The sequence below is a fragment of the Rutidosis leptorrhynchoides genome, chromosome 2 (genome assembly GCF_046630445.1).
Source record: "Rutidosis leptorrhynchoides isolate AG116_Rl617_1_P2 chromosome 2, CSIRO_AGI_Rlap_v1, whole genome shotgun sequence".
NCBI classification, from domain to species: Eukaryota; Viridiplantae; Streptophyta; class Magnoliopsida; order Asterales; family Asteraceae; genus Rutidosis; species Rutidosis leptorrhynchoides.
In genome coordinates, this window is record NC_092334.1 from 256,043,382 (window position 1) to 256,620,097 (window position 576,716).

The following is a 576,716-nucleotide window of genomic DNA, read 5'->3' on the forward strand; positions in this document are numbered from 1 at the left end:
TGACCCGAACTTTTCTATGTTTATATATATTAATTGAGATTGATATTTACATGATTAAATGTTTCCAACATGTTAAGCAATCAAACTTGTTAAGACTTGATTAATTGAAATATGTTTCATATAGACAATTGACCACCCAAGTTGACCGGTGATTCACGAACGTTAAAACTTGTAAAAACTATATGATGACATATATATGGATATATATATAGTTAACATGATACTATGATAAGTAAACATATCATTAAGTATATTAACAATGAACTACATATGTAAAAACAAGACTACTAACTTAATGATTTTTAAACGAGACATATATGTAACGATTATCGTTGTAAAGACATTTAATGTATATATATATCATATTAAGAGATATTCATACATGATAATATCATGATAATATAATAATTTAAAATCTCATTTGATATTATAAACATTGGGTTAACAACATTTAACAAGATCGTTAACCTAAAGGTTTCAAAACAACACTTACATGTAACGACTAACGATGACTTAACGACTCAGTTAAAATGTATATACATGTAGTGTTTTAATATGTATTTATACACTTTTGAAAGACTTCAATACACTTATCAAAATACTTCTACTTAACAAAAATGCTTACAATTACATCCTCGTTCAGTTTCATCAACAATTCTACTCGTATGCACCCGTATTCGTACTCGTACAATACACAGCTTTTAGATGTATGTACTATTGGTATATACACTCCAATGATCAGCTCTTAGCAGCCCATGTGAGTCACCTAACACATGTGGGAACCATCATTTGGCAACTAGCATGAAATATCTCATAAAATTACAAAAATATGAGTAATCATTCATGACTTATTTACATGAAAACAAAATTACATATCCTTTATATCTAATCCATACACCAACGACCAAAAACACCTACAAACACTTTCATTCTTCAATTTTCTTCATCTAATTGATCTCTCTCAAGTTCTATCTTCAAGTTCTAAGTGTTCTTCATATATTCTACAAGTTCTAGTTACATAAAATCAAGAATACTTTCAAGTTTGCTAGCTCACTTCCAATCTTGTAAGGTTATCATCCAACCTCAAGAAATCTTTGTTTCTTACAGTAGGTTATCATTCTAATACAAGGTAATAATCATATTCAAACTTTGGTTCAATTTCTATAACTATAACAATCTTATTTCAAGTGATGATCTTACTTGAACTTGTTTTCGTGTCATGATTCTGCTTCAAGAACTTCGAGCCATCCAAGGATCCGTTGAAGCTAGATCCATTTTTCTATTTTCCAGTAGGTTTATCCAAGGGACTTAAGGTAGTAATGATGTTCATAACATCATTTGATTCATACATATAAAGCTATCTTATTCGAAGGTTTAAACTTGTAATCACTAGAACATAGTTTAGTTAATTCTAAACTTGTTCGCAAACAAAAGTTAATCCTTCTAACTTGACTTTTAAAATCAACTAAACACATGTTCTATATCTATATGATATGCTAACTTAATGATTTAAAACCTGGAGACACGAAAAACACCGTAAAACCGGATTTACGCCGTCGTAGTAACACTGCGGGCTGTTTTGGGTTAGTTAATTAAAAACTATGATAAACTTTGATTTAAAAGTTGTTATTCTGGGAAAATGATTTTTATTATGAACATGTAACTATATCCAAAAATTATGGTTAAACTCAAAGTGGAAGTATGTTTTCTAAAATGGTCATCTAGACGTCGTTCTTTCGACTGAAATGACTACCTTTACAAAAACGACTTGTAACATATTTTTCCGACTATAAACCTATACTTTTTATGTTTAGATTCATAAAATATAGTTCAATATGAAACCATAGCAATTTGATTCACTCAAAACGGATTTAAAATGAAGAAGTTATGGGTAAAACAAGATTGGATAATTTTTCTCATTTTAGCTACGTGAAAATTGGTAACAAATCTATTCCAACCATAACTTAATCAACTTGTATTGTATATTATGTAATCTTGAGATACCATAGACACGTATACAATGTTTCGACCTATCATGTCGACACATCTATATATATTTCGGAACAACCATAGACACTCTATATGTGAATGTTGGAGTTAGCTATACAGGGTTGAGGTTGATTCCAAAATATATATAGTTTGAGTTGTGATCAATACTGAGATACGTATACACTGGGTCGTGGATTGATTCAAGATAATATTTATCGATTTATTTCTGTACATCTAACTGTGGATAACTAGTTGTAGGTTACTAACAAGGACAGCTGACTTAATAAACTTAAAACATCAAAATATATTAAAAGTGTTGTAAATATATTTTGAACATATTTTGATATATATGTATATATTGTTATAGGTTCGTGAATCAACCAGTGGCCAAGTCTTACTTCCCGACGAAGTAAAAATCTGTGAATGTGAGTTATAGTCCCACTTTTAAAATCTAATATTTTTGGGATGAGAATACATGCAGGTTTTATAAATGATTTACAAAATAGACACAAGTACGTGAAACTACATTCTATGGTTGAATTATCGAAATCGAATATGCCCCTTTTTATTAAGTCTGGTAAACTAAGAATTAGGGAACAGAAACCCTAATTGATGCGAATCCTAAAGATAGATCTATTGGGCCTAACAAACCCCATCCAAAGTACCGGATGCTTTAGTACTTCGAAATTTATATCATATCCGAAGGGTGTCCCGGAATGATGGGGATATTCTTATATATGCATCTTGTTAATGTCGGTTACCAGGTGTTCACCATATGAATGATTTTTATCTCTATGTATGGGATGTGTATTGAAATATGAAATATTGTGGTCTATTGTTACGATTTGATATATATAGGTTAAACCTATAACTCACCAACATTTTTGTTGACGTTTAAAGTATGTTTATTCTCAGGTGAATACTAAGAGCTTCCGCTGTTGCATACTAAAATAAGGACAAGATTTGGAGTCCATGTTTGTATGATATTGTGTAAAAACTGCATTCAAGAAACTGATTTCGATGTAACATATTTGTATTGTAAACCATTATGTAATGGTCATGTGTAAACAGGATATTTTAGATTATCATTATTTGATAATCTACGTAAAGCTTTTTAAACCTTGATTTATGAAATAAAGGTTATGGTTTGTTTTAAAAATGAATGCAGTCTTTGAAAAACGTCTCATATAGAGGTCAAAACCTCGCAACGAAATCAATTAATATGGAACGTTTTTAATCAATAAGAACGGGACATTACATCGAGCATACAATACAACTAACTACTTACTAACAATAGTTCATGGCATTCAATGCATCAAATATTCATTTCAAGCTTATCAAACCCTAACCCGAATTCACCAAAATCACTAATGAAGTTTATGGAGTTTTCTCAAGCAACCTACACATCAAATTGAAGCTAGTGATACTAAGAACACATTTAATACATGCATTTATAACATTTAATAACATTCAAGCAACCAAATTACCAAATCAAACACACCAAAGTTCATATTCAAGCTAGCTACTTCAAATAACAAAATCGAGCATATAAATCATATAATCATGTTAGACTTGAGCCATAGACACTAATTAACAACTTTATAAGTTAAAAACATCAAGAACACAAAATCTAGTGATTTTAGAAAGTTACCCAAACTTGATGAAATCGGTATGGAATCGAAGAGGAAGATGAGAGGATTCCGAATATGCAATTTGTTTAGATGGATGCTTGCTCGATTTGATTTGGATGATGAATCCTTGAAGTGGTGTTTGAGAGATTTGGTGAATGTATTAGAGAAAAAGGAAAAAGAAAAAGGAAATAAATGAAAGGATGAGAGTGAAGGGTTGACTAGTTGACCTAGTCACCTCTTTGCTCTCTTGGCAACAATGGTCTCTCTAGTTTCATTCGGGTGCATGAATTACCTAAACGAGATATTTAAAAATGCGTATCAACGGGAGATGTTATAAACATATAACGGACTTTAAATAATTAAACGGAAAAGTAAACGGAAAAAGGCGGGTTGTTACATTACCTACTCCTTAAAAGAAATTTCGTCCCGAAATTTAAGTAGGTGTAGTAGTCGTTGTTTCTTCCTCGGAATCTTGCGTTTCCGGAACCGGGAATAAGTGAGGGTATTTCCTTTGCATTTGATCTTGCCTTTACCAAGTAAACTCGGGTCCTCTTTTGGCATTCCAACAAACCTTGACAATCGGAATTCGGCTTTGTTTCAAAGTCTTGACGGAGGTGTCCACGATCCCAACCGGTTCCTCCACAAAATGAAGTTTGTCATCACTAGTAAGTTCTTCGAGAGGAATGACGATATCGGGTTCGGCAAGGCACTTTTTCAAGTTAGATACATGGAAGGTAGGATGAACGGAGCTTAATTGAGGTAGAAGATCTAAACGATAAGCAACGGTTCCAATACGCTCCAAGATTTCGAAAGGACCAGTATACCTTGGATTTAGCTTCCCGCGTTTCCCAAAACGGATTACACCTTTTCAAGGCGCCCACTTTTAACATTACTCGGTCACCGACTTGAAATTCGAGGTCGTTGCATCGTTTGTCAGTATAGCTCTTTTGATGACTTCGGGCCGTCCTAAGCCTATCTCGAATTTGAACGATTTTCTCGGTGGTTTCGTGAATGAGTTCGGGTTCGGTGATTTGCGCATCGCCTACCTCGGCCCAACAAAGAGGTGAACAACATTTTTGGCCATATAGCGCTTCAAAAGGTGCGGCTTTAATACTCGCGTGATAACTATTGTTGTAAGAGAACTCGGTGAGAGGTAAGTGCTTGTCTCAAGCTTTTCCAAAATCAACCACGCAAGCTCGTAACATGTCCTCTAAGGTTTGAATTGTACATTCGCTTTGTCCATCGGTTTGAGGATGATATGCGGTGCTCATGTCTAATCGCGTTCCCAACGCTTCTTGTAAAGTACGCCAAAATCTAGAAATGAAACGGCCATCTCGGTCGGAGATAATCGATAAAGGTACACCGTGTCGGGCTACGATCTCCTTAATGTAAAGTTATACAAGTTTCTCCATTTTGTCTGTTTCTTTCATGGAAAGGAAGTGTGTGGATTTGGTGAGACGGTCAACAATAACCCAAATGGTATCATAACCCGTCGTTTTTGGTAGTTTAGTGATAAAATCCATCGTTATCCTTTCCCACTTCCATTGCGGGATCTCGGGTTGTTGAAGTAGTTCGGACGGTCTTTGGTGTTCGGCTTTGACTTTGGAACATGTCAAACACTTGGAAACATAAGTAGCTACGTCCCTATTGATGTTCGACCACCAATATTGTTCTTTAAGGTCGTGGTACATCTTATTGGCACCGGGATGAATCGAGTATCGTGATTTGTGGGCTTCATCCAAGATGAGGTTTCGTAAATCGCCATACTTAGGCACCCAAATTCTTCCGGCGTAATACCGAAGTCCAGTCTCCTTAACTTCGAATCGAGAGACGAGAATGTTTAAAAGTTCGAGTGCAAAGTTTTCTTCCTTAAGAGCCTCCTCTTGGGCTACACGAATTTGGCTATTTAGGTTAGTGTGGATGGTGATGTTTAAAGCTCAGACTCGAAGAGGCACCGCCCTTTCCTTTCGACTTAAGGCATCGGCCACTACATTTGCCTTTCCGGGGTGGTAATGAAGTTCGCAATCGTAATCGTTTAAGGTTTCAATCCACCTTCGTTGTCTCATGTTTAGTTGCCTTTGATCAAAGATGTGTTGGAGACTTTTGTGATCGGTAAAGATAGTACTCTTGGTTCCATAAAGATAGTGTCTCCACATTTTAAGTGCAAAGACAACGGCTCCGAGTTCGAGATCATGTGTTGTATAGTTTCGTTCATGAATTTTGAGTTGTCGAGAAGCATAAGAAATGACTTTCATTCGTTGCATCAATACACACCCAAAACCGTGTTTCGAGGCATCGCAATACACAACAAAATCATCGTTGCCTTCGGGAAGTGGTAATATAGGAGCGGTGGTTAGCTTCGTTTTCAAGATTTGAAATGCGGATTCCTGTTCGGTCGTCCAACTGAATTTCTTTCCCTTATGAGTTATCGCGGTTAGAGGACGAGCAACCAAAGAGAAATCCTTGATGAATCTACGGTAGTATCCGGCAAGACCCAAGAATTGACGAATGCGAGTAGGTGTAGTAGGAGTCTCCCATTTACTAATGGCTTCGATTTTCGATGGATCGACTTTAATACCTTGGTCACTTACAACATGACCAAGAAATTGAACTTCCTTCAACCAAAATTCACACTTGGAAAATTTGGCATAGAGTCGTTCTTGTCTTAAAAGTTCAAGCACAAGTCGGAGGTGTTCCTCATGTTCTTCTTCGCTTTTAGAATAAACCAAAATATCATCGATGAACACGATAACAAATTTGTCAAGATACGGTTTGCACACGCGGTTCATAAGATCCATGAACACCGCCGGTGCGTTAGTGAGACCAAATGGCATGACAAGGAATTCATAACTACCATAACGAGTTCGGAAAGCGGTTTTGGAGACATCTTCCCCCGTAACCCTTAATTGATGATAACCCGAGCGGAGATCGATTTTCGAATCTACACTAGACCCTTGTAGTTGATCAAAGAGGTCATCGATGCGAGGAAGAGGATATCGGTTCTTAACCGTCAATTTGTTTAGTTCACGATAATCAATGCACATTCGTAGGGATCTGTCTTTCTTTTTAACAAACAAAATCGGAGCGCCCCAAGGTGAATGGCTAGGTTGGATAAAACCACGATCAAGTAGTTCTTGGATTTGACTTTGCAATTCTTGCATTTCGGATGGAGCGAGTTGTGACGACCCGGAAATTTCCGACCAAATTAAAACTTAATCTTTATATGTTCCAACACAATAAGCAAAGCCTGTAATGTTGAGTCTCGAAATGTTTGAACTATTTATATAGATTCATTTAACATGTGACTATTTTCGACGATTCACGAACAATTGTGTGTAAATAAATATGTAAATATATATACATATATAAATATAAGAGTGCATATTAAGTTGTATTAATAAAATACAAAATAATTATTTGAATTGAAAATGTAAAATAATGTACAAGATAATTAAGATTAAAATTTATTTATGATTTAAATGAATTCTTATTTTTATTTATTATCATTTTTATGATATTATTTAGTTATTTTATTAGAATTATTATTAATATTATTAGGGTATTTACTATTAATATTTATTAAAAATAAAAATAGGGAATCCCATTCTGTTAGAAGTAACTATAAAGTTTTTTTCTTTTTCTTCACATGAAAATAATTTACGTACTTCATGTCTCCAGTTTGTTACAAGTCTACTTCACAAATCAATTGGAAATCAATTTAACTGTTAAATCATGTACCTAATCACTCTATATAAGTTACAAACTGCAATTTGAGTTGAAAACAAAGAAAACCCAGAAAATAAGCTCGACACTCTGTACATTCATCTTTTTCACCATATTTTGATTTAGAACAAATTTTCAAAATGTAATAATGCAGTCATGTTAGGAATCGTCTATCTAAACTATCTGTAAGTTTTCAATCCTCAATTCTTTCTATTAATTTCTAATTTGAGAGTCAAAGTTTTGGTTTTCAAAGTCAACTAAGTGTTCTTGAATCAAATTCGAGTTTGTTTTGATATCTCCAGTTAATTTGATGATCCATAAAGATTATAGGAATGATTTGCAACACAATTCATGTTGTAATCATAACCTATAACACTCTTAATCTAAAAATCAATTTTTGAGTTCTTGAATTCTTCACAGTGATATACACTAACGTGAATTCGAAACAAATTTCAAAAACTAAAAATATAGAGTTGTTAGGAATCATTTACTTAAACTTCCTGCAAAATCTCAAGTTCCAATTCTTGATAACGAATTCGAATTTGCGAGTCAAAGTTAAATTGTCAAAAGTCAACTGTTTTGTTCTTGGAGAAATTAGAGCTTGTTTTGATGTTTTAAGTTCAATTGGCGATTTCAATAGTTTTTAGGAATGATTTGAAACATGTTTCATGTTGTAAAGATTGTCCAAAATGAACTCAAAATTGAAAACAAAATTTTTTTTTTCTTGGCTACCAGCAAGCAGTAGGATTTTTTTGTTTTTTTTCTCATTTTTTTTATATCATGAACACATTTTTATTTTTTGTTTCATGTTTGTTTAGAAGTCCTAAAACGATTTTGATGATTGACTATTAAGAATGAAGTTGTTTGATTGTTTAGATTTTGGTGAAGAAGATGAAGTGGGTTGAAACATGTAATAGATAAGTATTTGGGTTTGTATTATAAATCATAAAAACTGAAATGGAAGAATGGTTAAGGGTGTTGATGAGTGAGCGAGAGGTCTCAGGTTCGAGCCCGGCTTGGTGCAATTTTTTTAAAACTGACTCCTAAGGTTCGTGAATCCAAGGCCAACCCTGCATTGTTCAATGTCGTCATATGTATTTTTACTACAAAATACAGTATTGTGAGTTTCATTTACCTTTTTACCCTTTATATTTTTGGGCTGAGAATACACGCGCAACTTTTATAACTGTTTTACGAAATAGACACAAGTAATTGAAATTACGTTCTATGGTTGAATGATCGAAACTGAATATGCCCCTTTTTATTAAGTCTGGTAATCTAAGAATTAGGGAACAGACACCCTAATTGACGCGAACTCTAAAGATAGATCTATCGGGCCCAACAAGCCCCATCCAAAGTACCGGATGCTTTAGTACTTCGAAATTTATATCATGTCCGAAGGAGGATCCCGGAATGATGGGGATATTCTTATATGCATATTGTGAATGTCGGTTACCAGGTGTTCAATCCATATGAATGATATTTTTGTCTCTATGCATGGGACGTATGATTATGAGAAATGGAAGTATGAAATCTTGTGGTCTATTAAAATTATGAAATGATTCTTTATGATAAACTAATGAACTCACCAACCTTTTGGTTGACACTTTAAAGCATGTTTATTCTCAGGTACGAAAGAAATCTTTCGCTGTGCATTTGCTCATATTAGAGATATTACTTGGAGTCATTCATGACATATTTCAAAAGATGTTGCATTCGAGTCATTGAGTTCATCAAGATTATTATTAAGTCAATTATATTTGGATATATTATGAAATGCTTTACATGCCTGTCAACTGTCGATGTAACGAAAGTTTGTCTTTTAAAAACGAATGCAATGTTTGTAAAATTTATCATATAGAGGTCAATTACCTCGCGATGTAATCAACTGTTGTGAATCGTTTGTAATCGATATGGACTTCGTCCGGATGGATTAGGACGGGTCTCTACAGTTGGTATCAGAGCGGTGGTCTTAGCGAACCAGGTCTTGCATTAGCGTGCCTAACTGATAGTCGTTAGGATGCATTAGTGAGTCTGGACTTCGACCGTGTCTGCATGTCAAAAGTTTTGCTTATCATTTTTATCGAAAAACATCTGCTTATCATCCTTAAGAAATTACCTACTCATTATTCTTAGTCTAGACACATTTTACTGCATTGACTGCATGAATAGTGTATAGACAAAATTCATATCTTAGCGTATCTGACAATTCATATCTTAGTGTATCTGTTACTGTAGACCTTGCCTGATATCTCGTAAATTTCTCCTTAATTTAAGGGATCCTGGTACTATATATATCTATGCAAATTATGCATTGAGAATACCATCTAACTATCAATTGATGCCACTAAACTCTTCATACCAAAAATCTTTCCTGAGATCGTTTAAGATGGCCTCTACGAATCGACCAAGTTCCTCTGACTCCGAAGACAGCGTGACAGGAGCACACCAACCAATCAACTACCGTGATTACTGGAGAAAATGGGGTTGGGTTCGCGGCATACTCACCCTATGGAGAAAGGAAGAAGGTACTCCATATCATGAATCAAATCTACCACCTAACCTTGGAGTACTTGACCCGCTCACCGGCGAACCCGTTCGCAATACCGTTTATACCCTATTTGCAAGAATTTTTCGTCTTGAAACTACCATTAATGGAACTAGAGAAGATATCCGACCTCTACCTCACATTGATAAACAACTCGGGTTAGTAGAAGAAGTTAGAGAACTCCGAGCTCGAGTATTAACTTTAGAGAGCACGGTATACAATTTGCAATCATCAACAGTATCACCAACACCAGTAACATCACCAGCCTTAGCACCAATGGCACCAGTACCACCAACAACCCAAGTTTCAACAATCCATGCCTCAACATCTCATTCTGTACCTCGAGTATAATTATCGTTCCACAAATCATTCTACATCATTTATATTCGTTCGACATGACGATTATGTAAACTCTAATGTTTTAGAGATTATGTATCATAGTTCTAATCATAAATCTGATGAGTTTAATATCACATTGACTCATTAAATCCATAATTACATCTGAAGAAAATATATATGTAAATATATTTTCATAAAGATTGTGATTAAAAATTCTTTCGTACAAACTGTTAATGGTAAAAATATTTTAACGGGTAGGTAATACCCGAGAAATATTTAAGATTTCACATTTATAAGTTACATTGTACAGTCTTCGAATCTGATTCAACGGTCGATTACCATCCTACCTACATCTATCGATATACGAATCCGTTCACCACAGAATAACCATTTTCATTCAAATTCAATTTCATATTTTTATTTTTACTTACCAGAATCCAACAAGTGGCATAATGAAGAAATAATGGACACAATAAAAATTGATTAGAAACAGACTAATTAACAATATGGAATTTTGTTAAGAAACCATGCTAACTGTTCCAGCTAACTGTTCCTAGCTAACTGATTACATTCTATATATCGCATTTTATTTATTGCAATTTAATTATCGCAATTTACATTCCCGCAATTTTATTTATTGTCATCTAATTTCTGTTTACTTTACGCACTTTATTTATCGTTATTTAATTCCTGTTATTTATTTTATGCACTTTAAATATCGGGACACGTATACAAGGTTTTGACATATCATATCGATGCATCTATATATATTATTTGGAATCACCATAGACACTCTATATGCAGTAATGATCGAGTTCTCTATACAGGGTTGAGGTTGATTCTATAATAATATATATATACTTTGAGTTGTGATCGAGTCTGAGACATGTACACGGGTCCCGATACGTATTAATTAATTCGGATATTATATATTAAGCTATATATGCATTATCGGACTGTTAATTGTGGACTATCAAATATGGACTGTCGACATTGGATAATTAAAATGAATTAAAATATTGATTATAACATATGAAACTAAACATATCTTCAAGTTTGCCACTTGATCTCATCTTAAACCTCATCTGTATCTTGACGATTACAATCTGCGTTCAAACCTTTCATGATTCTTGAAAACACCTCAATCGATAGGATGAATCAACCGCACTTCATCTACGGAAGGAAAGGTTTATGCATATAGTTATGCACCTGAGAAACTCTCGGCAACTGAGTAAAAGTTTAACACGTAGCCGCATCAGATCCTTTGGCATTTATTAGCAAAAATAACTTTGCGATCCCTTTTCAAAGTAGCCAATTTTGTCACAGCTCCAGCAAGTCAACTTCGACTTTTCATTCGAAGTAGCCTTACTATAATCCTGATATATACAATTACCCTTTTTATAACGGAGAATTCTTTTATATTCCACCATATTACCAGAAGACGTACCAGCAGCCTCGTTGTTTTTTTTGGCTTAAATCTCTCTGACAAATCATTATATTTATTCATTGAAACCCTATCATATACTCATCCGCATCTTGTAACGAGAACTGCCATACCAATTATCGGGAATCAGCAAATTTGTATTTTGAGTCTCGCAACGTTTCCACATCAACAGTTATATGTATCCATATAACATTTATCTCTTAGAACTATGATCTTCCATTCTGAAATTCAGAAAAGCACCCAGTCTGTGAATTAATGCTCTAAATTTTGAAAAGTTGAATGAAGCAACAAAAACTATGGATGATTTTAACAGTCAAAAGTTTGATAAAAAAAAAGATACGTTGAAAAAGCTCAAAAGGAAGTTTGGTACTGAAAAACGAATTGAGCAAACCATGAAGGAGACTCTGAGCAAATCACAAGGACTAAACTTGTACATAAAGAACCCTGATGATTCTGTTTCTGATGAAGTCTTTAGTGAATATCTTGCTCCTTATTTATTCTAAATCCTTGCAAAAGGATTTTCTTCATCAACATTCGATCTCAGAAATTCTGAAAATATCATCATAAATATCTTTGATATTTTCGAGAATATTTTCATAACAATTCTTATCTGAAATCATTAATCTCTTCGTGCTATCAGTGTTACATCATATAGAAACTGTTAGTTTCTATATTCTGTAAACTTTGGAGCTTGAAATATGAATGTTATTGAAGTAATGTTGGGAACTGATGCATGAGTTAGTATAATATAATGACACTTGATCAACGTGATTATATTACAGTAAGTCATGCTGAGTTTCTAATGGAACGTGATGATTCATAGATCATAACGTCATCATGTGCCATGTTACACGACTCTTACATTCTACCCAATCTCCAAGTATATCAAGAACATATATTCTTAATAGTTCTATCTTTTCAGATATTCTAGTAATTTGAAAAATCAAGATCGTGCCATTACGATTTCCTTCTAGAACATTAACTATGTTCATTTCAAAATCCATATCTACGAATTCCGGACCATTATTCGCTTGACTTGAAGTCGGGAAGAGGAGACGAAAGTATGGAACTCTTGAATATAAAGAAAATATAACGCTCGACAACAACACATAAATTACAAACCGTGCATATCAATACGTATTGCCACGTAAAGGCACGGGAAAATTAAAAACACTATAACCCCAAGATAATAGTAGAAGTAAATATAATCCTCCGATGGTAGATGAAAGAGAAGAATGACAGATATGAAAGTTAAGAGTATATCAAGGATCAGAACTGGATGGAGCATATTAATGAATGCTTTAAAAATATGAATCAGGGGAGAAAGAATGGAAGGTGTGAGCTGTGAAAATAAGGAAACGAAGGGAGTGGATTTATAGTAAAATATCCGACAGAGCAATCGAAACAGATTATTGCATTTAATCAAAGAAGATCTGATTTCCTATATCGCCGAAGAACCAAATCTTATTACGAAGATTTTCTTTAAATCCCATGAATTCCGGAAATCAATCATAACTACGTCATCAGTTCCCTCTCTTGCGATAGCTTCGATTATACTCTTCGCGTAATCAAATTTTTTTTTTACCTATATTACTCACTGATGATAAAACTCTAATTTCTAGCTCGGATACGTCATGAAAACATACTTATTGTCAGCCATGACCATTCCACTCAAATTTCGGGACGAAATTTCTTTAACGGGTAGGTACTGTGACGACCCGGAAATTTCCGACCAAATTAAAACTTAATCTTTATATGTTCCAACACAATAAGCAAAGCCTGTAATGTTGAGTCTCGAAATGTTTGAACTATTTATATAGATTCATTTAACCTGTGACTATATCCGACGATTCACGAACAATTGTGTGTAAATAAATATGTAAATATATATACATATATAAATATAAGAGTGCATATTAAGTTGTATTAATAAAATACAAAATAATCATTTGAATTGAAAATGTAAAATAATGTACAAGATAATTAAGATTAAAATTTATTTATGATTTAAATGAATTCTTATTTTTATTTATTATCATTTTTATGATATTATTTAGTTATTTTATTAGAATTATTATTAATATTATTAGGGTATTTACTATTAATATTTATTAAAAATAAAAATAGGGAATCCCATTCTGTTAGAAGTAACTATCAATTTTTTTTCTTTTTCTTCACATGAAAATAATTTATGTACTTCATGTCTCCAGTTTGTTACAAGTCTACTTCACAAATCAATTGGAAATTAATTTAACTGTTAAATCATGTACCTAATCACTCTATATAAGTTACAAACTGCAATTTGAGTTGAAAACAAAGAAAACCCAGAAAATAAGCTCGACACTCTGTACATTCATCTTTTTCACCATATTTTGATTTAGAACAAATTTTCAAAATGTAATAATGCAGTCATGTTAGGAATCGTCTATCTAAACTATCTGTAAGTTTTCAATCCTCAATTCTTTCTATTAATTTCTAATTTGAGAGTCAAAGTTTTGGTTTTCAAAGTCAACTAAGTGTTCTTGAATCAAATTCGAGTTTGTTTTGATATCTCCAGTTAATTTGATGATCCATAAAGATTATAGGAATGATTTGTAACACAATTCATGTTGTAATCATAACCTATAACACTCTTAATCTAAAAATCAATTTTTGAGTTCTTGAGTTCTTCACAGTGATATACACTAACGTGAATTCGAAACAAATTTCAAAAACTAAAAATATAGAGTTGTTAGGAATCATTTACTTAAACTTCCTGCAAAATCTCAAGTTCCAATTCTTGATAACGAATTCGAATTTGCGAGTCAAAGTTAAATTGTCAAAAGTCAACTGTTTTGTTCTTGGAGAAATTAGAGCTTGTTTTGATGTTTTAAGTTCAATTGACGATTTCAATAGTTTTTAGGAATGATTTGAAACATGTTTCATGTTGTAAAGATTGTCCAAAACGAACTCAAAATTGAAAACAAAATTTTTTTTTTCTTGGCTACCAGCAAGCAGTAGGATTTTTTTGTTTTTTTTTCTCATTTTTTTTATATCATGAACACATTTTTATTTTTTATTTCATGTTTGTTTAGAAGTCCTAAAACCATTTTGATGATTGACTATTAAGAATGAAGTTGTTTGATTGTTTAGATTTTGGTGAAGAAGATGAAGTGGGTTGAAACATGTAATAGATAAGTATTTGGGTTTGTATTATAAATCAGAAAAACTGAAATGGAGGAATGGTTAAGGGTGTTGATGAGTGAGCGAGAGGTCTCGGGTTCGAGCCCGGCTTGGTGCAATTTTTTTAAAACTGACTCCTAAGATTCGTGAATCCGAGGCCAACCCTGCATTGTTCAATGTCGTCATATGTATTTTTACTACAAAATATATTATTGTGAGTTTCATTTACCTTTTTACCCTTTATATTTTTGGGCTGAGAATACATGCGCAACTTTTATAACTGTTTTACGAAATAGACACAAGTAATTGAAATTACGTTCTATGGTTGAATGATCGAAACTGAATATGCCCCTTTTTATTAAGTCTGGTAATCTAAGAATTAGGGAACAGACACCCTAATTGACGCGAACTCTAAAGATAGATCTATCAGGCCCAACAAGCCCCATCCAAAGTACCGGATGCTTTAGTACTTCGAAATTTATATCATGTCCGAAGGAGGATCCCGGAATGATGGGGATATTCTTATATGCATATTGTGAATGTCGGTTACCAGGTGTTCAATCCATATGAATGATATTTTTGTCTCTATGCATGGGACGTATGATTATGAGAAATGGAAGTATGAAATCTTGTGGTCTATTAAAATTATGAAATGATTCTTTATGATAAACTAATGAACTCACCAACCTTTTGGTTGACACTTTAAAGCATGTTTATTCTCAGGTACGAAAGAAATCTTCCGCTGTGCATTTGCTCATATTAGAGATATTACTTGGAGTCATTCATGACATATTTCAAAAGATGTTGCATTCGAGTCATTGAGTTCATCAAGATTATTATTAAGTCAATTATATTTGGATATATTATGAAATGCTTTACATGCCTGTCAACTGTCGATGTAACGAAAGTTTGTCTTTTAAAAACGAATGCAATGTTTGTAAAATTTATCATATAGAGGTCAATTACATCGCGATGTAATCAACTGTTGTGAATCGTTTGTAATCGATATGGACTTCGTCCGGATAGATTAGGACGGGTCTCTACACGAGTCTATATGGTGCACGTGCTACGAGTGCGGCTCCCGGAATAAGATCGATTTAGAATTCAACCGGTCGATGAGGTGGAAGACCCGGCAATTCGTCGGGAAATACATCGGAATAGTCACTAACAATTGGCACATCATCGATGTGCTTCTCATCGGACTCGACTTTCTTAACGTGAGCAAGGATCGCAAAACAACCCTTACGGAGTAGTTTTCTAACTTTAATGCAAGAAATGAGGTTGAGTCCGGTGCAACTCTTATCGCCATAGACGATCAAAGGTTCACCATTCTCGATGGGAATTCGGATTGCGTTAAGATCACAAAGGATGTGAGATTTCGTTTTGGCTAGCCAATTCATACCGATTATTACATCGAAGCTTCCTAGTTCCATGGGTATCAAGTCAATTTCAAACTCATTACCCAAAATGTTTAACGTACACCCCCGGTAATATGTGTCGGCACTCAATAGTTTCCCGTTGTCCACTTCAATGGTATAAGTGGTATCTAGTGGAAGTGGTGGAGTGCTAAAAGAATGAGTCAAAGTCTTGGATACAAAACTCTTATCGGCACCCGAATCGAATAAACAAGTAACATAAGTGTTGTTGAGAAGAAACGTACCCGTGACTAATTCATTGTCATCTCGGGCTTTCTCGGTGTTGATGTTGAAAGCTCGGCCGCGCGTATTAGGGTTATATTTATTCTTCGGGCATGCGTTTCTATAATGGCACGTTTGGCCACATTCATAACAAGTGACCGTTTTTGGAGGATTGGGCCCCTTTCGAGCGACGGGGGTGGCGCTTGTGCAATTGTTGGCCTTGTGACCTACTCCTTGGCATCGGTGAAAAATTAGCTTACCACATTCACCCGAGTGATGCTTGTGACATTTGTTGCAAAAAGGTTGAGTTCCGGCATAACCCTTCTTGCCGTCGTTGGTGAAAGGCTTTTTGGTGAAGGTGTTGTTGTTGTAGTTGATGGAGTGGCTTCCCATTTCCTTTTGTTGCCACCCGACTTGTCCTCGGCCTTAGGAGCCGGCACTATGATTTCATCAACTGTTTCAATCAATTGGCGGGCCATGTTCAAAGCGGCTTGGTGATTAACGGGTTTGGATGACATCACTCCTTGTTTGATGCTTTTTGGAAGACCGTCCATATAGAGTTCAACCCTTTGAGATTCGGGGTTCACGAGATTAGGACACATCAAGGATAGTTCGGTGAAGCGTTGGTTGTAGGCCTTGAGATCGTTTCCGACCGCCTTCAAAGTTCTTAGCTCTTGTTCGAGCTTTCGGGTTTCTTCGCGAGGCAAATATTCTACAATCATCTTTTCCTTTAAATCGGCCCAAGAGAGGGCATGAGCTTCATCGGTACCCACCGATTGAACATAGGTGTTCCACCAAGTGAGGGCGACACCGGCGAAAGTGTGAGAGGAGTATTTGACCTTGTCTTGGTCCCGACAACCGCTTATGCTAAAGACGGCCTCCGTTTGTTCGAACCATCGAGTAAGAGTAACCGGTCCCCCGGTTCCATCATAAGTGTGAGGTTTGCAACCCATAAAAGCCTTGTAGGAGCACCCTTCACTAGAGTTACCGGCTCCTTGGTTGTTGTTGTGGTTGTGGTTATTGTTGTTGGTGGTGGTGGAGTGACCGGCCATGGCCGCCTCTACGGCGGTGGCCACCATGCGTTGTAGTGCTTGTTCGGGAGTTTCACGGCTTGGCACACGACGAGGAGGCATTGTTCCTTCAAAACAAAAGAATACCGTTGGTTAGTATTCTAAATAATACTAACCGTGATATGGAATAAAGATAGAGAGAAAATTATCCTTGACTCGCCTTAAGTTCTTTATGTTATAATGTCGGAATGTTCATATGAGTCACCGTAATATAATCCCAGAAATTATATTACCCTAATTCATATGTGCATTCGACATTACTTCATATAGTCAAGGTGGCGCGTCCATCAAATTAAACAACATGAGATTAAGATAGAAATAGAATAGATATGAGTAGGAGAGTTTGAGTATAAATGCACAAGTAATCAAGTAATTCCTACTTAAAGTCTATATGCCGGTTGTAGTCTAGACTCACCAATGTACCCTATGACTCGGGGTCGACACCAATGAACTCTAAATCCCTACAACCAATGCTCTGATACCATCTGTAGCGACCCGACCAAATCATGATTGACGGCGCCGTCTACGTAGGTCCCATACATGGTCATAAGTCTTTAAGACAAAGTTTGACCGAAAATATGTCGCATTCATTTCATAAGTGTGGATGTTTCAAAGTTTACAAAAGTAGTTTCCATAACTAGTACATAACGATGTTTAAAGTACAAATGAAACACGTGCGAAACAGTTTAAAGTAGTCAAAAGACGCTCCACCTATGCAAGTATACTCGACATCCAAAGAAAGTATCAAAAAGAATGTGCGGAAGCATGTATCACCTAATGTTTAAGGACCTGAGAAAAACATAGAAATCTGTCAACGAAAACGCTGGTGAAATCATAGGTTTAAGTAAGTAAGTGTGTAAAAGTAAGTCGAACCACAAGATTTGCATCATTGATAAATAGTAATACATTCTAAAAGTTAATATTCACGAGCACCCAATTATCAAGGCTTAACGTTTCCTTCCATAGTACCCCATCACAATAGTGTTAGAACATACACTGTTTCCCGAAAATATATTTCATCTGTGGACGGTAGCGAACCGTCCGAGATGAGGGTTTGTCAAACCCATATGGCCATACAACATAAGTTCACGCCTACACTTACACCCTGTAAGTATAACTAATGATAATCGAATTGAGGATTTCGTTCTAAACTCGTATGTAGAATGTTTGTTTTCATGTACTTGTGTTCACTTAGTTAAAAAGAAACGTTTATGTTTTCTCATCCCAAATAAAAGTTCAAAACGAGTAAAAGTGGGACTATGATCTCATCTTGAGCACAAGAGTAAATAAGTACTTCGACAAGTAACGTGTGCAAAGAACAATGCTAGTTTTGACCTAAACAAATAGGTTGTATCAATAACGATAGTCACGATTGGTCAATGATGTTCAATTAGTCCTATGGCTCGTTACGACTCGATTATATAGCTTGTGAAACACATTGTCAAGTTTCATGCAAGATACAAGTAAAGAATCATGTTAGAAAGATTGAATAGTGACCTGGTTAAGTTTGACAAAAAGTCAAACTTTGGTCGGGTCAAAGTCAACGAAAAAGTCAACATGTTCGGGTCGGGTCCCGAACTATTTTTCTGAGGTTTTTATTCATATATAAGCTTGTTAGAACAAGTTACATGCGAATCGGAGGTCCATAGGGTGCCAAACATTTTTCATAAAATTGACATGTTGATCAGAACATGAACACGGCTTATGTCGCGTCGCGACATAAGCTGGCCGCGCCGCGGCACATAACGTGTGCTGGTGCCTGGTTGGTTTCAATTGATCAAGTCTTTTTCCGAACTCCGATCAAACACAAATCACAACCCGCAACCATTTATGACACTCATTATATATCATTGGAAAGCTAATTTGACAAAGAACACAACTAAACCCATTTCACCAACCAAAAACATTATTTGCAATAACCGACATTTCAAATCATATGATCAATCAATGCACACATTTAATGCAAGTGCACATTTATGATTCGGGCATTTAATGCATACATACAACACGCCGTTTTGTAGATAATTGAGCATACAATACAACTAACTACTTACTAACAATAGTTCATGGCATTCAATGCATCAAATATTCATTTCAAGCTTATCAAACCCTAACCCGAATTCACCAAAATCACTAATGAAGTTTATGGAGTTTTCTCAAGCAACCTACACATAAAATTGAAGCTAGTGATACTAAGAACACATTTAATACATGCATTTATAACATTTAACAACATTCAAGCAACCAAATTACCAAATCAAACACACCAAAGTTCATATTCAAGCTAGTTACTTCAAATAACAAAATCGAGCATATAAATCATATAATCATGTTAGACTTGAGCCATAGACACTAATTAACAACTTTATAAGTTAAAACATCAAGAACACAAAATCTAGTGATTCTAGAAAGTTACCCAAACTTGATGAAATCGGTATGGAATCGAAGAGGAAGATGAGATGATTCCGAATATGCAATTTGTTTAGATGGATGCTTGCTCGATTTGATTTGGATGATGAATCCTTGAAGTGGAGTTTGAGAGATTTGGTGAAAGTATTAGAGAAAAAGAAAAAAGAAAAAGGAAATAAATGAAAGGATGAGAGTGAAGGGTTGACTAGTTGACCTAGTCACCTCTTTGCTCTCTTGGCAACAATGTTCCCTCTAGTTTCATTCGGGTGCATGAATTACCTAAACGAGATATTTAAAAACGCGTATCAATGGGAGATGTTATAAACATATAATAGACTTTAAATAATTAAACGAAAAAGTAAACGGAAAAAGGCGGGATGTTACAATGTTAAATTCCTTTGATTTGGGTTGAGTAACTTTGGGTTCGTTTGGTTTCGAGGATGTTTTTCTCGGAGTCACCATTGACTTTGGAGAACCTCGTTCTTTTGGTTTGGGGTTAGATAACCTTTTGGGTTGAGTATCCAGGTGAACTTTTGGTTTCATGAGGGTTTTCCTCGGTGTCTGCGTAGACTTAGGAGGACCGTTGTCTTTTGATTTTGGAGCCTCCAAGGTCTTTGGTGTTTTACGTACAGCAGTCTTTGAGTACATTGAGGATTGGTACACTATGGGTTTGGGATTGGTCTTGGCAAAAGTCACATGATTTTTCACAGCCTTGGAAGTAGACATTGAAGCATTGGACAACTCAGACTTTGTAACTAGGGAACCAACTGACACATTTGATTTTGGAGTGTCAGTGGAGGTCAGTATGGTCTCAATACCAGGACAGATCTTGTGAGAACCAGGTTTTGAATATATGGTCTTGGTCACGAAGTCCATACTTTCCAGTGAATCACATTGGTCATGCATGGTCTCATTCTCTTCCTTAAGTAGATTCACATGAGCTTTCAACTCCTGAATTTCTAAGACAAGTTCATCAATAGAAACTACAACAGAGTCTTTAAAATCATAAGTGGGTTCTACTTTGGGAACTACAGTCATCTTCTCAATTGTTGCTAGAGTTTTCTTGTCGGTCTCACATTTAACCTGAAGATCTATGTTTTCTCGTTCTAGCTTGTCAACAAATTGAGTAAGGTCAGTCTCAACATCCTGAGCTCCTAAAAAGATAGATTCTTTCTCGGGTTGTGGTTCTACCTTAACTTCTGGAATCTTGGGTTGAGATTCTAAGAAGTGATCTAGAGATTTGGACCTAGATGATTCTAACTTGCGTTCAACAATGTCAAATTTGGTCAAAAGAGAATCACTAAAGTCTTTGAGTTCTTGTGCTAGACCTTCACAATTGATGGAGTCATTCACGGATTTTGGGTTTGATTCCCGTGATTCAGTGTTCTTTGAAATCAATTCACAAAAATTAACAACTTGATTTGCAATTTGATTTTCAAGTTTATGAACATTGGAGACGAGTTTGTTGTTTTGGGATTCAATGACAAAGATTTGGTGTTGTAAAGCCTTAATGATCATTTGAAATTTGAGTTCGTTGTCAAAATATTTAATTTTATTTTGATCAAGTTCATCCTCCAGACTGATGATGTATCTTTCTAAAACCAAGGTTGGTAAATAGATTATACGCCTTTTAGGACTATTTTGAGCATTCAAACTTTCAAAATCATTGAATAAATCGAGAGGTGTGTTATAATATGAACCATCTTTTCTCATGTAATTTGCATTTATTTTGTCATAAAATAACGACACCTCACATTTCATTTTTGTTGATCGATTGGCTATTCTCTCCCCAATCTCACTTTCATTGGCAAAAGTGAGTCTCTCTGGCAAACCTATCTTAATGTATCTACCATCATATAAACAAGGTTCAGCTTTGGAGATCTTGAACTGTATTTGAGGATTTTCAAACCCTAACCCCTAGTGTTGTTGGTAGGAGTTTTTGGGTCGATTCAGGAACAGAGCTTGTTTAGAAATGTGGCCATCTAAGATTACTTTAGCTTGGTCAGTTCTATAAAGTTTTTCTTCAAGTAAACTTAGTTGGGTTTTCAAGTCTAAGTTTTCTGTAACTAACTTAGAGCATTCAGAAGTCTTCTCAGCCAGGTCACTCAAAGGCTTTCTAGTGTTCTGTTCTACAGTCTCTAGGAAAAGTTTCTTAGAATCATTAAGCTTCTTAAGTTCTTTTTCAGCATTGTTAACTTTTTCCGTGAGAAGTGCATTCCTCAGTTTAAAATCTGTCCTTTCTATCCGTAGTGCTTTCACGCTACTTTCTAGCTCTCTTAATTCAGTTACTTTGTCATCTAGTTCTTGTTTTATTTTCAAATAAGTATGATTTGACACTTTTGTTTCCAATTCTGATTTCAACCTAGAGTTATCATTTTTGAGTTCACTAATTTGACTAGCAAATGATCTAAGGTCTCTATTCATCTTGGCAAAGTTGTCTACATACATATCATGTAGTATAGGAAACACACATTCGTCATTAAAAGGCACAGATTCAGATTTGATGGGCAGTTTCATTTGGACATGTGGGAGTGGGGTATGACAAGCAGAGCTACATGCAATTGTATCATTTTGATCAAGAGGTGTTTCAGGACAAATTCGCAATACATCAGATATAAGCACAGAATTATTATTCATAAAATTGTAATATTCATGAGTAATATCAGTGTATAATTGTACCTCTTCCTCGACATTAGAGGACACGTGATCATCACGATTTTCCATGTTAACAGGACGGGTGTTCAACAAGGGGGTCAGGACAGATAAAGTTTACGAGCAAACCGCGAAACAACAAATAAACTTAAGAAATATCACTTTTCTCCCCCTCAAAATATGATTCACATGAATCAAATTTTGAAAATGAGGTTTCGTAGGTTTTCGTTAACTTTCCGTTAAATATCATGTTAAGTGCAGGTTTTGGTTTTCCCTCCAAAATTTTTCGACAAAAATTTATGTCGTAAAGTTTTGAGATATGAGCTAATATGTGACCGAGGGGTGGAGGAAAAATTTTGACTTTTCCTAAAAAAATTTGACAAATTTCGTTCAAAATCGTGCGTTTTTGGGTGATTTTTCGGGCCGAAAAATTTTCTTTCGTAAAAATTTAAATCTCGCGTAAAAATAATCTTTTAAATCCAAGAAAAAATTTAAATTTTACCCGAGTTTTCCCGCCTTTTTACTCTTTTTTTTTTTGGATTTCAGGAAGGGTTTTTGGTCCAAGTTTTCGAGCACTGTTCTGGGCCAAAGTTTTCGAGCAGTCTGGTTTTGGTAAGGTTTTCGAGCATGAAGGTTTTCGAGTACAAGATTTAGAGTAGATGTTTTCGAGCTAAGGATTTCGAGCAGATGATTTCGAACAAGTTTTCGAGCAGGGGATTTTCGAGCAGGGTTTTCGAGCAGGTGATTTTGTCCAGTTTTTCGAGCACCTTTTAACTAAGTTTTCGAGCAGAGTTTTTTGGTCCAGTTTTTCGAGCACTGTTCTGACAGTCTTTTGTCCTTTGTACCTTTTATGACACACAAGGTCAAAGATTCCTTTTCGGTGGGTAATATCTACAAAACAAAGGGATTTCGGTGGGTATTATCTAAAGGACAAAACTATGGAGCCAAAAATAAGTCAAACTTGGAGCCAAAATTTTGAGGTTTTCGGACACTAATGGAACATTCTCAAATTTTCGAGCAGCAATCTGGACAGGCGCCAAATTTTCGAGCACTTAATTTCGAAGAAAAACAAATTAAACTAAGTTCATACATGTTGTTTTAAGCACGTTTTTATGTTCAAAAGCCTTTAATCAGTGAGTTTAACTGGTTAATGGGTTGAACGAATCGGTTGAACGAATCGGTTGAACGAATCAGTGGGTTTTATGAAGTTAACTTCAAGATTCAAACATAGAGTTCAAGGACATATAAATACACACTAATTTTAACTTCAAACAGTGGGATATATGCATGTATATAGGTTCGATTTTAAGCACAAAATCAAGTAGTTTAAGTGGTTTATCAACAAGTATGTTATGAAACAAGTATTAAACCAACAAAAATAACAAGATGAGTTGAGTTATGTAGGTACCTAAACCGAAATCGAGCACAAACACTTTAAAAACGCGATGGAGACCTTCGAGCAACAGATCTTCTATGCAAAGAGCTTAGACCCGCTCTGATACCAATTGTTAGCCCCAATATGAAGATTACCAATCGCTTTTGTGAAGTATTAGTGGGTTTGGGTTGTTTAGATATGATAAGAACTAGAGAAAGTAATACATGAGAGAATAACTAGAACATTATCATTAACTCAACTAAAACCGCATGTCACATATAATAGACAATATTCATTGTCAACAATATATAATAAGGATAATGACATGGAACTGAGATTGTATCGATCTGTATTTGTATCTGTATATATATATATATATATATATATATATATATATATATATATATATATATATATATATATATATATATATATATATATATATATATATATATATATATATATATATATATATATATCTTTATATATATGTATTTATGTTTACGAATGAATATTAGTTATTTATATATCAAATTCTGTATCATTAATTAATAATATAAATCTATTATTAATTTTTAATAAGAATACTAGTAACAATACTAATAGGATTAATAATAATAATATTAATAATAACATTATCAAAATTATACTAATATTAATAAGAATAAAAGTAATTATAAAAATGATAATAATAATATTATTAATGATAACCATATTAAATTATATTATTTTTATTATCATAATGTTGATAACTATAATAATAATGATGATAATAATAATATTACTAATGATACGAATAATAATACTAATTACAATAATATTAGTAATAATAATTTATATTTATATCCATTTTCATAATAATATTAATAATACTGGTGTAGATGTTAATATTGAAAATAATAATATTATTACTATAACAATTATAGTTTAACTTATAATTAAATTTATTATATCAGATATTAACATTACATGCTATTAATTATATGATATATATATATATATATAATAATAATAAGAATAAGAATAATAATAATAATAATAATAATAATAATAATAATAATAATAATAATAATAATAATAATAATAATAATAATAATAATAATAGTTCCTAATGTTAATACTTAATAATAATAATTCTTAATTCAAATGATTAAATTTTATTATTTTTAATTATTATATTTATTTACATTTATATATGTATACACCTTTACATATTTATTTACAAATAGTTGTTTGTGAATCGTCAGGAACAGTCATAGGTTAACTGAGTCTATGTAAACAGTTCAAAATTTTTGAGATTTCAATATTACAGACTTTGCTTATCGTGTCGAAATTATATAAAGATTAAGTTTAAATTTGGTCAGAAATTTACGGGTCGTCACATTCTCAGCAGCTTCCAGTTCATCGAATGCCTTGTCATGTTCCTTAAAAATGACTTTGGCTAACTTGAGGGACTCAGCCTCTTGTTTTCTATCAGCAGCCAACTTAGCTTCTTCTTCCTGAAGCCTCAGCCTCTCAGCATATTCGGCATCAGCATCCTCCCTTCTTTGTTTTTCAAGTTGAACACTCAAAAGATAATCATTAGCAGTAATGTTGAGGGATTTTTCTGTAGCAATCAACCGTCTGCCTTCATCAGTAGTCATGGCATCACAGTATTGCTTTAGATCCATGTCTAGCTGTAGAGCCTCATAAAAGAGAGCTTTCTCTGCATCAGTATGTAGCCTTTCAACATTCTATAATAATATAAGTTCAACTCTCTAGAGACATAACTATAATTTTATGAAATAAAAATGTACATGAATCAAAAAATGGTGTGTAAGAATCATCTCCCTACCAAGAATCTATCAATCCCATTTCTTTATCATTTGGGATATGGTTTTGAGTTCTTAAAAATAAACAAAATAAAAGTCAAAATAATTTTCTAATGGCATCATCTAATCACCATTATCTAATCACCATTATGTAAGTTAACATAACACCATAATTTGATTTTATGAACAACTAGTCCGGACCGGCCCGCGCGATGCGGCGGGAACTTTCGGCCGGCGTATTCATATTTAACGACGCAGTTTTATTTACAGAAGAAAATAAAGGGTCATCTGTTATGAGTCGTTGTTGGTGTCGTCGTCTTTAGTGTTTTTTAAAATATGTCTGGTTCGAACGTAGTTAGTTTCGTTTTGTTGATAAAATTATTTCGAGCCTAATGGTGCTGGCGAACAAATTTAATTTGCGGCGAGCAGGAAGATACGAGTTGTCGTTGTGTTTAGCGTTTTTTTAAAAAGTGTCTGTTTCGAACGTAGTTAGTATCGTTTTGTTCATAAAATTATTTCGAGTCTGACTCTGCCCTCGAAAAAATTTAACACGTGCCGAACGGGAAGATACAGGTTGTCGTTGTGCTTAGCGTTTTTTTGAGAAGTGTCCATTTCGCGTGTAGTTAGTCCCGTTGGGTTCGTAAGTTTTTTCCGAGTTGAACGGTAGTCTCTGAAAAATTTAACTCGGACCCAGCGAGAAGATAGGGCCCGTTATAAATTCGGGTGGAATAAGTTTTTTATACTTTAATTAAATTATATATTTACAATTTTTACTCCTTAAAAAGTGTAAATTTGAGGGACCGTTGTGGAAATATAGGGAAAATTGAGTAACCGTTTATATTGTGAACGCAAACTTAAAACTACAATCAAATATAATTAAAACTACAACATTCTTCATCTCTTTTAGTATATAAAGGTTAAGTTAGTATATAAAGGTTGTTATAATTCAGTAGGCTTATAACTACCTTTAATGGTTATAAGAACAAAGAGAGAGAAAGAGAGAATAAGGAGAGAAGAAATATTGATATTGATATTTCAAGAGAAATGGTGCACCTTAAATGGTTACCATACATGTCTATTTATAGTATAAAATATTACTATGCAAGAAATATAATAATAATAAAATTAACATCCAATCTAGATATTTTATAACACTCCCCCTTGGATGACAATTTTATTAGAGAATAACTAGTACTGCCTCGTTAAAAACCTTGCTAAAGAAAACTCATTGGGATAAAACTTTAGCTAAGGGAAAAAGAGTGCAGCATAAAGTTGACTCCCCCTCAAGTAGGCAACGCCTGAGTTGTTACATCTTCTGAACATGCCTCATGCCAATATTATGAACGTGTGTTCTGAAAATAGCAGTTAGCAGTGCTTTGGTATAAAGATCAGCAGAGTTGTTGATTGAACGTATCTCATTTTAATCTGGTTGTCTTTTACGATATCTTGAGTATATGAGAAAAATCTGAGGTTTTCATCTGAAACTCTATCATCTAAATCTTTTATGTACAAGTTTGGCCCTCGTGATTTGTCTACAGTCTCCTTCATGGTTTGTTCAAACCGTTGTTTCAGTTCCTATTCCCTTTCAGTCTTTTTCTGAGCCTTACCAATATACCATTCTTTTCCATCAAACTTATGACCGTTAAGACCGTTTATAGCTTTAGCGCCTCGTCAGCATTTATGTTTTGTTCTGTCATTTTTGATACTCTTCTTTCATTTGTATTATGTAAGCTGTATTATCTTCATAGATAGTTGTTACGCTTTTATAGCGTTCTAGTCCACAAGAATCAATAATGATTTGTATCATTGATCTTAACTAAAATCATTCCCGAGTAGCTTCATGTAATGCAATCACTTCGGCATGATTTGATGATGTTGCAACAAGTGTTTGTTTTGAGAACGTCATGATATTGCGGTGCCTCCATTTAGGAATACATATCCAGTTTGAGATTTAGCTTTATGTAGATCGGATAAATAATCTGCATCTGTATAACCAAACAAATCTTGTTTCGAGTTGTTAGAATAAAATAATTATAAATCAGTAGTTCCCCGAAGGTATCAAACTATTTGTTTGATCCCATTCCAATGTCTTTTGGTAGGGGCTGAGCTGAACCTTGTCAACAAATTAACTGCAAAAGAAATGTCAGATCTTGTATAATCTATAAGATACATAAGAACCTCAATTGCACTAAAATATAGAACTTCCGATCTGTTAAAATTTTCATGATCTTCGCAGGGATGAAATAGATCAGTGTCAATATTGAGTGATCTAACAACAATGAGTTTGTCTTTAAAAAAAATGTTTTAAAATCTTTTCGGTATAAGTTGTTTGATGTACAAGTAAACCATTAGGCATATGCTCAATTTGCAATCCAAGGTAATACTTGGTTTTTTCAAGATCTTTCATTTCAAAATAATTCTTTAGAAGTTGAATGATTTCATAGATCTCTTTATTTGTTCATATGATGTTAAGAACATTGACATAAACAACTACGATCTCATATCCGAACATTGTTTTTATAAAACATACGTGCAAAATAAGTTTATATTTATACCCTTTTTTTTTATCAAGTAGTCATTTAATCGGTTATACCACATACGTCCCGTTTGTATAAACCCACTTAGAAATCTTTGTGATTTAATGGAATATATTCCCTTGGGTTTTACATTAGATGCTTATGATACCTTAACCCTTTAGGTATATTCATATATATCACTATTAAGTGATCCATACAGATAAGTAGTAACAACATTCATGAGATGCATTTAAATAACTACCAGGTTGATTAAGTATCTAATAAGTAATTGTATCCATTACAGGAGGATAATTTTTCCTCCTAATTCATTTCTGGTCTTTGTGAGAAATATTGAGTTACAAGTCTAGTTTTGCCTTGTAACTTCATTTGCACATTTCTTTTCGGATAAAAATTCATTTGTATCCCATACGTTTCACATCTTTAAAAGTGATAACGATTGATCCGAAAACTTTTCTTTTATCGAGCGATTCTAATTCAGCTCTTATTGCTCCTTTCCATTGAGCTCAATCATGTCCATTTTGTATATTCAATGACAGATTTTAGTTCCAGATCATCATCTTTATTCATGATGTCATTGTAACATTATATGAAAATATCTCATAGAGATTTTAGTTTCATTTCGGTTCCATAATATTGCATAATTTATCGCAATTTTAGTATTTACATTTATCAATATCCTCTGCAGAAGGAATATTGATTTGTGGTTCTTCTTGGACACTTTCTCTTACCTCATTATCAGCTGATTTTCTTTTTCGAGGATTTTTATCTTCGGAACCAATTGATCTTCCACGTTTGATGCGTGGCAAAGACTCAACAGTGACATTATTGCCAGCTTTTGGAATTTCAGTTCGAGCTGGAGCGTTTATCGCTGGTATATATGATTTAGTCACTTTTTTATATCTGTAAATGCATAAAGTAATTAATTTGCAAGTTCTTGCATATGCATTATTTTTGAACTTTCGTTTCACATTCTTTTGTGCGAGTTCAATATACCTTAATTGATGTTCACATCATGAAGCATCATTTTATTTTTTATTTTTATTTCTCCCCCTAATCTAGGGAACAATGTTTTATTAAAATGACAATCAGCAAAACGTGCTGTAAAAACATCACCCATCATGGGTTCAATATATCTTATGATTGAAGATGTTTTATATCCAAAATATATTATCATCTTTCTTTGAAGAACCATTTTATTGTGTTGTGGTGATACAATTGGAACATACACTGCACAACCAATGTTTTAAGGTAGAAAATATTTGGCTCTTGGCCAAAATCAAGTATTAAGTGAAAATATTTACGACTTCCACATGGTATAATGCGAATTAATGTCGCAGCATGTAAATTTACATGTCCACATATAAATATTGAGAGATTTGTACTCATTATCAATTGTCTAGTTATTAGCTGTAAGCGTTTATCTATTGATTCAGCTAAACCAATTTTGTGTATGCACATGAGCAACTGGATGTTCAACAACAATCCCTGTAGATATATAATGATCATTAAATGCTTGAGATGTTAACTCACCAGCATTATCAAGTCTCATCCTTTTAATGGTGTAATCAGAATAATGTGTTCTCAATTTAATAATTTGTGCAAGAAACTTTGCAAATGCCATATTACGGCTTGATAACATACAAATATGAGACCATCCGCTAGATGCGTCTATTAGAACCATGAAATATCAAAATGGTTCACATGATGGATGAATTGGTTCATATATCTTACCTTGAATTCTTTCAAGAAACATTTGTGATTCTTTTTCACAATATACTTTTCATTAATCACCATATGTGCTTTCCATTAATCACCATATGTGTTTTTTTTTTTTTTTTTTTTTTTTTTATAAATCACCATATGTGTTTTTTTTTTTTATCATATATCCTTTTCACCATATACGCTTTTAATCATATGCGCTGTGTTTTTCACCATATGCGCTTTTAATCATATGCGATTTTCATCATATGCGTTGTGCTTTTCATCATATTCGCTTTTTATCATATGCGATGCGCTTTTTATCATATGCGCTTTTTTATGTGAATAGTAAATTAATTAATTTCGTTTTACTATTCATATGAATTAATTTAGATTTACTATTTTGTTAATTGAGTAATATATATATACATCATATACTTGTGACTCCGAAGGCTCAAATGAATTTGACCATATAGTTATACGTTGTACCTTGCACATTAATTTTCAGTAGAAGCTTTAGATGCATATTATTTTCAGTAGAAGCTTTAGATGCACTTTTTTTTTAATCACCAAATACCACAAACACTTTGTTTGCGTTTGTTCATAGTCATCAATGAAAACCATTTTCTTTAATTTTATTTTATACAATAAAATTAACGCATCATTATTCTTTTCAAAAACAATAATCTATTGTTATTGTTCACTTGTGCCATGTTTAACAACAAAAGTCAACAACCTCTGTCTTGTTTGTTGTGGCAACCAAAAACAACCTTTGCTTTTGTTACCGAGAATCCAAGACCAAAAAAACAATTAATTTTTAATTAATCTTTTATCAAAACCATAAATGATTTTATTGATCTACGTTGATATGGCCATAAAGAATTGACGGCTGACCTACTTTTGTAAGTGTATTTCGGCTATCATCCCGAAAACGCACAACGACCTTTTTTTTTTTTTTTATGAACTATTTGTTTCATATCTAGCTTAGGCAATTATTGTGAACATTTGGTCCCTATAAGAGCATTTATTTTTTAGACTTTTAGTTGATTTGTACTTGTCACAATTAGGGATAGCACCCGCGGGTCGTGGATGCGGATCCATTGGATCCATCACCCGTACCCGCGGATTTTTTTTTAAGAGACATCCAATTGAACCCTTGTTCGTTGAAACAATTTGACTATATTTTTACTCCCCATTATTAAACGGGCCATTTTGATGCACACTCTTAAAAAAATAATTTGTTTTTTAAGTTTTATTATTCAACCTCCTTTTTTCAACGGTCACGTTTTTAACAAAACATTTGACAAGTTTGGAAAAAAGTTTTTTATTGATTATCATCAAAAGTTTTCTATTGTCACTCTACTGGATGGAATTATGGCATACAACCAAAATTGCAACCCAACACTACATAAGAACAAAAAGGTTGTTTTTAATTAACATATGTATATGTGTTAAACTCGGAATAATAATAACTTATTTTAGAAAATTAACATAAGACATGTTGAAACATTTTTGTCACATTTAGCTCATCAAGTCTAATACTTATCATTGATAGATTTTATCACGTCTAGGAGATGTTTACTTTTTTCTTGTATTAAGTCCTACTTTCATTTACCTTTGTTTGGAAAAAAGTTTTTTTTTTACTTTGCTTTCCCCCTTTCTGTAAAACTCATTTAAACACTTTCTTTGTTTTTTTTTTAAAAAAAAACTTCTTTTTTTTACGTTACCCGTAAATTATAAATATATAAAAAAAACTTTTTGTTTAAATTTTTTTTCTAGTTTTTAAAAGGCCACTTGACCAATTTTTTAATTCTTTCACAACACCTGATATCGTGATCGTGACCTTTCACCAAAGCAAGAGATATTCTTGATAAACTAAACACGGACTCGTGTTTGAAATTGTCGGCCACAAAAAAAAATTCATTTGATAAAAGTATATATATATATATATTTTTTTTAGTTATAGAAGGAGACCACTTCATTTTCAATACTTCATTTTTGACAAAAAACTATTCCATTTTACCATCCCTTTTTTTTTTCTTACTTTAACTTTTAAGATATACTTTTAATAAAAATACAAACTACTTTTTCTTATTTTAACTTTTAAGATTTACTTTTAATAAAAATACAAACTACTTTTTATATTTTAACTTTTAATAAAAGTACAAACTACTTTTTCTTATTTTAACTTTTAAGATTTACTTTTAATAAAAATACAAACTATTTTTTTATTTTAACTTTTAAAATTATAAATTTAAGAATAAACATTAGTATGCATGAAATAAATAATGATTAATTGCATAAGTAATCATAAATGTTAGATAACATATAAAGACCCCGTCGTATTCGTATTGATCGGAATTAATCTCGACCCATGGTACCGTGTTGTCAAATGACGTGTTGCGTACATAAAGTACCGTGTTGTCAAATGACGTGTTGCGTACAATCATGAGGCCTTATTAACATAAATATAAATGTTAGTGAAGTTAATAAGAGTTAGATTACAGAAAATATAATTCAGGTGGTATAACCGACCATATATAACTTAAATAACATAAATATAAATGTTAGTGAAGTTAGTAAAAGTTAGATTACAGAAATATAATTCAGGTGGTATAACCGACCATATATAACTTAAATAACATAAATATAAATGTTAGTGAAGTTAGTAAAAGTTAGATTACAGAAATATAATTCAGGTGGTATAACCGACCATATATAACTTAAATAACATAAATATAAATGTTAGTAGTCCAAAATTTGATATATTCGAGTCTGAAAATTATTAATAATTTCATACCTTGATTAGTGATTCGTGATCGTTTGAGATATCTTTTAATTACACTAAGCTTTTCGTGCTGATAACGTGTTATAATTCAGTAGGCTTATAACTACCTTTAATGGTTATAAGAACAAAGAGAGAAAAAGAGAGAATAAGGAGAGAAGAAATATTGATATTGATATTTCAAGAGAAATGGTGCACCTTAAATGGTTACCATACATGTCTATTTATAGTATAAAATATTACTATGCAAGAAATATAATAATAATAAAATTAACATCCAATCTAGATATTTTATAACACAATCTAGATATTTTATAATAAAGGTTAATTAATTAATTAATTACAAAAAGAAATCTATAAAATCATTTTTTTTTACAAAATAACGATAACTTTTATAAATACGAAAAACGTTTTCGAATAAAAAACGTCTCAACAATGTGTGTAAAATCAAATTAAAGAAAAGAAAACTGTAACATTTACTTCGTATACAATACAAGGAGAAGAAGATACATTCATTCATACACATATATACACGCACAAAACACAACTTTTTTTCCTCTCTCTCTAATTCTTTCTCTCGCCATTTTCACCTTCTTTTCCTAACCATTTACCAGATTCCTTCAAACAAAACTTTCTTTTTCTTCTTCAATTTGATTATTAGTATGAAGGTTCTTCATGTTGTTATGAAACAACAATAACCCATCTAATTTTCTTGTTAAAGTTTGTTATAAAGATTAATAGAATAGAATAGAATAGAATTTTCTTCTGGGGTTTATATTTTAGGGATTTATATAATTTTTTCCTTGAGAACTCTTGTACACCCAGTTGAATTTTCATTAATATTATTTCTGGGTTGTACTCTTTTGGTTATAAAAATGACTTTTCTTTATAGGGAATAGTTCATTTATTGTTTTTCATTTTGATATTTTATATTTTCATTTTGCATATTTTAAGAGAAAATAAAATAAACTTGTCCAAAGATGGGAAAGCAAGGACCTTGCTATCACTGTGGTGTTACAAGTGAGTTAACATTACGGATTTATTTTTTTCCTTGGGATTTGATTAAATAAAAAAAAAAATTGTTACAATTTTCTTCTGTCATATTTTGTTATGCTCAGAGTAGTTTTTTGAGATCATGTTTGACACTACCCATATGCTGGTTTGGTCCAAAGTGTATAAAATTTCCTGGAAACAATTATTTGACAAATTTCATGATAATTATGCTGATTATTGTCTGTTTCTGGGATATTATTTAATTATACGAGTACCATCCTGAAATGATATAGATATTTGTTTTCTTTTGGTAGCTTCAAATTGCCTTGTCAATGTAGAACACAAGAAATAGTTAATATTTGAGTTTGATTTTTTGGAATTGGATGTTTGACCAATAAAAACTTTATGAAATACAGAGCTGCCTCTTTTCAAATGCCTTGTGGTTTAATCAATGTTTTTTGTTGCTTGCTTTTATTCTTAAAATTCTCAAGTCAATGCTAATTGGATTGGGCTTAAAACACTCAACTTATTTGAAATTTTGACTCTGAATTCTGCTCATTACTGATGATATCAAACAATTATTCATATGTTCACATTGTGGAATTCTTGTAAACTTCAATGAACCGTCAAATAATTAAGTTTCATGTCCTCATTTGATACATCTCTTGATAAAAGTCCAACATTCTTACTGAACTTTCATAATTGTTTATTTGTTTGTTGTATGTGTCGAATTGGAAATGAGTTGTTGCATTTTGAATGTCTACCTCTATAGGAAGTATTTGGAAAAAAAAATTTATACGATTCATTGTTATTTCCTATTTTATGTTCTAATTTTGTTACGGAATTAAATGCATTATTATTATTATGGTTACTTACAGGCACTCCGTTATGGCGAAACGGGCCTCCTGAAAAGCCTGTATTGTGCAACGCGTGTGGGTCACGTTGGAGGACTAAAGGATCACTTGTAAACTACACTCCTCTTCATTCTAGAGCTGAACTCGATGATCTTGAAGATCGTCGAGGGAAGATCATATCCATCAAGAACAAAGAGTCAAAAGTAGTAAAACGAAAACACAAGTATGACAACGTAATGGGCGGCACTAATGGTATTATGCTTGTTGGCAATGGTGGTAATAATAATATGGTTGCATATGACCAGCATTTTCGCAAAGTGTTCGATGAAGATAATAGCAATAGATCAAGTTCTGGTTCAGCTATTTCTTACTCTGATGGCAGCTATTGTATGCAGCCTGGCAGTGTAGATGCTAGTGATTTGACAGGTTCGTTGCTACCAAAACTGTGTTTATAAAGTGATTATGAATTACATAATCGGATGATCACTTGATTATAGTGTTGTTTGTGATTGCTAATTCAAGCGCTTAAACGTTGATCTCATATGTTTACAGTAGATAAACGATTACTGTAATAACTCATGTAAAACTGATTATTATAATTATAATTAGTATTAGTACTGTAATAAATGTGTTTTCAAAGTTAGTAAATAATAAATGTGATGATAATAATTAGGTCCAGCGCAGTCATCAGTTGTGTGGGAAAGAATGGTACCTTCACGAAAACGGTCATGCGTTAAACGGCTAAAGCAATCTTCAGTTGAGAAGCTAACTAAGGATTTACATACAATCTTACATGAACAGCAGTCGTATTTCTCGGCATCATCAGAGGATGATTTGATATTCGAAAGTGAGACACCGATGGTTTCAGTTGAAATAGGACACGGGAGCGTACTAATGCGCCATCCGAACTCGACTACCACGCGAGAAGAGGAATCTGAAGCAAGTTCTGTTTCAGTTGATACGAAAAACGAGGCTTATTCACGTTTGACCACTGTATATAATGCTAATGATGGTGGAAACTTTTCGAGCCGACGGGTTGACACTTCTAAAAAGTCTTTTCATCAAGATTACGGTAACAGGTAAATACAGTTTTGAATATAGTTATTTATTTACATCTTCAATTCAGGAAAGTATTTGTATTAATAAACTTGGATACTTTTGTCGCTAATTACAGGGATAATGACGAAATGTTACAGATACTTGTAAACCATAATTCTCCGTTGTGCCACATTGATCTCAAAGTAAGTTTAATACGATGTATTGGTGTAATCAGAAACGAAATGCAAAAAGAAAAAAAGAAAAAAAAAAAAAAAAAAAATTGATATTCAAATTAGTTACATTGAAAGTGAAACTTGGTCAGACTCAGTCAAACTTGGTTAAAACTTGGTCAGACTCAGTCAAACTTGGTTAAATTGATATTCAATCAGTGTTGCAGTACTCGGAGTTACTCGGGGAATATTCTTTCAAACTTGGTCAGACTCGGTCAAACTTGGTTAAAACTCAGGGTTACTCGGAAAACTTGGCCAAAACTTGGGATTACTCGGAAAAGCAGTAAAAATTGGTCAAAACTTGTTCAAAATCGATCAAAGTCAAACTTGGTCAACATGAAGGAGTACTCCTCTAGTTGCCGAGTACTCCCTAAAAAGTCCAAACCCGAGTACTCTCGGGGTAGCGATTTTTGCAACCTTGCATACCATGTAATAAGAACAGCACTGCAGGTGTATCTAAAAGAACTTTAACTTCATATTTTGCAGGATGTTATCAACTTTGAAGAATTTGCAAGTCATTTGACCAACGAAGAACAACAACAACTGCATATATATTTAACTCATTTTGACACTGTTCAAGGCTCTGATAGGTTTGCATCTAATTTTGTAAAGCTCATTTTATTATAACTACTTAAGAGACACAACATTACATAAATTATTCATTTGTGTACAGCCTCAAAAGCATGTTTAATAGCCCTCAGTTTAAGGAGAACCTATCATCGTTCCAGAAACTTCTTGCTGAAGGGGTGTTTGATCTTTCGTCACCAGTAGTGAATATTGAAGACTGTAAAACGTTGAAGAAGCTTGCTGTTTGTAGTGCTACAAAATCGGATTGGGTGGAGAAATATAATCTGCTCCAGGTCAAGGTGTGAATATTTTGAACAAAAATGAAAATACCTGTTTTTTAAGAATGTGCACTAATTAAATGTTGGTTTTTCGGTTTAGGATAATAAATGTACATACGATAGTGTTGGAGGATCTATAGTTGATGGTTTACTCCATGCCGTGACACCTCGCCATTCAGTAAACGTAACAAGATCCCGAGATCCCAATTTTCAACCATATCCTGGTTAGCATTTTAGCACCTTTTTTTTTTTTTGTAGGAACGAAATATTAAAAGGCACGTGCTGTATGTTGTAGCTAAACTATAAATATTTGATTGCTTTTGTACTCGTTTTAGTTATGGGTCTCATTTTTAAGTACTTCCTCCGTCCCTACTTAATACTCGAAAAAAAAAAAACACAGTTTAAGAAAAGTCATTATCACAGCCCAAAAATGGAAGCCTGACTATTAAATTGGTACGGTGGGAGTATTATTGCATCAACCAACTGGGACCCATTATCACATATGAACAAGACCTACAAAGTGAAAATGCCGAATCTTTAATTTCGTATTTATACACTTTTTGCATTTAGTACTCCGTAATAGTTTATGTAACCATCGGATCTTTCAGGATCAAAGCCTGCAATGAAGGATCCCAAGAGAACATTGATGAAATCAAGCTATGAACAGAAGGAGCATATAGATAATGATGGCCCAGGATTCAGTCCAAGGAGCCTGTTTGCGTTACCACCCGATAATAGTTCCCTGATGCTCGATGATTCATTGAGATACACAGATCAAAACTGTGATCAAGATATGTTGTTAAACGTGCCTTTTAACACATCGTTCCCTCAGGCAGAAATACTCAGGCCAACTTCAAGTTTTGAAGCAGCAGCAGCTCATGCAAGTACTAGTAGTAGCTCGATATATCAGAACTAATACTCAAAACTTTAGGGTTATGTAGGTGACTATTCTACTGTGATAACGTATCCCAAACCATTGTAAACTTTGTAGCCTCTTTGTACGGAATGACTTGCTACTGTGGCTTTGTTGGTTGCATTTGCAGTGCATTTTGCATTACAAACATTTAGTCTGCAAACTAAGGGGTTTTTTTGGGTTCTTTTTTGTATATGCTGACATAAATAAATTATAGTATTATATAAAAGTTTAGAAATTCAAGAGGTGGTAATCCCTGGTCAGTTTTGTATACTTGAGAGTTTTGCAAACTAGAAGTGCAACAAAAGAATTGGATTCTAAGCTTAAAAGTTAATCCTAGTTGATTGGTAGTAAAAATGTATAACATATATATATATATATATATATATATATATATATATATATATATATATATATATATATATATATATATGATTCTAAAACCTAGAGTTTAGGCTGGTTAACTCACTCGGTGGCTTTGTTTTTACTCATAAGTTAAGTGATTAAAAGCTATAATGTCTTTTCGTTCTTTTGCTGCTTGTATTTTAGTCGTGTCTAGGCAATACTCAAGTATTGTGGAGTTGTTACGCTAAATTGTTTTCAGTGATTAGCATATCAACCTCATTTTTCAAACAAGTTTAGTATTTATTTTCAAGTCGATAATTATAAATCTTAGGCTTATATCATTTAAATTTCAAATCACATTTTGTTGTTGTAGTAAGAGGAAGTTTTTCAATTATCACGAAAGCTTATAAAACGCAAATAATTGATTATCAAAAAGTTTTTACCAAACACTATTAGTTGCGTTTTGAAAACGTTATAATCAAATAATCACCTTCAAAACGCAAATCCAAACACCCAAATACTCTCACGTACAGTTTCTTTTTTTTGGGGGAGCCCGACAGGGTCCCTCCACTGGCGCGGGCCTAAGTGAAAGTGAAGTGGTGGGCCTATCCATCCCAACTAGGGGTATGTTGGGATTCGCGAAGAGCGGCACCTTACGCGTGTAATTTTGATTAATTAATTGTAACAGTTTTTCAACTTTGGTTCTATTTCACTATATAAGTGAACAAATATCAAAAGCTCACTTGCATACAAAAACTTTATTCTAATCTTGTAATGGAAGTATAAGGGAGAAATATAATATTTATAGTCAGATTTATGAGTGTTCTTGTGGTAAGCATGTGGATTAGGTTTTAATGCTAGTGCTCCTTTGGTGATTGATAGTGATAAGTTCTTTACCTATAACCATACATGTGTAATGTGTATTTTCTATTTTATGCAAGCCAATCAATGGGCGCCTTTACTCAAGATATAGCTGCTTTTATAGGCACATACGAAACAATATAGCTAAACATAGCCATATATATTTGGCAAAATGTTATTCAAGAAATTGACAAAGTGTTCTCTTTAAAGAAATGTTCCACTATCATGATGTCAAATCATTGCATAGTGTTATGTAGTACTCCAGACCTCCAGTATTTAACTCTATCGTTTTGCATAAGATGCATATCTGATTTTGAGATAAGGGACCACATGAATGATTCGGGTTTACGACCTAATATTTTTTGTGCTGAAGGACTATCGATCCATTTTTAATTGCTAGCCCGAAGGCCCTATAAACCGAACATCATAGGTAACCTAAAGGGTTTGGAGGTGCACCAAAAAGGATTCCTCCAATACATAAATACACAAACCAAAAAGTAAATTACCACTTTTATGTTATAAGACCAAATTGTTTACCAGTTCATATTCTAATTATAAAGGGATAGTCCATTCTATCACCCAAATTGACTACAATATCAATAATAGACATTGCTTGAGCAAAGGATTGTATAATTCGCAAACGATTGTATAATTCATTATCGTATCAGATACATAAAATTGACAACCGATCAAAAGAATTTCTATTCCATAAGGAATTCACACATGGTAGGCAAGCTAAGTAAAATTGGACAACAAATATGTCCCTACAGTAACTACAAAGACTAATATCTCCTACATGGATAGCTTCAAATCGTTAAACCAAATGACCATGTATGTATTTAAGCCATACTAAACCCTCAAAATTGATGAAGTTGAAATAACTTGGGGTTTAATCACAGTAGATTAAAACGAACAACTGAATTCATGTCGCTTGATGTAAACAACTCTTACTACGTGTATACCAAATATATATATAATAACGGGCATGGATTTGGATATAATAATTAGTAAATTACAAGTAAGAAACCATCAAAGAATGATAAACTTCAAATTTCATGCTCACATATAGAACTCAATCCACTCATGTTCTATCAGTAGCAGTTAAACAATTTCTTTGTCATTAACGCACTAAAATCTACATCAAGACAATAACGTTTATACAGCCGTTATAAGCAAATCTAATTGAAAGTCAAATATAACACATTATTACCTGCAAGTTTTTGAAAATGATTACATCATAGCAAACACCATCACACCTCCTTTCACCAGTTTATGTGTGCGTTCAAACTTCAATCTTGAAAGTTTTCGGTTAACCTCTACAAACCATGAGATCAAACATCGATTATATCTTTTTCTTTTGCATAATCCCCCACCCTCTGGTACAAATGTAAAATAATCAAAAATGACGATTGATTTCTATTTTACGTATTCACATTCATGAAGTTATTTATACAACATATATGCTTTCAAGTTCTATTACTTCCAGAATTCATGCCACCATCCTCTTGTTTCTTAGTGACATTTTCACAAACACCTTATGTATATTCTGTATTCACATTCACGATAGGTTACACAATTTCCAATTTTAATCTCATTAATAACCCTAAATTACCACATCACCGCATGTATAATTAATCCCCAACACCACCCTGTAATTTTCCGACTAAAAGTATCCATCTTTGTTACTGTCACCAGAACCCAGCCACCGTGGGAATTTCAAAATTAAGAGGGTTGTTAATCGGAAATTTTGTAATCTGTACGGAAGAGATACAATAATGGTTCTGATTGGATATGATCGGCGAATTAAATCGTTAGTCGGCGTTCTCTTTTTCCAATTAACCGGTATTTGTTCTTTAGCAGGCTCTGTTTTTTCATAAAGCCAATTATCGCGCCAACTTTTGTTCCGTACTTTCCCGCCTTTATTAAGTCTTACAAACCAAATACTTTCAGTTAGCACCCTTGTACTTATGAAGTTGTTTGAAATTGCTCGCTGTAGAATAACAAGTTTTCTACTAATACAAAATAGCTAAAGTATGTAAATGATACCCCCTCTTCTCACCCCAAGTTTCTTCATTATCATTTTGAAATGTTTTATTTTAAATTGTCACTTTTTATTTCAACAAATTAAAAAAGATTATTTTGAATAGAGAAATTTTCTAATTGGTGAAAAATGAACTTTGTGATATTTTCTAAAACTGACGGATGTAATATTAATGAGCTATAACAAGTAATAATTGTTAATATAATAATTGATAAGATTTTAAAGTTAACTATCAACTAAAGAAAATTTATATCGCTCTTTTTGTAAAAGAAAAACTATTTAATAAATTATTTTAAAATAGTTAGTGGTTCAGGTCCTAATTTTCTTACAATAGTTATCAAGTTTAAATCTCACAAGCAAGTAGCACCAAATCTTGGAACGACAAAGAAAATAGTCAACAACAATCACGAGATAATCTAGTTAGATCATGTACATCGCATTAAAAAGTACTCTCCTTCCATCTGTATTAGGGGTGTTCATCGGTTCGGTTTTCGATTTGTTCGGTGTATTCGGTTCGGTGTATTCGGTTTTGAAATTTTTTTGGGCAAAACCGAAAACCGAACCAAAAACCGAATTCAAAGTTGAAACCGAACTGAACCGAAAACCGAATTCGAATTCGGATTCGGTTTGGTTTTCAGGTTAAAACCAAATATTATGAAAAATTTGAGAACGATGGTAGTTTAATTTTGGCATTACTAATGTCTTAGTTATTTACAACCTAAAACAATAACATACTATTAAATTATCAAGAATTCGACGATTTATTAATATTTACAGCTTAATTATGACGTTTACTGCTTCTATTATTAAGAAGAAGAACATAATAATTTGAGTAACATAATTATAATATGAGCTACAAAATCGTCATATTGGTGAGAAACTATTTTATTGATTGTATCCCAAATTATAATGACATTAAAACATAAATATACAAATTAAATATATAAAAATTTTGAATTCGGTTTTGAATTCGGTTTTCGGTTAAACCAAATTCAGAATTTTCAAAACCGAACACCGAACCGAAAACCGAATTCAAATTCGGTTTCGGTTTTGACTCGATCCGAAAACCGTTTTTCAAATTCGGTTTGGTTTTTTCCGGTTTGGTTTCGGTTTGGTGTTCGGGTTAAACGGTTTTAAACCAAATACTGACCACACATAATCTGTACTCTAAACGAAGAAAACTTACTCATTTTCTCAATTTGATTCTAATTTAATATTACTCCGTATTAAGGAAAATGTATATACTAATGTTTAATGAGGAATATTCATTTAAATTCATAAATTAAGTTGAGATCAAAGGAACCAATCAGAGTGCGACACGTAGCGCGATAATCACATGTGATTGAAAAAAAATTATTTTTTAAAAAAAAAAAATTTTATCTTTTTTTTTGAAAAAAAATTTTCGAAATTTTTTTTTTTAAATCACATGTGATTGGATTTGACATGTAATAAATCACATGTGATTCTGCATGCCAATCACATGTGATTGTAAAACCCAAACACATGCGATTCTGCATATCAAATTCAATCACATGTGATTGAAATTTTTATTTTTTTTAATAAAATGACGAATTTCAGTAAGTTTGTGCTAACACCTTTAAACACCAAGATTTTGATCAAAACTTGATCAAATCACTGAATTAAAGTCTGAAATTTTGAAGATATGATCACGAAACGCTAATAAACTTGATCAAATCATCGAATTAAAGTCTGTTTCTGGTTGAAATTTTTTTTTGAAAAAAACAACAAAATTTTTTTTTTTCAATCACATGTGATTGAATTTGACATGCAGAATCAAATGTGATTGTGGTTTACAATCACATGTGATTGGATTTGAAATGCTAATTTAAAAAAAAAAATGAAATGCTAAATTTAAAAAAAAATTAAAATTTTTTTAAAAAATAAAAAAAAATTTCAAAAAATTTTTTTAAAAAATAAAATATATTTTTCTTGAATTTTTTTTTTCCGATCACATGTGATTGTCGCGCCACATGTCGCGCTCTGATTGGTCCGTTGGATTTCAAGCAAATTATTAGATTCAAGGGCTTACAACTCAATGTTTAATATCCAATCGTGCAAGTTTGCCAATTATACATTACTCTATTCGTCCATAAAGTAAGTGTATTCTTTTGAATTTTTATTTAATAAACAATAAGTATAATAAATATCAATTTTGTCTATCTTTAATGTAACTTTGACTAAATATATGTAAGAAATAAATGATTACTTGTACAAAATTAGGGTAAACTAGTCTGGGTCCAGCCCGCGCGATGCGGCGGGGGCTTTCGGCATGTGTATTCATATTTAACGTGGCGTTGTGTATTTACAGAGGGGAAAATGGCTCATGTCTTAAGCACCGTTTTAGATGTCGTTGTCTTAAACGTTTTTTAAAAAGTGTCCGTTTCGAACGTAGTTAGTTTCGTTTTGTTCATAAATTTTTTTTGAGTGTAACGGTGTTGTCGGAAAAATTTAACTTGCGGCAAACAGAAAGATACGGGTTGTCGTTGTTTTAAGCGTTTTTTAAAAAGTGTCTGTTTCGCGTATAGTTAGTCCCGCTGGGTTCGTGAGACTTTTTCGAGTTGAACGGTGGTATCGAAAATTTTTAACTCGCACCGAGCGAAAAGATAGAGCCCGTTATAAATGCGGGGGGAAATAGTTTCTTTTATTTTAATAAAATTTTATGTTTACACTTTCTACCCCTGAAAAATTATAAACTTAAGGGGCTATTGGGTAAGTTGAGCCGAAATTGAGGAACCGATTGTAGTGTGAACGCAAACTCAAAAGTACAATCGGAATAAATTAAGACTACACATTTTGTCATGGGGTTTAGTATATAAGAATTAATAATTAATTAATTTTACAGTTTAATGATATTTAATAATTATATATTTTTAAGTAGACAATTAATTTAAAATATCTATAAAAATGGACATTTTTTGACAAAGAAATTAAAGTAACAAATTTGAAACATAAAAAGTTTTCTCTAATTCGTGTTGGAGTACTCTGATAGCGGTAATGGAACTACAATCAAAGTCGTATAAATGGATCTCTAATCGGCTCAAGAATCGGGAATTGGATTGGCTCACGTGGATATTGGACCCATGGTCTTGTCTTGTTTAATATCGAGTTCAGTAGGTCTGTTGCGCCCTCTGCAACTACCTGCTCCTTTTCGTGCTATTTTCGTATTTATGTCCTATTTAGCTTTTAATTATCGTGTACTTCTATTGTAATTCGATCTCGTGATTGGGTTGGGACCCCCCTTTTCGTGGCCCCTTTTCGTGTTAATGAATGCCAGCCTTTCGGGAAAAAAATTGTTTGCTTCATAATCTTTTCTTACTTAATAGTTCAAAAAACGAGTGAAACGTGTCCGCGCTTCGCTTTATTAGCCATTCAAATCTTCTCTATTTACATATTACTACTCCTTGAGAGCGGGAATTGGTTTCGATGTATACTTTTTCTGTAATTTATAATTGCAATACGTAAATGGACGATTGACACAAACCTTTTATTAAATTATTTAAAAAACTGTAACATTCAAAAAAGTTGAACTTATCTTAAGTCGATGATTGGTACATATAATAAAAATAATAGCAATAATAATAAGAATAAAATAATAATAATAATAATAATAATAATAATAATAATATATCGATTATTATTATTATTATATTATATAATAGAATCTTTTGACAAAGTTTACAAAGATAAAAAGTATGGCTTATATATCTACCGAAACTATATGTACTTTCTGAAATCATATAATATAAAATTTAAATTAAAATGTGAGATCCACACTATGTTTCTCACGTAATATCTACCTCGTTTTACTCGGTTTTCATGAACAATGTGCTCAAAAAGTTAAGATCTTATATTTAATCATGTTCTGAGTGCTATAGCAGTTCTAAGTGTGAATTTGGTCTAAAATTGACCAAAGTGTGCAAAATGTATCAAGAAAACTGCAAAGTGCTAGAACTGGCTCAAGAACGACGTTCCTGTAATCCAGAACGACGTTCCATCATGAAGAACGGTGTTCCAAAGTCAAGAACGACGTTCTACCTGGGAAAATACAAAGGAAATGGAAACAGAAAAAATGGGCATATAGAGAATGATTCAGGAACGACGTTTGTAACAAAGAAGAACGACGTTCCACATAACGGGCCCAGGAATTAAGCTCCCCCTGTGCCAGATAGTTAGGACCACAAATTAAGCTCGGCATTCCATTTGCACTTCAAGTCGCGACGCGCTCATATGGGTCGCAACGCCACCTTCAGCTGTGTCAGATTCTGCTGTTGCAACATGTTTTAACACATTTTTAATCTCAATCAATCCAAGTATTTTTACCACATTAGCCTGCTCAAAGTCGAATACAACCAAAATACAACAAGCGTTACAAGTTCACAACACCGGGTACTTAAGACCATTGTTTACCAAGTGTACATTTTGATCCAAACACATTATATGGCCCAAAATTAGAGCATGATCGTCCGGGCCAAATACCAAAAGCAATCTCATCCAAAACTACTCAGAGGCTTTACCCTTATCCTTCGCGTTACTTGAATTTATAAAAAGATAAACAATGAGGGAGTAAGAAACAATGCTTAGTGAGTGCAATACTTATATGCATACATACATAAATCACTTACTTGTACCACTTACACAAGTTAGCATCACAAAGCATACAACCACAATATAACTCATTACACTACAGCATACAAATATGGTTAACTATACACAGTAGTTTTAGTGACCCGAACTTTTCCATGTTTTTATATATTAAATGAAATTGTTATTTACATGATTAAGTGTTTCCAACATGCTAAGCAATCAAACTTGTTAAGACTTGATTAATTGAAATAGGTTTCATATAGACAATTGACCACCCAAGTTGACCGGTGATTTACAAATGTTAAAACTTGTAAAAACTATATGATGTCATATATATGGATATACATATAGTTAACATGATATTATGATAAGTAAACATATCATTAAGTGTATTAACAATGAACTACATATGCAAAAACAAGACTACTAACTTAATGATTTCGAAACGAGACATATATGTAACGATTATCGTTGTAACGACATTTAATGTATACATATCATATTAGGATATATTAATACATCATGATATCATGATAATGTAATAATTTAACATCTCATTTGATATAATAAACAATGGGTTAACAACATTTAACAAGATCGTTAATCTAAAGGTTTCAAAACAACACTTACATGTAACGACTAACGATGACTTAACGACTCAGTTAAAATGCATATACATGTAGTGTTTTAATATGTATTCATACACTTTTGAAAGACTTCAAGACACTTATCAAAGTACTTCTACTTTATAAAAATGCTTACAATTACATCCTCGTTCAGTTTCATCAACAATTCTACTCGTATGCACCCGTATTCGTACTCGTACAATACACAACTTTTAGATGTATGTACTATTGGTACATACACTCCAATGATCAGCTCTTAGCAGCTCATGTGAGTCACCTAACACATGCGGGAACCATCATTTGGCAACTAGCATGAAATATCTCATAAAATTACAAAAATATGAGTAATCATTCATTACTTATTTACATGAAAATAAAATTACACATCCTTTATATCTAATCCATATACCAACGACCAAAAATACCTAAAAACACTTTCATTCTTCAATTTTCTTCATCTAAGTGATCTCTCTCAAGTTCTATCTTCAATTTCTAAGTGTTCTTCATAAATTCTATAAGTTCTAGTTTCATAAAATCAAGAATACTTCCAAGTTTGCTAGCTTACTTCCAATCTTGTAAAGTGATCATCCAACCTCAAGAAATCTTTTTTATTTACAGTAAGATATCTCTCTAATACAAGGTAATACTCATATTCAAACTTTGATTCAATTTCTATAACTATAACAATCTTATTTCAAGTGATGATCTTACTTGAACTTGTTTTCGTGTCATGATTCTGCTTCAAGAACTTTCAAGCCATCCAAGGATCCTTTGAAGCTAGATCTATTTTTCTCATTTCCAGTAGGTTTATCCACAAAATATGAGGTAGTAATGATGTTCATAACATCATTTGATTCATATATATAAAACTACCTTATTCGAAGGTTTAAACTTATAATCACTAGAACATAGTTTAGTTAATTCTAAACTTGTTCGCAAATAAAAGATAATCCTTCTAACTTGACTTTTAAAATCAACTAAACACATGTTCTATATCTATATGATATGCTAACTTAATGATTTAAAACCTGGAAACACGAAAAACACCGTAAAACCGGATTTACGCCGTCGTAGTAACACCGCGGGCTGTTTTGGGTTAGTTAATTAAAAACTATGATAAACTTTGATTTAAAAGTTATTCTTTTGGGAAAATGATTTTTCTTATGAACATGAAATTATATCCAAAAATCATGGTTAAACTCAAAGTGGAAGTATGTTTTTCAAAATGGTCATCTAGACGTCGTTCTTTCGACTGAAATGACTACCTTTACAAAAACAACTTGTAATATGTATTTCCAACTATAAACTTATACTTTTTCTATTTAGATTCATAAAATTAAGTTCAATATGAAACCATAGCATCTTGATTCACTCAAAACGGAATTAAAACGAAGAAGTTATGGGTAAAACAAGATTGGATAATTTTTCTTGCTGTAGCTACGTGAAAATTGGTAACAAATCTATATTAATCATATCCTAGCTAACTTATATTGTATTATACATGTATTCTAATATATTATGTAATCTTGGGATACCATAGACACGTATGCAAATGTTTTGACATATCATATCGACCCATGTATATATATTATTTGGAACAACCATAGACACTCTATATGCAGTAATGTTGGAGTTAGCTATACAGGGTTGAGGTTGATTCTAAAAATATATATACTTTGAGTTGTGATCTAGCCTGAGACGTGTATACACTGGGTCGTGGATTGATTCAAGATAATATATATCAATTTATTTCTGTAAATCTAACTTTGGACAACTAGTTGTAGGTTACTAACGAGGACAGCTGACTTAATAAACTTAAAACATCAAAATGTATTAAAAGTGTTGTAAATATATTTTGAACATACTTTGATATATATGTACATATTTGTTATAGGTTCGTGAATCGACCAGTGGCCAAGTCTTACTTCCCGACGAAGTAAAAATCTGTGAAAGTGAGTTATAGTCCCACTTTTAAAATCTAATATTTTTGGGATGAGAATACATGCAGCTTTATAAATGTTTTACAAAATAGACACAAGTACATGAAACTACTTTCTATGGTTGAATGATCGAAGCCGAATATGCCCCCTTTTGCTTGGTAGCCTAAGAATTAGGGAACATCACTAATTTTGAGAATTAGTGCACGCCTAATTGATCTATTGGGCCTAACAAACCCCACCCAAAGTACCAGATGCTTTAGTACTTCGAGTTTTATATCATGTCCGATGGATGTCCCGGAATGATGGGGATATTCTTATATGCATCTTGTTAATGTCGGTTACCAGGTGTTCACCATATGAATGATTTTTTATCTCTATGTATGGGATGTGTATTGAAATATGAAATCTTGTGGTCTATTATTACGATTTGATAAATATATAGGTTAAACCTATAACTCACCAATATTTTTGTTGACGTTTTAAGCATGTTTATTCTCAGGTGATTATTAAGAGCTTCCGCTGTTGCATGCTAATATATGGACAAGATTTGGAGTCAGCATGCTTGTATTATATTGTTTAAAACTGCATTCGAAATTTACTTTGTTGTAACATATTAAAATTGTAAACCAATATGTATTGGTAGTGTGTAAGTGTGATATTTTTAGATTATCATTTCTGATAATCTAGGTGGTGTCCTTTTAACCTTGTCGATAAAAATAAAGGTTATGGTTTGTTTTAAAAACGAATGCAGTCTTTGAAAAATGTCTCATATAGAGGTCAAAACCTCGCAACGAAATCAATTAATATGGAACATTTATAATCAATATGAACGGGACGTTTCAGTTGGTATCCGAGCGTTGGTCTTAGAGAACCAGAAATTTGCATTAGTGTGTCTTATCGAGTTTGTTACGAAACATTAGTGAGTCTGGACTTCGACCGTGTTTTCTTTAAAAATGATTGCTTAACACTTTTGTTGGAAACTATATATTATTAACATGTAAATATTATGTGATATATATTAACCTCTTAATGTGTTTGATATTGTGTGATAGATGTCTACCACTAGTACAAATCCCATCGACTCACCTAATAATAATGAAGAGTCGAATATATTTTGGGAAGATTCATAAATTCTCGAAGAGGAATCGGAAGAAGAGGAACCGGAAGAAGAGAAACCAGAAGAAGAGGAATCAGAAGAGGAGGAACTGGAAGAAGAAGAGGTTCCAGAGGAAGAAATATTGATACATATAGTAAATCAATTAAATAAAAGAAAATCATCAACCAACGGACCAAAGTTAAAAATGGTCAATGGTGTGAAGACCCGTCCTAATCCATCCGGACGAAGTCCATATCGATTATAAACAATTCCTAACAGTTGATTTCATCGCGAGGTATTTGATCTCTATATGATACATTTATAAACATTGCATTCATTTTTAAAAGACAAACTTTCATTTACATCGACAGTTGACAGACATGCATACCATTTCATAATATATCAATATATAATTGACTTAATAATAATCTTGATGAACTCAACGACTCGAATGCAACGTCTTTTGAAATATGTCATGAATGACTCCAAGTAATATCTTTAAAATAAGTAATTGCACAGCGGAAGACTTCTTTCATACCTGAAAATAAACATGCTTTCAAGTGTCAACCAAAAGGTTGGTGAGTTCATTAGTTTAACATAAATAATCATTTCATAATTTTAATAGACCACAAGATTTCATATTTCCATTTCTCATAAACATACGTCCCATGCATAGAGACAAAAATATCATTCATATGGATTGAACACCTGGTAACCGACCTTAACAATATGCACATATAAGAATATCCCCATCATGCCGGGATCCTCCTTCGGACATGATATAAATTTTGAAGTACTAAAGCATCCGGTACTTTGGATGGGGCTTGTTGGGCCCAATAGATCTATCTTTAGGATTCACGTCAATTAGGGTGTCTGTTCCCTAATTCTTAGATTACCAGACTAAAAAGGGGCATATTCGGTTTAATAATTCAACCATAGAATGTAGTTTCACGTACTTGTGTCTATTTCGTCAAACATTTATAAAAGTTGCGCATGTATTCTCAACCCAAAAATATAAAGGGTAAAAAGGCAAATGAAACTCACATTACAATATTTTGTAGTAAAAATATTCATACGACGAAACTGAACAATGCAGGGTTGGCCTTGGATTCACGAACCTAAATCAGTTATTTATATCAAATAATATTAACACATATAATAATAGTAAACAAGTATATATATATATATATATATATATATATATATATATATATATATATATATATATATATATATATATATATATATATATATATATATATATATTAAAGGTAGTAGTTATATGATATTTATAAAATTTATACTAATTCCCAATTAAAATATATATACATTCCTTATATGTTATATGTATTTATTTTATAATTTAAATAAATAGAATTTGTACATATAGTTATATTAATATATATTCTATATAATTTAATTAGTACCATACTAAAATAATAGTTTGTTATATGAAAAAGTTTATATATAACGTTAATAGTACTTTATAATTATAAATATTATGTTATTATATAATAATATGTAATACTAACATTAATATAATCATAGTATAAGTATATTTTTATTTATAATCTTAACAAAGTTATTAAAAATCTAAATTTTTCATAGTATTAATAATAATAATAATAATAATAATAATAATAATAATAATAATAATAATAATAATAATAATAATAATAATAATAATAAAAATAATAATAATAATAAAAATAATAATAAAATAACAAAATTACTACCTCGCACGAATTTGGCTTCAAAATAAATAGAACACCATTGCCAAGACTTGAACCCTTAACCTCTCACTCACTAGCTAACACCTTTAACCATCCGAATCAGTTTGTCTTTCTATTGTAATTCTCATTTTTATTTCTATTTAAGCTATATCTTCTTCTGTCCTATTTCTTCCTCTTCTAAAAAAACAAATGCCACGGACCGGAATTGAACTTGAGACCTCTTGTTCCCCAACAACCCTCCTAAACCATTCGTCTAAATTTGTTTTCCTGAATTATATCACGCCTAGAATATATTTTACTTTCCTTTTGTGTTTCCCTTTTCTCCTTCAACTATATACATCGACCAGAGGCCCAAAACCATTAATACAAGTCCACACAAAAAAAAAAATTAATGACCCAATAGGAAAATAGAAGCCCACGTTTGCAACATAAATCTAAAGGCAGTTATATGTTTTGTGTTGAGGTCGTAAGTCAGAAACAGAGAGAGAAACAAATCGTAACCCTCGATCAGGAGTAGCTGTTCGTTCGTCATCAAAATTACCAGGATATCATCATCATCTCCATCATTTAATTGTTCATCATCTTCTCCGATTGTCATCACTGTGATCATAATTTCCTTCATCATTCACCATCATCATCACCTCATAAACATCTCATCGTCTTCATCATATTAGGGACTGACCGAAAAGAAAATAACAACTGCAACAGGAGGTATCGAACAGCTGTAGGAACAGAAGCAGAGATAATGAATGGCAGCACAAATTACGCGAATCATGTATGGGTTTACATGAATCGAGTAATTATGTTACAACATTACACGGATCGTGTATCTCTCACACAGTTCGGTGTAATCTTTTTCTTCTTTTCATCGTTGATGTTTCGTTTCAAGGGTGATGGGTGGCGAACAGATACATGTATGGCAGCCTCAAAAGTAGTCGTTCGATGGTGGTTGTGATTATGGATTGAAGTGGGTTCGATTTGTTGGAGAAGCAATGGTTTTTGCTTTGATAAAAAGGAAATAAAAAAAGGTCGAGCAGTAGTGGTTCTTCAACTGTTTAGTTGGGGTTTTTGGGTAGTTAGAGTAGCAAGAAGGTCGATGGTTGTGGCTGTAAAAACAGGTACAAAACAAGTGGATTTCGAGTGGTGGTTGATGTGGTGGTGTACATGATAGAAAAGAACCAAAATAAAAAGGGTGTTCGGTTTAGGTGGTGACGTGGGTGAAGATGATATTTGATGGTGGTGATTGTGTACGGTTGAAGATGATGGTGAGCCGGAGGTTGGAGTTTTGATGATCAACGAGCACTAGAAAGAAAATATATGTGTGCATGTCTATGTATCTATATGCTCAAATATATCTATAAGTTTGAGTAGAAAACAAGAATGGTACTAACATTCAGTGTATGTGATTATCTTGGTGATAGTTCATAAAAAAATGGTTGTTTTTAATTATTGTGTTGGTTGATCACAGAGGGTCGTTGGTGTTGCAAGGTAGAAGGTTTTATTCCATATTGTATCAATATGAATATATATATCTATATATGCAGTATGATACTCAACATAATTAATAATAATAATTTAATAACAATAATATCTTGCAAGTTGAAAGCAAAGGATAACAGAAAGATGTACAACAACAATCGATTGACACAAATCAACAACAGTGATTCAATCAAGCACATTGTTTCAGTTTATAATATAATTTAAAATATAAACGTGTTATATTGTTAGCCGTCATCTACTATTTCATTTACGAACTGAAATTCGTGCTCCGTTGATCAATCAATGGCGGATAAAATGTCCTCTGAAAAATTCCATATTTTTAAATTAAGTATCTTTATTTATTTAGGTCATTATGGTATAAAATTTTGTCATTAAAAATTGCATTAATTATTCACTCCCATCCCCTAAGTAAAATATAAAAAGTTTTAAAAATTGACAAACAACTTCTAAATATATTATTAATAAGCCTAAAATTTATAAAACTCATTTCCGGATCACCATTTATTTTAAAATAATATAAGTTTGAATTTAACTAGTTTGAATAACCATCGAATGATGAACGAGTGTTACCGCCGTTTACTAAATGAATTCGAAACCAAATATATATATTTAATATACTTTATATATAGATTTATAATAAAATTTATTTCTAATAATTAAGTTGTAAATTATTTCCAATAATATTTCAAATTATATTATATATACATATTTAAATATATATGTATCTATTTACAAATAGTTGTTCGTGAATCGTCGGGAATAGTCGAAGGTCAAATGTATACATGAACACAATTTAAAGTTTTTGATATTTCAATATTACAGACTTTGCTTATCGTGTCGGAATCATATAAAGCTTACAGTTTAAATTTGGTCGGAAATTTCCAGGTCACTACAGTACCTACCCGTTAAAGAAATTTCGTCCCGAAATTTGAGTGGGGTGGTCATGGCTAACAATAAAAATGTTTTCATGACAAATATGAGTTGATAAATAGAGTTTTATCATCATTAAGTAATATGGATAAAAATAATTTGATTATTCGAATAGTATGAATGAAGCTATTATCAAAGAGTGAAATAGGAAAGTAAAGATTCATCTTAACTTTTGACAGAGTCAAGATTGAATTCCGGAATTCAAGGGGTTTAAAGAAAATCTAGGAAATCTATAAGATTTGATTCTTCGGGATTTTTTTTTTTAAAATTAAGATCTCTTTAATTAAATGCAATCATCTGTCTCGATTGTTCTGTCGAATGTTTCCATTATAAATTAAGCTCTTCCGTTCCATTATTCTTACCATTCCTATGCTTTCTTTCTTAGTTCATACATCCAAAAGATTTGTGAGAATGCTTAATCCAGTTCTAATCCTTGTCCTCACCCTTACTGTCGTAACAATCATTCTCCTTTTCCAACTTCCACCAGAAGAATCTGCTTATTTCTACTTTTACCTTGGGGGAATACTATTCTTAATTCTACTGTGTCTTTATATTGCTATTCGTATTAACATCCACGGTTTGAAACCTCCGTGTTGTCATTGGGCTTTATATTTTCTCTTATATTTTGGAGTACTTGTTTCCGTCTTCTATAATCATTGTCATTCACAGTTAATGCTCTCTCTAATTTGCTGCGATTTATACCCCCTTTCTATTTCGGAGCTTCATGCTTTTGTTTTCTTTTTGAAAGTAACGGTCCAGAATTCATAGGTGTGGAGTTTCGAATGATCTTAATGTTCTAAACAAGAAAGAACGTAATAGCATGATTTAATTTGTCAAATTACCAGAATCACTGAGAATAGGACTATCAAGAATATATTTTCTTGATATGTTCAAAAGTTAATCAGAATAAAAGAGTTATGTAACATGACGCATGATGACGTTATAATCTGTGAATCATCATGTTCCATTTAGAAACTCAGCATGACTTATTGTAATATAATCACGTTGATCAAATGTCATTATATTATACTAACTCATGCATCAGTTCCCAACATTTCTTCAATAACATTCATAGTTTAGGCTCGAAAGTTTACAGCATATGGAAACTATTAGTTTCTATATGATGTAACACTGATAGCACTAAGAGATTAATGATTTCAGATAAGAATAGTTATGAAAATATATTCAGAAATATCGAGAATATTTATAATGAAAGATACGATACTATCTCGGAATATCTAAGATCAGAGGATGATAGAAACTATTGTCCGCAAGGGTTTAGAGTAAAGAGCAAGGTATTCGCTAAAGACTTTAGTAGGCATTGAATCATTTGGATTCTTTGAAGTCAAACTTATTCTTTGTGATTTGTCCACGGCTTCCTTCATAGTTTCGCATAATTTGCTCTTCGGTACTAAATTTTCTATTGAATGTTTCCAATATAATGTTACACAGGAAGCATGAAGAGGTATATAATTTCGGACGAGAATATTTATGAAAATATCCTCAGAAATATCGAAGATATTGATGATGATATTTTGGAATTTCTATGTTCGATGGTTGATGAGTAAGATTTTTTTTGCAAGATTTTAACATGAGTACAAAGCAAGATATTTGTTGAAGGTTTCATCGGATCCAGAATTACCTGGATTCTTTGAATATATGGTATGGTCCTTGTATTTGTCCTTGGTCTCCTTCGTGGTTAGCTCAATCCGTTTTTCATTTCCAACTTTTCTGAGCTTTTCCAACATACTATTCTTTATCATCAAACTTTCGATGATTATGGTCGTTTACGGTTGTCTATGGTTTCTGCTGCTTCATTCAGCTTTTTCAACATTCAGAGTATTGATTTGTGACTTAGTGCTTTTTAGAATTCCAGAAGGAGAGATCATAATTCTAAGAGATAAATGTCATACATATAACTGTTGATGTAGATATGCTGTGAGTTTTCAAAGTACTGATTGCTGATTCCTGGTAATTGTTATGGCAGTTCTCGTTACAAGATGCGGATGAGTACATGACGAGACTTCAATTGATAAATATAGTGATTTGTCAGAGGAATTTAAACTAAGGAGCAACAAGGTTGCTGGTACATTTGCTGGTAATGTGGTGGAATATAAAAGGTTTCCCGGTAACAATAAAAGAGTACACATATAAATCAAGGTTATAATAAGGTTGTTTCGAACGAAAAGTCAAAGTTAACTTGCTGGAGCCGTGACAAAATTTGCTAATTTGGAAAGGGATTGCAAAGTTATTTTGGGTAATAATAACACTAAGAAATTAGCATAGCTACGTTTTAAACGTTTACTCAGGTTTCGAGTGGTTGTAAGTGCATATCTATATGCATCAATCTTTTCTTATGTAGATGAAGTACGGTTGGTTCATCCTCTCGATTGAGGTGTTTTCAAGAATTATGAAAGGTTTGAACGCGAATTGTAATCGTCAAGATATAAATGAGGTTTAAGATGAAATCAAGTGGCAAACTTGAAGAATTGTTTAGCTTCATATATTATAATCAATATTTTAATTCATTTTAATTGTCCAAGGTTGGTAGTCATCAGTTGATAGTCCACAGTTGACAGTCCAATAATTCATATATAGTTTAATATATAATATTCGAATTAATTAATACGTGTCATGACCCGTATACGTCTCAGACTCGATCACAACTCAAACTATATATATTATTGTAGAATCAACCTCAACCCTGTATAGAGAACTCGATAATTACTGCATATAGAGTGTCTATGGTGATTCCAAATAATATATATAGATGCGTCGATATGATATGTCAAAACCTTGTATACGTGTCCCGATATTTAAAGTGCGTAAAATAAATAACAGAAATTAAATAACGATAAATAAAGTGCGTAAAGTAAATAACAGAATTTAAATGACAATAAATAAAATTGCGAGAATATAAATTGCGATAATTAAATTGCGATAAATAAAATATAATACGGAATTAACAGTTAGCTAGGAACAGTTAGCTAGGATTTTGTTAGCGTGGTTTCTTAATAAAATTTAATATTGTTAATTAGTCTGTTTCTAATCAATGTTTATTGTGTCCATTATTTCTTCATTATGCCACTTGTTGGATTCTGATAGGTCAAAATCCAAATATAAAATTGAATTTGAATGAAAATAGTTATTCTTTGGTGAACGGATACGTATCTCGGTGGTTGTAAATAGGATAGTGAATAACTGTTGAATCAGATTCGAAGAATATACAGTGTAACTTATTAATGTGAAATTTAAATATTCCTCTGGTATTACCTACCCGTTAAAATATTTTTACCATTAACAGTTTGTACAAAAGAATTTTTAATTACAATCTTTTTGAAAACATATATACATATATATTTTCTTCAGATGTAATCATGGATTTAATGAGTCAATATGATATTAAACTCATTTGATTTATCGTTAGAACAAGAATATATAATCTCTAGCATATTAGAGATTACATAATCACCATGTCGAGCGAAGATAAATGATGTAGAACGATGCGTAGAACAATAATTATATTCGAGGTACATAATGAGATGTCGAGGCATGGATTGTTGATGGTACCGGTGTTGTTATTGATGGTTCTGTTGATGCCAGTGATGTTTCTGAAGCTAGTAAGTTTTGCACCATGTTCTTCAAATTGATTACTCGAGCGCGAAGCTCGTTGACTTCTTCGATTACTCCGGGATGATTGTCGGTCGGAACTAGCAGATGAATAAGGTTTAGAATATGAGTTATGATATAGTCGTGGCGAGATATTTGAGAAATGAGGGTGAAATGGTGTTATGAACAGGTTCGCCGGTAAGTGCTTCAGGTTCTTCGCCAAAAGGTGAATTCGGTTAGTGGATGAGATCGCCTTCTGCGTGTCTCCATTGATTAAGTCGACTATGAATCCATCAAATGAATTGGGTATGGATGATTGGTTGATTCATTCTGGTGTTGTTGTTTCCGGAGCTTAAATGACTATCCATTCTAAATAACTGTCAGGATAACTATCGGAATAGCTGTCGGAATCCGAGGGACTCGAGCTAGTTGAGGGATTCATCTCGTACGATCAGATGGAGGATTTTCAATAAGAAATAGATTATAGGATGTAGATTAGTATCCTTCGATACATAATTTACATATACATATATAATACTAAAATCCCATAAGTTACGGAGGAATCTACGGAAGCTGTCAGGTAAAGATAACAATAACAGATACGCTAAGATATGAATTAGCAGATACGCTAAGATATGAATTTTTGTCTATACATTTTTCATGCAGTCAATGCAATAAGATGTGTCTAGACTAAGAATAATGAGCAGGTAATTTACTAAGGATGATAAACAAATGATTTTCGAATAGAAATGATAAGCAAAACTTATGACATGCAGACACGGTAGAAGTCCAGACTCACTAATGCCTTCTAACGACTTATCAATTAGACACACTAATGCAGACCTGGTTCGCTAAGACCTCTGCTCTGATACCAACTGTGAAGACCCGTCCTAATCCATTCGGACGAAGTCCATATCGATTATAAACAATTCCTAACAATTGATTTCATCGCGAGGTATTTGACCTCTATATGATACATTTTACAAACATTGCATTCGTTTTTAAAAGACAAACTTACATTTACATCGACAGTTGACAGACATGCATACCAATTCATAATATATCCCAATATAATTGACTTAATAATAATCTTGATGAACTCAACGACTCGAATGCAACGTCTTTTGAAATATGTCATGAATGACTCCAAGTAATATCTTTAAAATAAGTAATTGCACAGCGGAAGACTTCTTTCTTACCTGAGAATAAACATGCTTTCAAGTGTCAACTAAAAGGTTGGTGAGTTCATTAGTTTAACATAAATAATCATTTCATAATTTTAATAGACCACAAGATTTCATATTTCCATTTCTCATAAACATACGTCCCATGCATAGAGACAAAAATATCATTCATATGGATTGAACACCTGGTAACCGACCTTAACAATATGCACATATAAGAATATCCCTATCATGCCGGGATCCTCCTTCGGACATGATATAAATTTCGAAGTACTAAAGCATCCGGTACTTTGGATGGGGCTTGTTGGGCCCAATAGATCTATCTTTAGGATTCGCGTCAATTAGGGTGTCTGTTCCCTAATTCTTAGATTACCAGACTAAAAAGGGGCATATTCGGTTTAATAATTCAACCATAGAATGTAGTTTCACGTACTTATGTCTATTTCGTCAAACATTTATAAAAGTTGCGCATGTATTTTCAGCCCAAAAATATAAAGGGTAAAAAGGCAAATGAAACTCACATTACAATATTTTGTAGTAAAAATATTCATACGACGAAACTGAACAATGCAGGGTTGGCCTTGGATTCACGAACCTAAATTAGTTATTTACATCAAATAATATTAACACATATAATAAAAGTAAACAAGTATATATATATATATATATATATATATATATATATATATATATATATATATATATTAAAGGTAGTAGTTATATGATATTTATAAAATTTATACTAATTCCCAATTAAAATATATATACTTTCCTTATATGTTATTTGTATTTATTTTATAATTTAAATAAATAGAATTTGTACATATATTTATATTAATATATATTCTATATAATTTAATTAGTACCATACTAAAATAATAGTTTGTTATATGAAAAAGTTTATATATAACGTTAATAGTACTTTATAATTATAAATATTATGTTATTATATAATAATATGTAATACTAACATTAATATAATCATAGTATAAGTATATTTTTATTTATAATCTTAACAAAGTTATCAAAAATCTAAATTTTTCATAGTATTAAGAATAATAATAATAATAATAATAATAATAATAATAATAATAATAATAATAATAATAATAATAATAATAATAATAATAATAATAAAAATAATAATAATAATAAAAAAAATAATAAAATAACAAAATTACTACCTCGCACGAATTTGGCTTCAAAATAAATAGAACGCCATTGCCAAGACTTGAACCCTCAACCTCTCACTCACTAGCTAACACCTTTAACCATCCGACTCAGTTTGTCTTTCTGTTGTAATTCTCATTTTTATTTCTATTTAAGCTATATCTTCTTCTGTCCTATTTCTTCCTCTTCTAAAAAAAAATTCCACGGACCGGAATTGAACTTGAGAACTCTCGTTCCCCAACAACCCCCCTAAACCATTCGTCTAAATTTGTTTTCCTGAATTATATCACGCCTAGAATATATTTTACTTTCCTTTTGTGTTTCCCTTTTCTCCTTCAACTATATACATCGACCAGAGGCCCAAAACCATTAATACAAGTCCACACAAAAAAAAAAATTTAATGACCCAATAGGAAAATAGAAGCCCACGTTTGCAACATAAATCTAAAGGCAGTTATATGTTTTGTGTTGAGGTCGTAAGTCAGAAACAGAGAGAGAAACAAATCGTAACCCTCGATCAGGAGTAGCTGTTCGTTCGTCATCAAAATTACCAGGGTATCATCATCATCTCCATCATTTAATTGTTCATCATCTTCTCCGATTGTCATCACTGTGATCATAATTTCCTTCATCATTCACCATCATCATCACCTCATAAACATCTCATCGTCTTCATCATATTAGGGACTGACCGAAAAGAAAATAACAACTACAACAGGAGGTATCGAACAGCTGTAGGAACAGAAGTAGAGATAACGAATGGCAGCACAAATTACGCGAATCGTGTATGGGTTTACATGAATCGAGTAATTATGTTACAACATTACACGGATCGTGTATCTCTCACATGGTTCGTGTAATCTTTTTCTTCTTTTCATCGTTGATGTTTCGTTTCAAGGGTGATGGGTGGCGAACAGATACACGTATGGCAGCCTCAAAAGTAGTCGTTCGATGGTGGTTGTGATTATGGATTGAAGTGGGTTCGATTTGTTGGTGAAGCAATGGTTTTTGCTTTGACAAAAAGGAAATAAAAACAGGTTGAGCAGTAGTGGTTCTTCGACGGTTTAGTTGGGGTTTTTGGGTAGTTAGAGTAGCAAGAAGGTCGATGGTTGTGGCTGTAAAAACAGGTACAAAACAAGTGGATTTCGAGTGGTGGTTGATGTGGTGGTGTACATGATAGAAAAGAACCAAAATAAAAAGGGTGTTCGGTTTAGGTGGTGAGGTGGGTGAAGATGATTTTTGATGGTGGTGATTGTGTACGGTTGAAGATGATGGTGAGCCGGAGGTTGGAGTTTTGATGATCAACGAGCACTAGAAAGAAAATATATGTGAACATTTCTATGTATCTATATGCTCAAATATATCTATAAGTTTGAGTAGAAAACAAGAATGATACTAACATTCAGTGTATGTGATTATCTTGGTGATAGTTCATAAAAAAAATGGTTGTTTTTAATTATTGTGTTGGTTGATCACAGAGGGTCGTTGGTGTTGCAAGGTAGAAGGTTTTATTCCATATTGTATCAATATGAATATATATATCTATATATGCAGTATGATACTCAACATAATTAATAATAATAATTTAATAACAATAATATCTTGCAAGTTGAAAGCAAAGGATAACAGAAAGATGTACAACAACAATCGATTGACACAAATCAACAACAGCGATTCAATCAAGCACAGTGTTTCAATTTATAATATAATTTAAAATATAAACGTGTTATATTGTTAGCCATCATCTACTATTTCATTTACGGACTAAAATTCGTGCTCCGTTGATCAATCAATGGCGGATAAAATGTACTCTGAAAAATCCCATATTTTTAAATTAAGTATCTTTATTTATTTAGGTCATTATGGTATAAAATTTTATCATTAAAAATTGCATTAATTATTCACTCCCATCCCCTAAGTAAAATATAAAAAGTTTTAAAAATTGACAAACAACTTCTAAATATATTATTAATAAGCCTAAAATTTATAAAACTCATTTTCGGATCACCGTTTATTTTAAAATAATATAAGTTTGAATTTAACTAGTTTGAATAACCATCGAATGATGAACGAGTGTTACCGCCGTTTACTAAATGAATTCGAAACCAAATATATATATTTAATATACTTTATATATAGATTTATAATAAAATTTATTTCTAATAATTAAGTTGTAAATTATTTCCAATAATATTTCAAATTAAATTATATATACATATTTAAATATATATGTATCTATTTACAAATAGTTGTTCGTGAATCGTCAGGAATAGTCGAAGGTCAAATGTATACATGAACACAATTCAAAGTTTTTGATATTTCAATATTACAGACTTTGCTTATCATGTCGGAATCATATAAAGCTTACAGTTTAAATTTGGTCGGAAATTTCCGGGTCACTACAAATGGTGTTTCCGCCGAGGAAGCAAAATATTGGGAAGATTACTAATTTTCCGATGAATCGGATCCTGATGAGGATTCCGATGATGTTATAGAAATTACCTCGACCCAATTTAATATGGAAAAAATAATAATAAGGGAAAAGGTATAAAAATAGAGAAACCTGATTCCAACCCCGATGAACTTTATATGTATCGGCAACGTCCGTATTTCCTAAATTGTAACAATAACCCAGGAACCTCTAAACCACCAGGTTTTTCTAAACCATTGTGGAAAATGATGGCTCGTATTAGAAGAACATCATATATCCCTAGAAAATTAGGAAAACGAACCAAGTCCGAAGAAGAAGAAACCAGTGATTTAGATTAGAGGGTTGTAATCATGTTGTGTATTATATGTATTGTAGTGTGCTTGTACTTTTATGTTCTATGTAAAAATTGCTTGTATTGTTTGTTAATTATCTTTTACGAATCTAATCCTTGTCTATTTTACAGTATAAAAACACAAAATGGACGTTAAGGATAGACAACCAAAAATTTTAGAAGATCTACCAGGAGATATGATTGATTAAATCTTGTCTAGAGTCGGGCAGAATTCATCAGCACAATTAGTTACGGCAAAATTAGTTTGTCAAACGTTTGAAAGACATTCCAGACATGCCTTAGTGTATAAAAGGCTTTTCTTTAAAAGATGGGGTATATCACATTGGGGAGACTTTAAGTTACACCTTGTTTTCTTTAAGGCATTTAGTGCAGGAAACCCAGATGCAATTTTACGCTACGGGTTATGAACCTATTGAAAGGACCCGTTCTAATCCATCCGGACGAAGTCCACATCGATTATAAACAATTTATAACAGTTGATTACATCACGAGGTACTTGACCTCTATATGATACATTTTACAAACATTGCATTCGTTTTTAAAAGACAAACTTTCATTTCATCGTAAGTTGACAGGCATGCATACCATTTCATAATATATCTAAACTATAAATGACTTAGTAATAATCTTGATGAACTTCAATGACTCGAATGCAATGTCTTTTGAAATAAGTTATGAACGACTCCAAATAATATCCTTAAAATGAGCAAATGCACAGCGGAAGATTTCTTTCATACCTAAGAATAAACATGCTTTAAAGTGTCAACCAAAAGGTTGGTGAGTTCATTAGTTTAACATAAATAATCATTTCATAATTTTAATAGACCACAAGGTTTCATATTTCCATTTCTCGTAAAACATACGTCCCATACATAGAGACAAAATAATCATTCATATGGATTGAACACCTGGTAACCGACATTCACAATATGCATATAAGAATATCCCCATCATTCTGGGATCCTCCTTCGGACATGATATAAATTTCGAAGTACTAAAGCATCCGGTACTTTGGATGGGGCTCGTTGGGCCCGATAGATCTATCTTTAGAGTTCGCATCAATTAGGGTGTCTGTTCCCTAATTCTTAGATTACCAGACTATATAAAAAGGGGCATATTCGATTTCGATAATTCAACCATATAATGTAGTTTCGATTACTTGTGTCTATTTCGTAAAACATTTATAAAAATTGCGCATGTATTCTCAGCCCAAAAATATAAAGGGTAAAAAGGAAAATGAAACTCACCTAATGTATTTTGTAGTAAAAATACATATGACGTCATTGAACAAGTATAGGGTTGGCCTCGGATTCACGAACCTATATCATTTGTATATATATATATATATATATATATATATATATATATATATATATATATATATATATATATATATTAAAACATATACATGTAATTGAATAAATATATATATTTTATTATTAGTGATGTAATTTATATCATTAATAATGTATAAGCTTTATTATTTATTTATATATTTTTATTTTATATAAATATATTTGTTAATATAGTTAAGTTATGTATACTAAGTATATTTATCTACAAAATCTTTATTTTTACATTTATGACCTTAATATCGTCATTAGAACTTTTAGTTTAGTAGCCATAATTATATTAATAATAGTGATATAGATAATACTGATATTGATAATAATAATATTAGTAAAATAATAATAATTTTAATAAAAATGATATATTTAAAAAGTAACGATACTTTTAGTAATAATAATAATACTACTTATATTTATAACAATGATACTAATAATAATGTTTATGAAAAATAATAACATAATATAATGATAATAATATTAATAATCCTAATCATAATAATAATAACAATAATATTCACAGTCATAATAATACTTATAATAATAATAATAATAACTAGTAGTCTATAACTAATATTAATAATAACTATAATAATACTAATAATAATTATGATACTTATAATACTTGTAGTAACCTAACACTAAATAATAATAATAACAACATTAATAATAATAGTAATAATAATAATAATCACAATAATAATAATAAAAATGAAAGCTAAATGATTATACCCTTTGAAAGCTTCACTAAAAATATATGCCCTAAACAAGATTCGAACCCGCGGCCTCTCGTTAACCAGACACACCACTAAACCGTACAAGCCCAACTGCTTTTCTTGATTCTTAATTCACCCAAATTATATATATCCCGATTTCTTACTCGTTGCCCAACAACCAAATTAATACCCGGCCCAACTGAATTTAATGGCCTGCGACCCAATATATAAAGCCCAAACTATCAAAACAGTTTTCTTTTATTAAAAAAAATTCTTGTAGTCACCTGGTTTCGAACTCACGACCTATTGTTCCCTGACCACATCACCAAACCATTCTTCTGTCACCTGATTTCTGTTTTAACTCCTAACTAAAATTTTATGTAACCCGTTTTTATTTTCTTTTTATTCTTTCTTCTGCAAACCAAAACCCAGGACTATTCACCATTTATCAAGATCAATTCGTCCTCATCATTCATCTCGTTCTCATCATCATATTATACATATCGTAATTGCACTATTCATCTTCTTCCTCACTCATCATCTTTCATTCGTCAACAGTAGCATCACAGAAATACGCAGATGGTGGTTTACATGGGTTCAGAAAACAACATAGGGTATGCAGCATACTAGGGTGGTTATCGATGGTTGAAACAGAAAAGAAAAAGAAAAATAAAAAAATAAACCCCATTATCATCATCTTCATATTTCACCTTCGTTTTCGTTTCGTATCATCATCATAATCATTATCATAATTATCTCACGGCATCATCAATATCATTTTGCCATGATCATTGTTGCAGACCCATCATCATCGTTATCATTATAGAAATAGAAGGGATAAGCTGTGATTGTGGTTTAATGTGGTGACTTGCAGTGGTGTTGAGTGGTGATTTTAAACAGATAACAGGTGTGTAGCAACAGTAGAAAAGACAGGAAGCAGCAGCAAAATAATGGCAGTAACCGTGGTGATTGGTTTCGAATGCGGTGGGTGTTTCTGGTTCGTGACAACAGTAGGAAGAAGCATAGCAGTAGAAATGACACGACAGTACAGGAGCAGTGTCAAATAACGATTATTGCAGCTGCAAAAGGACTGCAGCAGCAGTTTATGGTGGTGGAGATGGTGATTTAAACGTGTGATGGTTTGATTAATTATCATGGTGACGGGTTTGATGGTAGCGGTTATGATGGTTCCATGGTGGTTTCGGATTTAAACAGGAATGAGAGAGAGTAAGTTAGAGAGAGAGGTGATGGATTTCCGGATAAGCAAGATAACACAATAATGGTGGATTTTATATCAAAGAAGGGTTGAAGATGCTTGTTTGGTGATAGTGGTGATAGGGGGCAGTAACCGGGGGTGATGTCGTGGTTGTTATGGCCGGTGGTGGTCCAATGGTGGTGGTCCGGCGAAGGTTAATATATTGGCCGGTTGTGACTGAAAGTGTGGTGAGGATGGGGATGAAAGGGTTGATGACTCTATCCCTAAATTGTAATGTACGTTGTATATATCTATATCTATAAATTATAATAATAATAATAATAATAATAATAATTTAACACAACTTTTAATCATGTGGTGGTGGAGGATGTAACTTTTAACACAGTAGGAGTTCTCGTGACCATCTCATTTGTATGTACTCTACCGACAAACAGGGTGTGCTATCGTGTCCTTTGCTAAACAGTTAAAATATAAAAGTGTTCCTAAAAATCCCAAATTTTTAGATTAAATATATCTAATTATTTCACTCATTAACTGTTTGAAACCTGATCAAAAAGGTTCAATAATTATTTATTTTCTGTTCCAATTAATATATACGGAGTACTAATATTTAAACTTAAAAAGGTAAAAATATTTTTATCAAACCTAAGATCTTCGTAATCAATTTACAGTTCCATTCTTATTTTCAATCTTCTTAAACACATATTAGAACTATATGAACACTGGCGAAATGCCAACCGAGTTTTACTGACGTTTACCATTTAAGCTCGAAATCATTCATTTTCAATATACACATTCTATATATATATTTATATATATATATATATATATATATATATATATATATATATATATATATATATATATATATATATCAAATCTTAATTAACAAGTTTAAGTAAAATAAATAATATATTGATTATATTCTTTTAAACAATTAAATATAATATTATATATTTACAAGTAATATTTATATATATATTATTATAATCTATAGTTTCCATTAATCGCATTTTATTTTATTTATTACAATATAAATCTTAATAATCATAATATTCTAAATTATATTTCAAATTATAAATACCTATACCTATTTAAATATATATGTTATCTATTTACAAATAGTTGTTCGTGAATCGTCGAGAATGGTCGAAAGTCAAACGAATATATGAAACAGTTCAAAATATTTGTGACTCAACATTACAGACTTTGCTCATCGTGTCGAAATCATATCAAGATTAAGTTTAAATTTGATCGGAAATTCCCGGGTCATCACACCTATTTTGACTCAACATATCCCAACATAGGACTCCGTTCTTTAGAAAGAGCTTCTAACATGCAACATAAAGAAGCATGTTATGCTTACGGGTTAATAATGTTCGCTTCTCATCAAATGGAGAAAAAGAACATTGGGTTGAAACTTTTAAATAAAACATTTTCACAAGTGACGAACTCAGTAGTTGGGGTAAGAAATAAGGTTTTTAGATTGCTACGAGGCTGTTGGGTATTACAAAACCCTCGTCCTTTTGACGACATAACAACATGCTGCCTAGCCAATGGTCATAACGGTTACTTTCCACAAGATCAAGGATGGGAAGTCGTCTTAGTAAAACCAGAGTGCATGACTTGTTTCTGGACTTATGAATTACGTGTCTTTATTTCTTTTGCTGAACAACTTGCGTATTAACTAGAATTGCCTTTATAGCTGCCAGGTAGCAAAGTTATTATGTGCTATATTTCATCCTATATGTATAATAGCGGTATTGTAAGTTGTAATATTTTGTATAAAGTTTGAACGCGAAATATTATTGTAATAAGTTTTTCATATAGAAGCGTAGTAGTTGAGTTGCATAGTAGCTAGTAAGTATGAACTTAGCGGGTAGGTACTATCTGAATTAAAACTATAAAATGCTAATATGAAGAAAAAGCTTTTATAAATAAGTTCATATAATGCTACGAAATACTATTGACTACTCTTAAACTCTATATGATTAACTCAATTCTTTTGGCTATTTTTGAAGAAAATGGCACCAGCGACTCGTCAGAATTTGAACATGAGCGAGGAAGACTTCCGTGTTTTTCTTGCAGCAAACATAGCCGCAGTACAGGCTGCGATGCAAAATAACAATAACTCTGGATCTAGCAGTGGAACTAATTCCACAAGAAATCGTGTAGGATGCTCCTACAGAGAATTCACTGCCTGCAAACCTTTGGAATTTGATGGAACTGAAGGACCAATTGGATTGAAACGGTGGACCGAGAAAGTCGAATCGGTGTTTGCCATAAGTAAGTGTACCAAAGAGGACAAAGTTAAGTACGCTACGCATACCTTCACAGGTACGGCGTTAACATGGTGGAATACCTATCTCGAGCAGGTAGGACAAGATGATGCTTACACACTACCATGGTCAGCATTCAAGCAATCGATGAACGAGCAGTATCGTCCCAGAAACGAGGTCAATAAGCTCAAGGTAGAGCTTAGAGGATTACGAACGCAAGGTTTCGATATCACCACGTACGAACAACAATTCACAGAATTGTGCCTATTGTGTCCCAGACGTTCGAAGACGAAGAAGAGAAGATAGACGCATTTGTAAAAGTGTTACCGGAAAGAATTCAAGAAGATGTGAGTTCACACGAGCCCGCCTCCATACAAAAGGCAAGTCGAATGGCTCACAAATTAGTGAACCAGATCGAAGGAAGGATTATGGAGTAGGTGACCGAAGAGGCTAACATGAAACAAGTTAAGAGAAAGTGGGAGGAAAACAGTGACAAGAATTACCAGTACAACAACAACAAAAATTACAACCACAATCACAACAACTATCCCAACAACCGCAACATAAATCGCAAAAACAACAATCGCAATCCCAACAACAACAACTACAACAAACGTCCCAACAACAATAACAACCGCAACAACAACAATAATCAGAAACAGCAATGCCAAAGGTGTGAAGAGAATCACCCGGGGTTCTGCACAACATTTTGCAACAGGTGTAAAAGAAATGGTCATAGCGCGACAAAGTGTGAGGTCTACAGACCAATGTATAACAGAACTAAAGGAACAAATAATGCCAGAACGAGTAATGTCGGAACAAGTAGTGTCAGAGCAAGTACTGCCAACTGATGTGTTCTAGAGGGTGTGTATGAAACGGCTATCAGTTTTATATTTATTTACTACAGGAAATCACCTAAATTAAACTAAAACATAAAAGGCAAGCATACCTATCGTGTAATAATATAACTAAGGTAAAGTCCGGGAGGTCGATCCGTGGACACTATTATTGGGTGTCTTACTAGGTCAAATTAGTTAATTAAGTAGTTAAACTAGATATAGTAATTATAGGTAACTTTGGGGGGATTTACCGTTTAATGACCGGTTTGTCGATTTTATATTTTAAGCGTACAGATAAATGACGATAATTAAAGTGCGTAAAATAAATAACAATATTAAAATGACAATAAATAAAATTGCGAGTAAATGAAAGTACGATGAGAAAAACAATAAAAGAATTATGCTTATTTAAACTTCCGTAATCATGATGTTTGACGTTTTGATTTTAATTTATTATGCTGGGTTAATTGTCCTTTGTCCTGGATTTATTTGATACCTATCTGGTTTTTGCCCATAATAGTTCATCGATCATAATTATAAAATGATCGTCAAATTAACCTTTTACCCGAAGTCAAATATTCCAACTAATTGGGGATTCGAACTGTAACAAGGTCTTAATACTTTGTTAATAATTACACCAGGTTATCGACTGTATGTAATCCAAGGTCTTAATACTTTGTTAACAATTACACCAATTACCCTTGTATGTAATCCACCCCTGTTTTAATTAGTCCATGATTATTAATTTACCCACTTGGCCAGAATGAATAATAAATTACCCAACCCAATTGATTAATTAAATGATTATAAAAGATGTCGTATAAACATCACTAAATAGGACATGCATAATCATTTAATAATTATTAGATTAACTAATTTGAAGATAGGTTCGACAGACTCCAAAGAGTTGTCATTCGATTAGACAATACCCCTCCATCTATTAATGGTCCATGGTCCAATGTCCACAAGTGTCAGTCTTTTGTCCATACCCTAATTATGGTACAAAATCCAATAACCCAATCTTTAATATTTAGTCCGACATCATGATTACTTCGGCTCAAATAAGCATAATAATAACTTAGTTACGAGACATTAATTTAAAAAGGAAGAACATAGCTTACAGTGGTGAATAATCGCGTAGCGTTACACAGACAGAGTTCCGACTTTAAAACCCGTAAAAAATTTCTTACAATAACTCAATTATTATTAAACTTAAATTTAAATTATAATTATAAATATATATAAATATATAAATTACATATATAGAGAAAGAAGATTGGAAAAAGGTGTGTCTTTCTTCATTCTCCGTAGTCTCGTTTTATAGGCAAATGTTGATTTGAAATTTTCACTTATGACCCCTTAACTATGCTCAATTAATAACTTTTTATTATTTATTATTATTCTTATTATGAATTATTTAAATATTATATTATATTCTTGTGCATAGTTGACTTGTACTTTTAGCTCCGTTGCGTCGAGCGTTGAAAGTTGGTTCATGTCTCGGTTCCGAATTTTTGAACGCCTTTTCGTATAATTTAATATCTTGTACTTTGCGTTTTGCGGCTTGTACGTTTGTAATTTTTAGATGTTTCTCATCAATATATTGAACCACTTGGATTGTACTTTGTACTTTTTAGCTTTTTGGTCATTTGCGTCTTCAAATCGTTGAATCTGCCTTTTGTCTTCACCTTTTATTATTTAAACGAATATCACTTGTAAATAGAACAATTGCAACTAAAATCTTGTCTTTCTTGAGGGATAATGCTATGAAATATGTGTTCGTTTTTAGCATTATCAATATTCCCACACTTGAGCGTTGCTTGTCTTCAAGCAATATAGTCTTGAAATAAAAACATACTTGAATCACTTCTTTATTCTTCACACTTTGTACATCAGTGATTTCAATACGGCGGTTATGAACAATGATAGTAACGATGTGGTTTACAGTCTCACATGACTAAAAAAATTTAGATCCGTTAGGAAATTGGATCTTTATGAAAACATTTGATCTTTTGAAAATTCAATCTAGTTTTTACCCTAGATAAGTTTTCCGGAATAACCCTTCACCGGTGTTGCAAAAAGTTTTTCTGGGTTGTGTGGGTTTTAGATTTGAAAATTTTAGCTCAAAACTTATGGTTTTGTGTCACCCACTTGCTAACCTTGTATTAGGAAAGCAACACGTCCAGTTTACTTGTTCCGTATATTACCTTTCAGTAAACTACCGTCCGGTTGTAAAGGAAAGCGATGAACAAGAAACTGTTAAGGCAATGTCTAATGACATACATTTATTCATGGTCTAAAACGTGTCGGATGCTATTACTATCCTTTGTAGGAGCAATGGTAAAGATCATCCTATAATTTTTCTGGTCTAGCACAAGTTCCTGTCTTCGACCATGCTATGCAACCACCGTTCTTACGGTTGACACCCGATTTGGTTCAGGTGACCTAATGAATTCTGATGAATTCTCAGGATTTTACGTTCAATGGTAATGAACGCATTGAAAATAGGTTTTCAGAAAACAAATCGGTTTGTAATTTGATCAAAATATTTTCTCGTTCAAGTTCGAGTTTAGATATCATCGAATTCCATGAGTTTGTAATTCTCAATCTTTAAAGTCAATCTCAAGGATTGAGTAATATCAGGCTTAAAAGCTGATTTTTAATCTTTAAGGAGATTATCCTTACTGGGGGTCTGATTCATTAGTCTTATCAAGCTAATTTGCACGGCGCCCTCCCCATTTTACGAGACAGATCCTCTCATGGTTAGGATAAGTCTGACCACATGGCGACCCTGTTTGATGCTGAGGTCCGTGGATTTCCTGCTGATTTTAGAGATGACTTTTCTAGATTTTTCGTCAACCTACAGCTGGTCTGGACGACAACTTCTTGACCTAAATCAAGAAGCGCGTGTCTTTTTCGGAAGACTTTACTTCCTTTTAATGATGGAATTGATTCATCGTGCAGATCCATCTTTCTTATAAATATATTACAGTAATTCGGGTAAAACTGATTAAATTAGTCCAAAACAAAAGTACCTGCAATAAGCTTGTACAGATATGTGATATATGTTTTAAAGAACTTGGTGAATTCTTATCACACTCAGCTTTTATTTATTTCTTTCTTTGCCTTTTTATTCTCCTCTATTCCATTTTAAATGAATTCAAGCGTTTTGGGTTGTTTCTTAATTTATGTCCTTTCCAAGGTAACAATAATCTCGGCATTAACACCTTCATAAATATGTATAAACATGATTTTGAATTCATTTTATTGAAAATTTTTCAAATTTTCACAAAATTTGGCAAATAAACTAAGCGTAAACCCGAAAAAATTTATAACCCTTCCCCACACTTGAGATCTTGCAATGCCCTCATTTGCAAGAAATCAGTAAAAATTTAAATTCATGAGGGTGATTAGTGTAGAAAAATGATTAAAATTACCGAGTTTGCAAACATATTGTTGTTATTTCACATTTGATATTTTGCGTCTTGTCGTCAAAATTAGTAGCTTTTGCTGAACTTAATGGCAGTCTTTGAAAGTGCGTTGTTTTACCCTGTTTTGTATATAAGATAAACTACAAACATATATACATATTTTTGAAGTTTGGTATATTACCCCACTTTCAAAAATTTATAAAATCTAATATTTTTTTGGCATACTTTAAATCAATAAAATTAAAAATAATGATAACAAAATTGGTCGTTCCGCCCTCGGGTAAAGCAATTTCGGTTCAATGACCTAGTGTTTAACTCACGACAAATTTTAGAAATCATTTTTTTTAAACTTAATTAAATAAAGTAAATTTTTGTTTTTAAAATCACACAAAACATAAATTTAAAAAGCATATTAATTTCATATAAAACCTACAAAACAAAAAAAAAATTCATAATGGGGGAAGAAAACTAGTTCTTTAGTGTCTGCTAGTGGAAAAGACCAATCGGATTCCATTCTCGGAACTACACGAGAACAGAACAACTAACTCTAGACAGCATTTTCTTTTTAGAACATTTTGAATCTCCTCACACTTAGGTAGCTGTGGTGTCAAAATTGTGATTAACTTCATCGTCAATTTTTCTTGGACCATAATCAACTTGCATATCTGTGACTTTTGCTTTAAGCCATTGGTCGGATTCTTGTGTAGTATCCACAAATTCAACTAATTTTGCCTTTTCTTTAGGCGATAGATTGGATACTAACCGGTTACATAACTTAAAGTTTCCCTTGGTTCTAGCATCGCGAATTCATTTAATAAGTTTCTTCATTGAACTATTAATAACGGGATCATTTAATTTCGTATCAACAACGGGGTTCTTTGTTATCAGGTCATCATTAGGTGTTACTTCATTTTCCCCACACTTAGGCGTTTTATTATTGTTGAGCACTACCATTGGAGTTGGTAAAACAACATGGTTCTTACCAATCATTTTTGCTGGTTCAATGGTTTTGGTTGGTGGAGATTTAGACTTTCGAATCATAAAGGTGATCGATTTCTCATCATTACTAAGTGTCATTCTACCCTTTCTTACATCGAATAATGCCCCGGTGGACGCTAAGAATGGTCGACGTAAAATTAGAGGAATGTTTGGGTCCTCTTCTATGTTAATGACAATGAATTCGACTAGAAAGGTTAAATTACCTACTTGAACGGGTAGGTTGTCAGCAATTCCAACTGGGTGCTTAATGGTTTGATCAAGGAGTCGAACACTCATATTCGTTGGACTTAACTCACATACTCCAAATCTCTTATATAATGAAAGAGGCATAACACTCACACTTGCACCTAAATCTGCTAGTGCATCATACATGACACAGTCACTTAGTAGACAAGGAACAATAAATTCACCCGGATCACCTACCCTAGGTGGAGGTTTTGGTGGAACTGTCTTCACCAGGTTTACTTCTACGGTTTTTGTTTCTTGCACTTTCTTATTCTTCTTCTTCTTCTTTTTTCCAAAGGTATCACAAACTTTATTACCTATCACTTGCTCATACTCAACTCCTTTTCTTGGAAACGGGATGGGTGTTTTGTATGGTGCCACCACTGGCTTTACATACTCGGGTGGTGGTGGTGTTGTAACTTCTTCATTGTTACTCACATCTAAAACTTTCCCATCTTGTGGTGTTGGTTTTTCAGAATTTGTTGATACCATGTTAACATTTTCATTCCGAGGATTTGCTTCATTATTACTCGGTAGCTTTCCTTGTTCCCTTTCACTCATCAATCTAACAAGAGTACCTACTTGATTTTCTATATTCAAAATGGAAGCTTGTTAAGTTCTAAATGACTGATCAAACGTCTCATTCGTTTGGGTTTGAGTTTCAATAAATTGTGTTTGAGATTCAACTAGCTTAAATACCACTTCTTCCAGATTTGACTTTTTCTCTTCGGTTTGTTGTGGTGGTTTATACAAGCCAGGTCTTTGTTGATTGAAAGTGTTGTTTTGAGTTGGTTGGTTATTCGGACCTTGTTGGTTGTATGAGTTATTATTGGGTCCATTTGGATTGTAAAGAATGTTTTGATTTCGATTAAAGTTTGGCCTTGGCGGTTGATAATTATTTTGATAATTATTTCCCTGCCTTTAGTTTATGTAGGAAACATTCTCTCGTTGTTCCATTGTTTGCTCAACTGATGTTAAAGCGAAGGGGTATAATATACTATTAATTTTTACAAGGAAATACTATTAAATACGATACAATTTTACACAAGATATTTATTTATTTACAGATGGGATATACCTAAACCTTGCTACAACACTATAGGCAGTGTACCTAATCGTAAAGTAGTATAGTTTTTAGTAAGTCCGGTTCGTTCCACAGGGAGATGGCTTATTTCACACTATATTTTAATTAACTATATTTGTACAAAATATATATAATTATATATAATAATATACAAAAGGGGGTTTACCGTTTAATGACCGATTTGTCGGTTTTATATTTTAAGTCACAATTAAAACCTAATGCAAAATATAAATGACGATAATTTAAGTGCGTAAAATAAATAACAATATAATAATTATGCTTATTTAAACTTCCGTAACCATGATGTTTGACATTTTGATTATTTATTACCCTGGGTTAATTGTCCTTTGTCCTGGATGTAATTGAAACCTATCTGGGTTTTGCCCATAATATTTCATCGGTCATAATTATAAAATGCTCGGCAAATTTAACCTTATACCCGAAGTCAAATATTCCAACTAATTGGGGATTCGAACTGTAACAAGGTCTTAATACTTTGTTTAATGAATACACCAGGTTATCGACTATGTGTAATCCAAGGTTTTAATACTTTGTTAACAATTACACCAATTACCCTTGAATGTAATCCACCCCTGTTTTAATGAGTCCATTAACTATTAATCCATCCCCGTGTCCGGTCAAATAAACAATAATTCGTACTTATAAATATCCCGCCCATCATGTCCGATTAAGCGTATGTGGTTATATATAGATACGTCAAATCATAACCTTTATATTAAATTAATGAGGTATCGTTAATTTAATATAAAGCCCATTATTAGCCCATAGTCTAATTTCCACAAGTGTCGTTCTTTTGTCCAAACCCCAATTATGGTACAAAGCCCAATAACCCCATCTTTAATATTTAGTCTAACATCACGATTACTTTGGCTTAAATAAGCATAATAATAACTTATTTACGAGACATTAATTTTAAAAAGTAAAACATAACTTACATTGAGTATTTATCGCGTAGTGTTACACGGACAGAATTTTGACTTCAAAACCCGTAAAATAACCTTTACATAACCCAAACTAATCTAATATAAAACTAAACTAATATTGATATATATATATATATATATATATATATATATATATATATATATATATATATATCTTACAGAGGGAGTAATATATTTATTATATATATTTCGGCCAGAATTCTGTGGCTTTTATAGACCTGACCAAACTTTTGGGGCCATGCGATCGCATGGCTCCCCTTTGTTATTTCCATGCGATCGCATGGCATAGAAATCCATCTCACATTGCCTTGGACACTAGCTTGTCGACATGATATATAAATGTATATAATATATATATATAATTTATATAATTATATATATATTATATTATATTCTTGTGCATAGTAGACTTGTAATTTTTGGTCCGTTGAGTCGGGCGTTGATAGTTGGCTCAGGTCCCGGTTCCGGATTTTCGAATGTCCTTGCGTATAATTTAATATCTTGTACTTTGCGTTTTGCGTCTTGTACTCTTGTAATTTTGAGACGTTTCTTATCAATAATTGGAACCACTTTGATTGTACTTTGTACTTTTGAGCTTTTTAGTCATTTGCGTCTTCAATTCGTCGAATCTGTCTTTTGTCTTCACCTTTTATTATTTAAACGAATATCACTTGTAAATAGAACAATTGCAACTAAAAACTTTACATATCGAAAGGATATTGATACTAAATATATGTTTATTTGGAGCACTATCAAATATCCCCACACTTGAACGTTGCTTGTCCTCAAGCAATACAGAATTTGAAATTAAATTACACGAATCACTTCTTTATTCTTCACACTTTATACATAAGTGATTTTGATACGGCGGTATAAACAATGGTAGTAACGATGTGGTTTACAGTCCCACATGACTATGAAAATTTAGATCCTTTAAGGAAATTGGATCATTATGAAAACATTTGATCTTTTTGAAAATTAAATCTAGATTTTACTCTAGATAAGTTTTCCGGAATAACCCTTCACCGGTGTTTGCAAAATATTTTTGTGGGTTTTGTGGGTTTCAGATTTTAAAATTTTAGCTTAAAACTTGCGGTTTTGTGTCACCCACTTTCTAACCTTGTATTAGGAAAGCACACGTCCAGTATACTTGCTCCGTATATTACCTTTCGGTAAACTACCGTCCGGTTGTAAAGGAAAGCGTTGAATAAGCAACTGTTAAGGCAATGTCCCCTGACATGCTTTTAATTATGGTCTATAACGTGTCGGATGTAATTACTATCCTTTGTAGGAGCAATAGTAAAGATCATCCTATAGTTTATCGGTCTGGCACAAGGTCCTGTCTTTGACCATGCTATGCAACCATCATTCTTACGGTTGACAACCGATTTGGTTCAGGTGACCTAATGAATTCCAGGCGAATTCCTAGGATTTTATGTTCAATGGTAATGAACGCATTAAAAATGGGTTTTCAGAAAACAAATCGGTTTGTAATTTTGATCAAAGTATTTTCTCGTTCAAGCTCGAGTTTAGATATCATTGAATTCCATGAGTTTGTAATTCTCAATCTTTAAAGTCAATCTCTAGGATTGAGTAATATCAGGCTTAAAAGCTGATTTTTGATCTTTAAGGAGATTATCCTTTCTGGGGGTCTGATTCATTAGTCTTATCAAGCTAATTTGCACGGCGCTCTCCCCATTTTACGAGACAGATCCTCTCATGGTTAGGATAAGTCTGACTACTTGGCGACCCTGTTTGATGATGAGGTCCGTGGATTTCCTGCTGATTTTAGAGATGACTTTTCTAGATTTTTCGTCAACCTACAGCTGGTCTGGATGACAACTTCTTGACCAAAATCAAGAAGCGCGTGTCTTTTTCAGAAGACTTTACTTCCTTTTAATGATGGAATTGATTCATCGTGTAGATCCATCTTTCTTATAAATATATTACAGTAATTCGGGTAAAACTGATTAAATTAGTCCAAAACAAAAGCACCTGCAATAACTTTACAGAAACATGTGATAGATAGTTTTTAATTTAATAACTTGGTACATTCTCCCCACACTTGGTTTTTTTTTTCATGCGTCTTTTTATATCTTAATAAATAAATTCAAGCGTTTTAGTTGTTTCTCAATTTATGTCCTTTCCGAGGTAACGATAATTTCGGTATTAACACCTAGTTTTCATCGTTCATAAATATGTATAAACATGATTTTGAATTCATTTAGTTGAAAATTTTTAAAATTTTCATAAAATTTAGAAAATAAATCAAGTATAAACCCGAGAGAATTTATAACCCTTCCCCACACTTGAGATCATGCAATGCCCTCATTAGCATGAAATCAGACTCTAATTATAAATTCATGAGGGTGATTAGTGTAGAAAGTGATTAAAAATACCCAGTTTGTAATTACAAAGCTCGTCGAATGATAGATGGCGCGTCTCATCGTTCATTCCTTCTTGTTTTATCACACATGTTTTTATTCAAAAACGGTTGCTTTTCTGAACTGTTTGCTAATATTTGAAAATGCGTCTTTTACCCTTACTCATCATGCATTTTTATTGACGAGTTATGCACTAACCCGAACCCCTAATTTAACGTTAAGTGGGGTTAGACTTCCCCATACTTAGCTGACGACATGTGAAGTCGGTAGAATAAGTTCCACGAATTAAAATAGTGAGCCAGTTATTTACATCTCGGGTGGTATAAAATATATCAATGGGTTTAAAGTTTAGACTCACCCGATCGTCACTACTTAATTCTTTTTTAAGTGTAGCTTTTAGTAAATGGATTTATCTCTTTTCTGGTTCTTGGTCAAATGGATCGATATACACCAACATACATATTATAGGGTGGACAATTCCTAACATTTCCTTCCTTTTATTCTCGAGATCAAAGTTTTCACCTTTATTACCCAATTGGGTGAAATCCGAGGTGTCATTATCTATTACAGCTCGTAGTTCATCTTCAGTAGATGACTCGTCTATTGAGAATATTGGGTTAGAAGGTTGTGGCTGGATTGAAGCAAATTCTTCTTCATTAACGGTCCTTATCGGTTCCTCCACTTTGGTCTCAGGGGTAAAATTTTCAACGTTATCGTTTTTCCAAGAGTACCAATTTGTCACCCTTAATTCTTCTTCATCCATTGATGGATCGATGATTTCGTCGGTAGAGGCTAATGTGTCGATATGTTGTGAAATTGGTAAGACTGAATAAAAAGTATCATCGGGATAGTAGGTGATTTCGGAGCTCTCGAATTCATCAAAATTCGATGATATGAGATTTTCTTGCACACGACTCCTCGGATCAACAGGTGTGTAATCTGATAGAGTTTCAGCTTGCCGATTTACAAACTCTCTCATTTGTTCATTTTGAGCATCAAGTTCTTCGATTTTGATTTTCATATAATCTAAAGAATTTTCAGGCACATAATTTTCCTCGTCTTCTGGTTGTTGAGTTTGGATATATTCTTGGGAATAATCCCAATTAGAATTGTATTCCTCATAATCATTCCATTCTGGTTCCATGGGTGCATAATTTTCCATAGGAACGTAATAATAACATTCCCATGTTGAGTGATAATCTCCACAGATTTCACAACCAGTTATTGTTTCGTCATTCGTGATCCAAGATTGACCGAACGAATTGTCATCAACACCCGTTTGAGAGTATTGATTAAATTGATTTCGGATGTCATAAAGAGTTTCCAAAATATTCTCGAGATTTTCCATAATGCGCTTATTACCAAATTTTAGCTACAATGTGGTGCATTTACTTAATTATCCTATTAGTTATAAAAATAAAAATTATATAAGTTATCAAATTAATAGACTTTTCTGCTTTTGCCCACGTTTCGAATAGCCAATAGATGCAGCAGGGAGCCAGAACCCTTTAAATCGGAAGCTCACAACTCAGTCACTAACAAATCCAACTATTACTACGAAGCAGAAAATTTATATGTCTATCAATTTAACCGCTTAAAATAATTTTTCGTTTGGAATTTTAAAGAAAATAAAAATCTATGTCCTAAAAACTAGCGTGTCGAGAAATAAGAAAGAAAAAGATTACGCGTCGAAAAAAGTCGAAAAATAAAAATAAGAAAGAAAAACGTCGAAACTTAAAAGTCTAAAAACTAAATCTAAAAAGTTGCGCCTAAAGGTCTAAAGGTAAACGCAATTTTATTCGGAAAACGGCAATTATTTATAAGGCACTAAAAAAATTAAAGTGAAAAAAGGCGTCGCAAATTTTTAAAGCGCCTAAATCTTAATTCTAAAGAAAAAGCACTTAAAGGATTTTACGGCAAAGCCTAAAAACTAAAAATATAAAATAACTACGACAAAACTAAATTTAAAACTATATAGCGAACGATAAATATTACGAAATAAACGATAAAAATACAAATTATAACTAAAATGATAAAAATACAAATTTTATAAAAATATTATTTTTATATTATTTATTATATAACCATATTAAACTATATAATTAATAATAATAATTAAAACTTAATATTACTAATTAAAACTAAAACTAAATAATAAATTAATTAAAACCCTAATTGATTTAAATAATAATAATTATATTTAAAACCTACTTGTAATTAATGCCCGAAATCAGGCCTGTCAGGTCACCCCATGCGACCGCATGGTTTTACAACACCCGGCTCATGCGATCGCATGGGCCTGGGTTCCAGGATTTTTTTTTTAATTTTATATTGTTTTTCTAAAAATTATATATAAAAATATTTACACAAATATATATATTAAAAATATAGCGTTTCGCCGAGTCCCCGGCAGCAGCGCCAAAAACTTGATGTTAAAGCGAAGGGGTATAAAATACTATTAATTTTTACAAGGAAATACTATTAAATACGATACAATTTTACACAAGATATTTATTTATTTACAGATGGGATATACCTAAACCTTGCTACAACACTATAGGCAGTGTACCTAATCGTAAAGTAGTATAGTTTTTAGTAAGTCCGGTTCGTTCCACAGGGAGATGGCTTATTTCACACTATATTTTAATTAACTATATTTGTACGAAATATATATAATTATATATAATAATATATAAAAGGGGGTTTACCGTTTAATGACCGGTTTGTCGGTTTTATATTTTAAGTCACAATTAAAACCTAATGCAAAATATAAATGACGATAATTTAAGTGCGTAAAATAAATAACAATATAATAATTATGCTTATTTAAACTTCCGTAACCATGATGTTTGAATTTTTGATTATTTATTACTCTGGGTTAATTGTCCTTTGTCCTGGATGTAATTGAAAGCTATATGGGTTTTGCCCATAATAGTTCATCGGTCATAATTATAAAATGCTCGGCAAATTTAACCTTATACCCGAAGTCAAATATTCTAACTAATTGGGGATTCGAACTGTAACAAGGTCTTAATACTTTGTTTAATGAATACACCAGGTTATCGACTGTGTGTAATCCAAGGTTTTAATACTTTGTTAACAATTACACCAATTACCCTTGAATGTAATCCACCCCTGTTTTAATGAGTCCATTAACTATTAATCCATCCCCGTGTCCGGTCAAATGAACAATAATTCGTACTTATAAATATCCCGCCCATCGTGTCCGATTAAGCGTATGTGGTTATATATAGATACGTCAAATCATAACCTTTATATTAAATTAACGAGGTATCGTTAATTTAATATAAAGCCCATTAATAGCCCATAGTCTAATTTCCACAAGTGTCGTTCTTTTGTCCAAACCCCAATTATGGTACAAAGCCCAATAACCCCATCTTTAATATTTAGTCTAACATCACGATTACTTTGGCTTAAATAAGCATAATAATAACTTAGTTACGAGACATTAATTTTAAAAAGGAAAACATAACTTACATTGAGTATTTATCGCGTAGTGTTACACGGACAGAATTTTGACTTCAAAACCCGTAAAATAACCTTTACATAACCCAAACTAATCTAATATAAAACTAAACTAATATACATATATATATATATATATATATATATATATATATATATATATATATATATATATATATATATATATATATATATATATATATATATATATATATATATATATATATATCTTACAGAGGGAGTAATATATTTATTATATATATATTTCGGCCAGAATTCTGTGGCTTTTATAGACCTGACCAAACTTTTGGGGCCATGCGATCGCATGGCTCCCCTTTGTTATTTCCATGCGATCGCATGGCATAGAAATCTAGCTCACATTGCCTTGGACACTAGCTTGTCGACATGATATATAAATATATATAATATATATATAATTTATATAATTATATATATATTATATTATATTCTTGTGCATAGTAGACTTGTAATTTTTGGTCCGTTGAGTCGGGCGTTGATAGTTGGCTCAGGTCCCGGTTCCGTATTTTCGAACGTCCTTGCGTATAATTTAATATCTTGTACTTTGCGTTTTGCGTCTTGTACTCTTGTAATTTTGAGACGTTTCTTATCAATAATTGGAACCACTTTGATTGTACTTTGTACTTTTGAGTTTTTTGGTCGTTTGCGTCTTCAATTCGTCGAATCTGTCTTTTGTCTTCACCTTTTATTATTTAAACGAATATCACTTGTAAATAGAACAATTGCAACTAAAAACTTTACATATCGGAAGGATATTGATACTAAATATATGTTTATTTGGAGCACTATCATCAACATTACAATCTTTCATTAAGTGTGGTCCACCGCATTGCTCACAACTGATTCGTATTGCGTGAATATCTTTAGTCATCTTTTCCATTCGTCTCTCGAAAGCATCTATTTTTGCGGAAACAGAATCAAAGTTATGGCTAGAATCGCCTCTAGCCGCTTTAGATGAATGAAAAATATCTTTTTCCTGATGCCACTCATGAGAGTGGGATGCTGTGTTATCAATGATCTTGTGAGCTTCGGTTGCGGTTTTCTTCATAATGGAACCACCAGCTGCTGTGTCGATTTCTTTTCGTGTGGCGATGTCGACGCCTTTATAGAAAATTTGCACTATTTGAAAAGTATCTAAACCGTGTTGAGGACATCCTCTCAACATCCTTCCGAATCTTTTCCATGCCTCATATAACGTTTCATTTGGCTTTTGCACGAACGTGGCAATTTCTCCTTGAAGTCTCACGGCTTTAGATGCCGGAAAGAATCTTTGAAGAAATTTCTCAACTAAAATATCCCATGAGTCAATCGTTCCTTCATGTAACGATTCTAACCAATCTTTGGCTTCTCCTTTTAAAGTCCATGGGAACAACATAAGATAAATAGTTTCATCGTCAACTTCTCGGATTTTAAATAGATTACAAATCCTATTAAAAGTTCGAAGATGTTCGTTTGGATCTTCTTTTGTTGTACCACCAAATTGGCACTGATTGGTGATCATGTGTAGGATTTGTCCTTTGATTTCAAAATCCGATGCTCTAACATCTGGCTGATTAATGGCGTGATCTTGGCCCGTGCGTGTGGCTATCATTCGGTCTTCCATACTTTGAGGTTCCGTTACTTTCATAATTGAATTTGTTGAATCCGAATCGCTAGAAGATTCTGATTTAACTATTTGTGGTTCAGGAGGAATGATTAGTGGTTCAGGATCTTGGAATTGTCCTTGAATATCCTCCGGATTCTCAGTTGTGAAGTAGGGTTCAAAAGAAGGATTATCTGAAATTTGAATTGGAGTACTTGTTCGACTAGATGATGATTCTAAAGAAAAATCAACGACAACAATATTGGCTAGATGCCTTGATCGAGTGAAATGTGGTGAACGTATGAAAGATGGTGAACGTTTTGCTCGGTGCATTCACTGAATATCCTATTAGTTATAAAAATAAAAATTATATAAGTTATCAAATTAATAGACTTTTCTGTTTTTGCGCACGTTTCGAATAGCCAATAGATGCAGCAGGGAGCCAGAACCCTTTAAATCGGAAGCTCACAACTCAGCCACTAACAAATCTAACTATTACTATGAACCAGAAAATTTGGATGTCTATCAATTTAATCGCTTAAAATAATTTTTCGTTTGAAATTTTAGAGAAGAAATAGAAAATTCTATGTCCTAAAAACTAGAGCGTAGAAATGAGAAAGAAAAAGAAGCGCGTCGAAAAACGTCGAAAAAATAATAAAAGGTCGAAAAATAATAATAAGAAAGTAGCGCGTCGAAACTTAAAAGGGATTCTAAACGAAAAACGGCAATTACTTAAAATGATACTAAAATTTTAACACGGCGTTGCAAAATTTTAAGTCACCTAAATATTAGTCTAAAGAAAAAGCACTTAAGGGATTTTACGGCAAAGCCTAAAAATCTAAAAGTATAAAAATAACTATGGCAAAACTAAACTTAATACTAAAAGTTGCGACTATAGCCTAAAAATCTAAAGATAATAAAACTTAAAATAAAAACATTTTTTTTAATTTTATAGACAAAATCTTAAAAATATTTTTTTAATTATTTTTTTTTTATTTTTTTATATATTTTTTTAACGATTTTAATATTTTTTTTAAGGATTATAAAATTTTTTTAATTTTTTTAATTTTTTTTTACGAAATTAATTTTTTTTTTATTTTTAAAAAAAAAAATTTTTTCTTTTTTTTCACGAAATTAATAATTTTTGTTTTATTATTTTTTTTTAAAAAACTTTTTTTAACTCATTTACTATTCATGAATAGTAAATGAAATGCAATTAATTAATTTACTATTCACATGAAAGCGACATGATAGAAATTATTAATTATAAGTTACATAATATACCCTGAAGTATTTAATAAATACGACTTTTTAAAACTTTACGATTCAAATTTGATTCAAAATTATTATTATATTATTATATTTTATTTCAATATTATTATATTATTATATTTATTAAATTATTATATTTAAATTAATATATCTTTAATCAATCAAAAACTAAAAAAAAAACTTAAATATCCCGTGAAGACACAAAAATTGTCCCCGGCAGCGGCGCCAAAAGCTTGATGTGTTCTAGAGGGTGTGTATGAAACGGCTATCAGTTTTATATTTATTTACTACAGGAAATCACCTAAATTAAACTAAAACACAAAAGGCAAGTATACCTATCGTGTAATAATATAGCTAAGGTAAAGTCCGGGAGGTCGATCCGTGGACACTATTATTGGGTGTCTTACTAGGTCAAATTAGTTAATTAAGTAGTTAAACTAGATATAGTAATTATAGGTAACTTTGGGGAGATTTACCGTTTAATGACCGGTTTGTCGATTTTATATTTTAAGCGTACAGATAAATGACGATAATTAAAGTGCGTAAAATAAATAACAATATTAAAATGACAATAAATAAAATTGCGAGTAAATGAAAGTACGATGAGAAAAACAATAAAAGAATTATGCTTATTTAAACTTCCGTAATCATGATGTTTGACGTTTTGATTTTAATTTATTATGCTGGGTTAATTGTCCTTTGTCCTGGATTTATTTGATACCTATCTGATTTTTGCCCATAATAGTTCATCGGTCATAATTATAAAATGTGTAGCGACCCGACCAAATCATGTTTGACGGCGCCGACTACTTAGGCGTGGTCATAAGTCTTTAACATGACGTTTGACCATAATATGCCGCATTCATTTCATAAGTAAAAGGATGTTTCAAGTTTACAAAAGTAGTTCAAAGACTAGTTACATTACAAAGTTTAACGTACGAATGAAACCTATGCGACACAATTTAAAAGTTGTCAAAAGACGCTCCAACTATTCATGTATACTCGACATCCAAGCAAGTATCAAAAAGAGTGCGGAAGCATGTATCAAGTAGCGTTCAAGGACCTGAGAAAACATATAGAAAACTGTCAGCGAAAACGTTGATAAAATCATAGGTGTTTTAGTAAACGTTGCATTTGAACCACAAGATTTAATATAATATGATTATCAAAATCATTTGCATTCCAAAGTTGTTATTTGTTTCGCGGGCACCCAATTATCAAACTTAACTGTTTTGCACCCTTTGCGTAGTGTTAGAACATGCACTAGACCCGAAAATATATTTCATCCGCTAACGGTAGCGAACCGTCCGAATGAGGCTCGTCAAGCCCATGTGATCACATAATATAAGTTCACGTTTACACCCTGCAAGTGTAACTAATGATAATTGAATTGAGGCTTTTTGTTCAAACCCGTACGTGGAATGTTCGTTTTCGTACGTGTGTTCAAAGTGTAAAAGTATGTAGTATAAAACCGTATATGTTTCTCATCCCATGATTTAAAAGTATAAAAGTTGTTGAAAGATGGGACTATGATCTCACCTTGAGTGCACGTATGAAAAGTACTTCACAAAGTAACGTGTGCAAAGGATAATGCTAGTCTTGACCTAAACAAATAGGTCGTATCAATAACGGTAAACACGATAGGTTAAAGATGTTCAATTAGTCCTATGGCTCGTTACGACTCGATTATGTAGCATGTGAATCAAATTGTCAAGTTTCATGCAAGATACAAGTATAGAAACAAATTAGAAAGATTGCATAATCATTTGGTTAAGTTTGACAAAAAGTCAAACTTTGGTTGGTCAAAGTCAACGAAAAAGTCAACACGTTCGGGTCGGGTCCCGAACTATTTTTCTGAGGTTTTTATTCATATATTAGCATGTTAGAACAAGTCTCATGTGAATCGGAGGTCCATAGCGTGCCAAACATTTTTCGTATCTTGACCAAGGAGGTCAGAACCTGGCCACGCCTTATGTCGCGCCGCGACATAGGCTGGCCGCGCCGCGGCATATAACGTGTGCTGGTGCCTGGTTAGTTTCAATTGTTCAAGTCTTTTTCCGAACTTTGATCAAACACAAATCACAAACCGTAAACACTTATGACACGCATTTTATATCGTTGGAAAGCTAATTTGACAAAAAACACAACTAAACACATTTCATCAACCAAAAACATCATTTACAATAACCGAATTTCCAACATTTAATGCTCAATTAATACTCAAGTTCATAAATGCACAAAATAGGATTCGGGAATTAAATGCATACATATGACACGTCGTTTCGTAGGTAACCAAGCATTCAATCTAACTAACCACTTACCAACCACAATTCATGGCATTCAATACATTAAATGTTCACATTCAATTCTATCAAACCCTAACCAACAACATCAAAATCACTAATCATGTTTATGAAGTTTTCTAAAACAACCTACACATCAAATTGAAGCTAGTGATGTTAGGAACACATTTAATACATGCATTTATAACATTTAACATCATCCACACAACCAAATCACCAAATCAAACACACCAAAGTTTATGTTCATGCTAGTTACTTCAAATAACAAAATCGAACATATAAATCATATATTCATGTTAGACTTGAGCCATAGACACTAATTAACAACTTTATAAGTTAAAAATATCAAGAACACAAAATCTAGTGATTTTAGAAAGTTACCCAAACTTGATGAAATCGGTATGGAATCGAAGAGGAAGTTGCAAGGATTCTAAATATGTAATTTGTTTTGCAAGATACCCGCTAGCTTGGATTTAGATGATGGTTCTTTGAAATGGATAATTGAAAGAAAATGGAGAAGTAGTGAAAGAAAAGGAAAATGAAAATGAAAAAGAAGGGAGGTGGGGTTGACTAGTCAAATGCTAGTCACCTCTTTGGCTCCTTGGCGAAACTAGTCCCTCGAGTTCGGTTGCAGGTGCGTGAATTACCTAAACGAGATATTTTTAAAACACGTATCAATGGGAGATGTTATAAACATATAACGGGATTTAAATAGTTAAACGGAAAAGTAAACAGAAAAAGGCGGGATGTTACATTACCTACTCCTTAAAAGGAATTTCGTCCCGAAATTTAAGTAGGCGTAGTAGTCGTTGTTTCTTCTTCGAAATTTTGCGTTTCCGGAATCGGGAATAAGTGAGGGTATTTCTTTTGCATTTGATCTTGCCTTTCCCAAGTAAACTCGGGTCCTCTTTTGGCATTTCAACGAACCTTAACAATCGGGATTCGGCTTTGTTTCAAAGTCTTGACAGAGGTGTCCACAATTTCAACCGGTTCCTCCACAAAATGAAGTTTGTCATCAATAGTAAGTTCCTCGAGAGGTATGACGATATCGGGCTCGGCAAGACACTTTTTCAAGTTAGATACATGGAAGGTAGGATGAACGGAGCTCAATTGGGGCGGAAGATCTAAACGATAAGCAACGGTTCCAATACGTTCCAAGATTTCGAAAGGACCAATATACCGCGGATTTAATTTCTCACGTTTTCCAAAACGAATGACACCTTTCCAAGGTGCGACTTTTAACATGACGCGGTCACCGACTTGAAATTCAAGGTCGTTGCGTCTTTTGTCGGTATAGCACTTTTGACGACTCCGGGCCGTCCGAAGCCTATCTCGGATTTGAACGATCTTCTCGGTGGTTTCGTGAATGAGTTCAGGTCCAGTGATTTGTACGTCGCCTACTTCGGCCCAACAAATATGGGAACGACATTTTCAGCCATATAACGCTTCGAATGGGGCAGCTTTTATACTCGCGTGATAACTATTGTTGTAGGAGAATTCGGCGAGAGGTAAGTGCTTGTCCCAAGTTTTTCCAAAATCAACAACACAAGCCCGTAACATGTCCTCTAGGGTTTGAATTGTGCGTTCGCTTTGCCCATCGGTTTGAGGATGATATGCGGTGCTCATGTCTAAACGCGTTCCCAATGCTTCTTGCAAGGTACGCCAAAATCTAGAAACAAAACGGCCATCTCGGTCGGAGATAATCGATAAGGTATACCGTGTTGGGCTATGATCTCCTTGATGTAAAGTTGTGCAAGTTTCTCCATTTTGTCGGTCTCCTTCATGGCGAGAAAGTGTGCTAATTTGGTGAGACGGTCAACAATAACCCAAATGGTATCATAACCACCTGTCGTTTTTGGTAGTTTGGTGATAAAATCCATCATTATCCTTTCCCACCTCTATTGCGGGATCTCAGGTTGTTGGAGTAGTCCGGACGGTCTTTGGTGTTCGGCTTTGACTTTGGAACATGTCAAACACTTGGAAACATAAGTAGCTACGTCCCTTTTGATGTTCGGCCACCAATATTGTTGTTTAAGGTCGTGGTACATCTTATTGGCACCGGGGTGAATCGAGTATCGTGACTTATGGGCTTCATCTAAAATAAGACTTTGTAGGTCCCCATAACTAGGCACCCAAATCCTTTCAGCGAAATATCTGAGTCCGGTTTCCTTAGTTTCGAATCGAGAGACGAGAATGTTCAAGAGCTCGTGTGAAACGTTTTCATCCTTGAGAGCTTCATATTGGGCTACCCGAATTTGGCTATTAAGTTTTGTGTGGATGGTGATGTTTAATGCTCGGAAACGAAGAGGCACCGCTCTTTCTTTTCGACTTAAGGCATCGGCTGCTACATTTGCCTTTCTGGGATCGTTTAAGGTTTCAATCCACCTTCGTTGTCTCATGTTTAGTTGCTTTTGATCGAAGATGTGTTGGAGACTTTTGTGATCGGTAAAGATAGTACTCTTGGTTCCATAAAGATAGTGTCTCCACATTTTAAGTGCAAAGACAACGGCTCCGAGTTCGAGATCATGTGTCGTGTAGTTTCGTTCATGAATTTTGAGTTGTCGAGAAGCATAAGAACTGACTTTCATTCGTTGCATCAACACACACCCAAAACCATATTTCGAGGCGTCGTAATACACAACAAAATCATCATTGCCTTCGGGAAGTGACAAGATAGGAGCGGTGGTTAGCTTCGTTTTCAAGATTTGAAATGTGGATTCTTGTTCGGTCGCCCAAACGAATTTCTTTCCCTTGTGAGTTAACGCGGTTAGAGGACGAGCAACCAAAGAGAAATCCTTGATGAATCTATGATAGTATCCGACGAGATCCAAGAATTGACGAATGTGAGTAGGAGTAGTAGGAGTCTCCCATTTACTAATGGCTTCGATTTTCGTTGGATCGACTTTAATACCTTGGTCACTTACAACATAACCAAGAAATTGAACTTCCTTTAACCAAAATTCATACTTGGAGAATTTGGCATAGAGTCGTTCTTGTCTTAAAAGTTCAAGCACAAGTCGGAGGTGTTCCTCGTGTTCTTCTTCGCTTTGAGAATAAACCAAAATATCATCGATGAACATGATAATGAATTTGTCAAGATACGATTTGCACACGCGGTTCATAAGATCCATGAACACCGCCGGTGCGTTAGTGAGACCAAATGGAATGACAAGGAATTCATAACTACCATAACGAGTTTGGAAAGCGGTTTTGGAGATATCTTCCCCTTTAACCCTTAGTTGATGATAACCCGAGCGGAGATCGATTTTCGAGTATACACAAGACCCTTGTAGTTGATCAAAGAGGTCATCGATGTGAGGAAGAGGATATCAGTTCTTAACCGTCAATTTGTTTAGTTCACGATAATCAATGCACATTCGTAGGGATCCGTCTTTCTTTTTAACAAACAAAATTGGAGCGCCCCAATGTGAATGGCTAGGTTGGATAAAACCACGATCAAGTAGTTCTTGGATTTGACTTTGCAATTCTTGCATTTCGGATGGAGCGAGTCTATATGGTGCACGTGCTATGGGTGCGGCTCCCGGAATAAGATCGATTTGGAATTCAACTGGTCGATGAGGTGGAAGACCCGGCAATTCGTCGGGAAATACATCGGAATAGTCACTAACAATTGGCACATCATCGATGTGCTTCTCATCGGGCTCGACTTTCTTAACGTGAGCAAGGATCGCAAAACAACCCTTACGGAGTAGTTTTCTAACTTTAATGCATGAAACGAGGTTGAGTCTGGTGCAACTCTTATCGCCATAGACGATCAAAGGTTCACCATTCTAGATAGGAATTTGGATTGCGTTAAGATCACAAAGGATGTGAGATTTCATTTTGGCTAGCCAATTCATACCGATTATTACATCGAAGCTTCCTAGTTCCATGGGTATCAAGTCAATTTCAAACTCATTACCCAAAATGTTTAACGTACACCCCCGGTAATATGTGTCGGCACTCAATAGTTTCCCGTTGGCCACTTCAATGGTATAAGTGGTATCTAGTGGAAGTGGTGGAGTGCTAAAAGAATGAGTCAAAGTCTTGGATACAAAACTCTTATCGGTACCCGAATCGAATAAACAAGTAACATAAGTGTTGTTGAGGAGAAACGTACCCATGACTAATTCATTGTCATCTCGGGCTTCTTCGGTATTGATGTTGAAAGCTCGTCCGCGTGTGTTGGTGTTGGCTTTCTTCTTCGGACATGCATTTCTAAAATGACCCATTTGGCCACATTCATAACAAGTACCGGTTTTGGTGCATTGGGCACCTTTTGAGCGACGGGGGCGGCACTTTTACAATAGTTGGCCACATGACCACCCCTTTGGCACCGGTGGCAAATTAGATTGCTACATTCACCATAGTGGTGTTTGTGGCATTTGTTGCAAAAGGGTTTATTTCCGCCATAACTTTTCTTGGCGTCAGAGGTGAAAGGCTTTTTGGTGAAGTTGTTGTTGTAGTTGTTGCTTGATTGGGGGCTTCACATTTTCTTTTGTTGCCGCCCGATTTATCCTCGGCCTTAGGTGCCGGAACTACGATTTCGTCAACGTTTCGATTAATTGGCGGGCCATGTTTAAGGCTTGTTGTAGGTTAGCGGGTTTGGATGACATCACTCCTTGTTTGATGCTCTTTGGAAGGCCATCCATGTCGAGTTCAACCCTTTGAGATTCGGGGTTCACGAGGTTGGGACACATCAAGGATAGCTCAGCAAATCATTGATTGTAGGACTTGAGATCGTTTCTGAACGCCTTTAAAGTTCTTAGCTCTTGCTCGAGCTTTCGGGTTTCTTCACGAGGGAAAAACTAGACGACCAACCTTTCTCTTAAATCGGCCCAAGAGAGGGCGTGAGCTTCATCGGTACCCACCGATTGTACATACGTGTTCCACCACGTGAGGGCGATACCGGCAAAGGCGTGGGTGGAATATATGACTTTATCTTGGTCCTGATAACCGCTTATGCTAAAAACGGCTTCCGTTTGTTCGAACCATCGAGTGAGTACAATCGGTCCCCCGGTCCATCAAAGGTGTGAGGTTTGCACCCCATGAAGGCTTTGTAGGAGCACCCTTTGCTTGAGTTACCGGCCCCTAGATTGTTGTTGTTGTTATTGTTATTGTTGTTGGTGGAGTGATCGGCTATGGCCACCTCTACGGCGGTGGCTACCATTCATTGTAGAGCTTGTTCGGGTGTTTCATGGCGTGGCACACGACGAGGAGGCATTGTTCCTTCAAAACACAAGAATACCGTTGATTAGTATTCTTAATAATACTAACCATGATATGGAATAAGGATAGAGAGTAATTTTCCTTGACTCGCCTTAAATTCTTTATGTCATAATGTCGGAATGTTCATATGAGTCACCGTAATATAATCCCGGAAATTATATTACCCTAATTCATATGTGCATTCGACACTAATTCATATAGTCAAGGTGGCGCGTCAACTAAATCAAGTCGTGAGATTAAGATTGAATAAGAATTAGATATGATAGACGAGTTTGAGTATAATGCACAAGTAGTCAAGTAATTCCTACTTCAAGTCTATATGCCGGTTGTAGTCTAGACTCACCAATGTACCCTATGACTCGGGGTCGACACCAATGAACTCTAAATCCCTACAACCAACGCTCTGATACCATCTGTAGTGACCCGACCAAATCATGTTTGACGGCGCCGACTACTTAGGTCCCGTTACATGGTCATAAGTCTTTAACATGACGTTTGACCAAAATATGCCGCATTCATTTCATAAGTAAAAGGATGTTTCAAGTTTACAAAAGTAGTTCAAAGACTAGTTACATTACAAAGTTTAACGTACGAATGAAACCTATGCGACACAATTTAAAAGTTGTCAAAAGACGCTCCAACTATGCATGTATACTCGACATCCAAGAAAGTATCAAAAAGAGTGCGGAAGCATGTATCAAGTAGCGTTCAAGGACCTGAGAAAACATATAGAAAACTGTCAATGAAAACGTTGGTGAAATCATAGGTGTTTTAGTAAACGTTGCATTTGAACCACAAGATTTAATATAATATGATTATCAAAATCATTTGCATTCCAAAGTTGTTATTTGTTTCGCGGGCACCCAATTATCAAACTTAACTGTTTTGCACCCTTTGCGTAGTGTTAGAACATACACTAGACCCGAAAATATATTTCATCCGCTAACAGTAGCGAACCGTCCGAATGAGGCTCGTCAAGCCCATGTGATCACATAATATAAGTTCACGTTTACACCCTGCAAGTGTAACTAATGATAATTGAATTGAGGCTTTTTGTTCAAACCCGTACGTAGAATGTTCGTTTTCGTACGTGTGTTCAAAGTGTAAAAGTATGTAGTATAAAACCGTATATGTTTCTCATCCCATGATTTAAAAGTATAAAAGTTGTTGAAAGATGGGACTATGATCTCACCTTGAGTGCACGTATGAAAAGTACTTCACAAAGTAACGTGTGAAAAGGATAATGCTAGTCTTGACCTAAACAAATAGGTCGTATCAATAACGGTAAACACGATAGGTCAAAGATGTTCAATTAGTCCTATGGCTCGTTACGACTCGATTATGTAGCATGTGAATCAAATTGTCAAGTTTCATGCAAGATACAAGTATAGAAACAAATTAGAAAGATTGCATCATCATTTGGTTAAGTTTGACAAAAAGTCAAACTTTGGTTGGTCAAAGTCAACGAAAAAGTCAACACGTTCGGGTCGGGTCCCGAACTATTTTTCTGATGTTTTTATTCATATATAAGCATGTTAGAACAAGTCTCATGTGAATCGGAGGTCCATAGCGTGCCAAACATTTTTCGTATCTTGACCAAGGAGGACAGAACCTGGCCACGCCTTATGTCGCGCCGCGACATAGGCTGGCCGCGCCGCGGCACATAACGTGTGCTGGTGCCTGGTTAGTTTCAATTGTTCAAGTCTTTTTCCGAACTTCGATCAAACACAAATCACAAACCGTAAACACTTATGACACGCATTTTATATCGTTGGAAAGCTAATTTGACAAAGAACACAACTAAACACATTTCATCAACCAAAAACATCATTTGCAATAACCGACTTTCCAACATTTAATGCTCAATTAATACTCAAGTTCGTAAATGCACAAAATAGGATTCGGGAATTAAATGCATACATATGACACGCCGTTTTGTAGGTAACCAAGCATTCAATCTAACTAACCACTTACCAACCACAATTCATGGCATTCAATACATTAAATGTTCACATTCAATTCTATCAAACCCTAACCAACAACATCAAAATCACTAATCATGTTTATGAAGTTTTCTAAAACAACCTACACATCAAATTGAAGCTAGTGATGTTAAGAACACATTTAATACATGCATTTATAACATTTAACATCATCCACACAACCAAGTCACCAAATCAAACACACCAAAGTTTATGTTCATGCTAGTTACTTCAAATAACAAAATTGAACATATAAATCATATATTCATGTTAGACTTGAGCCATAGACACTAATTAACAACTTTATAAGTTAAAAACATCAAGAACACAAAATCTAGTGATTTTAGAAAGGTACCCAAACTTGATGAAATCGGTATGGAATCGAAGAGGAAGTTGCAAGGATTCCAAATATGTAATTTGTTTTGCAAGATACCCGCTAGCTTGGATTTAGATGATGATTCTTTGAAATGGATAATTGAAAGAAAATAGAGAAGTAGTGAAAGAAAAGGAAAATGAAAATGAAAAAGAAGGGAGGTGGGGTTGACTAGTCAAATGCTAGTCACCTCTTTTGCTCCTTGGCGAAACTAGTCCCTCGAGTTTGGTTGCGGGTGCGTGAATTACCTAAACGAGATATTTTTAAAACGCGTATCAACGGGAGATGTTATAAACATATAACGAAATTTAAATAGTTAAACGGAAAAGTAAACGAAAAAAGGCGGGATGTTACAAAATGATCTACAAATTAACCTTTTACCCGAAGTCAAATATTCCAACAAATTGGGGATTCGAACTGTAACAAGGTCTTAATACTTTGTTAATAATTACACCAGGTTATCGACTGTGTGTAATCCAAGGTCTTAATACTTTGTTAACAATTACACCAATTACCCTTGTATGTAATCCACCCCTGTTTTAATTAGTCCATGATTATTAATTTACCCACTTGGCCAGAATGAATAATAAATTACCCAACCTAATTGATTAATTAAATGATTGTAAAAGTTGTCGTATAAACGTCACTAAATAGGACATGCATAATCATTTAATAATTATTAGATTAACTAATTTGAAGATAGGTTTGACCGACTCCAAAGAGTTGTCATTCGATTAGACAATACCCCCCCCCATCTATTAATGGTCCATGGTCCAATGTCCACAAGTGTCGGTCTTTTGTCCATACTCTAATTATGGTACAAAATCCAATAACCCAATCTTTAATATTTAGTCCAACATCATGATTACTTCGGCTCAAATAAGCATAATAATAACTTAGTTTCGAGACATTAATTTAAAAAGGAAGAACATAGCTTACAGTGGTGAATAATCGCGTAGCGTTACACGGACAGAGTTCCGACTTTAAAACCCGTAAAACATTTCTTACAATAACTCAATTATTATTAAACTTAAATTAAAATTATAATTATAAATATATATAAATATATAAATTACATATATAGAGAAAGAATATTGGAAAAAGGTGTGTCTTTCTTCATTCTCCGTAGTCTCATTTTATAGGCAAATGTTGATTTGAAATTTTCACTTATGACCCCTTAACTATGCTCAATTAACAACTTTTTATTATTTATTATTATTCTTATTATGAATTATTTATATATTATATTATATTCTTGTGCATAGTTGACTTGTACTTTCGGCTCCGTTGCGTCGAGCGTTGAAAGTTGGTTCATGTCTCGGTTCCGGATTTTCGAACGCCTTTTCGTATAATTTAATATCTTGTACTTTGCGTTTTGCGGCTTGTACGTTTGTAATTTTTAGACGTTTCTCATCAATATATTGAACCACTTGGATTGTACTTTGTACTTTTTAGCTTTTTGGTCGTTTGCGTCTTCAAATCGTCAAATCTTCCTTTTGTCTTCACCTTTTATTATTTAAACGAATATCACTTGTAAATAGAACAATTGCAACTAAAATCTTGTCTTTCTTGAGCGATAATGCTATGAAATATGTGTTCGTTTTTAGCATTATCACCAATGTAGTCTGTTATAAATGTGGAAAACCGGGCCACATTATTAAAAATTTCCCGAATCAGGAGAATACTAATGGGCAGGGCCGCAGAAGAGTTTTCAATATTAATACGGCAGAAGCGCAGGAAGACCCGGAGCTTGTTACGGGTACGTTTCTCATTGACAATAAATCTGCTTATGTTTTATTTGATTCGGGTGCGGATAGAAGCTATATGAGTAGAGATTTTGGTGCTAAACTAAGTTGCTCACCGACGCCCTTGGATAATAAATTTTTACTCGAATTAGCAAATGGTAAATTAATTACAGCAGATAATATACGTCGGAATCGAGAAATTAAACTGGTTAGCAAAACATTTAAGATTGACTTAATACCAGTAGAGTTAGGGAGTTTTGATGTGATAATTGGTATGGACCGGTTGAAAGAAGTGAAAGCAGAGATTGTTTGTTACAAAAATGCAATTCGCATTATACGAGAAAAAGAAAAACCCTTAATGGTGTACGGAGAAAAGAGCAACGCGAAGTTAAATCTTATTAGTAACCTGAATGCACAAAAACTAATAAGAAAAGGTTGCTATGCTGTGCTAGCACACGTCGAGAAAGTCAATTCCGAAGAAAAGAACATCAATGATGTTCCCGTTGCAAAAGAATTTCCCGATGTATTTCCGAAAGAATTACCGGGACTACCTCCACACCGATCCGTTGAATTTCAAATAGACCTTGTACCAGGAGCTGCACCAATAGCTCGTGCTCCATACAGACTCGCACCCAGTGAAATGAAAGAATTACAAATTCAATTACAGGAACTGTTAGAGCGTGGTTTCATTCGACCAAGTACATCACCATGGGGAGCTCCTGTTCTGTTTGTCAAGAAGAAAGATGGTACATTCAGGTTGTGTATCGACTACCGAGAGTTGAACAAACTTACGATCAAGAACCGTTACCCACTACCGAGAATCGACGACTTATTTGATCAACTACAAGGCTCGTCGGTTTATTCGAAGATTGATTTACGTTCTGGGTATCATCAAATGCGGGTGAAGGAGGATGATATTCCAAAGACTGCTTTTAGGACGCGTTACGGTCATTACGAGTTTATGGTTATGCCGTTTGGGTTGACTAACACACCAGCTGTGTTCATGGACCTCATGAACCGAGTGTGTGGACCATACCTTGACAAGTTTGTCATTGTTTTCATCGATGACATACTTATTTACTCAAAGAATGACCAAGATCATGAAGAACATTTGAGAAAAGTGCTAGAGTTGTTAAGAAAAGAAAAACTGTACGCTAAGTTTTCAAAGTGTGCATTTTGGTTGGAAGAAGTTCAATTCCTCGATCATATAGTGAACAAAGAAGGTATTCAAGTGGATCCGGAAAATATTGAAACCGTTAAAAAGTGGGAAACCTCGAAAACTCCGAAGCACATACGCCAATTTTTAGGGCTGGTGGGTTATTACAGGAGATTCATCCAAGATTTTTCCAAAATAGCAAAACCCTTGACTGCATTAACGCATAAAGGGAAGAAATTTGAATGGAAGGATGAAAAAGAGAAAGCATTTCAATTGTTGAAGAAAAAGTTAACTACGTCACCTATATTGTCATTACCTGAAGGGAATGATGATTTTGTGATATATTGTGATGCCTCAAAGCAAGGTCTCGGTTGTGTATTAATGCAACGAACGAAAGTAATTGCTTATGCGTCTAGACAATTGAAGATTCAAGAGTAGAATTATACGACGCATGATTTGGAATTAGGCGTGGTTGTTTTTGCATTAAATACTTGGAGGCACTACTTATATGGGGTCAAAAGTATTATATATACCGACCACAAAAGTCTTCAACACATATTTAATCAGAAACAACTGAACATGAGGCAGCGCAGATGGATTGAATTATTGAATGATTATGACTTTGAGATTCGTTATCACCCGGGGAAGGCAAATGTGGTAGCTGACGCCTTAAGCCGAAAGGACAGAAACCCATTCGAGTAAAAGCTATGAATATAATGATTCACACTAACCTTACTACTCAAATAAAAGAGGCGTAACAAGGAGTTTTAAAAGAGGGAAATTTAAAGGATGAAATATCCAAAGGATTAGAGAAGCATCTTAATATTCGGGAAGACGGAACCCGGTATAGGGCTGAAAGGATTTGGGTACCAAAATTTGGAGATATGAGAGAAATGGTACTTAGAGAAGCTCATAAAATCAGATACTCAATACATCCTGGAACGGAGAAGATGTACAAGGATCTCAAGAAACATTTTTGGTGGCCGGGTATGAAAGCCGATGTTGCTAAATACGTAGGAGAATGTTTGACGTGTTCTAAGGTCAAAGCTGAGCATCAGAAACCATCAGGTCTACTTCAACAACCCGAAATTCCAGAATGGAAATGGGAAAACATTACCATGGATTTCATCACTAAATTGCCAAGGACTGCAAGTGGTTTTGATACTATTTGGGTAATAATTGATCGTCTCACCAAATCAGCACACTTCCTGCAAATAAGAGAAGATGACAAGATGGAGAAGTTAGTGAAATGTCCCGTTCTTATTGATTAAAAACGTTCCATATTAATTGATTTCGTTGCGAGGTTTTGACCTCTATATGAGACGTTTTTCAAAGACTGCATTCATTTTAAAACAAACCATAACCTTTATTTCATCAATAAAGGTTTAAAAAGCTTTACGTAGATTATCAAATAATGATAATCTAAAATATCCTGTTTACACACGACCATTACATAATGGTTTACAATACAAATATGTTACAACAAAATAAGTTTCTTGAATGCAGTTTTTACACAATATCATACAAGCATGGACTCCAAATCTCGTCCTTATTTAAGTATGCGACAGCGGAAGCTCTTAATAATCACCTGAGAATAAACATGCTTAAAACGTCAACAAAAATGTTGGTGAGTTATAGGTTTAACCTATATATATCAAATCATAATAATAGACCACAAGATTTCATATTTCAATACACATCCCATACATAGAGATAAAAATCATTCATATGGTGAACACCTGGTAACCGACATTAACAAGATGCATATATAAGAATATCCCCATCATTCCGGGACACCCTTCGGATATGATATAAATTTCGAAGTACTAAAGCATCCGGTACTTTGGATGGGGTTTGTTAGGCCCAATAGATCTATCTTTAGGATTCGCGTCAATTAGGGTGTCTGTTCCCTAATTCTTAGATTACCAGACTTAATAAAAAGGGGCATATTCGATTTCGATAATTCAACCATAGAATGTAGTTTCACGTACTTGTGTCTATTTTGTAAATCATTTATAAAACCTGCATGTATTCTCATCCCAAAAATATTAGATTTTAAAAGTGGGACTATAACTCACTTTCACAGATTTTTACTTCGTCGGGAAGTAAGACTTGGCCACTGGTTGATTCACGAACCTATAACAATATATACATATATATCAAAGTATGTTCAAAATATATTTACAACACTTTTAATATATTTTGATGTTTTAAGTTTATTAAGCCAGCTGTCCTCGTTAGTAACCTACAACTAGTTGTCCACAGTTAGATGTACAGAAATAAATCGATAAATATTATCTTGAATCAATCCACGACCCAGTGTATACGTATCTCAGTATTGATCACAACTCAAACTATATATATTTTGGAATCAACCTCAACCCTGTATAGCTAACTCCAACATTCACATATAGAGTGTCTATGGTTGTTCCGAAATATATATAGATGCGTCGACATGATAGGTCGAAACATTGTATACGTGTCTATGGTATCTCAAGATTACATAATATACAATACAAGTTGATTAAGTTATGGTTGGAATAGATTTGTTACCAATTTTCACGTAGCTAAAATGAGAAAAATTATCCAATCTTGTTTTACCCATAACTTCTTCATTTTAAATCCGTTTTGAGTGAATCAAATTGCTATGGTTTCATATTGAACTCTATTTTATGAATCTAAACAGAAAAAGTATAGGTTTATAGTCGGAAAAATAAGTTACAAGTCATTTTTGTAAAGGTAGTCATTTCAGTCGAAAGAACGACGTCTAGATGACCATTTTAGAAAACATACTTCTACTTTGAGTTTAACCATAATTTTTGGATATAGTTTCATGTTCATAATAAAAATCATTTCCTCAGAATAACAACTTTTAAATCAAAGTTTATCATAGTTTTTAATTAACTAACCCAAAACAGCCCGCGGTGTTACTACGACGGCGTAAATCCGGTTTTACGGTGTTTTTCGTGTTTCCAGGTTTTAAATCATTAAGTTAGAATATCATATAGATATAGAACATGTGTTTAGTTGATTTTAAAAGTCAAGTTAGAAGGATTAACTTTTGTTTGCGAACAAGTTTAGAATTAACTAAACTATGTTCTAGTGATTACAAGTTTAAACCTTCGAATAAGATAGCTTTATATATATGAATCGAATGATGTTATTAACATCATTACTACCTTAAGTTCCTTGGATAAACCTACTGGAAAAGAGAAAAATGGATCTAGCTTCAACGGATCCTTGGATGGCTCGAAGTTCTTGAAGCAGAATCATGACACGAAAACAAGTTCAAGTAAGATCATCACTTGAAATAAGATTGTTATAGTTATAGAAATTGAACCAAAGTTTGAATATGATTATTACCTTGTATTAGAATGATAACCTACTGTAAGAAACAAAGATTTCTTGAGGTTGGATGATCACCTTACAAGATTGGAAGTGAGCTAGCAAACTTGAAAGTATTCTTGATTTTATGTAACTAGAACTTGTAGAATATATGAAGAACACTTAGAACTTGAAGACAGAACTTGAGAGAGATCAATTAGATGAAGAAAATTGAAGAATGAAAGTGTTTGTAGGTGTTTTTGGTCGTTGTTGTATGGATTAGATATAAAGGATATGTAATTTTGTTTTCATGTAAATAAGTCATGAATGATTACTCATATTTTTGTAATTTTATGAGATATTTCATGCTAGTTGCCAAATGATGGTTCCCACATGTGTTAGGTGACTCACATGGGCTACTAAGAGCTGATCATTGGAGTATATATACCAATAGTACATACATCTAAAAGCTGTGTATTGTACGAGTATGAATACGGGTGCATACGAGTAGAATTGTTGATGAAACTGAACGAGGATGTAATTGTAAGCATTTTTGTAAAGTAGAAGTATTTTGATAAGTGTATTGAAGTCTTTAAAAAGTGTATAAATACATATTAAAACACTACATGTATATACATTTTAACTGAGTCGTTAAGTCATCGTTAGTCGTTACATGTAAGTGTTGTTTTGAAACCTTTAGGTTAACGATCTTGTTAAATGTTGTTAACCCAATGTTTATAATATCAAATTAGATTTTAAATTATTATATTATCATGATATTATCATGTATGAATATCTCTTAATATGATATATATACATTAAATGTCTTTACAACGATAATCGTTACATATATGTCTCGTTTAAAAATCATTAAGTTAGTAGTCTTGTTTTTACATATGTAGTTCATTGTTAATATACTTAATGATATGTTTACTTATCATTGTATCATGTTAACTATATATATATATATATATATATATATATATATCCATATATATGTCATCATATAGTTTTTACAAGTTTTAACGTTCGTGAATCACCGGTCAACTTGGGTGGTCAATTGTCTATATGAAACATATTTCAATTAATCAAGTCTTAACAAGTTTGATTGCTTAACATGTTGGAAACAATTAATCATGTAAATATCAATCTCAATTAATATATATAAACATGGAAAAGTTCGGGTCACTACAGTACCTACCCGTTAAATAAATTTCGTCCCGAAATTTTAAGCTGTTGAAGGTGTTGACGAATCTTCTGGAAATAGATGCGGGTATTTCTTCTTCATCTGATCTTTACGCTCCCAGGTAAACTCGGGTCCTCTATGAGCATTCCATCGAACCTTAACAATTGGTATCTTGTTTTGCCTAAGTCTTTTAACCTCACGATCCATTATTTCGACGGGTTCTTCGATGAATTGAAGTTTTTCGTTGATTTGGATTTCATCTAATGGAATAGTGAGATCTTCTTTAGAAAAACATTTCTTCAAATTCGAGACGTGGAAAGTGTTATGTACAGCTGCGAGTTGTTGAGGTAACTCAAGTCGGTAAGCTACTGGTCCGACACGATCAATAATCTTGAATGGTCCAATATACCTTGGATTTAATTTCCCTCGTTTACCAAATCGAACAACGCCTTTCCAAGGTGCAACTTTAAGCATGACCATCTCTCCAATTTCAAATTCTATATCTTTTCTTTTAATGTCAGCGTAGCTCTTTTGTCGACTTTGGGCGGTTTTCAACCGTTATTGAATTTGGATGATCTTCTCGGTAGTTTCTTGTATAATCTCTGGACCCGTAATTTGTCTATCCCCCACTTCACTCCAACAAATCGAAGACCTGCACTTTCTACCATAAAGTGCTTCAAACGGCGCCATCTCAATGCTTGAATGGTAGCTGTTGTTGTAGGAAAATTCTGCTAACGGTAGATGTCGATCTCAACTGTTTCCGAAATCAATAACACATGCTCGTAGCATGTCTTCAAGCGTTTGTATCGTCCTTTCGCTCTGCCCATCAGTTTGTGGATGATAGGCAGTACTCATGTCTAGACGAGTTCCTAATGCTTGCTGTAATGTCTGCCAGAATCTTGAAATAAATCTGCCATCCCTATCAGAGATAATAGAGATTGGTATTCCATGTCTGGAGACGACTTCCTTCAAATACAGTCGTGCTAACTTCTCCATCTTGTCATCTTCTCTTATTGGCAGGAAGTGTGCTGATTTTGTGAGACGATCAACTATTACCCAAATAGTATCAAAACCACTTGCAGTCCTTGGCAATTTAGTGATGAAATCTATGGTAATGTTTTCCCATTTCCATTCTGGGATTTCGGGTTGTTGAAGTAGACCTGATGGTTTCTGATGCTCAGCTTTGACCTTAGAACACGTCAAACATTCTCCTACGTATTTATCAACATCGGCTTTCATACCCGGCCACCAAAAATGTTTCTTGAGATCCTTGTACATCTTCCCCGTTCCAGGATGTATTGAGTATCTGGTTTTATGAGCTTCTCTAAGTACCATTTCTCTCATATCTCCAAATTTTGGTACCCAAATCCTTTCAGCCCTATACCGGGTTCCGTCTTCCCGAATATTAAGATGCTTCTCCGATCCTTTGGGTATTTCATCCTTTAAATTTCTCTCTTTTAAAACTCCTTATTGCGCCTCCTTTATTTGAGTAGTAAGGTTATTATGAATCATTATATTCATAGATTTTACTCGAATGGGTTCTCTGTCCTTCCTGCTCAAGGCATCGGCTACCACATTTGCCTTCCCCGGGTGGTAACGAATCTCAAAGTCGTAATCATTCAATAATTCAATCCACCTACGCTGCCTCATATTCAGTTGTTTCTGATTAAATATGTGTTGAAGACTTTTGTGGTCGGTATATATAATACTTTTGACCCCATATAAGTAGTGCCTCCAAGTCTTTAATGCAAAAACAACCGCGCCTAATTCCAAATCATGTGTCGTATAATTTTGTTCGTGAATCTTCAATTGTCTAGACGCATAAGCAATCACCTTCATTCGTTGCATTAATACACAACCGAGACCTTGCTTTGATGCGTCACAATAAATCACAAAATCATTATTCCCTTCAGGCAATGACAATATAGGTGCCGTAGTTAGCTTTTTCTTCAATAACTGAAACGCTTTCTCTTGTTCATCATTCCATTCAAATTTCTTCCCTTTATGCGTTAATGCAGTCAAGGGTTTTGCTATTCTGGAAAAGTCTTGGATGAACCTTCTGTAGTAACCAGCTAGTCCTAAAAACTGGCGTATGTGTTTCGGAGTTTTCGGGGTTTCCCACTTTTCAACAGTTTCTATCTCTGCCGGATCCACCTTAATACCTTCTTTGTTCACTATGTGACCGAGGAATTGAACTTCTTCCAACCAAAATGCACACTTTGAAAAATTAGCGTACAATTCTTCCTTCCTCAATACTTCTAACACCTTTCTCAAATGTTCACCGTGTTCTTGGTCATTCTTTGAGTAAATAAGTATGTCATCAATGAAAACAATGACAAACTTGTCAAGGTATGGTCCACACACTTGGTTCATAAGGTCCATGAACACAGCTGGTGCATTAGTTAAACCAAACGGCATGACCATAAACTCGTAATGACCGTAACGTGTTCTGAAAGCAGTCTTTGGAATATCATTTTCTTTCACCCGCATTTGATGATACCCGGAACGTAAGTCAATCTTTGAATAAACAGACGAGCCTTGTAGTTGATCAAATAAGTCGTTGATTCTCGGTAGTGGGTAGCAGTTCTTGATGGTAAGTTTGTTCAACTCTCGGTAGTCGATACACAACCTGAATGTACCATCTTTCTTCTTGACAAACAAAACAGGAGCTCCCCACGGTGATGTGCTTGGTCGAATGAAACCACGCTCTAAAAGTTCTTGTAATTGGCTTTGTAGTTCTTTCATCTCGCTGGGTGCGAGTCTGTAAGGAGCACGAGCTATTGGTGCAGTTCCTGGTACAAGATCTATTTGAAATTCAACGGATCGATGTGGTGGTAATCCCGGTAATTCTTTCAGAAATACATCGGGAAATTCTTTTGCAATGGGAACATTATTGATGCTCTTTTCTTCAGTTTGTACTTTTTCGACGTGTGCTAGAACAGCATAGCAACCTTTTCTTATTAGTTTTTGTGCCTTCAAATTACTAATAAGATGTAGCTTCGTGTTGCCCTTTTCTCCGTACACCATTAAGGGTTTTCCTTTTTCTCGTATAATGCGAATTGCATTTTTGTAACAAACGATCTCTGCTTTCACTTCTTTCAACCAGTCCATACCGATTATCACATCAAAACTCCCTAACTCTACTGGTATCAAATCAATCTTAAATGTTTCGCTAACCAGTTTAATTTCTCGATTCCGACATATATTATCTGCTGAAATTAATTTACCATTTGCTAATTTGAGTAAAAATTTACTATCCAAAGGCGTCAATGGACAACTTAATTTAGCACAAAAATCTCTACTCATATAGCTTCTATCCGCACCTGAATCAAATAAAACGTAAGCAGATTTATTGTCAATAAGAAACGTACCCGTAACAAGCTCCGGGTCTTCCTGTGCCTCTGCCGCATTAATATTGAAAACTCTTCCGCGGCCTTGTCCATTCGTGTTCTCCTGGTTCGGGCAATTTCTAATAATGTGGCCCGGTTTTCCACATTTATAACAAACTACATTGGCATAACTTGCTCCGACACTACTTGCTCCGCTATTACTTGTTCCGACACCATTTGTTCCTTTCGTTCTATTAACCCCTGGTCCGTAGACCTCACACTTCGCCGCGCTATGACCATTTCTTTTACACTTATTGCAAAATTTGGTGCAGAACCCCGAGTGATACTTTTCACACCTTTGGCATAGCTGCTTCTGATTTTTGTTGTTGTTGCGGTTATTATTATTGTTGGGATGATTGTTGTAGTTGCTGTTGTTGTTGTTGTTGTTGTTGTTGTTGTTGTTGTTGGGCCGTTTGTTGTAGTTGCGAATGATGTTGCGATTGTTGGGATAATTGTTGCGATTATTGTTGTAATTGCTGTTGTTGTTGTATTGGTGATTCTTATCACCGGTTTCCTCCTACTTTCTTTTGACTTGCTTCACATTGGCCTCTTCAGCAGTCTGTTCTTTAATTCTTTCTTCAATCTGGTTCACTAGTTTGTGAGCCATTCTACATGCCTGTTGTATGGAGGCGGGCTCGTGTGAACTTATATCTTCTTGGACTCTTTCCGGTAATCCTTTCACAAACGCGTCGATCTTCTCTTCCTCATCTTCGAATGCTCCCGGACACAATAGGCACAATTCTGTGAATCGTCTTTCGTACGTGGTAATATCAAATCCTTGGGTTCGTAACCCTCTAAGTTCTGTCTTGAGCTTATTGACCTCGGTTCTGGGACGGTACTTCTCGTTCATCAAGTGCTTGAATGCTGACCACGGTAGTGCGTACGCATCGTCTTGTCCCACTTGCTCTAGATAGGTATTCCACCATGTTAACGCAGAACCTGTGAAGGTATGCGTAGCGTACTTCACTTTGTCCTCTTCAGTACACTTACTTATGGCAAACACCGATTCGACCTTCTCAGTCCACCGTTTCAATCCGATTGGTCCTTCGGTTCCATCAAATTCCAAAGGTTTGCAGGCAGTGAATTCTTTGTAGGTGCATCCTACACGATTTCCTGTACTGCTAGATCCAAGGTTATTGTTGGTATGTAGCGCAGCCTGTACTGCGGCTATGTTTGAAGCTAGAAAAGTACGGAATTCCTCTTCATTCATATTCACGGTGTGTCGAGTAATCGGTGCCATTTCCTTCAAAATAGTCAAATGGAACAAGTTAATCATACAGAATATTAAGAGTAGTTAATAGTATTTCGTAGCATAATATGAACTCATTTATAAAAGCTTTTTCTTCATATTAGCGTTTTATAAGTTTAAATTCGGGTAGTACCTACCCGTTAAGTTCATACTTAGTAGCTAATATACAATTCAACTACTACAATTCTATATGAAAAACTGATTATAATAATATTTCGCGTTCAAACTTTTATACAATATTTTACAAACTTACAATACCGCTTATTTTACATATAGCATGAAATATAGCACACAATAAATTTGATACAAGATGGTTGTGAAGATAATTCTAGCTAGTACACAAGTCGTTCAGCAAAGGCAATAAAGACACGTAATTCATACGTCCAGAAACAAGTCATGCATTCTGGTTTTACTAGGACTACTTCCCATCCTTGGTCTTGTGGAACATAACCGTTATGGCCGTTGATAAGACAGCGTGTTGTAACGTCGTCAAAGGGATGAGGGTTACGTAATGTCCAACAGTCCCGTAACAATCTAAAAACCTCATTTCTTACCCCAATTACCGAATCCGTCACTTGTGGGAACGTTTTTTTTAATAGTTGTAGCCCGATGTTCTTGTTCTCACTTTGGTGAGAAGCGAACATTACTAATCCGTAAGCATAACATGCTTCTTTATGTTGCATGTCAGCCACTTTTTCTAAATTACGAAGTCCAATATTCGGATATATTGTGTCAAAATAATTTCTTAACCCATTGCGTAAAATAGCATTTGGGTTCCCCGCAATATATGCGTCAAAGTAAACACATCGTAACTTATGGATTTCCCAATGTGATATCCCCCATCTTTTGAACGAAAGCCTTTTATAAACCAAGGCATTCTTGGAACGTTCTTCGAATGTCTTACAAACTGATCTCACCTTAAATAGTTGTGCTGAAGAATTCTGACCGACTCTAGACAAGATTTCATCAATCATGTCTCCGGGTAGGTCTCTTAAAATATTGGGTTGTCTATCCATTTTGTGTTTTTATACTGTAAAATAGACAAGAGTTAGATTCATAAAAAAAATACTTATTAATACAAGCAATTTTTACATATATCATAAAGCATAAGCACACTATATTACATATATTACACCACACGAATACAACTATCTTATTCCGACTCGCTTGTTTCTTCTTCTTCGGTTTTGGATTGTTTTGCCAACTTTCTAGGGATATATGATGTTCCCCTAATACGAGCCGTCGTTTTCCACATTGGTTTAGAAAAACCTGGTGGTTTAGAGGTTCCCGGGTCATTGTTACAACTTAAGGACTTCGGGGGTTGACGATACATATAAAGTTCATCGGGGTTGGAATTAGATTTTTCTATTTTTATGCCCTTTCCCTTATTATTTTCTTTTGCCTTTTTAAATTCAGTTGGGGTAATTTCTATAACATCAACAGAATTCTCGTGGGAATCCGATTCATCGGAGAATTGGTAATCCTCCCAATATTTTGCTTCCTTGGCGTAAACACCATTGACCATAATTAACCTTGGTCGGTTGGTTGAGGATTTTCTTTTACTTAACCGTTTTATTATTTCCCCCACTGGTTCTATTTCTTCATCCAGTTCCGATTCTTCTTCCGGTTCCAATTCTTCTTCCGGTTCCGACTCTTCTTCCGGTTCCTCTTCGGGAACTTGTGAATCAGTCCACGAATCATTCCAATTTACATTTGACTCTTCATTATTATTAGGTGAGTCAACGGGACTTGTTCTAGAGGTAGACATCTATCACATAATATCAAACGCGTTAAGAGATTAACATATCACATAATATTCACATGTTAAAAATATATAGTTTCCAACAAAATTTGTTAAGCAATCATTTTTCAAGTAAACACGGTCGAAGTCCAGACTCACTAATGCATCCTAACAACTTGATAAGACACACTAATGCAAAATTCTGGTTCTCTAAGACCAACGCTCGGATACCAACTGAAATGTCCCGTTCTTATTGATTAAAAACGTTCCATATTAATTGATTTCGTTGCGAGGTTTTGACCTCTATATGAGACGTTTTTCAAAGACTGCATTCATTTTAAAACAAACCATAACCTTTATTTCATCAATAAAGGTTTAAAAAGCTTTACGTAGATTATCAAATAATGATAATCTAAAATATCCTGTTTACACACGACCATTACATAATGGTTTACAATACAAATATGTTACAACAAATAAGTTTCTTGAATGCAGTTTTTACACAATATCATACAAGCATGGACTCCAAATCTCGTCCTTATTTAAGTATGCGATAGCGGAGGCTCTTAATAATCACCTGAGAATAAACATGCTTAAAACGTCAACAAAAATGTTGGTGAGTTATAGGTTTAACCTATATATATCAAATCATAATAATAGACCACAAGATTTCATATTTCAATACACATCCCATACATAGAGATAAAAATCATTCATATGGTGAACACCTGGTAACCGACATTAACAAGATGCATATATAAGAATATCCCCATAATTTCGGGACACCCTTCGGATATGATATAAATTTCGAAGTACTAAAGCATCCGGTACTTTGGATGGGGTTTGTTAGGCCCAATAGATCTATCTTTAGGATTCACGTCAATTAGGGTGTCTGTTCCCTAATTCTTAGATTACCAGACTTAATAAAAAGGGGCATATTCAATTTCGATAATTCAACCATAGAATGTAGTTTCACGTACTTGTGTCTATTTTGTAAATCATTTATAAAACCTGCATGTATTCTCATCCCAAAAATATTAGATTTTAAAAGTGGGACTATAACTCACTTTCACAGATTTTTACTTCGTCGGGAAGTAAGACTTGGCCACTGGTTGATTCACGAACCTATAACAATATATACATATATATCAAAGTATGTTCAAAATATATTTACAACACTTTTAATATATTTTGATGTTTTAAGTTTATTAAGTCAGCTGTCCTCGTTAGTAACCTACAACTAGTTGTCCACAGTTAGATGTACAGAAATAAATCGATAAATATTATCTTGAATCAATCCACGACCCAGTATATACGTATCTCAGTATTGATCACAACTCAAACTATATATATTTTGGAATCAACCTCAACCCTGTATAGCTAACTCCAACATTCACATATAGAGTGTCTATGGTTGTTCCGAAATATATATAGATGCGTCGACATGATAGGTCTAAACATTGTATACGTGTCTATGGTATCTCAAGATTACATAATATACAATACAAGTTGATTAAGTTATGGTTGGAATAGATTTGTTACCAATTTTCACGTAGCTAAAATGAGAAAAATTATCCAATCTTGTTTTACCCATAACTTCTTCATTTTAAATCCGTTTTGAGTGAATCAAATTGCTATGGTTTCATATTGAACTCTATTTTATGAATCTAAACAGAAAAAGTATAGGTTTATAGTCGGAAAAATAAGTTACAAGTCATTTTTGTAAAGGTAGTCATTTCAGTCGAAAGAACGACGTCTAGATGACCATTTTAGAAAACATACTTCCACTTTGAGTTTAACCATAATTTTTGGATATAGTTTCATGTTCATAATAAAAATCATTTTCTCAGAATAACAACTTTTAAATCAAAGTTTATCATAGTTTTTAATTAACTAACCCAAAACAGCCCGCGGTGTTACTACGACGGCGTAAATCCGGTTTTACGGTGTTTTTCGTGTTTCCAGGTTTTAAATCATTAAGTTAGCATATCATATAGATATAGAACACGTGTTTAGTTAATTTTAAAAGTCAAGTTAGAAGGATTAACTTTTGTTTGCGAACAAGTTTAGAATTAACTAAATTATGTTCTAGTGATTACAAGTTTAAACCTTCGAATAAGATAGCTTTATATATATGAATCGAATGATGTTATGAACAACATTACTACCTTAAGTTCCTTGGATAAACCTACTGGAAAAGAGAAAAATGGATCTAGCTTCAACGGATCCTTGGATGGCTCGAAGTTCTTGAAGCAGAATCATGACACGAAAACAAGTTCAAGTAAGATCATCACTTGAAATAAGATTGTTATAGTTATAGAAATTGAACCAAAGTTTGAATATGATTATTACCTTGTATTAGAATGATAACCTACTGTAAGAAACAAAGATTTCTTGAGGTTGGATGATCACCTTACAAGATTGGAAGTGAGCTAGCAAACTTGAAAGTATTCTTGATTTTATGTAACTAGAACTTGTAGAATATATGAAGAACACTTAGAACTTGAAGATAGAACTTGAGAGATATCAATTAGATGAAGAAAATTGAAGAATGAAAGTGTTTGTAGGTGTTTTTGGTCGTTGGTGTATGGATTAGATATAAAGGATATGTAATTTTGTTTTCATGTAAATAAGTCATGAATGATTACTCATATTTTTGTAATTTTATGAGATATTTCATGCTAGTTGCCAAATGATGGTTCCCACATGTGTTAGGTGACTCACATGGGCTGCTAAGAGCTGATCATTAGAGTGTATATACCAATAGTACATACATCTAAAAGCTGTGTATTGTACGAGTACGAATACGGGTGCATACGAGTAGAATTGTTGATGAAACTGAACGAGGATGTAATTGTAAGCATTTTTGTTAAGTAGAAGTATTTTGATAAGTGTATTGAAGTCTTTAAAAAGTGTATAAATATATATTAAAACACTACATGTATATACATTTTAACTGAGTCATTAAGTCATCGTTAGTCGTTACATGTAAGTGTTGTTTTGAAACCTTTAGGTTAACGATCTTGTTAAATGTTGTTAACCCAATGTTTATAATATAAAATGAGATTTTAAAATATTATATTATCATGATATTATCATGTATGAATATCTCTTAATATGATATATATACATTAAATGTCTTTACAACGATAATCGTTACATATATGTCTCGTTTAAAAATCATTAAGTTAGTAGTCTTGTTTTTACATATGTAGTTCATTGTTAATATACTTAATGATATGTTTACTTATCATAGTATCATGTTAACTATATATATATATCCATATATATGTCATCATATAGTTTTTACAAGTTTTAACGTTCGTGAATCACCGGTCAACTTGGGTGGTCAATTGTCTATATGAAACATATTTCAATTAATCAAGTCTTAACAAGTTTGATTGCTTAACATGTTGGAAACATTTAATCATGTAAATATCAATCTCAATTAATATATATAAACATGGAAAAGTTCGGGTCACTACAGTACCTACTCGTTAAATAAATTTCATCCCGAAATTTTAAGGTGTTGAAGGTGTTGACGAATCTTCTGGAAATAGATGCGGGTATTTCTTCTTCATCTGATCTTCACACTCCCAGGTGAACTCGGGTCCTCTACGAGTATTCCATCGAACCTTAACAATTGGTATCTTGTTTTGCTTAAGTCTTTTAACCTCACGATCCATTATTTCGACGGGTTCTTCGATGAATTGAAGTTTTTCGTTGATTTGGATTTCATCTAATGGAATAGTGAGATCTTCTTTAGCAAAACATTTCTTCAAATTCAAGACGTGGAAAGTGTTATGTACAGCCGCGAGTTGTTGAGGTAACTCAAGTCGATAAGCTACTGGTCCGACACGATCAATAATCTTGAATGGTCCAATATACCTTGGATTTAATTTCCCTCGTTTACCATATCGAACAACGCCTTTCCAAGGTGCAACTTTAAGCATGACCATCTCTCCAATTTCAAATTCTATATCTTTTCTTTTAATGTCAGCGTAGCTCTTTTGTCGACTTTGGGCGGTTTTCAACCGTTGTTGAATTTGGATGATCTTCTCAGTAGTTTCTTGTATAATCTCCGGACCCGTAATCTGTCTATCACCCACTTCACTCCAACAAATCAGAGACCTGCACTTTCTACCATAAAGTGCTTCAAACGGCGCCATCTCAATGCTTGAATGGTAGCTGTTGTTGTAGGAAAATTCTGCTAACGGTAGATGTCGATCCCAACTGTTTCCGAAATCAATAACACATGCTCGTAGTATGTCTTCAAGCGTTTGTATCGTCCTTTCGCTCTGCCCATCAGTTTGTGGATGATAGGCAGTACTCATGTCTAGACGAGTTCCTAATGCTTGCTGTAATGTCTGCCAGAATCTTGAAATAAATCTGCCATCCCTATCAGAGATAATAGAGATTGGTATTCCATGTCTGGAGACGACTTCCTTCAAATACAGTCGTGCTAACTTCTCCATCTTGTCATCTTCTCTTATTGGCAGGAAGTGTGCTGATTTGGTGAGACGATCAACTATTACCCAAATAGTATCAAAACCACTTGCAGTCCTTGGCAATTTAGTGATGAAATCCATGGTAATGTTTTCCCATTTCCATTCCGGGATTTCGGGTTGTTGAAGTAGACCTGATGGTTTCTGATGCTCAGCTTTGACCTTAGAACACGTCAAACATTCTCCTACGTATTTAGCAACATCGGCTTTCATACCCGGCCACTAAAAATATTTCTTGAGATCCTTGTACATCTTCCCCGTTCCAGGATGTATTGAGTATCTGGTTTTATGAGCTTCTCTAAGTACCATTTCTCTCATATCTCCAAATTTTGGTACCCAAATCCTTTCAGCCCTATACCGGGTTCCGTCTTCCCGAATATTAAGATTCTTCTCCGATCCTTTGGGTATTTCATCCTTTAAATTTCCCTCTTTTAAAACTCCTTGTTGCGCCTCCTTTATTTGAGTAGTAAGGTTATTATGAATCATTATATTCATAGATTTTACTTGAATGGGTTCTCTGTCCTTCCTGCTCAAGGCATCGGCTACCACATTTGCCTTCCCTGGGTGGTAACGAATCTCAAAGTCGTAATCATTCAATAATTCAATCCACCTACGCTGCCTCATATTCAGTTGTTTCTGATTAAATATGTGTTGAAGACTTTTGTGGTCGGTATATATAATACTTTTGACCCCATATAAGTAGTGCCTCCAAGTCTTTAATGCAAAAACAACTGCGCCTAATTCCAAATCATGCGTCGTATAATTTTGTTCGTGAATCTTCAATTGTCTAGACGCATAAGCAATCACCTTCGTTCGTTGCATTAATACACAACCGAGACCTTGCTTTGATGCGTCACAATAAATCACAAAATCATTATTCCCTTCAGGCAATGACAATATAGGTGCCGTAGTTAGCTTTTTCTTCAATAACTGAAATGCTTTCTGTTGTTCATCATTCCATTCAAATTTCTTCCCTTTATGCGTTAATGCAGTCAAGGGTTTTGCTATTCTGGAAAAGACTTGGATGAACCTTCTGTAGTAACCAGCTAGTCCTAAAAACTGGCGTATGTGTTTCGGAGTTTTCGGGGTTTCCCACTTTTTAACAGTTTCTATCTTTGCCGGATCCACCTTAATACCTTGTTTGTTCACTATGTGACCGAGGAATTGAACTTCTTCCAACCAAAATGCACACTTTGAAAACTTAGCGTACAATTCTTCCTTCCTCAATACTTCTAACACCTTTCTCAAATGTTCACCGTGTTCTTGGTCATTCTTTGAGTAATTAAGTATGTCATCAATGAAAACAATGATAAACTTGTCAAGGTATGGTCCACACACTTGGTTCATAAGGTCCATGAACACAGCTGGTGCATTAGTTAAACCAAACGGCATGACCATAAACTCGTAATGACCGTAACGCAATCTGAAAGCAGTCTTTGGAATATCATCTTCTTTCACCCGCATTTGATGATACCCGGAACGTAAGTCAATCTTTGAATAAACAGACGAGCCATGTAGTTGATCAAATAAGTCGTCGATTGTCGGTAGTGGGTAGCGGTTCTTGATGGTAAGTTTGTTCAACTCTCGGTAGTCGATACACAACCTGAATGTACCATCTTTCTTCTTGACAAACAAAACAGGAGCTCCCCACAGTGATGTGCTTGGTCGAATGAAACCACGCTCTAAAAGTTCTTGTAATTAGCTTTGCAGTTCTTTCATCTCGCTGGGTGCGAGTCTGTAAGGAGCACGAGCTAGTGGTGCAGCTCCTGGTACAAGATCTATTTGAAATTCAACGGATCGATGTGGGGGTAATCCCGTTAATTCTTTCGGAAATACATCGGGAAATTCTTTTGCAATGGGAACATCATTGATGCTCTTTTCTTCAGTTTGTACTTTCTTGACGTGTGCTAGAACAGCATAGCAACCTTTTCTTATTAGTTTTTGTGCCTTCAAATTACTAATAAGATGTAACTTCGTGTTGCCCTTTTCTCCGTACACCATTAAGGGTTTTCCTTTTTCTCGTATAATGCGAATTGCATTTTTGTAACAAACGATCTCTGCTTTCACTTCTTTCAACCAGTCCATACCGATTATCACATCAAAACTCCCTAACTCTACTGGTATCAAATCAATCTTAAATGTTTCGCTAACCAGTTTAATTTCTCGATTCCGACATATATTATCTGCTGAAATTAATTTACCATTTGCTAATTCGAGTAAAAATTTACTATCCAAAGGCGTCAATGGACAACTTAATTTAGCACAAAAATCTCTACTCATATAGCTTCTATCCGCACCCGAATCAAATAAAACGTAAGCAGATTTATTGTCAATAAGAAACGTACCCGTAACAAGCTTCGGGTCTTCCTGTGCCTCTGCCGCATTAATATTGAAAACTCTTTCGCGGCCTTGTCCATTCGTGTTCTCCTGGTTCGGGCAATTTCTAATAATGTGGCCCAGTTTTCCACATTTATAACAAATTACATTGGCATAACTTGCTCCGACACTACTTGCTCCGCCATTACTCGTTCCGACACCATTTTTTCCTTTCGTTCTATTAACCCCTGGTCCGTAGACCTCACACTTCGCCGCGCTATGACCATTTCTTTTACACTTGTTGCAAAATTTGGTGCAGAACCCCGAGTGATACTTTTAACACCTTTGGCATAGCTGCTTCTGATTGTTGTTGTTGTTGTTGCGGTTATTATTATTGTTGGGATGATTGTTGTAGTTGTTGTTGTTGTTGTTGTTGTTGTTGTTGTTGTTGTTGTTGTTGTTGTTGTTGTTGTTGTTGTTGTTGTTGTTGTTGTTGTTGTTGTTGTTGTTGTTGTTGTTGTTGTTGGGCCGTTTGTTGTAGTTGCGATTGCTGTTGCGATTGTTGGGATAATTGTTGTAATTGCTGTTGTTATTGTATTGGTGATTCTTATCACCGTTTTCCTCCCACTTTCTTTTGACTTGCTTCACATTGGCCTCTTCAGCCTTCTGTTCTTTAATTCTTTCTTCAATCTGGTTCACTAGTTTGTGAGCCATTCTACATGCCTGTTGTATGGAGGTAGGCTCGTGTGAACTTATATCTTCTTGGATTCTTTCTGGTAATCCTTTCACAAACGCGTCGATCTTCTCTTCCTCATCTTCGAATGTTCCCGGACACAATAGGCACAATTCTGTGAATCGTCTTTCGTACGTGGTAATATCAAATCCTTGGGTTCGTAACCCTCTAAGTTCTGTCTTGAGCTTATTGACCTCGGTTCTGGGACGGTACTTCTCGTTCATCAAGTGCTTGAATGCTGACCACGGTAGTGCGTACGCATCGTCTTGTCCCACTTGCTCTAGATAGGTATTCCACCATGTTAACGCAGAACCTGTGAAGGTATGCGTAGCGTACTTCACTTTGTCCTCTTCAGTACACTTACTTATGGCAAACACCGATTCGACCTTCTCGGTCCACCGTTTCAATCCGATCGGTCCTTCGGTTCCATCAAATTCCAAAGGTTTGCAGGCAGTGAATTCTTTGTAGGTGCATCCTACACAATTTCCTGTACTGCTAGATCCAAGGTTATTATTGGTATGTAGCGCAGCCTATACTGCAGCTATGTTTGAAGCTAGAAAAGTACGGAATTCCTCTTCATTCATATTCACGGTGTGTCGAGTAGTCGGTGCCATTTCCTTCAAAATAGTCAAATGGAACAAGTTAATCATACAGAATATTAAGAGTAGTTAATAGTATTTCGTAGCATAATATGAACTCATTTATAAAAGCTTTTTCTTCATATTAGCTTTTTATAAGTTTAAATTCGGGTAGTACCTACCCGTTAAGTTCATACTTAGTAGCTAATATACAATTTAACTACTACAATTCTATATGAAAAACTGATTATAATAATATTTCGCGTTCAAACTTTTACACAATATTTTACAAACTTACAATACCGCTTATTTTACATATAGCATGAAATATAGCACACAATAAATTTGATACAAGATGGTTGTGAAGATAATTCTAGCTAGTACACAAGTCGTTCAGCAAAGGCAATAAAGACACGTAATTCATATGTCCAGAAACAAGTCATGCATTCTGGTTTTACTAGGATTACTTCCCATCCTTGGTCTTGTGGAACATAACCGTTATGGCCGTTGATAAGACAGCGTGTTGTAACGTCGTCAAAGGGACGAGGGTTACGTAATGTCCAACAGTCCCGTAACAATCTAAAAACCTCATTTCTTACCCCAATTACCGACTCCATCACTTGTGGGAACGTTTTGTTTAATAGTTGTAGCCCGATGTTCTTTTTCTCACTTTGATGAGAAGCGAACATTACTAATCCGTAAGCATAACATGCTTCTTTATGTTGCATGTTAGCCGCTTTTTCTAAATCACGAAGTCCAATATTCGGATATATTGAGTCAAAATAATTTCTTAACCCATTGCGTAAAATAGCATTTGGGTTCCCCGCAATATATGCGTCAAAGTAAACACATCGTAACTTATGGATTTCCCAATGTGATATCCCCCATCTTTCGAACGAAAGCCTTTTATATTCCAAGGCATTCTTGGAACGTTCTTCGAATGTCTTACAAACTGATCTCGCCTTAAATAGTTGTGCCGAAGAATTCTGACCGACTCTAGACAAGATTTCATCAATCATGTCTCCGGGTAGGTCTCTTAAAATATTGGGTTGTCTATCCATTTTGTGTTTTTATACTGTAAAATAGACAAGAGTTAGATTCATAAAAAAAATACTTATTAATACAAGCAATTTTTACATATATCATAAAGCATAAGCACACTATATTACATATATTACACAACACGAATACAACTATCTTATTCCGACTCGCTTGTTTCTTCTTCTTCGGTTTTGGATCGTTTTGCCAAGTTTCTAGGGATATATGATGTTCCCCTAATACGAGCCGTCGTTTTCCACATTGGTTTAGAAAAACCTGGTGGTTTAGAGGTTCCCGGGTCATTGTTACAACTTAAGGACTTCGGGGGTTGACGATACATATAAAGTTCATCGGGGTTGGAATTAGATTTCTCTATTTTTATGCCCTTTCCCTTATTATTTTCTTTTTCTTTTTTAAATTCAGTTGGGGTAATTTCTATAACATCATCGGAATTCTCGTCGGAATCCGATTCATCGGAGAATTGGTAATCCTCCCAATATTTTGCTTCCTTGGCGGAAACACCATTGACCATAATTAACCTTGGTCGGTTGGTTGAGGATTTTCTTTTACTTAACCGTTTTATTATTTCCCCCACTGGTTCTATTTCTTCATCCGGTTCCGATTCTTCTTCCGGTTCCGATTCTTCTTCCGGTTCCGACTCTTCTTCCGGTTCCTCTTCGGGAACTTGTGAATCAGTCCACGAATCATTCCAATTTACATTTGACTCTTCATTATTATTAGGTGAGTCAACGGGACTTGTTCTAGAGGTAGACATCTATTACATAATATCAAACGCGTTAAGAGATTAATATATCACATAATATTCACATGTTAAAAATATATAGTTTCCAACAAAATTTGTTAAGCAATCATTTTTCAAGTAAACACGATCGAAGTCCAGACTCACTAATGCATCCTAACAACTCGATAAGACACACTAATGCAAAATTCTGGTTCTCTAAGACCAACGCTCGGATACCAACTGAAATGTCCCGTTCTTATTGATTAAAAACGTTCCATATTAATTGATTTCGTTGCGGGGTTTTGACCTCTATATGAGACATTTTTTAAAGACTGCATTCATTTTAAAACAAACCATAACCTTTATTTCATCAATAAAGGTTTAAAAAGCTTTACGTAGATTATCAAATAATGATAATCTAAAATATCCTGTTTACACACGACCATTACATAATGGTTTACAATACAAATATGTTACAACAAAATAAATTTCTTGAATGCAGTTTTTACACAATATCATACAAGCATGGACTCCAAATCTCGTCCTTATTTAAGTATGCGACAGCGGAAGCTCTTAATAATCACCTGAGAATAAACATGCTTAAAACGTCAACAAAAATGTTGGTGAGTTATAGGTTTAACCTATATATATCAAATCATAATAATAGACCACAAGATTTCATATTTCAATACACATCCCATACATAGAGATAAAAATCATACATATGGTAAACACCTGGTAACCGACATTAACAAGATGGATATATAAGAATATCCCCATCATTTCAGGACACCCTTCGAATATGATATAAATTTCGAAGTACTAAAGTATCCGGTACTTTGGATGGGGTTTGTTAGGCCCAATAGATCTATCTTTAGGATTCGCGTCAATTAGGGTGTCTGTTCCCTAATTCTTAGATTACCAGACTTAATAAAAAGGGGCATATTCGATTTCGATAATTCAACCATAGAATGTAGTTTCACGTACTTGTGTCTATTTTGTAAATCATTTATAAAACCTGCATGTATTCTCATCCCAAAAATATTAGATTTTAAAAGTGGGACTATAACTCACTTTCACAGATTTTTACTTCGTCGGGAAGTAAGACTTGGCCACTGGTTGATTCACGAACCTATAACAATATATACATATATATCAAAGTATGTTCAAAATATATTTACAACACTTTTAATATATTTTGATGTTTTAAGTTTATTAAGTCAGCTGTCCTCGTTAGTAACCTACAACTAGTTATCCACAGTTAGATGTACAGAAATAAATCGATAAATATTATCTTGAATCAATCCACGACCCAGTGTATACGTATCTCAGTATTGATCACAAATCAAACTATATATATATTTTGGAATCAACCTCAAACCTGTATAGCTAACTCCAACATTGTCTATGGTTGTTCCGAAATATATATAGATGCGTCGACATGATAGGTCGAAACATTATATACGTGTCTATGGTATCTCAAGATTACATAATATAAAATACAAGTTGATTAAGTTATGGTTGGAATAGATTTGTTACCAATTTTCACGTAGCTAAAATGAGAAAAATTATCCAATCTTGTTTTACCCATAACTTCTTCATTTTAAATCCGTTTTGAGTGAATCAAATTGCTATGGTTTCATATTGAATTCTATTTTATGAATCTAAACAGAAAAAGTATAGGTTTATAGTTGGAAAAATAAGTTACAAGTCATTTTTGTAAAGGTAGTCATTTCAGTCGAAAGAACGACGTCTAGATGACCATTTTAGAAAACATACTTCCACTTTGAGTTTAACCATAATTTTTGGATATAGTTTCATGTTCATAATAAAAATCATTTTCTCAGAATAACAACTTTTAAATCAAAGTTTATCATAGTTTTTAATTAACTAACCCAAAACAGCCCGCGGTGTTACTACGACGGCGTAAATCTGGTTTTACGGTGTTTTTCGTGTTTCCAGGTTTTAAATCATTAAGTTAGCATATCATATAGATATAGAACATGTGTTTAGTTGATTTTAAAAGTCAAGTTAGAAGGATTAACTTTTGTTTGCGAACAAGTTTAGAATTAACTAAACTATGTTCTAGTGATTACAAGTTTAAACCTTCGAATAAGATAGCTTTATATATATGAATCAAATGATGTTATGAACATCATTACTACCTTAAGTTCCTTGGATAAACCTACTCGAAAAGAGAAAAATGGATCTAGCTTCAACGGATCCTTGGATGGCTCGAAGTTCTTGAAGCAGAATCATGACACGAAAACAAGTTCAAGTAAGATCATCACTTGAAATAAGATTGTTATAGTTATAGAAATTGAACCAAAGTTTGAATATGATTATTACCTTGTATTAGAATGATAACCTACTGTAAGAAACAAAGATTTCTTGAGGTTGGATGATCACCTTACAAGATTGGAAGTGAGCTAGCAAACTTGAAAGTATTCTTGATTTTATGTAACTAGAACTTGTAGAATATATGAAGAACACTTAGAACTTGAAGATAGAACTTGAGAGAGATCAATTAGATGAATAAAATTGAAGAATGAAAGTATTTGTAGGTGTTTTTGGTCGTTGGTGTATGGATTAGATATAAAGGATATGTAATTTTGTTTTCATGTAAATAAGTCATGAATGATTACTCATATTTTTGTAATTTTATGAGATATTTCACGCTAGTTGCCAAATGATGGTTCCCACATGTGTTAGGTAACTCAAATGGGCTGCTAAGAGCTGATCATTGGAGTGTATATACCAATAGTACATGCATCTAAAAGCTATGTATTGTACGAGTACGAATACGGGTGCATACGAGTAGAATTGTTGATGAAACTGAACGAGGATGTAATTGTAAGCATTTTTGTTAAGTAGAAGTATTTTGATAAGTGTATTTAAGTCTTTCAAAAGTGTATAAATACATATTAAAACACTACATGTATATACATTTTAACTGAGTCGTTAAGTCATCGTTAGTCGTTACATGTAAGTGTTGTTTTGAAACCTTTAGGTTAATGATCTTGTTAAATGTTGTTAACCCAATGTTTATAATATCAAATGAGATTTTAAATTATTATATTATCATGATATTATCATGTATGAATATCTCTTAATATGATATATATACATTAAATGTCTTTACAACGATAATCGTTACATATATGTCTCGTTTAAAAATCATTAAGTTAGTAGTCTTGTTTTTACATATGTAGTTCATTGTTAATATACTTAATGATATGTTTACTTATCGTAGTATCATGTTAACTATATATATATATATATCCATATATATGTCATCATATAGTTTTTACAAGTTTTAACGTTCGTAAATCACCGGTCAACTTGGGTGGTCAATTGTCTATATGAAACATATTTCAATTAATCAAGTCTTAACAAGTTTGATTGCTTAACATGTTGAAAACATTTAATCATGTAAATATCAATCTCAATTAATATATATAAACATGGAAAAGTTCGGGTCACTACAGTTAGCACGACTGTATTTGAAGGAAGTCGTCTCCAGACATGGAATACCAATCTCTATTATCTCTGATAGGGATGGCAGATTTATTTCAAAATTCTGGCAGACATTACAGCAAGCATTAGGAACTCGTCTAGACATGAGTACTGCCCATCATCCACAAACTGATGGGCATAGCGAAAGGACGATACAAACGCTTGAAGACATGCTACGAGCATGTGTTATCTCGGAAACAGTTGGGATCGACATCTACCGTTAGCAGAATTTTCCTACAACAACAGCTACCATTCAAGCATTGAGATGGCGCCGTTTGAAGCACTTTATGGTAGAAAGTGCAGGTCTATGATTTGTTGGAGTGAAGTGGGGGATAGATAGATTACGGGTCCGGAGATAATACAAGAAACTACCGAGAAGATCATCCAAATTCAACAACGGTTGAAAACCGCCCAAAGTCGACATAAGAGCTATGCTGACATTAAAAGAAAAGATATAGAATTTGAAATTGGAGAGATGGTCATGCTTAAAGTTGCACCTTGGAAAGGCGTTGTTCGATTTGGTAAACGAGGGAAATTAAACCCAAGGTATATTGGGCCATTCAAGATTATTGATCGTGTCGGACCAGTAGCTTACCGACTTGAGTTACCTCAACAACTCGTGGTTGTACATAACAATTTCCACGTCTCGAATTTGAAGAAATGTTTTGCTAAAGAAGATCTCACTATTCCGCTAGACGAAATCCAAATCAATGAAAAACTTCAATTCATCGAAGAACCCGTCAAAATAATGGATCGTGAGGTTAAAAGACTTAAGCAAAACAAAATACCAATTGTTAAGGTTCGATGGAATGCCCGTAGAGGACCCGAGTTCACCTAGGAATGAGAAGATCAGATTAAAAAGAAATACCCGCACTTATTTTCAGAAGATACATCAACAACTCCAACTGTTTAAAATTTCGGGATGAAATTTATTTAACGGGTAGGTAATGTTGATGTTTCGCGAGGTGTATATAAAATAGCTTATATTTTACGCAGAAAATACTATTAAATACGATACAATTTTACACAAGATATTTATTTATTTTTAGAATGGATATACTTAAACCTTGCTACAACACTTATAGGCAGTGTACCTAATCGTACAGTAGTGTAGTTTTTAGTAAGTCCGGTTCGTTCCACAGGGAGATCTTTAAGCAAAGCTCAACGCTATATTAGTTTACTTTTATAAAAATACAAATATATATATATAGGTAATATTATTATTATAAAAGGGGGGTTTTTACCGTTTAATGACCGGTTTGTCGATTTTAAAACTTTTAGTCGCAGTTAAAACCTAATGTAAAATATAAAATAAATACAAGACTTTAAATTAAAGCGTAAAGTAAATAACGATAATGAAATTGCGAATAATAAAAATGCGATAAAATTAAATTGCGATAATTAAAAAGTACGATAATTAAAAGTGCGATAAAATAAAATAACAATAAATAAAAGTGCGATAATTAGAAGTGCAATTAAATATAAAATAAAGGAAATAAAATATGATATAAAAGAATTATGCTTATTTAAACTTCCGTAATCATGATGTTTGACGTGTTGATTTTAGTTTTATGCCCATGGGTTAATTGTCCTTTGTCCTGGATTATTCAATATGTCCGTCTGGTTTTTGTCCATAACAGTCCATCAGTCATAAATATAAATTGCAAGTGTCCTTGTCAAATTATTATTATACCCGAAGATAAATATTCCAACTAATTGGGGATTCGAATTGTAACAAGGTTTTAATACTTTGTTTAATGAATACACCAGGTTATCGACTGCGTGTAAACCAAGGTTTTACTACTTTGTTAACAATTACACCAATTACCCTTGAATGTAATTTCACCCCTGTTTTAATTATTCTAGTGGCTATTAATCCATTCCCGTGTCCGGTTAAATGAACGATTATTCGTACATATAAATACCCCGCCCATCGTGTCCGATCGAGTGTATATGGTAATTTATAGGGACGCCCAATTGTAAATCTTTATATTAACATTAACAAACTTTCATTTAGTTAAACAAATATAAAGCCCATTAATAGCCCATAGCCTAGTTTCCACAAGTGTCGTTCTTTTGTCCAAACCCCAATTATGGTACAAAGCCCAATTACCCAATTTTAGTAATTAGCCCAACATCATGATTACCTCGTTTTAAATAAGCATAATAATAACTTAGCTACGAGACATTAATGTAAAAAGGTTGAACATAACTTACAATGATTAAAAATAGCGTAGCGTTACACGGACAGAATTTCGACTTACACCCTTACAACATTCGCTAACATACCCTTATTATTAGAATTATAATTAAAATTAAAATATAAATTATAAATATAAATATATTACTTCGTATGAAGAGAAGAAAAAAAATGGATCTTTTTGATCAGAATTCGGGTTGATTTTATAGCCAGGAATGATTTTTGGGGCTCCGCGACTCGCGGCAAAAACCCCTTTAAACTCCGCGAGTCGCGGAGAGGTATTTTCAATTTACTCCCTTGGAGTTTCTGGCTGCCGACAGTTTTAAATATATATATATAATATATATATAATTAATATAATTAATTATATATTATATTATATTTATATATATAGTTAACTTGTAATTTTTAGTCCGTTGCGTCGAGCGTTAAGAGTTGACTCTAGTCCCGGTTCCGGATTTTCGAACGTCCTTGCGTACAATTTAATATCTTGTACTTTGCGTTTTGAATCTTGTACTCTTGTGATTTCGAGACGTTTCTTATCAATAATTGGAACCTTTTTGATTGTCTTTTGTTCTTTTGAGCTTTTTGGTCGTTTGCGTCTTCAAATCGTCGAATCTGTCTTTTGTCTTCACCTTTTATTATTTAAACGAATATCACTTGTAAATAGAACAATTGCAACTAAAAGCTTGTCTTTCTTGAGGAATAATGCTATGAAATATATGTTCGTTTTTAGCATTATCAAATATTCCCACACTTGAGCGTTGCTTGTCCTCAAGCAATATCGTCTTTGAAATACTAGAATCACTTCTTTATTCTTCACACTTTGTACATCAGTGATTTCTATACGGCGGTATAAACAATGGTAGTAACGATATGGTTTACAGTCCCACATGACTATAAAAATTTAGATCCATTAAGGAAATTGGATCTTTATGAAAACATTTGATCTTTTGAAAATTAAATCTAGTTTTTACCCTAGATAAGTTTTCCGGAATAACCCTTTACCGGTGTTTGCAAAATATTTTTGTGGGTTTGGTGGGTTTCAGATTTGAAAATTTTAGCTCAAAACTTGCGGTTTTGTGTCACCCACTTGCTAACCTTGTATTTGGAAAGCAACACGTCCAGTTTACTTGTTCCGTATATTACCTTTCGGCAAACTACCGTCCGGTTGTAAAGGAAAGCGTTGAACAAGCAACTGTTTAAGGCAATGTCCCGTGACATGCTTTTGATTATGGTCTATAACGTGTCGGACGCAATTACTATCCTTGGTAGTAGCAATAGTAAAGCTCACCCTTATAATTTGTCGGTTTGGCACAAAGTCCTGTCTTTGACCATGCTATGCAACCACCGTTCTTACGGTTGACACCCGATTTAGTTCAGGTGACCTAATGAATTCCAGGTGAATTCCTAGGATTTTACGTTCAATGGTAATGAACGCATTGAAAATAGGGTTTTCAGAAAACAAATCGGTTTATAATTTTGATCAAAATATTTTCTCGTTCAAGCTCGAGTTTAGATATCATTGAATTCCATGAGTTTGAATTCTCAATCTTTAAGGTCAATCTCTAGGATTGAGTAATATCAGTCTTAAAAGCTGATTTTTAATCTTTAAGGAGATTATCCTTTCTGGGGATCTGATTCATTAGTCTTATCCAGCTAATTTGCACGGTGCCTCCCCATTGTACGAGATAAATCCTTCTCATGGTTAGGATAAATCTGACCACTTGGCGACCCTGTTTAATGCTGAGGTCCGTGGATTTCTTGCTGATTTTAGTGATGACTTTTCTAGATTTTTCGTCAACCTACAGCTGGTCTGGACGACAACTTCATGACCTAAATCAAGAAGCGCGTGTCTTTTTCGGAAGACTTTACTTCCTTTTAATGATGGAATTGATTCATCGTGTAGATCCATCTCTTCTTTTCTTTCATCGGGTAAAACAGTTTAGTTTAGTTCAAAGCAAAAGTATTTTCAGTTATTTGTTACAAATATATGTGACATATGTTTAAGATAACTTGGTAAATTTTCCCACACTTGGCTTTTTATTTTTCTTTTTATCGTCCTCTATTCCATTTTAAATGAATTTTAACATTTTAGTTTGTTTCTCAATTTATGTCCTTTCCGAGGTAACAATAATTTCGGTGTTTGAAACCTAGTTTTATCGTTCATAAATATGTATAAACATGATTTTAATTCATTTAATTGAAAATTTTGAAAAATTTTACTAGAATTGGGTAGTCAGTATATAAGACTAGGGCTGTTCTTTTTTATCAGAGAGCACTAGATTCTAATACAACTACTGCTTTACTAGTATTTTTAATGGTAACCAAGTGTTTAATATAAAAATTTTTAAAATCCGAAAGAATTTAACCCCTTCCCACACTTAAGATCTTGCAATGCCCTCATTTGCAAGAAATCAGTAACAATTTAAATTATTGAGGGTGATTTGTGTGAAAATGATTAAATTTTTACCAAAGTTTCCAAATATATTGGCGTTTGTTTGCTGAATGATAAATGGTGCACGTCATTTGTTCATTCCGTCTTGTTGTTATTTCACATATATTTTGCATCATTGTCGTCAAAATTACTTGCTTTTGCTGAACTTAATGCCAGTCTTTGAAAATGCGTTGTTTTACCCTGTTGTGTACATAAGATAAACTGCAAACATATATACATATTTTTGAAGTTTGGTTTATTACCCCACATTCAAAAATTATTAAAATCTAAGAATAAAAGTTAGATAAATATAAAAATGATTACAATATTAACAAAAAAAATATTAAACATATCAATAATTACAAATTACAAAATAAAAATAAAAATAAGTAAACTAAGGATGATATTGGTACCAATAGGGGTTCCACGCATAACCATAAGTGCTATAGAATGCCTCGGCAGGGTCATACGTAGGATATGGTGGCTGCATCTCTATCGACCAAGGAGGGAAGACGGGTTTCGGTGTAGGAATATAGTTTCTACCTATGTGTTGGCAATGCGCTATGATCTGGTTCTGATGAACTTGCCAATCTTCAAATGCTCTCTGTCTAGCATTTTCGTATTCCTGAGAAGCTATAAACCTTTGCATTTCTTGCATCTGGTTCCCCCCTCCTACATTACCTTGTTCCTGGTTTCTCTCTACCTGTGGATGTCTACCATTGTATCGTACTGCGGCGTTATTTCGCCGCTTCAACACTTTCGCACCATGGTATACATTTAAACCTATAGTGTCGCGGGGTTCCGGCTCTTCTACTAATAATCCCCCCCGACTTATATCCACACCGAGATATTCACCAATCAAAGTAATAAAAATACCACCCCCTATTATGCTATGTGGACGCATCCCTCGAACCATAGCTGATAAATAATAACCCACACAATATGGTATACTTACAGCGCTGTGTGGGTCTCGAATACACATATGGTAAAACAAATCTTGTTCATTTACCTTTTCTTTGTTTTTACCCCTTTGTGTAATCGAATTAGCTAAAAACCTATGTATTACTCTTAATTCGGCTCTATCTATATCCAAATAAGAGTAGTTTCCTCCTTTGAAACGGTGGTGGCTTGTCATTTGACTCCACACACCGTGTGTATCAAAATTCTCATCTATTTTCCTACCGTTTAGTATCAATCCTCTACAATCGGCAGACGCTAATTCCTCAGGCGTATATATACGTAAAGCCTGAGCCATGTCCAGTAAAGACATGTGGCGCATCGAACCGCCTAACAAAAATCTAATAAAAGAACGATCGGTTAAACTAGCTACCCGATCATTCAACTCTATACTACATAACAACTCTTCACACCATACTTTATATACAGGTCTGCGTATGGTGAATAAACATATCCAGTCATTAAAAGAAGAATTACCATACCTCTGTACCAGTAATTCCCTAATTGGCCCGGCCAATTCTACAGCTTCCAAGGGTCCCCATTCTATGACCCTTGGTACCTCAACAACCTTAGAGTGAAGAGTATGCAAACCCCGTTGATATTTTGGATAATCTATCCAAAGTCTGTCAAATCGCAGGTTCGGGTGCAACTGTTCCAAGTGCATATCTGAAAAGGTCATGACTGGATGAGGTACATCCTGCTTGTAGTAGTTATCTACCTCCTGTTGTTCCAAGTTCTCAGCAGGAGCATGGCGGGCTTGGGATGAAGATTCACCCCTTTCAGTCTGCAAAACACATCAAACACAAATTTTGTGCATCCAAATATGCATTAGTGTCAGCAAAATCATCAATTAAAATAATTACAATGACATTATCAATTTATATCAAACTTAAGCTTATTTTCACATTTTTATCAAATCTACACTTTTTCAAATAAGCATATACGAAAATTTTCACCAAGTTCATAAGCATTCAACTCAAATAACATGTCAAAATAATCGTTACTAGCAAATAAACAAGTCTCAAATGGCATTATCTTTCAAAAATCAAGTTCATGAATTTTGGACTTGAAAAAGTCCACTTTAATTCTCAAAATCATGTTTAGGCTCAAAGTTTGGATCATTTAACTACCTAGACATGTTACACTACTCAATTTAGCAACAATTCATGAAAAAAATCGGCCATAACCTGTTTATATCAAAAAGCCCCAATTTTGCTCAAGAACACAAACCCTAGATTCTAAAGATTTTGAAGTTTTTGGCTTCAAATCATGTTAACAAGCATCAATCTAGGTTATACATGCATAATATACTAACAATTTAACACTAATTACACTAAAAATTAACAAAATTCAAATTATGAAAATATGCTCAAGAACACACTAAAATTCGGATTTAAAGGTGATTTGGGGTGTAATTGTACCTGTTTTCTTGAGTAGTTCCTAGATATCATCCTTCTCAACATGATTGTAGTGAAAAATTTGAAGATTAACGGTGAAAAATTGAGTTTTTGGGATGATTTTTGTGGGTTTTCTCGGGTTTTTTCGCAGCTATTTCGGGTGTTTATGTGTGTGTGTGAGTGATCAGTTCGAGCAGCTAGTTTTATTTTTTTTTCTGTAATTTGGTCCCTCCGCGAGTCGCGGAGGTTTTAACTTAAAACTCCGCGAGTCGCGGAGTTATTTTTTTTTTTTTTTTATAATCTTTAACTTATAAAACAATTAAGAAATTAATTTTAAAATTTTGTTTCCCTTGTTATTTAGGACGAGGTCGTTTCGGATCGATGTCCTAGTCCGTCCCTCGAGTAAAATTTTAAAATTTGTCTTTTTGTAGCGATTGTTTTAAAAGCTAAGATTTTTGGGTTTTTTTTTCAATGTTTTTGGCATACTTTAAATCAATAAGATTAAAAATAATGATAATAAAAGTTCTCGTCCCTCCCTCGGGTAAAGCAATTTTGGTTCAAAGACCTAGTCTTCAACTTACGACGAATTTTAAAATCATATTTTTAACTTAATGAGATAAAGTAAATTTTTGTTTTTAAATTCACACAACTTAAATATAAAATTCAAAATTAAAAATTAAAAATTCACACCAAACTTAAAATTTGAAATGCATAAAATTAAAATTAAAATTTCATATTTTAAAAATTCAAAATTCACACCAAACTTAATTTAAAAATTCATAAATTCATACCAAACTTAATTTAAAAATTCAAATATTATAAATTTACACCAAACTTATATTAATTTTTCAAATATTTACAATTTTAAAAATATTGTTTTTACAAAGTTTACAATATTAATTTAAGATTTAAATATTAAGATTAAAAAAAAACATGGTAAAAATAAAATTAAAAATCTTTTTGTCTTTTTATCCCACTTTAATCAATCAAATATTATCAAAAATATGCGCCCCTCTTTTCGGTAAAGTAATTTCGGTTCCAAGACCTAATTTAACTCATGACGAATTTTTGAAATATTTTGGGTTGATTGATTAAAGATATTTATACCTTAAGAATAAACGTTAAATTTCGCAGTGATGTAATAAATTTTTGAATGATATCAATAATTTCGGTCGCCAAACCTAATTTTATTTAATACCAATTTAATACTTTTTAGCGAACAAATTAGCGTTTATTATCAAAAGGTTAAAAATGAAAATAAAAATAAAAACTATACAGACATACCTGTGAAATAGATTTCTTAGTTATATGATCTATTATATTCATAAGATAGTCGGTTTAATTGGTCTTCCATGGCTGCATAGGCGTAACCTCGAGCATTCATTGTCTTTTCTTCTAAACATATGAACGGTCCGTCTCTGCATAAAGTAACAAATTCGGTATTTGAATAGGTTTGATTATTTGAACATTTACCTCCATGTGACCATTTTCCGCATTTGTGACATTTTTCTAGGTGTCGTGCTCTTCTTTTTGCTGCGGATTTTGATTTTCCTTTACCAAATTGTAACTTATTATCTTCGCATCTGGATCCTTTTCTAACTCCGTCCATTCTTTCTCTGATTACTGATACTAATTCACTCGGTAGTATGTCATTATTTCTTTTAGTGATCAAAGCGTGTAGCATTAGACCATGGTTTAGTTCACAGGCAGTCTTCATTACGTAAAAACCTAAAAAAAATAAAAATTCAGAATGGGGGGAGAAGACTAGTTCTTTAGGGTCTGCTAGGGAAAGACCATACGTGTTCCATTTTCGAGAACTACACGGAAACAGACAATCTAACTCTAACAGAAATATATATTATCCTTTAAAGACTTGATTCTCCCCACACTTAGTTAGCTGTGGTGTCGAAATTGTGATTAACTTCGTTGTCGACTTCCATCGGATCATGTATGTAATGTTTAACTCTGTGACCATTAACTTTAAATTCAATCCCATTTGAATTTATTAATTCTATCGTTCCGTATGGGAAAACTCTTTTGACTATGAATGGTCCAGACCATCTTGATTTTAATTTTCCAGGAAATAGCTTGAATCGTGAATTGAAAAGAAGAACTCTGTCTCCTTCTTTGAATTCTTTTGAACTTCTGATTCTTTTATCATGCCATTTCTTCGTTCTTTCTTTATAGATTAACGAATTTTCGTATGCTTCATGTCTTAATTCTTCTAATTCGTTTAGTTGACTTAATCGTAGACGTCCGGCTTCATGTAAATCAAGATTACATGTCTTCAAAGCCCAAAATGCTTTGTGTTCAATTTCTACTGGAAGATGACATGCTTTTCCATAAACAAGTCTAAAAGGTGTGGTTCCAATTGGAGTTTTGTAGGCTGTTCTAAAAGCCCAGAGTGCATCCTCCAATTTAATGGACCATTCCTTCGGATTTGATCCTACGGTTTTCTCTAGAATACGTTTTAAAGCTCGGTTTGTATTTTCAACTTGTCCACTTGTTTGTGGATGATATGCGGTGGAGATTTTATGAGTTACTCCATATCTTTTAAGAACTTTCTCAAGTTGATTATTACAGAAATGAGTACCCCGATCACTTATTAAAGCTTTCGGTGTTCCAAACCTTGCAAAAAGACGTTTTAAAAAGTTGACTACAACTCGTGCATCGTTAGTTGGGAGAGCTTGTGCTTCCGCCCATTTAGATACATAATCAATGGCTACGAGTATATATAGATTATTATGAGATTTTGGAAATGGACCCATAAAGTCAATACCCCAAATGTCAAATACTTCACATACTTGGATGACATTTTGTGGCATTTCATCATGTTGACTTATTTTTCCGGCCCTTTGACATGCATCACAGGATTTGCAAAGAAGGTGTGCGTCTTTGTAAATTGTAGGCCAATAGAATCCAGCTTCATAAACTTTTCTTGCTGTTAGTTGAGGCCCATAATGCCCTCCTGTTGGTCCTGTGTGACAATGGTTTAAAATTTTACTAGCTTCATCTCCAAATACACATCGGCGTATTATTCCATCGGGACAACTTTTAAACAGATGTGGATCTTCCCAGAAATAGTGTTTTATATCACTGAAGAATTTCTTTCGTCTTTGGTACGATAATCCTTTTTCAAGGAATCCACAAACTAAGTAGTTTGCATAGTCTGCAAACCATGGGATTTCTTTATAATCTATCTTCAATAGATATTCATCAGGAAAGTTGTCTTGTATGGCCGATTCATTCAAAACTTCTAATTCGGGATTTTCAAGACGAGAAAGATGATCAGCGGCGAGATTTTCTGCTCCTTTTTTATCTCGGATTTCAATATCAAACTCTTGTAAGAGTAAGATCCAACGGATTAATCTTGGTTTAGCATCTTGTTTTGAAAATAGGTATCTAAGAGCAGAATGGTCGGTATAGACCACCGTTTTTGCTAGAACGAGATATGATCGAAATTTGTCAAAAGCAAAGACAATAGCAAGGAGTTCTTTTTCAGTAGTTGTATAGTTCGTTTGTGCTCCTTGTAATGTCTTACTAGCATAATATATAGGTTGAAATCGTTTTTCAATCCTTTGTCCTAAAACGGCTCCCATTGCAAAATCACTTGCATCGCACATTAGTTCAAATGGTAGATTCCAATTTGGTGTTATCATGATCGGCGCATTAGTGAGTTTTTCTTTAAGATTATTAAAAGATTTGATACATTCATCTGAAAAGATGAATGGCGCATCCTTTTCTAGGAGTTTATTCATAGGAGTGGCAATTTTAGAAAAATCTTTTATGAAACGTCGGTAAAAACCGGCATGCCCTAGAAAACTCCTAACTCCTCTAACATTGGTGGGATGTGGAAGTTTAGCAATTACATCTACTTTAGCTCTATCCACTTCAATTCCTTCTTTTGAAATTTTATGTCCAAGAACGATGCCTTCTTTAACCATGAAATGGCATTTCTCCCAATTAAGTACTAGATTTGATTTTTCGCATCTAATTAGCATTCGTTCCAGATTAACTAGACATGATTTAAATGTATCACCGAAGACTGAAAAGTCATCCATGAATACTTCCATGCATTCTTCTATCATGTCGTGAAAAATCGCCATCATACACCTTTGAAAGGTTGCAGGGGCGTTACAAAGTCCAAATGGCATGCGTTTGTAAGCAAAAGTACCATAAGGGCACGTGAATGTGGTTTTCTCTTGATCTTCGGGTGCTATTGGAATTTGAAAATATCCGGAAAATCCATCTAGAAAACAATAGTAACTATTTCCGGCTAATCTTTCCAACATTTGATCTATGAAAGGTAAGGGAAAGTGATCTTTTCTGGTGGCGTCATTTAATTTTCTATAATCAATACATACACGCCATCCTGTTACAGTCCTAGTAGGAATAAGCTCATTTTTCTCATTTGTGATGACAGTCATGCCACCCTTCTTAGGCACGCATTGAACTGGGCTCACCCATGGACTATCAGAGATTGGATATATCAAACCTGCATCTAGCAGTTTAATAATTTCCTTTTTAACTACATCTTGCATATTAGGATTTAGTCTTCGTTGGCGTTGCACATACGTTTTATGACCTTCTTCCATAAGGATTTTATGTGTGCAATACGAAGGACTTATTCCTTTAATATCATGAATCTTCCATGCAATGGCTGGTTTATGAGCTTTCAACACAGAAATGAGTTGTGATTTCTCATTTTCAGTAAGAGAAGACGATATTATTACAGGTAATTCAGATTCACCATGTAAATAAGCGTATTCCAAATGGTTTGGAAGTGGCTTTAACTCTAATTTCGGAGGTTCTTCTATCGATGATTTATATCGATATCTGTCTTCTTCTTTTAGCATTTGAATTTCTTCTGTTGTTGGTTCATATCCATTAGCTATAAGTGTAGCTAACATTTCAGCTTCATCAATTGGTTCATTTCCTTCTCCTAAAGAACATTCTCCTGTTCCTTGTAATTCTGGAAATTCTTCTAATAATTCTGCATGTGCATCTATAGTTTGAATATAATAGCATGTATCATCTGCAGATTGTGGTTGTTGCATTGCTCTATCCACTGAAAAGGTAACACTCTCATCCTCTATACTTAGGGTCAGTTTCTTACCGAACACGTCTATCATTGCTTTAGCCGTGTTTAAGAATGGTCTTCCTAATATGAGAGGAACTTGAGAATCTTCTTCCATGTCCAAAACAACAAAATCTACTGGGAATACTAAAGTACCAACTTTAACTAGCATGTTCTCCATTATCCCTCTAGGATATTTTATTGATCTATCGGCTAGTTGTATGCTTATTCTTGTTGGTTTCAATTCTCCGAGGTCTAGTTTAGCGTATAGTGAATACGGCATTAGATTTATACTAGCACCTAAATCAGCCAATGCTTCTATTGAACTAAGACTACCCAGAAAACATGGAATTGTGAAACTTCCTGGATCAGATAGTTTTTCTGGTATCTTATTCAACAGCACTGCTGAACAATTAGCATTCATAGTAACAGCCGAGAGTTCTTCCATTTTCCTTCTATTCGTGATTAGATCTTTCAAGAATTTAGCATACCTTGGCATTCCTGAAATCACATCAATGAAAGGAAGATTTACATTTATTTGTTTAAACATATCCAAGAATTTGGATTGCTCGGCTTCAAGTTTTTCCTTCTTCATTTTACTCGGATAAGGAAGTGGTGGTTGGTATGGTTTAACATAAGGTTTATCCTTAACTGTGTTATCTTCATTAACCTTTTCAACTACCGGTTCTTTTTCCTTATCTTGATCGGGTTGTGGTTCTTGTGGAGTAGGAATAGTTTCATCAGAAGTTACAGGTATTTCAGGTGGTTTAAGTGTTGTACCACTTCTTGTGGTAATAGCTTTAGCTGTTTCATTCCGGGGGTTAGCATTTGTATCGCTTGGTAGACTTCCCGGTTTTCTTTCACCTATTAACCTTGCTAGGTTACTTACTTCTTGTTCTAGATTTTGAATAGAAGCTTGTTGATTTCTAAATGCTTGAGCATTTTGTTCATTGGTTTGTTTTTGAGATGTGAAAAACTGCGTTTGAGTTTCAACTAGCTTCGTCATCATATCTTCTAAATTCGGCTTTTTATCATCGGTTTGTTGTGGTGGTTTGTTTTGAAAATTTGGTCTTTGCTGATTGTAAGTATTATTGGATACTTGTTGATTGCTAGGACCTTGTTGGTTGTTGTATGGAATATTTCGGTTATAATTCTGGTTTTGATTGTAAATCGGTCTTGGCGGTTGATAATTATTCTGATAATTATTTCCAGGCCTTTGGTTTATGTATGAAATATTCTCTCTTTGTTCCATTGTTAATTCAATATTTAGACAATCTTTTGTCAAATGTGGTCCTCCACACTGCTCACAACTAATTCGTATAGCATGAATATCTTTAGTCATCTTTTCCATTCGTCTCTCGAAAGCATCTATCTTTGCGGAAATGGAATCTAAGTCATGGCTAGAATCGGCTCTAGCTGCTTTAGATGATCTAATGATATCTTTTTCTTGGTGCCACTCATGTGAGTGGGAAGCAGTGTTATCAATAATTTTGTAAGCATCAGTTTCGGTTTTCTTCATAATCGAACCACCAGCTGCTATATCTATGTCTTTTCTTGTAGTGATGTCGCATCCTTGGTAAAATATTTGTACTATTTGACAGGTGTCTAAACCATGTTGCGGACATCCTCTTAACAATTTTCCATATCTTGTCCACGCCTCATATAGAGTTTCATTTGGCTTCTGTGTGAACGTAACAATTTCTGCTTGAAGTCTTACGGCTTTAGATGCAGGAAAGAATTGTTTAAGAAATTTGTCAATTAAAACATCCCATGTATCGATCGCTCCTTCAGGTAACGATTCCAACCAATCTTTGGCTTCTCCCTTTAAAGTCCAGGGAAATAACATGAGATATATCTGTTCATCCTCCACTTCTCGTATTTTAAATAGTGTGCAGATCCTATTAAAGGTACGTAGATGTTCATTTGGATCTTCCTTCGGCGCACCACTAAATTGGCATTGATTAGTCACCATGTGTAGAATTTGTCCTTTGATTTCATAGTCTGGCGCATTAATGTCTGGATGAGTAATTGCGTGACCTTGGCCAGTGCGTTTAGCTCTCATTCGGTCTTCCATACTTAAAGGTTCCAGATTCTCCATAATTGAATTTGTTGAATCGGAATCACTAGATGATTCTGATTTAATAGTTCGTTCCTCAACAATCTCTGTTTGAATGATTGGTGGTTCCGGAGGAAAGTTTAATGGTTCAGGATCTATGAACCGTTCCTGAATATTTTCTGGATTCTCAATTGTGAGGTTTGTTTCAAAAAATGGATTATCGGAAATTTGAACTGAAGTACTTGGTCGACTGGATGACGATTCTAAAGAAAAATCAACGGCGGTTATATTTGTTAAACGATGTCTTGATCGAGTTACAGGTGGTGAACGTACAAAAGGTGATGAACGTCTTGCTCGATGCATTCACTGAATATCCTATTAGTTTTTAAAAGGAAAGAAAAATTATAATAAGTTATCCAATCAATAGACTTTTCTGATTTTGCCCACGTTTCGAATAGCCAAAAGATGCAGCAGAGGGGCAGGATTCGTTTGGTCTCAATATAATTGAGGACTGTTTGGCTCCAATAACCCGGTCCACGTACAAATCCAACTATTACTACGAACCAGAAAATTTTGATGTCTATCAATTTAACCACTTAAAATAAATTTTCGTAATTTTAAGAAATTTAGATAAGAAGTAGAATAAAATTCTAAGTCCTAAAACTAGAATGGCGAGAATTAAGAAAGACAAAGAGTTCGTCGCAAAAGGTCGAAAAAGAAAAAAAAAAAAATATATGGTTGAAAAATAAAAGGTGACGGAAAAATAAAAGAAACTTATAACAACTTAAAAATACCTAACTAATTTAACCTTATTACTACAACTAACTTAAAATTATAATCGCAAATTGATATTACTAATTGAAATGATAATTGATACATAGTAAAAGGTCTAAAAATATTAAAGCTTACAGGAAAAACTAAATCCCAAATGGAAATAACTTAAAAAGAAACTAAAACTTAAAAAGGCGTCGCAAAATTCTAAAGCACCTAATTCTTAGTCTAAAGAAAAAGCACTTAAGGAATTCTACGGCAAAGCCTAAAAATCTAGGAGTAAAAATAACTATAGCTAAAACTAAGTTTAAAATTAATTATGAGCTAAAAAAATACAAATATTACGCTACAACGATTAAAAAGGTACAAAATATAAAAATATACAAAAAGTTGTAAAAAGTACAATTTTTATAAAAATATTATTTTTATATTATTTATTTAATTAAAACTACTAATTTTACAATTTTAATAAAACTAATTAAACAAAATACATAAATATAAAGTAAAAAGTAAAAATAAAACTAAAATTAATAATAATAATAATAATAAAGTAATTAATAATAATAATAATAAATTAAAACCCGTGATTAGGGTTTTGTCCGTGTGTCAGAATACCTCCGCGAGTCGCGGCAAATAAAGAGTAAAACCCCGCGAGTCGCGGGGATTCAGAATTCAGTTGACAGATTGTACTTTTACGCGTTTTTTTCTTTATTTTTTTTTTTTTTATTTTGTTTTCTGTTTTTAATTTAAATAAACGATTTTTAATAAAATTTATATTTTTATAAATTAAAATAAAGATAAAGAAACTTATAAAACTTAAATATTTAACAAAATCCTAAAAATACTTATATTTTTGTTTTTCTTTTTATATTTTTGAATGATTAAAACGTAATTTTTACAAAAACGACTTTTAATAAAAGTAAATAAAAATCTTTTTTTTTTATATTAGCGTTGCGCTTCCGGCTTTTAAGATGTTCCCCGGCAGCGGCGCCAAAAATACTTGATGTTTCGCGAGGTGTATATAAAATAGCTTATATTTTACGCAGAAAATACTATTAAATACGATACAATTTTACACAAGATATTTATTTATTTTTAGAATGGATATACTTAAACCTTGCTACAACACTTATAGGCAGTGTACCTAATCGTACAGTAGTGTAGTTTTTAGTAAGTCCGGTTCGTTCCACAGGGAGATCTTTAAGCAAAGCTCAACGCTATATTAGTTTACTTTTATAAAAATACAAATATATATATATAGGTAATATTATTATTATAAAAGGGGGGTTTTTACCGTTTAATGACCGGTTTGTCGATTTTAAAACTTTTAGTCGCAGTTAAAACCTAATGTAAAATATAAAATAAATACAAGACTTTAAATTAAAGCGTAAAGTAAATAACGATAATGAAATTGCGAATAATAAAAATGCGATAAAATTAAATTGCGATAATTAAAAAGTACGATAATTAAAAGTGCGATAAAATAAAATAACAATAAATAAAAGTGCGATAATTAGAAGTGCAATTAAATATAAAATAAAGGAAATAAAATATGATATAAAAGAATTATGCTTATTTAAACTTCCGTAATCATGATGTTTGACGTGTTGATTTTAGTTTTATGCCCATGGGTTAATTGTCCTTTGTCCTGGATTATTCAATATGTCCGTCTGGTTTTTGTCCATAACAGTCCATCAGTCATAAATATAAATTGCAAGTGTCCTTGTCAAATTATTATTATACCCGAAGATAAATATTCCAACTAATTGGGGATTCGAATTGTAACAAGGTTTTAATACTTTGTTTAATGAATACACCAGGTTATCGACTGCGTGTAAACCAAGGTTTTACTACTTTGTTAACAATTACACCAATTACCCTTGAATGTAATTTCACCCCTGTTTTAATTATTCTAGTGGCTATTAATCCATTCCCGTGTCCGGTTAAATGAACGATTATTCGTACATATAAATACCCCGCCCATCGTGTCCGATCGAGTGTATATGGTAATTTATAGGGACGCCCAATTGTAAATCTTTATATTAACATTAACAAACTTTCATTTAGTTAAACAAATATAAAGCCCATTAATAGCCCATAGCCTAGTTTCCACAAGTGTCGTTCTTTTGTCCAAACCCCAATTATGGTACAAAGCCCAATTACCCAATTTTAGTAATTAGCCCAACATCATGATTACCTCGTTTTAAATAAGCATAATAATAACTTAGCTACGAGACATTAATGTAAAAAGGTTGAACATAACTTACAATGATTAAAAATAGCGTAGCGTTACACGGACAGAATTTCGACTTACACCCTTACAACATTCGCTAACATACCCTTATTATTAGAATTATAATTAAAATTAAAATATAAATTATAAATATAAATATATTACTTCGTATGAAGAGAAGAAAAAAAATGGATCTTTTTGATCAGAATTCGGGTTGATTTTATAGCCAGGAATGATTTTTGGGGCTCCGCGACTCGCGGCAAAAACCCCTTTAAACTCCGCGAGTCGCGGAGAGGTATTTTCAATTTACTCCCTTGGAGTTTCTGGCTGCCGACAGTTTTAAATATATATATATAATATATATATAATTAATATAATTAATTATATATTATATTATATTTATATATATAGTTAACTTGTAATTTTTAGTCCGTTGCGTCGAGCGTTAAGAGTTGACTCTAGTCCCGGTTCCGGATTTTCGAACGTCCTTGCGTACAATTTAATATCTTGTACTTTGCGTTTTGAATCTTGTACTCTTGTGATTTCGAGACGTTTCTTATCAATAATTGGAACCTTTTTGATTGTCTTTTGTTCTTTTGAGCTTTTTGGTCGTTTGCGTCTTCAAATCGTCGAATCTGTCTTTTGTCTTCACCTTTTATTATTTAAACGAATATCACTTGTAAATAGAACAATTGCAACTAAAAGCTTGTCTTTCTTGAGGAATAATGCTATGAAATATATGTTCGTTTTTAGCATTATCAAATGTAGTGACCCAAACTTTTCCATGTTTTTATATATTAAATCAAATTTTTATTTACATGTTTAAGTGTTTCCAACATGTTAAGCAATCAAACTTGTTAAGACTTGATTAATTGAAATAGGTTTCATATAGACAATTGACCACCCAAGTTGACCGGTGATTCACAAACGTTAAAACTTGTAAAAACTATATAATGTCATATATATGGATATACATATAGTTAACATGATATTATGATAAGTAAACATATCATTAAGTATATTAACAATGAACTACATATGCAAAAACAAGACTACTAACTTAATGATTTCGAAACGAGACATATATGTAACGATTATCGTTGTAACGACATTTAATGTATACATATCATATTAAGATATATTAATGCATCATGATATCATGATAATGTAATAATTTAACATCTCATTTGATATAATAAACAATGGGTTAACAACATTTAACAAGATCGTTAACCTAAAGGTTTCAAAACAACACTTACATGTAACGACTAACGATGACTTAACGACTCAGTTAAAATGCATATACATGTAGTATTTTAATATGTATTCATACACTTTTGAAAGACTTCAAGACACTTATCAAAGTACTTCTACTTAATAAAAATGCTTACAATTACATCCTCATTCAGTTTCATCAACAATTCTACTCGTATGCACCCGTATTAGTACTCGTACAATACACAGCTTTTAGATGTATGTACTATTGGTATATACACTCCAATGATTAGATCTTTGCAGACCATGTGAGTCACCTAACACATGTGGGAACCATCATTTGGAAACTAGCATGAAATATCTCATAAAATTACAAAAATATTAGTAATCATTCATTACTTATTTACATGTAAACAAAATTACACATCCTTTATATCTAATCCATATACCAACGACCAAAAACACCTACAAACACTTTCATTCTTCAATTTTCTTCATCTAATTGATCTCTCTCAAGTTATATCTTCAAGTTCTAAGTGTTCTTCATAAATTCTATAAGTTCTAGTTTGATAAAATAAAGAATACTTCCAAGTTTGCTAGCTTGCTTCCAATCTTATAAAGTGATCATCCAACTTCAAGAAATCTTTCTTATTTACAGTAAGATATCTTTCTAATATAAGGTAATACTCATATTCAAACTTTGATTCAATTTCTATAACTATAACAATCTTATTTCGAGTGGAAATCTTACTTGAACTTGTTTTCGTGTCATGATTCTGCTTCAAGAACTTTCAAGCCATCCAAGGATTCTTTGAAGCTAGATCTATTTTTCTCATTTCCAGTAGGTTTATCCATAAAACTTGAGGTAGTAATGATGTTCATAACATCATTTGATTCATATATATAAAACTACCTTATTCGAAGGTTTAAACTTGTAATCACCAGAACATAGTTTAGTTAATTCTAAACTTGTTCGCAAACAAAAGATAATCCTTCTAAATTGACTTTTAAAATCAACTAAACACATGTTCTATATCTATATGATATGCTAACTTAATGATTTAAAACCTGGAAACACGAAAAACACCGTAAAATCGGATTTAAACCGTCGTAGTAACACCGCGGGCTGTTTTGGGTTAGTTAATTAAAAACTATGATAAACTTTGATTTAAAAGTTGTTCTTCTGGGAAAATTATTTTTCTTATGAACATGAAACTATATCCAAAAATCATGGTTAAACTCAAAGTGGAAGTATGTTTTCCAAAATGGTCATATAGACGTCGTTCTTTCGACTGAAATGACTACCTTTACAAAAACAACTTTTAATCTGTATTTCCGACTATAAACTTATACTTTTTCTATTTATATTCATAAACTTAAGTTCAATATGAAACCATTGCAACTTGATTCACTCAAAAAGGATTTAAAACGAAGAAGTTATGGGTAACACAAGATTGGATAATTTTTCTTGCTGTAGCTACGTGAAAATTGGTAACAAATCTATATTAATCATATCCTAGCTAACTTATATTGTATTATACATGTATTATAATATATTATGTAATCTTGGGATACCATAGACACGTATACAAATGTTTTGACATATCATGTCGACCCATGTATATATATTATTTGGAACAACCATAGACACTCTATATGTAGTAATGTTGGAGTTAGCTATACAGGGTTGAGGTTGATTCCAAAAATATATATACTTTGAGTTGTGATCTAGCCTGAGACGTGTATACACTGGGTCGTGGATTGATTCAAGATAATATATATCAATTTATTTCTGTACATCTAACTTTGAACAACTAGTTGTAGGTTACTAACGAGGACAGATGACTTAATAAACTTAAAACATCAAAATGTATTAAAAGTGTTGTAAATATATTTTGAACATACTTTGATATATATGTACATATTTGTTATAGGTTCGTGAATCGACCAGTGGCCAAGTCTTACTTCCCGACGAAGTAAAAATCTGTGAAAGTGAGTTATAGTCCCACTTTTAAAATCTAATATTTTTGGGATGAGAATACATGCAGCTTTATAAATGTTTTACAAAATAGACACAAGTACATGAAACTACTTTCTATGGTTGAATGATCGAAGCCGAATATGCCCCTTTTTGCTTGGTAGCCTAAGAATTAGGGAACATCACTAATTTTGAGAATTAGTGCACGCCTAATTGACGCGAATCCTAAAGATAGATCTATTGGGCCTCACAAACCCCATCCAAAGTACCGGATGCTTTAGTACTTCGAGTTTTATATCATGTCCGATGGATGTTCCGGAATGATGGGGATATTCTTATATGCATCTTGTTAATGTCGGGGTATGCTCATGAGGTCAATCTAGTGTTTATCATCTTCGTTGCGTATACATACTTTCTTGCAATATTGAATCTCAATATTGATACGTGAGCACTCATATCTTATCTTTTATATATTAATAGTGTATCCCTGACTAGTGCTCGAGTATATATGTTTATACATGCTTGTATATGATATAGATAAGGTATATGATATGCATGTCGTTGGAAAGCTGACAAAAAATTAATAACTTTTCATTTAGAAAGCGTATGATTTCGATGAACGGATTAAAGGATATCGTCAATTAAATTATCTATAATTTTAAGTATTATTGTTAAAATGATTATTATTATCATTATCGTTATCGTTATCGTTATCGTTAAAGTTATCGTCGTTATTATCATTACCTAATAATCAATAATATTATTATTATTGTTATTATTATTATTATTATTATTATTATTATTATTATTATTATTATTATTATTATTATTATTATTATTATTATTATTATTATTACTATTATTATTATTATTAAAATAATTAATATTTTTATCAAAACTATCATTTTATTATTTTTATCGTCATTACTAATATTAAAAGTATCATTAAATATTAAAACCATCATTTTTATTAAAATTATCATTTTTAATAGAAATATCATTGTTATTATAAAATATCATTATTATAAAAATTTTAGTATTATTATTAAAAATTATCATTTTGAATAGGATTATTATTCTTATAAAAAATATTATTATTACTACAGTTAATATTAAAAAGGGTCGTTATTATTATAATTATCATGGTTGTTAGAAAATATCATTATGAATCTTAAAACTTATGTTTTCAATTAAATTATCATTTTTATTATTATTAGTATTATTAATAACAACAATATTATTAACATTGTGATTATCATTAACATGATTGTAATATTTTTATCATTATTAGTAATATTATTATTATGACATTGGTATTATTATAAAAGATTATTATTAATTATAAAAATTATTACTATCATTAGTAAATATAAATATTGTTATTATAATTAATATTATTATTATCACAAAATAATACAACTTTTACTCATGTAACATTCCGTTTTTCCCGTACGTATCGAAAGGTACTCACTTAATCATTTGTACGTTTATAACTCGTTAGCTCATGCACAAATGTATATATATATATATATATATATATATATATATATATATATATATATATATACAAATATGTATACTTGATAATGTGTGCATGTATAAGTTTAATCATGGGTTTGGTTAGCGTTAAGTCTGTAGCGACCCCGACAAATCGTCAAGTGACGGCGTCGGCTACGTGGGTCCCATTACCTGATTATAAGTCTTTAAGATAACGTTTGACCAAAATATGTCGCCTTCATTTCAAAATAAAGATTGTTTCAAAGTTTACAAGAATTGTTCAACCAAAAGTTAAGTTACAACGTTATAGATACGATTGAAATCTAGGCGACACGGTTTAAAGTAAAGTCAAAAGACGCTCCATGAAATGCATGTATACTCGACATCGGATGCAAGTATCAAATAGTAAGCGGAAGCATGTTTCACATATCGTGCAAGACCTGAGAAAAACATAGAAATCTGTCAACGAAAACGTTGGTGAAATCATAGGTTTAAGTAAGTAAGTACAAGTGAACCACAAGATTTGCATCAATGAAATAATAGTAATACATTCCAAAAGTTTGTTTCACGAGCACCCAATTATCAAAGCTTAACATTCCTTCCATTGTATACCCCATCACTTAGTGCTAGAACAAACACTGATTCTCGAAATTATATTTCATCCGTAGACGGTAGCGAACCGTCAAGGATGAGGGTTGTCAACCCATATGGCCATATAACATAAGTTCTCACTTACACCCGGCAAGTGTAATTAATGATAATCGAATTGAGGATTTTGTTCTAAACTCGTATGTAGAATGTTTGTTTTCCCGTTCTTGTGTTCACTTAGTTCAAAAGAATCGTTTATGTTTTCTCATCCCAATATAAGTTCAAAAAGAGTAAAAGTGGGACTATGATCTCACCTTGAGTGCACGAGTAGTAAAGTACTTCAACAAGTAAACGTGTGCAAAGAACAATGCTAGTCTTGACCTAAACAATAGGTTGTATCAATAACGGTAAACACGATAGGTCAAAGATGTTCAATTAGTCCTATGGCTCAATACGACTCGATTAATATAGCATGTGAAGCAAATTGTCAAGTTTCATGCAAGATACAAGTATAAAAGCATGTTAGGAAGATTGCATAATTAATTGGTTAAGTTTGACAAAAAGTCAAACTTTGGTCGGTCAAAGTCAACGAAAGTCAACACGTTCGGGTCGGGTTCCGAACTATTTTTCTGAGATTTTTATTCATATATAAGCATGTTAGAACAAGTCTCATGTGAATCGGAGGTCCGTAGTATGCCAAACATTTTTCGTATTTTGGACATGGAGGTCAGAACCTGACCCCCTTATATGTCGCGCCGCGACATGAAAGGGCCGCGCCGCGGCAAAGGCCGGGTGCTGGTGCATGGCCAGTCCCAAATGTTCAAGTCTCAATCCAAAACCTTTTTGTGCATAAAACACAAACCGCTAACACTTAGGACTCGCACCTTATATTGTTGGAAAGCTCTTTTGACGTAGAATGCAACTAAACACAATTCATCAATCAAAAAACCTCATTTGTAACAACCGAGTTTTCAAACCAAGTGATCATTCAATGCACACATTAATGCTTCAAACTCACCAATGCACATTTAATGATTTAGGCATTCAATGCATACATATGACATGCCATTTTGTAGGTAATTGAGCATACAATACAACTAACAACTTACTAACAACAAATCATGGCAATCAATGCATCAAATAATCATTTCAAGTTCATTAAACCCTAGCTCAATTCCACCAAAAATCACTAATCAAGTTTATGGAGTTTTCTCAAGCAACCTACACATCAATTTGAAGCTAGTGATACTAGGAACACAATTAAAACATGAACTTTTAACATCTAACAACATATGATCATCCAAAATTCAAGAACAACACACCAAAATTCAAGTTCATGCTAGTTACACTAAAACAACGAGATCGAGCATATAAATTACACACACAACATCACAATGAGCCATAGACACTAACTAACACCATTTCAAGTCAAAAACACGAATTTAGAGAAATCTAGAGTTTTAGAAATGTTACCCAAACGAGATGAAGTTGGTACCAAAATGAAGAGGATGAAGAGAGGATCACGAAAATGTAATTTGTTTTGAAGTTTGCTTCCAATCCCGAATCTAGATGATGATTTTATGAAGTTGGGGTTTGTGTGTGTGTTCTTGCTAGAGAGAAAGAGAGAGAGAGGGAGATGGTTGAATGGTGGTGATTGGGGTGGACTAGTTGACCTAGTCAACTAGTTTGCCCCGTGTCAATTTTAGTCCCTCGAGTTTAGAAGCGGGTGCGGGATTTAACCGATCGAATATTTTAAATTACACGAGAGTACGGGAGACGTTATCTTCCAACAACGAGAATATTTAAAATGTTACATAACAAAGGATACGAATCTAGATACGAAGGGTATTATTTAAAAAGAAAAAGACGGGCGTTAAAATAATTTAACAGAAAAATGCGGGATGTTACATTATCCACACCTCAAAAGAAATTTCGTCCCGAAATTTAGTTGGAAGTAGTAGTCGATATCTCTTACTCGAGACTTTACGTTGTCAATGCTATGAATAAGTGAAAGTACGTTCTTGAGGGTTCTCATGAATTTGGATAGTCAGGGTTTTACGTTGCATTAAGGTTCGGTTTTTACGATCCCCGGTTTCAACTGGTTTTCCTATGAAGAGAAGTTTGTCATCGATAGTTGATGTATCCAGCAGGATTGCACGTTCCTGTTCCGCAGGACACGTTTCTAAGTTTATTACACGAAATGTAGGGTAAACGGAAACTTAATTGAGTCGGAAGTTCTAAACGGTAGGGAGCGGTTCCAATACGCCCCAAGGTTTCAAAAGGGTTAACATGTCGCGGGTTTAACTTTCCCTGATTCCCGAAACGGATTACACCCTTCCAAGGTGCGGGTTCTCAATATTACGCGGTTACACACTGGGATTTGTGAGGTTCTCCTCTAAGTTTGGTATAACTCTTCTGGCGACAATGGGTTGTCTCGAGCCCTTCTCGGACTTGAACGATCTCAATTGTTGTTTCTTGATGGAGTTCAGATTTCGGTGGTTGATGCTTTGGTTAAATGAACAGGGGTATGACATTAGCGGTCATATAAGGTTTCGAAAAGTGCGCGTGAACACACGAGTGGTAACTACTGTTGTAAGAGTGATCTACTAAAGGTGACAATACGAGTTTGTGAGATGTCTTTCCAAGACGTAAATCGTTCGTTTACTCGGTTCGTCAGTTTGTGGGTGGTACGCGGTACTCATGTCTAAGCGGGTTCCCAAGGTTTCTTGTAAAACTAGAAGTGAAACGAGTATTTCGATACAGAATAATTGACAAAGATACACCGTGTTGGAATAGAATCTCTTAAGATACGTTTGAACAAGTTAGTTAGGGTTCGAAAAATGTTCGTTAGGACTATTCACCCTCGTGGCGAATACTTATGTAATATGAGGAGTTTCTCTATCCATGGAGAAATGTTACAAGGAGTTTCTTTAAACGGAAATGCGAACGGTAAAGATAGTAGTGAAATGAGGACTTAGAATAGGATGAGTTTACATCTCGAGGTTGCTATAACGTGCCTCTAGTTGTCAAAAGTTGAAGTCTGAAAGAGAAACGAGGTAGTACACGTAGTTGTATAGTTCGGGGTTGAATAATAGTTGACCGATTATCAGAAACACAAGGGCGTTAAGTCAAAGAAGAGTGAAGTATCGTTGGATTGTGTGTTATCTTAATTTCCAGTAATATCAGACGGTAACGGTGAAATAACAGAGGTATGTAGTGTGGTACGTGATGACAAGAATATTGATCGGATCCACAATTTAGTATTCGAATTCTTCGTGCAAAATAACGAATTTCCGTCCCGTTGATTTCGAGTCGAGGGAGTATGCCTTTCGGCGTCCAAGTAGAAATATTTCCATATTTGAGTCCCATCTGGTGTTGTACGAATTTAGCTAGAAATGTTGGTGTGAAGAATCACGCTCAAGGTTCGATCGCGGAGAGATTAAAGTCGTGTAATACGAGAAAAGTCAGAAATGAATCTTCGGTAACAACCGGTGAGATCTAAGATTTTTACGAATACAAGTCTGAGTTGGGAGAGTTTCCTGATTACATGTGGCTTGATTTCGAGATTGATTGTAATGCCTTGACCATTAACTTCATGGTCTAGAAAATTGGACTTCGTTCAACAGAAATTCTCACTCGGAGAATTTGGTATAAAGTTGCTCTTTTCTCAAAAGTTCGAGCGTAAGATGGTGATGTTGTTCGTTTTCCTTCTTTACTTAAATAAGTTAAGATGTCATCTATAAATACGATAACAGATTAGTCTATATGAATTTGCATACGCGGTTCAAGAGGTTTATGGATACGGGCGAGCCCTAAATAAATCAAGCGGTACTAAGAGAGATTTACAACTAACGTTGCGAGTTCGGAAAGTGGCTTAGGAGACATCGTCTCACTTAACCCCCAATTGATGATAACCGGAACGGAGGTCGATTTGGAACATACGGGATTCGTGCAAATAATCATGAGGTCATGGATGCGAGGGAGAGGGTATCGGTTTCCAACCGAAAATTACTCAGTTCACAATAATCTATACAAGATGATGGGTTTTTTTTTTTTTTTTTTTTTTATACGAATAGGTTCCGAGCTCCCTAGTTCTATATGTGTCAAGTCAAAAGTCTTAACGTATTTCCTCCAATAAAATTTATTGGCACACAATATTTTTCCGTCGGTCACTTAAATCGTCTAAGTAGTATCTGGGGGAAAGAGGTGGAATATAAAGAGCATGAGTCAAATCCTTGGTTATAAAACGTCTAGCGGTAATCGAATCGAACAAGTATGAAATATACGGTTTGTTGTGAAGAAACGTACCCGTTACTAGTCCATCGTCGTTCCGGGCATCCTTGGTGTCGATGTCGAAGGTTCAACGGCGTGCGTTGGGGTTGATTTTCTTATTTGGGCACACATTCCTAAAATGACCCAGTTGGCCACATTCGAAGCAAGCACCCGTTCTGTGTGCGTTGGGCATCTTTCGAGCGACGGGTCCTTGGCGCCGGTGGCGAAACCTGCCACATCCTTCAAAGTGATGCTTGTGGCATTCGTCACAAAAAGGCAGTTTTCCGGCATAGCCTTTCTTGTCGTTGGAGGTAAAAGGCTTCTTGGCGGGGTTGTTGTTATTGTTGTGGTTGCTTGATTGAGAGGCTTCCCATGTTCTTTTGTTGTTACTCGGGTGGTTCTCGACCATTGATGCCGGTGCTTCCATTTCATTCACCGTTTCTAAGGCTTGGCGGGCCATTGTTAAAGCCTCTTGTAGGTTAGTGGGTTGAGATGTCATTACCTTGTGTTGAATGCTCTTAGGGAGGCCATCCATGTAAAGTTCGACTCTTAGGGATTCGGGAGTCATGAGAATTGGACACATCGAGACTAGTTCGGTAAACCGTTGATTATAAGCCTCGAGGTCCTTTCCGGCCGTTTTTAAATTCCTTAGACCCTGTTCGAGCCTTCGAGTCTCGTCGCGCGGGAAGTATTCGGTGATCATTCTTTCTCTTAATTCGGTCCAAGAGAGTGTGTGGGCTTCATCGTTTCCCACTAATTGTACATACGTGTTCCACCATGAGAGAGCAATACCGGTGAAAGTGAGGGTGGAAAACTTGACCTTATCTTGGTCTCGACAACCGCTTGTGTTAAAAACGGTCTCCATTTGTTCAAACCATCGGGTGAGAGTAACCGGTCCCCCGGTTCCATCGAAAGTGGGAGGATTGTACTTCATGAAGTTCTTGTAGGAGCAACCTTCGATTGAATTACCGGCTCCATGATTGTTGTTGTTAGAAAAGTGATCGGCCACGGCCGTACCCACGGCGGTGGTTATCATTCGTTGAAGAGCTTGTTCTAGAGTTTCGAGAGGAGTATTGTGTTGACTTTGGTGAGCCATTGTTCCTTCATGAGACAAGAATATCGTTGGTTAGTATTTTCAACAATACTAACCGTGGCATGGAATAAGGATAGAGAGAAAATTTTCCTTGACTCGCCTTAAATTCTCTATGTCATAATGTCGGAACCTCCATGTGAATCACCGTAATATAATCCCGGAAATTATATTACCCTGATTCTCATGTGCATTTAACATTACTTCATAAAGTCAAGGTGGCGCACCAACAAAATTTATCAACGTAAGATCAAGATCGAATACGAGTTAGATATGATAGAAGAGTTCGAGTATAAATGCACAATTAGTCAAATAATTCCTACTTCAGTCTATATGCCGGTTGTAGTCTAGATTCACCTATGTACCCTATGACTCGGGGTGAACACAAATGAACTCTAAATCCCTACAACCAAGGCTCTGATACCACCTGTAGCGACCCCGACAAATCGTCAAGTGACGGCGTCGGCTACGTGGGTCCCATTACCTGATTATAAGTCTTTAAGATAACGTTTGACCAAAATATGTCGCCTTCATTTCAAAATAAAGATTGTTTCAAAGTTTACAAGAATTGTTCAACCAAAAGTTAAGTTACAACGTTATAGATACGATTGAAATCTAGGCGACACGGTTTAAAGTAAAGTCAAAAGACGCTCCATGAAATGCATGTATACTCGACATCGGATGCAAGTATCAAATAGTAAGCGGAAGCATGTTTCACATATCGTGCAAGACCTGAGAAAAACATAGAAATCTGTCAACGAAAACGTTGGTGAAATCATAGGTTTAAGTAAGTAAGTACAAGTGAACCACAAGATTTGCATCAATGAAATAATATTAATACATTCCAAAAGTTTGTTTCACGAGCACCCAATTATCAAAGCTTAACATTCCTTCCATTGTATACCCCATCACTTAGTGCTAGAACAAACACTGATTCTCGAAATTATATTTCATCCGTAGACGGTAGCGAACCGTCAAGGATGAGGGTTGTCAACCCATATGGCCATATAACATAAGTTCTCGCTTACACCCGGCAAGTGTAATTAATGATAATCGAATTGAGGATTTTGTTCTAAACTCGTATGTAGAATGTTTGTTTTCCCGTTCTTGTGTTCACTTAGTTCAAAAGAATCGTTTATGTTTTCTCATCCCAATATAAGTTCAAAAAGAGTAAAAGTGGGACTATGATCTCACCTTGAGTGCACGAGTAGTAAAGTACTTCAACAAGTAAACGTGTGCAAAGAACAATGCTAGTCTTGACCTAAACAATAGGTTGTATCAATAACGGTAAACACGATAGGTCAAAGATGTTCAATTAGTCCTATGGCTCAATACGACTCGATTAATATAGCATGTGAAGCAAATTGTCAAGTTTCATGCAAGATACAAGTATAAAAGCATGTTAGGAAGATTGCATAATTAATTGGTTAAGTTTGACAAAAAGTCAAACTTTGGTCGGTCAAAGTCAACGAAAGTCAACACGTTCGGGTCGGGTTCCGAACTATTTTTCTGAGATTTTTATTCATATATAAGCATGTTAGAACAAGTCTCATGTGAATCGGAGGTCCGTAGTATGCCAAACATTTTTCGTATTTTGGACATGGAGGTCAGAACCTGACCCCCTTATATGTCGCGCCGCGACATGAAAGGGCCGCGCCGCGGCAAAGGCCGGGTGCTGGTGCCTGGCCAGTCCCAAATGTTCAAGTCTCAATCCAAAACCTTTTTGTGCATAAAACACAAACCGCTAACACTTAGGACTCGCACCTTATATTGTTGGAAAGCTCTTTTGACGTAGAATGCAACTAAACACAATTCATCAATCAAAAAACCTCATTTGTAACAACCGAGTTTTCAAACCAAGTGATCATTCAATGCACACATTAATGCTTCAAACTCACCAATGCACATTTAATGATTTAGGCATTCAATGCATACATATGACATGCCATTTTGTAGGTAATTGAGCATACAATACAACTAACAACTTACTAACAACAAATCATGGCAATCAATGCATCAAATAATCATTTCAAGTTCATTAAACCCTAGCTCAATTCCACCAAAAATCACTAATCAAGTTTATGGAGTTTTCTTAAGCAACCTACACATCAATTTGAAGCTAGTGATACTAGGAACACAATTAAAACATGAACTTTTAACATCTAACAACATATGATCATCCAAAATTCAAGAACAACACACCAAAATTCAAGTTCATGCTAGTTACACTAAAACAACGAGATCGAGCATATAAATTACACACACAACATCACAATGAGCCATAGACACTAACTAACACCATTTCAAGTCAAAAACACGAATTTAGAGAAATCTAGAGTTTTAGAAATGTTACCCAAACGAGATGAAGTTGGTACCAAAATGAAGAGGATGAAGAGAGGATCACGAAAATGTAATTTGTTTTGAAGTTTGCTTCCAATCCCGAATCTAGATGATGATTTTATGAAGTTGGGGTTTGTGTGTGTGTTCTTGCTAGAGAGAAAGAGAGAGAGAGGGAGATGGTTGAATGGTGGTGATTGGGGTGGACTAGTTGACCTAGTCAACTAGTTTGCCCCGTGTCAATTTTAGTCCCTCGAGTTTAGAAGCGGGTGCGGGATTTAACCGATCGAATATTTTAAATTACACGAGAGTACGGGAGACGTTATCTTCCAACAACGAGAATATTTAAAATGTTACATAACAAAGGATACGAATCTAGATACGAAGGGTATTATTTAAAAAGAAAAAGACGGGCGTTAAAATAATTTAAATGAAAAATGCGGGATGTTACAAAGTCCTGTGAGACTATTGTTGAAGGCTAGGTGAATATAGGAAGCGGGTTTGGAATGTATAAATTAAATAAAATCAAAAATTGTTTAAATCGGTCGAGCTGTTCAGATACCGCCTTAGGCCGCGCCGCGACAATTGGGTTCGCGCCGCGGCATATAAAGCAATTCCAGATCAGAAGTCAAGTTAAAAGGGGTCGTTTTTCCTTCGTTAGGTCGCGCCGCGACCTATGGGCCGCGCCGCGGCACCTCTGCAGTTCTGACTCCGATTTTAGCTCAAATTAAATAAATTTAAGGGGCAAATTGGTAATTTAACATGTGGATCTGATGGGAGCATTAAACCTCCACCACTAGTTCATTTATTTCATTTCCTTTTCTATTTTCTTTCCAATTTCTCTCCCAAAACACAAAACCCACTTAGTTTAATCTTCAGATTTGGAGTTGGAGATTTGTGAATCAAACCTAGGAGCGAGATTTAAAGTTATTCTCCTTGTTACTAGCTACAAGAAGATAGTCTTGGTAAGTTCTAACTTTATGTTTTAAGTTTTAATTGGTTAATGACTAGGGTTTGGGTTACTAGAGATTTGTATGACCCATTTGAGGGTAAAATGGGTGAGTTTGGGTTATGTTGTTGTAAGGAAACCCTAATAGCCACTATTTAGGGTTTTGGCCTTGTGATTTGAGGTTGTAAGTGTCAATTGGTGTTGTTAGTCACTAATGCACTTTAAGAGTTATGAAAGAAGTGTAAATGGGTAAGTTTGACTTGATTGTGAGTCTAAGTAAAATAAAATGGGTCAAAATGTACTAGTTGACCTAATTAGATGAAATGGGTATGGATTACCCTAAGTTTTGTGTTAATTAAAGTTAATAGACTTTAATTCACTAGTCTTAGTGATTAAGGTCGAGTCTTGGCCATTTATGGGCGGTTGTGAGTAGTTGAGTCATTTAATACAAATTGGGTCATTAAATGCTCAAGTGGGAGTATTGTGGTTAATCCCACTAGTTGTGAAATTGAATGTGCACTTAATGATTTAGGTACATTGCGTTGAAGCTTGGAAGTGCTAAATCATCATCCTTGTGACAAGGTGAGTGGAATAATTATACGTTCATGTATATGGCGTGTTTATTTGTGAATGTTATGGTATGAACCATGTGCCGGTAGTGCCATAACATGTATGTGACGGATATAATATGTGAACCACGTGCTGGTAGCATCGAGTGTGAACCACGTGCCGGTAGCACTATAAAATGAGGCGTGAACCACGTGCCGGTAGCGTCAAAGTGTGAACCATGTGCCGATAGCACTATAAAAGAGTGAGACTCAAATGCGTATGGTGTGAACCACGTGCCGGTAGCACCATAGCGTTATCGTTAACCATATTGTGTTGTTATCGTTTTGCATTATATATATATATATATATATATATATATATATATATATATATATATATATATATATATATATATATATATATATATATATATATATATATATATATATATATGGTGTTGAGTATATGCTAATGAGATTTGGTGTCAATGTACGACTTGTTGGTATTTCGGGTATGAATGACTTGCTATGTGAGTTACATGTTCGTGCGAGGTATTTGGTATTTGTGATTGCAAATAGATGGGTTATATATATGTATGTATAACTATTGCATTCACTAAGCATTGCTTACCCTCTCGTTGTTTACCATTTTTATAGGTTCCGGCTTGGACAAGGGTAAGGGCATACGGTTGGATTAGTTGTCTCCCGTTTGTGTTGACAGGGGGTGCTTTTTGGATAGCTTTTGAAGTGGCCTAACGTTTTGGGTAGTTTAGCACCAAACCATGCTTGAATGTCGTTTGGATTATAAACTATCATTGTAGTAGGTCAAACTTGTAATAAACTTAATTACTGGCCTTTGTGCCTTTGGTAAACATTTAAACTGTTGTACGTTTAAATGGAACTGGTGGAATGGTTTACATATTTAATTGGCGGGTAAATGTGTATTGTATAAAAAAAAAAATTTATCGTATGGAATACGGGTTGGATTGTTTCAAGTGGTATCAGAGCATGGTCTAAGGGATTTAGGCGACTTGAGATAGGTGCCTAGACTTGGGCTTTATTGTGTGAGCGCTTTATGCGGGACTTGTAGGACTTTGGGTCTAATCGGGAATTGTTAGTGCTTTGGTTTATGTGAACTAACCTTGTGCTAATTGATTTGTGTTGTGTTTAGCAAGCATCGAGCAAGATGGACGTTGTACTAGCAAGTTAATGCGATGTGCTCGCGTAACAATGATTAGCTACCATTGTTACGGGTGCAAATCGTGTCAAACAAGTAATGTACGATGATTTTCGAGCGAGATGGAGTAGTGTGGTGTACATGTATATACTTACATGTTATGTCTTTTCATTCTTTGTTTAATCTTTTCTGTTTTATAGAATGAAGACGAGAAACGGACACAATAATGATAACGGTGGTACGAGTGAGGATGTTGAACTCACGGCCAAGGTTGAGGCCATCTTTAAAAAGTTAAAGAAGAATTTTCTTGACGATGTTCGAAAGGTCTTCCAAGAGTCGGTCGATCGACAAGTGACCGAAATGATCAACGATCGAATGAAAGCCGCAATAGAGGAGGCTTTAGAGGCTAGAAACATTTATCCTCGAGGCGAAGGGGGTGAAGGTAATGGTGGGGGTGGAAGGCGGGACTTCCACTACAAAAATTTCAAGGATACTCAACCTCCGATGTTTAATGGGGTGAGGGATCCATTGAAAAGCACTTGTGGATTTTTGATATCGAGGGAGCTTTCCGTACCGCGGAATGTCCTCCCGAGAAGAAGACGAGGTATGGGTCTAGCATGTTACGTGAAGAAGGCAAGTTGTGGTGGGACGATAAAATCAATTTGTATGGTGAAGAGCAATGTATGATCTTGACATGGGAGGAGTTTAAGAAGGAATTTTTTCAAGAATACCGAACTTCTTCCGACCTTGATAGAATCCGGGACGAGTTTCATCATTTGTAACAAGGTTTAATGGACTTGGTTACTCTCAAGTCTACCTTTTTGGCAAAGACTCGTTTTTGCCCGGAATATGTTGGTGACGATCACAAGCTAATGAAAGATTTCTACCATACCTTGAATGATGAGTTAAAGGGTAAGATTAGTCGGGGAATGTCTAAGACTTTTGAAGAGCTATTCGAGTTGGCTCGGGGTTTTGAACCGGAGGTTTCGAGGAAGAGTGATTTCACTTTTTCAAAGAGAAAGTTTGAAGGTTCGAGTCATTCGAACTTTTCAAATAAAAAGAACAAGAAAGGCTCCGAAAGCTTAAATAATGTGAAGAAGGGTGCTTCTGGGGGTTTCGGGCCCACGTGTTTTAATTTAAAACAAAGGGGACACATGGCCCGTGATTGTACCAATGGCCCGAACAAATTTACTTGCTATAATTGTGGTAAGGAAGGGCACAAGAAGCCGGAGTTTCCCGAGTTGAATAATGATCATGTAAAGAAATTGGAGAGAACGGCGGGCACGGCTAGGGGTCGCAACTATTTGATGACGAATGATGAAGCTAAGCAATCCAACGAAGTTGTCTCAGGTACTTTTATGGTTAACTCTAATCCAGCATGGATTTTATTTGATAGCGGTGCAAATTTGTCGTTTGTGTCTCCAAAATTTATGCCTAAACTTGATAGACCGTTAGCTAAGTTAAGTCGTCCGGTAGAAGTCGAAATAGCGGACTGCAAGACGGTGCTAGTGGTTGATGTGTGTGAAAATTGTGATGTTGTTTTCGGTACCGAAACCTTTAAAATTGATCTCATTCCAATGACCTTGGGCGATTTTGATATTGTCGTTGGTATGGATTGGCTCGATCGTTATAGAGGCGATATTGCATGTCATGATAAGTTTATTCATGTGAAGACCCCAAGTGGGGGAGAGTTGATTATTCATGGTGATAAGCGAAGGAGACCGGTGCCGATATGTACTTTTGCACGGGTACGTCGTCTCGTTGTTACCGGTGGCATGGCTTTCCTTGCTCATGTTGTTGATACTCGTAATGAGCCACCACCCATTCGTGAAATTCCGGTGGTTAGGGAATTCGAAGACGTTTTTCTGGACGAGTTACCGGGTGTTCCGGCGGAAAGACAAGTTGAATTTCGCATTGAGTTGGTTCCGGGAGCTACTCCCATTGCTAAAACTCCTTATCGTTTAGCACCAACAAAAATGCAAGAGTTGTTAAATCAAACCCAAGAGTTGCTTGAGAAGGGTTTTATTCGACCGAGTGCTTCGCCATGGGGCGCTCCGATTTTATTTGTGAAGAGAAGGATGGTAGCATGCGAATGTGCATCGATTACCGGGAGTTGAATAAGGTGACGATCAAGAATCGTTATCCATTGCCTCGGATTGATGATTTGTTTGACCAACTCCAAGGTGCGACGTATTTCTCTAAGATCGACCTACGGTCCGGCTATCACCAAATGCGGGTCCGTGAGGAAGATATTGAGAAAACGGCTTTTCTAACACGTTATGGGCATTTTGAGTTCGTAGTTATGCCTTTTGGTCTTACGAATGCACCGACGGCATTCATGGATCTTATGAACCGAGTGTGCCAACCTATATTGGACAAGTCGGTAATTGTGTTCATTGACGACATACATGTTTATTCAAAGAGTATGAACGAACATGAACGTCATTTGCGTGAAGTATTGAAGACGTTATGAAAGGAGAAGTTGTATGCTAAGTTCTCTAAATGTGAATTTTGGCTAAGGAAAGTTCAATTCCTTGGTCATATTGTGAACAAGGAGGGTATTCAAGTGGATCCGGGGAAAATAGAGACGGTGAAGAGTTTGAGACAACCGACTACGCCTACGGAAATCCGAAGTTTTCTCGGATTGGCCGGTTATTTTCGTCGATTTATCCAAGACTTTTCTAAAATCGCTTCTCCATTGACGAAGTTGACCAGGAAGAACGTGAGATTTATGTGGGAGAACGAGCAAAAAATTGCTTTTCAATTGTTAAAAGAGAAGTTGTGTCAAGCTCTGGTGTTAGTTTTGCCGGAAGGTGTGGAAGACATGACGGTTTATTGTGATGCTTCGCTAAATGGACTCGGGTGTGTTCTAATGCAAAGAGGTAAAGTCATCGCTTATGTCTCTCGACAATTAAAGGAACACGAGACGAGATATCTGACTCATGATCTTGAGTTGGCGGCGGTTGTGCATGCGTTGAAAATTTGGCTCCATTACTTGTACGGTGTCAAGTGTACGATTTATTCGGATCATAAGAGTTTGAAACACCTCTTTAATCAACGAGATTTAAATTATCGTCAACGTAGGTGGATGGATGTGGTGAAAGATTATGATTTTGAAATACTTTATCATCCGGGCAAGGCGAATGTGGTCGCGGATGCGTTAAGTCGAAAGAGTCATCACCCGGCGTTACGATTGGGATTGTTATGTATGATTATTACTAACGATTTTCTTGAAAAACTCGGCGTGATTCAAATAGAGGCTTACGTTCACAACAAGCATGCGGAGCGAATTGTGGGACAATCGGAGTTCATTACTATGGGCTCGCGTGGTTTGTTGTCTTTTCAAGGAAGAGTGTGGGTGCCTAAGATGGGTGATTACCGACAAGTGCTACTCGATGAAGCACATAAGTCAAAGTATTCCATTCATCCGGGCGCGACGAAAATGTATCTTGATTTAAGGAAAGATTATTGGTGGCCGGGCATGAAACGTGATGTTGTGAAGTATGTTGAGCAATGCGTCACGTGTTTGCAAGTTAAAGCCGAGCACCAAAAGCCGTATGGTAAGTTACAACCGTTAAAAATCCCGAAATGGAAATGGGAGCACATTACCATGGATTTCATCACAAAGTTACCTAAAACGGCGAGAACCCAATTTGATTCGATTTGGGTTATAGTAGATCGATTGACGAAAAGCGCTTTGTTTCTTCCCATTAAGGAAGCGATATCGTCGGAGACCTTGGCTAAGTTGTTTACCAAGGAAGTCATCTCTCGACACGGCGTTCCTATATCGATTGTTTCGGATCGAGATACTCGTTTTACATCTCGATTTTGGGAAAAGTTTCATGAGGATATGGGTACACAATTGAAATTGAGCACGGCGTATCATCCTCAAACGGACGGTCAAACCTAACGTACGAATCAAACTTTGGAAGATATGTTACGTGCGTGCATTATCGATTTTGGTGGTAGTTGGGACGAGCACTTACCTTTGGTCGAACCCCGATTTGTTGGGGTGAAGTGGGACAAAAGGAAATCGGGGGTACCGATTTGGTTTTAGAGACGAATAGCAAGATTGATGTGATTCGAGAGCATTTGAAAAAGGCTCAAGATAGGCAAAAGTCGTATGCCGACAAACGTAGGCGAACGATCAAATTTCAAGAAGGTGACATGGTGATGCTTAAGGTTTCGCCATGGAAAGGTATTATTCGATTCCGGAAATGACGAAAGTTAGCTCCTCGGTTTATTGGGCCGTTTAAGGTTTTAGCTCGTGTTGGTGAAGTCGCGTATCGTTTGGAATTAACTGAAGAGCTTGCGGGGATCCATAATACATTTCATGTTTCTCATCTCCGTAAGTGTCTTGCGGATGATTCATCTTGGGTGCCATTAGACGAGATTGAGCTAAATAATAAGTTAGAGTATATCGAGGAACCGATTGCCATACTCGATGAGAAGGTCAAAAGGTTGAGACATAAAGAGGTTAGGACTTTTAAAGTTCAATGGCATCGTAGTAAGGGTTCCGAGTTTACTTGGGAGCCCGAAGAGTTTGTATTGGTTTATCTTCCCTCTTGTCATGTGGCTTGGATCGCGAGGACGCGCTCCGATTCAAGTGGGGGAGAGTTGTAACATCCCGTTTTTCCCGTACGTATTGAAAGGTACTCACTTAATCATTTGTACGTTTATAACTCGTTAGCTCATGCACAAATGTATATATATATATATATATATATATATATATATATATATATATATATATATATATATATATATATATATATATATATACAAATATGTATACTTGATAATGTGTGCATGTATAAGTTTAATCATGGGTTTGGTTAGCGTTAAGTCCTGTGAGACTATTATTGAAGGCTAGGTGAATATAGGAAGCGGGTTTAGAATGTATAATTAAATAAAATCGAAAATTGTTTAAATCGATCGAGCTGTTCAGATACCGCCTTAGGCCGCACCGCGACAATTGGGTCCGCGCCGCGGCATATAAAGCAATTCCAGATTAGAAGTCAAGTTAAAAGGGGTCGTTTTTCCTTCGTTAGGTCGCGCCGCGACCTATGGGCCGCGCCGCGGCACCTCTGCAGTTCTGACTCCGATTTTAGCTCAAATTAAATAAATTTAAGGGGCAAATTAGTAATTTAACATGTAGATCTGATGGGAGCATTAAACCTCCACCACTAGTTCATTTATTTCATTTCCTTTTCTATTTTCTTTCCAATTTCTCTCCCAAAACACAAAACCCACTTAGTTTAATCTTGAGATTTGGAGTTGGAGATTTGTGAATCAAACCTAGGAGCGAGATTTAAAGTTGTTCTCCTTGTTACTAGCTACAAGAAGATAGTCTTGGTAAGTTCTAACTTTATGTTTTAAGTTTTAATTGGTTAATGACTAGGGTTTGGGTTACTAGAGATTTGTATGATCCATTTGAGGGTAAAATGGGTAAGTTTGGGTTATGTTGTTGTAAGGAAACCCTAATAGCCACTATTTAGGGTTTTGTCCTTGTGATTTGAGGTTGTAAGTGTCAATTGGTGTTGTTAGTCACTAATGCACTTTAAGAGTTATGAAAGAAGTGTAAATGGGTTAGTTTGACTTGATTGTGAGTCTAAGTAAAATAAAATGGGTCAAAATGTACTAGTTGACCTAATTAGATGAAATGGGTATGGATTACCCTAAGTTTTGTGTTAATTAAAGTTAATAGACTTTAATTCACTAGTCTTAGTGATTAAAGTCGAGTCTTGGCCATTTATGGGCGGTTGTGAGTAGTTGAGTCATTTAATGCAAATTGGGTCATTATATGCTCAAGTGGGAGTATTGTGGTTAATCCCACTAGTTGTGAAATTGAATGTGCACTTAATGATTTAGGTACATTGCATTGAAGCTTGGAAGTGCTAAATCATCATCCTTGTGACAAGGTAAGTGGAATAATTATACGTTCATGTATATGGCGTGTTTATTTGTAAATGTTATGGTATGAACCATGTGCCGGTAGTGCCATAACATGTATGTGACGGATATAGGATGTGAACCACGTGCCGGTAGCATCGAGTGTGAACCACGTGCCGGTAGCACTATAAAATGAGGCATGAACCACGTGCCGGTAGCATCAAAGTGTGAACCATGTGCCGGTAGCACTATAAAAGAGTGAGACTCAAATGCGTATGGTGTGAACCACGTGCCGGTAGCACCATAGCATTATGGTTAACCATATTGTGTTGTTATCGTTTAGCATTATATATATGTGTGTGTGTATATATATATATATATATATATATATATATATATATATGGTGTTGATTATATGCTAATGAGATTTGGTGTCAATGTACGACTTGTTGGTATTTCGGGTATGATTGACTTGCTATGTGAGTTACATGTTCCTGCGAGGTATTTGGTATTTGTGATTGCAAATAGATGGGTTATATATATGTATGTATAACTATTGCATTCACTAAGCATTGCTTACCCTCTCGTTGTTTACCATTTTATAGGTTCCGGCTTGGACAAGGGTAAGGGCATACGGTTGGATTAGTTGTCTCCCGTTTGTGTTGACAGGGAGTGCTTTTTGGATAGCTTTTGAAGTGGCCTAACGTTTTGGGTAGTTTAGCTCCAAACCATGCTCGAATGTCGTTTGGATTATAAACTATCATTGTAGTAGGTCAAACTTGTAATAAACTTAATTAATGGCCTTTGTGCCTTTGGTAAACATTTAAACTGTTGTACGTTTAAATGGAACTGGTGGAATGGTTTACATATTTAATTGGCGCGTAAATGTGTATTGTATAAAAAAAAAATTTATCGTATGGAATACGGGTTGGGTTGTTTCAACACATTATAATTATCAATATTATTTTACCAAATAATTATGTGATACAAAGATATTTTTTTACCACACGTAATATAATTACATTAATAATACCTACCACTATATTTTTATGATATTAAGTAAATGTTATTACTTGAGATATATAAAAGTATATTTTTATCATATATAAACTTTAATATAAATTTTTATTTATTAATAAATGGTGTGTATTATTTACTATAATAAAATCTCATAAATATATTTATATACATATAAACGACTATATTTAAGATATATAGTAAACATGTATAGTTTTTGAAAGTCATTTTGGGTCAAATTGACTTTTGTCAACTTTTGCATATCAGTCTCGAGCATTAGGATTGTGATACATTATGACTCGACCTTAAATTGTTAGACAGACATTGACCATTATTTATTTATATATATATATATATATATATATATATATATATATATATATATATATATATATATATATATATATATATATATATATATATATATATATATATATATATATATATATATATATATATATATATATATATATATATATATATATATATATAGGTTCGTGAATCCGAGGCCAACCCTGCACTTGTTCAGTGCCGTCATATGCATTATTGCTACGAAATACAGTATTGTGAGTTTCATTTGCTCCCTTTTTAAATGCTTTTGCAATATATATTTTTGGGACTGAGAATATATGCGTTGTTTTATAATGTTTGACGAAATAGACACAAGTACTTAAAATTACATTCTATGGCTGGATTATTAAACCGAATATGCCCCTTTTTAGTCTAGTAATCTAAGATTTAGGGAACAGATACCCTAATTGACGCGAATCCTAAAGATAGATCTATTGGGCTCAACAAGGCCCATCCAAAGTACCGGATGCTTTAGTGCTTCGAATTTATCATGTCCGAAGGGAGTCCTGGAATGATGGGGATATTCTATATGCATCTTGTTAAGGTCGATTACCAGGTGTTCACCATATGAATGATTTTTATCTCTATGCAGTGTGAAATGCCTGATATGAGATGATGTTTATGAGAAATGGAAATGAAAATCTTGTGGTCTATTAAAATAATGGAAATGATTGTTTATGATAAACTAATGAACTCACCAACCTTTTGGTTGACACTTGAAAGTATGTTTATTCTCAGGTATTAAAGAAATCTTCCTCTGTGCATTTGCTCATTTTAAAGATATTACTTGGAGTCATTCATGACATATTTCAAAAGATGTTGCATTCAAGTCATTGAGTTCAATAAATATTATTATTAAGTAAATGACAGATTAGGTCATTTACAGTTTAGATTTTATGAAATGGTATGCATGCCTGTCAGTTTTCAATGTAATGAAAGTTTATCTTTTAAAAACGAAAGCAATGTTTGTAAAACGTATCATATATAGGTCAAATACCTCGCAATGTAACCGTATGTTATTGTATTCGTCCTTATGAATTAGGACGGGTCATCTCAAAAGCAATTCACCAAACATCAAAATCTCAACACCAAGCTATAAACACTAATAGCTTGACCCAAAAGCATACAAGGGCAATTTCAACCCAAATTGTACCTTAACCTCCAACTTAGTCAAACAAGAGCTCAACACCCCAAATGTAGAAACCCGTCTTAATCCATCTGGACAAAGTCATCAACATTTGGTCCCATTGTGAGGTACTGTCCTAAATATGCCATGAACGACTCCGTGTAATATCTTTAAAATGAGCAAATGCACAGCGAAAGATTTCTTTCATACCTGAGAATAAACATGCTATAAAGTGTCAACCAAAAGGTTGGTGAGTTCATAGGTTTATCATAACAATCATTTCAATATTTTAATAGACCACAAGATTTCAGATATTTAATTATACACGTAACCCGAGTACAAAAATAATACGCGTAACCCGCGAATTAAAATCATTCATATGGTGAACACCTGGTAACCGACATTAACAAAACGCGTCTAGAATATCCGCATCATTCCGGGACTCTCATCGGACATGATAAAATCGAAGTACTAAAGCATCCGTAACTCGGATGGGGTTTGTTAGGCCCAATAGATCTATCTTTAGGATTCTCGTCAATTAGGGTTTTTGTTCCCTAATTCTTAGATTACCGACTAAAAAGGGTGATATTCGATTCGATAATCCAACCATAGAATGTAGTTTCGATTACTTGTGTATATTTCGTAAAACATTTATAAAAGCAGCGCATGTATTCTCAGTCCCAAAAATATATATTGCAACAGCATTTAAAAATGGAGCAAATGAAACTCATAATACTGTATTTTGTAGTAAAAATACATATGACGACATTGAACAAGTGTAGGGTTGGCCTTAGATTCACGAACCTATATCATTTGTATATATGTTAAAATATATACTCGTAATCGAATAAATCTATATATTATTATGAATGATGTATTTGTTATTTTTAATAATTTATAAGTTTCTTTATTTATTTATATATTTTCATTTTATATATATAAATATTAATATAGTTAAGTTTTGTAAATTAAATATATATTTTTAAAATCTTTATTTATATACTTATAATCTTAACAACGTTATTTAAACTTTTATTTTCATAATCAAAATTATTTTTATAATAATGATATAGATAATACTTGATAATAATAATGATAATAGTTTTTAATTATAAAGGCAATCTTGTTATATGTGAAATTTTCAATACAAATGTTAATCTTAATAATAATAATAATAATAATAATAATAATAATAATAATAATAATAATAATAATAATAATAATAATAATAATAATAATAATAATAATAATAATAATAATAATAATAATAATAATAATAATAACAACAATAACAATAATAATAGTAATAATAATAATTATAATATCTATAATAATAATACTTTTACTAATAATGATGTTGATAATGATATTACTAATAATAATAATACTTCTAATATTAATAATAGTAATAATATCTTATTTAGATCATGACTTAATTATAGTTTTACTCATTTTCATATTTGTATTCATAATTACTATATATATTTATATATATATATATATATATATATATATATATATATATATATATATATATATATATATATATATTATATATATTTATATATATATATATATAATCCTTACAATAATTTTTATCATACCACTAATAATAGTAATACGTAGTAATGATAATAACATAACTTATAATGATAATCATGATATTAATAATAATGAATAATATTTTAATAATAATAATAATAATATTAATAATAATAATAATAATAATACTAATAATAATAATAATAATAATAATAATAATAATAATAATAATAATAATAATAATAATAATAATAATAATAATAATAATAAAATAATAATAAAAATAATAATAATAATAGAAATAAATAAAAGTGTATACCCTTAAAAGCTTCTTTAAAAAGAAATGACCCTGACCGGGATCGAACCCGAGACCTCCCGCTCAACAACACCACACTCAAACCATCCGAACCCATCTGCTTTTCTATTTTATTTACGGACCCAAATGAACTTAACCTATTTTTTTTCTGTTTCCTTTTCTCTCTTCCTATTCTGATTGAAATTTAAAATCGACCAAGGTTCAATCCAAAGTATAACAATGAATTATCCATTATATTTTAAGAGTCAGAATCGTATCATGTTCAACTGTTATGAATATTTGATTAATAAGGAACAATTAACACAGAAACATAAACTGTAATTTTTTTAAAAAAAAGAAGAACAACAAAAATTGATCTTGAGATTTGATAGTTTTTAGACCACCATTCCTTCATGAAATATCTCCTAAATCAAAATCATAATAATCTAAAATTATTAATTGAATCAGAAATATTAATTAGAACTTCCAATTTCATGAAGAACAATTTGGTTGACCTTTTTCAATTAATATTTTGACTCTGAAATTAACAATCGATAGAATGAATTAAAGTTTGAAAATTTACAGAAAGTTTCACTATAAGATTTCTAATAACCCTACATTTTTTTTTTTTTTACATTGTTTCAAATTCAGGTCATTGTATAACATGGTCAAGAACACTATGAACTAATAATCGAATTTCCAATTTTAGATCGTTTTAGGTTAAACTTATAACATGAATTGTGTTTTAAACCCTTCCTAGAAACTTTAGGAATCATTAATTTAATCAGAAACATTAAAACAAATACGAATTTCTTGATTAACAAAATGTTTGACTTTTTGAATCTAAAGTTTGACTTCAAAATTCGAAATTTATAGAATGAATTGGAGATTGAAAACTTACAGTTAGTTTAGATGGACGATTTCTAACACAACTTCATTAATAGATTTTGAAGTTTTATTTGAGTTCAAGCTTTTGGTTCGAAGGTACCAGAACAGAGGAAAAGAAGAAAAAAAAATGTTGGAGTTCTATTTTTCTGTTAACTCTTTCAACTTGCAGTCTGGACTACATAATGAGCCATCAAATAATTGAGGTACAAACATGAATTGATTTCTTGAAGTCGACTGGTAACGATATTAGATAGGGAGTACAATAATTTTTCAATCAAACAATTAAATAGGAAAAAGTAATAGGAAGGACGATTAATTCATAACAGAATTTGTTTGTTTTTGCCAATTGAGATCGATTTAATTAATCTAGTCAACAAATTCTACAGTTTGGATAATGATTTACAACTGAATACATAATTATTTGTATTAAATTTTATACATAACAGTATTTATATATCTAAATACCTGTATATGTTTATATATATATATATATATATATAATCGTATTTTGTATATATATATATATATATATATATATATATATATATATATATATATATATATATAGATATGTATGTATGTATTTATCTAAACCTGTATGTATATATCTGTTTATATGTACGAAATTCGTAAATCTTGAATATTACAAGTATAAACATGTTAATATTTTTAATGATAATAATAACATTAATAATAATAATACATCTCAAATCTTATGTGTATATATATTTTATTTTAAAGGTAATAATATTACTAATACAAATATTAATATTAATATTAATATTAATATTAATAATAATAATGAAATTAAAGATAACAATATTAATATATCAATTATATTCAAACTTGTAACTTAATATAATATCATTTATGATTTATGTAATATTATGTTATGTGATGACTTTTACTGAATAATTAATATTTATATATTTTGGTTATATATATATATATATATATATATATATATATATATATATATATATATATATATATATATATATATATTTCTAATTTCCTATATAATTATATTAATACTATTAATATCAATAATACTATTAATAATATTATTAATAATAATGTTATTATTAAAGACTAATAATAATAATAATATGATAATGTTAATACTAATAATAATTTTAATAATTTCTAATTACTAGGAATGATAATAATTTAAATTAAAGTAATAATAATACTTTTATAATTTTACTAGTAACAAAAATAATAATAACAGTAATGTTAATATTAACATTTATCTTTAACCATAATAAAGGTAATAATAATAATAATAATAATAATAATAATAATAATATTAATAACTATATTTTAATTTGTAATTACTTTTATCATTTAATAATTGTATCATATTTACTTATTACATAATATATTGAATCTTTAATATATTTATTAATTATATATGTATATTATAATACTTATAGTATTACTTGTGTATAGAATTCATATATATATATATATATATATATATATATATATATATATATATATATATATATATATATATATATACACACACAAATGTTCGTGAATCGTCGGGAATAGTCAAATGTTAATTAAATATACGAAACAGTTCAAAGTTTTTGAGATTTCAACTTTACAGACTTTGCTTATCGTGTTGATTTCAATTAAGATTAAGTTTAAATTTGGTCGAAAATTTCCGGGTCGTCATATCAAACCACCAATGGCTAGTGATTTTAACCCAAACTCACCAAGATGCAACTTAAGGTCAAGTGGTTGAAGCATTCATGACCCGTTTTAACATAAGACCCATTTTGACCCAAACATAAGACCCATTTTGACCCAAATTAGGGTATACACCCAAAATCAAGTTACACTAACACCAAAATCACTAATTCACAAGTGTGCTAGTGATTCACAAACACATGCAAGACTTGAGCCTCACAATTTCATCATCCAAACCCTACCCTATCACATTAGGGTTCATACAACCAAACCCTAAATAAAATCCGAATTTACAACCCATTTCAAACTCAAACTCTAATTAAAATCCCAATTTACACAAATTAAATCGAGTTAGGATTTTACCTCAAGAGTGAAATGGAAGTAAGAAGCAACTACAACAAGGTTTGGTCTTAGCTTGAGCTTGGATGATCTTCTTCTTCACCAATTTCAAGCTTTCTCTCGCTACACTATACTTTCTCACACTAGGAGTGTTTTTCTTGAAGTGGAAAATGCCAAAGGGACTCCCAAAACTGATTCAAAAATAGCCTCATTTTGCCATGCAAAGTTGCACTTAAGCCCCTAAACTTATTTAATTTATTTACACAACAGTCCCTTGAAATCCTCCAGAAGTCGCGACGCGACCTGTGACTGGTGAGCAAGTCACCGGCTGTTACAAGTTTGTGTAGCATACAATATTTGACTCATAGTTAGTCCATTATGAACATATAAGTGTGGTTATACTTGTGTTTATTAGGTAGACACTTATATAACTGAAACTAGCATATCAAATTTATTTTATGTAATAAATCTTCATAATAGCAATATGTGAAAGTCCATATATACAAAACTTTAAAGTAAAAACAAATCAGTACATCAAACGTACACAATCAAATAACTGGAATAAACATTATAAAATCAATAGATGACTAGGGACTACAAATAAAGTTCATCAACACTTCCTTAGAGGGACTTAGTGTAAAGACCTGTCCTAATCCATAAGAACGAATACAATAACATATGAATACATTGCGAGGTATTTGACCTCTATATGATACATTTTACAAACATTGCATTCGTTTTAAAAGACAAACTTTCATTACATCGAAAGTTGACAGGCATGCATATCATCTCATAATATCCAACTAATCGGTCATTTACTTAATCATAATCTTTACTGAGCTCAACGACTTGAAAGCAACGTCTTTTGAAATATGTCATGAATGACTCCAAGTAATTGTAACGACCCAAACCAAAACACAAATGAACCTGCGGAAAATATCAAAAAAAAAAATTGTTTGATCAGCAAATGGCGCGGTGCGCCAGAAGGCCGCGCGGCGCGCCATTCTGGTATGTCTCAAAAGTCTTGAAATGCGAAAAAGATTGGCCACTTCCCGACATAATTAGACAAAACGCTTTTAACAACATATTCAAATATATAAAACTAACACATTCCATTAATAAAATGAGTTTTACGAAGTGGGGCCCACATCGGCCGTTTTACGAGTTTAATACAAAATATGAGTTTCGACCATCAAAAAGTTTAAGTACCAAACTACACTACGAGCATGGTGTTTGGGATTAAGCTACCCAAGTCTCGGTCAAACTCCAAAAGCTAAATATCCCAAAAGCGTTCTCTAACAACGATGGGATCTTCAATCCAAGATGATGCCCTTACCCTTGTCCACAACCGAACCTATAAAAAGGTAAACAACGAGAGGGTAAGCAAAGCTTAGTGAATGCAATAATTACACGTACATATATATAACTCATCTATTTTGCAATCACATTCACCAAATACCTCATACGAACTTGTAACTCAATTAGCATGTCATCGTACCCAAAACACTTAACAAGTAGGACATTAACACAAAACCGCATTAGCATATACTCAACACAATATATATATATATATATATATATATATATATATATATATATATATATATATATATATATATATATATATATATATATATATATATATATAAACAATATGCTAAATAAACGACAATCTCAATATGGTTAACCATAAAAGCTATGGTGCTACCGGCTCGTGGTTCACACCATACTCAATTGAGTCATACTCTTTTATAGTGCTACTGTAGTGACCCGAACTTTTCCATGTTTATTTATATTAAATGAAATTGATATTTACATGATTAAGTGTTTCCAACATGTTAAGCAATCAAACTTATTAAGACTTGATTAATTGAAATAGGTTTTATATGGACAATTGACCACCCAAGTTGACCGGTGATTCACGAACGTTAAAACTTGTAAAAACTATATGATGACATATATATGGATATATATATATATATATATATAGTTAACATGATATTGTGATAAGTATGTATCTCATTAGGTATTTTAACAATGAGTTATATACATAAAATTGAGTTTATTGAATTAAGAAACTCGAAACGATATATATAACGATTATCGTTATAACAACGTCTTACTAAATACATAAGAATCATATTAAGATATTGATACACTATGTTTAATCATGATAAATTATAAGTAAGCATATCATTATGCATATTAACAATGAACTACATATGTAAAAACAAGACTACTTACTTAAGGTTTTCGAAACGAGACATATATGTAACGATTATCGTTGTAACGACATTTAAATGTATATATATCATATTAAGATATAGTAATATATCATAATATCATGATAATATAATAATTTAACATCTCATTAGATATAATAAACATTGGGTTAACAACATTTAACAAGATCGTTAACTTAAAGGTTTCAAATCAACATTTACATGTAACGACTAACGATGACTTAACGACTCAGTTAAAATGTATATACATGTAGTGTTTTAATATGTATTCATACAATTTTTAAAGACTTCAAGACACTTATCAAAATACTTCTACTTAACAAAAATGCTTACAATTACATCCTCGTTCAGTTTCATCAATAATTCTACTCGTATGCACCCGTATTCGTACTCGTACAATACACAACTTTTAGATGTATGTACTATTGGTACATACACTCCAATGATCAGCTCTTAGCAGACCATGTGAGTCACCTAACATATGCGGGAACCATCATTTGGCAACTAGCATGAAATATCTCATAAAATTACAAAAATATGAGTAATCATTCATTACTTATTTACATGAAAACAAAATTACACATCCTTTATATCTAATCCATATACCAACGACCAAAAACACCTAAAAACACTTTCATTCTTCAATTTTCTTCATCTAAGTGATCTCTCTCAAGTTCTATCTTCAAGTTCTAAGTGTTCTTCATAAATTCTATAAGTTCTAGTTTCATAAAATCAAGAATACTTTCAAGTTTGCTAGCATACTTCCAATCTTGTAAAGTGATCATCCAACTTCAAGAAATCTTTCTTTTTTACAGTAAGATATCTTTCTAATACAAGGTAATAATCATATTCAAACTTTGATTCAATTTCTATAACTATAACAATCTTATTTCGAGTGGAAATCTTACTTGAACTTATTTTCGTGTCATGATTCTTCTTCAAGAACTTTCAAGCCATCAAAGGATCCTTTGAAGCTAGATCTATTTTTATCATTTCTAGTAGGTTTATCCACAAAGCTTGAGGTAGTAATGATGTTCATAACATCATTCGATTCATATATATAAAACTACCTTATTCGAAGGTTTAAACTTGAAATCACTAGAACATAGTTTAGTTAATTCTAAACTTGTTCGCAAACAAAAGTTAATCCTTCTAACTTGACTTTTAAAATCAACTAAACACATGTTCTATATCTATATGATATGCTAACTTAATGATTTAAAACCTGAAAACATGAAAAACACCGTCAAACCGGATATACGCCGTTGTAGTAACACTGCGGGCTGTTTTGGGTTAGTTAATTAAAAACTATGATAAAATTTAATTTAAAAGTTGTTCTTCTGGGAAAATGATTTTTCTTATGAACATGAAACTATATCCAAAAATCATGGTTAAACTCAAAGTGGAAGTATGTTTTCCAAAATGGTCATCTAGACGTCGTTCTTTCGACTGAAATGACTATTGATGTGAAGCGAGGTGTATATAAAATAGTTATTAATTTTAGCAGGAAACACTATTAAATACGATACAGTTTTACACAAGATATTTATTTATTTATAGAATGGATATACTTAAACCTTGCTACAACACTTATAGGCAGTGTACCTAATCGTACAGTAGTGTAGTTTTTAGTAAGTCCGGTTCGTTCCACAGGGAAATCTTTAAACAAAGCTCAACGCTATATTAGTTTACTTTTATAAAAATACAAACATATATATAAGTAATATTATTATTATAAAGGGGGGTTTTTACCGTTTAATGACCGGTTTGTCGATTTTAAGATTTTAGTCGCAGTTAAAACCTAATGTAAAATATAAAATAAATACAAGACTTAAATTAAAGCGTAAAGTAAATAACGATAATGAAATTGCGAATAATAAAAATGCGATAAAATAAAATTGCGATAATTAAAAAGTACGATAATTAAAAGTGCGATTAAATAACAATAAATAAAAGTGCGATAATTAGAAGTGCAATTAAATATAAAATAAAGGAAATTAAATATGAAATAAAAGAATTATGCTTATTTAAACTTCCATAATCATGATGTTTGACGTGTTGATTTTAGTTTTATGCCCATGGGTTAATTGTCCTTTGTCCTGGATTATTTAATATGTCCGTCTGGTTTTTGTCCATAACAGTCCATCAGTCATAAATATAAATTGCAAGTGTCCTCGTCAAATTATTATTATACCCGAAGTTAAATATTCCAACTAATTGGGGATTTGAATTGTAACAAGGTTTTAATACTTTGTTTAATGAATACACCAGGTTATCGACTGCGTGTAAACCAAGGTTTTACTACTTTGTTAACAATTACACCAATTACCCTTGAATGTAATTTCACCCCTGTTTTAATTATTCTAGTGGCTATTAATCCATTCCCGTGTCCGGTTAAATGAACGATTATTCGTACATATAAATACCCCGCCCATCGTGTCCGATCGAGTGTATATGGTAATTTATAGGGACGCCCAATTGTAATTCTTTATATTAACATTAACAAACTTTCATTTAGTTAAACAAATATAAAGCCCATTAATAGCCCATAGTCTAATTTCCACAAGTGTCGTTCTTTTGTCCAAACCCCAATTATGGTACAAAGCCCAATTACCCAATTTTAGTAATTAGCCCAACATCATGATTACTTCGTTTTAAATAAGCATAATAATAACTTAGCTACGAGACATTAATATAAAAAGGTTGAACATAACTTACAATGATTAAAAATAGCGTAGCGTTACACGGACAGAATTTCGACTTACACCCTTACAACATTCGCTAACATACCCTTATTATTAGGATTTAAAATTAAAATTAAAATTAAAATATAAATTATATATATATTACGTATATATTGAGAGAGAGATTGAGAAATAGAATATGAAATTTGATCAGAATTCGGTTTGCTTTATAGCCAGACTTGATTTTTGGGGCTCCGCGACTCGCGGCAAAATGCCCTTCAAACTCCGCGAGTCGCGGAGATAGAAATTACAGCTCAGTCCTTGGAGTTTTCTCTGCCGACGGTTTTTATTATATATATATAATATATATATAATTAATATAATTAATTATATATTATATTATATTTATATACATAGTTAACTTGTAATTTTTAGTCCGTTACGTCGAGCGTTAAGAGTTGACTCTGGTCCCGGTTCCGGATTTTCGAACGTCCTCGCGTACAATTTAATATCTTGTACTTTGCGTTTTGAATTTTGTACTCTTGTGATTTCGAGACGTTTCTTATCAATAATTGGAACCTCTTTGATTGTCTTTTGTTCTTTTGAGCTTTTTGGTCGTTTGCGTCTTCAAATCGTCGAATCTGTCTTTTGTCTTCACCTTTTATTATTTAAACGAATATCACTTGTAAATAGAACAATTGCAACTAAAAGCTTGTCTTTCTTGAGGAATAATGCTATGAAATATATGTTCGTTTTTAGCATTATCAAATATTCCCACACTTGAGCGTTGCTTGTCCTCAAGCAATATCGTCTTGAAATACTAGAATCACTTCTTTATTCTTCACACTTTGTACATCAGTGATTTCTATACGGCGGTATAAATAATGGTAGTAACTATATGGTTTACAGTCCCACATGACTATAAAAATTTAGATCCATTAAGAAAATTGGATCTTTATGAAAGCATTTGATCTTTTGAAAATTAAATCTAGTTTTTACCCTAGATAAGTTTTCCGGAATAACCCTTTACCGGTGTTTGCAAAATATTTTTGTGGGTTTGGTGGGTTTCAGATTTGAAAATTTTAGCTCAAAACTTGCGGTTTTGTGTCACCCACTTGCTAACCTTGTATTTGGAAAGCAACACGTCCAGTTTACTTGTTCCGTATATTACCTTTCGGCAAACTACCGTCCGGTTGTAAAGGAAAGCGTTGAACAAGCAACTGTTAAGGCAATGTCCCGTGACATGCTTTTGATTACGGTCTATAACGTGTCGGACGCAATTACTATCCTTGGTAGGAGCAATAGTAAAGCTCACCCTTATAATTTTTTCGGTCTGGCACAAGGTCATGTCTTTGACCACTATGCAACCACCGTTCTTACGGTTGACACCCGATTTAGTTCAGGTGACCTAATGAATTCCAGGTGAATTCCTAGGATTTTACGTTCAATGGTAATGAACGCATTGAAAAGAGGGTTTTCAGAAAACAAATCGGTTTGTAATTTTTTGATCAAAATATTTTCTCGTTTAAGCTCGAGTTTAGATATCATCAAATTCCATGAGTTTGAATTCTCAATCTTTAAGGTCAATCTCTAGGATTGAGTAATATCAGTCTTAAAAGCTGATTTTTAATCTTTAAGGAGATTATCCTTTTCTGGGGATCTGATTCATTAGTCTTATCAAGCTAATTTGCACGGTGCCTCCCCATTGTACGAGATAAATCCTTCTCATGGTTAGGATAAATCTGACCACTTGGCGACCCTGTTTAATGCTGAGGTCCGTGGATTTCCTGCTGATTTTAGTGATGACTTTTCTAGATTTTTCGTCAACCTACAGCTGGTCTGGACGACAACTTCATGACCTAAATCAAGAAGCGCGTGTCTTTTTCGGAAGACTTTACTTCCTTTTAATGATGGAATTGATTCATCGTGTAGATCCATCTCTTCTTTTCTTTCATTGGGTAAAACAGTTTAGTTTAGTCCAAAGCAAAAGTATTTTTAGTTATTTGTTACAAATATATGTGGCATATGTTTAAAATAACTTGGTAAATTTTCCCACACTTGGCTTTTTATTTTTCTTTTTATCGTCCTCTATTCCATTTTAAATGAATTTTAACATTTTAGTTTGTTTCTCAATTTATGTCCTTTCCGAGGTAACAATAATTTCGGTGTTAAAACCTAGTTTTATCGTTCATAAATATGTATAAACATGATTTGAATTCATTTAATTGAAAAATTTTACTAGAATTGGGTAGTCAGTATATAAGACTAGGGCTGTTCTTTTTTTATCAGAGAGCACTAGATTCTAATACAACTACTGCTTTACTAGTATTTTTAATGGTAACCAAGTGTATAAAGTAAAAATTTTTAAAATCCGAAAGAATTTAACCCCTTCCCACACTTAAGATCTTGCAATGCCCTCATTTGCAAGAAATCAGTAACAATTTAAATTATTGAGGGTGATTTGTGTGAAAATGATTAAATTTTTACCAAAGTTTCCAAATATATTGGCGTTTGTTTGCTGAATGATAAATGGTGCACATCATTTGTTCATTCCGTCTTGTTGTTATTTCACATATATTTTGCATCTTGTCGTCAAAATTAGTTGCTTTTGCTGAACTTAATGCCAGTCTTTGAAAATGCGTTGTTTTACCCTGTTGTGTACATAAGATAAACTGCAAACATATATACATATTTTTGAAGTTTGGTTTATTACCCCACATTCAAAAATTATTAAAATCTAAGAATAAAAGTTAGATAATTATAAAAATGATTACAATATTAACAAAAGTATTAAACATATCAATAATTACAAATTACAAAATAAAAAAAAAAATAAGTAAACTAAGGATGATATTGGTACCAATAGGGGTTCCACGCATAACCATAAGTGCTATAGAATGCTTCGGCAGGGTCATACGTAGGATATGGTGGCTGCATCTCTATCGACCAAGGAGGGAAGACGGGTTTCGGTGTAGGAATATAGTTTCTACCTATATGTTGGCAATGCGCTATGATCTGGTTCTGATGAACTTGCCAATCTTCAAATGCTCTCTGTCTAGCATTTTCGTATTCCTGAGAAGCTATAAACCTATGCATTTCTTGCATCTCATTCCCCCCTCCTACATTACCTTGTTCCTGGTTTCTCTCCACCTGTGGATGTCTACCATGGTATCGTACTGCGGCGTTATTTCGCCGCTTCAAAACTTTTGCACCATGGTATACATTTAAACCTATAGTGTCGCGGGGTTCCGGCTCTTCTAGTAATAATCCCCCCAGACTTATATCCACACCGAGATATTCACCAATCAAAGTAATAAAAATACCACCTCCTATTATGCTATGTGGACGCATCCCCCGAACCATAGCTGATAAATAATAACCCACACAATATGGTATACTTACAGCGCTGTGTGGGTCTCGAATACACATATGGTAAAACAAATCCTGTTCATTTACTTTTTCTTTGTTCTTACCCCTTTGTGTAATCGAATTAGCTAAAAACCTATGTATCACTTCTTAATTCGGCTCTATCTATATCCAAATAAGAGTAGTTTCCCCCTTTGAAACGGTGATGGCTTGTCATTTGACTCCACACACCGTGTGTATCAAAATTCTCATCTATCTTTCTACCGTTTAGTATCAATCCTCTACAATCGGCAGACGCTAATTCCTCAGGCGTATATATACGTAAAGCCTGAGCCATGTCCAGTAAAGACATGTGGCGCATCGAACCGCCTAACAAAAATCTAATAAAAGAACGATCGGTTAAACTAGCTACCCGATCATTCAACTCTATACTACATAACAACTCTTCACACCATACTTTATATACAGGTCTGCGTATGGTGAATAAACATATCCAGTCATTAAAAGAAGAATTACCATACCTCTGTACAAGTAATTCCCTAATTGGCCCGGCCAATTCTACAGCTTCCAAGGGTCCCCATTCTATGACCCTCGGTACCTCAACAACCTTGGAATGAAGAGTATGCAAACCCCGTTGATATTTTGGATAATCTATCCAAAGTCTGTCAAATCTCAGGTTCGGGTGCAACTCTTCCAAATGCATATCGGAAAAGGTCATGACTGGATGAGGTACATCCTGCTTGTAGTAATTATCTACCTCCTGTTGTTCCAAATTCTCAGCAGGAGCATGGCGGGCTTGGGATGAAGATTCACCCCTTTCATTCTGCAAAACACATCAAACACAAATTTTGTGCATCCAAATATGCATTAGTGTCAGCAAAATCATCAATCAAAATAATTACAATGACATTATCAATTTATATCAAACTTAAGCTCATTTTCACATTTTTATCAAATCTATGCTTTTTCAAATAAGCATATACGAAAATTTTCGCCAAGTTCATAAGCATTCAACTCAAATAACATGTCAAAATAATCATTACTAGCAAATAAACAAGTCTCAAATGGCATTATCCTTCAAAAATCAAGTTCATGAATTTTAGACTTGAAAAAGTCCACTTTAATTCTCAAAATCATGTTTAGGCTCAAAGTTTGGATTATTTAACTACCTAGACATGTCACACTACTCAATTTAGCAACAATTCATGACAAAAATCGGCCATAACCTGTTTATATCAAAAAGCCCCAAATTGCTCAAGAACACAAACCCTAGATTATTCAAAATTTGAAGTTTAAGGCTTCTAATCATGTTAAACAGCATCAATCTAGGTTATACAAGCATAATACATAAACAATTTAAGTCTAATTACACTAAAAAGCATCAAAATCAAATTGGGGAAAAATAGCTCAAGAACACCTAATTTCGAATTAATGGTGTTTAGGTGTAGAAATTTACCGTTTTTCTTGAGTAATTCTTAGATATCATCCTTCTCAACATGATTTTAGCAAAAAATTTGGTGATTAACGGTTAAAAATTGAGATTTTTGGGGGTGATTTTCGGTGGTTTTCGGGTGCAGTTTCGAGTGTTTATGCAGTGTGTTTGTGTGTGGGGGAATGAAACTGATCAGTTTTTGCGTTTTATTTTTTTTTCTGAGTTTTGGTCCCTCCGCGAGTCGCGGAGGTTTTGCACTGCAAACTCCACGAGTCGCGGAGTTTGGTATTTTTTTTTTTTTTTTTAATCTTTAACTTATAAATCAATTAAGTATTTAATTTTAAAATTTTGTTTCCCTTGATATTTAGGACGAGGTCGTTTCGGATCGATGTCCTAGTCCGTCCTTCGACAAAATTTTAAAATTTGTCTTTTTGTAGCGATTGTTTTAAAAGCTAAGATTTTTGGGTTTTTTTCAATGTTTTTGGCATACTTTAAATCAATAAGATTAAAAATAATGATAATAAAAGTTCTCGTCCCTCCCTCGGGTAAAGCAATTTCGGTTCAAAGACCTAGTCTTCAACTTACGACGAATTTTTAAAAATCATATTCTTAACTTAATGAGATAAAGTAAATTTTTGTTTTTAAATTCACACAACTTAAATATAAAATTCAAAATTAAAAATTAAAAATTAAAAATTCACACCAAACTTAAAATTTGAAATGCATAAAATTAAAATTTTATATTTTAAAAATTAAAAATTCACACCAAACTTAATTTAAAAATTCATAAATTCATACCAAACTTATATTAATTTTTCAAATATTTACAATTTTAAATATATTGTTTTTACAAAGTTTACAATATTAATTTAAGATTTAAATATTAATTTTAAAAACATGGTAAAAATAAAATTAAAAATCTTTTTGTCTTTTTATCCCACTTTAATTAATCAAATATTATCAAAAATATGCGCCCCTCTTTTCGGTAAAGTAATTTCGGTTCCAAGACCTAATTTAACTCATGACGAATTTTTGAAATATTTTGGGTTGATTGATTAAAGATATTTATACCTTAAGAATAAACGTTAAATTTCGCAGTGATGTAATAAATTTTTGAATGATATCAATAATTTCGGTCGCCAAACCTAATTTTATTTAATACCAATTTAATACTTTTTAGCGAACAAATTAGCGTTTATTATCAAAAGGTTAAAAAAAAATAAAAATAAAAATAAAAACTGTACAGACATACCTGTGAAATAGATTTCTTAGTTATATGATCTATTATATTCATAAGATAGTCGGTTTAATTGGTTTTCCATGGCTGCATAGGCGTAACCTCGAGCATTCATTGTCTTTTCTTCTAAACATATGAACGGTCCGTCTCTGCATAAATTAACAAATTCGGTATTTGAATAGGTTTGATTATTTGAACATTTACCTCCATGTGACCATTTTCCGCATTTGTGACATCTTTCTAGGTGTCGTGCTCTTCTTTTCGCTGCGGATTTTGATTTTCCTTTACCAAATTGTAACTTATTATCTTCGCATCTGGATCCTTTTCTAACTCCGTCCATTCTTTCTCTGATTACTGATACTAATTCACTCGGTAGTATGTCATTATTACGTTTAGTGATCAAAGCGTGTAGCATTAGACCATGGTTTAGTTCACAGGCAGTCTTCATTTCGTAAAAACCTAAAAAAAATAAAAATTCAGAATGGGGGGAGAAGACTAGTTCTTTAGGGTCTGCTAGGGAAAGACCATACGTGTTCCATTTTCGAGAACTACACGAAAACAGACAATCTAACTCTAACAGAAATACATATTATCCTTTAAAGACTTGATTCTCCCCACACTTAGTTAGCTGTGGTGTCGAAATTGTGATTAACTTCGTTGTCGACTTCCATCGGACCATGTATGTAATGTTTAACTCTGTGACCATTAACTTTAAATTCAATCCCATTTGAATTTATTAATTCTATCGTTCCGTATGGGAAAACTCTTTTGACTATGAATGGTCCAGACCATCTTGATTTCAATTTTCCAGGAAATAGCTTGAATCGTGAATTGAAAAGAAGAACTCTGTCTCCTTCTTTAAATTCTTTTGAACTTCTGATTCTTTTATCATGCCATTTCTTCGTTCTTTCTTTATAGATTAACGAATTTTCGTATGCTTCATGTCTTAATTCTTCTAATTCGTTTAGTTGACTTAATCGTAGACGTCCGGCTTCATGTAAATCAAGATTACATGTCTTCAAAGCCCAAAATGCTTTGTGTTCAATTTCTACTGGAAGATGACATGCTTTTCCATAAACAAGTCTAAAAGGTGTGGTTCCAATTGGAGTTTTGTAGGCTGTTCTAAAAGCCCAGAGTGCATCCTCCAATTTAATGGACCATTCCTTCGGATTTGATCCTACGGTTTTCTCTAGAATACGTTTTAAAGCTCGGTTTGTATTTTCAACTTGTCCACTTGTTTGTGGATGATATGCGGTGGAGATTTTATGAGTTACTCCATATCTTTTAAGAACTTTCTCAAGTTGATTATTACAGAAATGAGTACCCCGATCACTTATTAAAGCTTTCGGTGTTCCAAACCTTGCAAAAAGACGTTTTAAAAAGTTGACTACAACTCGTGCATCGTTAGTTGGGAGAGCTTGTGCTTCCGCCCATTTAGATACATAATCAATGGCTACGAGTATATATAGATTATTATGAGATTTTGGAAATGGACCCATAAAGTCAATACCCCAAATGTCAAATACTTCACATACTTGGATGACATTTTGTGGCATTTCATCACGTTGACTTATTTTTCCGGCTCTTTGACATGCATCACAGGATTTGCAAAGAAGGTGTGCGTCTTTGTAAATTGTTGGCCAATAGAATCCAGCTTCATAAACTTTTCTTGCTGTTAGTTGAGGCCCATAATGCCCTCCTGTTGGTCCTGTGTGACAATGGTTTAAAATTTTACTAGCTTCATCTCCAAATACACATCGGCGTATTATTCCATCGGGACAACTTTTAAACAGATGTGGATCTTCCCAGAAATAGTGTTTTATATCACTGAAGAATTTCTTTCGTCTTTGGTACGATAATCCTTTTTCAAGGAATCCACAAACTAAGTAGTTTGCATAGTCTGCAAACCATGGGATTTCTTTATAATCTATCTTCAATAGATATTCATCAGGAAAGTTGTCTTGTATGGCCGATTCATTCAGAACTTCTAATTCGGGATTTTCAAGACGAGAAAGATGATCAGCGGCGAGATTTTCTGCTCCTCTTTTATCTCGGATTTCAATATCAAACTCTTGTAAGAGTAAGATCCAACGGATTAATCTTAGTTTAGCATCTTGTTTTGAAAATAGGTATCTAAGAGCAGAATGGTCGGTATAGACCACCGTTTTTGCTAGAACGAGATATGATCGAAATTTGTCAAAAGCAAAGACAATAGCAAGGAGTTCTTTTTCAGTAGTTGTATAGTTCGTTTGTGCTCCTTGTAATGTCTTACTAGCATAATATATAGGTTGAAATCTTTTTTCAATCCTTTGTCCTAAAACGGCTCCCATTGCAAAATCACTTGCATCGCACATTAGTTCAAATGGTAGATTCCAATTTGGTGTTATCATGATCGGTGCATTAGTGAGTTTTTCTTTAAGAATATTAAAAGATTTGATACATTCATCTGAAAAGATAAATGGCGTATCCTTTTCTAGGAGTTTATTCATAGGAGTGGCAATTTTAGAAAAATCTTTTATAAAACGTCGGTAAAAACCGGCATGCCCTAGAAAACTCCTAACTCCTCTAACATTGGTGGGATGTGGAAGTTTAGCAATTACATCTACTTTAGCTCTATCCACTTCAATTCCTTCTTTTGAAATTTTATGTCCAAGAACGATGCCTTCTTTAACCATGAAATGGCATTTCTCCCAATTAAGTACTAGATTTGATTTTTCGCATCTAATTAGCATTCGTTCCAGATTAACTAGACATGATTTAAATGTATCACCGAATACTGAAAAGTCATCCATGAATACTTCCATGCATTCTTCTATTATGTCGTGAAAAATCGCCATCATACACCTTTGAAAGGTTGCAGGGGCGTTACAAAGTCCTGATGTCAAAGCAGAGGGGTATAAAATACTATTAAATTTTAGCAGAAAATACTATTAAATACGATACAATTTTACACAAGATATTTATTTATTTATAGAATGGATATACTTAAACCTTGCTACAACACTTATAGGCAGTGTACCTAATCGTACAGTAGTGTAGTTTTTAGTAAGTCCGGTTCGTTCCACAGGGAAATCTTTAAACAAAACTCAACGCTATATTAGTTTACTTTTATTAAAAATATAAATATATATATAAGTAATATTATTATTATAAAGAGGGGTTTTTACCGTTTAATGACCGGTTTGTCGATTTTAAAACTTTAGTCGCAGTTAAAACCTAATGTAAAATATAAAATAAATACAAGACTTTAAATTAAAGCGTAAAGTAAATAACGATAATGAAATTGCGAATAATAAAAATGCGATAAAATTAAATTACGATAATTAAAAAGTACGATAATTAAAAGTGCGATAAAATGAAATAACAATAAATAAAATGCGATAATTAGAAGTGCAATTAAATATAAAATAAAGGAAATAAAATATGAAATAAAAGAATTATGCTTATTTAAACTTCCGTAATCATGATGTTTGACGTGTTGGTTTTAGTTTTATGCCCATGGGTTAATTGTCCTTTGTCCTGGATTATTCAATATGTCCGTCTGGTTTTTGTCCATAACAGTCCATCAGTCATAAATATAAATTGCAAGTGTCCTTGTCAAATTATTATTATACCCGAAGATAAATATTCCAACTAATTGGGGATTCGAATTGTAACAAGGTTTTAATACTTTGTTTAATGAATACACCAGGTTATCGACTGCGTGTAAACCAAGGTTTTATTACTTTGTTAACAATTACACCAATTACCCTTGAATGTAATTTCACCCCTGTTTTGATTATTCTAGTGGCTATTAATCCATTCCCGTGTCCGGTTAAATGAACGATTATTCGTACATATAAATACCCCGCCCATCGTGTCCGATCGAGTGTATATGGTAATTTATAGGGACGCCCAATTGTAAATCTTTATATTAACATTAACAAACTTTCATTTAGTTAAACAAATATAAAGCCCATTAATAGCCCATAGCCTAGTTTCCACAAGTGTCGTTCTTTTATCCAAACCCCAATTATGGTACAAAGCCCAATTACCCAATTTTAGTAATTAGCCCAACATCACGATTACTTCGTTTTAAACAAGCATAATAATAACTTAGCTACGAGACATTAATATAAAAAGGTTGAACATAACTTACAATGATTAAAAATAGCGTAGCGTTACACGGACAGAATTTCGACTTACACCCTTACAACATTCGCTAACATACCCTTATTATTAGAATTATAATTAAAATTAAAATATAAATTATAAATATAAATATATATTACTCGTATATATTGAGAGAGAGATGAAAAATAATGTGTAAAATTCGATCAGAATTCGGTTGGCTTTATAGCCAGAAGTGATTTTTGGGGCTCCGCGACTCGCGGCAAAAAGCCCTTCAAACTCCGCGAGTCGCGGAGAGGTATTTTCATTTTACACCCTTGGAGTTTCTGGCTGCCGACGGTTTTAATAATATATATATAATATATATATAATTAATATAATTAATTATATATTATATTATATTTATATACATAGTTAACTTGTAATTTTTAGTCCGTTGCGTCGAGCGTTAAGAGTTGACTCTGGTCCCGGTTCCGGTTTTTCGAACGTCCTTGCGTACAATTTAATATCTTGTACTTTGCGTTTTGAATCTTGTACTCTTGTGATTTCGAGACGTTTCTTATCAATAATTGGAACCTTTTTGATTGTCTTTTGTTCTTTTGAGCTTTTTGGTCGTTTGCGTCTTCAAATCGTCGAATCTGTCTTTTGTCTTCACCTTTTATTATTTAAACGAATATCACTTGTAAATAGAACAATTGCAACTAAAAGCTTGTCTTTCTTGAGGAATAATGCTATGAAATATATGTTCGTTTTTAGCATTATCAAATATTCCCACACTTGAGCGTTGCTTGTCCTCAAGCAATATCGTCTTGAAATACTAGAATCACTTTTTTATTCTTCACACTTTGTACATCAGTGATTTCTATACGGCGGTATAAACAATGGTAGTAACGATATGGTTTACAGTCCCACATGACTATAAAAATTTAGATCCATTAAGGAAATTGGATCTTTATGAAAACATTTGATCTTTTGAAAATTAAATCTAGTTTTTACCCTAGATAAGTTTTCCGGAATAACCCTTTACCGGTGTTTGCAAAATATTTTTGTGGGTTTGGTGGGTTTCAGATTTGAAAATTTTAGCTCAAAACTTGCGGTTTTGTGTCACCCACTTGCTAACCTTGTATTTGGAAAGCAACACGTCCAGTTTACTTGTCCCGTATATTACCTTTCGGCAAACTACCGTCCGGTTTTAAAGGAAAGCGTTGAACAAGCAACTGTTAAGGCAATGTCCCGTGACATGCTTTTGATTATGGTCTATAACGTGTCGGACGCAATTACTATCCTTGGTAGGAGCAATAGTAAAGCTCACCCTTATAATTTGTCGGTCTGGCACAAAGTCCTGTCTTTGACCATGTTATGCAACCACCGTTCTTACGGTTGACACCCGATTTAGTTCAGGTGACCTCATGAATTCCAGGTGAATTCCTAGGATTTTACGTTCAATGGTAATGAACGCATTGAAAATAGGGTTTTCAGAAAACAAATCGGTTTATAATTTTGATCAAAATATTTTCTCGTTCAAGCTCGAGTTTAGATATCATCGAATTCCATGAGTTTGTAATTCTCAATCTTTAAGATCAATCTCAAGGATTGAGTAATATCAGGCTTAAAAGCTGATTTTTGATCTTTAAGGAGATTATCCTTTCTGGGGATCTGATTCATTAGTCTTATCCAGCTAATTTGCACGGTGCCTCCCCATTGTACGAGATAAATCCTTCTCATGGTTAGGATAAATCTGACCACTTGGCGACCCTGTTTAATGCTGAGGTCCGTGGATTTCCAGCTGATTTTAGTGATGACTTTTCTAGATTTTTCGTCAACCTACAGCTGGTCTGAACGACAACTTCATGACCTAAATCAAGAAGTGCGTGTCTTTTTCGGAAGACTTTACTTCCTTTTAATGATGGAATTGATTCATCGTGTAGATCCATCTCTTCTTTTCTTTCATTGGGTAAAACAGTTTAGTTCAAAGCAAAAGTATTTTCAGTTATTTGTTACAAATATATGTGACATATGTTTAAAATAACTTGGTAAATTTTCCCACACTTGGCTTTTTATTTTTCTTTTTATCGTCCTCTATTCCATTTTAAATGAATTTTAACATTTTAGTTTGTTTCTCAATTTATGTCCTTTCCGAGGTAACAATAATTTCGGTGTTAAAACCTAGTTTTATCGTTCATAAATATGTATAAACATGATTTTAATTCATTTAATTGAAAATTTTGAAAAATTTTACTAGAATTGGGTAGTCAGTATATAAGACTAGGGCTGTTCTTTATTATCAGAGAGCACTAGATTCTAATACAACTACTGCTTTACTAGTATTTTTAATGGTAACCAAGTGTTTAATATAAAAATTTTTAAAATCCGAAAGAATTTAACCCCTTCCCACACTTAAGATCTTGCAATGCCCTCATTTGCAAGAAATCAGTAACAATTTAAATTATTGAGGGTGATTTGTGTGAAAATGATTAAATTTTTACCAAAGTTTCCAAATATATTGGCGTTTGTTTGCTGAATGATAAATGGTGCACGTCATTTGTTCATTCCGTCTTGTTGTTATTTCACATATATTTTGCATCATTGTCGTCAAAATTACTTGCTTTTGCTGAACTTAATGCCAGTCTTTGAAAATGCGTTGTTTTACCCTGTTGTTTACATAAGATAAACTGCAAACATATATACATATTTTTGAAGTTTGGTATATTACCCCACATTCAAAAATTATTAAAATCTAAGAATAAAAGTTAGATAAATATAAAAATGATTACAATATTAACAAAAAATATTAAACATATCAATAATTACAAATTACAAAATAAAAATAAAAATAAGTAAACTAAGGATGATATTGGTACCAATAGGGGTTCCACGCATAACCATAAGTGCTATAGAATGCCTCGGCAGGGTCATACGTAGGATATGGTGGCTGCATCTCTATCGACCAAGGAGGGAAGACGGGTTTCGGTGTAGGAATATAGTTTCTACCTATGTGTTGGCAATGCGCTATGATCTGGTTCTGATGAACTTGCCAATCTTCAAATGCTCTCTGTCTAGCATTTTCGTATTCCTGAGAAGCTATAAACCTATGTATTTCTTGCCCCCCTCCTACATTACCTTGTTCCTGGTTTCTCTCTACCTGTGGATGTCTACCATTGTATCGTACTGCGGCGTTATTTCGCCGCTTCAACACTTTCGCACCATGGTATACATTTAAACCTATAGTGTCGCGGGGTTCCGGCTCTTCTACTAATAATCCCCCCCGACTTATATCCACACCGAGATATTCACCAATCAAAGTAATAAAAATACCACCTCCTATTATGCTATGTGGACGCATCCCTCGAACCATAGCTGATAAATAATAACCCACACAATATGGTATACTTACAGCGCTGTGTGGGTCTCGAATACACATATGGTAAAACAAATCTTGTTCATTTACCTTTTCTTTGTTTTTACCCCTTTGTGTAATCGAGTTAGCTAAAAACCTATGTATTACTCTTAATTCGGCTCTATCTATATCCAAATAAGAGTAGTTTCCCCCTTTAAAACGGTGATGGCTTGTCATTTGACTCCACACACCGTGTGTATCAAAATTCTCATCTATTTTCCTACCGTTTAGTATCAATCCTCTACAATCGGCAGACGCTAATTCCTCAGGCGTATATATACGTAAAGCCTGAGCCATGTCTAGTAAAGACATGTGGCGCATCGAACCGCCTAACAAAAATCTAATAAAAGAACGATCGGTTAAACTAGCTACCCGATCATTCAACTCTATACTACATAACAACTCTTCACACCATACTTTATATACAGGTCTGCGTATGGTGAATAAACATATCCAGTCATTAAAAGAAGAATTACCATACCTCTGTACCAGTAATTCTCTAATTGGCCCGGCCAATTCTACAGCTTCCAAGGGTCCCCATTCTATGACCCTCGGTACCTCAACAACCTTTGAGTGAAGAGTATGCAAACCCCGTTGATATTTTGGATAATCTATCCAAAGTCTGTCAAATCGCAAGTTCGGGTGCAACTGTTCCAAGTGCATATCTGAAAAGGTCATGACTGGATGAGGTACATCCTGCCTGTAGTAGTTATCTACCTCCTGTTGTTCCAAGTTCTCAGCAGGAGCATGGCGGGCTTGGGATGAAGATTCACCCCTTTCATTCTGCAAAACACATCAAACACAAATTTTGTGCATCCAAATATGCATTAGTGTCAGCAAAATCATCAATCAAAATAATTACAATGACATTATCAATTTACATCAAACTTAAGCTTATTTTCACATTTTTATCAAATCTACACTTTTTCAAATAAGCATATACGAAAATTTTCGCCAAGTTCATAAGCATTCAACTCAAATAACATGTCAAAATAATCATTACTAGTAAATAAACAAGTCTCAAATGGCATTATCTTTCAAAAATCAAGTTCATGAATTTTGGACTTGAAAAAGTCCACTTTAATTCTCAAAATCATGTTTAGGCTCAAAGTTTTGATCATTTAACTACCTAGACATGTTACACTACTCAATTTAGCAACAATTCATGACAAAAATCGGCCATAACCTGTTTATATCAAAAAGCCCCAAATTTGCTTCAAGAACACAAACCCTAGATTCTAAAGATTTTGAAGTTTTTGGCTTCAAATCATGTTAACAAGCATCAATCTAGGTTATACATGCATAATATACTAACAATTTAACACTAATTACACTAAAAATTAACAAAATTCAAATTATGAAAATATGCTCAAGAACACACTAAAATTCGGATTTAAAGGTGATTTGGGGTGTAATTGTACCTGTTTTCTTGAGTAGTTCCTAGATATCATCCTTCTTAACATGATTGTAGTGAAAAATTTGAAGATTAACGGTGAAAAATCGTGTTTTTGGGATGATTTTCGTGGGTTTTTCGGGGGTTTTTTCGAGCTGTATATTTCTGTGTTTTTGGTGGTGGGAGCAAACTGATCGAGCAGCTCCTTATATTTTTTTTCTGTAATTTTGTCCCTCCGCGAGTCGCGGAGGTTTTCACTGAAAACTCCGCGATTCGCGGAGTTATTTTTTTTTTTTTTTTTTTTTTTTTATATTAATCTTTAACTTATAAAACAATTAAGAAATTAATTTTAAAATTTTGTTTCCCTTGTTATTTAGGACGAGGTCGTTTCGGATCGATGTCCTAGTCCGTCCCTCGACAAAATTTTAAAATTTGTCTTTTTGTAGCGATTGTTTTAAAAGCTAAGATTTTTGGGTTTTTTAATGTTTTTGGCATACTTTAAATCAATAAGATTAAAAATAATGATAATAAAAGTTCTCGTCCCTCCCTCGGGTAAAGCAATTTCGGTTCAAAGACCTAGTCTTCAACTTACGACGAATTTTAAAAGTCATATTTTTAACTTAATGAGATAAAGTAAATTTTTGTTTTTAAATTCACACAACTTAAATATAAAATTCAAAATTAATATTAAAAATTCAAAATTCACACCAAACTTAAAATTTGAAATGCATAAAATTAAAATTTCATATTTTAAAAATTAAAAATTCACACCAAACTTAATTTAAAAATTCATAAATTCATACCAAACTTATATTAATTTTTCAAATATTTACAATTTTAAATATATTGTTTTTACAAAGTTTACAATATTAATTTAAGATTTAAATATTAATTTTAAAAATATGGTAAAAATAAAATTAAAAATCTTTTTGTCTTTTTATCCCACTTTAATCAATCAAATATTATCAAAAATATGCGCCCCTCTTTTCGGTAAAGTAATTTCGGTTCCAAGACCTAATTTAACTCATGACGAATTTTTGAAATATTTTGGGTTGATTGATTAAAGATATTTATACCTTAAGAATAAACGTTAAATTTCGCAGTGATGTAATAAATTTTTGAAGGATATCAATAATTTCGGTCGCCAAACCTAATTTTATTTAATACCAATTTAATACTTTTTAGCGAACAAATTAGCGTTTATTATCAAAAGGTTAAAAATAAAAATAAAAATAAAAACTGTACAGACATACCTTTGAAATAGATTTCTTAGTTATATGATCTATTATATTCATAAGATAGTCGGTTTAATTGGTTTTCCATGGCTGCATAGGCGTAACCTCGAGCATTCATTGTCTTTTCTTCTAAACATATGAACGGTCCGTCTCTGCATAAAGTAACAAATTCGGTATTTGAATAGGTTTGATTATTTGAACATTTACCTCCATGTGACCATTTTCCGCATTTGTGACATTTTTCTAGGTGTCGTGCTCTTCTTTTCGCTGCGGATTTTGATTTTCCTTTACCAAATTGTAACTTATTATCTTCGCATCTGGATCCTTTTCTAACTCCGTCCATTCTTTCTCTGATTACTGATACTATTTCACTCGGGAGTATGTCATTATTACGTTTAGTGATCAAAGCGTGTAGCATTAGACCATGGTTTAGTTCACAGGCAGTCTTCATTTCGTAAAAACCTAAAAAAAATAAAAATTCAGAATGGGGGGGAGAAGACTAGTTCTTTAGGGTCTGCTAGGGAAAGACCATACGTGTTCCATTTTCGAGAACTACACGAAAACAGACAATCTAACTCTAACAGAAATACATATTATCCTTTAAAGACTTGATTCTCCCCACACTTAGTTAGCTGTGGTGTCGAAATTGTGATTAACTTCGTTGTCGACTTCCATCGGACCATGTATGTAATGTTTAACTCTGTGACCATTAACTTTAAATTCAATCCCATTTGAATTTATCAATTCTATCGTTCCGTATGGGAAAACTCTTTTGACTATGAATGGTCCAGACCATCTTGATTTCAATTTTCCAGGAAATAGCTTGAATCGTGAATTGAAAAGAAGAACTCTGTCTCCTTCTTTAAATTCTTTTGAACTTCTGATTCTTTTATCATGCCATTTCTTTGTTCTTTCTTTATAGATTAACGAATTTTCGTATGCTTCATGTCTTAATTCTTCTAATTCGTTTAGTTGACTTAATCGTAGACGTCCGGCTTCATGTAAATCAAGATTACATGTCTTCAAAGCCCAAAATGCTTTGTGTTCAATTTCTACTGGAAGATGACATGCTTTTCCATACACAAGTCTAAAAGGTGTGGTTCCAATTGGAGTTTTGTAGGCTGTTCTAAAAGCCCAGAGTGCATCCTCCAATTTAATGGACCATTCCTTTGGATTTGATCCTACGGTTTTCTCTAGAATACGTTTTAAAGCTCGGTTTGTATTTTCAACTTGTCCACTTGTTTGTGGATGATATGCGGTGGAGATTTTATGAGTTACTCCATATCTTTTAAGAACTTTCTCAAGTTGATTATTACAGAAATGAGTACCCCGATCACTTATTAAAGCTTTCGGTGTTCCAAACCTTGCAAAAAGACGTTTCAAAAAGTTGACTACAACTCGTGCATCGTTAGTTGGGAGAGCTTGTGCTTCCGCCCATTTAGATACATAATCAATGGCTACGAGTATATACAGATTATTATGAGATTTTGGAAATGGACCCATAAAGTCAATACCCCAAATGTCAAATACTTCACATACTTGGATGACATTTTGTGGCATTTCATCACGTTGACTTATTCTTCCGGCCTTTTGACATGCATCACAGGATTTGCAAAGAAGGTGTGAGTCTTTGTAAATTGTAGGCCAATAGAATCCAGCTTCATAAACTTTTCTTGCTGTTAGTTGAGGCCCATAATGCCCTCCTGTTGGTCCTGTGTGACAATGGTTTAAAATTTTACTAGCTTCATCTCCAAATACACATCGGCGTATTATTCCATCGGGACAACTTTTAAACAGATGTGGATCTTCCCAGAAATAGTGTTTTATATCACTGAAGAATTTCTTTCGTCTTTGGTACGATAATCCTTTTTCAAGGAATCCACAAACTAAGTAGTTTGCATAGTCTGCAAACCATGGGATTTCTTTATAATCTATCTTCAATAGATATTCATCAGGAAAGTTGTCTTGTATGGCCGATTCATTCAGAACTTCTAATTCGGGATTTTCAAGACGAGAAAGATGATCAGCGGCGAGATTTTCTGCTCCTCTTTTATCTCGGATTTCAATATCAAACTCTTGTAAGAGTAAGATCCAACGGATTAATCTTGGTTTAGCATCTTGTTTTGAAAATAGGTATTTAAGAGCAGAATGGTCGGTATAGACCACCGTTTTTGCTAGAACGAGATATGATCGAAATTTGTCAAAAGCAAAGACAATAGCAAGGAGTTCTTTTTCAGTAGTTGTATAGTTCGTTTGTGCTCCTTGTAACGTCTTACTAGCATAATATATAGGTTGAAATCGTTTTTCAATCCTTTGTCCTAAAACGGCTCCCATTGCAAAATCACTTGCATCGCACATTAGTTCAAATGGTAGATTCCAATTTGGTGTTATCATGATCGGTGCATTAGTGAGTTTTTCTTTAAGAATATTAAAAGATTTGATACATTCATCTGAAAAGATGAATGGCGCATCCTTTTCTAGGAGTTTATTCATAGGAGTGGCAATTTTAGAAAAATCTTTTATAAAACGTCGGTAAAAACCGGCATGCCCTAGAAAACTCCTAACTCCTCTAACATTGGTGGGATGTGGAAGTTTAGCAATTACATCTACTTTAGCTCTATCCACTTCAATTCCTTCTTTTGAAATTTTATGTCCAAGAACGATGCCTTCTTTAACCATGAAATGGCATTTCTCCCAATTAAGTACTAGATTTGATTTTTCGCATCTAATTAGCATTCGTTCTAGATTAACTAGACATGATTTAAATGTATCACCGAAGACTGAAAAGTCATCCATGAATACTTCCATGCATTCTTCTATCATGTCGTGAAAAATCGCCATCATACACCTTTGAAAGGTTGCAGGGGCGTTACAAAGTCCAAATGGCATGCGTTTGTAAGCAAAAGTACCATAAGGGCACGTGAATGTGGTTTTCTCTTGATCTTCGGGTGCTATTGGAATTTGAAAATATCCGGAAAATCCATCTAGAAAACAATAGTAACTATTTCCGGCTAATCTTTCCAACATTTGATCTATGAAAGGTAAGGGAAAGTGATCTTTTCTGGTGGCGTCATTTAATTTTCTATAATCAATACATACACGCCATCCTGTTACAGTCCTAGTAGGAATAAGCTCATTTTTCTCATTTGTAATGACAGTCATGCCACCCTTCTTAGGCACGCATTGAACTGGGCTTACCCATGGACTATCAGAAATTGGATATATTAAACCTGCATCTAGCAGTTTAATAATCTCTTTCTTAACTACATCTTGCATATTAGGATTCAGTCTTCGTTGGCGTTGCACATACGTTTTATGACCTTCTTCCATAAGGATTTTATGTGTGCAATACGAAGGACTTATTCCTTTAATATCATGAATTTTCCATGCAATGGCTGGTTTATGAGCTTTCAACACAGAAATGAGCTGTGATTTCTCATTTTCAGTAAGAGAAGACGATATTATTACAGGTAATTCAGATTCACCATGTAAATAAGCGTATTCCAAATGGTTTGGAAGTGGCTTTAACTCTAATTTCGGAGGTTCTTCTATCGATGATTTATATCGATATCTGTCTTCTTCTTTTAGCATTTGTATTTCTTCTGTTGTTGGTTCATATCCATTAGCTATAAGTGTAGCTAACATTTCAGCTTCATCAATTGGTTCATTACCTTCTCCTAAAGAACATTCTCCTGTTCCTTGTAATTCTGGAAATTCTTTTAATAATTCTGCATGTGCATCTATAGTTTGAATATAATAACATGTATCATCTGCAGATTGTGGTTGTTGCATTGCTCTATCAACTGAAAAGGTAACACTCTCATCCTCTATACTTAGGGTCAGTTTCTTACCGAACACGTCTATCATTGCTTTAGCCGTGTTTAAGAATGGTCTTCCTAATATGAGAGGAACTTGAGAATCTTCTTCCATGTCTAAAACAACAAAATCTACTGGAAATACTAAAGTACCAACTTTAACTAGCATGTTCTCCATTATCCCTCTAGGATATTTTATTGATCTATCGGCTAGTTGTATGCTTATTCTGGTTGGTTTCAATTCTCCAAGGTCTAGTTTAGCGTATAGTGAATACGGCATTAGATTTATACTAGCACCTAAATCTGCCAATGCTTCTATTGAACTAAGACTACCCAGAAAACATGGAATTGTGAAACTTCCTGGATCAGATAGTTTTTCTGGTATCTTATTCAACAGCACTGCTGAACAATTAGCATTCATAGTAACAGCCGAGAGTTCTTCCATTTTCTTTCTATTCGTGATTAGATCTTTCAAGAATTTAGCATATCTTGGCATTCCTGAAATTACATCAATGAAAGGAAGATTTACATTTATCTGTTTAAACATATCCAAGAATTTGGATTGCTCGGCTTCAAGTTTTTCTTTCTTCATTTTACTCGGATAAGGAAGTGGTGGTTGATATGGTTTAACATAAGGTTTATCCTTAACTGTGTTATCTTCATTAACCTTTTCAACTACCGGTTCTTTTTCCTTATCTTGATCAGGTTGTGGTTCTTGTGGAGTAGGAATAGTTTCATCAGAAGTTACAGGTATTTCAGGTGTTTTAAGTGTTGTACCACTTCTTGTGGTAATAGCTTTAGCTGTTTCATTCCGGGGGTTAGCGTTTGTATCGCTAGGTAGACTTCCCGGTTTCCTTTCACCTATTAACCTTGCTAGGTTGCTCACTTCTTGTTCTAGATTTTGAATAGAAGCTTGTTGATTTCTAAATGCTTGAGCATTTTGTTCATTGGTTTGTTTTTGAGATGTGAAAAACTGCGTTTGAGTTTCAACTAGCTTCGTCATTATATCTTCTAAATTCGGCTTTTTATCATCGGTTTGTTGTGGTGGTTTGTTTTGAAAATTCGGTCTTTGCTGATTGTAAGTATTATTGGATACTTGTTGATTGCTAGGACCTTGTTGGTTGTTGTATGGAATATTTCGGTTATAATTCTGGTTTTGATTGTAAATCGGTCTTGGCGGTTGATAATTATTCTGATAATTATTTCCAGGCCTTTGGTTTATGTATGAAATATTCTCTCTTTGTTCCATTGTTAATTCAATACTGAGACAATCTTTTGTCAAATGTGGTCCTCCACACTGCTCACAACTAATTCGTATAGAGTGAATATCCTTAGTCATCTTTTCCATTCGTCTCTCGAAAGCATCTATCTTTGCGGAAATGGAATCTAAGTCATGGCTAGAATCGGCTCTAGCTGCTTTAGATGATCTAATGATATCTTTTTCTTGGTGCCACTCATGTGAGTGGGAAGCAGTATTATCAATAATTTTGTAAGCATCAGTTTCGGTTTTCTTCATAATAGAACCACCAGCTGCTATATCTATGTCTTTTCTTGTAGTGATGTCGCATCCTCGGTAGAATATTTGTACTATTTGACAGGTGTCTAAACCATGTTGCGGACATCCTCTTAACAACTTTCCATATCTTGTCCACGCCTCATATAGAGTTTCATTTGGCTTCTGTGTGAACGTAACAATTTCTGCTTGAAGTCTTACGGCTTTAGATGCAGGAAAAAATTGTTTAAGAAATTTATCAATTAAAACATCCCATGTATCGATCGCCCCTTCAGGTAACGATTCCAACCAATCTTTGGCTTCTCCCTTTAAAGTCCAGGGAAATAACATGAGATATATCTGTTCATCCTCCACTTCTCGGATTTTAAATAGTGTGCAGATCCTATTAAAGGTACGTAGATGTTCATTTGGATCTTCCTTCGGCGCACCACTAAATTGGCATTGATTAGTCACCATGTGTAAAATTTGTCCTTTGATTTCATAATCTGGCGCATTAATGTCTGGATGAGTAATTGCGTGACCTTGGCCAGTGCGTTTAGCTCTCATTCGGTCTTCCATACTTAAAGGTTCCAGATTCTCCATAATTGAATTTGTTGACTCGGTATCACTAGATGATTCTGATTTAATAGTTCGTTCCTCAACAATCTCTGTTTGAATGATTGGTGGTTCCGGAGGAAAGTTTAATGGTTCAGGATCTACGAACCGTTCCTGAATATTTTCTGGATTCTCAATTGTGAGGTTTGTTTCAAAAACTGGATTATCGGAAATTTGAACTGAAGTACTTGGTCGACTGGATGACGATTCTAAAGAAAAATCAACGGCGGTTATATTTGTTAAGCGATGTCTTGATCTAGTTACAGGTGGTGAACGTACAAAAGGTGGTGAACGTCTTGCTCGGTGCATTCACTGAATATCCTATTAGTTTTAAAAAGGAAAGAAAAATTATAATAAGTTATCCAATCAATAGACTTTTCTGATTTTGCCCACGTTTCGAATAGCCAAAAGATGCAGCAGAGGGGCAGGATTCGTTTGGTCTCAATATAATTGAGGACTGTTTGGCTCCAATAACCCGGTCCACGTACAAATCCAACTATTACTACGAACCAGAAAATTTTGATGTCTATCAATTTAACCACTTAAAATAAATTTTCGTAATTTTAAGAAATTTAGATAAGAAGTAGAATAAAATTCTAAGTCCTAAAACTAGAATGGCGAGAAATAAGAGAGAAAAAGATTGCGCGTCGAAAAATGTCGAAAAAGAAAAATGGTTGAAAAATAAAAGGTGACGGAAATAAAAGAAACTTATCAAAACTTAAAAATACTTAACTAATTTAACCTTATTACTACAACTAACTTAAAATTATAATCGCAAATTGAAATTACTAATTGAAATGATAATTGATACATAGTAAAAGGTCTCTAAAAATATTAAAGCTTACAGGAAAAACTAAATCCCAAATGGAAATAACTTAAAAAGAAACTAAAACTTAAAAAGGCGTCGCAAAATTCTAAAGCACCTAAATCTTAGTCTAAAGAAAAAGCACTTAAGGAATTCTACGGCAAAGCCTAAAAATCTAGGAGTAAAAATAACTATAGCAAAAACTAAGTTTAAAATTAAATATGAGCTAAAAATACAAAAGTTACGCTACAACGATTAAAAAGGTACAAAATATAAAAATATACAAAAAGTTGTAAAAAGTACAATTTTTATAAAAATATTATTTTTATATTATTTATTTAATTAAAACTACTAATTTTATAATTTTAATAAAACTAATTAAACAAAATACATAAATATAAAGTAAAAAGTAAAAATAAAACTAAAATTAATAATAATAATAATAATTAAGTAATTAATAATAATAATAATAAATTAAAACCCGTGATTAGGGTTTTGTCCGTGTGTCAGGAACCCTCCGCGAGTCGCGGAAAATAAAGAGTAAAACCCCGCAAGTCGCGGGGTTCAGGAATTCTGTTGACAGGTAGTACTTTTTACGCGTTTTTCTTTATATTTTTTTTTTTTTATTTATTTTTCTGTTTTCTGTTTTTAATTTAAATAAACGATTTTTAATAAAATTTATATTTTTATAAATTAAAATAAAGATAAAGAAACTTATAAAACTTAAATATTTAACAAAATCCTAAAAATACTTATATTTTTGTTTTTCTTTTTATATTTTTGAATGATTAAAACGTAATTTTTACAAAAACGACTTTTAATAAAAGTAACTAAAATTTGTTTTTTTTTTTTTTATATTAGCGTTGCGCTTCAGGTTTTTAAGATAGTCCCCGGCAGCGGCGCCAAAAATACTTGATGTCAAAGCAGAGGGGTATAAAATACTATTAAATTTTAGCAGAAAATACTATTAAATACGATACAATTTTACACAAGATATTTATTTATTTATAGAATGGATATACTTAAACCTTGCTACAACACTTATAGGCAGTGTACCTAATCGTACAGTAGTGTAGTTTTTAGTAAGTCCGGTTCGTTCCACAGGGAAATCTTTAAACAAAACTCAACGCTATATTAGTTTACTTTTATTAAAAATATAAATATATATATAAGTAATATTATTATTATAAAGAGGGGTTTTTACCGTTTAATGACCGGTTTGTCGATTTTAAAACTTTAGTCGCAGTTAAAACCTAATGTAAAATATAAAATAAATACAAGACTTTAAATTAAAGCGTAAAGTAAATAACGATAATGAAATTGCGAATAATAAAAATGCGATAAAATTAAATTACGATAATTAAAAAGTACGATAATTAAAAGTGCGATAAAATGAAATAACAATAAATAAAATGCGATAATTAGAAGTGCAATTAAATATAAAATAAAGGAAATAAAATATGAAATAAAAGAATTATGCTTATTTAAACTTCCGTAATCATGATGTTTGACGTGTTGGTTTTAGTTTTATGCCCATGGGTTAATTGTCCTTTGTCCTGGATTATTCAATATGTCCGTCTGGTTTTTGTCCATAACAGTCCATCAGTCATAAATATAAATTGCAAGTGTCCTTGTCAAATTATTATTATACCCGAAGATAAATATTCCAACTAATTGGGGATTCGAATTGTAACAAGGTTTTAATACTTTGTTTAATGAATACACCAGGTTATCGACTGCGTGTAAACCAAGGTTTTATTACTTTGTTAACAATTACACCAATTACCCTTGAATGTAATTTCACCCCTGTTTTGATTATTCTAGTGGCTATTAATCCATTCCCGTGTCCGGTTAAATGAACGATTATTCGTACATATAAATACCCCGCCCATCGTGTCCGATCGAGTGTATATGGTAATTTATAGGGACGCCCAATTGTAAATCTTTATATTAACATTAACAAACTTTCATTTAGTTAAACAAATATAAAGCCCATTAATAGCCCATAGCCTAGTTTCCACAAGTGTCGTTCTTTTATCCAAACCCCAATTATGGTACAAAGCCCAATTACCCAATTTTAGTAATTAGCCCAACATCACGATTACTTCGTTTTAAACAAGCATAATAATAACTTAGCTACGAGACATTAATATAAAAAGGTTGAACATAACTTACAATGATTAAAAATAGCGTAGCGTTACACGGACAGAATTTCGACTTACACCCTTACAACATTCGCTAACATACCCTTATTATTAGAATTATAATTAAAATTAAAATATAAATTATAAATATAAATATATATTACTCGTATATATTGAGAGAGAGATGAAAAATAATGTGTAAAATTCGATCAGAATTCGGTTGGCTTTATAGCCAGAAGTGATTTTTGGGGCTCCGCGACTCGCGGCAAAAAGCCCTTCAAACTCCGCGAGTCGCGGAGAGGTATTTTCATTTTACACCCTTGGAGTTTCTGGCTGCCGACGGTTTTAATAATATATATATAATATATATATAATTAATATAATTAATTATATATTATATTATATTTATATACATAGTTAACTTGTAATTTTTAGTCCGTTGCGTCGAGCGTTAAGAGTTGACTCTGGTCCCGGTTCCGGTTTTTCGAACGTCCTTGCGTACAATTTAATATCTTGTACTTTGCGTTTTGAATCTTGTACTCTTGTGATTTCGAGACGTTTCTTATCAATAATTGGAACCTTTTTGATTGTCTTTTGTTCTTTTGAGCTTTTTGGTCGTTTGCGTCTTCAAATCGTCGAATCTGTCTTTTGTCTTCACCTTTTATTATTTAAACGAATATCACTTGTAAATAGAACAATTGCAACTAAAAGCTTGTCTTTCTTGAGGAATAATGCTATGAAATATATGTTCGTTTTTAGCATTATCAAGTCCAAATGGCATGCGTTTGTAAGCAAAAGTACCATAAGGGCACGTGAATGTGGTTTTCTCTTGATCTTCGGGTGCTATTGGAATTTGAAAATATCCGGAAAATCCATCTAGAAAACAATAGTAACTATTTCCGGCTAATCTTTCCAACATTTGATCTATGAAAGGTAAGGGAAAGTGATCTTTTCTGGTGGCGTCATTTAATTTTCTATAATCAATACATACACGCCATCCTGTTACAGTCATAGTAGGAATAAGCTCATTTTTCTCATTTGTGATGACAGTCATGCCACCCTTCTTAGGCACGCATTGAACTGGGCTTACCCATGGACTATCAGAAATTGGATATATCAAACCTGCATCTAGCAGTTTAATAATCTCTTTCTTAACTACATCTTGCATATTAGGATTTAGTCTTCGTTGGCGTTGCACATACGTTTTATGACCTTCTTCCATAAGGATTTTATGTGTGCAATACGAAGGACTTATTCCTTTAATATCATGAATCTTCCATGCAATGGCTGGTTTATGAGCTTTCAACACAGAAATGAGTTGTGATTTCTCATTTTCAGTAAGAGAAGACGATATTATTACAGGTAATTCAGATTCACCATGTAAATAAGCGTATTCCAAATGGTTTGGAAGTGGCTTTAATTCTAATTTCGGAGGTTCTTCTATCGATGATTTATATCGATATCTGTCTTCTTCTTTTAGCATTTGAATTTCTTCTGTTGTTGGTTCATATCCATTAGCTATAAGTGTAGCTAACATTTCAGCTTCATCAATTGGTTCATTTCCTTCTCCTAAAGAACATTCTCCTGTTCCTTGTAATTCTGGAAATTCTTCTAATAATTCTGCATGTGCATCTATAGTTTGAATATAATAACATGTATCATCTGCAGATTGTGGTTGTTGCATTGCTCTATCAACTGAAAAGGTAACACTCTCATCCTCTATACTTAGGGTCAGTTTCTTACCGAACACGTCTATCATTGCTTTAGCCGTGTTTAAGAATGGTCTTCCTAATATGAGAGGAACTTGAGAATCTTCTTCCATGTCCAAAACAACAAAATCTACTGGAAATACTAAAGTACCAACTTTAACTAGCATGTTCTCCATTATCCCTCTAGGATATTTTATTGATCTATCGGCTAGTTGTATGCTTATTCTGGTTGGTTTCAATTCTCCAAGGTCTAGTTTAGCGTATAGTGAATACGGCATTAGATTTATACTAGCACCTAAATCTGCTAATGCTTCTATTGAACTAAGACTACCCAGAAAACATAGAATTGTGAAACTTCCTGGATCAGATAATTTTTCTGGTATCTTATTCAACAGCACTGCTGAACAATTAGCATTCATAGTAACAGCCGAGAGTTCTTCCATTTTCTTTCTATTTGAGATTAGATCTTTCAAGAATTTAGCATATCTTGGCATTCCTGAAATCACATCAATGAAAGGAAGATTTACATTTATCTGTTTAAACATATCCAAGAATTTGGATTGCTCGGCTTCAAGTTTTTCTTTCTTCATTTTACTCGGGTAAGGAAGTGGTGGTTGGTATGGTTTAACATAAGGTTTAGCCTTAACTGTGTTATCTTCATTAACCTTTTCAACTACCGGTTCTTTTTCCTTATCTTGATCAGGTTGTGGTTCTTGTGGAGTAGGAATAGTTTCATCAGAAGTTACAGGTATTTCAGGTGGTTTAAGTGTTGTACCACTTCTTGTGGTAATAGCTTTAACTGTTTCATTCCGGGGGTTAGCATTTGTATCACTAGGTAGACTTCCCGGTTTTCTTTCACCTATTAACCTTGCTAGGTTACTTACTTCTTGTTCCAGATTTTGAATAGAAGCTTGTTGATTTCTAAATGCTTGAGCATTTTGTTCATTGGTTTGTTTCTGAGATGTGAAAAACTGTGTTTGAGTTTCAACTAGCTTTGTCATCATATCTTCTAAATTCGGCTTTTTATCATCGGTTTGTTGTGGTGGTTTGTTTTGAAAATTCGGTCTTTGCTGATTGTAAGTATTATTGGATACTTGTTGATTGCTAGGACCTTGTTGGTTGTTGTATGGAATATTTCGATTATAATTCTGGTTTTGATTGTAAATCGGTCTTGGCGGTTGATAATTATTCTGATAATTATTTCCAGGCCTTTGGTTTATGTATGAAATATTCTCTCTTTGTTCCATTGTTAATTCAATACTGAGACAATCTTTTGTCAAATGTGGTCCTCCACACTGCTCACAACTAATTCGTATTGAGTGAATATCTTTAGTCATCTTTTCCATTCGTCTCTCGAAAGCATCTATCTTTGCGGAAATGGAATCTAAGTCATGGCTAGAATCGGCTCTAGCTGCTTTAGATGATCTAATGATGTCTTTTTCTTGGTGCCACTCATGTGAGTGGGAAGCAGTGTTATCAATAATTTTGTAAGCATCAGTTTCGGTTTTCTTCATAATAGAACCACCAGCTGCTATATCTATGTCTTTTCTTGTAGTGATGTCGCATCCTCGGTAGAATATTTGTACTATTTGACAGGTGTCTAAACCATGTTGCGGAAATCCTCTTAATAACTTTCCATATCTTGTACACGCCTCATATAGAGTTTCATTTGGCTTTTGTGTGAACGTAACAATTTCTGCTTGAAGTCTTACGGCTTTAGATGCAGGAAAAAATTGTTTAAGAAATTTGTCAATTAAAACGTCCCATGTATCGATCGCCCCTTCAGGTAACGATTCCAACCAATCTTTGGCTTCTCCCTTTAAAGTCCAGGGAAATAACATGAGATATATCTGTTCATCCTCCACTTCTCGGATTTTAAATAGTGTGCAGATCCTATTAAAGGTACGTAGATGTTCATTTGGATCTTCCTTCGGCGCACCACTAAATTGGCATTGATTAGTCACCATGTGTAAAATTTGTCCTTTGATTTCATAATCTGGCGCATTAATGTCTGGATGAGTAATTGCGTGACCTTGGCCAGTGCGTTTAGCTCTCATTCGGTCTTCCATACTTAAAGGTTCCAGATTCTCCATAATTGAATTTGTTGAATCGGTATCACTAGATGGTTCTGATTTAATAGTTCGTTCCTCAACAATCTCTGTTTGAATGATTGGTGGTTCCGGAGGAAAGTTTAATGGTTCAGGATCTATGAACCGTTCCTGAATATTCTCTGGATTCTCAATTGTGAGGTCGGGTTTAAAAAATGGATTATCGGTAATTTGAACTGAAGTACTTGGTCGACTGGATGACGATTCTAAAGAAAAATCAACGGCGGTTATATTTGTTAAACGATGTCTTGATCGAGTTACAGGTGGTGAACGTACAAAAGGTGATGAACGTCTTGCTCGGTGCATTCACTGAATATCCTATTAGTTTTTAAAAGGAAAGAAAAATTATAATAAGTTATCCAATCAATAGACTTTCCTGATTTTGCCCACGTTTCGAATAGCCAAAAGATGCAGCAGAGGGGCAGGATTCGTTTGGTCTCAATATAATTGAGGACTGTTTGGCTTCAATAACCCGGTCCACGTACAAATCCAACTATTACTACGAACCAGAAAATTTTGATGTCTATCAATTTAACTACTTAAAATAAATTTTCGTAATTTTAAGAAATTTAGATAAGAAGTAGAATAAAAATCTATGTCCTAAAAACTAGAATGGCGAGAAATAAGAGAGAAAAAGAGTTCGTCGAAAAAGGTCGAAAAAGAAAAAAATGGTTGAAAAATAAAAGGTGACGAAAAAATAAAAGAAACTTATAAAAACTTAAAAATACTTAACTAACCTAACCTTATTACTACAACTAACTTAAAATTATAATCGCAAATTGAAATTACTAATTGGAATGATAATTGGTACATAGTAAAAGGTGTCTAAAAATATTAAAGCTTACAGGAAAAACTAAATCCCAAATGGAAATAACTTAAAAAGAAACTAAAACTTAAAAAGGCGTCGCAAAATTCTAAAGCACCTAAATCTTAGTCTAAAGAAAAAGCACTTAAGAAATTCTACGGCAAAGCCTAAAAATCTAGGAGTAAAAATAACTATAGCAAAAACTAAGTTTAAAATTAAATATGAGCTAAAAAATACAAATATTACGCTACAACGATTAAAAAGGGACAAAATATAAAAATATATAAAAAGTTGTAAAAAGTACAATTTTTATAAAAATATTATTTTTATATTATTTATTTAATAAAACTACAAATTTTACAATTTTATTAAACTAATTTAACTAAAATACATAAATTAAATAAAAAGTAAAAATAAAACTAAAACTAATAATAATAATAATAATAATTAGGTTTTAATAATAATTAATTAATAATAACCGTAATTAATGCAGGTTTAGGGCTTCCTGTCGCCTGTCAGAAGGTCTCCGCGAGTCGCGGCAATTATTGAAGAAAACCCCGCGAGTCGCGGGGTTCAGAAATTCTGTTGACAGGTTTGAAATTTTTACGCGTTTTCTTTATTTTTTTTTTTTATTTTATGTTTTCTGTTTTCTTAAATAAATAAAAGATTTTAAAATAAAACTTATATTTTTATAAACTAAAATAGAAATAAAGAAACTTATAAAACTTAAATATTTACAAAATCTTAAAAATACATATATTTTTGTTTTTCTTTTTATATTTTTGAATAATTAAAACGTATTTCTACAAAAGCGAATTTTTAATAAAAGTAACTAAAAATCTTTTTTTTTTTTTATATTAGCGTTGCGCTTCCGGCTTTTAAGAGTTTTTCCCCGGCAGCGGCGCCAAAAATACTTGATGTGAAGCGAGGTGTATATAAAATAGTTATTAATTTTAGCAGGAAACACTATTAAATACGATACAATTTTACACAAGATATTTATTTATTTATAGAATGGATATACTTAAACCTTGCTACAACACTTATAGGCAGTGTACCTAATCGTACAGTAGTGTAGTTTTTAGTAAGTCCGGTTCGTTCCACAGGGAAATCTTTAAACAAAGCTCAACGCTATATTAGTTTACTTTTATAAAAATACAAACATATATATAAGTAATATTATTATTATAAAGGGGGGTTTTTACCGTTTAATGACCGGTTTGTCGATTTTAAGATTTTAGTCGCAGTTAAAACCTAATGTAAAATATAAAATAAATACAAGACTTAAATTAAAGCGTAAAGTAAATAACGATAATGAAATTGCGAATAATAAAAACGCGATAAAATAAAATTGCGATAATTAAAAAGTACGATAATTAAAAGTGCGATTAAATAACAATAAATAAAAGTGCGATAATTAGAAGTGCAATTAAATATAAAATAAAGGAAATTAAATATGAAATAAAAGAATTATGCTTATTTAAACTTCCGTAATCATGATGTTTGACGTGTTGATTTTAGTTTTATGCCCATGGGTTAATTGTCCTTTGTCCTGGATTATTTAATATGTCCGTCTGGTTTTTGTCCATAACAGTCCATCAGTCATAAATATAAATTGCAAGTGTCCTCGTCAAATTATTATTATACCCGAAGTTAAATATTCCAACTAATTGGGGATTCGAATTGTAACAAGGTTTTAATACTTTGTTTAATGAATACACCAGGTTATCGACTGCGTGTAAACCAAGGTTTTACTACTTTGTTAACAATTACACCAATTACCCTTGAATGTAATTTCACCCCTGTTTTAATTATTCTAGTGGCTATTAATCCATTCCCGTGTCCGGTTAAATGAACGATTATTCGTACATATAAATACCCCGCCCATCGTGTCCGATCGAGTGTATATGGTAATTTATAGGGACGCCCAATTGTAATTCTTTATATTAACATTAACAAACTTTCATTTAGTTAAACAAATATAAAGCCCATTAATAGCCCATAGTCTAATTTCCACAAGTGTCGTTCTTTTGTCCAAACCCCAATTATGGTACAAAGCCCAATTACCCAATTTTAGTAATTAGCCCAACATCATGATTACTTCGTTTAAAATAAGCATAATAATAACTTAGCTACGAGACATTAATATAAAAAGGTTGAACATAACTTACAATGATTAAAAATAGCGTAGCGTTACACGGACAGAATTTCGACTTACACCCTTACAACATTCGCTAACATACCCTTATTATTAGGATTTAAAATTAAAATTAAAATTAAAATATAAATTATATATATATATTACGTATATATTGAGAGAGAGATTGAGAAATAGAATATGAAATTTGATCAGAATTCGGTTTGCTTTATAGCCAGACTTGATTTTTGGGGCTCCGCGACTCGCGGCAAAATGCCCTTCAAACTCCGCGAGTCGCGGAGATAGAAATTACAGCTCAGTCCTTGGAGTTTTCTCTGCCGACGGTTTTTATTATATATATATAATATATATATAATTAATATAATTAATTATATATTATATTATATTTATATACATAGTTAACTTGTAATTTTTAGTCCGTTGCGTCGAGCGTTAAGAGTTGACTCTGGTCCCGGTTCCGGATTTTCGAACGTCCTCGCGTACAATTTAATATCTTGTACTTTGCGTTTTGAATTTTGTACTCTTGTGATTTCGAGACGTTTCTTATCAATAATTGGAACCTCTTTGATTGTCTTTTGTTCTTTTGAGCTTTTTGGTCGTTTGCGTCTTCAAATCGTCGAATCTGTCTTTTGTCTTCACCTTTTATTATTTAAACGAATATCACTTGTAAATAGAACAATTGCAACTAAAAGCTTGTCTTTCTTGAGGAATAATGCTATGAAATATATGTTCGTTTTTAGCATTATCAACTATCTTTACAAAAACGACTTGTAACCTGTAATTCCGACTATAAATTTATACTTTTTCTGTATAGATTCATAAACTTAAGTTCAATATGAAACTATAGCAATTGGATTCACTCAAAACGGATTTAAAATGAAGAAGTTATGGGTAAAACAAGATTGGTTATTTTTGCTTGTTGTAGCTACGTGAAAATTGGTAACAAATCTATATTAATCATATCCTAGCTAACTTATATTGTATTATACATGTATTCTAATATATTATGTAATCTTGGGATACCATAGACACGTATGCAAATGTTTTGACATATCATATCAACCCATCTATATATATTATTTGGAACAACCATAGACACTCTATATGCAGTAATGTCGGAGTTAGCTATACAGGGTTGAAGTTGATTCCAAAAATATATATAGTTTGAGTTGTGATCTAGCCTGAGACGTGTATACACTGGGTCATGGATTGATTCAAGATAATATATATCGATTTATTTCTGTACATCTAATTGTGGACAACTAGTTGTAGGTTACTAACTAGGACAGCTGACTTAATAAACTTAAAACATTAAAACGTATTAAAAATGTTGTAAATATATTTTGAACATACTTTGAAATATATGTACATATTTGTTATAGGTTCGTGAATCGACCAGTGGCCAAGTCTTACTTCCCGACGAAGTAAAAATCTATGAAAGTGAGTTATAGTCCCACTTTTAAAATCTAATATTTTGGGATGAGAATACATGCAGTTTTATAAATGTTTTACGAAATAGACACAAGTAAATGAAACTACATTATATGGGTGAATGATCAAAGTCGAATATGCCCCTTTTGCTTGGTAGCCTAAGAATTAGTAAACCGATCTACTAATTGATTCGAATCCTAAAGATAGATCTATTGGGCCTAACAAACCCCATCCAAAGTACCGGATGCTTTAGTACTTCGAATTCGTTTTTATCATGTCCGAAGGATTTCCCGGAATGATAGGGGATATTCTTATATGCATCTTGTTAATGTCGGTTACCAGGTGTTCACCATATGAATGATTTTTTATCTCTATGTATGGGATGTATATTGAAATACGAAATCTTGTGGTCTATTATTATGATTTGATAATATATAGGTTAAACCTATAACTCACCAACATTTTTGTTGAGGTGATTATTAAGAGCTTCCGCTGTTGCATACTAAAATAAGGACAAAATTTGGACTCCATGCTTGTATGATATTATGTAAAAACTGCATTCAAGAAAGTTATTTTTGATGTAATATATTCTTATTGTAAACCATTATGTAATGGTCGTGTGTAAACGGTATATTTTAGATTATCATTATTTGATAATCTACGTGATGCTTTTTAAACCTTTATATGTAATAACCCAAACCAAACCACGAACAACCCGCGTGAAAATAGCAAATAATTTTTTTTTTCCTGGAACAGCATATGGTGCGGCGCGCCAGATGGACGCGCGGCGCGCCAGATTGTCGCGCGGCGCGCCATTCTGGTCTGTCCAAAAAATCTTGAAATGCTAAAAAGATTGGCCACTTCCCGACATAATTAGACAAAACGAATTTAACAACATATTCAAATATGTAAAACTAACACATTCCATTGATAAAAATGAGTTTTACGAAGCGGGGCCCACATCGGCCGTTTTACGAGTTTAATTCAAGATATGAGTTTCGACCATCAAAAAGTGTAAGTTCCAAACTACATTATGAGCATGGCGTTTGGGATTAAACTACCCAAGTCTTGGTCAAACTCCAAAGAGCCAACGCATCCAAAAAGCATCCCATAATCAACGACGAAATCTCTAATCCAAGACAATGCCCTTACCCTTGTCCACAACCGAACCTATAAAAATGGTAAACAACGAGAGGGTAAGTAAAGCTTAGTGAATGCAATAATTATACACATACATATATAATACACCTACTTGCAAATCACTTACTCAAACTCCGCATACATGCTAGTAACACAATTAGCTTATAATCACGAATACAAGCTAGAAATCTCCAATACCACAAGCTAGCATATGCAACGCATGTAATATAATTCGAATAATATATTATGCTTACATTTACAACACAAATAACCATGGTTAACCAATCGTACAAGGGAACGGCGCTCACGAAAATGCCATCGGTGTTCATAACATCCGTTAGGGCACTTAACACCTCACACCACTAACCCCTAGGGTGGCACCTTAACACCTCGGTACTTCACCTCGAGTGGCATCTTAACACCTCGATGCTTCACTCATATTTTACGGAGTGGTGTCTTAACACCTCGACACTACACTCCTAGGTGGCATCTTAACACCTCGATGCTACACCTGAGTGGCATCTTAACACCTCGATGCTACACTCTTCACGTGAAACGTGGTGTCTTAACACCTCGACTCTACACATTTAACGCTACAACAAATAGATACATTATATACCTACGTATATAATTATTCCACTCACCTTACGCCTTCGGTGAATCAATAAACCAAGCTTGAAACTTCAAGGTAACGTACCTATTACAAAGTATATATAATCAATTTTCCGTTCAAGTTGGTCAAACTCACAACACTCACCATCACTAGGTCATTTCGACCCATTTGGACACCTAACCCTAAAATTGGGTCAACTCACACCAAAAACCCTAGCATTAGCCAAGTTAGGTCTTAAAACACCTTTTAACATTAGGTTTAAGCATTAATCTCAATCATTAACTAACTTAGGTCCATTTTGACCCATTTGACCAATTTAAGGTCAACACCCCCATTTCGGGTCATCCACTAACCCACTTAACACCCGTTTACATAAATATTGGTGTTCTAGCAATTTACTAACTAATTAAGGTTTATTAACTACAATTAATACTTGAAAAACCCTAGTTAGTCATCTTTGAGTCAACATAACCCAAATTCACCCAAAACACCCAATTCACTAATAAATGGGTCTTATTGTTCATCACTCACACAAACCCTAACTCTTTAACAATTAAAACAAGGAAGTTAGGTTTAGGGCTTACCACAACTATCAAAACGTAGCAAATGAGGAGATGAACAACTTTAGTGCTTGCACTTTGACCCGATTCGAGCTTCTTCTTCCTTAATTTGAGCTCTCTCACTCTAGAATCTAACTCTCACTCTAGAATTGATTGGAAGATGATAAGGTGGGTGAATATGGAGTAAATGACACTCCAAACAACTGATCCAAGCCTTAAAGTCGGACCTTAAGTGGTTTTACCAAAATGCCCTCAAAATATCTTGATTAAAACAAAGTGAGCTATCAGCCCGTAATGGCGCGGCGCGCCAAATGCCCAGTTCAGCTTCTTTTGCCTTTTAATTAAATACAACCTAAACCCCACAACTTGAATAACTTATACACACATATGTACAATAAAATATTCGGGTCTTACATTATAGATAAAATAAAGGTTATGGTTGTTTTAAAAATGAATACAGTCTTTGAAAAACGTCTCATATAGAGGTCAAAACCTCGCGACAAAATCAATTAATATGGAACGTTTATAATCAATATGAACGGGACATTTCAGTTGGTATCCGAGCGTAGGTCTTAGAGAACCAGAAAATTGCATTAGTGTGTCTTACCGAGTTTGTTAGGATGCATTAGTGAGTCTGGACTTCGACCGTGTTTTTCTTCAAAAACGATTGCTTAACATTTTTTTGTTGGAAACTATATATTATGTGATATTTTAATCTCTTAACGTGTTTGATATTGTGCGATAGATGTCTACCTCTAGTACAAATCCCATTGATTCACCTAATAATAATGAAGAGTCGAATATATTTTGGGAAGATTCACAAATTCCCGAAAAGGGACCGGAAGAGGATGTAACATCCCGCCTTTTTCCGTTTACTTTTTCGTTTAATTATTTAAAGTCCGTTATATAACTATAACATCTCCCATTAATACGCGTTTTAAATTATCTCGTTTAGGTAATTCACGCACCCGAACGAAAGTTGAGGGACTAAACTTGACAAGGGATCAAACCCTTGACTAGGTCAAAGGGTCAAACCCCTTTCATCCATTCATTTTCATCCTCATCTTTTACTACTTCCAAATCCTCTCAACATTCAATCCTTAATTCATCATCTAAATCCGATTTTGGAGGTTAACATCAAAACAAATTACATATTTGGAATCCTCTCTTCATTCTCTACGTTTTGATACTAATTTCATCTTGATTGGGTCAAGACTAGCATTGTTCTTTTCACACGTTACTCGTCGAAGTACTTATTTGCTCTTGCGCTCAAGGTGAGATCATAGTCCCACTTTTACTCTTTTACAATTACATTTGGGATGAGAAAACATAAACGTTTCTTTTTACTAAGTGAACACAAGTACATGAAAACAAACATTCTACATACGAGTTTGAACAAAAATCCTCAATTCGATTATCATTAGTTACACTTGCCGGGTGTAAGCGAGAACTTATGTTATATGGCCATATGGGTTTGACAAACCCTCACTCAAACGGTTTGCTACCGTTTACGAATGAAATATATTTTCGAGAAACAGTGTATGTTCTAACACTATTGTGATGGGGTTCTATGGAAGGAATGTTAAGCATTGATAATTGGGTGCTCGTGAAACAAACTTTTGGAATGTATTACTATTATATCATTGTGGCAAATCTTGTGGTTCACTTGTACTTGCTTACTTAAACCTATGATTTCACCAACATTTTCGTTGACAGATTTCTATGTTTTTCTCAGGTCCTTGAATGTTTTGTGATACATGCTTCCGCTCATTACTTTTGATACCTGCTTGGATGTCGAGTATACATGCATACGTGGAGCGTCTTTTGGCTACTTTTAAATTGTGTCGCATATGTTTCAATTGTACTTTAAACTTTGTTATGTAACTAGTTGTCGAACTACTTTGGAAACCCCGAAACATCTTTACCTTTGAAATGAATGCGACATACTTTTGGTCAAATGTTGTTTTAAAGACTTATGACCATGTAACGGGACCTAAGTAGACGGCGCCGTCAATGACGATTTTTTCGGGTCGCTACAGATGGTATCAGATCGTTGGTTGTAGGGATTTAGAGTTCATTGGTGTCAACCCCGAGTCATAGGGTACATTAGTGAGTTTAGACTACAACCGGCATATAGACTTGAAGTAGAAATTACTTGACTACTTGTGCATTATACTCGAACGTTTCTACTCATATCTACTCTTGTTTCATCTTAACCTCACATTGTTTAATTTGATTGACGCGCCACCTTGACTATATGAAATGATGTCGAATGCACATATGAATCAGGGTAATATAATTTCCGGGATTATATTACGGTGACTCATATGAACGTTCCGATATTGTGGCATAAAGAATTTAACGCGAGTCAAGGAAATTTTTTTTCTCTCTATCCTATTTCCATATCATGATTAGTATTATTGAAAATACTAATCAACGGTATTCTTGTGTTTTGAAGGAACAATGCCTCCTCGTCGTGTGCCACGTCATGAGACTCCCGAACAAGCTCTACAACAAATGATAGCCGCCACCGTGGAAGCGGCCATGGCCGATCACTCCTCCAACAATAACAACAACCACAACAACAACAATCAAGGGGCCAGTAACTCAAGCGAAGGGTGCTCCTACAAAGCCTTCATGGGGTGCAAACCTCACACTTTTGATGGAACCGGGGGACCGGTTGTACTCACTCGATGGTTCGAACAAACGGAAGCCGTTTTTAGCATAAGCGGTTGTCGAGACCAAGATGAAGTCAAATATTCCACCCACACCTTTGCCGGTATCGCCCTCACGTGGTGGAACACCTATGTACAATCGGTGGGTACCGATGAAGCTCACGCCCTCTCTTGGGCCGACTTGAGGGAAAAGATGATTGTCGAATATTTCCCTCATGAAGAAACCCGAAGGCTCGAACAAGAGCTAAGAACTTTAAAGGCGGTCGGAAATGATCTCAAGGCTTATAATCAACGATTTTCCGAACTAGCCTTGATGTGCCCAAATCTTGTGAACCCCGAAGCTTTAAGGGTTGAACTTTACATGGATGGTCTTCCAAAGAGCATCAAACACGGAGTAATGTCATCCAAACCCACTAATCATCAAGAAGCTTTGAACATGGCCCGCAAATTGATAGAAACAGTGGACGAAATTGTAGTGCCGGCACCTAAAGCCGATGATAAGTCGGGTAACAACAAAAGAAAGTGGGAAGCCCCCCAAACAAGCAACAACAACTTTGCTAAGAAGCCTTACACCTCCGACGGCAAGAAGGGTTATGCCGGAAACCTACCTCTTCGCAACAAATGCAACAAGCATCACTTTGGTGAATGTGGCAAGCTAATTTGCCATCGGTGCCAAGGAGTTGGTCATAAGGCCAACGAATGTAAAAGTGTCGTCCTCATCGCTCGAAAGGGGCCCAATGCACCAAAAATAGGCACTTGTTACGAATGTGGCCAAACGGGCCATTATAGAAATGCATGCTCGAAGAAGAAAGATAACCTCAATACGCGCGGCCGAGCTTTCAACATCAACACCGAGGAAGCCCGAGATGACAATGAATTAGTCACGGGTACGTTTCTTCTCAACAACACTTATGTTACTTGTTTATTTGATTCGGGTGCCGATAAATACTTTGTATCCAAGACTTTGATTCATTCTTTTAGAACTCCACCACTCCCACTAGATACCACTTATACCATTGAAGTGGCCAACGGGAAACTATTGAGTGCCGATACATATTACCGGGGGTGTACGTTAAACATTTTGGGTAAAGAGTTTGAAATTGACTTGATACCCATGGAACTAGGAAGCTTCGATGTAATAATCGGTATGAATTGGTTAGCCAAAACGAAATCTCACATCCTTTGTGATCTTAACGCAATACGAATTCCTATCGAGAATGGTGAACGCTTGATTGTTTATGGCGATAAGAGTTGCACCGGACTCAACCTCGTTTTATGCATTAAAGTTAGAAAACTACTCTGTAAGGGTTGTTTTGCGATCCTTGCTCACGTTAAGAAAGTCGAGTCCGATGAGAAGCACATCGATGATGTGCCAATTGTTAGTGACTATTCTGATGTATTTCCTGACGAATTACCGGGTCTTCCACCTCATCGACCGATTGAATTCCAAATCGATCTAATTTCGGGAGCCGCACCCGTAGCACGTGCACCATATAGACTTGCTCCATCCGAAATGCAAGAATTGCAAAGTCAAATCCAAGAACTACTTGATCGTGGTTTTATCCAACCTAGCCATTCACCTTGGGGCACTCCGATTTTGTTTGTTAAAAAGAAAGACGGATCCCTACGAATGTGCATTGATTATTGTGAACTAAATAAATTGATGGTTAAGAACCGATATCCTCTTCCTCGCATCGATGACCTCTTTGATCAACTACAAGGGTCTTGTGTATATTCGAAAATCGATCTCCGCTCGGGTTATCATCAATTAAGGGTTAAGGGGGAAGATGTCTCCAAAACCGCTTTCCGAACTCGTTATGGTAGTTATGAATTCCTTGTCATGCCATTTGGTCTCACTAATGCACCGGCGGTGTTCATGGATCTTATGAACCGCGTGTGCAAACCGTATCTTGACAAATTAGTTATCGTGTTTATCGATGATATTTTGGTTTATTCCAAAAGCGAAGAATAATACGAGGAACATCTCCGACTTGTGCTTGAACTCTTGAAACAAGAACGACTCTATGCCAAATTCTCCAAGTGTGAATTTTGGTTGAAGGAAGTTCAGTTTCTTGGTTATGTTGTAAGTGATCAAGGTATTAAAGTAGATCCATCAAAAATCGAAGCCATTAGTAAATGGGAGACTCCTACTACTCCTACTCACATTCATCAATTCTTGTGTCTCACCGGATACTATCGTAGATTCATCAAAGATTTCTCTTTGGTCGCTCGTCCTCTAACCGCGTTAACTCATAAGGGAAGAAAATTCGTTTGGGCAACCGAACAAGAATCCGCATTTCAAATCTTGAAAAGGAAGCTAACCACCGCTCCTATCTTGTCACTTCCGGAAGGCAACGATGATTTTGTTGTGTATTGCGACGCCTCGAAACATGGTTTTGGGTGTGTGTTGATGCAACGAACGAAAGTCATTTCTTATGCTTCTCGACAACTCAAAATTCATGAACGAAACTATACGACACATGATCTCGAACTCGGAGCCGTTGTCTTTGCACTTAAAATGTGGAGACACTATATTTATAGAACCAAGAGTACTATATTCACCGATCACAAAAGCCTCCAACACATCTTTGATCAAAAGTAACTAAACATGAGACAAAGAAGGTGGATTGAAACCTTAAATGATTACGATTGCGAGCTTCATTACCACCCCGGGAAGGCAAACGTAGTAGCCGATGCCTTAAGTCGAAATGAAAGAGCGGTGCCTCTTCGTGTCCGAGCTTTAAACATCACCATCCACACCAACCTTAATAGTCAAATTCGGGTAGCCCAAGATGAGGCTCTCAAGGATGAAAATGTTTCACACGAGCTCTTAAACATTCTAGTCTCTCGATTCGAAACTAAGGAAACCGGACTCCGATATTTCGCCGGAAGGATTTGGGTGCCTAGTTATGGGGACCTACGAAGCCTTATTTTAAATTAAGCCCATAATTCACGATACTCGATTCACCCCGGTGCCAATAAGATGTACCACGACCTTAAACAACAATATTGGTGGCCGAACATTAAAAGGGACGTAGCTACTTATGTTTCCAAGTGTTTGACATGTTCCAAGGTCAAAACCGAACACCAAAGACCGTTCGGACTACTTTAACAACCCGAGATCCCGCAATGGAAGTGGGAAAGGATAACGATGGATTTTATCACCAAACTACGAAAAACGACGGGCGGTTATGATACCATTTGGGTTATTGTTGACCGTCTCACCAAATTCGCACATTTTCTTGCCATGAAAGAAACGGACAAAATGGAGAAACTTGCACAACTTTACATCAAGGAGATCGTAGCCCGACACGGTGTACCTTTATCGATTATCTCCGACCGAGATGGCCGCTTTGTTTCTAGATTTTGGGGTACCTTGCAAGAAGCGTTGGGAACGCGTTTAGACATGAGCACCGCATATCATCCTCAAACCGATGGACAAAGCGAACGCACAATTCAAACCTTGGAGGACATGTTACGAGCTTACGTGGTTGATTTTGGAAAAGCTTGGGACAAGCACTTACCTCTCGCCGAGTTCTCATACAACAATAGTTATCACGCGAGTATTAACGCCGCACCATTCGAAGCTTTATATGACCGAAAATGTCGTTCACCTCTTTGTTGGGCCGAAGTAGGCGACACACAAATCACCGGACCCGAACTCATTCATGAAACAACAGAGAAGATCGTTCAAATCCGAGATAGGCTTAGGACAGCCCGAAGTCGTCAAAAGAGCTATACCGACAAACGACGCAACGACCTTGAATTTCAAGTCGGTGACCGCGTAATGTTGAAAGTCGCGCCTTGGAAAGGTGTAATACGTTTCGGGAAACGCGGGAAGCTAAATTCGTGGTATATTGGTCCTTTCGAAATCTTGGAGCGTGTCGGAACTGTGGCTTATCGTTTAGAACTTCCGCCTCAATTGAGCTCCGTTCACCCTACTTTCCATGTATCTAACTTGAAGAAATGTCTTGCCGAACCCGATACCGTCATTCATCTCGAGGAGCTTACTATTGATGACAAACTCCATTTTATGGAGGAACCGGTTGAAATTGTGGACACCTCCGTCAAGACATTGAAACAAAGCCGAATTCCGATTGTTAAAGTCCGTTGGAACGCCAAAAGGGGACCCGAGTTTACTTGGGAAAGACAAGATCAAATGCAAAGGAAATATCCTCATCTATTCGCAAACTCGGAAACGCAAGATCCCGAGGAAGAAACAACGACTGCTACGTCTACTTAAATTTCAGGACGAAATTTCTTTTAAGGAGTAGGTATTGTAACATCCCGCCTTTTTCCGTTTACTTTTCCGTTTAATTATTTAAAGTCCGTTATATGACTATAACATCTCCCGTTAATACGCGTTTTAAATTATCTCATTTAGGTAATTCACGCACCCGAACGAAAGTTGAGGGACTAAACTTGACAAGGGATCAAACCCTTGACTAGGTCAAAAGGTCAAAACCCTTTCATCCATTCATTTTCATCCTCATCTTTTACTACTTCCAAATCCTCTCAACATTCAATCCTTAATTTATCATCTAAATCCGATTTTGGAGGCTAACATCAAAACAAATTACATATTTGGAATCCTCTCTTCATTCTCTACGTTTTGATACTAATTTCATCTTGATTGGGTCAAGACTAGCATTGTTCTTTGCACACGTTACTCGTCGAAGTACTTATTTGCTCTTGCGCTCAAGGTGAGATCATAGTCCCACTTTTACTCTTTTACAATTACATTTGGGATGAGAAAACATAAACGTTTCTTTTTACTAAGTGAACACAAGTATAGGAAAACAAACATTCTACATACGAGTTTGAACAAAAATCCTCAATTCGATTATCATTAGTTACACTTGCCGGTGTAAGCGAGAACTTATGTTATATGGCCATATGGGTTTGACAAACCCTCATTCAAACGGTTCGCTACCGTTTACGAATGAAATATATTTTCGAGAAACAGTGTATGTTCTAACACTATTGTGATGGGGTTCTATGGAAGGAATGTTAAGCATTGATAATTGGGTGCTCGTGAAACAAACTTTTGGAATGTATTACTATTATATCATTGTTGCAAATCTTGTGGTTCACTTGTACTTACTTACTTAAACCTATGATTTCACCAACGTTTTCGTTGACAGATTTCTATGTTTTTCTCAGGTCCTTGAATGTTTTGTGATACATGCTTCCACTCATTACTTTTGATACTTGTTTGGATGTCGAGTATACATGCATACGTAGAGCGTCTTTTGGCTACTTTTAAATTGTGTCGCATATGTTTCAATTGTACTTTAAACTTTGTTATGTAACTAGTTGTCGAACTACTTTGGAAACCCCGAAACATCTTTACCTTTGAAATGAATGCGACATACTTTTGGTCAAACATTGTTTTAAAGACTTATGACCACGTAACGGAACCTAAGTAGACGGCGCCATCAATGACGATTTTGTCGGGTCGCTACAGAGGAGGAACCGGAAGAGGAGGAACCGGAAGAAGAGGAACCAGAAGAGGATGAATCGGAAGAGGAGGAACCAGAAGAAGAAGAGGTTCCAGAGGAAGAAATACTAATACCTATAGTAAATCGATTAAATAAAAGAAAATCCTCAACCAACGGACCAAAATTAATAATGGTCAATGGTGTTTCCGCATAGGAAGCAAAATATTGGGAAGATTACCAATTTTCTGATGAATCGGATCCCGATGAGGATTCCGATGATGTTATAGAAATTACCTCGACCTAATTTAATAAAGCGAAAGAAAATAATAAGGGAAAAGGTATAAAAATAGAGAAACCCATGAAAACTTCCACCACTCACCCACCCAATGCAGAAATTACACATGTAGCAATCACCCATCCGGGTTCTCACTTCCATTCGATCAAAACTTCCACCACTCACTCGGAAGTACACCGTGAAAACTTCATAATATTTTTCCAAAAGCCATATCATTCCCTCATTTCAACGATATCGGGTAATCAACCCACTAGACAAAACAACCACAACCGTTTGCTCCTATGCCGAGTATCCAAACTCGTACCATACACTCCACAGTCGTCCTAAAAGTAACACAATTCACCGACAATCATCGTCGTTACGCCTTTAAATCGTGGAATATTCGAGAATCATCCCGACGCTTTCCAAAAATCTCTCGTATCCCTCTATCGGGAACCTCGCCATTCTGACTCACGTCGCTAACTACCTTCGCAATTTATTTCCCAGGTCCAACTTGAGACTTTTTCGAAGACCACCAAAGCTTTACTTTCCTAAATAAGCGACACCCGTTCGCTCATCACGCCTACTAGATAGGAACTCTTCCCGCTAAACATCACACTATACTATAGTTGTAAATTCGGGTTTCTCACCGGTACTCAAAATCAAAGTAATCACACCATCGGAGTCAGAAGTTACTCTAGCAGGTATAAAGAGGCACCTGTCGTTGTGTTAACCAACCCCAATTACCAACACCGAGTCTCCAAAGACTCGACCCTTACGTGTAGTGACCCGAACTTTTCCATGTTTATATATTAATTGAGATTGATATTTACATGATTAAATGTTTCCAACATGTTAAGCAATCAAACTTGTTAAGACTTGATTAATTGAAATATGTTTCATATAGACAATTTGTAGTGACCCGAACTTTTCCATGTTTATATATATTAATTGAGATTGATATTTACATGATTAAATGTTTCCAACATGTTAAGCAATCAAACTTGTTAAGACTTGATTAATTGAAATATGTTTCATATAGACAATTGACCACCCAAGTTGACCGGCGATTCACGAACGTTAAAACTTGTAAAAACGACATGACGATATATATATGGATATACATATGGTTAACATGAGATTATGATAATTAAGTATCTCCATAAGTATATTAACAATGAGTTATATACATATAAACAAGACTACTAACTTAAGGATTTCGAAACGAGACATATATGTAACGATTATCGTTGTAACGACATTTAAATGTATATATATCATATTAAGATATATTAATATATCATAATATCATGATAATATAATAATTTAACATCTCATTAGATATAATAAACAATGGGTTAACAACATTAATTGAGATCGTTAACTTAAAGGTTTCAAAACAACACTTACATGAAACGACTAACGATGACTTAACGACTCAGTTAAAATGTATATACATGTAGTGTATTTAGATGTATTAAAATACTTTTGGAAGACTTCAAGACATATATCAAAACACTCATACTTAACGCAAATGGTTACAGTTACTTTCCCATTCTTTTCTTTCATCAAGAATTCTAGTCGTATTCTTACCCGTATTATACACAGCTTCAAAACGTACTTACCATGGGTATACACCAATAGGAACTAGCATGGGATTCCACTCTTGATTATGTCATGTATGACTAATCAATTTTAACTTTTACTACGAGCTAGTCAACTAACTAGAACTCCTTTTAACCCCACTCACCACTCACCAATTACCACTCATCATTCACTCCATTTCACTTCCAATTCTCTTTCTAATTCTCTCTCAACACACACACACTATTATGAACGTATTTTTCCAGTAGTTAATTATCATATTCATCAAAAATCACTTCAAGAATCAAGCTATAATCATCATAGGAAGAACACTTCAAGAACACTTCAAAAACCCTTCAAGTTTACTAATTTACTTCCAAGCTTTCTAATCCATTCCAAGTAATCATCTAAGATCAAGAAACCTTTGTTATATACAGTAGGTTATCTTTATTATTCAAGGTAATATTCATATTCAAACTTTGATTCAATTTCTATAACTATAAACTATCTTAATTCGAGTAAAAATCTTACTTCAACTTGTTTTTGTGTCATGATCCTACTTCAAGAACTTTCAAGCCATCCAAGATCCTTTGAAGCTAGATCATTTCTTGTCACTGACAGTAGATTTACCTACTAAACTTGAGGTAGTAATGATGTTCATAACATCATTCGATTCATATATATAAAACTATCTTATTCGAAGGTTTAAACTCGTAATCACTAGAACATAGATTAGTTAATTCTAAACTTGTTCGCAAACAAAAGTTAATCCTTCTAACTTGACTTTTAAAATCAACTAAATACATGTTCTATATCTATATGATATGCTAACTTAATGATTTAAAACCTGAAAACACGAAAAACACCGTAAAACCGGATTTACGCCGTCGTAGTAACACCGCGGGCTGTTTTGGGTTAGTTAATTAAAAACTATGATAAACTTTGATTTAAAAGTTGTCATTCTGAGAAAATGATTTTTATTATGAACATGAAACTATATCCAAAAATTATGGTTAAACTCAAAGTGGAAGTATGTTTTCTAAAATGGTCATCTAGACGTCGTTCTTTCGACTGAAATGACTACCTTTACAAAAACGAATTGTAACTTATTTTTCCGACTATAAACCTATAATTTTCTGTTTATATTCATAAAATAGAGTTTAATATGAAACCATAGCAATTTGATTCACTCAAAACGGATTTAAAATGAAGAAGTTATGGGTAAAACAAGATTGGATAATTTTTCTCATTTTAGCTACGTGAAAATTGGTAACAAATCTATTCCAACCATAACTTAATCAACTTGTATTGTATATTATGTAATCTTGAGATACCATAGACACGTATACAATGTTTCGACCTATCATGTCGACACATCTATATATATTTCGGAACAACCATAGACACTCTATATGTGAATGTTGGAGTTAGCTATACAGGGTTGAGGTTGATTCCAAAATATATATAGTTTGAGTTGTGATCAATACTGAGATACGTATACACTGGGTCGTGGATTGATTCAAGATAATATTTATCGATTTATTTCTGTACATCTAACTGTGGACAACTAGTTGTAGGTTACTAACGACGACAGCTGACTTAATAAACTTAAAACATCCAAATATATTAAAAGTGTTGTAAATATATTTTGAACATACTTTGATATATATGTGTATATTGTTATAGGTTCATGAATCAACCAGTGGCCAAGTCTTACTTCTCGACGAAGTAAAAATCTGTGAAAGTGAGTTATAGTCCCAATTTTAAAATCTAATATTTTTGGGATCAGAACACATGCAGGTTTTATAAATGATTTACAAAATAGACACAAGTACGTGAAACTACATTCTATGGTTGAATTATCGAAATCGAATATGCCCCTTTTTATTAAGTCTGGTAATCTAAGAATTAGGAAACAGACACCCTAATTGACGCGAATCCTAAAGATAGATCTATTGGGCCTAACAAACCCCATCCAAAGTACCGGATGCTTTAGTACTTCGAAATTTATATCATATCCGAAGGGTGTCCCGGAATGATGGGGATATTCTTATATATGCATCTTGTTAATGTCGGTTACCAGGTGTTCACCATATGAATGATTTTTATCTCTATGTATGGGATGTGTATTGAAATATGAAATCTTGTGGTCTATTGTTAAAATTTGATATATATAGGTTAAACCTATAACTCACCAACATTTTTGTTGACGTTTAAAGCATGTTTATTCTCAGGTGAATACTAAGAACTTCCGCTGTTGCATACTAAAATAAGGACAAGATTTGGAGTCCATGTTTGTATGATATTGTGTAAAAACTGCATTCAAGAAACTGATTTCGATGTAACATATTTGTATTGTAAACCATTATGTAATGGTCGTGTGTAAACAGGATATTTTAGATTATCATTATTTGATAATCTAAGTAAAGCTTTTTAAACCTTTATTTATGAAATAAAGGTTATGGTTTGTTTTAAAAATGAATGCAGTCTTTGAAAAACGTCTCATATAGAGGTCAAAACCTCGCAACGAAATCAATTAATATGGAACGTTTTTAATCAATAAGAACGGGACATTTCAGTTGGTATCCGAGCGTTGGTCTTAGAGAACCAGAATTTTGCATTAGTGTGTCTTATCGAGTTTGTTAGGATGCATTAGTGAGTCTGGACTTCGACCGTGTTTACTTGAAAAATGATTGCTTAACAAATTTTGTTGGAAACTATATATTTTTAACATGTGAATATTATGTGATATATTAATCTCTTAACGCGTTTGATATTATGTGATAGATGTCTACCTCTAGAACAAGTCCCATTGACTCACCTAATAATAATGAAGAGTCAAATATAAATTGGAATGATTCGTGGACTGATTCACAAGTTCCCGAAGAGGAACCGGAAGAAGAGTCAGAACCGGAAGAAGAATCGGAACCGGAAGAAGAATCGGAACCGGATGAAGAAATAGAACCGGTGGGGGAAATAATAAAACGGTTAAGTAAAAGAAAATTCTCAACCAACCGACCAAGGTTAATTATGGTCAATGGTGTTTTCGCCAAGGAAGCAAAATATTGGGAGGATTACCAATTCTCCGATGAATCAGATTCCGACGAGAATTCCGATGATGTTATAGAAATTACCCCAACTGAATTTAAAAAGGAAAAAGAAAATAATAAGGGAAAGGGCATAAAAATAGAGAAATCTAATTCCAACCCCGATGAACTTTATATGTATCGTCAACCCCCGAAGTCCTTAAGTTGTAACAATGACTCGGGAACCTCTAAACCACCAGGTTTTTCTAAACCAATGTGGATAACGACAGCTCGTATTAGGGGAACATCATATATCCCTAGAAACTTGGCAAAACGAACCAAAACTGAAGAAGAAGAAACAAGCGAGTCAGAATAAGATAGTTGTATTCGTGTGGTGTAATATAAGTAATAAAGTGTGCTTATGCTTTATGATATATGTAAAAATTGCTTGTATTAATAAGTATTTTTTTATGAATCTAACTCTTGTCTATTTTACAGTATAAAAACACAAAATGGATAGACAACCCAATATTTTAAGAGACCTACCTAGAGACATGATTGATGAAATCTTGTCTAGAGTCGGTCAGAATTCTTCGGCACAACTATTTAAGGCGAGATCAGTTTGTAAGACATTCGAAGAACGTTCCAAGAATGCCTTGGTTTATAAAAGGCTTTCGTTCGAAAGATGGGGGATATCACATTGAGAAATCCATAAGTTACGATGTGTTTACTTTGACGCATATATTGCGGGGAACCCAAATGCTATTTTACGCAATGGGTTAAGAAATTATTTTGACTCAATATATCCGAATATTGGACTTCGTGATTTAGAAAAAGCGGCTAACATGCAACATAAAGAAGCATGTTATGCTTACGGATTAGTAATGTTCGCTTCTCACCAAGTGAGAACAAGAACATCGGGCTACAACTATTAAACAAAACGTTCCCACAAGTGACGGAGTCGGTAATTGGGGTAAGAAATGAGGTTTTTAGATTGTTACGGGACTGTTGGACATTACGTAACCCTCGTCCCTTTGACGACGTTACAACACGCTGTCTTATCAACGGCCATAACGGTTATGTTCCACAAGACCAAGGATGGGAAGTAATCCTAGTAAAACCAGAATGCATGACTTCTTTCTGGACGTATGAATTACGTGTCTTTATTGCCTTTGCTGAACGACTTGTGTACTAGCTAGAATTATCTTCACAACTATCTTGTATCAAAGTTATTGTGTGCTATATTTCATGCTTTATGTAAAATAAGCGGTATTGTAAGTTTGTAAAATATTGTATAAAAGTTTGAACGCGAAATATTATTATAATCAGTTTTTCATATAGAATTGTAGTAGTTGAATTGTATATTAGCTACTAAGCATGAACTTAACGGGTAGGTACTACCCGAATTTAAACTTATAAAACGCTAATATGAAGAAAAAGCTTTTATAAATGAGTTCATATTATGCTACGAAATACTATTAACTACTCTTAATATTCTGTATGATTAACTTGTTCCATTTGACTATTTTGAAGGAAATGGCACCGACTACTCGACACACCGTGAATATGAATGAAGAGGAATTCCGTACTTTTCTAGCTTCAAACATAGCCGCAGTACAGGCTGCGCTACATACCAACAATAACCTTGGATCTAACAGTACAGGAAATCGTGTAGGATGCACCTACAAAGAATTCACTGCCTGCAAACCTTTGGAATTTGATGGAACCGAAGGACCGATCGGATTGAAACGGTGGACCGAGAAGGTCGAATCGGTGTTTGCCATAAGTAAGTGTACTGAAGAGGACAAAGTAAAGTACGCTACGCATACCTTCACAGGTTCTGCGTTAACATGGTGGAATACCTATCTAGAGCAAGTGGGACAAGACGATGCGTACGCACTACCGTGGTCAGCATTCAAGCACTTGATGAACGAGAAGTACCGTCCCAGAACCGAGGTCAATAAGCTCAAGACAGAACTTAGAGGGTTACGAACCCAAGGATTTGATATTACCACGTACGAAAGACGATTCACAGAATTGTGCCTATTGTGTCCGGGAGCATTCGAAGATGAGGAAGAGAAGATCGACGCGTTTTTGAAAGGATTACCGGAAAGAATCCAAGAAGATATAAGTTCACACGAGCCCGCCTCCATACAACAGGCATGTAGAATGGCTCACAAACTAGTGAACCAGATTAAAGAAAGAATTAAAGAACAGACTGCTGAAGAGGCCAATGTGAAGCAAGTCAAAAGAAAGTGGGAGGAAAAGGGTGATAAGAATCACCAATACAACAACAACAGCAATTACAACAATAATCGCAACAATTATCCCAACAATCGCAACATCAATCGCAACTACAACAAACGGCCCAACAACAACAACAACAACAACAACAACAACAACAACAACAACAACAACAACAACAGCAACTACAACAATCATCCCAATAACAATAATAACCGCAACAACAACAACAATCAGAAGCAGCTATGCCAAAGGTGTGAAAAGTATCACTCGGGGTTCTACACCAAATTTTGCAACAAGTGTAAAAGAAATGGTCATAGCGCGGCGAAGTGTGAGGTCTACGGACCAGGGGTTAATAGAACGAAAGGAACAAATGGTGTCGGAACGAGTAATGGCGGAACAAGTAGTGTCGGAGTAAGTTATGCCAATGTAGTTTGTTATAAATGTGGAAAACCGGGCCACATTATTAGAAATTGCCCGAACCAGGAGAACACGAATGGACAAGGCCGCAGAAGAGTTTTCAATATTAATGCGGCAGAGGCACAGGAAGACCCGGAGCTTGTTACGAGTACGTTTCTTATTGACAATAAATCTGCTTACGTTTTATTTGATTCGGGTGTGGATAGAAGCTATATGAGTAGAGATTTTTGTGCTAAATTAAGTTGTCCATTGACGCCTTTGGATAGTAAATTTTAACTCGAATTAGCAAATGGTAAATTAATTTCAGTAGATAATATATGTCGGAATCGAGAAATTAAACTGGTTAGCGAAACATTTAAGATTGACTTGATACCAGTAGAGTTAGGGAGTTTTGATGTGATAATCGGTATGGACTGGTTGAAAGAAGTGAAAGCAGAGATCGTTTGTTACAAAAATGCAATTCGCATTATACGAGAAAAAGGAAAACCCTTAATGGTGTACGGAGAAAAGGGCAACACGAAGCTACATCTTATTAGTAGTTTGAAGGCACAAAAACTAATAAGAAAAGGTTGCTATGCTGTTCTAGCACATGTCGAGAAAGTACAAACTGAAGAAAAGAGCATCAATAATGTTCCCGTAGCAAAAGAATTTCCCGATGTATTTCCGAAAGAATTACCGGGATTACCCCCACATCGATCCGTTGAATTTCAAATAGATCTTGTACCAGGAGCTGCACCAATAGCTCGTGCTCCTTACAGACTCGCACCCAGCGAGATGAAAGAACTGCAAAGCCAATTACAAGAACTTGTAGAGCATGGTTTCATTCGACCAAGCACATCACCTTGGGGAGCTCCTGTTTTGTTTGTCAAGAAGAAAGATGGTACATTCAGGTTGTGTATCGACTACCGAGAGTTGAACAAGCTTACCATCAAGAACCGCTACCCACTACCGAGAATCAACGACTTATTTGATCAACTACAAGGCTCGTCTGTTTATTCAAAGATTGACTTACGTTCCGGGTATCATCAAATGCGGGTGAAAGAAGATGATATTCCAAAGACTGCTTTCAGAATACGTTACGGTCATTACGAGTTTATGGTCATGCCGTTTGGTTTAACTAATGCACCAGCTGTGTTCATGGACCTTATGAACCGAGTGTGTGGACCATACCTTGACAAGTTTGTCATTGTTTTCATTGATGACATACTTATTTACTCAAATAATGACCAAGAACACGGTGAACATTTGAGAAAGGTGTTAGAAGTATTGAGGAAGGAAGAATTGTACGCTAAGTTTTCAAAGTGTACATTTTGGTTGGAAGAAGTTCAATTCCTCGGTCACATAGTGAACAAAGAAGGTATTAAGGTGGATCCGGCAAAGTTAGAAACTGTTGAAAAGTGGGAAACCCCGAAAACTCCAAAACACATACGCCAGTTTTTAGGACTAGCTGGTTACTACAGAAGGTTCATCCAAGACTTTTCCAGAATAGCAAAACCCTTGACTGCATTAATGCATAAAGGGAAGAAATTTGAATGGAATGATGAACAAGAGAAAGCATTTCAGTTATTGAAGAAAAAGCTAACTACGGCACCTATATTGTCATTGCCTGAAGGGAATGATGATTATGTGATTTATTGTGACGCATCAAAGCAAGGTCTCGGTTGTGTAATAATGCAACGAACGAAGGTGATTGCTTATGCGTCTAGACAATTGAAGATTCACGAACAAAATTTATACGACGCATGATTTGGAATTAGGCGCGGTTGTTTTTGCATTAAAGACTTGGAGGCACTACTTATATGGTGTCAAAAGTATTATATATACCGACCACAAAAGTCTTCAACACATATTGAATCAGAAACAACTGAATATGAGGCAGCGTAGGTGGATTGAATTATTGAATGATTACAACTTTGAGATTCGTTACCACCCGGGGAAGGCAAATGTGGTAGCCGATGCCTTGAGCAGGAAGGACAGAGAACCCATTCGAGTAAAATCTATGAATATAATGATTCATAATAACCTTACTACTCAAATAAAGGAGGCGCAACAAGGAGTTTTAAAAGAAGAAAATTTAAAGGATGAAATACCCAAAGGATCGGAGCAGCATCTTAATATTCGGGAAGACGGAACCCGGTATAGGGCTGAAAGGATTTGGGTACCAAAATTTGGAGATATGAGAGAAATGGTACTTAGAGAAGCTCATAAAACCAGATACTCAATACATCCTGGAACGGGGAAGATGTACAAGGATCTCAAGAAACATTTTTGGTGGCCGGGTATGAAAGCCGATGTTGCTAAATATGTAGGAGAATGTTTGACGTGTTCTAAGGTCAAAGCTGAGCATCAGAAACCATCATGTCTACTTCAACAACCCGAAATCCCGGAATGGAAATGGGAAAACATTACCATGGATTTCATCACTAAATTGCCAAGGACTGCAAGTGGTTTTGATACTATTTGGGTAATAGTTGATAGTCTCACCAAATCAGCACACTTCCTACCAATAAGAGAAGATGACAAGATGGAGAAGTTAGCACGACTGTATTTGAAGGAAGTCGTCTCCAGACATGGAATACCAATCTCTATTATCTCTGATAGGGATGGCAGATTTATTTCAAGAGTCTGGCAGACATTACAGCAAGCATTAGGAACTCGTCTAGACATGAGTACTGCCTATCATCCACAAACTGATGGGCAGAGCGAAAGGACGATACAAGCGCTTGAAGACATGCTACGAGCATGTGTTATTGATTTCGGAAACAGTTGGGATCGACATCTACCGTTAGCAAAATTTTCCTACAACAACAGCTACCATTCAAGCATTGAGATGGCGCCGTTTGAAGCACTTTATGGTAGAAAGTGCAGGTCTCCGATTTGTTGGAGTGAAGTGGGGGATAGACAGATTACGGGTCCAGAGATTATACAAGAAACTACCGAGAAGATCATCCAAATTCAACAACGGTTGAAAACCGCCCAAAGTCGACAAAAGAGCTACGCTGACATTAAAAGAAAAGATATAGAATTTGAAATTGGAGAGATGGTCATGCTTAAAGTTGCACCTTGGAAAGGCGTTGTTCGATTTGGTAAACGAGGGAAATTAAATCCAAGGTATATTGGACCATTCAAGATTATTGATCGTGTCGGACCAGTAGCTTACCGACTTGAGTTACCTCAACAACTCGCGGCTGTACATAACACTTTCCACGTCTCGAATTTGAAGAAATGTTTTGCTAAAGAAGATCTCACTATTCCGTTAGATGAAATCCAAATCAACGAAAAGCTCCAATTCATCGAAGAACCCGTCGAAATAATGGATCGTGAGGTTAAAAGACTTAAGCAAAACAAGATACCAATTGTTAAGGTTTGATGGAATGCTCGTAGAGGACCCGAGTTCACCTGGGAGCGTGAAGATCAGATGAAGAAGAAATACCCGCATCTATTTCCAGAAGATTCGTCAACACCTTCAACAGCTTAAAATTTCGGGACGAAATTTATTTAACGGGTAGGTACTGTAGTGACCCGAACTTTTCCATGTTTATATATATTAATTGAGATTGATATTTACATGATTAAATGTTTCCAACATGTTAAGCAATCAAACTTGTTAAGACTTGATTAATTGAAATATGTTTCATATAGACAATTGACCACCCAAGTTGACCGGCGATTCACGAACGTTAAAACTTGTAAAAATGACATGACGATATATATATGGATATACATATGGTTAACATGAGATTATGATAAGTAAGTATCTCCATAAGTATATTAACAATGAGTTATATACATATAAACAAGACTACTAACTTAAGGATTTCGAAACGAGACATATATGTAACGATTATCGTTGTAACGACATTTAAATGTATATATATCATATTAACATATATTAATATATCATAATATCATGATAATATAATAATTTAACATCTCATTAGATATAATAAACAATGGGTTAACAACATTAATTGAGATCGTTAACTTAAAGGTTTCAAAACAACACTTACATGTAACGACTAACGATGACTTAACGACTTAGTTAAAATGTATATACATGAAGTGTATTTAGATGTATTAAAATACTTTTGGAAGACTTCAAGACATATATCAAAACACTCATACTTAACGAAAATGGTTACAGTTACTTTCCCATTCTTTTCTTTCATCAAGAATTCTAGTCGTATTCTTACCCGTACTATACACAGCTTCAAAACGTACTTACTATGGGTATATACCAATAGGAACTAGCATGGGATTCCACTCTTGATTATGTCATGTATGACTAATCAATTTTAACTTCTACCATGAGCTAGTCAACTAACTAGAACTCCTTTTAACCCCACTCACCACTCACCAATCACCACTCATCATTCACTCCATTTCACTTCCAATTCTCTTTCTAATTCTCTCTCAACACACACACACTATTATGAATGTATTTTTCCAGTATTTAATCATCATCTTCATCAAAAATCACTTCAAGAATCAAGCTATAATCATCATAGGAAGAACACTTCAAGAACACTTCAAAAATCCCTTCAAGTTTACTAATTTACTTCCAAGCTTTCTAATCCATTCTAAGTAATCATCTAAGATCAAGAAATCTTTGTTATATACAGTAGGTTATCTTTCTTATTCAAGGTAATATTCATATTCAAACTTTGATTCAATTTCTATAACTATAAACTATCTTAATTCGAGTAAAAATCTTACTTGAACTTGTTTTTGTGTCATGATCCTACTTCAAGAACTTTCAAGCCATCCAAGATCCTTTGAAGCTAGATCATTTCTTGTCACTTCCAGTAGGTTTACCTACTAAACTTGAGGTAGTAATGATGTTCATAACATCATTCGATTCATATATATAAAACTATCTTATTCGAAGGTTTAAACTCGTAATCACTAGAACATAGATTAGTTAATTCTAAACTTGTTCGCAAACAAAAGTTAATCCTTCTAACTTGACTTTTAAAATCAACTAAACACATGTTCTATATCTATATGATATCCTAACTTAATGATTTAAAACCTGGAAACACGAAAAACACCGTAAAACCGGATTTACGCCGTCGTAGTAACACCGCGGGCTGTTTTGGGTTAGTTAATTAAAAACTATGATAAACTTTGATTTAAAAGTTGTTATTCTGAGAAAATAATTTTTATTATGAACATGAAACTATATCCAAAAATTATGGTTAAACTCAAAGTGGAAGTATGTTTTCTAAAATGGTCATCTAGACGTCGTTCTTTCGACTGAAATGACTACCTTTACAAAAACGACTTGTAACTTATTTTTACGACTATAAACCTATACTTTTTCTATTTAGATTCATAAAATAGAGTTCAATATGAAACCATAGCAATTTGATTCACTCAAAACGGATTTAAAATGAAGAAGTTATGGGTAAAACAAGATTGGATAATTTTTCTCATTTTAGCTACGTGAAAATTGGTAACAAATCTATTCCAACCATAACTTAATCAACTTGTATTGTATATTATGTAATCTTGAGATACCATAGACACGTATACAATGTTTTGACCTATCATGTCGACACATCTATATATATTTCAGAACAACCATAGACACTCTATATGTGAATGTTGGAGTTAGCTATACAGGGTTGAGGTTGATTCCAAAATATATATAGTTTGAGTTGTGATCAATACTGAGATACGTATACACTGGGTCGTGGATTGATTCAAGATAATATTTATCGATTTATTTCTGTACATCTAACTGTGGACAACTAGTTGTAGGTTACTAACGAGGACAGCTGACTTAATAAACTTAAAACATCCAAATATATTAAAAGTGTTGTAAATATATTTTGAACATACTTTGATATATATGTGTATATTGTTATAGGTTCGTGAATCAACCAGTGGCCAAGTCATACTTCTCAACGAAGTAAAAATCTGTGAAAGTGAGTTATAGTCCCACTTTTAAAATCTAATATTTTTGGGATGAGAACACATGCAGGTTTTATAAATGATTTACAAAATAGACACAAGTACGTGAAACTACATTCTATGGTTGAATTATCGAAATCGAATATGCCCCTTTTTATTAAGTCTGGTAATCTAAGAATTAGGAAACAGACACCCTAATTGACGCGAATCCTAAAGATAGATCTATTGGGCCTAACAAACCCCATCCAAAGTACCGGATGCTTTAGTACTTCGAAATTTATATCATATCCGAAGGGTGTCCCGGAATGATGGGGATATTCTTATATATGCATCTTGTTAATGTCGGTTACCAGGTGTTCACCATATGAATTATTTTTATCTCTATGTATGGGATGTGTATTGAAATATGAAATCTTGTGGTCTATTGTTACGATTTGATATATATAGGTTAAACCTATAACTCACCAACATTTTTGTTGACGTTTAAAGCATGTTTATTCTCAGGTGAATATTAAGAGCTTCCGCTGTTGCATACTAAAATAAGGACAAGATTTGGAGTCCATGTTTGTATGATATTGTGTAAAAACTGCATTCAAGAAACTGATTTCGATGTATCATATTTGTATTGTAAACCATTATGTAATGGTCGTGTGTAAACAGGATATTTTAGATTATCATTATTTGATAATCTACGTAAAGCTTTTTAAACCTTTATTTATGAAATAAAGGTTATGGTTTGTTTTAAAAATGAATGCAGTCTTTGAAAAACGTCTCATATAGAGGTCAAAACCTCACAACGAAATCAATTAATATGGAACGTTTTTAATCAATAAGAACGGGACATTTCACAATTGACCACCCAAGTTGACCGGCGATTCACGAACGTTAAAACTTGTAAAAATGACATGACGATATATATATGGATATACATATGGTTAACATGAGATTATGATAAGTAAGTATCTCCATAAGTATATTAACAATGAGTTATATACATATAAACAAGACTACTAACTTAAGGATTTCGAAACGAGACATATATGTAACGATTATCGTTGTAACGACATTTAAATGTATATATATCATATTAACATATATTAATATATCATGATAATATAATAATTTAACATCTCATTAGATATAATAAACAATGGGTTAACAACATTAATTGAGATCGTTAACTTAAAGGTTTCAAAACAACACTTACATGTAACGACTAACGATGACTTAACGACTCAGTTAAAATGTATATACATGTAGTGTATTTAGATGTATTAAAATACTTTTGGAAGACTTCAAGACATATATCAAAACACTCATACTTAACGAAAATGGTTACAGTTACTTTCCCATTCTTTTCTTTCATCAAGAATTCTAGTCGTATTCTTACCCGTACTATACACAGCTTCAAAACGTACTTACTATGGGTATATACCAATAGGAACTAGCATGGGATTCCACTCTTGATTATGTCATGTATGACTAATCAATTTTAACTTCTACCATGAGCTAGTCAACTAACTAGAACTCTTTTTAACCCCACTCACCACTCACCAATTACCACTCATCATTCATTCCATTTCACTTCCAATTCTCTTTCTAATTCTCTCTCAACACACACACACTATTATGAACGTATTTTTCCAGTATTTAATCATCATCTTCATCAAAAATCACTTCAAGAATCAAGCTATAATCATCATAGGAAGAACACTTCAAGAACACTTCAAAAATCCCTTCAAGTTTACTAATTTACTTCCAAGCTTTCTAATCCATTCCAAGTAATCATCTAAGATCAAGAAATCTTTGTTATATACAGTAGGTTATCTTTCTTATTCAAGGTAATATTCATATTCAAACTTTGATTCAATTTCTATAACTATAAACTATCTTAATTCGAGTAAAAATCTTACTTGAACTTGTTTTTGTGTCATGATCCTACTTCAAGAACTTTCAAGCCATCCAAGATCCTTTGAAGCTAGATCATTTCTTGTCACTTCCAGTAGGTTTACCTACTAAACTTGAGGTAGTAATGATGTTCATAACATCATTCGATTCATATATATAAAACTATCTTATTCGAAGGTTTAAACTCGTAATCACTAGAACATAGATTAGTTAATTCTAAACTTGTTCGCAAACAAAAGTTAATCCTTCTAACTTGACTTTTAAAATCAACTAAACACATGTTCTATATCTATATGATATCCTAACTTAATGATTTAAAACCTGGAAACACGAAAAACACCGTAAAACCGGATTTACGCCGTCGTAGTAATACCGCGGGCTGTTTTGGGTTAGTTAATTAAAAACTATGATAAAATTTGATTTAAAAGTTGTCATTCTGAGAAAATGATTTTTATTATGAACATGAAACTATATCCAAAAATTATGGTTAAACTCAAAGTGGAAGTATGTTTTCTAAAATGGTCATCTAGACGTCGTTCTTTCGACTGAAATGACTACCTTTACAAAAACGACTTGTAACTTATTTTTCCGACTATAAACCTATACTTTTTCTGCTTAGATTCATAAAATAGAGTTCAATATGAAACCATAGCAATTTGATTCACTCAAAACGGATTTAAAATGAAGAATTTATGGGTAAAACAAGATTGGAGAATTTTTCTCATTTTAGCTACGTGAAAATTGGTAACAAATCTATTCCAACCATAACTTAATCAATTTGTATTGTATATTATGTAATCTTGAGATACCATACACACGTGTACAATGTTTCGACCTATCATGTCGACACATCTATATATATTTCGGAACAACCATAGACACTCTATATGTGAATGTTGGAGTTAGCTATACAGGGTTGAGGTTGATTCCAAAATATATATAGTTTGAGTTGTGATCAATACTGAGATACGTATACACTGGGTCGTGGATTGATTCAAGATAATATTTATTGATTTATTTATGTACATCTAACTGTGGACAACTAGTTGTAGGTTACTAACGAAGACAGCTGACTTAATAAACTTAAAACATCAAAATATATTAAAAGTGTTGTAAATATATTTTGAACATACTTTAATATATATATGTATATATTGTTATAGGTTCGTGAATCAACAGTGGCCAAGTCTTACTTCTCGACGAAGTAAAAATCTGTGAAAGTGAGTTATAGTCCCACTTTTAAAATCTAACATTTTTGGGATGAGAATACATGCAGGTTTATAAATGATTTACAAAATAGACACAAGTACGTGAAACTACATTCTATGGTTGAATTATCGAAATCGAATATGCCTCTTTTTATTAAGTCTGGTAATCTAAGAATTAGGGAACAGACACCCTAATTAACGCGAATCCTAAAGATAGATCTATTGGGCCTAACAAACCCCATCCAAAGTACCGGATGCTTTAGTACTTCGAAATTTATATCATATCCGAAGGGTGTCCCGGAATGATGGGGATATTCTTATATATGCATCTTGTTAATGTCGGTTATCAGGTGTTCACCATATGAATGATTTTTATCTCTATGTATGGGATGTGTATTGAAATATGAAATCTTGTGGTCTATTGTTAAAATTTGATATATATAGGTTAAACCTATAACTCACCAACATTTTTGTTGACGTTTAAAGCATGTTTATTCTCAGGTGAATACTAAGAACTTCCGCTGTTGCATACTAAAATAAGGACAAGATTTGGAGTCCATGTTTGTATGATATTGTGTAAAAACTGCATTCAAGAAACTGATTTCGATGTAACATATTTGTATTGTAACCATTATGTAATGGTCGTGTGTAAACAGGATATTTTAGATTATCATTATTTGATAATCTACGTAAAGCTTTTTAAACCTTTATTTATGAAATAAAGGTTATGGTTTGTTTTAAAAATGAATGCAGTCTTTGAAAAACGTCTCATATAGAGGTCAAAACCTCGCAACGAAATCAATTAATATGGAACGTTTTTAATCAATAAGAACGGGACATTTCAGTTGGTATCCGAGCGTTGGTCTTAGAGAACCAGAATTTTGCATTAGTGTGTCTTATCGAGTTTGTTAGGATGCATTAGTGAGTCTGGACTTCGACCGTGTTTACTTGAAAAATGATTGCTTAACAAATTTTGTTGGAAACTATATATTTTTAACATGTGAATATTATGTGATATATTAATCTCTTAACGCGTTTGATATTATGTGATAGATGTCTACCTCTAGAACAAGTCCCATTGACTCACCTAATAATAATGAAGAGTCAAATATAAATTGGAATGATTCGTGGACTGATTCACAAGTTCCCGAAGAGGAACCGGAAGAAGAGTCAGAACCGGAAGAAGAATCGGAACCGGAAGAAGAATCGGAACCGGATGAAGAAATAGAACCGGTGGGGGAAATAATAAAACGGTTAAGTAAAAGAAAATTCTCAACCAACCGACCAAGGTTAATTATGGTCAATGGTGTTTCCGCCAAGGAAGCAAAATGTTGGGAGGATTACCAATTCTCCGATGAATCAGATTCCGACGAGAATTCCGATGATGTTATAGAAATTACCCCAACTGAATTTAAAAAGGCAAAAGAAAATAATAAGGAAAAGGGCATAAAAATAGAGAAATCTAATTCCAACCCCGATGAACTTTATATGTATCGTCAACCCCCGAAGTCCTTAAGTTGTAACAATGACCCGGGAACCTCTAAACCACCAGGTTTTTCTAAACCAATGTGGATAACGACGGATCGTATTAGGGGAACATCATATATCCCTAGAAACTTGGCAAAACGAACCAAAACCGAAGAAGAAGAAACAAGCGAGTCGGAATAAGATAGTTGTATTCGTGTGGTGTAATATATGTAATATAGTGTGCTTATGCTTTATGATATATGTAAAAATTGCTTGTATTAATAAGTATTTTTTTTTTATGAATCTAACTCTTGTCTATTTTACAGTATAAAAACACAAAATGGATAGACAACCCAATATTTTAAGAGACCTACCCGGAGACATGATTGATGAAATCTTGTCTAGAGTCGGTCAGAATTCTTCGGCACAACTATTTAAGGCGAGATCAGTTTGTAAGACATTCGAAGAACGTTCCAAGAATGCCTTGGTTTATAAAAGGCTTTCATTCGAAAGATGGGGGATATCACATTGGGAAATCCATAAGTTACGATGTGTTTACTTTGACGCATATATTGCGGGGAACCCAAATGCTATTTTACGCAATGGGTTAAGAAATTATTTTGACTCAATATATCCGAATATTGGACTTCGTGATTTAGAAAAAGCGGCTAACATGCAACATAAAGAAGCATGTTATGCTTACGGATTAGTAATGTTCGCTTCTCACCAAAGTGAAAACAAGAACATCGACCTACAACTATTAAACAAAACGTTTTCACAAGTGACGGAGTCGGTAATTGGGGTAAGAAATGAGGTTTTTAGATTGTTACGGGACTGTTGGACATTATGTAACCCTCGTCCCTTTGACGACGTTACAACACGCTGTCTTATCAATGGCCATAACGGTTATGTTCCACAAGACCAAGGATGGGAAGTAATCCTAGTAAAACCAGAATGCATAACTTGTTTCTGGACGTATGAATTACGTGTCTTTAGTGCCTTTGCTGAACGACTTGTGTACTAGCTAGAATTATCTTCACAACTATCTTGTATCAAAGTTATTGTGTGCTATATTTCATGCTTTATGTAAAATAAGCGGTATTGTAAGTTTGTAAAATATTGTATAAAAGTTTGAAAGCGAAATATTATTATAATCAGTTTTTCATATAGAATTGTAGTAGTTGAATTGTATATTAGCTACTAAGTATGAACTTAACGGGTAGGTACTACCCGAATTTAAACTTATAAAACGCTAATATGAAGAAAAAGCTTTTATAAATGAGTTCATATTATGCTACGAAATACTATTAACTACTCTTAATATTCTGTATGATTAACTTGTTCCATTTGATAATTTTGAAGGAAATGGCACCGACTACTCGACACACCGTGAATATGAATGAAGAGGAATTCCGTACTTTTCTTGCTTCAAACATAGCCGCAGTACAGGCTGTGCTACATACCAACAATAACCTTGGATCTAGCAGTACAGGAAATCGTGTAGGATGCACCTACAAAGAATTCACTGCCTGCAAACCTTTGGAATTTGATGGAACCGAAGGACCGATCGGATTGAAACGGTGGACCGAGAAGGTCGAATCGGTGTTTGCCATAAGTAAGTGTACTGAAGAGGACAAAGTGAAGTACGCTACGCATACCTTCACAGGCTCTGCGTTAACATGGTGGAATACCTATCTAGAGCAAGTGGGACAAGACGATGCGTACGCACTACCGTGGTCAGCATTCAAGCACTTGATGAACGAGAAGTACCGTCCCAGAACTGAGGTCAATAAGCTCAAGACAGGACTTAGAGGGTTACGAACCCAAGGATTTGATATTACCACGTACGAAAGACGATTCACAGAATTGTACCTATTGTGTCCGGGAGCATTCGAAGATGAGGAAGAGAAGATCGACGCATTTGTGAAAGGATTACCGGAAAGAATCCAAGAAGATATAAGTTCACACGAGCCCGCCTCCATACAACAGGCATGTAGAATGGCTCACAAACTAGTGAACCAGATTGAAGAAAGAATTAAAGAACAAACTGCTGAAGAGGCCAATGTGAAGCAAGTCAAAAGAAAGTGGGAGGAAAACGGTGATAAGAATCACCAATACAACAACAACAACAATTACAACAATAATAGCAACAATTGTCCCAACAATCGCAACATCAATCGCAACTATAACAAACGGCCCAACAACAACAACAACAACAACAACAACTACAACAATCATCCCAACAACAATAATAACCGCAACAACAACAACAACAATCAGAAGCAGCTATGCCAAAGGTGTGAAAAGTATCACTCGGGGTTCTGCACCAAATTTTGCAACAAGTGTAAAAGAAATGGTCATAGCACGGTGAAGTGTGAGGTCTACGGACCAGGGGTTAATAGAACGAAAGGAACAAATGGTGTCGGAACGAGTAATGGCGGAGCAAGTAGTGTCGGAGCAAGTTATGCCAATGTAGTTTGTTATAAATGTGGAAAACCAGGCCACATTATTAGAAATTGCCCAAACCAGGAGAACATGAATGGACAAGGCCGCGGAAGAGTTTTCAATATTAATGCGGCAGAGGCACAGGAAGACCCGGAGCTTGTTACGGGTACGTTTCTTATTGACAATAAATCTGCTTACGTTTTATTTGATTCGGGTGCGGATAGAAGCTATATGAGTAGAGATTTTTGTGCTAAATTAAGTTGTCCATTGACGCCTTTGGATAGTAAATTTTTACTCGAATTAGCAAATGGTAAATTAATTTCAGCAGATAATATATGTCAGAATCGAGAAATTAAACTGGTTAGCGAAACATTTAAGATTGATTTGATACCAGTAGAGTTAGGGAGTTTTGATGTGATAATCGATATGGACTGGTTGAAAGAAGTGAAAGCAGAGATCGTTTGTTACAAAAATGCAATTCGCATTATACAAGAAAAAGGAAAACCCTTAATGGTGTACGGAGAAAAGGGCAACACGAAGCTACATCTTATTAGTAATTTGAAGGCACAAAAACTAATAAGAAAAGGTTGCTATGCTGTTCTAGCACACGTCAAGAAAGTACAAACTGAAGAAAAGAGCATCAATGATGTTCCCATTGCAAAAGAATTTCCCGATGTATTTCCGAAAGAATTACCGGGATTACCCCCACATCGATCCGTTGAATTTCAAATAGATCTTGTACCAGGAGTTGCACCACTAGCTCGTGTGTGATGACCCGGGAATTTTCGACCAAATTTAAACATAATCTTATATGATTCGACTCGATAAGCAAAGTCTATTAAACCGAGTCTCATTATGTTTGAACTATTTCATGATAACATTTGACCTTTAACTATTTCCGACGATTCACGAACCTTTAATTGTAACTAAGAATGTAAATATAAATAATTATATATAAAACTAATTATATTAGTATTAATGAACTATTAAGTAATTTTGTTATTATAAAAGATAACATTTAATAACTAAAGATTTTCATTTTGAATATATATAGTATATTGTATATAAATGATTCAAACATATTTTACCAACGTTATCAAAATATTAAATGTACAATGTTATACTTTGTAGTTAATTGTTTAATATACATAATTAATCATCTACTCAACATTTAAAACATGATTTTATATATATGGTAGTATACATATATACATAAATATAACTATATATATATGATTTTATACATAATTATTATATTATGTATATGTAGAAATTTATAATATATCTATGATGAAATAATGTACTATTTTAATAAATATATATAATACTTACATATATAAAACATTTATATTTTTCATAATTACATACATAAGTATAATATAATTAGTATGTAAATAAATATTATAATATATTTATATTAAAATGCATAAATATATAATATTCAGTATATGTTACAATACATATTACATAATTATTAAATATTACATAATAATAGATGATATTAATAAATTAAATTTAAATACAAATATAGTTGTTGTAGTAATGTTATTTGTATCGTCAAATATCAATATTTGTATTCATAATATCACTTTATATCATATAAAGATGAAATTGGATGTATAAATTAGATTATTATTACTAATATTATTATTATCGATAAAATATTAATATTATCATAATTAGTATGGTATTATTATTATTATTATTATTATTATTATTATTATTATTATTATTATTATTATTATTATCATTTTTACAATTATTATTATCATTAATATTATATTTATCATTATTATTAATTTTATTAATATTATTAGATATTAATAGTATTGTTATTATATATTATTATTATTAATTAAAAAAAAACAGTAGGGATCTATATTATACGCTTGACTTCTGTATCCTCTATCTCTATTATTATTATTTTTTTTTGTTTCTTTCCTGCTCCAAACTCGTGAACCTGTGTTGACATTTTCTCCATTTTTTATCAACCGATCTCTATTATTACAAAATGATTATGTATAATTGCAAATCAAATAAAAAGGAAATCCAATGGGATTAAAGAGCACAGCGATATTTTTTTTTCCTTCTTCTCTGCACGCTCCAATTTTTTTTTCTCTTAATTCAATTTCGAATAAAGTTTCAAAATCTAAAAATGCAGAAAGGTTAGAAATCTTTCTTTGAATCTATCTGCAAAATCTCAACTCTCAAATCTTTATATCGATCTTGAATTTTGAAGTCAAAGTTTAGTTTAAAAAAAGTCAACAATTGTTCTTGAGACAAATTCGCGTTCGTGTATATGTTTCTGATCAAATTGACGATTCCAGTAGTTTTTATACATGTTTAGAAAACTATTTCGTGTTATAAACATTATCTATAATGTTATCTATTACGAAATCAATTTTTTTTGTTTTGTTCCAAGAACCGACGCTGCAGTAGGCCTTTAGTGTTTTTTTTTTTTATTTTAGAACCCAAATTATTTTTTTTTCTGTAATGTTTTGAAGCTTTAAAAGGAACCCTGATTTTTTTTTTTTTTTTTTTTGGTTATTGATGTTTTGTTGAATCCATGAGACTTGTGGAGAAGAAGAGGAATAGAAGAAAAACAGTTTATATATAAAATTTAAATTCGATATTAGTACAGAGAATCAGAATTGGTGGGATGGTCGAGAGTGTTTGCGTGTGAGCATGTGGTCACGAGATCGAGTCCAGAGGACGATAGTTTCTTTTTTTTTTTGAAACTCTTTTCATGTGAGGTAGTTTTCTTTTCTAATTTTATTATTGTTATTATATATTAATTATTATTAGTATTATTATTATTATTGTGATTGTTTTGATTGTTATTGTTATTGTTATTATTAGTATCATACTTGTTATCATATTTGAAAGTATTATAGACATTACTATTATTATTATGATAGGTATTAATAATATTATTATTAGTAATAAACTTATCATTTTAGTATTTTATCATCATTAGGATTATGATTATCATTATTATTATTATGAAGGAAATAAAAATATATTATTATCATCAATATTAGAATTTGTACCGGTTTATAAATAATAGTATCATCAGTACATTTACAATTAATAATATCATATTTATCAGTATCATCATTAATATTTACTAGTATTATTATGATTATCATTTATCATTTTATAAATATTAGAACCCTTATTATTAACATAAGTATGGTATTAGTATTAATATTATTTTAGAGTTATTATTATTAGTATCATTAACAGTTATCATTTTCATTTTTTTTGCTATTAGTATTATCATTATTAATAAAATTATTATTATTATTAGTAAATCATTATTATCTAAATTATTATTTTAACAAATAAATCTTTTGTACACTATATATATACTTATGGTATATACTAGGATTGTATTAATAATTCACATAACAAACTAATAAAATTTCATAAATACAATACTAACCACAAATATATGTATATAAATATATTAATGTCACTATTTATATAAACGTAAATCATTATAGATATATATACATAAAATCGATATATATATATATATATATATATATATATATAAAATATAACTTAAAATATAATATAAGTATACGTTTTAAAATAAAGGTTAGAATAAATTCTACAAAACTATAATATATAAATAATACATATTAATAAATGAAATTTTGTAACTTACATTATACGTATTAATATATACACAATTGATATAGGTTCGTGAATCCGAGGCCAACCCTGCATTGTTCAATGACGTCATATGTATTTTTACTACAAAATACAGTATCGTGAGTTTCATTTGCCTTTTTACCCTTTATATTTTTGGGCTGAGAATACATGCGCAACTTTTATAACTGTTTTACGAAATTGACACAAGTACGTGAAACTACATTCTATGGTTGGATTATCGAAGTCGAATATGCCCCTTTTTATTAAGTCTGGTAATCTAAGAATTAGGGAACAGACACCCTAATTGACGCGAATCCTAAAGATAGATCTATCGGGCCCAACAAGCCCCATCCAAAGTACCGGATGTTTTAATACTTCGAAATTTATATCATGTCCGAAGGAGGATCCCGGAATGATGGGGATATTCTTATATATGCATATTGTTAATGTCGGTTACCAGGTGTTCAATCCATATGAATGATATTTTTGTCTCTATGCATGGGACGTATGTTTATGAGAAATGGAAATCTGAAATCTTGTGGTCTATTAAAATGATGGAAACGATTGTTTAAGTTAAACTAATGAACTCACCAACCTTTTGGTTGACACTTTAAAGCATGTTTATTCTCAGGTACGAAAGAAATCTTCCGCTGTGTATTTGCTCATTTTATAGATATTACTTGGAGTCATTCATGGCATATTTCAAAAGACGTTGCATTCGAGTCGTCGAGTTCATCAAGATTATTATCAAGTCAATTATAGTTGGATATATTATGAAATGGTATGCATGCCTGTCAACTTTCGATGTAATGAAAGTTTGTCTTTTCAAAAACGAATGCAATGTTTGTAAAATGTATCATATAGAGGTCAAGTATCTCGCGATGTAATCAACTGTTGTGAATCGTTTATAATCGATATGGACTTCGTCCGGATGGATTACGACGGGTCTTCACAGTTGGTATCAGAGCGGTGGTCTTAGCGAACCAGGTCTTGCATTAGTGAGTCTAACTGATAGTCGTTAGAATGCATTAATGAGTCTGGACTTCGACCGTGTTTGCATGTCAAAAGTTTTGCTTATCATTTAGTGTCGAAAAATTATTTACTTATCATCCTTAAAGTCTAAGACACGTCTTAATGCCTTTATTGCATAGACAGTGTATAGTTAAATTCATATCTTAGCGTATCTGTTATTGTTACCTTTGCCTGACAGCTTCCGTAGATTCCTCCGTAGCTTATGGGATTTTAGTATTATATATGCATATGTAAATTATGTATTGCAGGGTACTAATCTACATCCTATAATCTATTTCTTATCGAAAATCCTTCATCTGATCGTACGAGATGAATCCCTCAACCAGTTCGAGTCCATCTGATTTCGATAGCTATTTCGATAGTTATTCCGACAGCTATTTCGATATGGATTTCCACTCGAGCTCCGAAAGCAGAGTAACCGGAATGAATCGATCAATTAGCCATCATCTATTCTGAATGAATTGGAGATGGGTTCGTAGTCGACTTAATCAATGGAAACGCGAAGAAGGCGATCATTTCCACTAACCAAATTCACCTCTTGACAATGGACCTAAAACGTTTACCGGCGAACCTGTTCGAGACACCATTTTCTCTCTCATTTCCAAAGTATCTCATCACGATCATATACTATCTCAGATTCTAAACCTCATTCATCCGCTCGTCCGAACCGACAATCATCCCGGTGTAATAGAAGAAGTTAACGAACTTCGCGCATAAGTTGTAGTCTTGGAAAATATGGTGCAAAACGTACCAGCTTCATCCAAATCACCGGCACCAACGGTACCACCAACAACCCAAATTTCAATATCACATGCCTCAACATCTCAATCTATACCTCGAGTATAATCATCATTCTACATGACATTCTACATCAGTTATCTTCGTTCGACATGGTGATTATGTAACCTCTAATGTTTTAGAGATTATTTATTCTAGTTCCAACTGAAAACTAAATGAGTTTAATATCATGTTAACTCATTAAATTCATGATTACATCTGAAGAAAATATATATGTATATATGTTTTCATAAAGATTGTAATTAAAAATTCTTTTGTACAAACTGTTAATAATAAAAATATTTTAACGGGTAGGTAATACCCGAGGAATATTTAAATTTCACATTAATAAGTTACACTGTATATTCTTCGAATCTGATTCAACAGTTATTCACTATCCTATTTACAACCACCGGGATAGTTATCCGTTCACCAAAGAATAACTATTTTCATTCAAATTCAATTTCATATTTGAATTTTGACCTATCAGAATCCAACAAGTGGCATAATGAAGAAATAATGGACACAATAAAAATTGATTAGAAACAGACTAATTAACAATATTAAATTTTATTAAGAAACCACGCTAACAAAATTCTAGCTAACTGTTAATTTCGTATTACATTTTATTTATCGCAATTTATTTATCGCAATTTATTTTATCGCAATTTATATTCTCGCAACTTTATTTATTGTCATTTAATTTCTGTTATTTACTTTACGCACTTTATTTATCGTCATTTAATTTCTGTTATTTATTTTACGCACTTTAAATATCGGGACACGTATACAAGGTTTTGACATATCATATCGACACATCTATATATATTATTTGGAATCACCATAGACACTCTATATGCAGTAATGATCGAGTTCTCTATACAGGGTTGAGGTTGATTCTATAATAATATATATACTTTGAGTTGTGATCGAGTCTGAGACATGTACACGGGTCACGATACGTATTAATTAATTCAAATATTATATATTAAACTATATATGAATGATTGCACTGTCAACTGTGGACTATCGACTGTGGACTAATAACATTGGACAATTAAAATGAATTAAAATATTGAATATAACATATGAAACTAAAGAATTCTTCAAGTTTGCCACTTGATTTCGTCTTAAACCTCATTTGTATCTTCACGATTACATTCTGCGTTCAAACCTTTCATGATTCTTGAAAACACCTCAATCGATAGGATGAATCAACCGCACTTCATCTACGGAAGGAAAGATTTATGCATATAGTTATGCACCTGAGAAACTCTCGGCAATTGAGTAAAAGTTCAACACGTAGCCGCGTCAGATCCTTTGGCATTTATTAACAAAAACAACTTTGCGATCCCTTTTCAAAATTAGCCAATTTTGTCACAACTCCAACAAGTCAACTTCGACTTTTCGTACGAAACAACCTTATTATAACGTTTATATATACGCGTGCTCTTTTATTGTTACCAGGTAACCTTTCATATTCCATCATATTACCATCAGCGTTTAATCATCTAAAAACACAATTCTCCTGAAACCACCTCGGATTAATAACCGATGATTCAGATATCATAGCATTAAATGCAGAGGAAACAGAAAAATGGTAGATGGTCTAAACGGACAAAAGTTTGATGATAAAGAAAGGAGTGTTAGGAACGCTCGATAGAAAATTGGGTATTGAAAAACAGATTGAGTTACCCATGAAGGAGACCAAGGACAAATACAAGGACCAAATCCTATATTCAAAGGATTCAGGTAATTCTGGATCCGTTGAAATCTTTAGAGAATATCTTGCTCCGAAGTCATGTTAAAATCTTGCGGAAAATCTTTCTCCATCAACCGTCGAACTTAGAAATTCCAAAATATCATCATCAATATCTTTGATATTTCTGAGGATATTTTCATAAATATTCTCGTCCGAAATTATATACCTCTTCGTACTTCCTGTGTATCAATATATTGGAAACATTCAATAGAAAATATAGTACCGAAAAGCAGATTATGCGAAACTATGAAGAAAGCCGTGGATAAATCACAAAGAATAAGTTTGACTTCAAAGAATCCAAATAATTCAATGTCTGCTAAAGTCTATAGTGAATAACTTGCTCCTTACTCTAAACCCTTGCAGACAATAGTTTCTATCATCCTCTGATCTTAGATATTCTGAGATATTATCGTACCTTTCATTATAAATATCCTCCATATTTCTGGAGATATTTTTATAACTATTCTTATCTGAAATCATTAATCTTTTCGTGCTATCAGTATTACATCATATAGAAACTGTTAGTTTCTATATTCTGTAAATTTTCAAGCTTAAAATATGAATGTTATTGTAGTAATGATGGGAACTGATGCATGAGTTAGTATAATATAATGACACTTGATCAACGTGATTATATTACAGTAAGTCATGCTGAGTTTCTAAATGAAACGTGATGATTCACAGATCATAACGTCATCATGTGCCATGTTACATAACTCTTTCATCCTACTTAACTCCGTAACAAATCAAGAAAATGTATTCTTGATGGTTCTATCTTCCATGATGTTGATAAATTTGAAAATCAAATCGTGCTATCACGTTCCTTCATGCTTAGAACATTATAATCATTCGAAACTCTATATCTATAAATTCTGGACCATTATTCGCTTGACTTGAAGTCGGGAAGAGAAAACAAAAGCATAGAGCTTTGAAATATAAGGGAGAATATAAAGTCCGATAACAACACATAAATTACAAACCGTGTATATCAATGTTTATCGCAACATAAAGACACGGGAGAATTAAAAACATTATAATCCCTAGGGCGAAGTAGAAGAAAGCAGATTCCTCTGGTGGAAGTTGGAAAAGGAGAATGATTGTTGCGATAGTAAGGATGAGGACAAGGATCAGAACTGGATTAATCATTTTCAGAATCTTTTGGATGTATGAACTAAGAAAGAAAGTATAAGAATGGTGAGAATAATGGAAAGGAAGAGCTTAATTTATACTGGAAATATCAGACGTAGTAATCGGGGCAGATCACCGTATTTAATTAAAGAGATCTTAATTTCCATAAATCCCGAAGAATCAGATTTTATAGATCTTCAAGATTTTCTTTAAATCCCTTAAATTCCGGAATTCAACCAAGGCAATGTCAAAAGTTAAGACGCGCCTTATTTTCTAAATTCAAACCTGACTACGTCAAAAGTTAAAAACAAATCTTTGTTTCTCATTTCATCCTTTTGTGAATAGCTTCATTCGCACTCTTCGAATAATTGAATTATTTTTATCCATATTACTCAATGATGATAAAACTCAAGTTATCAACTCATATTCGTCAGGAAAACATATTTATTGTTAGCTATGACGACCTCACTCAAATTTCAGGACGAAATTTCTTTAACGGGTAGGTACTGTGATGACCCGGGAATTTCCGACCAAATTTAAACATAATCTTATATGATTCGACTCGATAAGCAAAGTCTATTAAACCGAGTCTCATTATGTTTGAACTATTTCATGATAACATTTGACCTTTAACTATTTCCGACGATTCACGAACCTTTAATTGTAACTAAGAATGTAAATATAAATAATTATATATAAAACTAATTATATTAGTATTAATGAACTATTAAGTAATTTTGTTATTATAAAAGATAACATTTAATAACTAAAGATTTTCATTTTGAATATATATAGTATATTGTATATAAATGATTCAAACATATTTTACCAACGTTATCAAAATATTAAATGTACAATGTTATACTTTGTAGTTAATTGTTTAATATACATAATTAATCATCTACTCAACATTTAAAACATGATTTTATATATATGGTAGTATACATATATACATAAATATAACTATATATATATGATTTTATACATAATTATTATATTATGTATATGTAGAAATTTATAATATATCTATGATGAAATAATGTACTATTTTAATAAATATATATAATACTTACATATATAAAACATTTATATTTTTCATAATTACATACATAAGTATAATATAATTAGTATGTAAATAAATATTATAATATATTTATATTAAAATGCATAAATATATAATATTCAGTATATGTTACAATACATATTACATAATTATTAAATATTACATAATAATAGATGATATTAATAAATTAAATTTAAATACAAATATAGTTGTTGTAGTAATGTTATTTGTATCGTCAAATATCAATATTTGTATTCATAATATCACTTTATATCATATAAAGATGAAATTGGATGTATAAATTAGATTATTATTACTAATATTATTATTATCGATAAAATATTAATATTATCATAATTAGTATGGTATTATTATTATTATTATTATTATTATTATTATTATTATTATTATTATTATTATTATTATTATTATTATCATTTTTACAATTATTATTATCATTAATATTATATTTATCATTATTATTAATTTTATTAATATTATTAGATATTAATAGTATTGTTATTATATATTATTATTATTAATTAAAAAAAACAGTAGGGATCTATATTATACGCTTGACTTCTGTATCCTCTATCTCTATTATTATTATTTTTTTTTTGTTTCTTTCCTGCTCCAAACTCGTGAACCTGTGTTGACATTTTCTCCATTTTTTATCAACCGATCTCTATTATTACAAAATGATTATGTATAATTGCAAATCAAATAAAAAGGAAATCCAATGGGATTAAAGAGCACAGCGATATTTTTTTTTCCTTCTTCTCTGCACGCTCCAATTTTTTTTTCTCTTAATTCAATTTCGAATAAAGTTTCAAAATCTAAAAATGCAGAAAGGTTAGAAATCTTTCTTTGAATCTATCTGCAAAATCTCAACTCTCAAATCTTTATATCGATCTTGAATTTTGAAGTCAAAGTTTAGTTTAAAAAAAGTCAACAATTGTTCTTGAGACAAATTCGCGTTCGTGTATATGTTTCTGATCAAATTGACGATTCCAGTAGTTTTTATACATGTTTAGAAAACTATTTCGTGTTATAAACATTATCTATAATGTTATCTATTACGAAATCAATTTTTTTTGTTTTGTTCCAAGAACCGACGCTGCAGTAGGCCTTTAGTGTTTTTTTTTTTATTTTAGAACCCAAATTATTTTTTTTTCTGTAATGTTTTGAAGCTTTAAAAGGAACCCTGATTTTTTTTTTTTTTTTTTTTGGTTATTGATGTTTTGTTGAATCCATGAGACTTGTGGAGAAGAAGAGGAATAGAAGAAAAACAGTTTATATATAAAATTTAAATTCGATATTAGTACAGAGAATCAGAATTGGTGGGATGGTCGAGAGTGTTTGCGTGTGAGCATGTGGTCACGAGATCGAGTCCAGAGGACGGTAGTTTCTTTTTTTTTTTGAAACTCTTTTCATGTGAGGTAGTTTTCTTTTCTAATTTTATTATTGTTATTATATATTAATTATTATTAGTATTATTATTATTATTGTGATTGTTTTGATTGTTATTGTTATTGTTATTATTAGTATCATACTTGTTATCATATTTGAAAGTATTATAGACATTACTATTATTATTATGATAGGTATTAATAATATTATTATTAGTAATAAACTTATCATTTTAGTATTTTATCATCATTAGGATTATGATTATCATTATTATTATTATGAAGGAAATAAAAATATATTATTATCATCAATATTAGAATTTGTACCGGTTTATAAATAATAGTATCATCAGTACATTTACAATTAATAATATCATATTTATCAGTATCATCATTAATATTTACTAGTATTATTATGATTATCATTTATCATTTTATAAATATTAGAACCCTTATTATTAACATAAGTATGGTATTAGTATTAATATTATTTTAGAGTTATTATTATTAGTATCATTAACAGTTATCATTTTCATTTTTTTTGCTATTAGTATTATCATTATTAATAAAATTATTATTATTATTAGTAAATCATTATTATCTAAATTATTATTTTAACAAATAAATCTTTTGTACACTATATATATACTTATGGTATATACTAGGATTGTATTAATAATTCACATAACAAACTAATAAAATTTCATAAATACAATACTAACCACAAATATATGTATATAAATATATTAATGTCACTATTTATATAAACGTAAATCATTATAGATATATATACATAAAATCGATATATATATATATATATATATATATATATATATATATATATAAAATATAACTTAAAATATAATATAAGTATACGTTTTAAAATAAAGGTTAGAATAAATTCTACAAAACTATAATATATAAATAATACATATTAATAAATGAAATTTTGTAACTTACATTATACGTATTAATATATACACAATTGATATAGGTTCGTGAATCCGAGGCCAACCCTGCATTGTTCAATGACGTCATATGTATTTTTACTACAAAATACAGTATCGTGAGTTTCATTTGCCTTTTTACCCTTTATATTTTTGGGCTGAGAATACATGCGCAACTTTTATAACTGTTTTACGAAATTGACACAAGTACGTGAAACTACATTCTATGGTTGGATTATCGAAGTCGAATATGCCCCTTTTTATTAAGTCTGGTAATCTAAGAATTAGGGAACAGACACCCTAATTGACGCGAATCCTAAAGATAGATCTATCGGGCCCAACAAGCCCCATCCAAAGTACCGGATGTTTTAGTACTTCGAAATTTATATCATGTCCGAAGGAGGATCCCGGAATGATGGGGATATTCTTATATATGCATATTGTTAATGTCGGTTACCAGGTGTTCAATCCATATGAATGATATTTTTGTCTCTATGCATGGGACGTATGTTTATGAGAAATGGAAATCTGAAATCTTGTGGTCTATTAAAATGATGGAAACGATTGTTTAAGTTAAACTAATGAACTCACCAACCTTTTGGTTGACACTTTAAAGCATGTTTATTCTCAGGTACGAAAGAAATCTTCCGCTGTGTATTTGCTCATTTTATAGATATTACTTGGAGTCATTCATGGCATATTTCAAAAGACGTTGCATTCGAGTCGTCGAGTTCATCAAGATTATTATCAAGTCAATTATAGTTGGATATATTATGAAATGGTATGCATGCCTGTCAACTTTCGATGTAATGAAAGTTTGTCTTTTCAAAAACGAATGCAATGTTTGTAAAATGTATCATATAGAGGTCAAGTATCTCGCGATGTAATCAACTGTTGTGAATCGTTTATAATCGATATGGACTTCGTCCGGATGGATTAGGACGGGTCTTCACATCGTGCTCCTTACAGACTCGCACCCAGCGAGATGAAAGAACTGCAAAGCCAATTACAAGAACTTTTAGAGCGTGGTTTCATTCGACCAAGCACATCACTGTGGGGAGCTCCTGTTTTGTTTGTCAAGAAGAAAGATGGTACATTCAGGTTGTGTATCGACTACCGAGAGTTGAACAAACTTACCATCAAGAACCGCTACCCACTACCGACAATCGATGACTTATTTGATCAACTACAAGGCTCGTCTGTTTATTCAAAGATTGACTTACGTTTCGGGTATCATCAAATGCGGGTGAAAGAAGATGATATTCCAACGACTGCTTTTAGAACGCGTTACGGTCATTACGAGTTTATGGTCATGCCGTTTGGTTTAACTAATGCACCAGCTGTGTTCATGGACCTTATGAACCGAGTGTGTGGACCATACCTTGACAAGTTTGTCATTGTTTTCATTGATGACATACTTATTTACTCAAAGAATGATCAAGAACACGGTGAACATTTGAGAAAGGTGTTAGAAGTATTGAGGAAGGAAGAATTGTACGCTAAGTTTTCAAAGTGTGCATTTTGGTTGGAAGAAGTTTAATTCCTCGGTCACATAGTGAACAAAGAAGGTATTAAGGTGGATCCGGCAAAGATAGAAACTGTTGAAAAGTGGGAAACCCCGAAAACTCCGAAACACATACGCCAGTTTTTAGGACTAGCTGGTTACTACAGAAGGTTCATCCAAGACTTTTCCAGAATAGCAAAACCCTTGACTGCATTAACGCATAAAGGGAAGAAATTTGAATGGAATGATGAACAAGAGAAAGCGTTTCAGTTATTGAAGAAAAAGCTAACTACGGCACCTATATTGTCATTGCCTGAAGGGAATGATGATTTTGTGATTTATTGTGATGCATCAAAGCAAGGTCTCGGTTGTGTATTAATGCAACAAACGAAGGTGATTGCTTATGCGTCTAGACAATTGAAGATTCACGAACAAAATTATACGACGCATGATTTGGAATTAGGCGCGGTTGTTTATGCATTAAAGACTTAGAGGCACTACTTATATGGGGTCAAAAGTATTATATATACCGACCACAAAAGTCTTCAACACATATTTAATCAGAAACAACTGAATATGAGGCAGCGTAGGTGGATTGAATTATTGAATGATTACGACTTTGAGATTCGTTACCACCCGGGGAAGGCAAATGTGGTAGCCGATGCCTTGAGCAGGAAGGACAGAGAACCCATTCGAGTAAAATCTATGAATATAATGATTCATAATAACCTTACTACTCAAATAAAGGAGGCGCAACAAGGAGTTTTAAAAGAGGGAAATTTAAAGGATGAAATACCCAAAGGATCGGAGAAGCATCTTAATATTCGGGAAGACGGAACCCGGTATAGGTCTGAAAGGATTTGGGTACCAAAATTTGGAGATATGAGAGAAATGGTACTTAGAGAAGCTCATAAAACCAGATACTCAATACATCCTGGAACGGGGAAGATGTACAAGGATCTCAAGAAACATTTTTGGTGGCCGGGTATGAAAGTCGATGTTGCTAAATACGTAGGAGAATGTTTGACGTGTTCTAAGGTCAAAGCTGAGCATCAAAAACCATCAGGTCTACTTCAACAACCCGAAATCCCGGAATGGAAATGGGAAAACATTACCATGGATTTCATCACTAAATTGCCAAGGACTGCAAGTGGTTTTGATACTATTTGGGTAATAGTTGATCGTCTCACCAAATCAGCACACTTCCTGCCAATAAGAGAAGATGACAAGATGGAGAAGTAAGCACGACTGTATTTGAAGGAGGTCGTCTCCAGACATGGAATACCAATCTCTATTATCTCTGATAGGGATGGCAGATTTATTTCAAGATTCTGGCAGACATTGCAGCAAGCATTAGGAACTCGTCTAGACATGAGTACTGCCTATCCTCCACAAACTGATGGGCAGAGCGAAAGGACGATACAAACGCTTGAAGACATGCTACGAGCATGTGTTATTGATTTCGAAAACAGTTGGGATCGACATCTACCGTTAGCAGAATTTTCCTACAACAACAGCTACCATTCAAGCATTGAGATGGCGCCGTTTGAAGCACTTTATGGTAGAAAGTGCAGGTCTCTGATTTGTTGGAGTGAAGTGGGGGATAGACAGATTACGGGTCCGGAGATTATACAAGAAACTACCGAGAAGATCATCCAAATTCAACAACGGTTGAAAACCGCCCAAAGTCGACAAAAGAGCTACGCTGACATTAAAAGAAAAGATATAGAATTTGAAATTGGAGAGATGGTCATGCTTAAAGTTGCACCTTGGAAAGGCATTGTTCGATTTGGTAAACCAGGGAAATTAAATCCAAGGTATATTGGACCATTCAAGATTATTGATCGTGTCGGACCAGTAGCTTACCGACTTGAGTTACCTCAACAACTCGTGGTTGTACATAACACTTTCCACGTCTCGAATTTGAAGAAATGTTTTGCTAAAGAAGATCTCACTATTCCGTTAGATGAAATCCAAATCAACGAAAAACTTCAATTCATCGAAGAACCCGTCGAAATAATGGATCGTGAGGTTAAAAGACTTAAGCAAAATAAGATACCAATTGTTAAGGTTCGATGGAATGCTCGTAGAGGACCCGAGTTCACCTGGGAGCATGAAGATCAGATGAAGAAGAAATACCCGCATCTATTTCCAGAAGATTCATCAACACCTTCAACAGCTTAAAATTTCGGGACGAAATTTATTTAACGGGTAGGTACTGTAGTGACCCAAACTTTTCCATGTTTATATATATTAATTGAGATTGATATTTACATGATTAAATGTTTCCTACATGTTAAGCAATCAAACTTGTTAAGACTTGATTAATTGAAATATGTTTCATATAGACAATTGACCACCCAAGTTGACCGGCGATTCACGAACGTTAAAACTTGTAAAAACGACATGATGATATATATATGGATATACATATGGTTAACATGAGATTATGATAAGTAAGTATCTCCATAAGTATATTAACAATGACTTATATACATATAAACAAGACTACTAACTTAAGGATTTCGAAACGAGACATATATGTAACGATTATCGTTGTAACGACATTTAAATGTATATATATCATATTAAGATATATTAATATATCATAATATCATGATAATATAATAATTTAACATATCATTAGATATAATAAACAATGGGTTAACAACTTTAATTGAGATCGTTAACTTAAAGGTTTCAAAACAACACTTACATGTAACGACTAACGATGACTTAACGACTCAGTTAAAATGTATATACATGTAGTGTATTTAGATGTATTAAAATACTTTTGGAAGACTTCAAGACATATATCAAAACACTCATACTTAACAAAAATGGTTACAGTTACTTTCCCATTCTTTTCTTTCATCAAGAATTCTAGTCGTATTCTTACCCGTACTATACACAGCTTCAAAATGTACTTACTATGGGTATATACCAATAGGAACTAGCATGGGATTCCACTCTTGATTATTTCACGTATGACTAATTAATTTTAACTTCTACCATGAGCTAGTCAACTAACTAGAACTCCTTTTAACCCCACTCACAACTCACCAATTACCACTCATCATTCACTCTATTTCACTTCCAATTCTCTTTCTAATTCTCTCTCAACACACACACACTATTATGAACGTATTTTTCCAGTAGTTAATCATCATCTTCATTAAAAATCACTTCAAGAATCAAGCTATAATCATCATAGGAAGAACACTTCAAGAACACTTCAAAAATCCCTTCAAATTTACTAATTTACTTCCAAGCTTTCTAATCCATTCCAAGTAATCATCTAAGATCAAGAAACCTTTGTTATATACATTAGGTTATCTTTCTTATTCAAGGTAATATTCATATTCAAACTTTGATTCAATTTCTATAACTATAAACTATCTTAATTCGAGTAAAAATCTTACTTGAACTTGTTTTTGTGTCATGATCTTACTTCAAGAACTTTCAAGCCATCCAAGATCCTTTGAAGCTAGATCATTTCTTGTCACTTCCAGTAGGTTTACCTACTAAACTTGAGGTAGTAATGATGTTCATAACATCATTCGATTCATATATATAAAACTATCTTATTCGAAGGTTTAAACTTGTAATCACTAGAACATAGTTTAGTTAATTCTAAACTTGTTCGCAAACAAAAGTTAATCCTTCTAACTTGACTTTTAAAATTAACTAAACAAATGTTCTATATCTATATGATATGCTAACTTAATGATTTAAAACCTGGAAACACGAAAAACACCGTAAAACCGGATTTACGCCGTCGTAGTAACACCGCGGGCTGTTTTGGGTTAGTTAATTAAAAACTATGATAAACTTTGATTTAAAAGTTGTCATTCTGAGAAAATGATTTTTATTATGAACATGAAACTATATCCAAAAATTATGGTTAAACTCAAAGTGGAAGTATGTTTTCTAAAATAGTCATCTAGACGTCGTTCTTTCGACTGAAATGACTACCTTTACAAAAATGACTTGTAACTTATTTTTCTGACGATAAACCTATACTTTTTCTGCTTAGATTCATAAAATAGAGTTCAATATGAAACCATAGCAATTTGATTCACTCAAAACGGATTTAAAATGAAGAAGTTATGGGTAAAACAAGATTGGATAATTTTTCTCATTTTAGCTACGTGAAAATTGGTAACAAATCTATTCCAACCATAACTTAATCAACTTGTATTGTATATTATGTAATCTTGAGATACCATAGACACGTGTACAATGTTTCGACCTATCATGTCGACACATCTATATATATTTCGGAACAACCATAGACACTCTATATGTGAATGTTGGAGTTAGCTATACAGGGTTGAGGTTGATTCCAAAATATATATAGTTTGAGTTGTGATCAATACTGAGATACGTATACACTGGGTCGTGGATTGATTCAAGATAATATTTATCGATTTATTTCTGTACATCTAACTGTGGACAACTAGTTGTAGGTTACTAACGAGGACAGCTGACTTAATAAACTTAAAACATCAAAATATATTAAAAGTGTTGTAAATATATTTTGAACATACTTTAATATGTATGTATATATTGTTATAGGTTCGTGAATCAACAGTGGCCAAGTCTTACTTCTCGACGAAGTAAAAATCTGTGAAAGTGAGTTATAGTCCCACTTTTAAAATCTAATATTTTTGGGATGAGAATACATTCAGGTTTTATAAATGATTTACAAAATAGACACAAGTACGTGAAACTACATTCTATGGTTGAATTATCGAAATCGAATATGCCCCTTTTTATTAAGTCTGGTAATCTAAGAATTAGGGAATAGACACCCTAATTGACGCGAATCCTAAAGATAGATCTATTGGGCCTAACAAACCCCATCCAAAGTACCGGATGCTATAGTACTTCGAAATTTATATCATATCCGAAGGGTGTCCCGGAATGATGGGGATATTCTTATATATGCATCTTGTTAATGTCGGTTACCAGGTGTTCACCATATGAATGATTTTTATCTCTATGTATGGGATGTGTATTGAAATATGAAATCTTGTGGTCTATTGTTAAAATTTGATATATATATAGGTTAAACCTATAACTCACCAACATTTTTGTTGACGTTTTAAGCATGTTTATTCTCAGGTGAATACTAAGAGCTTCCGCTGTCGCATACTTAAATAAGGACGAGATTTGGAGTCCATGCTTGTATGATATTGTGTAAAAACTGCATTCAAGAAACTTATTTTGTTGTAACATATTTGTATTGTAAACCATTATGTAATGGTCGTGTGTAAACAGGATATTTTAGATTATCATTATTTGATAATCTACGTAAAGCTTTTTAAACCTTTATTGATGAAATAAAGGTTATGGTTTGTTTTAAAAATGAATGCAGTCTTTGAAAAACGTCTCATATAGAGGTCAAAACCTCGCAACGAAATCAATTAATATGGAACGTTTTTAATCAATAAGAACGGGACATTTCAGGTAGTACCCGAATTTAAACTTATAAAACGCTAATATGAAGAAAAAGCTTTTATAAATGAGTTCATATTATGCTACGAAATACTATTGACTACTCTTAATATTCTGTATGATTAACTCGATTCAGTTGGCTATTTTGAAGGAAATGGCACCGACTACTCGACACACCATGAATATGAGCGAAGAGGAATTTCGTACTTTTCTTGCTGCAAACATAGCTGCAGTACAGGCTGCGCTACATACCAACAATAACTCTGAATCTAGCAATGCAGCTAACGGCGCAAGAAATTGTGTAGGATGCACCTACAAAGAATTCACTGCCTGCAAACCTTTGGAATATGATGGAACCGAAAGACCAATTGGATTGAAACGGTGGACCAAGAAAGTCGAATCAGTGTTTGCCATAAGTAAGTGTACTGAAGAGGACAAAGTTAAGTACGCTATGTATACCTTCACAGGTACTGCATTAACGTGGTGGAACACCTATCTTGAACAGGTAGGACAAAATGCTGCTTACGCACTACCGTGGTCAGCATTCAAGCAATTGATGAACGAGCAGTACCGTCCTAGAAATGAAGTGAATAAACTCAAGGCAGAACTTAGAGAGTTACGAACACAAGGGTTCGACGTTACCACATACGAACGACGATTCACAGAGTTGTGCTTATTATGTCCGGGAGCATTCGAAGATGAAGAAGAGAAGATCGACGCGTTTGTAAAAGGGTTACCAGTAAGGATTTAAGAAGATGTAAGTTCACACGAGCCCGCTTCTATACAGAAGGCAAGTCGAATGGCTCATAAACTCATAAATCAGATTGAGGGAAGAATTAAAGAGCAGGTGGCCGAAGAAGCCAACACGAAACAACTCAAGAGGAAGTGGGAGGAAAATGGTGACAAGAGTCACCAGTACAACAACAACAACAATTACAACCACAATCGCAACAACTATCCCAACAACCGCAACAACAATCGCAACAATAACCACAATCCTAACAATAACTACAACAAACATCCCAACAACAACAACAACTACAACAACCATTTCAAAAACAATAACAATCCCAACAACAACCTCAATAACAACAACGGCAATAAAAACCAAAAGCAGCCATGTCATAGGTGTGAAGAAAATCATCAGGGGTTTTGCACGATATTTTGCAACAGGTGTAAAAGAAATGGTCATAGTGCCACAAAGTGTGAGGTCTACAGACCAAAGTTTAACAGAACTAAAGGAACAAATAATGTCAGAACAAGTAATGCCGAAACGAATAGTGTCAGAGCAAGTAATAATAACGCTGTTTGTTATAAATGTGGAAAATTGGGCCACATTATTAGAAATTGCCCGAATCAGGGGAATACTAATGGACAGGGTCGTGGAAGAGTTTTCAATATTAATGCGGCAGAACCACAGGAAGACCCGGAGCTTGTTACGGGTACGTTTCTTATTGACGATAAATCTGCTTATGTTTTATTTGATTCGGGTGCGGATAGAAGCTATATGAGTAGAGAATTTTGTGCTAAATTAAGTTGCCCATTGATGCCTTTGGATAGTAAATTTTTACTCGAATTAGCAAACGGTAAATTAATTTCAGCAGATAATATATGTCGGGAGAGAGAAATTAAACTGGAGGATGAAACGTTTAAAATTGATTTAATTCCAGTTGAGTTAGGGAGTTTTGATGTAATAATTGGCATGGACTGGTTGAAAAAGGTGAGAGCAGAGGTCGTTTGTTACAAAAATGCGATTCGCATTATACGTGAAAAAGGAAAACCTTTAATGGTGTACGGAGAAAAGAACAACGCGAAATTAAATCTTATTAGTAGTTTGAAGGCGCAAAAACTAATAAGAAAAGGTTGTTACATCATTCTAGCACACATCGAGGAAGTTAAACCTGAAGAAAAGAACATCAGTGATGTTCTCGTCGCAAAAGAATTTCCCGATGTATTTTTGAAAGAATTACCGGGATTACCCCCACATCGATCCGTTGAATTTCAAATAGACCTTGTACCAGGAGCTGCACCAATAGCTCGTGCTCCATACAGACTCACACCCAGCAAAATGAAAGAATTACAAAGTCAGTTACAGGAACTTTTAGAGCGTGGTTTCATTCGACCAAGCACATCACCATGGGGAGCACCTGTTTTGTTTGTCAAGAAGAAAGATGGTACATTCAGGTTGTGTATCGACTACCGAGAGTTGAACAAACTTACCATCAAGAACCGCTACCCACTACCGAGAATCGATGACTTATTTGATCAACTACAAGGCTCGTCTGTTTATTCGAAGATCTATTTACGTTCTGGATATCATCAAATGCGGGTGAAGGAGGATGATATTCCAAAGACTGCTTTTAGGACGCGTTACGGTCATTACAAGTTTATGGTTATGCCGTTTGGATTAACTAATGCACCAGCTATGTTCATGGACCTCATGAACCGAGTGTGTGGGCCATATCTTGACAAGTTTGTCATTGTTTTCATCGATGACATACTTATTTACTCGAAGAATGATCAAGAGCACGAAGAACATTTGAGAAAAGTGCTAGAGTTGCTGAGAAAAGAAAAACTGTACGCTAAGTTTTCAAAGTGTGCCTTTTGGTTGGAAGAAGTTCAATTCCTTGGTCACATATTGAACAAAGAAGGTATTCAGGTGGATCCAGCAAAGATTGAAACCGTTGAAAAGTGGGAAACCCTGAAAACTCCGAAATACATACGCCAATTTTTAGGACTAGCTGGTTACTACAGAAGGTTCATCCAAGACTTTTCCAGAATAGCAAAACCCTTGACTGCATTAACGCATAAAGGGAAGAAATTTGAATGGAAAGATGAACAAGAGAAAGCGTTTCAATTGTTAAAGAAAAAGTTAACTACGGCACCTATATTGTCATTACCTGAAGGGAATGATGATTTTGTGATATATTGTGACGCCTCAAAGCAAGGTCTCGGTTGTGTATTAATGCAACGAACAAAAGTAATTGCTTATGCGTCTAGACAATTGAAGATTCACGAACAGAATTATACGACGCATGATTTGGAATTAGGCGCGGTTGTTTTTGCATTAAAGACTTGGAGGCACTACTTATATGGGGTCAAAAGTATTATATATACCGACCACAAAAGTCTTCAACACATATTTAATCAGAAACAACTGAATATGAGGCAGCGTAGGTGGATTGAATTGTTGAATGATTACGACTTTGAGATTCGTTACCACCCGGGGAAGGCAAATGTGGTAGCCGATGCCTTGAGCAGGAAGGACAGAGAACCCATTCGTGTAAAATCTATGAATATAATGATTCACACTAACCTTACTACTCAAATAAAGGAGGCGCAACAAGGAGTTTTAAAAGAAGGAAACTTAAAGGATGAAATACCCAAAGGATCGGAGAAACATCTTAATATTTGGGAAGACGGAATCCGGTATAGGGCTGAAAGAATTTGGGTACCAAAATTTGGAGATATGAGAGAAATGGTACTTAGAGAAGCTCATAAAACCAGATACTCAATACATCCTGGAACGGGAAAGATGTACAAGGATCTCAAGAAACATTTTTGGTGGCCAGGTATGAAAGCCGATGTTGCTAAATACGTAGGAGAATGTTTGACGTGTTCTAAGGTCAAAGCTGAGCATCAGAAACCATCAGGTCTACTTCAACAACCCGAAATCCCGGAATGGAAATGGGAAAACATTACCATGGATTTCATCACTAAATTGCCAAGGACTGCAAGTGGTTTTGATACTATTTGGGTAATAGTTGATCATCTCACCAAATCAGCACACTTCCTGCCAATAAGAGAAGATGACAAGATGGAGAAGTTAGCACGACTGTATTTGAAGGAAGTTATCTCCAGACATGGAATACCAATCTCTATTATCTCTGATAGGGATGGCAGATTTATTTCAAGATTCTGGCAGACATTACAGCAAGCATTAGGAACTCGTCTAAGCATGAGTACTGCCTATCATCCACAAACTGATGGGCAGAGCGAAAGGATGATACAAACGCTTGAAGACATGCTATGAGCATGTGTTATTGATTTCGGAAACAGTTGGGATCGACATCTACCGTCAGCAGAAATTTCCTACAACAACAGCCAACATTCAAGCATTGAGATGGCGCCGTTTGAAGCACTTTATGGTAGAAAGTGTAGGTCTCCGATTTGTTGGAGTGAAGTGGGGGATAGACAGATTACGGGTCCGGAGATAATACAAGAAACTACCGAGAAGATCATCCAAATTCAACAACGGTTGAAAACCGTCCAAAGTCGACAAAAGAGCTACGCCGACATTAAAAGAAAAGATATAGAATTTGAAATTGGAGAGATGGTCATGCTTAAGGTTGCACCTTGGAAAGGCGTTGTTTGATTTGGTAAACGAGGGAAATTAAATCCAAGGTATATTGGACCATTCAAGATTATTGATCGTGTCGGACCAGTAGCTTACCGACTTGAGTTACCTCAACAACTCGCGACTGTACATAACACTTTCCACGTCTCGAATTTGAAGAAATGTTTTACTAAAGAAGATCTCACTATTCAGTTAGACGAAATCCAAATCAACGAAAAACTTCAATTCATCGAAGAACCCGTCGAAATAATGGATCGTGAGGTTAAAAGACTTAAGCAAAACAAGATACCAATTGTTAAGGTTCGATGGAATGCTCGTAGAGGACCCGAGTTAACCTGGGAATGAGAAGATTAGATGAAGAAGAAGTACCAGCACTTATTTTCAGAAGATACGTCAACACCTTCAACTGCTTAAAATTTCGGGACAAAATTTATTTAACGGGTAGGTACTGTAGTGACCCGAACTTTTCCATGTTTATTTATATTAAATTAAATTGATATTTACATGATTAAGTGTTTCCAACATGTTAAGCAATTAAACTTGTTAAGACTTGATTAATTGAAATAGGTTTTATATGGACAATTGACCACCCAAGTTGACCGGTGATTCACGAACGTTAAAACTTGTAAAAACTATATGATGACATATATATGGATATATATATATATAGTTAACATGATATTATGATAAGTATGTATCTCATTATGTATTTTAACAATGAGTTATATACATAAAATTGAGTTTATTGAATTAAGAAACTCGAAACGATATATATAACGATTATCGTTATAACAACGTCTTACTAAATACATATGAATCATATTAAGACATTGATACACTATGTTTAATCATGATAAATGATAAGTAAACATGTCATTATGTATATTAACAATCAACTACATATGTAAACACAAGACTACTAACTTAAGGTTTTCGAAACGAGACATATATGTAACGATTATCGTTGTAACGACATTTAAATGTATATATATCATATTAATATATAGTAATATGTCATAATATCATGATAATATAATAATTTAACATCTCATTAGATATAATAAACATTAGGTTAACAACATTTAACAAGATCGTTAACTTAAAGGTTTCAAATCAACATTTACATGTAACGACTAACGATGACTTAACGACTCAGTTAAAATGTATATACATGTAGTGTTTTAATATGTATTCATACACTTTTGAAAGACTTCAAGACACTTATCAAAATACTTCTACTTAATAAAAATGCATACAATTACATCCTCGTTCAGTTTCATCAACAATTCTACTCGTATGCACCCGTATTCGTACTTGTACAATACACAGCTTTTAGATGTATGTACTATTGGTATATACACTCCAATGATCAACTTTTAGCAGCCCATGTGAGTCATCTAACACATGTGAGAACCATCATTTAGCAACTAGCATGAAATATCTCATAAAATTACAAAAATATGAGTAATCATTCATGACTTATTTACATGAAAAAAAAATTACACATCCTTTATATCTAATCCATATACCAACGACCAAAAACACCTACAAACACTTTCATTCTTCAATTTTCTTCATCTAAGTGATCTCTCTCAAGTTCTATCTTCAAGTTCTAAGTGTTCTTCATAAATTCTATAAGTTCTAGTTTCATAAAATCAAGAATACTTCCAAGTTTGCTAGCATACTTCCAATCTTGTAAAGTGATCATCCAACTTCAAGAAATCTTTCTTATTTACAGTAATATATCTTTATAATACAAGGTAATACTCATATTCAAACTTTGATTCAATTTCTATAACTATAACAATCTTATTTCGAATGGAAATCTTACTTGAACTTGTTTTCGTGTCATGATTCTGCTTCAAGAACTTTCATGCCATCCAAGGATCCTTTGAAGCTAGATCTATTTTTCTCATTTCCAGTAGGTTTATCCACAAAACCTGAGGTAGTAATGATGTTCATAACATCATTCGATTCATATATATAAAACTACCTTATTCGAAGGTTTAAACTTGAAATCACTAGAACATAGTTTAGTTAATTCTAAACTTGTTCGCAAACAAAAGTTAATCCTTCTAACTTGACTTTTAAAATCAACTAAACACATGTTTTATATCTATATGATATGCTAACTTAATGATTTAAAACCGTAAAATACGAAAAATACCGTAAAACCGGATATACGCCGTTGTAGTAACACCGCGGGCTGTTTTGGGTTAGTTAATTAAAAACTATGATAAACTTTGATTTAAAATTTGTTCTTCTGGGAAAATGATTTTTCTTATGAACATGAAACTATATCCAAAAATCATGGTTAAACTCAAAGTGGAAGTATGTTTTCCAAAATGGTCATCTAGACGTCGTTCTTTCGACTGAAATGACTACCTTTACAAAAATGACTTGTAACCTGTAATTCCAACTATAAACTTATACTTTTTCTGTATAGATTCATAAACTTAAGTTCAATATGAAACCATAGCAATTGGATTCACTCAAAACGGATTTAAAATGAAGAAGTTATGGGTAAAACAAGATTGGTTATTTTTGCTTGTTGTAGCTACGTGAAAATTGGTAACAAATCTATATTAATCATATCCTAGCTAACTTATATTGTATTATACATGTATTCTAATATATTATGTAATCTTGGGATACGATAGACACGTATGCAAATGTTTTGACATATCATATCGACCCATCTATATATATTATTTGGAACAACCATAGATACTCTATATGCAGTAATGTCGGAGTTAGCTATACAGGGTTGAGGTTGATTCCAAAAATATATATAGTTTGAGTTGTGATCTAGCCTGAGACGTGTATACACTGGGTCGTGGATTGATTCAAGATAATATATATCGATTTATTTCTGTACATCTAATTGTAGACAACTAGTTGTAGGTTACTAACGAGGACAGCTGACTTAATAAACTTAAAACATTAAAACGTATTAAAAATGTTGTAAATATATTTTGAACATACTTTGATATATATGTACAAATTTGTTATAGGTTCGTGAATCGACCAGTGGATTGAATTGTTGAATGATTACGACTTTGAGATTCGTTACCACCCGGGGAAGGCAAATGTGGTAGCCGATGCCTTGAGCAGGAAGGACAGAGAACCCATTCGTGTAAAATCTATGAATATAATGATTCACACTAACCTTACTACTCAAATAAAGGAGGCGCAACAAGGAGTTTTAAAAGAAGGAAACTTAAAGGATGAAATACCCAAAGGATCGGAGAAACATCTTAATATTTGGGAAGACGGAATCCGGTATAGGGCTGAAAGAATTTGGGTACCAAAATTTGGAGATATGAGAGAAATGGTACTTAGAGAAGCTCATAAAACCAGATACTCAATACATCCTGGAACGGGAAAGATGTACAAGGATCTCAAGAAACATTTTTGGTGGCCAGGTATGAAAGCCGATGTTGCTAAATACGTAGGAGAATGTTTGACGTGTTCTAAGGTCAAAGCTGAGCATCAGAAACCATCAGGTCTACTTCAACAACCCGAAATCCCGGAATGGAAATGGGAAAACATTACCATGGATTTCATCACTAAATTGCCAAGGACTGCAAGTGGTTTTGATACTATTTGGGTAATAGTTGATCATCTCACCAAATCAGCACACTTCCTGCCAATAAGAGAAGATGACAAGATGGAGAAGTTAGCACGACTGTATTTGAAGGAAGTTATCTCCAGACATGGAATACCAATCTCTATTATCTTTGATAGGGATGGCAGATTTATTTCAAGATTCTGGCAGACATTACAGCAAGCATTAGGAACTCGTCTAAGCATGAGTACTGCCTATCATCCACAAACTGATGGGCAGAGCGAAAGGATGATACAAACGCTTGAAGACATGCTATGAGCATGTGTTATTGATTTCGGAAACAGTTGGGATCGACATCTACCGTCAGCAGAAATTTCCTACAACAACAGCCAACATTCAAGCATTGAGATGGCGCCGTTTGAAGCACTTTATGGTAGAAAGTGTAGGTCTCCGATTTGTTGGAGTGAAGTGGGGGATAGACAGATTACGGGTCCGGAGATAATACAAGAAACTACCGAGAAGATCATCCAAATTCAACAACGGTTGAAAACCGTCCAAAGTCGACAAAAGAGCTACGCCGACATTAAAAGAAAAGATATAGAATTTGAAATTGGAGAGATGGTCATGCTTAAGGTTGCACCTTGGAAAGGCGTTGTTTGATTTGGTAAACGAGGGAAATTAAATCCAAGGTATATTGGACCATTCAAGATTATTGATCGTGTCGGACCAGTAGCTTACCGACTTGAGTTACCTCAACAACTCGCGACTGTACATAACACTTTCCACGTCTCGAATTTGAAGAAATGTTTTACTAAAGAAGATCTCACTATTCAGTTAGACGAAATCCAAATCAACGAAAAACTTCAATTCATCGAAGAACCCGTCGAAATAATGGATCGTGAGGTTAAAAGACTTAAGCAAAACAAGATACCAATTGTTAAGGTTCGATGGAATGCTCGTAGAGGACCCGAGTTAACCTGGGAATGAGAAGATTAGATGAAGAAGAAGTACCAGCACTTATTTTCAGAAGATACGTCAACACCTTCAACTGCTTAAAATTTCGGGACAAAATTTATTTAACGGGTAGGTACTGTAGTGACCCGAACTTTTCCATGTTTATTTATATTAAATTAAATTGATATTTACATGATTAAGTGTTTCCAACATGTTAAGCAATTAAACTTGTTAAGACTTGATTAATTGAAATAGGTTTTATATGGACAATTGACCACCCAAGTTGACCGGTGATTCACGAACGTTAAAACTTGTAAAAACTATATGATGACATATATATGGATATATATATATATAGTTAACATGATATTATGATAAGTATGTATCTCATTATGTATTTTAACAATGAGTTATATACATAAAATTGAGTTTATTGAATTAAGAAACTCGAAACGATATATATAACGATTATCGTTATAACAACGTCTTACTAAATACATATGAATCATATTAAGACATTGATACACTATGTTTAATCATGATAAATGATAAGTAAACATGTCATTATGTATATTAACAATCAACTACATATGTAAACACAAGACTACTAACTTAAGGTTTTCGAAACGAGACATATATGTAACGATTATCGTTGTAACGACATTTAAATGTATATATATCATATTAATATATAGTAATATGTCATAATATCATGATAATATAATAATTTAACATCTCATTAGATATAATAAACATTAGGTTAACAACATTTAACAAGATCGTTAACTTAAAGGTTTCAAATCAACATTTACATGTAACGACTAACGATGACTTAACGACTCAGTTAAAATGTATATACATGTAGTGTTTTAATATGTATTCATACACTTTTGAAAGACTTCAAGACACTTATCAAAATACTTCTACTTAATAAAAATGCATACAATTACATCCTCGTTCAGTTTCATCAACAATTCTACTCGTATGCACCCGTATTCGTACTTGTACAATACACAGCTTTTAGATGTATGTACTATTGGTATATACACTCCAATGATCAACTTTTAGCAGCCCATGTGAGTCATCTAACACATGTGAGAACCATCATTTAGCAACTAGCATGAAATATCTCATAAAATTACAAAAATATGAGTAATCATTCATGACTTATTTACATGAAAAAAAAATTACACATCCTTTATATCTAATCCATATACCAACGACCAAAAACACCTACAAACACTTTCATTCTTCAATTTTCTTCATCTAAGTGATCTCTCTCAAGTTCTATCTTCAAGTTCTAAGTGTTCTTCATAAATTCTATAAGTTCTAGTTTCATAAAATCAAGAATACTTCCAAGTTTGCTAGCATACTTCCAATCTTGTAAAGTGATCATCCAACTTCAAGAAATCTTTCTTATTTACAGTAATATATCTTTATAATACAAGGTAATACTCATATTCAAACTTTGATTCAATTTCTATAACTATAACAATCTTATTTCGAATGGAAATCTTACTTAAACTTGTTTTCGTGTCATGATTCTGCTTCAAGAACTTTCATGCCATCCAAGGATCCTTTGAAGCTAGATCTATTTTTCTCATTTCCAGTAGGTTTATCCACAAAACCTGAGGTAGTAATGATGTTCATAACATCATTCGATTCATATATATAAAACTACCTTATTCGAAGGTTTAAACTTGAAATCACTAGAACATAGTTTAGTTAATTCTAAACTTGTTCGCAAACAAAAGTTAATCCTTCTAACTTGACTTTTAAAATCAACTAAACACATGTTTTATATCTATATGATATGCTAACTTAATGATTTAAAACCGTAAAATACGAAAAATACCGTAAAACCGGATATACGCCGTTGTAGTAACACCGCGGGCTGTTTTGGGTTAGTTAATTAAAAACTATGATAAACTTTGATTTAAAATTTGTTCTTCTGGGAAAATGATTTTTCTTATGAACATGAAACTATATCCAAAAATCATGGTTAAACTCAAAGTGGAAGTATGTTTTCCAAAATGGTCATCTAGACGTCGTTCTTTCGACTGAAATGACTACCTTTACAAAAATGACTTGTAACCTGTAATTCCAACTATAAACTTATACTTTTTCTGTATAGATTCATAAACTTAAGTTCAATATGAAACCATAGCAATTGGATTCACTCAAAACGGATTTAAAATGAAGAAGTTATGGGTAAAACAAGATTGGTTATTTTTGCTTGTTGTAGCTACGTGAAAATTGGTAACAAATCTATATTAATCATATCCTAGCTAACTTATATTGTATTATACATGTATTCTAATATATTATGTAATCTTGGGATACGATAGACACGTATGCAAATGTTTTGACATATCATATCGACCCATCTATATATATTATTTGGAACAACCATAGATACTCTATATGCAGTAATGTCGGAGTTAGCTATACAGGGTTGAGGTTGATTCCAAAAATATATATAGTTTGAGTTGTGATCTAGCCTGAGACGTGTATACACTGGGTCGTGGATTGATTCAAGATAATATATATCGATTTATTTCTGTACATCTAATTGTAGACAACTAGTTGTAGGTTACTAACGAGGACAGCTGACTTAATAAACTTAAAACATTAAAACGTATTAAAAATGTTGTAAATATATTTTGAACATACTTTGATATATATGTACAAATTTGTTATAGGTTCGTGAATCGACCAGTGGTCAAGTCTTACTTCCCGACGAAGTAAAAATCTGTGAAAGTGAGTTATAGTCCCACTTTTAAAATCTAATATTTTGGGATGAGAATACATGCAGTTTTATAAATGTTTTACGAAATAGACACAAGTAAATGAAACTACATTATATGGGTGAATGATCGAAGCCGAATATGCCCCTTTTCCTTGGTAGCCTAAGAATTAGTAAACCGATCTACTAATTGACGTGAATCCTAAAGATAGATCTATTGGGCCTAATGAACCCCATCTAAAGTACCGGATGCTTTAGTACTTCGAATTCGTTTTTATCATGTCCGAAGGATTTCCCGAAATGATAGGGGATATTCTTATATGCATCTTGTTAATGTCGGTTACCAGGTGTTCACCATATGAATGATTTTTTATCTCTATGTATGGGATGTATATTGAAATATGAAATCTTGTGGTCTATTATTATGATTTGATAATATATAGGTTAAACCTATAACTCACCAACATTATTGTTGACGTTTTAAGCATGTTTATTCTCAGGTGATTATTAAGAGCTTCCGCTGTTGCATACTAAATAAGGACAAGATTTGGAGTCCATGCTTGTATGATATTATGTAAAAACTGCATTCAAGAAACTTATTTTTGATGTAATATATTCTTATTGTAAACCATTATGTAATGGTCGTGTGTAAACGGTATATTTTAGATTATCATTATTTGATAATCTAGGTAATGCTTTTTAAACCTTTATAGATAAAATAAAGGTTATGGTTGTTTTAAAAATGAATGCAGTCTTTGAAAAACGTCTCATATAGAGGTCAAAACCTCGCGACGAAATCAATTAATATGGAACGTTTATAATCAATATGAACGGGACATTTCAGCTACCGGCTCGTGGTTCACACTCGATGCTACCGGCTCGTGGTTCACATCTTATTTTATAGTGCTACCGGCTCGTGGTTCACACTCGATGCTACTGGCTCGTGGTTCACATCTAGTTTATAGTGCTTCCGGCTCGTGGTTCACACTCGATGCTACCGGCTCGTGGTTCACATCTTATCGCACACATGTTATGGCACTACCGGCTCGATGGTTCATACCATAACACCCACAAATAAATGCGTCATATACACATACGTATAATTACTCCACTCACCTCAAAATCTCTTGTGAAAGATAATCAAGCTCGGAAATCTTCAATGTAACGTACCTATTACATTATACATAATATCAATCACAAAATCAAGTTGGTCAACCAACTAAAACTCCATTCTAGTGTTATCTTGACCCATGGTGCAATTTTGACCCATTTACACCCTTAACCCTAATATTTGGGTTAACATCCCCAAAACCCTAATCGTTAGCCAAGTTAGGTTTAAAACGCATTTCAACACAAGCTTTATGCATTACACAACAACATTAACTAACTTAGGTCCATCTTGACCCATTTGACCAAATTAAGGTCAACACACCCATTTCGGGTCATCCCCAAACCATACAACGCCCATTTACTTATCTCTAGGTGTGCTAGTAATTAACTAACTAATTTAAGCTCATGAACATCAATTAATACTTCGAAAAACCCTAGTTAATCATCTTTAGGTCTTCATGACCCAAATTCACCCAAAACACCCAATTTACTAACAAAGTGGGTTTTAAGTTCACCATTAACCCTAACACTAACCCTTTCACAAAATTAAATTAGGAAATCAAGATTAGAGCATACCACTACAATCAAAACGTAGCTAGAGGATAGATGAACAACCTTAATGCTTCTACTTAGACCTAAAATCGGCTTCTTCTTCCTTGATTTGAGTTCTCTCACTCTAGAAAACCCTTTCTCTCACTAAATTAATTTGGAAGAGGTGAAGTAGGTGAAAATGGTGTTATGAGGCTCACCAAACTGAATCTAGAGCCTTAAAGTCAGCCCTTTAGTGAATTTACCAATTTGCCCTCAAAATATCTAATAAAAAGGAAAGGAATCTGTCACAGAACAATGGCGCGGCGCGCCAAATGGCCGCGCAGCGCGCCAAACGCCCAGACCAGGTTTCTGCATTATTTTTAATATGTACAACCAAAACCCCACTTCAAGTACATTAACTACACTTATGTACACTACAAATAAACGGGTCTTACAACTCTCCCCCACTTGAATCGGAGCGCGTCCTCGCGACCCACGCCGCATGACAAGAAGGAAGATAAACCAACACAAACTCTTCGGGCTCCCAAGTAAACTTGGAACCTTTACTACGATGCCATTGAACTTTAAAAGTTCTCACCTCTTTATTTCTCAAAATTTTCACCTTCTCATCAAGTATAGCAATCGGCTCTTCAACATATTCTAACTTATTGTTTAGCTCAATTTCATCTAATGGCATCCATGAAGAATCATCCGCAAGACACTTACAGAGATGGGAAACATGAAATGTATTATGAATCCCCGCAAGCTCTTCAGGTAATTCCAAACGATACGCGACTTCACCAATGCGAGCTAAAACCTTAAATGGCCCAATAAACAGAGGAGCTAACTTTTCCCGTTTTCGAAATCGAATGATACCTTTCCATGGAGAAACTTTGAGCATCACCATGTCACCTTCTTGAAATTCGATCGTTCGTCTACGTTTATCGGCATAGGACTTTTGTCTATCTTGAGCCTTCTTCAAATGATCCCGAATAATATCAATCTTGTTATTCGTCTCTAAAACCAAATCGGTACTCCCGATTTCCTTTTGTCCCACTTCACCCCAACAAATCGGGGTTCGACATCTACACCCATAAAGCATCTCATATGGCGGCATCCCGATACTAGTATGATAACTATTATTGTACGAGAATTCCACCAAAGGCAAATGCTCATCCTAACTACCACCGAAATCAATAATACACGCTCATAATATATCTTCCAAAGTTTGATTCGTACGTTCGGTTTGACCGTCCGTTTGAGGATGATACACCGTGCTTAATTTTAATTGCGTACCCATATCTTCATGAAATTTCTCCCAAAACCGAGATGTAAAACGGGTATCTCGATCCGAAATAATAGATATAGGAACTCCGTGTTAAGAGATAACTTCCTTGATAAACAACTTAGCCAAGGTCTCCGATGATATTGCTTCTTTAATGGGAAGAAACAAAGCACTTTTCGTCAATCGATCAACTATAACCCAAATCGAATCAAATTGGGTTCTCGCCGTTTTAGGTAACTTTGTGATGAAATCCATGGTAATGTGCTCCTATTTCCACTTCAGGATTTCTAACGGTTGTAACTTACCATACGGCTTTTAGTGCTCGACCTTAACTTGCAAACACATGACGCATTGCTCAACATACTTCACAACATCACGTTTCATGCCCGGCCACCAATAGTCTTTCTTTAAATCAAGATACATTTTCGTCGCGCCTGGATGAATGGAATACTTTGACTTATGTGCTTCATCAAGTAGCACTTGTCGATAATCTCCCATCTTAGGCACCCACACTCTTCCTTGAAAAGACAACAAACCACGCGAGCCCATAGTAATGAACTCCGATTGTCCCATGATTCGTTCCGCATGCTTGTTGTGAACGTAAGCCTCTATTTGAATCACACCAAGTTTTTCAAGAAAATCGTTAGTAATAATCATACGTAACAATCCCAATCGTAACGCCGGGTGATGACTCTTTCGAATTAACGCATCCGCGACCACATTCGCCTTGCCCGGATGATAAAGTATTTCACAATCATAATCTTTCACCACATCCATCCACCTACGTTGGCGATAATTCAAATCTCGTTGATTGAAGAGGTGTTTCAAACTCTTATGATACGAATAAATCGTACTCTTGACACCATACAAGTAATGGCGCCAAATTTTCAACGCATGCACAACCGTCGCCAACTCAAGATCATGAGTCGGATATCTCGTTTCGTGTTCCTTTAGTTGTCGAGAGGCATAAGCGATGACTTTACCTCTTTGTATTAGAACACACCCGAGCCCATTTTACGAAGCATCACAATAAACCGTCATGTCTTTCACTCCTTCCGGCAACACTAACACCGGAGCTTGACACAATTTCTCTTTTAGCAATTGAAAAGCAATTTCTTGCTCATTCTCCCAAATAAATCTCGCGTTCTTCCTCGTCAATTTCGTAAACGAAGAAGCGATCTTAGAAAAGTCTTGGATAAACCGACGATAATAACCGGCCAATCCGAGAAAACTTCGGATTTCCGTAGGCGTAGTCGGTCGTTCCCAACTCTTCACCGTCTCTATCTTCCCCGGATCTACTTGAATACCGTCTTTGTTTACAATGTGGCCAAGGAATTGAACCTCCCTTAGCCAAAATTCACATTTGGAGAACTTAGCATACAACTTCTCCTTTCGTAACGTCTTCAATACTTCGCGCAAATGACGTTCATGTTCGTTCATACTTTTCGAGTAGACTAGTATGTCGTAAATGAACACAATCACCGACTTGTCCAACATAGGTTGGCACACTCGGTTCATAAGATCCATGAATGCCGCCGGTGCATTCGTAAGACCAAAAGGCATAACCACAAACTCAAAATGCCCATAACGCGTTCGAAAAGCCGTTTTCTCGATATCTTCCTCACGGACCCGCATTTGGTGATAGCCGGATCGTAGGTCGATTTTAGAGAAATACGTTGCACCTTGGAGTTGGTCAAACAAATCGTCAATCCGAGGTAATGGATAACGATTCTTGATCGTCACTTTATTTAACTCCCGATAATCGATGCACATCCGCCCTTCTTTTTTACGAATAAAAGCGAAGTACCCCATGGCGAAGCACTCGGTCGAATGAAACCCTTCTCAAGTAACTCTTGGGTTTGATTTAACAACTCTTGCATTTTCGTCGGCGCTAAACGATATGGAGTTTTAGCAATGGGGATAGCCCCCGGAACCAACTCAATGCGAAATTCAACTTGTCTTTCCGCCGGAACACCCGGTAACTCGTCCGGAAAAACGTCTTCGAATTCACTAACCACCGGAATTTCACGAATGGGTGGTGGCTCATCACGAGTATTAACAACATGGGCAAGAAAAGCCATGCCACCACTATCAAGGAGACGACGTGCCCGTGCAAAAGTGCATATCGGCACAAGTCTTCTACGCTTATCACCATGAATAATTAACTCTCCCCCACTTGCGGCCTTTACACGAATAAATTTTTCATGGCATGCAATATCGACTCTATTATGATCGAGCCAATCCATACCAACAACGATATCGAAATCGCCCAAAGTCATCGGGATAAGATCAATCTTAAAGTTTTCGGCACCAAAAACGACATCACAATTTTTACACACATCAACCACTAGCACCGTCTTGCCGTCCGCTATTTCGACTTCTACCGGACGACTTAACTTAGCTAACGGTCTATTAAGTCTAGGCACAAATTTTGGAGATACAAACGACAAATTTGTACCGCTATCAAATAGGATCCTTGCCGGATTAGAGTTAACCATAAAAGTACCTGAAACAACTTCGTTGGATTGCTTGGCCTCATCATTGGTCATCAAGTAATTGCGACCCCTAGCCGTACCCGCCGCTCTCTCCAACTTCTTCACATGATCATTATTCAAATCGGGACATTCCGGCCTCTTGTGTCCCTCTTTACCACAATTAAAACAAGTAAGCTTGGTCGTCGCCTTGGTACAATCACGGGTGATGTACCCTCTTTGATTACAATTATAACACGTGGGTCCGAAACCTCCGGAAGCACCCTTCTTCACACTATTAACGCTTTCAGAGCCTTTCTTGTTCTTTTTATTCGAAAAGTTCGAATAACTCGAACCTTCAAACTTTCTCTTCGAAAAAGTGAAATCGCTTTTCCTTGGAACCTCCGGCTCAAAACCCTTAGCCAATTTGTATAAATCTTCAAAAGACTTAGCCATACCCCGCTAATCTTACCCTTCAACTCATCACTTAAAGTACGGTAGAAATCTAGCATCAACTTGTGATCATCACCAACGTACTCCGGACAAAAACGAGTCTTTGCCAAGAAGGTAGACTTGAGAGTAACCAAGTCCATTGAACCTTGTGGCAAATGGTGCAACTCGTCCCGAATTTTATCAAGATCGGAAGAAGTTCGGTATTCTTGGAAAAATTCCTTCTTAAACTCCTCCCATGTCAAGCACATGCATTGCTCTTCACCATATAATTTGATTTTATCGTCGCACCACAATTTGCCCTCTTCGCGCAACATGCTAGACCCATACCTTGTCTTCTTCTCGGGAGGACACTCCGCGGTACGGAACGCTCCCTCGATATCGGAAATCCAACAAGTGGTTTTCAATGGATCCCTCACCCCATTAAAAATCGGAGGTTGAGTATCCTTGAAATTTTTGTAGTGAAAGTCCCGCCTTCCACCCCCACCATTATCTTCACCCCCTTCGCCTCGAGGATAAATGTTTCTAGCCTCTAAAGCCTCCTCTATTGCGGCTTTCATTCGATCATTGATCATTTCGGTCACTTGTCCATCGACCGACTCTTGGAAGACCTTTCGGACGTCGTCAAGAAAATCCTTCTTTAGCATTTTAAAGATGGCCACAACCGTGGCCATGAGTTCAACGTCCTCACTCGTACTTCCGTCATTGGTGTCATGTCCATTTCTCATCTTCATTCTATAAAACGAAGTAAATTAAGCAACAAAACGAAAGGACTTAACACATATGTATATACATATACACCACACTACCCCATCTTGCTCAACAATCGTCGTACATCGCTTGTTTGACACGATTTGAACCCGTAACAATGGTAGCTAATCATTGTTACGCGAGCACATCCCATTAACTCACTAGTACCACGTCTATTTCGCTTGACGATTTCAAATGCCACACAAAACAATAGCGCATGATTAGTTCACATAAACCTATGCACTAACCAAAACCCGATTCGACCCAAAGTCCTACAAGTCCCGCATAATGAATACACAAAAAGTCTAAGTCTAGGCACCTATCTCAAGTCACCTAAATCCCTTAGACCATGCTCTGATACCACTTGTAACAACCCAAACCAAAACATAAACGAGCCCGCGGAAAATATCAAAAAAACAAATTTTGTTTGATCAGCAAATGGCGCGGCACGCCAGAAGGCCGCGCGACGCGCCATTCTGGTCTGTCCCAAAAGTCTTGAAATGCGAAAAAGATTGGCCACTTCCCGACATAATTAGACAAAAAGCTTTTAACAACATATTCAAATATGTAAAACTAACACATTCCATTAATAAAATGAGTTTTACGAAGCGGGGCCCACATCGGCCGTTTTACGAGTTTAATACAAAATATGAGTTTCGACCATCAAAAAGTTTAAGTACCAAACTACACTACGAGCATGGTGTTTGGGATTAAACTACCCAAGTCTCAGTCAAACTCCAAAAGCTAAATATCCCAAAAGCGTTCTCTAATAACGACGGGATCTTTAATCCAAGATGATGTTCTTACCCTTGTCCACAACCGAACCTATAAAAAGGTAAACAACGAGAGGGTAAGCAAAGCTTAGTGAATGCAATAATTACACATACATATATATAACTCATCTATTTGCAATCACATTCACCAAATACCTCATACGAACTTGTAACTCAATTAGCATGTCATCGTACCCGAAACACTTAACAAGTCGCACATTAACACAAAACCGCATTAGCATATACTCAACACAATATATATATATATATATATATATATATATATATATATATATATATATATATATATATATATATATATATATATATATATATATATATATATATGTATATATATATATATATATATATATATGTATATATATATATATAAACAATATGCTAAATAAACGACAATCTCAAAATAAACGCGTCATATACACATACGTATAATTACTCCACTCACCTCAAAATCTCTTGTGAAAGATAATCAAGCTCGGAAATCTTCAATGTAACGTACCTATTACATTATACATAATATCAATCACAAACTCAAGTTGGTCAACCAACTAAAACTCCATTCTAGTGTTATCTTGACCCATGGTGCAATTTTGACCCATTTACACCCTTAACCCTAATATTTGGGTTAACATCCCCAAAACCCTAATCGTTAGCCAAGTTAGGTTTAAAACGCATTTCAACACAAGGTTTATGCATTACACAACAACATTAACTAACTTAGGTCCATCTTGACCCATTTGACCAAATTAAGGTCAACACACCCATTTCGGGTCATCCCCCAAACCACACAACGCCCATTTACTTATCTCTAGGTGTGCTAGTAATTAACTAACTAATTTAAGCTCATAAACATCAATTAATACTTCTAAAAACCCTAGTTAATCATCTTTAGGTCTTCATGACCCAAATTTACCCAAAACACCCAATTTACTAACAAAGTGGGTTTTAAGTTCACCATTAACCTTAACACTAACCCTTTCACAAAATTAAATTAGGAAATCAAGATTAGAGCATACCACTACAATCAAAACGTAGCTAGAGGATAGATGAACAACCTTAATGCTTGCACTTAGACCCGAAATCGGCTTCTTCTTCTTTGATTTGAGTTCTCTCACTCTAGAAAACCCTTTATCTCACTAAATTAATTTGGAAGAGGTAAAGTAGGTGAAAATGGTGTTATGAGGCTCACCAAACTGAATCTAGAGCCTTAAATTCGGCCCTTTAGTGAATTTACCAATTTGCCCTCAAAATATCTAATAAAAAAGAAAGGAATCTGTCACAGAACAATGGCGCGGCGCGCCAAATGCCCAGACCAGGTTTTTGCATTATTTTTAATATGTACAACCAAAATCCCACTTTAAGTACATTAACTACACTTATGTACACTACAAATAAAAGGGTCTTACAGTAATATCTCTAAATGAGACAATGCACAGCGGAAGATTTCTTTCAAATCTGAGAATAAACATGCTTTAAAGTGTCAACCAAAAGGGTTGGTGAGTTCATTAGTTTATCATAATCAATCATTTCCATAATTTTAATAGACTACAAGATTTCCTTTATTCAATAATCATACACTCGCAAGTGTTTAAAAAATCATTCATATAGATTGAACACCTGGTAACCGACATTAACATAATGCATATAGAATATCCCAAACAGAAATTCGTCTGTATAATATAAACTCGAAGTACTAAAGCATACCATTTTCCAGTATGGAAGGAGTTAGTGTCCGTAGATCTACCTTTAGGATTCGCGTCAATTAAGGTGTCTGTTCCCTAATTATTAGGCTACCAAGCTAAAAGGGTGATATTCAATTCGATAATCCAACCATAGAATGTAATTTTTGAGTACTTGTGTCTATTTCGTCAAACATTTATAAAAGCAGCGCATGTATTCTCAGTCCCAAAAATATATATTGCAAAAGCATTTAAAAAGGGAGTAATGAAACTCACAATACTGTATTTCGTAGTAAAAATACATATGACGGCATTGAACAAATGCAAGGTTGGCCTCGGATTCACGAACCTATATCATTTGTGTATATATTAAAACGTATAATCGTAATCGAACAAATATATATATTATTATGAGTGATATAATTTTTATATTAGTAACTTTTATATTTCATAATTAATTTATATTAATTATATATATATATATATATATATATATATATATATATATATATATATATATATATATATAATTTTGCTATGTCATATGTATTAAATATTTTATATATATATTTTTTATTTGTTTGTTAAATTAGTAACTATAACAATACTAGAATAATATTAGTAGCGATTAAAATAATAATAATGATAATACTAGTATTAATGATAATGATAATAATATTAATGATTCTCATAATAATAATAATAATATAAATGATGGTTTTATTAATAAATCATATAATAATGATAATAACAGTTTTTAAATGAAAAGTTTAGTAATATTAATTATAAATAAATTAATAATACTAATGTTTAAAAATGATACTAATACTAATATTAATTAAAAATAATGATAACATTAAGAAGCATAATCATAATAATAATAATAATAATACCTAACTGATAAGATTAATAATAATGTTAATAATACTTATAAAAGAAAATATACTAATGATAATAACGTCTTTAATACTTTTAAATATAAATATGACATTAGTAAAAATAATTATAATTCTAACAATCATAATAATAATAATCATAATCATAACAATAATTAATAATTCACATAATAATAATAATAATAATAATAATAATAATAATAAAAATAATAATAATAATAATAATAATAATAATAATAATAATAACAACAACAATAATAATAATAATAATAATATCAATAATAATAATAACAATAACAATAATAATCATAATAATAATAATAATAATAATAATAATAATAATAATAATAATAATAATAATAATAATAATAATAATAATAATAATAATAATAATAATAATAATAATAATAATAATAATAATAATAATAATAATAATAATAATAATAATGGAAATAAAAGTAATTGTGTATACCCTTAAAGATTTGTCTAAAAAGAATTGCCCCAGACCAGGCTCGAACCCGCGACATCTCGATAACCCGTCAACACCCTTAAACCATTCGACTGATAATGTTTTTCTGATTAATATCACAACTCGTTTATATTTATTCCTTATTCGTTTTCTGTTTCCACTTCCTTCTTCTTCATAAAATCAAAATCGACCAAAACACTTTAAATCATCACAACACTGATTTAGATACTTTAAATAATCAACATTAAATGTTTGTGTTAAAAGGAAAACAAAAAAAAATATAACTAAACTGCTACTGCAGCCTCGACGCAAAAACAGAAAAAAAAAATCTTGTTTTTGAACTAGAGATAGTTTTATATAATATTAACAACATGAATTATGTTGTAAATAGTTTATAGAAACGTTATAAATCGTCAATTGATCCAAAAACATCGAAAAGAATTCAAATTTTTTGAAGAACAATTTAGTTGACTTTTTGATTCAAAACTTTGACTCGCAAATTCGAACTCATTTTGAAGAATTGAGGGCTGAAACTTTACAGATAGTTTGAGTAAAATATTCCTAACAACTCTGCGTTTATAGATTTTGAAAATTAATTCGTAATCGAGCTTTTGGTATAAATGGTTGAAGAACAGAGTTAAACGGCCTCTATATATATTTTATTTGATTTTTCTTTTCTTTCTTTCTACTGAATTGAATCGACCCTTATATAAAATGTAAGTGGGAGATTATTACAGTACTAGATTTGTTTAATTTTGTTTTGTACCAACAATTGGGTCGACAGAAAATGAAAGAAAGAACAGGGAACAAAGAAAATAGGGTAAATTGATTGTGATATTCAACTGAATTCGTTGGTATTGTATAATTAATCAGATAAAAGACAGGAATTGAGCTGGAAAACAAAAATTAAAAGTGAGGAAAAAGTCTTGAAACTGTTTTTGGATTATCTGGTTGATTTATATACTTATAATTAATATTAATTATTAATAATATAAATACATCAATAATAATAATATTTCTAATATTATTAATAATAATAAAAGTAATAATAATAATATAAATAACAAGGATAATGATAATAATTTTAATAAAAATACTAAGTTTAATAATTAATAATAATGGTAATAATAATTATAAAGATGATAAATGATAATAATAACTATAAAATTTATATCAATAATATTAATAATAATAATAATACTAATTATAATAATACTAATATTATTAATGATAATAATAATAAATTACATTAATATGTGTATTAAATTTTATATCCATATATAATATTAAAATAATAATATTCATTATAGATTTTAATATTAATATTCATATTTACTTTGATGATAGTAATAATATTATTAATATAATAATCATATTTTAAATTGTAATTACATTTAATATTATAATTTATTAGTTATATATTATCATATAATATATATAATAACATACATTGAATATTTAATATTTATATATATAACAATATACATACAATTAGTAATTATGTAACTCACTCATATATATATATATATATATATATATATATATATATATATGTATATATATATATATATATATATATGTATATATATATATATCTTGATACTTCAACTGCTACATATTTAATTAAGTTTTAAATATCAAGTAAATAAATGTATTGATTATATATATTAAAACAAATAATCTTAGAGTATAACATTAAATACTTTGTTAGTATTGACAAATTATGTATATTCAATCTACTCTCTATATTTAAATAAATAGTTTTAAATAACAAGTTTAAATTTTATTTCGTAATAAACTAAATCATATGATAGTTCATTAGTATTTTTAATTTATAATATATAATTATTTACATGTATAGTTATTTATATATACATTTCTATTTATTATTTAATGGTTCGTGAATCGTTGGAAATGGTCGAAGGGTAATTGCATATACGAAAATAGTTCAAAATTTTTGAGACGCAACATAACGAACTTTGCTTATCGTGTCGAAAACAATTAAAGATTAAGTTTAAATTTGGTCGGAATTTTCCGGGTCATCACAGTACCTACCCGTTAAAGAAATTTCGTCCCGAAATTTGTTTGGGATGGTCATGGCTGACAATAAGTATGTTCTCATGACGCATACGAGCTAGAAATTAGTGTTTTATCATCATTGAGTAATATAGATAAAAAATTTTATTTTGTGAAAAGTACAAGTGAAGTTATCACAAAAGAGCGAAATGAGTAAATGCAGGTTCGTCTTAACCGGTGACGTAGTCACGATTGATTTCCGGAATTTAAGGGATTTAGGGAAAATCTTCGTAATAAGATTTGGTTCTTCGGTAATTAAGGAAATTAGAATCCTCTTTGGTTAAATGCGATGATCTGTCTCGATAGCTCTGTCTGACATTTTACTATAAATTCACCCTCTTCATTTCCTTGTTTCCACACTCCCATCTTCTATACTTTCCTTCCCAATTCATATTTCTAAAACATTCGTCAATATGCTCCATCCGGTTCTAATTCTGGATATATTCCTAACTTTCATATCTGTCAACCTTCTTTTTCATCTACCACCAGAAGAATCTATTTACTTCTACTATACTCTTAGTTTTATAGCGTTTTTAGTTCTCCCGTGTCTTTATATTACTATACGCATCGATATACACGGTTTATAATTTCTGAGTTGTTGTTGGGCTTTATATCTTCCCTTTTATTTTGAAGCTTCATGCTTTTGTTTTCTTCCCGACTTAAAGTAAAGCGATTAGGACGTCTCGGTTTCGTAGATTAAATCTTTGAATTTCGATTGATCATGGCTAACGTTCTAAGAAAGAACTGATAATAGCATGATCTGACTTGTTAAATTACCAGAGAATTCGGAAAAGATAGAACTTTCAAGAAGTTATGTTCTTGATATGTTTGGAGATTAGGTAGAATGTAAGAGTCGTGTAACATGGTACATGATGACGTTATGGTCTGTGAATCGTCAAGTTCCATTTAGAAACTCAGCATGACTTACTGTAATATAATCACGTTGATCAAATGTCATTATATTATACTAACTCATGCTTCAGTTCCCAACACTACTTCAATAGCATTCACATTTTAAATTTGAATTTTTCAGAATTTAGAAACTAAAATAGTTTCTTTTATGATGTAACACAGATAGCGCGAAGAGATAAATGATTTCGAATAACAATAGTTATGAAGATATCTTCAGAAACATCGAAGATATTTATAATGAAAAATATGATGATATCTTAGAATATCAAAGATCATAGGATGATGAAGAATATCATCCGCAAGGGTTTTAAAGTAAGGAGCAAGGTATTCTCTAAAGACTTCAGCAGACACTGAATCATTTGGATTCTTTGAAGGCAGGTTTAGTCTTTGTGATTTGTCCACAGCCTCCTTCATAGTTTGCTCAATCCGTTTTCCAATTCCAAACCTTCTCTTTTTCTGAGCTTTTCCAAAACCTTATTCTTTATCATCAAACTCTCGATTGTTAAGGTCGTTTACAGTTTTTACTGCTTCAATAGCATTTTTTCCAAAATTTTGAGAACTAGTTCGCAGTTTATGGTGTTTTTCAGAAACTTCACATTCGAAGTATGTAAGTCTTGGAGGTAGACGTTATATGTATATATATATATATATATATATATATATATATATATATATATATATATATATATATATATATATATATATATATATATATATATATATATATATGTAACTGTTGGCGTAGAACTGCTGCGAAATTTGAGAATAATGATGCAAGCTTTTTGGTATGGTAACTACCAATACAAGATGCAGAGGAGTACATGATAGGGTTTCAATGAATAATTATAATGATTTTTCAGAGAGTCTTAAAGATCAATGAAGTTGTTGGTAAGTTTACTGCTAACGTGGCGAGATATAAAAGGTTCTCCGATAATGATGACAAAAGGGCAACGTATATATCGAGGTTATAATAAGACTATTCCATCTGTAAAGTCGAAGTCGACTTGATGGAGCTGTGACAAAACTGGCTAATTTGAGAAGGAATTGCAATGTTATTTTTGCTAATAAATGCCAAAGGATCTGAGACGGATACGTGTTAAGCTATGACTTTGGTTTTGAGGGTTTTTCAGGTATAAGACTACGGGTAATATGTGGTTGGATCATTATCTCGATTGTTCATTATTTGAAGTGTCTTCAGGAATTTTAAGGGGTTTGAACACAGATTGTAATCGTTAATATACATATGATGTTCTGGGGTTTTGGGTGATACAATTATTTTTTTGGGTTCTATGAATAGAAATGATGTTTTAACACAGTTTTGAAGTCAAAGTATAGCTTTGAAAGATGTAGGAATCTAAGAGTGATGATACCGGTTATACCTCAAATTGAATTCTGCGATTTCAAAATCAGAATATGTAATGGAATTTGAATGAGTATGGTTGTTTTAATTTCTATGAAAGAAGGTATATTGTTGTGAATGTAGTGAGTATAGTTGATGATTGCTGAATCAGATTCGAAGGATGTAACATATTAATTGTGAATTTATATATCTCTCGGGTATTACCTACCCGTTAAAAAAATTCACAATTAATATTTTGTACAAAAGAATTTTATTACAGTCTTTATGAAAATATATATGTGTATATTTTCTTTATATGTAACATAGATTTAATGAGTTAATATTAAATTAAACTCATTTGATTTTCGGCTGGAACTAGAAATGAATAATTCTTAAGACATTAGAGATTGCATAATCTCCGCAGAGTATTTCACTATTGTGATTAATACTTCATTATTTATTCTTATGGATATTTCCTTAGTGAATCATGTTGATGCTCATAGAACTCTTGCTAACTTCGCAAGGTACGAATGATGTTTTCTAGTAAGTTTTGAGTATATCGAAAGTGTAAAATCAAACATGTAATTGAGTAATATACTTGGATTATTATGAAACAGAATTCATTGAGTTGAAACAGAGATTGTGGTTAACGATATTTAAATCATTAAGGAAGGATGTACATCTTAGTAATATGAATTTAATCGAGTAGTATCTACCCTTATACATAATAGCTTAGTACGAAAGATTTATTTTTATCTCAAAATTTATATATATATATATATATATATATATATATATATATATATATATATATATATATATATATATATATATATATATATATATATATATGTATATATATATATATATGTATATATGTATATATATATATATATGTATATGTATATATATATGTATATATATATATATATATATATGTATATGTATGTATATATATATATATAAAATATACATATAATTTCTTCAGAGGGAATGAGTTAATACTTCATAACTCGTTGATACAATATACGCGTTGTTGATTCGTAATGATGTCCACGGTGATTCTTGAACTGACGGAGCTTGTGATGTTATAGGTGCTTCTAGTGCTGATGATCCTGACGGCACTGACGGTGCCGGTGATACTGACGGTACTGTTGATGCTGTTGGTAAAACAAGTCTAGCTCGTAAATCGTGCACCATTCTGGTCAGGGTTTCATTTCATCATTTATATTCGCACACTTATCTGGTTTATGATTAAGGCTGGAATAGATAATCTCTAAGACTTTAGATATTACATAATCGCCGCAGAATGTTTCTCCAATGAAGTTATGAAATATTACTTCATCGGTTATTGTTGCTGGTACATCTTGGTATCTATGGTGTGTATGACGTTGATGCTCGAGGTACAGATTGTGATGTCGAGGTGTAGGATGTGGATGTTGTTGTTGGTGGTGGTGATGGTACTGTTGGTGTTGCTGATGGTGCCTGTAATCTTTGCACCATATTCTCTAAAGCCACTACCCGAGCGCGAAGCTCGTTGACTTCTTCTATTACACCGGGGTGATTGTTGGTTCGGACGAGCGGATAAATAAAATCTAGAATTTGATGTAGTATATAATCGTGACGAGATACTCTGGAAATGAGAGAGAAAATGGTGTTTCGGACAGGTTCGTTGGTAAGTGCTTCAGGTTCTTCGCCAAGAGGGCAATGTGGTAGATGGAAGGGATCGCCTTCTTATTGTCTCCAATGATTAAGTAGACTATGAACCCATCCCCAATTTATCCAGAATAGATGATGGCTTATTGGTTGATCCATTCCGGTCACACTGCTTTCGGAGCTCGAGTGAAACTCCATATCGGAATCCAAGGGACTTGAACTATTGGAGAGTTCCATTTCGTACGTTTGAATAAAGAATGTTTTTTAGATATGAAATGATTTCCGGCTATCGGATGGTATTCTAAATACTTAGAATATCTATATATATATAGAACAAAAGATTTCGTGAATTACGAAGGAATTTACGGGATATATCATGAAAATTTTAAAGTAACAGATATGCTAATATGAATTAGCAGATACGCTAAGATATAAATTTTGTCTATACACTATTCATGCAATCAATGCAGTAAGATGTGTTTAGACTTAAGATGATAAGCATAGTTTCTGACAAGATATGATAAGCAAAACTTTTTAACATGCAACTAAGGTCGAAGTCTAGACTCACTAATACATCCTAACGACTATCAGTTAGACACACTAATGCAGAGCTGGTTCACTAAGACCACCGCTCTGATACCACATGTAAAGATCCGTCCTAATCCATAAGAACGAATACAATAATATATGAATACATTGCGAGGTATTTGACCTCTATATGATACATTTTACAAACATTGCATTCGTTTTGAAAGACAAACTTTCATTACATCGAAAGTTGACAGGCATCCATACCATCTCATAATATCCAACTAATCGGTCATTTACTTAATCAAAATCTTTACTGAACTCAACGACTTGAATGCAACGTCTTTTGAAATATGTCATGAATGACTCCAAGTAATATCTCTAAATGAGCAAATGCATAGCGGAAGATTTCTTTCAAACCTGAGAATAAACATGCTTTAAAGTGTCAACCAAAAAGGTTGGTGAGTTCATTAGTTTATCGTAATCAATCATTTCCATAATTTTAATAGACCACAAGATTTCCTTTATTCAATAATCATACACTCGCAAGTGTTTAAAAAATCATTCATATGGATTGAACACCTGGTAACCGACATTAACATAACGCATATAGAATATCCCCAAACAGAAACTCGTCTGTATAATATAAACTCGAAGTACTAAAGCATACCATTTTCCAGTATGGGGGGAGTTAGTGCTCGTAGATCTACCTTTAGGATTCGCGTCAATTAGTGTGTTTGTTCCCTAATTCTTAGGCTACCAAGCTAAAAGGGTGATATTCAATTCGATAATCCAACCATAGAATGTAATTTTCGAGTACTTGTGTCTATTTCTCAAACATTTATAAAAGCAGTGCATGTATTCTCAGTCCCAAAAATATATATTGCAAAAGCATTTAAAAGGGGAGTAATGAAACTCACAATGTAACATCCCGCCTTTTTCCGGTTACTTTCCGTTTAACTATTTTAAAGTCCGTTATATATTTATAACATCTTTCGTTAATACGCGTTTTAAATTATCTCGTTTAGGTAATTCAAGCACCCGAACGAAAGTTGAGGGACTAAACTTGACAAGGGATCAAACCCTTGACTAGGTCAAAGGGTCAAACCCCTTTCATCCATTCATTTTCATCCTCATCTTTTACTACTTCCAAATCCTCTCAACATTCAATCCTTAATTCATCATCTAAATCCGATTTTGGAGGCTAACATCAAAACAAATTACATATTTGGAATCCTCTCTTCATTCTCTACGTTTTGATACTAATTTCATCTCGATTGGGTAATTTTCTAAAAACTCTAAATTTCATAATGTTAGTTGTTCTTGACTTAAAAGTGTGTTAATTAGTGTCTATGGCTCATTGTGATGTCGTATATGTAATTTGTAAGCTCGATCTTGTGATTTCACATAACTAGCATGAACTTGAAAAAGTGTTTGTTAAATCTTTGATTTTGGATGATGAAATGTGTTTAGATGTTAATGTTTGTATGTTCAAAGTGTTAGTTACTTCATTAGCTTCGTTTTGGTGTGTTGTTTGACATGAAAACCTTACATTAACATGATTATTGGTTTTGAGATTTTGGTTAGGGTTTGATAGGCTTTATATGAACTTTTGATGCATCAAATGCTATGAGATGTTGTTGATAAGTGTTTGGTTGCAATGTGTGTTTGATTACCTTCAAAACGGCATATCATATGTGTGAATTGGTTTCCCGAAACTTAAAATGCATTTGATGAACTTGAAACATTGATTTTGAACGTTTAACGATCATTCGACGAGGTTTTTGTTGTCTTAAATGATGAACTTGATTTAGGAAATGTATCTAGTTGTGTTCCTTGTCAAAAGATATTTCCGATGATATAAGATACATGTTTTGGTTGTTTGCGGATCATAAAATGTGTTAGTTTGGTTTTTGGTTCGTGCACTTAGGAGTTTTCTGCATCAGACTTGAATACCAATCTGGACGCCGTCCTGATCTTTGGACGCCGTCCCAGATTTCAAAGCTGGACACCGTCCAGATCTTTGGACGCCGTCCCAGCCTTCAAAGCTGGACGCCGTTCAGACAATCTGGACGCCGTCCAGATACACTGGCAGGCTACTGTCTTCGTTGGTCATTTTACGGAAAATGTTTGCTATGTTATGGACCTCCGATTCACATGTAACTTGTTCTAACATGCTCATATATGATTAAAAACCTCAGAAAAATAGTTCGGGACCTGACCCGAACGTGTTGACTTTTTCGTTGACTTTGACCCGGCCCAAGTTGACTTTTAATCAAACTTAACCAAATGTTTGTGCAAATCGTTCTAACATGCTTTTATACTGGTATCTTGCATGAAACATGAAAATTTGACTCACATGTTGTAGTATTCGAGTCGTAATGAGCCATAGGACTAATTGAACATCTTTGACCTATCGTGTTTACCGTTATTGATACAACCTATTGTTTAGGTCAAGACTAGCATTGTTCTTTGCACACGTTTACTTGTTGAAGTACTTTACTACTCGTGCACTCAAGGTGAGATCATAGTCCCACTTTTACTCTTTTGAAACTTACATTTGGGATGAGAAAACATAAACGTTCCTTTTTAACTAAGTGAACACAAGTACAGGAAAACAAACATTCTACATACGAGTTTAGAACAAAAATCCTCAATTCGATTATCATTAGTTACACTTGCCGGGTGTAAGCGAGAACTTATGTTATATGGCCATATGGGTTTGACAAACCCTCATTCAAACGGTTCGCTACCGTTTACGAATGAAATATATTTTCGAGAAACAGTGTATGTTCTAGCACTAAGGTGATGGGGTTCTATGGAAGGAATGTTAAGCATTGATAATTGGGTGCTCGTGATAACAAATTTTTGGAATGGTTAACTATTATTGAAATGTTATAAATCTTGTGGTTCATTTGTACTTACTTACTTAAACCTATGATTTCACCAACATTTTCGTTGACAGATTTCTATGTTTTTCTCAGGTCCTTGAACGATACATGATACATGCTTCCGCTCATTATTTGATACTTGCATTGGATGTCGAGTATATATGCATACATGGAGCGTCTTTTGGCTACTTTTAAATTGTGTCGCATAAGTTTCATTTGTACTTATAACTTTGTAACGTAACTTGTGGTAGAACTATTCTTGTAAACTTTGAACAATCTTTACATTTGAAATGAATGCGACATATCTTTTGGTCAAACGTTGTTTTAAAGACTTATGACCACGTAACGGGACCTAAGTAGACGGCGCCGTCAATGACGATTTTGTCGGGTCACTACAGATGGTATCAGAGCGTTGGTTGTAGGGATTTAGAGTTCATTGGTGTCAACCTCGAGTCATAGGGTACATTGGTGAGTCTAGACTACAACCGGCATATAGACTTGAAGTAGGAATTACTTGACTTCTTGTGCATTTATACTCGAACGCTTCTACTCATATCTACTCTTAGTTCATCTTAATCTCACGGTGTTTAATTTGATTGACATGCCACCTTGACTATATGAAATGATGTCGAATGCACATATGAATCAGGGTAATATAATTTCCGGGATTATATTACGGTGACTCATATGAACGTTCCGACATTGTGGCATAAAGAATTTAAGGCGAGTCAAGGAAAATTTTCTCTCTATCTTTATTCCATATCACGGTTAGTATTATTTAGAATACTAACCAATGGTATTCTTTTGTTTTGAAGGAACAATGCCTCCTCGCCGTGCGCCACGCCGTGAAACTCCCGAACAAGCTCTACAACGCATGATAGCCACCGCCGTAGATGCGGCCATGGCCGGTCACTCATCCAACACCAATAATAATAACAACCACAACAATAACAACAACAACAACAACAACAATGGAGCCGGTAACTCAAACGAGGGATGCTCCTATAAAGCTTTCATGGGGTGCAAACCTCACACTTTCGATGGAACCGGAGGACCGGTTGCTCTCACTCGATGGTTTGAGCAAACGGAATCCGTTTTTAGCATAAGCGGTTGTCGGGACCAAGACAAAGTCAAGTACTCCACTCACACTTTCTCCGGCGTCACTCTCACTTGGTGGAACACCTATGTACAATCGGTGGGTACTGATGAAGCACACGCTCTCTCTTGGTCCGATTTGAAAGGAAAGATGATCACCGAATACTTTCCGCCCGAGGAAACCCGAAAGCTCGAACAAGAGCTAAGAACTCTAAAAGCGGTCGAAAACGATCTCAAGGCCTATAATCAACGATTTTCTGAACTAGCCTTGATGTGCCCAAACCTTGTGAACCCCGAGTCTTTAAGGGTTGAACTTTACATGGATGGTCTTCCAAAGAGCATCAAACACGGAGTAATGTCATCCAAACCCCCTAATCATCAAGAAGCTTTGAACATGGCCCGCAAATTGATAGAGACGGTGGACGAAATCGTAGTACCGGCACCTAAAGCCGAGGACAAGTCGGGTAACAACAAAAGAAAATGGGAAGCTCCCCAATCAAGCAACAACAACTTTGCCAAGAAATCTTTCACCTCCGACGGCAAGAAGGGTTATGCCGGAAATCTACCTCTTTGCAACAAATGCAACAAACATCACTTTGGCGAATGTAGTAAGCTAATTTGCCATCGGTGCCAAGGAATTGGTCATAAGGCCAACGATTGTAAAATTGCCACTCCCGTCCCTCGAAAGTGGCCCAATGCACCAAAGACGGGCACTTGTTACGAATGTGGCTAAACGGGTCATTATAGAAATGCATGCCCAAAGAAGAAAGATAACACCAACACGCGCGGCCGAGCTTTCAACATCAACACCGAGGAAGCCCGGGATGACACTGAACTAGTCACGGGTACGTTTCTTCTCAACAATTCTTATGTCTCTTGCTTATTCGATTCGGGTGCCGATAAATGCTTTGTATCCAAGACTTTGACTCATTCTTTTAGCACTCCACCTCTTCCATTAGATACCACTTATACCATTGAAGTGGCTAACGGGAAACTATTAAGTGCCGACACATATTACCGGGGGTGTACGTTAAACATTTTGGGTAAGGAATTTGAAATTGACTTGATACCCATGGAACTAGGAAGCTTTGATGTAATAATCGGTATGAATTGGTTAGTCAAAATGAAATCTCACATCCTTTGTGATCTTAACGCAATCCGAATTCCTATCGAGAATGGTGAACCTTTGATTGTTTATGGCGATAAGAGTTGCACCAGACTCAACCTCGTTTCGTGCCTTAAAGTTAGAAAACTACTCCGTAAGGGTTGTTTTGCGATCCTTGCCCACGTTAAGAAAGTCGAGTCCGATGAGAAGCATATCGATGATGTGCCAATTGTTAGTGACTTTTCCGATGTATTTCCCGACGAATTGCCGGGTCTTCCACCTCATCGACCGGTAGAATTCCAAATCGATCTTATTCCGGGAACCGCACCCGTAGCACGTGCATCGTATAGACTTGCTCCATCCGAAAGGCAAGAATTGCAAAGTCAAATCCAAGAACTACTTGACCGTGGTTTTATCCAACCTAGCCATTCACCATGGGGCGCTCTGATTTTGTTTGTTAAAAAGGAAGACGGATCCCTACGAATGTGCATTGATTATCGTGAACTAAATAAATTGACGGTTAAGAACCGATATCCTCTTCCTCGCATCGATGACCTCTTTGATCAACTACAAGGGTCTTGTGTATATTCGAAAATCGATCTCCGCTCGGGTTATCATCAATTAAGGGTTAAGGGAGAAGATGTCTCCAAAACCGCTTTCCGGACTCGTTATGGTAGTTATGAATTCCTTGTCATGCCATTTGGTCTCACTAACGCACCGGCGGTGTTCATGGATCTTATGAACCACGTGTGCAAACCGTATCTCGATAAATTCGTTATTGTGTTCATCGATGACATATTGATCTATTCTAAAAATGAAGAAGAGCACGAACAACATCTCCGACTTGTGCTTGAACTCTTGAGACAAGAACGACTTTATGCCAAATTCTCCAAGTGTGAATTTTGGTTGAAGGAAGTTCAATTTCTTGGTCATGTTGTAAGTGATCAAGGTATTAAAGTCGATCCCACGAAAATCAAAGCCATTAGTAAATGGGAGACTCCTACTACTCCTACTCACATTCGTCAATTCTTGGGTCTCGCCGGGTACTATCGTAGATTCATCGAAAACTTCTCTTTGGTTGCACGTCCTCTAACCGCATTAACTCACAAGGGAAAGAAATTCATTTGGGCGACCGAGCAAGAATCCGCGTTTTAAATCTTGAAGACAAAGCTAACCACCGCTCCTATCTTGTCACTTCCCGAAGGCAATGATGATTTTGTTTTATATTGCGATGCCTCGAAACATGGTTTTGGGTGAGTATTGATGCAACGGAAAAAGTCATTGCTTATGCCTCTCGACAACTAAAAATTCATGAACGGAATTACACGACTCATGATCTCGAACTCGGAGCCGTTGTCTTTGCACTTAAAATGTGGAGACACTATCTTTATGGAACCAAGAGTACTATCTTCACCGATCACAAAAGCCTTCAACACATCTTCGATCAAAAGCAACTAAACATGAGACAACGACGGTGGATTGAAACTTTGAACGATTACGATTGCGAGCTTCGTTACCATCCCGGGAAGGCAAACGTAGTAGCCGATGCCTTAAGTCGAAAAGAAAGAGCGGTGCCTCTTCGTGTCCGAGCTTTAAACATCACCATTCACACCAACCTCAATAGTCAAATTCGTGTAGCCCAAGACGAAGCTCTCAAGGATGAAAACATCTCTCTCGAACACTTGAACGTCCTCACCTCTCGATTCGAAGTTAAAGAAACCGGACTCTGATATTTCGCCGGAAGAATTTGGGTACCTAGTTATGGGGACTTGCGAAGCCTAATTTTGGACGAAGCCCATAAGTCAAGATATTCGATTCACCCCGGTGCCAATAAGATGTACCACGACCTCAAAGAACAATATTGGTGGTCGAACAATAAAAGGGACGTCGCTACTTATGTTGGAAAGTGCCTAACTTGCTCCAAAGCCAAAGCCGAACATCAAAGACCGTCCGGACTACTTCAACAACCCGAAATCCCGTAATGGAAATGGGAAAGGATAACGATGGATTTTATCACCAAACTACCAAAGACGGTTGGCGGTTATGATACTATTTGGATCATTGTTGACCGACTCACCAAATCCGCGCACTTCCTAGCCATGAAGGAAACCGACAACATGGAGAAACTCGCACAACTCTACATCAAAGAAATCGTAGCCCGACACGGTGTACCCTTATCGATTATCTCCGACCGAGATGGCCGTTTTGTTTCTAGATTTTGGCGTACTTTGCAAGAAGCATTGGGAACGCGTTTAGACATGAGCACCGCATATCATCCACAAACCGACGGACAAAGCGAACGCACAATTCAAACCTTGGAAGACATGCTACGAGCTTGCGTTGTCGACTTTGGAAAAGCTTGGGATAAGCACTTGCCTCTCGCCGAATTCTCCTACAACAATAGTTATCACGCGAGTATTAACGCCGCACCATTCGAAGCATTATATGGCCGAAAATGTCGTTCACCTCTTTGTTGGGCCGAAGTAGGCGACACACAAATCACTGGACCCGAACTCATTCACGGACGGCCCGGAGTCGTCAAAAGAGCTATACCGACAAACGACGCAACGGCCTCGAATTTCAAGTCGGTGACCGAGTAATGTTAAAAGTCGCACCTTGGAAAGGTGTAATTCGTTTTGGAAAACGTGAGAAATTAAATCCGCGGTATATTGGTCCTTTCGAAATCTTGGAGCGTGTTGGAACCGTTGCTTATCGTTTAGATCTTCCGCCTCAACTGAGTTCCGTTCATCCTACTTTCCATTTATCTAACTTGAAAAAGTGTTTAGCCGAACCCGAACTCGTCATCCCTCTCGAGGAGCTTACTATCGATGACAAACTTCATTTTGTGGAGGAACCGGTTGAAATTGTGGACACCTCCGTCAAAACGTTAAAACAAAGCCGAATTCCAATTGTCAAGGTCCGTTGGAATGCCAAAAGGGGACCCGAGTTTTCTTGGGAAAGACAAGATCAAATGCAAAGGAAGTATCCTCATCTATTCGTGAATTCGGAAACGTAAGATCTCGAGGAAGAAACAACCACTACTACGCCTACTTAAATTTCGGGACGAAATTTCTTTTAAGGAGTAGGTAATGTAACATCCCGCCTTTTTCCGGTTACTTTCCGTTTAACTATTTTAAAGTCCGTTATATATTTATAACATCTTTCGTTAATACGCGTTTTAAATTATCTCGTTTAGGTAATTCACGCACCCGAACGAAAGTTGAGGGACTAAACTTGACAAAGGATCAAACCCTTGACTAGGTCAAAGGGTCAAACCCCTTTCATCCATTCATTTTCATCCTCATCTTTTACTACTTCCAAATCCTCTCAACATTCAATCCTTAATTCATCATCTAAATCCGATTTTGGAGGCTAACATCAAAACAAATTACATATTTGGAATCCTCTCTTCATTCTCTACGTTTTGATACTAATTTCATCTCGATTGGGTAATTTTCTAAAAACTCTAAATTTCATAATCTTAGTGTTCTTGACTTAAAAGTGTGTCAATTAGTGTCTATGGCTCATTGTGATGTCGTATATGTAATTTGTATGCTCGATCTTGTGATTTGACATAACTAGCATGAACTTGAAAAAGTATTTGTTAAATCTTTGATTTTGGATGATGAAATGTGTTTAGATGTTAATGTTTGTATGTTCAAAGTGTTAGTTACTTCATTAGCTTCGTTTTGGTGTGTTGTTTGACATGAAAACCTTACATTAACATGATTATTGGTTTTGAGATTTTGGTTAGGGTTTGATAGGCTTTATATGAACTTTTGATGCATCAAATGCTATGATATGTTGTTGATAAGTGTTTGGTTGCAATGTGTGTTTGATTACCTTCAAAACGGCATATCATATGTGTGAATTGGTTTTCCGAAACTTAAAATGCATTTGATGAACTTGAAACATTGATTTTGAACGTTTAACGATCATTCGACGAGGTTTTTGTTGTATTAAATGATGAACTTGATTTAGGAAATGTATCTAGTTGTGTTCCTTGTCAAAAGAGCTTTCCGATGATATAAGATACATGTTTTGGTTGTTTGCGGATCATAAAATGTGTTAGTTTGGTTTTTGGTTCGTGCACTTAGGAGTTTTCTGCATCAGACTTGAATACCAATCTGGACGCCGTCCCGATCTTTGGACGCCGTCCCAGATTTCAAAGCTGGACGCCATCCAGATCTTTAGACGCCGTCCCAGCCTTCAAATCTGGACGCCGTCCAGACAATCTGGACGCCGTCCAGATACACTGGCAGGCTACTGTCTTCGTTGGTCATTTTACGGAAAATATTTGCTATGCTATGGACCTCTGATTCATATGTAACTTGTTCTAACATGCTCATATATGATTAAAAACCTCAGAAAAATAGTTCGGGACCCGACCCGAACGTGTTGACTTTTTCGTTGACTTTGACCCGGCCCAAGTTGACTTTTAATCAAACTTAACCAAATGTTTGTGCAAATCGTTCTAACATGCTTTTATACTGGTATCTTGCATGAAACATGACAATTTGACTCACATGTTGTAGTATTCGAGTCGTAACGAGCCATAGGACTAATTGAACATCTTTGACCTATCGTGTTTACCGTTATTGATACAACCTATTGTTTAGGTCAAGACTAGCATTGTTCTTTGCACACGTTTACTTGTTGAAGTACTTTACTACTCGTGCACTCAAGGTGAGATCATAGTCCCACTTTTACTCTTTTGAAACTTACATTTGGGATGAGAAAACATAAACGTTCCTTTTTAACTAAGTGAACACAAGTACAGGAAAACAAACATTCTACATACGAGTTTAGAACAAAAATCCTCAATTCGATTATCATTAGTTACACTTGCCGGGTGTAAGCGAGAACTTATGTTATATGGCCATATGGGTTTGACAAACCCTCATTCAAACGGTTCGCTACCGTTTACGAATGAAATATATTTTCGAGAAACAGTGTATGTTCTAGCACTAAGGTGATGGGGTTCTATGGAAAGAATGTTAAGCATTGATAATTGGGTGCTCGTGATAACAAATTTTTGGAATGGTTAACTATTATTGAAATGTTATAAATCTTGTGGTTCATTTGTACTTACTTACTTAAACCTATGATTTCACCAACGTTTTCGTTGACAGATTTCTATGTTTTTCTCAGGTCCTTGAACGATACATGATACATGCTTCCGCTCATTATTTGATACTTGCATTGGATGTCGAGTATATATGCATACATGGAGCGTCTTTTGGCTACTTTTAAATTGTGTCGCATAAGTTTCATTTGTACTTATAACTTTGTAACGTAACTTGTGGTGGAACTATTCTTGTAAACTTTGAACAATCTTTACATTTGAAATGAATGCGACATATCTTTTGGTCAAACGTTGTTTTAAAGACTTATGACCACGTAACGGGACCTAAGTAGACGGCGCCGTCAATGACGATTTTGTCGGGTCGCTACACACAATACTGTATTTCGTAGTAAAAATACATATGACGGCATTGAACAAATGCAAGGTTGGCCTCGGATTCACGAACCTATATCATTTGTGTATATATTAAAACGTATAATCGTAATCGAACAAATATATATATTATTATTAGTGATATAATTTTTATATTAGTAACTTTTATATTTCATTATTAATTTATATTAATTCTATATATATATATATATATATATATATATATATATATATATATATATATATATATATATATATATTGCTATGTCATATGTATTAAATATTTTATATATATATTTTTCATTTGTTTGTTAAATTAGTAATTATAACAATACTAGAATAATATTAGTAGCTATTAAAATAATAATAATGATAATACTAGTATTAATGATAATGATAATAATATTAATGATTCTCATAATAATAATATAAATGATGATTTTATTAATAAATCTTATAATAATGATAATAACAGTTTTTAAATGAAAAGTTTAGTAATATTAATTATAAATAGATTAATAATACTAATGTTTAAAAATGATAATAATACTAATATTAATTAAAAATAATGATAACATTAAGAAGCATAATCATAATAATAATAATAATAATACCTAACTGATAAGATTAATAATAATGTTAATAATACTTATAAAAGAAAATATACTAATGATAATAACGTCTTTAATACTTTTAAATATAAATATGACATTAGTAATAATAATTATAATTCTAACAATCATAATAATAATAATCATAATCATAACAATAATTAATAATGCACATAATAATAATAATAATAATAATAATAATAATAATAATAATAATAATAATAATAATAATAATAATAATAATATAATAATAATAATAATAATAATAATAATAATAATAATAATAATAATAATAATAATAATAATAATAATAATAATAATAATAATAATGGAAATAAAAGTAATTGTGTATACCCTTAAAGCTTTGTCTAAAAAGAATTGCCCCAGACCAGGCTCGAACCCGCGACCTCTCGATAACCCGTCAACACCCTGATAATGTTTTTCTGATTAATATCACAACTCGTTTATATTTATTCCTTATTCGTTTTCTGTTTCCACTTCCTTCTTCTTCATAAAATCAAAATCGACCAAAACACTTTAAATCATCACAACACTGATTTAGATACTTTAAATAATCATAAATAATCAACATCAAATGTTTGTGTTAAAAGGAAAACGAAATATATATATTGACAACATGAATTATGTTGTAAATAGTTTATAGAAATGTTATAAATCGTCAATTGATCCAAAAACATCGAAACGAATTCAAATTTTTCGAAGAACAATTCAGTTGACTTTTTGATTCAAAACTTTGACTCGCTAATTCAAACTTATTTTGAAGAATTGAGAGCTGAAACTTTACAGATAGTTTGAGTAAAAGATTCCTAACAACTCTGCGTTTATAGATTTTAAAAATTGATTCGTAATCGAGCTTTTGGTATAAATGGTTGAAGAACAGAGTTAAATGGCTTCTATATATTTTTATTTGATTTTTCTTTTCTTTCTTTCTACTGAATTGAATCGACCCTTATATAAAATGTAAGTGGGAGATTATTACAGTACTAGATTCATTTAATTTTGTTTTGTACCAACAATTGGGTCGACAGAAAATGAAAGAAAGAACAGGGAACAAAGAAAATAGGGTAAATTGACTGTGATATTCAACTGAATTCGTTGGTATTGTATAATTAATCAGATAAAAGACTGGAATTCAGCTGGAAAACAAAAATCAAAAGTAAGGAAAAAGTCTTGAAACTGTTTTTGGATTATCTGGTTGATTTATATACTTATAATTAATATTAATTATTAATAATATAAATACATCAATAATAATAATATTTCTAATATTATTAATAATAATAAAAGTAATAATAATAATACAAATAACAAGGATAATGATAATAATTTTAATAAAAATACTAAGTTTAATAATTAATAATAATGGTAATAGTAATTATAAAGATGATAAATGATAATAATAACTATAAAATTTATATCAATAATAATATTAATAATAATAATAATAATAATAATAATACTAATTATAATAATACTAATTATAATAATACTTATATTATTAATGATAATAATAATAAATTACATTAATATATGTATTAAATTTTATATCCATATATAATATTAAAATAATAATATTCATTATAGATTTTAATATTAATATTCATATTTACTTTGATGATAGTAATAATATTATTAATATAATAATCATATTTTAAATTGTAATTACATTTAATATTACAATTTATTAGTTATATATTATCATATAATATATATAATAACATACATTGAATATTTAATATTTATATATATAACAATATACATACAATCAGTAATTATGTATCTCACTCATATATATATATATATATATATATATGTATATATATATATATATATATATATATATATATATATATATATATATATATATATATATATACTTCAACTACTACATATTTAATTAAGTTTTAAATATCAAGTAAATAAATGTATTAATTATATATATTGAAACAAATAATCTTAGAGTAAAACATTAAATACTTTGTTAGTATTGACAAATTATGTATATTCAATCTACTCTCTATATTTAAATAAATAGTTTTAAATAACAAGTTTAAGTTTTCTTTCGTAATAAACTAAATCATATGATAGTTCATTAGTATTTTTAATTTATAATATATAATTATTACATGTATAGTTATTTATATATACATTTCTATTTATTATTTAATGGTTCATGAATCGTTAGAAATGGTCGAAGGGTAATTGCATATACGAAAACAGTTCAAAATTTTTGAGACGCAACATAACAGACTTTGCTTAACCTGTCGAAAACAATTAAAGATTAAGTTTAAATTTGGTCAGAATTTTCCGGGTCGTCACACTTAGGAAGTAGAAGAGCTTCATTGGTGTAAATATCAGGTTCTTGTAATAAGAGCACATTGTGGTAGGGATGGCAATGAGAGGAAAAAAACTCGTAACCCGCAGGTACCCGTGCCCGTGATGGGCGGGTATTTATAAAAAATGTACCCGTGGGCACGGGTCAGGTAAAATTTTATACCCGTTGGCGGGTCGCGGGTATCTCATACCCGTCGCGGGTAAAACCTGACCCGTTAATCCGTGATGCCCGTTTGAGCTACCCGCGGGTATACCCGTTTACCCGCATACATATACTTAATTATATAATATATAATTTAATTTTAATGTATTTTAATAATTATTCGCGAGTTTACCCGAAGGTAGCGGGTATCTGCGATTGAATATTAGTTTAACTGCACATTTTGTAAACCCGTGGGTTTACCCGCTGGTCGCGCGTACCAGCGGGCGCGGGTACGGATACAAAATTTTACCCGTTGACGGGTAAACGGGTATCCGCAGGTAAAGAAAAATTTTGACGGGTGGGTCGCGGATATTAAGTATCCGTGCCCGTTACCCGCGGGTGCCATCCCTACATTGTGATCGTGGTGGTTTTGAATCTTTCAAAGAGACGTAAAGATTCGTGTAGTGCGGCTTATTGAGGAACTTGTGTTGTATTCGACTCTCCACCAGGTTTGGAGAAACTAACTCTTAAATTGGTGAAATTGTGGAGTGGATTAAGAAAAATTAGGTAACATCCTCCACCACTATAAATCCTTGTATTTGTTCTCTACTCCCATAATTTTATCTTATTTACTAATAATTATGTTATTTGTGAACAAACACTTCAAATTTCACTATATTAAGTTCAGGTTTATCAAAAATTAATCTAAAAAGTTTTCAAGATTAACTAAGTAACTATTCACCCCCTCGAGTTACTTACAGAATGTATTTACCCTATATACCCTAATGCTGAATGGGTGGATCTTCAAACTGCCCGACCTCCGGTGCTTAATAAAAGACAAGTTGGTAGGCTAAAGGGTACTACTCATATTTTACCAAAAGGAGAAGAAAAAACAACAATTACTATACAATGTAGTCATTAAACATGGTCATAGTAGATCGGTTTAATCGAATAGCTAAGATCGACCAGCTCAAACAAGTCAAGCAAAGAAGACAAAAGCGTGAAGGGTAAACAAAAGGGTCAACTTCGACCCGGACCCAAACTTACTCCGCTTTCAATTTGAGTGATCCTTGAAGCTACAACGTTAACATTGTGAGTTACTTTGTCGTTTGTTATGTTGTAAACTTTGTTATGTATCTCATTTTGTTATGGTTTAAGAATTTGGCATATGTTTTATAATATGTGAAAATAGATCGTTGTTTGTGAAAATTTTGAGTTCAAGCATTACTATTTTTAATAGTTCATGAGTACAACTGTGTTCGAACAAGGCATTAGAGTTGTTCAATTTTAGGTTCGAACAATGGTGCGTTCGAGCAAAGTAATGAACTATATTCGAACTCAGTGTACATGGTCGTGACACTTTTTCTCGACCACGAACTCTTAACCTCATTTCGAACATATTAGTCTAAGTTCGAACCACCTGTGGTTCGAAGAATGGTGTGTAATTTCATTATTAAAATACATGAAAAAGTGTGAAATGAAAAAAATATGAATAATGAGAAGAAATTGCATATTGACTGACAAGGTTGCAAAATTCGCTATTCGGGGAGTATTTGATCAGGAATTTGGAAGGAGTAATCGACAATTCAGCAATTAATATGATTGGACTTTTTATGCATTTAAATAATAAATATCAAAATTATATGTGTAAATATATACGAAAATCATAATTTTAACATAATTATCTAAAATCATAAATTCAATCGTTCATTTTGTTAAAAAAAAAAAAAAAAAAAAAAAAGAACTCTAAAATCTAGCTTAAATTCATGTTAACATTTTGACCAATTTGACTTTTACCAATAAATTTGATTTATTAAACGAATTTTAAAAATATCGAAATGGACTTTTTTTATAAAGGAGTTCGGGAGTAATCGAGTTTTTTTATCCTTAAATTGAAAGATGAAGCCACAAAAAGGCCAGAAATACAAGCCCAATACTCATCCCCTCCGATTAGGGATGGCAATGAATCGGATATGGATCGGGTGAGGTCGTATCCATATCCATATCCAATTTTTTTTTTTTTTTTTAGTTTTCATCCATCCATATCCATATCCGTCAGGTGAAGCGGGTTAATGAATAATTATCCATATCCGTTTAAATTTATTTTATTTTTAACAATTATAAGCGGTGGTTCACTATATACGATCAAAAGTAATATTTTTAATAGTTTATGCGACCGAAAGTCACATTTTACTAATCTATATAACAAATATTCAATAGATAACCTATTAAATGTGTAAAGATATCGACATGTAAGTTGCTTACTTTTAGTTACATGGAATTACATTTGAACCACCAAAGTACGATAGATACATTTGATTATTTAAACAAAACAAAATATAAGAAGAAAGTTATATTTTTAGAGAAAATATAAAGAAAGATGAATATGAATATAATTAATGAAATATCACTACATAAATGATACTAATTTGAGTGATAAATTTATACATTTAGTTATTTCGGGTGAAAGCGGGTTCATCCACATCCATATCCATATCCATTTAGATCGTCCATATCCACAAATAATCGGGTGGATCGGATGAATATCCACTGGATCGGGTATCCATTGCCATCCCTACCTCCGATCCTACAAATCCGCAAATCCCCCCTACAAATCAGCAAATCCCCAACTTACGTATACTTTCCCTAATTGAAAACATGAATCGATACATACCGGAGTAGTGGAGTACCATAAATAACTGTCAAAAAATATAATACGGGCTCTAATATTTTTGGTACATTAATAATGTAAAAAAAAAAAAACTGCAAGTTTGCTGCATGGTTCACCGCTTACATAGTTTGCGGCGTACCTAAAAAGCAAGGTCCAACGGAATTCGGAATTAAATCATCATTCTGTACACAATTTCCATTTCATATCCTCAGGATTTGTTTATATTAAGGTAATTTATTTTCAACTTTACCTTTATGGTTTTAGGTTTCATTTTTCAATCATTTGGTACCAATAATGTTATCATCTATGTATATGTAATTCGTAAATTTATACTTCCGGTGCCCTAATTGCACCTTTTAATTTATATCTAATTCGTTTAATTTGTTCTTGTATGTTTGATCTTGTTGATTCGTTACTAATTTTTTATATGTTCTGCAGTTTTCCTTCAGTAACCCTAGAAATTAGGGTTTTTGATTATATGCATACTTAATCGTGTGTATGTATTTTTTGATGTCATGTTTGATTATTATTAGCTGCTGAGGAATGGTGAGTGTGTCAATTGAGAATGGTAATTGTTCCTTGAATGGGGATTGTGTTGCTCATCTTAAATGGAAGCCGCGTGAAGTGTCAGCGATTAGGGATTATCCGCCAGGATGTGGTCCAATTGATTATTCGGTTACTGTTTATGAAGGAGCTGAAGCATCTCAAAATGGAACTACTGATATTGAGAATGATAATGGTGGTGGTGGTATAGTAAATGTAGTGGTTCAAATGAATGATGATGAGTTGATGTCAACGATTCATGAGGTGGATAATGGTGGTGGTGATGTAACAGAAGGTAAAACGAGGAAGTTGCCGGAAAGAAGGGTTTCTGCAGTTCGGGATTTTCCACCTTATTGTGGGTTGAATGCACCTGAACCTAGTGAAGAAGAACGTGCAAGAATTAATGGAAATGGGAAATGTGAAAATATTGAGGGTACGAATGGTGAAAGTGATGTGTTATTGATTGAATTGACCGTTAGTGATTTAAGCAATGAGTTTTTGGCAAATCAAGAGGTTGTTGAGGAAGAAAAGATGGTGGTTGAAGATGGAAAAACTGCAAAGCTTAAACCTAGAAAGAAGGTGCATAATATAGGTCAAGCGTGTCAGGCGCTTGCGGCCTGCACACGTGACAATATAATGGAAAAAACATGTTCAGATGATGAAGATTCAGAGGATGAGAAGTTTCAAGATGATAAGGAGAAGGATATATTGAAGGTTGAAGATCAAAGAGTGGGGTACAAGAGAAGTGTTAAAAAGAAGCCGGTGAATGATGATGATGTGAGATTTAGTGCAGAACGGATTCCTTTTGTGTTGGCTTTAAAAGCTGCCTCATTTTGTGCATCAGTAGCTCTTGAAAAGGATGCAGGGAGCAAGGCGAAAGGAAGTGTAAATTTAAAGACACCAAAACTAAGAAATGAAAAAAAAGGTGTTTTGGGAGGATCAAAGTCAACCGGGAAAGTTGCTTATACTGGTACGCATGAAATGGTTGTTAAAAAAGTAGTAGATGATGATGATGATGATAATGATTTTGTTTTAGACACTGATGAACAAGAACATAGAAGGTTAGTGCTTGGTTTGAAGGCTCCGAAGGCTCCATCACTATCTGCACCACAAATTCGAGCTTCAATGAAAGCCAAAACGCCCGTGAAAAGAAAACGAGAAATTCAAAAAAAAGTTGTTCGGGAGAAGTTGAAGAATAAAATTGATGCTTATACTGGTACACTTGATATGGTTGTGAGGGATGAAGAAGACTTTATTTTAGGTACTGAAGGACAAGAGGAATTTATTAACTTGGACCGAAATCATGAATTTGATGTGACATTACCTCCGTTGGGTCCGAGAAGTTCGAATGATGCACGAAACAAAGTTAGGGAAGTTCTTAGGCTTTTTCAACTTATATGTCGGAAAATTTTGCAGGGTGAAGAAGCAAAAAACAATGATTTGACATCTGAAGCACCAATCAAGCGAGTTGATCTTGCAGCAAGAGCAGTTATTGAGAAAAAAGGTCGAGCGCTTGACTTAGGTGTAAAAACGTACGGACCCGTACCAGGCGTTGAAGTTGGAGACGAGTTTCAGTACCGGGTCGAGCTCACTTTGGTTGGTATTCATCGTGTATTTCAGGCGGGTATAGATTATGTTAAGCAGGGTAAACATATTGTAGCAGTTAGTATTGTTGCTTCAGGTGGTTATGATAATGAAGTTGATAAACCAGATTGTTTAGTATACTCGGGTGCAGGTGGGGTCACAAAAGATAAGACTTTTTTTGACCAAACCCTTGAAAGAGGAAATTTAGCTTTGAAGAACAGTATGGATTTGAAGATTCCTGTACGGGTTATTCGTGGATATAAAGCATCTTCTGATTTAAAATCTAAGATAATGACAACATATATATACGACGGGTTATATACAGTGGACCGTTACTGGCAGGAGCCTGGCCCGAATGGCAACTTAGTTTATAAATTTGAGTTGAAGAGAAATGCGGGCCAACCTGAACTTGCGTTACGTGAAGTGAAATCAAAGAAATTCAAGACACGAGAAGGCGTTGTTGAAATTGATATAGCTAATGGTAAAGAACCATTTCGAATATCTGCTATTAACACAATCGATAACGAAAAACCGCCTGTGTTCACTTACGTTACAAATATCATGTATCCCGATTGGTACCGTCCCGTTCTTACAAAAGGGTGCGATTGTGTTGGTCGGTGTTCTACCAAGAAATGCTCGTGTGGTGTCAAAAACGGTGGCGAGATTCCTTACAATCATAACGGTGCAATAGTTGAAGCAAAGCCGCTCGTTTACGAGTGTGGCCCGCATTGTAAATGTCCTCCTAACTGTTACAATCGGGTCACCCAACACGGTATGAAAATTCAGCTGGAGATTTTTAAAACTGAATCACGGGGGTGGGGGGTTAGGTCATTAAGTTCAATATCTTCGGGAACATTTATATGTGAGTATATAGGAGAACTTCTAGAAGATACCGAAGCTGAGAAACGAACAGGTAACGATGAGTACTTATTTGATATAGGGCAAAATTATAGCAATTGTCCTGTCACAACCGATACGAAATCTGAGGAGATTGTTGATTCAGAAGGGTTCACTATTGATGCTGCAAATTATGGTAATGTGGGTAGGTTTATAAACCATAGTTGTTCACCAAATCTGTATGCCCAGAATGTACTTTTTGATCAGGAGGATAAAAGAATGCCGCATATTATGCTTTTTGCTGCTGAGAATATTCCACCGTTACAGGAGTTGACGTATCATTACAATTATGAGGTGGATACGGTTCATGATTCGGATGGGAATATAAAGGTCAAGAATTGCTATTGTGGTTCTGCTGAATGTACAGGAAGACTATATTAGGTAAGTGTTCAAACATTATGTACTAAGTATTTGATGTCAGTGGCGCGTTATTATGTTTTTTTTTATAATAATAGGTAAATGTTAAACATCATGTAATGAGTATTCTTTTTATATTTTTCTTGTTCAATTTGGGTCGAGTTGTGATGTTTTTAACGGGTTTCCCTTTTTACGTTTGCAGCTTTAATGAATGTGATGGTTGTTATTATATACATCGGTATCGATATAAGAATTACATCCCAAACTAAATGTCTAGCTGTAAATTATTATTTCAATTCTTAAAAACAGAATTTTGAATCTGTTAAAATCATGGTTTTACTATTGAATCCATTGACTCAATAAAGGTTATTTTATGTTCTACATGATGGAATCATGTTGACGAATTTGTTTGTTTTGAACGACTTCACAGCTTTTATGTGATAAATGCATGGTCATTAACATATAGGAATAGGAATTCTTATTATATACGGAGTACATGTATTACCTAAAATGCAATCATTCCTAAGAACACATTTTTAAAATGTTACTTTATTAAATGTGATGTTTTCGTGTCTATACGAGCATTATAATTATTTTCGGTTATACGTCACACAATTTGCTTTGTTCGAGACCATTGAATCCAAGGGGATGAAAGGAAATTGAGATTTTAGTAAGCCCCATTTTATACGACTAGTTACTATTTATTTCTAATAATGACAAATAATTAAGAAAATCTGCAAGAAGCTAGAGTTTTGCAACCATATTTTTCCAGTTCAATCTAAATTTATGCTAAGAAAACCAATCACCACCTGTCTGCTTCAAATATAATTGAAATTGAGATCCGTTCTCAGTCCAGGATCTACCGCTTAGAGTAGAGGGCTTCAATTCAAATTGTCATTTTCATACCGGTATGATAGTAGTGTGGTGAGACGACACATATGATTACATTGCGAGGTATTTGACCTCTATATGATACATTTTTACAAACATTGCATTCATTTTAAAAGATAAACTTTCATTACATCGAAAGTTGATAGGTATGCATACCATTTCATAATATCCAACTATAAATGAACTAATATGTCATTTGCTTAATCATAATCTTTAATAAACTCAACGACTTGAATGCAACGTCTTTTGAAATATGCCATGAATGATTCCAAGTAATATCTTTAAAATGAGCAAATGCACAGCGGAAGATTTCTTTCAATCCTGAGAATAAACATGCTTTAAAGTGTCAACCAAAAGATGGTGAGTTCATTAGTTTATCATCAATATTCATTTCCATCATATTTAATAGACCACAAGATTTCATATTTTCATTTCTCATAAACATCATGCATGCATATAGCCATCTGCATAAAAATCATTCATATGGATTGAACACCTGGTAACCGACATTAACCATAATGCATAGAATATCCCCACAGACATCGACGTCTGTATAATAATAATCTCGAAGTACTAAAGCCATCCACAGACATGAATGGGGGTTGTTAGGCCCAATAGATCTATCTTTAGGATTCACGTCAATTAGGGGCCATTTCCCTAATTCTTAGGTTACCAGACTTGAAGGGCAATATTCGATTTCGATAATCTAACCATAGAATGTAATTTCGATTACTTGTGTCTATTTCGTAAAACATTTATAAAAGCAGCGCATGTATTCTCAGTCCCAAAAATATATATTGCAAAAGCATTTAAAAAGAGAGCAAATGAAACTCACAATACTATATGACGGCATTGAACAAATGCAAGGTTGGCCTCGGATTCACGAACCTATATTAATTATATATTTATATGTTGGTCAATATATGTCTAACACTTTAGGTCAAGTCATAGTGTATCACAATCCTAATGCTCGAGCTTATCATGCAAAAGTCAACAAAAGTCAACTTGACTCAAAATAATTTCCAAAATCTATACGTGTTTATTATATAACCTAAATATAGTCGTTTTATTTATTTAAATATATTTATCAGATTTTATTAAAGTAAATAATAAAAGTCATTTATTAATAAAATTTTATTTTAAAATATATATATATATATATATATATATATGTTAAAAATATACTTTTATATATCTTAAGTAATAAAATTTATAAAGTTCACTTAATATCATAAAAATATAGTGGTATGTATTATTAATGTACTTATGTTACGCGTGGTAAAAATATCTTTATATTACATATTTATTTGATAAAATAATATTGATAATAATAACAAAAGTTGTATTATTTTGTAATAATAATAATAATAATAATTATTATTATTCTACTAATAATAATAATGACAATATTTATACTTACTAATGATGATATTAAGTATAATAAAATGATTATTCTAATCATGATAATTTTAATAATAACAATATTTTTTATTATTAACTGTAATAATAATAATATTTTATAAAAATAATAATTTTATTTAAAATGATAATTTTTAACAATAATAATACTAAAATGATAATAATAATGATATTTTATAATAACAATGATATTTCTATTAAAATGATAATTTTAATAAAAATGATAGTTTTAATATTAATGATACTTTTAATAATAATAATAACGATAAAAATAATAAAAGGATAGTTTTGATAAAAATATAAATTATTTTAGTAATGATAATAATAATAATAATAATAATAATAATAATAATAATAATAATAATAATAATAATAATAATAATAATAATAATAATGTTGATAATATTAATAATAACCTTAATGATAATAACGATAGTAATAACAATAACAATTTTTAATGATAATACTTATATTAATAACGATAATGATAATAATAATAATATTAATTATTAGATAATAATAATAATGACGATAACGATAACGCTAACGATAACGACGATCGTAATAATAATAATAATATTAGAGTTAACGATAATTCAGTTGACGATATCTTTTATCCGTTCATCGAAATCATACGCTTTCTAAATGAATAGTTATTAATTTTTCGCCAGCTTTTCAACGACATGCATATCATATACCTTATCTCAGTAGCATATGTATCAAATTCATGATTTATTATAAACTATTTAACGACGAAAATAAGCATACAAGCATGTATAATCATATCTACTCGAGCACTAGACAGGGATACACTATTAATATACAAAAGATAAGATATGAATGCTTACGTATCAATATTGTGATTCAATATTGCAGGAAAACACGTAGACGCAGCGGAGATGATAAACACTAGGTTTGACTCACGAGCAAACCCTACGAACATTACCCATAACCTCCATAGCTATAACCCATAATTTCCTTAGCTCTATCCCGCTAAAAAAAATCCATTTTAAACCATGCATACTCAAACAACGTCCAATTTTCTTCGACATACGAACAAACAACACGTACACGCTTGGTACACTTCATACACTCATCGTACAATCATCTTTATACTATTCTACAACCAAATATGAACATTCTAAAGATCAAATACGTACCTCGGACATGTATGATGAAAAACGGGATGTTACACTTATCGTGTCGGAAACATATAAAGATTAAGTTTAAATTTGGTCGAAAATTTTCGGGTTGTCACAGTACCTACCCGTTAAAGAAATTTCGTCCCGAAATTTGATCAAGGTCGTCTTGGCTAACCATAAAAATGTTTTCATGATGAATATGAGTTGATAAATAGAGTTTTATCATCATTGAGTAATATAGATAAAACAATTTAATTACGCGAAGAGTATAAGTGAAGCTATCACAAAAGAGTGAAATAGTAAATGCAGATTCGTTTTAACCAGTGACGTAGTCACGGTTGATTTCCGGAATTTAAGGGATTTTAAAGGAAATCTTCGTAATAAGATTTGGTTCTTCGGTAATTAAGGAAATTGGAATCCACTTTGGTTAAATGCGATGATCTGTCTCGATTGCTCTGTCTGGTATTTCACTATAAATTCACCCTCTTCGTTTCCTTATTTTCACATCTCATACATTCTATTCTTTCTCCCTTGATTCATACTTTAAAGTATTCGTCAATATGCTCCATCCAGTTCTGATCCTTGATCTTATTCTAACTATCACAACAATCATCCTCCTATTCCAACTCCCACCGGAGGAGTATGTTTACTTCTACTTCGCTCTTGGGGTAGTGGTTTTCATAATTCTTCCTTGCATTTATCTTTCCATAATTATTGACATCTATAGTTAATGATCTTTTCTGTTTGCTGCGATTTATACTCCCCTTTCTATTTTGGAGCTTCATGCTTTTGTTTTCTTTTCGCAAGTAATGGTCCATAATTCGTAGGTATGAATTTCGGAATGAACATAGTTAATGTTCTAAGAAAGAAATGGTAATAGTATTATCTGACTTGTCAAATTACCAGAATTCAAGGGAAAAGATAGGACTATCAAGAAAATATGTTCTTGATATGTTTATAGATTAGATAGAATGTAAGAGTCGTATAACATGGCACATGATGACGTTATAGTCTGTGAATCATCACGTTTCATTTAGAAACTCAGCATGACTTACTGTAATATAATCATGTTGATCAAGTGTCATTATATTATACTAACTCATGCTTCAGTTCCCAACACTACTTCAAAAACATTCATAATTTAAACTTGAAGGTTTACAGGATATAGAAACTAAACAGTTTCCTTTATGATGTAATACAGATAACGCAAAGAGATAAATAATCTCGAACAATGATAGTTATGATGGTATCTTCACAAATATCGAGGATATTTATACTGAAAGATTCGATGATGTTTTAGAATTTTAAAATGTCTGGAATCAAAGGATGATGTGGGAAATTTGTCTGTGAAGGTTTAGAATAAGGTGTAAGGTGTTTGCTAACGATTTCAGCAGTCACTGAATCATTTAGATTCTTTAAAGGTAGATTTCGTCCTTGTGATTTGTCCACAGCCTCCTTCATGGTTTGCTCAATCCGTTTTCTAGTTCCAACTTTTCTGAGCTTTGCCAGTATGCTATTCTTTATCATCAAACTTCCGACGGTTAAGGTCGTTTACAGTTTTTGCTGCTTCATCAGCATTTTTCCAGAATTCGGAGAACCAATTCGCAGTTTAGGGTGTTTTCAGAAACTTCACATTCGAAGTACGTAAGTCTAGGAGATGGACGTTACATGTATAACTGTTGATGTAGACATGCTGCGAGATTTCAAAATACTGATTGCTGATTCTCGATAATTGGTATGGCAATTCTCATTACAAGGTGCGGATGAGTATATGATAGGGATTCAATGAATATAAAGATTTTTCTGAAAGTCAAAGATTAACAAAATTGTTGGTAAGTTTACTGCTAATGTGGTGGGATATAAACGGTTCTCCGGTAACAACGATGAAGAGGGTAATCATTATAATAAGGCTTATTCGAATGAACTATTGAAGTTGATTTGCTGGAGCTGTGACAAAACTGTCTACTTTGAAAAGAGATTGAAAAGTTATTTTTGCTAATAAATGCGAAAGGGTCTGACACGGATACGTGTTAAGCTATGATTTTAGTTTCGAGAGTTTTTCAGGTGCATGACTGTGGGTAACATGTGGTTGGATCATCATCTCGATTGTTCATTGTTTGAAGTGTCTTCAGGAATTTCGAGGGGTTTGAACACAGATTTTAATCGTTAATATACATATGATGTTCTAGGATTTAGAACGACACGAATATTTTTTTTTGGGTTTTATGAATAAATGTGATGTCCTAGCACAGTTTTTGAAGTCAAAGTATAGATTTGAAAGATGTAGGAATCTAAAAGTGATGATATCGATTATATCTCGATTTGGATTCTGATCTGTTAAGGTCAGAGTATGTAACTGAATCTGGATAAGAATGGTTGTTCTGATTTTTATGAAAGAATATATATTGTTATGAAAGTAGTGAAGGTAATTGATGATTGCTGAATCAGAATCAAAGAATGTAACATAATAATTGTGAATTTATATATCTTCCGGGTATTACCTACCCGTTAGAAAAAAAATTTCACAAATAGTATTTTGTAAAAAAGAATTTTATCACAGTCTTTATGAAAATATATGTATATTTTCATAAGATGTAATACAGATTTAATGAGTTAATATTAAATTAAACTCATTTGATTTTTGGCTGGAACTAGAAATGAATAATCTTTAAAACTTTATAAATTACGTAATTTTCGTGGATTATTTCTTCAAAGTAAATGAAATTATGAATCAATACTTCATTATTCATTTTTATTGATGTTTACTCGGTGAATGATGTTGGTGTTTATGGGATTCTTGTGAACTTCGCAAGGTACGAATGACGTTGTCTAGAAAGTTTCGAGTATATCGAAAGTGTAAAATCAATATGTAATTGAATAATACACTTAGTTTATTATGAAACGGAATTCATTGAATTTTCGAAATAGAGATTGTAGTTAATGATGGTTAAGTTGCTAACGAAGGATGTACATTATAGCATATTAGTCATATGAATATGAATTAACCGAGTAGTATCTACCCCTTTTTCAATTCATACATAATAGCTTAGTACGAAAAGATATATTATGTTTCCAAAATTTATATAATATATAAATTCTTTGGAAATAATAAGTTAATACCTCATAACTCGTTATTTCAATATATCCATAGGTGATTGTGGTGTTGATATCGTTGGTGGTTATGTACTGGTGGAGCTTGTAGTGTTAATGGTGTTGCTGATGTTGGTAATACTGATGGTGATGCTGGCGGTACTGACGGTGTCGATGATGCTGACGGTACTATTGATACTGTTGGTAAAACAAATCTAGCTTGTAAATCGTGCACCATTACGGTCAGGGTTTCTGAAATGTCCCGTTCTTATTGATTAAAAACGTTCCATATTAATTGATTTCGTTGCGAGGTTTTGACCTCTATATGAGACGTTTTTCAAAGACTGCATTCATTTTAAAACAAACCAATCCTTTATTTCATCAATAAAGGTTTAAAAAGCTTTACGTAGATTATCAAATAATGATAATCTAAAATATCCTGTTTACACACGACCATTACATAATGGTTTACAATACAAATATGTTACAACAAAATAAGTTTCTTGAATGCAGTTTTTACACAATATCATACAAGCATGGACTCCAAATCTCGTCCTTATTTAAGTATGCGACAGCGGAAGCTCTTAATAATCACCTGAGAATAAACATGCTTAAAACGTCAACAAAAATGTTGGTGAGTTATAGGTTTAACCTATATATATCAAATCATAATAATAGACCACAAGATTTCATATTTCAATACACATCCCATACATAGAGATAAAAATCATTCATATGGTGAACACCTGGTAACCGACATTAACAAGATGCATATATAAGAATATCCCCATCATTCCGGGACACCCTTCGGATATGATATAAATTTCGAAGTACTAAAGCATCCGGTACTTTGGATGGGGTTTGTTAAGCCCAATAGATCTATCTTTAGGATTCGCGTCAATTAGGGTGTCTGTTCCCTAATTCTTAGATTACCAGACTTAATAAAAAGGGGCATATTCGATTTCGATAATTCAACCATAGAATGTAGTTTCACGTACTTGTGTCTATTTTGTAAATCATTTATAAAACCTGCATGTATTCTCATCCCAAAAATATTAGATTTTAAAAGTGGGACTATAACTCACTTTCACAGATTTTTACTTCGTCGGGAAGTAAGACTTGGCCACTGGTTGATTCACGAACCTATAACAATATATACATATATATATCAAAGTATGTTCAAAATATATTTACAACACTTTTAATATATTTTGATGTTTTAAGTTTATTAAGTCAGCTGTCCTCGTTAGTAACCTACAACTAGTTGTCCACAGTTAGATGTACAGAAATAAATCGATAAATATTATCTTGAATCAATCCACGACCCAGTGTATACGTATCTCAATATTGATCACAACTCAAACTATATATATTTTGGAATCAACCTCAACCCTGTATAGCTAACTCCAACATTCACATATAGAGTGTCTATGGTTGTTCCGAAATATATATAGATGTGTCGACATGATAGGTCGAAACATTGTATACGTGTCTATGGTATCTCAAGATTACATAATATACAATACAAGTTGATTAAGTTTTGGTTGGAATAGATTTGTTACCAATTTTCACGTAGCTAAAATGAGAAAAATTATCCAATCTTGTTTTACCCATAACTTCTTCATTTTAAATCCGTTTTGAGTGAATCAAATTGCTATGGTTTCATATTGAACTCTATTTTATGAATCTAAACAGAAAAAGTATAGGTTTATAGTCGGAAAAATAAGTTACAAGTCGTTTTTGTAAAGGTAGTCATTTCAGTCGAAAGAACGACGTCTAGATGACCATTTTAGAAAACATACTTCCACTTTGAGTTTAACCATAATTTTTGGATACAGTTTCATGTTCATAATAAAAATCATTTTCTCAGAATAACAACTTTTAAATCAAAGTTTATCATAGTTTTTAATTAACTAACCCAAAACAGCCCTCGGTGTTACTACGACGGCGTAAATCCGGTTTTACGGTGTTTTTCGTGTTTCCAGATTTTAAATCATTAAGTTAGCATATCATATAGATATAGAATATGTGTTTAGTTGATTTTAAAAGTCAAGTTAGAAGGATTAACTTTTGTTTGCGAACAAGTTTAGAATTAACTAAACTATGTTCTAGTGATTACAAGTTTAAACCTTCGAATAAGATAGCTTTATATGTATGAATCGAATGATGTTATGAACATCATTACTACCTTAAGTTCCTTGGATAAACCTACTGGAAAAGAGAAAAATGGATCTAGCTTCAACGGATCCTTGGATGGCTCGAAGTTCTTGAAGCAGAATCATGACACGAAAACAAGTTCAAGTAAGATCATCACTTGAAATAAGATTGTTATAGTTATAGAAATTGAACCAAAGTTTGAATATGATTATTACCTTGTATTAGAATGATAACCTACTGTAAAAAACAAAGATTTCTTGAGGTTGGATGATCACCTTACAAGATTGGAAGTGAGCTAGCAAACTTGAAAGTATTCTTGATTTTATGAAACTAGAACTTTTGAAATTTATGAAGAACACTTAGAACTTGAAGATAGAACTTGAGAGAGATCAATTAGATGAATAAAATTGAAGAATGAAAGTGTTTGTAGGTGTTTTTGGTCGTTGGTGTATGGATTAGATATAAAGGATATGTAATTTTGTTTTCATGTAAATAAGTCATGAATGATTACTCATATTTTTGTAATTTTATGAGATATTTCATGCTAGTTGCCAAATGATGGTTCCCACATGTGTTAGGTGACTCACATGGGCTGCTAAGAGCTGATCATTGGAGTGTATATACCAATAGTACATACATCTAAAAGCTGTGTATTGTACGAGTACGAATACGGGTGCATACGAGTAGAATTGTTGATGAAACTGAACGAGGATGTAATTGTAAGCATTTTTGTTAAGTAGAAGTATTTTGATAAGTGTCTTGAAGTCTTTCAAAAGTGTATGAATACATATTAAAACACTACATGTATATACATTTTAACTGAGTCGTTAAGTCATCGTTAGTCGTTACATGTAAATGTTGTTTTGAAACCTTTAGGTTAACGATCTTGATAAATGTTGTTAACCCAATGTTTATAATATCAAAAGAGATTTTAAATTATTATATTATCATGATATTATGATGTACGAATATCTCTTAATATGATATATATACATTAAATGTCGTTACAACGATAATCGTTACATATATGTCTCGTTTCAAAATCATTAAGTTAGTAGTCTTGTTTTTACATATGTAGTTCATTGTTAATATACTTAATGATATGTTTACTTATCATAATATCATGTTAACTATATATATAACCATATATATGTCATCATATAGTTTTTACAAGTTTTAACGTTCGTGAATCACCGGTCAACTTGGGTGGTCAATTGTCTATATGAAACATATTTCAATTAATCAAGTCTTAAAAAGTTTGATTGCTTAACATGTTGGAAACATTTAATCATGTAAATATCAATCTTAATTAATTTATATAAACATGGAAAAGTTCGGGTCACTACAGTACCTACCCGTTAAATAAATTTCGTCCCGAAATTTTAAGCTGTTGAAGGTGTTGACGAATCTTCTGGAAATAGATGCGGGTATTTCTTCTTCATCTGATCTTCACGCTCCCAGGTAAACTCGGGTCCTCTACGAGCATTCCATCGAACCTTAACAATTGGTATCTTGTTTTGCTTAAGTCTTTTAACCTCACGATCCATTATTTCGACGGGTTCTTCGATGAATTGAAGTTTTTTGTTGATTTGGATTTCATCTAACGGAATAGTGAGATCTTCTTTAGCAAAACATTTCTTCAAATTCGAGACGTGGAAAGTGTTATGTACAGTCGCGAGTTGTTGAGGTAACTCAAGTCGGTAAGCTACTGGTCCGACACGATCAATAATCTTGAATGGTCCAATATACCTTGGATTTAATTTCCCTCGTTTACCAAATTGAACAACGCCTTTCCAAGGTGCAACTTTAAGCATGACCATCTCTCCAATTTCAAATTCTATATCTTTTCTTTTAATGTCAGCGTAGCTCTTTTGTCGACTTTGGGCGGTTTTCAACCGTTGTTGAATTTGGATGATCTTCTCGGTAGTTTCTTGTATAATCTCCGGACCCGTAATCTGTCTATCCCCCACTTCACTCCAACAAATCGGAGACCTGCACTTTCTACCATAAAGTGCTTCAAACGGCGCCATCTCAATGCTTGAATGGTAGCTGTTGTTGTAGGAAAATTCTGCTAACGGTAGATGTCGATCCCAACTGTTTCCGAAATCAATAACACATGCTCGTAGCATGTCTTCAAGCGTTTGTATTGTCCTTTCGCTCTGCCCATCAGTTTGTGGATGATAGGCAGTACTCATGTCTAGACGAGTTCCTAATGCTTGCTGTAATGTCTGCCAGAATCTTGAAATAAATCTGCCATCCCTATCAGAGATAATAGAGATTGGTATTCCATGTCTGGAGATGACTTCCTTCAAATACAGTCGTGCTAACTTCTCCATCTTGTCATCTTCTCTTATTGGCAGGAAGTGTGCTGATTTGGTGAGATGATCAACTATTACCCAAATAGTATCAAAACCACTTGCAGTCCTTGGCAATTTAGTGATGAAATCCATGGTAATGTTTTCCCATTTCCATTCCAGGATTTCGGGTTGTTGAAGTAGACCTGATGGTTTCTGATGCCCAGCTTTGACCTTAGAACACGTCAAACATTCTCCTACGTATTTAGCAACATCGGCTTTCATACCCGACCACCAAAAATGTTTCTTGAGATCCTTGTACATCTTCCCCGTTCCAGGATGTATTGAGTATCTGGTTTTATGAGCTTCTCTAAGTACCATTTCTCTCATATCTCCAAATTTTGGTACCCAAATCCTTTCAGCCCTATACCGGGTTCCGTCTTCCCGAATATTAAGATGCTTCTCCGATCCTTTGGGTATTTCATCCTTTAAATTTCCCTCTTTTAAAACTCCTTGTTGCGCCTCCTTTATTTGAGTAGTAAGGTTATTATGAATCATTATATTCATAGATTTTACTCGAATGGGTTCTCTGTCCTTCCTGCTCAAGGCATCGGCTACCACATTTGCCTTCCCCGGGTGGTAACGAATCTCAAAGTCGTAATCATTCAACAATTCAATCCACCTACGCTGCCTCATATTCAGTTGTTTCTGATTAAATATGTGTTGAAGACTTTTGTGGTCAGTATATATAATACTTTTGACCCCATATAAGTAGTGCCTCCACGTCTTTAATGCAAAAACAACCGCGCCTAATTCCAAATCATGCGTCATATAATTTTGCTCGTGAATCTTCAATTGTCTAGATGCATAAGCAATCACCTTCGTTCGTTGCATTAATACACAACCGAGACCTTGCTTTGATGCGTCACAATAAATCACAAAATCATCATTCCCTTCAGGCAATGACAATATAGGTGCCGTAGTTAGCTTTTTCTTCAATAACTGAAACGCTTTCTCTTGTTCATCCTTCCATTCAAATTTCTTCCCTTTATGCGTTAATGCAGTCAAGGGTTTTGCTATTCTGGAAAAGTCTTGGATGAACCTTCTGTAGTAACCAGCTAGTCCTAAAAACTGGCGTATGTGTTTCGGAGTTTTCGGGGTTTCCCACTTTTCAACAGTTTCTATCTTTGCCGGATCCACCTTAATACCTTCTTTGTTCACTATGTGACCGAGGAATTGAACTTCTTCCAACCAAAATGCACACTTTGAAAACTTAGCGTACAATTCTTCCTTCCTCAATACTTCTAACACCTTTCTTAAATGTTCACCGTGTTCTTGGTCATTCTTTGAGTAAATAAGTATGTCATCAATGAAAACAATGACAAACTTGTCAAGGTATGGTCCACACACTCGGTTCATAAGGTCCATGAACACAGCTGGTGCATTAGTTAAACCAAACGGCATGACCATAAACTCGTAATGACCGTAACGTGTTCTGAAAGCAGTCTTTGGAATATCATCTTCTTTCACCCGCATTTGATGATACCCGGAACGTAAGTCAATCTTTGAATAAACAGACGAGCCTTGTAGTTGATCAAATAAGTCATCGATTCTCGGTAGTGGGTAGCGGTTCTTGATGGTAAGTTTGTTCAACTCTCGGTAGTCGATACACAACCTGAATGTACCATCTTTCTTCTTGACAAACAAAACAGGAGCTCCCCACGGTGATGTGCTTGGTCGAATGAAACCACGCTCTAAAAGTTCTTGTAATTGGCTTTGTAGTTCTTCATCTCGCTGGGTGCGAGTCTGTAAGGAGCACGAGCTATTGGTGCAGCTCCTGGTACAAGATCTATTTGAAATTCAACGGATCGATGTGGGGGTAATCCCGGTAATTCTTTCGGAAATACATCGGGAAATTCTTTTGCAATGGGAACATCATTGATGCTCTTTTCTTCAGTTTGTACTTTCTCGACGTGTGCTAGAACAGCATAGCAACCTTTTCTTATTAGTTTTTGTGCCTTCAAATTACTAATAAGATGTAGCTTCGTGTTGCCCTTTTCTTCGTACACCATTAAGGGTTTTCCTTTTTCTCGTATAATGCGAATTGCATTTTTGTAACAAACGATCTCTGCTTTCACTTCTTTCAACCAGTCCATACCGATTATCACATCAAAACTCCCTAACTCTACTGGTATCAAATCAATCTTAAATGTTTCGCTAACCAGTTTAATTTCTCGATTCCGACATATATTATCTGCTGAAATTAATTTACCATTTGCTAATTCGAGTAAAAATTTACTATCCAAAGGCGTCAATGGACAACTTAATTTAGCACAAAAATCTCTACTCATATAGCTTCTATCCGCACCCGAATCAAATAAAACGTAAGCAGATTTATTGTCAATAAGAAACGTACCCGTAACAAGCTCCGGGTCTTCCTGTGCCTCTGCCGCATTAATATTGAAAACTCTTCCGCGGCCTTGTCCATTCGTGTTCTCCTGGTTCGGGCAATTTCTAATGATGTGGCCCGGTTTTCCACATTTATAACAAACTACATTGGCATAACTTGCTCCGACACTACTTGCTCCGCCATTACTCGTTCCGACACCATTTGTTCCTTTCGTTCTATTAACCCCTGGTCCGTAGACCTCACACTTCGCCGCACTATGACCATTTCTTTTACACTTGTTGCAAAATTTGGTGCAGAACCCCGAGTGATACTTTTCACACCTTTGGCATAGCTGCTTCTGATTGTTGTTGTTGTTGCGGTTATTATTGTTGTTGGGATGATTGTTGTAGCTGCTGCTGTTGTTGTTGTTGTTGTTGTTGTTGTTGTTGTTGGGCCGTTTGTTGTAGTTGCGATTGATGTTGCGATTGTTGGGATAATTGTTGCGATTATTGTTGTAATTACTGTTGTTGTTGTATTGGTGATTCTTATCACCGTTTTCCTCCCACTTTCTTTTGACTTGCTTCACATTGGCCTCTTCAGCAGTCTGTTCTTTAATTCTTTCTTCAATCTGGTTCACTAGTTTGTGAGCCATTCTACATGCCTGTTGTATGGAGGCGGGCTCGTGTGAACTTATATCTTCTTGGATTCTTTCCGGTAATCCTTTCACAAACGCGTCGATCTTCTCTTCCTCATCTTCGAATGCTCCCGGACACAATAGGCACAATTATGTGAATCGTCTTTCGTACGTGGTAATATCAAATCCTTGGGTTCGTAACCCTCTAAGTTCTGTCTTGAGCTTATTTACCTCGGTTCTGGGACGGTACTTCTCGTTCATCAAGTGCTTGAATGCTGACCACGGTAGTGCGTACGCATCGTCTTGTCCCACTTGCTCTAGATAGGTATTCCACCATGTTAACGCAGAACCTGTGAAGGTATGCGTAGCGTACTTCACTTTGTCCTCTTCAGTACACTTACTTATGGCAAACACCGATTCGACCTTCTCGGTCCACCGTTTCAATCCGATCGGTCCTTCGGTTCCATCAAATTCCAAAGGTTTGCAGGCAGTGAATTCTTTGTAGGTGCATCCTACACGATTTCCTGTACTGCTAGATCCAAGGTTATTGTTGGTATGTAGCGCAGCCTGTACTGCGGCTATGTTTGAAGCTAGAAAAGTACGGAATTCCTCTTCATTCATATTCACTGTGTGTCGAGTAGTCGGTGCCATTTCCTTCAAAATAGTCAAATGGAACAAGTTAATCATATAGAATATTAAGAGTAGTTAATAGTATTTCGTAGCATAATATGAACTCATTTATAAAAGCTTTTTCTTCATATTAGCGTTTTATAAGTTTAAATTCGGGTAGTACCTACCCGTTAAGTTCATACTTAGTAGCTAATATACAATTCAACTACTACAATTCTATATGAAAAACTGATTATAATAATATTTCGCGTTCAAACTTTTATACAATATTTTACAAACTTACAATACCGCTTATTTTACATAAAGCATGAAATATAGCACACAATAACTTTGATACAAGATAGTTGTGAAGATAATTCTAGCTAGTACACAAGTCGTTCAGCAAAGGCAATAAAGACACGTAATTCATATGTCCAGAAACAAGTCATGCATTCTGGTTTTACTAGGACTACTTCCCATCCTTGGTCTTGTGGAACATAACCGTTATGGCCGTTGATAAGACAGCGTGTTGTAACGTCGTCAAAGGGACGAGGGTTACGTAATGTCCAACAGTCCCGTAACAATCTAAAAACCTCATTTCTTACCCCAATTACCGACTCCGTCACTTGTGGGAACGTTTTGTTTAATAGTTGTAGCCCGATGTTCTTGTTCTCACTTTGGTGAGAAGCGAACATTACTAATCCGTAAGCATAACATGCTTCTTTATGTTGCATGTTAGCCGCTTTTTCTAAATCACGAAGTCCAATATTCGGATATATTGAGTCAAAATAATTTCTTAACCCATTGCGTAAAATAGCATTTGGGTTCCCCGCAATATATGCGTCAAAGTAAACACATCGTAACTTATGGATTTCCCAATGTGATATCCCCCATCTTTCGAACGAAAGCCTTTTATAAACCAAGACATTCTTGGAACGTTCTTCGAATGTCTTACAAACTGATCTCGCCTTAAATAGTTGTGCCGAAGAATTCTGACCGACTCTAGACAAGATTTCATCAATCATGTCTTCGGGTAGGTCTCTTAAAATATTGGGTTGTCTATCCATTTTGTGTTTTTATACTGTAAAATAGACAAGAGTTAGATTCATAAAAAAAAATACTTATTAATACAAGCAATTTTTACATATATCATAAAGCATAAGCACACTATATTACATGTATTACACCACACGAATACAACTATCTTATTCCGACTCGCTTGTTTCTTCTTCTTCGGTTTTGGTTCGTTTTGCCAAGTTTCTAGGGATATATGATGTTCCCCTAATACGAGCCGTTATTTTCCACATTGGTTTAGAAAAACCTGGTGGTTTAGAGGTTCCCGGGTCATTGTTACAACTTAAGGACTTCGGGGGTTGACGATACATATAAAGTTCATCGGGGTTGGAAATAGATTTCTCTATTTTTATGCCCTTTCCCTTATTATTTTCTTTTGCCTTTTTAAATTCAGTTGGGGTAATTTCTATAACATCATCGGAATTCTCGTCGAAATCCGATTCATCGGAGAATTGGTAATCCTCCCAATATTTTGCTTCCTTGGCGGAAACACCATTGACCATAATTAACCTTGGTCGGTTGGTTGAGGATTTTCTTTTACTTAACCGTTTTATTATTTCCCCCACCGGTTCTATTTCTTCATCCGGTTCCGATTCTTCTTCCGGTTCCGATTCTTCTTCCGGTTCCGACTCTTCTTCCGGTTCCTCTTCGGGAACTTGTGAATCAGTCCACGAATCATTCCAATTTACATTTGACTCTTCATTATTATTAGGTGAGTCAATGGGACTTGTTCTAGAGGTAGACATCTATCACATAATATCAAACGCGTTAAGAGATTAATATATCACATAATATTCACATGTTAAAATATATAGTTTCCAACAAAATTTGTTAAGCAATCATTTTTCAAGTAAACACGGTCGAAGTCCAGACTCACTAATGCATCCTAACAAACTCGATAAGACACACTAATGCAAAATTCTAGTTCTCTAAGACCAACGCTCTGATACCAACTGAAATGTCCCGTTCTTATTGATTAAAAACGTTCCATATTAATTGATTTCGTTGCGAGGTTTTGACCTCTATATGAGACGTTTTTCAAAGACTGCATTCATTTTAAAACAAACCAATCCTTTATTTCATCAATAAAGGTTTAAAAAGCTTTACGTAGATTATCAAATAATGATAATCTAAAATATCCTGTTTACACACGACCATTACATAATGGTTTACAATACAAATATGTTACAACAAAATAAGTTTCTTGAATGCAGTTTTTACACAATATCATACAAGCATGGACTCCAAATCTCGTCCTTATTTAAGTATGCGACAGCGGAAGCTCTTAATAATCACCTGAGAATAAACATGCTTAAAACGTCAACAAAAATGTTGGTGAGTTATAGGTTTAACCTATATATATCAAATCATAATAATAGACCACAAGATTTCATATTTCAATACACATCCCATACATAGAGATAAAAATCATTCATATGGTGAACACCTGGTAACCGACATTAACAAGATGCATATATAAGAATATCCCCATCATTCCGGGACACCCTTCGGATATGATATAAATTTCGAAGTACTAAAGCATCCGGTACTTTGGATGGGGTTTGTTAAGCCCAATAGATCTATCTTTAGGATTCGCGTCAATTAGGGTGTCTGTTCCCTAATTCTTAGATTACCAGACTTAATAAAAAGGGGCATATTCGATTTCGATAATTTAACCATAGAATGTAGTTTCACGTACTTGTGTCTATTTTGTAAATCATTTATAAAACCTGCATGTATTCTCATCCCAAAAATATTAGATTTTAAAAGTGGGACTATAACTCACTTTCACAGATTTTTACTTCGTCGGGAAGTAAGACTTGGCCACTGGTTGATTCACGAACCTATAACAATATATACACATATATATCAAAGTATGTTCAAAATATATTTACAACACTTTTAATATATTTTGATGTTTTAAGTTTATTAAGTCAGCTGTCCTCGTTAGTAACCTACAACTAGTTGTCCACAGTTAGATGTACAGAAATAAATCGATAAATATTATCTTGAATCAATCCACGACCCAGTGTATACGTATCTCAGTATTGATCACAACTCAAACTATATATATTTTGGAATCAACCTCAACCCTGTATAGCTAACTCCAACATTCACATATAGAGTGTCTATGGTTGTTCCGAAATATATATAGATGTGTCGACATGATAGGTCGAAACATTGTATATGTGTCTATGGTATCTCAAGATTACATAATATACAATACAAGTTGATTAAGTTTTGGTTGGAATAGATTTGTTACCAATTTTCACGTAGCTAAAATGAGAAAAATTATCCAATCTTGTTTTACCCATAACTTCTTCATTTTAAATCCGTTTTGAGTGAATCAAATTGCTATGGTTTCATATTGAACTCTATTTTATGAATCTAAACAGAAAAAGTATAGGTTTATAGTCGGAAAAATAAGTTACAAGTCGTTTTTGTAAAGGTAGTCATTTCAGTCGAAAGAACGACGTCTAGATGACCATTTTAGAAAACATACTTCCACTTTGAGTTTAACCATAATTTTTGGATACAGTTTCATGTTCATAATAAAAATCATTTTCTCAGAATAACAACTTTTAAATCAAAGTTTATCATAGTTTTTAATTAACTAACCCAAAACAGCCCGCGGTGTTACTACGACGGCGTAAATCCGGTTTTACGGTGTTTTTCGTGTTTCCAGGTTTTAAATCATTAAGTTAGCATATCATATAGATATAGAACATGTGTTTAGTTGATTTTAAAAGTCAAGTTAGAAGGATTAACTTTTGTTTGCGAACAAGTTTAGAATTAACTAAACTATGTTCTAGTGATTACAAGTTTAAACCTTCGAATAAGATAGCTTTATATGTATGAATCGAATGATGTTATGAACATCATTACTACCTTAAGTTCCTTGGATAAACCTACTGGAAAAGAGAAAAATGGATCTAGCTTCAACGGATCCTTGGATGGCTCGAAGTTCTTGAAGCAGAATCATGACACGAAAACAAGTTCAAGTAAGATCATCACTTGAAATAAGATTGTTATAGTTATAGAAATTGAACCAAAGTTTGAATATGATTATTAACTTGTATTAGAATGATAACCTACTGTAAGAAACAAAGATTTCTTGAGGTTGGATGATCACCTTACAAGATTGGAAGTGAGCTAGCAAACTTGAAAGTATTCTTGATTTTATGAAACTAGAACTTTTGAAATTTATGAAGAACACTTAGAACTTGAAGATAGAACTTGAGAGAGATCAATTAGATGAAGAAAATTGAAGAATGAAAGTGTTTGTAGGTGTTTTTGGTCGTTGGTGTATGGATTAGACATAAAGGATATGTAATTTTGTTTTCATGTAAATAAGTCATGAATGATTACTCATATTTTTGTAATTTTATGAGATATTTCATGCTAGTTGCCAAATGATGGTTCCCACATGTGTTAGGTGACTCACAAGGGCTGCTAAGAGCTGATCATTGGAGTGTATATACCAATAGTACATACATCTAAAAGCTGTGTATTGTACGAGTACGAATACGGGTGCATACGAGTAGAATTGTTGATGAAACTGAACGAGGATGTAATTGTAAGCATTTTTGTTAAGTAGAAGTATTTTGATAAGTGTCTTGAAGTCTTTCAAAAGTGTATGAATACATATTAAAACACTACATGTATATACATTTTAACTGAGTCGTTAAGTCATCGTTAGTCGTTACATGTAAATGTTGTTTTGAAACCTTTAGGTTAACGATCTTGATAAATGTTGTTAACCCAATGTTTATAATATCAAAAGAGATTTTAAATTATTATATTATCATGATATTATGATGTACGAATATCTCTTAATATGATATATATACATTAAATGTCGTTACAACGATAATCGTTACATAAATGTCTCGTTTCAAAATCATTAAGTTAGTAGTCTTGTTTTTACATATGTAGTTCATTGTTAATATACTTAATGATATGTTTACTTATCATAATATCATGTTAACTATATATAACCATATATATGTCATCATATAGTTTTTACAAGTTTTAACGTTCGTGAATCACCGGTCAACTTGGGTGGTCAATTGTCTATATGAAACATATTTCAATTAATCAAGTCTTAAAAAGTTTGATTGCTTAACATGTTGGAAACATTTAATCATGTAAATATCAATCTTAATTAATTTATATAAACATGGAAAAGTTCGGGTCACTACAGTTTCTACTCTTCCTTCTATCATTTTGGTCCACTAATCTGATTTATGGTTAAAGCTATAATAGATAACCTCTAAGACTTTAGAGATTACATAATCGCCGCAGAATGTTTTTCCAATGAAGTTATGAATCAATACTTCATCAGTTATTGTTGTTGGTACTCCTTGGTATCTATGGTGCGTATGACGTTGATGCTCGAGGTACAGATTGTGATGTTGAGTTGTGGGATGCGGATGTTGTTGGTGGTACTGGTGTTGTTGATGGTGCTTGTAATCTTTGCACCATATTCTCCAAAGCCAATACTTGAGCGCGAAGCTCGTTGACTTCTTCTATTACACCGGGATGATCGGTGGTTCGAACGAGCGGGTGAATAAGGTCTAGAATTTGAGATAATATATAATCATGACGAGACATTCTGGAAATGAGAGAGAAAATGGTGTCTCGGATAGGTTCGCTGGTATGTGCTTCAGGTTCTTCGCCAAGCGGACAATGTGGTGGATGAAAGGGATCACCTTCTTCTTGTCTCCAGTGATTAAGTAGACTACGAACCCATCCCCAATTCATTCAGAATAGATGATGGCTAAATGCTTGATCCATTCCGGTCACACTACTTTCGGAGCTCGAGTGAAACTCCATATCGGAATTCGAGGGACTTGAACTAGTGGAGAGTTCCATTTCGTACTATTGAATAAAGGATTTTTCGATATAAAATGATTTCTGACTATCGGATGGTATTCTAATTACCTAGAATATATATATATATATATATATATATATATATATATATATATATATATATATATATATATATATATATATATATATATATATATATATATATATATATATATATATATATATATATATATAGAGAGAGAGAGAGAGAGAGAGAGAGAGAACAAAAGATTTCATAGATTACGGAGAAATTTGCGGAATATGCCAAGCAAAATTTACAGTAACAGATACGCTAAGATATGAATTAGCAGATACGCTAAGATATGAATTTTGTCTATATACTATTCAAGCAATCAATACAGTAAGATGTGTCTAGACTAAGGATGATAAGCATGTAATTTCCGACAAGAAATGATAAGCAAAACTTTTTGACATGCAGCTAAGGTCGAGGTCCAGACTCACTAATGCATCTTAATAACTATCAGTTAGACATACTAATGCAAGACCTGGTTCACTAAGACCACCATTCTGATACCACATGAGACGACCCGTCATAATCCATAAGGACGAATAAAACAACATATGACTACATTGCGAGGTACTTGACCTCTATATGATACATTTTTACAAACATTGCATTCATTTTAAAAGACAAACATTCATTACATCGAAAGTTGATAGGCATGCATACCATTTCATAATATCCAACTATAAATGACCTAATCTGTCATTTGCTTAATCATAATCTTTAATGAACTCAACGACTTGAATGCAACGTCTTTTGAAATATGTCATGAATGACTCCAAGTAATATCTTTAAAATGAGCAAATGCACAGCGGAAGATTTCTTTCAATCCTGAGAATAAACATGCTTTAAAGTGTCAACCAAAAGGTTGGTGAGTTCATTAGTTTATCATCAATATTCATTTCCATCATTTTTAATAGACCACAAGATTTCATATTTTCATTTCTCATAAACATCATGTGTAGCGACCCGACCAAATCATGTTTGACGGCGCCGACTACTTCGGTCCCGTTGCGTGGTCATAAGTCTTTATTATGACGTTTAACCAAAATATGTCGCATTCATTTCATAAGTAAAAGGATGTTTCAAGTTTACAAATGTAGTTCAAAAGACTAGTTACATTACAATGTTTAACGTACGAATGAAACCTATGCGACACAATTTAAAGTGGTCAAAAGACGTTCCAACTATGCATGCATACTCGACATCCAAGCAAGTACCAAAAAGAGTGCGGAAGCATGTATCAAGTAGCTTTCAAAGACCTGAGAAAACATATAGAAAACTATCAACGAAAACGTTGGTGAAATCATAGGTGTTTTAGTAAACGTTGCATTTGAACCACAAGATTTAATATAATATGATCATCTAAATCATTTGCATTCCAAAGTTATTTGTTTTGCGGGCACCCAATTATCAAACTTAACTGTTTTGCACCCTTTGCGTAGTGTTAGAACATACACTAGACCCGAAAATATATTTCATCCGCTAACGGTTGCGAAGCGTCCGAATGAGGCTCGTCAAGCCCATGTGATCACATAATATAAGTTCACGTTTACACCCTGCAAGCGTAACTAATGATAATTGAATTGAGGATTTTTGTTCAAACCCGTACGTGGAATGTTCATTTTCGTACTTGTGTTCAATGTATAAAAGTATGATACGTATATGTTTCTCATCCCATAGTTTAAAGCATAAAAGTTGTTTGAAAGATAGGACTATGATCTCACCTTGAGTGCACGTATGAAAAGTACTTCACAAAGTAACGTGTGCGAAGGATAGTGCTAGTCTTGACCTAAACAAATAGGTCGTATCAATAACGGTAAACACGATAGGTTAAAGATGTTCAATTAGTCCTATGGCTCGTTACGACTCGATTATGTAGCATGTGAAATCAAATTGTCAAGTTTCATGCAAGATACAAGTATAGAAACAAGTTAGGAAGGTTGCATAATCATTTGGTTAAGTTTGACAAAAAGTCAAACTTTGGTCGGACAAAGTCAACGAAAAAGTCAACACGTTCGGGTCGGGTCCCGAACTATTTTTCTGAGGTTTTTAATCATATATGAGCATGTTAGAACAAGTTACATGTGAATCGGAGGTGCGTAGCATAGCAAACATTATTCAAAAATCGACAAAGTTGGACAGACAACTTTGGCGCGCCGCGCGGGTATATGGCGCGCCGCGCCATTACCTGTGCAGAGAATTCAGGCAATTTTTAAGTTTTATGCACGAACCTAACTTCAACCAATCACCATTTATGACCCGCAAACAACCAAAGCATGTATCTTATATCATCGGAAAGGTATTTTGACATGGAAAACAACTAAACAGATTTCATCCATCACATTTACTTTTACAACAACCAAAATCACATTCAAAGCTCCTCATTAAATGCACTCAAGTTCATAAATGAAATTCGATGATTCGGCAACCAATTTACATGAATGATATGCCGTTTCGAAGGTGATCAAGCATACAATACAACCTAACACTTACAAATAACATTTCATGTCATTCAAAGCATCAAAAATTCATTTCAAGTTCATCAAACCCTAACCCAAATCCACCAAAACCAATAATCAAGTTTATGAAGTTTTCTAAAACAACCTACACATCAAATTGAAGCTAGTGCTACTAGTAACACATTTAATACTTGCACTTTACCATAACAACAACATTTAAGCAACCAAATTACCAAATCAAACACACCAAAGTTCATTTTTAAGCTAGTTACTTCAAATAACGAAATCGAGCAAATAAATCATATAATCATGTTAGACTTGAGCCATAGACACTAATTAACAACTTTATAAGTTAAAAACATCAAGAACACAAAATCTAGTGATTTTAGAAAGTTACCCAAACTTGATGAAATCGGTATGGAATCGAAGAGGAAGATGAGAGGATTCCGAATATGCAATTTGTTTTGCAAGACACCCGCTAGCTTGGATTTAGATGATGATTCTTTGATATGGAGTTTGAGAGAAAATTGGAAAGTAGTAAAGAAAAAGAGAAATGAAATGAAAAAGGTGGGAGGAAGGGGTTGACTAGTCAAATGCTAGTCACCTCTTTGGCACTTTGGCGAAACTAGTCCCTCAAGTTCGGTTGCGGGTGCGTGAATTACCTAAACGAGATATTTTTAAAACGCGTATTAACGGGAGATGTTATAAACATATAACGGGATTTAAATAGTTAAACGGAAAAAGGCGGGATGTTACATTACCTACTCCTTAAAAGAAATTTCGTCCCGAAATTTAAGTACGCGTAGCGGTCATTGTTTCTTCCTCAAAATCTTGCATTTCTGGAATCGGGAATAAATGAGGGTATTTTTTTTGCATTTGATCTTGCCTTTCCCAAGTAAACTTGGGTCCCCTTTTGGCGTTCCAACGGACTTTAACAATCGGAATTCGGCTTTGTTTTAATGTCTTGACGGAGGTGTCCACAATTTCAACCGGTTCCTCCACAAAATGAAGTTTGTCATCAATAGTGTAGCGACCCGACCAAATCGTCATTGACGGCGCCGTCTACTTAGGTCCCGTTACGTGGTCATAAGTCTTTAAAACAACGTTTGACCAAAATATATGTCGCATTCATTTCAAATGTAAAGATTGTTCAAGTTTACAAGAATAGTTCCACCACAAGTTACGATACAAAGTTTTAAGTACAAATGAAACTTATGCGACACAATTTAAAAGTATCCAAAAGACGCTCCATGTATGCATATATACTCGACATCCAATGCAAGTATCAAAATAATGAGCGGAAGCATGTATTATGTATCATTCAAGAACCTGAGAAAAACATAGAAATCTGTCAACGAAAACGTTGGTGAAATCATAGGTTTAAGTAAGTAAGTACAAGTGAACCACAAGATTTGCATCAATGAAATAATAGTAATACATTCCAAAAGTTTGTTTCACGAGCACCCAATTATCAATGCTTAACATTCCTTCCATTGAACCCCATCACTTAGTGCTAGAACATACACTGTTTCTCGAAAATATATTTCATTCGTAAACGGTAGCGAACCGTTTGAATGAGGGTTTGTCAAACACATATGGATCCATACAACATAAGTTCTCGCTTACACCCGGCAAGTGTAACTAATGATAATCGAATTGAGGATTTTGTTCTAAACTCGTATGTAGAATGTTTGTTTTCCTGTACTTGTGTTCACTTAGTAAAAGAAATGTTTATGTTTTCTCATCCCAAATGTAAGTTCAAAAAGAGTAAAAGTGGGACTATGATCTTACCTTGAGTGCACGTACGAAAAGTACTTCACAAAATAACGTGTGCGAAGGATAGTGCTAGTCTTGACCTAAACAAATAGGTCGCATCAATAACGGTAAACACGATAGGTCAAAGATGTTCAATTAGTCCTATGGCTCGTTACGACTCGATTATGTAGCATGTGAAATCAAATTGTCAAGTTTCATGCAAGGTACAAGTATATAAACAAGTTAGGAAGGTTGCATAATCATTTGGTTAAGTTTGACAAAAAGTCAAACTTTGGTCGGTCAAAGTCAACGAAAAAGTCAACACGTTCGGGTCGTGTCCCGAACTATTTTTCTGAGGTTTTTAATCATGTATGAGCATGTTAGGACAAGTTACATGTGAATCGGAGGTGCGTAGCATAGCAAACATTATTCGAAAATTGACCAAGTTGGACAGACCATAATGGCGCGCCGCGCGGGTATATGGCGCGCCGCGCCATTACCTGTGCAGAGAGTTCTGGCAACTTTTAAGTTTTATGCACGAACCTAACTTCAAACAATCACCATTTATGATCCGCAAACAATCAAGACAAGTATCTTATACCGTTGGGAAGGTAATTTGACGAGGAAAGCAACTAAACACATTTCATCAATCAATCTACCTATTACAACAACCAAAACCGCATCTAATGCTTAACATTAACTGCATACAAGTTCATAAATGCAATTCAATGATTCGGGCAACCAATTTACATGAATGATATGCCGTTTCGAAGGTAATCAAGCATACAATCCAACTAAACACTTACCAATAATAATCCATGGCATTCAATGCATCAAAAGTCCATTTCAAGTTCATCAAACCCTAACCCAAATTCACCAAAATCAATAATCAAGTTCATGAAGTTTTCTAAGGCAACCTACACATCAAATTGAAGCTAGTGATACAAGGAACACAATTAGAACATGAACTTTTAACATCTAACAACATATGATCATCCAAAATTCAAGAACAACACACCAAAAGTCAAGTTCATGCTAGTTACACTAAAACAACGAGATCGAGCATATAAATTACACACACGACATCACAATGAGCCATAGACACTAACTAACACCATTTCAAGTCAAAAACACGAATTTAGAGAAATCTAGAGTTTTAGAAATGTTACCCAAACGAGATGAAGTTGGTACCAAAATGAAGAGGATGAAGAGAGGATTACGAATATGTAATTTATTTTGTTGTAAGCCTCCTAGATCGGATTTAGATGATGATTGAATGAATTTGGTAATGGTGTGTGTTCTTGCTAGAGAGAAAGAGAGAGAGATGGAGATGAAAATGAATGGGTGAAAGGGGTTTGACCCTTTGACCTAGTCAAGGGTTTGATCCCTTGTCAAGTTTAGTCCCTCAACTTTCGTTCGGGTGCGTGAATTACCTAAACGAGATAATTTAAAACGCATATCAACGGGAGATGTTATAAACATATAACGGACTTTATATTAGTATAACGGAAAAGTAAATGGAAAAAGGGGATGTTACATTACCTACTCCTTAAAAGAAATTTCGTCCCGAAATTTAAGTAGGCGTAGTAGTCGTTGTTTCTTCCTCGAGATCTTGTGTTTCCGAATTCACGAATAGATGAGGATACTTCCTTTGCATTTGATCTTGTCTTTCCCAAATAAACTCGGGTCCCCTTTTGGCGTTCCAACGGACTTTAACAATCGGGATTCGGCTTTGTTTCAATGTCTTGACAGAGGTGTCCACAATTTCAACCGGTTCCTCCACAAAATGAAGTTTGTCATCAATAGTAAGTTCCTCGAGAGGGATGACGATATCGGGTTTGGCGAGACACTTTTTCAAGTTAGATACATGGAAGGTAGGATGAACGGAGTTCAATTGAGGCGGAAGATCTAAACGATACGCAACGGTTCCAATACGCTCCAAGATTTCGAAAGGACCAATATACCGTGGATTTAGCTTCCCGCGTTTCCCAAAACGGATTAGACCCTTCCAAGGTGCGACTTTTAACATGACGCGGTCACCGACTTGAAATTCAAGGTCGTTGCGTCTTTTGTCGGTATAGCACTTTTGACGACTCCGGGCCGTCCGAAGCCTATCTCGGATTTGAATGATCTTCTCGGTGGTTTCGTGAATGAGTTCGGGTCCGGTGATTTGTACGTCGCCTACTTCGGCCCAACAAAGAGGTGAACGACATTTTCGGCCATATAGCACTTCAAAAGGTGCGACTTTAATACTCGCGTGATAACTATTGTTGTAAGAGAACTCGGCGAGAGGTAAGTGCTTGTCCCAAGCTTTTCCGAAATCAACCACGCAAGCTCGTAACATGTCCTCTAAGGTTTGAATTGTACGTTCGCTTTGTCCATCGGTTTGAGGATGATATGCGGTGCTCATGTCTAAACGCGTTCCCAATGCTTCTTGCAAAGTACGCCAAAATCTAGAAACGAAACGGCCATCTCGGTCGGAGATAATCGATAAAGGTACACCGTGTCGGGCTACGATCTCCTTAATGTAAATTTGTGCAAGTTTTTCCATTTTGTCCGTTTCTTTCATGGCCAGGAAGTGTGCGGATTTGGTGAGACGGTCAACAATAACCCAAATGGTATCATAACCGCCCGTCGTTTTTGGTAGTTTGGTGATAAAATCCATCGTTATTCTTTCCCACTTCCATTGCGGGATCTCGGGTTGTTGAAGTAGCCCGGACGGTCTTTGGTGTTCGACTTTGACTTTGGAACATGTCAAACACTTGAAAACATAAGTAGCTACGTCCCTTTTGATGTTCGGCCACCAATATAGCTGTTTAAGGTCGTGGCACATCTTATTGGCACCGGGGTGAATCGAGTATCGTGACTTATGGGCTTCATCTAAAATAAGGCTTCGTAGGTCCCCATAACTAGGCACCCAAATCCTTCCGGCGTAATATCGGAGTCCGGTCTCCCTAATTTCGAATCGAGAGACGAGAATGTTCAAGAGCTCGTGTGAAAGGTTTTTATCCTTGAGGGCCTCATCTTGGGCTACCCGAATTTGGCTATTAAGGTTTGTGTGGATGGTGATGTTTAAGGCTCGGACACGAAGAGGCACCGCTCTTTCTTTTCGACTTAAGGCATCGGCTACTACATTTGCCTTCCCGGGATGGTAACGAAGCTCGCAATCGTAATCGTTTAAGGTTTCAACCCACCTTCGTTGTCTCATGTTTAGTTGCTTTTGATCAAAAATGTGTTGGAGACTTTTGTGGTCGGTAAAGATAGTACTCTTGGTTCCATAAAGATAGTGTCTCCACATTTTAAATGCAAAGATAACGGCTCCGAGTTCGAGATCATGTGTCGTATAGTTTCGTTCATGAATTTTGAGTTGTCGAGAAGCATAAGCAATGACTTTCGTTCGTTGCATCAATACACACCCAAAACCATGTTTCGAGGCATCACAATATACAACAAAGTCATCATTGCCTTCGGGAAGTGACAAGATAGGAGCAGTGGTTAGCTTCGTTTTCAAGATTTGGAATGCGGATTCATGTTCGGTCGCCCAAATGAATTTCTTTCCATTGTGAGTCAATGCGGTTAGAGGACGTGCAACCAAAGAGAAGTTTTCGATGAATCTACAATAGTACCCGGCGAGACCCAAAAATTGACGAATGTGAGTAGGAGTAGTAGGAGTCTCCCATTTGCTAATGGCTTCGATTTTCGTTGGATCGACTTTAATACCTTGGTCACTTACAACATGACCAAGAAATTGAACTTCCTTTAACCAAAATTCACACTTGGAGAATTTGGCATAGAGTTGTTCTTGTCTTAAAAGTTCAAGCACAAGTCGGAGATGTTGTTCGTGCTCTTCTTCATTTTTAGAATAGATCAATATGTCATCGATGAACACAATAACGAATTTATCGAGATACGGTTTGCACACGCGGTTCATAAGATCCATGAACACCGCCGGTGCGTTAGTGAGACCAAATGGCATGACAAGGAATTCATAACTACCATAACGAGTTCGGAAAGCGGTTTTGGAGACATCTTCCCCCTTAACCCTCAATTGATGATAACCCGAGCGGAGATCGATTTTCGAATATACACAAGACCCTTGTAGTTGATCAAAGAGGTCATCGATGCGAGGAAGAGGATATCGGTTCTTAACCGTCAATTTATTTAGTTCACGATAATCAATGCACATTCGTAGGGATCCGTCTTTCTTTTTAACAAACAAAATCGGAGCTCCCCAAGGTGAATGGCTAGGTTGGATAAAACCATGATCAAGTAGTTCTTGGATTTGACTTTGCAATTCTTGCATTTCAGATGGAGCGAGTCTATATGGTGCACGTGCTACGGGTGCGGCTCCCGGAATAAGATCGATTTGGAATTCAACCGGTCGATGAGGCGGAAGACCCGGCAATTCATCGGGAAATACATCGGAATAGTCACTAACAATTGGCACATCATCGATGTGCTTCTCATCGGACTCGACTTTCTTAACCTGAGCAAGGATCGCAAAACAACCCTTACGGAGTAGTTTTCTAACTTTAATACACGAAATGAGGTTGAGTCCGGTGCAACTCTTATCGTCATAGACGATCAAAGGTTCACCATTCTCGATAGGAATTCGGATTGCGTTAAGATCACAAAGAATGTGAGATTTCTTTTTGACTAACCAATTCATACCGATTATTACATCAAAGCTTCCTAGTTCCATGGGTATCAAGTCAATTTCAAATTCCTTACCCAAAATGTTTATCGTACACCCTCGGTAATATGTGTCGGTACTTAATAGTTTCCCGTTAGCCACTTCAATGGTATAAGTGGTATCTAATGGAAGAGGTGGAGTGCTAAAAGAATGAGTCAAAGTCTTGGATACAAAGCATTTATCGGCACCCGAATCGAATAAACAAGAGACATAAGAATTGTTGAGAAGAAACGTACCCGTGACTAGTTCAGTGTCATCCCGGGCTTCCTCGGTGTTGATGTTGAAAGCTCGGCCGCGCGTGTTGGGGTTATCTTTCTTCTTTGGGCATGCATTTCTATAATGACCCGTTTGACCACATTCGTAACAAGTGCCCGTCTTTGGTGCATTGGGCCACTTTCGAGCAACGGGAGTGGCACTTTTACAATCGTTGGCCTTATGACCAACTCCTTGGCACCGGTGGCAAATTAACTTGCCACATTCACCAAAGTGATGTTTGTTGCATTTGTTACAAAGAGGTAGGTTCCCGGCATAACCCTTCTTGCCGTCGGAGGTGTAAGGTGAAATGTCCCGTTCTTATTGATTAAAAACGTTCCATATTAATTGATTTCGTTGCGAGGTTTTGACCTCTATATGAGACGTTTTTCAAAGACTGCATTCATTTTAAAACAAACCATAACCTTTATTTCATCAATAAAGGTTTAAAAAGCTTTACGTAGATTATCAAATAATGATAATCTAAAATATCCTGTTTACACACGACCATTACATAATGGTTTACAATACAAATATGTTACAACAAAATAAGTTTCTTGAATGCAGTTTTTACACAATATCATACAAGCATGGACTCCAAATCTTGTCCTTATTTAAGTATGCGACAGCGGAAGCTCTTAATAATCACCTGAGAATAAACATGCTTAAAACGTCAACAAAAATGTTGGTGAGTTATAGGTTTAACCTATATATATCAAATCGTAACAATAGACCACAAGATTTCATATTTCAATACACATCCCATACATAGAGATAAAAATCATTCATATGGTGAACACCTGGTAACCGACAATAACAAGATGCATATATAAGAATATCCCCATCATTCCGGGACACCCTTCGGATATGATATAAATTTCGAAGTACTAAAGCATCCGGTACTTTGGATGGGGTTTGTTAGGCCCAATAGATCTATCTTTAGGATTCGCGTCAATTAGGGTGTCTGTTCCCTAATTCTTAGATTACCAGACTTAATAAAAAGGGGCATATTCGATTTCGATAATTCAACCATAGAATGTAGTTTCACGTACTTGTGTCTATTTTGTAAATCATTTATAAAACCTGCATGTATTCTCATCCCAAAAATATTAGATTTTAAAAGTGGGACTATAACTCACTTTCACAGATTTTTACTTCGTCGGGAAGTAAGACTTGGCCACTGGTTGATTCACGAACCTATAACAATATATACATATATATCAAAGTATGTTCAAAATATATTTACAACACTTTTAATATATTTTGATGTTTTAAGTTTATTAAGTCAGCTGTCCTCGTTAGTAACCTACAACTAGTTGTCCACAGTTAGATGTACAGAAATAAATCGATAAATATTATCTTGAATCAATCCACGACCCAGTGTATACGTATCTCATTATTGATCACAACTCAAACTATATATATTTTGGAATCAACCTCAACCCTGTATAGCTAACTCCAACATTCACATATAGAGTGTCTATGGTTGTTCCGAAATATATATAGATGTGTCGACATGATAGGTCGAAACATTGTATACGTGTCTATGGTATCTCAAGATTACATAATATACAATACAAGTTTATTAAGTTATGGTTGGAATAGATTTGTTACCAATTTTCACGTAGCTAAAATGAGAAAAATTATCCAATCTTGTTTTACCCATAACTTCTTCATTTTAAATCCTTTTTGAGTGAATAAAATTGCTATGGTTTCATATTGAACTCTATTTTATGAATCTAAACAGAAAAAGTATAGGTTTATAGTCGGAAAAATAAGTTACAAGTCGTTTTTGTAAAGGTAGTCATTTCAGTCGAAAGAACGACGTCTAGATGACCATTTTAGAAAACATACTTCCACTTTGAGTTTAACCATAATTTTTGGATATAGTTTCATGTTCATAATAAAAATCATTTTCTCAGAATAACAACTTTTAAATCAAAGTTTATTATAGTTTTTAATTAACTAACCCAAAACAGCCCGCGGTGTTACTACGACGGCGTAAATCCGGTTTTACGGTGTTTTTCGTGTTTCCAGGTTTTAAATCATTAAGTTAGCATATCATATAGATATAGAACATGTGTTTAGTTGATTTTAAAAGTCAAGTTAGAAGGATTAACTTTTGTTTGCGAACAAGTTTAGAATTAACTAAACTATGTTCTAGTGATTACAAGTTTAAACCTTCGAATAAGATAGCTTTATATGTATGAATCGAATGATGTTATGAACATCATTACTACCTTAAGTTCCTTGGATGAACCTACTGGAAAAGAGAAAAATGGATCTAGCTTCAATGGATCCTTGGATGGCTCGAAGTTCTTGAAGCAGAATCATGACACGAAAACAAGTTCAAGTAAGATCATCACTTGAAATAAGATTGTTATAGTTATAGAAATTGAACTAAAGTTTGAATATGATTATTACCTTGTATTAGAATGATAACCTACTGTAAGAAACAAAGATTCCTTGAGGTTGGATGATCACCTTACAAGATTGGAAGTGAGCTAGCAAACTTGAAAGTATTCTTGATTTTATGAAACTAGAACTTTTGGAATTTATGAAGAACACTTAGAACTTGAAGATAGAACTTGAGAGAGTTCAATTAGATGAAGAAAATTGAAGAATGAAAGTGTTTGTAGGTGTTTTTGGTCGTTGGTGTATGGATTAGATATAAAGGATATGTAATTTTGTTTTCATGTAAATAAGTCATGAATGATTACTCATATTTTTGTAATCTTATGAGATATTTCATGCTAGTTGCCAAATGATGGTTCCCACATGTGTTAGGTGACTCACATGGGCTGCTAAGAGCTGATCATTGGAGTGTATATACCAATAGTACATACATCTAAAAGCTGTGTATTGTACGAGTATGAATACGGGTGCATACGAGTAGAATTGTTGATGAAACTGAACGAGAATGTAATTGTAAGCATTTTTGTTAAGTAGAAGTATTTTGATAAGTGTATTGAAGTCTTTCAAAAGTGTATAAATACATATTAAAACACTACATGTATATACATTTTAACTGAGTCGTTAAGTCATCGTTAGTCGTTACATGTAAGTGTTGTTTTGAAACCTTTAGGTTAACGATCTTGTTAAATGTTGTTAACCCAATGTTTATAATATCAAAAGAGATTTTAAATTATTATATTATCATGATATTATGATGTACGAATATCTCTTAATATGATATATATACATTAAATGTCGTTACAACGATAAACGTTACATATATGTCTCGTTTCAAAATCATTAAGTTAGTAGTCTTGTTTTTACATATGTAGTTCATTGTTAATATAATTAATGATATGTTTACTTATCATAATATCATGTTAACTATATATATAACCATATATATGTCATCATATAGTTTTTTTTTACAAGTTTTAACGTTCGTGAATCACCGGTCAACTTGGGTGGTCAATTGTCTATATGAAACATATTTCAATTAATCAAGTCTTAACAAGTTTGATTGCTTAACATGTTGGAAACATTTAATCATGTAAATATCAATCTTAATTAATTTATATAAACATGCAAAAGTTCGGGTCACTACAGTACCTACCCGTTAAATAAATTTCGTCCCGAAATTTTAAGCTGTTGAAGGTGTTGACGAATCTTCTGGAAATAGATGCGGGTATTTCTTCTTCATCTGATCTTCACGCTCCCAGGTGAACTCGGGTCCTCTACGAGCATTCCATCGAACCTTAACAATTGGTATCTTGTTTTGCTTAAGTCTTTTAACCTCACGATCAATTATTTCGACGGGTTCTTCGATGAATTGAAGTTTTTCGTTGATTTGGATTTCATCTAACGGAATAGTGAGATCTTCTTTAGCAAAACATTTCTTCAAATTCGAGACGTGGAAAGTGTTATGTACAGCCGCGAGTTGTTGAGGTAACTCAAGTCGGTAAGCTACTGGTCCGACACGATCAATAATCTTGAATGGTCCAATATACCTTGGATTTAATTTCCCTCGTTTACCAAATCGAACAACGCCTTTCCAAGGTGCAACTTTAAGCATGACCATCTCTCCAATTTCAAATTCTATATCTTTTCTTTTAATGTCAGCGTAGCTCTTTTGTCGACTTTGGGCGGTTTTCAACCGTTGTTGAATTTGGATGATCTTCTCGGTAGTTTCTTGTATAATCTCCGGACCCGTAATCTGTCTATCCCCCACTTCACTCCAACAAATCGGAGACCTGCACTTTCTACCATAAAGTGCTTCAAACGGCGCCATCTCAATGCTTGAATGGTAGCTGTTGTTGTAGGAAAATTCTGCTAACGGTAGATGTCGATCCCAACTGTTTCCGAAATCAATAACACATGCTCGTAGCATGTCTTCAAGCGTTTGTATCGTCCTTTCGCTCTGCCCATCAGTTTGTGGATGATAGGCAGTACTCATGTCTAGACGAGTTCCTAATGCTTGCTGTAATGTCTGCCAGAATCTTGAAATAAATCTGCCATCCCTATCAGAGATAATAGAGATTGGTATTCCATGTCTGGAGACGACTTCCTTCAAATACAGTCGTGCTAACTTCTCCATCTTGTCATCTTCTCTTATTGGTAGGAAGTGTGCTGATTTGGTGAGACGATCAACTATTACCCAAATAGTATCAAAACCACTTGCAGTCCTTGGCAATTTAGTGATGAAATCCATGGTAATGTTTTCCCATTTCCATTCCGGGATTTCGGGTTGTTGAAGTAGACCTGATGGTTTCTGATGCTCAGCTTTGACCTTAGAACACGTCAAACATTCTCCTACGTATTTAGCAACATCGGCTTTCATACCCGGCCACCAAAAATGTTTCTTGAGATCCTTGTACATCTTCCCCGTTCCAGGATGTATTGAGTATCTGGTTTTATGAGCTTCTCTAAGTACCATTTCTCTCATATCTCCAAATTTTGGTACCCAAATCCTTTCAGCCCTATACCGGGTTCCGTCTTCCCGAATATTAAGATGCTTCTCCGATCCTTTGGGTATTTCATCCTTTAAATTTCCCTCTTTTAAAACTCCTTGTTGCGCCTCCTTTATTTGAGTAGTAATGTTATTATGAATCATTATATTCATAGATTTTACTCGAATGGTTTCTCTATCCTTCCTGCTCAAGGCATCGGCTACCACATTTGCCTTCCCCGGGTGGTAACGAATCTCAAAATCGTAATCATTCAATAATTCAATCCACCTACGCTGCCTCATATTCAGTTGTTTCTGATTAAATATGTGTTGAAGACTTTTGTGGTCGGTATATATAATACTTTTGACCCCATATAAGTAGTGCCTCCAAGTCTTTAATGCAAAAACAACCGCGCCTAATTCCAAATCATGCGTCGTATAATTTTGTTCGTGAATCTTCAATTGTCTAGACGCATAAGCAATCACCTTCGTTCGTTGCATTAATACACAACCGAGACCTTGCTTTGATGCGTCACAATAAATCACAAAATCATCATTCCCTTCAGGCAATGACAATATAGGTGCCGTAGTTAGCTTTTTCTTCAATAACTGAAACGCTTTCTCTTGTTCATCATTCCATTCAAATTTCTTCCCTTTATGCGTTAATGCAGTCAAGGGTTTTGCTATTCTGGAAAAGTCTTGGATGAACCTTCTGTAGTAACCAGCTAGTCCTAAAAACTGGCGTATGTGTTTCGGAGTTTTCGGGGTTTCCCACTTTTCAACAGTTTCTATCTTCGCCGGATCCACCTTAATACCTTCTTTGTTCACTATGTGACCGAGGAATTGAACTTCTTCCAACCAAAATGCACACTTTGAAAACTTAGCGTACAATTCTTCCTTCCTCAATACTTCTAACACCTTTCTCAAATGTTCACCGTGTTCTTGGTCATTCTTTGAGTAAATAAGTATGTCATCAATGAAAACAATGACAAACTTGTCAAGGTATGGTCCACACACTCGGTTCATAAGGTCCATGAACACAGCTGGTGCATTAGTTAAACCAAACGGCATGACCATAAACTCGTAATGACCGTAACGTGTTCTGAAAGCAGTCTTTGGAATATCATCTTCTTTCACCCGCATTTGATGATACCCGGAACGTAAGTCAATCTTTGAATAAACAGACGAGCCTTGTAGTTGATCAAATAAGTCGTCGATTCTCGGTAGTGGGTAGCGGTTCTTGATGGTAAGTTTGTTCAACTCTCGGTAGTCGATACACAACCTGAATGTACCATCTTTCTTCTTGACAAACAAAACAGGAGCTCCCCACGGTGATGTGCTTGGTCGAATGAAACCACGCTCTAAAAGTTCTTGTAATTGGCTTTGCAGTTCTTTCATCTCACTGGGTGCGAGTCTGTAAGGAGCACGAGCTATTGGTGCAGCTCCTGGTACAAGATCTATTTGAAATTCAACGGATCGATGTGGGGGTAATCCCGGTAATTCTTTCGGAAATACATCAGGAAATTCTTTTGCAATGGGAACATCATTGATGCTCTTTTCTTCAGTTTGTACTTTCTCGACGTGTGCTAGAACAGCATAGCAACCTTTTCTTATTAGTTTTTGTGCCTTCAAATTACTAATAAGATGTAGCTTCGTGTTGCCCTTTTCTCCGTACACCATTAAGGGTTTTCCTTTTTCTCGTATAATGCGAATTGCATTTTTGTAACAAACGATCTCCGCTTTCACTTCTTTCAACCAGTCCATACCGATTATCACATCAAAACTCCCTAACTCTACTGGTATCAAATCAATCTTAAATGTTTCGCTAACCAGTTTAATTTCTCGATTCCGACATATATTATCTGCTGAAATTAATTTACCATTTGCTAATTCAAGTAAAAATTTACTATCCAAAGGCGTCAATGGACAACTTAATTTAGCACAAAAATCTCTACTCATATAGCTTCTATCCGCACCCGAATCAAATAAAACGTAAGCAGATTTATTGTCAATAAGAAACGTACCCGTAACAAGCTCCGGGTCTTCCTGTGCCTCTGCCGCATTAATATTGAAAACTCTTCCACGGCCTTGTCCATTCGTGTTCTCCTGGTTCGGGCAATTTCTAATAATGTGGCCCGGTTTTCCACATTTATAACAAACTACATTGGCATAACTTGCTCCGACACTACTTGCTCCGCCATTACTCGTTCCGACACCATTTGTTCCTTTCGTTCTATTAACCCCTGGTCCGTAGACCTCACACTTCGCCGCGCTATGACCATTTCTTTTACACTTGTTGCAAAATTTGGTGCAGAACCCCGAGTGATTCTTTTCACACCTTTGGCATAGCTGCTTCTGATTGTTGTTGTTGTTGCGGTTATTATTGTTGTTGGGATGATTGTTGTAGTTGCTGTTGTTGTTGTTGTTGGGCCGTTTGTTGTAGTTGCGATTGATGTTGCGATTGTTGGGATAATTGTTGCGATTATTGTTGTAATTGCTGTTGTTGTTGTATTGGTGATTCTTATCACCGTTTTCCTCCCACTTTCTTTTGACTTGCTTCACATTGGCCTCTTCAGCAGTCTGTTCTTTAATTCTTTCTTCAATTTGGTTCACGAGTTTGTGAGCCATTCTACATGCCTGTTGTATGGAGGCGGGCTCGTGTGAACTTATATCTTCTTGGATTCTTTCCGGTAATCCTTTCACAAACGCGTCGATCTTCTCTTCCTCATCTTCGAATGCTCCCGGACACAATAGGCACAATTCTGTGAATCGTCTTTCGTACGTGGTAATATCAAATCCTTGGGTTCGTAACCCTCTAAGTTCTGTCTTGAGCTTATTGACCTCGGTTCTGGGACGGTACTTCTCGTTCATCAAGTGCTTGAATGCTGACCACGGTAGTGCGTACGCATCGTCTTGTCCCACTTGCTCTAGATAGGTATTCCACCATGTTAACGCAGAACCTGTGAAGGTATGCGTAGCGTACTTTACTTTGTCCTCTTCAGTACACTTACTTATGGCAAACACCGATTCGACCTTCTCGGTCCACCGTTTCAATCCGATCGGTCCTTCGGTTCCATCAAATTCCAAAGGTTTGCAGGCAGTGAATTCTTTGTAGGTGCATCCTACACGATTTCCTGTACTGCTAGATCCAAGGTTATTGTTGGTATGTAGCGCAGCCTGTACTGCGGCTATGTTTGAAGCTAGAAAAGTACGAAATTCCTCTTCATTCATATTCACGGTGTGTCGAGTAGTCGGTGCCATTTCCTTCAAAATAGTTAAATGGAACAAGTTAATCATACAGAATATTAAGAGTAGTTAATAGTATTTCGTAGCATAATATGAACTCATTTATAAAAGCTTTTTCTTCATATTAGCGTTTTATAAGTTTAAATTCGGGTAGTACCTACCCGTTAAGTTCATACTTAGTAGCTAATATACAATTCAACTACTACAATTCTATATGAAAAACTGATTATAATAATATTTCGCGTTCAAACTTTTATACAATATTTTACAAACTTACAATACCGCTTATTTTACATAAAGCATGAAATATAGCACACAATAACTTTGATACAAGATAGTTGTGAAGATAATTCTAGCTAGTACACAAGTCGTTCAGCAAAGGCAATAAAGACACGTAATTCATACGTCCAGAAACAAGTCATGCATTCTGGTTTTACTAGGACTACTTCCCATCCTTGGTCTTGTGCAACATAACCGTTATGGCCGTTGATAAGACAGCGTGTTGTAACGTCTTCAAAGGGACGAGGGTTACGTAATGTCCAACAGTCCCGTAATAATCTAAAAACCTCATTTCTTACCCCAATTACCGACTCCGTCACTTGTGGAAACGTTTTGTTTAATAGTTGTAGCCCGATGTTCTTGTTCTCACTTTGGTGAGAAGCGAACATTACTAATCCGTAAGCATAACATGCTTCTTTATGTTGCATGTTAGCCGCTTTTTCTAAATCACGAAGTCCAATATTCGGATATATTGAGTCAAAATAATTTCTTAACCCGTTGCGTAAAATAGCATTTGGGTTCCCCGCAATATATGCGTCAAAGTAAACACATCGTAACTTATGGGTTTCCCAATGTGATATCCCCCATCTTTCAAACGAAAGTCTCTTATAAACCAAGACATTCTTGGAACGTTCTTCGAATGTCTTACAAACTGATCTCGCCTTAAATAGTTGTGCCGAGGAATTCTGGCCGACTCTAGACAAGATTTCATCAATCATGTCTCTAGGTAGGTCTCTTAAAATATTGGGTTGTCTATCCATTTTGTGTTTTTAAACTGTAAAATAGACAAGAGTTAGATTCATAAAAAAATACTTATTAATACAAGCAATTTTTACATATATCATAAAGCATACGAACACTATATTACATATATTACACCACACGAATACAACTATCTTATTCCGACTCGCTCGTTTCTTCTTCTTTGGTTTTGGTTCGTTTTGCCAAGTTTCTAGGGATATATGATGTTCCCCTAATACGAGCCGTCGTGATCCACATTGGTTTAGAAAAACCTGGTGGTTTAGAGGTTCCCGGGTCATTGTTACAACTTAAGGACTTCGGGGGTTGACGATACATATAAAGTTCATCGGGGTTGGAATTAGATTTCTCTATTTTTATGCCCTTTCCCTTATTATTTTCTTTTGCCTTTTTAAATTCAGTTGGGGTAATTTCTATAACATCATCGGAATTTTCGTCGGAATCCGATTCATCGGAGAATTGGTAATCCTCCCAATATTTTGCTTCCTTGGCGGAAACACCATTGACCATAATTAACCTTGGTCGGTTGGTTGAGGATTTTCTTTTACTTAACCGTTTTATTATTTCCCCCACCGGTTCTATTTCTTCATCCGGTTCCGATTCTTCTTCCGGTTCCGATTCTTCTTCCGGTTCCGACTCTTCTTCCGGTTCCTCTTCGGGAACTTGTGAATCAGTCCACAAATCATTCCAATTTACATTTGACTCTTCATTATTATTAGGTGAGTCAATGGGACTTGTTCTAGAGGTAGACATCTATCACATAATATCAAACGCGTTAAGAGATTAATATATCACATAATATTCACATGTTAAAAATATATAGTTTCCAACAAAATTTGTTAAGCAATCATTTTTCAAGTAAACACGGTCGAAGTCCAGACTCACTAATGCATCCTAACAAACTCGATAAGACACACTAATGCAAAATTCTGGTTCTCTAAGACCAACGCTCGGATACCAACTGAAATGTCCCGTTCTTATTGATTAAAAACGTTCCATATTAATTGATTTCGTTGCGAGGTTTTGACCTCTATATGAGACGTTTTTCAAAGACTGCATTCATTTTAAAACAAACCATAACCTTTATTTCATCAATAAAGGTTTAAAAAGCTTTACGTAGATTATCAAATAATGATAATCTAAAATATCCTGTTTACACACGACCATTACATAATGGTTTACAATACAAATATGTTACAACAAAATAAGTTTCTTGAATGCAGTTTTTACACAATATCATACAAGCATGGACTCCAAATCTTGTCCTTATTTAAGTATGCGACAGCGGAAGCTCTTAATAATCACCTGAGAATAAACATGCTTAAAACGTCAACAAAAATGTTGGTGAGTTATAGGTTTAACCTATATATATCAAATCGTAACAATAGACCACAAGATTTCATATTTCAATACACATCCCATACATAGAGATAAAAATCATTCATATGGTGAACACCTGGTAACCGACAATAACAAGATGCATATATAAGAATATCCCCATCATTCCGGGACACCCTTCGGATATGATATAAATTTCGAAGTACTAAAGCATCCGGTACTTTGGATGGGGTTTGTTAGGCCCAATAGATCTATCTTTAGGATTCGCGTCAATTAGGGTGTCTGTTCCCTAATTCTTAGATTACCAGACTTAATAAAAAGGGGCATATTCGATTTCGATAATTCAACCATAGAATGTAGTTTCACGTACTTGTGTCTATTTTGTAAATCATTTATAAAACCTGCATGTATTCTCATCCCAAAAATATTAGATTTTAAAAGTGGGACTATAACTCACTTTCACAGATTTTTACTTCGTCGGGAAGTAAGACTTGGCCACTGGTTGATTCACGAACCTATAACAATATATACATATATATCAAAGTATGTTCAAAATATATTTACAACACTTTTAATATATTTTGATGTTTTAAGTTTATTAAGTCAGCTGTCCTCGTTAGTAACCTACAACTAGTTGTCCACAGTTAGATGTACAGAAATAAATCGATAAATATTATCTTGAATCAATCCACGACCCAGTGTATACGTATCTCATTATTGATCACAACTCAAACTATATATATTTTGGAATCAACCTCAACCCTGTATAGCTAACTCCAACATTCACATATAGAGTGTCTATGGTTGTTCCGAAATATATATAGATGTGTCGACATGATAGGTCGAAACATTGTATACGTGTCTATGGTATCTCAAGATTACATAATATACAATACAAGTTTATTAAGTTATGGTTGGAATAGATTTGTTACCAATTTTCACGTAGCTAAAATGAGAAAAATTATCCAATCTTGTTTTACCCATAACTTCTTCATTTTAAATCCTTTTTGAGTGAATCAAATTGCTATGGTTTCATATTGAACTCTATTTTATGAATCTAAACAGAAAAAGTATAGGTTTATAGTCGGAAAAATAAGTTACAAGTCGTTTTTGTAAAGGTAGTCATTTCAGTCGAAAGAACGACGTCTAGATGACCATTTTAGAAAACATACTTCCACTTTGAGTTTAACCATAATTTTTGGATATAGTTTCATGTTCATAATAAAAATCATTTTCTCAGAATAACAACTTTTAAATCAAAGTTTATTATAGTTTTTAATTAACTAACCCAAAACAGCCCGCGGTGTTACTACGACGGCGTAAATCCGGTTTTACGGTGTTTTTCGTGTTTCCAGGTTTTAAATCATTAAGTTAGCATATCATATAGATATAGAACATGTGTTTAGTTGATTTTAAAAGTCAAGTTAGAAGGATTAACTTTTGTTTGCGAACAAGTTTAGAATTAACTAAACTATGTTCTAGTGATTACAAGTTTAAACCTTCGAATAAGATAGCTTTATATGTATGAATCGAATGATGTTATGAACATCATTACTACCTTAAGTTCCTTGGATGAACCTACTGGAAAAGAGAAAAATGGATCTAGCTTCAATGGATCCTTGGATGGCTCGAAGTTCTTGAAGCAGAATCATGACACGAAAACAAGTTCAAGTAAGATCATCACTTGAAATAAGATTGTTATAGTTATAGAAATTGAACTAAAGTTTGAATATGATTATTACCTTGTATTAGAATGATAACCTACTGTAAGAAACAAAGATTCCTTGAGGTTGGATGATCACCTTACAAGATTGGAAGTGAGCTAGCAAACTTGAAAGTATTCTTGATTTTATGAAACTAGAACTTTTGGAATTTATGAAGAACACTTAGAACTTGAAGATAGAACTTGAGAGAGTTCAATTAGATGAAGAAAATTGAAGAATGAAAGTGTTTGTAGGTGTTTTTGGTCGTTGGTGTATGGATTAGATATAAAGGATATGTAATTTTGTTTTCATGTAAATAAGTCATGAATGATTACTCATATTTTTGTAATCTTATGAGATATTTCATGCTAGTTGCCAAATGATGGTTCCCACATGTGTTAGGTGACTCACATGGGCTGCTAAGAGCTGATCATTGGAGTGTATATACCAATAGTACATACATCTAAAAGCTGTGTATTGTACGAGTATGAATACGGGTGCATACGAGTAGAATTGTTGATGAAACTGAACGAGAATGTAATTGTAAGCATTTTTGTTAAGTAGAAGTATTTTGATAAGTGTATTGAAGTCTTTCAAAAGTGTATAAATACATATTAAAACACTACATGTATATACATTTTAACTGAGTCGTTAAGTCATCGTTAGTCGTTACATGTAAGTGTTGTTTTGAAACCTTTAGGTTAACGATCTTGTTAAATGTTGTTAACCCAATGTTTATAATATCAAAAGAGATTTTAAATTATTATATTATCATGATATTATGATGTACGAATATCTCTTAATATGATATATATACATTAAATGTCGTTACAACGATAAACGTTACATATATGTCTCGTTTCAAAATCATTAAGTTAGTAGTCTTGTTTTTACATATGTAGTTCATTGTTAATATAATTAATGATATGTTTACTTATCATAATATCATGTTAACTATATATATAACCATATATATGTCATCATATAGTTTTTTTTTACAAGTTTTAACGTTCGTGAATCACCGGTCAACTTGGGTGGTCAATTGTCTATATGAAACATATTTCAATTAATCAAGTCTTAACAAGTTTGATTGCTTAACATGTTGGAAACATTTAATCATGTAAATATCAATCTTAATTAATTTATATAAACATGCAAAAGTTCGGGTCACTACATAAGGCTTCTTAGCAAAGTTGTTGATGCTTGATTGGGAGGGTTCCCACTTTCTTTTGTTGCCGCCCGATTTATCCTCGGCCTTAGGTGCCGGAACTATGATTTCGTCAACCGTTTCTATCAATTTGCGGGCCATGTTCAAAGCTTCTTGATGATTAGTGGGTTTGGATGACATTACTCCGTGTTTGATGCTCTTTGGAAGACCATCCATGTAAAGTTCAACCCTTAAAGCTTCGGGGTTCACAAGATTTGGGCACATCAAGGCTAGTTCGGAAAATCGTTGATTATAAGCCTTGAGATCATTTCCGATCGCCTTTAAAGTTCTTAGCTCTTGTTCGAGCCTTCGGGTTTCTTCACGAGGAAAATATTCGACAATCATCTTTTCCCTCAAGTCGGCCCAAGAGAGGGCGTGAGCTTCATCGGTACCCACCGATTGTACATAAGTATTCCACCATGTAAGAGCGACACCGGCGAAGGTGTGAGTGGAGTATTTGACCTTGTCTTGGTCCTGACAACCGCTTATGCTAAAGACGGCTTCCGTTTGCTCAAACCATCGGGTGAGCACGACCGGTCCCCCGGTTCCATCAAAAGTGTGAGGTTTGCACCCCATGAAAGCTTTATAGGAGCATCCCTCGTTTGAGTTTCCGGCTCCATTGTTGTTGTTGTTGTTGTTGTTGTTGTGGTTGTTATTATTATTGTTGTTGGATGAGTGACCGGCCATGGCCGCATCTACGGCGGTGGCTATCATCCGTTCGAGAGCTTGTTCGGGAGTTTCATTGCGGCGTACACGACGAGGAGCCATTGTTCCTTCAAGACACAAGAATATCATTGATTAGTATTCTCAATAATACTAACCGTGATATAGAATAAAGATAAAGAGAAGTTTTTCCTCGACTCGCCTTAAATTCTTTATGTCATAATGTCGGAACGTTCATATGAGTCACCGAAATATAATCCCGGAAATTATATTACCCTGATTCATATGTGCATTCGACATCATTTCATATAGTCAAGGTGGCGCGTCAATCAAATTAAACAACGTGAGATTAAGATGAACTAAGAGTAGATATGAGTAGAAGCGTTCGAGTATAAATGCACAAGTAGTCAAGTAATTCCTACTTCAAGTCTATATGCCGGTTGTAGTCTAGACTCACCAATGTACCCTATGACTCGAGGTTGACACCAATGAACTCTAAATCCCTACAACCAACGCTCTGATACCATCTGTAGCGACCCGACCAAATCGTCATTGACGGCGCCGTCTACTTAGGTCCCGTTACGTGATCATAAGTCTCTAAAACAACGTTTGACCAAAAGATATGTCGCATTCATTTCAAATGTAAAGATTGTTCAAGTTTACAAGAATAGTTCCACCACAAGTTACGATACAAAGTTTTAAGTACAAATGAAACTTATGCGACACAATTTAAAAGTATCCAAAAGACGCTCCATGTATGCATATATACTCGACATCCAATGCAAGTATCAAAATAATGAGCGGAAGCATGTATCATGTATCGTTCAAGGACCTGAGAAAAACATAGAAATCTGTCAACGAAAACGTTGGTGAAATCATAGGTTTAAGTAAGTAAGTACAAGTGAACCACAAGATTTGCATCAATGAAATAATAGTAATACATTCCAAAAGTTTGTTTCACGAGCACCCAATTATCAATGCTTAACATTCCTTCCATTGAACCCCATCACTTAGTGCTAGAACATACACTGTTTCTCGAAAATATATTTCATTCGTAAACGGTAGCGAACCGTTTGAATGAGGGTTTGTCAAACCCATATGGATCCATACAACATAAGTTCTCGCTTACACCCGGCAAGTGTAACTAATGATAATCGAATTGAGGATTTTGTTCTAAACTCGTATATAGAATGTTTGTTTTCCTGTACTTGTGTTCACTTAGTAAAAGAAATGTTTATGTTTTCTCATCCCAAATGTAAGTTCAAAAAGAGTAAAAGTGGGACTATGATCTCACCTTGAGTGCACGTATGAAAAGTACTTCACAAAATAACGTGTGCGAAGGATAGTGCTAGTCTTGACCTAAACAAATAGGTCGCATCAATAACGGTAAACACGATAGGTCAAAGATGTTCAATTAGTCCTATGGCTCGTTACGACTCGATTATGTAGCATGTGAAATCAAATTGTCAAGTTTCATGCAAGGTACAAGTATATAAACAAGTTAGGAAGGTTGCATAATCATTTGGTTAAGTTTGACAAAAAGTCAAACTTTGGTCGGTCAAAGTCAACGAAAAAGTCAACACGTTCGGGTCGTGTCCCGAACTATTTTTCTGAGGTTTTTAATCATGTATGAGCATGTTAGGACAAGTTACATGTGAATCGGAGGTGCGTAGCATAGCAAACATTATTCGAAAATTGACCAAGTTGGACAGACCATAATGGCGCGCCGCGCGGGTATATGGCGCGCCGCGCCATTACCTGTGCAGAGAGTTCTGGCAACTTTTAAGTTTTATGCACGAACCTAACTTCAAACAATCACCATTTATGATCCGCAAACAATCAAGACAAGTATCTTATACCGTTGGGAAGGTAATTTGACGAGGAAAGCAACTAAACACATTTCATCAATCAATCTACCTATTACAACAACCAAAACCGCATCTAATGCTTAACATTAACCGCATACAAGTTCATAAATGCAATTCAATGATTCGGGTAACCAATTTACATGAATGATATGCCGTTTCGAAGGTAATCAAGCATACAATCCAACTAAACACTTACCAATAATAATCCATGGCATTCAATGCATCAAAAGTCCATTTCAAGTTCATCAAACCCTAACCCAAATTCACCAAAATCAATAATCAAGTTCATGAAGTTTTCTAAGGCAACCTACACATCAAATTGAAGCTAGTGATACAAGGAACACAATTAGAACATGAACTTTTAACATCTAACAACATATGATCATCCAAAATTCAAGAACAACACACCAAAAGTCAAGTTCATGCTAGTTACACTAAAACAACGAGATCGAGCATATAAATTACACACACGACATCACAATGAGCCATAGACACTAACTAACACCATTTCAAGTCAAAAACACGAATTTAGAGAAATCTAGAGTTTTAGAAATGTTACCCAAACGAGATGAAGTTGGTACCAAAATGAAGAGGATGAAGAGAGGATTACGAATATGTAATTTATTTTGTTGTAAGCCTCTTAGATCGGATTTAGATGATGATTGAATGAATTTGGTAATGGTGTGTGTTCTTGCTAGAGAGAAAGAGAGAGAGATGGAGATGAAAATGAATGGGTGAAAGGGGTTTGACCCTTTGACCTAGTCAAGGGTTTGATCCCTTGTCAAGTTTAGTCCCTCAACTTTCGTTCGGGTGCGTGAATTACCTAAACGAGATAATTTAAAACGCGTATCAACGGGAGATGTTATAAACATATAACGGACTTTATATTAGTATAACGGAAAAGTAAATGGAAAAAGGCGGGATGTTACAAATAGTAAGTTCCTCGAGAGGGATGACGATATCGGGTTCGGCAAGACACTTTTTCAAGTTAGATACATGGAAGGTAGGATGAACGGAGTTCAATTGAGGCGGAAGATCTAAACGATAAGCAACGGTTCCAATACGCTCCAAGATTTTGAAAGGACCAATATACCGCGGATTTAGCTTCCCGCGTTTCCCAAAACGGATTACACCTTTCCAAGGTGCGACTTTTAACATGACGCGGTCACCGACTTGAAATTCAAGGTCGTTGCGTATTTTGTCGGTAGAGCACTTTTGACGACTCCGGGCCGTCCGAAGCCTATCTCGGATTTGAACGATCTTCTTGGTGGTTTCGTGAATGAGTTCGGGTCCGGTGATTTGTACGTCGCCTACTTCGGCCCAACAAAGAGGAGAACGGTATTTTCGGCCATATAACGCTTCAAAAGGTGCGGCTTTAATACTCGCGTGATAACTATTGTTGTAAGAGAACTCGGCGAGAGGTAAGTGCTTGTCCCAAGCTTTTCCAAAATCAACCACGCAAGCTCGTAACATGTCCTCTAAGGTTTGAATTGTACGTTCGCTTTGTCCATCAGTTTGAGGATGATATGCGGTGCTCATGTCTAAACGCATTCCCAACGCTTCTTGCAAGGTACGCCAAAATCTAGAAACAAAACGGCCATCTCGGTCGGAGATAATCGATAGGGGTACACCGTGTCGAGCTACGATCTCCTTTATGTAAAGTTGTGCAAGTTTCTCCATTTTGTCGGTTTCTTTCATAGCGAGAAAGTGTGCGGATTTGGTGAGACGGTCAACAATAACCCAAATGGTATCATAACCGCCCGTCGTTTTTGGTAACTTGGTGATGAAGTCCATCGTTATTCTTTCCCACTTCCATTGCGGGATTTCGGGTTGTTGAAGTAACCCGGACGGTCTTTGGTGTTCGGCTTTGACTTTCGAACATGTCAAACACTTGGAAACATAAGTAGCTACGTCCCTTTTGAGGTTCGGCCACCAATATAGTTGTTTAAGGTCGTGGTACATCTTATTGGCACCGGGGTGAATCGAGTATCGCGACTTATGGGCCTCATCTAAAATAAGGCTTCGTAGGTCCCCATAACTAGGCACCCAAATCCTTCCGGTGAAATATCGGAGTCCGGTCTCCCTAATTTCGAATCGAGAGATGAGAATGTTCAAGAGCTCGTGTGAAAGGTTTTCATCCTTGAGAGCCTCATCTTGGGCTACCCAAATTTGGCTATTAAGGTTGGTGTGGATGGTGATGTTTAAGGCTCGGACACGAAGAGGCACCGCTCTTTCTTTTCGACTTAAGGCATCGGCTACTACATTTGCCTTCCCGGGATGGTAACGAAGCTTGCAATCGTAATCATTTAAGGTTTCAATCTACCTTCGTTGTCTCATGTTTAGTTGATTTTGGTCGAAGATGTGTTGGAGACTTTTGTGATCGGTAAAGATAGTACTCTTGGTTCCATAAAGATAGTGTCTCCACATTTTAAGTGCAAAGACAACGGCTCCGAGTTCGAGATCATGTGTCATGTAGTTTCGTTCATGAATTTTGAGTTGTCGAGAAGCATAAGAAATGACTTTCGTTCGTTGCATCAACACACACCCAAAATCATGTTTCGAGGCGTCGCAATACACAACAAAATCGTCATTGCCTTCGGGAAGTGACAAGATAGGAGCGGTGGTTAGCTTTGTTTTTAAGATTTGAAATGCGGATTCTTGTTCGGTCGCCCAATTGAATTTCTTTCCCTTGTGAGTTAAAGCGGTTAGAGGACAAGCAACCAAAGAGAAATCCTTGATGAATCTATGGTAGTATCTGACGAGACCCAAGAATTGACGAATGTGAGTAGGAGTAGTGGGAGTATCCCATTTACTAATGGCTTCGATTTTCATTGGATCGACTTTAATACCTTGGTCACTTACAACATGAACAAGAAATTGAACTTCCTTTAACCAAAATTCATACTTGGAGAATTTGGCATAGAGTCGTTCTTGTCTTAAAAGTTCAAGCACAAGTCGGAGGTGTTCCTCATGTTCTTCTTCGCTTTTAGAATAAACCAAAATATCATCGATGAACACGATAATGAATTTGTCAAGATACGGTTTGCACACGCGGTTCATAAGATCCATGAACACCGCCGGTGCGTTAGTGAGACCAAATGGCATTACAAGAAATTCATAACTACCATAACGAGTTTGGAAAGCGGTTTTGGAGACATCTTCCCCCTTAACCCTTAATTGATGATAACCCGAGCGGAGATCGATTTTTGAATATACACAAGACACTTGTAGTTGATCAAAGAGGTCATCGATGCGAGGAAGAGGATATCGGTTTTTAACCGTCAATTTGTTTAGTTCACGATAATCAATGCACATTCGTAGGGATCCGTCTTTCTTTTTAACAAACAAAATCAGAGCGCCCCAAGGTGAATGGCTAGGTTGGATAAAACCACGATCAAGTAGTTCTTGGATTTGACTTTGCAATTCTTGCATTTCGGATGGAGCGAGTCTATAAGGTGCACGTGCTACGGGTGCGGCCCCCGGAATAAGATCGATTTGGAATTTAACCGGTCGATGAGGTGGAAGACCTGGCAATTCGTCGGGAAATACATCGGAATAGTCACTAACAATTGGCACATCATCGATGTGCTTCTCATCGGACTCGACTTTCTTAACGTGAGCAAGGATTGCAAAACAACCCTTACAGAGTAGTTTTCTAACTTTAATACACGAAACGAGGTTGAGTCCGGTGCAACTCTTATCGCCATAGACGATCACAGGTTCACCATTCTCGATAGGGATTCGAATTGCGTTAAGATCACAAAGGATGTGAGATTTCATTTTGGCTAGCCAATTCATACCGATTAATACATCGAAGCTTCCTAGTTCCATGGGTATCAAGTCAATTTCAAACTCATTACCCAAAATGTTTAACGTACACCCCCGGTAATATGTGTCGGCACTCAATAGTTTTCCGTTGGCCACTTCAATGGTATAAATGGTATCTAGTGGGAGTGGTGGAGTATTAAAAGAATGAGTCAAAGTCTTGGATACAAAAGTCTTATCGGCACCCGAATCGAATAAACAAGTAACATAAGTGTTGTTGAGGAGAAACGTACCCGTGACTAATTCATTGTCATCTCGGGCTTCCTCGGTGTTGATGTTGAAAGCTCGGCCGCGTGTGTTGGGGTTGGCTTTCTTCTTCGGACATGCATTTCTAAAATGACCCGTTTGGCCACATTCATAACAAGTACCCGGTTTTGGTGCATTGGGCACCTTTTGAGCGACGGGGGCGACACTTCTACAATCGTTGGCCACATGACCACCCCTTTGGCACCGGTGGCAAAATCGATTGCTACATTCCCAATAGTGGTGCTTGTGGCATTTGTTGCAAAAGGGTTTATTTCCGCCATAACTTTTCGTGGCGTCGGAGGTGTAAGGCTTCTTAGCAAAGTTGTTGTTGCTTGATTGGGAGGGTTCCCACTTTCTTTTGTTGCCGCCCGATTTATCCTCAGCCTTAGGTGCCGGAACTACGATTTCGTCAACCGTTTCGATCAATTGGCGGGCCATGTTCAATGCTTGTTGTAGGTTAGCGGGTTTGGATGACATCACCCTTTATTTTATGCTCTTTGGAAGACCATACATATAAAGTTCGACCCTTTGAGATTCGGGGTTCACGAGGTTGGGACACATCAAGGATAGTTCGGTGAATCGTTGATTATAGGCCTTGAGATCGTTTCCGACCGCCTCTAAGGTTCTTAGCTCTTGTTCGAGCTTTCGGGTTTCTTCGCGAGGGAAATATTCGATGACCATCTTTTCCCTTAAATCGGCCCAAGAGAAGGCGTGAGCTTCATCGGTACCCACCAATTGTACATAAGTATTCCACCATGTAAGAGCGACACCGGCGAAGGTGTGAGTGGAGTATTTGACCTTCTCTTGGTCCCGACAACCGCTTATGCTAAAGACGGCTTCCGTTTGCTCAAACCATCGGGTGAGCACGACCAGTCCCCCGGTTCCATCAAAAGTGTGAGGTTTGCACCCCATGAAGGATTTGTAGGAGCACCCTTCGTTTGAGTTACCGGCTCCATTGTTGTTGTTGTTGTGGTTGTTGTTATTGTTGGAGGAGTGATCGGCCATGGCCGCTTCCACGGCGGTGGCTATCATTCGTTGTAGAGCTTGTTCGGGGGTCTCATGGCATGGCACACGACGAGGAGGCATTGTTCCTTCAAAACACAAGAATACCGTTGATTAGTATTCTTAATAATACTAACCATGATATGGAATAAGGATAGAGAAAATTTTTTCCTTGACTCGCCTTAAATTCTTTATGTCATAATGTCGGAATGTTCATATGAGTCCTCGTAATATAATCCCGAAAATTATATTACCCTAATTCATATGTGCATTCGACACTAATTCATATAGTCAAGGTGGCGCGTCAATTGAATCAAGTAACGTGAGATTAAGATTGAATAAGAATTTGATATGATAGACGAGTTCGAGTATAATGCACAAGTAGTCAAGTAATTCCTACTTCAAGTCTATATGCCGGTTGTAGTCTAGACTCACCAATGTACCCTATGACTCGGGGTTGACACCAATGAACTATAAATCCCTACAACCAACGCTCTGATACCATCTGTAGCGACCCGACCAAATCATGTTTGACGGCGCTGACTACTTCGGTCCCGTTGCGTGGTCATAAGTCTTTATTATGACGTTTGACCAAAATATGTCGCATTCATTTCATAAGTAAAAGGATGTTTCAAGTTTACAAATATAGTTCAAAAGACTAGTTACATTACAATGTTTAAAGTACGAATGAAACCTATGCGACACAATTTAAAGTGGTCAAAATACGCTCCAACTATGCATGCATACTCGACATCCAAGCAAGTATCAAAAAGAGTGCGGAAGCATGTATCAAGTAGCTTTCAAGGACCTGAGAAAACATATAGAAAACTATCAACGAAAACGTTGGTGAAATCATAGGTGTTTTAGTAAACGTTGCATTTGAACCACAAGATTTAATATAATATGATTATCTAAATCATTTGCATTCCAAAGTTATTTGTTCGCGGGCACCCAATTATCAAACTTAACTGTGTTGCACCCTTTGCGTAGTGTTAGAACATACACTAGACCCGAAAATATATTTCATCCGCTAACGGTAGCGAACCGTCCGAATGAGGCTCGTCAAGCCCATGTGATCACATAATATAAGTTCACGTTTACACCCTGCAAGTGTAACTAATGATAATTGAATTGAGAATTTTTGTTCAAACCCGTAGGTGGAATGTTCGTTTTCGTACTTGTGTTCAATGTATAAAAGTATGATACGTATATGTTTCTCATCCCATAGTTTAAAGCATAAAAGTTGTTTAAAAGATGGGACTATGATCTCACCTTGAGTGTACGTATGAAAAGTACTTCACAAAGTAACGTGTGCGAAGGCTAGTGCTAGTCTTGACCTAAACAAATAGGTCGTATCAATAACGGTAAACACGATAGGTCAAAGATGTTCAATTAGTCCTATGGCTCGTTACGAATCGATTATGTAGCATGTGAAATCAAATTGTCAAGTTTCATGCAAGATACAAGTATAGAAACAAGTTAGGAAGGTTGCATAATCATTTGGTTAAGTTTGACAAAAAGTCAAACTTTGGTTGGTCAAAGTCAACGAAAAAGTCAACACGTTCGGGTCGGGTTCCGAACTATTTTTCTGAGGTTTTTAATCATATATGAGCATGTTAGAACAAGTTACATGTGAATCGGAGGTGCGTAACATAGCAAACAATATTCAAAAATCGACAAAGTTGGACAGACCACTTTGGCGCGCCGCACGGGTATATGGCGCGCCGCGCCATTACCTGTGCAGAGAATTCTGGCAATTTTTAAGTTTTATGCACGAACCTAACTTCAATCAATCACCATTTATGACCCGAAAACAACCAAAGCATGTATCTTATATCATCGGAAAGGTATTTTGACAAGAAAAACAACTAAATACATTTCATCCATCACATTTACTTTTACAACAACCAAAATCACATTCAAAGCTCCTCATTAAATGCACTCAAGTTCATAAATGAAATTCGATGATTCGGCAACCAATTTACATGAATGATATGCCGTTTCGAAGGTGATCAAGCATACAATACAACCTAACACTTACAAATAACATTTCATGTCATTCAAAGCATCAAAAGTTCATTTCAAGTTCATCAAACCCTAACCCAAATCCACCAAAACCAATAATCAAGTTTATGAAGTTTTCTAAAACAACCTACACATCAAATTGAAGCTAGTGCTACTAGTAACACATTTAATACTTGCACTTTACCATAACAACAACATTTAAGCAACCAAATTACCAAATCAAACACACCAAAGTTCATATTCAAGCTAGTTACTTCAAATAACGAAATCGAGCATATAAATTATATAATCATGTTAGACTTGAGCCATAGACACTAATTAACAACTTTATAAGTTAAAAACATCAAGAACACAAAATCTAGTGATTTTAGAAAGTTACCCAAACTTGATGAAATCGGTATGGAATCGAAGAGGAAGATGAGAGGATTCCGAATATGCAATTTGTTTTGCAAGACACCCGCTAGCTTGGATTTAGATGATGATTCTTTGATATGGAGTTTGAGAGAAAATTGTTAAGTAGTAAAGAAAAAGAGAAATGAAATGAAAAAGGTGGGAGGAAGGGGTTGACTAGTCAAATGCTAGTCACCTCTTTGGCACTTTGGCAAAACTAGTCCCTCAAGTTCGGTTGCGGGTGCGTGAATTACCTAAACGAGATATTTTTAAAACGCGTATTAACGGGAGATGTAATAAACATATAACGGGATTTAAATAGTTAAACGGAAAAAGGAGGGATGTTACATCATGCATGCATATAGCCATCTGCATAAAAATAATTCATATGTATTGAACACCTGGTAACCGACAGACATCGACGTCTGCATAATAATAATCTCAAAGTACTAAAGCCATCCATAGACATGAATGGGGGTTGTTAGGCCCAATAGATCTATCTTTAGGATTCGCGTCAATTAGGGGCCATTTCCCTAATTCATAGGTTACCAGACTTGAAGGGCGATATTCGATTTCGATAATCCAACCATAGAATGTAATTTCGATTACTTGTTCCTATTACCTAAAACATTTATAAAAGCAGCGCATGTATTCTCAGCCCAAAAATATATATTGCAAAAGCATTTAAAAAGGGAGTAAATGAAACTCACAATACTGTATTTCGTAGTAAAAATACATATGACGGCATTGAACAAATGCAAGGTTGGCCTCGGATTCACGAACCTATATTAATTATATATTTATATGTTGGTCAATATATGTCTAACAATTTAGGTCAAGTCATAGTGTATCACAATCCAAATGCTCGAGCTTATCATGCAAAAGTCAACAAAAGTCAACTTGACTCAAAATGATTTCCAAAATCTATACGTGTTTATTATATAACCTAAATATAGTCGTTTTATTTATTTAAATATATTTATCAGATTTTATTAAAGTAAATAATAAAAGTCATTTATTAATAAAATTTTATATTAAAATATATATATATGATAAAAATATACTTTTATATATCTTAAGTAATAAATTTATAAAGTTCACTTAATATCATAAAAATAAGTGGTATGTATTATTAATGTACTTATGTTACGCGTGGTAAAAATATTTTTGTATTACATATTTATTTGATAAAATAATATTGATAATAATAACAAAAGTTGTATTATTTTGTAATAATAATAATAATAATAATTATTCTACTAATAATAATAATGACAATATTTATACTTACTAATGATGATATTAATTATAATAAAATGATTATTCTAATCATAATAATTTTAATAATAACGATATTTTTTATTATTAACTGTAATAATAATAATATTTTATAAAAATAATAATTTTATTCAAAATGATAATTTTTAATAATAATAATAATACTAAAATGATAATAATAATGATATTTTATAATAACAATGATATTTCTATTAAAATGATAATTTTAATAAAAATGATAGTTTTAATATTAATGATACTTTTAATAATAAAAATAACAATAAAAATAAAAAAAATGATAGTTTTGATAAAAATATAAATTATTTTAGTAATGATAATAATAATAATAATGTTGAAAATATTAATAATAACCTTAATGATAATAACGATAGTAATAACAATAACAATTTTTAATGATAATACTTATATTAATAATGATAATGATAATAATAATATTAATTATTAAATAATAATAATAATGACGATAATAACGACGATAACAATAACGATAACGCTAACGATAACGACAATCGTAATAATAATAATAATAATAATATTATGGTTAACGATAATTCAGTTGACGATATCTTTTAATCCGTTCATTGAAATCATACGCTTTCTAAATGAAAAGTTATTAATTTTTTGCCAGCTTTCCAACAACATGCATATCATATACCTTATCTCAGTAGCATATGTATCAAATTCATGATTTATTATAAACTATTTAACGACGAAAATAAGCATACAAGCATGCATAATCATATCTACTCGAGCACTAGACAGGGTACACTATTAATATATAAAATATAAGATATGAATGCTCACGTATCAATATTGTGATTCAATATTGCAGGAAAACACGTAGACGCAACGGAGATGATAAACACTAGGTTTGACTCACGAGCAAACCCTACAAACATTACCCATAACCTCCATAGCTATAACCCATAACTTCCTTAGCTCTATCCCGCTAAAAAAAATCCATTTTAAACCATGCGAACAGAACCTCGTCGTAGTATTTTATGTAATATACTTAGTATTAATAATACTACTAATATTAATCTCATAGGATTAATAATAATAATTCTTAATAATAATAATAATAATAATAATAATAATAATAATAATTATAATAATAATAATAATAATAATAATAATAATAGTAATAATAATATTTTAAATATATATATATATATATATATATATATATACATATATATATATATATATATATATATATATATATATATATATATATATATATATATATATATATATATATATATATATATATATATATATATATATATATATAGAGATACGAGAGATAAGAATGAAGTGAACCAGAGCAGAACGAATTCGTTTTATAAGCAATGTTAGCTACCTGACACTTCCATGCGATCACATGGTTTGAAGGTGTATGGCCATGCGATCGCATGGCCTCTTTTCTCAGCTCATAAACGCGTTGTAAATTCATACCGACACTTATTAATTATTATTATATATAAATTAATATTTAATATATATATTTAATCTATATATTATATTATATTTACGTGCATAGTTGACTTAAAATTTTCATTCCAATGACTCATACGTTTACGCTCGACTTATGTCATGGTTCCGGTTTCTCGAACGTTAACTCGTACGCTGAGAAAACTAGTATTTTACGTTTCGCGGCACGTACCCTTATCAATAAATAGACTTATATCCCAAAAATTTATATTATAAGAAATGTATCTTATACCTTTGAGTATTATGGTCATTTGCTTCTATGAATCGACGTCTCGTTATATATACATGTGATAATTTAAATCCAAAACGTTTTGTATCCAGTTAATATTATATTTAATCACTTTGTAATATATATATATATTTCCAATATAAATTTGTACATATTATATAGAATTGAAATATTTTAATAATATTATATTTAGTTTTTCAAAAGTAATTATATTTCAAAATTCATTTATAATCATTTAAATAATAGAAAATATTATGTCGTATCACGTTTACGTTTTTGAATCACTAAATATATATTTGTAATTTATAATATAAACTTTAATTAAATCCTTCAAAAGTCATAAACAAATTATCTTATAAATCGTTTTAATAATAAAGTTCTTTTTAAATTGAAAACGTTTTAGTACATTTGAAACTGAATCAAATAAATATTATAATTTATTTTTCAAAGCTAATTATATTTAGGAATCATTTTGTTAAAAGGGTCAAAATAATGGAAATCGTTATATCATAAAATATTTTAGAAAGGTAAGATCGTATATACTCATAATAGGTTTTCAAGTTTTTATATTATCGATTTCTGGTGAAGCGCAAGATAAAGTCCGAAGGTTAGATAAACGTATGAAATTTCTTTTAAAGGTAAAATGTCGATATCCAACGTCTAAGTTATTTACGTTCCATGTTCCTTCTTTAAGATGAAAGTTAAAATAGTTATCTTATTAAAAAAAACACGAGGAAAAATATTGTAAAGCATGAATTGAAAATCAAACAGGAATCTCCACTAACCCTTGTCTAGTTTCCGTTAATTAACACTTTTGTTCTTACTTGTAAATCACTTTACCAATTATTCCGAATACCGTTAAAAAGGACAGATTTCTTAAATCATAGTGGACCTCATAATAGAGACCCGTAATCATATCACAATGTATCTGATAATTCAATCATTTAATATTATCTTTTAATTCCGTTAATAAATATATCGAACATATACGTTCATGTAAAATATTATGCATTTAACACTTTGATAACGTTTTCAATTAATATAACTGTATATATATACACATATATATATTATACACATAACCATATACACATAAATGTTCGTGAATCGTCGAGCACGGTCAAAGGGTAATTGATTACATGAATGTAATTTCAAAATTTTTGAGATTCAACTTTACAAACTTTGCTTATTGAAACAACCCCAAATCCGTTTACCAAAAACGAAGCACATTTTTTTTAGTTAGGTACCTTTAATACATTACATTTCCAACTCTGTTTTAACCAAAAACATAATATCATATCGATACGTTTAACAAATTATAACGACCCTTGGTACACAATTAACGCATTACAAAAGCATTTGTAATAATGACTCAATCACACGAAATAAGGGTTAATCACTTACACAATTACCGCATACACGCTAGCAATATAATTAGTATATCATCGCAAAGTATAACGCTCAATCTCCAATACGCAAGCTAGCACAAACAATAGCATATAACTCGAACAATATAATATGCTACACTACAACACATAAAACGTTGATGTTCGCAACATCCATTAGTATTCAAGGCTTGCCCGCGAATGGTATCGTCAACATCGAACTTAAACCCCATTCGCCCCATTTAATGTGGTATCGTCAACATCGAACTTAAAACCCACATATGTGGTATCGTCAACATCGAACTTTAACCCCTCATCAAATCACTACAATAGTGGTATGGCATCGTCAACATCGAACTTTAACTCCATACATGAGGTATCGTCAACACCGAACTTTAAACCCTCATCCAACAAACAATAATGGTATGGCATCGTCAATATCAAACTTTAACTCCATACATTAAATAGCAACTCGCACGAGGATATGGTATCGTCAACATCGAACTTTAAACCCATACCCCACAAGTAAATAAATCATATACATACATATATAATTATTCCACTCACCTTGTGAACTCGAGCATTACAAACCATGCGCGAAATCTCCACCACACGCAACCGAGCAAGATTTTACCTATAATACGCATATAGGTATACACATAATCAACATACAACCTCATTTGGACTCTTGACCCACCCAAATGAACCATAAGTGCAATATACAACCTTTTGCACTTTTAACGCTACCCGAAGGTCTAAAACTAACGAGACTAGTTTCCGCGTTCTCAAAATACCCAAATACATCAACTTTAACCTTTAAACGCATAATAGTTCGCGTTTTACACAAAAACTCATTACATGGTTGACCAAGTTTGACTTTATTGCCAAAACACCAAATTTCAACCCAAAATCATTTTCAACGATTAACTCACATCCAAACACGTCCTTTAACACTTAACACTAGTGTTTAAATAATCGTTTGACCAAAAATAGTGTCATCATCAAGTTTGACCCAATTCAATTTACACATTTTGACCAAAGTCATAAAAATTTCCAAACTAACCAATAATCACTAACACAAGTGAAAATGGCCCTAATACACCAATTAAACCAAATCACAAGTGTTAAACACTTAGCTCACCCAATTTGACACATAAACCCTAATTTTGACCAATTTCAAAATTAGTCAACCCAAATACACCCAACAGGGTTCCAACACTACCAAAATCACTAAACTAAGTGATTACACCCAAAACCAAAGCCTAATCATGACCAAAATGTCAATCAACCCAAAACCCTCCATGTAACAAAAATAATTAGTTTCCATAAACCCACTTCATCATCTAAATGGGTTTTACAACTAAAAAGCTCAAAACCCTAACTTGAATATCAAAACATAAAGATGAATTTCGGAGTTAGAACTTACCATAACTACCACAACGTAGCCGTGAATGAGGAGAACAACTTTAACTCTTGAGACCCGACCCGAATCACTCTTCTTCCCCGATTAGAGCTTTCTCTCTCTAAACCCTTTACTCTCTCTCTCTAGGGTTTGGTGTGTGAGTGGGAGGGAAGAAATGAGAAGGAAATGAGGTTTGGATAAGATTGGGATCAGTTTTATGGCCAAAAACCCGTCCACATGTGAAATACCAACTTTGTCCTTCATTTAACTCATTAAAAGGATGAAAAGCATCAGATCGTGCCTATTGTCGCGCCGCGGAGCAAACCCTCCGCGCCATGGCCCAAAGGGTGATTTTAGATCACTTTTTTAAGCTTTCTGGCCCTCAAAATAGGCAATTGTCGCGCCGTGGACATTCTGGTCGCGCTGTGACAATAGCCTATTTCATCCGCACTTCAACAACTTGTTTTGGCCATAACTTTTTGACCCTAACTCTGTTTTCGATGAATCAAATATCATTGGAAACATAATAAGATTTCCTTTCTAATGGTAAGGTTTTAAAACATCAACTCAAACTTTATTTGGGGTCGAAAAGGTACGTACACACCTTGTAACTCAAACAACGTCCAGTTTTTTTCGACATACGAAAAAGCAACACGTACACGCTTGGTACACTTCATACACTCATCGTACAATCATCTTTATACTATTCTACAACTAAATATGAACATTCTAAAGATCAATCACGTACCTCGGACATGTATGATGAAAAACGGGATGTTACAACTCTCCCCCACTTATTTCGATCACGTCCTCGTGATCCTATTCACTTAACCAATCCGAACTTACACTCTATAGTCCTCCGACACACATCTAAACTCGATGTCCGCAACAATTCCAATAACAATTTCCATTAATCTGAAGTTTTCACCACACGCTAATAATCACTAGCGTGCATTACCGCAACAAGCGATATTTCAAACTGCCCCCATTAAAACTCTGTACTTTAACAGTCCATAACGCACCACTCAACCGGTCAATCGAGTATGTTCTCTATTTCAAGAACCAACCTCCCTCATTTCCGCAACCAGATTATTCCTTCAACGAAAAAATTTTGGTATCACTAAAATAATCACTCTAGGGAACACAAACTTTCCCATCGATCGATCCGCACACGACCATTAGTCTCTGGATTAATCTAGGACGACAATAATACACCACGAACTAGGAAAAACATCAACACTCGACACATGGTTTCTCCCTTAAACCCTACAACACATCATGTACTACGACTTCCTAGTAATAGCATGGAAACTATTCGTGTACTAGAATCCCGTCAACAGCGAATTATCATCATAACAATTCGCGATTTGCCACACTACCCACAATTATATTCATCTATGCTGGGTGAATCCTCCTTCCTAAACCGTCCATTAAGGATGGCCTCGACATTTAAATAAAACTAACGGGTCATCTCACTAGGGTACACACCCTTGCAAACAACAACATTCGCGTGTCTCGACGTGAGACAATCAGAACCGGCGCTCCGCGCCTCACAATCATCCACAAAGTGGAATAATCCACTGAAGATCCTCACAATCACGTTTCCCGACAGGGAAAATACAGCAAACACCACAATACTAACATGTACCTACTCAATAGTACCATCCGGGTTTCATAGCAACCCAGATTTTCATTATGAGAGCACCCGTAATAACAACTTCATTCTCTCACTCCGAGATCTGAAGCTTTACATTTGGTCTCATACCGCACTCTGGTACTACATGACCACTTTGCTTAAAAAGAATTACACTTCATTTGATCTCATCATCACAACTCTACACATAACATTCTGAAATTTTAACTCACAATCGTAACGCACGATCTCGAGTCAACATCAACAACCCGTCACTCTTCCTCGTTAGGGTCTATGAATCCCTATTGAGGTCTAGCACGGTACACTCGGAGACTTCAGTATACAATACACCACCGGATCTTCCTCAAGCGGCAGTAAAAAACTCCCCCACTTAGGATTCATCTTCACATTCTCACCGCCAAGATGATAACACCCCGCGGAATTACCATTTTGCAACACACGTAATCATTCTCATCATTGATCGTAAACACCGAATCACTGCAAATTTCACTTTAGGCTCTCAGAGCCGTCATTCAAAAATTACCAGAGATGCCGTACACGCGACAACTTCGCACCTTCATGTAGTGACCCGAACTTTTCCATGTTTATATATATATTAAATGAAATTGTTATTTACATGATTAAGTGTTTCCAACATGTTAAGCAATCAAACTTGTTAAGACTTGATTAATTGAAATAGGTTTCATATAGACAATTGACCACCCAAGTTGACCGGTGATTCACGAACGTTAAAACTTGTAAAAACTATACGATGACATATATATGGTTATATATATAGTTAACATGATTTTATTATAAGTATGTATCTCATTAGGTATTTTAAAAATGAGTTATATACATAAAAATGAGACTATTAATTTAAGAAACTCGAAAATGATATATATAACGATTATCGTTATAACAACGTCTTACTAGGTACATATGAATCATATTAAGATATTGATACACTTGGTTAATTATGTTAAATGATAATTAAATATATTATTAAGTGTATTAACAATGAAATACATATGTAAAAATAAGACTACTAACTTAATGATTTCGAAACGAGACATATATGTAACGATTATCGTTGTAACGACATTTAACTGTATATATATCATACTAAGATATATTATATATCATAATATCATGATAATATAACAATTTAACATCTCATTTGTTATAATAAACAATGGGTTAACAACATTCAACCAGATCGTTAACCTAATGGTTTCAAAACAACATTTACATGTAACGACTAACGATGACTTAACGACTCAGTTAAAATGTATATACATGTAGTGTTTTAATATGTATTCATACACTTTTGAAAGACTTCAAGACACTTATCAAAATACTTCTACTTAACAAAAATGCTTACAATTACATCCTCGTTCAGTTTCATCAACAATTCTACTCGTATGCACCCGTATTCGTACTCGTACAATACACAGCTTTTAGATGTATGTACTATTGGTATATACACTCCAATGATCAGCTCTTAGCAGCCCATATGAGTTACCTAACATATTTGGGAACCATCATTTGGCAACTAGCATGAAATATCTCATAAAATTACAAAAAAATGAGTAATCATTCATGACTTATTTACATGAAAACAAAATTACATATCCTTTATATCTAATCCATACACCAACGACCAAAAACACCTACAAACACTTTCATTCTTCAATTTTCTTCATCTAATTGATCTCTCTCAAGTTCTATCTTCAAGTTCTAAGTGTTCTTCATAAATTCCAAAAGTTCTAGTTTCATAAAATCAAGAATACTTCCAAGATTGCAAGTTTACTTCCAAGTTTTCTAAATCCATTCCAAGTAGTCATCCAAGATCAAGAAATCTTTGTTACTTACAGTAGGTTATCATTCTAATACAAGGTAATAATCATATTCAAACTTTAATTCAATTTCTATAACTATAACAATCTTATTTTGAGTGAAAATCTTACTTGAAATTGTTTTCGTGTCATGATTCTGCTTCAAGAACTTTCAAGCCATCCAAGGATCCTTTGAAGCTAGATCTATTTTTCTCATTTCCAGTAGGTTTATCCAAGGAACTTGAGGTAGTAATGATGTTCATATGTAACAACCCAAACCATCCAACGACAAAACCACGTGGAAACAGCAAAATAAAAAAAAATTCCTGAACAGCATGTTGCGCGGCGCGCCATATAGGCCGCGCGGCGCGCCAAAGTGGACTGTCCAAAAAGTTCTTAAATGCGAAAATGTTTGACTAGTTCCCGACGTATTTAGACAAAACGCTTTTAACCGTATGTTCAATATATGAAAACTAGCGCGTTCCATTAATAAAATTTAGTTTACGAAGCGGGGCCCACATTGACCCAAATTACCCCTTAAGTACCAAAATAAAATTTTCGACCATAAGACTTTTAATACAAAACAAAGCCGAGCATGGCGATTGGGGATACGCTACCCAATCCTAATAAATCCAAAAGCAAGTCTCTAAAGCAACTATGCAAGTCTTCTAGTCCCCGCACTTACCCGAGCCACCGTCCGCATGCAATCTATAAAAAGAGTCAACAACGAGAGGGTAAGCTAACGCTTAGTGAATGATAATATACTACATACATACATATGTATAAAATGAATACGCCACACAAATATCAAATACTGCATAACGAACAACCAAGCAAAAAGGCAAGCTAGTCTAGGCGTACCGTACAAACACTAAGCACGAGCTAAGATACAACAACAAAAATATAAGTTCACCAACGACGATGTGAACCACGCCAAATAGCTACACCCGGAGGGTTAGCTACAACACAACAATACATTAATATATAACAATATAAACGAACAAGGTTAACACCTTAACCCAATACAGAGAACCAAATACCACAATGAAGATTGGCCGAAGTACACGAGCCTTAGTAATCCGAAACCACACGAGATTACTATATTCACAACATCGAGGTTGGCCGAACTACACGAGCCTTAGTAATCCGAAACCACATGAGATTACTACCTCAATAAGATGACCGAACTACACGAGTCATCGTGAATCCGAATACACACGCGATTCACTTCTCAACATTAAACCCTTCGCCATTGGGGTTATATCAACCACATCACAACCACGTGTGATGATGTACACGCGAAAGTGTACTTCGCCAAAGATGGTCAACCAAAACGCACAACCGTGCCAATTGGACTCATGCAAAAGTCCATCAAGTCCACCTACATGTGAAGTGAGCTCTATAGCCGAGAATCACTTCACCCGACCCGCACCCATCCTACACATACATATGCTCATAAGATATTATCACTCACCTTGAAGTCTTGAAGAAAGCTTCCAAGTAAACCGCAACTCGCCAATGGAAAATACCTATTCCATTATCACAATTACAACAATACACTTAGAGTGGATTCACAAATCAATCCAATTCGACACTTAGTGCAAATTTGACCCAAATGCACTACCAAGTACAAACCGCGCCCAAACTAACCAATAATCACTCACCCAAGTGAGAATGGTCCTAATATGCCAAATAAACCCGAACTCAAGTGTTAAACACGTGTCATACCCATTTTGACACTTAAACCCTAATTTTGACCCATAAGGTCAAAATCTCACCATTTACAAGTTTTGACACCAAAACACATTTAACTTGGTTTTATACTTCAACTTAGTCCATTTCAAGTTTATAAACCTCATTAAATCGCCAATTGGGTCATAATCACCACCAAACCCTAATTTGACCCAAAGTCCAAATTAGTCAACCAAACAACCTTAAATGGGTTTCAATACTTCCAAAATCACTAACTTAAGTGATTAAACCCAATTTCAAGTTCTAAACATGGCCAATTAGTTCACCAACCCAAAATCCACCAACAATTAACAATAAACCTGATTACTAGCTTCACTAAACCCATTTCATCACCTAAAAGGGTATTACCACAAACTAACTCAAAACCCTAACTTGAATAACAAATCAAATAGATGAAATTCGGAGTTTGAGCTTACCAATACCACCACAACGTGGCTAGGAACGAAAGGAACAACTTTAGAACTCGAGCTTTTGATCAATTCGGCCTCACTCTTCACCAAAACCCTAAATCTCTCTCTAGAATCTCTCTCTCTCTAAAATAGTTTGAGAGTGATGAATGGATGTGAAAATGATCCAAAAATGATCCAAACCAGCTAATATGGCTCACAAATCCGGCCCCAAGTGAAATTACTCAATTGCCCTTCATTTAAAACAATTAAAAGAAGAAGAGAGCTGTCTGCGTGATTTGGCGCGGCGCGCCCCTGACCCGCGCGACGCGCAAGTAGCCAGTTTCATATTCTTTTACCTTTTTAATTACATAACAATATTCAACGAAGCCCGTTCTCGAATGTCATAAGTACACAAGTATACAAGATAAATATTCGGGTCTTACAACTCTCCCCCACTTAAACTCGATCACGTCCTCGTGATCCTCGTCACTTAACCAAATGGAACCCATTCAACGGTCCTCAACATACGTCCCAATCCGACTTTCCTAAGCAATTTCTCCCAACGAATCGTCTACAACAACTAAAATCGTCACCCACGATTTTCACAAATCCACAATCCGAGCACTAAAACTATGCTCCTTCCCTAACATCGGGAAAAACTCAACTAATCTCATACCGAGATATCAATCCCTTAGCGTACTATTACCGAGTATAACGCCAGAAGCAACAAGGTCTCAACCTAAGGTCAACAACCCGAAACGATGAAGACCGAACCAAACGAACCCTTACGGATTACACCAATCACTAAACATCCCTTGTAGTGCGCCATACGACCAATACGCAACTACCGTAACATCATAATCCAACGGCTAGAACCGATAGCGCCCAAAACGACTATGGAAACGCAAAACCCAAGGTGTACGAAATCAACCATCGTCACACCCGTAACAAACATGTGAGCGAAATACGGCTATCGCCTCACTAATCCTACAACATGGTCCTCACGACCCCACCATCGACGTTTAAAATGACCGATAGTTCCCGCAACATGGTCCTTACGACCCTACCATTGGTGTATCAAACAACCAATAGATCACACGACACGAAGGCTGGCCGAAAACACACGCGCCCTAGTGAATCCGAACTACACGCGACTCACTACCTTCACCACAACAACAATCGGGAATGGCCGAACTACACGCGCCATAGTGAATCCGAACTACACGAGAGTCACTATCCCGGAGGAATGACCGAACTACACGAGTCATTTGTGAATCTGAACTACACGAGACTCACTCCTCAATACAATGACCGAAACCACACGAGTCATTCATGAATCCGAACTACACGAGTCACCATGAATCCGAACTACACGAGATTCATTCCAATAAGATGACCGAACTACACGCGTCATCGTGAATCCGAAAATACACGCGATCCACAATCTCAACACAGGAATGGTACTCGCATTTCCCACCGGTACTCGCATTTCCCGATAGTGTTACACCATACCGACATAACACTACTCCCTTGATGAAGTCAGCGGACCCCGAAGGTCATGCTCCACCAATCACAACACCGGATGAAGTCAGCGAACCCCGAGGGTCATGCTTCACCGATCTCAACACCTCGCTCATGGTGAAGTCAGCGGACCCGAAGATCATGCTTCACCAATCAACCATACCATAATGAAGTCAGCGGACCCCGAAGGTCATGCTTCATTATTCACAATACCAGGATGAAGTCAGCGGACCCCGAAGGTCATGCTTAATCAAGCAACACCTTTTTGGCCTCGAACGATGAGTAGCGTAACATTGCGCTCTGCTACGCCATAGTGAATCCTAACGGATACCACTAACCATTCCCACAATCAAGCAAGAACTACTTATATCAAACATAGGTACCCACAATAATTCTCCAAAAGAGAATTCGACACACACCTCCCTTAACCGAAGGATTTCACCTTGCTCGCCAAACACGTCCATTGTCTCTCAACGAGATTTACCACGTTACCACCTCGGTGATAATTCAAATCCAAACCATAAGTACAATTTATCCGAAATTGTACTCTACCAAAAATCGACCAAAACCAGGTCTCGACAACATTTTCCGGATCTATCAAAAGCATCATCCAAAATCTCACACTAAAACTTCCTCGTGCGGGAGTGTAACTCCCCCACTTGGAACCACGTTTCATATCCACAACTCGTACAACCGCACAATGCTACCACAGGTAGACTTTACCAACAATTGGGCTCACACGACCCATTACCACATCTTGCTCCAACCTTGAGCACACGAAGGATTTTAACCAACCCTTAATCACTTTGAATGAAAAGTGTACCGCAACACAATCGGAGTTGAACACCACGCTAGTAGGTATAAAAGAGGCACCTAATGTCGCGTCATAAAGACTCCATTACCAACACACATCGAGATTTAAAACACTCGATCTCAAAGGTTCCAACCAACTGACGAACCTCATGATTCGTCACTTCAACATAAAAGCGAACACGCGCTTAACAACCAAACACCAAAACCATTTTCGTGGCTTGGTAGAAATGTTTCCCAAATACTAAGGAATGCTTGGTTGCACCAAGTCTTACGCCCTTCCCCCGTCAATCAAACATCAACATAGGGTACTTCCATTAGGAACGTCACCCATAGCATAACATGCACAACAAAGGCATACAACTCAAACTCAAACGGCATTTAATAAATAATCAAAAGACATAATTATTAAAATGAAACGTACCTTAACGTCTCCTTGCCGCACCCGTCCCCGTTAACTTGGGACATTCCGACTTACGATGTCCTTCTTTTTGGCAATTGAAGCACACCATACCATCACCCTTTGGTACCGAACATTCCCAAGACTTGTGACCCCTCACGCCACAATTGTAACATCTAGCCGCACTAGAATCCGACATACCCGTTCGCGTACCACCCGTGCTCATACTCGGACCCTTAGCCCTCTTACTCGGAGCACCATAAGAAACGACCCTTCGCTCACTTGAAGGTTCAACCTTTTTCAATCGTGAATACGACTCGAAACCTCTAGCCAAGTCGAATAATTCCGAAAACGATTTCGCTTGACCCCAACTAATTTTACTTTTCAAGTCATCATTCAAGGTCCGATAGAAATCCCCCATCAACAAACGATCATTCCCCAAATACTCTGGACAAAAACGAGCCTTCGCCATAAAGGTCGTCTTGAGAGTACTCAAATCCATAGATCCTTGTCGCAAATTTCGCAACTCATTACGCAATTCCCACAAATCGGCCGAAGTCCGGAACTCCTCAAAGAATTCCTCCTTAAAGTCGTCCCACGATAAAGCCATAAACGTCTCGCCACCGACAAGATCAATCTTACCATCCAACCAATCCCTTGCCCTACCCCGCAACAAACTCGTAGCGAGTCTCGTCTTTCTCTCGGGAGGGCAATCAATAGTACGGAAACACCCTTCGACGTCCGAAATCCAAGTTGTGCTTACCAGAGGATCCGGTTTCCCGTTATACATCGGGGGTTTAGTCCTCATGAAGCTCTTAAGATAACGCTCCATTTCACTACTACCTTGAAGTTCGGAATACCTCCTTTCCATTCTTTCTTCCAACGCACCCATTTGCTCCGCAACGGCGGCCGCAACCCTAGCGTTAAACTCCGCGTCATTCGCCTCGGTCTCGTTTTGCGTCGTAATTCTAAAGAATGCAAAACGATTAGTCCACGAACGTGTAAAACCATACGCACGACACAGCCCCATCTTGCTAAACACTCGTCGTACATCACTTGTTAGACACGATTTGCACCCGTAATAAGGTTTGCAAGTTCTTATTACGCACACACGCTGCATCGACTCATTAGTACAACGACCGTCTCGCTCGATGATATAAACAAACACAATCAAAATTCTACGCGGTACAAACACACGCGAGAATTATTACCACAACACAAATAATATATTAATAATATCCGCATTACCAATATAAACGTTAGTCAACCTATAAACCAGGCACTAACTAAACCCATTCCGACCCGTAATCCTACAAGTCCCGCAACAAAATAGCACACACAAAAGTCTAAGTCTAGGCACCTATCTCAAGTCACCTAAATCCCTTAGACCATGCTCTGATACCACTTGTAACAACCCACACCATCCAACGACAAAACCACGTGGAAACGGCAAAATAAAAAAAAATTCCTGAACAGCATGTTGCGCGGCGCGCCATATAGGCCGCGCGGCGCGCCAAAGTGGACTGTCCAAAAAGTTCTTAAATGCGAAAATGTTTGACTAGTTCCCGACGTATTTAGACAAAACACTTTTAACCGTATGTTCAATATATGAAAACTAGCGCGTTCCATTAATAAAATTTAGTTTACGAAGCGGGGCCCACATTGACCCAAATTACCCCTTAAGTACCAAAATAAAATTTTCGACCATAAGACTTTTAATACAAAACAAAGCCGAGCATGGTGATTGGGGATACGCTACCCAATCCTAATAAATCTAAAAGCAAGTCTCTAAAGCAACTATGCAAGTCTTTTAGTCCCCGCGCTTACCCGAGCCACCGTCCGCATGCAATCTATAAAAAGAGTCAACAACGAGGGGGTAAGCTAACACTTAGTGAATGATAATATACTACATACATATATATGTATAAAATGAATACGCCACACAAATATCAAATACCGCATACCGAACAACCAAGCATAAAGGCAAGCTAGTCTAGGCGTACCGTACAAAAACTAAGCACGAGCTAAGATACAACAACAAAAATATAAGTTCACCAACGACGATGTGAACCACGCCAAATAGCTACACCCGGAGGGTTAGCTACAACACAACAATACATTAATATATAACAATATAAACGAACAAGGTTAACATCTTAACCCAATACCGAGAACCAAATACCACAATGAAGATTGGCCGAACTACACGAGCCTTAGTAATCCGAAACCACACGAGATTACTATCTTCACAACATCGAGGTTGGCCGAACTACACGAGCCTTAGTAATCCGAAACCACACGAGATTACTACCTCAATAAGATGACCGAACTACACGAGTCATCGTGAATCCGAATACACACGCGATTCACTTCTCAACATTAAACCCTTGCCATTGGGGTAATATCAACCACATCACAACCACGTGTGATGATGTACACGCGAAAGTGTACTTCGCCAAAGATGGTCAACCAAAACGCACAACCGTGCCAATTGGACTCATGCAAAAGTCCATCAAGTCCACCTACATGTGAAGTGAGCTCTATAGCCGAGAATCACTTCACCCAACCCGCACCCATCCTACACATACATATGCACATAAGATATTATCACTCACCTTGAAGTCTTGAAGAAAGCTTCCAAGTAAACTGCAACTCGCCAATGGAAAATACCTATTCCATTATCACAATTACAACAATACACTTAGAGTGGATTCACAAATCAACCCAATTCGACACTTAGTGCAAATTTGACCCAAATGCACTACCAAGTACAAACCGCGCCCAAACTAACCAATAATCACTCACCCAAGTGAGAATGGTCCTAATATGCCAAATAAACCCGAACTCAAGTGTTAAACACGTGTCATACCCATTTTGACACTTAAACCCTAATTTTGACCCATAAGGTCAAAATCTCACCATTTACAAGTTTTGACACCAAAACACATTTAACTTGGTTTTATACTTCAAATTAGTCCATTTCAAGTTTATAAACCTCATTAAATCACCAATTGGGTCATAATCACCACCAAATCCTAATTTGACCCAAAGTCCAAATTAGTCAACCAAACAACCTTAAATGGGTTTGAATACTTCCAAAATCACTAACTTAAGTGATTAAACCCAATTTCAAGTTCTAAACATGGCCAATTAGTTCACCAACCCAAAATCCACCAACAATTAACAATAAACCTGATTACTAGCTTCACTAAACCCATTTCATCACCTAAAAGGGTTTTACCACAAACTAACTCAAAACCCTAACTTGAATATCAAATCAACTAGATGAAATTCGGAGTTTGAGCTTACCAATACCACCACAACATAGCTAGGAATGAAAGGAATAACTTTAGAACTCGAGCTTTTGATCAATTCGGCCTCCTTCTTCACCAAAACCCTAAATCTCTCTCTAGAATCTCTCTCTCTCTAAAATAGTTTGAGAGTGATGAATGGATGTGAAAATGATCCAAAACTGATCCAAACCAGCTAATATGGCTCACAAATCCGGCCCCAAGTGAAATTACTCAATTGCCCTTCATTTAAAACAATTAAAAGAAGAAGAGAGCTGTCTGCGTGATTTGGCGCGGCGCACCCCTGACCCGCGCGGCGCGCAAGTAGCCAGTTTCAGATTCTTTTACCTTTTTAATTACATAACAATATTCAACGAAGCCCGTTCTCGAATGTCATAAGTACACAAGTATACAAGATAAATATTCGGGTCTTACATCATAACATCATTCGATTCATACATATAAAGCTATCTTATTCGAAGGTTTAAACTTGTAATCACTAGAACATAGTTTAGTTAATTCTAAACTTGTTCGCAAATAAAAGTTAATCCTTCTAACTTGACTTTTAAAATCAACTTAATGTAGCGACCCGACCAAATTATGTTTGACGGCGCCGTCTACTTAGGTCCCGTTACGTGGTCATAAGTCTTTAAGACAAAGTTTGACCAAAATATGTCGCCTTCATTTCATAATAAAGATTATTCCCAAAGTTTATAAGAATTGTTCAACCAATAGTTAAGTTACAACGTTATAATATGAATGAAATCTAGGCGACACGGTTTAAAGTAAAGTCAAAAGACGCTCCATGAAATGCACATATACTCGACATCCAATGCAAGTATCAAATAATGAGCGGAAGCATGTATCATGTATCGTTCAAGGACCTGAGAAAAACATAGAAATCTGTCAACGAAAACGTTGGTGAAATCATAGGTTTAAGTAAGTAAGTACAAGTGAACCACAAGATTTGCATCAATGAAATAATAGTAATACATTCCAAAAGTTTGTTTCACGAGCACCCAATTATCAATGCTTAACATTTCCTTCCATTGAACCCCATCACTTAGTGCTAGAACATACACTGTTTCTCGAAAATATATTTCATTCGTAAACGGTAGCGAACCGTTTGAATGAGGGTTTGTCAAACCCATATGGATCCATACAACATAAGTTCTCGCTTACACCCGGCAAGTGTAACTAATGATAATCGAATTGAGGATTTTGTTCTAAACTCGTATGTAGAATGTTTGTTTTCCTGTACTTGTGTTCACTTAGTAAAGAAATGTTTATGTTTTCTCATCCCAAATGTAAGTTCAAAAAGAGTAAAAGTGGGACTATGATCTCACCTTGAATGCACGAGTAGTAAAGTACTTCAACAAGTAAATGTGTGCAAGAACAATGCTAGTCTTGACCTAAACAAATAGGTTGTATCAATAACGGTAAACACGATAGGTCAAAGATGTTCAATTAGTCCTATGGCTCGTTACGACTCAATAATGTAGCATGTGAATCAGGTTGTCATGTTTCATGCAAGATACAAGTATAAAAGCATGTTAGAACGATTGCACAACCATTTGGTTAAGTTTGATTAAAAGTCAACTTGGTCGGGTCAAGGTCAACAGAAAAGTCAACGGGGTCGAGTTGGATATCCGACAATTTTTCTAAGTTATATAATCATATATGAGCATGTTGGCCAAATTTCATGTTAATCGGAGGTCCGTAGCGTAGCAAACATTTTTATGTCAAATGACCAAAGTAACAGCCAGTTTTAGCGCAATGGGACGGCGTCCCAAGTTGCTAGACGGCGTCCCAGTATGAAGGTTGGGACGGCGTCCCAGGTTGCTAGACGGCGTCCCAATATGAAGGTTGGGACGGCGTCCCGTGATGCTAGACGGCGTCCTGATCATTTCCCAGGCCCTGTCTGCTGTATTCCTCAAATGGACGAACCAAAACACAAACAATCACATTTTATGATCCGCAAACAATTAGAACTTGTATTTTATATCATCGGAAAGCTCTTTCGACAAGGAACGCAACTAAGCACTTTTCATCAAGCAAAAACATCATATACTATAACCGAAATCCCGTCAAGCGATCAATAGAGGTTTATTTTCAAGTTTCAAGTTTATCAATTTTAATTTAAGTTTCGGGAATCCAATTTATACATATGATATGCCGTTTTGAAGGTAATTAAGCATACAACACAACCTAACACTTACAACTAACATTCCATGTCATTCAAATCATTAAAAGTCCATTTTAAGTTCATGAAACCTTAATCTAAATTCACCAAATTTCATAATCAAGTTTAGGAGGTTTCATTAATCAAACTATACGTCATAATGAAGCTAGTAACACTAGAAACACAATTAAAACATGATCTCTTAGCATCAAACAACATATGAACACTCAAATTTCAAGATTAAGCATGTCATCTTTCAATATGAAATAGTTACATCAAGATATCAAAAACGAGCATACAAATCACCTAAACAAACTAGACTCGAGCCATAGACACTAATTAACAACCTTATAACTTAAAAATCTCAAGAACACAAGAATTAGTGATTTTAGAAAGTTACCCAAAATTGATGAAATCGGTATGGAAACGAAGAGGAGATCACGAGGAGTTCAAATATGCAATTTGTTTTGATCGAATCCTTCTTGAACGAATTTGGATGATGATTGAAGGTTTGAGGGTTTTGAGAGAAAAAGGTGAAGTATTATTTGGGAGGTGATAAAATGAATGGAGAGGAAAGAGTTGACTAGTTGACCTAGTCATCTCTTTCTCCATTTGACAACTTTAGTCCCTCAACTTAGGAAACGGGTACGGGAATTACCTAAACGAGATAATTCAAACGCGTATTAACGAGATGTGTTATAAACCTATAACGGAAACTTAAATAGTTAAACGGAAAAGTAAATGGAAAAAGGCGGGATGTTACATTACCTACACCTTAAAAGAAATTTCGTCCCGAAATTTAGGTAGGCGTAGTAGTCGTTGTTTCTTCCTCGAGATCTTGCGTTTCCGAATTCACGAATAGATGAGGATACTTCCTTTGCATTTGATCTTGTCTTTCCCAAGTAAACTCGGGCCCTCTTTTGGCATTCCAACGAACCTTGACAATCGGGATTCGGCTTTGTTTCAATGTCTTGACGGAGGTGTCCACAATTTCAACCGGTTCCTCCACAAAATGAAGTTTGTCATCAATAGTAAGTTCCTCAAGAGGGATGACGATATCGGGTTCGGCAAGACACTTTTTCAAGTTAGATACATGGAAGGTAGGATGAACGGAGTTCAATTGAGGCGGAAGATCTAAACGATAAGCAACGGTTCCAATACGCTCCAAGATTTCGAAAGGACCAATATACCGCGGATTTAGCTTCCCGCGTTTCCCAAAACGGATTACACCCTTCCAAGGTGCGACTTTTAACATTACTCGGTCACCGACTTGAAATTCAAGATCGTTGCGTCGTTTGTCGGTATAGCTCTTTTGACGACTTCGGGCCGTCCTAAGCCTATCTCGGATTTGAACGATTTTCTCGGTGGTTTCGTGAATGAGTTCGGGTCCGGTGATTTGCACGTCGCCTACCTCGGCCCAACAAAGAGGTGAACGACATTTGCGGCCATATAGCGCTTCAAAAGGTGCGGCTTTAATACTCGCGTGATAACTATTGTTGTAAGAGAACTCGGCAAGAGGTAAGTGCTTGTCCCAAGCTTTTCCGAAATCAACCACGCAAGCTCGTAAAATGTCCTCTAAGGTTTGAATTGTACGTTCGCTTTGTCCATCGGTTTGAGGATGATATGCGGTGCTCATGTCTAAACGTGTTCCCAACGCTTCTTGCAATGTACGCCAAAATCTAGAAACGAAACGGCCATCTCGGTCGGAGATAATCGATAAAGGTACACCGTGTCGGGCTACGATCTCCTTAATGTAAAGTTGTGCAAGTTTCTCCATTTTGTCCGTTTCTTTCATGGCAAGGAAGTGTGCGGATTTGGTGAGACGGTCAACAATAACCCAAATGGTATCATAACCGCCCGTCGTTTTTGGTAGCTTGGTGATAAAATCCATCGTTATCCTTTCCCACTTCCATTGCGGGATCTCGGGTTGTTGAAGTAGTCCGGACGGTCTTTGGTGTTCGGCTTTGACTTTGGAACATGTCAAACACTTGGAAACATAAGTAGCTACGTCCCTTTTGATGTTCGGCCACCAATATAGTTGTTTAAGGTCGTGGTACATCTTATTGGCACCGGGGTGAATCGAGTATCGTGACTTATGGGCTTCATCTAAAATAAGGCTTCGTAGATCCCCATAACTAGGCACCCAAATTCTTCCGGCGAAATATCGGAGTCCGGTTTCTTTAACTTCGAATCGAGAGGTGAGGACGTTCAAGTGTTCGAGAGAGATGTTTTCATCCTTGAGAGCCTCATCTTGGGCTACCCGAATTTGGCTATTAAGGTTGGTGTGAATGGTGATGTTTAAAGCTCGGACACGGAGAGGCACCGCTCTTTCTTTTCGACTTAAGGCATCGGCTACTACATTTGCCTTCCCGGGATGGTAACAAAGCTCGCAATCGTAATCGTTTAAGGTTTCAATCCACCTTCGTTGTCTCATGTTTAGTTGTTTTTGATCTAAAATGTGTTGAAGGCTTTTGTGATCGGTGAAGATAGTACTCTTGGTTCCATAAAGATAGTGTCTCCACATTTTAAGTGCAAAGACAACGGCTCCGAGTTCGAGATCATGTGTCGTATAGTTTCGTTCATGAATTTTGAGTTGTCGAGAAGCATAAGCAATGACTTTCGTTCGTTGCATCAATACACACCCAAAACCATGTTTTGAGGCATCACAATATACAACAAAGTCATCATTGCCTTCGGGAAGTGACAAGATAGGAGCGGTGGTTAGCTTCGTTTTCAAGATTTGGAATGCGGATTCATGTTCGGTCGCCCAAATGAATTTCTTTCCCTTGTGAGTCAATGCGGTTAGAGGACGTGCAACCAAAGAGAAATTTTCAATGAATCTACGATAGTACCCGGCGAGACCCAAAAATTGACGAATGTGAGTAGGAGTAGTAGGAGTCTCCCATTTGCTAATGGCTTCGATTTTCGTTGGATCGACTTTAATACCTTGGTCACTTACAACATGACCAAGAAATTGAACTTCCTTTAACCAAAATTCACACTTGGAGAATTTGGCATAGAGTTGTTCTTGTCTTAAAAGTTCAAGTACAAGTCGGAGATGTTGTTCGTGCTCTTCTTCATTTTTAGAATAGATCAATATATCATCGATGAACACAATAACGAATTTATCGAGATACGGTTTGCACACGCGGTTCATAAGATCCATGAACACCGCCGGTGCGTTAGTGAGACCAAATGGCATGACGAGGAATTCATAACTACCATAGCGAGTCCGGAAAGCGGTTTTGGAGACATCTTCCCCCTTAACCCTTAATTGATGATAACCCGAGCGGAGATCGATTTTCGAATATACACAAGACCCTTGTAGTTGATCAAAGAGGTCATCGATGCGAGGAAGAGGATATCGGTTCTTAACCGTCAATTTATTTAGTTCACGATAATCAATGCACATTCGTAGGGATCCGTCTTTCTTTTTAACAAACAAAATCGGAGCGCCCCAAGGTGAATGGCTAGGTTGGATAAAACCACGGTCAAGTAGTTCTTGGATTTGACTTTGCAATTCTTGCATTTCGGATGGAGCGAGTCTATATGGTGCACGTGCTACGGGTGCGGCTCCCGGAATAAGATCGATTTGGAATTCAACCGGTCGATGAGGTGGAAGACCCGGCAATTCGTCGGGAAATACATCGAAAAAGTCACTAACAATTGGCACATCATCGATATGCTTCTCATCGGACTCGACTTTCTTAACGTGGGCAAGGATCGCAAAACAACCCTTACGGAGTAGTTTTCTAACTTTAAGGCACGAAACGAGGTTGAGTCTGGTGCAACTCTTATCGCCATAAACAATCAAAGGTTCACCATTCTCGATAGGAATTCGGATTGCGTTAAGATCACAAAGGATGTGAGATTTCGTTTTGACTAACCAATTCATACCGATTATTACATCAAAGCTTCCTAGTTCCATGGGTATTAAGTCAATTTCAAATTCCCTACCCAAAATGTTTAACGTACACCCCCGGTAATATGTGTCGGCACTTAATAGTTTTCCGTTAGCCACTTCAATGGTATAAGTGGTATCTAATGGAAGAGGTGGAGTGCTAAAAGAATGAGTCAAAGTCTTGGATACAAAGCATTTATCGGCACCCGAATCGAATAAGCAAGAGACATAAGAATTGTTGAGAAGAAACGTACCCGTGACTAGTTCAGTGTCATCCCGGGCTTCCTCGGTGTTGATGTTGAAAGCTCGGCCGCGCGTATTGGGGTTATCTTTCTTCTTTGGGCATGCATTTCTATAATGACCCGTTTGGCCACATTCGTAACAAGTGCCCGTCTTTGGTGCATTGGGCCACTTTCGAGCGACGGGAGTGGCACTTTTACAATCGTTGGCCTTATGACCAATTCCTTGGCACCGATGGCAAATTAGCTTACTACATTCGCCAAAGTGATGTTTGTTTCATTTGTTGCAAAAAGGTAGATTCCCGGCATAACCCTTCTTGCCGTCGAAAGTGAAAGATTTCTTGGCAAAGTTGTTGTTGCTTGATTGGGAGGGTTCCCACTTTCTTTTGTTGCCGCCCGATTTATCCTCGGCCTTAGGTGCCGGAACTACGATTTCGTCAACCGTTTCAATTAGTTGGCGAGCCATGTTCATAGCGGCTTGATGAGTAGTGGGTTTGGATGACATCACCCCTTGTTTGATGCTTTTTGGAAGACCGAGCATGTAGAGCTCAATCCTTTGAGATTCGGGGTTAACAAGATTAGGACACATCAAGGATAGTTCGGCGAAGCGTTGATTATAAGCTTTAAGATCGTTTCCGACCGCTTTCAAAGCTCTTAGTTCTTCCTCAAGTTTTCGGGTTTCTTCGCGCGGAAAATATTCAACAATCATCTTTTCCTTTAGATCGGCCCAAGAGAGGGCATGAGCTTCATCGGTACCCACCGATTGAACATAGGTATTCCACCATGTTAGAGCAATTCCAGAGAAAGTGTGAGTGGAGTATTTGACCTTATCTTGGTCCCGACAACCGCTTATGCTAAAGACGGCTTCCGTTTGCTCAAACCATCGGGTGAGCACGACCGGTCCCCCGGTTCCATCAAAAGTGTGAGGTTTGCACCCCATGAAAGCTTTATAGGAGCATCCCTCGTTTGAGTTTCCGGCTCCATTGTTGTTGTTGTTGTTGTGGTTGTTATTATTATTGTTGTTGGATGAGTGACCGGCCATGGCCGCATCTACGGCGGTAGCTATCATCCGTTCGAGAGCTTGTTCGGGAGTTTCATTGCGGCGTACACGACGAGGGGCCATTGTTCCTTCAAGACACAAGAATATCATTGATTAGTATTCTCAATAATACTAACCGTGATATAGAATAAAGATAAAGAGAAGTTTTTCCTCGACTCGCCTTAAATTCTTTATGTCATAATGTCGGAACGTTCATATGAGTCACCGTAATATAATCCCGGAAATTATATTACCCTGATTCATATGTGCATTCGACATCATTTCATATAGTCAAGGTGGCGCGTCAATTAAATTAAACAACGTGAGGTTAAGATGAGCTAAGAGTAGATATGAGTAGAAGCGTTCGAGTATAAATGCACAAGTAGTCAAGTAATTCCTACTTCAAGTCTATATGCCGGTTGTAGTCTAGACTCACCAATGTACCCTATGACTAGGGGTCGACACCAATGAACTCTAAATCCCTACAACCAACGCTCTGATACCATCTGTAGCGACCCGACCAAATTATGTTTGACGGCGCCGTCTACTTAGGTCCCGTTACGTGGTCATAAGTCTTTAAGACAAAGTTTGACCAAAATATGTCGCCTTCATTTCATAATAAAGATTATTCCCAAAGTTTATAAGAATTGTTCAACCAATAGTTAAGTTACAACGTTATAATACGAATGAAATCTAGGCGACACGGTTTAAAGTAAAGTCAAAAGACGCTCCATGAAATGCACATATACTCGACATCCAATGCAAGTATCAAATAATGAGCGGAAGCATGTATCATGTATCGTTCAAGGACCTGAGAAAAACATAGAAATCTGTCAACGAAAACGTTGGTGAAATCATAGGTTTAAGTAAGTAAGTACAAGTGAACCACAAGATTTGCATCAATGAAATAATAGTAATACATTCCAAAAGTTTGTTTCACGAGCACCCAATTATCAATGCTTAACATTTCCTTCCATTGAACCCCATCACTTAGTGCTAGAACATACACTGTTTCTCGAAAATATATTTCATTCGTAAACGGTAGCGAACCGTTTGAATGAGGGTTTGTCAAACCCATATGGATCCATACAACATAAGTTCTCGCTTACACCCGGCAAGTGTAACTAATGATAATCGAATTGAGGATTTTGTTCTAAACTCGTATGTAGAATGTTTGTTTTCCTGTACTTGTGTTCACTTAGTAAAGAAATGTTTATGTTTTCTCATCCCAAATGTAAGTTCAAAAAGAGTAAAAGTGGGACTATGATCTCACCTTGAATGCACGAGTAGTAAAGTACTTCAACAAGTAAATGTGTGCAAGAACAATGCTAGTCTTGACCTAAACAAATAGGTTGTATCAATAACGGTAAACACGATAGGTCAAAGATGTTCAATTAGTCCTATGGCTCGTTACGACTCAATAATGTAGCATGTGAATCAGGTTGTCATGTTTCATGCAAGATACAAGTATAAAAGCATGTTAGAACGATTGCACAACCATTTGGTTAAGTTTGATTAAAAGTCAACTTGGTCGGGTCAAGGTCAACAGAAAAGTCAACGGGGTCGAGTTGGATATCCGACAATTTTTCTAAGTTATATAATCATATATGAGCATGTTGGCCAAATTTCATGTTAATCGGAGGTCCGTAGCGTAGCAAACATTTTTATGTCAAATGACCAAAGTAACAGCCAGTTTTAGCGCAATGGGACGGCGTCCCAAGTTGCTAGACGGCGTCCCAGTATGAAGGTTGGGACGGCGTCCCAGGTTGCTAGACGGCGTCCCAATATGAAGGTTGGGACGGTGTCCCGTGATGCTAGACGGCGTCCTGATCATTTCCCAGGCCCTGTCTGCTGTATTCCTCAAATGGACGAACCAAAACACAAACAATCACATTTTATGATCCGCAAACAATTAGAACTTGTATTTTATATCATCGGAAAGCTCTTTCGACAAGGAACGCAACTAAGCACTTTTCATCAAGCAAAAACATCATATACTATAACCGAAATCCCGTCAAGCGATCAATAGAGGTTTATTTTCAAGTTTCAAGTTTATCAATTTTAATTTAAGTTTCGGGAATCCAATTTATACATATGATATGCCGTTTTGAAGGTAATTAAGCATACAACACAACCTAACACTTACAACTAACATTCCATGTCATTCAAATCATTAAAAGTCCATTTTAAGTTCATGAAACCTTAATCTAAATTCACCAAATTTCATAATCAAGTTTAGGAGGTTTCATTAATCAAACTATACGTCATAATGAAGCTAGTAACACTAGAAACACAATTAAAACATGATCTCTTAGCATCAAACAACATATGAACACTCAAATTTCAAGATTAAGCATGTCATCTTTCAATATGAAATAGTTACATCAAGATATCAAAAACGAGCATACAAATCACCTAAACAAACTAGACTCGAGCCATAGACACTAATTAACAACCTTATAACTTAAAAATCTCAAGAACACAAGAATTAGTGATTTTAGAAAGTTACCCAAAATTGATGAAATCGGTATGGAAACGAAGAGGAGATCACGAGGAGTTCAAATATGCAATTTGTTTTGATCGAATCCTTCTTGAACGAATTTGGATGATGATTGAAGGTTTGAGGGTTTTGAGAGAAAAAGGTGAAGTATTATTTGGGAGGTGATAAAATGAATGGAGAGGAAAGAGTTGACTAGTTGACCTAGTCATCTCTTTCTCCATTTGACAACTTTAGTCCCTCAACTTAGGAAACGGGTACGGGAATTACCTAAACGAGATAATTCAAACGCGTATTAACGAGATGTGTTATAAACCTATAACGGAAACTTAAATAGTTAAACGGAAAAGTAAATGGAAAAAGGCGGGATGTTACACTTAATACATGTTCTATATCTATATGATATGCTAACTTAATGATTTAAAACCTGGAAACACGAAAAACACCGTAAAACCGGATTTACGCCGTCGTAGTAACACCGCGGGCTGTTTTGGGTTAGTTAATTAAAAACTATGATAAACTTTGATTTAAAAGTTGTTATTCTGGGAAAAATATTTTTATTATGAACATGAAACTATATCCAAAAATTATGGTTAAACTCAAAGTGGAAGTATGTTTTCTAAAATGGTCATCTAGACGTCGTTCTTTCGACTGAAATGACTACCTTTACAAAAACGACTTGTAAATTATTTTTCCGACTATAAACCTATACTTTTTCTGTTTAGATTCATAAAATAGAGTTCAATATGAAACCATAGCAATTTGATTCACTCAAAACGGATTTAAAATGAAGAAGTTATGGGTAAAACAAGATTGGATAATTTTTCTCATTTTAGCTACGTGAAAATTGGTAACAAATCTATTCCAACCATAACTTAATCAACTTGTATTATATATTATGTAATCTTGAGATACCATAGACACGTATACAATGTTTCGACCTATCATGTCGACACATCTATATATATTTCGGAACAACCATAGACACTCTATATGTGAATGTTGGAGTTAGCTATACAGGGTTGAGGTTGATTCCAAAATATATATAGTTTGAGTTGTGGTCAATACCGAGATACGTATACACTGGGTCGTGGATTGATTCAAGATAATATTTATCGATTTATTTCTGTACATCTAACTGTGGACAACTAGTTGTAGGTTACTAACGAGGACATCTGACTTAATAAACTTAAAACATCAAAATATATTAAAAGTGTTGTAAATATATTTTGAACATACTTTGATATATATGTATATATTGTTATAGGTTCGTGAATCAACCAGTGGCCAAGTCTTACTTCCCGACGAAGTAAAAAGCTGTGAAAGTGAGTTATAGTCCCACTTTTAAAATCTAATATTTTTGGGATGAGAATACATGCATCTTTTATAAATAATTTACAAAATAGACACAAGTACGTGAAACTACATTCTATGGTTGAATTATCGAAATCGAATATGCCCCTTTTTATTAAGTCTGGTAATCTAAGAATTAGGGAACAGACACCCTAATTGACGCGAATCCTAAAGATAGATCTATTGGGCCTAACAAACCCTATCCAAAGTACCGGATGCTTTAGTACTTCGAAATTTATATCATATCCGAAGGGTGTCCCAGAATGATGGGGATATTCTTATATATGCATCATGTTAATGTCGGTTACCAGGTGTTCACCATATGAATGATTTTTATCTCTATGTATGGGATGTGTATTGAAATATGAAATCTTGTGGTCTATTGTTACGATTTGATATATATAGGTTAAACCTATAACTCACCAACATTTTTGTTGACGTTTAAAGCATGTTTATTTTCAGGTGAATACTAAGAGCTTCCGCTGTTGCATACTAAAATAAGGACAAGATTTGGAGTCCATGTTTGTATGATATTGTGTAAAAACTGCATTCAAGAAACTGATTTCGATGTAACATATTTGTATTGTAAACCATTATGTAATGGTCGTGTGTAAACATGATATTTTAGATTATCATTATTTGATAATCTACGTAAAGCTTTTTAAACCTTTATTTATGAAATAAAGGTTATGGGTTGTTTTAAAAATGAATGCAGTCTTTGAAAAACGTCTCATATAGAGGTCAAAACCTCGCAACGAAATCAATTAATATGGAACGTTTTTTAGTCAATAAGAACGGGACATTTCAGTTGGTATCCGAGCGTTGGTCTTAGAGAACCAGAAAATTTGCATTAGTGTGTCTTATCGAGTTTGTTAGGATGCATTAGTGAGTCTGGACTTCGACCGTGTTATCTTTAAAAATGATTGCTTAACATTTTTGTTGGAAACTATATATTATTAACATGTATATATTATGTGATATATTAATCTCTTAACATGTTTGATATTGTGTGATAGATGTCTACCTCTAGCACAAATCCCATTGACTCACCTAATAATAACGAAGAGTCTAATATATATTGGACTGATTCACAAGTTCCCGAAGAGGAACCGGAAGAAGAATCAGAACCGGAAGTAGAATCAGAACCGGAAGAGGAGGAACCGGAGAAGGAAATAGAACCGGTGGGGGAAATAATAAAACGGTTAAGTAAAAGAAAATCCTCAACCAACCGACCAAGGTTAATTATGGTCAATGGTGTTTCCGCCAAGGAAGCAAAATATTGGGAGGATTACCAATTCTCCGATGAATCGGATTCCGACGAGAATTCCGGTGATGTTATAGAAATTACCCCAACTGAATTTAAAAAAAGCAAAAGAAAATAATAAGGGAAAGGGCATAAAAATAGAGAAATCTAATTCCAACCCCGATGAACTTTATATGTATCGTCAACCTCCGAAGCCCTTAAGTTGTAACAATGACCCGGGAACCTCTAAACCACCAGGTTTTTCTAAACCGTTGTGGAAAACGACAGCTCGTATTAGGGGAACATCATATATCCCTAGAAACTTGGCAAAACGAACCAAAATCGAAGAAAAAGAAACGAGCGAGTCGGAATAAGATAGTTGTATTCGTGTGGTGTAATATATGTAATATAGTGTGCTTATGATTTATGATATATGTAAAAATTGCTTGTATTAATAAGTATTTTTTTTATGAATCTAACTCTTGTCTATTTTACAGTATAAAAACACAAAATGGATAGACAACCCAATATTTTAAGAGACCTACCCGGAGACATGATTGATGAAATCTTGTCTAGAGTCGGTCAGAATTCTTCGGCACAACTATTTACGGCGAAATCAGTTTGTAAGACATTCGAAGAACGTTCCAAAAATGTCTTGGTTTATAAAAGACTTTCGTTTGAAAGATGGGGGATGTCACATTGGGAAACCCATAAGTTACGATGTGTTTACTTTGACGCATATATTGCGGGGAACCCAAATGCTATTTTACGCAACAGGTTAAGAAATTATTTTGACTCAATGTATCCGAATATAGGACTTCATGATTTAGAAAAAGCGGCTAACATGCAACATAAAGAAGCATGCTATGCTTATGGGTTAGTAATGTTCGCTTCTCACCAAAGTGAGAAAAAGAACATCGGGCTACAACTATTAAACAAAACGTTCCCACAAGTGACGAAGTCGGTAATTGGGGTAAGAAATGAGGTTTTTAGGTTATTACGAGACTGTTGGTCATTACGTAACCCTCGTCCCTTTGACGACGTTACAACACGCTGTCTTATTAACGGCCATAACTGTTATGTTCCACAAGACCAAGGATGGGAAGTAGTCCTAGTAAAACCAGAATGCATGACTTGTTTCTGGACGTATGAATTACGTGTCTTTATTGCCTTTGCTGAACGACTTGTGTACTAGCTAGAATTATCTTCACAACTATCTTGTATCAAAGTTATTGTGTGCTATATTTCATGCTTTATGTAAAATAAGCGGTATTGTAAGTTTGTAAAATATTGTATAAAAGTTTGAACGCGAAATATTATTATAATCAGTTTTTCATATAGAATTGTAGTAGTTGAATTGTATATTAGCTACTAAGTATGTGTTGGGATTTAACAAGTTCAAAACTCTTAAAACCATTTAAGATTATAATCAAAACGGAAGCGTGTAATTACCAATTAAACTTGTTAATCTTTAAACCAATTTAAAGTTAAATCCCAATAGGATCAAGTTGTGAACATAAGCTTACAAATTAACAAGAAGGGAGAGTAATATACCTCCTCAAAACCAAGTTTGAGGGCTGCTCAAAATGTGCAGAAAGTTGATGAAGATGTGTGTAAATGACCTCCAATATGAAGCTTTAAGCAACCAAAACCCTAAGCCTTTAATTCACCATTACCACCCTTAAGATAGGTAAGATTTAAGACACCTAATGACCTTAAACCCAAGCTTGAAACCCGCTTGCTTTGAACCCCAGAAACTGGACAGCAAGCAGTAACAATAAATGATGATGAAGATGAAGGATTATAGCTTCTAACTTGAAGCCTCAAGTTTGAAATACCCACAAGCTTTAATCACCAACACACCCTTTGTATTCAGTTAGGATTTAGAACACTTGAAAGTGATAAAATAGCAAGCAAAGGAACCTCCTTTTTCTCCAAAACAGTTCGGCAAAGGGGGCTGCAGAACCAGAATTTTGAAGTCACTTTTATGTGTGTTATCTCCTCTCTCTTGAGTCAAGGCCTTGGTTAATACATTAGCATGCACCTTGGCACTTGTGTGTTATTAAAAGTAAACATAAACTAGGCATGCTTGTTGTTCTTGGAGTCACAAATTCTGCACTATATATATTATATAACAATGTGTTTATACATATATATAAACTAGATATATATATAAAACATGTATATAATTTTATGTTACTTTTATATTTTATAAACCCTTTTATAAAATATAACATAATATAATCATTTAAACTTATAAACAATTATATATAAATTATCCAAATAATTTATCTCAAGTGATAACATTTTGAAAAACTGATTTTCTAAAATCCAAGTGTCGCGTATTTATTTAATGATCCATTCATTAAGATTAAATACGATTAAGGTGTCGGCAAGCTTGTTATTGGGTATGACCTGACTTGGATCATAACATATTAGCCACATTAATTCAATATGTCTCTTGGGCATACGAAAAACCTTCAATCTCCCACTTGCACGAGAAACATATAAATTAATGCAAGTGATGGATACCACCTAACGACCGTCCATCACCCCCAATATGTTATGACTTTGTGCCATTCAATAACATCATCCCTTTCGAGTTCCCATCTCGAATGTGAATAGGTAAATCTTTCATAGTATCCTTTCGTCCTAGATGTCATGTTAAATCCAAGAGACACAGAGTGATCACTCTCTTCTAGATTTAACTTTATCAGGCCTTAAACATCTGACTCTTAACGAATAAGAGGGACAAATTCCATCTTGACTACATATGTCCTAAATACATACCATGCATTATACCTGAGCTCTTCCTTATGAACTACCATATTTCAGAATAGTGAAGGAAAGAATCAAGGCAAAATACCTGGTAAATATCCGAACCCAATACGTATCTCAGGTCAGAGGATACAATGATATTCGCCTTTACTCAAGATTACATGTGATCAACCACAAAGGCTCCATTTAGTAAATCTTGAGAGCGGGTCTTCCAATATTTGTATCCAACAAATATCTATGAACCTTGGTTGCAACCTTGCCCCACATTCATCCCGTGAATGTATACTAATCCAAGTTCATAATAGTCTAAACCTCACACTTGTTCCCACAAATGTGATCGACTACGGAATTTAGAATAATTGCTTATTCATGGATAAAATATGCAAAATAGGAACCTAACTCAAAATAAATTAAACCATAATTATATTAATGAGTTTGAATAATTTCGTTCCATTACAATACTTAAAACAGATCATGACCAATCACTAGAATATCGAAGCCCTAATGCACAAACATGTCCTGCATGTTTTGATCCATGTAAGAGCTTCGTGAGAGGATCCGCTATATTAAGATCTGTGTGAACTTTGCGAATACATATCTTTCCCTTTTCAACTTCATCCCTTATGTAGTTGAATCTCCGCTCAATGTGACGGTTCTTTTGGTGAGCACGAGGTTCCTTGATTTGAGCAATCGCACCCTCGTTGTCACAAAAGATCTCAAGAGGGTCCTGAATGGAAGGGACTACTCCTAAGTCGTCGATGAATTTCTTCATCCATGCAGCTTCCTGAGCTGCCAATGATGCGGCGATGTACTCCGACTCTGTAGTGGATAAAGCAACAACATCCTGTTTTGAACTCTTCCAAGAGACTGCACCCCCATTTAGTGTGAAGACATAACCGGATTGTGATCGAGAATCATCTCGATCAGTTTAGAAACTCGCATCCACGTAACCTTTTACAGCAAGTTCCTCTTCACCAGACCCATATATCAGAAACATATCCTTAGTCCTCCTAAGGTATTTCAATATACATTTGACAGCAATCCAATGACTGTTACCTGGGTTATTCTGGTATCTACTTGTCAAGCTAAGAGCGCATGACACATCCGGTCTAGTGCATATCATTGCATACATGATTGACCCAATGGCAGACGCATATGGGACTTTCTTCATTCTCTCCTGTTCATCTTTCGTGGTGGGACACTGAGATGAACTAAGGAGCGTTCCTCTTTGAATAGGTACCAAACCTTTCTTAGAGTTCTCCATCTTGAACCTTTTCAAGATCTTTTCAATGTATGCACTTTGATTCAAACCTATCAATTTCTTGGATCTATCCCTGTAGATCCTAATCCCCAAAATGTATTGTGCTTCTTCAAGATCCTTAATGGAGAAGCAGCCTTTTAGCAAAGTTTTAACTCCTTGCATTGTCGGGACATCATTCCCAAATAATAATATATCATCCACATATAATACAAGAAACATGATAGTGCTCCCACTAGCTTTCTTGTATACACAAGCTTCATCACCATTTTTAATGAAGCCAAATTTCTTGGCTTCCTCATTAAAACGATGATTCCACATTCTAGATGCTTGTTTCAATCCGTAGATTGACTTCTTTAACTTACATACTTTGTTAGGATGTTTTGGATCGACAAAACCTTCAGGTTGAACCATATAGACATCTTCCTCAAGATATCCATTTAGGAAAGCGGTCTTGACATCCATTTGCCATATTTCATAATCATAATGAGCAGCAATGGCAAATAATATCCTAATAGACTTTAGCATTGCCACAGGCGAAAAGGTTTCATCATAGTCAATCCCTTGAGTTTGAGTGAAACCTTTTGCTACAAGTCTAGCTTTATATGTATTTAAGTTTCCATGCATGTCGGTTTTCATCTTGAAAATCCATTTACAATCAACTAACTTGGAGCTAGTAGGTTGTACAACTAGTTCCCAAACTTGGTTGTCATACATGGATTGCATCTCAGCGTTCATGGCTTCCTGCCATTTATCTTTATCAATCCTTGATAAAGCATCTTGGTAGTTTGTTGGTTCATCCAAATCAACCACATAGCAATCATCCATGAGAAACCCATATCTCTCAGGAGGATTACTAATCCTACCAGATATGCGAACGTCTTGTATACTTTGATCATCCATCTGATCACTCTCGACATTTTCATGTTGAGTGCTAGTGTCAGCCAATTGTGTATCATCTACTTGATCTTGAACCTCTTCAAGATCTATCTTCCTTTCACTATTTCCTTCCAATAGGAACTTAGTTTCAAGGAATTCAGCCTTTCGAGCAATAAATACATTTTGCTCGGTTGGATCATAGAAATAGTATCCCATATCATCCTTGGGATATCCTATGAAGATACACTTCGTGGATCGAACATTCAACTTATTAGGGACGTAACGCTTAGGATAAGCTTCACATCCCCATACCTTTAAGTATGATAGAGAAGGAGGTTTTCCAAACCACATCTCATGAGGAGTTCGTTCCACTTTCTTGGTTGGGGCCATATTTAAAATACGAGCCGCGGAGCTTAGACAATAACCCCAAAATGATAGAGGTAACGAGCTTCTTGCCATCATAGATCGAACCATATCCATTAGGGTTCGGTTCCTCCTTTCGGACACACCATTAAGCTGTGGTGTCCCGGGTGGAGTAAGTTGCGAGATAATCCCACAACTTCTAAGATGATCTTGGAAGGCATCGCTTAGGTATTCACCTCCTCTATCGGTTCGAAGTACCTTAATTGTCTTATTGAGTTGATTTTGTACTTCGTTTTGATACTCTTTGAATGCTTCAAAAGTTTCGTCCTTATGTCTTAACAAGTAGACATATCCGAAACGACTGAAGTCATCAATGAAAGTAACGAAGTATCTTTCACCATTCCTAGCTATGGGCTTAAAGGGTCCACATACATCCGAATGTATTAATCCCAATAAGTCTTTAGCCCTTTCATTGGTCCCTTGGAAAGGTGCTTTTGTCATTTTGCCTTGTAAACAAGATTCACATACATCAAATGAGTCTAGTTAATTTGATTTCAAAAGTCCATTCTTTTGAAGTGTATGCATTCGGTTCTTGTTTATATGGCCAAGGCGACAATGCCATAAATAGGATTCACTCAAATCCCTTTTGAGTTTCTTGGTGCTTGTATGGTATATAGAGCTCGATGATGCGTCATCATGAACCAATTCATAAATTCCATTTGAAGGCGAAGCCTTAAAATAGAATACATTGTCTTTAGAAACATGAATATCATCATCAATAAAATTAACAACGTAACCACATTGTTTTAAGCGAGAAATAGAAATAATGTTTCTACACAAATCCGGAGCATACAAAACATTTTCTAAAATAAGTTCCAATCCGCTTGGAAGCTTCAAAATAAAATCTCCTTGAGCTTTAACATGCACCTTTGCACCATTGCCCATATAGAGACTTGATGTTCCCGCCTTATGATCACTTCTTTTGAACCCCTGCAAAGAATTGCAAATATGAGTTCCACATCCCGTGTCTAATACCCATGTATTAGAAGAAGTAATACTAAGCTCTATATATACCATATATATATTACTGAGGTTTGCCCTGCATCCCTCTTGTCCTTCAACTCCTTAAGATAGACCGGACAGTTTCGTTTCCAATGACCCATCTCACCGCAACCGAAACATGGGTCTTCTTTGGGGTTTGCCTTCTCGGCTACCTTTTGCTTCTTGTTCTTGTTTTTGGTTGGGGTAACCATCCTCCCCTTTCCCTTGCCTTGATTGGCGGGTCCTTTCTTCTTAGCTGCCTTTGGCTTAGAGGTGTTATTACCCTTGGACCCACCATCATTGATCATTAGCACGGGTGAAGCCCTCTTACCCATGCTAGTTTCGGCCGTCCTTAACATGCCATGAAGTTCACCAATGGTCTTATCCATCCCATTCATATTGTAATTAATTACAAATTGGTCAAACCTCTTTGACAGGGAGTTTAGGATAAGATCAGTGGCTAGCTCATTAGATATGTTGAGATTAAGACGGTTTGCGCGATCAATAAGGCTTTTCATTTTGAGGACATAAGAGGATACGGATTGGGTGTCATCCATACGACATGCATGTAACGCTCGAACCGTTTCGAAGCGCTCGACACGTGCTTGTTGAAGGAACATCTCCTTCAATTGCGTAATCATGTCATATGCACTATGATGTTCGAAATCCTTTTGGAGTTCGGGTATCATAGTCCCAAGCATTAGGCAAGCGACTTGCACTGAATCGGCGCAATACTTATCCCAATAAGCCATGCCTTCTGTATCATCCTCGTCGGGTTGATCGGGAATGGGGTCTTCCAACACATACGCCTTATCCTCAAGTTTGAGGACAATTCTAAGATTGCGGAACCAATCCATAAAGTTCGTATGGTTGAGTTTGTCTTTCTCGAGGAGAGACCTTAATGATAGGTTGTTTAGGTTAAGTGGTGCATTTTGCATGTTGTTGTTATTTGCGGCCATCTACAAAATTAACAAAGTTCATTTAAGTATCGATTTTAAATTTAATAAATAATACCCTTTTATATATAATTGTTTTATTAAATATTAGAATCCAACGGTAAATCAAATTTCGGTTAGGTGACCTTTATCCCGTTATTTGATTTAGCTAGGTAGTCATTTATATGACAATTGCAATCCCTTTGCAACTTCTAAATTATGGGATCATGCAATCCTTTTGCATGGCATATTTATCCCATCAACGCCTATTTGTTCCTCATGCTTCGGTGACCCTAAGTTCATGATTCCCAAATCAAGTCGTCCTACTTGTGTAAACATGTAAAATTAACATACAAGTGGTTAGGTGACCTTTATCCCACAAGCATGCGAATTTTACCTTAACCATATTAGTTAGCTCATAACGGTTAGGTGACCTTTATCCCATTATGAGTTCCCTACTATGTTTAAGTGTCCCACAAAAGGATGGCGTTAAACTTGTTTACCTTGTCGATTAAGGGATTTTATGTTTTCGTTAATTCTAGTTTAAGAAAACATTTATGCCATACACCAACATGCATTTAGTGTATGGTTCATTTGAAATCCATTTTCAAGTCTTGTAATTTGCCAATTACTTGATATAAACCATTATATATATATGTGATCCTTTTCTTGTTCTTAATAACCATTTATTTAGGTCTTTAGTTGCTTTTAATTTAACCAATTAAATTGTCGTCTTGCATGTTATTAATACGTCTAATTTAACCAATTAAATTGTCGTTTTGCTTGTTGTTATCTTGTGATTAATTGTATCAACCAAACATACAATACAATAAACAAACAAACAACCACACATGCAAAACAAGTATGTTCACAATCTAGCCATTTTTGTGGACATTTGTTTAGCCGAAAACAAATGTCACCGGGTTAAGGGGTAATAATACAAAGTAGGAGATTACAATCTCCCACTTAACCTTGCATCCATATGCTCCTTGTGTTCTTCAAGTCTTCATCATCTTGTATCTTCATTTTTACAAAATATGTATCCTAATACATTTTATCTAGAAAATGAAAATACAACCTAATCTATTTTACATACCAAACATAAAATAAATTATATAGCCTTATGAATGAATTATTACATGCCAAATGAATAATATTACAAGCCATATGAATGAATAAAATTACAAACCATATGAATCATACAATTCATTCAAACATTCAACCAAACACAAGGTTAAGGCATAGATTGTGAACTTCAACATGCAACCAAGTATGACCAAATTAGAGAGTCCAAAACCCACTTTTGAAGCCCTCTTGAATTCGGCCATTTCCTAATACCCACCCAAATCCAACAATTTTTGCATTCTTCTTTCATGCATGTACTTAGAATGCAAAGTTGATGGGTTTTAAAACAACAATTCGAAGCATATTTCAACAACTTCGGCTCTAGATACCATTGTTGGGATTTAACAAGTTCAAAACTCTTAAAACCATTTAAGATTATAATCAAAACGGAAGCGTGTAATTACCAATTAAACTTGTTAATCTTTAAACCAATTTAAAGTTAAATCCCAATAGGATCAAGTTGTGAACATAAGCTTACAAATTAACAAGAAGGGAGAGTAATATACCTCCTCAAAACCAAGTTTGAGGGCTGCTCAAAATGTGCAGAAAGTTGATGAAGATGTGTGTAAATGACCTCCAATATGAAGCTTTAAGCAACCAAAACCCTAAGCCTTTAATTCACCATTACCACCCTTAAGATAGGTAAGATTTAAGACACCTAATGACCTTAAACCCAAGCTTGAAACCCGCTTGCTTTGAACCCCAGAAACTGGACAGCAAGCAGTAACAATAAATGATGATGAAGATGAAGGATTATAGCTTCTAACTTGAAGCCTCAAGTTTGAAATACCCACAAGCTTTAATCACCAACACACCCTTTGTATTCAGTTAGGATTTAGAACACTTGAAAGTGATAAAATAGCAAGCAAAGGAACCTCCTTTTTCTCCAAAACAGTTCGGCAAAGGGGGCTGCAGAACCAGAATTTTGAAGTCACTTTTATGTGTGTTATCTCCTCTCTCTTGAGTCAAGGCCTTGGTTAATACATTAGCATGCACCTTGGCACTTGTGTGTTATTAAAAGTAAACATAAACTAGGCATGCTTGTTGTTCTTGGAGTCACAAATTCTGTACTATATATATTATATAACAATGTGTTTATACATATATATAAACTAGATATATATATAAAACATGTATATAATTTTATGTTACTTTTATATTTTATAAACCCTTTTATAAAATATAACATAATATAATCATTTAAACTTATAAACAATTATATATAAATTATCCAAATAATTTATCTCAAGTGATAACATTTTGAAAAACTGATTTTCTAAAATCCAAGTGTCGCGTATTTATTTAATGATCCATTCATTAAGATTAAATACGATTAAGGTGTCGGCAAGCTTGTTATTGGGTATGACCCGACTTGGATCATAACATATTAGCCACATTAATTCAATATGTCTCTTGGGCATACGAAAAACCTTCAGTATGAACTTAACGGGTAGGTACTACCCGAATTTAAACTTATAAAACGCTAATATGAAGAAAAAGCTTTTATAAATGAGTTCATATTATGCTACGAAATACTATTAACTACTCTTAATATTCTGTATGATTAACTTGTTCCATTTGACAATTTTGAAGGAAATGGCACCGACTACTCGACACACCGTGAATATGAATGAAGAGGAATTTCGTACTTTTCTAGCTTCAAACATAGCCGCAGTACAGGCTGCGCTACATACCAACAATAACCTTGGATCTAGCAGTACAGAAAATCGTGTAGGATGCACCTACAAATAATTCACTGCCTGCAAACCTTTGGAATTTGATGGAACCGAAGGACCGATCGGATTGAAACGGTGGACCGAGAAGGTCGAATTGATGTTTGCCATAAGTAAGTGTACTGAAGAGGACAAAGTGAAGTACGCTACGCATACCTTCACAGGTTCTGCGTTAACATGGTGGAATACCTATCTAGAGCAAGTGGGACAAGATGATGCGTACGCACTACTGTGGTCAGCATTCAAGCACTTGATGAACGAGAAGTACCGTCCCAGAACCGAGGTCAATAAGCTCAAGACAGAACTTAGAGGGTTACGAACCCAAGGATTTGATATTACCACGTACGAAAGACGATTCACAGAATTGTGCCTATTGTGTACGGGAGCGTTCGAAGATGAGGAAGAGAAGATCGACGCGTTTGTGAAAGGATTACCGAAAAGAATCCAAGATGATATAAGTTCACACGAGCCCGCCTCCATACAACAGGCATGTAGAATGGCTCACAAACTAGTGAACCAGATTGAAGAAAGAATTAAAGAACAGACGGCTGAAGAGGCCAATGTGAAGCAAGTCAAAAGAAAGTGGGAGGAAAACGGTGATAAGAATCACCAATACAACAACAACATCAATTACAACAATAATCGCAACAATTATCCCAACAATCGCAACATCAATCGCAACTACAAAACAACAACAACAACAACAACAACAAAAACAACAACAACAACAACAACAACAGCAACTACAACAATCATCCCAACAACAATAACAACCACAACAACAACAACAATCAGAAGCAGCTATGCCAAAGGTGTGAAAAGTATCACTCGGGGTTCTGCACCAAATTTTGCAACAAGTGTAAAAGAAATGGTCATAGCGCGGTGAAGTGTGAGGTCTACGGACCAGGGGTTAACAGAACGAAAGGAACAAATGATTTCGGAATGAGTAATGGCGGAGCAAGTAGTGTCGGGGCAAGTTATGCCAATGTAGTTTGTTATAAATGTGGAAAACCCGGCCACATTATTAGAAATTGCCCGAACCAGGAGAACACGAATGGACAAGGCCGCGGAAGAGTTTTCAATATTAATGCGGCCGAGGCACAGGAAGACCCGGAGCTTGTTACGGGTACGTTTCTTATTGACAATAAATCTGCTTACGTTTTATTTGATTCGGGTGCGGATAGAAGCTATATGAGTAGAGATTTTTGTGCTAAATTAAGTTGTCCATTGACGCCGTTGGATAGTAAATTTTCACTCGAATTAGCAAACGGTAAATTAATTTCAGCAGATAATATATGCCGGAATCGGGAAATTAAACTGGGTAGTGAAATATTTAAGATTGATTTGATACCAGTAGAATTAGGGAGTTTTGATGTAATAGTTGGCATGGACTGGCTGAAGAAGGTGAAAGCAGAGATCGTATGTTATAAAAATGCAATTCGCATTGTACGAGAAGAAGGAGAACCCTTAATGGTGTACGGAGAAAAGGGCAACATGAAGCTACATCTTATTAGTAATTTGAAGGCACAAAAACTAATAAGAAAAGGTTGCTATGCTGTTCTAGCACTCGTCGAGAAAGTACAAACTGAAGAAAAGAGCATCAATGATGTTCTCGTCGCAAAAGAATCTCCCGATGTATTTCCAAAAGAATTACCGGGACTACCTCCACATCGATCTGTTGAATTTCAAATAGATCTTGTACCAGGAGCTGCACCAATAGCTCGTGCTCCTTATAGACTCGCACCCAGCGAGATGAAAGAACTGCAAAGCCAACTGCAAGAATTATTAGAATGTGGTTTCATTCGAACAAGCACATCACCATGGGGAGCTCCTGTTTTGTTTGTCAAGAAGAAGGATGGTACATTTAGGTTGTGTATTGACTACAGAGAGTTGAACAAACTTACCATCAAAAACCGTTATCCACTGCAGAGAATTGACGACTTATTTGATCAACTACAAGGCTCGTCGGTTTATTCGAAGATCGATTTACGTTCTGGATATCATCAAATGCGAGTAAAGGAGGATGACATTCTAAAAACTGCTTTTAGGACGCGTTATGGTCATTACGAGTTTATGGTTATGCCGTTTGGATTGACTAACGCACCATCTGTGTTCATGGACCTTATGAACCGAGTGTGTGGGCCATATCTTGACAAGTTTGTCATTGTTTTCATCGATGACATATTTATTTACTCAAAGAATGATCAAGAGCACGAAAAACATTTGAGAAAAGTGCTAGAAGTATTGAGGAAAGAAAAACTGTACGCTAAGTTTTCAAAGTGTGCATTTTGGTTGGAAGAAGTTCAATTCCTCGGTCACATAGTGAACAAAGAAGGTATCCAGGTGGACCCGGCACAGATCGAAACCGTTGAAAAGTGGGAAACCCCAAAAACTCCGAAGCATATACGTCAATTTTTAGGATTGGCTGGTTACTACAAAAGATTCATCCAAGATTTCTCCAAATTAGCAAAACCCTTGACTGCATTAACGCATAAAGGGAAGAAATTTGAATGGAAGGATGAACAAGAGGAGGCGTTTCAATTATTGAAGAAAAAGCTAACTACGGCACCTATATTGTCATTGCCTGAAGGGAATGATGATTTTGTGATTTATTGTGACGCATCAAAGCAAGGTCTCGGTTGTGTATTAATGCAACGAATGAAGGTGATTGCTTATGCGTCTAGACAATTGAAGATTCACGAGAAAAAATTATACGACGCATGATTTAGAATTAGGCGCGGTTGTTTTTGCATTAAAGACTTGGAGGCACTACTTATATGGGGTCAAAAGTGTTATATATACCGACCACAAAAGTCTTCAACACATATTTAATCAGAAACAACTGAATATGAGGCAGTGTAGGTGGATTGAATTGTTGAATGATTACGACTTTGAGATTCGTTACCACCCGGGGAAGGCAAATGTGGTAGCCGATGCCTTGAGCAGGAAGGACAGAGAACCCATTCGAGTAAAATCTATGAATATAATGATTCACACTAACCTTACTACTCAAATAAAGGAGGCGCAACAAGGAGTTTTAAAAGAGGGAAATTTAAAGGATGAAATACCCAAAGGATCGGAGAAGCATCTTAATATTCGGGAAGACGGAACCCGGTATAGGGCTGAAAGAATTTGGGTACCAAAATTTGGAGATATGAGAGAAATGGTACTTAGAGAAGCTCATAAAACCAGATACTCAATACATCCTGGAATGGGGAAGATGTACAAGGATCATAAGAAACATTTTTGGTGGCCAGGTATGAAAGCCGATATTGCTAAATATGTAGGAGAATGTTTGACGTGTTCTAAGGTCAAAGCTGAACATCAGAAACCATCAGGTCTACTACAACAACCTGAAATCCCGGAATGGAAATGGGAAAACAATACCGTGGATTTCATTACTAAATTGCCAAGGACTGCAAGTGGTTATGATACTATTTGGGTAATAGTTGATCTTCTCACCAAGTCAGCACACTTCCTGCCAATAAGAGAAGATGACAAGATGGAGAAGTTAGCACGACTGTATTTGAAGGAAGTCGTCTGCAGACATGGAATACCAATCTCTATTATCTCTGATAGGGATGGCAGATTTATTTCAAGATTCTGGCAGACATTACAGCAAGCATTGGGAACTCGTCTAGACATGAGTACTGCCTATCATCCACAAACTGATGGACAGAGCGAAAAGACGATACAAATGCTTGAAGACATGCTACGAGCTTGTGTTATTGATTTTGGAAACAGTTGGGATCGACATCTACCGTTAGCAGAATTTTCCTACAACAACAGCTACCATTCAAGCATTGAGATGGCGCCGTTTGAAGCACTTTATGGTAGAAAGTGCAGGTCTCCGATTTGTTGGAGTGAAGTGGGGGATAGACAGATTGCGGGTCCGGAGATAATACAAGAAACTACCGAGAAAATCATCCAAATTCAACAAAGATTGAAAACCGCCCATAGTCGACAAAAGAGCTACGCGCACAGTAAAAGAAAAGATATAGAGTTTGAAATTGGAGAAATGGTCATGCTTAAGGTTTCACCTTGGAAAGGCGTTGTCCGATTTGGTAAACGGGGGAAACTAAATCCAAGGTACATTGGACCATTCAAGATTATAGATCGTGTCGGACCAGTAGCTTACCAACTGGAGCTACCTCAACAACTCACGGCTGTACATAACACTTTCCACGTCTCAAATTTGAAGAAATATTTTGCTAAAGAAGATCTCACTATTCCGTTGGACGAAATCCAAATCAATGAAAAACTTCAATTCATTGAAGAACCCGTCGAAATAATGGATCGTGAGGTTAAGAGACTTAAACAAAACAAGATACCGATTGTTAAGGTTCGATGGAATACTCGTAGAGGACCCAAGTTCACCTGGGAGCGTGAAGATCAGATGAAGAAGAAATACCCGCATTTATTTCCAGAAGATACGTCAACACCTCCAACTGCTTAAAATTTCGGGACGAAATTTATTTAACGGGTAGGTACTGTAGTGACCCGAACTTTTCCATGTTTATATATATATTAAATAAAATTGTTATTTACATGATTAAGTGTTTCCAACATGTTAAGCAATCAAACTTGTTAAGACTTGATTAATTGAAATAGGTTTCATATAGACAATTGACCACCCAAGTTGACCGGTGATTCACGAACGTTAAAACTTGTAAAAACTATATGATGACATATATATGGTTATATATATAGTTAACATGATATTATGATAAGTAAACATATCATTAAGTATATTAACAATGAACTACATATGTAAAAACAAGACTACTAACTTAATGATTTTGAAACGAGACATATATGTAACGATTGTCGTTGTAACGACATTTAATGTATATATATATATCATATTAAGAGATATTCGTACATCATAATATCATGATAATAAAATAATTTAAAAATATCTTTTGATATTATAAACATTGGGTTAACAACATTCAACAAGATCGTTAACCTAAAGGTTTCAAAACAACATTTACATGTAACGACTAACGATGACTTAACGGCTCAGTTAAAATGTATATACATGTAGTGTTTTAATATGTATTCAATCAATTTTGAAAGACTTCAATACACTTATCAAAATACTTCTACTTAACAAAAATGCTTACAATTACATCCTCGTTCAGATTCATCGACAATTCTACTCGTATGCACCCGTATTCGTACTCGTACAATACACAACTTTTAGATGTATGTACTATTGGTATATACACTCCAATGATCAGTTCTTAGCAGCCCATGTGAGTCACCTAACATATGTGGGAACCATCATTTGGCAACTAGCATGAAATATCTCATAAAATTACAAAAATATGAGTAATCATTCATGACTTATTTACATGAAAACAAAATTACATATCCTTTATATCTAATCCATACACCAATGACAAAAAACACCTACAAACACTTTCATTCTTCAATTTTCTTCATCTAATTGATCTCTCTCAAGTTCTATCTTCAAGTTCTAAGTGTTCTTCATAAATTCCAAAAGTTCTAGTTTCATAAAATCAAGAATACTTCCAAGATTGCAAGTTTACTTCCAAGTTTTCTAAATCCATTCCAAGTAATCATCCAAGATCAAGAAACCTTTGTTACTTACAGTAGGTTATCTTTCTAATACAAGGTAATAATCATATTCAAACTTTAATTCAATTTCTATAACTATAACAATCTTATTTCGAGTGGAAATCTTACTTGAAATTGTTTTCGTGTCATGATTCTGCTTCAAGAACTTTCAAGCCATCCAAGGATCCTTTGAAGCTAGATCTATTTTTCTCATTTCCAGTAGGTTTATCCAAGGAACTTGAGATAGTAATGATGTTCATAACATCATTCGATTCATACATATAAGGCTATCTTATTCGAAGGTTTAAACTTGTAATCACTAGAACATAGTTTAGTTAATTCTAAACTGGTTCGCAAATAAAAGTTAATCCTTCTAACTTGACTTTTAAAATCAACTAAACACATGTTCTATATCTATATGATATGCTAACTTAATGATTTAAAACCTGGAAACACGAAAAACACCGTAAAATCGGATTTACGCCGTCGTAGTAACACCGCGGGCTGTTTTGGGTTAGTTAATTAAAAACTATGATAAACTTTGTTTTAAAAGTTGTTATTCTGGGAAAATGATTTTTATTATGAACATGAAACTATATCCAAAAATTATGGTTAAACTCAAAGTGGAAGTATGTTTTCTAAAATGGTCATCTAGACGTCGTTCTTTCGACTGAAATGACTACCTTTACAAAAACGACTTGTAAATTATTTTTTCGACTATAAACCTATACTTTTTCTATTTAGATTCATAAAATAGAGTTCAATATGAAACCATAGCAATTTGATTCACTCAAAACGGATTTAAAATGAAGAAGTTATGGGTAAAACAAGATTGGATAATTTTTCTCATTTTAGCTACGTGAAAATTGGTAACAAATCTATTCCAACCATAAATTAATCAACTTGTATTATATATTATGTAATCTTGAGATACCATAGACACGTATACAATGTTTCGACCTATCATGTCGACACATCTATATATATTTCGAAACAACCATAGACACTCTATATGTGAATGTTGGAGTTAGCTATACAGGGTTGAGGTTGATTCCAAAATATATATAGTTTGAGTTGTGATCAATACCGAGATACGTATACACTGGGTCGTGGATTGATTCAAGATAATATTTATCGATTTATTTCTGTACATCTAACTGTGGACAACTAGTTGTAGGTTACTAACGAGGACATCTGACTTAATAAACTTAAAACATCAAAATATATTAAAAGTGTTGTAAATATATTTTGAACATACTTTGATATATATGTATATATTGTTATAGGTTCGTGAATCAACCAGTGGCCAAGTCTTACTTCCCGACGAAGTAAAAATCTGTGAAAATGAGTTATAGTCCCACTTTTAAAATCTAATATTTTTGGGATGAGAATACATGCAGGTTTTATAAATGATTTACAAAATAGACACAAGTACGTGAAACTACATTCTATGGTTGAATTATCGAAATCGAATATGCCCCTTTTTATTAAGTCTGGTAATCTAAGAATTAGGGAACAGACACCCTAATTGACGCGAATCCTAAAGATAGATCTATTGGGCCTAACAAACCCCATCCAAAGTACCGGATGCTTTAGTACTTCGAAATTTATATCATATCCGAAGGGTGTCCCGGAATGATGGGGATATTCTTATATATGCATCTTGTTAATGTCGGTTACCAGGTGTTCACCATATGAATGATTTTTATCTCTATGTATGGGATGTGTATTGAAATATGAAATCTTGTGGTCTATTGTTACGATTTGATATATATAGGTTAAACCTATAACTCACCAACATTTTTGTTGACGTTTAAAGCATGTTTATTCTCAGGTGAATACTAAGAGCTTCCGCTGTTGCATACTAAAATAAGGACAAGATTTGGAGTCCATGTTTGTATGATATTGTGTAAAAACTGCATTCAAGAAACTGATTTTGATGTAACATATTTGTATTGTAAACCATTATGTAATGGTCGTGTGTAAACAGGATATTTTAGATTATCATTATTTGATAATCTGCGTAAAGCTTTTTAAACCTTTATTTATGAAATAAAGGTTATGGTTTGTTTTAAAAATGAATGCAGTCTTTGAAAAACGTCTCATATAGAGGTCAAAACCTCGCAACGAAATCAATTAATATGGAACATTTTTAATCAATAAGAACGGGACATTTCACGCTCAATAGAAAATTTTGTACCAAAAAGCGGATTATGCGAAAATATGAAGGAGACTGTGGACAAATCACAAGGACTAAGCTTGTACATAAAGAATCCTGATGATTCTGATTCTGGTGAAATCTTTAGCGAATACCTTGCTCCTTAATCGCTCTAAATCATCGTGAATAAATTTCTTCATCACAATTTGATTCTAAAATTCTAAGATATTATCGTATCCTCTATTATAAATATCCTCGATATTTCTAAAGATAATTTCATAACTATTCTCATTCGAAATCACTCATCTTCTCACGTTATCAGTGTTACATCAGAAAGGAAACTGTTTTCGTTTCTAAATTCTGAAAAATTCGAATCAAAATATGAATGGGTTGAAGTAGTGTTGGAAATTGATGCATGAGTTAGTATAATATAATGACACTTGATCAACGTGATTATATTACAGTAAGTCATGATGAGTTTCTAATGAAACATGATGATTCACAGACCATAATGTCATCATGTGCCATGTTACACGACTCTTTCATTCTACTTAATCTCCAAGCATATCACAAAAATATTTCCTTGATATTTCCGTTCTTTCGTAATTCCAACAGTAACTAATAAATCGTGCTATTACATTTTCTTTCTAATTAGAAGATTCCATAACTTCCTTGAATACCGGAAATCCACCGCGAATACGACAAAAGTTAAATCTCTATCTCAATCTTTTGTGACAACTTCACTCGTATGCTTCACATAATCGAATCATTTTATCTATATTAATCAATAATGATAAAACTCTATTTATCAACTCATTTTCGTCATTAAAACATTTTTATTGTTAGCCATGACGACCTCGATCAAATTTCGGGACGAAATTTCTTTAACGGGTAGGTACTGTAATGACCCGGAAATTTTTGACCAAATTTAAACTTATTTTTATATGGTTTCGACACGATAAGCAAAGTCTATTAAACTGAATTTCAAAATTTTGAACTGTTTCATATATGCAATGTTTGTAAAATGTATCATATAGAGGTCAAGTACCTCGCGATGTAACCAAATGTAATGTATTCGTCCGGATAGATTAGGACGGGTCATTAAACTTTGATGCTGGAGACAATGTCCCAGTTAGTAACTTCAACTTGGCCGTTTGCTTGCTGGTGAGCATCAGAACTAAAGCTTTGCTTGATGTTTAGTCCGTCACACCATGCGCGAAATGGGTCATGTGCAAATTGTTTCCCATTATCGCTGACAATTTTATTCGGTACGCCGAAAAGACACACTATCTCCTCCCATACGAAATTAACAATCTGTTCAATGATAATCTTTTTCAACTCCCGACAATCATCAACGTTGTGTCCCTTGTCTTCATGAAAGATACAATATTGGCTTTCGTCCACCGGGAAGCGCGGCTGCATGAGTTTGGGTGGCGGGAAATTTCTATTGTTTTCTTCCGTTGCCAATATCTCCTTAGGCATTATGCGCAAAGACTTGATGAGGGACTTCTCCTCTGCTGACAATCTCTATGTACCATATTTCTCGTACGTACGGTAGTTGCAGTTATCGAATTTATTTCCGAAACGCCCCCTACTACTGCTTCCACCGTTGCCTTTGAAGCGTCCTCTGGATTGTTGGTTACGGTTATTACCTTTGTTATCCTTGTCGTCCCTGCCGCCGGACTTGTGGTCAGCGATGGTGGCATTGGCAAACTCTTCGGAACGTATGTAATCACGTACCATCCTAACGGCGTCCACAAAGGTTTTGGGCAACTTCTGTCTCATGGATTTAACCAATGACAAGTGTCTAACTTGGCATATTCCCATTATAACAGCGGAAATCTGTTGTGACTCAGGCAAATCGGGTATTTTTTTGGCATTCAGTTGTAAACCTGGTAGTGAAGTTTGACAACGACTCACGTGGCCTTTGTTTGATTCCATGCGAGTCCAAGTGTGTTAATTCTGTCCTCCTAAAATTATGAAAACGCTGAATGAACTTCGTCCTCAAATCGGCAAAGCTGAAAACGCTGAGCGGTGGTAGTTTAGCAAACCACTCACGAGGGCTAGATTGAATATGTCCCGGGAACATGTGGCACGCCGTAGCGCTATCCCAGTGTTGGGTTTTGATTGCATGTTCGAATTGTTGCATGAAATCTTCCAGGTCGTTGCTCTCGTCATACATGCCCAACGTGAGGGGCGTTATGAGGACAGCGGGCAACGGGTGTGTTGCAATTTCTTTGATGAACTTTTCTGACGTCGCGGAAGGCTCCAACGGTTTCTTCACCTTATCGCCGCCCATCATGACATACCAATTGTTCAACATTCCATCCGCCATGCCGGGCTGCTCAATTTGTGCACTCATAGACGGCGGGGCGCCCAGGATGAGGGTTTGGATCAGCTCCTGGCGCGTCTCGTCTTTTGTCTTGACAGACTGTTTATCGAACTCAGGCATAGTTCGATTCGAATCATGAAGGGGTGCTTTCGATGCTCCAGTCTGCCTATCTCCCCCCTGCTGTAAGCAGAGGTAGAACGAATCCTCCTTTTACCAAGAAGCAAATAGCCTCCTCTCCGTTGATTGTCTTCAGACTAGAGCTAGCAACAATCTCTGGGCTGGTAGGGCCCGAGACGCTTGGTCCAGTGTTAGTGTTATCTCCAAAGTCAAGCCTAATTCGACGAACATTTTCACTTGAGGTCATATAACCAGTTTCAGCCTCGGGTCTTAAGGGGTCATGCTGCTCCCCAGTGCTTGAGATTGGTGGTAGATCGAAACCTCCTGACATGTTAGCGAGAATTGATGTTTTCTCGTCTCACGGATGGCGCCAAATGATCAAACCAAAATAGTTTGGTTCAAGTGCAGGTAAGTAAAAGAGTAGTCTAACCTTCGGAAGGGGTTCCTTTGGTTAGATGAGATATGAAGGGTGTCGTGTTATTTGTCTTTTGCCGAGCCTCCAAGGTAGGAATGGTGAGAAGATTAGAGTATTCGGGGGTTGATTAGCCTTCAAATAAGGCTTTAGGCCACCATTTATATATATATATATATATATATATATATATATATATATATATATATATATATATATATATATATATATATATATATATATATATATATATATATATATATATATAACTGCGGTTATATTCAATAGCCGCTATATTAGTGGCCACTCGTTTAATAACTGCCTCTAGAACCTTCTAATCATGCCTACAACTTACTTCACGTTCTCTATGTGCCTGATATATCGGACTTTGGTCCCGCTCAGCGATGACAAGTCAACACCCCAGTACATTACGCTACCAAACACGTGGCATTGACTTGAACATGCTTTTACAAGCTCAGCAGACCAAAAGTTCCAAATACAGTAAGTTGGACGCCATGCGTCGTACGTGACGCAGCGTGGCGTGACGTACGTCATTAGCGTACATTCAGAATATACTCTAAAGTTAAATGATAAATATAGATTGGACCACGGTCAACCAATTCTATTCGATGTTAGTCTTCCGAATAAGGTTTTCTAAATCCAACTCAACATCATACCATTTGAAAGGTATACTGCAATTTCTAGTAGAAGTTGATCTATTACTTGATATGAATAAACCAAACAACACCTCAATTTTGTACGTATAATCGAAACAAAGATTTATATTTTTTTAAAGGCAAGGTTTGGAATCACTGATGGGGATAGAAACCACTCACCCTATCATTTTCCTCGCATACGTGCGCTTTCGGGCGAAAACCCGAACCACATAACAGGGTTTCTGATCCATCAATCCATACCGCATGTGATCATACCGAATTTATGAATGTGGAATGGTAAAACCTCTCATTGAGACTTCTTAGGAGGCATGAGACTTCTTAGGAGACATGGTAGACACCAAGAATCAAACACATGACCTCTACTCACCAAATACTCAAGGTATTGGGGTGAACCACTTGGACGCGAAGGCAGGTTCAAAGAAGCGATGTATACAGAGACGATAGGTGTTCTGGATACTTGAAACAAGTCTTTTTCTTAATAATGGAGTATCAAGTTGTGACCCGATATCTATTTTTTAATTTTTTTTATTTTTTTAATTTTTTTGAACTTTGGGAAATTTATAAAAGAACACCAAACATACAATAGCAAAGATCACTCTAGCAAGAAGCTAGAAGGGTAAACTAACAAATAACAATGGCATATTGAGCCACAAATTAAAACACGAAACAATACTACACGTATATTTTAACCATATGAAAGAATGAAATCGAACCGAGTCATACAACTCACTCCTCTTCATCGGTTGAGTCATAAAGATTAAACTATTACAAAAGTGCCATAGAACCCACACAATCGCCAATCCTATGACATACACCTTTTGCTTCTTCACCATGCTTGCAATCCATGAAGAGAACCATGCAAGCCAAGCACCCCAAGATGTAACGTAAATGATGGCATTCCCATTCAGCACGAAACTCTCCCACAATGCTACTGCCGTGCTACATTGGAAGAAAACGTGGTCTGTGTTATCAACACCATTACTTTACATTGCGCACTCTATCGACTAAATATCAACACCCCTAGCTGAAAAGTTAGTCCGTGTTGGTAAGGCATTAAGATGAAGCCTCCAATTAAAAAATATTAGCCTTCTTTGAAATTATATTTAACTATAAAATTCAGGTTCAATGGAGGGAAGTAATACTGAGTCAATATTTTTCCTTGTAGCAGCAACTGAAAAAGCACCATCCTTATCCAAGGACCATAGCCAACCATCACCACCATTCCCTAAATTAATATCACCAATATCAGCCATCATCTGTTCAAGTAATGCCAAAGATCGACCCCTCAAAGACGGCTGTGACCACTCCCATAACCACGATCCATTCACATACCGATCAGCAACCGAACAGTTCGGGTTAACATCAACATGAAACAATCGATTGAACCGCACCTGAAGAAATTCGTTTCTAACCCACACATTTGAAGAAAGATGACTGGTATTGAAAGGACGATTTGCTAGTTTGGGTTAATTATTGTGAAAGACTTAGTTGAGTTTACGGTTTTTGTTGACCGTAGTTGACCTGATTCCGAGGCCGGAATCTCTTTAAGGGGGTAGATTTGTAACATCTTCTTACCGGGCCTAGTTGAAATGACCCTTTTGACCTTGGGTGTGTTTGTATGTTATTATAATAATTATATGTTTATAATTCTTTGGTTGTTTAGTTGAGACCAGTTTGGGACAAGGGTCACAGAACATGTTTGTTTATTTAATTTGGACTCCGTTAGGGTAGTCAAATTAACTACGAAAGATATCAGATAACTGGTAAATACTCGTGTGTGATGGGGTATTGTATTTAACATAAATATATAAGCTTATGACCAGCTTCTTCTCTCATTTTCTTGAAGTTTCTAATACACTCCGTACCTAACTTTCACTCCCTTGAAACCCTAATCTCTTAGATCTATTTTGTGTCTAAATTGTGTTGTGTAATCAGTTGCTGCTGATTTCGTGATCATAGCAAGGTAAGAATCATCCATTTTCATGTTGTAATCTGAGTTTAAATGGAATTTTTTGTTAGGGTTTTATCAAAGTGGGTTTTGATGTCAAATTGGTTGATTTTGATGTTGATTTGGTGTAAAACGCTATGGTTCATGTTCCTTTAGTTGTTATAAATGTTTTGTAAGCTTCGCTCGGTGTCAAAACGTTTAGAAATCGAGATTTGGGTGATTTTAGTTCGAAACCCGTCAGTTTCTGCTGCTGCTGCTCGATGAATACAACCGTACGGTTACAGCTTACAACCGCACGGGTATACTGTGCAACCGTACGGGTGCATGTGCAACCATACAGATGCAGTGGCGTTGGTGCAACCGGGCAGCGAATATGCAACCGTACGGATGCATGTGCAACCGTACAGATGGACTTGTAACCGTACGATTACACCTGCAACCATACGAATGTAGATCAGTGCTGACTGTTGTTGTTTAATGACTATTTTCTAGTTGTTATGCTGCCCGCGTGATTTATGAAATTCAGAATGTAAATTCTGAAAATGCATAAGTGTTAGGAAGACTTTTAGTGGAACTTTTGATACTGATTTGATGTATTGTGCTGTATCGTGCTAACGGATAGAAACTAACTTGATTTGCCTTATGCACAGGTGATAAGGATAAGGAAGAAGCTTAGTGATAGATTATCTGAGCTAGTTGGTGGTATTCGGTGAGTGGGATTATCACTTGGTGTAGTATAGAGTAGCAAGTTGCGCTACTATGTTTATATTGTTATTAGTTGTCATGCTTAGTAGTTATGTTGTACATTTGATTGCAGTTAAGGTTGCTATGCTTTTAGTAGTATTAGTTGCCTGTAGTAGTAATAGTAGTTGACTGGTTATATGTGCACAAATTGTTGTTGTTGTTGGAACCTTGATTTGTTAGGTTCAGCTCAGAGAGGTCAACCTAGTTGTGGTTGTGTCCAGTTGGCTACTGTTTGGTGAGTATAATGCTGAACGACGCATCACCTGCGTGTGGATGACTATACTGGGGATTCAGTAGTAAGGACTATCGGTAGATTCTAGCCTGATCAGCTAGGTTCGTGGGCCAGTACAAGCCGCCGATCCTCTAGTTAGAGCATAGTTGCCAGTTGAGAGTTGCCAGTTGTTGTATGTTGTATGTGGTTGAATACAGTTGTTGTTGTAGGAATACAAGTTGGTACTGTATGCTAGACCTTGTGATAGTTCCATTCACTTAGCCTCGTGCTAACCCCTCACCTCCTCCCTTGCAGGTTCTGGATCTTAGTGCTGGTAGGGACGGGAGTCGGGTTTGAAGATGTGTTTAACAAGACGAACTCTGATGTCTTAGCTTTTGTAAATATGTTACTTGTCGTTTAACGTAACACCTGTGGCTTGTAATAAAGTAATTAACCAGATGATTTGTAATAATCATGTTCGTAATTAACTAAGGTGTTTTTGTAAATTAAGTCTTCCGCTGTGATTTAAAAAAAAACAGGGTGTTACAACTTGGTATTAGAGTATAGGTTTGGTCGCATGTACATTGTGTTGAATGTCATGTTCCCAAACCTTGTGTTGTGTCAAACATATCTGAGGGGACGGGTTAAGTGAATGTAGGGATTGCGTACATTAGTTGATAGATACTAACATGTTTTCCACTAAGAGTTTGTGTGAGTTGTTGTGGTAGTGCAGATATAACAGATAATACAGGAAACGTAACTGGTCCGTCAGACCCCGAAACATTTAGAGCCCCAGATGACGATGGGTATGTGTCAGAAGATAATCCTCAGGAACAAATCCTAGATTTAGAAAGTCGGTTAAAGGAAGCACAAGATCAAATAAGGGAATTGGAATAATGTCAGGTAACAGTGAATCCAAGTGGTAGTGTACCGAATCAGATGTTTAGTGGGTATCCAGTGCAGTTGAATATTTATCAGCAAATTGGAAGTGCTTTCCATCAACAGCAATGGTTACCACCTCAGTGTCAATTTCCTCAACAGTATCAGGTAACACCTCAGTATAATCAAAAGTTCCTAAATCAGATGTGGGGTCCGTATCAGATGCCAATGTTTCAACAGCCGAAGAAATGTACTTTCAAACAGTTTCTGAATTGTAATCCGCCAGAATATTCAGGAAGTTCTAACCCAACTATGACTCTTAACTGGTTAAGAGAGATGGAAAAGGTTTTTGAGGCCTGTCAGTGCGAACCGGAATTACATGTTATTTATACAAGTCGTATGCTGAAAAATAGGGCAATGGTTTGGTGGGATACGGTTATTTCTAGTATACCAAAGTGAACATGATTACTTGGGAATAGTGTTATAGTAAAGTTTGTGAGCAGTATTGTTCGTCCTATGATCTCAATCGAATTAAGACAGATTATTTGGCAATGAAAATGACCCCTCAGATGACGATGGATGAGGTGATTGAGCAGTATATGGATAAATTAAGGTTCGTGCAACAGTGGGTTCCAGATGAACAGTCTAAAATTCAGCATTTTGTTAATATAATTTTACCAGAATATGGGACAGTTGTTAGGATGGCGACGACGTTATCTCAAGTATTTGTTATGGTCAAAATTGGTAGAAGATGACTTCAGAGCAGCAAGAAATAGGATTGTAGGTTATGAGATGACACAACAAGATCAGGTGATGAGTCAGTCGGACTCTAGGTCAAAGAAGTCTATTAAGTTGAAACAGAAAAGTGGGTCGGAATAGAGTGGGTCAGCATCAAGTCAGAATTCTTGGTGTTATAGTTGCAGATCATCTCATAGTGGTCCTTGTTCAGATTCAACCAAAAGATGTTTGAGATGTGGTATTGTGGGACACAAGATTCTGATGTGTTCATTCCAAGAGGATGTATGTTGGAAATTTAATCAAGTGTGGCATAGGTCAGTTCGATGTCCGTATGTAAGAGGATTAGGTTCTGGGGCTGGGCCAGGAGCGCAGTTGGGATCGGTAGGTGGATCTTCTGGTTCTCCAGTAGGGCAGAAAAGAAAGAATCCACCTACGACAACAGCAAGAGCTTATCAGATGATTGCAGATGCAGATGATGATTATGATGTGAATACTGGTATGCTTTAAAATCCTTGTACTTTTTAGTTATATATATGTATATGATTGTGAATATATACATATGTGTGTGTTTTAGATTGGTAGATCTTGATGGTAGTGTAAGATTTATTTTGTTGGGCTATATTGCGGTATGTTTTGGTTGCGACCCTTGTATGCTTTGTGGGGTAAGGGTGACCCTTAGGTTGACTTTTTTGAGATTGAAGACCATGACTTGGATAGAGATGTGTTGGGTATCTTTATGCAGTGGGCTTTTGACGACATAAAGTCGTTAGATAATGACGTGAGTATCAGTGATATGTCGGTAGTGAACTTTATTGACCAGATATTTCCTATGCTTGTTGGATGTGTGGTAATGTTGGTAGATTATATTTGAACATTTGATGAACAATGTTTAAATAACTATGATTGGACATATGGTGTGATTGATTTATTATTAAGTAGCTTAGTTATTGCCGAAGCGTTTGAGGAGACTCGTTGGACTTAAGTTAGTGGATGGAACAAGTAGTATTTTTTCCGTTTCGAGCGACTCAGAATGAAGGTGTGATTCAGGATAATATACTGGTGTCTGGCCAACAGAAGTGTATTATGGTGAGTCATACAGAGTTTCTGGGAAGCAAAAAAAAAAGTAGGTGGCCTGTGCTATTCGTGGACTGTGAGTTGAACATTGGGACTTTTATATGATTGGAAATAAGAGGAGTAATATGGGATATTACCTTGACTTAAGGACAATTTTGTGGACATAGACACAAACTTAGACTGATAACTAATTTTATTGCCGGAGCTTGGAATAATTCGGAAATGTTGACTATGTTAAGAGTTGAATTTGATGACAGATTGCGAAAAATTCAATATAGAATGACTTAGAAACGTGAAATCTGACTTGGATAATTGGATTGAAAGTGAAAATTTGTGGATTCAAGTTGTTGACCAGTGGACATGGTGGTAATTTGTATTGTATCGGACTTGAGTAAAAGTTAGAAATTTCATATTCGTGCACTTGTTTGAAGAAAGATGACTGGTATTGAAAGGACGATTTGCTAGTTTGGGTTAATTATTGTGAAAGACTTAGTTGAGTTTACGGTTTTTGTTGACCGTAGTTGACCCGATTCCGAGGACGGAATCTCTTTAAGGCGGGTAGATTTGTAACATCCTGTTACCGGGCCTAGTTGAAATGACCCTTTTGACCTTAGGTGTGTTTGTATGTTATTATAATAATTATATGTTTATAATTATTTGGTTGTTTAGTTGAGGCCAGTTTGGGACAAGGGTCACAGATTAGGTTCATTTATTTAATTTGGACTCCGTTAGGGTAGTCAAATTAAGTACGAAAGATATCAGATAACTGGTAAATACCCGTGTGTAATGGGGTATTGTATTTAACATAAATATATAAGCTTATGACCAGCTTCTTCTCTCATTTTCTTGAAGTTTCTAATACACTCCGTACCTAACTTTCACTCCCTTGAAACCTAATCTCTTAGATCTCGATTTTGTGTCTAAATTGTGTTGTGTAATCAGTTGCTACTAATTTCATGATCATAGCAAGGTAAGAATCATCCATTTTCATGTTGTAATCTGAGTTTAAATGGAATTTTTAGTTTGGGTTTTATCAAAGTGGGTTTCGAAGTCAAATTGGTTGATTTTGATGTTGATTTGGTGTAAAACGTTATGGTTTATGTTCCTTTAGTTGTTATAAACGTTTTATAAGCTTCGTTTGGTGTCAAAACGTTTAGAAATCGAGATTTGGGTGATTTTAGTTTGAAACCCGTCAGTTTCTGCTGCAGCTTGCAACCGCACGGGTAGACTGTGCAACCGTACGGGTGCATGTACATTCGTACAGATGCAGTGGTGTTGGTGCAACTGGGCAGCGAGTGTGCAACTGTACGGATGGACTTGTAACCGTACGGTTACACCTGTAACCGTACGGATGTAGATCAGTGCTGACTGTTGTTGTTTAATGACCGTTTTCTAGTTGTTATGCTGCCCGCGTGATTTATGAAATTCAGAATGTAAATTCTGAAAATGCATAAGTGTTAGGAAGACTTTTAGTGGCACTTTCGATACTGATTTGATATATTGTGCTGTATCGTGCTAACGGACAGAAACTAACTTGATTTGCCTTATGTTCAGGTGATAAGGATAAGGAAGAAGCTCAGTGATAGATTATCTGAGCAAGTTTCTGGTATTCGGTGAGTGGGATTATCACTTGGTGTAGTATGTAGTGACCCGAACTTTTCCATGTTATATATATATATATATATATATATATATATATATATATATATATATATATATATATATATATATATATATATATATATATATAATGAAATTGGTATATTTACATGATTAAATGTTTTCAACATGTTAAGCAATCAAACTTGTTAAGACTTTATTATTTGAAATGAGTTTCATGTAGATAATTGACCACCCAAGTTGACCGGCAATTCACGAACGTTAAAACTTGTAAAAACAACATGATATATATATATATATATATATATATATATATATATATATATATATATATATATATATATATATATATATATATATATATATATATATACATATACATACATATATATAGTTAACATGATATTATGATAAGAAAGTATCTCACTAGGTATATTAACAATGAGTTATATACATAAAATGAGACTATTGAATTAAGAAACTCGAAACGATATATATAACGATTATCGTTATGACAATGTCTTACTAAGTACATATGTATCATATTAAGATATTGTTACACTATATTTAACATGATAAAATGATAATTAAGTATATCATTGAGTGTATTAACAATGAACTATACAAGTAAGATGAGACTACTAACTTAAGGATTTCGAAACAATACATATATGTAACGATTATCGTTGTAATAGTATTTTACACATATTTATATGATATTAAGATCTATTAATACACCATGTGAACATGTTAACATAACAATTTAACATCTCATTTAAGTGTAATAACAATGGATTAATTACATTTAACAAGATCGTTAACTTAAAGGTTCCGAAACAACACTTACATATAACGCCTACGATGACTTAACGACTCAGTTAAATGTATATACATGTAGTGTATTAAGATGTATTAATACACTTTTGGAAGACTTCATGACATATATCAAAGTACTTCTACTTAACAAAAATTCTTACAATTACATCCTCATTCATTTTCATCAACAATTCTACTCGTATGCACCCGTATTCATACTCGTACAATACACAGCTTCTAAGATGTATATACTATTGATATATACACTCAATCATCAGCTCCTTAGCAGCCCATGTGAGTCATTAAACATGTGGGAACCATCATTTGACAACTAGCATGAAATATCTCACAAAAAGTAAAAAAAATATTATAAATCATTCATGAATTATTTACATGAAAACAAACTTACACATCCTTTATATCTAATCCATATAGCAACGACCAAAAACACCTACAAATACTTTCATTCTTCAATTTTCTTCATCTAATTGATATCTCTCAAATTCTATCTTCAAGTTCTAAGTGTTCTTCATAAATTCTATAAGTTCTAGTTTCATAAAATCAAGAATACTATCAAGTTTGCAAGATTACTTCCAAGCTTTCTAATCCAATCCAAATAATCATCTAAGCTCAAGAAATCTTTCTTATTTATAGTAAGATATCTTTCTAATACAAGGTAATACTCATATTCAAACTTTGATTCAATTTCTATAACTATAAATATCTTATTTCGAGTGGAAATCTTACTTGAACTTGTTTTCATGTCATGATTCTACTTCAAGAACTTTCAAGCCATCCAAGAATCCTTTGAAGCTAGATCAATTTTTGTCACTTCCAGTAGGTTTACCTACTAAACTTGAGGTAGTAATGATGTTCATAACATCATTCGATTCATATATATATAAAACTATCTTATTCGAAGATTTGAACATGTAATCACTAGAACATAGTTTAGTTAATTCTAAACTTGTTCGCAAACAAAAGTTAATCCTTCTAAATTGACTTTTAAAATCAACTATACACATGTTCTATATCTATATGATATGCTAACTTAATGATTTAAAACCTGAAAACACAAAAAACACCGTAAAACCGGACATACGCCGTCGTAGTAACACCGCGGGCTGTTTTGGGTTAGTTAATTAAAAACTATGATAAACTTTGATTTAAAATCTATACTTCTGGGAAAATTATTTTTCTTATTAACATGAAACTATATCCAAAAATCATGGTTAAACTCAAAGTGAAAGTATGTTTTCCAAAATGGTCATCTAGACGTCGTTCTTTCGTCTGAAATGACTACCTTTACAAAAATGACTTGTAATCTGTATTTCTGACTATAAACTTATACTTTTTCTGTTTAGATTCATAAACTTAAGTTTAATATGAAACCATAGCAACTTGAATCACTCGAAACAGATTTAAAACGAAGAAGTTATGGGTAAAACAAGATTGGATAATTTTGCTTGTTGTAGCTACGTGAAATTTGTAACAAATCTATACAAATCATAACTTAACTAACTTATATTGTATTATACATGTATTCTAACATATATTATGTAATCTTGGGATACCATAGACACGAATACAATGTTTTGACATATCATATCGACCCATCTATATATATATTTCAGAACAACCATAGACACTCTATATGCAGTAATGCTGGAGTTAGCTATACATGGTTGAGGTTGATTCCAAAATAATATATATACTTTGAGTTATGATCTAGCCTGAGACTTGTATACACTGGGTCGTGGATTGATTCGAGATATTATATATTGATTTATTTACGTACATCTAACTGTGGACAACTAGTTGTAGATTACTAACGAGGACTGCTGACTTAACAAACTCAAATCATTAAAATGTAATAAAAATGTTGTAAATATATTTTGATCATACTTTGATATATATGTACATATTTGTTATAGGTTCGTGAATCAACCCGTGGCCAAGTCTTACTTCCCGTCGAAGTAAAAATCTGTGAAAGTGAGTTACAGTCCCAATTTTAAAAATCTAATATTTTTGGGATGAGAATACATGCAATTTTATAAATGTTTTACAAAATAGACACAAGTACGTGAAACTACTTTCTATGGTTGAATGATCGAAGCCAAATATGCCCCTTTTGCTTGGTAACCTAAGAATTAGTAAACCAGTCTACTAATTGACGTGAATCCTAAAGATAGATATATTGGGCCCAACAAACCCCATCCGTTGTAGCGGATGCTTTAGTACTTCCAGTTTTTATATCATGTCCGATGGATATCCCGAAATGATGGGGATATTCTTATATGCATCTTGTTAATGTCGGTTATCAGGTGTTCACCATATGAATGATTTTTATCTCTATGTATGGGATGATGTTTATAAAAAATAAAAATATGAAATCTTGTGGTCTATTATTACGATTGATAAATATATAGGTTAAACCTATAACTCACCAACATTTTTGTTGACGTTTAAAGCATGTTTATTCTCATGTAATTGTTAAGAGCTTCCGCTGTTGCACAATAAATTAAGGACAAGATTTGGAGTCCATGCTTGTAGAATATTGTTTGAAAACTGCATTCGAAGACATATATTGTTGTGTAATATTGTTGTAAACCATTATGTAATGGTCGTATGAAAACGCTATATTTTTTTATTATCATTTTTAAACCTTTATCGATAAAATAAAGGTTATGGTTTGTTTTAAAATCGAATGCAGTCTTTGAAAAACATCTCATATAGAGGTCAAAACCTCGCAACGAAATCAATTAATATGGAACGTTTATAATCAATATGAACAGGACATTTCAGTTGGTATCCGAGCGTTGGTCTTAGAGAACCAGAAAATTGTATTAGTGTGTCTTATCGAGTTTGTTAGGATACATTAGTGAGTCTGGACTTCGACCGTGTTTTCTTTAAAAACGATTGCTTAACACTTTTTGTTGGAAACTATATATTATTAACATGTAATTATTATGTGATATATTAATCTCTTAACGTGTTTGATATTGTGTGATAGATGTCGACCTCTAGTACAAATCCCATCGACTCACCTAATAATAATGAAGAGTCGAATATATTTTGGGAAGATTCACAAATTCCCGAGGAAGAACCGGAAGAGGAAGAACCGGAAGAGGAGGAACTGGAAGAGGAGAAACCGGAAGAAGAGGAACCGGAAGAAGAAGAAGAGGTTTCGGAGGATGAAATATTAATACATACAGTAAAACGATTAAATAAAAGAAGATCCTCAACCAATGGACCAAAGTTAAAAATGGTCAATGGTGTTTCCTCCAAGGAAGCGAAATATTGGGAAAATTACCAATTTTCTGATGAATCGGATCCGGACGAGGATTTCGATGATGTTATAGAAATTACCCCAACTCAATTTAATAAGGCCAAAGAGAATAATAAGAGAAAGGGCATCAAAATAGAGAAACCTGATTCTGACCCCGATGAACTTTATATATATCGTAAACACCCGTACTTCTTAAATTTTAACAATAACCCGGGAACATCTAGGCCACCAGGTTTTTCTAAACCATTTGTGAAAATGACGGCTCGTATTAGAGGATCACCATGTATCCCTAGGAAATTAGCCAAACGAACTAAGTCCGAAGAAGAAGAAACGAGTGAGTCAGAATAAAGAGTTGTAATCATGCTGTGTAATATATGTATTGTAGTGTGTATGTATTTTTATGTTATATGTAAAATTGCTTGAATTATTTGTTAAGTATCTTTTATGAATCTAACCCTCGTCTATTTTTACAGTATAAAAACATAAAATGGACGTTAAGGATAGACAACCAAAAATTTTAGAAGACCTACCAGGGGATATGATTGATGAAATCTTGTCTAGAGTCGGGCAGAATACATCAACACAATTATTTACGGCAAAATTAGTTTGTCGAACGTTTGAAAGACATTCCAAGCATGCCTTAGTATATAAAAGGCTTTCCTTTGAAAGATGGGGTATATTACATTGGGGAGACTTTAAGTTACATCAAGTTTTCTTTAAGGCATTTAGTGCGGGAAACCCATATACAATTTTACGCTACGGGTTACGAACCTATTTTGACTCAACATATCCCAACATAGGACTCCGTTCTTTAGAAAGAGCTTCTAACATGCAACATAAAGAAGCATGTTATGCTTACGGGTTAATAATGTTCGCTTCTCACCAAATTGAGAAAAAGAACATTGGGTTGCAACTTTTAAATAAAACATTCCCACAAGTGACGGACTCGGTAGTTGAGGTGAGAAACAAGGTTTTTAGATTGTTACGGGGCTGTTGGGTATTACGAAACCCTCGTCCTTTTGACGACGTTACAACATGCTGCGTAGCTAATGGTCATAATGGTTATCTGCCACATAACCAAGGATGGGAAATAATATTAGTACAACCAGAATGCATGACTTGTTTCTGGACTTATGAATTACGTGTCTTTATTGCCTTTGTTGAACGACTTGCGTATTAACTAGAATTGCCTTTATAGCTACCATGTAGCAAAGTTATTATGTGCTATATTTCATCCTATATGTATAATAGCGGTATTGTAAATTTGTAAAATATTGTATAAAATTTTGAACGCGAAATATTATTGTAATAAGTTTTTCATATAGAATCGTAGTAGTTGAATTGTATAGTAGCTACTAAGTATGAACGTAACGGGTAGGTACTACCCGAATTAAAACTATAAAATGCTAATATGAAGAAAAAGCTTTTATAAATAAGTTCATATTATGCTACAAAATACTATTGACTACTCTTAAATTCTATATGATTAACTCAATTCTTTTGGCTATTTTTGAAGGAAATGGCACCGACGACTCGTCAGAACTTGAACATGAGTGAGGAAGACTTCCGTCTTTGCTGCGAACATAGCCTAAGTGCAGGCCGCAATGCAAAATAACAACAATAACTCTGGTTTTAGCAGTGGAACAAATTCCACAAGAAATCGTGTAGGATGCTCCTACAAAGAATTCACTGCCTGCAAACCTTTGAAATTTGATGGAACCGAGGGTCCAATCGGATTGAAACGGTGGACCGAGAAGGTTGAATCGGTGTTTGCCATAAGTAAATGTACTGAAGAAGACAAAGTAAAGTACGCTACGCTGTAACAACCCAACCAGTATTAAAACCGGCCCATAAATTTTTTTCCTTTTAATACGCTTTAAATAACACTTTAGGTCCCAATTGTGTTTTCATAAACATTTTTAATACAATAGAAGGTTTAATAAACCTTAAAACATTTAATACATTGATTAATGGTCGAAACGGACATACACGACCCGACTAGTTTAGTTTCCAACCAAAACCGAGCATGGTGATTTGGGACTACGCTACCCAAATCCTAATCGAATACAAAAGCAAGATCTTCTAAGCAACCTAGCCAAGATCTCTAATCCCCAAGCTTACCCGAGCCGCCAAGCATGCGAACCTATAAAAATATCAACAACGAGAGGGTAAGCTAACGCTTAGTGAATGATAATATACTACATATATATATATGTATAAAATGGACACGCCACACAAATATCAAATACCGCATACCGAAACATCCAAGTATAAGGCAACTACACTAAGCATACCGTACGATCTCTAAACAACAAGCTAAAGATATCAACAAAGTGTAAGTTCACCAACGACGATGTGAACAACGCCAATAAGCTACACCCGGAGGGTTAGCTACAACACAACATTACATTAATATATACAACAATATAAAACGAATAGGGTTAACCCCTTAACCCATTACCGAATACCAAATGCCACAAAGAAGATTGGCCGAGCTACACGAGCCTTAGTAATCCGAACCCGCACGAGATTACTATCTTCACAACATCGAGGTTGGCCGAACTACACGAGCCTTAGTGATAATGCTAAAAATGAATATATATTTCATAGCATTATCCCTCAAGAAAGACAAGCTTTTAGTTGCAACTGTTCTATTTACAAGTGATATTCGTTTAAATAATAAAAGGTGAAGACAAAAGACAGATTCGACGAATTGAAGACGCAAACAACCAAAAAGCTCAAAAGTACAAAGTACAATCAAAGTGGTTCATATTATTGGTGAGAAACGTCTCAAAATTACAAGAATACAAGACGCGAAACGCAAAGTACAAGTTATTAAATTGTACGCAAGGACATTCGAAAATCCGGAACCGGGACCAAAATCAACTTTCAGTGCGCGACGCAACGGACCAAAAATTACAAGTCAACTATGCACAAGAATATAATATAATATATATATATATAATTATATAAATTATATACATATATTATATATATATTAAAAAAATACAGCAGCCCACGTTTAAATCAAGAGATGAGCTGTATTCCATACCTCCGCACTCGCGGTACTTTTGTGAAGGAAACCTCAGCACTCGCGGAGGTCTACAGTGAAGTCAGGATCTATAAATTCAGCATTTTCGGACGTTTTATTTACACATATATTTATTTTATTTTCTTTTTCTTAAAAACCCCATGTACCAAGTATCACTCCAATTAGTAATCTCAATTTGTAATTTTAATTTTAAGTTAGTGATAATAATAAGGTTGGGTTAGTCAAATGTTTTAAGGTCTTGTAAGTCGGAACTCTGTCCGTGTAACGCTACGCTATTTTTAACCACTGTAAGTTATGTTTATGTTATTTTCATTAATGTCTCGTAGCTAAGTTATTATTATGCTTATTTAAGCCGAAGTAATCATGATGTTGGGCTAAAAATATTAAGATTGGGTAATAGAGCTTTGTACCATAATTGGGGTTTGGACAAAAAACGACACTTGTGGAAATTAGACTATGGGCTATTAATGGGCTTTATATTTGTTTAACTAAATGATAGTTTGTTAATTTTAATATAAAGATTTACAATTGGACGTACCTATAAATAACCATATACACTCGATCGGACACGATGGGCGGGATATTTATATGTACGAATAATCGTTCATTTAACTGGACACGAGAATGGATTAATAGTCTATGGAATTATTAAAACAGGGGTGAAATTATGTACAAGGACACTTGGCATAATTGATAACAAAGTATTAAGACCTTGTTACAGTTTAAGTCCCCAATTAGTTGGAATATTTGACTTCGGATATAAGGATAATTTGATGAGGATACTCGCACTTTATATTTATGACTGATGGACTGTTATGGACAAAAACCAGACGGACATATTGAATAATCCAGGACAAAGGACAATTAACCCATGGGAATAAACTAAAATCAACACGTCAAACATCATGATTACGGAAGTTTAAATAAGCATAATTCCTTTATTTTCATATTTAATTGCACTTCTAATTATCGCTCTTTTATTTATTGTCATTGTATTTAATTGCACTTTTAATTATCGTACTTTTTAATTATCGTACTTTTATTTATCGCAATTTTATTATCGTTATTTACTTTACACTTTAAAATTAAGTCTTTTATTTAGTTAATATTTTACATTAGGTTTTAACTGCGACTAAAGTTTTAAAATCGATAAACCGGTCATTAAACGGTAAAAATCTCATTTTTTAATAATAATAATACTACTTATATATATATATATATATATATATATATATATATATATATATATATATATATATATATATATATATATATATATATATATATATATATATATATATATATATATATATATATATATATATATATATATATATATATATATATATTTGTATTTTTATAAATTAAAAAAAATATAGCGTTAAAGTTGGCTAGTTCCCTGTGGACGAACCGGACTTACTAAAAACTACACTACTGTACGATTAGGTACACTGCCTACACTGCCTATAAGTGTTGTAGCAAGGTTTGGGTATATCCACTCTATAAATAAATAAATAACTTGTGTAAAATTGTATCGTATTTAATAGTATTTCGTTGTAAAAATAATATTATTTCCTAGTACACCACGCACACATTAAGTATTTTTGGCGCCGCTGCCGGGGATCAGTAAAACGCCGGAAGCACAACGCTATATATATATATATATATATATATATATATATATATATATATATATATATATATATATATATATATATATATATATATATATATATATATATATATAAAAGATTTTTATTAAGTTTTAAAGTGTAAAAAAATACAAGAAAAAGAAAAATATATATATTTATTTTTAAGTTTAGTTAAATAAAAAAGGTTTGTTTTTATTCATTGTGAAAAAGTTATAAAAAAAAATAATAAGTTTTATTTATTTTTTTAACTTAATTTAAAAAAGAAAAAAAAAACTGAACCTAAATAAAAATCGACCTGCATCTAATCTGAAACCGGGGTATCCGCACTCGCGGTACTTTTTGCCAGTCCACATCCGCACTCGCGGAAGTTTCTGACAGGTCAAACCTCAGACTGTAATTAATACGGATTTAGGGTCAATTTTATTATTATTAATATTAATTAGGGTTTTATTAAATTAATATTTAGTTTAAGTTTTTACTTTATTTGTATTATTAAGTTATAATTAGTTTTATTAAATATATAAACTAATACTTTTATAAAATAAATAATATAAAAATAATATTTTTATAAAAATTGTACTTTTTACAAATTTAAGTATATTTTTATATTTTGTATCTTTTTAATTGTTTTAGCGTAATATTTGTATTTTTCGTTCATATTTAGTTTTAAGTCATAGTTTTTGCCATAAGTTATTTTTACTTCTAGATTTTTAGGCTTTGCCGTAAAATCCCTTAAGTGTTTTTTCTTTAGACTAAGATTTAGGTGCTTTAGAATTTTGCGACGCCGTTTTTATATTTTAGTACCTTTTTAAGTTATTGCCGTTTTGGGATATAGTATTCTTTTAAGCTTTAATATTTTTAGACGCAACTTTTAATTTTTAATTTTTAGTTCCTTTTTAAGTTTCGACGCGCTACTTTCTTATTTTTATTTTTCGACGCCTATTATTTTTCGATCTTTTATTTTTCGACGTTTTTCGACGCGCTCTTTTTCTTTTTTATTTCTCGACATTCTAGTTTTAGGACTTAGAATTTTCTATTTCTTCTCTAATATTTCTTTAAATTTCAACGAAAAATTATTTTAAGCGGTTAAATTGATAGACATCAAAATTTTCTGGTTCGTAGTAATAGTTGGATTTGTACGTGGACCGGGTTATTGGAGCCAAACAGTACTCAATTATATTGAGACCAAACGAATCCTGCCCCTTTGCTGCACCTTTTGGCTATTCGAAACGTGGTCAAAATCAGAAAAGTCTATTAATTTGATAACTTATATAATTTTTCTTATTTTTATAACTAATAGGATATTCAGTGAATGCACCGAGCAAAACGTTCACCACTTTTTATACGTTCACCACCTGTAACTCGATCAAGACATCTAGCAAACATTGTTGCCGTTGATTTTTCTTTAGAATCGTCATCCAGTCGACCAAGTACTCCAATTCAAATTTCCGATAATCCATTTTTTGAACCCGACCTCACAATTGAGAATCCGGAGAATATTCAGGGACAATTTAGAGATCTTGAACCATTAATCTTTCCTCCGGAACCACCAATCATTCAAACAGAGATTGTCAAGGAACCAACCATTAAATCAGAATCCTCTAGTGATTCAGATTCAACAAATTCAATCATGGAAAATCTGGAACCTCTAAGTATGGAAGACCGAATGAGAGCTAAACGCAATGTCCAAGGTCACGCAATTACTCAACCAGACATTAATGCGCCAGATTATGAAATCAAAGGACAAATTCTACACATGGTAACTAATGAATGCCAATTTAGTGGTGCACCGAAGGAAGATCCAAATGAACATCTTCGTACCTTTAATAGAATCTGCACTCTATTTAAAATAAGAGAAGTTGAAGATGAACAGATATATCTCATGTTATTTCCCTGGACTTTAAAGGGAGAAGCCAAAGATTGGTTGGAATCGTTACCTGAAGGGGCGATTGATACATGAGACGTTTTAGTTGAAAAATTTCTTAAACAATTCTTTCCAGCATCTAAAGCCGTGAGACTTCAAGGAGAAATTGTTACGTTCACACAAAAGCCAAATGAAACTCTATATGAGACATAGACAAGATTTGGAAAGTTATTGAGAGGATGTCCGCAGCATGGTTTAGACACTTGTCAAATAGTACAAATATTCTACCAAGGATGCGACATCACTACAAGGAAAGACATCGATATAGCAGCTGGTGGTTCCATTATGAAGAAAACCGCAACTGATGCTTACAAAATTATTGATAACACTGCTTCCCACTCACATGAGTGGCACCAAGAAAAAGATATCGTTAGATCATCTAAAGCAGCTAGAGCCGATTCTAGCCATGACTTAGATTCCATTTCCGCAAAGATAGATACTGTCGAGAGACGAATAGAAAAGATGACTAAAGATATCCACTCAATACGAATCAGTTGTGAGCAGTGTGGAGGACCACATTTGACAAAAGATTGTCTCAGTATTGAACTAACAATGGAACAAAGAGAGAATGTTTCATACATAAACCAAAGGCCTGGAAATAATTATCAGAATAATTATCAACCGCCAAGACCGATCTATAATCAAAACCAGAATTATAACCGAAATGTTCCATACAACAATCAACAAGGTCCTAGTAATCAACAAGTATCCAATAATACTTACAATCAGCAAAGACCTAATTTTCAAAATAAACCACCACAAACCGATGATAAAAGGCCGAATTTAGAAGATATGATGACGAAGCTAGTTGAATCTCAAACTCAATTTTTCACATCTCAGAAACAAACAATGAACAAAATGCTCAAGCATTTAGAAATCAACAAGCTTCTATTCAAAATCTGGAACAAGAAGTGAGCAACCTAGCAAAGTTGATAGATGAAATAAAACCGGGAAGTCTACCTAGTGATACAAATGCTAACCCCCGGAATGAAACAGCTAAAGCCATTACCACGAGAAGTGGTATTACACTTAAACCACCTGAAATACCTGTAATTTCTGATGAAGCTATTCCTACTCCACAAGAACCACAATCTGATCAAGATAAGGATACAGAATCGGTAGTTGAAAAGGTTAATGAAGATAACACAGTTAAGGCTAAACCTTATGTTAAACCATACCAACCACCACTTCCTTACCCGAGTAAAATGAGAAAAGAGAGACTTGAAGCCGAGCAATCCAAATTCTTGGATATGTTTAAACAGATAAATGTCAATCTTCCTTTCATTGATGTGATTTCAGGAATGCCTAGATATGCTAAATTTCTGAAAGATCTGATCACAAATAGAAAGAAAATAGAAGAACTCTCGGCTGTTACTATGAATGCTAATTGTTCAGCAGTGCTGTTGAATAAGATACCAGAAAAATTATCAGATCCAGGAAGTTTCACAATTCCATGTTTTCTGGGTAGTCTTAGTTCAATAGAAGCATTGGCAGACTTAGGTGCTAGTATAAATCTAATGCTGTATTCACTATACGCTAAACTAGACCTTGGAGAATTGAAACCAACACGAATAAGCATAAAAATAGCCGATTGATCAACATGCTAGTTAAAGTTGGTACTTTAGTATTTCCAGTAGATTTTGTTATTCTAGACATGGAAGAAGATTCTCGAGTACCTCTCATATTAGGAAGACCATTCTTAAACACGGACAAAGCAATAATAGACGTGTTTGGTAAGAAACTGACCCTAAGTATAGAGGACGAGAGTGTTACCTTTTCAGTTGATAGAGCAATGCAACAACCGCAATCTGCAGATGATACATGTTATTATATTCAAACTATAGAATCACATGCAGAATTGTTAGAAGAATTTCCAGAATTACAAGGAACAGGAGAATGTTCTTTAGGAGAAGGAACTGAACAAATTGATGAAACTGAAATGTTAGCAACACTTATGGCTAATGGATATGAACCAACAACAGAAGAAATTCAAATGCTAAAAGAAAACGACAGATATCGATACAAATCATCGATAGAAGAACCACCAATATTAGAGTTAAAGCCACTTCCAAACCATTTGGAATATGCTTATTTACATGGTGAATCTGAATTACCTGTAATAATATCGTCTTCTCTTACTGAAAATGAAAAATCTCAACTCATTTCTGTGTTAAAAGCTCATAAACCAGCCATTGCATGGAAGATTCATGATATTAAAGGAATAAGTCCTTCGTACAGCACACATAAAATCCTTATGGAAGAAGGTCATAAAACGTATGTGCAACGCCAACGAAGACTAAATCCTAATATGCAAGATGTTGTTAAGAAAGAACTTATTAAACTGCTAGATGCAGGTTTAATTTATCCAATTTCTGATAGTCCATGGGTAAGCCCAGTTCAATGCGTGCCTAAGAAGGGTGGCATGAGTGTCATCACAAATGAGAAAAATGAGCTTATTCCTACTAGGACTGTAACAGGATGGCGTGTTTGTATTGATTATAGAAAATTAAATGACGCCACCAGAAAAGATCACTTTCCCTTACCTTTTATTGATCAAATGTTGGAAAGATTAGCAGGAAATAGTTACTATTGTTTTATTGACGGTTTTTACGGATATTTTCAAATTCCAATAGCACCCGAGGACCAAGAGAAAACCACATTCACGTGCCCTTATGGTACTTTTGCTTACAAACGCATGCCATTTGGACTTTGCAACGCCCCTGCAACCTTTCAAAGGTGCATGATGGCGATTTTTCACGACATGAGAGAAGAATGCATGGAAGTTTTCATGGATGACTTTTCAATCTTCGGTGATACATTTGAATCATGTCTAGTTAATCTTGAACGAATGCTTATTAGATGCGAACAATCAAATCTAGTACTTAATTGGGAGAAACGCCATTTCATGGTTAAAGAAGGCATCGTTCTTGGACATAAAATCTCAAAGGAAGGAATTGAAGTGGATAGAGCAAAAGTAGATGTAATTGCTAAACTTCCACATCCCACCAATGTTAGAGGAGTTAGGAGTTTTCTAGGGCATGCCGGTTTTTACCGATGTTTCATAAAAGATTTTTCTAAAATTGCCACTCCTATGAATAAACTCCTAGAAAAGGATGCTCCATTCATCTTTTCAGATGAATGCATCAAATCTTTTAATATACTTAAATAAAAACTCACTAATGCACCGATCATGATAACTCCAAATTGGAATCTACCGTTTGAACTTATGTGCGATGCAAGTGATTTTGCAATGGGAGCCGTTTTAGGACAAAGGATTGAAAAACAATTTCAACCTAAATATTATGCTAGTAAGACATTACAAGGAGCACAAACAAATTACACAACTACTGAAAAAGAACTCCTTGCTATTGTCTTTGCTTTTGACAAATTTCGTTCATATCTCGTTCTAGCTAAAACGGTGGTCTATACCGACCATTCTGCTCTTAGATACCTATTTTCGAAACAAGATGCCAAACCACGATTAATCCGTTGGATCTTACTCTTACAAGAGTTTGATATTGAAATCCGAGATAAAAAGAGAGCAGAAAATCTCACCGCTGATCATCTTTCTCGTCTTGAAAATCCCGAATTAGAAGTTCTAAATGAATCAGCTATACAAGACAGCTTTCCTGATGAATATCTATTGAAGATAGATTATAATGAAATTTCATGGTTTGCAGACTATGCAAACTACTTAGTATGTGGATTCCTTGAAAAAGGATTATCGTACCAAAAACGAAAGAAATTCTTTAGTGATATAAAACACTATTTCTGGGAAGATCCACATTTGTTTAAAAGTTGTCCCGATGGAATAATACGCCGATGTGTATTCGGAGATAAAGCTAGTAAAATCTTAAACCATTGTCACACAGGACCAACAGGAGGGTATTATGGTCCTCAACTAACAGCAAGAAAAGTTTACGATGCTGGATTCTATTGGCCTACAATTTACAAAGACGCACACCTTCTTTGCAAATCCTGTGATGCATGTCAAAGGGCCGGAAAAATAAGTCAACGTGATGAAATGCCACAAAATGTCATTCAAGTATGTGAAGTATTTGACATTTGGGGTATTGACTTTATGGGTCCATTTCCAAAATCTCATAATAATCTATACATTCTCGTTGCCATTGATTATGTATCTAAATGGGCGGAAGCACAAGCTCTCCCAACTAACGATGCACGAGTTGTAATCAACTTTTTAAAACGTCTTTTTGCAAGGTTTGGAACACCGAAAGCTTTAATAAGCGATCGGAGAACTCATTTCTGTAATAATCAACTTGAGAAAGTTCTCAAAAGATATGGAGTAACTCATAAAATCTCCACCACTTATCATCCACAAACAAGTGGACAAGTTGAAAATACCAACCGAGCTTTAAAACGTATTCTAGAGAAAACCGTAGGATCAAATCCGAAGGAATGGTCCATGAAATTGGAGGATGCACTCTGGGCTTTTAGAAAAGCCTACAAAACTTCAATTGGAACCACACCTTTTAAACTCGTTTATGGAAAAGCATGTCAACTTCCAGTAAGAATTGAACACAAAGCATTTTGGGCTTTGAAGACATGTAATCTTGATTTACATGAAGCTGGACGTCTACGGTTAAGTCAATTAAACGAATTAGAAGAATTAAGACATGAAGCATACGAAAATTCGTTAATCTATAAAGAAAGAACTAAGAAATGGCATGATAAAAGAATCAGAAGTTCAAAAGAATTTAAAGAAGGAGACAGAGTTCTTCTTTTCAATTCACGATTCAAGCTATTTTCTGGAAAATTGAAATCAAGATGGTCTGGATCATTTATAGTCAAAAGAGTTTTCCCATAAGGAACAGTAGAATTAATAAATTCAAATGGGATTGAATTTAAGGTTAATGGTCACAGAGTTAAACATTATATAGATAGTCCGATGGAAGTTGACAACGAAGTTAATCACAATTTCGAGACCACGGCTAACTAAGTGTGGGGAGAATCAAATCTTTAAATGATAATATGTATTTCTGTTAAAGTTAGATGTTCTGTTTTCGTGTAGTTCTCGAAAATGGAACCCGAATGGTCTTTCCCTAGCAGACCCGAAAGAACTAGTCTTCTCCCTCCATTCTGAATTTTTATTTTTATTTTAGGTTTTTACGAGATGAAGACTTCCTGTGAACTAAACCATGGTCTAATGTGTAGTGACCCGAACTTTTGCATGTTTATATAAATTAATTAAGATTGATATTTACATGATTAAATGTTTCCAACATGTTAAGCAATCAAACTTGTTAAGACTTGATTAATTGAAATATGTTTCATATAGACAATTGACCACCCAAGTTGACCGGTGATTCACGAACGTTAAAACTTGTAAAAAAAAACTATATGATGACATATATATGGTTATATATATAGTTAACATGATATTATGATAAGTAAACATATCATTAATTATATTAACAATGAACTACATATGTAAAAACAAGACTACTAACTTAATGATTTTGAAACGAGACATATATGTAACGTTTATCGTTGTAACGACATTTAATGTATATATATCATATTAAGAGATATTCGTACATCATAATATCATGATAATATAATAATTTAAAATCTCTTTTGATATTATAAACATTGGGTTAACAACATTTAACAAGATCGTTAACCTAAAGGTTTCAAAACAACACTTACATGTAACGACTAACGATGACTTAACGACTCAGTTAAAATGTATATACATGTAGTGTTTTAATATGTATTTATACACTTTTGAAAGACTTCAATACACTTATCAAAATACTTCTACTTAACAAAAATGCTTACAATTACATTCTCGTTCAGTTTCATCAACAATTCTACTCGTATGCACCCGTATTCATACTCGTACAATACACAGCTTTTAGATGTATGTACTATTGGTATATACACTCCAATGATCAGCTCTTAGCAGCCCATGTGAGTCACCTAACACATGTGGGAACCATCATTTGGCAACTAGCATGAAATATCTCATAAGATTACAAAAATATGAGTAATCATTCATGACTTATTTACATGAAAACAAAATTACATATCCTTTATATCTAATCCATACACCAACGACCAAAAACACCTACAAACACTTTCATTCTTCAATTTTCTTCATCTAATTGAACTCTCTCAAGTTCTATCTTCAAGTTCTAAGTGTTCTTCATAAATTCCAAAAGTTCTAGTTTCATAAAATCAAGAATACTTTCAAGTTTGCTAGCTCACTTCCAATCTTGTAAGGTGATCATCCAACCTCAAGGAATCTTTGTTTCTTACAGTAGGTTATCATTCTAATACAAGGTAATAATCATATTCAAACTTTAGTTCAATTTCTATAACTATAACAATCTTATTTCAAGTGATGATCTTACTTGAACTTGTTTTCGTGTCATGATTCTGCTTCAAGAACTTCGAGCCATCCAAGGATCCATTGAAGCTAGATCCATTTTTCTCTTTTCCAGTAGGTTCATCCAAGGAACTTAAGGTAGTAATGATGTTCATAACATCATTCGATTCATACATATAAAGCTATCTTATTCGAAGGTTTAAACTTGTAATCACTAGAACATAGTTTAGTTAATTCTAAACTTGTTCGCAAACAAAAGTTAATCCTTCTAACTTGACTTTTAAAATCAACTAAACACATGTTCTATATCTATATGATATGCTAACTTAATGATTTAAAACCTGGAAACACGAAAAACACCGTAAAACCGGATTTACGCCGTCGTAGTAACACCGCGGGCTGTTTTGGGTTAGTTAATTAAAAACTATAATAAACTTTGATTTAAAAGTTGTTATTCTGAGAAAATGATTTTTATTATGAACATGAAACTATATCCAAAAATTATGGTTAAACTCAAAGTGGAAGTATGTTTTCTAAAATGGTCATCTAGACGTCGTTCTTTCGACTGAAATGACTACCTTTACAAAAACGACTTGTAACTTATTTTTCCGACTATAAACCTATACTTTTTCTGTTTAGATTCATAAAATAGAGTTCAATATGAAACCATAGCAATTTGATTCACTCAAAAAGGATTTAAAATGAAGAAGTTATGGGTAAAACAAGATTGGATAATTTTTCTCATTTTAGCTACGTGAAAATTGGTAACAAATCTATTCCAACCATAACTTAATAAACTTGTATTGTATATTATGTAATCTTGAGATACCATAGACACGTATACAATGTTTCGACCTATCATGTCGACACATCTATATATATTTCGGAACAACCATAGACACTCTATATGTGAATGTTGGAGTTAGCTATACAGGGTTGAGGTTGATTCCAAAATATATATAGTTTGAGTTGTGATCAATAATGAGATACGTATACACTGGGTCGTGGATTGATTCAAGATAATATTTATCGATTTATTTCTGTACATCTAACTGTGGACAACTAGTTGTAGGTTACTAACGAGGACAGCTGACTTAATAAACTTAAAACATCAAAATATATTAAAAGTGTTGTAAATATATTTTGAACATACTTTGATATATATGTATATATTGTTATAGGTTCGTGAATCAACCAGTGGCCAAGTCTTACTTCCCGACGAAGTAAAAATCTGTGAAAGTGAGTTATAGTCCCACTTTTAAAATCTAATATTTTTGGGATGAGAATACATGCAGGTTTTATAAATGATTTACAAAATAGACACAAGTACGTGAAACTACATTCTATGGTTGAATTATCGAAATCGAATATGCCCCTTTTTATTAAGTCTGGTAATCTAAGAATTAGGGAACAGACACCCTAATTAACGCGAATCCTAAAGATAGATCTATTGGGCCTAACAAACCCCATCCAAAGTACCGGATGCTTTAGTACTTCGAAATTTATATCATATCCGAAGGGTGTCCCGGAATGATGGGGATATTCTTATATATGCATCTTGTTATTGTCGGTTACCAGGTGTTCACCATATGAATGATTTTTATCTCTATGTATGGGATGTGTATTGAAATATGAAATCTTGTGGTCTATTGTTACGATTTGATATATATAGGTTAAACCTATAACTCACCAACATTTTTGTTGACGTTTTAAGCATGTTTATTCTCAGGTGATTATTAAGAGCTTCCGCTGTCGCATACTTAAATAAGGACAAGATTTGGAGTCCATGCTTGTATGATATTGTGTAAAAACTGCATTCAAGAAACTTATTTTGTTGTAACATATTTGTATTGTAAACCATTATGTAATGGTCGTGTGTAAACAGGATATTTTAGATTATCATTATTTGATAATCTACGTAAAGCTTTTTAAACCTTTATTGATGAAATAAAGGTTATGGTTTGTTTTAAAATGAATGCAGTCTTTGAAAAACGTCTCATATAGAGGTCAAAACCTCGCAACGAAATCAATTAATATGGAACGTTTTTAATCAATAAGAACGGGACATTTCAGTTGGTATCCGAGCGTTGGTCTTAGAGAACCAGAATTTTGCATTAGTGTGTCTTATCGAGTTTGTTAGGATGCATTAGTGAGTCTGGACTTCGACCGTGTTTACTTGAAAAATGATTGCTTAACAAATTTTGTTGGAAACTATATATTTTTAACATGTGAATATTATGTGATATATTAATCTCTTAACGCGTTTGATATTATGTGATAGATGTCTACCTCTAGAACAAGTCCCATTGACTCACCTAATAATAATGAAGAGTCAAATGTAAATTGGAATGATTTGTGGACTGATTCACAAGTTCCCGAAGAGGAACCGGAAGAAGAGTCGGAACCGGAAGAAGAATCGGAACCGGAAGAAGAATCGGAACCGGATGAAGAAATAGAACCGGTGGGGGAAATAATAAAACGGTTAAGTAAAAGAAAATCCTCAACCAACCGACCAAGGTTAATTATGGTCAATGGTGTTTCCGCCAAGGAAGCAAAATATTGGGAGGATTACCAATTCTCCGATGAATCGGATTCCGACGAAAATTCCGATGATGTTATAGAAATTACCCCAACTGAATTTAAAAAGGCAAAAGAAAATAATAAGGGAAAGGGCATAAAAATAGAGAAATCTAATTCCAACCCCGATGAACTTTATATGTATCGTCAACCCCCGAAGTCCTTAAGTTGTAACAATGACCCGGGAACCTCTAAACCACCAGGTTTTTCTAAACCAATGTGGATCACGACGGCTCGTATTAGGGGAACATCATATATCCCTAGAAACTTGGCAAAACGAACCAAAACCAAAGAAGAAGAAACGAGCGAGTCGGAATAAGATAGTTGTATTCGTGTGGTGTAATATATGTAATATAGTGTTCGTATGCTTTATGATATATGTAAAAATTGCTTGTATTAATAAGTATTTTTTTATGAATCTAACTCTTGTCTATTTTACAGTTTAAAAACACAAAATGGATAGACAACCCAATATTTTAAGAGACCTACCTAGAGACATGATTGATGAAATCTTGTCTAGAGTCGGCCAGAATTCCTCGGCACAACTATTTAAGGCGAGATCAGTTTGTAAGACATTCGAAGAACGTTCCAAGAATGTCTTGGTTTATAAGAGACTTTCGTTTGAAAGATGGGGGATATCACATTGGGAAACCCATAAGTTACGATGTGTTTACTTTGACGCATATATTGCGGGGAACCCAAATGCTATTTTACGCAACGGGTTAAGAAATTATTTTGACTCAATATATCCGAATATTGGACTTCGTGATTTAGAAAAAGCGGCTAACATGCAACATAAAGAAGCATGTTATGCTTACGGATTAGTAATGTTCGCTTCTCACCAAAGTGAGAACAAGAACATCGGGCTACAACTATTAAACAAAACGTTTCCACAAGTGACGGAGTCGGTAATTGGGGTAAGAAATGAGGTTTTTAGATTATTACGGGACTGTTGGACATTACGTAACCCTCGTCCCTTTGAAGACGTTACAACACGCTGTCTTATCAACGGCCATAACGGTTATGTTGCACAAGACCAAGGATGGGAAGTAGTCCTAGTAAAACCAGAATGCATGACTTGTTTCTGGACGTATGAATTACGTGTCTTTATTGCCTTTGCTGAACGACTTGTGTACTAGCTAGAATTATCTTCACAACTATCTTGTATCAAAGTTATTGTGTGCTATATTTCATGCTTTATGTAAAATAAGCGGTATTGTAAGTTTGTAAAATATTGTATAAAAGTTTGAACGCGAAATATTATTATAATCAGTTTTTCATATAGAATTGTAGTAGTTGAATTGTATATTAGCTACTAAGTATGAACTTAACGGGTAGGTACTACCCGAATTTAAACTTATAAAACGCTAATATGAAGAAAAAGCTTTTATAAATGAGTTCATATTATGCTACGAAATACTATTAACTACTCTTAATATTCTGTATGATTAACTTGTTCCATTTAACTATTTTGAAGGAAATGGCACCGACTACTCGACACACCGTGAATATGAATGAAGAGGAATTTCGTACTTTTCTAGCTTCAAACATAGCCGCAGTACAGGCTGCGCTACATACCAACAATAACCTTGGATCTAGCAGTACAGGAAATCGTGTAGGATGCACCTACAAAGAATTCACTGCCTGCAAACCTTTGGAATTTGATGGAACCGAAGGACCGATCGGATTGAAACGGTGGACCGAGAAGGTCGAATCGGTGTTTGCCATAAGTAAGTGTACTGAAGAGGACAAAGTAAAGTACGCTACGCATACCTTCACAGGTTCTGCGTTAACATGGTGGAATACCTATCTAGAGCAAGTGGGACAAGACGATGCGTACGCACTACCGTGGTCAGCATTCAAGCACTTGATGAACGAGAAGTACCGTCCCAGAACCGAGGTCAATAAGCTCAAGACAGAACTTAGAGGGTTACGAACCCAAGGATTTGATATTACCACGTACGAAAGACGATTCACAGAATTGTGCCTATTGTGTCCGGGAGCATTCGAAGATGAGGAAGAGAAGATCGACGCGTTTGTGAAAGGATTACCGGAAAGAATCCAAGAAGATATAAGTTCACACGAGCCCGCCTCCATACAACAGGCATGTAGAATGGCTCACAAACTCGTGAACCAAATTGAAGAAAGAATTAAAGAACAGACTGCTGAAGAGGCCAATGTGAAGCAAGTCAAAAGAAAGTGGGAGGAAAACGGTGATAAGAATCACCAATACAACAACAACAGCAATTACAACAATAATCGCAACAATTATCCCAACAATCGCAACATCAATCGCAACTACAACAAACGGCCCAACAACAACAACAACAGCAACTACAACAATCATCCCAACAACAATAATAACCGCAACAACAACAACAATCAGAAGCAGCTATGCCAAAGGTGTGAAAAGAATCACTCGGGGTTCTGCACCAAATTTTGCAACAAGTGTAAAAGAAATGGTCATAGCGCGGCGAAGTGTGAGGTCTACGGACCAGGGGTTAATAGAACGAAAGGAACAAATGGTGTCGGAACGAGTAATGGCGGAGCAAGTAGTGTCGGAGCAAGTTATGCCAATGTAGTTTGTTATAAATGTGGAAAACCGGGCCACATTATTAGAAATTGCCCGAACCAGGAGAACACGAATGGACAAGGCCGTGGAAGAGTTTTCAATATTAATGCGGCAGAGGCACAGGAAGACCCGGAGCTTGTTACGGGTACGTTTCTTATTGACAATAAATCTGCTTACGTTTTATTTGATTCGGGTGCGGATAGAAGCTATATGAGTAGAGATTTTTGTGCTAAATTAAGTTGTCCATTGACGCCTTTGGATAGTAAATTTTTACTTGAATTAGCAAATGGTAAATTAATTTCAGCAGATAATATATGTCGGAATCGAGAAATTAAACTGGTTAGCGAAACATTTAAGATTGATTTGATACCAGTAGAGTTAGGGAGTTTTGATGTGATAATCGGTATGGACTGGTTGAAAGAAGTGAAAGCGGAGATCGTTTGTTACAAAAATGCAATTCGCATTATACGAGAAAAAGGAAAACCCTTAATGGTGTACGGAGAAAAGGGCAACACGAAGCTACATCTTATTAGTAATTTGAAGGCACAAAAACTAATAAGAAAAGGTTGCTATGCTGTTCTAGCACACGTCGAGAAAGTACAAACTGAAGAAAAGAGCATCAATGATGTTCCCATTGCAAAAGAATTTCCTGATGTATTTCCGAAAGAATTACCGGGATTACCCCCACATCGATCCGTTGAATTTCAAATAGATCTTGTACCAGGAGCTGCACCAATAGCTCGTGCTCCTTACAGACTCGCACCCAGTGAGATGAAAGAACTGCAAAGCCAATTACAAGAACTTTTAGAGCGTGGTTTCATTCGACCAAGCACATCACCGTGGGGAGCTCCTGTTTTGTTTGTCAAGAAGAAAGATGGTACATTCAGGTTGTGTATCGACTACCGAGAGTTGAACAAACTTACCATCAAGAACCGCTACCCACTACCGAGAATCGACGACTTATTTGATCAACTACAAGGCTCGTCTGTTTATTCAAAGATTGACTTACGTTCCGGGTATCATCAAATGCGGGTGAAAGAAGATGATATTCCAAAGACTGCTTTCAGAACACGTTACGGTCATTACGAGTTTATGGTCATGCCGTTTGGTTTAACTAATGCACCAGCTGTGTTCATGGACCTTATGAACCGAGTGTGTGGACCATACCTTGACAAGTTTGTCATTGTTTTCATTGATGACATACTTATTTACTCAAAGAATGACCAAGAACACGGTGAACATTTGAGAAAGGTGTTAGAAGTATTGAGGAAGGAAGAATTGTACGCTAAGTTTTCAAAGTGTGCATTTTGGTTGGAAGAAGTTCAATTCCTCGGTCACATAGTGAACAAAGAAGGTATTAAGGTGGATCCGGCGAAGATAGAAACTGTTGAAAAGTGGGAAACCCCGAAAACTCCGAAACACATACGCCAGTTTTTAGGACTAGCTGGTTACTACAGAAGGTTCATCCAAGACTTTTCCAGAATAGCAAAACCCTTGACTGCATTAACGCATAAAGGGAAGAAATTTGAATGGAATGATGAACAAGAGAAAGCGTTTCAGTTATTGAAGAAAAAGCTAACTACGGCACCTATATTGTCATTGCCTGAAGGGAATGATGATTTTGTGATTTATTGTGACGCATCAAAGCAAGGTCTCGGTTGTGTATTAATGCAACGAACGAAGGTGATTGCTTATGCGTCTAGACAATTGAAGATTCACGAACAAAATTATACGACGCATGATTTGGAATTAGGCGCGGTTGTTTTTGCATTAAAGACTTGGAGGCACTACTTATATGGGGTCAAAAGTATTATATATACCGACCACAAAAGTCTTCAACACATATTTAATCAGAAACAACTGAATATGAGGCAGCGTAGGTGGATTGAATTATTGAATGATTACGATTTTGAGATTCGTTACCACCCGGGGAAGGCAAATGTGGTAGCCGATGCCTTGAGCAGGAAGGATAGAGAACCCATTCGAGTAAAATCTATGAATATAATGATTCATAATAACATTACTACTCAAATAAAGGAGGCGCAACAAGGAGTTTTAAAAGAGGGAAATTTAAAGGATGAAATACCCAAAGGATCGGAGAAGCATCTTAATATTCGGGAAGACGGAACCCGGTATAGGGCTGAAAGGATTTGGGTACCAAAATTTGGAGATATGAGAGAAATGGTACTTAGAGAAGCTCATAAAACCAGATACTCAATACATCCTGGAACGGGGAAGATGTACAAGGATCTCAAGAAACATTTTTGGTGGCCGGGTATGAAAGCCGATGTTGCTAAATACGTAGGAGAATGTTTGACGTGTTCTAAGGTCAAAGCTGAGCATCAGAAACCATCAGGTCTACTTCAACAACCTGAAATCCCGGAATGGAAATGGGAAAACATTACCATGGATTTCATCACTAAATTGCCAAGGACTGCAAGTGGTTTTGATACTATTTGGGTAATAGTTGATCGTCTCACCAAATCAGCACACTTCCTACCAATAAGAGAAGATGACAAGATGGAGAAGTTAGCACGACTGTATTTGAAGGAAGTCGTCTCCAGACATGGAATACCAATCTCTATTATCTCTGATAGGGATGGCAGATTTATTTCAAGATTCTGGCAGACATTACAGCAAGCATTAGGAACTCGTCTAGACATGAGTACTGCCTATCATCCACAAACTGATGGGCAGAGCGAAAGGACGATACAAACGCTTGAAGACATGCTACGAGCATGTGTTATTGATTTCGGAAACAGTTGGGATCGACATCTACCGTTAGCAGAATTTTCCTACAACAACAGCTACCATTCAAGCATTGAGATGGCGCCGTTTGAAGCACTTTATGGTAGAAAGTGCAGGTCTCCGATTTGTTGGAGTGAAGTGGGGGATAGACAGATTACGGGTCCGGAGATTATACAAGAAACTACCGAGAAGATCATCCAAATTCAACAACGGTTGAAAACCGCCCAAAGTCGACAAAAGAGCTACGCTGACATTAAAAGAAAAGATATAGAATTTGAAATTGGAGAGATGGTCATGCTTAAAGTTGCACCTTGGAAAGGCGTTGTTCGATTTGGTAAACGAGGGAAATTAAATCCAAGGTATATTGGACCATTCAAGATTATTGATCGTGTCGGACCAGTAGCTTACCGACTTGAGTTACCTCAACAACTCGCGGCTGTACATAACACTTTCCACGTCTCGAATTTGAAGAAATGTTTTGCTAAAGAAGATCTCACTATTCCGTTAGATGAAATCCAAATCAACGAAAAACTTCAATTCATCGAAGAACCCGTCGAAATAATTGATCGTGAGGTTAAAAGACTTAAGCAAAACAAGATACCAATTGTTAAGGTTCGATGGAATGCTCGTAGAGGACCCGAGTTCACCTGGGAGCGTGAAGATCAGATGAAGAAGAAATACCCGCATCTATTTCCAGAAGATTCGTCAACACCTTCAACAGCTTAAAATTTCGGGACGAAATTTATTTAACGGGTAGGTACTGTAGTGACCCGAACTTTTGCATGTTTATATAAATTAATTAAGATTGATATTTACATGATTAAATGTTTCCAACATGTTAAGCAATCAAACTTGTTAAGACTTGATTAATTGAAATATGTTTCATATAGACAATTGACCACCCAAGTTGACCGGTGATTCACGAACGTTAAAACTTGTAAAAAAAAACTATATGATGACATATATATGGTTATATATATAGTTAACATGATATTATGATAAGTAAACATATCATTAATTATATTAACAATGAACTACATATGTAAAAACAAGACTACTAACTTAATGATTTTGAAACGAGACATATATGTAACGTTTATCGTTGTAACGACATTTAATGTATATATATCATATTAAGAGATATTCGTACATCATAATATCATGATAATATAATAATTTAAAATCTCTTTTGATATTATAAACATTGGGTTAACAACATTTAACAAGATCGTTAACCTAAAGGTTTCAAAACAACACTTACATGTAACGACTAACGATGACTTAACGACTCAGTTAAAATGTATATACATGTAGTGTTTTAATATGTATTTATACACTTTTGAAAGACTTCAATACACTTATCAAAATACTTCTACTTAACAAAAATGCTTACAATTACATTCTCGTTCAGTTTCATCAACAATTCTACTCGTATGCACCCGTATTCATACTCGTACAATACACAGCTTTTAGATGTATGTACTATTGGTATATACACTCCAATGATCAGCTCTTAGCAGCCCATGTGAGTCACCTAATACATGTGGGAACCATCATTTGGCAACTAGCATGAAATATCTCATAAGATTACAAAAATATGAGTAATCATTCATGACTTATTTACATGAAAACAAAATTACATATCCTTTATATCTAATCCATACACCAACGACCAAAAACACCTACAAACACTTTCATTCTTCAATTTTCTTCATCTAATTGAACTCTCTCAAGTTCTATCTTCAAGTTCTAAGTGTTCTTCATAAATTCCAAAAGTTCTAGTTTCATAAAATCAAGAATACTTTCAAGTTTGCTAGCTCACTTCCAATCTTGTAAGGTGATCATCCAACCTCAAGGAATCTTTGTTTCTTACAGTAGGTTATCATTCTAATACAAGGTAATAATCATATTCAAACTTTAGTTCAATTTCTATAACTATAACAATCTTATTTCAAGTGATGATCTTACTTGAACTTGTTTTCGTGTCATGATTCTGCTTCAAGAACTTCGAGCCATCCAAGGATCCATTGAAGCTAGATCCATTTTTCTCTTTTCCAGTAGGTTCATCCAAGGAACTTAAGGTAGTAATGATGTTCATAACATCATTCGATTCATACATATAAAGCTATCTTATTCGAAGGTTTAAACTTGTAATCACTAGAACATAGTTTAGTTAATTCTAAACTTGTTCGCAAACAAAAGTTAATCCTTCTAACTTGACTTTTAAAATCAACTAAACACATGTTCTATATCTATATGATATGCTAACTTAATGATTTAAAACCTGGAAACACGAAAAACACCGTAAAACCGGATTTACGCCGTCGTAGTAACACCGCGGGCTGTTTTGGGTTAGTTAATTAAAAACTATAATAAACTTTGATTTAAAAGTTGTTATTCTGAGAAAATGATTTTTATTATGAACATGAAACTATATCCAAAAATTATGGTTAAACTCAAAGTGGAAGTATGTTTTCTAAAATGGTCATCTAGACGTCGTTCTTTCGACTGAAATGACTACCTTTACAAAAACGACTTGTAACTTATTTTTCCGACTATAAACCTATACTTTTTCTGTTTAGATTCATAAAATAGAGTTCAATATGAAACCATAGCAATTTGATTCACTCAAAAAGGATTTAAAATGAAGAAGTTATGGGTAAAACAAGATTGGATAATTTTTCTCATTTTAGCTACGTGAAAATTGGTAACAAATCTATTCCAACCATAACTTAATAAACTTGTATTGTATATTATGTAATCTTGAGATACCATAGACACGTATACAATGTTTCGACCTATCATGTCGACACATCTATATATATTTCGGAACAACCATAGACACTCTATATGTGAATGTTGGAGTTAGCTATACAGGGTTGAGGTTGATTCCAAAATATATATAGTTTGAGTTGTGATCAATAATGAGATACGTATACACTGGGTCGTGGATTGATTCAAGATAATATTTATCGATTTATTTCTGTACATCTAACTGTGGACAACTAGTTGTAGGTTACTAACGAGGACAGCTGACTTAATAAACTTAAAACATCAAAATATATTAAAAGTGTTGTAAATATATTTTGAACATACTTTGATATATATGTATATATTGTTATAGGTTCGTGAATCAACCAGTGGCCAAGTCTTACTTCCCGACGAAGTAAAAATCTGTGAAAGTGAGTTATAGTCCCACTTTTAAAATCTAATATTTTTGGGATGAGAATACATGCAGGTTTTATAAATGATTTACAAAATAGACACAAGTACGTGAAACTACATTCTATGGTTGAATTATCGAAATCGAATATGCCCCTTTTTATTAAGTCTGGTAATCTAAGAATTAGGGAACAGACACCCTAATTAACGCGAATCCTAAAGATAGATCTATTGGGCCTAACAAACCCCATCCAAAGTACCGGATGCTTTAGTACTTCGAAATTTATATCATATCCGAAGGGTGTCCCGGAATGATGGGGATATTCTTATATATGCATCTTGTTATTGTCGGTTACCAGGTGTTCACCATATGAATGATTTTTATCTCTATGTATGGGATGTGTATTGAAATATGAAATCTTGTGGTCTATTGTTACGATTTGATATATATAGGTTAAACCTATAACTCACCAACATTTTTGTTGACGTTTTAAGCATGTTTATTCTCAGGTGATTATTAAGAGCTTCCGCTGTCGCATACTTAAATAAGGACAAGATTTGGAGTCCATGCTTGTATGATATTGTGTAAAAACTGCATTCAAGAAACTTATTTTGTTGTAACATATTTGTATTGTAAACCATTATGTAATGGTCGTGTGTAAACAGGATATTTTAGATTATCATTATTTGATAATCTACGTAAAGCTTTTTAAACCTTTATTGATGAAATAAAGGTTATGGTTTGTTTTAAAATGAATGCAGTCTTTGAAAAACGTCTCATATAGAGGTCAAAACCTCGCAACGAAATCAATTAATATGGAACGTTTTTAATCAATAAGAACGGGACATTTCATAATGCTACACGCTTTGATCACTAAACGTAATAATGACACCCTTCCAAGTGAATTGGTATCATTAATCAGAGGTAAATTGGACGGAGTAAGAAAAGAATCGAGAAACGAAAATAATAAGTTACAATTTGGTAAAGGAAAATCAAAATCCGCAGCGAAAAGAAGAGCACGACACCTTGAAAGATGTCACAAATGCGAAAAATGGTCACACGAAGGTAAATGTTCAAATAATCAAACCTATTCAAACACCGAATTTGTTATTTTATGCAGAGATGGACCGTTCATATGTTTAGAAGAAAAAACGTTGAATGCTCGAGGTTACGCCTTTGTAGCTATGGAAAACCAATTAGTCTGACTATCTTATGAGTGGACTAGAGCATATCACTAAGAAATCTATCTCACGGGTAAGTATGTACAGTTTTTATTTTTATTTTTATTTTTAACCTTTTGATAATAAATGCTAATTTGTTCACTATAAAGTATTAAATTGGTATTCGATAAAATTAGGTCTTGCGACCGAAATTATTGATATCATACAAAAATTTATTAGATCACTGCGAAATTTACCGTTTATTCTTAAGGTATAAATATCTTTAATCAATCAACCCAAAATATTTCAAAAATTCGTCATGAGTTAAACTAGGTTATGAAACCGAAATTACTTTACCAAAAAGAGGGGCGCATATTTTTGATAATATTTGATTGATTAAAGTGGGATAAAAGCCAAAAAGATTTTTAATTTTATTTTTACTTTGTTTTTAAAATTAATATATATATATATATATATATATATATATATATATATATATATATATATATATATATATATATATATATATATTAAATTGATATTTTAAACTTTTTAAAATCAATATATTTAAGTTTGTAAATATTTGGAAAATTAATATTTTTAATATAAGTTTGTATGTATAAAACCAAAAATATAATTTAAGTTTGGTGTGAAATTTTAATATGAATTTTTAATTTTATGCATCTTAAATTTAAGTTTGGTGTGAATTTAAAAACAAAAATTTACTTTATTTCGTTAAGTTAAAAATATGATTTTTAAAATTCGTCATGAGTTGAAGACTAGGTCTTTGAACCAAAATTGCTCTACCCAAGGGAGGGACGAGAACTTTTATTATCATTATTTTTAATCTTATTGACTTAAAGTACGCCAAAAACATAAATAAAAAAACCCAAAAATCTTTGCTTTTAAAACAACGTTTTTAAAATGACTAAATTTTAAAATTTTGTCGAGGGATGGACTAGGTCAACGTACCGAAACAACCTCATCCTAAATAAAAAAGGAAAACAAAATTTTAAATTACTCCATAAATTGTTTTACTATTAAAGGTTTTATAAAAAATAAAAAAAAAACAACCGCACTCGCGGTACTTAGTGGGTACCCACATCCGCACTCGCGGAGGGTGCAAAACCCAGACTAGATAACTGGTCGACCAGACAAGTTTCAACACACCACACCCAATTTTTTTTTATTTTTTTGCGAAAAAACCCACAAAACCACTCCAAAATTCGCGATTTTTCAAGGATAAACATCAAATTTTTTGCTAAAATCATGTTGAGAAGGATGCTACCAAGAAGTTACTCAAGAAAATCGGTAATTTCTACATCTAAACACCATTTAATTCTGGTTATTAGTGTTCTTGAACAAAAATATACCTAATTTAATTTTGATGATTTCTAGTGTAATTGTGTTTAAATTGATCGTATATTATGCTTGTATAACCTAGATTGATGCTATTTAACATGATTAGAAGCCTTAAACTTCAATTTTTGAGTAATTTAGGGTTTGTGTTCTTGAGCAAAATTTGGGCTTTTTGATATAAATGGGTTATGGCCGAATTTTGTTATTAGTTTATACTAAATTGAGTAGTGTAACATGTTTAGGTTGCTAAATGATCAAAACTTTGATCCTAAACATGATTTTCAAAAATTAAAGTGGACTTTTTGAGTCAAAAATGCATGAACTCAATTTAATTGAAATGAATGCTAGTTGGAACTTGTTTAATTGCTAGTAATGATTATTTTGACATGTTATTTGAGATAAAAGCTAAAGATCATTGTATACATTCTCATATATGTTCATTTGTAAAAGTGTAGAATTGTTAATATTATGAAAATGTGTATAAAGTTTAATATAGATTAAACATGTCATTGTAATTGTTTTGATTTATGATTTTGCTAACACTAATGTATATTTGGATGCACAAAAATTGTGTTTGATATGTTTTGCAGACTGAAAGGGGTGAATCTTCATTCGCATATCAGGCTCACAATGCTCCTCCTGAGAATGCAGCAGAACAGGAGATTAATGACCTATATAGACAAGAACTACCACATCAATACATTCCATATTCAAATATAGAATTGGCAGATTTACATCCTAATTTAAGGTTTGATCGACATTGGATAGATTATCCAAAATACCAGAGGAACTTGCACACCCTTCATTCTAATGTTGTTGAAGTACCTAGAGTCATAGATTGGGAACCATTAGAAACAGTTGGATTAGCCGGTCCAACCAGAGAATTACTTACACAAAGGTATGGTAATTCTACTTTTACTGATTGGGAACGTTTGTTTAATATACGTAGACGTGTATATAGAGAATGGTGTGTGGAGTTATTGTGTAGTATTGAAATAAATGATCGGGTATCAACCTTAACTGATCGTAGTTTTATTAGATTTTTATTAAGAGGAGTGATGCGCCATATGTCTCTACTAGACATGGCTCAGGCTTTGTGTATATATACGCCTGAGGAGTTGGCATTTACTGATTGTCAAGGGTTGATACTTAATGGTAGGAGAATTGATGAGAATTTTGATATGAATGGTGTATGGAGTAGAATGACTAGGCATACACGATTTCGTGGGGGGAATAACTCTTATACTGATATTGATAGAGCTGAGCTAAGAGTAATCCATAGGTTCTTAGCAAATTTGATTACACAGCGAGGTAAGAACAAAGAGAAAGTAAATGAGAATGATTTATTTTATCTCATGTGTATTCGAGACCCACAAAGCGCTGTGAGTATACCTTATTGTGTGGGTTATTATTTATCAGCTATAGTTAAGAGTATACGGCCTAATGGGATAATAGAAGGTGGTATCTTTGTTACCCTAATTGCTGAGTATCTCGGTGTCGATAGAAATCGGGGGGGGGGGGGGGGGGTTAATAATTGCAGCACCGGAACCCCGTGATACAATTGGTTTAAAAGTATATCATGGTGCTAAGGTTTTAAAGAAAAAACATAACGCTGCAGCACCATATGAGGGCTCGCACCCACAGGTCGAAAGAGATCAGCAGCAAGGTAACGCGGGAGGGGGGAATGAGATGACAGAAATGCAACTTTTTATGGCTCATCATGAGTATGAAATGGCTAGACAACGAGCATTTCAAGATTGGCAGTATCATCAAAACCAAATCATGAGTCATCGTGCACACATAAATGCAACTTACATTGCGACTCCAATGCCCGTATTTCCTCCTTGGACTATACAGACCCGACCACCGTACCCTACATATGACCCAGCTCAAGCATTCTATAGTACATACGGCTATGAATGGGATCCATACTGGCACCAGCCTTATCAACCCTGATTTTCTTTTATTTTTATTTTTATTTATTTGATAACTTGTAATTTTATACTTTTAATATTTCTTTTGATATTTTAATAGTTTTTATTTTCTAACTTTTATTATTAGATTTTTAATAATTTTTGAATGTGGGATGATATACCCAACTTCAAAAATATGTATATATATGTTTGTAGTTTTTCTCATGTACAAAACAGGGTAAAACAGCGCATTTTCAAAGACTGGCATTAAGTTCAGCAAAAGTTAGTACTTTTGACGACAAAACGAAAAACAAATGTGATGTAACAACAAGACGGAATGAACAAATGATGTGCACCATTTATCATTCAGCAAACAAACGCCAATATGTTTGGAAACTTTGGTAAAATTTAATCATTTTTCTACGCTAATCACCCTCAATAATTTAAATTGTTACTGATTTCTTGCAAATGAGGGCATTGCAAGATCTTAAGTGTGGGAAGGGGTTAAATTCTTTCGGATTTTTTAAAATTTTTAACTTAAACACTTGGTTACCATTAAAAATACTAGTAACGTAGTAGTTGTATTAGAATCTAGTGCTCTCTGATAATAAAGAACAACCCTAGTCTTATATACTGACTACCCAATTCTAGTAAAAATTTTCAAAATTTTCAATTAAATGAACTCAAAATCATGTTTTTACATATTTATGAACGAAATTATTGTTACCTCAGAAAGGACATAAATTGATAAACAAACCAAAATGTTAGAATTCATCTAAAATGGAATAGAGGACAATAAAAAGGCAAATAAAAGAAAATAAAAGCCAAGTGTGGGAAAAATTTACCAAGTTATTTAAAACATATATCACATATTTTTTTTTTACAAATAATTGAAGATGCTTTTGCTTTGGACTAAACTAAAAAGTTTTACCCGATTTACTGTAAGAAAGATGGATCTACACGATGAATCAATTCCGTCATTAAAAGGAAGTAAAGTCTTCCGAAAAAGACACGCGCTTCTTGATTTAGGTCATGAAGTTGTCATCCAGACCAGCTGTAGGTTGACGAAAAATCTAGAAAAGTCATCACTAAAATCAGCAAGAAATCCACGGACCTCAGCATCAAACAGGGTCGCCAAGTGGTCAGACTTATCCTAACCATGAGAGGATCTATCTCGTAAAATGGGGAGGACGCCGTGCAAATTAGCTTGATAAGACTAATGAATCAGATCCCCAGAAAGGATAATCTCCTTAAAGATTAAAAATCAGCTTTTAAGACTGATATTACTCAATCCTAGAGATTGATCTTAAAGATTGAGAATTACAAACTCATGAAATTCAATGATATCTAAACTCGAGCTTGAACGAGAAAATATTTTGATAAAAATTACAAACCGATTTGTTTTCTGAAAACCCATTTTCAATGCGTTCATTACCAATGAACGTAAAATCCTTGGAATTCACCTGGAATTCATTAGGTCACCTGAACCAAATCGGGTGTCAACCGTAAGAACGGTGGTTGCATAGCATGGTCGAAGATAGGACCTTGTGACAGACCGAAAAATTATAAGGGTGAGCTTTACTATTGCTCCTACCAAGGATAGTAATTGCATCCGACACGTTATAGACCATAATTAAAAGCATGTCAGGGGACATTGCCTTAACAGTTGCTTGTTCAACGCTTTCCTTTACAACCGAACGGTAGTTTATCGAAAGGTAATATACGGAACAAGTATACTGGACGTGTTGCTTTCCCAATACAAGGTTAGCAAGTGGGTGACACAAAACCGTAAGTTTTGAGCTAAAATTTTCAATTCTGAAACTCACCAAACCCACAAAAACAATTTGCAAACACCGGTGAAGGGTTATTCTGGAAAACCTATCTAGGGTAAAAGCTAGATTCAATTTTCAAAAGATCAAATATTTTCATAAAGATCCAATTTGCTTAAAGGATCTAAATTTTCATAGTCATGTGGGACTGTAAACCACAACGTTACTACCATTGTTTATACCGCCGTATAAAAATCACTGATTACAAAGTGTGAAGAATAAAGAAGTGATTCTAGTATTTTTTTTCAAGACTATATTGCTTGAGAACAAGCAACGCTCAAGTGTGGGAATATTTGATAATGCTAAAAACGAATATATATTTCATAGCATTATCCCTCAAGAAAGACAAGCGTTTAGTTGCAACTGTTCTATTTACAAGTGATATTCGTTTAAATAATAAAAGGTGAAGACAAAAGACAGATTCGACGAATTGAAGATGCAAACAACCAAAAAGCTCAAAAGTACAAAGTACAATCAAAGTGGTTCAAATTATGGTGAGAAACGTCTCAAAATTACAAGAATACAAGACGCGAAACGCAAAGTACAAGTTATTAAATTGTACGCAAGGACGTTCGAAAATCCGAAATCGGGACCAAAGACAACTTTCAGTGTGCGACGCAACGGACCAAAAATTACAAGTCAACTATGTACAAGAATATAATATAATATATATATAATTATATAAATTATATATATATATATATTAAAAAAATACAGCATCCCACGTTTAAATCAAGAGATGAGCTGTATTCCATACCTCCGCACTCGCGGTACTTTTGTGAAGGAAACCTCAGCACTCGCGGAGGTCTACAGTGAAGTCAGGATCTATAAATTCAGCATTTTCGGACGTTTTATTTACACATATATTTATTTTATTTTCTTTTTCTTAAAAACCCCATGTACCAAGTACCACTCCAATTAGTAATCTCAATTTGTAATTTTAATTTTAAGTTAGTGATAATAATAAGGTTGGGTTAGTTGAATGTTTTAAGGTCTTGTAAGTCGGAACTCTGTCCGTGTAACGCTACGCTATTTTTAACCACTGTAAGTTATGTTTATGTTATTTTTGTAGTGACCTGAACTTTTCCATGTTTATATATATTAATTGAGATTGATATTTACATGATTAAATGTTTCCAACATGTTAAGCAATCAAACTTGTTAAGACTTGATTAATTGAAATATGTTTCATATAGACATTTGACCACCCAAGTTGACCGGTGATTCACGAACGTTAAAACTTGTAAAAACTATATGATGACATATATATGGATATATATATATAGTTAACATGATATTATGATAAGTAAACATATCATTAAGTATATTAACAATGAACTACATATGTAAAAACAAGACTACTAACTTAATGATTTTTAAACGAGACATATATTTAACGATTATCGTTGTAAAGACATTTAATGTATATATATCATATTAAGAGATATTCATACATGATAATATCATGATAATATAATAATTTAAAATCTCATTTGATATTATAAACATTGGGTTAACAACATTTAACAAGATCGTTAACCTAAAGGTTTCAAAACAACACTTACATGTAACGACTAACGATGACTTAACGACTCAGTTAAAATGTATATACATGTAGTGTTTTAATATGTATTTATACACTTTTGAAAGACTTCAATACACTTATCAAAATACTTCTACTTAACAAAAATTCTTACAATTACATCCTCGTTCAGTTTCATCAACAATTCTACTCGTATGCACCCGTATTCGTACTCGTACAATACACAGCTTTTAGACGTATGTACTATTGGTATATACACTCCAATGATCAGCTCTTAGCAGCCCATGTGAGTCACCTAACACATGTGGGAACCATCATTTGGCAACTAGCATGAAATATCTCATAAAATTACAAAAATATGAGTAATCATTCATGACTTATTTACATGAAAACAAAATTACATATCCTTTATATCTAATCCATACACCAACGACCAAAAACACCTACAAACACTTTAATTCTTCAATTTTCTTCATCTAATTGATCTCTCTCAAGTTCTATCTTCAAGTTCTAAGTGTTCTTCATAAATTCTACAAGTTCTAGTTACATAAAATCAAGAATACTTTCAAGTTTGCTAGCTCACTTCCAATCCTGTAAGGTGATCATCCAACCTCAAGAAATCTTTGTTTCTTACAGTAGGTTATCATTCTAATACAAGGTAATAATCATATTCAAACTTTGGTTCAATTTCTATAACTATAACAATCTTATTTCAAGTGATGATCTTACTTGAACTTGTTTTCGTGTCATGATTCTGCTTCAAGAACTTCGAGCCATCCAAGGATCCGTTGAAGCTAGATCCATTTTTCACTTTTCCAGTAGGTTTATCCAAGGAACTTAAGGTAGTAATGATGTTCATAACATCATTCGATTCATACATATAAAGCTATTTTATTCGAAGGTTTAAACTTGTAATCACTAGAACATAGTTTAGTTAATTCTAAACTTGTTCGCAAAAAAAAGTTAATCCTTCTAACTTGACTTTTAAAATCAACTAAACACATGTTCTATATCTATATGATATGCTAACTTAATGATTTAAAATCTGGAAACACGAAAAACACCGTAAAACCGGATTTACGCCGTCGTAGTAACACCGCGGGCTGTTTTGGGTTAGTTAATTAAAAACTATGATAAACTTTGATTTAAAAGTTGTTCTTAAGGGAAAATTATTTTGCTTATGAACATGAAACTATATCCAAAAATCATGGTTAAACTCAAAGTGTAAGTATGTTTTCTAAAATGGTCATCTAGACGTCGTTCTTTCGACTGAAATGACTACCTTTACAAAAATGACTTGTAACTTATATTTCTGACTATAAACCTATACTTTTTCTGTTTAGATTCATAAAATAGAGTTCGATATGAAACCATAGCAATTTGATTCACTCAAAACGGATTTAAAATGAAGAAGTTATGGGTAAAACAAGATTGGATAATTTTTCTCATTTTAGCTACGTGAAAATTGGTAACAAATCTATTCCAACCATAACTTAATCAACTTGTATTGTATATTATGTAATCTTGAGATACCATAGACATGTATACAATGTTTCGACCTATCATGTCGACACATCTATATATATTTCGGAACAACCATAGACACTCTATATGTGAATGTTGGAGTTAGCTATACAGGGTTGAGGTTGATTCCAAAATATATATAGTTTGAGTTGTGATCAATACTGAGATACGTATACACTGGGTCGTGGATTGATTCAAGATAATATTTATCGATTTATTTCTGTACATCTAACTGTGGACAACTAGTTGTAGGTTACTAATGAGGACAGCTGACTTAATAAACTTAAAACATCAAAATGTATTAAAAGTGTTGTAATTATATTTTGAACATACTTTGATATATATGTACATATTTGTTATAGGTTCGTGAATCGACCAGTAGCCAAGTCTTACTTCTCGACGAAGTAAAAATCTGTGAAAGTGAGTTATAGTCCCACTTTTAAAATCTAATATTTTTGGGATGAGAATACATGCAGGTTTTATAAATGATTTACAAAATAGACACAAGTACGTGAAACTACATTCTATGGTTGAATTATCAAAATCGAATATGCCCCTTTTTATAAAGTCTGGTAATCTAAGAATTAGGGAACAGACACCCTAATTGACGCGAATACTAAAGATAGATCTATTGGGCCTAACAAACCCCATCCAAAGTACCGGATGCTTTAGTACTTCGAAATTTATATCATATCCGAAGGGTGTCCCGGAATGATGGGGATTTTCTTATATTATGCATCTTGTTAATGTCGATTACTAGGTGTTCACCATATGAATAATTTTTATCTCTATGTATGGGATGTATATTGAAATATGAAATCTTGTGGTCTATTGTTACGATTTGATATATATAGGTTAAACCTATAACTCACCAACATTTTTGTTGATGTTTTAAGCATGTTTATTCTCAGGTGATTATTAAGAGCTTCCACTGTCGTATACTTAAATAAGGACGAGATTTGGAGTCCATGATTGTATGATATTGTGTAAAAACTGCATTCAAGAAACTTATTTTGTTGTAACATATTTGTATTGTAAACCATTATGTAATGGTCGTGTGTAAACAGGATATTTTAGATTATCATTATTTGATAATCTACGTAAAGCTTTTTAAACCTTTATTGATGAAATAAAGGTTATGGTTTGTTTTAAAATGAATGCAGTCTTTGAAAAACGTCTCATATAGAGGTCAAAACCTCGCAACGAAATCAATTAATATGGAACGTTTTTAATCAATAAGAACGGGACATTTCAGTTGGTATCCGAGCGTTGGTCTTAGAGAACCAGAATTTTGCATTAGTGTATCTTATCGAGTTTGTTAGGATACATTAGTAAGTCTGGACTTCGACCGTGTTTACTTGAAAAATGATTGCTTAACAAATTTTGTTGGAAACTATATATTTTTAACATGTGAATATTATGTGATATATTAATCTCTTAACGCGTTTGATATTATGTGATAGATGTCTACCTCTAGAACAAGTCTCATTGACTCACTTAATAATAATGAAGAGTCAAATGTAAATTGGAATGATTCATGGAATGATTCACAAGTTCCCGAAGCGGAACCGGAAGAAGAGTCGGAACCGGAAGAAGAATCGGAACCGGAAGAAGAATCGGAACCGGATGAAGAAATAGAACCGGTGGGGGGAAATAATAAAACGGTTAAGTAAAAGAAAATCCTCAACCAACCGACCAAGGTTAATTATAGTCAATGGTGTTTCCGCCAAGGAAGCAAAATATTGGGAGGATTACCAATTCTCCGATGAATCGGATTCCGACGAGAATTCCGATGATGTTATAGAAATTACCCCAACTGAATTTAAAAAGGTAAAAGAAAATAATAAGGGAAAGGGCATAAAAATAGAGAAATCTAATTCCAACCCCGATGAACTTTATATGTATCGTCAACCCCCGAAGTCCTTAAGTTGTAACAATGACCCGGGAACCTCTAAACCACCAGGTTTTTCTAAACCAATGTGGAAAACGACGGCTCGTATTAGGGGAACATCATATATCCCTAGAAACTTGGCAAAACGAACCAAAACCGAAGAAGAAGAAACAAGCGAGTCGAAATAAGATAGTTGTATTCGTGTGGTGTAATATATGTAATATAGTATGCTTATGCTTTATGATATATGTAAAAATTGCTTGTATTAATAAGTATTTTTTTTTATGAATCTAACTCTTGTCTATTTTACAGTATAAAAACACAAAATGGATAGACAACCCAATATTTTAAGAGACCTACCCGGAGACATGATTGATGAAATCTTGTCTAGAGTCGGTCAGAATTCCTCGGCACAACTATTTAAGGCGAGATCAATTTGTAAGACATTCGAAGAACGTTCCAAGAATGCCTTGATTTATAAAAGGCTTTCGTTCGAAAGATGGGGGATATCACATTGGGAAATCCATAAGTTACGATGTGTTTACTTTGACGCATATATTGCGGGGAACCCAAATGCTATTTTACGCAATGGGTTAAGAAATTATTTTGACTCAATATATCCGAATATTGGACTTCGTGATTTAGAAAAAGCGGCTAACATGCAACATAAAGAAGCATGTTATGCTTACGGATTAGTAATGTTCGCTTCTCACCAAAGTGAGAACAAGAACATCGGGCTACAACTATTAAACAAAACATTCCCACAAGTGACGGAGTCGGTAATTGGGGTAAGAAATGAGGTTTTTAGATTGTTACGGGACTGTTGGACATTACGTAACCCTCGTCCCTTTGACGACGTTACAACACGCTGTCTTATCAATGGCCATAACGGTTATGTTCCACAAGACCAAAGATTGGAAGTAGTCCTAGTAAAACCAGAATGCATGATTTGTTTCTAGACGTATGAATTACGTGTCTTTATTGCCTTTGCTGAACGACTTGTGTACTAGCTAGAATTATCTTCACAACCATCTTGTATCAAATTTATTGTGTGCTATATTTCATGCTATATGTAAAATAAGCGCTATTGTAAGTTTGTAAAATATTGTGTAAAAGTTTGAACGCGAAATATTATTATAATCAGTTTTTCATATAGAATTATAGTAGTTGAATTGTATATTAGCTACTAAGTATGAACTTAACGGGTAGGTACTACCCGAATTTAAACTTATAAAACGCTAATATGAAGAAAAAGCTTTTATAAATGAGTTCATATTATGCTACGAAATACTATTAACTACTCTTAATATTCTGTATGATTAACTTGTTCCATTTGACTATTTTGAAGGAAATGGCACCGACTACTCGACACACCGTGAATATGAATGAAGAGGAATTCTGTACTTTTCTAGCTTCAAACATAGCCGCAGTACAGGCTGCGCTACATACCAACAATAACCTTGGATCTAGCAGTACAGGAAATCGTGTAGGATGCACCTACAAAGAATTCACTGCCTGCAAACCTTTGGAATTTGATGGAACCGAAGGACCGATCGGATTGAAACGGTGGACCGAGAAGGTCGAATTGGTGTTTGCCATAAGTAAGTGTACTGAAGAGGACAAAGTGAAGTACGCTACGCATACCTTCATAGGTTCTGCGTTAACATGGTGGAATACCTATCTAGAGCAAGTGGGACAAGATGATGCGTACGCACTACCGTGGTCAGCATTCAAGCACTTGATGAACGAGAAGTACCGTCCCAGAACCGAGGTCAATAAGCTCAAGACAGAACTTAGAGGGTTACGAACCCAAGGATTTGATATTACCACGTACGAAAGACGATTCACAGAATTGTGCCTATTGTGTCCGGAAGCGTTCGAAGATGAGGAAGAGAAAATCGACGCGTTTGTGAAAGGATTACCGGAAAGAATCCAAGAAGATATAAGTTCACACGAGCCTTCCTCCATACAACAGGCATGTAGAATGGCTCACAAACTAGTGAACCAGATTGAGGAAAGAATTAAAGAACAGACGGCTGAAGAGGCCAATGTGAAGCAAGTCAAAAGAAAGTGGGAGGAAAACGGTGATAAGAATCACCAGTACAACAACAACAGCAATTACAATAATAATCGCAACAATTATCCCAACAATCGCAACATCAATCGCAACTACAACAAACGGCCCAACAACAACAACAACAACAACAACAACAACAACAACAACAGCAACTACAATAATCATCCCAACAACAATAACAACCGCAACAACAACAACAACAACAACAACAATCAGAAGCAGCTATGCCAAAGGTGTGAAAAGTATCACTCGGAGTTCTTCACCAAATTTTGCAACAAGTGTAAAAGAAATGGTCATAGCGCGGCGAAGTGTGAGGTCTATGGACCAGGGGTTAACAGAACGAAAGGAACAAATGGTGTCGGAACGAGTAATGGCAGAGCAAGTAGTGTCGGAGCAAGTTATGCCAATGTAGTGTGTTATAAATGTGGAAAACCGGGCCACATTATTAGAAATTGCCCGAACCAGGAGAACACGAATGAACAAGGCCTCGGAAGAGTTTTCAATATTAATGCGGCAGAGGCACAGGAAGACCCGGAGCTTGTTACGGGTACGTTTCTTATTGAAAATAAATCTGCTTACGTTTTATTTGATTCGGGTGCGGATAGAAGCTATATGAGTAGAGATTTTTATGCTAAATTAAGTTGTCCATTGACGCCGTTGGATAGTAAATTTTTACTCGAATTAGCAAACGGTAAATTAATTTCAGCAGATAATATATGTCGGAATCGAGAAATTAAACTGGTTAGCGAAATATTTAAGATTGATTTGATACCAGTAGAGTTAAGGAGTTTTGATGTGATAATCGGTATGGACTGGTTGAAAGAAGTGAAAGCAGAGATCGTTTGTTACAAAAATGCAATTCGCATTATACGTGAAAAAGGAAAACCCTTAATGGTGTATGGAGAAAAGGGCAACACGAAACTACATCTTATTAGTAATTTGAAGGCACAAAAACTAATAAGAAAAGGTTGCTATGCTGTTCTAGCACACGTCGAGAAAGTACAAACCGAAGAAAAGAGCATCAATGATGTTCCTGTCACAAAAGAATTTCCCGATGTATTTCCGAAAGAATTACCGGGACTACCTTCACATCGATCTGTTGAATTTCAAATAGATCTTGTACCAGGAGCTGCACCAATAGCTCGTGCTCCTTATAGACTCGCACCCAGCGAGATGAAAGAACTACAAAGCCAACTGCAAGAACTATTAGAACGTGGTTTCATTCAACCAAGCACATCACCATGGGGAGCTCCTGTTTTGTTTGTCAAGAAAAAGGATGGTACATTTAGGTTGTGTATTGACTACAGAGAGTTGAACAAACTTACCATCAAAAACCGTTATCCACTGCCGAGAATTGACGACTTATTTGATCAACTACAAGGCTCGTCGGTTTATTCGAAGATCGATTTACGTTCTGGATATCATCAAATGTGAGTAAAGGAGGATGATATTCCAAAAACTGCTTTTAGGACGCGTTATGATCATTACGAGTTTATGGTTATGCCGTTTGGATTGACTAACGCACCAGCTGTGTTCATGGACCTTATGAACCGAGTGTATGGGCCATATCTTGACAAGTTTGTCATTGTTTTCATCGATGACATACTTATTTACTCAAAGAATGATCAAGAGCACGAAGAACATTTGAGAAAAGTGCTAGAAGTATTGAGGAAAGAAAAACTGTACGCTAAGTTTTCAAAGTGTGCATTTTGGTTGGAAGAAGTTCAATTCCTCGGTCACATAGTGAACAAAGAAGGTATCCAGGTGGACCCGGCAAAGATCGAAACCGTTGAAAAGTGGGAAACCCCAAAAACTCCGAAGCATATACGTCAATTTTTAGGATTGGCTAATTACTACAGAAGATTCATCCAAGATTTCTCCAAAATAGCAAAACCCTTGACTGCATTAACGCATAAAGGGAAAAAATTTGAATGGAAGGATGAACAAGAGAAGGCGTTTCAATTATTGAAGAAAAAGCTAACTACGGCACCTATATTGTCATTGCCTGAAGGGAATGATGATTTTGTGATTTATTGTGACGCATCAAAGCAAGGTCTCGGTTGTGTATTAATGCAACGGATGAAGGTGATTGCTTATGCGTCTAGACAATTGAAGATTCACGAGCAAAATTATACGACGCATGATTTGGAATTAGGCGCGGTTGTTTTTGCATTAAAGACTTGGAGGCACTACTTATATGGGGTCAAAAGTATTATATATACCGACCACAAAAGTCTTCAACACATATTTAATCAGAAACAACTGAATATGAGGCAGCGTAGGTGGATTGAATTGTAGAATGATTACGACTTTGAGATTCATTACCACCCAGGAAAGGCAAATGTGGTAGCCGACGCCTTGAGCAGAAAGGACAGAGAACCCATTCGAGTAAAATCTATGAATATAATGATTCACACTAACCTTACTACTCAAATAAAGGAGGCGCAACAAGGAGTTTTAAAAGAGGGAAATTTAAAGGATGAAATACCCAAAGGATTGGAGAAGCATCTTAATATTCGGGAAGACGGAACCCGGTATAGGGCTGAAAGGATTTGGGTACCAAAATTTGGAGATATGAGAGAAATGGTACTTAGAGAAGCTCATAAAACCAGATACTCAATACATCCTGGAACGGGGAAGATGTACAAGGATCTTAAGAAATATTTTTGGTGGCCAGGTATGAAAGCCAATATTGCTAAATATGTAGGAGAATGTTTGACGTGTTCTAAGGTCAAAGCTGAACATCAGAAACCATCAGGTCTACTACAACAACCTGAAATCCCGAAATGGAAATGGGAAAACATTACAATGGATTTCATTACTAAATTGCCAAGGACTGCAAGTGGTTATGATACTATTTGGGTAATAGTTGATCGTCTCACCAAGTCAGCACACTTCCTGCCAATAAGAGAAGATGACAAGATGGAGAAGTTAGCATGACTATATTTGAAGGAAGTCGTCTCCAGACATGGAATACCAATCTCTATTATCTCTGATAGGGATGGCAGATTTATTTCAAGATTCTGGCATACATTACAGCAAGCATTAGGAACTCATCTAGACATGAGTACTACCTATCATCCACAAACTGATGGGCAGAGCGAAAGGACGATACAAACGCTTGAAGACATGCTACGAGCATGTGTTATTGATTTCGGAAACAGTTGGGATTGACATCTACCGTTAGCAGAATTTTCATACAACAACAGCTACCATTCAAGCATTGAGATGGCGCCGTTTGAAGCAATTTATGGAAGAAAGTGCAGGTCTCCGATTCATTGGAGTGAAGTGGGGGATAGACAGATTACGGGTCCGGAGATAATACAAGAAACTACCGAGAAGATCATCCAAATTCAACAACGGTTGAAAACCGCCCAAAGTCGACAGAAGAGCTACGCTGACAATAAAAGAAAAGATATAGAATTTGAAATTGGAGAGATGGTCATGCTTAAAGTTGCACCTTGGAAAGGCGTTGTTCGATTTGGTAAACGAGGGAAATTAAATCCAAGGTATATTGGACCATTCAAGATTATTGATCCTGTCGGACCAGTAGCTTACCGACTTGAGCTACCTCAACAACTCACGGCTGTACATAACACTTTCCACGTCTCGAATTTGAAGAAATGTTTTGCTAAAGAAGATCTCACTATTCTGTTAGATGAAATCCAAATCAACGAAAAACTTCAATTCATCGAAGAACCCGTCGAAATAATGGATCGTGAGGTTAAAAGACTTAAGCAAAACAAGATACCAATTATTAAGGTTCGATGGAATGCTCGTAAAGGACCCGAGTTCACCTGGGAGAGTGAAGATCAGATGAAGAAGAAATACCCGCATCTATTTCCAAATGATTCGTCAACACCTTCAACAGCTTAAAATTTCGGGACGAAATTTATTTAACGGGTAGGTACTGTAGTGACCCGAACTTTTCCATGTTTATATATATTAATTGAGATTGATATTTACATGATTAAATGTTTCCAACATGTTAAGCAATCAAACTTGTTAAGACTTGATTAATTGAAATATGTTTCATATAGACATTTGACCACCCAAGTTGACCGGTGATTCACGAACGTTAAAACTTGTAAAAACTATATGATGATATATATATGGATATATATATATATAGTTAACATGATATTATGATAAGTAAACATATCATTAAGTATATTAACAATGAACTACATATGTAAAAACAAGACTACTAACTTAATGATTTTTAAACGAGACATATATGTAACGATTATCGTTGTAAAGACATTTAATGTATATATATCATATTAAGAGATATTCATACATGATAATATCATGATAATATAATAATTTAAAATCTCATTTGATATTATAAACATTGGGTTAACAACATTTAACAAGATCGTTAACCTAAAGGTTTCAAAACAACACTTACATGTAACGACTAACGATGACTTAACGACTCAGTTAAAATGTATATACATGTAGTGTTTTAATATGTATTTATACACTTTTGAAAGACTTCAATACACTTATCAAAATACTTCTACTTAACAAAAATTCTTACAATTACATCCTCGTTCAGTTTCATCAACAATTCTACTCGTATGCACCCGTATTCGTACTCGTACAATACACAGCTTTTAGACGTATGTACTATTGGTATATACACTCCAATGATCAGCTCTTAGCAGCCCATGTGAGTCACCTACACATGTGGAAACCATCATTTGACAACTAGCATGAAATATCTCATAAAATTACAAAAATATGAGTAATCATTCATGACTTATTTACATGAAAACAAAATTACATATCATTTATATCTAATCCATACACCAACGACCAAAAACACCTACAAACACTTTCATTCTTCAATTTTCTTCATCTAATTGATCTCTCTCAAGTTCTATCTTCAAGTTCTAAGTGTTCTTCATAAATTCTACAAGTTCTAGTTACATAAAATCAAGAATACTTTCAAGTTTGCTAGCTCACTTCCAATCTTGTAAGGTGATCATCCAACCTCAAGAAATCTTTGTTTCTTACAGTAGTTTATCATTCTAATACAACGTAATAATCATATTCAAACTTTGGTTCAATTTCTATAACTATAACAATCTTATTTCAAGTGATGATCTTACTTGAACTTGTTTTCGTGTCATGATTCTGCTTCAAGAACTTCGAGCCATCCAAGGATCCGTTGAAGCTAGATCCATTTTTCACTTTTCTAGTAGGTTTATCCAAGGAACTTAAGGTAGTAATGATGTTCATAACATCATTCGATTCATACATATAAAGCTATCTTATTAGAAGGTTTAAACTTGTAATCACTAGAACATAGTTTAGTTAATTCTAAACTTGTTCGCAAACAAAAGTTAATCCTTCTAACTTGACTTTTAAAATAAAATAAACATATGTTCTATATCTATATGATGTGCTAACTTAATGATTTAAAACCTGGAAACACGAAAAACACCGTAAAACCGGATTTACGCCGTCGTACTAACATCGCGGGCTGTTTTGGGTTAGTTAATTAAAAACTATGATAAACTTTGATTTAAAAGTTGTTCTTCTGGGAAAATGATTTTGCTTATGAACATGAAACTATATCCAAATATCATGGTTAAACTCAAAGTGTAAGTATGTTTTCTAAAATGGTCATCTAGACGTCGTTCTTTCGACTGAAATGACTACCTTTACAAAAACGACTTGTAACTTATATTTTCGACTATAAACCTATACTTTTTCTGTTTAGATTCATAAAATAGAGTTCAATATGAAACCATAGCAATTTGATTCACTCAAAACGGATTTAAAATGAAGAAGTTATGGGTAAAACAAGATTGGATAATTTTTCTCATTTTAGCTACGTGAAAATTGGTAACAAAATCTATTCCAACCATAACTTAATCAACTTGTATTGTATATTATGTAATCTTGAGATACCATAGACACGTATACAATGTTTCGACCTATCATGTCGACACATCTATATATATTTCGGAACAACCATAGACACTCTATATGTGAATGTTGGAGTTAGCTATACAGGGTTGAGGTTGATTCCAAAATATATATAGTTTGAGTTGTGATCAATACTGAGATACATATACACTGGGTCGTGGATTGATTCAAGATAATATTGATCGATTTATTTCTGTACATCTAACTGTGGACAACTAGTTGTAGGTTACTAACGAGGACAGCTGACTTAATAAACTTAAAACATCAAAATGTATTAAAAGTGTTGTAATTATATTTTGAACATACTTTGATATATATGTACATATTTGTTATAGGTTCGTGAATCGACCAGTGGCCAAGTCTTACTTCCCGACGAAGTAAAAATTTGTGAAAGTGAGTTATAGTCCCACTTTTAAAATCTAATATTTTTGGGATGAGAATACATGGAGGTTTTATAAATGATTTACAAAATAGACACAAGTACGTGAAACTACATTCTATGGTTGAATTATCGAAATCGAATATGCCCCTTTTTATAAAGTCTGGTAATCTAAGAATTAGGGAACAGACACCCTAATTGACGCGAATCCTAAAGATAGATCTATTGGGCCTAACAAACCCCATCCAAAGTACCGGATGCTTTAGTACTTCGAAATTTATATCATATCCGAAGGGTGTCCCGGAATGATGGGGATATTCTTATATTATGCATCTTGTTAATGTCGATTACCAGGTGTTCACCATATGAATAATTTTTATCTCTATGTATGGGATGTATATTGAAATATGAAATCTTGTGGTCTATTGTTACGATTTGATATATATAGGTTAAACCTATAACTCACCAACATTTTTGTTGACGTTTTAAGCATGTTTATTCTCAGGTGATTATTAAGAGCTTCTGCTATCGCATACTTAAATAAGGACGAGATTTGGAGTCCATGCTTGTATGATATTGTGTAAAAACTGCACTCAAGAAACTTATTTTGTTGTAACATATTTGTATTGTAAACCATTATGTAATGGTCGTGTGTAAACAGGATATTTTAGATTATCATTATTTGATAATTTACGTAAAGCTTTTTAAACCTTTATTGATGAAATAAAGGTTATGGTTTGTTTTAAAATGAATGCAGTCTTTGAAAAATGTCTCATATAGAGGTCAAAACCTCGCAACAAAATCAATTAATATGGAACGTTTTTAATCAATAAGAACGGGAAATTTCAATTTTCATTAATGTCTCGTAGCTAAGTTATTATTATGCTTATTTAAGCCGAAGTAATCATGATGTTGGGCTAAAAATATTAAGATTGGGTAATTGGGCTTTGTACCATAATTGGGCTTTGGACAAAAGAACGACACTTGTGGAAATTAGACTATGGGCTATTAATGGGCTTTATATTTGTTTAACTAAATGATAGTTTGTTAATTTTAATATAAAGATTTACAATTGGACGTACCTATAAATAACCATATACACTCGATCAGACACGATGGGCGGGATATTTATATGTAAGAATAATCGTTCATTTAACTGGACATGAGAATGGATTAATAGTCTATGGAATTATTAAAATAGGGGTGAAATTATGTACAAGGACACTTGGCATATTTGATAACAAAGTATTAAGACCTTGTTACAGTTTAAGTCCCCAATTAGTTGGAATATTTGACTTCGGATATAAGGATAATTTGACGAGGATAATCGCACTTTATATTTATGACTGATGGACTGTTATGGACAAAAACCAGACGGACATATTGAATAATCCAGGACAAAGGACAATTAACCCATGAGAATAAACTAAAATCAACACGTCAAACATCATGATTACGGAAGTTTAAATAAGCATAATTCCTTTATTTTCATATTTAATTGCACTTCTAATTATCGCTCTTTTATTTATTGTCATTGTATTTAATTGCACTTTTAATTATCGTACTTTTTAATTATCGCACTTTTATTTATCGCAATTTTATTATCGTTATTTACTTTTGCTTTAAAATTAAGTCTTTTATTTATTTAATATTTTACATTAGGTTTTAACTGCGACTAAAGTTTTAAAATCGACAAACCGGTCATTAAACTGTAAAAACCCCCTTTTTTAATAATAATAATAATAATAATAATAATAATAATACTTATATATATATTTGTATTTTTATAAATTAAAAAAAATATAGCGTTAAACTTGGCTAGTTCCCTGTGGACGAACTGGACTTACTAAAAACTACACTACTGTACTATTAGGTACACTGCCTATAAGTGTTGTAGCAAGGTTTAGGTATATCCACTCTATCGTATTTAATAGTATTTCGTTGTAAAAATAATATTATTTCCTAGTACACCTCGCACACATCACTTAGTAATCCGAAACCACACGAGATTACTACCTCAATAAGATGACCGAACTACACGAGTCATCGTGAATCCGAACTACACGAGATTCACTTCCTATAAGATGACCGAACTACACGCGTCATCGTGAATCCGAACTACACGAGATCCACTTTCAGAATTCAAAACCCATGGTCACGGGATTATAAAATCCACCACATCGGGGTTATATACAACACAACAATATCAACCCTTCGCCATTGGGGTTATATACTCCACATCACAAACACGTGTGATAACGTACACACAAAATGTGTACCTCGCCAAAGGTGGTCAACCAAAAAGCACAACCGTGCCAATTGGACCTAAACGCAAGTCCATCAAATCCACCTATATGTGAAGTGAGCTCTATAACCGAGAACCACTTCACCCGACCCGCACCCATCCTATACATACACATGTACATAGGATATTAACACTCACCTTGTCGCCTTGAAGAAATGCTTCCAAGTAATCCGCAACTCATCAATGGAAAGTACCTAATCCATTATCACAAATTCAACAACACACTTAGATTGGATTTACAAACCAACCCAATTTGACACTTAGTGCAAATTCGACCCAAATGCACTTTCAAGTACAAACCGTGTCTAAACTAACCAATAACCACTAACACGAGTGATAATGGTCCTAATATGCCAATTAAACCCGAACACAAGTGTTAAACACTTATCGTTCTCAAAATCGCCCATAAACCCTAATTTTGATCCATAAGGTCAAAATCTCACCATTTACAATTTTTGACACCAAAACATGTTTAACTCGGTTTTATACTTCAACTTAATCCATTTTAAGTTTACAAACCTTATTAAATCAACAATCGGGTCATAATCATCACTAAACCCTAATTTTGGTTCTAGTCAAAATTAGTCAACCAATAGACACCTAATGTCTCCAAAACACCAATAGTCACTAATACTAGTGATCACACACCATCTACAAGTCTTACAATCATAAACTTGCACCCCAAACCCTAAACCCGCCAATAACAACAATAAACCCGAATATTGGTGTTAATCTTCAATTAACAACTAATTGGGTTTCACCTATGAATCATACAATCAAAAGCCCCAAATTTGAATGATGAACACGAAAATGAAATTCGGAGTTAGAGCTTACCACTAGTATCACCATGTAGCTAAGAACGAGGAGAACAAACTTGTCAACTACGCCAAAGATCAAATCTCGCTTCTTCCTTTTCAAAAATCCCTTTGAAATCAAGTGGGTGTTTGAGTTTTGAGAGAAAAATGAAAAGAAAAGGAAAATGAAAATAGGAAATGAAATGAATGGATGAGGTTAAATCCTCAAATCTGGCTCAAATGCGAAAAGACCAAATTGCCCTTGAACTTCATTTAAAATTACAAGAATCTGGTGCCAGTTCGTGCAGTATGCCGCGAAGCGGCATTAATGGTCGCGCCGCGACCTTTTCCTGAGTCTGGTGCCTTCTTTACCACACTTTCTGATCTGAATTCTAGTTAATTGCCGCGCCGCGGCCTCATTTGTCGCGCCGCGACACACGGTGTGATCTGAGTCATTTTCTTGCATACAAGACCTCAACACCCGAACATGTCCTGAACCCTTCATACGCTTATCGTACTACACAATACACCTATAAATCATATACAGGAAAAACGGGGTGTTACATACGCATACCTTCACTGGTACGGCGTTAACATGGTGGAATACCTATCTCGAGCAGGTAGGACAAGATGCTGCTTATGCACTACCGTGGTCAGCACTCAAGCAATTGATGAACGAGCAGTATCGTCCCAGAAACGAGGTCAATAAGCTCAAGGTAGAGCTTATAGGATTACGAACGCAAGGTTTCGATATCACCACATACGAACGACGATTCACAGAGTTGTGCCTAACGTTCGAAGACGAAGAAGAGAAAATCGACGTATTTGTAAAAGGGTTACCGGAAAGAATTCAAGAAGATGTGAGTTCACACGAGCCCACCTCCATACAAAAGGCAAGTCGAATGGCTCACAAACTAGAGAACCAGATCGAAGGAAGGATTAAAGAGTAGGCGACCGAAGAGGCTAACATGAAACAAGTCAAGAGAAAGTGGGAAGAAACCAGTGACAAGAGTCACCAACACAACAACAACAATCACAACCACAATCGCAATAACTATCCCAACAACCGCAACATCAATCGCAACAACAACTTCAACAAATGTCCCAACAACAACTACAATAACCGTCCCAACAACAATAACAACAATAACAACAACAACAACAACAACAACAACAATAACAATCCCAACAACAATCTCAATAACAATAATGGCAATAAAAACCAAAAACAGCCATGCCAAAAGTGTGAAGAGCATCACCCGGGGTTCTGCACGACATTTTGCAACAGGTGTAAAAGAAATGGTCATAGCGCGATGAAGTGCGAGATCTACGGACCAATGCATAAGAGAACTAAAAGAACAAATAATGTCGGAACAAATAACGCCACCATAGTTTGTTATGGATGTGGAAAACCTGGCCACTTTAGTAGGAATTGCCCGAATCAGGGGAATACTAATGGGTAGGGCCATAGAAGAGTTTTCAATATTAATACGGCAGAAGCGCAGGAAGACCCGGAGTTTGTTACGGGTACGTTTCTTATTGACAATAAATCTGCTTATGTTTTATTTGATTCGGGTGCGGATAGAAGCTATATGAGTAGAGATTTTTGTGCTAAACGAAGTTGCCCACCGACGCCCTTGGATAATAAATTTTTACTCGAATTAGCAAACGGTAAATTAATTACAGCAGATAATATATGTCGGAATCGAGAAATTAAACTGGTTCGCAAAACATTTAAGATTGACTTGATACCAGTAGAGTTAGGGAGTTTTGATGTGATAATCGGTATGGACTGGTTGAAAGAAGTGAAAGCAGAGATCATTTGTTATAAAAATGAAATTCGCATTATACGAGAAAAAGGAAAACCTGATGAAACATGACTAGGAACTTCGAGAACAACAGGTTTAATTCACACAAAGGCGGAATTAGTGAATCAAACCAATCAAAGTGAATACGGGTAGCTTTTTTGGATTAAATTAGTCAAACCACAACAAGGATTGTGATTAGATTAATGCCTAGAGCTATTATTCACTACCAGGAGTGATTTGGGTTGAGAGAGAATCGGATCAGGTGAACCAGATCTGAGTGATTGTGTGTGAGAGAGGCTTAACCTAAAATGAAGAACATAAGACTTTATATACCCCTGCTGTTGACTCACCCGTACGAGTCATCCATCACACGTTCGAGTTGGCTTCATCAGCCGTACGGGTGATCACTCACTCGTGTCTTCTCATTCAGGTTATAATTATGACTTAGCTCAGCATCAATCGTGCGTATGAGCCTGTCAGCCGTACGAGTGATGCTTCACTCGTACGTCTGACTAAGTCTAACATAGTCAAACATCCGTATTGCGTTCCTGCAGTACTTGTAACCACATACAAACATAGATAGGATAATAACGAGCGATCATGGTATCCCATAAACTGAAGTACTAATCACAAACGTAGGCAAGATGTCTAGGGACTTACAAAACATGCGTCAACAACTCCCCCTAGGACCTAGAACATCGATTACAATAAAGTAAATGTTCATGAAATACACATAAGTCCAAAAGTAGCATCAGTCTAATATCAATTACATATCCAGATTCTCTCTTTCTCCAAAATACATCATCATCAAAAATAAAAACATACAAAATTACTAACTACCATCACAGTATTCGACACACATCAGCTGGCTTGGACTTGGTTTGAGCTTTGAGCATCACTTTCTTTGTTGAGGTATGCATAGAGGACATCGATCACACATTGATATCACATAGCTTCCTCCTTTCGATAGTCTCTGAATGTAATGTGATGGCGGTGAAGAGTCTCCACATCAAATTTTGACAAGTTCCTCAGCCACATAGGATCTAGAATCCTCACATTGTTGAACTGTATGCTTCCATCATCCTTCTCAATCGCAGTCAAGATCACTGCTTCCTCTGACAATTCATCATAGAACCACCATCTGAAGTTCTTACAAATATCCTTGGGTAAGGGCATCAAAGGAGATTGCTTCATGTACTTAGCTGGACGGAACTTAACAACACGTTCAGGTCCTCCCTTAGAATTCTTCTTTGTTGGATGAATGGAGAATCTGGCGGCTGTTGACTTAAAGAAATCCCGTTTCCCTATCTGTTACTCATATCTGAGTTTTCTTTAAAACCACTTGGAAAGGTCACTATTTTCAGCGTTCAACATCTTCAGCTTAGTAAGTTGCATAATATCGAAGTAAGGTAGAGTTTTGAAGTAGCTAGGACGTGCCATATAATCAACTCCTCCTTCCCTCTTGATAGCAAAGCAATTAATCTCCTTGAAGTAACCCCAGCTTAGTATTTTACTCTTGGAATACTTCTTGGTTCTCTTTCCTTTCTCATAGAAACTAACAAACTTTGGTTCGAGCTCTGGCTTATCTACTTGATCAGGGTTAACAACGTTCTGTCTCCACCAACTCTGGCGATCTTCGTCTTCCTTAACATTTCTGTTTACCTTAACCCTATCACGTACAAACCAATTCTTAATCTCATTCCATCCCTCGGCCTTTGCTTGTTCGGCTCGGAGTTTCTTATCTTTCAATTCAGTTTCTTTTCTTTCTTTCTCAACGAATAGTTTCTCATATCGGATCTTCTTGTTTCTTTCTATCATAACATCCACTTCTTTCACTTGTTCTTTGTATACCTTCCTCGCCTTTTCTAACTCAATTAAGTTCTTTCTTTTCTCTTCACAGCTCAGATTGAAGAAGTCACTTAAGGTGTTGAGTGACGGATGCGAGTATGGCTCAAGCGAAGGCATAACAATCTCAACTTCTTCTTCTTCTTCTTCATCATCAGATTTTGTCACAAATTCGTCCTCGGATTCAATAATCACATCCTCTTTAACACTTTCCTTACCAACAGAATCCTCACTCTTCTCATCAGCAAACAAATTATCGAAATCGCTTAAGTTGATATTTTGGATTGATTCGGGAGGGATACTTGACAATGACTCTTCTTGTGGAGCCTTGTTTTCAGCTTCACCTGTCTCTGCATTCGCCGTATCATTTTCACTGTCATATGCTAGAGCAGCAAGCTGTTCCAAAGGAAACTCACTTGGTGGAACGTCTCCCTTTTCTGCATCATTAAAAACATTTGAATAATTCATATAATATTCAGCAGTAAAGACCTCACCATATTCATTAAAACTTCGAATAGGTATCACTAACGGTATATCAAAAGAGGGTCCTCCAGTTCTAGCGTCTTCTTCGTCATCTTTTTCATCACCTTCTCCCAAATCAGAAGAATACTCTTCTTCTCTCTCCTTAATCAACTTCGTTTTACCCGTGGTAAGCTGTTCGATTCTTTCATTCAACTTCTTCATCTTCTCCCTGTTCTCACTCTTAATCACCGAAAACTTCTTCTTCAATTTATCTGTTCTTTCCTTCTGACGGTCCAGTCTATCAGATAACCTCTTGTTCTCTTCCACTAACGAATCAATCTTAGCATTACTGATCTTCTTCTCCTCAGTAGCTTGATTCTCCAGATTGGTTATTTTTGTGATCAATGACATCAACAAATTTTGCTGTGTCTTGTATTCATCTGACGTGACCTGAGGGGTTGTTGTTGCAGGTTTAGGTGAGGTAACAGCATCTCTTGCATCCTTCATAAACCCGGATGGTTTCCTATGAGCCTGTTGTTTTGAACCTCCCTGTGATGATTTCTGAGGTGAATCATAAGAATACTTCGTTCTTTTCTCCTTCTTTTTCAGTTGCTCTGTGGGCATAGGATCCTTTCCTTTCCTCTTCCTTTGAATCAAGCTGGTATCCTCCTCAGTTGCTTCATCGTCACCCTCGATAATCTCATCATCACATTACCTCCTCCTTGAGAATTACCAGTAGCTTTCTGATTATCACCTTGACCTTCCTCATCTGTAACTTCATAGTCAGAATCTGAATCCTCATTTCTCCAAGCATTACCTGCTGGGCATCGATAGTTCTCCTTGATAAGATGACAAATGAGCTTTCTATTAAAGTCAGGCTTTAAATCCTCATTCCTTGTCTCTTCCATTCTGCAAAAAGTAATCGGATTCATCGGCTTCAGGTGGATAATATCCTCTTCAAGCTTAGGTAAATCAGGTGCAGCGTCGTTAATGATCAATTGTAGAAAACGGGCGTATATTAGATACTTCTGGGAAGAACTGAAGTGGTTTGCCTTGAAATAGTAGAAAATAAAACCCGAAAAATCGTATGGAGCCTTGAGAACAAGTGCCACAAACATACTCTGCACTTTCTCGTTCAGCTTATCAAAACCCGATTTGCGTCCACTCAAGTAATGCATGATCACATGAGCAAGATATCTAAACTGCGGTGGCAGACATGTCTTCACCAGTTCAGATTTGCCGCCAATGTAACCATAATAAGCACATCTTCTGAAACAACCATGGATTTGTTATCTACTGATAGTCATATGGGAGCATTTCTCATCATTGAAACCCAAAATCCTTCTAATCACATCCTTAGAAACAGTAATATCATGACCTTGAATCTTACTAACAAGCTTATCTTCATCAACATCCAACACAGCATTTCTCCAGAACTCTCTCTGATGACTGTAGTATGCAGTGCATTCAGTAGAAATAGCAGTTTGTATCCTTGATCTCTTAAGAAACTCGATAATCTCCTTAAAGTGAGAACCTCTTTCAAGAGTAGTATCATAAAGAGCGACTTGATTATTCAGTTTGCCCATTTCTAACGGAATCTCTTGTTGAGCAGGTGGATTGATAGGATTAGCTTGAGGATTAGCTTGTGGATTAACTTGTTGCTCCCCCTGTCCTTCAATGTTAACAACCGGAATGTTTACTTGTTGTTCTGACATCTGATGATATCTAAACAGAAACTGAAACACTAACAGAGATGTTAGATATATAAATCAATCAACATAAAGCATTAAAGCATTTGCATCAACGTGTCATAAATATGTTAAACAGGATGAAACGTGCGAGTGATAGTGTCACACGTGCGGCTAAGAGATCAACCGTGCGAGTGATTGATAATGCTAAAAACAAACATATATTTCATAGCATTATCTCTCAAGAAAGACAAGCTTTTAGTTGCAATTGTTCTATTTACAAGTGATATTCGTTTAAATAATAAAAGGTGAAGACAAAAGATAGATTAGACGAATTGAAGACGCAAACGACCAAAAAGCTCAAAAGTACAAAGTACAATCAAAGTGGTTTCAAATTATTGGTGAGAAATGTCCCAAAATTACAAGAGTACAAGACGCGAAAAGAAAAATACAAGATATTAAATTGTACGCAAGGACGTTCAAAAATCCGGAACCGGGACCAAAGTCAACTCTCAACGCGCGACGCAACGGACTAAAAATTACAAGTCAACTATGCACAAGAATAAAATATAATATTTAAATAATTATATAAATTATTTATATATTATATATTATAATAAAAACCGTCGGCAGAATGCAAACAAAGATATGTGAGCTGGATTCCAGGGCCATGCGATCGCATGGCCAGCATGACCATTTTCCATGCGATCACATGGCTAACAGTATCAGGTCAGGTCCTATAAAGTTCGCGAGTTTTGGACGAATTTTTTACCATATATCCATCCATGTCTCTATCTATCACTCGTATATATATATATATATATATATATATATATATATATATATATATATATATATATATATATATATATATATATATATATATATATTATAATTTTAGTTTTAATTTTAATTCTAATAATAAGGCTATGTTAGCGAATGTTGTAAGGGTATAAGTCGAAATTCTGTCTGTGTAACGCTACGCTATTTTTAATCACTGTAAGTTATGGTTAATGTTATTTTTAATTTAATGTCTCGTAGCTAAGTTATTATTATGCTTATTTAATGCCGAAGTAATCATGATGTTGGGCTAAATATTAAAATTGGGTAATTGGGCTTTATACCATAATTGGGGTTTGGATAAAAGAAAGACACTTGTGGAAATTAGACTATGGGCTATTAATGGGTTTTATATTAACTAAATGATACCTCGTTGATTTAATATATAGACTTATAATTTTACGTATTTATATATAACCACATACGCTTGACTGGGTACGGTGGGCGGGATATCTATAAATACCAATAATTGTTCATTTTACCGGACACGGAACTGGATTAATAGTTAATAGACTTGTTGAAACAGGGGTGGATTACATTCAAGGGTAATTGGTGTAATTGTTAACAAATTAGTAAAACCTTGGACTATACGCAGTCGATAACCTGGTGTATTCATTAAACAAAGTATTAAAACCTTGTTACAATTCGAATCCCCAATTAGTTGGAATATTTAACTTCGGGAATAAGAATAATTTGACTAAGACTTTCGCACTTTATGATTATGACTGATGGACTATTATGGACAAATCCGTATGGACATATCGAATAATCCAGGACAAAGGACAATTAACCCATGGGAATAAACTAAAAATCAACACGTCAAACATCATGATTATGGAAGTTTAAATAAGCATAATTCTTTTATTTCATATTTAATTGCACTTTTAATTATCGCACTTTTATTTATTGTCATTTTATTTAATTGCATTTTTAATTATCGTACTCTTTAATTATCGCAATTTTATTTTATCATACTTTTATTTATCGCAATTTCATTATCGTTATTTACTTTACGCTTTAAATTAAGTTATATTTATATTTTACATTAGGTTTTAACTGCGACTAAAGTTTTAAAATCGACAAACCGGTCATTAAACGGTAAAAACCCCCCCTTTTATAATAATAATACTACTTATATATATTTTTGTACTTTTACAAATATAGTTTTTAAAAATATAGCGTTAAGCTTGTTTAAAAGATCCCTATGGAACGAACCGGACTTACTAAAAACTACACTACTGTACGATTAGGTACACTGCCTATAAGTGTTGTAGCAAGGTTTAGGTATATCCATTCTACAAATAAATAAATATCTTGTGTAAAATTGTATCGTATTTAATAGTATTTCGTTGTAAAAAATAATACTATTTCATATACACCTCGCATAACATCAGTGATATAGTCACTCGTGTCACTGTTGACACGTTTGAGCAGTAATATGATTTCAGACAGGGTACACGGCTGATGCATTAAAACATAAGCTAGTGAATCAACCGTGTGGTGACTCGTGCGTGTAATCACACGTGTCAGCTCTTTCAAACGAGTGATCAATAAATTCAAGACAAACGAGTGAGCTCAAAGGTTCACACGGTTGATCATCAACCGTGCACTGACTCGTGCGAGTCATGTCTCACGCGTGCGAGTGACATCACTCGTGCATGTCTGATGAAACCCGTATTAAATGCCTTTTTCAAATCATCAAGATCACATAATTGTGCATTTTATGGACCGATTTACATCACGATAGCATCATAAGGTTCCGTTAAACACAAAACAATTACAGATACACATCAAAACAACCTTCAATTTCACAAAATTCGAGTTATATACCCTTAGGGTTTCGACTCATTAATAACAACAAATTAATGTATCTAAACTCGATGAAATCATACCTAATAGGTGGCGCTGGATTCGTATAAAGATGCTTAACGTTCGTTGCAAAGGAATGCTTGATCGGTGATGATCGAATTTAAAGAGAGAAAAAAAAATTGGGTGCACAAGTGTGAGCTGCGGAGCTCATCACCCCTATTTATACTCTCGTGATCAACCGTGCGGTTGATCACACGATCCACCATCAAATGCGCGTCTTACCTAAATCACACGTGCGTGTGACCCAAATGTCTTAGGACAAGTTTGATCAGGGTCATCCGTATGGTTAACCTCAAACGTGTGGTCAATCGTACGGTTCACACATCAAGCGTGCGTGTGAGCACTTAGGCAATTTCAAAACTTCAAAATTTTACAACCTTAGGATTTTGACTCGTTCGGAAATCTTAGATCTAACAAGCCCTTTCAACTTGAGTCGAAAATCACTAAACCTTCATGAAATGACCATTAACACTTAGGCAGATAAGAAATCCTAACCTAAACAAGGTTATTACTCTAATCATTCTGTGTTCCAAGAGTAAATCCTACAGTGTAATGTCAACTTAAGTTCATTAGCAATCTAAATCATCAATGTCCTTCAAACAGTCACAAGCTCTACAAACTTCTATCTCATGGATTTGGTGGCCCAATATCTTGATCTCAACAAAGTTCTTTCAGATGTCGTTATGCATTCCGAGGATAGTCAGAAAACAAAGAAATGATAAAATCTTTATGGATTTTCTGATGTAAAATGTCATGCGACTAAAAATATGCAAATGAAAGACATTCTATCATGAAATGCAATAACATGTAAACCAAAATCTTTTTGTTGTTTTTACAGTTATCAGAACAAGCCATAAATGAAATATACAAATCCACATTATTTTTGTGAGCAAAATGATTAACAATATAAAAATGGATCAGAACTGACATATTGAATCAACTTCTGTTGTTCATTCCCAATTATCCAGTCTATGTCTATTATCATGCAATTGATATCAATCCTCATTAAACATGAACATATTCATTCCAGACACTTCGACAATCATGTTGGCATTAAGTACTTTGAACATTATAGAGTAGTGATTTTTGAGATCACGCTAAGTTCATTAATCCTTGATTCTTTCATCACTTATGATTGTGTGTTGTTGTTGGGTTGTCAATTCATTACATGTAACTTTCCGTTATCTCTTTCCATGTATATCATTCAAATTGAACAGGATGGTTCTGACGGCATTTTGAATAACCCTGTCAGCCTTTGGCTTCTATCAGTGTATTGATAATCTTCAATCTAGTTGGAACGGAAAATTTTGGAATATATTGGATTATCCGAATAGGCGCATTATTTACCGCGGGGATTGGTCTATAGTTAAAGTAGACTTGCCTGATGACCAGTCGTCACACGAAATAAATCTCAAGGCCCTTAACTTCATTATGTTCAAGTTGACAAGGAAAACGAAATCCAAAGTTAAACTTTCATTTATATATTTAATTAGAGTATATCTAGATAAGTATCTTTCCAACTTACAGTCTTAATAGGTATAACTCTATATTGCAGACGAAAAGAATCTTGATAGTTCAGTGTGAACGTCTTGATTAAACAATTCAAGCTGCGCGGGGGCGTCACACTAAGAATGATCTGAGTTCTTTATGAGCACATCATGAATCAACATTCTTCATTCTTTCAGGACTTTGCCATCTTGATACGCCAATTATTTTTGACTTTGATTTTCTTTTTCAGCATATCACTGTCTTTTGATATATTGATTTTGAACGCCATCATGAATGGATTTTCCATTGTTATGTATGAACTCATGTTTCTTTGTTGTGTGCTCAGATCACTCGAAGGTGCTCTCCCTTAAATGCTTGAACGGTCCGCAATAAGGAATTATACTTTTCGACCTTAAGCAAGAAGGGACACTTACTTTCGACATAAACTAATTTTCTCTGATATTTTTAGGGTTTAGTTTCGATTATAAAGTCTTAGGCCCGTGACAACGTGGTATGCACCAGCCAAACAGATAATCCTCAACTTAAAACTCACCCCCAAATTTCTCTAATGATTATCAATTATGATAGGGGATACCCTCAATCGACTATTGAGTTCCTCAACAATTATCATTAGATACGATTTCGGAGATAATTAGGTGGCTACCTTCAAACGCAACAGATCGTTCATGACTTCTGAATCTCAGATGATCGTTATTCTTATTATGATTGTCTAATGCCAAGAATTCATAAGTCACATCTATCAGTACATCATACAACAGATAGACATAAACGTTCAAATCAGTCATTACTAATCAAATATATCAATTCTCAGTACAGTAATTTCTTCATCTTCAACATATTAATCAAAACAAGCTCATTTTCGGATTTTTTTAACTTTTTAAGATTTTCTGGTGAGGCATTTTTCACTTTTTAGGTATTTTCTGCTGATAACATATACTCCCCCTAAAATGCTAAAATATAAAATCTTTATGTGTTTTAGCATTTTAACCAAACAGAAAATATCTACAGACTAGCATGCAATCATGAAAGAAATTATGTAAAGAAATGCAGACAGGAAGCAAAAATATGCATTACAAATAATTAACAACCAAAAATCTACATGTCATGCATCCTACATGCAAAGTCTAAAAGCTTGACTAACCCTCACACACAACATCCGTAATTACTTTGTCTCAATAAACAATGCCATTCATCTCTAGTAGGAGTAAGAACCTAGGTTTATCAAAAGCCTTAGTGAATAGGTCAGCCCTTTGGTCCTTAGTACCTATTCTCTTAACCTCAATAATCTTTTTCTCATGGCAATCCATAAGAAAATGATATTTAAAACCTATGTGTTTAGTTTTAGAATGTTGCACAGGATTCTTAGTAATTGCTATAGCAGCAGTATTATCAATATAAAGAGGAGAGAAAGAGATTCCTAGCCCGTAATCACGAAGTTGTTGTTGGATCCAAATAACTTGCGAACAACAACTAGCAGTAGCTATATATTCAGCTTCACACATGGAAAGAGCAACTGCAGTTTGTTTCTTGCATTGCTAGGTCACCAGCCTTTCACCTTGAAATTGACATCCTCCTGATGTAGACTTGTTGTTGATTTTGCAACCAGCATAATCTGAATCGCTATAAGCTACAAGATTAAACTTTTCATCGTTCGAATACCAGATGCCGAGATTTGGTGAATGCAATAGATAACGTAGAATTCTTTTGGCAGCTGTAAGATGAACTGTATTCGGATTAACTTGATAACGAGCACACAGACATGTTGCGAACATAATAGCCGGCCTAGACACAGTGAGATACATGAGCGATCCGATGATTGCTCGGTCAACAGGTTCTCCTTCGCACTCTAATGAAATACCATGATTAACAGCTAGCGAAGTTGGCACAGGACGTTCTTGAGTCATACTGAAACGTTCGAGTATATCATTTACATACTTTGCTTGATGAAGAAAAATACCATTAATAGTCTGTTCGAGTAGTGTAAGAGGCCCAATTTACTCATTTCGAACTCGTCCTTCATCACCTGTTCGAACTCATCAACGAGTTCCTGCTTAGTAGCACCGAAGATAATATCGTCAACATAAATTTGGACTAAAATAATGTCGTCATCTTGAACTTTTGTGAACAGAGTACAGTCTACCGTGCCCATTTGATATCCTTTTTCAATCAGATAACTCGATAACCGTCTGTACCAAGCTTTAGGAGCTTGATGTAAACCATAAAGGGCTCGACGTAATCGGTAAACTTTGTCAGGATGAAGATGATCTTCAAAACCCGGAGGTTGACTGACATATACTCTTTCATTTAGCTTGCCATAAAGAAATGCACTCTTAACATCCATTTGATAAACTTTAAACTTCATAAAAGACGCGAAAGTCAAGAAAATGTGAATCGCTTCCAATCTGGCAACAGAAGCGAAAACTTCATCGTAATCAAATTCAGGATCTTGCTGATAACCTTTAGCAACTAATCTTGCTTTGTTACGGGTAACATTGCCATCTTCGTCGAATTTGCACTTCTAAATCCATTTGAGGTCGATTACTTTCGCACCATGTGGCTTAGTAACTAACTTCCAAATATCTAGACGATGGAATTGCTGAATCTCTTCTTGCATAGCCATCACCCAATCAACATGCTTTAAAGCTTCTTTTGTTGTCTTTGGCTCTATTCTAGAAATATGACATGAGTACTCGTAATATGCAGCATCGGCTGTCATATGAGAATCAACTTGACCATTAAACTGAACTTGTCTTCTTGTTCTAACACATGCATTCGGATCTCCAATAATGTTCTCTCTAGGATGAGCAGCTGTAGTTCTAGGAACTGGGTGTGCGGGAACAGGTATTTCTCGATGTAGATTTGTGGTATCTCTATCTTCAGGATTATCAGAATTTTCACTCGAAATATCAGATCCGCAGGTATCGTACACTGGATCAACATCTTGATCTGAATCTTGTGTTGGTTCAACGACAGTAGGTAATGGAGTTGAAATAGGGGCAGACACTTCTGGTTCATTTTGCAAATCAAATAGTATTTGTAACTCTACTTCATTCTATGTTGGATCTGGAGCAAGATTAAATGAATCTATCAGTTCATCGTAGTTAAAAATCCAAGGATGACTCTTCGGAACACTTTTCGTATGATTCCTCTGGACATCAACTTCAGACCATTCTTCAACACATCTCATCTCATTGTTGAAAACTCGCTTGTTAGGAGAACTGTAACCGAGAAATACTCCAGTAACCACTTTTGAATCAAACTTACTTCCTGGTTTTCTTTTCAAAATGGTGCACGGCGCACCAAATGGTTCTAGATGCTTCAATGATGGTTTTCTCCCATGTAATAACTCATGGCAAGTCTTACCCAGTCGTTTAACAGTTAATACCCGATTCATAGTATAACAAGCATTTGCAACAGCTTCACCCCAAAAATGAACAGGTAAAGATGAATCAGCTAGCATAGTTCTAGCAGTCTCAATCAGAACCCTATTCTTTCTTTCAGCAACACCATTCATCTGTGGAGCGTATGCAGAACTGAACTGCATATTGATACCTTTTTCAATACAAAAACCTGCAAGAAACTGGTTCTTGAATTCTGTACCGTTGTCGCAACGAATCTTTCAGACTTTCAAATTAAAACCTGTCTCTAATCGATTGATTAGCACTTTCAAGTTCTCAAACGTATCGGACTTCTCTTTCAAGAACATTACCCAAGAGAATCTTGAATAATCATCAGTTACCACCAGACAATACCTTCTTTCATCAATGCTTTCAAAACGGATTGGACCAAAAAGATCCATATGTAACAATTCAAGTGGAGCAGAGATAGGATTGTACTTCACCAACTTATGAGCTTTATTGCTCTGTTTACCCTTCTTACATGGAACACATGTTCCTAGAATTTGAAAAGATCAAAGATCAACACCTTCTACAAGATTGTTGTGAACTAGATGGTTCATCTTCCGAAAACTTAAATGACCCATGCGTTTGTGCCATGTAATAGAATCTTGTTCAGTCGCTTTAGAAACAAAAGCTTGATGATGTTCAGCAGTTGAAGTAGCAACATTCATATCTAGCATGTATAGAACAGCTTGTCTAGGAGCCTTCATCAAAATCATTTATGGAGGAATCACAAACTCTGATTTCAAAATGTAGCTGAATTCGTCATCAAATGCTACTTTGAAGGATTTTTCACAGATTTGTGAAATCGACAACAAATTATTTGCAAGCTCTTGACAGTAGTTTACTTTGTCGAAACTAACTTTATCATTCTTCAATAAACCTTGAGCTGAAATGTGACCTCCTTTATCTCCAGCAAATGCAACATAACCTCCCTTAATTGGGTGTACATCCGAGAGAAGAGATAGCTGTCCAGTCATATGTCTCGAAGCGCTTCTATCCACTATCCAGGTGTTGTTTGCAGGTAGCCTGGTTCCCTGCATATCACATTAAAAATTAATTGATAATGGGAACCCACGCCCGGACGGCAGTAGGTTGTCCATTAACACCCATAGCTTGAACTTCCATCCATTTCCCATTTGAGTCAGGTGGAACCTCATCGTCTGAAACCATAAACTTATACAGTTTAGAAGAAGCAACATTGCTCTTCTGGTTTTTCACATTTTGCTCATCTTCAGAGCGATTCACTCGTGGTCTGGTACGGGAAAAGTATTTCCTACGACTAGCTTTTTGCGAAGGTGATCGTGCCTTAGATTCATAGGCTTTACCTCGATCACTTGATTCGGAAACTCTTGCCTCGGTATCCTTCTTAGGAACCTTAATCTTCACAGGGGAAATTGACCTATTGAAGTTCTTTCTCTTATAGTCTCCATAGACAACATTTGTCGTATGTCTTCTAGTACGAACTTCATCACGAACAGGTGAACCTGTTCTGTGAGCATGATGTGATCGGTGATTATCATATGTAAGGTTAATCTTACGTCTTTGTGTTCTATACCTTGTAGGACAGTTAGCAGCAATGTGTCCAAGCACACCATAACTAAAACATTGTCGAAATTCTCTATATCCTCTAGATTGATATTGATTATTAGAGTTAGAGGAAGAGGGATCTTGTGTTTTTGCAAACACAGGAGAATCGTTTGATCTCTTTCTAGGAACATGTTTAGATACAGGTTTAGGTGTAACCGGTGGAACCACTCTATTAGCAAACTTTGGATTTTTCATAATCCGAATTGGCTTATCAAGTGTTATCACCTTCCTTTTCTCTGACTTATCTCCTAGACCAGTTTTCTTATCTTCCTCATTATCTAAAGATCCTTCAGTGGTATCATCAGAAGGTGCATTCTCAGTTGAGCTACACTTTTTGTTCTTCTCAACATAGTCCTCATAACTAGGTGGAATACAGTCTTCTGGTCGTTCATCAACAACATTTGCATTAACAAATTTGTTCTGAAATGGTGGAGCTACGGCCTTTAATCCAATACCCTTTACCTTAGTGTCATTTAATTCCATCATTAATGCATTCCATTGTGACGCACTTGCCCAACATTTCATCATAATTGACATAGCTTCTAAATCAGCTTTAACACATTCATTTTCTTTCTTCAATTCGTTTATTGTGTCAACACGTTTAACTAAAGCTTGATTTATATCAAAGTTATAACATTTAAGATCATGAAGTTGTTTTTTATAAACTTTGATTTGCTCTTTCAACTCATTTTCAACCTTAGTGGTCACATGGTCAGCATGCCATTTTTCTTTCATCTTCGCATATGCCTTAGTTAAATTATCTATTGTTACCTTAGATTCAGCACATTTAACACATTCAATAACAGTAGATGGATCAGAAGATACCGGTTGAGCATTATTTGATGAGGAAGTCTCAGCCATAAATGCAAAGAAATCTGTCTTCTTCCCATCATCGAGCTCATCTTCTGATTCTGACGAGTCTGTAAGAAACTCTGATGTATCAGCATCTTTACCTAAATGAATCTATTTAAGTCTATCCCAGATATCCTTGGCTCTTGTCAAACTGGAAACCTTTTCAAGATCACTAGCTGATAAGCACATATTCAATAAGTCTACTGCTTGCTTGTTCAATGCTTCAAAATCAGTTTGATCTACTCCAGTATGATCAGCTTCATCTTCAAACTCTGAGTCTAACTTCTTATCTGAATCATCAACATCTGAACTTACACTTTCAAGATCTGAACCTTCACCCATGAGTACTAACATTTCCAATTCAACAGCAATCATTCTACCCCATTCGTCTAATTCCTTATCAGCATCAACCAATGTTTCTTCACTATGATATGCTTCTAGACTGTCTTCAAACACTGAGGTATCACCATACTTATCCTTCCAACTGTTGAAGTAGTAGTCCTCTGATGATGTCGGTGAAACACTTCCAGATTCAGGTGTACAAGGAACCGAATCACGTGCCTTTTTGAATTTGCTCTCAACTTGCTTCTGAACCTTCTCTCTTCGAATGGTTCTTGACAATTCTTCAGCTCTTTCAGCATGAGCAGTCAGCTTCTCAATTATGTTTTGACTAGTGACACAGTCTTCTTCTACTTCAGTGATCTTTGCCATGTTGGCTTTAGGTTGTTGGTCAGTCACATTTAACTTCATAGACCAATCATCATCGTCTACATGAATAACAACCAAAGCTTTGTTCGGACTTTCAGCTGCATCAGCTTCATTTACTTTATCAGTAATGTAGATCTCAGGTTTAGTTGAATGACTCTGAGAAGTATAATTCTGATTCTTGAACGGATTACGATTACCCTGCTTCTTTTGTTTTGTACACTGCCTTAAAAAATGACCTAATTCTCCACAGTTGAAGCAAGTAACAGTATTCATATCAAAACCTAGTTTTGTATCTTTGGTCTGACTGATCGGTTTCCCAGTTCGCTCTTCATAATCTCTAGCATGTCTCACAAGATTTACCATACCCCACATAATATCCATCTTCTCGGCTTCGTTCTTATCAAGTTGATGATAATCTTCAGTTGTTAGATGAATATTACCTACGCGACCATCAAGATAACTATCATAAGAATTAACAAGGCTTGACAGCAAAGCTATATCTTCACTAATCTTTTCTTTCCCAGCTTTCCTCATGTTTTCGATCTTAAGTGCAGAAAGGACATCTGATGCAGTCGGTGTAGATGACTCAGTAGTATTCAAAGTAGGCTGTGATTGATTGTTGAGTGAACATGGTGAAACTTGTGGTGGATACGAAGTTTGTTGAATAGGTGCACTGCTAACATTCAAACCATACATATTCTGATTGTTCATAGAAAAAGCTGTTTGAAATGGTGCATGAGCCGACTTAGGAGGTGTGTAACCATATGGAAAGTACATTTTGGTGTCTTGAACTTGTTTAGACTTCTTGACTTTGTTTAGCAACTCTAGTTCTTCTTCTTGAAGTCTTGCGATAAACGAGTTCACTGTAGCAGTAGCTAATTCTCCACTCGTTTTCATAGTTAATACAAAACCATTCCATTCTAACGGTAATGCTCCAGCTAGACATGTCACTTTGTATTTCTCTTCAATAGTTACATCATGCTTATGTATTTCAGCTAGCAAATGACGAAATCTTTCAACCAATTCTATAATAGACTCTCCAACTTGCCAGTGAAAACGATCAAACTCAGATTTCAATTCTAAACCTTTTCTAGTTCTGTAAGAAGAATTTCCTTCATTGAAAGTACGAAGTGTTTCCCATATCTTGAATGAATTATCATGACACAGAAATTGATGGAAAATCGGACCATCAAGAGCACTCGTCAAATTACAGTACATCTTTTTCTCCAAGTTATACTCCTCACGTTCTTCAGAAGGCATGTTGTGTAATGTATATAACTCATTCGTAACTAGTGAACGTGGCCATTGAAATTCGGTTTCAATGTACTTCCAAAGCTTCGTGTCCTGACCATCAGACCAAATCTTAAACCTCGACTTCCAAGTAGAATAATTATCCATATTTAGTAACCTCAGACATTTCGTACCACTTCCTGATTCACTCTCAGCAAGGAGTAATCGTTGAGTCATATTCGTAATGCTCTGAACTAACGGTGCGGCCAACGTGTAATCATTTGAATTAAACATCTTAAAAACTTTACCAAAGGGTAAACCGTGCGGTTCAGGTTATCAATCGTACATGTGATAGTATCAACCGTACGTGTGAAAGTATCAACCGTACGTGTCACAGACTCAAGCGTACGTGTTACTACTTAACCAACAAAACTGAACACTAAGTAACAACCGTGCGCATAACATTCACGCGTGTGATTACTCGTACGTGTCACAATCAACCGTTTGATCACTCGTGTGATCAGACTGTAGTCACTTAACCTCAAAAGGTTATGCTAACCTATGCGTGTGAGTTCACGAGTGACGATCAACCGTGTGGTCTGTAGTGACCCGAACTCTTCCATGTTTATATATATTTATTGAGATTGATATTTACATGATTAAATGTTTCCAACATGTTAAGCAATCAAACTTGTTAAGACTTGATTAATTAAAATATGTTTCATATAGACAATTGAACACCCAAGTTGACCGGTGATTCACGAACGTTAAAACTTGTAAAAACTATATGATGTCATATATATGGATATATATATAGTTAACATGATACTATGATAAGTAAACATATCATTAAGTATATTAACAATGAACTACATATGTAAAAACAAGACTACTAACTTAATGATTTTTAAACGAGACATATATGTAAGGATTATCGTTGTAAAGACATTTAATGTATATATATCATATTACGAGATATTCATACATGATAATATCATGATAATATAATAATTTAAAATCTCATTTGATATTATAAACATTGGGTTAACAACATTTAACAAGATCGTTAACCTAAAGGTTTCAAAACAACACTTACATGTAACGACTAACGATGACTTAACGACTCAGTTAAAATGTATATACATGTAGTGTTTTAATATGTATTTATACACTTTTGAAAGACTTCAATACACTTATCAAAATACTTCTACTTAACAAAAATGCTTACAATTACATCCTCGTTCAGTTTCATCAACAATTCTACTCGTATGCACCCGTATTCGTACTCGTACAATACACAGCTTTTAGATGTATGTACTATTGGTATATACACTCCAATGATCAGCTCTTAGCAGCCCATGTGAGTCACCTAACACATGTGGGAACCATCATTTGGCAACTAGCATGAAATATCTCATAAAATTACAAAAATATGAGTAATCATTCATGACTTATTTACATGAAAACAAAATTACATATCCTTTATATCTAATCCATACACCAACGACCAAAAACACCTACAAACACTTTCATTCTTCAATTTTCTTCATCTAATTGATCTCTCTCAAGTTCTATCTTCAAGTTCTAAGTGTTCTTCATATATTCTACAAGTTCTAGTTACATAAAATCAAGAATACTTTCAAGTTTGCTAGCTCACTTCCAATCTTGTAAGGTGATCATCCAACCTCAAGAAATCTTTTTTTCTTACAGTAGGTTATCATTCTAATATAAGGTAATAATCATATTCAAACTTTGGTTCAATTTCTATAACTATAACAATCTTATTTCAAGTGATGATCTTACTTGAACTTGTTTTAGTGTCATGATTCTGCTTCAAGAACTTCGAGCCATCCAAGGATCCGTTGAAGCTAGATCCATTTTTTTCTTTTCCAGTAGGTTTATCCAAGGAACTTAAGATAGTAATGATGTTCATAACATCATTCGATTCATATATATAAAGCTATCTTATTCGAAGGTTTAAACTTGTAATCACTTGAACATAGTTTAGTTAATTCTAAACTTGTTCGCAAACAAAAGTTAATCCTTCTAACTTGACTTTTAAAATCAACTAAACACATGTTCTATATCTATATGATATGCTAACTTAATGATTTAAAACTTGAAAACACGGAAAACACCGTAAAACCGGATTTACGCCGTCGTAGTAACACCGCGGGCTGTTTTGGGTTAGTTAATTAAAAACTATGATAAACTTTGATTTAAAAGTTGTTATTCTGAGAAAATGATTTTTATTATGAACATGAAACTATATCCAAAAATTATGGTTAAACTCATAGTGGAAGTATGTTTTCTAAAATGGTCATCTAGACGTCGTTCTTTCGACTGAAATGACTACCTTTACAAAAATGACTTGTAACTTATTTTTCCGACTATAAACCTATAATTTTTCTGTTTATATTCATAAAATAGAGTTCAATATGAAACCATAGCAATTTGATTCGCTCAAAACGGATTTAAAATGATGAAGTTATGGGTAAAACAAGATTGGATAATTTTTCTCATTTTAGCTACGTGAAAATTGGTAACAAATCTATTCCAACCATAACTTAATCAACTTGTATTGTATTATACATGTATTCTAACATATATTATGTAATCTTGGGATACCATAGACACGAATACAATGTTTTGACATATCATATCGACCCATCTATATATATATTTCGGAACAACCATAGACACTCTATATGCAGTAATGCTGGAGTTAGCTATACAGGGTTGAGGTTGATTCCAAAATAATATATATACTTTGAGTTGTGATCTAGAATTAGACTTGTATACACTGGGTCGTGGATTGATTCGAGATATTATATATTGATTTATTTCTGTACATCTAACTGTGGACAACTAGTTGTAGATTACTAACGAGGACTGCTGACTTAACAAACTCAAATCATTAAAATGTAATAAAAATGTTGTAAATATATTTTGATCATATTTTGATATATATGTACATATTTGTTATAGGTTCGTGAATCAACCCGTGGCCAAGTCTTACTTCCCGATGAAGTAAAAATCTGTGAAAGTGAGTTATAGTCCCAATTTTAAAAATTTAATATTTTTGGGATGAGAATACATGCAATTTTATAAATGTTTTACAAAATAGACACAAGTACGTGAAACTACTTTCTATGGTTGAATGATCGAAGCTGAAAATGCCCCTTTTGCTTGGTAACCTAAGAATTAGTAAACCAGTCTACTAATTGACGCGAATCCTAAAGATAGATCTATTGGGCCTAATAAACCCCATCCGTTGTAGCGGATGCTTTAGTACTTCGAGTTTTTATATCATGTTCGATGGATGTCCCAGAATGATGGGGATATTCTTATATGCATCTTGTTAATGTCGGTTACCAGGTGTTCACCATATGAATGATTTTTATCTCTATGTATGGGATGATGTTTATGAAAAATGAAAATATGAAATCTTGTGGTCTATTATTACGATTGATAAATATATAGGTTAAACCTATAACTCACCAACATTTTTGTTGACGTTTAAAGCATGTTTATTCTCAGGTAATTGTTAAGAGCTTTCGCTGTTGCACACTAAATTAAGGACAAGATTTGGACTCCATGCTTGTATAATATTGTTTGAAAACTGCATTCGAAGGCATATATTGTTGTGTAATATTATTTTAAACCATTATGTAAAGGTCGTGTGAAAAGCTATATTTTTTTATTATCATTTTTAAACCTTTATCGATAAAATAAAGGTTATGGTTTGTTTTAAAATCGAATGCAGTCTTTGAAAAACATCTCATATAGAGGTCAAAACCTAGCAACGAAATCAATTAATATGGAACGTTTATAATCAATATGAACGGGACATTTCATAGTATAGAGTAGAAAGTTGCGGTACTATGTTTATATTGTTGTTAGTTGCCATGCTTAGTAGTTATGTTGTACAGTTGATTGCAGTTAAGGTTGCCATGCTTTTAGTAGTATTAGTTACCTGTATTAGTAATAGTAGTTGACTGGTTGTATGTGCACAAATTGTTGTTGTTATTGTTGTTGGAACCTTGATCTGTTAAGTTCAGGTCAGAAAGGTCAACCTAGTTGTGGTTGGGTCCAGTTGGCTACTGTTTGTTGAGTACAGTGCTAAACGACGCATCACCTGCATGTGAATGCCTATACTGAGGATTCAGTAGTAAGGACTATCGGTAGATTCTAGCCTGATCAGCTAGGGTCGTGTGCCCGTACAAGCCGCCGATCTTCTAGTTGGAACATAGTTGCCAGTTACTAGTTGCCAGTTATTGTATGTTGTATGTGGTTGAATACAGTTGTTGTTGTAGGAGTACAAGTTGGTACTGTATGCTAGACCTTTTGATATTTCCATTCACTTAGCCTCGTGCTAACCCCTCACCTCCTCCCTTGCAGGTTCTGGATCTTAGTGTTGGTAGGGATGGGAGTCGGGTTTGAAGATGTGTTTGACAAGACGAACTCTGATGTCTTAGCTTTTGTAAATATGTTACTTGTCATTTAACGTAACACCTGTAGCTTGTAATAAAGTAATTAACCATATGATTTGTAATAATCATGTTTGTAATTAACTAAGGTGTTTATGTAAATTAAGTCTTCCGCTGTGATTTAGAAGGAAAAAAAAAACAGGGTGTTACAATCTTGCACCCAAACTTCCTAACAAAACGGCAAGTGTTAAAGAATGATTCGCACCATAAATAACATGATCCGCACCCACCTATTTCAAGCAAACCTACCTCCAACTTTCTGGACAGAGGCGCTACACATGGCCGCCTACCTTCTAAATCTTCTTCCGTCTTCTGCCATCAACTACGATATTCCAGCACACACATATCATATACATAAATAGCTTAGACAACTTAATGGAAAAGTAAAGATAAACGGGCCCTTATATCAATGGGCTAACAATACATGGGCATGAGATATATCAGCTAACAAAAGTGAGCCAGTTAGTAAACAAAAAAGTTGGTACCTGAACAATTTGAAGAAGCTAAAAGTGGACACACCATCTGCACGTATTACAATCATAACGTATTACAATCATAAAATCTGCAAGTTTCACCTAATATTTTTTATCATTTCCAATCAACCCAATAATGATCACCATAGTAATAGTACCTGCTATGGGCATGGCAACGTTGTTTCAAGAAGATGATCAATTTGAATTGTGTTTCAAACCTTCGTAAAACAACCACAAAAGTAAAAATCGAAACCATTAGTAAGATTATAACAAAATTCATACAACAAAAAATCAATATTTCAGCCAAAACTAATCGAAAACAAAAATCCAAGAATATTGTGAGGATGAAAGAGAGAACGCAAATTCGGTTTACCTTCTGCATCACCTTCATTTCGTTTGATATCGGTTCAACCAGGAAAGTAACCACCACAGCCACCGTAAACCCACCACCGATGCCGGCGTAAAACCACCACTACCACCGCCGCAGTAAAACCACCACCACTAAAAACCTGCATATATTACATTGTTAATAGCTATAAATTAAATCTTAAATCATGATGCTTGCATAAAACACACTCAAATTCACATAGGCTCATTGATATTGATTACATGGGGGTTAGTTTTTGCAGCAATAAAACTAAGTGCGCTATCGACAACATATAGGAAAGAGGCAAATTCAAATATTCTTAAAGCTTAATCTAAATGCTTGCAAGAAACTACTTTGACAGTTTGATCGTGTTTAAACATTTCTTCATTAATTGTCATCATAATTTTTCCTCCTATTTTATTCATACGATATACATGAAACACTTCGTTCGCCATCTGTACACATTTACCCCAAAAGGACAGGCCAAAAGTCAACACAAGTAAACACCAATTAAGTAATAAAGCAACAAAATGAAGTTAAAAAATAGTCATATTTGTAGCACAGTGCAAGAAAGGAAACAATGGCTATGTCAACAAATGTAACCCAGTAGAATCCATATCATCATAACCAATTATATATTCAACAAACCAGGCAAAACTATAAAATCGAATCTCTTTTCTCCTCATTACCTATAACCATAAGAATAAGATAAAAATAACATTCAGTAAGTATAAAAACAACGATACACAAAAGATGATTATAGATTCGATATTCGTTAAAGGCTATTTACAATACACATAAATTGATTCAATAAGTGAAAAAAATAACATTCAAAATTAATATTGTTAAATACCTTAGGAAACATAGGGATAGCTATACCCGTATTACTTGAATCCGATAATTGTTCGTAATTGATTAACTTCTTTTTACTTTCTTATCGACACGGTACCTGATTCGCAACAAAAGAATGGGGAGAATTCGTTGAATAAGTGGTCGTAACCCTAATTATGCGAAACCGAAACTAAGTAGATGTTAAAACACTAAATCATCTCAACAAAAAAAAAATCAAAGCGGTGTTAATTATGGAGTTGCAGAGGAATGAAAGGTTGTTGATGTGTGGATGATCTAAATGGATATTGATCATATACATAGCATTGTATATGTATATTTTAAGTGCTAAAGTCTAAAAACAGAAATTACGCGAAGAATACCTAAAAGGTTTGGAAGATCCGCTGAAAGTTGAGTTCGCGGATCAGATTGCGCATTAATAAAGATTGCGGATTCTTTCCGCTAAGTTAATGCGGATAATAGTTAATCCGCACGCCGCGAATATTCTAAAAACTATAAATAGGGAGCTTGGCCTCTCATTTATAGGTTGTTGATTTTACACCATTTGCCCTAGCCTTTGTAATTTTCACTTGTGACTTTACCCAATGAATTATTACATTGTGTTAAGGTGAATTATGCTAATCCAGAATCAAGACCGAGTCGGGGTGGTTGATCACTGATAGTGCTCCAAATGAACATATATTTTGTAGCAATATCCTCCCAATATGTAAATTATTTAGTTGTAATTGTCCTATTTTAAGTTGTAATCGTTTATATTAAATAAGTGCGAAGACAAAAGGCGAAAACGAGGATTCGAAGACGCAAACATCCAAAAAGCTCAAATGTACAAGATACAATCCAAGTGGTTCAATTTATTGATAAGGAACGTCTAAAAATGACAAAAGTACAAGTTGCGGAACACAAAGTACAAGATAATAAATTATACGAAAGGACGTTCGAAAATCCGGAACCGGGACATGAGTCTACTCTCAACGCGCGACGCAACGGTGCAAAAATTACAAGTCAACTATGCACATAAATAAAATATAATATTTAAATAATTCTTAAAATTATTTATATATTATATTATTATTTAATAACGTCGACAAGCAAAGATCCAAAATCATGTGAGCTGGAAATTCAAACTCCGCGACTCGCGGAGTTTGAAGGGTAAAAGTGCCGCAACTCGTGGAGTTTGAAATTTCAGAAATGTCCTATAAATATCAACGTTTTCTGCCGAGTTTTAAAACACACCAAAATAATAATAATAATACTCCCTATGTAATAATAATATATATATAATATATATATAGTATAGGTTAGTTTTATATTAGATTAGTTTGGGTTAATGTAAATGTTATTTTACGGGTTTTAAAGTTGGAGCTCTGTCCGTGTAACAATACGCGATAAATAATCAATGTAAGCTATGTTCTCCTTTTTAAATTAATGTCTCGTACTTAAGTTATTATTATGCTTATTTAAGACGAAGTAATCATGATGTTGGGCTAAAAATATTAAAATTGGGTAATTGGGCTTTGTACCATAACTGGGGTTTGGACAAAAGAACGACACTTGTGGAAATTAGACTATGGGCTATTAATGGGCTTTATATTTTTTTTAACTAAATGATAGTTTGTTAATTTTAATATAAAGATTTACAATTGGACGTCCCTATAAATAACCATATACACTCGATCGGACACGATGGGCTGGGAATTTATATGTACGAATAATAGTTCATTTAACCGGATACGGAAATGGATTAATAGTCACTAGAATTATTAAAACAGTGGTGAAATTATGTACAAGGACACTTGGCATAATTGATAACAAAGTATTAAAACCTTGGGTTACACGCAGTCGATAACCTGGTGTAATTATTAAACAAAGTATTAAAACTTTGTTACAGTTTAAGTCCCCAATTAGTTGGAATATTTGACTTCGGGTATAAGGATAATTTGACGAGGACACTCGTACTTTATATTTATGACTGATGGATTGTTATGGACAAAAACCAGATGGACATATTAAATAATCCAGGACAAAGAACAATTAACCCATGGGAATAAACTTAAAATCAACACGTCAAACATCATGGTTATGGAAGTTTAAATAAGCATAATTATTTTATTTTATATTTCATCGCACCTTTAATTATTCGTCATTTATATTTTTTGTTATTTATTTTATTTTGTTAATTAAATTTACTTTACGCTTCGCTTAAAATATAAAATCGACAAACCGCTCATTATAAAAACATAGTGTAACCGTCTCCCTGTGGAACGAACCGGACTTACTAAAAACTATACTACTCTACGATTAGGTACACTGCCTATAGTGTTGTAGCAAGGTTTAGGTATAGTCATTCTATAAATAAATAAATATCTTGTGTAAAATTGTATCGTATTTAATAGTATTTCCTAGTAAAATATAAACTATTTCGTACCCCCACGCTACGACATCAAGTTTTTGGCGCCACTGCCTGGGACTCAGCGAAACGCTATATTTTTAATTTATTTTTGTATAAATATATTTATATATCATTTTAGAAAAACAATATAAAATTAAAAAAAAACGTTTTTTAACCTCCGCGACTCACGGAGATTTGATGGTACGTTGAACCGCGACTCGCGGAGCCGCCCTGACGCACCTGGTAAACCCTAATCGCATTAATTACGGATTATATTAATTATTATTATTTTTAAAACCCTAAATTAGTTTAATTAATTTATTATTTAGTTTTAGTTTTAATTAATTAGTTTTATTATATATAAAAATTAATACTTTTATAAAATAAATATAAAAATAATATTTTTATAAAAATAAGTAATTTTATCACTTTTTATTTTTATATTTTTGTATCCTTTTATTTAGTGTAATCGTAATATTTTTATTTTTATCGTTCGTAGTTAATTTTAAATTTAGTTTTGCCGTAGCTTATTTTTATTTTCTAGATTTTTAGGCTTTGCCGTAAAATCCCTTAAGTGCTTTTTCTTTAGACTAAGATTTAGGTGCTTTAAAATTTTGCGAACCAGTTTTTAGATTTTAGTGCCTAATTAAGTTATTGCCGTTTTGGATATAGAATTCCTTTAAGCTTTAATACCTTTAGGCGTAACTTTTTAGATTTAATTTTTAGACTTTTAAGTTACGACGCGCTATTTTCTTATTTTTATTTTTAACGTTTTTCGACGCGCACTCTTTTTCTTTCTTATCTCTCGACACGCTAGTTTTTAGGACTTAGAAATTTTCTCTATTTCTTCTCTAAAATTTCAAAACGAAAAATTATTTTAAGCGGTTAAATTGATAGACATCCAAATTTTCTGCTTCGTAGTAATAGTTGGATTTGTTAGTGGCTGAGTTGTGAGCTTCCGATTTAAATGGTTCTGGCTCCCTGCTGCATCTATTGGCTATTCGAAACGTGGGCAAAAGCAGAAAAGTCTATTAATTTGATAACTTATATAATTTTTATATTTATAACTAATAGGATAATTAAAATTTGGTAATAAGCGCATTATGAAAAGTCTCGAAGATATTTTGGAAACTCTTTACGACATACGAAATCAATACTCTCAACCGAGTGTTGATGACAATTCGTTCGGTCAATCTTGGATCACGAATGACGAAACAATAACTGGTTGTGAAATCTGTGGAGATTATCACTCAACATGGGAATGTTATTATTACGTTCCTATGGAAAATTACGCACCCATGGAACCTGAATGGAATGATTATGAGGAATACAATTCTAATTGGGATTATTCCCAAGAGTATATCCAAACTCAACAACCAGTAGACGAGGAAAATTACGTATCTGAAAATTTATTAGACAATATGAAAATCAAACTTGAAGAACTTGATGCTCAAAATGAACAAATGAGAGAGTTTGTAAATAGGCAAGCTGAAACTCTATCAGATTACACACCTGTTGATCTGAGGAGTCGTGTGCAAGAAAATCTCATATCATCGAATTTTGATGAATTCGAGAGCTCCGAAATCACCAACTATCCCGATGATACTTTTTATTCAGCTTTACCAATTTCACAACATATCGACACATTAGCCTCTACCGACGAAATCATCGACGAATCAATGAATGAAGAAGAAGTAAGGGTGACAAATTGGTACTCTTGGAAAAACGATAACGTTGAAAATTTTACCCCCGAGACCAAAGTGGTGGGACCGATAAGTACCGTTAATGAAGAAGAATCTACTCCAATCCCGAAATTCACCATTCCACAACCTTCCAATCCAATATTCTCAATAGACGAGTCATCTACCGAAGATGAACTACGACCTGTAATAGATAATGACACCTCGGATTTCACTCAATTGGGTAATAGAGGTGAAAACTTTGATCTCGAGAATAAAAGGAAGGAAACGTTAGAAATTGTCCACCCTATAATATGTATGTCGGTGTATATCGATCCATTTGACCAAGAACCAGAAAAGAGACATATCCATTTACTAAAAGCTACACTTAAAAAAGAATTAAGTAGTGATATTCGGGTGGGTCTAAACTTTAAACCCATTGATATATTTTATACCACCCGAGATGTAAATAAGTGGCTCACTATTTTAATTCGTGGAATTTATTCTACCGACTTCACATGTCGTCAGCTAAGTGTGGGAAAGTCTAACCCCACTTAACGTTAAATTAAGGGTTCGGGTTAGTGCATAACTCGTTAATAAAAATACATGATGAGTTAGGGTAAAGACGTATTTTCAAAAATTAGCAAACAGTCCAGAAAAGCAACCGTTTTTGAAGAAAAACATGTGTGATAAAACAAGAAGGAATGAACGATGAGGCGCGCCATCTATCATTCGAAGAGCTTTGTAATTACAAACTGGGTATTTTCTATCACTTTTCTACACTAATCACCCTCGTGAATTTATAATTATAGTCTGATTTCATGCAAATGAGGGCATTGCATGATCTCAAGTGTGGGGAAAGGTTATAAATTCTCTCGGGTTTGCACTTAGTTTATTTGCCAAATTTTGTGAAAATTTTAAAAATTTTCAAATAAATGAATTCAAAATCATGTTTATACATATTTATGAACGATAAAAATTAGGTGTTAATACCGAAATTATCGTTACCTCGGAAAGGACATAAATTGAGAAACACCCTAAAACAATTGAATTCATTTAAAATGGAATAAAGGAGAATAAAAAGGCAAAGAAAGAAACTAAGTGTGGGGAGAATGTACCAAGTTATTCAATTAAAAACTATCTATCACATGTTTCTGTAAAGTTATTGCAGGTACTTTTGTTTTGGACGATTTTAATCAGTTTTACCCGATTTACTGTAATATATTTGAAAGAAAAGATGGATCTACACGATGAATCAATTCCATCATTAAAAGGAAGTAAAGTCTTCCGAAAAAGACACGCGCTTCTTGATTTAGGTCAGGAAGTTGTCGTCCAGACCAGCGGTAGGTTGACGAAAAATCTAGAAAAGTCATCACTAAAATCAGCAGGAAATCCACGGACCTCAGCATCAAACAGGGTCGCCAAGTGGTCAGACTTATCCTAACCATGAGAGGATCTGTCTCGTAAAATAGGAAGGGCACCGTGCAAATTAGCTTGATAAGACTAATGAATCAGATCCCCAGAAAGGATAATCTCCTTAAAGATTAAAAATCAGCTTTTAAGCCTGATATTACTCAATCTTTGAGATTGACCTTAAAGATTGAGAATTACAAACTCATGAAATTCAATGATATCTAAACTAGAGCTTGAACGAGAAAATATTTTGATCAAAATTAAAACCGATTTGTTTTCTGAAAACCTATTTTCAATGCGTTCATTACCATTGAATGTAAAATCCTAGGAATTCACCTAGAATTCATTAGGTCACCTGAACCAAATCTGGTGTCAACTGTAAGAATGGTGGTTGCATAGCATGGTCGAAGACAGGACCTTGTGCCAGACCGAAAAATCATAGGATGATCTTTACTATTGCTCCTACAAAGGATAGTAATAGCATCCGACACGTTTTTGGACCATAATCAAATGCATGTCATTAGACGTTGCCTTAACAGTTGCTTGTTCATCGCTTTCCTTTATAAACGGACGGTAGTTTGCCGAAAGGTAATATACGGGACAAGTAAACTGGACGTGTTGCTTTCCTAATACAAGGTGACACAAAACCATAAGTTTTAAGCTAAAATTTTCAAATCTAAAACCCACAAAACCCACAAAAACATTTTGCAAACACCGGTGAAGGGTTATTCCGAAAAACTTATCTAGGGTAAAAGCAAGAATAAATTTTCAAAAGATCAAATGTTTTCATAAAAATCCAATTTCCTTAAGGATCTAAATTTTCATAGTCATGTGGGACTGTAAACCACACCGTTACTATCATTATTTATACCGCCGTATCAAAATCACTGATGTATAAAGTGTGAAGAATAAAGAAGTGATTCGTGTAATTTAATTTCAAATTCTGTATTGCTTGAGGACAAGCAACGCTCAAGTGTAGGGATATTTGATAGTGCTCCAAATGAACATATATTTTGTAGCAATATCCTCCCAATATGTAAATTATTTAGTTGTAATTGTCCTATTTTAAGTTGTAATCGTTTATATTAAATAAGTGCGAAGACAAAAGGCGAAAACGACGATTTGGAGACGCAAACGCCCAAAAAGCTCAAATGTACAAGATACAATCCAAGTGGTTCAATTTATTAATAAGAAACGTCTAAAAATGCCAAAAGTACAAGTTGCGGAACACAAAGTACAAGATAATAAATTATACGAAAGGACCTTCGAAAATTCGGAACCGGGACATGAGTTTACTCTCAACACGCGACGCAACGGTGCAAAAATTACAAGTCAACTATGCACATAAATAAAATATAATATTTAAATAATTCTTAAAATTATTTATATATTATATTATTATTTAATAACGTCGACAAGCAAAGATCCAAAATCATGTGAGCTGGAAATTCAAACTCCGTGACTCTCGGAGTTTGAAGGGTAAAAGTGCCGCAACTCGCGGAGTTTGAAATTTCAGAAATGTCCTATAAATATCAACGTTTTCTGCCGAGTTTTAAAACACACCAAAATAATAATAATAATAATAATAATAATAATAATAATACTCCCTATGTAATAATAATATATATATAATATATATATATATATATATATATATATTATAGGTTAGTTTTATATTAGATTAGTTTGGGTTAATGTAAAGGTTATTTTACGGGTTTTAAAGTTGGAGCTCTGTCCGTGTAACACTACGCGATAAATAATCAATGTAAGCTATGTTCTCCTTTTTAAATTAATGTCTCGTACTTAAGTTATTATTATGCTTATTTAAGACGAAGTAATCATGATGTTGGGCTAAAAATATTAAAATTGGGTAATTGGGCTTTGTACCATAATTGGGGTTTGGACAAAAGAACGACACTTGTGGAAATTAGACTATGGCCTATTAATGGGCTTTATATTTGTTTAACTAAATGATAGTTTATTAATTTTAATATAAAGATTTACAATTGGACGTCCCTATAAATTACCATATACACTCGATCGGACACGATGGGCAGGGAATTTATATGTACGAATAATAGTTCATTTAACCAGACACGGGAATGGATTAATAGTCACTAGAATTATTAAAACAGTGGTGAAATTATGTACAAGGACACTTGGTATAATTGATAACAAAGTATTAAAACCTTGGGTTACACGCAGTCGATAACCTGGTGTAATTATTAAACAAAGTATTAAAACCTTGTTACAGTTTAAGTCCCCAATTAGTTGGAATATTTGACTTCGGGTATAAGGATAATTTGACGAGGACACTCGCACTTTATATTTATGACTGATGGACTGTTATGGACAAAAACCAGACGGATATATTAAATAATCCTGGACAAAGAACAATTAACCCATGGGAATAAACTTAAAATCAACACATCAAACATCATGGTTATGGAAGTTTAAATAAGCATAATTATTTTATTTTATATTTCATCGCACCTTTAATTATTCGTCATTTATATTTTTTGTTATTTATTTTATTTTGTTAATTAAATTTACTTTACGCTTCGCTTAAAATATAAAATCGACAAACCGGTCATTAAACGGTAAACCCCCCTTTTATATATATATTATATATATATATATATATATATATATATATATATATATATATATATATATATATATATATATATATATATATATATATATATATATATATATTTTTACAAATGTAATTATATAAAAATATAGTGTAACCGTCTCCCTGTGGAACGAACCGGACTTACTAAAAACTATACTACTCTACGATTAGGTACACTGCCTATAGTGTTGTAGCAAGGTTTAGGTATAGTCATTCTATAAATAAATAAATATCTTGTGTATCGTATTTAATAGTATTTCCTAGTAAAATATAAACTATTTCGTACCCCCACGCTACGACATCAATCACTTAATTGCAAAAGTGAAAGACGATCATCAGGGCCCATAACAATCATCAACATCCCATTCCACCTCTTTAATCTTGTTGCACTCAATCCTTAATTAAGTAACATTAATATAGGATTGATCAGCAGATATGGATGAACCAAAATGAATATGGATATGGATGAATAGTTTCATCTATCGATGAACCCGCTTTCACCCGAAATATCTAAATATACAAATTTATCACTCGAATTAATATCATTTATGTAGTGATATTTCATTAATTATATTCATCTTTCTTTATATTTTCTCTAAATTATAAAAATTTACTTATATTTTATTTTGTTTAAATCCTTAAATGTATTTATCGTACTTGGGTGATTTAAATGTGATTCCATGTAACTAAAAAGTAAGCAACTTACAGGTAATCGATATCTTTACACGTTTAATAGGCTATTTGTTGACTATCTGTTATATACATTAGTGATTCCATGTAACTAAAAAGTAAGCAACTTACAGGTAATCGATATCTTTACACGTTTAATAGGCTATTTGTTGACTATCTGTTATATACATTAGTAAAAATTTGACTTTCGGTCGCATGAACTATTAAGAAATATTACTTTTGATCGTATACAATGAATCACTTCTTATAATTGCTAAAAATAAAATAAATTTAAATGGATATGGATGTTTATGTGACGCCCCGTACAAAATCATCGTGTACGGATCATCAACAACAGGATCATTACAAGATAAAACACTATATGCTGTTTAAAAACCAGTTTTTGCATTCATGAAAAGATAACTTCAATTGTTTTACAAAAGATAACGTGCTTCCTATGAAAAGAAGCATTAACATAAGTATGTGACCCAGAGGTCGTTACAAAGCCATTGTTTGAAAATAACATAAGTTGCGAATGCAAAATAAAAGTTCCATGATTGAGACATCTCTAAGTAATGCAGTGGAAGTCTAACACAGCAAGTCTGTAACGGCAAGTCAATAACACCAAGACAGCAAGTCTAATAGTAGAAACAACTGAAAGGACCTGTTCATATACATTATAAATGATTCACAATAGTTGATTACATCGCGAGGTATTTGACCTCTATATGATACATTTTACAAACATTGCATTTGTTTTTAAAGGACAAACTTTCTTTACATCGAAAATTGACAGGCATGCATACCATTTCATAATATCCACTATCCAACTATAACTTGACTTAATAATAATAATATTTAATGAACTCAATGACTTGAATGCAACATTCTTCGAAATATGCCATGAAAGACTCCAATTAATATCTTTAAAATGAGCAAATGCACAGCGGAAGATTTCTTTAATACCTGAGAATAAACATGCTTTAAAGTGTCAACCAAAAGGTTGGTGAGTTCATTAGTTTATCATAATCATTCATTTTCATCATTTTAATAGACCACAAGAATTTCATTTCCAGTTCTCATAAATATACGTCCCATGCATAGAGACAAAAATCATTCATATGGATTGAACACCTGGTAACCGACATTAACTAGATACATATAAGAATATCCCCTATCATTCCAGGATCCTCCTTCGGACATGATATAATTTCGAAGTACTAAAGCATCCGGTACTTTGGATGGGGTTTGTTATGCCCAATAGATCTATCTTTAGGATTCGCGTCAATTAGGGTGTCTGTTCCCTAATTCTTAGATTACCAGACTTTAATAAAAAGGGGCATATTCGATTTCGATAATTCAACCATAGAATGTAGTTTCAATTACTTGTGTCTATTTCGTCAAACATTTATAAAAGCGCATGTATTCTCAGTCCCAAAAATATAAAGGGTAAAAAGGTAAATGAAACTCACGCATATAAATATTATAAAACAGTTAATAAAGCATTTGCATGTATTCTCAGCCCAAAAATGTAAAGAGTAAAAAGGGCAAATGAAACTCACCATACTGTATTTCGTAGTAAAAATACATATAACGTCATTGAACAAGTGCAAGGTTGGCCTCGGATTCACGAACCTAAATTAATTATATATATTTATGTGTTGGTCAATATTTGTCTAACAAATTAGGTCAAGTCATAGTGTACCACAATCCTAATGCTCGAGACTAATATGCAAAAGTCAACAAAAGTAAATTTGACTCAAAATAATTTCCAAAAATCTATACATGATTAATATATAGTTTAAATATCGTCGTTTTATATTTTTAAATATTTTTAAAAGATTTATTAGAGTAAATAATATAATTTATTTATTAATAAATAAAATTTTATATTATATTTATATAATAAAATATACTTTTATATATATTAAGTAATAAAATTTATAGGGTTCATTTAATATTATAAAGATAATATGATAGGTATTATTAAAGTAAGTTATTACACGTAGTAAAATATGTTTGTATCAAATATTTATTTGATAAAATAATATCTATAATGATAGTAAGTAAAAGTTGTATTATTTTGTAATAATAATTATTATTATAAAAATATCAATATTTATAATTACTAAGATGACATTATGATAAAACGATAATTCTAATTATGATAACTTTAATATTTACGATAATTTTTAATATTATCTTTAAAATAATAATTCTATTTAAAATAATAATAATAATAATGATATTTTATATTAACAATGACATTTCTATTAAAATGATAATTTTTGTTAAAATGATAGTTTTAATACTAACGATAATTTTAATAATAATAGTAATGATAAAAATAATAAGAACGATAATTTTATCTAAATCAATATCTTATAATATTTTAATTTCATCATGATACTCTTACCCATTATTTCCTAATCGTTTCGTTTAATAGCTTTTAATCGTCTTTTATATCGTGTTCGTAATAATGATAATAATAGTAATCAAAATAATTAGGTGTTACAAATATTTGTTTTAATTACACTAATATTAATAATGATAGTTACTATAACATTATTAACGATAATACTAATAATTATCTTAATGATAATATAGTAATAATAATAATAACAATAACAATAACCATTTTTAAATAATGATATATATATTAATAATGATAATAATAATAATAATACCAATAATAATAATAATAATAATAATAATAATAATAATAATAATAATAATAATAATAATAATTGGATAATAATAATAATAATACTAATTATAACTTTAACTATAATAACGATAGTAATAATAAAAAAAAATAACAATTTTTAATGATAAATCCTTTTATTGATAAAGATAATAATAATAATAATAATAAGATAAAACTAGAACGACGATAATAACGACGATAATAATAATCATTTTTAATAATAATACAAAAATTCGATGGACTATAACTTCAAATCCGTTCATCGAAATCATTCGATATCTAAATGAAAAGTTCTTAATTTTTCGCTAGCTTTCCAACGACATGCATATCTTATACCTTATCTCAGTTGCATATATAACTAATTTAGGATTCAACATAACCTAACTAAAGGCAATATCAAAAGTACAAACATGCATAATCCTATATACTCGAGCACTAGTCAGGGATACACTATTAGTATGTAAAAGTTAAATTATGAGTACTCACGTATCAATATTGAGATTCAATATTGCAGGAAAGGTACGTAGATGCAACGGAGATGATAAACACTATATTGATCTCACGAGCATACCCATGAACCATACCCAATCACCTCCATAGCTATAACCCATAATTTCCTTAATCCAATCCCACTCGAAAAACAATTTCGAAATCACTAGGACAGCACTCTGACGTAATATTTTATGTATACTAATAATATCTTGAAATAATACGGAGTAAATATATATATGTAAATCGATTGAGAGAGTTTAGAGAAAAATATTTTCAAGTTTCTTATGAAATAATGAAACCTATTGAATTCTATTTATAACAGATTTTTAAATTATTAAAGTGAATTATTAAAGTATGAATTATTAAAGTGAATTATTAAAGTATGAATTATTAAAGTGAATTATTAAAGTATGAATTATTAAAGTGAATTATTAAAGTATGAATTATTAAAGTGAATTATTAAAGTATGAATTATTAAAGTGAATTATTAAAGTATGAATTATTAAAGTGAATTATTAAAGTATAAATTATTAAAGTGAATTATTAAAGTATGAATTATTAAAGTGAATCATTAAAGTTGAAGTAAAGTAAAAATAAAGTAAAGGTAAAGTTTAAGTATAGTAAAAGTATAAAACTATGTACGTATAATACGCGTATAAATATATATAATATTAATTTAAATCGTTATATATTTAATAAAATAAAATATAAATATCGTTATCTTTATCATACTGGTTAAGTAATGAGTTGTCAAAAGTGGTTCTAGATATTTATAAAAGTTATATACGTTTTAATAATAAAGTTCTTTTTAAACTGAAAACGTTTTTGTACGTTTGAAACTAAATCAAATAAATATAATAATTTTTTTTTCCAAAACCAAATATATTTTTAAGAATCATTTTGTTTAAAGGTTAAAATAATGGAAATTATTATATCATAAAATGTTTTAGAAAAGTAGAATCATATATATTCATAATAGGTTTCAAGTTTTTAAATTACAGTTTGTTGGTGAAGCATGAGATAAAGTTCAAAGGTTAAATAAACGTATGAAATCATTTTAATGAAAAATGTCGAGTTACATAACTTGTCGATATCCAACATCTAAGTTATTTACACTTCACGTTCTTACTTATAAATCACTTTACCATTTTCCGAATGTTGTCAAAAAGAATAGATTTCTTAAATCACAGTGGACATCATAACATAGACCCGTAATCATATCATAATGTATCTGATAAATCAATCATTTGATATTATCTTCTAATTCCATCGATAAACATATTGAAACAAATACGTTCATGTAAAGTATTATACGTTTAATACTTTATTAATATTCTCAAGTTATAATATATATATATATATATATATATATATATATATATATATTTATATATAACGGTTCGTGAATCGTCGGAATTTGGACGAGGTTATAATGAATGTATGAACACAATTTAAAATTCTTGAGATTTAACTTAACAAACTTTGCTTATCGTGTCAGAATAATATAAAGATAAAGTTTAAATTTGGTTGGAAATTTCCGGGTTGTCACAGTACCTACCCGTTAAAGAAATTTCGTCCCAAAATTTGAGTGGAAAGGTCGTGAATGATAACAAGTATGTTTTCATGATGCATACAGGCTGAAAATTAGAGTTTTATCATCAGCGAATAATTTGGATAACCAATCCATTTATATGAAGAGTACGAATGAAGCTAACATAGAAGAGTGAAATGAGTAAGTGTAGATTCATCTTATCATTTGACGTAGATATGGTTGATTTCCAGATTTCAAGGGATTTGAAGAAAATCTTTGTAATAAGATTTGATTCTCCGGTAACAAAGGGAATTAGGATCCGCTTTAAATGCGATCGTCCATTTTAATTGTTCTGTCAGAGATTTTCTTATAAATTCACCTCCTTCGTTTTCTTACAACTCACACCTTCTGTTGATGCATTTTATGCAAGTCCCTAGACATCTACCCACGTCCATTGCAGGTACAACAGTTTACAGGCCACCATGATCGTTCGTTATTATCTTATCCGTGTTTGTATGTGGTTACAGGAACTGCAGGAACGAGATTTGGATGTTTGACTATGTTAAACTTAGTCAGACGTCCGAGTGAAGCCTCACTCGTATGGCTGACAGGCTCATACGCACGGTTGATGCTGAGCTAAATCACAATTACAACCTAAATGAGAAGACACGAGTGAGTGATCACCCGTACGGCTGATGAAGCCAACTCGTATGTGTGATGGATGAATCGTACGGGTGAGTTAACAGAAGGGGTATATAAAGTCTTATGTTCTTCATTTTAGGTTAAGCCTCTCATTTGTTACACACACTCAGATCTGGTGAGCTCCTCTGATTCTCTCTCAACCCAAATCACCCAGGTGGTGAATAATAGCTCTAGGTGCTGATCTAATCACACTTGATTTAGTTGTGGTATGACTAAATTAATCCCAAAAAGCTTAACCTATTCACTAGAGGTTTTGATTCACTTATTCCGTCATTGTGTGAGTTAAATTTGTTGATTTCTAAGTTCCTAGTCATGTTTCATCACCTTCTACTCTTTCCCCCTCAACTCATATTTTAAAGTATTCATCAATATGCTCCATCCAGTTCTGATTCTCGATATACTTCTAACTTTCATATCGGTCATTCTTCTTTTTCATCTACCGCCAGAAGAATCTATTTACTTCTACTATACTCTTGGGTTTATAGTGTTTCTAGTTCTCCCGTGTCTTTATATTGCTATATACATAAATATATATGGTTTATAACTTTTGGTTTGTCATTGGGCTTTATATCTTCCCTTATATTTCAAAGTCTCTGTTTCTATCTTCTATAATCATTGTCATCCACAGTTAATGCTCTCTTTTATTTGCTGCAATTTATACCCCAATTTCTATTTCAGAGTTTTGTCCTTTCGTTTCTTCTTCTTGCGATTAAGCACCGCTTGTAATGGTCCAGAATTCACAGATATGAATTTTGGAATGAACATTATTAATGTTCTAGGAAGGAAATTGTGATGGCACGATCTTGACTTGTCAAATTACTAGAATACCTTGTAAAAGGCCGAATCATCAAGAAATATTTTCTTGATATTTTAGAGGTTAAATAGAATACAAGAGTCGTATAACATGGCACATGATGATGTTATGATCTGTGAATCATCACGTTCCATTTAGAAACTCAGCATGAATTACTGTAATATAATCACGTTGATCAAGTGTCATTATATTATACTAACTCATGCTTCAGTTTCTAACACTACTTAAAAAACATTCATATTTTAAACTCAAAGGTTTACAGAGTATAGGAACTAAACAGTTTCCTTTTTGATGTAATACAGATAGCGCAAAGAGATAAATGATTCCAGATAAGAATAGTTATGGAAATATCTTCAGAAATATGGAGGATATTTATAATGAAAGATACGATGATATCTTAGAATTTCTAATATCAGAGGATGATGAAGAATATTGTCTGTAAGGGTTTAGTGTCAGGAGCAAGGTATTTGTTAATGACTTCAGCAGACACTGAATCATTTGGATTCTTTGAAGGCAGGTTCAGTCTTTGTGATTTGTCCACAGCCTCCTTCATACTTTGCTCAATCCGTTTTCCAGTTCCAAAACTTCTCTATTTCTGAGCTTTGTTAATACACTAATCTTTATCATCAAACTTTTTACTGCTAAGGTCGTTTACAGTTTTTGTTGCTTCATCAGCATTTCGAGAACTAGTTCGCGGTTCAGAGTGTTTTTCAGAAACTTCACATTCGAAGTATGTAAGCCTTGGAAATAGACATTATGTATAACTGTTGGCGTCAACATGCTGTGAGATTTCAAAATATTGATTGCTAATTCCCAATGATTCGCATGGCAATTCTCGTTACAAGAGGCAGATGAGTAAATGATGAGGTTTCGATAAATATAATGATTCTTCGGAATGCCCAAGATCAGTGAAGTTGTTGGTAAGTTTATTGCTAATGTGGTGGAATATGAAAGGTTCTCCGGTAACAAAAGGGTAATCACATATATCAAAATTATGATAAGGCTACTCCGAATGAAAAAATCAAAGTTGTCTTGCTGGAGCTGTGATATAATTTGTTACTTTGCAAAGGAATTGCAAGGTTATTTTTGCTAATAAATGCCAAAAGATCTGACACAGATATGTGTTGAATTATGACTTTGGTTTCGAGAGCTTTTTAAGTACATAACTGTGGGTAATATGTGGTTGGATCATCATCTCGATTGCTCATTATTTGAAGTGTCTTCAGAGATTTTCAAAGGGTTTGAACACAGATTGTAATCGTTTGTATACATTTGATGTTCTAACACACTTTTGAAGTCAAAGTATAGCTTTGAAAGATGTAGGAATCTAAAAGTGATGGTACCGGTTATATCTCGAATTGAATTCTGAGATTTTAAAATCAGAATATGTAATTGGGTTTGAATGAGTATGGTTGTTTTGATTTCTATGAAAGAATGTATATTATTGTGAAAGTAGGAAGTATAATTGATAATTTGCTTAATCTGATTCGAAGAATGTAACATATTAATTGTGAATTTTTATATATCTCTCGGGTATTACCTACCCGTTAAAAAATTTTCACAATTAATATTTTGTACATAAGAATTTTATTACAGTCTTTATGAAAATATATATGTATATATTCTCCTCAGATGTAACATAGATTTTAATGAGTTAATACTAAATTAAACTCATTCGATTTACGGTTGGAACTAGAATTGAATAATTCCTTGAAGGATTTAGAGGTTACATAAGTATTTCTTCAATAATATTGAAATTATGAATCAATACTTCGTTATTTGTTGAGATGTGATGTTGGTTTTCGTTAAATTCTTGTGAACTTCGCAAAGTACGAATGATGTTATCTGAAAAGTTTCAGTTACATCAATGATGAAGTGTAAAATCAAATATATACTTGATTTATTAGGAATTGGAACTTGTTGAATTGAGACAGAGATTGTAGTTAACGATGGTTAAGTTGCGGGCGAGGGACGTACATTATTGCATATTTGTAATATGAATTAACCGAGTAGTTAAGATTCACACACAATAGCTTAGCACGGAAAGATTTATTTTTTATTTCAATATATATATATATATATATATATATATATATATATATATATATATATATATAATTTCTTCAGAGGGAATGAGTTAATTCTTCATAACTTGTTGATACAATATACACGTTATTGATTCGTAATGATGTCCACAGTGATTCTTGAACTGACGGAGTTTGTGATGTTATAGGTGTTGTTGATTCTGATGTTGACTGTACTGATGATGCTGGTGACGTTGACGGTACTGTTGATGCTGTTGGTAAAACAATTTTAACTTGTTAATCACACACCATTTTTGTCAGGGTTTCTACTCTCCCTTCTATCATTTTGGTTCGCTTAACTAATTTATGGTTAGGGCTAGATTAGATAATCTCTAAGACTTTAGAGATTATATAATCGCTGCGGAATGTTTCTCCAACGAAGTTATGAATTAATACTTCGTCAGTTATTGTTGTTGGTACTCCATGGTATCTATGGTGCGTATGACGTTGATGCTCGTGGGACATATTGTGAAGTTGAGGTTTACAACGCGGTTGTGGTTGGAGGTGGTAATGGTACTGTTGGCGTTGATGATGGTGGTACTGGTTATGCTGCTGGTGCTGCTGCTGGTGTTTGTAATCTCTGCACCATATTCTCCAAAGCCACTACCCGAGCGCGAAGTTCGTTGACTTCTTCTATTATTCCAGGATGATTGTCGGTCGGAACGAGCGGATAAATAAAATCTAGAATTTGATGTAGTATATAATCATGACGAGATACCCTGGAAATGAGAGAGAAAATGGTGTCTCGAACAGGTTCGCCGGTAAGTGCTTCAGGTTCTTCGCCAAGAGGGCAATGTGGTGGATGGAAAGGATCGCCTTCTTCTTGTTTCCAATGATTGAGGAGGCTACGAACCCATCCCCAATTCATCCAGAATAGGTGATGACTGATTGGTTGATCAATTCCGGTCACACTGCTTTCGGAGCTTGAGTGAGATTCCATTTCGAAATCCGAGTGACTTGAACTGATGACAAATTCCATTTCGTATGATTGGATAAAGGATTTTTCGATATAAAATGATTTTTCGGCTATCGGGTGGTATTCTATTTACATAGGATATCTATATATAGAGATCAAAAGATTTCATAGATTACGGAGGAATTTGCGGGATATGTCAGGCAAAGTTTAAAGTAACAGATACGATAAGATATGATTTAGTAGATACGCTAAGATATGAATTTTATCTATACACTACTCATGCAATTAATGTAGCAAGACGTGTCTAGACTAATAATGATAAGCAGGTAATTTCCTATGGATGATAAGCAGATGATTTCCGACTAGAAATGATAAGCAAAACTTTTGACATGCAGACACGGTCGAAGTCCAGGCTCACTAATGCATCCTAACGACTTATCAGTTAGACACACTAATGCAGACCTGGTTCGCTAAGACCACCGCTCTGATACCAACTGAAAGGACCCGTTCATATACATTATAAACGATTCACAATAGTTGATTACATCGCGAGGTATTTGACCTCTATATGATACATTTTACAAACATTGCATTTGTTTTTAAAAGACAAACTTTCTTTACATCGAAAATTGACAGGCATGCATACCATTTCATAATATCCACTATCCAACTATAACTTGACTTAATAATAATAATCTTTAATGAACTCAATGACTTGAATGCAACGTTCTTCGAAATATGCCATGAAAGACTCCAATTAATATCTTTAAAATGAGCAAATGCACAGCGGAAGATTTCTTTAATACCTGAGAATAAACATGCTTTAAAGTGTCAACCAAAAGGTTGGTGAGTTCATTAGTTTATCATAATCATTCATTTTCATCATTTTAATAGACCACAAGAATTTCATTTCCAGTTCTCATATATATACGTCCCATGCATAGAGACAAAAATCATTCATATGGATTGAACACCTGGTAACCGACATTAACTAGATACATATAAGAATATCCCCTATCATTCCGGGATCCTCCTTCGGACATGATATAATTTCGAAGTACTAAAGCATCCGGTACTTTGGATGGGGTTTGTTATGCCCAATAGATCTATCTTTAGGATTCGCGTCAATTAGGGTGTCTGTTCCCTAATTCTTAGATTACCAGACTTTAATAAAAAGGGGCATATTCGATTTCGATAATTCAACCATAGAATGTAGTTTCAATTACTTGTGTCTATTTCGTCAAACATTTATAAAAGCGCATGTATTCTCAGTCCCAAAAATATAAAGGGTAAAAAGGTAAATGAAACTCACGCATATAAATATTATAAAACAGTTAATAAAGCATTTGCATGTATTCTCAGCCCAAAAATGTAAAGAGTAAAAAGGGCAAATGAAACTCACCATACTGTATTTCGTAGTAAAAATACATATAACGTCATTGAACAAGTGCAAGGTTGGCCTCGGATTCACGAACCTAAATTAATTATATATATTTATGTGTTGGTCAATATTTGTCTAACAAATTAGGTCAAGTCATAGTGTACCACAATCCTAATGCTCGAGACTAATATGCAAAAGTCAACAAAAGTAAATTTGACTCAAAATAATTTCCAAAAATCTATACATGATTAATATATAGTTTAAATATCGTCGTTTTATATTTTTAAATATTTTTAAAAGATTTATTAGAGTAAATAATATAATTTATTTATTAATAAATAAAATTTTATATTATATTTATATAATAAAATATACTTTTATATATATTAAGTAATAAAATTTATAGGGTTCATTTAATATTATAAAGATAATATGATAGGTATTATTAAAGTAAGTTATTACACGTAGTAAAATATGTTTGTATCAAATATTTATTTGATAAAATAATATCTATAATGATAGTAAGTAAAAGTTGTATTATTTTGTAATAATAATTATTATTATAAAAATATCAATATTTATAATTACTAAGATGACATTATGATAAAACGATAATTCTAATTATGATAACTTTAATATTTACGATAATTTTTAATATTATCTTTAAAATAATAATTCTATTTAAAATAATAATAATAATAATGATATTTTATATTAACAATGACATTTCTATTAAAATGATAATTTTTGTTAAAATGATAGTTTTAATACTAACGATAATTTTAATAATAATAGTAATGATAAAAATAATAAGAACGATAATTTTATCTAAATCAATATCTTATAATATTTTAATTTCATCATGATACTCTTACCCATTATTTCCTAATCGTTTCGTTTAATAGCTTTTAATCGTCTTTTATATCGTGTTCGTAATAATGATAATAATAGTAATCAAAATAATTAGGTGTTACAAATATTTGTTTTAATTACACTAATATTAATAATGATAGTTACTATAACATTATTAACGATAATACTAATAATTATCTTAATGATAATATAGTAATAATAATAATAACAATAACAATAACCATTTTTAAATAATGATATATATATTAATAATGATAATAATAATAATAATACCAATAATAATAATAATAATAATAATAATAATAATAATAATAATAATAATAATAATAATAATAATAATAATAATAATAATAATAATAATAATAATAATTGGATAATAATAATAATAATACTAATTATAACTTTAACTATAATAACGATAGTAATAATAAAAAAAAATAACAATTTTTAATGATAAATCCTTTTATTGATAAAGATAATAATAATAATAATAAGATAAAACTATAACGACGATAATAATAATCATTTTCAATAATAATACAAAAATTCGATGGACTATAACTTCAAATCCGTTCATCGAAATCATTCGATATCTAAATGAAAAGTTCTTAATTTTTCGCTAGCTTTCCAACGACATGCATATCTTATACCTTATCTCAGTTGCATATATAACTAATTTAGGATTCAACATAACCTAACTAAAGGCAATATCAAAAGTACAAACATGCATAATCCTATATACTCGAGCACTAGTCAGGGATACACTATTAGTATGTAAAAGTTAAATTATGAGTACTCACGTATCAATATTGAGATTCAATATTGCAGGAAAGGTACGTAGACGCAACGGAGATGATAAACACTATATTGATCTCACGAGCATACCCATGAACCATACCCAATCACCTCCATAGCTATAACCCATAATTTCCTTAATCCAATCCCACTCGAAAAACAATTTCGAAATCACTAGGACAGCACTCTGACGTAATATTTTATGTATACTAATAATATCTTGAAATAATACGGAGTAAATATATATATGTAAATCGATTGAGAGAGTTTAGAGAAAAATATTTTCAAGTTTCTTATGAAATAATGAAACCTATTGAATTCTATTTATAACAGATTTTTAAATTATTAAAGTGAATTATTAAAGTATAAATTATTAAAGTGAATTATTAAAGTATGAATTATTAAAGTGAATTATTAAAGTATGAATTATTAAAGTGAATTATTAAAGTATGAATTATTAAAGTGAATTATTAAAGTATGAATTATTAAAGTGAATTATTAAAGTATGAATTATTAAAGTGAATTATTAAAGTATAAATTATTAAAGTGAATTATTAAAGTATGAATTATTAAAGTGAATTATTAAAGTTGAAGTAAAGTAAAAATAAAGTAAAGGTAAAGTTTAAGTATAGTAAAAGTATAAAACTATGTACGTATAATACGCGTATAAATATATATAATATTAATTTAAATCGTTATATATTTAATAAAATAAAATATAAATATCGTTATCTTTATCATACTGGTTAAGTAATGAGTTGTCAAAAGTGGTTCTAGATATTTATAAAAGTTATATACGTTTTAATAATAAAGTTCTTTTTAAACTGAAAACGTTTTTGTACGTTTGAAACTAAATCAAATAAATATAATAATTTTGTTTTCCAAAACCAAATATATTTTTAAGAATCATTTTGTTTAAAGGTTAAAATAATGGAAATTATTATATCATAAAATGTTTTAGAAAAGTAGAATCATATATATTCATAATAGGTTTCAAGTTTTTAAATTACAGTTTGTTGGTGAAGCATGAGATAAAGTTCAAAGGTTAAATAAACGTATAAAATCATTTTAATGAAAAATGTCGAGTTACATAACTTGTCGATATCCAACATCTAAGTTATTTACACTTCACGTTCTTACTTATAAATCACTTTACCATTTTCCGAATGTTGTCAAAAAGAATAGATTTCTTAAATCACAGTGGACATCATAACATAGACCCGTAATCATATCATAATGTATCTGATAAATCAATCATTTGATATTATCTTCTAATTCCATCGATAAACATATTGAAACAAATACGTTCATGTAAAGTATTATACGTTTAATACTTTATTAATATTCTCAAGTTATAATATATATATATATATATATATATATATATATATATATACATATTTATTTATATATAACGGTTCGTGAATCGTCGGAATTTGGACGAGGTTATAATGAATGTATGAACACAATTTAAAATTCTTGAGATTTAACTTAACAAACTTTGCTTATCGTGTCAGAATAATATAAAGATAAAGTTTAAATTTGGTTGGAAATTTCCGGGTTGTCACAACAACAACGTCTAAGCACCTGAGAAATACACGCTTAAAAGTCAACACAAATGTTGGTGAGCTATAGTTTGTTTGTTATCAATAAAGTATGTAGACCACGAGATTTCAGTGCTTCAACCAGCAATTTAAATCAGTGTTTCAAATCAATATGATAAAGTATATGTTTAACCGTGGGCACCCGATAACTAGACTTAACGTATGTATATCACCCCCTAAAAGTGCACTTGGCGAGTGAGTTTGTCCTCGAAGTATTAAACACCCGTTGAATGCTAGTGCGACTAGCCTGAATGGGGATCTCAAACCCTATGGATCCATATATAAGATTCGCATTTACAGTTAAGAAACCAATGATTAAACATTACCGAGCTAAGGGGAATCTTTGTGCCGTTATGTTACCCACACATATATAAAGTTTAAGTACTCGTGTCTAGTATGTAAAACATAAAAAGTGCATGTATTCTCAGTCCCAAAAATAGTAAAAGTAGTAAGGGATGCTATAACTCACAGTGAATAAGCAGTAAAAGTCGATACGAAAAGTATGCAAGTAGTAAGTCGGTCCGAAAGGTCATCAACCTAAGTCAAAGGTCACTAGGTCAGTATGTTGTCCCCATAAGTTTAAAAGTGCATAAATTAAGTTTAAGTGTCATCATCATCATCATCATCATCATCATCATCATCATCATCATTCATCAAAGCTAAAGTAAGTTTAACAAGAATAGAGATCGAAACAAAAGACTGACTTTGGACAGCTTTTACGACCTCTATACAAATTGAAAAGATACGTAGTCAGTGGCCATGGCTCCGTATGTGAGTCCTCTAACCGCTGACCAATTTTCAGAACCTAACTTGTCTTCGTTTGACCGTGGCGACGGTTTAAGTGCGAGTAGGTCAGAAATTTAAGCACAACGTTACAAAGGCGTAGTGGTTTTAGAAAGGCTATAAATCCTAAACCGTATATCGGATTTTGGTGAGTCTTAAACGAAAAGTCATCTACTCGAAACGAACTATCTGAAAATCAACTTTCTAGAAGCCCAGAGAGTCTGATCAGACCCCGAAAAATAGTAGACAAGTGCTCCGGTGGGATTCTTGGTGCTTGATGCTCATCACAGTTCTCATCCTTGATGCTTGTAGCTTCAAGTGTACAACTCATTGATGTGTTAGCATCACTTTGACCAAGTTTCAACCATCAACACATAAAATGTCAAGACTAAGTAAGATTACAACTCACTTAAGAGTTTTAGAAGGATGATGAACCTAGGTTACATCATGTTCTTAGTCTTAACACAAATACAAGTCCTATCTACAACAAAAGCTACAAACTTTCATTCAATCAAACAAGTATGAACATAAATTTGATCAAACAAAGTAATGGAACCCTAAGCTAGAGAGCTTGGATCCTTTTAACAAAAGTTATGAGATTGCAAAGCTAGAAAGCTTGAATCTTTTATGTTCTTGAAGATCTTGAATGCATAAAGCTAGATCTTCAAGTTCCATGAAGATCATAAACACAAGCTTTAATCTTTATAACAAAATAAGGAGATCATAAGCTAGAGAACTTAGATCTAACAAGTAAATAAAGATTCAAAGCTAGAAAGCTTGAATCTTGATTGTTCTTGAAGATCCTTGAAGCATGAAGCTAGATCTTCAAGTTACATGAAGATCATAAACACAAGTTTTGATCTTTATAACAAAATAAAGAGATCATAAGCTAGAAAGCTTATATCTAACAAAGTAAGTGAAGATTAAAAGCTAGAAAGCTTGAATCTTCCATGTTCTTGAAGGATTCAAATTCAAGTTTGAATCTACCAGATGTAACAAGATCAAAAAGCTAAAAAGCTTGATCTTCACATGATGATGATGATTTCGTGAATAGGAGAAGAAGAAGAAGAAGAAGAGAAAGAAAATTTAATACTTACACTTTTTAGAGTGAGAAAGACTAGAGAGAAAATAAGAGAGTAAGTGTGTGTAAATTGTGAATGAGATCAAGTGTGAAATGGGTGAGCTAAGGCTTGTATTTATAGTGGAAATGGGTGTGGGGAGGCCCTTATGGCCGTAGCTTTTGGGGGGGACAAGATTTACTTTTTGGTTAGTGGTTGTCTAAAATTGGTGCTTATGTTAGGATCCCATGCAACATTAGTAATAATGGTTAACAAAAATGCTAGTATGTTGGCTCTCATAAATGGGCATTTGTCTTACATATAAATGGGTCATAATCCAATAATAATTGGGCTAGTTAAATAGTCCACTAGCTAGAGTAGAGTGAGCTAAAGTCCAACAAGGTAGAAAGTTTAACAAGACTAACTAGTGTGTTCTAGTAAATTACTAAGCGTAACTAAGCATCCAAAAACCCAAGTAATTGTTATTATAAAATAACAATCAGTATTACGTAGTCATAATATTCCGATCATGACCAAAGTTAAACGTGTACCAAGTATATAGCTGTAAGACCCAAATATTTATTGTACATAATGTATTTATGGTGTACGATGCGTGTATGAAGTGTACGAGACATGTACGTGTTGCTTGCTCGAACGTCGAAGAAAACCGGACGTTGTTTGGAATCACAAGGTGTGTACGTACCTTTTCGACCCCAAATAAATTTGTGTTGATGTTTCAAAGCCTTACCATTGGAAATAAAATCTTATTACGTTTTCAACGATATTTGATTCATCGAAAACAGAGCTACGGTCAAAAAGTTATGGCCAAAACAAGTTACTGAAAACTGACCTGAAGGTTGGAGCGGCGCTCCACCCTTTGGAGTGGCGCTCCGATCGCGTCTGATGCAATTTTCAGCATTTTTAAAGGGTTAAATGAGGGGTACTTTGGTCCTTTCACTTGTGGACGGATTTGTGGCACTTAGAGCAGTTTTAGATCCACTTTTGGATCATTTTGGCATCCACACATCCCTCTCATCTTATCTTAGAGAGAGAGAGATTTCTAGGGAGAGATTTTGGATTTTGAAGAAGAAGAAGCTTGAATCGATCGAAAGCTCGAGTGTTAAAGTTGTTCCTTTCGTTCTCGGCTACGTTTTGATTGTTACGGTAATATCTAAATCCGAATTTCATTGTTAAGATTATTGTTTGAGTTAGGGTTTGTGTTAGTTAGTGTTATAAACCCATTTTATTGTGAAATTTGGGGGTTTTGGGTAAAGATTCAAGTAAGTGAGCCTAAATGAGTGACTTAGCATTTCGAGTGATGAAATTACGAGTTTGGGTCTTGCGTATGTTGGTTAAACGTTATAACACTTATGTTGACTTGGTTTTTGGGTGCAAACCATAATTTAGGTCAAAACGGGTCAAATGGGTATTTCGGGACAAGTAAGCTTGATTCGGTGTTAAATTAAGTTTTAAGTCAAGTTTCGGTAAATCAAGTAGGTAAATACTTGATTTAAGTGTTAGTGGTTGTCTTGGAAATATAATCACTAGTCGTTGGTGATTTTGGGGCGTTTTATGACTTTGGTCAAAATGAGCAATTTGAATTGGGTCAAAATTGAGGATGACACTAAATTGGATTAATTGGATGTTAAACGCTTTTGTTAAGTGTTAAAAGATGCTTTTGATGTAATTACTCGTGAGAAGTGATTTTAGGTTAAAATTTGGTGTTTTAGCAATAAAGTTAAACTTGGTCAACCATGGAATGGGTTTTGTGTAAAATACGAGCTAGTATGCGTTTAAAGGTTAAAGTTGACATATTTGGGTATTTCGAGAACGCGGGAACTAGTCTCGTTAGTTTTGGACCTTCGGGTAGCGTTAAAAGTGCAAAAGGGTATATTTTGCACTTGTTGTTCATTCGAGCAGGTCGAGAGTCCAAATGAGGTTGTATGTTGATTATGTGTATACCTATATGCGTATTATAGGTAAAATCTTGCTCGGTCGCGTGTGGTAGGGATTTCGCGCATGGTTTGTAATGCTCGAGTTCACGAGGTGAGTGGAATAATTATATGCGTAGATATATAATGTATTTATTTGTTGTAGCGTGATATGTGAAGTGTCGATGTGCTAAGACACCACATTTCACGTGACGAGTGAAGTGTCGATGTGCTAAGACAAAACTCAAAGTAATATGACGGGTGAAGTGTCGATGTGTTAAGACGCCACCTGGGGTGAAGTGTCGATGTGTTAAGACAGCACCTGGAGTGAAGTATCGATGTGCTAAAATGCCACTCCAAGTAAGTTGAAGGGTGAAGTGCCGATGTGTTAAGGCGCCACTCGAGGTGAAGTATCGACGTGTTAAGATGCCACCTCAAGTAAAATGAAGAGTGAAGTGTCGAAGTGTTAAGACACCACTCGGGGTGAAGTGTCGACGTGTTAAGATGCCACCCAGGGTGAAGTATCGAGTTGTTAAGATACCACCCGTGGGGTTAGTGTACGAAGTGTTAAGTGGACTAATGGTTGTTATGAACTCCGACGGTCTTTAAATACCATTCCCTCATTCGATTGGTTAACCATGGTTATGTGTTGTAGTTTTAACATATTAAATTGTGAACTATATGCTTTTGGCGGTGCTAGCTTATTATGAATTGCGGATATTTTAGTATGCATTGTGATTGCATGTTTGTTGAGTTGCTAGCTCGTATGCAGTATTTGTGTAAGTGTTTGCAAGTAAGTAGATTATATATGTATGTGTATAATTATTGCATTCACTAAGCTTTCATAGCTTACCCTCTCGTTGTTTACATTTTTATAGATTCGCGTGGAGGTGATGGCTAGGGTAAGCGTGAGAACTATTGGATTGTGTAGGTTGCTTTAGAGGACGTGCTTTGGATTGATTAGGATTGGGTAGCGTATCCCCAATCACCATGCTCGGTCTAAGTTTTGTATTAAACTAAAATGCGTCGAAATGGTCACTTGTTGTAAATTGGGTCGATGTGGGCCCAGTGTTGTAAAACTTGTTTTATTATGAAAACGTGTTAGTTTTACTTACTTTATCGTGTTGTGAAAACCGTTTCGTCTAAAAGTGACCGGAAGTGGACGATCTTTTTGTCAAAATAGGAAATAGTGGACAGACCACTTTGGAGCGCCGCTCCACAGTGGGGCGTGCCGCGCCGAATGTTGAACTGGCCAGATATGATAAAAAAAATTAATCGTGTTTCGGTTGGATGACGGGTTGGGTTGTTACAAGTGGTATCAGAGCATGGTCTAAGGGAATTAGGTGACCTCGGTATAGATGCCTAGTCTTAGACTTATTGGCAGTTATGCATTATTTGTGGGATTTGTAGGAATACGGGTCAGATTGAGAATTGTTAGTGCCTTAGAGTAGGTGACTAACTAGGACTTATGTTTGTCCAATGTGGGATTTTGTGGGGCCTTGTTTCGTGTGTAAATTAGTGCCTTAGATAGCTAGTGCCTAATGTAAGTAGGCGAACTTGGACATTGTTTTAGTGATAGTCACCTAGGATGTAGGTTGACTTGTGGTTGCGGTGTACTTGTGTACATTTATTATTATATTGTATATAGGTGTATATACAGATATCTTTTGTGCGGTATCTTAGGGATGAATCTATTGGAGAGATTCGTATGTTTGGTGGTTTTGAGTGATCAAGTTCACGGTAAGGACTTGGGTCCTAGGAGTTATCATGAGTTATTTTGTGTGAATGTTGTGTCAGTCCGGGTAAAGTACTTTGCATGACCATGTGGAAATGGTAAGGTACGCATTTGTAATAGTGATTGATCACCATTATTACGAAAGTGTATCTTGACACCAAGTATGACATGACAAGTACCGAACGGAGGAAACGTGGCTTGGTTGGGGTAGAACGGGACGAATTAGGAATCTTTTATTGGTTCCTAGAATATAGTGGTCTCGAGTGATGTGCTTGTTGTCACATCGGGTTCATTGCGAGCCGGGAAGTGTTACGATGGATTCAGTTAGTTAAGTGAGCGAGCCAACTCACGAGTTTGGTGCGTGCTTAGTCACCCTAAGTAGTGGGTGCACTGTTGAGATTGTTGTTGGTTTTAGTTAACCATCGTAACTAGGATGACCGATTTACGTTTGCGTGTGTGCGGCGAAGACTTGAATTTCGTATTGGAATGCAATAAGTCTAATGATTGTAGTTTTGAGTTACATTCGATAGAGTATGTGGTTAGAGAATCGTGTTAGGATTCTTGTTGTGAGTCACCTTGGAATTGGCGAGATCGAGGAGTCTTCGGGTCGTTAAACTCATGGGAGTGAGACCCGTATAATGTTGTTTGTGTTAGTGTGTTGTGGGTTATAGGGTAACATTCCTAATGGAATATCCCTTGTAGTAGTAGTTTTTATCGAGATGTAGAAGGGTATAAGACTTGGTGTTCCCGAGCATCTCTTTAGTGTTAGATGAAGGGTTTCGTGAGGCTATATCGTTTGGCCTTGTGGACAATTGCGGGTAGCGTGTGATCGCTAGGAATTTTCGATAAGACGATAAACCGTAAGGTTTACCGGGTAGGTATAACTGCGGGTCATTATTATTGAGAGATGGGTGACATCGGGTGTATGGAACCTAAAGATCGGGTTTCTAAAAATTCGGTTGATTGTGGTGGGAGTCTGCATGACACGGCGTCAGGTGCCTTCTTATACCTGCTAGTGTAATGTTCAACCCCGGTGATGGTGTGATCACTTTGTGCTTAGGGTGCCCGTGAGATACCCTTGGAAGCATCGAAGATTTTAAATAGTGATCGACGGGTGATAGTAATTCGACAGTTGCGAAAGTCGAAGTTTAAGAGCATTGCAGTAAATACTCCTTATAAAGTGGCGGATGAGCGAATATTGTTGCTCTTAAGTGTTAGACGGGTAAAGATGACCGGTGGGCCGGTGATGGACTTAATGATCGGTTAAGCCAAAGGTTATGATGACGTGTTGATATTGTGGTAGACACAATTATGGTGTCGGATTTGGTCACTTTTCTCCATGAGAGTGAGCAATTGTTGATAAAGATTCGTTACATAGAAGGTCGGGTGTTCTCGACTGTGATGCACGACTGATTAAGCAGAGTGGCATATGCCTAGTCATAGAGGCGTATGTGGGACTTTGGTGGAGTTCTCTTTGCAAACGATGAAAAACTATTAATTGTGATTTGTGGTATGAAGGTGTGATGTCGTCGCGTGTACGACGTCTCAAGTGGTTGTGCATGTCGGCTCTGAGAGCCTAAAGAGAATTTGCGGTGATTTGATGTTTATGACCAACGGTGAGAATGGTCATGTGTGACGTGGAATTACAATTTCGCGGGATGTTATCATTTTGGCAGTGAGAATGGGGAGATAAGTCCTAAGTGGGGGAGTTTTTACTGCCGCCCGAGGAATCTCCGGTGGTGTTAGATCAAGTGAAGTGTAAGTCTTCTTGTATAAGGTGGTCGTGCAGTACCAAGTGCGGTATGAGACCAAGTGTGAAGTTTGAGATCACGAACGTGAGAGAATGTAACTATCATTGCGGGTGCTCTCGTGATGTAAAATTGGGTTGGTGCGAAACCCGGATAGTGCTGTTGAGTAGGTACGAGTTCGATTTCGGTATGGATACTGTATTTTCCCTTTCGGGAAACGTGATTGTGGATATTGTCAGTGGATTATTCCACTTTATGGATGATTGTGAGGCGGGGAGTTCTATTTCTGATTGTCTCACATAGAGACACGCGGGTTTTGTTTGTTTGCGAGGGTGCATTCCCTAGTGATGCGACCCATTAGCCGCATTGAAATGTCGAAACCATCCTTAGCGGACGGTCTAGGTTGGAGGATTCACCTAACATTGGTGAATACTTTTGAAGGTCGCGTGACGAATTGCGAATTGTTGGGATGATAATTCGCTATTGACAGGATTCTAGTACACAAATAGTTTCCATGCTAGTGCTAGGAAGCCGTATTGTATGGATGTGCTGTTGGCTTTAGGGGAGAAACCCTGTGTCGAGTGTTGATGTTTTGTCTAACTTGTGGTGTATTATTGTCGTCCGAGATTAATTCAGAGACGGAAGGTCGTGTGCGGATCCATTCATGGGAAAGTTTGTATCCCTAGTGTGATTAGTTGGTGATACCGAAATTTCTTCGTTGAAGGAATGACCCGTTTGTGGAGACGAGGGGAGTTGGTTCTTGAATCGGAGAACATTCATGATTGAACGGTTGAGTGTACGTTTATGAACCGGTGAAGCACGAAATTTTAACGCGCCATGAATCCTTCTCGATTTGGATTAATGCAAGACTTGGGTCACAGCGTAGTGGACCTAGTAGATCGCGTTGGGTGATATAGTTAAGGATGTAGCTTGTTGCGAGTTGTAGATGGGAGAACTTGAAGGGATGTTAAGTGGTAAGTGTTATCCGTAAGGATTTACTTTTACTCGGTCTTCGTCGTTTTGGATGTTGACCTTATTGTGGGACGTGGTTACTCTTGGCATTGTACTTGTGAAGGGTACACTAAAGGGGTGATATCTCGGTACGAGATTGGTTAAGTTCTTCCCGATGTGAGGGATTGAGCAAGTTTCTAGTGCTCGGATTCGTGGATTTGGTAAATCGCGGATGGAGATTTAAGTTGAAAGGGGGTGATTCATCGGAAGGGTCGCTTAAGTGCGGTGTGAGATCTTCGGGTTGCGGGAAATTTTGTAGACTTCGAGTTCGAAAGTACGTCGAAGGACCATAGGGTGTAGGTCCGGATGGGTTAAGTGACGAAGATCACGAGGACGTGATCGAGTTTAAGTGGGGGAGAGTTGTAAGACCCAAATATTTATTGTACATAATGTATTTATGGTGTACGATGCGTGTATGAAGTATACGAGACATGTACGTGTTGCTTGCTCGAACGTCGAAGAAAACTGGACGTTGTTTGGAGTCACAAGGTGTGTACGTACCTTTTCGACCCCAAATAAATTTGTGTTGATGTTTCAAAGCCTTACCATTGGAAAGAAAATCTTATTACGTTTTCAACGATATTTGATTCATCGAAAACGGAGCTACGGTCAAAAAGTTATGGCCAAAACAAGTTACTGAAAACTGACCTGAAGGTTGGAGCGGCGCTCCACCCTTTGGAGCGGCGTTCCGATCGCGTCTGATGCAATTTTCAGCATTTTTAAAGGGTTAAATGAGGGGTACTTTGGTCCTTTCACTTGTGGACGGATTTGTGGCACTTAGAGCAGTTTTAGATCCACTTTTGGATCATTTTGGCATCCACACATCCCTCTCATCTTATCTTAGAGAGAGAGAGAGATTTCTAGGGAGAGATTTGGGGTTTTGAAGAAGAAGAAGCTTGAATCGATCGAAATCTCGAGTGTTAAAGTTGTTCCTTTCGTTCTCGGCTACGTTTTGATTGTTATGGTAAATTCTAAATCCGAATTTCATTGTTAAGATTATTGTTTGAGTTAGGGTTTGTGTTAGTTAGTGTTATAAACCCATTTTATTGGGAAATTTGGGGGTTTTGGGTAAAGATTCAAGTAAGTGAGCCTAAATGAGTGACTTAGTGTTTCGAGTGATGAAATTACTAGTTTAGGTCTTGCGTGTGTTGGTTAAACATTAGAACACTTGTGTTGACTTGGTTTTTGGGTGTAAACCCTAATTTAGGTCAAAACGGGTCAAATGGCTATTTCGGGACAAGTAAGCTTGATTCGGTGTCAAATTAAGTTTTAAGTCAAGTTTTGGTAAATCAAGTAGGTAAATACTTGATTTAAGTGTTACTGGTTGTCTTGGAAATATAATCACTAGTCGTTGGTGATTTTGGGGCGTTTTATGACTTCGGTCAAAATGAACAATTTGAATTGGGTCAAAATTGAGGATGACACTAATTGGATTAATTGGATGTTAAACGCTTTTGTTAAGTGTTAAATGATGCTTTTGATGTAATTACTCGCGAGAAGTGATTTTAGGTTAAAATTTGGTGTTTTAGCAATAAAGTCAAACTTGGTCAACCATGGAATGGGTTTTGTGTAAAATACGAGCTAGTATGCGTTTAAAGGTTAAAGTTGACATATTTGGGTATTTCGAGAACGCGGGAACTAGTCTCGTTAGTTTTGGACCTTCGGGTAGCGTTAAAAGTGCAAAAGGGTATATTTTGCACTTGTTGTTCATTCGGGCGGGTCGAGAGTCCAAATGAGGTTGTATGTTGGTTATGTATATACCTATATGCATATTATAGGTAAAATCTTGCTCGGTCGCGTGTGGTGGGGATTTCGCGCATGGTTTGTAATGCTCGAGTTCACGAGGTGAGTGGAATAATTATATGCGTAGATATATAATGTATTTATTTGTTGTAGCGTGAGATGTGAAGTGTCGATGTGCTAAGACACCACATTTCACGTGACGAGTGAAGTGTCGATGTGCTAAGACACCACTCAAAGTAATATGACGGGTGAAGTGTCGATGTGTTAAGACGCCACCCGGGGTGAAGTGTCGATGTGTTAAGACACCACCCGGAGTGAAGTATCGATGTGCTAAGATGCCACTCCAAGTAAGTTGAAGGGTGAAGTGCCGATGTGTTAAGGCGCCACTCGAGGTGAAGTATCGACGTGTTAAGATGCCACCTCAAGTAAAATGAAGAGTGAAGTGTCGGAGTGTTATGACACCACTCGGGGTGAAGTGTCGACGTGTTAAGACGCCACCAAGGGTGAAGTATCGACGTGTTAAGATGCCACCCGTGGGGTTAGTGTACGAAGTGTTAAGTGCACTAATGGTTGTTATGAACTCCGACGGTCTTTAAACACCGTTCCCTCGTTCGATTGGTTAACCATGGTTATGTGTTGTAGTTTTAGCATATTAAATTGTGAACTATATGCTTTTGGCGGTGCTAGCTTATTGTGAATTGCGGATATTTTAGTATGCATTGTGATTGCATGTTTGTTGAGTTGCTAGCTCGTATGCGGTATTTGTGTAAGTGTTTGCAAGTAAGTAGATTATATATGTATGTGTATAATTATTGCATTCACTAAGCTTTCATAGCTTACCCTCTGGTTGTTTACATTTTTATAGATTCGCGTGGAGGGGATGGCTCGGGTAAGCGTGAGAACTATTGGATTGTGTAGGTTGCTTTAGAGGACGTGCTTTGGATTGATTAGGATTGGGTAGCGTATCCCCAATCGCCATGCTCAGTCTAAGTTTTGTATTAAACTAAAATGGGTCGAAATGGTCACTTGTTGTAAATTGGGTCGATGTGGGACCGGTGTTGTAAAACTTGTTTTATTATGAAAACGTGTTAGTTTTACTTACTTTATCGTGTTGTGAAAACCGTTTCCTCTAAAAGTGCCCGGAGTGGACGAACTTTTTGTAAAAAAGAAAAGAGTGGACAGACCACTTTGGAGCGCCGCTCCACAGTGGGGCGCGCCGCGCCGAATGCTGAATTGGCCAGATTTGATAAAAAAAAAAATTTAATCGTGTGTCGGTTGGATGACGGGTTGGGTTGTTACAATAGCTCGTTTCAAACGTCAAGTGACACCAACGGTCGTAAAAGCATTCGAGGATCAAGTTAAGTGATTACACACTTAATGGCACGTTGTAAGATATTAATGAAAGTAATTAATCATTAAATAAGATCCCAGAGCATAAACTAGCTTAGTACGCACATATACGCAGTTTCGTGAAAGCACAAAGCATAAAAGCAAGTCGAAAAAGCCGGGTCGTTACAGATTATCCATTAACCCGCTTCACCCGACGGATATGGATATGGATGGATGAAATTTTTATAAATGGATACAGATATGGATAAAAAAATAAATGGATATGAATATGGATACGACCTCACCCGATCCATATCCGATCCATTGTCATCCCTATAATCATGATGTTTGTTGTTTTTGTAAATAAACTTTCTCATGCTATGTCAAAGTTTCTTTAAACCATTTAATCTTTTAATGATTATATTTCCTGTTGTTTTCTATTTTATTAACGCATCAATACTTAACTGTCTACACTGAACCCATCATCCCTAATTTGAGTGTTGATTGTTCGTACTGATTACCTTACGCACGTAAAGCCTCTATCCCAGTATGAAAACATGAACTTAAGCATGTTGTTAGTATCATTAACTTGTGTATTAGATTATATTTGTTGCAGTTGATATGAACTGGTGTTGAATTGTGACAAAATTGTATCATATGCTTCCATTGAAGGGTGTGACACTCGATCCAAACAATGCTACAATGTTTATCACGACTATTGTGATTGTTCTCTTGAGTACCATTGTAAGTATTCACATATCATCTAAAGTCTATTCAACTTTGTGCATTTCTGGATGTATATGATTCATAATCAACTATATATTAACTATAAATTGAAAGTGATGCATTATTGTTTAATTAATTGAGCACCATTGAAGGGTGTTATCAGCTCGTTTTGGCTGCAGAGAAAGCATACCCAAATTGTGAAACTGTCTCCTTTGAGTAGTTTGATATTTCCTTTTAGTCCTGAGAAATTTCTATCGAAGAGTATGCGATCTAATTGGCTAGATATCTACAAGTAAGGATTTCTAATACCTTTCATTTACTCTATTTTATTCTACGATAGTATCATGAGGTCTAAGAACATCTTGTATATAATGTCTAGAAAATGAATATATTCGTAAATAAAGTAATGAGTATGTTTTTTGGTGATAATGATTTATTTTATTTTTTGTGATATAATTTTCTCAATCATTTATCAACTTGTTACCAGGGTTGGTCCCGACAATTTTGATGCCCAGTGCGAAATATTTTAGTAATGCCCTACATTCAAGAATTTTTAAAGTTTTTTTTATGACTTATACTCTCTTCAACTTAAAATAACTGTCACACTTTCATTTTTGAAGTTTTCTACTCCAACTTAAACTTTAGATATTTTTATTTCTATTACATAATATTTGATAAAATTTCTATCGATGAATTAAGTCTTAAATAATGATTTAATTGGTATAACTTTCATTAAATATTATATAATTCAATCAAAATAATTTGAAGTAAAACATTTAAATTAAATATGCTTCAAAAGTACATTTATTTAGTTGAAAAATCACCATGTACCTTTCTCTTAGGTAAGATGTATATATAAACTATAATGTAATAGTGATAAAGTTATGTTAATAATAATAATAATAATAATAATAATAATAATAATAATAATAATAATAATAATAATAATAATAATAATAATAATAATAATAATAATAATAATAATAATAAACTAATATACAAATAATAAAATATGTAAATTACGAAAAATAAAAGAACATGAAAATTTGTAGTTTAACAAATAAGCCAAGAGTTTGATTGTATCAAGTTAATCATGTAATGGTAAAAAGTTGTAATTGTAATAACTTAATGTTATAATCGTATGAACTAGAAAAAAATTCGACCGCGCGTTGTTGTTGTGGTTGTATTCAACGCGCGGTCGAATTTGAATATACGTTAGTTTTTTTTTTTAGAAGTGTCCGAACATAGTTAGTTTTGATTTGTTGATAAAATTATTTCGAGTCGGACGGTGCTAGCGAAAATTTTACTCGCAGTGAGCAGGAAGATACGGGCTGTCGTTGACTCGTTGTGTTTGGCGTTTTTTAAAAAGTGTCCGTTTTGAACGTACTTTTTATCGTTTTGTTTGTAGCGACCCGACCAAATCATGTTTGACGGCGCCGACTACTTAGGTCCCGTTGCGTGGTCATAAGTCTTTATCATGACGTTTGACCAAAATATGTCGCATTCATTTCATAAGAAAAAGGATGTTTCAAGTTTACAATTGTAGTTCAAAAGACTAGTTACATTACAATGTTTAACGTACGAATGAAACCTATGCGACACAATTTAAAGTAGTCAAAAGACGCTCCAACTATGCATGTATACTCGACATCCAAGCAAGTATCAAAAAGAGTGCGGAAGCATGTATCAAGTAGCTTTCAAGGACCTGAGAAAACATATAGAAAACTGTCAACGAAAACGTTGGTGAAATCATAGGTATTTTAGTAAACGTTGCATTTGAACCACAAGATTTAATATAATATGATTATCTAAATCATTTGCATTCCAAAGTTGTTATTTGTTTCGCGGGCACCCAATTATCAAACTTAACTGTTTTGCACCCTTTGCGTAGTGTTAGAACATACACTAGACCCGAAAATATATTTCATCCGCTAACGGTAGCGAACCGTCCGAATGAGGCTCGTCAAGCCCATGTGATCACATAATATAAGTTCACGTTTACACCCTGCAAGTGTAACTAATGATAATTGAATTGAGGATTTTCGTTCAAACCCGTACGTGGAATGTTCGTTTTCGTACTTGTGTTCAAAGTGTAAAAGTATGATACGTATATGTTTCTCATCCCATAGTTTAAAGCATAAAAGTTGTTCGAAAGATGGGACTATGATCTCACCTTGAGTGCACGTATGAAAAGTACTTCACAAAGCAACGTGTGCGAAGGATAGTGCTAGTCTTGACCTAAACAAATAGGTCGTATCAATAATGGTAAACACGATAGGTCAAAGATGTTCAATTAGTCCTATGGCGCGTTACGACTCGATTATGTAGCATGTGAATCAAATTGTCAAGTTTCATGCAAGATACAAGTATAAAAACAAGTTAGGAAGGTTGCATAATCATTTGGTTAAGTTTGACAAAAAGTCAAACTTTGGTCGGTCAAAGTCAACGAAAAAGTCAACACGTTCGGGTCGGGTCCCGAACTATTTTTCTGAGGTTTTTTTTTCATATATAAATATGTTAGAACAAGTCTCATGTGAATCGGAGGTCCATAGGATGCCAAACATTTTTCATATAATTGACATGTAGGTCAGAACCTGAACACGGCTTAGGCCGCGCCGCGACCCAGGATTGCCGCGCAGCGACAATACACGGGAGCTGGTACCTGGTCAGTCTCAAATGTCCAAGTCTCAATTCAAAACACTTTCAAGCATAACTCGCAAACCGCTAATACTTAGAACTCGTATCTTATATCGTTAGAAAGGTAATTTGACAAAGAACATAACTAAATACATTTCACCAACCAAAAATGTTATTTGTAACAATCGGCTTTCCAAAGTAAATGATCAATTAATGCACACATTTAATACTCAAACTTGATAAGTGCACATTTATGATTCGGGCATTTAATGCATACATACAACATGCCGTTTTGTAGGTAATCGAGCATACAATACAACTAACTACTTACTAACAATAATTCATGGCATCCAATGAATCAAATATTCATTTCAAGCTTATCAAACCCTAACCCAAATTCACCAAAATCACTAATCAAGTTTATGGAGTTTTCTCAAGCAACCTACACATGAAATTGAAGCTAGTGATGTTAGGAACACATTTAATACATGCATTTATGGCATTTAACATCATTCAATCAACCAAATCACCAAATCAAACACACCAAAGTTTATGTTCATGCTAGTTACTTCAAATAACAAAATCGAACATATAAATCATATATTCATGTAAGACTTGAGCCATAGACACTAATTAACAACTTTATAAGTTAAAAACATCAAGAACACCAAATCTAGTGATTTTAGAAAGTTACCCAAATGTAATGAAGTCGGTATGGAATCGAAGAGGAAGTTGCAAGGATTCCAAATATGTAATTTGTTTTGCAAGACACCCGCTAGCTTGGATTTAGATGATGATTCTTTGTTTGAAGATTTGAGAGAAAAATGGAAAGTATAGAAAGAAAAGGAAAATAAAATGGAAAAGAAAGAGGAGGTGGGTTGACTAGTCAAATGCTAGTCACCTCTTTGGCACTTTGGTGAAACTAGTCCCTCGAGTTCGGTTGCGGGTGCGTGAATTACCTAAACGAGATATTTTTAAAACGCGTTTTAACGAGGGATGTCATAATCATATAACGAAATTTAAATAGTTAAACGGAAAAGTAAACGGAAAAAGGCGGGATGTTACATTACCTACTCCTTAAAAGAAATTTCGTCCCGAAATTTAAGTAGGCGTAGTAGTCGTTGTTTCTTCCTCGGGATCTTGCGTTTCCGGAGCCGGGAACAAGTGAGGGTATTTCTTTTGCATTTGATCTTGCCTTTCCCAAGTAAACTCGGGTCCTCTTTTAGCATTCCAACGAACCTTGACAATTGGGATTCGGCTTTGTTTCAATGTCTTGACGGAGGTGTCCACAATTTCAACCGGTTCTTCCACAAAATGAAGTTTGTCATCAATAGTAAGTTCCTCGAGAGGAATGACGATATCGGGCTCGGCAAGACACTTTTTCAAGTTAGATACATGGAAGGTAGGATGAACGGAGCTCAATTGAGGCGGAAGATCTAAACGATAAGCAACGGTTCCAATACGCTCCAAGATTTCGAAAGGACCAATATATCGCGGATTTAGCTTCCCGCGTTTCCCAAAATGGATTACACCCTTCCAAGGTGCGACTTTTAACATGACGCGGTCACCGACTTGAAATTCAAGGTCGTTGCGTCTTTTGTCGGTATAGCACTTTTGACGACTCCGGGCCGTCCGAAGCCTATCTCGGATTTGAACGATCTTCTCGGTGGTTTCGTGAATGAGTTCGGGTCCGGTGATTTGTACGTCGCCTACTTCGGCCCAACAAAGAGGAGAACGGCATTTTCGGCCATATAACGCTTCAAAAGGTGCGGCTTTAATACTCGCGTGATAACTATTGTTGTAAGAGAACTCGGCGAGAGGTAAGTGCTTGTCCCAAGCATTTCCAAAATCAACCACGCTAGCTCGTAACATGTCCTCCAAGGTTTGAATTGTGTGTTCGCTTTGTCCATCGGTTTGGGGATGATATGCGGTGCTCATGTCTAAACGCTTTCCCAACGCTTCTTGCAAGGTACGCCAAAATCTAGAAACAAAACGGCCATCTCGGTCGGAGATAATCGATAAAGGTATACCGTGTCGAGCTACGATCTCCTTTATGTAAAGTTGTGCAAGTTTCTCCATTTTGTCAGTTTCTTTCATAGCGAGAAAGTGTGCGGATTTGGTGAGACGGTCAACAATAACTCAAATGGTATCATAACCGCCCGTCGTTTTTGGTAACTTGGTGATGAAGTCCATCATTATTCTTTCCCACTTCCATTGCGGGATTTCGGGTTGTTGAAGTAACCCGGACGGTCTTTGGTGTTCGACTTTGACTTTGGAACATGTCAAACACTTGGCAACATAAGTAGCTACGTCCCTTTTGATGTTCGGCCACCAATATTGTTCTTTAAGGTCGTGGTACATCTTATTGGCACCGGGGTGAATCGAGTATCGTGACTTATGGGCTTCATCTAAAATAAGGCTTCGTAGGTCCCCATAGCTAGGCACCCAAATCCTTCCGGCGTAATATCGGAGTCCGGTCTCCTTAATTTCGAATCGAGAGACGAGAATGTTCAAAAGCTCGTGTGAAACGTTTTCATCCTTGAGAGCCTCATCTTGGGCTACCCGAATTTGGCTATTAAGGTTGGTGTGGATGGTGATGTTTAAGGCTCGGACACGAAGAGGCACCGCTCTTTCTTTTCGACTTAAGGCATCGGCTACTACATTTATCTTCCTGGGATGGTAACGAAGCTCGCAATCATAATCGTTTAAGGTTTCAATCCACCTTCGTTGTCTCATGTTTAGTTGCTTTTGGTCGAAGATGTGTTGGAGACTTTTGTGGTCGGTAAAGATAGTACTCTTGGTTCCATAAAGATAGTGTCTCCACATTTTAAGTGCAAAGACAACGGCTCCGAGTTCAAGATCATGTGTCGTGTAGTTTCGTTCATGAATTTTGAGTTGTCGAGAAGCATAAGAAATGACTTTCGTTCGTTGCATCAACACACACCCAAAACCATGTTTCGAGGCGTCGCAATACACAACAAAATCGTCATTGCCTTCGGGAAGTGACAAGATAGGAGTGGTGGTTAGCTTTGTTTTCAAGATTTGAAATGCGAATTCTTGTTCGATCGCCCAATTGAATTTCTTTCCCTTGTGAGTTAAAGCGGTTAGAGGACGAGCAACCAAAGAGAAATCTTTGATGAATCTACAGTAGTATCCGGTGAGACCCAAGAATTGACGAATGTGAGTAGGAGTAGTAGGAGTCTCCCATTTACTAATGGCTTCGATTTTCGTTGGATCGACTTTAATACCTTGGTCACTTACAACATGACCAAGAAATTGAACTTCCTTTAACCAAAATTCACACTTGGGGAATTTGGCATAGAGTCGTTCTTGTCTTAAAAGTTCAAGCACAAGTCGGAGTTGTTCCTCGTGTTCTTCTTCGCTTTTTGAATAGACCAAAATATCATCGATGAACACGATAACGAATTTGTCAAGATACGGTTTGCACACGCGGTTCATAAGATCCATGAACACTGCCGGTGCGTTAGTGAGACCAAATGGCATTACAAAAAATTCATAGCTACCATAACGAGTTCGGAAAGCGGTTTTGGAGACATCTTCCCCCTTAACCCTTAATTGATGATAACTCAAGCGGAGATCGATTTTTGAATATACACAAGACCCTTGTAGTTGATCAAAGAGGTCATCGATGCAAGGAAGAGGATATCGGTTCTTAACCTTCAATTTTTTTAGTTCACGATAATCAATGCACATTCGTAGGGATCCGTCTTTCTTTTTAACAAACAAAATCGGAGCGTCCCAAGGTGAATGGCTAGGTTGGATAAAACCACAATCAAGTAGTTCTTGGATTTGACTTTGCAATTATTGCATTTCGGATAGAGCGAGTCTATATGGTGTACGTGCTACGGGCGCGGCTCCCGGAATAAGATCGATTTGGAATTCAACCGGTCGATGAGATGGAAGACCCGGCAATTCGTCGGGAAATACATCGGAATAGTCACTAACAATTGGCACATCATCGATGTGCTTCTCATCGGACTCGACTTTCTTAACGTGAGCAAGGATCGCAAAAAAACCCTTACGGAGTAGTTTTCTAACTTTAATGCATGAAACGAGGTTGAGTCCGGTGCAACTCTTATCGCCATAGACGATCAAAGGTTCACCATTCTCGATAGGAATTCGGATTGCGTTAAGATCACAAAGGATGTGAGATTTCGTTTTGGCTAGCCAATTCATACCGATTATTACATTGAAGCTTCCTAGTTCCATGGGTATCAAGTCAATTTCAAACTCATTACCCAAAATGTTTAACGTACACCCCCGGTAATATGTGTCGGCACTCAATAGTTTTTCGTTGGCCACTTCAATGGTATAAGTGGTATCTAGTGGAAGTGGTGGAGTATTAAAAGAATGAGTCAAAGTCTTGAATACAAAACTCTTATCGGCACCCGAATCGAATAAACAAGTAACATAAGTGTTGTTGAGGAGAAACGTACCCGTGACTAATTCATTGTCATCTCGGGCTTCCTCAGTGTTGATGTTGAAAGCTCGTCTGCGCGTGTTGGTGTTAGCTTTCTTCTTCGAACACGCATTTCTAAAATGACCCGTTTGGCCACATTCATAACAAGTACCCGGTTTTGGTGCATTGGGCACCTTTTGAGCGACGAGGGCGGCACTTCTACAATCGTTGGCCACATGACCACCCCTTTAGCACCGGTGGCAAAATAGGTTGCTACATTCACCATAGTGGTGTTTGTGGCATTTGTTGCAAAAGGGTTTATTTCCGCCATAACTTTTCTTGGCGTCGGAGGTGAAAGGATTTTTGGAGAAGTTGTTGTTGTAGTTGTTGCTTGATTGGGGGGCTTCCCATTTTCTTTTGTTGCCGCCCGATTTATCCTCGGCCTTAGGAGCCGGAACTACGATTTCGTCAACCGTTTCGATTAATTGGCGGGCCATGTTTAAAGCTTGTTGTAGGTTAGCGGGTTTGGATGACATCACTCCTTGTTTGATGCTCTTTGGAAGACCATCCATATAGAGTTCAACCCCTTGAGATTCGGGGTTCACGAGGTTGGGACACATCAAGGATAGCTCGGCTTATCGTTTATTGTAGGCCTTGAGATCGTTTCCGACCGCCTTTAAAGTTCTTAGCTCTTGTTCGAGCTTTCGAGTTTCTTCACGAGGGAAAAATTCGACGATCATCCTTTCCCTCAAATCGGCCCAAGAGAGGGCGTGAGCTTCATCGGTACCCACCGATTGTACAGACGTGTTCCACCACGTGAGGGCGATACCGGCAAAGGTGTGGGTGGAATATTTGACTTTATCTTGGTCTTGACAACCGATTATGCTAAAAACGGCTTCCGTTTGTTCGAACCATCGAGTGAGTACAACCGGTCCCCCGGTTCCATCAAAAGTGTGAGGTTTGCACCCCATGAAGGCTTTGTAGGAGCACCCTTCGCTTGAGTTACCGGCCCCTTGATTGTTGTTGTTGTGGTTGTTGTTATTGTTGGAGGAGTGATCGGCCATGGCCGCTTCCACGGCGGTGGCTATCATTCGTTGTAGAGCTTGTTCGGGAGTCTCATGGCGTGGCACACGACGAGGAGGCATTGTTCCTTCAAAACACAAGAATACCGTTGATTAGTATTCTTAATAATACTAACCATGATATGGAATAAGGATAGAAAGAAATTTTCCTTGACTCGCCTTAAATTCTTTATGTCATAATGTCGGAATGTTCATATGAGTCACCGTAATATAATCCCGGAAATTGTATTACCCTAATTCATATGTGCATTCGACACTAATTCATATAGTCAAGGTGGCGCGTCAATTAAATCAAGTAACGTGAGATTAAGATTGAATAAGAATTAGATATGATAGACGAGTTCGAGTATAATGCACAAGTAGTCAAATAATTCCTACTTCAAGTCTATATGCCGGTTGTAGTCTAGACTCACTAATGTACCCTATGACTCGGGGTTGACACCAATGAACTCTAAATCCCTACAACCAACGCTCTGATACCATCTGTAGCGACCCGACCAAATCATGTTTGACGTCGCCGACTACTTAGGTCCCGTTGCGTGGTCATAAGTCTTTATCATGACGTTTGACCAAAATATGTCGCATTCATTTCATAAGAAAAAGGATGTTTCAAGTTTACAATTGTAGTTCAAAAGACTAGTTACATTACAATGTTTAACGTACGAATGAAACCTATGCGACACAATTTAAAGTAGTCAAAAGACGCTCCAACTATGCATGTATACTCGACATCCAAGCAAGTATCAAAAAGAGTGCGGAAGCATGTATCAAGTAGCTTTCAAGGACCTGAGAAAACATATAGAAAACTGTCAACGAAAATGTTGGTGAAATCATAGGTGTTTTAGTAAACGTTGCATTTGAACCACAAGATTTAATATAATATGAATATCTAAATCATTTGCATTCCAAAGTTGTTATTTGTTTCGCCTGCACCCAATTATCAAACTTAACTGTTTTGCACCCTTTGTGTAGTGTTAGAACATACACTAGACCCGAAAATATATTTCATCCGCTAATGGTAGCGAACCGTCCGAATGAGGCTCGTCAAGCCCATGTGATCACATAATATAAGTTCACGTTTACACCCTTCAAGTGTAACTAATGATAATTGAATTGAGGATTTTCGTTCAAACCCGTACGTGGAATGTTCGTTTTCGTACTTGTGTTCAAAGTGTAAAATTATGATACGTATATGTTTCTCATCCCATAGTTTAAAGCATAAAAGTTGTTCGAAAGTTGGGACTATGATCTCACCTTGAGTGCACGTATGAAAAGTACTTCACAAAGCAACGTGTGCGAAGGATAGTGATAGTCTTGACCTAAACAAATAGGTCGTATCAATAATGGTAAACACGATAGGTCAAAGATGTTCAATTAGTCCTATGGCTCGTTACGAGTCGATTATGTAGCATGTGAATCAAATTGTCAAGTTTCATGCAACATACATGTAGTGACCCGAACTTTTCCATGTTTATATATATTAATTGAGATTGATATTTAAATGATTAAATGTTTCCAACATGTTAAGCAATCAAACTTGTTAAGACTTGATTAATTAAAATATGTTTCATATAGACAATTGACCACCCAAGTTGACCGGTGATTCACGAACGTTAAAACTTGTAAAAAATATATGATGACATATATATGGATATATATATAGTTAACATGATACTATGATAAGTAAACATATCATTAAGTATATTAACAATGAACTACATATGTAAAAACAAGACTACTAACTTAATGATTTTTAAACGAGACATATATGTAACGATTATCGTTGTAAAGACATTTAATGTATATATATCATATTAAGAGATATTCATAAATGATAATATCATGATAATATAATAATTTAAAATCTCATTTGATATTATAAACATTGGGTTAACAACATTTAACAAGATCGTTAACCTAAAGATTTCAAAACAACACTTACATGTAACGACTAACGATGACTTAACGACTCAGTTAAAATGTATATACATGTAGTGTTTTAATATGTATTTATACACTTTTGAAAGACTTCAATACACTTATCAAAATACTTCTACTTAACAAAAATTCTTACAATTACATCCTCGTTCAGTTTCATCAACAATTCTACTCGTATGCACCCGTATTAGTACTCGTACAATACACAGCTTTTAGATGTAGGTACTATTGGTATATACACTCCAATGATTAGCTCTTAGCAACCCATGTGAGTCACCTAACACATGTGGGAACCATCATTTGGCAACTAGCATTAAATATCTCATAAAATTACAAAAATATGAGTAATCATTCATGACTTATTTACATGAAAACAAAATTACATATCCTTTATATCTAATCCATACACCAACGACCAAAAACACCTACAAACACTTTCATTCTTCAATTTTCTTCATCTAATTGATCTCTCTCAAGTTCTATCTTCAAGTTCTAAGTGTTCTTCATATATTCTACAAGTTCTAGTTACATAAAATCAAGAATACTTTCAAGTTTGCTAGCTCACTTTCAATCTTGTAAGGTGATCATCCAACCTCAAGAAATCTTTATTTATTACAGTAGGTTATCATTCTAATACAAGGTAATAATCATATTCAAACTTTCGTTCAATTTCTATAACTATAACAATCTTATTTCAAGTGATGATCTTACTTGAACTTGTTTTCGTGTCATGATTCTGCTTCAAGAACTTCGAGCCATCCGAGGATCCGTTGAAGCTAGATCCATTTTTCTCTTTTCCAGTAGGTTTATCCAAGGAACTTAAGGTAGTAATGATTTTCATAACATCATTCGATTCATACATATAAAGCTATCTTATTCGAAGGTTTAAACTTGTAATCACTAGAACATAGTTTAGTTAATTCTAAACTTGTTCGCAAACAAAAGTTAATCCTTCTAACTTGACTTTTAAAATCAACTAAAAACATATTCTATATCTATATGATATGCTAACTTAATGATTTAAAACCCGGAAACACGAAAAACACCGTAAAACCGGATTTACGCCGTCGTAGTAACACCGTGGGCTGTTTTGGGTTAGTTAATTAAAAACTATGATAAACTTTGATTTAAAAGTTGTTATTCTGAGAAAATGATTTTTATTATGAACATGAAACTATATCCAAAAATTATGGTTAAACTCAAAGTGGAAGTATGTTTTCTAAAATGGTCATCTAGACGTCGTTCTTTCGACTGAAATGACTACCTTTACAAAAATGACTTGTTACTTATTTTTCCGACTATAAACCTATAATTTTTCTGTTTAGATTCATAAAATAGAGTTCAATATGAAACCATAGCAATTTGATTCACTCAAAATGGATTTAAAATGAAGAAGTTATGGGTAAAACAAGATTGGATAATTTTTCTCATTTTAGCTACGTGAAAATTGGTAACAAATCTATTCCAACCATAACTTAATCAACTTGTATTGTATATTATGTAATCTTGAGATACCATAGACACGTATACAATGTTTCGAACTATCATGTCGACACATCTATATATATTTCGGAACAACCATAGACACTCTATATGTGAATGTTGGAGTTAGCTATACAGGGTTGAGGTTGATTCCAAAATATATATAGTTTGAGTTGTGATTAATACTGAGATACGTATACACTGGGTCGTGGATTGATTCAAGATAATATTTATCGATTTATTTCTGTACATCTAACTGTGGACAACTAGTTGTAGGTTACTAACGAGGACAGCTGACTTAATAAACTTAAAACATCAAAATATATTAAAAGTGTTGTAAATATATTTTGAACATACTTTGATATATATGTATATATTGTTATAGGTTCGTGAATCAACCAGTGGCCAAGTCTTACTTCCCGACGAAGTAAAAATCTGTGAAAGTGAGTTATAGTCCCACTTTTAAAATCTAATATTTTTGGGATGAGAATACATGCAGGTTTTATAAATGATTTACAAAATAGACACAAGTACGTGAAACTACATTCTATGGTTGAATTATTGAAATCGAATATGCCCCTTTTTATTAAGTCTGGTAATCTAAGAATTAGGGAACAGACACCCTAATTGACGTGAATCCTAAAGATAGATCTATTGGGCCTAACAAACCCCATCCAAAGTACCGGATGCTTTAGTACTTCGAAATTTATATCATATCCGAAGGGTGTCCCGGAATGATGGGGATATTCTTAAATATGCATCTTGTTAATGTCGGTTACCAGGTGTTCACCATAAGAATAATTTTTATCTCTATGTATGGGATGTGTATTGAAATATGAAATCTTGTGGTCTATTATTATGATTTGATATATATAGGTTAAACCTATAACTCACCAACATTTTTGTTGACGTTTTAAGCATGTTTATTCTCAGGTGATTATTAAGAGCTTCCGCTGTCGCATACTTAAATAAGGACGAGATTTGGAGTCCATGCTTGTATGATATTGTGTAAAAACTGCATTCAAGAAACTTATTTTGTTGTAACATATTTGTATTGTAAACCATTATGTAATGGTCGTGTGTAAACAGGATATTTTAGATTATCATTATTTGATAATCTACGTAAAGCTTTTTAAAACCTTTATCTATGAAATAAAGGTTATGGTTTGTTTTAAAAATGAATGCAGTCTTTGAAAAACGTCTCATATAGAGGTCAAAACCTCGCAACGAAATCAATTAATATGGAACGTTTTTAATCAATAAGAACGGGACATTTCAGTTGGTATCCGAGCGTTGGTCTTAGAGAACCAGAATTTTGCATTAGTGTGTCTTATCGAGTTTGTTAGGATGCATTAGTGAGCCTGGACTTCGACCGTGTTTACTTGAAAAATGATTGCTTAACAAATTTTGTTGGAAACTATATATTTTTAACATGTGAATATTATGTGATATATTAATCTCTTAACGCGTTTGATATTATGTGATAGATGTCTACCTCTAGAACAAGTCCCATTGACTCACCTAATAATAATGAAGAGTCAAATGTAAATTGGAATGATTCGTGGACTGATTCACAAGTTCCCGAAGAGGAACCGGAAGAAGAGTCGGAACCGGAAGAAGAATCGGAACCGGAAGAAGAATCGGAACCGGATGAAGAAATAGAACCGGTGGGGGAAATAATAAAATGGTTAAGTAAAAGAAAATCCTCAACCAACCGACCAAGGTTAATTATGGTCAATGGTGTTTCCGCCAAGGAAGCAAAATATTGGGAGGATTACCAATTCTCCGATGAATCGGATTCCCACGAGAATTCTGATGATGTTATAGAAATTACCCCAACTGAATTTAAAAAGGCAAAAGAAAATAATAAGGGAAAGGGCATAAAAATAGAGAAATCTAATTCCAACCCCGATGAACTTTATATGTATCGTCAACCCCCGAAGTCCTTAAGTTGTAACAATGACCCGGGAACCTCTAAACCACCAGGTTTTTCTAAACCAATGTGGATAACGACGGCTCGTATTAGGGGAACATCATATATCCCTAGAAACTTGGCAAAACGAACCAAAACCGAAGAAGAAGAAACAAGCGAGTCGGAATAAGATAGTTGTATTCGTGTGGTGTAATATAAGTAATATAGTGTGCTTATGCTTTATGATATATGTAAAAATTGCTTGTATTAATAAGTATTTTTTTTTATGAATCTAACTCTTGTCTATTTTACAGTATAAAAACACAAAATGGATAGACAACCCAGTATTTTAAGAGACCTACCCGGAGACATGATTGATGAAATCTTGTCTAGAGTCGGTCAGAATTCTTCGGCACAACTATTTAAGGCGAGATCAATTTGTAAGACATTCGAAGAACGTTCTAAGAATGCCTTGGTTTATAAAAGGCTTTCGTTCGAAAGATGGGGGATATCACATTGGGAAATCCATAAGTTACGATGTGTTTACTTTGACGCATATATTGCGGGGAACCCAAATGCTATTTTACGCAATGGGTTAAGAAATTATTTTGACTCAATATATCCGAATATTGGACTTCGTGATTTAGAAAAAGCGGCTAACATGCAACATAAAGAAGCATGTTATGCTTACGGATTAGTAATGTTCGCTTCTCACCAAAGTGAGAACAAGAACATCGGGCTACAACTATTAAACAAAACTTTTCCACAAGTGACGGAGTCGGTAATTGGGGTAAGAAATGAGGTTTTTAGATTGTTACGGGACAGTTGGACATTACGTAACCCTCGTCCCTTTGACGATGTTACAACACGCTGTCTTATCAACGGCCATAACGGTTATGTTCCACAAGACCAAGGATGATAATGTAATCCTAGTAAAACCAGAATGCATGACTTGTTTCTGGACGTATGAATTACGTGTCTTTATTGCCTTTGCTGAACGCCTTGTGTACTAGATAGAATTATCTTCACAACCATCTTGTATCAAATTTATTGTGTGCTATATTTCATGCTATATGTAAAATAAGCGGTATTGTAAGTTTGTAAAATATTGTGTAAAAGTTTGAACGCGAAATATTATTATAATCAGTTTTTCATATAGAATTGTAGTAGTTGAATTGTATATTAGCTACTAAGTATGAACTTAACGGGTAGGTACTACCCGAATTTAAACTTATAAAACGCTAATATGAAGAAAAAGCTTTTATAAATGAGTTCATATTATGCTACGAAATACTATTAACTACTCTTAATATTCTGTATGATTAACTTGTTCCATTTGACTATTTTGAAGGAAATGGCACCGACTACTCGACACACCGTGAATATGAATGAAGAGGAATTTCGTACTTTTCTAGCTTCAAACATAGCCGCAGTACAGGCTGCGCTACATACCAACAATAACCTTGGATCTAGCAGTACAGGAAATCGTGTAGGATGCACCAACAAAGAATTCACTGCCTGCAAACCTTTGGAATTTGATGGAACCGAAGGACCGATCGGATTGAAACGGTGGACCGAGAAGGTCGAATCGGTGTTTGCCATAAGTAAGTGTACTGAAGAGGACAAAGTGAAGTACGCTACGCATACCTTCACAGGTTCTGCGTTAACATGGTGGAATACCTATCTAGAGCAAGTGGGACAAGATGATGCTTACGCACTACCGTGGTCAGCATTCAAGCACTTGATGAACGAGAAGTGAAATGTCCCGTTCTTATTGATTAAAAACGTTCCATATTAATTGATTTCGTTGCGAGGTTTTGACCTCTATATGAGACGTTTTTCAAAGACTGCATTCCTTTTTAAAACAAACCATAACCTTTATTTCATAAATAAAGGTTTAAAAAGCTTTACGTAGATTATCAAATAATGATAATCTAAAATATCCTGTTTACACACGACCATTACATAATGGTTTACAATACAAATATGTTACATCGAAATCAGTTTCTTGAATGCAGTTTTTACACAATATCATACAAACATGGACTCCAAATCTTGTCCTTATTTTAGTATGCAACAGCGGAAGCTCTTAATATTCACCTGAGAATAAACATGCTTTAAACGTCAACAAAAATGTTGGTGAGTTATAGGTTTAACCTATATATATCAAATCGTAACAATAGACCACAAGATTTCATATTTCAATACACATCCCATACATAGAGATAAAAATCATTCATATGGTGAACACCTGGTAACCGACAATAACAAGATGCATATATAAGAATATCCCCATCATTCCGGGACACCCTTCGGATATGATATAAATTTCGAAGTACTAAAGCATCCGGTACTTTGGATGGGGTTTGTTAGGCCCAATAGATCTATCTTTAGGATTCGCGTCAATTAGGGTGTCTGTTCCCTAATTCTTAGATTACCAGACTTAATAAAAAGGGGCATATTCGATTTCGATAATTCAACCATAGAATGTAGTTTCACGTACTTGTGTCTATTTTGTAAATCATTTATAAAACCTGCATGTATTCTCATCTCAAAAATATTAGATTTTAAAAGTGGGACTATAACTCACTTTCACAGATTTTTACTTCGTCGGGAAGTAAGACTTGGCCACTGTTGATTCACGAACCTATAACAATATATACATATATATTAAAGTATGTTCAAAATATATTTACAACACTTTTAATATATTTTGATGTTTTAAGTTTATTAAGTCAGCTGTCCTCGTTAGTAACCTATAACTAGTTGTCCACAGTTAGATGTACAGAAATAAATCGATAAATATTATCTTGAATCAATCCACGACCCAGTGTATACGTATCTCAGTATTGATCACAACTCAAACTATATATATTTTGGAATCAACCTCAACCCTGTATAGCTAACTCCAACATTCACATATAGAGTGTCTATGGTTGTTCCGAAATATATATAGATGTGTCGAGATGATAGGTCGAAACATTGTATACGTGTCTATGGTATCTCAAGATTACATAATATACAATACAAGTTGATTAAGTTATGGTTGGAATAGATTTGTTACCAATTTTCACGTAGCTAAAATGAGAAAAATTATCCAATTTTGTTTTACCCATAACTTCTTCATTTTAAATCCGTTTTGAGTGAATCAAATTGCTATGGTTTCATATTGAACTCTATTTTATGAATCTAAACAGAAAAAGTATAGGTTTATAGTCGGAAAAATAAGTTACAAGTCGTTTTTGTAAAGGTAGTCATTTCAGTCGAAAGAACGACGTCTAGATGACCATTTTAGAAAACATACTTCCACTTTGAGTTTAACCATAATTTTTGGATATAGTTTCATGTTCATAATAAAAATCATTTTCTCAGAATAACAACTTTTAAATCAAAGTTTATCATAGTTTTTAATTAACTAACCCAAAACAGCCCGCGGTGTTACTACGACGGCGTAAATCCGGTTTTACGGTGTTTTTCGTGTTTCCAGGTTTTAAATCATTAAGTTAGCATATCATATAGATATAGAACATGTGTTTAGTTGATTTTAAAAGTCAAGTTAGAAGGATTAACTTTTGTTTGCGAACAAGTTTAGAATTAACTAAACTATGTTCTAGTGATTACAAGTTTAAACCTTCGAATAAGATAGCTTTATATGTATGAATCGAATGATGTGATGAACATCATTACTACCTTAATTTCCTTGGATAAACCTACTGGAAAAGAGAAAAATGGATCTAGCTTCAATGGATCCTTGGATGGCTCAAAGTTCTTGAAGCAGAATCATGACACGAAAACAAGTTCAAGTAAGATCATCACTTGAAATAAGATTGTTATAGTTATAGAAATTGAACCAAAGTTTGAATATGATTATTACCTTGTATTAGAATGATAACCTACTGTAAGAAACAAAGATTTCTTGAGGTTGGATGATCACCTTACAAGATTGGAAGTGAGCTAGCAAACTTGAAAGTATTCTTGATTTTATGAAACTAGAACTTTTGGAATTTATGAAGAACACTTAGAACTTGAAGATAGAACTTGAGAGAGATCAATTAGATGAAGAAAATTGAAGAATGAAAGTGTTTGTAGGTGTTTTTGGTCGTTGGTGTATGGATTAGATATAAAGGATATGTAATTTTGTTTTCATGTAAATAAGTCATGAATGATTACTCATATTTTTGTAATTTTATGAGATATTTCATGCTAGTTGCCAAATGATGGTTCCCACATGTGTTAGGTGACTCACATGGGCTTCTAAGAGCTGATCATTGGAGTGTATATACCAATAGTACATACATCTAAAAGCTGTGTATTGTACGAGTACGAATACGGGTGCATACGAGTAGAATTGTTGATGAAACTGAACGAGGATGTAATTGTAAGCATTTTTGTTAAGTAGAAGTATTTTGATAAGTGTATTGAAGTCTTTCAAAAGTTTATAAATACATATTAAAACACTACATGTATATACATTTTAACTGAGTCGTTAAGTCATCGTTAGTCGTTACATGTAAGTGTTGTTTTGAAACCTTTAGGTTAACGATCTTGTTAAATGTTGTTAACCCAATGTTTATAATATCAAATGAGATTTTAAATTATTATATTATCATGATATTATCATGTATGAATATTTCTTAATATGATATATATACATTAAATGTTTTTACAACGATAATCGTTACATATATGTCTCGTTTAAAAATCATTAAGTTAGTAGTCTTGTTTTTACATATGTATTTCATTGTTAATATACTTTATGATATGTTTTCTTATCATAGTATCATGTTAACTATATATATATATATCCATATATATGTCATCATATAGTTTTTACAAGTTTTAACGTTCGTGAATCACCGATCAACTTGGGTGGTCAATTGTCTATATGAAACATATTTCAATTAATCAAGTCTTAACAAGTTTGATTGCTTAACATGTTGGAAACATTTAATCATGTAAATATCAATCTCAATTAATATATATAAACATGGAAAAGTTCGGGTCACTACAGTACCTACCCGTTAAATAAATTTCGTCCCGAAATTTTAAGCTGTTGAAGGTGTTGACGAATCTTCTGGAAATAGATGCGGGTATTTCTTCTTCATCTGATCTTCACGCTCCCAGGTGAACTCGGGTCCTCTACAAGCATTCCATCGAACCTTAACAATTGGTATCTTGTTTTGCTTAAGTCTTTTAACCTCACGATCCATTATTTCGACGGGTTCTTCGATGAATTGAAGTTTTTCGTTGATTTGGATTTCATCTAACGGAATAGTGAGATCTTCTTTAGCAAAACATTTCTTTAAATTCGAGACGTGGAAAGTGTTATGTACAGCCGCGAGTTGTTGAGGTAACTCTAGTCGGTAAGCTACTGGTCCGACACGATCAATAATCTTGAATGGTCCAATATACCTTGGATTTAATTTCCCTCGTTTACCAAATCGAACAACGCCTTTCCAAGGTGCAACTTTAAGCATGACCATCTCTCCAATTTCAAATTCTATATCTTTTCTTTTAATGTCAGCGTAGCTCTTTTGTCGACTTTGGGCGGTTTTCAACCGTTGTTGAATTTGGATGATCTTCTCGGTAGTTTCTTGTATAATCTCCGGACCCGTAATCTGTCTATCCCCCACTTCACTCCAACAAATCGGAGACCTGCACTTTCTACCATAAAGTGCTTCAAACGGCGCCATCTCAATGCTTGAATGGTAGCTGTTGTTGTAGGAAAATTCTGCTAACGGTAGATGTCGATCCCAACTGTTTCCGAAATCAATAACACATGCTCGTAGCATGTCTTCAAGCGTTTGTATCGTCCTTTCGCTCTGCCCATCAGTTTGTGGATGATAGGCAGTACTCATGTCTAGACGAGTTCCTAATGCTTGCTGTAATGTCTGCCAGAATCTTGAAATAAATCTGCCATCCCTATCAGAGATAATAGAGATTGGTATTCCATGTCTGGAGACGACTTCCTTCAAATACAGTCGTGCTAACTTCTCCATCTTGTCATCTTCTCTTATTGGTAGGAAGTGTGCTGATTTGGTGAGACGATCAACTATTACCCAAATAGTATCAAAACCACTTGCAGTCCTTGGCAATTTAGTGATGAAATCCATGGTAATGTTTTCCCATTTCCATTCCGGGATTTCGGGTTGTTGAAGTAGACCTGATGGTTTCTGATGCTCAGCTTTGACCTTAGAACACGTCAAACATTCTCCTACGTATTAAGCAACATCGGCTTTCATACCCGGCCACCAAAAATGTTTCTTGAGATCCTTGTACATCTTCCCCGTTCCAGGATGTATTGAGTATCTGGTTTTATGAGCTTCTCTAAGTACCATTTCTCTCATATCTCCAAATTTTGGTACCCAAATCCTTTCAGCCCTATACCGGGTTCCGTCTTCCCGAATATTAAGATGCTTCTCCGATCCTTTGGGTATCTCATCCTTTAAATTTCCCTCTTTTAAAACTCCTTGTTGCGCCTCCTTTATTTGAGTAGTAATGTTATTATGAATCATTATATTCATAGATTTTACTCGAATGGGTTCTCTGTCCTTCCTGCTCAAGGCATCGGCTACCACATTTGCCTTCCCCGGGTGGTAACGAATCTCAAAGTCGTAATCATTCAATAATTCAATCCACCTACGCTGCCTCATATTCAGTTGTTTCTGATTAAATATGTGTTGAAGACTTTTGTGGTCGGTATATATAATACTTTTGACCCCATATAAGTAGTGCCTCCAAGTCTTTAATGCAAAAACAACCGCGCCTAATTCCAAATCATGCGTCGTATAATTTTGTTCGTGAATCTTCAATTGTCTAGACGCATAAGCAATCACCTTCGTTCGTTGCATTAATACACAACCGAGACCTTGCTTTGATGCGTCACAATAAATCACAAAATCATCATTCCCTTCACGCAATGACAATATAGGTGCCGTAATTAGCTTTTTCTTCAATAACTGAAACGCTTTCTCTTGTTCATCATTCCATTCAAATTTCTTCCCTTTATGCGTTAATGCAGTCAAGGGTTTTGCTATTCTGGAAAAGTCTTGGATGAACCTTCTGTAGTAACCAGCTAGTCCTAAAAACTGGCGTATGTGTTTCGGAGTTTTCGGGGTTTCCCAATTTTCAACAGTTTCTATCTTTGCCGGATCCACCTTAATACCTTCTTTGTTCACTATGTGACCGAGGAATTGAACTTCTTCCAACCAAAATGCACACTTTGAAAACTTAGCGTACAATTCTTCCTTCCTCAATACTTCTAACACCTTTCTCAAATGTTCACCGTGTTCTTGGTCATTCTTTGAGTAAATAAGTATGTCATCAATGAAAACAATGACAAACTTGTCAAGGTATGGTCCACACACTCGGTTCATAAGGTCCATGAACACAGCTGGTGCATTAGTTAAACCAAACGGCATGACCATAAACTCGTAATGACCGTAACGTGTTCTGAAAGCAGTCTTTGGAATATCATCTTCTTTCACCCGCATTTGATGATACCCGGAACGTAAGTCAATCTTTGAATAAACAGACGAGCCTTGTAGTTGATCAAATAAGTCGTCGATTCTCGGTAATGGGTAGCGGTTCTTGATGGTAAGTTTGTTCAACTCTCGGTAGTCGATACACAACCTGAATGTACCATCTTTCTTCTTGACAAAAAAAACAGGAGCTCCCCACGGTGATGTGCTTGGTCGAATGAAACCACGCTCTAAAAGTTCTTGTAATTGGCTTTGCAGTTCTTTCATCTCGCTGGGTGAGAGTCTGTAAGGAGCACGAGCTATTGGTGCAGCTTCTGGTACAAGATCTATTTGAAATTCAACGGATCGATGTGGGGGTAATCCCGGTAATTCTTTCGGAAATACATCGGGAAATTCTTTTACAATGGGAACATCATTGATGTTCTTTTCTTCAGTTTGTACTTTCTCGACGTGTGCTAGAACAGCATAGCAACCTTTTCTTATTAGTTTTTGTGCCTTCAAATTACTAATAAGATGTAGCTTCGTGTTGCCCTTTTCTCCGTACACCATTAAGGGTTTTCCTTTTTCTCGTATAATGCGAATTGCATTTTTGTAACAAACGATCTCCGCTTTCACTTCTTTCAACCAGTCCATACCGATTATCACATCAAAACTCCCTAACTCTACTGGTATCAAATCAATCTTAAATGTTTCGCTAACCAGTTTAATTTCTCGATTCCGACATATATTATCTGCTGAAATTAATTTACCATTTGCTAATTCGAGCAAAAATTTACTATCCAAAGGCGTCAATGGACAACTTAATTTAGCACAAAAATCTCTACTCATATAGCTTCTATCCGCACCCGAATCAAATAAAACGTAAGCAGATTTATTGTCAATAAGAAACGTACCCGTAACAAGCTCCGGGTCTTCCTGTGCCTCTACCGCATTAATATTGAAAACTCTTCCACGGCCTTGTCCATTCGTGTTCTCCTGGTTCGGGCAATTTCTAATAATGTGGCCTGGTTTTCCACATTTATAACAAACTACATTGGCATAACTTGCTCCGACACTACTTGCTCCGCCATTACTCGTTCCGACACCATTTGTTCCTTTCGTTCTATTAACCCCCTGGTCCGTAGACCTCACACTTCGCCGCGCTATGACCATTTCTTTTACACTTGTTGCAAAATTTGGTGCAGAACCCCGAGTGATTCTTTTCACACCTTTGGCACAGCTGCTTCTGATTGTTGTTGTTGTTGCGGTTATTATTGTTGTTGGGATGATTGTTGTAGTTGCTGTTGTTGTTGTTGTTGTTGTTGGACCGTTTGTTGTAGTTGCAATTGATGTTGCGATTGTTGGGATAATTGTTGCGATTATTGTTGTAATTGTTGTTGTTGTATTGGTGATTCTTATCACCATTTTCCTCCCACTTTCTTTTGACTTGCTTCACATTGGCCTCTTCAGCCGTCTGTTCTTTAATTCTTTCTTCAATCTGGTTCACTAGTTTGTGAGCCATTCTACATGCCTGTTGTATGGAGGCGGGCTCGTGTGAACTTATATCTTCTTGGATTCTTTCCGGTAATCCTTTCACAAACGTGTCGATCTTCTCTTCCTCAACTTCGAATGCTCCCGAACACAATAGGCACAATTCTGTGAATCGTCTTTCGTACGTGGTAATATCAAATCCTTGGGTTCGTAACCCTCTAAGTTCTGTCTTGAGCTTATTGACCTCGGTTCTGGGACGGTACTTCTCGTTCATCAAGTGCTTGAATGCTGACCACGGTAGTGCGTACGCATCATCTTGTCCCACTTGCTCTAGATAGGTATTCCACCATGTTAACGCAGAACCTGTGAAGGTATGCGTAGCGTACTTCACTTTGTCCTCTTCAGTACACTTACTTATGGCAAACACCGATTCAACCTTCTCGGTCCACCGTTTCAATCCGATCGGTCCTTCGGTTCCATCAAATTCCAAAGGTTTGCAGGCAGTGAATTCTTTGTAGGTGCATCCTACACGATTTCTTGTACTGCTAGATCCAAGGTTATTGTTGGTATGTAGCGCAGCCTGTACCGCGGCTATGTTTGAAGCTAGAAAAGTACGGAATTCCTCTTCATTCATATTCACGGTGTGTCGAGTAGTCGGTGCCATTTCCTTCAAAATAGTTAAATGGAACAAGTTAATCATACAGAATATTAAGAGTAGTTAATAGTATTTCGTAGCATAATATGAACTCATTTATAAAAGCTTTTTCTTCATATTAGCGTTTTATAAGTTTAAATTCGGGTAGTACCTACCCGTTAAGTTCATACTTAGTAGCTAATATACAATTCAACTACTACAATTCTATATGAAAAACTTATTGTAATAATATTTCGCGTTCAAACTTTTATACAATATTTTACAAACTTACAATACCGCTTATTTTACATAAAGCATGAAATATAGCACCCAATAACTTTGATACAAGATAGTTGTGAAGACAATTCTAGCTAGTACACAAGTCGTTCGGCAAAGGCAATAAAGACACGTAATTCATACGTCCAGAAACAAGTCATGCATTCTGGTTTTACTAGGACTACTTCCCATCCTTGGTCTTGTGCAACATAACCGTTATGGCCGTTGATAAGACAGCGTGTTGTAACGTCATCAAAGGGACGAGGGTTACGTAATGTCCAACAGTCCCGTAACAATCTAAAAACCTCATTTCTTACCCCAATTACCAACTCCGTCACTTGTGGGAACGTTTTGTTTAATAGTTGTAGCCCGATGTTCTTGTTCTCACTTTGGTGAGAAGCGAACATTACTAATCCGTAAGCATAACATGCTTCTTTATGTTGCATGTTAGCCGCTTTTTCTAAATCACGAAGTCCAATATTCGGATATATTGAGTCAAAATAATTTCTTAACCCGTTGCGTAAAATAGCATTTGGGTTCCCCGCAATATATGCGTCAAAGTAAACACATCGTAACTTATGGGTTTCCCAATGTGATATCCCCCATCTTTCAAATGAAAGTCTCTTATAAACCAAGACATTCTTGGAACGTTCTTCAAATGTCTTACAAACTGATCTCGCCTTAAATAGTTGTGCCGAAGAATTCTGGCCGACTCTAGACAAGATTTCATCAATCATGTCTCCGGGTAGGTCTCTTAAAATATTGGGTTGTCTATCCATTTTGTGTTTTTAAACTGTAAAATAGACAAGAGTTAGTTTCATAAAAAAAAATACTTATTAATACAAGCAATTTTTACATATATCATAAAGCATAAGAACACTATATTACATATATTACACCACACGAATACAACTATCTTATTCCGACTCGCTCGTTTCTTCTTCTTCGGTTTTGGTTCGTTTTGCCAAGTTTCTAGGGATATATGATGTTCCCCTAATACGAGCCGTCGTTGTCCACATTGGTTTAGAAAAACCTGGTGGTTTAGAGGTTCCCGGGTCATTGTTACAACTTAAGGACTTCGGGGGTTGACGATACATATAAAGTTCATCGGGGTTGGAATTAGATTTCTCTATTTTTATGCCCTTTCCTTTATTATTTTCTTTTGCCTTTTTAAATTCAGTTGGGGTAATTTCTATAACATCATCGGAATTCTCGTCGGAATCCGATTCATCGGAGAATTGGTAATCCTCCCAATATTTTGCTTCCTTGGCGGAAACACCATTGACCATAATTAACTTTGGTCAGTTGGTTGAGGATTTTCTTTTACTTAACCGTTTTATTATTTCCCCCACCGGTTCTATTTCTTCATCCGGTTCCGATTCTTCTTCCGGTTCCGATTCTTCTTCCGGTTCCGACTCTTCTTCCGGTTCCTCTTCGGGAACTTGTGAATCAGTCCACAAATCATTCCAATTTACATTTGACTCTTCATTATTATTAGGTGAGTCAATGGGACTTGTTCTAGAGGTAGACATCTATCACATAATATCAAACATGTTAAGAGATTAATATATCACATATTATTCATATGTTAAAAATATATAGTTTCCAACAAAAATGTTAAGCAATCATTTTTAAAGAAAACACGGTCGAAGTCCAGACTCACTAATGCATCCTAACAAACTCGATAAGACACACTAATGCAAATTTTCTGGTTCTCTAAGACCAACGCTCTGATACCAACTGAAATGTCCCGTTCTTATTGATTAAAAACGTTCCATATTAATTGATTTCGTTGCGAGGTTTTGACCTCTATATGAGACGTTTTTCAAAGACTGCATTCCTTTTTAAAACAAACCATAACCTTTATTTCATAAATAAAGGTTTAAAAAGCTTTACGTAGATTATCAAATAATGATAATCTAAAATATCCTGTTTACACACGACCATTACATAATGGTTTACAATACAAATATGTTACATCGAAATCAGTTTCTTGAATGCAGTTTTTACACAATATCATACAAACATGGACTCCAAATCTTGTCCTTATTTTAGTATGCAACAGCGGAAGCTCTTAATATTCACCTGAGAATAAACATGCTTTAAACGTCAACAAAAATGTTGGTGAGTTATAGGTTTAACCTATATATATCAAATCGTAACAATAGACCACAAGATTTCATATTTCAATACACATCCCATACATAGAGATAAAAATCATTCATATGGTGAACACCTGGTAACCGACAATAACAAGATGCATATATAAGAATATCCCCATCATTCCGGGACACCCTTCGGATATGATATAAATTTCGAAGTACTAAAGCATCCGGTACTTTGGATGGGGTTTGTTAGGCCCAATAGATCTATCTTTAGGATTCGCGTCAATTAGGGTGTCTGTTCCCTAATTCTTAGATTACCAGACTTAATAAAAAGGGGCATATTCGATTTCGATAATTCAACCATAGAATGTAGTTTCACGTACTTGTGTCTATTTTGTAAATCATTTGTAAAACCTGCATGTATTCTCATCCCAAAAATATTAGATTTTAAAAGTGGGACTATAACTCACTTTCACAGATTTTTACTTCGTCGGGAAGTAAGACTTGGCCACTGTTGATTCACGAACCTATAACAATATATACATATATATTAAAGTATGTTCAAAATATATTTACAACACTTTTAATATATTTTGATGTTTTAAGTTTATTAAGTCAGCTGTCCTCGTTAGTAACCTATAACTAGTTGTCCACAGTTAGATGTACAGAAATAAATCGATAAATATTATCTTGAATCAATCCACGACCCAGTGTATACGTATCTCAGTATTGATCACAACTCAAACTATATATATTTTGGAATCAACCTCAACCCTGTATAGCTAACTCCAACATTCACATATAGAGTGTCTATGGTTGTTCCGAAATATATATAGATGTGTCGACATGATAGGTCGAAACATTGTATACGTGTCTATGGTATCTCAAGATTACATAATATACAATACAAGTTGATTAAGTTATGGTTGGAATAGATTTGTTACCAATTTTCACGTAGCTAAAATGAGAAAAATTATCCAATTTTGTTTTACCCATAACTTCTTCATTTTAAATCCGTTTTGAGTGAATCAAATTGCTATGGTTTCATATTGAACTCTATTTTATGAATCTAAACAGAAAAAGTATAGGTTTATAGTCGGAAAAATAAGTTACAAGTCGTTTTTGTAAAGGTAGTCATTTCAGTCGAAAGAACGACGTCTAGATGACCATTTTAGAAAACATACTTCCACTTTGAGTTTAACCATAATTTTTGGATATAGTTTCATGTTCATAATAAAAATCATTTTCTCAGAATAACAACTTTTAAATCAAAGTTTATCATAGTTTTTAATTAACTAACCCAAAACAGCCCGCGGTGTTACTACGACGGCGTAAATCCGGTTTTACGGTGTTTTTCGTGTTTCCAGGTTTTAAATCATTAAGTTAGCATATCATATAGATATAGAACATGTATTTAGTTGATTTTAAAAGTCAAGTTAGAAGGATTAACTTTTGTTTGCGAACAAGTTTAGAATTAACTAAACTATGTTCTAGTGATTACAAGTTTAAACCTTCGAATAAGATAGCTTTATATGTATGAATCGAATGATGTGATGAACATCATTACTACCTTAATTTCCTTGGATAAACCTACTGGAAAAGAGAAAAATGGATCTAGCTTCAATGGATCCTTGGATGGCTCAAAGTTCTTGAAGCAGAATCATGACACGAAAACAAGTTCAAGTAAGATCATCACTTGAAATAAGATTGTTATAGTTATAGAAATTGAACCAAAGTTTGAATATGATTATTACCTTGTATTAGAATGATAACCTACTGTAAGAAACAAAGATTTCTTGAGGTTGGATGATCACCTTACAAGATTGGAAGTGAGCTAGCAAACTTGAAAGTATTCTTGATTTTATGAAACTAGAACTTTTGGAATTTATGAAGAACACTTAGAACTTGAAGATAGAACTTGAGAGAGATCAATTAGATGAAGAAAATTGAAGAATGAAAGTGTTTGTAGGTGTTTTTGGTCGTTGGTGTATGGATTAGATATAAAGGATATGTAATTTTGTTTTCATGTAAATAAGTCATGAATGATTACTCATATTTTTGTAATTTTATGAGATATTTCATGCTAGTTGCCAAATGATGGTTCCCACATGTGTTAGGTGACTCACATGGGCTGCTAAGAGCTGATCATTGGAGTGTATATACCAATAGTACATACATCTAAAAGCTGTGTATTGTACGAGTACGAATACGGGTGCATACGAGTAGAATTGTTGATGAAACTGAACGAGGATGTAATTGTAAGCATTTTTGTTAAGTAGAAGTATTTTGATAAGTGTATTGAAGTCTTTCAAAAGTGTATAAATACATATTAAAACACTACATGTATATACATTTTAACTGAGTCGTTAAGTCATCGTTAGTCGTTACATGTAAGTGTTGTTTTGAAACCTTTAGGTTAACGATCTTGTTAAATGTTGTTAACCCAATGTTTATAATATCAAATGAGATTTTAAATTATTATATTATCATGATATTATCATGTATGAATATTTCTTAATATGATATATATACATTAAATGTCTTTACAACGATAATCGTTACATATATGTCTCGTTTAAAAATCATTAAGTTAGTAGTCTTATTTTTACATATGTAGTTCATTGTTAATATACTTTATGATATGTTTTCTTATCATAGTATCATGTTAACTATATATATATATCCATATATATGTCATCATATAGTTTTTACAAGTTTTAACGTTCGTGAATCACCGATCAACTTGGGTGGTCAATTGTCTATATGAAACATATTTCAATTAATCAAGTCTTAACAAGTTTGATTGCTTAACATGTTGGAAACATTTAATCATGTAAATATCAATCTCAATTAATATATATAAACATGGAAAAGTTCGGGTCACTACAAGAAGTACCGTCCCAGAATCGAGGTCAATAAGCTCAAGACAGAACTTAGAGGGTTACGAACCCAAGGATTTGATATTACCACGTACGAAAGACGATTCACAGAATTATGCCTATTGTGTCCGGGAGCGTTCGAAGATGAGGAAGAGAAGATCGACGCGTTTGTGAAAGGATTACCGGAAAGAATCCAAGAAGATATAAGTTCACATGAGCCCGCCTCCATACAATAGGCATGTAGAATGGCTCACAAACTAGTGAACCAGATTGAAGAAAGAATTAAAGAACACACAGCTGAAGAGGCCAATGTGAAGCAAGTCAAAAGAAAGTGGGAGGAAAACGGTGATAAGAATCACCAATACAACAACAACAGCAATTACAACAATAATCGCAACAATTATCCCAACAATCGCAACATCAATCGCAACTACAACAAACGGCCCAACAACAACAACAACAGCAACAACAGCAACAACAGCAACAACAACAACAACAACAACAACAACAACAACAACAACAACAACAACAACAACAACAACAACAACAACAACAACAACAACAACAACAACAACAACAACAACAACAACAACAACAACAACAACAACAACAACAACAACAACAACAACAACAACAACAACAACAACAACAACAACAACAACAACAACAACAACAACAACAACAACAACAACAACAACAACAACAACAACAACAACAACAACAACAACAACTACAACAATCATCCCAACAACAATAATAACCGCAACAACAACAACAACAACAATCAGAAGCAGCTATGCCAAAGGTGTGAAAAGTATCACTCGGGGTTCTGCACCAAATTTTGCAACAAGTGTAAAAGAAATGGTCATAGCACGGCGAAGTGTGAGGTCTATGGACCAGGGGTTAATAGAACTAAAGGAACAAATGGTGTCGGAACGAGTAATGGCGGAGCAAGTAGTGTCGGAGCAAGTTATGCCAATGTAGTTTGTTATAAATGTGGAAAACCGGGCCACATTATTAGAAATTGCCCGAACCAGGAGAACACGAATGGACAAGGCCGCGGAAGAGTTTTCAATATTAATACGGCAGAGGCACAGGAAGACCCGGAGCTTGTTACGGGTACGTTTCTTATTGACAATAAATCTGCTTACGTTTTATTTGATTCAGGTGCGGATAGAAGCTATATGAGTAGAGATTTTTGTGCTAAATTAAGTTGTCCATTGACGCCTTTGGATAGTAAATTTTTACTCGAATTAGCAAATGGTAAATTAATTTCAGCAGATAATATATGTCGGAATCGAGAAATTAAACTGGTTAGCGAGACATTTAAGATTGATTTGATACCAGTAGAGTTAGGGAGTTTTGATGTGATAATCGGTATGGACTGGTTGAACGAAGTGAAAGCAGAGATCGTTTATTACAAAAATGCAATTCGCATTATACGAGAAAAAGGAAAATCCTTAATGGTGTACGGAGAAAAGGGCAACACGAAGCTACATCTTATTAGTAATTTGAAGGCACAAAAACTAATAAGAAAAGGTTGCTATGCTGTTCTAGCACACGTTGAGAAAGTACAAACTGAAGAACAGAGCATCAATGATGTTCCCATTGCAAAAGAATTTCCCGATGTATTTCCGAAAGAATTACCGGGATTACCCCCACATCGATCCGTTGAATTTCAAATAGATCTTGTACCAGGAGCTGCACCAATAGCTCGTGCTCCTTACAGACTCGCACCCAGCGAGATGAAAGAACTGCAAAGCCAATTACAAGAACTTTTAGAGCATGGTTTCATTCGACCAAGCACATCATCGTGGGGAGCTCCTGTTTTGTTTGTCAAGAAGAAAGATGGTACATTCAGGTTGTGTATCGACTACCGAGAGTTGAACAAACTTACCATCAAGAACTGCTACCTACTACCGAGAATCGATGACTTATTTGATCAACTACAAGGCTCGTCTGTTTATTCAAAGATTGACTTACGTTCTGGGTATCATCAAATGCGGGTGAAAGAAGATTATATTCCAAAGACTGCTTTCAGAACACGTTACGGTCATTACGAGTTTATGGTCATGCCGTTTGGTTTAACTAATGCACCAGCTGTGTTCATGGACCTTATGAACCGAGTGTGTGGACCATACCTTGACAAGTTTGTCATTGTTATCATTGATGACATACTTATTTACTCAAAGAATGACCAAGAACACGGTGAACATTTGAGAAAGGTGTTAGAAGTATTGAGGAAGGAAGAATTGTACGCTAAGTTTTCAAAGTGTGCATTTTGGTTGGAAGAAGTTCAATTCCTCGGTCACATAGTGAACAAAGAAGGTATTAAGGTGGATCCGGCAAAGATAGAAACTGTTGAAAAGTGGGAAACCCCAAAAACTCCGAAGCATATACGTCAATTTTTAGGATTGGCTGGTTACTACAGAAGATTCATCTAAGATTTCTCCAAAATAGCAAAACCCTTGACTGCATTAACGCATAAAGGGAAGAAATTTGAATGGAAGGATGAACAAGAGAAGGCGTTTCAATTATTGAAGAAAAAGCTAACTACGGCACCTATATTGTCATTTCCTGAAGGTAATGATGATTTTGTGATTTATTGTGACGCATCAAAGCAAGGTCTCGGTTGTGTATTAATGCAACGAACGAAGGTGATTGCTTATGCGTCTAGACAATTGAAGATTCACGAGCAAAATTATACGACGCATGATTTGGAATTAGGATCGGTTGTTTTTGCATTAAAGACTTGGAGGCACTACTTATATGGGGTCAAAAGTATTATATATACCGACCACAAAAGTCTTCAACACATATTTAATCAGAAACAACTGAATATGAGGCAGCGTAGGTGGATTGAATTGTTGAATGATTACGACTTTGAGATTCGTTACCACCCGGGAAAGGCAAATGTGGTAACCGACGCCTTGAGCAGAAAGGACAGAGAACCCATTCGAGTAAAATCTATGAATATAATGATTCATAATAACCTTACTACTCAAATAAAGGAGGCGCAACAAGAAATTTTAAAAGAGGGAAATTTAAAGGATGAAATACCCAAAGGATCGAAGAAGCATCTTAATATTCGGGAAGACGAAACTCGGTATAGGGCTGAAAGGATTTGGGTACCAAAATTTGGAGATATGAGAGAAATGGTACTTAGAGAAGCTCATAAAACCAGATACTCAATACATCCTGGAACGGGGAAGATGTACAAGGATCTCAAGAAACATTTTTGGTGGCCGGGTATGAAAGCCGATGTTGCTAAATATGTAGGAGAATGTTTGACGTGTTCTAAGGTCAAAGCTGAGCATCAGAAACCATCAGGTCTACTTCAACAACCCGAAATCCCGGAATGGAAATGGGAAAAAATTACCATGGATTTCATCACTAAATTGCCAAGGACTGCAAGTGGTTTTGATACTATTTGGGTAATAGTTGATCGTCTCACCAAATCAGCACACTTCCTGCCAATAAGAGAAGATGACAAGATGGAGAAGTTAGCACGACTGTATTTGAAGGAAGTCGTCTCCAGACATGGAATACCAATCTCTATTATCTCTGATAGGGATGGCAGATTTATTTCAAGATTCTGGCAGACATTACAGCAAGCATTAGGAACTCGTCTAGACATGAGTACTGCCTATCATCCACAAACTGATGGGCAGAGCGAAAGGACGATACAAACGCTTGAAGACATGCTACGAGCATGTGTTATTGATTTCGGAAACAGTTGGGATCGACATCTACTGTTAGCAGAATTTTCCTACAATAACAGCTACCATTCAAGCATTGAGATGGCACCGTTTGAAGCACTTTATGGTAGAAAGTGCAGGTCTCCGATTTGTTGGAGTGAAGTAGGGGATAGACAGATTACGGGTCCGGAGATTATACAAGAAACTACCGAGAAGATCATCCAAATTCAACAACGGTTGAAAACCGCCCAAAGTCGACAAAAGAGCTACGCTGACATTAAAAGAAAAGATATAGAATTTGAAATTGGAGAGATGGTCATGCTTAAAGTTGCACCTTGGAAAGGCGTTGTTCGATTTGGTAAACGAGGGAAATTAAATCCAAGGTATATTGGACCATTCAAGATTATTGATCGTGTCGGACCAGTAGCTTACCGACTTGAGTTACCTCAACAACTCGCGGCTGTACATAACACTTTCCACGTCTCGAATTTGAAGAAATGTTTTGCTAAAGAAGATCTCACTATTCCGTTAGATGAAATCTAAATCAACGAAAAACTCCAATTCATCGAAGAACCCGTTGAAATAATGGATCGTGAGGTTAAAAGACTTAAGCAAAACAAGATACCAATTGTTAAGGTTCGATGGAATGATCGTAGAGGACCCGAGTTCACCTGGGAGCGTGAAGATCAGATGAAGAAGAAATACCCGCATCTATTTCCAGAAGATTCGTCAACACCTTCAACAGCTTAAAATTTCGGGACGAAATTTATTTAACGGGTAGGTACTGTAGTGACCCGAACTTTTCCATGTTTATATATATTAATTGAGATTTATATTTAAATGATTAAATGTTTCCAACATGTTAAGCAATCAAACTTGTTAAGACTTGATTAATTAAAATATGTTTCATATAGACAATTGACCACCCAAGTTGACCGGTGATTCACGAACGTTAAAACTTGTAAAAACTATATGATGACATATATATGGATATATATATAGTTAACATGATACTATGATAAGTAAACATATCATTAAGTATATTAACAATGAACTACATATGTAAAAACAAGACTACTAACTTAATGATTTTTAAACGAGACATATATGTAACGATTATCGTTGTAAAGACATTTAATGTATATATATCATATTAAGAGATATTCATATATGATAATATCATGATAATATAATAATTTAAAATCTCATTTAATATTATAAATATTGGGTTAACAACATTTAACAAGATCGTTAACCTAAAGGTTTCAAAACAACACTTACATGTAACGACTAACGATGACTTAACGACTCAGTTAAAATGTATATACATGTAGTGTTTTAATATGTATTTATAAACTTTTGAAAGACTTCAATACACTTATCAAAATACTTCTACTTAACAAAAATGCTTACAATTACATCCTCGTTCAGTTTCATCAACAATTCTACTCGTATGCACCCGTATTCGTACTCGTACAATACATAGCTTTTAGATGTAGGTACTATTGGTATATACACTCCAATGATTAGCTCTTAGCAGCCCATGTGAGTCACCTAACACATGTGGGAACCATCATTTGGCAACTAGCATGAAATATCTCATAAAATTATAAAAATATGAGTAATCATTCATGACTTATTTACATGAAAACAAAATTACATATCCTTTATATCTAATCCATACACCAATGACCAAAAACACCTACAAACACTTTCATTCTTCAATTTTCTTCATCTAATTGATCTCTCTCAAGTTCTATCTTCAAGTTCTAAGTGTTCTTCATATATTCTACAAGTTCTAGTTACATAAAATCAAGAATACTTTCAAGTTTGCTAGCTCACTTTCAATCTTGTAAGGTGATCATCCAACCTCAAGAAATCTTTGTTTCTTACAGTAGGTTATCATTCTAATACAAGGTAATAATCATATTCAAACTTTCGTTCAATTTCTATAACTATAACAATCTTATTTCAAGTGATGATCTTACTTGAACTTGTTTTCGTGTCATGATTCTGCTTCAAGAACTTCGAGCCATCCAAGGATCCGTTGAAGCTAGATCCATTTTTCTCTTTTCCAGTAGGTTTATCCAAGGAACTTAAGGTAGTAATGATGTTCATAACATCATTCGATTCATACATATAAAGCTATCTTATTCGAAGGTTTAAACTTGTAATCACTAGAACATAGTTTAGTTAATTCTAAACTTGTTCGCAAACAAAAGTTAATCCTTCTAACTTGACTTTTAAAATCAACTGAAAACATGTTCTATATCTATATGATATGCTAACTTAATGACTTAAAACCCAGAAACACGAAAAACACCGTAAAACCGGATTTACGCCGTCGTAGTAACACCGCGGGCTGTTTTGGGTTAGTTAATTAAAAACTATGATAAACTTTGATTTAAAAGTTTTTATTCTGAGAAAATGATTTTTATTATGAACATGAAACTATATCCAAAAATTATGGTTAAACTCAAAGTGGAAGTATGTTTTCTAAAATGGTCATCTAGACGTCGTTCTTTCAACTGAAATGACTACCTTTACAAAAATGACTTGTAACTTATTTTTCCGACTATAAACCTATACTTTTTCTGTTTAGATTCATAAAATAGAGTTCAATATGAAACCATAGCAATTTGATTCACTCAAAACGGATTTAAAATGAAGAAGTTATGGGTAAAACAAGATTGGATAATTTTTCTCATTTTAGCTACGTGAAAATTGGTAACAAATCTATTCCAACCATAACTTAATCAACTTGTATTGTATATTATGTAATCTTGAGATACCATAGACACGTATACAATGTTTCGACCTATCATGTCGACACATCTATATATATTTCGGAACAACCATAGACACTCTATATGTGAATGTTGGAGTTAGCTATACAGGGTTGAGGTTGATTCCAAAATATATATAGTTTGAGTTGTGATCAATACTGAGATACGTATACACTGGGTCGTGGATTGATTCAAGATAATATTTATCGATTTATTTCTGTACATCTAACTGTGGACAACTAGTTGTAGGTTACTAACGAGGACAGCTGACTTAATAAACTTAAAACATCAAAATATATTAAAAGTGTTCTAAATATATTTTGAACATACTTTGATATATATGTATATATTGTTATAGGTTCGTGAATCAACCAATGGCCAAGTCTTACTTCCCGACGAAGTAAAAATCTGTGAAAGTGAGTTATAGTCCCACTTTTAAAATCTAATATTTTTGGGATGAGAATACATGCAGGTTTTATAAATGATTTACAAAATAGACACAAGTACGTGAAACTACATTCTATGGTTGAATTATTGAAATCGAATATGCTCCTTTTTATTAAGTCTGGTAATCTAAGAATTAGGGAACAGACACCCTAATTGACGCGAATCCTAAAGATAGATCTATTGGGCCTAACAAACCCCATCCAAAGTACCGGATGCTTTAGTACTTCAAAATTTATATCATATCCGAAGGGTGTCCCGGAATGATGGGGATATTCTTAAATATGCATCTTGTTAATGTCGGTTACCAGGTGTTCACCATAAGAATGATTTTTATCTCTATGTATGGGATGTGTATTGAAATAAGAAATCTTGTGGTCTATTATTATGATTTGATATATATAGGTTAAACCTATAACTCACCAACATTTTTGTTGACGTTTTAAGCATGTTTATTCTCAGGTGATTATTAAGAGCTTCCGCTGTCGCATACTTAAATAAGGACGAGATTTGGAGTCCATGCTTGTATGATATTGTGTAAAAACTACATTCAAGAAACTTATTTTGTTGTAACATATTTGTATTGTAAACCATTATGTAATGGTCGTGTGTAAACAGGATATTTTAGATTATCATTATTTGATAATCTACGTAAAGCTTTTTAAAACCTTTATCTATGAAATAAAGGTTATGGTTTGTTTTAAAAATGAATGCAGTCTTTGAAAAACGTCTCATATAGAGGTCAAAACCTCGCAACGAAATCAATTAATATGGAACGTTTTTAATCAATAAGAACGGGACATTTCAATACAAGTATAGAAACAAGTTAGGAAGGTTGCATAATCATTTGGTTAAGTTTGACAAAAAGTCAAACTTTGGTCGGTCAAAGTCAACGAAAAAGTCAGCACGTTCGGGTCGGGTCCCGAACTATTTTTCTGAGGTTTTTATTCATATATAAACATGTTAGAACAAGTCTCATGTGAATCGGAGGTCCATAGGGTGCCAAACATTTTTCATATAATTGACATGTAGGTCAGAACCTGAACACGGCTTAAGCCGCGCCGCGACCCAGGATTGCCGCGCCGCGACAATACACGGGAGTCGGTATGTGACGACCCGGGAATTTCCGACTAAATTTAAACTTGATCTTTATATAATTTCGACACGATAAGCAAAGTCTGTAATGATGAGACTCAAAAACCTTGGAACGGTTCACATGAATGCATTTGCCCTTCTTGACAATTTCTGACGATTCACGAACAATTGTTTGTAAATAAATATATAGATATAAATATAAATACAAGTATACATAGATATTATTTTGAACTAATAAAATGCACTCCAATCAATTGGAATTTATAAATTGTAAAATATTAAATTACAAGTTCGAATATAACCGTTATGTTAATATTATTGACAATAATTTCATTATAAACACTAATATGAAAAGTTGAATAATTAATATTATTGATATTATTATATTATGTCTCCTTATAAAGTTAATATACATATATATATATATATATATATATATATATATATATATATATATATATATATATATATATATATATATATATATATATATATATATATATATATATAATTGATATATATATAATTATACAAACACTGATATATATATATATGTATATACAGAATTATAAAAAAAAACACATTTAAAAAAAATAGATACAGATATATATATATATATATATAAAGAAATCAGTATTATTATTTATTGTTATTATTAATATTATTTGATATTTTTATTATTTGAATAATTATTATTATTAATGTTAATGTTACTGTATTTATTATATATATAAAAATCTGAAAAGGATTCCATTAGTTGTACGTTCCCATCAAACTTTTAAAGCTTTCCTTTTCCTGTCTGATAAAGTAATTTGATCGAACCTTTCATAGCTTAAAGACAATTCAATAAACCCAAATTCTGTTACAAATCATATTCACCTTTTATTTTTTTTATTATTCTTCCTGTCCTTGCTAGATATTCCTGTCGACCAGCTGTTGAATATAACACACGAACTGAGTAAGGATATGGGTTAACATCATTCAGTTCTTCATCATCTTTCTCAAGTATCAAATTCAAATGACTCAGACTGTTGATTTTAAAACAGAAAAACCATGTATTACAGCTCGATATCTCTGCTTCCTCAACTTTTTGGCAAAAATTCGATTTTGAATCAAATTCCACAATGTAAAAATGCAATTGTGGTTGGAATCCCTTACCCAATCTATCTGCAAATTTTCAAATATCAATTTTTCATATGGATTATAAATTTACGAGTCAAAGTTTATAAAATAAAAGTCAACCTATTGTTTTTCATCAAAATTCGGATTCGTTGTTGTGTTTCAAGTTAAAATAATGATTTAGAAAGTTTATAAATATGATTTAGGAACTCTTTCATGTCGAGATTATTAACTAAAAAGTTCTTAAAGTGAAGAATCATTTTTTTTTTTTGAAGAACCACGAACAGCGACTGTGCTGTTTTTTTTTGTTTTTTTTCGCGTTTAATCAATTTAAATAAACACAGCAGTTAATTTAATTATTAGTAAATCCTAAACTCAATTTCATATTTACTGTTATGATTAAATGGTGCCTGGTTCGCTTGGGTTGAGGAAGAAGAAAAGGAAATAACAGAATACGGGTTTATAAATAATCAGGAGGGTAGTAAAATAGAAAAACGGGCCATGGTCTAATGGTTAAGATGAGTGATGGGTATTCGAGAGGTCGGGGGTTCGAGTCCCTGGCGAGGCAATATTTTTTTGGCGATTTCTTTTCTTGAAGGTAGTCTTTTTCTTATTATTATTATTATTATTATTATTATTATTATTATTATTATTATTATTATTATTATTATTATTATTATTATTATTATTATTACTACTTACTTACTTACTTACTAGTATTATTGTACTATTAAATTATTATCATTAATATAGATAAATTATAAAGATTATTAGTATTAACATTATTAGTATTAGTATTATTAATATTGTATCGTTATTTCAAACAAAAATTTTATTAAAAACTAAGTAGTATCATTATATTAACATTATAAGCATTATTAAACTTATCAACTTATATATATAAAATTTACATTTATTAGTATTATTATAAAACCTAATAGTATTATTACCCATATCTTAATACTTTCATTAAAATAACTAACAAATGATATTTGTATAACAATATAATTAATACACCAAAGTAAACTATATTAATATCTTATTTACTAAATTAAATAAGATGAATATAATGAAACATATAAGTTATTGATATTATAACTTATATTACTAATAATATACATATTTGTTCGATTTCAAGTATATGTATTAATATGTATATAACTGATATAGGTTCGTGAATCCGAGGCCAAACCTGCATTGTTCAGAATTATCATATGCATATTTTACTACAAAATATCGTATTGTGAGTTTCATTACTCCCTTTTTATATATACTTTTGGGCTGAGAATACATGCGCTGTTTTATAAATGTTTTACGAAATAGGCACAAGTACTAAAACTAATTCTATGTGGGTTTAAACCAGAAATATACCCTTAGCTTGGTAACATTAAACTACTTGTCTATGTACGGTAGGCGTGAATCCTAAAGATAGATCTATTGGGCCTGACAAACCCCATCCTGGCTATGGGATGCTTTAGTACTTCGAGGTTATTTTAAACACACCTGATCTGGTGTACTTCAGAGGGTAAAACATGAACGTTAAGGCTTGTTACCGGGTGCCTACAACTTATAGAATACTTTTATACACTTGCGAGTGTACATATATTTATAAATGGAAATCTTGTGGTCTATTAATATATTGAAATGATTGTTATGATAAACCTATGAACTCACCAACCTTTTGGTTGACACTTTTAAGCATGTTCATTCTCAGGTACGAATTAAGTCTTCCGCTGTGCATTTGCTCATTTTAAGGACATTACTTGGAGTCGATCATCGCAATGGGACCAAATGTTGATGACTTCATCCAGGAGGATTAGGACGGGTTGTTTCACGGTACCTGGTCAGTCTCAAATGTCCAAGTCTCAATTCAAAACACTTTCAATCATAACTCGCAAACCGCTAATACTTAGAACTCGTATCTTATATCGTTAGAAAGGTAATTTGACAAAGAACACAACTAAATACATTTCACCAACCAAAAACATTATTTGTAACAATCAGCTTTCCAAAGTAAATGATCAATTAATGCACACATTTAATACTCAAATTTGATAAGTGCACATTTATGATTCGAGCATTTAATGCATACATACAACATGCCGTTTTGTAGGTAATCGAGCATACAATACAACTAACTACTTACTAACAATAATTCATGGCATCCAATGCATCAAATATTCATTTCAAGCTTATCAAATCCTAACCCAAATTCACCAAAATCACTAATCAAGTTTATGGAGTTTTCTCAAGCAACCTACACATGAAATTGAAGCTAGTGATGTTAGGAACACATTTAATACATGCATTTATGGCATTTAATATCATTCAATCAACCAAATCACCAAATCAAACACACCAAAGTTTATGTTCATGCTAGTTACTTCAAATAATAAAATCGAACATATAAATCATATATTCATGTTAGACTTGAGCCATAGACACTAATTAACAACTTTATAAGTTAAAAACATCAAGAACACCAAATCTAGTGATTTTAGAAAGTTACCCAAATGTAATGAAGTCGGTATGGAATCGAAGAGGAAGTTGCAAGGATTCCAAATATGTAATTTGTTTTGCAAGACACCCGCTAGCTTGGATTTAGATGATGATTCTTTGTTTGAAGATTTGAGAGAAAAATGGAAAGTATAGAAAGAAAAGGAAAATGAAATGGAAAAGAAAGAGGAGGTGGGTTGACTAGTCAAATGCTAGTCACCTCTTTGGCACTTTGGCGAAACTAGTCCCTCGAGTTCGGTTGCGGGTGCGTGAATTACCTAAACGAGATATTTTTAAAACGCGTTTTAACGAGGGATGTCATAATCATATAACGGAATTTAAATAGTTAAACGAAAAAAGGCGGGATGTTACATTGTTAATAAAATTATTTCGAGTAATCGAAAAATCTTAACTCGCAGCGAGTGGGAAGATATGGGTTGTCGTTGTGTTTAACGTTTTTTAAAGTGTGTCCGTTTCTAATGTAGTTAGTTTCGTTTTGTTGACAAAAATATTTCGAGTTTAACGGTCGCGAAAAAATTTAACTCGCGGTGAGCGGGAAGATACGGGTTGTCGTTGTGTTGAGCGTTTTTTAAGAAGTGTTCATTTCGAACGTTATTTTTATCGTTTTGTTCATAATATTATTTCGAGTAAGACACTGCCGTCGAAAAAATTTAACTCGCGGCGAGCGGAAAGATACGTGCCGTCGTTGTCCGAGGTATTGAGCGTTTTTTTAAAAGTGTCCGTTTCGCGTATAGTTAGTTCCGTTGTGTTCGTAAGATTATTCTGAGTTGAACGGTGGGTTCGGAAAAATTTAACGTGAGGCGAGCAGAAAAATATGTCCCGTTAGTAAGACGCTGCCGTCGAAAAAATTTAACTCGCGGCGAGCGAAAAGATACGTGATGTCGTTGTCCGAGGTATTGGGCGTTTTTTTAGAAGTGTGTGACAACCCAGAAATTTCCGAACAAATTTAAACTTGATCTTTATATGTTTCCGACACGATAAGCAAAGCCTGTAATGTTGAAATCTCAAAAAAAAAAAAAAAAAGGAACTTTGAACTGTGTTCATGTATTCATTTAACCTCGACCAAATTTTGACGATTCACGAAGCAAAATATAAATGGATATGATTATATATGTATATTTGTATATATGTTATAACTTGAAAAGTTAACAGAGTATTAAATGTATAATGCTGTACATGAACGTATTTGTTTCAATATGATTATCGATGGAATTAGAAGATAATATCAAATGATTGATTTATCAGATACATTGTATGATTTCGAGTCTCTGTTATGAGGTCCACTATGATTTGAGAAATCTATTCTTTTTAACGATATTCGGAATAATTGGTAAAGTGATCTACATATGAGAACAAAGTGTCAAATAACGAAAATTAGACAAACGTTAGTGGGGAATTGAATTTCATAATATTCGATTGATCTATTTTCAATCGTGCGAAAAACGTTTTTCGATACAATAGGAATTGATTATAAAAATGTTTTTGTTTGAATAACTTAATTTGAATATATACAATAAGTTATAATATTAACGATTAGAATTAGATATTTAAATAACTCACAACGAGTATTACATTGAATATATATAGTAAACGATAGTAACACTTGTTTATTGATTCGACTGATAATTAAATATATTAATTAAAACGATTGAGAAATTAAAATAAATATTGGCGCATAAATGAATTATATCAAATTAAGTTCTAGAGCGTAAACGTTAGGTGATATAATAATATCTATTGTGTAAACGATTTTAATCTATATATATTAAACTTTGAAATATAATTAGTTTTTGAAAAAAAAATTATGTTAGTAAATAAATATTTCTAAAATATAAAAGTTTATATTTCTAAATGAAAATATATTTATATTTTACAAAGTGATAAAATATAATATTAACTTGGTCGTAAAACATTTTAAATTTAAAATAGTATTATTATAATATATATTGGTAAATAACGAGACGTCGATTTATAGAAGCAAATGACCAAAACACTCAAATGAATAAGTTACACTTTGAGTGAGATAATTTTTCATTGATTTGAGTCTTGTTATTGATAAAGGTACATTACACAAAACGTAAAGTACTAGTTTTCTAAGCGTACGAAAATGCGTTCGAAAAACCGGAACCGGTACTTAAGTCGAGGGTCAACGTACAACACATCGGTGTAAAAATTACAAATCAACTATGCACAAGAATATAACATAATATTTAATTAATTCTAAAGATTAAATATATTATATATTAAATAAATATATATATATGTATATCATAAAAGTGTCGGCAGATGAAAAGTGGTGGATATTTACTGTCCAAGGGTGCCATGCGATCGCATGGCATGTCACCCTCAAACCCATGCGATCGCATGGTGTGGGGTTCGTGATCAAATCCTTTAAAACTCGAACGAATTCTGTTATTGTTGCACACACTTCACTCATCTCTATCTATATTACTCGTATCTATTTGTTATTATTTATTATTATTATTATTATTATTATTATTATTATTATTATTATTATTATTATTATTATTATTATTAGTATTAGTTTTATTAGGAGCTATATTATTAGTATTATACATAAAATACTACGACGAGGTTCTGCTCGCGTGTTTTCAAAATGAGTTTTTCGATTGGGATAGAGCTAAGGAAATTATGGGTTATAACTATGGAGGTTATGAGTATGGTTCAGGGTATGCTCGTGAGGTCAATCTAGTATTTATCATCTTTGTTGCGTCTACGTACCTTTCCTGCAATATTGAATCACAATATTGATACGTGAGCACTCATAACTTAACTTTTATATATTATTAGTGTATCCCTGACTAGTGCTAGAGTATTTAGGATTATGCATGCTTGTACGTTTAATATTGTCGTTAGATAGTTTATGTTGAATCCTGAATTAGATACATATACTACTGAGATAGGGTATATGATATGCATGTCGTTGGAAAGCTGGCGAAAAATTAAGAACTTTTCATTTAGAACTCGAATGGTTTCGATGAACGGATTAAAAGATATAGTCAACTGAATTATTATTACTTCTAGTATATTTATTGTTAAAATGATTATTATTACTATCGTCGTTATTATCGTCGTTATAATCTAAATATTATTATTATTATTATTATCATCATTATCATTATCGTATTAATAAAAGGTATTATCATTAAAAATTGTTATTTTTATTAATATTACTATCGTTATTATCGTTAGGGTTATAATTAGTATTATTATTTATCATTAAAATAGTTATTAGTATTATCATTAATATTATCACAATACTTATTATTATTAGTATTATTATAATTAAAACTAATATTAGTAACATCTAATTATTATGATTACTACTATTATCATTATTATGAATGCGATATAAAAGACGACTAAAAGCTATTAACAAATTGATTAGGAAATAATGAGTATAAGTATCATGATGAAATTAAAATATTGAAAGGTATTGATTTAGATAAAAATATCGTTTTCATTATTATTATTAAAAGTATTGTTAATATTAAAACTATCATTTTTACAAAAAATTATTATTTATAGGAATATCAATGTTAATATAAAATATCATTATCATTTTAGTATTATGATTAATAAAAATTATTATTTTATCATAATATCATTTTTAGTAAATATAAATATTGTTATTATTATTAGTAGAATAATAATAATTATTATTACAGAATAATACAACTTTTACGTACTATTGTTATTATCGGTATTATTTTATCAAATAAATATGTGATACAAAGATATTTTACTACGTGTAGTAAAATTACATTAACAATACCTATCATATTATTTTGATATTAAATGAAATTTATAAATTTTATTACTTAAGATATATAAAAGGATATTTTTATTATATAAATTTTAAATATAAAATTTTATTTATTAATAAATGAATTATATTATTTACTCTAATAAAATCTATTAAAAATATTTAAATATATAAAACGACTATATTTACGCTATATAATAATCATGTATAGATTTTGGAAGTCATTTTGGTCAAGATGACTTTTGTTAACTTCTGCATATTAGTCTCGAGCATTAGGATTGTGATACACTACGACTAGACCTAAATTATTAAACAGATATTGACCAACATACAAATATATATATTTAATTTAGGTTCGTGAATCCGAGGCCAACCTTGCACTTGTTCAATGACATCATATGTATTTTTACTACGAAATACAGTATTGTGAGTTTCATTTGCTCCATTTTTAAATGTTTTTGCAATATATATTTTTGGAACTGAGAATACATGCGCTTTTATAAATGTTTGACGAAATAGACACAATTAATTGAAACTACATTCTATGGTTGAATTGTTATACCGGATATCGCCCTTGTTGAACTTGGTAGCCTAAGAATTGGTGTTTATTATAATTGCCACCAATTGACGCGAATCCTAAAGATAGATCTATGGGCCTTGACACGCCCCAATCAGAGAATTTGAACTGCTTTAGTACTTCGATGTTTATATGTTTGGGGATATTCTAGATGCATTTTGTTAATGTCGGTTACCAGGTGTTCAAACTATATGAATGAATTTCAAACACTTGCGGGTGTATGATTATTGAATAAATGAAATCTTGTGGTCTATTAAAATTATAGAAATGATTGATTACGATAAACTAATGAACTCACCAACCTTTTAGTTGACACTTTTAAGCATGTTTATTCTCAGGTTTGAAAGAAATCTTCCGCTGTGCATTTGCTCATTTTAAAGATATTACTTGGAGTCATTCATGGCATATTTCAAAAGACGTTACATTCAAGTCGTTGAGTTCAATAGAGATTATTATTAAGTAAATGTCAGATTAGGTCATTTATAGGTTGGATATTATGAAATGGTATGCATGCCTGTCAACTTTCGATGTAAATGAAAGTTTGTCTTTGAAAACGAATGCAATGTTTGTAAAATGTATCATATAGAGGTTAAATACCTCGCAATGTATGCATATGTTATTGTATTCGTCCTTATAGATTAGGACGGGTCGCTTCATGTGGTATCAGAGCGGTGGTCTTAGCGAACCAGGTCTCATTAGTGTGTCTAACTGATAGTCTTTAGGATGCATTAGTGAGTCTGGACTTCGACCGTGTCTGCATGTCAAAAGTTTTTCTTATCATTTTTGTCGAAAATTAAATGCTTATCACTCTTAGTCTAGACACGTCTTGCTGCATTGATTGCATGAATAGTGTATAGACAAAATTCATATCTTAGCGTATCTGCTAAATCATATCTTATCGTATCTATTACTGTAAACTTTGCCTGACATATTCCGTAAATTCCTCCGTAATCTACGAAATCTTTTGATCTATATATATAGATATTTTATGTAATTAGAATACCATCCGATAGCCGAAAAATCATTTCATATCGAAAAATTAGTTATTCAATCGTAAGAAATGGAATTCGTCATTAGTTCAAGTCCCTCGGATTCCGAAATGGAATCCCACTCAAACTCCGAAAGCAGCGTGACTAGAATGGATCAACCAATTAGCCATCATCTATTCTGGATGAATTGTGGATGGGTTTGTAGCCTCCTTAATCATTGGAGACAAGAAGAAGGCGATCCTTTCCATCCACCACATTGCCCTCTTGGTGAAGAACCTGAAGCACTTACCGGCGAACCTGTCCGAAACACCATTTTCTCTCTCATTTCCAGAGTATCTCATCACGATTATATACTACATCAAATTCTAGATTTTATTTATCCGCTCGTCCGAACCGACAATCACCTCGGTGTAATATAAGAAGTCAACGAGCTTCGCGCTCGGGTGGTGGCTTTGGAGAATATGGTGCAAAGGTTACAAACACCAGCAGCAGCACCAGCAGCATAACCAGTACTACCATCACCACCACCAACAGTAACATCCGTATCCCACACTTCAACATCACAACCTATATGCCACGAGCACCAATGTCATACGCTCTATAGATACCAAGGAATACCAACAACAACAAACGATGAAGTATTGATTCATAACTTCATTGGAGAAACACTCCGTGGCGATTAGGTAACCTCCAAAGTCTTAGAGATTATCTATTCTAGCCCTAACCATAAACCAGACAAATGAACCAAAATGATAGGAGGGAGAATAGAAATCCTGACAAGAATGGTGCGTGAGTTACAAGCTAGACTTGTTTTACCAACAGCATCAACAGTACCATTAACCTCACCAGCACAGTCAGTGCCGTCAGCATCATCAGAATCAGCAGCACCTATAGCATCACAAACTCCTTCAGTTCAAGAATCACTGTGGACATCATTACGAATCAATAACGCGTATATTGTATCAACGAGTTATGAAGTATTAACTCATTTCCCTCTGAAGAAATTATATGTATATTTTATATATATATATAAATTTTGAGATCAAAATAAATCTTTCCGTACTAAGCTATTGTGTGTGAATCTTAACTACTCGGTTAATTCATATTACAAATATGCAATGATGTACGTCCTTCGTCAGTAACTTAACCATCGTTAACTACAATCTCTGCCTCAATTCAATAAAATTCCAATTCATAATAAATCAAGTGTATTATTCAAATATATATTTGATTTTACACTTTCATCATCGATGTACTCGAAACTTTTCAAATAACATCATTCGTACCTTGCGAAGTTCACAAGAACTTCACGAAAACCAACATCATGCATCAACAAATAACAAAGTATTGACTCATAATTTTAATATCATTGAAGAAATACTTATGTAATTTCTAAAGTTTTAGGGATTACTCAATTCTAGTTTCAACCGAAAATCAAATGAGTTTAATTTAATAATTAACTCATTAAATCTATGTTACATCTAAAGAAAATATACACAAATATATTTTCATAAATAATGTAATAAAATTCCTCTGTATGAAATATTAATTGTGAAAGTTTTTTTTAACGGGTTGGTAATACCCGAGAGATATATAAATTCACAATTAATATGTTACATTCTTTGAATCTGATTCAGCAATCATCAACTATACTCACTACTTTCACAACAATATACATTCTTTCAATAGAAATCAAAATAACCATATTCATTCAACTCCAATTACTGATTTTGAAATTTTGATTTGAGTATCATCACTCTTAGATTCTTACGTCTTTCAAAGCTATACTTTGACTTCAAAACTGTGCTAGAATATCATGTGTATATTAACGATTACAATCTGTGTTCAAACCCTTCGAAATCCCTGAAGACACTTCAAATAATGAGCAATCGAGATGATGATCCAACCATATGTTACCCACAGTTGTACACCTGAAAAAAAAACTTTCTAAACCAAAGTCATAGTTTAACACGTATCCGTGTCAGACCCTTTGGCATTTATTAGCTAAAATGACTTTTCAATTCCTTTCCAAAGTAGTCAGTTTTGTCACAGCTTCAGCAAGTCAACTTCGACTTTTCAATTGAAATAGTCTTATTATAACCTCGATATATACGATGATCGTTCGCCATCAGAGAACCGTTTATGTTCCACCACATTAACAATAAACTTACTAACAACTTCGCCGATCTTTGATTTTTAGAAAAATCGTTATATTCATTGGAATCCTATCATTTACTCATCCGCATCTTGTAACAAGAATTGTCATGTCAATTACTGGAAATCAGTAATCAGTATTTTGAAATCTCGCAGCATGTCTACGCCAAGAATTATATGTGAACATATAACGCCTATCTTCTAGACTTACATACTTTGAATGTGAAGTTTCTGAAAAACACCCTAAACTGCGAACTAGTTCTCCAAATTTTGAAAAATGCTGATGAAGCAGCAAAAAAAACTGTAAATGACCTTAACAGCCAAAAGTTTGATGATAAAGAATAGTGTGTTGGCAAAGCCTAGAAAAAGAGAAGGTTTGGAACTGGAAAACGAATTGAGCAAAGTATGAAGGAGGCTGTGGATAAATCACAAAGACTGAACCTGCCTTCAAAGAATCCAAATGATTCAGTATCTGCTGAAGTCATTAACGAATACCTTGCTCCTGACTCCAAACCCTTGCGGACAATATTCTTCATCATCCTCTGATATTAGAAATTCTAAGATATCATCGTATCTTTCATTATAAATATCCTCCATATTTCTGAAGATATTTCTATAATTATTTTTATCTGAAATCATTTACCTCTTTGCGCTATCTGTATTACATCATAAAATAAACTATTTTAGTTTCTAAATTCTGAAACCTTCGAATTTAAAATAAGAATGCTTTTGAAGTAGTGTTGGGAACTGAAGCATGAGTTAGTATAATATAATGATACTTGATTAACGTGATTATATTACAGTAAGTCATGCTGAGTTTCAGAATGGAACGTGATGATTCATAGATCATAATGTCATCATGTGCCATGTTATACGACCCTTGTATTCTATTTAACCTCTAAAATATCAAGAAAATATTTCGTGATGATTCGGTCTTTTCCAGGGTATTCTGGTAATTTAATAAATCAAAATTGTGCCATTACGATTTCCTTTTTAAAACATTAACTATGTTCATTCCAAAATTCATATCTGCGAATTCTAGAACATTATTCGCTTGATTTAAAATCGGGAAGATAAACAAAAGCATGAAGCTTCAAAATATCAATTGGAGTATAAGTCACAGTAAATTGGAGAGAGTATTAACTGTGAATATCAATGATTATGGAAGGACAGAAGAAGAGACATCGAAATATAAGGGAAGATATAAAATCCAATAACAATCCAGAAATTACAAACCATATATGTCTATACATATAGCAACATAAAGACATGGGAGAACTAAAAACACTATAAACCCAAGGGTATGGTAGAAGTAAATGGATTCTTCCGGCGGTAGATGAAAAAGAAGAATGACAGATATGAAAGTTAGGAGTATATCAAGAATCAGAACTGGATGAAGCATACTGATGAATGCTTTAAAATATGAGTTGAGGGAGAAAGAATAGAAGGTGTGAGTTGTAAGGAAACGAAGGGGGCGGATTTATAGTAAAACATTCGACAGAGCAATCAAAACAGATTATCACATTTAATTAAAGAGGATCCTAATTTCCTTAAATCCCGAAGAAATCAGATCTTATAAGATTTTCAAGATTTCCATCTAAAATCCCTTAAACTCCGAAAATCAACCGTGACTACGTCACCGGTTAAGTCGAACCTTCATTTACTCATTTCACTCTTTTGTGATAGCTTCACTCATACGTTTCGAGTAATCGAATTATCTTATCCATATTACTCAACAGTAATAAAACTCTATTTATCAGCTCATATTCGTCAGGAAAACATTCTTACTGTTAGCCATGAAGATATCGATCAAATTTCGGGACGAAATTTCTTAAACGTGTAGGTACTGTGACAACCCGGAAATTTCTGAACAAATTTAAACTTTATCTTTATATGTTTCCGACACGATAAGCAAAGTCTGTAATGTTGAAATCTCAAAAAATAAAAAAAACTTTGAACTGTGTTCATGTATTCATTTAACCTCAACCAAATTTTGACGATTCAATAACCAAAATATAAATGGATATGATTATATATGTATATGTGTATATATGTTATAACTTGAAAACTTAACAGAGTATTAAATGTATAATGCTGTACATGAACGTATTTGTTTCAATATGATTATCAATGGAATTAGAAGATAATATCAAATGATTGATTTATCAGATACATTGTATGATTTCGAGTCTCTGTTATGAGGTCCACTATGATTTGAGAAATCTATTCTTTTTAACGATATTCGGAATAATTGGTAAAGTGATCTACATATGAGAACAAAGTGTCAAATAACGAAAATTATACAAACGTTAGTGGGGAATTGAATTTCATAATATTCGATTGATCTATTTTCAATCGTGCAAAAAACGTTTTTCGATACAATAGGAATTGATTATAAGAATGTTTTTGTTTGAATAACTTAATTTGAATATATACAATAAGTTATAATATTAACTATTAGAATTAGATATTTAAATAACTCACAACGAGTATTACATTAAATATATATAGTAAACGATAGTAACACTTGTTTATTGATTCGACTGATAATTAAATATATTAATTAAAACGATTGAGAAATTAAAATAAACATTGGCGCATAAATGAATTATATCAAATTAAGTTCTAGAGCGTAAATGTTAGGTGATATAATAATATCTATTGTGTAAACGATTTTAATCTATATATATTAAACTTTGAAATATAATTAGTTTTTGAAAGAAAAAAAAATATTATGTTAGTAAATAAATATTTCTAAAATATAAAAGTTTATATTTCTAAATAAAAATATATTTATATTTTACAAAGTGATAAAATATAATATTAACTTGGTCGTGAAACGTTTTGAATTTAAAATAGTATTATTATAATATATATTGGTAAATAACGAGACGTCGATTTATAGAAGCAAATGACCAAAACACTCGAATGAATAAGTTACACTTTGAGTGAGATAATTTTTCATTGATTTGAGTCTTGTTATTGATAAAGGTACATTACACGAAACGTAAAGTACTAGTTTTCTAAGCGTACGAAAATGCGTTCGAAAAACCGGAACCGGTACTTAAGTCGAGGGTCAACGTACAATACATCGGTGTAAAAATTACAAATCAACTATGCACGAGAATATAATATAATATTTAATTAATTCTAAAGATTAAATATATTATATATTAAATATATTATATATTAAATATATATATATATGTATATCATAAAAGTGTTGGCAGATGAAAAATGGTGGATATTTGCTGTCCAAGGGTGCCATGCGATCGCATGGCATGTCACCCTCAAACCCATGCGATCGCATGGTGGGGGGTTGGTGGCCAAATCCTTTAAAAATGGAACCAATTCAGTTATTGTTGCACACACTTCACTCATCTCTATCTATATTACTCGTATCTATTTATTATTTATTATTATTATTATTATTATTATTATTATTATTATTATTATTATTATTATTATTATTATTATTATTATTATTATTATTATTATTATTATTAATATTAGTTGTTATTATTATTATTATTATTATTATTATTATTATTATTATTATTAGGAGCGATATTATTAGTATTATACATAAAATACTACGACGAGGTTCTACTCACGTGTTTTCAAAATGAGTTTTTCGAGTGGGATAGAGCTAAGGAAATTATGGGTTATAACTATGGAGGTTATGAGTATGGTTCAGGGTATGCTCGTGAGGTCAATCTATATTTATCATCTTCGTTGCGTCTACGTACCTTTCCTGCAATATTGAATCACAATATTGATACGTGAGCACTCATAACTTAACTATTATATATTATTAGTGTATCCCTGACTAGTGCTCGAGTATTTAGGATTATGCATGCTTGTACGTTTAATATTGTCGTTAGATAGTTTATGTTGAATCCTGAATTAGATATATATGCTACTGAGATATGGTATATGATATGCATGTCGTTGGAAAGCTGGCGAAAAATTAAGAACTTTTCATTTAGAACTCGAATGGTTTCGATGAACGGATTAAAAGATATAGGCAACTGAATTATTATTACTTCTAGTATATTTATTGTTAAAATGATTATTATTACTATCGTCGTTATTATCGTCGTTATAATCTAATTATTATTATTATTATTATTATTATTATTATTATTATTATTATTATTATTATTATTATTATTATTATTATTATTATTATTATTATTATTATCATCATCATCATTATCATTATCGTATTAATAAAAGGTGTTATCATTAAAAATTGTTATTTTTATTATTATTACTATCGTTAGGGTTATAATTAGTATTATTATTTATCATTAAAATAGTTATTAGTATTATCATTAATATTATCACAATACTTATTATTATTAGTATTATTATAATTAAAACTAATATTAGTAACATCTAATTATTATGATTACTACTATTATCATTATTATGAACGCGATATAAAAGACGACTAAAAGCTATTAACAAATTGATTAGAAAATAATGAGTATAAGTATCATGATGAAATTAAAATATTGAAAGGTATTGATTTAGATAAAAATATCGTTTTCATTATTTTTATCATTATTATTATTAAAAGTATTGTTAATATTAAAACTATCATTTTTACAAAAAATTATTATTTATAGGAATATCAATGTTAATATAAAATATCATTATCATTTTAGTATTATTATTAATAAAAATTATCATTTTATCATAATATTATTTTTAGTAAATATAAATATTGTTATTATTATTAGTAGAATAATAATAATTATTATTACAGAATAATACAACTTTTACGTACTATTGTTATTATCGA

The 576,716-nt window shown here is 34.3% G+C and overlaps 2 protein-coding genes and 1 non-coding gene across 4 annotated transcripts; all 3 read left to right on the top strand.

Moving 5' to 3' along the window:
- Window positions 1-33,505: 33,505 nt before the first annotated feature.
- LOC139891755 (GATA transcription factor 27-like) lies at window positions 33,506-37,920 on the top strand. 2 transcript variants are annotated; one of them, XM_071874739.1, is made up of 8 exons: window positions 33,506-33,830; window positions 34,682-35,083; window positions 35,331-35,736; window positions 35,832-35,898; window positions 36,412-36,515; window positions 36,599-36,791; window positions 36,871-36,994; window positions 37,379-37,920. In XM_071874739.1, the coding sequence occupies exons 1-8, from the start codon at window positions 33,791-33,793 to the stop codon at window positions 37,684-37,686; spliced, it is 1,644 nt and encodes a 547-aa protein (XP_071730840.1). In that variant the 5' UTR covers window positions 33,506-33,790; the 3' UTR covers window positions 37,687-37,920. The 2 variants fall into 2 exon arrangements, with proteins under 2 accessions (XP_071730840.1, XP_071730841.1); XM_071874740.1 differs by having other exon boundaries at window positions 36,599-36,785.
- A 44,331-nt stretch (window positions 37,921-82,251) lies between these two features.
- LOC139894718 (small nucleolar RNA R71) lies at window positions 82,252-82,358 on the top strand. The gene has a single exon (XR_011775204.1). It is a non-coding gene; the product is annotated as a small nucleolar RNA R71 (small nucleolar RNA).
- A 218,205-nt stretch (window positions 82,359-300,563) lies between these two features.
- On the top strand, window positions 300,564-303,276 carry LOC139891756 (histone-lysine N-methyltransferase, H3 lysine-9 specific SUVH6-like). Its single transcript, XM_071874741.1, has one exon. The coding sequence runs from the start codon at window positions 300,817-300,819 to the stop codon at window positions 303,145-303,147; it is 2,331 nt and encodes a 776-aa protein (XP_071730842.1). The 5' UTR covers window positions 300,564-300,816; the 3' UTR covers window positions 303,148-303,276.
- The last annotated feature ends 273,440 nt before the right edge of the window (window positions 303,277-576,716 follow it).

What these genes read in the sequence shown, in the direction of transcription:
- LOC139891755 (XM_071874739.1), top strand. Translation starts at nt 33,791, where the DNA reads ATGGGAAAGCAAGGACCTTGCTATCACTGTGGTGTTACAA. An exon ending in CATCAAGATTACGGTAACAG is followed by an intron (nt 35,737 to 35,831) that starts GTAAATACAGTT and finishes CGCTAATTACAG; the next exon opens with GGATAATGACGAAATGTTAC. An exon ending in ATAATCTGCTCCAGGTCAAG is followed by an intron (nt 36,792 to 36,870) that starts GTGTGAATATTT and finishes TTTTCGGTTTAG; the next exon opens with GATAATAAATGTACATACGA.
- LOC139891756 (XM_071874741.1), top strand. Translation starts at nt 300,817, where the DNA reads ATGGTGGTTGAAGATGGAAAAACTGCAAAGCTTAAACCTAGAAAGAAG.